We start from the raw sequence: 515,069 nt of genomic DNA, 5'->3' as shown, positions 1-515,069 counted from the left end.
CATCACTCGACCATCTGTTTTGAATCCATTGGCCTTTTGTCCGTCATTCAATTGTGTATAAACTATCCCCTTTTCTAAGTAATTTCTAACGGAAAACCCCCTTAAATTTTATCTTTATTGCCTTAGCACAAAGGAAGGCTTTTGTCACCAAATAATATAGTTTGGAGAGGTATTATTAAGCTGTGAAAATAAATTGCCAGATCTTTTTGATAGTAGGGTAATATTTTCAAGTGTAGTTGGAAAATAGATGCTAAAATCTTGGCAAAACATAATCTTGCTGTCTTGGTATGTATTTATTATACTGGTGACTATTATTTTATCTGTCTCTTGAAATATTGTATAAATCAACTAATCAAAACTTAAGCCAACCATTTTTCGTTTAGTAACCAAATTCTCAGTCATTTCCTTTAATAATTCCGCCGAAGTTGAGTAAATTCTACGATCGTTGAGTGAAAACTGCAGAAACAGTGACCTGTCTATTAATATACTAAGATCTTCAACATAAACTGAAAGCCGACCCTAACATATTCGGGAAAAGGCTCGGAGGATGATGATGATGACTTTAAAATAGAGTAGGTATGTTGATATCAAGACGAAAACTAATAAACTGCCCGTAAAAATAAAAGCAAAGCAAACTCAAAGAGCTTAACTTCCTATTTCGGTTACAACTCATAATAATATTTTGCAAGAAACAAGTTTTTAATAATACTCGCCTACCGTCTTCGCTAGGCGGTTACAAATAGAGCTGTCTCTTTGTACAGTCGGCCAAAAAGATTATTAACTTAGTACATCTTATTTTTTTGAGTACAGCGTTAAGACTTTTTTGAAAGACTGTTAGATTGAAGTGTACCTAGTAGAATTTTACATGATGTTATAGAGTTTAATAGGTGTTTAAATTTTTCCAATTGATTTTAAGTTAAATTTAACCAATTTGGCTGGGCAACTTTAAATAAGATTTAGCACATAAGTTGTTTCATTCGGCATACACAATACTTTTGCATTGAATCTAACGTACTTTAGACTATGCTAGAAGAGAAACCATTTTAAACTCGAAATTTCTCAGAAATATACATTCAAATATAAACAGTAAAGATCTGGAAAGTTAAATTGAAGAAACTGTGAAGAAAAATTGCTGCCGAGTGTACTTAAAATCTTGCATCTACCTTAAAGTGCAAGCCTCAACAATCGCACCTCAGATACTATCTTATATTATTACCACCACTACTTTCATATAACTACTGGATACGTCTCTTCAGTAATATTTCTATTTCAGTATTGTAATAACGGTTGAAGAAGTGTCTATTAATATTACTAGCCTATAATACTAGCCTATAATGCACTGCTGGGCAAAAGGCTCTTCATCTAGCTTCCAAACTTCCCAATACTTCGACTGAGTTCCATAGTATCTAATAGAAGAAGTATCTAATCTTACTAAATTCTGCAATATTCGATGGCTACTGTAATATCAACAGGTAAATAATAAAAAACTAACCAAGGGGTATCGGGTTGCCCGGGTAACTGGGTTGAGGAGGTCAGATAGGCAGTCGCTTTTTGTAAAGCACTGGTACACACCTGAATCTGGTTAGACTGGAAGCCGACCCCAACATGGTTGGGAAAGGCTCGGAAGATGATGATGAAATAATAAAAAAAATAAAAAATCTTCTAACGGACTTGAAGGGATAATATACCTTCTTCTGCTTTTAAAACTGACACAAACAGCACTTTTTAAGCAAAAACAGCAAACAGAGATGGCTACATTACTGCCACATCCAGCTACCTACCATCACAAAATTAATAAGCCTAGCTTTGTTGATTTATGAGCACGCCCGAGTGCAAGAAGTCGTATATTTTAGCAACACAGACGTACAAACAAACTAAGAGATATGACGCATGTCCTGTCACCGGCAGAATTGTCGCTGCTACTAAATGAACGTATTAATTGTGTATGTTGTTTAAGAGATACGTTTTTAGTTTCGAACATCTGAGGAATTTTATTTGAAAGGTGGAGACTTTGTATTCTTTACAATATTAGCTAAAACGGCTAAGCCAATTGCACCTCAGATACCATTGGACCTACCATTGGAGATACCAATTGGGATAAGATTTGGAAGGTAGACAGGTGGTACCTTAGAGATTGACATCTCAGACAACATTTCACCTGGGTTGTAATTCCCTTGAATGTTACTGTCTGTTATAGCGGACCTTATTTTTTTATATTAGGGTTCAAGTTATCATAAATGGTTGCTAAGCATGGGGTATAGATGTAGTACGTTTCATGAGTCAGGTAAGTTATAATAGTGGATTTTATAAATTCCATAATTCACTTCTGATTTTGAAATATAAATATCTTTAGTTGACGTACGTTTTTTACTACAAAAACTCCTCAGTTCTGGTAGCTTTCATTCTATAAATTCATGCTTCAACCACGACGACCTTATTTCATTTCAATTTTAAAGCGAACCAAAATAAAAAGGTCGAGTATTCGATCAAGTAAAGCAGTATTTTCTATTATTTCCTTCTCAAGGACTTTTCAGTTTCTCGTTGATGACTTTTACCGGTTCACTGGACAATCTGTAGATTAGTCTCAATCTTAATTAAAAACTAACTATCGGTAGCTTAGTGTGCTTTCGGGAATCTTCGGGGGCCTTCGGGTATCTTCGGGCTTAAGGCTGAAGACGGGCGACGATAAATAGAGTTTTCCACTGATGTAGTTATTTGGAAGTTTATTGGTTTCTTAGAAGTTAAAGAGGTAGGAAGATTGTACCGTTTTTGGGGTTTTGAACACAACTCATTTTTGTCATCGTATCACATTTATCTGTTTAACAAGGAGTACACGCTGTTACAATAGGTATAACTATAACGTAATGGGTATATCATGTGGTAGGGGGTAAAGTATAAGGATCCGACCACGTTAGTGTCGCAAGACAGTATTTTTCTACTGTGATCTTTATGTAGAACTTGGTTTTGTATGGAGAAGAATCAAAAAGGCAAGAGACGTTTTAAAGTTTCTTTTGCCTCATCTAAACTTATCTCCACCTGCAAAAATTGGGTCGGCGCGTCGAAAACGGAACGGTCTCAAAAGACAGAACATTTGTTCTCCGAAACAGTAGGTATTAACAAAGTTTTGTTACTCTTAATAGACAACAAGAACACAAAGACACTTGTTAATTAGTTAACATTAATACTACATTCACAACATCCTTCTACAAACCGTACCAAATATATCTAATCCAATACAAATTACTTGTTTTGCTAACTAAAATATCTGTTGTATATTCAAGCCATTCCATTTGCTTTTCTAAAATAATATAACAACTCATCTCACAGTTTAATTTATTAGTACACGTGTTAATAATTTTATTAACAATGGAATTTGGATCTTATCTCCTTATGAATAAGCTTCATTTTCAGTTGGTTGTCCTCGTTCTCCTAACTTCGCGATTTGTCACCCAACTTTGCAAGACCTGTGAGTAGGGTTACCAAACTGTTTAGTTTGACAGGATATTTTAGGGTCGACCTCGATATAGGATTTAATTATAATGATGGACTTATATTTCTACTAGCCATAACTTAAATTATTTCATACGTTTGAAATTCAAAAAAATAATACCTAGGTACCTCATGATGAGAGAATCTGACAGCAAATCAGCTGCAATAATTAAATATACCTAATAGTAATGTATTTAATAAAACGGATTCATGTGATTATAATAATTCATTAGCCACAATCTCATTGAACAACAAGTTCTAAATTGAATAACATCAATTTAATCACAACAATTAACACATCAATAACCAATAAAACGTGAACAACCAAAATTATTCATAAACATTTTTTTTTCTGCCGAGCCTTTTTCCAACTACATAATTATGTTGGGGTCGGCTTCCAGTGTAATCGGATGCAACTGAGTACCAGTGTTTTAAAAGGAGCGACTGCCTATCTGACCTCTTCAACTCAGTTACTTGGGCAATCCAATACCCCTTGCTTATAATGGTGTCAGACTTACTGGCTTCTGACTTCCTGATGTCAAATGACAGCCGGGACCTACAGTTTAACGTGCCATCCGAAACAAAGTCATTGGTTTCCAAGATACTAAGAAAGTACATACAAACTTAGAAAAGTTGCATTGGTACTTGCCTGACTTGGAATCGAACTCACACACCCATACGTGAGAGATTGGTTCTTTACCCACTAAGCCACCATGATGTTACAGCATTTTTCATGGTCCCACTGCTGGGCACAGGCTTGCTCTCACATGGATAAAGATTGAGCGTTAATCACCACGCTCGCCCAATTGGTGACAACCGGTTGGTGATTTCAGATATAATAGTCCCGGTTTCCTCAAGATGTTTCCCTTCACCTTTTTATCAGCCATCATGACATACTTAATACAGAAAGTACATACTAAGAAACCAAGACTTTTTCAAAATTGTATCCTTCACCACCCAATTTAATATGACCCCTACTCCTGAACTATCTCACGTCTTACATTAAAGTAGACTCGACAGTAAACACAAGAGTGAGGATGGCTCAACTTATTCTGGATGGTGACTCGTTTGCCTGAATTCATCAAATAGGACGTAAAGCTATAATTCTTCGCTTTAGACAGGCCGCAAGGAATGTCATTTATATGAGACAAGTTTGTCTCAAAATTCAGTCTAAGTCTTTAAAGGATATAAATAGATGGTGTTTCGATGGCAGTGATGCCGTTGAGAATTTAAAAGGGTGATAAAGTATAGTTGTCTCTTGAAAAGTGTACTATTATTTTTCTGATTTTTCTAGTTTTTGATGTCCAAAATTAAAGTAGTATTCTTCAGTTTTTTTTTTTTTTGTTTTATGGTAGAGCTTTCTCGATCTCGATCTCGGTATCTACAGATATAAAAAATCTTGAGATAATCAGATATGGATATATAGGTGGTAGGATAATACAGGTGGAACTAAAACCAGCTGTTTTGATGTCGGTTAAAATATGAAATATTTTCAAGAATATTTACCACTTACTTTAGTAGACCATCTAGGTCTATACTCTCACAGAGTAGGCTATACTCTCACAAAGAAGAATTCAGCAAATTCCAGAGGGCCCATCATCCAAAAATAACGTTTCCTTCTCCCATTCAATCACAGCAGCAGTGAATCTCGTAGTAATTTGTTGGCTACAATCAGCTCATCACTTGATTAAGAAGTCCTACATTTAATTTTATTTTGGTAGCGAGACGTTTACGATCTTTGTCACCTCGTCTTTGTGACGATGGAGCAAACAGACGCCACTTGGTGGAAGTCATTTGTCAGTAGTTCAAGTATAGGACCAAATATAAATTTTACTTTTTGGAATTTCTTCTAAAAACAGAAAAGCGATTGAGCAAGCACGTTGATTTAAAACTCTTTCCTCCGCTGTAAGGGAAAAGGCTTGTACTCAGCAATCTTCTTCCTCCTGCCCTGGGTCGGTACAATATGTCATCCTCTTCCATTTTCGACTGTCACTCGTCATACTGACACTCACTCCCTTCCTATTCATGTCATCTTTCAGGCAATCCATCCTGTACTGTACTCAGCAGTAGGACATGAAATCCAAGAACCTCCTCCTTTTGGTTAACCAAAACCTTATTTACCTTTTTGCCCTGTTGAAATAAATTATCACCTAGCAACAGCTTTTTTGAATGACATTCATCACACATATCGAAGAGTAAGACTTCTGCCCAAAACTCCACTATCCCCCAAAGTCCCCTTTGATACGTTTTATTTTTAGTGAATTTCTGTGACACGCTAAGTTGCCAGGTGCCGTCAGTGTTTTGTTCTCGAAATAATGCCGCAGACACGATGTTTGTTTTCTCACTACATTTGTTAGAATTGTTTGTTTATCTTATTTCAGGCAAACTAAACGAAACGATTGGAATTACTCAACATTTATTAATGGGTCGGCGTTTTGTAATTCATTGAGTAAACTTTTTGTGGGCCGTTCAAGGAGTTTGCCTATAACAAAGCTGGATGGATGGGTTCGAAATATTTTTTGTATCGTTTATGTTATTTAAAAAAAGCCATTACATAAAGGCATTGTATATTTAGAAAATGAAAAGTATTAAACGACTTGCGCAGTTGTTTTATAAAAAAAAACTGAAAGACAAGTAAATTACATACTTTTATATGTATAAAAAAAGCGATGAATGCAACAGCATATCAAATTCAATTCATAAAACTACAACAACCAATTAATTAATTTTAACAAACAACCAACTAAACATCGATTGACAAAACAATTGAAACCTCAAATAGAAATTCAATTATTTCATAAAATGCCTCAAAATGGCGTATATATCGTGCTGACACCACAGACCGCGTTTTAATCAATATAATTGGAGCTAATTGCGCTAAAATTATATGCTAGCATGTCAAAGCTTGTAACAGCCAATCAGAGGGCTGGAAAAATATTCGACATGCAACCTCAATTTAAAATAAATTGATTAATTGTTATATCGTGTTCGTGTGAATTGGGGGCTTTTTGAGTAGGTACTTACTTAGTTAATTTTTAATTAGTACGGATGCGATCTTTGGGTGCTCTTTTTGTAATAACGCAGTTTGGTATGTAGACTATAACAATAGGGTGAATACTAATGTTTTTTTTTTTAATTTATTGAAATTTTAATAATTACATTGGTGTGTTTCTTAAATCTAAACTCGCCAAACTTTTACGTTTGATGTCTCTTTTATTTTTCTACACCAAAGCCAGTTTAAAATACTTCAGAAGTTAACAAAACCTACTAAAATAAACATACACTTAAGCAGTTAGAACAATTTTTAGAGCTGTATTTTCTCGGGTCAGAACAGCTAACATTTCAATCCTGGATACTACTTGGAATATATAAAAAAAATATCAGCACTATATATTATTAACCGGCATACAAATAAACTTACCTACATATCCAAAACCACAAATAAAATACTTCTCAAAATCTCTTTATGTCTTCTCCGAAATTCCAATATCAGAAAATATTTCATTGGAATACGCGAAAATATTATTTACATGAACGAGGTGGGAAAATTCCCAGAAATCAGTGGAGGTTTTATATAATACCTACCCACCTTGTTGTATAGAATTGCTTTACAAAAGCGTTGATAAGAAGATTGTAAAAGATCAGTACTCGTTTTATATTCAAAGAGATTTCAGTAGTAGGGAAATATATATGCATATTCATTGTGCTCGTAATATATCTGTCATTCATAAAATCTTGGTTAGCTACTAAGGGCCGTAGGCGTGTTAAAGAAATCCTAAAGACTGAGAAAAACACATATATCACTTATTTTACGTTTGCTGGAAGTGGTATCTACTATTTAGTCAGTTGCTATCTGTATCATGAATATTTCAGGTATAATCAGACCATGGACCATGGACCAGGTACCTACCTTTGTTCTGTCAATTTCTGACAATTTCGATCAGAAATAATTAAAACATCTTCTAAATAAATTTATTCCAATAGTACAAAGCTGAAGAGATTTCTTTCTTTCCTTCTGTTTTCTCCACCGCGTATTGAAAAAAAAACTTTATTAGATAGCTCATTTACTAAGGGAGGCAATATGAAAGTTTTTATTTAGGGCGTGAGCGGAACGTAGGTGAAAAACCACTGGAAGCTAGTCAACTAATAATTTACCTATTTACTAACATAATTATATCACCAACCAAAAATATATTTCCGAAAGCGTTTTGTTGTTCCTATACGAGATAAATAATAAATATATTCGAACCTTGTATTGGTTTCTCTGTGGTTAATTTGTCGCGTCACCAATAATTACGTCAAACTGATAATTATACGTGTCTCCAATACGAGTACATTTCCATCGGCAAACTATACCCTGTCTGGTAGGTTTTGTAATTAAATTAATTGTGTGGGGGATGCTATGGAATATTCTATGGGTTAATTGTTTTGTTTGTTGCTTCAAGGTTTTTAAATAATTAGTTCATAAACACTTCTTAGTGATAGGTATGGTTTAAAGCTAATTTTGCTTTTCAAATGCTCCTTATATGAGAGCTAAGTTTAATATGCCTACGATCAAAACTAAAATCCTTACTTATACATGCCAAAAGCACATTTGTCTGCAAGGTTTCACGGCCAAAACTACATAGTAAACCGATTTAAAATTTACACAGATTTTGAGCCACAAGATACAAGCTGTACTTAGTTTATGGCTCAACGGTAACTACCACAATGTAAAGTTGCTTTTTGTCAATAAACATTTTTTAAAGTAATTTTACAGATTTTTTAAAGACATAGCCTTTTCATTGATTCAATATTGGATAAGTTACTAGTTTTCATAAAATCGTATTTAAATACTTTCACTAGATGTTTTATTTCACAATAGGTATGTACCTACGTATACATGCATGTTAGATAGTTCGCTATATGATTATGTAAAATAAAACTGAAAATAAAGAATCTAATTAGCGACCAAGATGACTAACATCTTATATTACCCATAAAACAACCAAAATACATTGAACTATTTCATAATTTTATTGCAAAACTTGAATATAATTTAAAGCCACACCGTGGTGATTTAACGATCACCATAAATATATGAGATTTAATTGAGTTATGATTATGGGGATGTTATAATCCCCAGTTTAATGTCTCTATGTCATACGTGATTATAGTGGTGAGGTGGGCAAGGATTACACAAGGGAACAAGATTTTTGTTGCATGAAATATTACGACTAATATTGTATATTTTTGGGCTGCTAATTGAAGATCTGAAGTCAGAATTTCTGTATCAGCTTTAGTTTTTGAGATATCAACAAAACGTGATTTTCAAGAAAAACACAATTTTATTAACAAAAAACAGCAGAAGAACAACAACTAAGCATCAAAAAACTTTCTTTTATAAAATTTTCTAGCTTGATTGGGTTCACTAGGGCTGTCTTTAATGCTGCAACAGTAGTTCGCCATCATGTTGGCATTCCAATGACCCTGGGACCGCTTTTCCATAGTCCGAATATCTTGATGGAACCGTTCGCCTTGTTCTTCGCTGAGATCACTTAGATTTTCAGGGAAATGGTCGAAATGGCTAAGGAGGAAGTATACCTTGATGCTTATATTACAACCAAGCCGACAACATCTGTTCAAAGTGATTTGAATAAGCTTTCATCCTTTTTGTTTGATAGAAAATTTTGTGCAATCCAAACGAATTCGTTTCAGGCATTTTTTTCGATATCGGTCATGTAATTATGAAACTTAAACTTACATCAACCACCTTATTTATGGACCATCAGAAATTCCGGCTTTTAGTTTATCTATACTCAAATTATGGGACTTTTTAGATATGTATTGAGCATTTTTGTTCAGAGCTTTTACAAATTGTTTCATGAGCCCAAGTTTGATGTGCAAAGGTGGTAGCACCTTTTTTAAGGTAAAGTAGTAGAAAACAAGTTAGGGTAAATACATTTGGCCCGTTTTTTTTTGTTAATACCGTTCATATAAACCACGCAGAAAAACTACCTAATGATTCGAGGGTTCTCGCCAGATCATCGGTGTTTGTTACTTGAAATGGGGTCTTTTCTTATTTTTCCATAACTTTAAAGACTCGAAGCATGTTTTCCATACCATTTTAGGCACCCAGTAGGTACCTGTCGCAGGTGTCCAAAGAAAATCCAAAGAACTCAAAGTACAACCGTTTCAAGAACTCCGACACGCTTAGTCTACATTCTTTAAATATATATTCACCACAAATATTACAGAAATAGTTAGTATCATTTTTACAATTATTTTGCAACATAGAAATAGTAAAAAATATATACTTTTTAAATAAAATGCTCTGTTTTATGAAATTTAAGTGTAGCTAGTTCAAAAATACGGTCAATAGCTGTATCTCAAAAACTAAAGCTGTTAGAAAAAAAATGTGGGTAGATTTGAAATCAGCGACCTCGAATTAGTAAACAAAAGTCATAAAATTTCATGCAACAAAAAAAAAGTCTTATTTTGTTCCCTTGTGTTATCGATATGCAAAAGCTATAAAAAAATCTTGAATAATTTAGAATTGTTGTAAGCCAGCCTTTTCACACTACGCATGCTTAGTTTTTGGCGTGAGATATTTATTTCTCATTATAAAAAATAAGAAAATAAATTCAACATTAAACATGTTGTGTTTGCAATACCTTAAGCTACATACCTACACTCTCATTTTATACCCAACTTGTCAATAAAAAAAATATTCCTGTTTTACGTATTCTTAAAGGCAAAATCAGCTCAGCCAACCATTTTCTCCCAATCTACACACTCTTCTTCTTCTCTACAGTAGCAGATTTAGAAAAAAAGAAAAAAAAATGCGTTTTAATGCGCGATAAAGTAGTTATTTAAATCTTATATTCACGTAAATGTCAGAAATCAAAATGCGTTTCATTGCATTATCGACATTTTAAATCAAAACTCCATCTATCGACATTCAAAGCATCGATGCACCGACCTCCCTATGCGTCGTATTTCGGTCCAAAGCGCAGCTGTTACAATTTGTTCGCACTGACAAGAGGACGCGTGTCGCGGGCGCCGGCTAGGGATGTTAACAGCCGTGTTTTGACGTCCGCTCTGTTGCCAGAATATTGCTTGGACGAAACAGTCAGGATTATATTGCTTGGTGTTATTCTCTTGAGTTGAGCGGAATTTGTTTGACACCTGTCTTTGGAGGATGGTGTTTGAACGTTCGTTAGTAGGAAATGTCTGATATCTTAAGACAAAAGACTATAGTTATAGATGGAATACAATCCATATAATTGATGAATGCAAGATGGAAAAGACGCGACAAGAGTGGAAAGACGATCAAACATTTCAAAGAAAAGAAAGCTTAAGAATCACAAAAATATCACTAAATGGTGAATTTTGAAGAGTTTACCGTTCGGGTCGTCTTCCGGTCTACCTGGATACAGCAGAGTACCAGTGTTTTACAAGGAGCGACTCCTTAACCCAGTTACCTGGGCAGTAAAGGTACGAATTACAAAAAAGTGCTTCATCCCATTTTCACCACACTGCATTTCCTCCTAGCTACTTTTTTTAAAAGAACCAACTGAAGATAACAATACAATCCATGACTCTAACTCTAAATCGGCACCGATAAGCTTCAATACTTATCTCCCTTATCACATCAAGTAAACTAAGCACCGTAATCTGTAGGTTCGACAAAATAAAGGCAAATGGGGGAAAAACGCCAGAAATTTCCATTGTTACAGGGAAAAATCTTCATTGTCCGAATTACGTGAGGGGAATGTCTGTTCCCGATGGCTCCCCGAAATTATTATTTCCCTAGATTTCTTTATTCAGCACATTACAGTGACGATAAATTGTACCAATGGTTCAATGGAAGTGGCTCCTTCTAAAATGCTTAGGTTTTTGTTGGTTTGTGTGTTGTTTGTTCAAGAGGCCAAAAAAGTTGTTCAAAAGTTTTGTTACTTTAATTGTATTGTTTGTAATCTATTCTGTGAAATAGGCTTTGTGTTATCTCTATATCATATTAAATCACGTTGAAAAAGTTTCAGCGTCATTTTACATTAAAACTACAATTTTATGCTAACATTTCAACACTTCATTTCTGGTCGTTATATTTTAAGTGTCTGAAACCTTTTTTGAAGGAACTATAAAATAGCGTAGCACGACATTTTTAGCTCTGTAGTATGTACTAGCCGTTTTCCCGCGGTTTCACTCGCGTCACGTGGGAGCTACTGCCCGCACCGGGATAAAATATAGCCTATATTACTCGCAGATAATGTAGCTTTCTAATGGTGAAAGCATATTTAAAATCGGTTCAGTAGTTTTTGAGTTTATCCATTACAAACAAACAAACAAACAAAGTTTTCCTCTTTATAATATTAGTATAGATTAATAAAGAATGTTACCCAATGTCTCTTCTAGAAGACACAAATAGCCACTGTACATCGTCGTCCACTCCATGTCCTCATTAGTACCTATCACCAATATCGTTTATTTGCGTAGAAATCATATTTTTTATCACAATTAACTTTAGATCATAAGTCACAGACATAACGACTATTATTCCAAAAGTTATAATCATTAAGTTAGGCCGTTTTAATATGAAATGCTTCTATAAAAACTAAGTGGACTCCGTTCCATTAAGAAATTGATGTCTTAAATCTAAAAGGATAGTTACTAAATTAAGTTTTTGAGAGTTATGCTTCTTAGAACTTTATTTTTTGGATATTATATTTACTAATATTGTTAATGCGAATGTATATCTATCTATCTCTCATCAGTCGAGCTTTTTCCCAACTATGTTGGGGTCGGCTTCCAGTCTAACCAGATGCAGATGTACCAGTGTTTTACGAAGAGTGACCTCATCAACCCAGTTACCCGGGCAACCCGATACCCCTAGGTAAGGTTTCTGTCTACCCGTAGTGACTGCCATAAGATTTTCAATGAGAACCAGGACATCCAACTCCCAACCATGGACCGACCTTGACTCCATACTAAATGGATCCACACGGCCTTGACTATGAGCTCTTCAAGAGTCAATTTCAAAATTTATTCAGTTATAAACAAAATATCATGAGTAGATTTAACACCAATAACATTTGATACAAAATACGATTTCTCACATGATTCCTGCTAAAGCATCTAAACTTAGCTCACAATACCTAATCATGTATACATATACATACCCTTATATACAATAGTTTACACCTATTTACACAATACAGCTGCTTGATGTAGCTACAGCGCTTAATTAAGCCGTCACATAACGTTGATGCCGAAACAATATGCTATTATATATTGTTATATTATTTGATCACTAAATTAGCTTCAGTGTGTATGTTGTTTAGGTAGTCGAAGGAATTGTTAGAACGATTCACCTTGGAAAAAGGATAAAATAGGCTACAAGGTTTTGTAGGCTACAATTATACTTTATTTTTGTACATAGGTACCTATTCGTATGGATGCACGTCCATTTTGTACAGATACTAAACTTTAAATATCTAGTACGTCGATAAGTGTTTCTAAAGTGGATTGCTCGAAAATTTCGAATCCAACTTAAGGTCTGTTTACACACTTAACTACATAGTATGCCAAAGTGTTTAGCATTTACACACTTAGTAATTTAAATTCTTTGTAATATTATAATTGCTTTATATATGTATAACTCTGTATCTTCGTCATGCTTGTACGCCAAACCTACCGAACCCATCTACGGAGCGGTCGCGCCAAGCATTGCTTAGCCTTAAAATCGAGCGACCCATACGGCCCGAGCTCTTATTCTATCTGCCCGATACAATCATGATATAGCATTAAAATCGAGCTCCTTACGATCTATAAGTTCTCTGCATACAGACTCAATTTAATTTAGCATAGCCATTATTACCGAATAATGTATCATCATCCTCCTAGCCATTTTCCCAACTATGTTGGGGTCGGCTTCCAGTCTGACCGGATGTAGCTGAATACCAGTGCTTTACAAGGAGCGACTTCCCTATCTGACCCCCTCAACCCAGTTATCTGGGCAAGCCAATACCCCTTGGTTAGACTGGTGTCAGATTTAATGGCTTCTGACTACCCGTAACGACTGCCAAGGATGTTCAGTGAGAGCCGGGACCTATAGTTTAACGTGCCATCTGAAACACAAAGAATAATGCTTTATACAGAAATATACCTACCTTTATTATACTAAGCATGGTTGAACTAAATAAAATGTCTTAACAGATAGTTAAAGTTCTCGTATCTTATAAACAGGCCTTAACACGTATAAGTTCCGTCAAACTGCTCCGAACTTTTGGAAGATAATATTCGTAGTTTTGACTACAACCCCATATACTCAGGCAAATAGTGTTGTGAATTCCTTTAGTGCTACCAGTGTAGAATATTTTGTTTGTCCATATAGTAAATAGACATTTTAAATGTTGACTTGATTTGTCAAAAGACTGAAAGAAAAAGGTGATAAAATGCTACCTACTTTCAATGAATTTTACGAGTACAATTTAATGTATATAAAATACCAAAAGTTATCGTTGTATTACCAGCTTTTCGGATAAGTTTTAATACGAGTAAACCAGTCATTTAGGATAACTAATTACTCTTGTAGGTTCGTACTTACCCCTCAACATTAACCAGCATACGTCTTTCTACACAATTATTCAAATCAAATCATTTATTCGTTATTATTATTCATTTCCTTATAAAATAAAATTCACTTACAAGTAAATATTCCACAATATTCGCCTCAGAACTTACAACACTATTATAAAAGCACTATGTAGGCACTAAAATAGTTTAGCGTGTACCTGAAGTTCGGAGCGATTTAAACTTTCACAGTTTTTGATTGGAGTATCATGTTTTATCAAGAACTTTGGATGAACATCACAACTTTAATCTTCTAGGTACCAGGTTGTTGAACAGTTTTTGCTATAAATATTGCACTTGGGATATGGTATATTTTAGCACCATCTTAGTATAGAAATTGTTAGAATACACGTCTTGAGGGAAATCCTTATCGGATTACCTTCTAATGGTTAAGATAACTCACCTTTTAGTATCCTGATATTTACCTACTCGTATATAACTGCCAATATCTTTCAAAATCCATCCACTAGCTTATAACTACGGGAAACATAAACTGACATACTTAACAACCAAAGATTAAGTAAAATAAAAAGAGAGTAAAAAAATACATATCTCAAATAATCAAATTCACACGAATTTGATAATGTTTTTTTTTTTTATTTTTGCGAGCATTTTGGTCTTAAAACAAAAACTTGCACTTCCTTACCACTTTATAATAAATGCATTTACATTATCACCCATTAAACATCAGGAAATATCGATCACTCCCAAAACTTCAACAAACCCAAACAAAACTGACAAAATCCGATCGTAATCAAAACAGCATTTTTGTTTATTTGCTCAGACTTAGAATAAGTGCACACTGCAAACTTTTAGTCGGCCGATAGTTTATTCTGCCTTATAAATCAGTATGAAGATTAATTGTAGTATTTGTAGTACACACATTATAGAGATCAGGTATTTAGCCGGTATCAGACCTTTGATTGGATTTAAGATTTCGTTCTTCACTACATAGAATAAAACAAAGTCGCTTTTTCTTTTTTTTTCTGTCCCTATGTCCCTTTGTACGCTTAAATCTTCAAATCCACGCAACCGATTTTCATGCGGTTTTTTTAATAGATAGAGTGATTAAAGAGGAAGGTTTACATATAATAACAAAGATAAATAGTGGGGAAATACTGTTATGCCGTGCGAAGCCGGAGCGGGTCGCTAGTTCATAATATTTGTAAAAACTTAAATAGCTCTACATATTTTTGCTGTAAGTAAATAAAATGTTTTGAGAACAAAAAGAAAACATTTTCTAAAACAATATTTTTTGCTAACCATCGAGTCCACTGTCGGCCGACTGTTTAGTCTTCACTCTGCAGGGTACTCTTAAAATGTTTATCGACAATAGGTATTTAAGTAAGAAGCTTTTAAGGGATTTGTGTTCGAATAACAATTACTTATTCCGTTTCCTTAACACTCATTAATAAGTCAATCCTATTTGGATTTTGACTGCTTCGTATCCTCAGGGTGTTTTTTTTTTTATAAAAGGTCATTGACATGGTTGTTTGATTAAACTTTGAAAGGTTTCGAGTGAGTGGGAAGTATTTTGATTTTTGTGAAAAATAAACAAAAGGCTTTATTTTGTAAACAAGGAAATGGCGATAATTTTAGTCTCTAGTCTAATTCTGTTTATAAATAGATTTTGCTATTTTAAGTCCGAAAAAAAATTTGAAGTTTAAAAGCAGAAGAAGGACAGCCTATTGTAGTCATATTCTTGTTTGCTATGTAACTTTTACTTGTACCCCTTCATTTATGTACCTGCTGTTAACTTACCACTTTATATCCCATATTTATTCTCTAACTTGATAATATTATAAATGGGAAAATATGTTTGATTGTCCAACTTTCACGCCGTAGGTCCAGAACTGATGATAATTTTTGGTAGTTACACTTATCTAGTCTAAAACCACGAAATGACAAAGCTACTTTTTATCCAGGCGCGGAAAGTAGTTCCCTTGAAATGCGAGTGGAACCGCAAGGAGCTGCTAGTACGCAATATTTTCTCATAGAACTCATAAAACGATCAGCCATAAATTTCCTCCAATCGGTTCGAAGCCTACGCAAAACCTGACTCCTGCAAATATCATTAGAAGCTTGATATGGCATGAATAAATAACGAGGATCTATGGCTTCGCCCAGTGGTCATCAGTAGGCGATTAGTGTCCAAATCACTAATGATATGGAGGTGCAAATTGCTGGATTCCGGATGCGAAGTTTTGGGCGTGTGGTGTAGGGTAGGTGAAGCGAGCGAAGTTACTTTATATAATAATAAGCAGGATTTGAGACCCTCTGCCAAAGAGACTGCAATTTTTTTAGTGAGCCTGTTGATTAATCGGGTTCTTAATTGGTATGGAGATGTACTGTATTATTCACGATGCTTTACATTGGTCACTTGATCATGTATCGGTCTGATAAATAATGCCTACAACTGAGTCAGACACACATCCTTGATCTAGGGAAGCTTAGTCAACTTGCTTCAACGTATCGTCAAACTAAGTACTTTTGGTGTTTTATAATGTAACCAGTGCAACTAATACACTCTCCATCTTCATTAGGTATATATGTTCATTAAATTCTAAGTAAGAGTCAAAGTTCATAATATACATAAGTTTTATAATTCTGGTAGTACATTATATTCTGGTGTCTAATAACATTTTTATTGTTAAATAGATTTTATATTTTCGCAAAGGGCATTGAACTCAATTTTCGAAGATATTCCCATCACCCAAAAGCTTGCAACTTGTACTACAGCCAACGTCGTTATGAGAGTTCGTGTCCAGAATTTTATGAAGGTACAAAATGAACAGCAACTGTTATACCGAGGAACATCTGTTTAATTATTCCGAAAGACCTTAGATATCGCTTTTGCATGGAAATTGTTTTCAGCTTTCTTGGCACGTGTGAAGATTTTTTTTGTGTACAAAAGGTTTCTAGATTAAAGCGCTGGTAACATTTTTAACTTATTTTTGTTATATATTTTTTGTCAGAACGTTTACAATTCCATTGTTCATTTTCATAATAAAGTGAACAAGTTGATATGATCATCAAATATTAATTCATAGATGGATTGATGCACGTAGTCTTGTTTATATTATACTTACAATAAATAAGTTTGAGTATGAATTGACTGAAAAAAAGAAGTATTAAAAATACTTTCAGCCAAATAAGCTAAGTTATATATCTAACCAAAGACAAAATAAAAAAGAGCACACCACTAGAAATTAATAAACCAACAATACCATTGTCGGTACACACTCAATGCTTCTCAAAACTCAGGACTTATATTTCAGTCTTGCACCAACAAATTACGTAGCCCAGTGTAATATCCAGCTAAGTTTTAATTAGCCGTTCATTAAGGCTAGACTCCAGTACTTCTTTATTTGCAAATGGTTTTTGTAACGTCTGCATTTTATGTCTTAGATGCTAGCTTGTTTGCCTCCCAGATTTCGCGAGGTTAAGTCAAAATTAAATGGAGAAATGTACGCTTGAAACTTGTTCTGTGTTTTTTAATTAGTTTAATGTTTTCAGCTGAGATGCAAGTCTTATTTTTGGGTTATTTTTAAGAAAGAAAATTATGCAACAGTGAGGTACTCCGTAAGATTTATTTTATTTATTTTTAAATTATTTTTAAATGAATGAGATACGGCATGGCAGACGGACGGACGGACGGACGGACGTACAGAGGAGCGAAAATACTAACTAGCGAAAACGTTTTTCCCTTTGGGTACGGAACCCTAAAAAGCTAGGTCGATGATTAAAACTACTAGCACAATTTTGTATTTTTATGACAAAGTAAGTACCTCTAAGTAGGATACAATATGTTATATAAATGAATCAAACTACCGAAACATCTTTTGAAAAGAATATTGCAAAGTAAATACCAATCTCATTCGATAAATTCTCCTTTTACACACAAGCAGTACGTACACAATAATTTTATATAATCATATTTACGTCTTCACAAATGTACGGCATAGAAAATAATTCAATATTTCGCGACGGATTGATTCTATACAAGTCAAGTATTTACGAGTATCAATGCTTACATTTTTGTGATATTTTAACATATGTACTATGCCTCTCAATAGGTATATGTACCGAATTCATTGCATAAGCTTGAGAAAATACAATTAAAACGATGTATCATCATCATCTGCCTAGCCATTTCCCAACTATGTTTGCGATCGGTTTCAAATTACAAAAAGCCATTTGAACTCCTCAACCCAGTTACCCGGGCAACCTAATACCCCTTGGCAAGACTGGTTGTCTGATTTACTGGCTTCTGCCTACCGGTCACGACTACCAAAGATGTTCAAATGACAACCGGGACCTACAGTTTATCGTGCCCACCGAAACACAGTCATTGGTGTCCAAGATATACTGAGAAAGTACATACATACTTGAAAAGTTGCATTAGTACTTACCTGACACGGAATCGAACGCACGCTCATAATCGAGAGGTATTTACCCACTAGCCCACCAGGACTTTAGCTCCAGAAAGTACAATAAAATCATACGTTTTGTTTTTTTATTTCAATTTCTTGTAACATTTTATATGAGAACATCTTCAATAATAAAGGATTTAGGCTAAAAAGCCTTGATACTTCTTTTATTGATTCTGCAGAAAGCGCCTGTCAAAAAAGTCATTGTAAGTCGACGGAAACAGAATTGAATATGAAGTGGTAGGCGTTCCGTGAAAATGTTGAACATCTCTCTCTTGAATATTATTATTCAGTTTTCCTGAGATAAAAACGAAGTATTTATTATTCTTAAGGATTTTTTTATGAATTTGGTAGCTACATCTGTGTACGTTTAAGCAGTTCCTTCAAGATTCAGGCAGAACCGCGGATAATACCTAAAAGGTTATAATTGAAAATTCAGGGTGCTTTACATAAACACGTTTGTTTTCATTTGATTAGGAAAAACAAATAAATTCCTTTTAACAACCTACTAAAATTAAAGCAAATGAAAACCACTCAATATCACCACAGTAGCAATTAAAATGAAATATTCAAAACTTGTTTCATAATTGCATTCCCAAAACATACAGCACCCGCAGAGTAACATAAAAAATTCAAATCCTGAAATTAAGCGTAACAAACATCGGAACAATTACAGTTTGCCTGAACCACGGAGAAAGGAAAGATAGCGGAGATGCTATAGGGAAGGTAGGTCAGGCGCCTTCTTGAAGGTCAAGGAACGTACGGTAGGCGTGATCAGTTATTAGAACTAGCGAGACGTTCGGGTTCCTTTTCAAATCAAAACCAATCTGTCAAAAATTAGTCTAGCTTCCGCTCACGGCTTCGCTCGCGTGGCGTGTTGTAGTCGTATGTAGTATGAAAAGTAGTCTATGTTAATCCAGGGTATCACCTATCTATGTACATACCAGATTTCAACCAAATCGCTCCAGCGGTTTTTGCGTGAAAAAATAACAAACATGCATCCATACATTCTCACAAACTTTTACATTTACAATATTAGTAGGATATTATTATAATGGGCGGGTTACACAGAAGACGTGTAAGCACGTAGCTAGTAACGTACCTCGTCCCCCGAACACCCGCATTTTAGCGCGCTACTTTCTTATGAGATTTTGCGTTATGACATCTCCGCTAGTAATTTTGTTCTCCATGGCCTAACCATAACGATATAAAGTCTTTTGTCGATTTGGCTGCAACATTGCGGCATTCAAATGTACACCAATTTTGTACACCGCAACAGCCTAATGGGTCATCCTGTATTGTGGGGCTTGTTAATCCGTATTAAATAAATGGCCAACGTTTTATGGGTTTTTGAGTTATTTTGTACTTGTTTTAGCTGTGTTTAATGCCTTGGGTGGCTGTTGGGGTAAATGTAAGCTCCTGATAAAAAAGTTATAGCAATAGTATTAAGTGTGATGTGGTATTGATTTTTATAGGGGATGACGATACGATATTGCTTTATCATGAAAAAAACGTTATAGTTATTCTGTGTTGCTTACTTGTTTTTTCAGTGCATTATCATTATGCACGAGTACCAATAACAGTAAGTAGTTCAATGAGTTTCCAATTAAGCTTATTAAGCCACTTCGTAATTTATATTAAAAATGTGAAAGTTTGTGGGTTTCGCTATAAACATGTTTGTTTCTCAACCAATTTTTAATTAAAATTTTAACTATTATTATTCACGGCGTGTATGTACACCTATAATATCTAGGCATAGCAAACAATTTTATAATAACTTATGTTTTTTTTTATATATTTGATTGTTTGTATTGCTGTTGGTATGCCAATAAATAAAAAAAAACACACTTTAAAGCTGGGCACACAGGTATGCAATTGTAACCTAGCCAAAAACAAATTATGATAAAAAATAATTAAAGAGATTATTATATTATTTTTATTATATCTAGCCTGTAGTGTCCCACTGCTGGGCAAAGGCCTCCCCATCTCGCTTCCACTCTTCCCGATCTTTCGATCGTGTCCACCAATTAAAGAGATACTTAAAGATAAACATTCAGCCCTTTAATATTCGTTCGTATGTGTGCCTACAACAAAAAATTTTATGCAAAATCCACCAACGTAGGTATCTATCTTACCTGTCAGTTTTACCCAAGCATTATTTTATTCATAAGATTGAACTCTGCCATACAAACTTTGGGAGAGGTATATATAAACAAATATATTCCATATTCTGACACGTCGTTGCTATCCGAATTTTCCTTTTCTCCACAAATACGAGGTTACGCGTAAGTTCTATAAATATTTGAGTTTTGTATTTACCTACGCAAGGTTTCGGCTGTTGCATCGAATGGAAAGTACGGCTAATAGAAAAAAGAAGAAAAAAATATCTTGGTTATATTTTGAGAAAATAATAGTTCACATTGAAAACTTAACAAATGTTTAAGCTACCAATGTAGGTAGGTACTACCCCAGTTCGCTGATATTATAAACGTCAGTTTTCTTTAAAAAAAAATGCTTAGTATGAATTTTCACATAAAAGTTATAACAGTTCTTTTATGTTGTCAGTGAAAGTGGGCCCAAAGCATACGAAAAATTATCTAAATTGATTCAGTCCCTGGTTTTTAAGTGGACAAAATATTAAACAAGAAAACTACTAAGCATTCAGTCCAGTTTATTCGAAAGAGAGATACAAAAAGCACTTGGCAATACAGAGATAAGGCGGTGTAAAAACAGGAAAACGATACGAATATTTCGATATTTCTGCTAACCATACAAATCCACCTTAATACGATATCAAACATAACAAAATTCCGTATAAAACATTTATCTTCGTCAAATTCAAATTACATTCGTGGCTTCTTAATATGTTTTGGGAAACTTATTCTATCTAAGTGAAGAAAGATAGACATAAGTATGAAAGTGGTGTTTCAACAAGTACTAGGTATATGTAAATGTACCTACCTACTTGTATGTATGTTAAAAGTTTTCGCTGTATTAATTTGCTTTGAAACTTTTATGTAATAGGTAAAAAGATTTTTTAAAATTAAAATATGCTTTATTTTTGCGTTAATTAATGCTTTAAAATTTTAATAATGATTTGTTTCAATCAATTTGAAACGCAAGAGTTAATTTAATTTTCAGTTTTTTTTTTCTAAAAACATATTTCAAATATATCTACCTACTTATCTGATAGGTTTTTTGCAACACAAACTCAAAGCCAACAGTTTACATTAGGTACAAGACAGCGCCTATTAAGAAAATTACAACATTTTGACAACCCAAATCATATCCTCCGACTCTCTTCACTCTTCTCATGAAAGCCATAAAAACCAAACTGAAATATCCCCCTAATAATAAGCTTAAGGGAGCACACTGGAAACTTTAAGTCGGCCAACAGATTCTTAGGGCTTAAAAATCAGTAAGAGGATGAATGCATTACACGTACTTACAAAGATCAGATATTTTGCCGATATCAGACCGACTGATAACTTTAACTTATTAGATTTTCTTAATAAAACCGGCGAGTCGAACTCGCGCACATACCATTATTTATAAAACCGCATCTACCTGTTGCCGTTATCGATATCAAGCAAAAATGGGCAAAAAACACACGTTTTTTGTATGGGAGCCCCCAAAATATTTAATTTATTCCAGTTTTCAGTATTTTTTGTTATGGCGGCAACAGAAATACAGTGAAAATTTCAACTCTCTAACTGTCACGGTTCATGAGATACAGCCTGATGACAGACGGATGGACGGACAGAGAATGAAAACAATAGGGTCCCGTTTTACCCTTTGGGTACGGAACACTAAAAAATTGCTATCTATATAGGCCAACTGTCGGCCGACTATTTAGTCTCCAGTGTGTAGCTACTCTAAAGTAAATAGGAGTAAATGCAGCCCATTTAAATGCATGCATCTTGCCTACGAGTCGTAATTAGGGGACCTGAAATTCGACGAACCGTCGTTAGTAAAATGTTATTGGTGCCAATTGTCGTTTTTAGAACGTTGCGATTCTGTGCTAGAATTTTAATGTAAGTGACTAGGAAGTGTTGGAACAAAGGCGTTGTAATAATAGACAGTAGTGTCCTAGCTAATTAAAATTAAAAGTATAGATTAACAGCTGTCTGGGCCCATCATCATCTGCCCAGTTTTTTCTCAACTATACAAGGGACTCTTTACTCTCACTGGTTGCAGATGAGTTCCAGTGTTTTACATAGAGGGAATGAGATCTGACCTCTTCAACCGAGTTGAAATGGCAATCCAGTAGCCTTTGGAACTTTGTTGCTTGTTAGTCCACGCTATAGGTATCTTCATATCTTAATAACATAGCTTGTATCTATCTACTTACACATGAAAACAGTCCAAGTATCAGTAATTTCACGAAAAATTGATTTGATTTTATTTCACGAAAAATATCATTCAGTCGAACATAAACAACCTTGAAAAAACTTGTTAATAAGTGAATGACTTACATAAAATACCAAAAAATATTTGCTTCGTTTACTGTACCGACTGAAGCGCAGACTAACGAAACTGTGTTGTTATGGTTTTTAGAAATTCAACCAAAAAAACTATGAAAACATCTACGTTCCACGTACACAGCCCGAGGACAGTTTCCTGCTGTCAGTTCATATCATGATTAATAAAAAAACTTGAAAAAGTTTTTGATTTTATAGATATGTATGTGTGTTAGATTTTTTCGTTACTGTAATAATTTTCAAAATGTACTAAACATGTTTTTAGAAGCTATTTTTTTTTACTGGTACCTTAACATATAAAATGTTTTATACCTATTGGTTTTCTAGTTTGTGTATAGCTGAAATAATTAAGCAAAGAGTAGAGACACCCCAAAATCCTAAAAAGAGAAAAATGCACTATAGAATGGGCTTGGTTTTAAAATGCCTAGCTATAAGAAACTTCAGGAAACCAACTCCATAATTATTTACTGTTACAAACGAAATCATCACCAAGGCACTATAAAAGCTAAAAAAAGACATGGAAACGCTTTCAGTCAACAAACATTGACATACAAACAGAACGCTTTGGGCCATTCACATAAAAATGCAACAGTCTATCGAATAACTGTTCTTCGAATGATCGATATTCACCTCTAGGTATCGAGTGTTTGGACTGCCTACCCCTTTACAGGTCAATAGTGTATGACTTGGAGTAGATTGTGGAGAACTTCCAAGGAAAAGTATTAAAGTTAAAAACTATGGTAAGATTGTAATGGGGAATGTCAAAAGTCGATGGTCATTTACATTTACCTTAGGAATTCTTACTCAACTAGCTAAATAACAAACGTTTATTTTCAGTCTCGTAATTGGAGTAACTCCTACTTGAAGTCCATACTAGACGAATGGCTATTCATCACGCAGATCAACTGTGGCATACTGAATTACCAATCACATTTTTCGCAGTTTTTATCAGGCTTGAAAACTTTAGGTCAATTTATGTAAAGCTGTTCTCTCATAATTACAATATTCTAGACAGGACCTTACTCGGAACTTCTTTAATACAAATACAGTAAGAAATAATTTAACAATAAATCATAACAAAATACAAGTTTTTCAGAAACAAAATGGCAGCCGTGAGCTATGATACCTCGTCAATTTCATCGAGGAAATTTGATTTTCTCTCACATCTAACGATTGTTTCTATAACGTTTCCATCCTCCGTGTTCACTCGTTCATTCATTCATTCTTCATTCGATTCGCTTTCGGTCAGATATTAAGCTGAGATTGGAAGAATTCATAATTTTAAACATTGAAAAATCTCTCGCTTTGATGTCAGGAAATTTAAAGGTATGAACAGGCGATTGGTTTTCTTTTTGAGTGACAAAAACAGAGTGTATTTTGTATTTTTGTATCTTGTTTATTCAGTCGGATTTGTCTATATTTTGTATGCATATCATATAATAAAGCCATCGGTGATGGAATACTCTCGATTTTCCAATAAATGTATCGAAAACTCATCGCAATATGCTCTTTACAATGTTGATTTCCTAACTACGATATTATGTTCCTGTTGTAAACATACGTAATTTCTTAAATTACGTATGTTTATAAATGTGTTTTCACACAAAACTGCTGGATCGATTTGGATAGAAGTTTGCAAAAAGATCGATTCTTCCTCGGAGACGAAAATAACATTTCCTATGTAGGTAAAGACAGCAATTATACATGAGGGGGAAACCGCCTAGAATATCTAGCACAAGTATCTACTCTTAAAATAAAAGTACCTATTAAAAGTATATGTACTATATATGGAAAGCCCCATCATCTAATTTATCCTAATCAGAAATCTAAACATTCAATTAGCCAAAACGACCAATTCGAAGAAAATACAAACCACGGAGGACAGAAGACTAGCGGAGATGCCCTAAAGCAGGTAGGTCACGCGCCTTCAGGTAGGTCAAATACGTCACGACTACGTCACGGCAGGCGTGGATGGACAACGCCCACATACCGTCCTTCACTTCAAATTGACATCTTGTCATCTAGTCGTATTTTACCACAATTTGAATATATTTTATTTTTTATTTGATAAAAACGATGAAGTGTGCTGTTATAAATTGTAGAAATTGCTCAGGATCCAAACTCAAACATACTGACAGGATAACATTTCACGTGTAAGTAATATTTTAACTCTAAAACATATTTTTTGCTAGAGACATCTGTCGTCGAATAGCTGAATTTTTAGAAGTTGTTTGTGAATTTGTATTATTTTCGTATCAATGCAAACTATTAGTACCAATTTTGACGAAAATAGCAGCTTCATTTTTACTTGCATGCTAAAAGCTTTTTTATACCTTATTTACCAACCAAAACAAATAAAAAAACATGAAATTTTAAAATTTCAAAAATACGCCATCTTTCGGTAAGTAGTTGACTTAATATTTGAAGTAAAATTGCGTTCGTCAGGCCAGATAGACCACGTTGCAATAATAATTTATGAAAATATTATTTATTATTTCCTTTTTTAGAATTCCCGTTAACCATGATATAAGAAACACATGGATACGCATCATAAATAAACCAAACTGGATACCTACGAAATATTCCAAAATAATATATGTTCCATACATTTTGAAGAAACTGATTACCGCTCCTATCTGCAATACTAGTCGTCTTTTTTTTTTACTGATGTAGGATTGCCTCATATCTTTTAAACTTGAAACAATTAATATTTAGTTTGCCCTTTCCAAATGCTTTCTTTAAATAGGGAGGAGCGCCCATCACATCCATGGTTATAGATACTTAGGTACTAGGTACGGTAAGAATGGTATTTCACTATGTACTCAGTGTCGGATTTAGCAATCTAATTTAAGGGATCATTTTGTCCTAACAACTTAAAGGAAGTTTAATGTTTCAGGAGAACAACGGGCATCCCTGGTTAAACAAATGGCGGATTTACTAATGAAATGCAGCCCTATGAATTCTATATGAAAAATAAAAATAATAGTTTGTAAACTATTATTTTTTTCCTTTACAAGTGGTCCAGCCACCTTGATGGTTATGCGTTCAAAACTACAGATATAGTTTTATCAGTGTTACCAGTCGTAGAAAATTCAATCACCCATACTTAAAAGAGGTTTTATTTGAAAGCTACAATTATTTTAAAAATAATGACAACTTTTATTTTTTTATCTAAAAAAACACGTTTTTGTTGAAGATTACTCGATAAGTGAATATGAATATCTTTGTTATGATGGATGAACAAGGATGTTCCTGTCTATCGCTATATAGAATATTTTTCTGTTAATAACTATACCTACTGTGTTATTTTAAATAAAACTATTTACGAAAATTTCACACATTTATTTATCTTGATCCTCAGCAATATTTAACCTATATCTCTCTTCCCTTACACACTTTTTGACTGTACTTTTACTCAGGATAACATTCGACGCACATAAAATATCTCAACTAGTGGATGCGTCAATATGATATAGTTGTGAAAATTCTAATTTGAATAACACTGTCCTTAAAATATTTAATAAAATTTCCATTGTTCTTGGTGAATTTCATAATATGGCAACATCGAAAATAAGAACAGTCATCATCAGCACGGTTCTAGAACTAATAGAACAAATTTTCGTGCTTGTGACGCCATAGTGGCTAGTAGACGAACTAACACAATGACATAAGTTGATACTTAAGTAACACCGTGGGGGTATTTTAGACCCGTGGTGAATAAAAATGATTTTTAATCGAGTCTCCGTTTAATGATTCCTAGTAGAATTATACCTATTTCATTTCTGAGCGGGTAAATAAATTGTTGTGGGGCAAGTTCTCTGCACCCGATAATACTTCTATAAGTATTATTTTTCTAACTTTTTTTATCTCTCTCTTTTTCTTTGGTCATTTCAAATGAATGCTTCTTCAAACTTTCTAATTCAATTACTATTTTTAAAGAATTATTAAGTTTGAGTATTTACTTCACCTTTTAGTGGTCGGTGTTAGTTTAGGGTTAGACTTTAATTGTCCTATTCCACGCTAGATGGATTTACAAAAAATGGGTGGCTTCCCATAAAAGGCGTAAAAGGGTGGAGCACGGGTGGAGCCAGTAACGTTCCTCGTCCCCCGCTCACCCGAATTTTGGCGCGTTGCTTTGTTAGGAGATTTTACGTTAGGGCACCTCCGCTAGTCTTCTGTCCTCCGTGATACAAACGGATTTCAACTCGTAACAGAACTTAGTAAACCTTTATAGAAATGAAGTACCCACCCTTTACCGTTTTATGAATTTAGCGCAACCCCGCCAGATGGCACCACTGGCTTATTAAATTCACCCGTTGTTATTTTAAGTTGGGCCTGTATTTAATAGCCCATATTTTCCTATGTAATTTCATAGTAAGTTTTGTATTAGTTTGGACTGAAATGACTTTGGTTTTGGGTGAATTGGGGTATAATATGTGCAGTGCGTTGGGTATTTTGAGTAATAATCGTAATTTAGAGGGTATGGTTCTTGGGCTAGCTTTTATGACTTTGAGAAAATAGCCTTTGGTATATTTAAATTATAAACCTTTGCTATTGCTAGTAATTTTTGAAAATAAAAAACAGGTAATTTTTTCTTGTTGCTTCTCTCCGATCAACTTCTATAGTTTTCATTTTCAAATTAATCAAAATGAATATTCTGGAAATCTTTGTCCTCATTCTTAACCTACTAATACCCATTCATTAGCAACCCACACCATTACTTGATTAAAAAATCTTCACCATACGCAAACGGAGATCAAATCGACCATTTTGATACCGAAAAATGTTTCGTGTTCCAAGCTAATGATTTCCCATCAATACAGAACATCAAGTTCACAATCACATTAAGTGCAATCGGCATAAATAACCTAAATAACCCACCAATGTGTATACCGCAAGGAGAACAAAATGACTAGTGGAGATGTCATATCGCAAAATCTCTTAAGAAAGTAGCGCGCCAAAATGCGGGTGTTTGGGGAGGAGGAACGCTACTAGTTCAGGCCCTTACACACGCCTTCTATGGAACCAAAATAAAATCATCAATCAATCAAGACTAATTTTTAATAGATTTATTTTTATTTGACAAGGAACTCGAATGTCTCGTTAGTTCTAGTATCTGAATACACCTATCGTACGTTGCGCCTGACCTACCTTCCTTATGGCATCTCCGCCATCTTTCCTTCCTCCGTGGGACATCGTTACCATAAGCCGGGCTTGCAAACAACGCCCTTGGAAAAACCACAATATATTTTTATGATACACCTATAAAAATATATATGGACATTCAAGCAAAATAACCCTTTGGGCTTCTTGTAAATATAGGAATACAAAGATGTTATTAGGCATAAGTGGATTGCTTTTGCCTTTTAATCAGGTAGGCGGTTCTTTGTCAGTGAATTTTTGGTTGCCATACCTCTACTTTTGCCCTGTTATAAAAAGTTACTACTAATTCATTTTTAGAGTGTACTAGCTTCCGCCCGCTGCTTCGCCCGCGTAGAGTTCGGTTATATCGCGTTTCCAAGAGAATTCTTCAAAAGCCCGGGGTAAAAACTATCCTATGTTCTTTCTCAAGGTCAACTCTATCTCTGTACCAAATTTTATTAAAATCAGTTTAATGGTTTAGACGTGAAAGAGTAACAGACAGACAGTTATTTTCGCATTTATAATATACTAGGTTTTGCCCGCGGCTTCGCTCACGTCAACTGACTTTTCTACTTTATCCTATTTTTTTTTTTTCATAAAAACCTTCTCCTGACAATAACAAACACAACAAAAAAAGAATTAGTCAAATTGGTCCAGGCGTTGTTGAGTTATGCGCTTACCAACACATTTTGCGATTCATTTTTATATTATAGATGTAGGGATGTAGGGTTTTAGGGATGAGCGTACTATCAGTATCAGGGATAGACCAAAAACTATCAATCTCTATGCAAAGTGGCCTTTCTAAGGTGCCTACAAAAATTGACGATAACAGTACACCAGCCACTTCAACTTGTGAAAACCAAAAACGACCAACAGCACTTGAAGTATCGTAGACGGCCAGTCTCAACAAGTTGAAGAGAAAAAATATAGCATCTTCTTCATTTTGTTAAAATAATGAATACAAAATGATGTCTTGTTACTTTATTTTTGGAAATTAGTAGTACTCTTTAATTTATTTGCATTCCATAATGTATCTGTGTTACAAGTGTTATAATTATTGTATAAAAAAATTATAAACCACAAGTACTATATGAACTCTGTAGATAATTATGTACATACAGTCTTCACAATTTTTTTAGATCCATATAGTTACAAACCCAATAAAGAGATCAAAAATAGTAAAAAAATGCGGATAAAAAATTTTGCCAAAAAATTTTAACATTCTTTGATCCCTTACATTTTCCCACCCTTCCCATTACAATATTACAAAAAGAACTACAAAGTTATTTACTTATTACTTTAACTTGCTGAAAACAAACTTTTACCAGATATAACTACTTGATCTTGTGAATGCTATCCCTCCATTATTATGGTTTCCAACCGCAGTACCAATTACTTAACCACAATCAATGCATATTATAATGGATATTCTCTGATTGACATGTATGTAAAATCACTATACTATAGGTGTAGTGTTAAGCTGAGTTCCGCGTCTATTCTGTCTATCTGTTTGTGCTTAACTTGAATACGGATTATTAAATTTCAACAACAGAAAGAGTTATGTTTTTGAATTAGTTTTTTTTTAATACAAGTTCGACTTTTACAATGCTGAGTGGGCATCTATCATCAATTCAATATAATTATTCTACTTTTATTATGAGGACAGAGTTCGTTCATAATCTGCTTAGCCTTTTCCCCATTATGTTGGGATCGGCTCCTAGTCTAACCAGCTGAGTACAAGAAGCGACTGCCTTTCTGACCTCTTCTACCCTTGGTGAGACTGGAAGACTTTCTTTAGAGTAGAAAATAATTTTAAAATAGTTCAGAAAAAAACTCATGCGAAGCCGGGACGGGCAGCTAGTGGCATTAAAAGCGTTGTTCAATTATGTGGGTAGATATAAATGGGCTGTCGGTTATGAGGAATAATAAATATGAGATTAATCATGTGAATAACGTCATTCAAGCTTTGTTGTCATTTTCGAATTGGATTGCAGCGTTGATTTTATTTTGTAAGAGCATCGCAATTGTTATATCATTAAAAAAATAATAAGGTAATTATTAAGTAGTGATCTTTGCGAAAAGATTAATTTACCCAGTAATTGTCTGTGTGTTCCTGTTATAAAGAAGGCTGTTTATACTCAATACTCAATAACTTTATTGCATTCCATAATGTTTACAGGCTGGTGGGTAAAATCAAAAGAAACAATTATGGACCCTGTCGGGCACAGCAAAGTTAGTTTTTAGAGGAGAGGACGAAGAGCGCTTTTTAAACATAATCATATTGAATTAAATGTAGAAAATCTTATATTTAGATATTTGAGTAGGTATTATTTCTCTGTAGATTTATTAACATTTTACTTATTTATTAAATTTATATTCGTTTATTTATTTTTCCTGCTTGTCAATAATTCAATTCCTGATGTTCAGATCGTATTGAGAACATATAAAATGACCATAATTAAAAAAAGAAAAAGGCTAGGTAGATGATAATGATGAATTAAAAGTTCAAGCAATAAAAAAATAAACAATAGAATATACCTTTGCTTTACGCCGTCCTTTTAAATCCTTGTAGGTAATCTACACTACATTATGTAGGTACCAAAGGACGACAGCAAAAGGACATACAAATAATTAATTCATAACATGCCTCCCAACAAATAATATATAATTTAAATCCTTAATTTTATTCACCACTCGAAAGCTAATATTATTGATCTTAACCCTTATCACGCTCAGCACGAGAGGGTTGACTATGAGTACACATAGTCTCTCGTTACCAAAGCGCGGGGCCTATAGGTCCCCATGCTAATTGTGGGAGGTTGACTGAAATTAGACGCGGCAGACAACGGGTTAAATTGACTATTACTATTTGTTGTTTGTGTTTGTTGGTACAGTTCATTTCATGAGCCGATCTGTAATTTCAGGAGATAGAGAGTCTGACAACCAGTCTTACCATGGAATTGTCTGCATAACTGCTTTAAATACGTCAGATTGGTAGCCGTTCCATGTAAAACACTAGTGCTCATCTGCATCAATTTAGACTGGCCGCCCCCAACTTATTTTTTTATTTTATTAAACTTTATTATCAGGCATCAATGGCCCACAGATAAATACCTTAAACTGTATATGTAGGTTATACAAAATGATATTTGAAAAGGTAAGTTATATGAATTAAACTACAGAATTGTGAAGTTAAGAAAGGTGGCCCAAATATTAATGTAAGCGACTGTACATAACGCTTGATAGATCGTTAGTCAATTAATTTGTAGTTGGAAACTTTTTTTACAAAAAATGCAGATTTCATCCAAATTCAGTGGACATTTTTATAAAAAAAAAAGTTCAGGTCGCGGCTATAACCAATTAGAGTTTCAAGTAACAACTAATTGATACAGTTTCCAGAAAAAAAAGGTTTTCCAATTAAGCTATTCATTTGGAAAGCTAGACACAGTTTTTCAATTGAATAATTTGCCAAAGCATTCATTTTTTCTAGGTTTTGCAATAGTTTCTTGAACTTTATGAAACTATATTTTGAAGGTTTTTTTTTTATTTACTACATCTTGTTTTGCAAATGTTTAAATGATTTCCCTTCAATTCATTGGAGAATTGTTTTAAGCTCAGCTGTTTCACGTGCTTTTCATTGCATCCTATGAGAGCTACATTAACTAATGAGCTATTTAATGCCGAAATATTTTTTCACTGAGGCCAAAGCATTCTAAGTACAGTTACCGGCACGGATGTCGGGCTCTCGGCGGAAGAGTGGGGATCGCTTTGCGCACCCGTACGCATAAGGCAATAAGGCAGTAAATCGCTTGTGCGCAGGTGAAGGTCAGGGCTCGACATCCGTGCCGGTAACTGTATATCTTGGACACCAATGGCTGATAAAATGGTAAAGGAAAACATCTTGAGGAAACCTGGGCTATATAGTCTGAAATCACCAACCCGCATTGAGCAAGCGTGGTGATTAATGCTCAACCCTTCTCCGTGTGCGAGGAGGCCTGTGCCCAGCAGTGGGACGATACAAAGGCTGTAACAGTAACAAAGCATTCAATCAAAACTCTTCAGCTTTATAATATTAGTATAGATGTCATCGGAAAATAACAAGTATTTCAAAGATCGTATATTTAAAAGAGTTTCTGTGATTGGTCGAACCATATAAAATCTTATGAATAGATATTCGTTAGTTTATAAATTTACCGTATGACGTCGGAAATTGATAAATTTACGAAAATTTGGACGTAAAATATTTCAATTTATCTCCCGTTTAGAATCTTACGACAGTTTAAAAACTTCCTAGTAAATTGATAAACTTACGGATCTTGTTATTTTCCGGTGACATAGACACCGAATAAGAGAACCGCAACGCGAGACCAATTCTTACACCCGCATTCTCCACAACTTTTTCTACTATTTTCGGATAAAAAACTAATTTTGTGCTTTGTTGACTTTTAGTTATGTTATATTTTTATTTGTGGTCGCTGTGGTCGCCCGATAAGCTCTATTCGGATGAAATTCATTTTGCGATTTTCATTATATCTTTGTTGTTTTGCTTTCTGGTAAACTCAAGGGCTGGAAGAATTTATGGTTTGTATTTTTATAGAGGGTCTTGGTCATTTTTTTGGTGACCTTATGGTTTAAGCTGGTGATGTTGTTCATAAAGTTATGGTTAAGAGAATATTGAGTAGGGTAAATTAGGTAGTTACTTCAGAAAGATTTGCAGATATGATTTTAATCTCTCGCTTTTGTTGTCAATTGATCAATATTTCTTCATTAATACATGTGATCCGTTCTCAATATCTGATGATACGCTATTATGAAAACGGGCTCGTAAATCAATATGGCGATATACATATAGTAGCGCGTACATTATAACTTTTTTTTTTTTTAACGACGTCAAAAATCATCAAATGACCCCTCCCGCTGTGGATTAGCAGCGGTGAGGGAGTGTCAGACTCTTACTGACTAAAAACCGTCGTGTTCCGTCATAGGCCTTTTATGTATCAGGGCCGCGGTATCTCTTTCGAACAACCCGCAGACATTATAACGATCAGGTATCCAGCCAGTATAAGACCGTCGAAAAAGTTTGATTAGACCACAGTTACTAATAGACCAACACATAATCTGCTATGAACGGAGGCTCAAAACCTCCTTCTAACTTACCCACCATAGCTCATAAACTCCAAAGCCTGTCCGATAAGAAAATAGTAAAGAGGATAAGTAATAAATCGTTCACGGTGAATATATTAGCGGAGGCAAAACGGCATAAGTCTTAAGTTCGTACACCGACGCTGACTTATGAACGGTAAGGTTTTCGCTAACTTTTCTCAAGAGTTAACCCGTAACTGTGAGCGGGGAGTTAAGAAACACAGGTCTGTTTTAGGAGGTAGTTTGGTTCCTAATTATAGGTTTGTTTTGAGACTGTTTTACGCCAAGTCTGTCTGGGGAAATAATGTCTATATAAAGTTACCTACAGGAAAAAATCATGAGGAAAACTGGACTTTAAAGTGTGAAATCGCGAATCCACCTTAAGCAAACGTGATGATTAACGCTCATTTCTGCTATGCATGAAAAGGGACCTGTGTTCTGCAATAGTAAAAAGGCTGATGTTGATGATGATTTATGTGAAAAAAAACTTGTATATACCAGGTGGTCGCCGTTGTATATCGTTTTCAATCATGATGACTAAAAGCACATGTATTCAGATACAAGTTTTTTTTAATATAAATCATCATCATCATCAGCCTTTTTACTATCCCATTGCAGGATACAGGCCTTTTAATCATCATGATTAAAATAACATATGTATCCTAACCATTGGGTTTCTCATATACAAGTACTCCATTCACCGTATCCAATTCCACATTCGTAGCTCCATATAACCGAGAGCAGTAACAGCAGTGACGTGCAAGATTTATGTGGAAATTCACTTAATGTACCGACTCCGATATTATTAGTTTATATTTTTCAATCACACTTTCCAGATTAAACTTCTACCTTCACATAGCATGTATTTGAGAGTTATTTTAAGTAACTTTCTTGTTTATTTAGTTTATAGAGACTAATATACGTAATATATTATTACCCATGGAATTATTGTTCTATAAAATTCAAATACTTACAAATTTTATTTTAATCGGTTCAGTAGTTTTGGTGTGACAGCACGAAAAAATTAGTTACTTTCGCATTTATATATTAGTAAGAATAGCTGTAATTTTAATCATATTTTTTCCAATCGTGGTCTATTCTAAGATTTTTTTGTTATGGCAGCAATCAAACGGATTGATTTAAAATTTCGTTGTTTTTTTTGTATATATCGTAGTTCACTTATTATTTGGGACAGATGGAAAAAACCTCTACCCACTACTAAAAATACCTTTATCTAATAAATACAAAATTACTCCTTACAATAAGCCAATAATCCTTTAATATTGATAGCATATTACATTTAGAGACAATCAAGATATCTAATAGAGCGATACAATATCAATTATAGACCTATACTTAGACCATTTAACGAACCGGATACGACAACCCGGTGCCTTTCCATCTGAAAAAAGTACAATACCACCGGTCGTATTTGTATATTACTATCAACTAATCATCATTCATCATCATCATGATGATGATGAATCCTCTTTAAGCAAATTTTTATAGAGACCATTAAATATAATAGGCAAGATCGAAATTCAGCATGCACTGTAAAGGAAGTAGTCTTTATCGTTTAACAGTTTCAAACGATTTTTCGACAGCCTAAGGTAAGGTAAAGTAGGTTTCGACAGCTTAAGTAATTCAAGGCATTGGTTAATACACATATTTATTTACGTCAAGTTATGCAAGTGTTTAAAATGTTGTCGTGTGAAAAAGAATGAGTCGGCTATCATTATTTGTTTTCCTGCGCGTAAATTGATCGAAATATTCGTATAGAGATTTGTGCTCAAGACCATTCCAGTTGGTTTAGTGCTCTAAGAATATATACCATTGTATCCAATAACAGCAATTGTGTGAGGCCATTATATGATGTAGCCATTAGCCATATTTCAACAATAAGAGGTGCAGCACGCGTATAACAATAATACGTGAGAAATAATGAGTGTTGTTATTGTATTTTGTAACTGATTTTATTGCAGTAAAGCCTGTGGGAAATGATAATTGTTAAAAGGAGAAAATGGTTTGTGTGAACTTATCATTATCAGTCTTTTAAGTGTATCACTGAGAGGCGCAGGCTTTTTCTAATACAGAGAACGATTGAGCATTAATCATCACTTTTTCTCAAAGTAGATTGGTGATTTCAGACTTCAAAATCCATGTTTTAACGTGATATTTTCCCTCACCTTTACTCAGTTATAGGTGTCCAAGACATTTCAAGAAAGTATTTACTTTCTTAGTTATATATTTAACTTTTCTTAGTTAAATGTATAAAATTTACCCGCCCTGAAGTCGAACCCTTAAACTCGTATTTGTGATGCTGGTACCTTAACCTTCACGCCACTACGACTTTGATATTTTGACGTTCAATTTAACACCAACTACAAAACTAGAGCCTGTAACTGAAAAATAAACATTCCCCACAATACAACCTTAAAACAATGACCAAATAACCCACTTAACACAGTCAAAGCTTTAACAAGTAAATACGTAAAACTAAGTTTATTCGTCACTTAAATAAAAATAGCTTGTAGGAAGCCGGGGATTCCTTTGACTGAACCGTTCCTGAAACTGCTGGGGCCATGTACTGAAGGCAACTGTTTAATCAAACCGCCAACTTACGTTAACTTTGTTGCAAAGATGTTAGGGAGGCTGGAAGAGGTATGAGAAGGTTTTATGAAAAAAGATGCTTGTTGTTATACTGTGTCGATGAAATTCAATAGTAGCAAAAAGAGGACTTTGCTAGTTCTCTCGTATTAAACTTATTAAAAGGGTCATGAACAGTGTTTGTTTGTTTTTTTTTTAACATAAGCTGTTGCTTGATTTGTGGCTAAAAAAGAAAAACCAGCCTAGTGCGGGTTAGAGTCACGCGTGAAAGCTTCCGCACCATTATTTATAAATAGGTTAAAAAATCACATTTGGTGACACTAATTTTGATTTTAATTTGGAAGCCTAAAATATTTATTTTATTCTAGTTTACAGTATGTTTTATTTGAGCGGCGAATCTGTTCTAACTATCACGGGTTATTAGATACAGCCTGTGATAGATGGACAGACGTGTCCCGTTTCACTCTTTGCGTATGTTAGTAGTCATATTTTATACTCTCATCTCTTCCTATCTAAAATACACATACCCGAGCCATTTCCAGTCACTCTAATTCCAAGTAAGTAGATGTTGTCTGAACGTTAATACCTCTTATCTGTAGATAAGCTCAATTACACTGCTTATAAGCGGTTTGTTACCGGTTCAAACCGGTTAAGATGCTTGTGTAAACTAGATATTATTGTGATATAGTCGGGAAATGAAGGTTACAGTCACTATTTTAGTGTGGAAAGAAATACTAATCTATCATGAAGAACTAGCTAATCTGATTCAAGTGATGACTCTAATGATACTTACATATTTAAGTTACATAGATAATGTAAAAGTTCAAAACAAAAATATTATAGGTATCATAATTTTAAGTTACGCACACATTTCAACAAGGTTTAGACTCTAGAAACTTTCATAATACATTATTTGCTTAAAACCAAATCCTTTTACGATAGTATCTCTGGAGAATTTCAATATTTGTTTGACTCAAGTACTAAGAAATCCTTTAGATATTATAATAAAAAATGACATAAAAATCTACAGGTAACATAAAAAGTTATCTTCGAACTTAACCGATAAACTGAAACCATTATTTATTGAAATTGATATTGTAATATGTGTCTTTATTGAAATATACGAACTAACTTTAAAAAGTTTACAATGACTAATTTACTTTTAAAATGTAAGACACACTTTTGTAAAGAAAGGTTTTTTCTTTTAATAGGTATTATAGAAAGTTATCAATGAAATATGTCTTTTAAAAGTCCTATTTTCTAAGATTGCGTGCGTCAAATAACAAAGAAACCTCCAAAAAAGTAGTTGAATGTGAATTTAAAATAATAAATAAATTAGGTAATAATAAAATAATCACGTTTACATAGTTTATGTCACCCGGTCAATAATTAAATATGTATGTACATATAATATACTAGTTGTTCCCTGTGGTTCCATTGGCGTCACGAGGGGTCTATGTCCTGCAAAAGGAAAAAAAACCCTTTATCTTTTCTCAGATTTTAGCTAGACTACCTGTATGTACCTTTCATTTCACTCGGTTCAGTAGTTTTGCCGTCGTGTCAAAGCCGGGCAGACAGAGTTACTTTCACATCTGTTATATTATGTTAGTAAGGATTTCAAAGAGTACATAACTCCACCAATTCACAAAAATATCTCAATACGAAATCCAACGACAAATCCAACAGTACATACCCGAACCGAAAAGTACAATCATCAACAAAAGTGTTACACAGAAATAATTATTTTCTCTCACTAGGTCCTCGAAGTGGGTCAGTTTTGGTCCGTTATTAATGCTAAAACTGTCAGCGTCAGTCGCACTGGCAATTTGCACCAATTAAAATTCCGTACGTGTCGGCTCCCATACATTTTGTTTGAACACCCGCCGAGAAATACAGCGCAGTATTGTCCTGTGTACTTAAACGGACGTGTTTAACGTTTACATACGAAGTGTGGGCTAAGTTATAAGCGGGGTGTAGAAATTAGGGATAGTGAAAAAATCGGTTTTAAATATTCTATGTACAGCATTTTTTAAACTTTGATTGTAGTGCACAAGCTTCTTCTCATAAGTGAAAGTTTAAACATACTTAAATAACAGAAAGAAAAAGTGCTTAAATAAATGCATAATAGGAGTTCCAAAAGAACCGAAAAAGTTTGCAAGAATTAATTGAGATTTATTTATGAAATACGTACATTACTATTTTAAATACATTAGTTACAAGATTCAGTTTAGTTTTAGGCAGTAGTAAACTTTAGGCCAATCTCAATTCTGCTATGCACTTTACAATTAATAATACAATAATAATCCACAGAAATAATTTACAAAACTCGCTTTATCCTATACTTTGAACCACAAACAAAAGAGCAGAACAACCAACATAATTAAAGGATATTTTGTGTAGACAATAGGTAAGTGCCGCGCATACGGAATTTTAATTCTAAGCTTATGCCCATTTAGATTTGTCGACGGAACTGTACCTACGTGGTTAGAATAAGCCCTTTCAGGACAATTTTTTGGTAATTTTTTGAATGAATATATAAAAAAAAATATTGCTCGTGTTATATCCGTTTGAATTGAAGAGGGTTTTTTGTGAGCCGTGGTCGGTCATAAATTGTGGCCCTTTTTGTTTTTTTTTTTATGTATGATTAATTAAGTAATGTAGGTGGATTAGCAAGTTAAAGGTGTTTATAATTATTAGAATCATTTATTTATACTTCGATACAAGGACTATATTTAATGTAATTATTCACATATCTCTCTTTCTCTTGTGTAATCGATCACTATACGGTATCGGTATCATGGCTTTTAAGCCACAAAAACTTGAACTACGTGCCTACGCTATAGCTACGCCGTAGCCTACAAGCCAACGCGGCTACGGCGTAGCATGCCTACGCCGAACTAACACAAACTGGAAACCGCAGACTGTCTAGCATTATTGGATCACAGTACAACATACTAAGCATATATACTTAACCAAGTATTAGTATAGGTTTAATTGTAACTAGCTGTGTTTAGAAAGTGACGAAATAGTTAAAGTTTTCAACACTTAATACCTTATTGCATTTCATAATGTAGTGTAGAACAATTGATACATATATTTATGTAAAAAAAAAAAATGTAGAACTTGTCCTGTAAAGCAAAACTTACGAATTTTCATTTTATGTTAATTTATATTATATTAACTATATTTATTGAAAATGTCTATATTATTACTAAATATAGGAATAGTTTCATTTTATTTAACATATTACAACATACATAGTTACAAGCATAACTTGTTACGAAATAGTCAAAATGACACTCATAAGGAAAAACATTTACCTCCATTATTATCCGCGTTGTCGGTTAAGGGATAACTGCTGAACCACTTAAACAGCACTTTAACTATTAATTAAACATAAACGTGTGGGATTACGTAGAATACGGCTAATGTTACCATTAAGATAACCCGCAAACTGTAGACTAAAAGTTGGCCGACAGTTGACACGAAGTAGGACAAAACCAAAAAAAACTTGATGAAAGTTTTCAGTCGGTGTCATCATCTGTCTCGTGTTTTTCCAACGAGGTTGGAGTCGGCATCCAGTCTAAGGGATGTAGCTGAGTAACAGTGTTTTACAAGGAGTGACTGCCTATCTGACCTCCTCAACCCAGTTACCCGATACCCCTTGGCAAGACTGGTGTCAGACTTACTGGCTTCTGACTACCCGTAACGACTGCTAAGGATATTAAATGCCAGCCGGGTATAGTTTAACGTGCTCTACATCCGAAACACAGGTTTTAGTCGGTCTGATACCAGCAAAATTCCTAATCTTTGTAATGTATGTAATGTGTGTACCACCATTCATCTTCATACTGGTTTATGAGCCCAAACCAACTGTCGGTCGACTAAAAGTTTGCAGTTTGCGTAGGCTAAAGTTATCTTTAAAGACTTATCATTTTAATAGGCGTTTTATTATTATTATTAGGCTATTAAGTGAATATGTTGGTTTTAGGAATGTAATGAGGGAAGTTTTGCCTGAAATTATTTGGCTTTTATACGTTGTTTTGGAATGGGGAACAAGTTAAATATTTGGAGTTAGGAACACGAATTATTTTAAGTATTCATTTGATTTAGTATTCTGAAATCCCGTCACAAAGTTTATGTCAAATAAATGAATTATAAGTTGAATTTAGTTAGTATCTAAATATAACTCTTTACGAATCTAAGACAAGGGTCTTGTCAAATCAAAGAATATTATTAAAGGCCCCAAAGTATTCAGTCGGTCTGCAACCGGACAAATACCTCCTGATCTTTGTTATGTGTGTACCTTTCGTCTTCATACTGATTGTTGAGCCCAACCCAACCAGTGTACGCGTAGTGTCACTCTTAAAAAAAAAACTGACCTATACGCACCGATCGACACATCATTACAATGACAAACCACTACACTTAAGCATTAATTCAAACTGTTAAAACATCGACATCAGTTAAAACAAAAGCTCAAAAAGTAGTTCAACAAACACTCATAAATAAAGTCAGCCTTTTTATCGACGTAAAATCATCAATGACCCTCCCGCTGTGGGTTAGCAGCGGTGAGGGAGTGTCAGACTCTTACTGACTAAAATCGTCGTGTTCCGTCATAGCCCTTTATGTACCAGGGCCGCGGTATCTCTTTCGAACAACCCGCAGCCCCGGCAGGCCTTGCCCTGCTGGCCCCGCTGGGGTTGCTGACGTCTTTGAGGAGCGCGTGGAACAACGCGCGCCGTCGACACGGGTCTGTCGTCTAGGAAGACAGAGGGACGATGAGCCACCCGAACTCACCGCCCACAGACCCACGCCTACGGTGGCCGGGAGTCATCTCGCGACACCCGGCGCCCATGGTGTCTACCTGGTCCAGCGCGGCGGCCGGGATGAGAGGTGCGGACTCTCTGGCGTTCCGCCTCCTCCTTCTCGAGCATGACCGCTTCGCAGAAGGAGGCGACGGCATCCCATTCCCTCTCGCCCCGGACCATGGCCTGAACCAGGGCCGGACGCGAGAGGTCGCCGCCGCCCAGGACCTCGACGAGGACCCGGCGGTGCCCTTCCCATGCGGGGCACACCTGGACTGTGTGGTCCACCGTGTCCTCGGGGCTGTCCGCACAATGGTGACACCCGGGCGCCTCCTCACGACCGATGCGGTGCAGGTACCTCCCGAAACAACCGTGTCCGGTGAGGACCTGCGTCATGCGGTACGTGAGGGCGCCGTGACTCCTCCCGAGCCACTCCTCAAAGAGGGGACTTACCGCCACGATGGTGGCGTGCCCTGCACTGGGTTGCGATAGTCGCTCCCTCCAGGCCACCATGAGATCGCGCCGGAGCTCCGCCCGCTGCGCGACAACTTGCCGCGGCAACGGGGTTTCTCCCCGGCGCTGAGCCTCCTCGCGCCAGTCGTACAGGCGCAAGAAGACCCTCGCCTCCAGATCCCACGGTGGCAGTCCAGCGAGTAGGCCAGCTGCTTCGCGGGAGATCGTGCGGTACCCCCGGATTAGCCTAATGGCTATCACCCTTTGGGGCAGTTACGTTCAGGTAGTGCACAGCCCGCGGCCGTGCCGAACGTGCCCATACCGGGGCCCCGTAAAGGGCCATGGACCGCATGACCCCCGCGTAGAGTTTACGGCAGGGGGCGTTTGGGCCTCCCAGGTTGGGCAGGAGCCGCTTGAATGCAGCACCTGCCTTCTCCAGTTTGGGGCCCAAACGTCGGAAGTGCTCGACGAAGCTCCACCGGCCGTCGAGGACGAGTCCCAGGTACTTCATCGCCCTCTCGACGCCGATGGTAGCCCCCCCCACCGTGACTTGGGAGCCTGAAGGTGGCGCGTTCCGAAGCCCATGAAAGCACATGGCCTCGGATTTGTGCAAGGCCACCTCCAGTCCCAGCAGCTGGATCCTCTCGATGACTATCGCAACCCCGCGCGTCATTATGTCGGCCGCCTCCTGGTGCGACCTCCCTTGTGCCAGAACCAGCGTGTCGTCAGCGTAGCAGACCACGCTGACGCCGCTAGGAGGTCGGCGCGCAGCACCCAGTCGTAGCCGATGTTCCACAAGAGCGGCCCCAGTACCGACCCCTGCGGAACACCGCACGACATCTCTCGCCGGTTCCATTCCCCGTTGTGACCAGGGTAAATGATGGACCTATCCGACAGATAGGCCTCGACCACGCGACGAAGGTAGGTCGGCACCCGGTGATACCGGAGTGCCTCCCTGATGCAACTCCAGGAAGGGTGTTGAAGGCGTTGGCGATGTCAAGAGACACCGCCAAGACGACCCCCCCCCGGGACACAGCATCCCCCGTCGTGAGAGCTCTCACGCGCATGATGGCGTCCACCGTTGAGCGCCCCTTGCGGAAACCGAACTGGTGGTCCGCAAGGTCCGGCCCTATCCCCCCAAGGTGCGCGACGAGGCGGTGTGCGACAACTCGCTCAAAGAGCTTGCCCACCTCGTCGAGCAACACGATAGGCCGGTATGCGGACGGAGAGTCCGCAGGGCGCCCCGGCTTCCGTATGAGGACCAGTTTCCCTGTCTTCCAACGAAGTGGGAACTGGCCCCTCTCCAAACATGCGCTGAGAAGCCCCCTAAGTCGAGGCCCGAGAGCCTCAAGGGCCAGGACCCAGGCCTTGCCAGGCAGGCCATCAGGCCCTGGGGCGGTGTTTTTGGCTTTCAGCCTAGCCACCGCCACTCTCAGGTCCACCCCAGTCACCTCGGGGACATCGTCGTCGTCGGAAGTGTGGTCCGTACTTGACACCGCGGGTTGCAGAGACATGGGCGGGGGAGAGTGTTCCCCGCGCGAAGGGAACAGAGCGCTCACCACCTCCTCCACCAGCTGAGGCCGAAGGCTCTGGGTCAGCGGGGGGGCCCATGGGCGGAGCTTGCCCCGCACCATTTTGTACGGGCGCCCCCACGGGTCCCTGTCCAGAGACCCCAGCAGCTCCGCATTGGCCACCTCCTTGGCCTGGACGATGGCCACTGGAGGGCGGTCTTCGCAGCTCTGTAACCCTCGTACAGCTCTGCTTCCCTGGCTTCTGCATCCGGAGGGCGGATGCGCAGCCTGCGGTGTCTGGTGTACAGGTGCCTCGCAGCGACGCACGCCTCTCGAAGGGCGGCGATCTCGCGAGACCACCAGTACACCTGGCGTCGGGCGCGTCCTGGCGGGACTCGGGGCATGGCCACGTCACAAATCTCGGACATGGTCTCCCGGAACCACTCCGCCTCGTCGTTGATGTCGGCGGGCCTGTCCGGTGATGACACCCAGGCCTGCACGACTGAGGCTTCCAGGAGAAGCTCCCGGTCAAGGTGCCTCAGCGCCCAACGTGGACCACTCGGGGTCTGCAGGACCGGCGCGCTAGGGTTCTGGGCGGAGACGTCAAACCGGATGTACCGGTGATCGGAGTAGGTCTCCACCCCCTCCTCCACGCGCCAGTCAAAGACACGCGGTAGCAGAGCGGGGCTGGCGAACGAGATATCCACCACTGACTCGCCCCGCATCCGTACACACGTGGGGACAGAACCCCGATTGAGGACGACCAGGCCTGCTTCCAGCGCCCAGTCCTCCACCATCCTACCCCGTGCATCTGTGCGTCGGGAACCCCAGGCCAAATTCTTGGCGTTGAAGTCCCCTAACACTAGCACAGGGAGGGAATAACTTCCGACGACGACGGACAACTCCAGGAGGGAGTTGTGGAACTCGGCGAGTTCGGCTCGGGGAGAAGTACACCCCCACGACGACTATCTCCCCGAACCGTGCCGCGACGCAACCCCTTCCACTCTTCACCCCTTCGAGGGAAGGAGTACCAGCGGCGGCCGACGATATGATGGTCACTGAGCCGCTAAGGTCCTTAACCCAGTTATCCCTGGGAAGGACAAAGTACGGCTCAGCGACCACGGCGATGTTGATCGACCACTGCGCCATGCTTTGGAGCAGCAGATCCTGGGCACGGGCGCAGTGGTTGATGTTCGCCTGGAGGAAGCGCAATGGAGCCAGACTAGCACTCCATCACGTCTTCCTCCTCTTGAGACGCAGACACGGGCGCCGCGACAGCAGCAGTGGCGACGGCGTTGACAGCGGCGGCAGCGCTGGAGGCGGCGGCGGCCGCAGGAGCTGCGGTTGTGGCCACTGCGGAGGTGGTGGTGGTGGCGGCGACGGACGGCCGGCCCTTGCCCTTACTCTTGGTCTTGGCGGGTGGGGCACAGGACTTGCTCCCCGCCCGGTGTTCGGCCGGCTTGCCAGCCGCCGCGCACGCAGTGCAGTGCGGCGCGGCGCTACAAGCCACGGCCTTGTGTCCGGGCTGACCGCAGCGGAAGCAGAGGGCGCTGCGGTCGACCTCCGAGGTGCAACGAACACCCACATGATGCCCGACGTGGCATCGGAAGCACCTCAGCGGTCGGGGGTCAAGCAGCTTGACCTGCGCCGACACCCAGCCAACCAGCAATCTTCGGCCGTCTACGATGCGCTTGGCCGCCGTCACGGGGCAGCTCACCGTGATGGTGCACGTGCCCCTGAAGTCGGGACGTATGGTGCCCGCCTTCACTTCGTCGGCAGAGCACCCACCCGTCCTAGCGACGGCGGCCACCACCTCCTCCGCAGTAACTGAGTCGTCCAGGCCCATGATGCGCAGATCCGCACACTTGTGGGGCCTGGAGACTCGGGCATCGTCCGCACTTATGGACGCCCTAAGCCTCTCGGCTAGAGCGTCTGCGGCGGGCCCACTGGCCGCTCCTGGGACCTCCAGCATACGGGCGCCCGTTGCGGTCACCCTGAGCCGGAGGCCGGAGGCGATACCCAGCTCCTGCAGGTTCACCGCCTCCTTTGCTTGGGCGAGCACGTCGCGGTACGACACGCCCCTTTTGACCGCGTCCGGCTGTAGTGTGACTACTACAGCCGCGGTTTTGGGGGCGCGGAGTTTCGCCGCGGCGGCTCGCTCCCTGCGCCGCTGTTTCTGGGCCTTCTTTTGGCCGCTTTGGCCGCCCTCCGCCTCTTTTCTTTTCCCCACCACCTGCCACTCAGACTCAGTGGCAGAAGAGGTAGGGGCCGCAGACGGTGTCGGCTTTGGAGGGCGTTTCGCCACTGGTGCCGACGACGGAGCCGGTGCTGACGGTGGCACCGGGGGCCTCTGCGCCTGGACCGCCCTTGCGGTCTTGGGCTTTGGCTGAGCGGGCGCCCTCCTGGTCGGTCCGTTCGGCGCCGCGACAGGGGCTTGCTCGGCGGTCCCCTGGGTGGGGTGCCGCTGCAACCGCAGCCGCATAAGAGGCCCTTTGGGCCGCTGGGGCTTCGGCGCCGCGAGGGGAGGCCGTAGGACCCTGCCCTCCAGGACGGAGAAGCGGGCCTGGAAGGCCGCCATCTCCTGCCGAACCAGGGCTAGGACCTGGCTCTCCACCGGGGAGGACTGCGGCCGCTGTGAAGTGGTCCCGCTGCGTTCGGCCTCCTGCTCTCTCATCTTTCTAAGGTCCGCCCGGAGACTCCTGTTCTCCTCCAGGAGCGAGTTCAGGGCGGACGTGAGACGAGCCACTTCTTCTTGCAGCTTGGCCAGATTGCTCTTTGGAGCCTGGCCGAAGCTTGCTTCGGCTGCCGCAATGATTGTGGCGGAGGCCGAGTCAATCGCCTTCCGCTTGCTGGTCCCGAGACGCTTTTGGGACACGCCCTTGAACGCGGCCGCTACCGTCTTGGCGAAATTGGCCCTCCGCTCCTGGTCAGAGCCGACGGCCGCCGAGTCCTCCTCTGAGGAGCTCTGTTGAGCTGCCCTTCCTTGTCTTTGGGCGCCTCAGCGACCCTCCTTTCTCCGGCCTCCGGTCGGCCTTTTGGCCGGGGCCCGCGGCCGCAGGAGGAAGACCCCAAGTCGTCCTTCTTCCTCTTTAGGAAGGCATCGGCTCGGTGGTCCTTCTTACTTTGGGGGACCCTAAGGTCTCCCGCCGTTCCATCGCTGGACGCGGACTCGGAGTCCGAGTCCTCGTCCCACTCCCTTTCATCATCTTTGTTTTTATTATTTTTTGTTAAGGTATCCATACAGTTCCCACGATTATGAGAGCACTAAACGTCGACCCCGGCAGTGGCCTCATACCGGGGCAAGCCACATACTGTTGGGGCGGCTGGCCCCAACAGGGGGGAGCGCTAACGACCGTGTCCCCACGGCCATTCATCCCCTCGCCGCGCTCCCAAAACTTGGGATTGGGTGGTTTTTTATCTAAGAGGTGTCCTTCCTCTGGGCCGGGCGATTAAGCCAAGCCCTCGGCGGCGGCATTAGGCATGCCTCCGTCTGCTGTCCAGCCATCCTGGCTCAGCAAACCCGCCGAAAGGTTTGCTCTTCGTTGTCCGAAGAGCAAACGAGCACCGCTTTAGTGCGCCTGCACCTCCGCGGGTATGGCCGCATCCTTGCCATGTCCACAAGCGTCGACTGGTCAGGAGCGGCCCCTCCCTGGGTCCCTCTTTGTCTGGCCTCTCCCCTGAACCTTTCCGGCATGAGTATCTCTACCGGCAGAGCTTCAGGATCATTGAGGCACACAAGCCCCACCACGACGACAACGTGGGGACCCCCTCGGTGGGGAAATAAAGTCAGCCTTAAAGGCCTAATCGCAATAAAAACACGAACAAAATTCTCTCTTATTTTTTGTACGCTTAGGATAGAGGTATAATAATAATAAGCCTATTTGTGGAACAGTCTTTATCTTAAACAAAATACGGGGTTTTGGGGTAAAAATAATATAATTTAGGCCGGCCATTTGGCTACATAAAGGCAAGCCCTCTTCGGGGCTAATTTAGGCTCCAGGCGACCCTAGTTAGTTATTAATTTGCGACAAATCGTATAAACTTTGGTCAAACGGTTTAGTTGTTTCTATGTGGTGTTTTGGTAAGGAAGTTATTGAAAGTTGTATATTAGTTATTTAATTATGAACTCCTCTTTTACTTCCACTATTGCGGAGCATAGGCCTCTTCTTATAAAGTCAAAAAATTGTTGGAATCAAATAGTCTTCAATTAATTGAGGCCAGATTTCACACAGCATACATTTTATTAAAATTGAAGTTTAAAACTCACAGTGGGGTGGTAAAATATGCTTAGAACATTGGTCGTTTAAAATTGGTAAATTATCTATTTAATGGTGAAGTCAACAACATAAATAAACTAAATATTATAAGCAAAAAACACGTACATAAGGTAAATAATATATTTATTTTTGCGACGACGTCGACGATAGGAGATAGCGGTCAGAATAAATACCGAAACAGAATTGCCGCGCAAAATTAAAAGCCGAATCATATCGATTACTAACATTTCTATCGATTAGCTTCTTGAAAACCATTGTAAATTTAAAATAAAATAAGTTTGACATTTGGCACTTCACAAGTCAATTAAGAGTTTTCACTTTGCCAGATAACTTACTTATTTAAATAAAATTAATGAAAGTATGCCTACCACGGCGGCTGTTCTCATTTAAGGAGATCAGCCAGCTGCGCAGGACATAGTATAGTGCACGAGCATTTGCGCAGACACAAGTGCACTCCCTATGAGGGTTTTCTCTCCTTTTTCTGCCACCGGGTGGCGCTACGTATGCGTCTGGTCCAAACAGCTGTCAAATAGTATGGAATTGTAGGGTCCGAACTTATTGTTTATTGAAATTCTGTTATATTGGAAGTATTATGAACTACGGTTAGAATAAGGTTTCCGAACTAAAAATTGAGCTCAGAAAGGGGGGTGCAAAAGCCACTGGTACTAAGGAAAAGCTCGTTGAAAGGTAACGTAATGTACTAGAAATATGATTTAGTTTTTTATCTACTCAACCGCCATTGTAAAACAATAATGCACTGCTTAATTATACAATAAAAAATCGCTAAAATCGTTCACTTTTCATAGTAAAAATAAGCACTTTGACGGGTACCTGGACCTGACGACTCGGTGCTGCCACCTCGTGGACGCCATTTTAGAAAACCCTCATTCCTTTACTCTCACGACCGGAAAGTATGCCTCTATCAAATGAAATATTCCACTATTGAAAATCTCCAGACCGCTAAAAAGACGCTCAGTCACAAAATCTCTTCGCAAATCTCTCAATCAAGTTTCTTCCCCCAGCCAAATAAACAAATCGCTGGCTCCTTCCTACTACCCCACCTTCGTTTCCCCAATAAATTATTTAAACACACTCGATACCTTAAATTTAGTTTTGTTTATGCCCCTTTAGCGAGAACGTGAGGAGTTACCCAATAAAAATGTCAGGAGCGTATTTTTTTCGATACCAATGCGTATAGTAGAAGTTATGTGTTCTACGTTTGTTTTTTTGTATATTTTTATATAGAGATGTGTACCAAAATGTAGTTAGAAAAAAGTAAATATACTTGAGTAATTTTGGTTGCTGCATCCTCTTTCTGAATCCTTCTATGTATGAGAGGAGGTCTGTGCCGAACATTGGGACGATAAAAAGGCTGATGATGATGATATTGGCCCTGTTTCAGTAATAATAATACACGGCTAGGGATATGAGACACATTTATTTATTAGTATTTTCACAACACATTTATTTATAGTCTTGAGTAATAAATAACTTATTTATTACCTTAAATAAGATATTCTAAAATTAACCAGAACTTGTGAAAGCCTTAATCCTAAGCTGTAACATCCTAATATTTAGGCGTGATTAGGGTTGTGTTTTAAGCATGAGTAGAGTCTATTCTTAGCATTTCTCCTTAATCATGATTTCAACCATTAATTGTGGGGAATTACATACTTTTTATAAATAGCAAAAAAGTATTGGAAGTTGTAAAAAAAACATAGTCTTTAAGAAATACAATACCGGCACAATCCGAATGGAGGTTCCCTCAAGACGTGCGTGAAACCGCATGCAGCACCTATTATTACATTCTGACTATAAGTAAAATGAGAGCGGCAGAACACAATTACAATTAAGTTTTTGTTTTGTTTTACTAAGATATTGTAAATATGTAATTATCTATGTAAATTCGATACCTATTAAAGTATTATACATTTATAAAAGAACATAATTACAATCTTAAAAAATATAACCAATAAAACATCGTCACCCATTTAACGGGAACAACAAAAAATCCTTTTAAAATGTCCATCGTCACCCGTCACGCGATATACTTGTGTAACCAACAAACATACATAATTGCATTGACGAGAACCCCAAATGGGGACTAAGTGGACTTAAATGAAAGCCTATAATAAAGGTCGGAACTACACACATGTATACATCGTTTGATCGATGCCTGACCCGCATTTAGGGGGGTGTGTGTCACACCGAAGTGTAGGGTTAAGCAAATTCATTCGGTAAAGGGTTAACAATATATGGCCTTACTACAAAAACTTAAACTTCTGTTTTAAACTTGACTAAAAAAATTGTGGCTGCAAAATGAACCATATGTCAACGCCATAATTTGTCATTTTTTTAGACAAGTCTTAAACTGACGTTTAAAAGTTTTTGTGGTTACACGGTTTATGTTGCTAAACATAGTAATAAATTACCCAAAAGAGAATATAATATACTTCAACTACAACATAACAATAACAACTAATTAGACATTATGTAAAATATAGAAACCAACACCTCTTTTTAGTTATCATTTACGCAATACGTTATGCTATGTTACGTATCGTTGTCACTAGTGGCCGGATTTGGGCATTTGCCTACGGAAAATAGACTTTATTATGTGACCGTATTTATGCCTAATAGAATCACAATTTAATGTAAAACACGCATGCCCTCTATGAAAATACATTTTGCTTTTGTGAAAAAACATTATGGCGGGCGTCCATTTTTCTTCATTTTAACCTTTTTGGGGCGTTTTTCTGTCTCCTTTATTCAGTGTGTAGAGGGTTCTGATTTTATAAAATATGAAGAGTGTCCATTATGAAAAGCACATATTAAGAAGGTAGACTTTATATTGTTTGAACGTTAATGCGTGATCATAAAGATTGCTGTTTATGTTCAGGTAGTTTTAGCATATAAACTCGCGTCCTATGGGAACTATTTTCCGCATATAAATTATTCCTCTTTCCTCGTTTTCCTCAAATAACGTAGACATTTTTATGTCTCTATTATTGGAGTTTGAATGTATGTCTCACTTTCTCATTTATTTGAATGATTTGGCCAAAACACTCACCTTTAGTTTATTTTTTCAGGCTATCCCTCTAAGTACCTACATTTTTAAAGCCCTAACACAAATAACCTCCAAAGTAGATGAAAAGCTGACCGCCTCATTTCCTCAACTATCCCTTAGGCTGTCCCCAAACACTGTTGTCACACATTTTCGGCTCAAAAAACCTCATCAGGAATTCAAAAAGAGAATTCTTAAGTACCTCCACTAGCTGTCGACATAAACCGAACTTTAGAACAAAAACGTCGCACTAAAGACGAGATTAAACCCGGTAATTTCTAACTACCCGCAATCTAATTGGCCCATGTCTGGCTGTCAGTCGGAGGTACGCCTTTTGCTCATTCTGCCTTAAGTGGCTGAAGACTGTGACGGCCTTAATTAACTGAGGCACAAGTTTGTCGCGCGACAAATGCGACAAACAGTACACGACGTGCGATATGCGTTACCGGTGTGACGAGAATAGGAGATTGCTCGTCTTGTGATCTGAATAATCTAACGTACTATTTACATAGTATCGCGCTCGGAATTCTAACTATTATTGACTCGTGTGGATTAGGTGTCTGCTAAAATACTTGAGAAGCTCTAATAAGTGATAAAAGATTTATTCGTTGTTAAATTACCTCAAAATGTGTGTGTTTTTTCAGCAGTGGAAGTCTCTCGGCTAAAACGATGACGACATCGTCGTGTTTTTATTTTTACTCAATAGTTCTTATGTTGTGACGAGCAGTCTCACAACTGGTCATAGCAAGGGATAATTCATTACCGGGTATTAGTGAGAAAGGTGCAGTGCAATAAAAAGACTTCTTAGGATAAGCGTGACAGGAAGGATGAGAAAAGAATAAACATGAAAAACTTTTCATGTTAGTTAAATCTAAAAAAAAATACAGTTGTACATAATTTTTTAATTTTGGATTGATAGATTTGTCGCCTTTTCGTGCTCTAAAAACACCAAAGAATATGAGAATATTTCCCATATTATCAAAATTGAGACATGCATTTTCACTTTGTTTCATCTTTGCTCTAAATACGACCAACTAAATATTAAGACTAAACCAACTTTGGATAAAAGAGTGCAAAACGCCAACAAAATTGTTTAAAATACACGAACCAACAAAGTTGAAAAGCCGATTTAATTTCGCTAGAAATTTTAAATATATTTTTAGATGCAAGATGTTTAGAAACCAGAGTTAAGTTCGAAATAAGTTAATGCGTAATAAATAGCCGTTTTAAATCAAAAAGCTTAAAGCGCTTAATGGGCTTAATATAGGGCGCTCAACATAAGCTGCCAAGTTGTGGCCTATTTCAAAAAGGGTAAATATTTTTCATGTAAATGTGGATTTCTTAGGAAATTAGAACGCTTAGTGGTTATTTAAAATACTTCAATAACATTTAAGGAAATAGATTAATCAGTTTTTTTGGTAATTAGTAATTATTGCTTGATAACTAAATAGATATTGAAATCACTAACCTGCTGATACCCGCGGTTTTTCGGGCGTCCGAAGAAATCTAGTAGAAACTCAGTCATTGGTGCTCAACATAACTTTGAAAGTACATAATTTAATTTCCTAAAGCATAGGTAAGTAAAGATTGGCCTGACCTAGAATCGACCCCGCACACTCAACTAAGAGATTACGTTAAACAATTTGCAGGTAAATTGAAAACATTTACCATTGTTTGACACTAAAGAACCTACACATGCAAATAAAGAACTGTATTCTATAAACACAAAGCTACATTATCCAAATACAAATAGACAACTCAAATTTCTTTGCCAAAAGGTCATTCAGAGATAGATACGGTGGAATATTTCACGGAAGATGCCGTCAACCTTTTCCTCCCACGAGCCGAAAATAACAAATAAATAGTAGAAAATTCCTATCCAGGGAGAACAGAAATAACTAGCGGAGATGGCATTACGGAAAATCTCCTAAGAAAGTAGCACGCCAAAATGCGGGTGTTCTGGGAGCGAGGAACGTTACTGTCTTCGCCCGTATAGGTATATAGAACCTGATCATTTTTTTTTTATAATAACAAAAATTGTTGACAGCTGTCTCAAAGAACCCAAACGCCTTGTTAATTCACTCATAACTGATTGTTTTGGTCATGCCCACCGCACCTATTTGACCTACAGGAAGGCGCCTGACCTACCACCAGCCTTATGACATCTCTGCTCATCTTTTCTTACTCCGTGACCCTAACCCAACTCGAGAATACTGTCAATGATATAACTTTTTACACGTTCTAAAGAAAAGTATCTACACGTGTGTTTAATCTAGAATCTAGCAAACACGTGTATCAAAAGCTTAAAGCGTTGCCTAGCAACGGTGCCTCGTTTTAGACTTATCGTACAGTTGTCAAATTAACGTTGTTATCTAATTGGTTTTGTTCGCTTCGTATGTGTGCTAATTTTAGAATTATTTATATGAAATTGTATAAAATCTCACGCACGTGCGTGAAGTTAGTCAGTCAAATCGTTCGAATCTGAAAGAATCACAGAAATGACAGCTGAACTTGGACGACGTCATAAGATTCGAGTAGTTGTCGTTTGAGTATAACTGGTGTAAAGGAAATATGATAGTTTCTTTCGGCGAGCTCTGCTCGGGTAAGTTTGCAAGGGCTTCCTAGAATTCAATTCGTATACTTAATGTGCATAACATAACGTATGTAAAGAATGATTTAGAAAACATCGGTGGATATCAACGAAAGTTTAGAATGATAACCACGTTTAATTTCAGTATTTTCGATTCCGATTAACCACATTAACTTAACTCAAAATCTCTTGCGAGAAATATTAAAAATCAGAACACAAACAGAATAAAATTAAAATAATTTACCTAACAAACGAAAATACAGAAAATAACCTAATATCATTTTCGTAATAAAACAATAACACAGGTAACATTACACATGTCGCGATCCTCGCTCAGCATTCACCCCGCGCGCGTTACAACTATCGTTGTAGTAATTACTGGCTATGTTACGCCGCTGTGTTTCCCTGTATCTTGTAACTGTGACTGACTGTTACACCGCAGTGTAACATTACACATGTCGTGATCCTCGCTCAGCATTCACCCCGCGCGCGTTACAACTATCGTTGTAGTAATTACTGGCTATGTTACGCCGCTGTGTTTCCCTGTATCTTGTAACTGTGACTGACTGTTACACCGCAGTGTAACATTACACATGTCGTGATCCTCGCTCAGCATTCACCCCGCGCGCGTTACAACTATCGTTGTAGTAATTACTGGCTATGTTACGCCGCTGTGTTTCCTGTATCTTGTAACTGTGACTGACTGTTACACCGCAGTGTAACATTACACATGTCGCGATCCTCGCTCAGCATTCACCCCGCGCGCGTTACAACTATCGTTGTAGTAATTACTGGCTATGTTACGCCGCTGTGTTTCCCTGTATCTTGTAACTGTGACTGACTGTTACACCGCAGTGTAACATTACACATGTCGTGATCCTCGCTCAGCATTCACCCCGCGCGCGTTACAACTATCGTTGTAGTAATTACTGGCTATGTTACGCCGCTGTGTTTCCCTGTATCTTGTAACTGTGACTGACTGTTACACCGCAGTGTAACATTACACATGTCGTGATCCTCGCTCAGCATTCACCCGCGCGCGTTACAACTATCGTTGTAGTAATTACTGGCTATGTTACGCCGCTGTGTTTCCCTGTATCTTGTAACTGTGACTGACTGTTACACCGCAGTGTAACATTACACATGTCGTGATCCTCGCTCAGCATTCACCCCGCGCGCGTTACAACTATCGTTGTAGTAATTACTGGCTATGTTACGCCGCTGTGTTTCCCTGTATCTTGTAACTGTGACTGACTGTTACACCGCAGTGTAACATTACACATGTCGTGATCCTCGCTCAGCATTCACCCCGCGCGCGTTACAACTATCGTTGTAGTAATTACTGGCTATGTTACGCCGCTGTGTTTCCCTGTATCTTGTAACTGTGACTGACTGTTACACCGCAGTGTAACATTACACATGTCGTGATCCTCGCTCAGCATTCACCCCGCGCGCGTTACAACTATCGTTGTAGTAATTACTGGCTATGTTACGCCGCTGTGTTTCCTGTATCTTGTAACTGTGACTGACTGTTACACCGCAGTGTAACATTACACATGTCGTGATCCTCGCTCAGCATTCACCCCGCGCGCGTTACAACTATCGTTGTAGTAATTACTGGCTATGTTACGCCGCTGTGTTTCCCTGTATCTTGTAACTGTGACTGACTGTTACACCGCAGTGTAACATTACACATGTCGTGATCCTCGCTCAGCATTCACCCCGCGCGCGTTACAACTATCGTTGTAGTAATTACTGGCTATGTTACGCCGCTGTGTTTCCCTGTATCTTGTAACTGTGACTGACTGTTACACCGCAGTGTAACAAGTTGATAGCAATTTACTTTTGTTTGATATTATACGCAGTATTGTGTTTAATGCTTGGTCTTATTTAATCTAAGAAGAATTGGAAGTTACCGATGAATAAAAAATAAATAAATAATAATACACTTCCATGTCAAGAAATTTTTCACAAGAATTTCTTAAAGAAATAAATTCTATAATTGTATTTTGTATTATTTAAAAGCTAGGCTACTTTACATATGTATATTTCATTTGAGTACAAGCAAAGTCAACAAAACCCAAAGACGAAAGAAATATAAAATTCTAAAAGATGCTAAAGTAACTTAAAGCTAACCATTAAACTAATGAAGCCTCATATTTCTATAGAGAACGTTATTCTGTTTAAGCACAGTCTAAGTACTTAGCAAAAGCTAAATCCAGCCATTTAAGTAGCCAACTTTGTACTCTATAATCCTCATTTAATATTATAAATCCGTAAGTGTGTTTGTGTTGTTTTCACGCCTCAAGTATTCGAAGGAAAATTCTAGAATAAAAATCATCATCTCCCGAGCCTTTTCCCAACTATGTTGGAGTCGGCTTCCATTCTAACCGGTTGCAGCAGAGTACCAGTGTTTTATAAGGAGCGACTGCCTATCTGACCTCTTCAACCCAGTTACTCGGGTACCCAATAACCTTTGGTAAGACTGGTTGTCAGACTTACTGGGTTCTGACTACCTTTAAAACGACTGCCAAGGATGTTCACTGACAGCCGGGACCTACAGTTTGACGAGCCATTCGAAACACAGTCATTGGTATCTAAGATATACTTAGAAAGTACTTTCAAACTTAGAAAAGTTGCAAACTGCCCGACGAAACAGTCATTTAATATTATAAATCCGTAACTGTATTTGTGCCGCTTTCACGCCTCAAGTATTCGACGGAACTTTCTCGAATAAAAACATGTTGCGTAGTTTCCGATTTCAAACAAAAGGTTGTTTTGCGAGTGCTTCGGTGAGTACATGATTTATCGATGGAAAGCGATTTATAATGTTCTGTACAATTCAAAATGGAACAGATTATTTAAATATTCTTATCGAGTGAATTGCATGCATAAACATATCACCTGACAAGCTCTAGTGTCAGAATTTTATCGAAAACATGACATGCCTCTGACATGGTATTGTAATAACGACTCCTACGGAGTAGCATTTGGGGACACCGGCCTAGTCACGTTAATGAAAAAGAAACATTTTTTGTTTGTTTGCAACTTTTCTAAAGGTAGGTAAAGGTTCTGAAACTACTGACACGAACTGGAAAATTATTTCACTGCCGAAAAGCTACACTCTTTCCGAGTAACACACGGGACGTGGGTAAAACCGGGGGAAAACGGCTAGTCTTTACTAGATATACAAACGAACCTTTTTAAAGAAGCCATTCATTACTTGTAAATCACGCAATTCATCTTTTCCATCTACAATTCGCACTCACATGTAAAAAAAAAATATCCATAGTATAAAACTTTTTCGCAACATCAGATTAGAAGTTACACTCCGGTGTGACAGACGCCCCACTAATGTTTAAGGCCATTGTTTTTAACGTCAGTAGCAGAGTTTGGTTTGGGCGTACATTCATTCTAATTGGCACTCTACTGCCCCTGGTAATGGACTCTCGGACATTCGCATTGAAAGTGATCATATATACGTACGTGAATGTATTTTTGTGTTTATCTGTGAGATACGTTTTAATTTTTATTGTGAAAGTGTATCATAAATAACTTTTTTAAGAATATTTTGACTAAAGGACATTCTTCATCTGTCTTCTTATAATAGTATGTAGAAGTAATTAAAAATGCGGCAGCTGTAATCAAACTGGTTTTAAAAAATTAACTGAATTTACTATTGCCTCTCGATAAGGATAACTTTTCTTCAAAACTCTGTTGATTAATCGAAAATATCTTTTAGTCAAACCAGACTATAAATAAAACTTAAAACAATAACAGAAAAATGTTTCCAATTAAAGTTTCACCATTTTCAATTTGGGTAACCGAACAGCAATGAATGATTGGAAAAGATTACTGTACAGGGTGTTCTTTTTTGGAGAACAAGGCGCCATTTTGGATTTTTTTTTAATTAGTAAGATTTACAAAAAATCGCTGTTTGTTTTGGATTTATGTTTTACAAAAATGAAAAGACAAAAATGTTGGCAATAATTGCACCTATGTACAATGTCACATATTGCATAAAAAAAAAAAACTACCTCATTGATCTAGCTGTCGCAAGTGCGGCTGCTGAGCACGAGGTCTCGGGTTCGATTCCCGAGTCGGGCCGAAATCGCTTTGTGGGTTTTAGAAGACTTTCACAAAGCAGCCCGGAGCCTGGAAGCTGGTGATTTATACACCCGTGCATCGGAGAGCACGTAAATGTCGGTCCTGCGCCTGATCTCTCTCCGGTCGTGTCGGATTACCGTCCCATCGGGCTATGAGAGTTAAGGAATAGTGAGTGCACCTGTGTCTGCGCAAATGCTCGTGCACTATAATATGTCCTGCGTAGTTGGCTAATCTCCTTACATGAGAACAGCCGCCGTAGCCGATAATCGGCTAGGAGGACATCATCATCATCATTGCATAAAGTTTAAATATATAAATACATAATGATGTTGTTCAATTTGGTTAATATTTTATTAAACAATTTGATTTTTCTTTTTCATTCAATAATCTACTTCTGCTATATAAGAAGAGATGTAACAACTAACTTCTTGGAAATATAGAAAAGTGCAAACAAAAGACTGGCTATGTTAGAAAACAATTGAATTGTTAGATAACAGTAGTACAGAATAGTAACTGTTTTATCTTATTATTGTAGAGAAAAGGTAAGTAGGTAAGAAAAGGTAAACTATAAAATATTTGTAAGTTTGTTTCCATGTTAACGGTATTCATTTCTTTGCCCAGGAGGCCTGTGCCCAGCAGTGGGAGAAGGATGCAACAGTAACAGTAATACAAATATTTTTAAATTTATTAAAAGAATAACAATGAATTCGCTTTTGAGGAATTTCTGATAGCGTCAACTCCTGAAAAATATGTTTAATTTACAAAAAAATATATATATACAGAGTTATTTACAACGTTATAAAAAATATAAAACAGAAAAGTATTAAAGAGAAAATTATTTCAGTATTTAATATGCCAGTTATCAAGGAAAACGGAATACGCTTTGAGTTTCAAGACCACGAAAGCTAGTAATTAAAATATTTTGTCAAAAATTATTATTAAAAAAATATTCATTAATCATACTAACACCTCCCTGTAACTGCTATATATTGTAATAATAACCTTATCTTAAGTAAATAGGTATCAAAGTCCTTTGTTAGCCGTCTCGTTACCAAGTTAGATTGATTAAGTTTGTTCTGTACTTGATAATCACTTTCCATTTCGAGATCCTGTGAGAATGCCGTTGTCTTGGAAAGTTCAGTTATAGAACCCACACAGTGTATTTATGTATGTAGGTATGTATATGTGGTGTGTATTTCTAATTAGGAGAATAATCTTGTAATGGACGTCAATTAGAATACTCGGAAATTATTGGTGTGGTAGTTTAGTGGTTACTGCAGCTTCCTCTCAAATTCGAGTGTGCGGGTTCGGTTCCATGTGTTAGATAACCAGACGACAATAAAGATGGCTGATGACGATGATGACCATTATTCAAATATATTTTATCTTGTTTTTAGGGTTTCGTAGTCAAAGGGTAAAACGGGACCCTATTGTTTTCACTCCTCTGTCCGTCCGTCCGTCTGTCACCTGGCTGTATGTCATGAACCGTGATAGTTAGAGAGCTGAAATTTTCACGGATGATGTATTTTTGTTGCCGCTATAACAACAAATACTGAAAACTAGAATTAAATACATATTTTGGGGGGCTCCCATACAACAAACGTGATTTTTTGCTCATTGAATAAATAATTGTACGGAACCCTTCTTGTGCCAGTCCGACTCGCACTTGGCCGGTTCTAAAAATCTGAACTGTTTCGAACTAGTTCCTAACATAAAAATCAGACTCAAAATTCTACTTCCTTTATAAGGACATCAATCCACCTTAATCGTTTTAGGCGATCCCAATTCTTCCCCAACATAAAGTAAAAATCCTATTTCTTGAAAAAGTGCTGTAAAGGAACCATTTCTTTTGTCGGCTACTAGTCATTGACATCAATTCCTAATGCAGCTATTTAATACCTAATATTGGCTTAACACCCCTATACGTCACTTTGAATAGGGTTGCCACAAAGATTTTTGAGACTTTTTACGAGCTAACTGTTTTAACAGTAGAAAGTAGGTTTCTACTATTAAAAAAGTAAGAACCAAACAATTATGCTCACTCCACATATTATAAACGCGAAAGTTTATGTAAATATATGGGTGTTTATTCTTCATTCATGCAAAATCTACTAACTGGATGTTGATAATATTTGTCAGTAATAAAGCTTATATATAGATCAGAACAACACATAGGCTTCTTTATTTATGGGCACGGACTAGTAAAAAAAGTATTTACAGGTTATTTTTACGGGAAGTAGTCTATTCTCTTCTTACATGTGCCATGTGGTCTTCTACGTAACGAAAAAACTGCCTAGTCTTTTGTGGATCTTCACAACACTATCACAGACAAACATTAAGTTTGACTATTATAGGTACTGTTGGTAGTCTAAACCCGTCTCCACTCCTAGTTCTCGAGAAAAGCCGACAGACATCCTGAATAAGTAACTAGGCTACAGAAGTTCTAATCTCTGTTTGTGGCGCACATAACAGTTACACATACATAATATGTGGATTTCCTTTATTCTATGCAAGGACTGATATACTTCAACAACACCTAAGATCCCACACACTGAAAGCTTTTAGTCGACCAATAGTTTGACGGGCTCATAAATCAGTATGGAGTTGAATGCTAGTGCGCTCATTAACACGACCAGGTATTTTTCCGATCGATATCAAACTGTTAATTTTTATAGGATTGCCTTCAAAATTGACTGTTGGTCAACTATTGGCTGACAGTCCGTCGGCAGACTCAAGTATATCGGCATATTAAATCATCATCATAAGCCTTTTTTATCGTCCCATTGTGCTGGTCAGAGGCCTCCACTCACAAGGAGAAGGATTGAGCGTTATTCGCCACGCTTGCTGATGCGGGTTGGTTTTTCAGACTTTATTATCCAGCAAGACATACTTTCATTCAGCTTTAATCAGTCAGCCAGTATTGGTGTTCAAGATATACTTTAGAAAGTACATACAAACTTAAAAAAATGTCATTGGTACTTGTCTGACCTGGAATCGAACCCACACACTTCTCTTTAAAAAATTGGCTATCGGCACAACAAAAACAGTTCTAAAATAAACGATTCTATGTTGGCAGCCCTAAAGAAACCCACAAAGATAAAGAAAGCCTCCATAACGTGATATCGACGGCTATTTGTATTATCAAGCCAGTAATGGCCCATTGGCTTCAGTTTATCAATCAATTTATTTGATTATTTACAATAGCCTGCGAAATAGAGGGGAAATTGTAGTTTTTTATCGATATTTTGTTGTGAAATACGAGTACTTACGAGGACTTTATTAAGGTGACATTCGTGTAAGCTTATAAAGTCATGATAGACACATTATTATCGACACCTGCCTAATATTATAAAGCTGGAGAGTTTGTGTATTTGAACGCGCTAATCTCAGGGTCTACTGAACAGACTTGAAATTATTAGATCTATAGTAATATTATAAAGAGAAAAACCTTGTTTGTTAGTTTGGTTGTAATGAATAGGCTCAAAACCTACTGGACCGTTTTTTTTAATTCTTTCACCATTCGAAAGCTACATTATCCACGAGTAACATAGGCTATATTTTATTCCGGTACGGGCAGTAGTTACCACGGGACGCGGGTAAACCCGCGGGAAAACGGCTAGTAGCTCATAAAAGCGAGGAAGCTTTGAGGCTACTCCTTATCCAAGTGCGCGAAGAAATTTCCCCGGTATATGTCTAAAACCACTGCTAGCGCGCTAGCACGCTAGCGATTCATAGACGGTCGTTCTACGGCACTAAAATTTTACCAACTCCAACATGATACATGATATCTTTTAACACAAATAGAACCAAGAAACACCAAATAAGTCCTGAAATCGAATACCCATCGACACCATACAAATTAGACGAAAGAAAACCAAAACAATTTCTGTAAAAAATACCCACTAATGAAATGTAACACGAACGCTCTCAAGTACTGAAAACAAAATAAGAAACTTTTCTATTTGTACGAGGAAGTCTGCAGTCGTTTTATTTGTATGGCTTTGCCAACCCGTGTTTTCACTTGAAGCTAAATTAGTTCATGAAACTACTGCCTGCTTTGATTTTCGATATAATTGTATGCTTTTATATTATTAGACTAATTTTTCTTTGATGACCTCATCAAAGAAAAATTAGTCTAAAAATTAGTCTTAGGAAAAAAATTGAGATTATATTATTAGCCTTTGAATTTTGGGTCCAAAAATGTGACGGGAGGATGACTGTAAAAATACAGGACGTATGGAAATATATACTCGTACGTGTTTTGTTTTAATATTTTGTTATTATAACTTGAGAGTGCAGTAATGCAGCAGCAATCTCTTCTAGATTTTGATGGAGATGGTCGTTTGGATGGAGTTTTACTGCGGAAGGTATTCATGACGGGCAGTTTAGGGTGTAAAGGTATCTAGATTATATAGAAGTGTTATATAGGATAAATAATATGTATGGATATGTAAAAAAATAATAGGTGTAAAATAATAACAATACTGCGACAGTAATCAATGAGCCAATAACAAGATACGCGATTATTTCTCGGCATCAATTTACAATGTTATTTTATTGTTTAGATACTAAAGTCGCTATTGACTTGTCAATTAAAATAAAAATCCAAAATAAGTAATCCATAATGCAAAACGAAAGAAATGATTCATATAACAAATAAATGAACGATTTCAATTCCTATTTCTCTCATACATTTGCGGAGAATCTCTCAATAATACATTTGTTTTGGTTATATACTGTCAGACGTAATAGCAGACCACTTAGGTCTCCTAAATTATTCAATGCCAGTAAACTCAGAATCACTGATATTGTACTGTGATGTGTGGTCACAGATGACTCAATACATGGAGTACGAAAAATGTTTGTATTTCTACTTCTCTAATTAAAATGTTCGCGGGACATCCTAATTAGAAGTTTTCTTTTTCTGTTCTTTATTTTTTTTTATTTAAATCAATTATTGTTACGTAATTTTAATTATAAAGCTCTGCTTTGGTGTCTTTCAAAAATCAATCTGCGCCTATTTTACTCGATACCAACTTATTTTGACCACTTCACTGTCCACAATGCAGACACAATAGTCAAACAACCGGTGTGTAGTATCACATGTGCCTCATTGGACAGGGAAGTTATTAAGTTAGCAATATTTATCAATCATCACAAGAATAATGGTGATCAATACATTCAATACTCAGGATATCTGATTAGAAGTAGTTCACCAGTGGAATGATAATAAATTGTTCCGAACGCTCCATTTACTAACTCCTCTGTTTCCAGTACTCTACCACCATTGTGGTATTGTTCAGTCGTTTCTCCCTTTTGAGATTACGGCTTTTTAAAGCTTATCTGTTTTTAGTTTTGTTTCGGAAAGTTGTGCGGACGGAATTTTGGCGGGGAATTAGTTGGTTGGGATGTATGTAGCTTTATTTCTATATAGACGTACTATTAAAATATAGGTGTGGTATAATTGTCCCGAAGCGTGCAGTTACATAGATATTGTCTGAAGGAAAAGAAAAGAAAAGAGTTTCCACATTTTAGTGCAACAATAATATAAATCCTTCTCTGTACGTTTTGTAAATGAAAATAAATAAAATTGCCAATTTATTTAACTAAAATAAAAAACCTTTAAAACAGAATTGGCATAAAGGAAAAATATGATAAGAGTAAAAAATCTAAAAATAAAACTCATTGGGACTACAAAAAAGAATCGGAAAAGCGAATACCTAAACAAAATAGAATGCTCTTTAATTTCCACAATGAAACAATAGTTATAAAAATACAAATAAATCACCATATTCACACTATCAAAAAATAAAATATCTGATCGTATAAACAACAGTTTGAAAATACAACTACGCTGAAATTTTCCTAACTATTTCAGTTTGATCGAAACAAATGCTGAACTAAACCAATTCGATACCTGAAATTAGATTTATATTCATCGAAACACGGGAATAGCTGCTGTTAATTTTTATTGCTTCGAAAAATAACTGTTGGTATATCTATCGACATTTTTTTTAGTTACCGCGGCCCTGGTACACAGTTTTCACAACATTGTATTGTCATCATCTCCCGAGCCTTTCTCTCTACTATGTTGGGGTCGGCTTCCAGTCTTACCAGATGCAGCTGACGACTAGTCAACTAGTCTTACCAAAGGGTATTGGGTTGCCCGGGTAACTGGGTTGAGGAGGTCAGATAGGCAGTCGCTCCTTGAAAAACACTGGTACTCAACTGCATCCGGTTAGACTGGAAGCCGACCTGAACATAGTTGGGAAAAGGCTGGGCAGTGGGCAGATGATGACGGACTGACATTCTCTAACGCTGCATCCACAGCGAGAGTCATTTCATGATTTCCCACATAAAAGAGGTACATTATTCAGACCAAAACAATACGTGGTACATAAAACAAAAGCATATGAAAATTTAGCGCGACCGGAGCGTAATAAATAATTTAGACGAAAAAGTTTCGCGCCAGTACATTTTAGTTTTACCGTTGGCCTCCGCGTACGAACGGAAAACTTTCTTTATATAGAGGATTAACTCGAAATGAGTTTTTTCACGGATACACACCGAATAAAACCTTGAATGAAGTTTTTGCGAAAGGATTGCTCCGATGTATGTTTTTGTTTGTTTTTTAACATTATTTATTAGTGGGTAGTCTGGCTCTCGTTTCACACAGTTTAGTTAGACTGTGATGGTGGGAAGTTGTTTCGGTATTCCATTTTATGTGGTTTATTATTCATTGTCTTTTGGTAAATGAATATGTTGGCTTTATGGGTGTTATTCATGCTAGGGTATATAGGTGTATTGATGTCATAGGCGTCATATAGAGCAATTAACGAGGCTTATAAAATATTCTAAACATCAAATCGATATAATAGTACGTAGGTACTATTTTATACACGAACAGCAAGTTCCAAGCTTTGACAGATTTGCTTTGAAAATTATCTAAAAAATAAAGCAATACTCTAAGCTAATTTGGCATTACTTTTAAATGTTTGATGATTTAAATAAAGTATATCTTTATTCTACCGCAAGCATTCTTTACATTACCGCATAGGACTTTATCTATCAAAACTGCACGTTAGATATATACCAAAACTGCACAATATCTACCAAAATTGCAACTTATTAACATTAAAGGGCAAGATATTAAAAAAAATAGTAACAACAACAATAACACCCCCTTTTTGCATCGGGAGTCAAAAACACTAATAAAATAACTTTTTCGTCAACAAACCATAATTTTTATCACAATCCTGCACCAGTCCCTTGCCCCCTCCATTTATATAACTAATATAATTTTATGGGGTCCATACTTAACCTGTTACGCGACCAGGTGGGCGGGGGTCCAATTTGGCGGTTTATTAAGCATTTCCTTCGTTACACAGCGGTTAAGTCGGCCGGTATTCGTTTTGATTGGATCAATGGGTTTCACTTGACCTGTTATGGTAGGAAATTTTATGGGAATATAATTTTTAGATGACAGATTAAGGGGTCTTGGATTTTTCCATTGAATAAGTGGCAGGAGTTGGGATTTGATTTTGTATTATGATCTTTATTTTGTGACTAAAATAACATTGCTAATATACCTTATATAATAAACATATAATAACATAATGATAATGCCAATAAACCTTTATAAATATGTAAGCAAATGGCATTAATAAAAGAACTAAAACTTTATAGGTACATAAAAAAGTCGCATAATTTCAAATATCAGAAAAAATACTTAGCTAATAGAAATATTGCATATATCAGTATACGAGTATGGTCACACTACTTCACGGTGCTAATTTAAGCACCATCTTGTTTACCTACTCACAATGGCCGCGACTGATAAGAAACACCCTGTATGTTACCTCCTTATTGTAAACAACATTATCGGTTTATGGGTCATAAACACAGAAATAAGCATGTGAGATCACATAAGGCAAGGGACCTTTACCTTTGACGATGAAAATTAAATAATTCAGAAATATACTATTTTTTTGGACAAAACTTTATATCAAATGACTATCTTTCATCAGTGGTTTAACCTAAGTGCTGTGGGATCGGCTTCCCGCATCGATGTAGCTAATAAAATACATAGCCTTCCTCAATTATTAATTGATTATATACACTTAAATATTTTTTAATAGCGCGGGCAGTTCTGTGCGAGTTCAAGCAATTAAATCAAGAAACTCTTTAGCTCTATACTATTACATTTACCTTTTTAAATCTTATTTTATTTTGTTAATTTTATACCTAGTTTTTATATACAAAATCATATCATAGTCAAAAACTAGCTTCATTTATGAAACCGGTCACCTTTTTCACGAAAACCAAAATATCTATATCTAGAACATCAGTATGTTCGGATATTCGAAACCTCAGATTTCAGATAAAGGTATTTCCTAGAACAAGTCAAAATATACGCCATTTGATGCGTGTATGAGCAAGTCTTTTGTATGAGTGTCGTAGTCTGGTATTATTTATAAAAGAAACTCTATACTAATAAAATAAGATTTTTAGTTTTATTTTGGTAATAATTTTTTATGAACAAAATCATATCATATTCAAAAACTAGCTTCATTTGTTAAACTGATCACCTTTTCCTTGAAGACCAAATTACTATTTTGAAACCTCAGATTTCAGGTAAAGGTATTTCCTAGAAAGAGTCAAAATATACCCGCATAAAGGTAATTCCCAGAACAAGTCAAAATATACCATATTTGATGCGTGTATGAGCAAGTCTTTTGTATGAGTGTCGTAGTTTGGTTGTGTATGAGTGTCGTAGTGTATTGTGAGCGTACTCAATATATACAGAGGGCTTGATAGATGTGATATGCTCGTGACGTACTCAGCTCTCTTCAAGTAATTCGTAGAACGAATCTTTGTTCTAGGGTGCCCATGGTGTTAGTAGGTAGGTAGATTATTATTTTTTATTGGTTTTGGTTTCTTTATTTTAATGTATATTTCTTATATGGTTGTTGAGTGAATCTGTATTAAATATCAATTTTTTAAGACCATAAAAATAATTATTTAATTATTTTGTATTGAAATCATTTTTTTTTGTCACTTTTCAAAACTTCCTCTTTTGCATATTACAAAAATATTTGTCGCTAAATTAACGTGATTGATTTACACCTATAAGTCATGTTCCTTATAACACTCTAGAAGTTCTTCTTCCTACACACGCCTAAAATGGGACAGCCCCCAAAACCTTAACCTCACAGTCACAGTACCCCAAACACATCCATATCGTGGGACGTTGAGTAACTCATGCAATGTACCACCCGTGCCAAGCCACCTTCATAACGGTGGTACGTGACTGTCCCGCGGTACCACATGTACCTCGGCCGTGGACGCTATTACAATGATATTTTTGTCACCCTAGCTTTAGTAGCTGTCCCCATTTGCGTTACACTTTCCGTCATGAGGGGATTCCGGAATGTGCGTGAAGTGTGGTAAGCCTATTTTTAGTGTGTACCCAGTTACATTTTTATTTTCTTTTGTATTTTTGATTCTACATAGCTATTACTAAAATTCATACATTTATCGAACTATATAAGGGATGCATTTCAGTGCCAGAGTTTCCACACTGCCTACCTCAACCCAGTTACCTAGGATATCTGATACCACTTAGTAAGTCTGGTGTCAGACTTTTTTACAACTGCCTTAGATGTTAGAAATAACATTGCAATACAAAAAAAATGTTAATTAGACCAATTCATACTTAATTCTTAAACGGTACAAACTCCAACAATTTACTAGAAAATATTCGCCTTAATAAAAAAGCTTCGTTCATTACAAGACCAAAGCTAAACGCCTGATTACTAGCTTAATTTAAGGCGTAGACACCTTCTAATCAAGTATTTACCAACTTTATACATAAAATTAACGTAGAAAATGGGCCCCTGAAACCTTTCCAAGTAAAAATATCCAGAAAATCCCTGATTACGTAAAGGGACGATACATTTTGTAAATCTATTCACGCATTAAAAAGTTTGTTGGCGTTTTTTTCCTTCAACAATTCACTAACAAAGGACGTGGTGGCCTGGTGGTGGATACATACGGGTATGTGGGATGATGAATCTTAGATCTTTTTAGTTATTTTAAGTTGGATTTTATGTGATAGAAGGCAGGTTTCATACATTCAATTTATTGAGATACTTCAGTTAAATCGGATGTTAATCTTGCTTGTATATTTGCTAATTAAATACTACTTTACACTTCATATTTAACCAACTTGCAAAGAAAAAGGAGACTCCATATTCAATTAGCAGTTTTTTATTTATTTGATATGTTTCGGTCTTTCTGGTCTAAGAGGAAAACCATTACATTATAACTAGAATCTCCAAACGCAACAGGAATACAGTATTTAATTACATCAGATGAATATAAAGTAGACCTTTTATTAAACTTTCTCTAACTAAAAAATACTATAAAGCTTTCCACTCTATTCAACAGTAAGCCCCATCTGTTTGATCGTCCACAAACAACAGACAAGTTGGGCGAAAGGTTAGCATTCTGGCGGCGGACGCAAGTTAATACGAGTCTAGGCCGCGGTTACTACCAGCCAAGTTCTTAGCGTAGACCCGTACTGCAGATTAAATAGTTGGCCGACAGTTGACCCAACGGCTAGTAAAAAAAAGAAAAAAAAAACTGATTTATTGTTTTGTAAACGTATTCTGTGGTGTACCTACATTATTTCAAAGTACTTAACCTAAATCTATCATCTCATCATCTTCCGAACCTTTTCCCAACTATGTTGGGGTCGGCTTCCAATCTTAACTCATGACTGAGAGCCGGTGTTTTACAAGGAGCGACTGCCTATCTGACCTCTTGAACCCAGTAACTCGGGAAACCCAATACACCCAGTGGCGGCCCTAGGGGTGTGCGAACTGTGCCATCGCACAGGGCCTCGCGCTTGGGGGGGGCCTCGCGCTGCAACCCACACTAATATAAAAAAATTATAATTAAAAAATATATATCTGATCCAAGAAAAAAAAAATTGCATTTTTTGACTTTCAAAACTCAAAAATTTTCGCGCTCGCTACGCTCGCGACTTCACCTTGCACTGTTGTTTATTATACAAGCTTAGGCGCTTTAGTGACCTAAACCTCAAAATTTTTTTACGCTCGCTAAGCTCGCAGGTGCTTTACCTTCCACTTGTTTTGTTTTTTTTCATCATTTTTTAGCCGGACCTAGAAGGTAGCGCCGCTTTTAAGTCCTTTTATTAACAAATAAAATAACTCCTAGTTTCCGTATGAACTTTCTTATTTGCGACGTTCGAACTACTCAAGTCACAATCTTTCAATACATAGGGGCTCTTGGGTCATGATTGCACCCGGGCGCTACATGAGCTAAAGACGGCCCTGATTATCTCGGTGCTGAAATATACATTAGAAAAAAAATTAATTGATAAACTACCGAAATAGTCCTTAGAATTCGAATAATAAAATAATAATATAGAAAAAGCAGTTTTTGAGGCTTAAAATTATTAAAATATGTTTAAGGAATTCGATGACACAAGATCGACTTTCAGCCCTTGCTATTCCTTCGATCAAAAATGACGTTGCTCATTCATTCGATTATTCTGCTTTAATTAAAGATTTTAGTCTTAAGAAAAGTCGCAAGCATCAGATCATTTTAATTTTTGTGATTCTTTAAATATAAACTGTAGTAAAAATAAAATTTTATTAATTTGAGCATTTCTCCTCAAATAACGATTAGCTAAATCAAAACACCTGCTTACTCTCGCAACACATACATTTCACCTAGGACTAGGGCGGCCCCGTCCGGGTTTCCCCGGATCTGTCCTCGTTTGGAGGCCGTCCGGGCGGGGTTTCAAGAAGTGTCCGGACATTTTTCATAGGGCCGTCTTAACCTATGGTGCAGGGTATGCGAATAACCCAGCCATACATTCCTAGGGCCAGCAAATTTCGGAGGATGATCACTCGATTTGAGGATAAAAAGTCAAACAGGTTTTTCAATAACAATCGTTAAATCCACCAACCAAGCCAATTCATAGCCTGCCTCGCCTTCATCAACTACGAGTTGAAAACATAGTATAAATGAGATTGCTTGCCTTGTATGGAAGTTTAACCTTGTAAAATTACAAATAGACAAGCATTTGCTGCAGAAGTCGAAGTGTCCCAAACCTCAAAAATTTTCGCGCTCGCTTCGCTCGCAGCTTCTTTTCTTGGCACTATTTTTTTTACATTTAGCTACTTTAATATCCCAATATTCAAAAAAAATTGCGCTCGCTTCGCTTTCGGCTTCTTCACTTTGCGGATTTTTTTTTATTACACAAGTTTCGGTGCGTTAGTGACCCAAAACTCAAAAATTTCGCGCTCGCTACGCTCGCGGCTACTTCACTTCACAGTTATTTGTATTTTTTTGTCTAACTAACCTATCGAAAAGGTAGCGCCGTTTTCAAGTCCTATTACTAACTAACAAGAAGGTAACTCTTAGTTTCCATATGAGTATTCTTATTTATGATCTTCGAAATACATTAAGTCACAATCTTTCAATACTAGGTACTATGTACATGAGCTAGGGCCCTGACTTTTCATGTAAGGAGGCACCTCATTGAATTTAAGTATATGGTAATATTAAAAATTAGGTCTAGTTTTATTTAAAAAAAAATCGGACTCTCGTCCGGGGAAAAAATGCGATTTACGCCAAATGTCCGGGTTTTTTAAATGTATTTCCGGGTTTGGCGGAATTCGAAATGGCAGCCCTACGTAGGACAAAGGGCCTCGCATAAGACCTGCCGCACGTAGCCTCGCAATGGCTAGGGCCGCCGCTGAATACACCTTCCATTAAAAAAAATATTTCAAAATCAAAGTTTTCAGTCAGTGTTATCTACTAAATATCTGATCTTTGTAATGTGTGTAATATTATTTATCTTCATACTGATTTATGAGTTCAAACTATCGGCCGACTAAAAGTTTGCAGTGTGCGGGTTTTAGTAGGGCTTGGTTTTCTGTTCAATGTTGTATTTAGCGCTCTTTTTTGCCTTTCGTCGGGTAGTCCAATAGAAAGTGGTTAAGTGGTTTGCTATTGAAACGTTTAATAAAAGGTTGTGTTGTTAGGTCTTGGTAATATGTATAATCGTCAGTTAGGTATGTAATCATCAATGAGTTTCGTAAGTTAATTTTTAATAAAATTGACTTCTTTACCTTATTAAGTTGAAGAATAAATACTGTAAATGCTGCTTGAGACATATAATGGTATTAACCCGTTGTATGCCAGAGCGTGAATATATGTGAGACACATTTTTTTTTCTATTGTTTTAATAATTAGTGACATACAAGGAGTTGAAGTATGAAAAGTGATATTTACAATTAAATTCAGTGCTCAGTACATATGTAGTGTCCATCAAGTGGACAAAATCTAAGCTACTCTAACAATGGCATTGTAACACTCAATCGAATCTTAAAGGCCGACAGAATGACCTAAATATAGTTGGATTGATAGCAATACATCATACATGTTCACGCCAGTCGGTCCGTAGTCTACACCGTCTACGAATCGTTCACATCGGTAAATCGTAGACGTCTCGTAGAACTGAGTAGTGTGCATCAGAATAGCTGTCACTCACTCACTTGAAATACATGAGAAAGTTGCTACCTAATTGCTACCAACTGCCATTAATTACTACCCTCGTGGTTTTGAAATTAATTTTCTGCTAAAGGTGGCAGTGATTCTGATCAGGAACTGTCACTTTTTAATATGTAAAGATACTCCACTCAATTTAACAGTGCTTTCAAATTTTGTACGTATTTTGAGGAGTACGAGTCTTGTATCGTACAGGGCGCTTTCACGTCAGCACTTTTACGTTGCTAGTACAAAACGAAAGTACACTTTTCACACTCATATACAAAGGTATAGGTACTCACCACATAAACATAGATAGCATTAGTCCTTTGTCTATTCTTTGACTATCAGTGATTTCTTCATACCTTACATTGTGTGCACCACGGTCAGCAGCGCCTGTAAGAGGGAGTGACAGCAATTCTGATGCACACACTTCGTAGCATGTCGTAGCGCCTCGTAGCCGCTACGTCAATTCAACTGTTGGGTAATATTTCACAGTCCCTATGGTATTGACAATTATGTTCGAATACATATTGTAATATTGTGGCAAATTATTGTCTAAGAGTGTGTCATATTCCGACTTAACATAAATTCATGATACATGATATCGCACCCTTAGAATGAAAGTGACCGAATCCAAAAAATGCAATTTGTGGGAAATGAGCAAAATCGTCATCAAAAAATTATATTACTGAATACATCTTGATATATCTCTTCCGTTTTTAATGGCTTACTATTGATTTTTACCAGATTTGTGGATTAGCCTTTTGAGATCACAATGACAATGCAAATTTATGTTTATAGTATTTTTTTATATATATTTTAACGTAAAATATAAAGTACCTAGTTTCAAATTAAGTCACTTTATTTCAAAATTATGTTTGCCATTCTATGTTTTTTTAAGAATTAAGTCTGTTTATGACACATATTGGAAATAATTCCGTAGACACAATAAATAATAAGACTGAAAGTTATTTGGACATAGGGTATTAAATTAAAATGCAATGTTATAAAAATCTGATTGTATTTATTTATTTCAGTCTTAATAACATTTATTCAAGTAAATGATTCGTTATCAGTAATTGAGAATACAAAATCTACGGGACCTTTGCTCGTGTTTGTGAATAAAATAACAGAATGTATCCAAATGAGCAGGCAATGTCTATTAACCTCCTGCTTCTATTGTGGAGCCTTAATGTGGCTATAAGTAGAACAGAGGATCAAATTCCTACTTAAGTCTGCACAAAATAACAAATCACTTCTGCAATGAAACCTTTAGTGGCAGAAAAGTGATAAATATATATTTTAAACAGTTCCGTTAAAAAGTCTACAATTAGAGTCGTTATGCAGTTCTAACGCGTACATCAGCGGCAATAGAAACTTTTTAGCAGCTTTAACCTTTAACATAATTGTTTGAACTCTCTTTTAAAGATGTAGGCTGCAAATAGGTTGTAGAATGATCTCTTGTAAAACCCAGAGTGACATTTGGTTCAGTTTCTGCTGCCTTTAGTGATATTTACAGCTATGAGCAGCTACGGAAGCTAGTAGAACTTAAAGATACTTTCGGAACCCCTAAAGCACTACTGCACAGCTAACAGTTGCCAAATAGGCTGCTATTTCCACTAGTGTGCTAGTTGGGATGGTTCTACTAGTTGGTGAGACCACTGCGTAGTGACAGACGCGGCGTGGAATACTGTTAGAGACGCTAGTGTGCTCTATGACGTGTCTTGGTCGGACCATTTACCTCTAATTATAAAGTGTGATCTTAAGTTATTAAGGCCAAAAGTTGCACCTGTACTTCCTAAATGTAACAAAGTAACATGGGGTGACAGAGCTTTGCAGCAGACTGAGTTATATAGCAATAATTGTAATGATCTCTTGAAAAATGCAGACTTTCCCTTAGAATTTACTGAATGTAGTAAAACTAGATGTAGAATTAAGGAACATGAAACTATTTTAGACAATATTTATGCGGAAATTGTGCGTATACTCTGTGAAGGTGCAATCGCAAGTAACTATAGGAACGGATTACAGCGCAAAAAGAGTTACATAACGGGCTGGAATAAGAATGTGAAGGACGCACACAGACAGGCTCGGATTTTCAAACCTGGACGTTGTTTGGTAGACCGAAAAATGGTGATTTATATGAAAAAAAAAATGGTGGAAAGTAGAAAGGTTTTTAAAAGTAAATTGAAATGGTGCCAAAATAATAAGGACCAAATAAAAATGGACATCATTGCAAGTCATCATGATGCAAAGAATTTTGGTAGTTTTTGGAAAGCCACGAACAGGTTGAATCAAAGGTCGGGTCTGCCTGTGAGTATTGATGGCCTTAGTGATCCTGGTGATATCGCCAACCTATTTAGTAGAACCTTTGGGGTTGGGTCTCCCCTGGGTACGTCGTCTGGTGGGCCTGAGGTGGTGGGGTGGTCTGAAGACATGCCTATTAGGTTTACGGCCAGGGAGGTAGCTACTGTCATAAGCAACTTAAAGAGAGGCAAGTCGCCGGGTCATGACAACCTAAGTATAGAGCATTTGCTGCATGCTGGTAAGCACTTACCGCGAGTGCTAGCAATGTTTTTTAGCTTGTGCCTGAGTCACTCGTATCTTCCAGCGGATTTACTTAAAACGTTTGTTGTGCCTATTGTTAAGAATAAAACTGGAGATGCGAGTGAAAAGAGCAACTACAGGCCTATATCCCTGGCTACCATCATTGCAAAGGTGTTGGACAGTCTGATTGACCAGCAGCTGGATAAGTACTTAATACTTAACGATGCCCAGTTTGGTTTTAAGCCAATCTTATCCACGGAAACAGCTATACTATGCCTCAAACAGACTGTACAATACTATACAAGTAGGAAAACACCTGTATGTGCATGTTTTCTGGACCTCTCCAAGGCTTTCGACCTCGTATCTTACGACTGCCTATGGAGAAAATTGTGGTGAAAATTAAGAAAATATCAAGAACTTCCTAAGCGATATCATTAGGATGCTAAAGTATTGGTATAAAAACCAATACAATTATGTTAAGTGGGCGGGTGTCCTGTCGGATGCATACGGGTTGGAGTGCGGTAAAACGGTGTAGGAAAAAAGCCACATCAGGTTAATAAAATCTTATCATAACGTGTTGGAAATTGAGGTGAGAATCGATCAATAAATTGTAGAAATTCACAGATCTGAATACACTGATGTGTGGCTTTGTGTACCTAAATATCTTAACATACCACACAACTTTAATATTATAGGGGCATATTCCAAAAAAGTTACAACTTAAACTTTTTAATTTTAGTAATAAACAGGTTCAATATTAAGAACAACAAAAATAATGAATATGCCTTTAGTCATAGACAGACCTATTATTATAAGTGTCGTTTGTCTTTTATAATTATTTTTTACTAAATAGACCTAATCCTTAAAAGGTCACTGAATACTACCTACATATTTTGTTCTATAAAGACGTATTAATCAAAATGTCACTTCATGACAAAAAATATTGTGTAACTTACCGTGGCAGTATTCGCAATAAACAGACACTTTTTGGGATTCGCCGATGTTTTACATGTTCACTTGCAAGCGCATCTGACGTAATACTAGTTCTGGCTCTTTCACACAATATGCGTAAACGAATAGCGGAACGAGTGAAAGAGACCGAAATAAGCGTAGTCTCTGTTATAGTTAGAAATAGGTCTCTTTTTATTTACAGGGTTATAGATTATGCTTTTTAAGGTCAGTTTATTGTAAAAACGAGTATTACAGGAATTTTGAATTAAGTCACTTTCATTCTAAGGGTGCGATATGTTGCTTCTCAATATAACTGATATGAATATTTAGACCGTGGTTTTAATTTTTCCTCCTATTTTCTTTTGGGTCTCAAGATTTAACCGTAAGCAAGCAAGCTTTGTCAAATCACTGTCATAAAAATAAATAATGGAATTTAAACTGGGCCATCAAAAAATATATTACTAGAGCAAAAAATTCTAATCGAGGAATTAAATATTCTTTATTACTTATTCATACTCAAAAGATATCCCTGTTTACGTAAATTTATGATAACTAATTTTTTCGTTCATCCGGAAAAGAAGATTTTTTGAGAATAAAATATACTCCCCATCTCTCTTCCATGGCGTTGTACTAAAGTCCTTTGCAATTTAAATTTGTTGATAAATTAAAGATAATTTTGGAAAGCTCCTAAAGCCGCTAAGTGTGGGTTTCCAAAGATATGCTTGATTTTCTTTTGTTTATTTTTTTGGAGATAATATCGCTGTAATATTGAGCTGTTAATGCTATTACCATTTATGAATATCAACAAAGATAAGGTAAATGTGTCAATTCTCTATAATATAACCGGAAATATCATATGTATATATCACCGAAAAATAACAAGAAAAAATAGTACAACTCAAATGCCCTTTATTATTTTCGGAAAGTTGATCAACTATTGATATAGTTGATCAACTATTGAATAGTGACATTTAAACTGTTACTAATGTAGTGTTACTGATTTATGCCTATTTCATGTGAATAAAGCAAGCTTCAATACCTGACAGTTATTCAGGAATCCAATTAATTAATTGTTTTTTTTTTTTTACTTATTTCTTTTGTATTGTGGACTTAAACTAAGTGGGAATTTCCACCACGAAATCCTAATTTGCACACACACAAACACAAAATTTATACACACACGCACACAGACGTGTCGTTAATAGAATTTCTAATCTAAGTTCGCAAATACACACATGATTACTTGGTATAATAGGCTCATTGAGGCATGGTGACCTATACACCATGTATACGTATATCGGTACGTACTATTATATTGGTGGGGACGCTAAATTGTTGATTATGTAAGTGTAGATAGGACTAATTATGTTATTTTTGTGGGTTAATACCTAAATTAATTTTTATGTTGTCATTAACCCATGTTAATGCCTAACTGACAACTGTCTGTACGTGTTATTTAATTAAAAAAAAAAACATTTCATTTCTGACCTTCCAATTTAATAAAAAAATATTTATTTCAAATATCTTTCGTCAAATATCTTCAACATTTCGGTGTGTAGGTAACTTAACTTAAAGAGTCATAAATATACATAAAAAGTGCATTGTTTTTAATATAAGTATATTTACTTAATTTCACTTATAATTTTTGCCAAAACATCTAAAATCCGTTAATTCAACCAAATACCCATAAAATCCCCTTCGCACCACCACGAATCACAAACAAAAGACTATCACCAACCGAATGTCCCATCTACGCATATTTACGTCATAATCTATGAGCGACCAGTGTCTGTGGTACGATAGGCTGTTAGGACAAAAGATGCCACTGGACTGTAAACTAGATAGCCCTTAAATTAATTAATGGTCGCCTGATAATCTTTTGTACCATCTATACTAATATTGTGGACGTGGAAGTGTGTTTGTGCGTTTGTGACGTTGTATTTCTGGTGTTACAGAAGCGATTCTGAAAATTCTTCGTCCAATAGAAAGCTACATTGTTTGTTGTTAATATAGTCGTATTTTTTTCACTTTTACTTTAATTTATCGGATCAAGATTCAAGGGTCATTTATATAAAAATGACTCAAGAAGTGATAATATCGGGACACCTTTCGCACGCGGTCGGCTGGCCCCAAAGTGAGCTGTGTTAATTAGCTAGTGTTAAGCCCCGTATTTATAGTAAATATGTGTATAGCAACAGTTGATCAACATTTGTGATGAACAACAAGAATATTGCAACAGGAGAACATCATAAGTACTACAACAAGGAATTTTGAAAGCGACCACACCAAAAATTTTGTCAACATAGCAACATGTTAATGCAACTTTCTTTCTTTCCAAAAAAATATTTATCTCTATTTTATTTTACGCAGTTCGTGGTTCCAGTACAGTATTAACTGCCCTCGTGTCGCGGGTGGATCTGTGTGAATAAGCTAGCTACAAAATAAAGGGCCAGATAATATGTAACACTTTAAAATATATACGTTGTTTCCATTGTGAATGCTAAAAGGGTTGCCGAGGTATTCGAGGTATGTATTTACGCGTGATGTTTTCACTATGGTTTTTAGTTTAAATACAAACTTTGAAATGGATTGGCTTTTAAGGCTTTTAGTGTTAGGGATTAAGTACTATAATTATTTTGATTTGTGAGAGGATTTTGTGTGTAGAATATTTTAGTTATTTAGAGCACAATGCAGACGGTAAGACATATAATGGAAAATTGAAAATTAGAATTATATATTTTTTTATCGTGAATTTTATCAAAGCTTTTAATCGGTCTGATACGATATGTGCATACTACCATTCATTATTTATTTAGATAAGGCACACCTACAACTTATTCACAATAACTTTCACGGTTAGGTTGTTGTACATAAAAAGGGCCTGTGTAAATAAGTCAATTAAAGGTTTGCACATCAATCAAAGTGAGTTTATTATACTACTTATCAAGTGCCCGATTAAACTGGATTAAACTGGCCGACTAAAAGTTGCAGTGTCCACTCTTACAGCAAGAAGCTATGACCAAACAATAATAATTAAATTACTACAACCTTTTACCAAGGTACCTGTGAACCGCAAAACGTAAAAAAGAAATAATAAAAAAAAATAACATATCGTCTATATATAAATCAAACGCACAGGTATGTTTTCAGTTGACTGAACACTTTGACCGTTCTCTAGAAAAACATTGCGAAACGTTGAACGAACTAAATAAAAATATTTTATTACTAGGATTCTGCTAGCGGTTTCTCCCGTTTCCTAAGGATACTACTACCTACAGACAGACATTAATTCAGATTTCTGAGCTGTGTTACTGCAAGTTTCATAAGAATCCGTCGAGCCGTTTGCTCGTGAAAGTTTAACAAACATACACATTCACAAAGTTCCACCAGCAGATCTGTGATTTTCAGGAAGACTGGTAGAGTTAAATAGAACACCTTAAGAATATATCTAACTAAAATCACACTAGTATTATAAATTTTAAGATTTTGGATGTTTCTTACTCTCTCACGACAAAAGTATTGAACGCATTTCTATGAAACTTAACAGTCGTGTAGTTTATACAACAAGATAAGACAAAGGCTGATTTTATCCTGTTAAAGAATGTACTACGTTGGTAAAACCGTGGGCAACCATTGACAGGCCAACATGTCGCTTGGTTTTAAACGTCATCTTACGCAGCGGTAGTTGTCAATTGTTTTATCAACTGCTGTGAAAACCCAGTTAATTTTGCTATACTTCACAGCGTATGTGACAAACAAAATAAGTACCTACGTACCGCAATAATTTAACAATGGAATAAACATTTTAACCCCACAAAGTGCATATTGGATCGAAATTAGGAGCCCATTAGTGCTGAAAACCGGTTCAAACCGGTTATTTCCGAGTAAATCCGGATATCAGCGAGTACCGTTTAAGCTTTTCCAAGTGTACGCTGTGGTTAGGAGCATTTGTTAACTACCTATATATTATTTGGGCTCAATGAACAGAATTTATTTCAGTGCCATGTTTTATTCTAAGTCCTGGGAATGTGGGCGAAGGTATTTACTGGTTTTCGGTAGCTACGTTTCTCTTATATACCTTTAAAGTGGGAAAATAAAGCAATAGCTCAAGGTATTCCTTTCAGAAATCTTTTCCAATAGATAAGTATCTAACTTGATAAATTAACTAGCTTTACGTCTGTGATCACTAAACCGACGAATCAATTGTTTGAAGTTTGTTTGTTTATCATTTTTCTTTCTTCACCAGACCACATTACTATAGAGCTAGATTTTCTATCTAATTGTTAGATCTATTTTTGGTACAGTTGACCAAGAAAGCGGTCTGCAAGTTTTGACAAAAAGTTATTGTGATATCTAGTAAAATACAGCTGGCGTTATTTTCACGTTAATATGGGGAGTTTTAAGTATTTAACCAACTTCCCAAAAAGAAGGAGGTTCTCCATTCGACTGTGTACATATTTTTATAGCTGCTTAGTTCACCTATGCATTAACTCTTGCACCTAGCAAAAAAATATAACAAATTAATTTTCATCTCCACAAAACAAACTTTTACACACAAAAAAAGAAAGACAACAAGCGACCATAACCTTTTTTACGTTCCTACACACGCAGATATATAATATAATATCTACGACAAAGCGTTCCGGACGCAGAAAGGCGCATCCGAGGAAAGAAAGTAATGCTATTACGGGCGGCCATTTTGTTAATGCAGATGCATACACTCGCTGTGAGAGCGTACGTACAGCTGCGTGCTGCGGTGTTAGTTAGAATTCGTAATTTTCTTGTTATGTCATATTGGATAGCGGTGATGAATAAGCGTAAATTAAATAAATTTATATGAAACATATAGCACATAAAATTGGGTTGCTAAGTGATAATCGATGATTTATTTAAGTCGCATTTCAAAATCAATTTATTCAGTTTATTCTGAAACAACTATGTAACAAAAAAATTGGCCGATTTTAATAATGTATCTAAAACTTTCAACAAAGTCTGTGAATTATTAATAATATGCTGGAAGCAGCGTCAAAATCGGTTCAGCCAAACGTGCGATAATCCCGCACAAACTTACATACACAGGTCAATTTAAGAACATACGTTTTTTTAAGTCTGTTAAAAACGAATTTCTGAAACAGTAAAAATCTCCAGCAAGCTTCACGAACAAAACCCAGTCTATTTAAAAACATCCTCAATTCTTTAACAACAGCTACATGCTTGAAAATAAAAAGCTTTCGAATTAATTCCTATGGTTCCCTGAATAATGTATGACGGATTACATTATCGCACTAGCTGTTTATCCAGTGTTCGCCCGGGTGCATCGCACTCGGGGATTGTCAAGCCTTTGATAGTACACATGGGGTTTTAACGAAGTCTCTCTTTCATTTTGTTGAAAGCTCCCTTGAATTAGGTGAAAAATTGTGATAGAAACTGTAAATAGTAAGGTGACTTTACCTGCAATTCAATTGGTGGTTGGTATTGTGTAGCAATGTGCAGCAAAGAATGAATCTTAGAATGCTTCATTTGTTATTCCGCAATATTTTATTTATTTAACAATTGACGAAGTGAGATGCCATACCGGAAAACCTTATAAACATCCGGTGCAATGCATAGTAAAAAATATGAGAGCTTTAATAAATACACACGCTTGAAATCTCCATAGGTATATCGATTAAAACATTATTATACTTATATAAATATTATTTCCAAGTAATAAAAATAGAATAAAACATATACTTAAAAAAAATATCAGAAATAACCTGAAACTTAGATACAAAGATACTGCATGTTTATTGTGCTATCCAGCTAGCTATTGTACAACGTCATACAAACACAGTATGGTAGGCCAGACATTTTTCAGCTTCACTTCATGCAATCGTGGCCTGAAAAAACAGAGGCCTACCAGAGTTTTCGTTCGCTTTGTTGTTCTAGTCGCTTTTGAAAGTTCTAGTTTATTTTCAAGATTTTTTAGGCCTGCATACGAAGGCTGCAAAAAAGAGTAGGTTATGTATGCAACTCTGTTTGGGATTGAAAATAAAATTGATTTAGGCATATATTCCTGAACATTTAACCATCTAAAAAGGTAATTTTATATCTAAAGATATATTTCAACTAATGAAAAAAATACATAGTCGCATTAGATTAGATACTATATCCAGCATTAAAAAACATTATCGGTAATTAAAGCTTCTTTAACAGAAAGCATTTAAAAGGAAGTTTTATTAAAAAATGGAAATAATAAAAAAGTATCACTCATTTAGACCTAACGGCCATATTTTAATCAGAGTTCGTCAAAGTACTTACGAATTCATTAACCCATCTAAACTTTCAAATTAATATCATCTTTATCGCTACAGATATAAGATCGAAAATCAAATATCATTTAGGCAATCCTTCACTAAAAATTATGCACACAGATTTGAACTCTACAACAGTGAAAATAAGAAAGAAAATTGAATAGACAATATTAACCCTTTACTGTTTACGGTTTTTTTCGGAAACAATAGATCTAAGCAGGTATCGAGTACAATTTATTCGGTCTTTCGAACCTTAAATAATTGAGTTACTTTGAACCCGAAACCCCCGGTTACTTCCTTTTACAATTTTACAAGGAAGCCTATAAAATGTATCTCAAACTAAAGTTTTACAGTTTTCAGGTAATAATTGATACGGTCGACCGGTGTAAACCGATCTGAACCGGTTATGGGCGGTCGAAGCCGGACCGATCGAGTGTCGTCTTACGTTTCTAAGATGTCGTGTTCAGCTTATAATCTTCTTAAGGAAGCGATTCAGTTCTAATAGGTTTATGTTACAGTTATAAAGTATCTAAGAGTAGAAGAAAATTGTTAACATATTTTTTTTATTCTTGAACTTTCCTGAAATTAAGTTGCACTTTCTACTCCACACCATGTGACATCAAAATGTGATAAATATACAATAAATCCTACCGAGAAATAATATCATAAATGCGAAAGTTTCTCCATAGATCAGTAATTTAATATATTATTTAATCTTATTAATATGTGTAAATAAATTCTGCTTTCACAGAAAAGCGAATTGTAACAGTACAATAATGTAGTTGGCTGTCAATAGGAGCAATGGCATCGGTAGATTGGCATCTATAGTAAACAGTCCATATGCACTCGTCTTACTGAAGTTGCGGTTTTCTTGGATCACTCGCTTGGATAGACGTTTAAGACTTTCTGAAAAAAAAAATTGTTTTAACATAATTTTTTTCTTGTCTTTTTAGGTATAGCTGAATCAGTGAAACACAATTTCTCATTTTTGGATTTTCCGTGCGGCATCCAAAAACAAAACAAAAACCTGTAAATAGCGTCAATTGACAGACTCCAAATAAGTGTCTAGGTCCAATCAGTCAATGCTACAAATGCTTATAAAAGCTACAAATCTGGTCAAGATATTTCTTCAGTACCTAAGTTTCTTTAATTGCTTAATTTTTCATTTTAAACGATAATAGTTAGGTACTATCCCATCCTTTGTTACTTAGGTATGACCTTTAATATATAAAAACTGTAAAATTACTAACTTACTCGAACAATTTGCTTTCATCACTCGCTGTATACACGCCGACTCAGCTTCCTCCATCGATATATACAGCCTCTCATATTGCACACAGGTCAGAATTATTACTATAAAATCCTTTATTATTAAGATTAACGTTAGAAATTTTACAAGTAAAACGTTGATGTTCACAGGCTGAAAAATAATAATGATATTAGGTTATTTATGTAGTGATTGTTCATGTCCTTATGTATAACCTTTTATAACTCATTCTACTATATTGTTATTAATAAAGTAAGGGGAATTTTATCTCGCACCCATGTTAAAAGTGGCCCATATTCTTTCTGGATTAATAGGTTATTTAACAGTTTTCAAAAGTGAAAGATATAATTTAATTTAAATTTTAACTCACGGCGTGACGTGGAGCTACTGGCAGCTTCAAATAAACTAACAAGTGATACGCCACACAGCCTAATGTAGAAGTAAATGTATTTATTATTCGAAACATTATCTGCAACAAAGCAAATAAAAGTTAAATAAATATCATAATTTTTTTAAATTATTTTTAGAAGTATAAAAATTAAGCTTCTTACCAACAATCGAAAACATTTTTGGAGAAGCTTGTGAGCCTTGATAATATCTTGGTAAACCTTGAATAATTTGCCACAATATTCTTCACAGTCATCACTTTTTACAACGAGTACGTTTTCAATCCATTCTTCAAGAGACATTATCAAAAAAGCCAAAACACGAATACAATAAAATGCATTAATTTCCGAAGCCATATTCAAATACAAAGTACTGACTGAAAAAATATGTATTTTACTTAATAACATGCAGTAACTAGACACGATAAGAATATCGAAACAAACGCATATTAAAATGGTTATCCAATTCCAAGTAATGTAATTTTTGAAACTACTACTATTTCTCATAGCCCTATGAATATCTTGGATAGTGTAAATGAGAAGAATGTTGCTCTGACAATACGCAATGTTGCTAAAGATAAGAATAAAGTAGGTAAAGAAGCAGATGATGAGTAGAAACGAAAAAATAATTTGGGAGTTAACAATAATGCTGGCCTTGCCACCGATATACACCCTCATTTCATAAACAGACCACGCATTTAAGAAGGTCACGCAGATAAAGAGAATTATATGCAATTTCTTGTCACACGGAGTGATGTAGCCATTTCTAATTTTGAATTTGGAAGAGAAGAATATTGTAAGAATGATATTGAAGGGTTTTAAGATCCTTTGAACATCTTTGTCTAGTTTGTTAGTGAACAACAATAATTGAGAAGGACGTTGTGAGTACCACATGTTGTTTGTTCAAACTCCTATTGTTTATAGGTAGATTGAAGTTATTGTACTGTTCGTTAATTAAATAAAGTTGAGGGATGTCCCATTGTCATAAAGCTAATCTAATATTATTAAGTATTTTGAGTCTGAAAGGATTACAGTTCCATCATTTTCACTTTGATTACTTTAAGTGCATTACATTAATTATATCTAACATAATTTTTTTTCTATGATTATAGTATTATAAAAATGAATCATTTTTTGGGCTGCGAAACTACAAATCCGATTTGAAAATTCTTTCATTTTGGAAAGCTACTCTCCTCCCGAGTAACAGAGGCTATAATTTATCCCAGTATGGGCATTAGTAGACAAGGGCGAAATCGAAGGAAATCGGCTAGTGAGTGATTAATGAATTAAAAACATTTCAAAACCTAAGAAACATTTATTATGAAGTGAAAATAGAAACAGAAGAATTCACAAAAAAGCGAACTGCAGCAGCACGATGACGTAGTTAGCCGTGATTCCCATGAAAGGCATCGGTAGGGTAGCATCTAAGGTGAATAGTCCACAACCGCTCATCTTACTAAAGATCCTGTTGAGTTGTATCACACGCTTGCAGAGATGCTTCTGGCTCTCTGTGAGGAAAGCATACATTGGGTGAATTAATGTTGAACTGTGAGGAGGACCGAGGGTGAACCTAGAACATAGTCTTACAAAAGACATAGGAAAGACAGTTGGTGAACAAGTCCAGGAAGGGACAATGGGACGAGAGTATTTTTCTTAACTTTTAGGTTTAACCAACTTGCAACAGTTTGCCCTAAATCAAAGTCAAAGCTTAACATCTTTATGTATTTTGACAACATAATTTTAGTTAAAAAAATCTTTCAAAAATACCCTGATTGCTTTACTTGGAATCCGTATTTGGAACTTGAATTAGAATTTGTTCTTACTTGAACATCTAGTATTTTTGAGACGCTGTATACACCCACTCTCAGCTTCCTCTACAGACATGTAGAACTTCTCCAAATGCATGCATATTAATATAATCATTACAGGTCCCTTCATCACCCAAACAAGTCTTATACAATATGTACACCAATGGACGAAGTTGGACTAGAAAATAAAATAAAACATTTGATTGTAAGCTATGGCCACAAAGTTCTAAGAATTTATAGTTTTGGAATAACAACATTTGTGGCGAATTATAAATCTTTTTTCATGTACTTACTTCGTTTTCATACCTTGAAGGTTTCTGCATCATCAGCGCAACTAAATGATCTTGGACGCAAAGGAAAGAAGAGGTAAATGTGCTCACTACGTGTAATAATATCTGAAACAATTGGTTTACTATGAAGGATAAATAACCAAAGTCAATGCCTTACACTTCTAGAGAAATCAACAACTTACCAATATTTGAAAACAATCTTTAATCAAATTATAAGATTCAATTATATGTTCATAAACCACAAACATTCTTTCGCAATAATTGAAACTTTCTCCTTCGTCGCTACTTGTCTGTATGTTATTACTCCATTCCACAAGACTTAATGTCAATGATTTTATAAAACGAATACTGCAGGCGACGTTAAAATCATAGCAGATACTTAGTAAAATATCAAAAGAGTTAAGAGAACTTAATAAATTCATTGTTCTAGCGTAAATTGTCGTGCAGAAACATTCCATAGAGGCCAACACCACAAACGTTATCCAATTCCAAATTATGTAACTGCGAATACCGTCCTTCAAATGAATGCTCCTAAAAATTTCTTGTATCCTCAAAATAAGGACGACGTTTTTCTGGCTATTAACAATGTTGCAATAGACCAACAATGAATAGTAGATGCAGTAGCTGAAGAAAATATGCCAAAAGTAAATATGCCTAAACGTGTTATTTAAAATGGACGGGTTGTAAATGTACACATAATATACGGTCCAACCCTTAAAAAGGGAAACATAAATGAACGGTAGAATGTAGTATGTCTTGTCTCGCGGAGTGATATAACCGTTTTGTATTTTGAATTTGGAAGAGAAAAATATACTGAGAAAGATGTTAAAAGGTTTAATGATCATTAAGGTATCTTCGTCCAGTTTATTTCTAAACACCAATTCGAAGAGACGCCTAGAATTGTGCGCCATCTTTGTAAAAGATCTTGATCGTACTACATAAACTAATAAACTTAATATGGTTGTAGTAGTAATTTAACTAAGTGTATTAGGAATTTCCTGTTTGTATATTAAATAACTATTTCATTACCTTACTAAATCCTTGACTTTAGTATCAAGATGATTGATCTTCAACTAGTCATTTTTATTAGGTAGAACTGGACCTAATAAAAATATTATTCATATTCTGTTTTATTACATCTGATTCTATCTATGATCTGATTACATCTATGTTTTCACTAACTACATTAAAATGTCAACGTACCTTAATAAATGTTATATATTGGTTAATAAATCATGTGTTGTCAATTGCATTATGAATAGTTTAATTAATATATTTCTGATGACAAATGAAATTTATAATTTTGTATTTTTTAAAGAAATTGAAACTGCAGCAGCACAATAATGTAGTTAGCCATGAGCCCCGCAAGAGGTATCGGTAGAGTGGCATCTATATTAAACAGTCCAAAAGCACTCATCTTGTTGAAGCTCCGGTTGAGTTGGGTCACGCGCTTGCAAAGGAGTTGGATGGTCTCTGCAAGATGTAATATTGTTTACAGATATTTTGTTTCGTTAAACGTTCTTTCATCATCATCTTTAAAATATTGTGTTTTATTATTAACACGCTTTAAATATTAGCTTAACTTGTAACTATGTATGTATGAAAATCTTGGAATCTTAATTTGACCACCTTCCTGGCCTTCGATTAGGAAGAAATTTTGCACACAATCTAAGTTCTGATGACAATACATGACTAGCTAAAGAAACGTAAAAAAGCGTGCTTTTTAGTTTTTTAAACTATTTATTTTTATTTTTGATGGAGTTGCATCATTCTACTCACTTGAACAATCTGGCTTCATAATCTGTTGTATACATACAGACGTAGCTTCCTCCATGGTTATGTAGAACTTCTCGCAGTGTACGCTGATGGCGGCAATTAGTGAAATATTCTTTATAATCCACATTAGAGCTGTGAAACTTTTACTAAAGTAGCTGAAATATAACTGAAAGAAAGTCAAAGAAGACAGCTAAAATATAACACATATGAACCCTGTGTTGTATATTTTTTAAGCTTTACTTACTTCATGTTGTTGCAAACGAAACTCTAGGATACAAAGTCCACGCAGAAATGAATCCGTTATTCGACATAATATCTAAAAAAAAACACAAATGTTTTCAAAAACGTATGTCTTGATTTGATAATTAAATATAACTAGGAGCTACTTACTATGGCTCGGAAACAAATTGCAAACAATTGAAAGGCTTCTAAAATATTTTGGTAAGCCTTAATTTGTTTCTCAAAATTAAATTCTTTATCAAGAATGCTTTCAGACCACTGTTTGAGAAGAACTACCAACAATGCAATGATACGTATTCCGTATATGAAATTAAAATCAAACATAATATTCGAAATATGGTTGGTAATATGAGTATACGATACAAAATTCTGACTCAAATACAGTAATGATATATTCGGGATCATACAACAGAACATTAAGAAAAAGGATAGCCAGTTCCAAAGTACAACATTTTGAACGCATTTGCTGATGTCGACGCTTCTATAAATTTCTTGAATTTTCAAAATAAGGGATATGTGATGTTGTCTGTGAATAATGTTGTAGATGATAAACTGCCCGTACGAAATGTAAAATAAGAACATCGTACAATAAAGGTAGGCAGCTAAGTCTGCTCTCTGATTTAATTCATCGATATTAATGGAGATCATATTATAGGTAGACCAGACAAGAAATACACCAATGCCAGCATACGTCAATATGTAATAATTCAGTCCACATGGCGTAATGTATCCATTTTTTATTTTGTATTTAGAAGAACAGACCGCAGTTAGTATTATGTTGAAAGGTTTCACGATTCTAAGGAAGTCTTTATCCAATTTGTTGCTAGGTGACAACACAAATGGATGAACCACGGTAACTTTCATGATTTTAGGAATTGACTGTTTTATTGTTAGGATACAAATAAACTATTTCCATAATCAATTTTAATATCCTAATCCTGTCATGTCTTGTTAATGATTAATGAATATTTCAGGCCTTTAACGAGATTAAAACCTAAAATAATTAGTGTACAAGGTCACAATTTGAGCTGGAGACGAAAAATGAATTTTGATGTGAAAAACCGAACCGGGTTTAATATTGTTATTCCATGCGACATAAACACATTCATATGTCTAATGATATTTTCACATGTTTATGGCATTTAGAATATAAATAGAAGTTGACCTAAGGTTGTGCCCTGTGGTACTCCAACCTTTTTGGCGTATATTAGAACACAATGTATGTTTTGTGCGGCTGTTACTGTAGTTATTTACAGTAAATGGTCAAATATGATTGAACTCAATCTAAAATATTTAATTTATTTGAAGCAAATCCTTTCAATAACATAATACAGTGTGGTTAACAAAATCAAAAGCTTGACTCATTTTGATTAACTAGTTTCACTGTTGTGTATCATTTGGAAAGGTTGCCGTGTATTATGTCTTAAAATCGTTATTAGGTTATTTACTCAAAATAACAACACGTTTTTGCAGTTTTGCATGATGTTCATGTTATAGAAAAGCAAATTGTATTAATACAATGATGTAATTAGCCATTAGCGCCGACAAGGGTATCGGTAAAGTGGCGTCTATGGTAAACAGTCTACATGCACTCATCTTAGTGAAGGTCCGGTTCACTCGAATTATTTGCTTGCAAAGACGCTTGATTTTCTCTGTAAGGAAACAAATATACCAATGTAAATTCATAATTCCATTTTAATATCCTACATATCATACATATATTTAAAAATTTGTGTTGTCCTCAGAAAAAATGGATTTTAATGAGACTAGGCAAGAGAATGTATACTAGAATGTATATGTATATAATAACATACCATGTATATTATAAAGCTGAATAGTTTAGCTAATCCCAGGATCTAGTAGCCCGATTTGAATCCTTTTTCCACGTGACACGAGTTAACCCGCAGCTGGCGGAAGATACTCATTTTTAAACTTAAAATTCTTACTTGAACATCCCGGTTTCATAGCCCGCTGTATACACGCTGACTCAGCCTCTTCTACCGCCATGTAAAACCTCTCACATTGCACACTAGTTATTACTATTACTGCAAGATTCTTCATGATCCACAGGATAACATAGATCGTGATGTAAATAGTTGTGAGAGAATAGGACTGAAAGTAATAAGAATACAATTTTCATAACTAAAATAAGTTTTGTACTAATGCAGAATATCACTAGCTTCTTTATTAAGTCATTATCATTCTCCTGCCCGAAGCGCTTTTTTGGGATTGTATTTGGGGTTAACGCAGCATTTTTTCGTCTTCCACACTCTTCTACCATTGCAGTATGAATAGACTGTCTATATTAAGTCAATTTTAGTAAAGGAATTAACTACGTCTTTAATATTTATATTCAACTTGGAAATAAACTTACGTCTTCTTCGCTGAGCAGTAAACTTATCTCCAGAATACAAAGACCACGAAGAAAAGAGTCTAGTGTTCGGCATAATATCTAAAAAAATATTAACAAAAAGAATATTATTGGACAAGTCTTCTTCTTGGCGAGTCGATGGCAACTTAAATTTTGGAGGCCCAATATTTCGCTACGCATACGGCATTTTCAGTAGCGTTATATAGGTCTTCCACTATGCAGCTGTCGGGGCATAGTGGGCAGCATAGAAGGTGCCGCATGGTTTGTGGCAAAGACTATAAAACCACTTGACTGCGCATACAGTGCCCCGACGCTCGCCAAAAGTTAGTGATTTTGCGCGTACTATAAGGCTACGATCAGTACGATCCTTTAGTAGCGACCTTGAACTGACCAATAGTAGCCGCGGATTATGCCGCGTCCCCCCGCCCGCAGCGGTGAGTCGTGTTCTTAGAAGAAATTGGCGAGTGCGCTCTCTAGTGGTTATTTACTTTATGGTTTGTGGTATGGCACCACACCCGCAGCTGTTGTCGTCAGCCATCGGTCAGCGTCGATTGGACAAGTACTTACAAACTACACACTGATCAAGTTTATAAAACCCACTTACCATGGCTTTGAAACAAATAGTAAATAGTTTGAAAGCTTCTAAAATATTTACGTAAGTCTCCAATTTTCTTATAAAATATTCATTCGGTCGCTCTTCATTCATAACAATTATATTTCTAGCCCACTCCTTTAGATACATAACCAACAAAGTCACAAGACGAATTCCATAAACAAAATTAACATCAAATTGAAAAACGAGAATATTTTCGCTCGCATGTACAGTTCCTTTTATACCACTTTTTAATAAAAACCAAGATATGTCAGATACAAACAAAATAAGTGCTATAAAAAACGATATCCAGGTCCAAACAGTATAACTTTGGACACTGTTACTTATATCAATGTTCCTATTAATATCTTGTATCTTCATAATAAGAGAAATTTTATGACAGCTATGCATGATGTTATTGTAGGTAAGTAATGTATAGTTGACGCAATAGAAGAACACAGTCATGCAAAAGAAGTTATCAACGATTTTCTTATGCTTAAAATCCCCTCGACCAACGACGAACATAAAGCTTGTCCAGAGTTTTAAAGCTATGATACTGAAACATATTAATAAGTGCAATGTTTTTCCACATGGAGTGATGTGTCCATTTTTAATTCTGAATTTGGAAGAAGCGATGGCAGTCAGGACCACGTTGAAAGGTCGGACGATTCTTAGAATATCTTCGTCTAATTTATTACTAGTTAATAGTATAACTGAATTTTTACTTTGGAACATGATTTTAGAGGAATAATTCGAGGGCACACTAACGATGTTGACGACAGATGGAAAAAAATAGAAATATTGTACATCGTAACGAGAATGTCAAATGTAACCCATTAATTATATCTATCATCAAACAATAAAGTAGATGACGCATTAATTAATCAGGGTCCAATTCCATTCCAGCATATGAAACATCATTGTAATTAGAATATAGTAAGACATACAGACGCTCCAAAGGTAAAAATATGGTCAGCGTATAAATAATAAAAATACCTTTAAGTAATGAGGATGGTGAATATAGACATAGTCTAAAAAATGTTTTTGAAGATGGCAAATCGTAAGAAGACCCCTCCAATCCTGAAGTGTGCCAAAGGAGAGAAAATGAATGCTTCTGACTACTAAGAGTAACTTTAGTCTTTCGAATAGAAAGCTTATTTCCTATCTGAGGCTTTTGACTATGCGTCAAGTTTCATGATGATTGATGTTTTAATCGCAATCAATTTTAACATATACCTTACCAGTATTATAGCAATCTGTGTCCAATATGGATGTAAGATGTCAACTGCCAAGTGATCCAATAAAATTCAAGCCGAGTGCGTCTCGAGTGCGTTCGAGACATATCGGCTGACGTAGGCCCGGGACGAAGGTTCCCGATCGTGATTCGAATTTCAAATTCAAAATTCGAATGGAAGACTGATTTCATTCGGGCACATATCCAATTTGTGATGCACTTATCTTTCTACGCCTGATAATGTAAATGTTTTGTATGTGTGAAGTTCTCGTAGGTCGACTTTTTCAGAGCTTTCACACTAGCAGATAATTCGCTCGGCTTTTTGGAGTGGATCGCAGAGGAGGTGTCGCTCAACAACAACAACTACCTACGGGATGAAACAATAAACCTTGCGATAGGTTTTTTGTCTTTAAGAATGTGCCGCGCGTAATAAACGGAGCGGAAAAAAATATTTAAAACTTCAACGTGCAATCATATTGATAACAAATATTTTAAATTCATTGCTGTTTAATATTTCTTACTCAATGATTAATGTCAAAATAGAGTCAACGCCCTTTGTTTACTGTAACAGTTCTATAACTTTCAAACCATAGACAACAACATTTTATAAACCGTCGCTCACAGTAATAGTGGACAAATGTTTTCCTGTCTGTCCTTTCAATACGCTCAGAGACAAAAGTAGGACAAAACCTTGTGTTCATTCACACTACATACCTATTGCGCTAGCCGTAGGTACTATTTCTAATTGAAAGGCACAGCAGAATACAACATAAAAGTGTCAACTACATAGAGCTAATCAAGTATAGAATATTACTTGTACGTATTTCTACCAAGCCACTCGAAGTTGAGGTTCAGCGACGCTTGGCGCGGTCGGTCCGTGAATGGGTGACCGTTTTGCCGTTTTCATCTTTGGCACGAGTTTCTCAGTGTTCATTTTTGATAGTCAGCGGCCACAAAGTCTTATCAAGTATCGGGAAGTGAGAAGGTGAAGCCTTGAGAAGGTGAGATAGGCAGTCTCTCCAAGCAGAACATTGGTACTCGCTGCTTCCATTTTGACTAGACTTGACTTGACTGACACATAGGGAAAAGGCTAGGCAGATGATAAAATTCCACAAATTACATTCAACCAGTACATTCAAATTCTTCATTTACTCCCAACTCTATAATTGAATATAACACAAATACTGAAAAACACTTGAAATTGCCAGTTACCGCTGTCACCGCACGGTTGATCAGCGCGTAAAACACAAACGGGAACAATTAAGTTTAAAATCATCCTCATTAACATAATCAGATAATGCTCAGTTCTGCGATAGCTATGTACTACATAAAGCATCGATATTGGAAAGTTTTGTGCAGGTATTTCAGAAGACCAATTTGTTTAAATTAATGAATATTTGTTGGCTTCCAACCCGAATTGAGCAAGCATGGTGATTAACGCTCAACCTCTCTCTGTGTGAGAAGAAGCATGTGCCCAGCAGTGTGCATAAAAAACTGGTGATGAGGCAGCTTCCAACATCGGGGTTAGTTGTACGTGTATGAGGTTTCATACAATTTCACATGAAAAATTCTTGAAATAATTTCATTGGTTTCACCATAAAAGGTTTCTACGTTATGGGTTTAGTAAAGAAAAACACCTGAATTCTTAAGTTATTTCTTCTGTTGTTCGCACAGCAATCACACTTAATTAAATATTCAAATAAGAACTAAAGATCGGATACTTCCAAACAACACCATTTACTTTACAAAAACATGCAATACCCTCAAATGGACCAAACCAAACACCAACCCCAAACCACTGCAGCAAAAAACATAGCACCAAATAAACTCGCTGAAACTTCTGGAAGACCCTCCAATACGTCCAGGACCCGCATAATCAGATTACCAACTCGCAGATGACGCCGAACGATTCCGATTTGCATGCGTAATGCAGCTAAGTGCACTTTCAGTCGGCGACATTTTGTACTCATTATCAGGAATTCGATTCCACGCTAGGTGTGAATCGGGACTTTTATTTGGTTCAGTGTGTGTGGGATGTAACGGCTTTTGTTTTTCGGTTTGCAATGGAGTGATTATTTGGGACTGTATTTTTGGCAATATTTCCACATATTTAAATTGTGTGTATGTATGTGATTTAATTATCGAATATACTTTAAGCAAAATACTTTTTGGTCCCAATCTAATCCTCTGAGCCTTTTTCCCAACTATGTTGGGGTCGGCTTCCAGTCTAACCGGATGTAGCTGAGTACCAGTGCTTTACAAGAAGCGACTGCCCTGCCTGATCTCCTCAACCTAGTTACCCGGGCAACCCCCTTTAAAAATGCACAAAAATACGTCACAAAAATTTAAAATAATAAGAATAGTAGGTAACTATTTCTGTCAAAACTAATTTAAACTTCGTATACACACAATAGTGCTTTCTTTCTTAATAGCGAATTATCCCGATAAGTTTTTCCACGCGGATCCTTTATTGCGTGTAAGCACGACAACAAACAATTGACTATAACCGGTTCGGTCCGGTTATTCGCCGCACAGAAAATCTGCTAGTGTGTAAGCGTTGCATAAGCACTAAAACAATAATTGTAAATTAAATAACAATAAATAAAAACAAAATGCTAATAGACGTTAATAAAACAAATAGCGATTAAACTAATTAATACCATTCAATGTTTTTGGCTTATAAAACTGATTAATTAATATAATTCTGGTATATCAGCGTTCCATGTTTGAATATTTAAAATTAATTCCCGCGCTGACACTGACATCTCCCGATTTGACATTTCGCGGTAACGTTCGGAAACGCGGCTGTTAAATTGAATTTATGTTTTTGAAATTGATTGCAATTAAAACACTTTTTGGTGATTTATTGTTAAAACAAGAGTAACCGCTTGTTGGCTCATTAATTATAACAGTTTAATGTGTTGCATTATGCATTGCAATTTTATAGAATGTTATTGGATAACCGTGCTTTAATGATCAATTGAAACTTTTAAATGTTTTTTACTGTATTTATGACTAAGTTCGAGAATATAAACTACTACACTGCAATCCAAAACCGTTCGGATACACCAACCAAAGTTGCCACTTCATAAAAAAATTCTCCCACAAAAGCGCGTAATAATAAAATCAGTGTAACAGACCGTTTAAAAAGATAATTTAAAAAAAATGCAATTCATTCCATCCCCGGTTTCATCCCCCATCCTTGAAGGGTCATTACGCCACGAACGTGTGGATAATGTCTTCTACTGAGCTCTGAGTGCTTTGAAACGATCGTTCAACAAAATGGAAACAGCAGTTAAATTTCGTTCCAGTTTTTACTGCGGGTTATCTTAAGCGTGTGTCGGCTTAATGATAGCGTTGTTTATAGAGCATGACCTACGTGAAGTTTGTATTATGTGGTTATGTCATTTTGTAACAGAAATGGGAGAAAAGAGCTGTGATTTAGAAATATGAGCCTCTCACTTTTCTGCCCTTGAAATAATTATCATGAAATGATTAACTTTCCTAAAAATTAAGATATATTTTTTGGTTTTCTGTCGCATTTTTCCTTACGGGAAAATTCCTCAAGCCTCATACAAATAATTAATAAAAAAATAAAAAAAATAACGGGTAATAACAACATTTTCACTGAATCAGAAAATGAAATTCATAATCACTACTAATATAAAAATAAATCACTTATAAACGTAACTTAACCCACTAATCCAGCGAAATCAACAAGCAATATCGCCCTCTTATTCTCCGATACAAGAAACCCATTATCCTCTCATAAGAGAAAATGGCCTGTACAATACAAACATACGACTGTAAGCTGAAAAGGGGAACATTCTAGAAACAGTAATAATTAACCGTCTCCGGCCACTTAATGACACGGCCAAGTACAAAACTTCACTTTCAGAACTTGTAGGCGTTAAAATAACACTCCACCTAATGGGGGCTTTTTAGTAGGGTTGCCAGACTAAAAAACTAGATAATTTTGGGGTAATTTAAAAATTACTTTGGAATTTTTGCAAGAAACAGAAAATATTGAATATTCAAGTATTGCAATTAAAATGTGCATTTTTTTTATTTAAAATAAATTATATCTGTGTGTTAGGACTGAAAATATATTTTTTACCCAACCGATAACTTTGCAGTTACCCTTCATGCAGAAGCAATTAAATTATTATTAGCGTTTATCGCTAAAACCGAGTATAATCAAAACAAATTTAAAAACAACAAAAATGTAAGTCTAATATTTCTCGAGAATCCATCACTTCATCATTTTTCCGATCCATGAAATCATCTATATAAAATATTCAAACAAAATGTAGTAGCAACCCTGCCTTAGGGACGAATCTCCAAAGGGGCGCAAACAAAATAACGCTAATGCATATTCAAATCTGTACTTGCCTTTTTATTAGACATACAGGGAAATGTTAAAGGTCGGGTTTTAGTTAGAGGGCGCCTTTTAAGTCAGATTTTAGCTAGAGGGCGCTTACTCCCCCCTATGTGTAATATTTTAGATGCTGAGATAAAATTTGACTGGTAAATTGAGTTTGGGGGATGTAGGTTAGTACCTAATAGGATGTGAGGATGCAGATTTTAAACGAGCTTGGTATTTGATGCTTATATTTTAAGGAGTATCTTTTGGCATGGATAAATGAGGATCTCATAAGCAACAAAATTATGATGAGATGAGTTGAGTTGATCGATAAGAATTTTTTACTGCTAAAAAGGGGCATAATGGTTAGAAATACTTTGCTATTTTTTTCATAAGATAGTGGATAAGAGAGTACATAAGAGAGTACATAAGCACAATCATCCTCCGAGCCTTTTCCCACAATACATTATATTAAATTAAATTTATTTATTTGCCAGAACATAGGTATCTACTTTAATTAAAATGTGTAATATTAAGTAGGGAAATAAGTAGAGATTTAGCCATCTCCTTTTAAGAATACAAAATATTTTTCGCAGAAACGACGTAGGCACATAACACAGACGTTCAGACCCATAGACAGGGAGTTGGTTTCAATTGGAGTCACGTCCAGCAATATGTACGGATGTAAGTAATGACGGGAAGCTTTTCACTTATGAGCACCGTTCCCATAGGAAACTTTAGCTGAAATGTGAGGATTACAGATCTGATCAACGATATAATGTTTTGTATAGAAGTAATATTAGCTATATTTTTTTTTCTTCGTGCCCTGTTATCAATTTTGTTTGGAGTCAGCTCAATTATGATTTTTGCGATATCTGTCACTCGACATACCCAGCCTATCAAGCAAAGATAAGCCTAATATTACATGTATTGTTTAAGGATTGACAATATTTTACAAAAATTATCAAAAATCTTTATGGGGGAAGTATATATTTATGTGAATTTAAAACCACTGAGAGGAAAAACATATTATAATAAATTCTAAATGGCCTTTTAAAAACCCCTCTTTAATAACTTTGACTAAAAACTAAGTCTGGTTTACCTTTAACTATTTCATTAAGCCGACCGAGAGAGGGAGGTATTAGCACATTTTATAAAACGTTTTACCCCTAGTCTCATTTTCAATGCAAATCTATTGAGCTGTTGGCCAGTTTTCAGGGAGTTTCAGCCATCTACCTCGCTAACAAAAAGTTGTAACCTTTAGTCGTAGGGTGAAAAATTGTATGATGCACGAATTTGTGTACCTACTTTTATGGAGGTACAAAAACTGTAAAAATACGCTATAACCCAGAAAGGAACAAATTCAAAATACTGTTTTTTTTTTAAATGTGCCTCTAGCAGTCAATATCGAAATACAGAAAAAGACGACACACTCACGACTCAATGTGTTTTTGATGATTGCACTTAATTAGCTCTAAGACAAAGAATACCTAAACACTTTCATTAGAAATTATATAAATAGGATATAATTATAACTCATTACAGCCTTTTTATCGTCCCACTGTTGGGCATAGGCTACCTCTCACACGGAGAAGGGTTGAGTATTAATCACCACGCTTGCTCAATGCCGGTTGGTGTTTTCAGATTATATAGTCCAGGTTTCCTCAAGATGTTTCCTTCTCCTTTTTATCAGCCATTGGTGTCCAAGATATACTTAGAAAGTACATACGAACTTAGAAAAGTTGCATTGGTACTTGCCTGACCTGGAATCGAACCCACACCCTCACCTCATCGAGAGGTTGGTTCTTTGCCCACTAGGCCACCACGACTTCATTACTGATTGTTTGATTGAAAAGATATTCTCGATTTTTAATTTTTCAAAAGTTATCCAACGTGGAATCCACAGATTTTTCCCTATCTCATAAAATGGGATACTTGAAAGCCGTTTCCTTTTGTAGCTAAATCGCCATATAAATAGGGCAAAACCCATAACAGATAGGTATAAAATAACCGTGGTTCCACTGGGACTAGGTGCCATAGAATAAAGTGAACAGACTCGTCAGCTTTCATGTTGTAGGTACCTTTTTTATTAGTTATGAACAACTTAAAAAAATATATTAAAAAGAAAAGGGTTTAGTTCTCTGCTTAAAATATTACTACTCCACCTAACTTATTGTTTTTTTTTTTAATATAAAAGACAACCAAATCTCACCAAATGATGATGAGTCGATATGACGAAATCAATTCAGCCTACTTAATATTGTTGTATGTATTTAGATTTATACGATTAATTTTGTACACGATTATACAAAATGTATGTTTTTTTTCAGATTCCTATATTTTTCACATATATGGCTTATATTTTTACATAATTTTCAAGTCTCATTTCACACTCCAAAACTCTTTCGTGCCTCGAAGAGCACGTTAAGTGAACTCGATTCGTTGACTTACATCTTAAGCTGAGACTTCAAAGCTTCATTGTACGAACAGCCTTTTACTTTCTTAAATAGATTAAGTAGGTATTTCTTTTTTGCGGCGTAATTCATAATTTAGAAGGAAACGTTATGTTTAAGGAAATTAAAATTTAATTCTTTATTGAAAAGTGACCTTGACCTTGAAATAGACAATGAAAAATATTTAGTTTTCTAATTATTATTGACTTGAATTTGTTCTATTCTATACTTAATTACTTACCTACATAATCATTTGAAAAACTACGTAGGTAGTTACTCTGTGGATTCAAGCGATTCACTGTTGCCCGGACCATTCTGTTTCGTACCTACTCTATGACAAATACACAAGGGACGTCCCCGTACGTTTGAGGAGTAGGGAACTTGAATTACAACCAACGTTTATCTGTTATGACCCGAGCAATCTGTACGGCGGTTGTTACGGTAATCTACGGCTATTGCAGTGGGATGGCCACCTTAGCGTGGAATGGAACAGTCTAGAAGGTTCAATAAGAAGTGTATTGTAGATACAGATGTACATTTGGTTTTATTGAAAGTTGCGGTCTGGTTCCAAGAGATTGGCTACTAATGTTTAAAATAAATAAGTATTATGGTCTTATTATTTGGAGCAATTGCACTTTCAGTTAGCAACATTTATATTCCAAAGGGTGCTTTATGATAACTGTAGCCTAACATGTAAACCAACATTAAAATGTGACTAAATATTAAGCCTCTTTTATTAACTCGCTACTCCAAGCATGCGTTATCTATGATAAGCTGTAGGTACCTATTTTGTGCATTGTGCCATATCAGGTAATCGTAGATCAGGTAATTTGATTCTTCTGGCCTTCTGAAAAAAATGTTACAGTGACTGAGAAGGTTGTGTCATTTTACTGCTGACGTTGACTTTTATTTAGGTAAGCAGTAAGTGATTGCTTCTTGTTTTTCTACTATTTATTTTTGTAGGTAAGTCTTGAGGGCGTTTTAAAGGACTTTGGTTTTACGAGTTTAAAAGTCCTTTTAGGACGAAATACTTTGACAGTTCACTTGTTTATGACTTTGAAATATGTATATCATTTTCTCGTAATTCGACAAAAATCTTAGAATATCATTATTTATGTATGATTTATCTTCAAATCTCTTTTGCTATATGTTTCACAAAAACATTTCTTTTTTTTTCTAAAAAATAACAAACTTTTTTTTGCAAAGAACCCTCCCCTTACAAGTCAGACAGCAGGTACTCGTTATTTTTAATTTTACCATTTTTAATTGTTACAAGATAATAAATAGGGGTGCACCCTTATCCTGAAAACGGACGCAAAGCTCCACTTTAACATTACCAATTGCGCCCACCCCTATTTTGCATAATGATTTTTTTCAAAATTAGTACGTATAACAGGAATGGAAAGCCAAGGGGAGGAGAAAAATGACGTCATTAGGCAGACATCTTGATTTCGTACGTTTGTACGTTCTCGTCTAAGTAATGGTTGTTTTTTAAGCAGTAGACATTTGAATAGCTTAGTTGTTACCTAATTTTTCTTTAGGCGTCAGCTTTCAATTTTGGTTCTAAATTAAACAATGTTTCAATGTCAAACTAATCTTTTTACCGACTTCAGGAAAAGGAGGAGGTTCTTAATGCAGATGCTTAAATTTTTTTCTTTTTCATTCAGTTTCTACTGGTATTAAAAAAATGTGCCCGGCCTAACAACTTTTATTTGGCCTATATCCACAGGTATTCTGTCACACGAAACATACTTACAACTACGCCATTTTGAAATCGGACTCTCATTACTACGAAATTTCTCCATACGTAAAAGTCCAGGTTAGTCACATAACCCCAATTACAAACTCCCAAAGCTACATATTCAATGAAAATCGCAGCTAATGTGGGAAAATGTCACACTGGCATCTACCGATGCACGTTATCTAACTAGCAGATAATCAGGTGCCAGGCCATTCCCCAGTGCCGACTGAACAAGTACTGTATCGGAATATAATTTGCGCAGCGCTCCGATGCCGAATGCACAGCGCTGAACATCTATTTGAATAATGCCGTAGTGCTTATGTGAAATATTGGGAGTTAGGTATGTGGGGTAGTGCTAGCGATAGATTGGAAAAAATATCTAGCGATAGATTGGAGAAGATATCTTGGAATCGTAGCAAAAGAGAAGATAGATTATCACCAAAATTACTAGCAGATAATCAGGTGGCACGCTGTCATTCCCCAGTGCCGACTGAACAAGTACAGTATCGGAATATAATTTGCGCAGCGCTGCGATGCCGAGTGCACAGCGCTGAACATCTATTTGAATAATGCCGTAGTGCTTATGTGAAATATTGGGAGTTAGGTATGTTTTGTAGTGTAAGCGATAGATTGGAGAAGATATCTGAAGAAAAGAGAGAAGAATGAAGGAAAGAAGACAGATCCTACTAATATTATAAACGCGAAAGTTTGTATGTATGGATGTATGGATGTTTGTTACTCTTTCACGCAAAAACTACTGAATGGATTTTAATGAAACTTTACAATAATATAGCTTATACATCAGAATAACACATAGGCTACAATTTGTAAACATATTGTTCGAAATACTAAACCTGCGCAGACGAAGTCGCGGGCACCAGCTAGTTACACCATAAAATAAAATTGATTATTTCTAGGGTATAAGGAATTACAAATAAATATGTACATTATGGAAACATACAATTAAGTGAATATAAACAAGGGATAAAGCGCGCAAAAAATATATTTAATTCAACAGTGGTATGATAAAATCCATTAAAAGGACAAACAAATATCAATTAACAAATAACTTAAAAGCAAATAAATATAACAGGTCAAATCAGTCAATGTAATTCATTTAATTAAAATTTGTGATTTTCCAAATACATGCATAATAAAACATATTGGTATTGGCTATGTGCAAAGCGAGTAGCGGCGGACAATAACGACCGCAGCGCACAACACGGCAGAAATTGGAAACAAATGCGGATGTTTCAAACCCGGTTTTTATCATTATCTTCATTTTACAGTAAAACTATTGAATAAATTGCACTTAAATAATGTCAACAACACTATTTTAATCTTTGGTTTTATTTATATTCGCAAAGAAAATTAGAATGTTTACATGGTTATTATTTGACAGCTTTCGCAAATGTTGTAAACGCTACGCGTCGCCACCGTCGCGCACATAGCCAATAGCCACACTTTGGCCTTTACCCGGTTACAGCTAGGTGTAACCAACCATATATTTCAACTTGTTTACTGCACTTATGTACTACCTTATATTCTACCCTTATTTACTTCCTTTTTTACTGTCTGTATGGTGATAGTTCGATACATGTTCAAGGGCCTTGCCAAATCGTATCGCAATCGCATAGCTTGCACTACACTCCAACACCCCGAAGTCTCGCTCTGCAAGTTTATGACATAAACAAGTAACATCTGCTTTGTCTTATTGAGTTTGGAACTCAATATTGACTCCCAATAGTAAATACGTACCTACAAATCATATTTCAATGCCTATACGTACATCGGAGTGGATCAAATTGACGAAAATATGAAGATATTTTTTGATAGGCGCTCTGTGGTATGAGGAGAAATGAGAATCGTGTAGACAGAAATGTTATCATCATAGAAGTTCCGTCTAAATAGAGAAATGATGGGAACAATAGATATTGAAATGAAAATGATAAATAATGTGAAATGAAGGTAGTAAAAAATAACGTTTTATTGTATGTACTTCAGGTAAAATATCCTAACCTACCTATATAAGTTGTCATCAAAAAATATTATGTCAAAGCAAAAATCACACCAACTTCAAAGACAAAACTAGAAATTAATAAACGACCCACACCAATGTCCCAGATATCTTTATAGGCGTATAAATAAAATTTCTCAAAAGCCTTCCCACTCAATATCTTACGGGTCTGACCTTTTGTCAGAACCGCATGCCAAACTTGCTTGGGGCGTTAGGTCACTTCGGGTCATTAGGTCAGCTCAGCTTATAGCTCAGAACTGGCTAGAAAAGGAAATCTGATGAACTTTATTAATCTGCTTTTAGGATTTCAGACTTTGAATTTTGAACTTTTCGATATCTGAAAATGAAAAAGTTTCATTGATTTTGCTAGTTCGATCTAGAATCCTTAATCTGCAAGGATTAATATTGCGATAGTAATGAATGATAATCTATTTGTCTATCAAATTATACCTACACGCAAATTGTTTAATAGTTAAATACACAATTCTGTGGGATTTATAATACACCTTTTTTATGAATGAAAGGAATTGAGAATTGTTAATTTTACTCATATATCCTGTGGATTCGCCATCACCTGAAATCCCACGCCTTATAAAGCCCATGTGTTTAACTAATGTCACTGTTTTAGAATTGAGATATCAAAGACACTATATTAAGCAAAAAGGGAGAAAATTAAGTCAAATGCATATTGCTCATGAATTTTAGGAGCCAAACTTTAACCAAAACTTTAGCTACAAGCAATAAGTTTAACATCCTACAACACACACGACTATGCGTCTCTAAGTAACGATGCTCGGAATATGTACTAAGGTATCGATTGCCTCAGATGTGCCGACTAATCAAGTTACAAGCTATCGGTTCAGTCGAGTGCTCTGGCTTTGAATTATGTCTGCCTATGTTAGCTTGAATCATATCTTGGTAATATCTCTAGTGTTAGATATGCGGTTCAGAACTGAGTGCTGGGATATTGATGGTTCCGAGTTATCGTAGGTATCGAGTTCTCGGTGGGCGTTTTTGATGTGAATGTCGGTTTTGATGATTTTTTGCCAAAGTTTGATATTGTTTTGTGATAGAGTAACTTTTAAATAAGTTGGTGAATTAAATAAGGACAGAATATAAAAATAAATAACTTAAATAATAATTAAACTGTCTGTAACTAACTAACCACAATAATTTGTTTTTGTTGTATTAGAAAGGTACATACAACGATATTAACGTTGGATTTTGAAACTGAACTTAAGTTTTAAACAGCACGAGTAGACAAGACAAAATATGAAAGTTTTCTTCCAAAAACAATTGACAAATAAACAAAATAAAATAATATCGGATGCTCCAAAGCTACTTACAACAAACAACCACAAAGGGGGTTTTCTTAAAGCAATTTCCCAACCGATACCGCTTAGCGCGTTTCGGTTTAATCTATTTTTAAGCCATAACTACGGTCAAAAGGAAGCCTTTGCCCGGTAGTGGGGAGTGGGGTGTACCCGGCTCACGGAGGAAAGAAAGATAGCGGAGATGCCATAAGGAAGGTAGGCGCCTTCTTGTAGGTCAAGTAACTTACGGTATGCATGATCAGTAACTAGAACTAATAATGCGTTCGGATTTCTTGTCAACTGAAAACCAATATGTCAAAGATTGGTCTTGATTGATTGGTGATTTTATTTTGGAAATAATGGGCGAGTTCCAAAGAAGGCGTATTAGAGCGGAGTTAGTAAGTAATGTTCCTTGTCCCCCGAACACCGGAATTTGGCGTGCTACGTTCTTTGAAGACTTTGCGTTATGACATCTCCGCTAGTCATTTTGTTCGCCATGACCCGGCTATTTGGAGTACCATCTACTTCAAAAGAAATCTCTCAAAGGGCAACAGAATATAATAATAATTTCTGTTGAAAAAAGAGCGCGTTGTACAGACGCTAAGTTGGTTATTAAAGTTTGCTGGTTATTATGTAGGAGACTAACTATTTGGAACTTTGTGTTTCGAAGAATATAGTGCAATGGATTGGTACATCGTGCTTGTATAAGAATACTGCAATAAAATAGTTTGTATAAAGATGGCCGGGTACTAGTATTTAATTCCTGCGAGGTATTTAGTTAAGAGACAGAGTTTTTTTTTTGCCGATTGAGAAATCTGATTCTGATCATATTTTCTGCATCAAAAATGCATTTTGAAGGAACTGAGAAACGCGTATATAAGGTACACTTAAAGTTGTAGATACTACAAAAGAGCTGCAAAAATATAATTTTTTATGTTTAATTTTATTTACCAAAACTTTTTAATCAGGAACGATACACTAACCCTTTCAAAAAACTTTCTATGTGTAATTAATTTAAGCAAAACCTACTCTGAGTACATAATATTTGTAGCACATAACATTATGATTGGCAAAGTTGGCAGCGCGAAGCGACATCAGATATTAATATAGTGCCAATAAACCAAGCTTGAGATAGTTTGTGCTAGTTTAAAGTGGAGCAAATAATAACAGTTTGAAATAATTATTATATGTGAGCTTGTGGTGCGCTGGATTAGGGTTATTAAGTGTTTAAAAGCTTAGTATAAAAACTGATATTATGGGAGCAAAAAAATATAAACATCCGAATTGACACTCTTATCCTTTTTTAGAAAATGCCATGAAAAAACTGGATAGTGCTTTCCTATTGACTCTATTTTATTATCTATTTTATTATATTATTTTTTGTCTATTCTATTTCTATTTTATTTTATTATTTTTTGTCTGCCTGATTTTCATGCAGTTTATAACATAACGCCACCATCATCACCAACAATTGATCGATGCGTTCATGTGTGAGTAAGACCGGGATGAGACGCTAGCATATTTTCATGAAAGGATTAAGTGACAGCCATTAAATAAATACATAAAACATGAACATCATTATGTACATTTACCACTGGGAACAAAATAACATATGCAAACAGGTGCAATAAACCTCTTACCCCAGGATTAAAAGCGAGATGTTACTAAGTGGATAGCTAACACATTTGCCACTGTTTTATATTTCAGTTTGTTTCGAAGTTATTCGAATCCCCTTTAAAACTTGCCCCATATAGGTGGCGGCCATAAATAAAACACGTGCGGGTTATTTTCAGAGGCGATACTGTAAATCATAGACGGACACGGTGCGATGCATTGGTTACAGACCTTTGGAAGTGGTAGACCTGGCAGAAACTTGAAGTTGTGGTCATAATGGTCACATCGCTTGACTGTTTTATGCATGGTGTAAGAGAATACTTAAATGTCGGTCCTGCGCCTGATGTCATTTTCCAGTTGTGTCGGATTGCCGTCTCATTGTAGTATGAGAATCAAGGCCGCGTGTTTTCACCTACACTTATGCACAACTGTAAATCGTTTGGAATCGGCAAAATAATAAATTATTGTAGACGTTAATATGATGAATGTCATTGACTAATTAAAAACTCTCAATCTCAAATGCAAAAAAGAAATCGATTCATTTGACCAATATCATACAATGTTATTGATAACTTTTCAATTTCCTGGAAAGCTGGGGCGCCAAACATTACCTTAAAAATTGCAAACAAAATAAAGTATTTACTAATTCCCTGTCTATTCATTCTTAGTCTAGATCAGAACCTATCCACTGTAGCTCTGTGTAATAGACTGTGTTTCTAATGCCTTTTGATTTATTAGCTCGACGACTGCGTGTATGTAGTCTTGTAATTATACGTGTCCCCGTGTCTGCGTGCTTGAATTATTCAAATATTCATATGAGATAGATTTAGGAATGACTAGCCGTCGCAATGTCAAGATAGGTTATTGTTTATTGGTAAACATGACAGAAGTATCTAGTTTTATTTAATGACTTTATAAGATTATTGCGATTTGAAGACTTCTCCTTAATTAATAAGCGAAGGCTAGTTATAAATCATTTCCTTGTAGTGACTCTTCTGAGGAAGTTTGTAAGTTATCAATGCAAACAGCGGGCGCTCTTTCTTACGCGGGTTCACCCGCGTCCCATGAAAACTACTCCATGCACCTGGATTAAAAAGAGAAGAAATTAGGGCGTTCAAGAAAACACCTTATACAATGTGTCCCGGGGATAAGTGACCGCCCGAAATTTTTTGAATATTTGTACAAAATTAAGGATAATTTCCTTTATTTTTGGGACTTACCGCCTTTGGTTTTTTTTTAATGATTTTTAGTAAATACTGTGACGTGCTGCAGTTTTTTTAAGATATTTCCTAAGTTTTTTCATATTTTTAAATTCTTTTTTCTTTATTGACTAGCCGACATCATAGTTTATCAATTAAAATTATCAAACATAACAAAAATGTAATAAAACATTTATTGGAAAAAAAAGAAAATAAAAATTCAAAGAAAATAACGCATTTTTTTCAGTTTTTCCAAAATAAGTCCAATAAATGCCCGATTAATATCACTTTCTTTTAATTTATTAATAAACTACATGATATTTCCTACAATAGCTCAGAACAATGTTTGCTGCTATTTCAAACAAATGCAAAAATACAGTCAGTTGAAGTTGACTCCTACTCGGTAAAAAAAGAGCAAAGCCTGTTATTAACAGGCCTGACAATAAAAATTTTTTAATGATTTTTTTCAAAAATATAAAAGAAATTATCCTTAATTTTGTACAAATATTCAAAAAATTTCGGGCGGTCACTTATGTCCGGGACACATTGTATAAATTCACGTTATAAAACCGCCCATGCCAACTCATGCAATTTTGACAAACTTACCAGCCATACCTCTACTATGTATTACATGATCTACCTAAAGTTTTATATAAGCTGCTAAATCCTTGAGCACTACGTGAACATATTCCACCGTCTTCAGGTAACAAAGTCTCTTGCAGCTACTTCGTACTACGTTTAATTCTAACTGGTAAGCGACAAAACTTGGTGACTAACAAGTTTGACGTAACGAGTTGCCTTCGTGCTAGTTACCGAGTTTCGCGCATACCTAGATTGATAGCTGAGTTTAATAAAGGATTACAATGTGCTTTTGGTCTTGATCTGGAATTAAATTAAGGAATATTATATGATAAATTAAAATGATATCTGTTAAGAATAATGTATTGGAAATTACTGTTGTGTTTTCGGATGGGTTACCGCGTTGTGATGGTTAGACAGACACGCACTCATTCTATAGGTAGCGCAATTTGATTCCAATAAAATTACCCACGTGCTAGACAAATGATTACGAGATGCTTGGCATTTTCCTAACCAACGAGGTCAGGACTCAAAGCATTACCGATTAGGAGACAAGATTGTTATTTTTTTTATTCAAACCACCCAGCGAAAGGGCTCCGTGGCGCATAAAACTTAACTTTGGTAACTCGGGCAGTCATAGTGAAAACAAAACACAACTAGCACCATGGCGGTTGGTGCTCAATTACCGACTTCAATTATTCGATGACTTTTCAATTGAATAATACCTTCAAAGATTAAGCTGTTTGGTTAAACGGCTGTTTCAACCAGTGAGTCGACGCGGGTGAAGCCATTGGCGAAGGCTTGTTAAAAACCAAATTAATTATGAATTGAAGTAATAACAATTGCTAAGCATTCTTCGGTTCCGTGTTTATTAATGTGATTGTCATTAGTACGAGTTCTATTTTTAATATGCTTACTCATCCTAGAATTTCCTTTTAATAAACTTGCTATTCATGCAAAGTTGATACTTTGAATAGGATGCGTTGGCTTCAAGATAAGGATCACACATTATTCTTACACATACATGAATACAGAGAACAAAGAAATCCATATACAGCATTTGATGTCTTAAACCATTTAAGACAATCTTTAAAATCATTTCTTGAGAAGCAATGTTTTCGACAACCATTAATACAATTAATATTTTATACAATTGATATTTTTTTCAGTTCAAAATGGTTCAAAAATTTAGTACATAGGGTGAAGTCAAATAAGTACGAAGTGTACACAAGTACACCGCAAGGAATGATTTTAAGGCCTCTGTTAAAAACGAACCACTATTTTGTGACTTTGCATTATTGATCATATCTAATTTAAAAATATGCAATTCAATTTCATTGCAATATTACTTTCATAAATGATTGGTAGATTTGTCACTTGTTTAAAAAAAATGTCAATAAAAATGTTTGTGCATAATCTTATCAATACTATAAATTATTATTTGTTATCTTCAGTATTGGATATTAAACACGTCCACGTCAATTTGAGGTTCTTACGTCCGCCAGAAAAATTAATTAATTTAGTTTCATACAATCAACAAATACAATAAACACATACATTAGTAACAAGACTCTTTGACTGACTTGTTAGAGGCATTTTATTGTCAGAGTTATAACAGTGTGCACGGCTAAATAAAAAACATTTTAACATCACAAACTCATATAAAAAATATGTGTAAGAAGTCAGTTCACGCATTTAAAATATTACCCAACAATAGATTAGAAAAAGAAGTGCAAAGAATTATAACGCCTTTCAACGTGATACTTACCGCAGTCTGCTCTCCCAAATTCAAGATAAGAAATGGATACATCACTCCATCTTCTAAGAAGATCCACATATTATTATTCTTCGGCATCACTGCTTGCAATGTTTGGTCAGGCTATGCGATCACGAAAAGCCAAAATGAGTACACAACAACGTCCATTGTCTCGTACTTCTTTTCACTAACCATATTCTTTTATTATATTGACTTCATACTTTTCACCAGTTGCAACGTCTTGCATAGCCGTCGACAAGTCTCCCTCATTCTGAAGATCCAAGAACTTTATAGAAGCATTGATATTACTAAAAAAGTCAAAAATTATATAATTTGGACTTGGATATGGTTCTTAGCCACTTTCTCAGTATTTTTATTGAGCTTTCTAAGTTTCCTTATGAACCTAGATCGCATATTTTTTATCCACTTAAGCACATATTTTCAAGGGCGGATCCAGCTTCGGCGCCAGGGGGGGGTCACACAGTCGTGATCAAGTCACAAAAAATATTATATTGTAGCTTATACTTCTTTTAATATTAAAAGTAGTAGTAGGTATAAATACAATAAGCGCAATCGTAGCGAGCTTGAAATTTTTACGAATGATAAGAAAAGTGTTTTCATGTAGAAAATGGGCCGAGCAGAGTGATTGCAATTTCTCGTATTTATGCTACGCACACGTGCCAAACAAAAAAGCGCGAGCGAAGCGAGCGCGAAAATTTTTGTTCAGGTCGAGGACTAAGGTTAAAAAAGTGTTTTTTGTAGAAAATGGTCCGAGCTGTGCGAACGCGATTTCTTCGACAGAATCACAGACGGGAAATAAAAACAAGCGCGAGCGAAGCGAGCGCGAAAATTTTTATTCAGTTCGAGGACTAAAAGTAGATGAAAACGCTTTCTTGCTTTATAACAAATATACAGCACAAATACAAGAAAGCGCGATCATAGCAAGCACGATTTTTTTTAGGTTGAAGACTAAACGTTTGAAAAGTATTGTGTTAGAAAAGGGCGCGTACGTTATTGCAGCAACAGTAAAACATTTTCTGTGAAAACTTCAATTGTCTTACTTTTGGTAAGGGTTCATGAGATCAGGGCCGTCTCTAGCTCATGTAGCGCCTGGGTGCAATCATCACCCAAGCGCCACCTATGTATCTATTGAAAGATTTTGAGTAGTACATATTGATCGAAGTACTTTACAACGAATATAAATAAGAACGTTCGAACGAAAGTCACTTTTTTGGTAGGTAAAGGACTTAAAAAAATGTTTCCAAATCATTGTAGGCTTAAACTGTCGGCCAGATTGAAGGTATGAAAGTCGAGACAGGACAACGTAATTGTAAAAATAAGCGCGAGCGAAGCGAGCGCGCAAATTTTTTAATTTTGGCACACAAAAAGTTCGTAAGTTTTAAAAAAAGAAGAGCAAACTGTTTTGTTTTGAGGACTCCATTAGTATATTTTTTTTGCAAAATTTTACTTGTGAAGCTATCAAGGCAAGGCGTACCAATATAATATTGCGCGAAATTTTTTGAGCCTACGACACAAAAGCACCTGATTAAGTACATTGTAAAGCAACAAGTAGCCGCGAGCGCAGCGAGCGCGAACTTTTTTAAATTATTTGTTTGAAGACTCACAAATCAGACGGGGAATTACGTACAAATAAAAAGGAACCGTGATTAAAGCGAGTGCCATTTGTGTTCGTTGATTTGGTGCGTCAATAAAAATAATAAGAATCAGAAATACAGTACAGACATAGTCATTTATTCGCGAGTGTAGCGAGCTAGAATTTTTTCACTTAGTTGGAGGATGTTAAAAGTTAAAAATAATCAAAATGATCAATCCAACAAAGCGAAGGCGACTTTTTTGTCAGTATCATGATACAATGTGGAACTTTCTTATCGAACGGGTGTAATTTCTTCGAAATTTCCTGGTGGTGGGGCGTCCCGCGGCGCCCCTGATATCGAGGCGCCCGAGTTATTCGCACACCCTGCACCATAGGTTAAGACGGCCCTGCATGAGATACAGCATGTAATGTAGACAACCCGGACAGTGGATTCTTAGTAACAGGGTCCCGTTTCCTCCTGTTGGGTACGGATAAAGAGTAAATAAAGAATAGAGAGCGAACCTCTCTACTCTCTCTACCTGTAACTATGTAGGTTCCTACATACCTACCTATTCATTCGATAATAACAAAAACATAAAACATCGTGTTCAACAATTTCAATTATTGGTCCTCTTAGGTCCTGGACCTGGCCCAGGGGGGGGTCATGACCTTGTGACCTACCCCCTGGATCCGCCGTTGCATATTTTGCTAATCTGCAATTTGATCTGAATTTTGTTTATTCTGTGCGTATCATGACGTTATTGGTAATTTAGCTTAAAGAATGGACTAAGAGTGTTCTAGATGTAAATGAGGAAGAACAGAATAAAGAATATTTCGTGAAAAAATTCAAGACGTATCAAAACATTTTGAGGGCTTTTAAAATATTTACGTTATGCTTTAAGGATATTGTAAGTTCATCTTATTAGATATTTATTATTAAAAAGAAATCGCACAATTTTAAAAGGAAAATTAATTTTTTTTTTTTTCTAGATAATGTGTCGAACAACGGATTCCATACTTCGTGGTCTAAGTATTTTTGAAATGCGTTTACAGCAAAATAAGGTGAATAAAACTTATTGAAGTTTTTTAGTATTTTGACAGTAGAAAAGAAATCAAAGCCCTTAATATTGTTGTCAGATTTCTCCCGCTACTTTTGTGAGCTTCTTGACACTTCTATGGTCTATGAAGAATCTTTCACTCATATTTATAACGAGCATCCAATGTGAGAAGTTTTATATAGCGATAGAGGAAGCAGAGTCCGTGTGTTTACAGCGACTGAATAATCCTGACTGTCCAAGTGAGTTACAGCTGAGATTTTATTTCAAATACAAGTAACTATTCATTTACCTACGTTTTTCAAAGCTATCTCAGTGTCAGCTTTCAGTCTAACCGGGGATGCAGCTGAGTAACGATGTTTTACATGGAGTGACTGTCTGTCTGCCGGGTAGTCAGCCAGTAAGTCTGACGCCAGTCTAACCAAGGGCTATCGTTTTTCCCGGGTAACTGGATTGAGGAGGTCAGATAGGCAGTCGCTTCTTGTAAGGCACTGGTACTCAGCTGGATCCGGTTAGACTGGAAGCCGACCCCAACATGATTGGGGAAAGGGCTCGGAGGATGATGATGACTGCCTGTCTGATCTTCTCAACTCAGTAACCTGGGGAACCCGAAGCCACTTGTAAGACTAATTTATCAAGCTTTCTGGCTTCTGACTGCCCATGATTTTCAAATTTTCAACTGGAACCCACAAATTCTAGTTTATCAATAATTCCACGGACCGACCGCGCCGTGTTTAGCCTTTTTATATTATATTGATTTGATCTTTAGCCACGAGTTTTCAGTATAAATGATGACGTTTAATATTTTTGCAGATTATCTCAAATGCCTTTGCAAACGAGTGATACAAGTCAACCGGACCTTTAGCAGGATGAATGTGTATGGGCTGTTCACTGTAGACGCCACTCTACCAATTCCATTGGGATCAATTGTAGCGAACTATGTTCTTGTATTACTTCAATTTGCTGTTCTTTGAAAGAATATTAATACTAATTTTAGTATATATTTTTTTTAAATTAATTATTGTTTATGTTAAATCCACTAGGAAATCGATGAATTCTATTCCTTTTTGTTTGAAGGCCATGTGTTTTTTAATGTTTCATTTTAACTATTTGACACTGATTTCCATGTGGGCCGAGATGGAGAACCGGTGTTTAAACGGAGCTTAGCATTCTAGACTCATTTAAAAATAGTAACATTTCTAAATATCACCCTACGCTTGTATTTTACTTATGTAAAACTTATCTCTAACACGTTCTACATGCAATCCAAACTTTGGAGACAGAATGTAAATTCGGATTTTTTCGGCCCTAAAATATGTATAAAAAAGCAAAGTGACCCATCGGATATACGAGGGTACAGTACGTGGGTAATCCGTGGGGTGCTAAGCAGTAAATCGTCCCACGACGCGTCCCCAAACGTGTTTGCACATCCTTAGAGCATTTAAATAACTGGAGCCGGCATTGCTGTGCCTTTTGAATAAGGGTTAAGCAATATTAAGTATGCTTTGACACCAATGGTTGAAGGTGACGGAAAATTTTGAGGAAACTTGGACTTTAACGTCTGAAATCCACATTTGAATGAGACAATTCCGAACAGTGGGATGCGCTGATGATGATTTTTAATCAAAAATGCATGAGTGAGCTACCACCCTTGGTTGCGTTTAAACTTTAAAGTCTGAAATCGCAGCCCTTAAATTGGCAGTTGTTCGCATACAGGTTTGTACTCATTGCAGCTCCGGTGGGATTTGTATATAGAATGGCGGTTCCTGAAGGTTGCATGCTCGAAGAGCCAAACGGATTACGCGCGGAATAAAAATGGAAACTCGACACATGTTTAACTCAGATTATTGTGTAATTAGCGACATTTTTCCATTTTGAATAACAAATTACGCATGTGTGGCCTTTGTAATTTTTTATGTTCGCGCTATTACTTTTTGGCGGTATTAACTTTTGCGAAAATTAGTATTGTAAATTACATTGGCAGTTAATACTTTTTTCAATGTTTGTCGAATGATGTTGTTGCTTTGAGTCCTGAATAGTTTCCATCAGCTTGTACAAGCCTGAACAATTACTGATATATCACCTAAATTCCAAAAGAAAGCAAGTAGTCAAGTTATTGTGATTGTGATCAAATATTTCAAAAGTCAATACTATATTCAGTAATGTTCAGATTCCGAACGATGACTTCCTAAATCAATAAACAGAATTCAAATACTCACTTAACTTAATCAACCACGGAATTATTTTCAAACAAAATCATTATAAAATTCTACACAAACAAAAACACACCTTATTACTACTAACTTAAAGCTGTAATCTCTTTAAAGTGACTCAATAGCAAAACGCATCAAAACCAAGATTAAAGCTACACGGTGGAAGAATTTCAAAGAGCTCTGTACCTGACAGCTAACTATACTATAACTACTCTTAATTGTTCGCGAAAATAGCTATCACCGGATATTGCTTTCGCGTTTCGCACACACGAACTAAAGTTATGAGGACCCGGTTTCAAGTGCAGTTAGAGCAAGGAGTAAGTAAAGATGAGCGGAGATGCCATAATGCAGGTAGGTCAGGCGCCTTCTTCTAGGTCAAATTCGTACGGTGGTCATGACCAAAACGATCAGTTACGAGTGAACTAACGAGGCGTTCGGGTTCTTTGAGATATCTGTCAACGGTTTTTTGATATTATTTAAAAAAAATCGTGTTTCTTTGGACCCGTATGAGGGCGAAAACGGTAATCTTGCTCGTCCCCCGCTCACACGCATTTTGGTGCGCTACTTTCTGAAGGCGATTTTTACCGTTATGGCACCTCCGCTAGTCATCTAGTCATTTTGTTCTCCACGAGCTAAAGCTACTAGAAAATTGAAAGCATGTGTTCGGATTTCGAAACGGGATTTTCTGGGAAAATTGTCTGTGTATTTTGTTAATGAGGTCAGCTATTAAGTTGAAGTTGTCGATCGATTGACGGTATGTATGGTTCATTGAATCCTTGCATAGGTCAGTCATAACTTGTGTATAATATCATTCATACAAAGCTGGCCTTGGGAAATACATCAAACAATTAGGTTATCACATTGTCTCGATCGTCGAGGAAATGTTTACACTCAAAAAACCTGACGTTTCGATAGAAAAATATTAATTTAGTTCGTCTTTTTCCTATCAAAAAGGTTATCACAATTCCTATTATTTTACCATCCACGTGGCCCGGTGAGTGATTCAAATTATTTTCCATGTATTTGAAAACATCAGTCATGTTTGATTTTCACAGGAATTTACTAAAATTTTGCTAAAATCCTAACATCACCTACAACAAAAGGCCAGCTAAAAACAAAAACACATTTCGTTTGAAAAACACAAGCGTTATTGTTTCTCTACAGTTTTCCTATCGATAGAACTAAACTCATTAGCTTAAAACCGTTGAAAGCCGAACTCTAAGCGCGAAATAGAAATATGAAACTAGTTTGAAAATCTGCTGCGAGTCTGAAATTGAATCGCTATTGAACCATTACTGGAGAACGAACGTCGCCCGGTGTGTGTGTTTGTTTTGTAGTTTTATTTTTGTTTAAATAACGTATATGAGTGTTATATTTGTGAAGTAGTAAACTGGACTTAGGTATAACATATAAGTTCGAAGTTTGATTGAATTGTGTGAAAAAATATTATGGAAGTACGATATATTTTGTGTAAATACATAAATTATGCGATTCAATAACATATAATTACCTACTGTCCAGTTATATTTATCTGAAACATGTTTAATTAAAAGCATGGGTATAATAGCTATATGGTAACTGAAAACTAGTATTTGACTGTACAACGTTGATAAGATGAACCATGTCAATATACCTACCACAATATCTACATTCAAATAATATAAAGCCAAAGACTTTATTTTGCTTGAATGTACTAATCTCAGGAAAAAAGTGTCAACTTGAAGTAGGTCCCACGCTACTCAAGTAAAACGATAGGCAGAATCTAATCTAGATAATAAACCAAAACATCACCAACAACACCTGTTTGATATTCCACCAAACGCGAAGCTAAAAAACTTCTTAATAAACATAAAAGTTGTTCTCACAGTAAGCCAGTGTGTCGCAAGTTTTCGTACAATTCTTTAGCTAGTTGAAAAGTCGGCGGCTTTCTCGAACAATCCACGCTGGAAGTTTGTAGGTGGTCGGGTTTACACTTCCATGCATCTACCTACATGAATTAATTTGCTTTATAAACGCCTGCGGGGTTTTTGAGCTGAGTTTGGTAATAGTGGAGACTGGGGAGTATTTTTGGTGGTGCTTTTTGAGAAGGTGTTCATTACGTGTGGCAAAACCAGAGCACGGAATAGACGCTCAATTTCTGACAGCAAAAACCGCGAACTTGTTTCAATTGTTATGTGAGAGGCTCACAATAAGTTTTACTCGCAGGTATGTTTGTATAAATTGTATAAATCACCATAAAATGACGATAAATTATAATAGATCTCGCACTTGACACAATTCGACACACAAGAGCCAAACACTAGATGCTTTTCAAATTAAAGAACTCCGATTTTCTTTTCTTAATTCAAAAACAAAACAACTCGTAGCTCGCGAATAGCATTTAAACATTTTATCGCACTAGCCGCTATAAAAAGCAAGTTTACCCGGTTTACCCGGTACCCGGTTCACCCGGTTTATCGCAGGAAACTTGTCATTACCTCAGCCGGGAGCGACGCGTGGGGAATACAAGTTTTAATAACTTGTCCCGGAAAAACCGAGTGTATTGGAAATATAGTGCGATATTTTGTTCAACAAAATGGAAACTGGTCGATACCAATTTGACAGGAGCATCGCGTTTTGTGCAACGTGTATGAGACTGGCGTAGGGCAGGAAGCGTAGTGTAAATCAATATATAAAAAAAAATCTAGAATGATAGGTATGTCAAAATCTTCTGTTGAGCGTTTGAGAGCTATTTCATCAGTTCCTAAATAAATCAACATTGCTGTTTTGCCTTACGCAAATAAATATCATCAAGCCTTAGTTTTTTTTTTTTTTTAGGGGAAATGAACTCGGTGGGTCCTCATACCTACATAACATCTTTTCTAATGAATGTGATTTTTTTCCTATTCAATTAAACATAAAGACAGGTCATATCTTAGACATAAAGATATATAAAGATACCTACTATTTATCCGAGTGCAGCACATTCTCCGAAACGGAACAACAAACGGACGAAATCTAGTAAACAATAAAACAGCACCCTGCACCAATCCAGACATGTTCATGGCAAAAAGGCCAACCTTCGCACAAAAGAATTTTCACCAAACGAGTGCCTTTATTTCCCATAGTTTCTAGGTGAACCTCGGTTCAATGCACTTCGTTTGAAAGCACGCCGCATCAGTATGGAATCAGTCACGCGTTTATGTGGGCCATGGAGAACAAAACTAGCAGAGATGGCATAACGCAAAATCTTGTGAGAAAGTAGCGCGCCGAATTGCGGGTGTTCGAGGGACGAGTTTACGTTACTAACTACTAACTGCGACCTTCCACGCCGTCCTTAGAACCCGCACATTAAAGTTGTTTACATAAAATATATGTATGTATGTATATGATTTAATGTTATTATATTTATGTGCCAATAATATTTATATATTTTTTATTATGGGCCTTACATGCTTGAGGTAAATTAATTAATAAAATTATTTTCGAAATAAAATCACCAATCAATCAAAACCAATCATTGGCAAGTTAGTTTTGATTTGACAAGGAAAAAATTTAGTTCTATTAACTGACCGCGTACGTTGCTTGACCTACAAGAAGGCGCCTGACCTACCTTACGGCATCTCCGCTACCTTTCCTTCCTCCGTAGTCTGGACAAAGAACGCAGTAGTGGCGTCGCAGAAAATAATGGTGTACGTTTTATTCAATCCTGTTTGTTTGGGTAACCTGTGACTCGGAGCTTATTGTGTTCTATTGGAGAGGCGAATTGAATAATAATGCGGGAATGTTCTTGTTTCGATGCATTGCAGAATGTCTGGTAGGAGCGTTGATCATTGCACTTCGAGTATATTGGATTATAAAAATGCAAACTACTCTGTGCATTTAGTTTTTAAGTTTGCTTTTTTTTCAATGTCTTTGGTATTGAAAATGTTATTTAAGATACAACATGGTATATTGTTCTAAGTTGTACCGATATAGCATACCTTACCATGCCACTCATTTACTCCTGAAACGGCTTTCACTTCTGAAAAATCAAATACACTGTCACTCAATATACACTTCGGGCCATTTAAAACCACCCACCAAACAAACAATCATTTACATTACTTAAAATCAAAAATTACCAAACGAATTGCGTAAACAGCCGCCTCAATGCATCTGAAATTCGCCATTCGAACGTTGACCGTCGAAAAATCCGAACCAAACAAAGTATTGGGTAAAATTGGATCGATTTAATCCTTTTTTCAGTGCACCTAGTGTTTGTGCTGAGAGCTGGGACATGCCGACGAATAAAATCAAATGAAAAGAGATGGTGCCAACACTACTCGTACCTGTTTTCGTTAATAATATGTTTTTAATTAAGTTTATTCGGAAATTTTGTATTCGAGTGTGTTAAGGTGTTTTACAATGAGTGGAATGAAGTAGAAGGTGATCAGAAAGCTTCAAAATTTATTTATATTAGTCCACTCTTGGATATAAGCGTCTCTTAATATGTGCAGTTTGACACACAACCTCAACAATATTTTACAGATAACATTTTGAAGGAACTCCATGATCTTTACTAGTTTTACAAATTCGAAAGTCTCTTGCGCGTAAAACCTTCAGAAGCAGCGTTCTTACAACTTCCAAACTATTCTAAGCAATCCAAAAATAAGTTCCAACAATACTACTCACGATTATGGACCTTTCTCTCGACTAGACAAGTAAATTCTATTAGTCCATACCACTGAAGCTTGAACGCAAACGCCCGAATAAACACATTGTTTGTAGGAGATGGCAAATTATGTAGCTACTGGATTTAGACGTTTATGTATCGCATACTTAGTGTCTGACCAGCGAACAGTGCAGAAGAGAATACTAAGAATATTTCTGGAAGTGGAAGCAGATTTATTCTTGTACTTTAAGAGTTCTTATGGTTGTGTCGGATTTTTGCAATGTAGTGTAATGCTCTGCTGCCTTCACATTAAGAAGGTTATATTTTGAGACACGTTGCAACAGTTTACAGTAGTTTTTTTTTTAAGTATCTGCTCATTTTCCATAATATAGAAAATCACAGGAAAAGCAGAAAATAATAAATCCTATCAAGTAGAAAAATGCTGAATTGCAATCAATCAATTTTATTTCAATTCAGCAGCTTCAATTTTACTATGACTTAAATTTCAAAAATCATTCGCATTGAGATAGTTCTTCTCAATCTCAGGCATCAACAGGCACTTAAAACTTTATAGATACTTCTCTCTCTTTTACAATATGAGTTTTTTTTGTAAATTGACTATTGTCAATCGGATCTTATCAATTATATAAATCAACTTCCAAATTGACTGTCAAGATTAAGTTTGACATTACTAGTTACAAGGATATTGGAGTATATACCTATTAGCAGAACAAAGGTTTGATCGATGACCAAAACGTAGGGACTTCAATCACTCCATTGGCAGAACCTGATCCTATTCAACAGCGCGACACAAACACATTTGCTTTAATAAATCTATAACAATGACAAGAAATCGCTCAAAGAACTTTTTTCTACTAAATGGCCAAAAAAAATGCCAGTCACAGAATTTAAGATTTTTCTCTCTAAAAGCACTTTTTCATGCCAACTAAAAAGATCACTTTAACTTCAAAATGAGGCCCAAAATATTCCTTTCAAACGCTACAAATAAGCTAGAAATACAGTCTAAATAACTTAAAATGATGTCGCCAAAGAATTCTGTAGTACAATAGCTTAAATGCCTTTTTTGGCCTCGCCGGGCCTCCATTACTTCACAATGGTCACCATTTTTCTTTTAAGACAAAGAAAAATCTCGACAATGAGTCAGAATAATAGAATTATCGACCTCACTCATTTAGGGGAGGAAATTAGGGTATATTTAGTTTTTGTACACCTACACATTATTAGTGAATAGTAGTTTTGCTTATGAAATCGTCGAAAATAAGGTCTTTTCTTGTCTAAGCTATTATTTGCAGTACCTAGGAAAGAGGCTAGACAATAGACTGCTTTTCTCAATTTATTTTGCTTCTAATGGTACCTTAATTAGATCCATTATTGGACGATCAGGTAGATGGCCTATACTTGAAAACTACCTCTATACTGATAGCCAAATAACCCCAAGAGTAAATCTGAAAAAAAAACATTCCATTCTTCAGTGAAACGCTTTGCTCAAACTGCTTTGACAGCCACTAGTGCGAAAGCCTTTTGTAGCGCCCAAATTTTTTTTTTTAATCTTTTTGTTTCTTCTTCTGCTTATATTTTTTAGCTAAAAAAATAATGATCAACTCATATCCAAACAAGATTTTCGCAACAAAAATGAAGTATACAAACATACCTACCATATCAGTATCGATTGGCGAATTTAATTTCAGCAACACAGCACGTTCTGCCGATAGGAGGTCCCTTGGGGGCCATTTGGACCCCAGAACATGCTCATCGTAATCGATGCCCGAGTTATGGGTTCCTTGCTCTTTTATTATGATTTGTAGGTAACGCACTCGATCCTACAGCTTAGCCTGTGATATAGGATTTTTGTGGAAGAAATTATTATTTTTACCTCGTTTTTTTCAGTCAGGTACGTCATAAATGGCAATTTAATATTACTGTGTCTACTTAAGAAAAAATATTTTGTCCATGGACTGTAATGATCGCCTTCCATCCATCTGCTCGTTGCCTCCTTACATAAAAAGTAGCACATTTAAAAACTTTTGAATTCCTTTGAAAAGCAAACTTTGTTATATCTTCTATCTTAGATCCTATAACTAGAAGATATCTGGTTAACGTTATGCGCAATGTCCCAAAAATTGCAAACCCAAAACTGAGAAAAACCAGATCACACATAAATACTACAACCACTATCGTTGCATCTATCGCCACAGTGCAAATAGCCTGACATGCCAATTCATACATGCAGACACCGTGCCAATTCATATGCAGCGACATTGTGCCAATTCGCATGACGCTAAACACTGAATATTTATCCCTTTGCAGAACCGAGTTTGACAGTGTTCATTATTCGGACTCTGCTCGCGAAGTTTTTAATTTAAATGTATGGAGTTTCGCAAATATGAAGCCACAATGGATATGGATTGTTTAAGTTTTGATAGAGCGTGTTTTGTAGTTTTCTCGGGGTTGGGAAGATTGTTTCTCATATTCAAGGATGTTACTAAACTTGACTGATGTCTTTGTTAGATATTTTCTTCGGTTTTTCTTGACAGTATTGAGGAAAGAAATAAAATTTTATTATCTGCACTAAGAGGTGTTGCCATGGTGTGCGCTACAGAAAGGGGGCCTGTTAGACTAGAGCTGTTGAGACGTAGGCTTTTTATTGTCTTTATTCTTTCTGCCGTCATTGATAATAGGATCTATAGACACTCACATAAGACTCACTGGACTCACTGAAGAAACAACCAAAGAGGTAAATAACAGAGAGTCCACTATAATCGTATCAGCCGCTGAAAACCGCGCTTTGAAAATCCCTCAGATTTATACACTTTATTTGTTGAAAAATATGGAAACATGTTACACGGCTAAAAACCCACATCTATTGTGACGTGTACATCCGCTCCAGAGGCATACAAGTCAAAATTTCGAGCTAAACCAACCTTGTACCCGGTATGTACCTCTGGCGTTTCCGTTGACCACATCTCTGTGTACACATATAATGAAATTTGAAACAGACAGACATCCCAACAGAGTTGATATTGGTCCAAAAATATACGTAAATGGTGGGGAATCGTTTTGATCATTATCTGCTTAGCCTTTTTCCTATTTATTAGGATCATTATCTGCCTAGCTTTTTTACCAATCTGTAATCATCATGGTTAACCCGCTCTGCTAAACTGATTTAGAAGAAATGTTCTATAACTGGTTATCAAGAAAGAATTATGATAATTTCAATTGATACATGTCGAATATATTCCCACTTGTTGGCCTTAAGAATAACTTTCATATTTACTGCCAAATACAATTCAATGCCAACAGAACCTAAAGTCCCAAGCTATCATCTACCTAAGGCCATACTAACAGAGCAAATCAAAAGGGGCCGAAAGAATACCAATCCTAACGTCTACCTGCAGACATTACGGTAATCAACTCCTCAATACGATACAATACTTCTGAAATCAACTTTGAAAATATACCACTCTAAATGAACCTTAACACGTTGTGATAAGGACGCTAATAAGTAACTTGGTGTTAAAGAACTACAGGTAAATCTTTGCTGTCAATTGGTTAGGGTATGCTCATACTTACACATATATAATAAAGATAAGAGGATGGATTTTTTGGAATTAAGTTCGGAATTTTGCTGTAGACGTTTGTTCTTTAATTTTCTTGCTTCTTTCTGTTCAAACGAAAGTAGGTACTTTTGTTACACCTGTAACCTTTAACCTTTGAGTACTTATGTTTTTTTTTTCTAATAAGCATCACTATCACCTAATGTATAATAGCGTCATAACTGTTCTAAGTATACAAAAACACAAGATCCAAAATAGTTTCCATTAAAAGCATATAAGCACCTTTCTAAAGCAATAACCAATTAAAAATCCTTTGGGAACAAGGATTTGAAATTGTGATAAAACTCTTTCAGATTTAAGCAACAGAGGAAAAAAGTCAACCCTAGCATTCCCCCCACAAAACAAAAGCAACTTGATAAAACAAATGAGCTTCACAATCAACCTACAGAACCACTATAGAACACATTGCCTAAATCCTACGATTATGCCCAACCGCTCCCCACAGTTTAGAGATAAGAAATTTACATATCGACAAAACGGTGTCTGCAAGCCCCCTTACCAATCGCTTCGGTGGTTGCAAAAACTGCTATAAAACTCAACGAGCTCCTAACTCTTCAACTTTGAGGGTTATAAAGTTCAACCAGAACTGTTTGAAGCCAAGCATTTACTTAGATTATGTTGGCTAAGGTCTTTTAATCGAAAAATTGAGTTTTGGTGAAATAAATTGGGTTTGTTTTTGATTCTTTGGGATGCGGTGTAAAATGTTCAAAATTCTGGAATATATTTTTACACAGATTTACACACTTAACCAGTTTAAAATAATATAATCGAATTGCATGACAAGTTAGTGTTTAATCAAATAAAATAACTATTGTAAATAAAGGCTATGTATGTAATGAATAGAAATGTTCTACGCATAAACAAATCAATTATATTTTAGACAAAATAACCCAGAATATTTTTCAGGAAACTTTGTGTCTTGTAACAGCGCCATCTCTTATTTGTAGAAAGAACTTACCATACTTCTGTATGTACCTGAGTGCTACACTTGCAGTTCTTATCTTAACACAGAAGTCGTCTTCTCTGGTAGTGATAAAAACTTCGGATAGATGGTAGTACTTGTCTATATTTTTTTGTTTATATTTCTTGCAATAAACTTAAAAAAATTGAAATTACTGAACGGACCTACCTATTTAGGCACACGGCAGTGTGTCCGCCAAGTTCAAGCAAAAAAAGCGATAATACTGTACTCTTACCCTCTTCAAGGAGTAAGGAAAACTTAACCATACCTTTCATGGTTTAAACTTGGGTTTAAACTTGGATTATTTTTACTCCGTGTGTATTAATAAAAGGGCTTAATGCATAAGCTTACTACCTTAAAATGATTGATGCTTACAAAACATTTCGGCCAAGTAGGCTGTACGACAATTGAAATGCTTTTTCAGCACTTTCTCACTGGCGAGTTTTCGGTGTTGCTATGGTAACGAAGTAAAAGCAAAAACAAAATACTATTCTAGAACCTTACCACTTTGGTTTTTCAGAATAACCTCATTATCAAAGGAAAAAATACATCATTCAAACAAAATAATGTTTATTCTTAAACTTAAAATAAATTATTACATTAATATTTTACTCCAGTACCTACGCCAGTAAATGTACAATGTGAAAAAGTTCACTTTTTAAATAAGTACTAGACCAGGAAAACTATACCCATCTTTTTAAATTTTGTCCTGTTGAACAGGGAAAAGTCCGTATATATTTCAAATAAATCCGTGTTCCATTAAGGTACGTTTTGGAAACGAGCCGCCGACTGCAACTACTGACCACATAATAAATACATACAAAGCAATGGTGCAACTGGGGCACGTGCGGTCAGCAGCTGCAGTAAGCAGCTCGCTTCGAAAACGTACCTCTATCAAAAGAATATCACATTTTTTTATCGGTGCATTCGAAAATCAAAACAACATCTGTCATATTAGTGGCCAAGTTCACCGACATACAAACTTCAGTTCTCTTAAAACAACTGCCGCTATGAATTTTCAAGTTCCATTTTCAAAGTCATCATCATCTCCCGAGCCTTTTCCCAACTATGTTGGGGTCGGCTCCCAGTCTAACCGGATTCGGCTGAGTACCAGTGTTTTACAAGGAGCGACTGCCTATCTGACCTCAACCCAGTTAGTTCTGTTTTCAGTTATTTTAAGAGACACTAACGTTTATGTTTTCGGGAACTACGTCATATTAATAAAACCTTCTGAATAACGCAAGCGCGGCTGCTGACGTCACTACAAGGGTTGAAGTATCAAGCTGATGTCCACTGTTAACCCTGCAAGTATCTTCTGTGTTGTTAAAGGTGAAAAACTGTGTGTCCTGTAGGCTGTAGTTTGCAATTGCCTTGTCCAGTTTCTCGGCGTCTGTGTCTTTCAGATGCGGTGTGCGGGTAAGCTTCCATATTTCATCTGAAAAGAAATAAGAATTACGGAATTAGAAAGTGTCTCGTTATTTATGTAATATACCCATTTTATATAAGCTTTGTAAACATTATATTTCAAATGCAAAAAAAATCTCATGAACGATTAGAAATTGGGCCATAAAAGTCTTCAAAGCGAAACATAGCAACACTGTTTTGCAGCAAATGATATAGTCATAATGAATCCGGATGCGCTTGTTTACAACGAGCCTTTAACAATGAAACTGATTAATTAATCTTTAATCAAATAAAAGGTTAATGTTTCCACAAACTTAATCTTTCGGCATCTTTTACTAGTGTACGCAGAAAGTAATCTAGAAGCACACCGCAGTCGATAGAACCGATCGATAAGATCCAAGATTCGATTACTTAATTAATCTATCGATAATCTAAAAAAAACTAACTAGATCATCACTATGCCATTAAAGACGGTATCGGAAATGAATCGGAGACTCTTTGGCAGACATACTTTTAATTAAAATAATCAGTCGGCCAAATAAAAGCAATTATTTAGATAAAGAGGTTGGTAGCATATTGGGCAAAAAACTTTTGATTGGATGACTGACATGTATAGGGTTCATTGCATCTAGAGTGCTAGCAGACAATACTAAAATATCAATGAATAAATAATGGCATAAAATGACCAAAAGTTGGAAACCTCCTTTTGACCTTTGGGCCATTCTCTTAGTTTTCTCAAAATAGATCGAATTTGTATCAAACACGCCATTATACCTATTAGTAAAATAATACAAAATACGCAAGTAATTCTCACCGGAACATTACTAAAACCACAAAAAAAAACACAGCAAAGATATTCTATGATCCAACTACGGAACCTAACGTGCCGTTCACATAAAAGCGAGTAATTGTCAGGCATTCGGATCGGTCAAGTTTCCAAGCGACCGATCGCGGCCTCCATTTGACCGGCAAATTACCATCACTACCGCTGACAAACAAAAACTTAATGTAATTGTCATTTCTCACTTTTGAGTTGCTTTGAGGATGGTTTTGCTGTAGTTTTCCCCATTTCTCAAGTTGACCTTTGTTGAAAGATCAAGGAGTGATATTTAGTTGAAATGAAAAGTCTTCACTTGGATACTACTACGTAAATTTCTAACCTTGTGAAAACTTATCTACAAAATTAGCCGAAGAAGGAGATAAAATGTTGCGGAAGGTCATAACTGACCGATATGGCACATGTTTGATGTTCTTAATCAGTTGCATAGATATTGGAATTCTCTATATGAAAATTCTGTAATATGAATTGTATTTTACAGTTCTAAGTCCTATGATGTGTTCTGTACTAACTGCACTAACTATTTATTTAATAATAGCAATGTATACTACGTAATCAAACAAACGGCAAAAAAACAATGGTTCCCTTCTTAATTGTGCAGATTCAATTTCACAATTATTAGCTTGTTAGTCATTGGATGTGGTAGATCCTGATTAAATAAACTGATCTTTAAAGGGTAGTAGAGCCACAATATCTAATACCATTCTTCAGTGATTTATGCAGTATTCAATACTTCAGCACTGCGAAATACGATGTACCATTAATCCATAGTATATCCTCACAGCTGACACGACACTTAGCGTGCCTTGAATTAGCGTTAAGTAGTAACACGTGTAATTTATGCGTGCTAGCAGACAGTGCAACCGATGCGTGTAATCCAATTGTAGTGGTTACTGCTACAAATCATGGCAGACTTTATTGAGACCAGACAGGTATATTGTCTTTAGATACGCCATAATGTACGTCTATTTGACCGATATTGATACTCTAAAACAAAGTAATTTTTTTATCTCAATAAGTCTACCTATGAGAGCTCTTCGAAACGTCAATCTAGTTACAAGGTTCTAAGGTTCCAAAGTGTGGGTCTCATGGAGAAGCATCGGCAAGAAACTCCGTAGACACTCTTTTCAAAAACAACGATGGTTGTTTACGGGACTTTTCAAGCTTTCAATTAAGATTCAACTGGTAAAACAACAACTGCTTTCAAAATTTCAGATGATGATAATTATGTATGACTAGGCTGAGTTGTCGACAGCATGGTAACAGTGTGCAACATTCAATGACAATCTATACATAGGTACATTTCTCCAAATAAACTTACATTAAAGCCAATCATTTATTTAAAAATACCTATTTCTAAACTGCGGTAATCTTTAGTTGTAACTAATCGCATAATTATCGAATTCATATTTAGCTGAATCACTTTGAAGGTAATTTGCATTCCATATAGGTATTAGGTATAACATCAAAGATAACAACTACGAAGGTACTTCCCCTAAAGGATATTAGCATATTTTGAAAATTTATAGATATGTGTCACACAAACACATACCTACAGACAAGATTTGAAACAGATCTAGGGTTTATATTGAGATTTGTCGCTGCTTCTATCTATCTATACTAATATAAGAGGACACATTATTTTGCATGTTTGTTTAAAATTGTTGTAAAATCTTGTAATTATCTACTCTACTTGTTCTTATCTGCGCGAAGCATGTTAGTGTTACTCTTACTAACTAAAACCCAATAGTTTTCATCTTTAAGTTACAGGATCACATTAACCTTGTTCTACATATTTCTCGTAGCCAAGAGTTTAGTAACCTTAATATACCTTCTTAAAATTAACTTAATATAAAAATATAAACTATGTACTTACAAGTACTGCTGTTTCCATCGTCATTATTGTAGCAAGCGAAGATGACGGCATAGTGTTCGTAATTCACGTCCAAGAACGAGTAGGTTTCAGTCTTGTCATCTGTGAAAGAAATACGAAAAGGTTATAAACCAAGACAAAATGTAAAGACTTCTTTAGGCCATTTTATTCGTATTCAAAAGAATCAACTTCAATGAAAATATAGCCCTTACAATAACTGAATGAAATCATGCACTGAATGTACCTAAGATATTTTACAGGTTCTTGAGATTATCACGTTTAACCAAACAAAGAAACCAAATTTTCAGCCTTATAAAATTATTATCCATAGCTGCATAAATAATAGTATTGTATTGGTGTTATGTGTATGAAGAAATGTAAAAAGAGCCTGAGTGAGATTCTCTGGCCAAACAGCATCCTAAAGAATGGTAGTTGATGAGTTTTACTAACATTATACATAATTAATAAACTCTAAAATGTATCTAATCCCATAGGATTTAAAGAAGACGGTAATTTTTTCTACAGTATACAATGCAGATATGCCAGTAGTTTACCTAAGAATGTAAACAAATCAACCAACGCGTATAAGTATGTGCTAAAACAACGCTAGTTTTAGCATAAGCGAATTAATCTAATCAAGTAAATCCAATTAGGGTTCTTAATGTTTGTTTCACACTAAGCCTGAAACTAGTGGTTGTGATTTCTTAGGAATTATAAATGACAACAAAATATTGAGATACAGAAAAACAATGACTTTACAGCTTTATCCTTCTTTGCTTGAGAGGAGGCCTGTGCCAAGCGGTGGGACAATAAACTGGCTGATGATGATGATGATATTCAGGGAAGTTTATCAGATTTTTAACTTTGTTGAAAAAACATCAGTTTAAACCAAATACCTAAATCTAATACAAAGGAATAGCCGCTAATTCATTTAGTTCGCCAATGCGACAATTCGCAGCTAAGTGTAAATAGTGTTGAACTGTTTTGTGTAAGTCTGAATCTAGTTCAAAGTATTGTAATGACAGACAGACACTGTTTACTAGAAAATCTCATTATGAAGATTATGTTATGACAGCGTAAGTATTAGAACAACATTCAATAAATACTACAGATGTTTACATAAGGCATCAACACACAATAACGTTAAATGTATGTAAAAATCAATGTCATGTTGTAGCGCAAAAATATAGCACAATACTTTAGGGCACATTATCATACCCAGAAATTATCAAAATCAAAATCTTTTTATTTCACATAGGCCTTTGCAGGCATCTATGAAAAGTCACACTATTTGCACGGTTCCAAAAAGCTGGTCTCATGGAGAAGAGCCGGCAAGAAACTCCATGACAAAATCTCTAAAAACACTAAAATACAAGTAAATCTTACCATCATAAGTAACAAGCAATAGATCCCCAGTACTATTGCTATTGGGATCCGGTATCAGAGCGACGGACCCGTTGTAATATGTCACAGTATTGTTGGTGATCCAGCTGATGGAGACATCGGTGGTGTTCTGATGGTCGAATAGTACGGTGGCACAGTCGCCTTGGACCACCATGTCTTCGGTGGCAATGGCTGTGAGGTACCAGATGCCGTCCAGCTGGGGAGTATGCAAGAAGGAGGTTGGAGTAATTTAAGATTGGAGACCAAGCGGAAAGTATTTTGATTTAACTAACTGACTGGTTATGTCGCACTGGGCTGTGTATAAGGCTAGCCACAGTACACTGGTAAGGTAATGAAAATACACGAGTGTAATAAAAAAAAAAACAAAATTCTTTGTTTTGCTGCGTTACTGCCAAAATCTTGTTTAGATAAAATATCTCAAAGGTCTGTTAATTTAGGTTTATTTTATTTTCAAGACATGACACTTTCTAAGATATTGCAGTTTATAAGTAATCACAGAAATAGTTGTAAGAAAACACAAATCGCCTACAAGGAGTTTTCACATTACTAAATTGAATAAATAAGGAAGCGCTGTTGTTGGATAAGGAAGTATCTTACCTTAAAATTACTTCCACAGTTTTCTAGCATTACGATAAAAGGCTAAGTTCAAATTAGGTAGACTTCAATCATCCAAAATTTTGCCAAATCCAAAAAAAACTTACCGCTTTCCAATCCAATTCCCTTGGAGTCACATCAGGACAGCTCATATTCATCATAGCACCTTCCACCCTGAACACTGCTAAAGCCAACACCAAACATTGGGCCAACATGGTGACAAACACAACAAGCCAACGCTGGCTTGCAACTGGGACGGACCGCAAAAAGTCACGTCTTATAAAGAGAATAGTTTTTGTTGGCTTCAGTTCCGGGCCGATTTGTTGTGACTCGAGTAAGTCAAGGTGTGTTAGAATTAAGCTATAGTAGCCAGTATTATAATATGACAATAAATAGTAAATAGTCTACGCACAATCCGTAGGGAGTTTAATTTCCGAGCGACCAAGGACAATATATGTGCCTTTTTAGGTACAAGAGAGAGAGAACCATCTACCTCACACATGCATACACTTATATTCAGATGGATTCGGATATCCTTTCAAAAACGACTCCTCTCACTTTGTATAGAGCAATCCATACTTCCTAAATCTCTCCCATATATTTCGGAGATGCCTGGACAGCAAAGCCGGAAGAAAAGAAGTACTCAGGTGCAGGTTTGCTTATGAAACCGTTGTTTTTGAAGATAGAATTAGGTAGCCTTAAAAATTCATGAGACACAAATTAATCAGTCTCAAACCGAGAACGACAATTTTTTTTAATGCGTACATTTAAAGAACAATAGAGAAATAGTTTGCTTTGTTTCCGCAAAAATATTATGACGATTGTTTTTTTCTATCAAAGGCAAGAATTTATTTTTGTTATGTTCTATTATTGTCGTTTAAATAGGAAGTCTACTTCCTCTTGTTAAGAATGGACCAGTTTTTGCCACCACGTGCTATTCAAGAATTAAAAAAAACAATAAAGGTCTTCTTTTGTTAAACATTCGGAGAAGTTTAAACTTTTTTTCTCGTCAATTAGGAATGACCAATGCAGCAATGACTATTCAATTATTTTATTTCTTTAGTAAAATTGGGAGTTGTGTAAGTAAGAATTTAAAATAAGATTTACCTAGGTTGCCTGACTGATGTTTCTACATGCACACAAAATGTGTCCCTGGTTGAAGAAATAATCGCATCCAACTCTAGGGCCTGGTTGACCCTCATCACATGTCATGTAAGAATAATTTTATTCCGTACTTCGATTTTATTAAATACGAAACTTCAATTAAGAAACGGTATAAGAGTTTTAGGATTTTTCTTATCATTCTTTGGACCTGTATTCTGCCTAGTCGGGGTCAAATGAGCACCAATAATTTGTAGCATACTCTCAAAATACACATGCCGGACCCTTTATTGAAAAAAATCGTGATAAGATATGGGTACCTATTCAAAAATACCGCCACTTACACTCAAAACAGTAGTATCATCATGAACCAAGATAACAGATCTATCGGCCATCTGCAATATCAGTTTCTTCAAGATAAAGTCGAGGAACAATCTAATCAGATTCTCTAAGAACAGACATGAAAACTATTCTCAACAGTTCAGGTTAAATAAATATGTTTAGGCAATTGTTTTTAGTGAATTTTCTAATAGTGTTATATAGTGCGTTATGTGGTGGTCAGGTGCTGCAGTTTGGGGCATGCCCCGAAATTGATACTATGAAGTATTTTGATATAGAAGAGGTGAGTGTATAGACGAAACCGCAACTTGTAACTAGATGTCACAGAAGTACTTATAAGTTCAGTTGTGCATTCTCTTATACTGATATATCCCGGATTGATATACGGTAGGTAAGGCTGCTCCTAATATCCAAACTAATATTATAAATGCGAAAGTAACTCTGTCTGTCTGTCTGTCTGTCTTTCTGTCTGTCTGTCTGTCTTTCTGTCTGTCTGTCTGTCTTTTCTTCACGCCTAAACTACTGAACCGATTTGTGTGAAATTTGGTACAGACATAGTTTGAAACTTGAGAAAGGACATAGGATAGTTTTAATTACAAAAAAAAATAAAAATAAAATTATTCCGGACATATAGCGCCATCTATTGGTCAAATAAAAAATCTGCTGGTAGTCACTATTCCACGCGAACGAAGTTGCGGGCAAAAGCTAGTGTGATAATATTTATAGCAGTTTGTTTTAACAGTAGGTACTGTTAAAAAAAGTTACTGTTAAATTATTGGGTTACAGTAATGACCTTGTGTGCTCGGGAGTTTGTTCCACCACTTCTTCCCAGCAAAAACACATAGGAAGTGGTGGTGTGGTGGTGGGGCTGTATTTTGTAAATTTGACGTTCAAGAAGTGCTGATTTTCAGCCTACTTTGCATAAGTGACTTTTGATTTAGATTTTTTATTTTGACCATAATCGGTTCCATTTTCATCTTTTTGTCATCTTTGTCTACTCTCTACTGCGTCTGTGATAAGTCATTAGTCTGGCAGCCTCCAGCACCACCTCTCCAATAATGCTTATTCTGTGTTATTTATTATAATCTTAAATCTAGCGTCTCTGTAACGCCTTAAATCTTCAGTTTCTAAATTTACCTATTTCCTTAATATCACCATTCCAGTTCCAAGGCCGTTGGTACGAGATCCTCCGGTTCCCAATCTGGTACGAACAGTACGGTGACTGTGCTTACAAACGCATCCAATACTGCGGGCGACGGTTGGAGATCGAACATGTATTCGTGAAGGATGGCGTCCAGTTTGTGTTGCATCTTAATACTACTTACGTTCCTGGTGATGACGCGATTTTTGTTATAAGGGAAAGTAATATTGGTGAGTTTTATCATTAGCTATTTCATTTTATTATAGAAAAAGTGTCCTGTACATGTCTGTCATTTTCAAGCACCTAGACTTATGAAGACGTCGGCAGGTTTTGTGGTTTGAATTTAGCAAAATTTTGTTTTATCGCGAAAGTACCTATTAACAATTTGTCTAGTTCAAACTTGGTCATTATATTTATTTGTTTGAATAGGAGAATGACATTAAAGAAGGGCCAAATTAAAGTCATAAGATAAAAATAATATATTTAATAAACCTGAATTATTATACGCTGAACTCAAATGACTTGGGAACAGGGCAGGAAGAAGAATAAAATTATTTTAACAGTTAAACCTTACTCTTGGCCTTGATGCTTACATCCATGTACATTTGTTATGCCGTTTTTATTTATAAACTATGTAATTATAATATCTAATCTTTGTATATCAAGATAATAAATATTGAAAGTCATATTTTTAGGAAACTAGTACCAATAACATTATTTGGTGCTTTCATAATGTTATAGAATCCGTTTCTACAATTACTATTTGAGTATTAACAAATACAAGCAAGTATTAGCTTTATGCATTAATGCTAAACGTATTTGCTTATACTTTTAGTAACAGTACCAGTACTTAAGTACTTAGACAGTACCTACCTAGATTAAAACCTTTTTTTCGCCAATTCAGTTTTTCACATCACTATTTTACAACATATTAATTACCTCTATATTTAGATATTCCAGAAATAAAGAATAAAGCCTGGAAAATTACTTGTTCATCGTATTTTTTTTCTTTTCGTACTTACTAATGGTTTTTCTGAATTGAGTGACAATTTATTGTAAACACGTACGGTAGACCGCACATCAGTGGTAACTGTCATGCACCTTAACTCAATAGTAATAAGTACGATTTTCCTATAAAACTGTTACCACTGTCCTGAAGTTGACTGTACTAGTAACAGTTCGAAAGCTACATTATGCACGAGTAACATAGGCTATATTTTATCCCGGGATGCGGGTAAAACCGCGGGAAAACGGCTAGTATATTCATAAATCGCTTAAATTCTATAAGGTGACTAAGAGTTATTGCAATTCATGGTTATTTGGCTAAGCTTTCTCTGATCAAGGAATGATATATAAAATTTCTTTCCGGCTTCTCCATAAGACCAACTTATTGGATACCGTACAACGAGTGTGACGTTTCATAAGAGCCTGCAAAGACCTATTTGAAATAAAAGCATTTGATTTTTACCTAAATAAATTACACTATTAAGAGAAGTTTATATTCTTCGTTAACTACAAACGTGTAACACCAGTTATACTCTTGTTTGTAAAAATAAATTACATTAATTAATCAGTATCTTTTTCATTATCAAAACGTATGCACATTTATCAGTAAATGAAATCTGGAATATGAAATCACAGTAATACCTAATGCATATTTAATATTATTAATATCTAAGAATGAATAACAACCTTTTATCAGTAGGTATTTATAATCGATAAATATTGGATACGTACATAATAACTTCATACAATATGGTTACACATAAGTTGCCTTTTTTATGGTTAATTAGCTAATGACCCCTTCCGCCGTGGATGCAGCGTGTGTCAGACTCTTACTGTCTAAAACCCACCATGTTCCTTCTTAAGCCCTTTATGTACCAGGGCCGGGGTAACTTTTTCAAACAATCCCGCAGCCCCGGCAGCACATATAAGTAGCCTAAAGCCTACCTCTATAAATGGGCTAACTATTTTTTTTAAATTAGTCTAGCAGTCTGATAGTTTGCGTTTAAGCAATCTAAGGAAATTTTCAGCTGAGTATTAGTATAGATTTAAACATCCAAAGTAAATCCTTTGTAAAATTGTGCCCTTGTTGATATCACACTAAATAGATGTTTGGTTTTGAGGTTGCGCCTGTGGGTTTACAGTGGCTCTAGTGACCATTAGGCTACAAATACAACGATTTGTGTGCTCATTTTACTTACGTGATTCGATGACTTAATAAATCGGTTTATAAACCTCGGAGTAATCGATGTACATACCCACATAGAAAAAAAAACATACCGGCCGAATTGAGAACCTCCTCCTTTTTGGGAAGTCGGTTAAAATGATAATTTCTTGTTCATTTTCAGATCCAGTCGGCATCCCAATGAATGTGGTGTTAACCGATTACGATAACTACGCTATAGTTTACGGCTGTAAATACAGTGAGGCTATGGGATTGAAATACAGTGAGTAATAATATATTACTGCCACCTTATTTCGTATCAAGTTACTTATTAGGTAGGACAAGACAATATCTCTTACAATTCTGTCTAGAGGCTAGTTTCAGACGCTCTGTAATGATTCAGATGTTTTTACACAACTGCTAATAGATGGCGCTAGTATCCATGTCAAACTAGAAAAGGAGATTGGGCGATTCCGGTCCAAATGTCCACCACGAACGAGACCTATATGGCTAGATAGCCCGTTAAATATAGAACATTTTTTGTTATGAAAGTAAAAAAAAATATAATGCCAGAAAAAAGTTATAGCAAAATCAAATAAAACATTTTATAGATTTTTACAATTTCATTTTTTCAATTACTTTTCGTGATGATCGATTTTCGTACTTTCAGTAACTTCTGACAAAATAGAATTGTTCATTATTAGAGAGAAGACACCACCAGTTACATCGAACTTTCTTAGATCCAGGCACCGCTGAATATATTCAAGTACTTCTGGCGCCTCAATTGGTTAGTGATTTGTACATCCATCGGACGAAAAAATATGGGCTGTTTAAATGCAAATGTGTCTTACTCATCTTAGTTTTAGATAAAATGCGGAAATGGAAGTGGAATAAAATAAAAAATAATAATGATAACATACAAAAACTACCGAAAATTAAGAATACGTTTTTGGCTATAACTTTTTTTTGGCATTGTTTTTTTTTTACTTTCTTAGTAAAAGTTACTCTAAATTAAGTGGACTATTTAATTCTATAGGTCTCGTTCGTGGTGGACATTTGGACCAAACTTCTTACATTCTTGCCCAATCTCCTTTGTTTATACTTCTAGCATAAAAATGACGACTTGTAACTTACAAAGTTGTTTTTGATATTTGGCATGATTATTTCTAACGTTACGTTTATATTTCTTATATTTTTAATGTGTTTTTTTTCTATAATTTATATTTGAAAATGTAATAAATATGTAACAAAGCAGTGGCAGCTACACTCAAAACTAAACTTTACACCCTTTATAATAAAGTCCATGTTCAGTTTCAGCCTGGATACTGTCACGGAGAACTACATTACCTGAGGCAATCATGGCAAAAGTGAACCACGAGCTCAGATCCTTACCGTACGCGAACACGGCATATTTTGAGGAGGTGGACCAAAGCAATGAGAAATGTGCATCGCACTGGACGGCACATGTTCAAGCTGTCAATTATAATGGAGATTTATAGAATTAAATGCATTTGATATAATTGTGTATCTTTTGTGTCGGGACAGATTGTGCAATATTTTTGCAGTCTGTACTTGTTAAAATGTTTTTCTAAAATATGGTAATGATGCAAGCACATCTATGCCAGTAATATTTGACCTTCAAGATCATTAAACTAATATTTTAGGCTACGTGGAAGACATTTTAATCTTGATAGATATAAATTTAGTACTGGTAAAGAGATTAACATAAAAACCTCATCATTTCAGTAATTTATTCTGATTTCTTAACTTTTTCCAGAGCAATTGTACCTATATCTTAGGTCACTATCACTATCGAAACTATAATAACTTCCGCCTAACCTTTTCCAAGCCTTGTTGGGGTCTCCTTCCAATCTTAAATGGAGCATCCAGTTTGAGTCAAATATAAAATAATAAAAAACAACAACTTTTAGCAATAACATTTAATAATCTCAATAGCGTACTAAAACAGGGGTCCTAAAAGTCAGCGGTTCAGCCTGCCTATCTTCGTAATACTTCGGCGAGCATCGGGACCAGTCGTCTTTCACCAGCTTCTTGGGATCCACTCCGATGCGAGACAGTGATCTGATGGCGAGCTCCTTAGACACGTCATTCAGAACTTCGTTTCTTGAGAGGATCCATACGTAAACTGGAAATTATGATAAAATACATTAAATGAGGTTTTTTTGTTGGGAAAAAAATGATGTCATATTTTTAAAGGGTTTGTGGTCAACTGCAGTTTTAAAAACAATGGCTATGAAACTGATAGGTAAGAGAAAGGCCGAGAAATTGAATACCATAAGTCTGTCATGATAAAAATGCAATGAGGCACAGTTCCGACACTGCACAAAGTACCAAATAGCAGGATGCAATCAAAAGATACAATAATTAACTTATCAAAATCTTCATTGATATTGCAATTCTTATAACTGATTAGTATTTATTTATTCAACGTATTATGCCATCCAACGTGGCAATACTGCTAGAATCTTGGGTCACTCCCGGTGGGCAACGATGAGGAGTTTTTTGATGCAATTTTTTAAATTCATATTATTAATTTGTCAATTTTAAATACCTAATATGTATTACTAGCCGTTTTTCCGCGGTTTTACCCGCGTCCCGTGGTAACTATTGCCCATACCGGGATAAAATATAGCCTATGTTACTCGTGGATAATGTAGCTTTCAAATGGTGAAAGATTTAAAAAAACCGGCCCAGTAGTTTTTGAGCCTATTCATTACAACCAAACAAACAAACAAAGTTTTCCTCTTTATAATATTAGTATAGATAATAATTTATTTACTATGGTATAAACTTACTGAAATGCTTGTCAATAAGTGGGCTGTAGTTGCAGGTATACACCGTCGCATAGTAGTTGTAGTTCGTAGCCAGCACATGGAAGGGATACCTCCTATTCATCACTAGAAAAATATTATTGTTATAAATTAGAAAAGGTATAATATCGCTGTGGAATTCTATTATGTTCTGTGTCTACGATTCGATTTTACGTAATTGGAGAAGGTATTCGTAAACAATCTTGTATGACTTGATGCAAAACTTCGTTTCTTCTACAGTAAAGTTGATGTTTAACTTTAATGCCAGCTGTTCAGACATACAGGAGATAGAAGCACCAGTGTCCATCAGCGCAAGAATGTTTTGATGGCTGATAGACACTGGCACCCTTCTGTACTTTCCTGCAACTGGCCGAAAAATTTTGCTTATATTGCTTAACGGATTCAAGGAAACAGCCTAGAGCCTGAGAAAGGATATAGTCCATTTCTTCTGGGTTGCTCGAAGTAATTCTGCTGGGACATGAGAGAAACCGTAGGAAATAGCATAATATCTAAATTAGCTCACTTGTCTTACTAATTAAGACCCAATTACACATATTACCTACAAGAAATAACATAAAAAAACTTACATCTCCTAGGTGCATCATCAAAACTGAACGTAACATCCAGTCTAGCCCCATCTTCAATGCTAGAAGGTATCCCAACCTTGGCAATGCTGTACCGATGGAAGAGACCTCGGTCGACCCTGGACTGGTTCAGGTAGATGCCAGTGGCTCTGGTCTGTAGTTCTAAGACGGAGCAGTTGTTTTGGTTCTGCCCGTCGCTTGAGTAGTGGTAGGCTTGGTACCATTTGTTGAAGAACTATTTTGGAAATGAATACAAATTGTATGAGTATTTCTGAATCGAATTGTAGGTTTATTCATATTTTTATCTTATATAGTATGTAAACTATTACTGTTGTTTATGCTTGTAAACTGCAATAAGATTACTGAGATAAGGCAGTAAGTTTTCTGTGCAAAAACAGAAAGCAAGAAACAAATACATATGTTGATTTTTAGATGAGTAGTTACAGTTAAGTACCATTTACACTTTATTATTTTAGATAATATTTAGTAAGTACCTACATCAGATACGTACGGGGTTTTACAGGTTCATTTAATGTCAATATATTTCAAGTAATACTTAACTTACATCAGCAGGTCGAAACTCCTCCTGAAGCTGTACATTTTCAGGGCATTTTCCCGGCAAAGTAAAATACCCGTAAACACCACACACACTAACAAATAACAAAATAAATAATTTCAGCATTATTACTACCGTTCAAACTGTTTAAAGACTTACACAGTAATGATTCAAGTAATATTGTATTTATTTTTATAAGTTAATCTAAGGTTATCTATAAGTTCAAACGGTGTATAACTTTCAAGTAAATGATCTTAACAACAATATATTTCTGTGAATAAATAAGAGAGTTAGTAATTTGATATGGTATTATTGATGTTAAGTTCTGAGAAATTCAAAGATGAATATAACGTTTTTTGGTGTAGGTACTTCAGGGTCTTCGAATTTTATATGTATTTAGTTCACATTTTAAAGAGAGATTTAAAAGAGTAGCACTTGATTATTTCATACTTTTAAGCAAGTAAAAACCTTCCTACTTTGTACTATTTTATGCTATCTCTACTTCTTTTATATTCTCTCTGTGTACATAAATGGTAAAAAAAACGCTTAAGCGCAAATACCTATTCATAAATAATTATCTTATAGGTAAGTTAATCCAGAATTCTTTATGTTTGTACACACTCCCTTACAAATGCTTCCTATTCAATCGTTTTTGCGTGACTTTTAATAGGTATAACACAGAAAAATCTTATTGAAGATATTCAAGAGTTACCGGTGTCATCATTTTAAATGCGGCTTGCCATTTACTTTTTTTAACAAACAAAGCTATCTGGGCGTATCTCATTTTCCTCAACGCATCCAAACATTTATTTAGAGCAATATTTTTAACAAACACTTCTTAGTAATAGTGCAATCTTGTTATTTATTAACTCCCTGTTCTGCGAACCTCTAATCTGTTAAATTGAGTGTTAATATGTTGACCCTATTATTGTAAAGTAGCGTACATAATTAAAATAAAGTAATATAAGAATCAAAGCTCAAAGTCGCTCAACGAGCTATGGAGAGGGCTATGCTTGGTGTTTCTCTACGTGATCGAATCCGTAACGAGGAGATGCGTAGACGAACCAAAGTCACCGATTTGGCCCACCGGATTAGCAAGTTGAAGTGGTAATGGGCAGGCCATATTGCTCGCAGAGCGGATGGCCGATGGGGCCGAAAAGTGCTGGAGTGGAGACCACGGACTAGCAAGCGCAGCGTAGGACGTCCACCAACGAGGTGGACAGACGACCTTATAAAGGTCGCCGGAAGACGCTGGATGCAGGTCGCTTCCAACAGGTATCTGTGGAGATCAAAGGGGGAGGCCTATGGCTGAGATGATGATGATGATGATGATGAATATAAAAATATGATTTTCTCACCATATTGTATCTAAGTAAAATAAATAAAAATACTTGGTAATCAAACTCACAAGAGCGTAAAAAATTGTCATTTAATTTTACAGGCTATCTGAAGAAACGCGATTCTCTATTTTCGATCTTAGTTCCTATTTATAGATCCATTTTATTTAGGTCACCTAACTCCACTTTACCTGACCGACTAACCTACTAACAGCCAACAATCCTACATCCTATTCCCACAGCGCAAAAACTTACATAAACAAAAACGCAACGAATAAATCATACCAAAGGATGTCCACATTACGGCTTAAAACGTGGTCAATTTACTTACGTCTATTTCAGTATAAACCATCCTTAGTAAACTACAAACTTTTAGTCGGCCGATAGTTGGTTTGCGCTCCTAAATCAGTATGAAGATGAATGTAAGTACACACTTAACAACGCTCAAGTAGGTATTTGTTCTGTATTAGAACAAATAAAAACTTTGATTGAATTTACGTATTCTACTAATCCTACTAATAATATAAATGTGAAAGTTTTTGAGAATATATGGATGTATGTATGTTATTCTTTCACACAAAAACAGCTGGACCGATTTGGTTGAAATGTATTCTTGTTTAACATACCTCATACATAGGCAATTTTTTTCAAAACACGCGAACGAAGCCTCGATCGGAAGCTAGTATTATATATTCATTTGCATATAAATAAAATAATTTATATTTTTTCTGCAACCAGCGGGTCTTCAGTCGGCCAACTGTTTAGTCTACAGTATGCGCGACGGTTTATGTCTGGGGTCAGTATTGAATAATTACAAGTGTGGGACGGGACACATCATTCTTTATCTCAGTCTTGGACGCTTCAGTTGTTTTAAGATGTTGATTTTAATTTTGTCAATGTGTTTTGTGGCCGCTTTCGGAGCGGAATATACTTTGCTAGGCGAATGCCCTGATGTTAAGTTGCAGGAAAATTTGGATCATACTAAGGTAAGTTGAAAATGTTCTATTTTTGTAATATTCGTTAGTTGAGAAAATTAACGCCTAATTAATTAAACAATTCAGTTTTTAGTGTTGCTGAAAACCACTTTCAAAAGTCACTTTCTTCTCTATCAATAAAAACTGGCCAGCTTACGTTTCTGGTACATTCGGTCATTATTCATACTGTTATCTTCATAAGGACTACTTAATGGTTCTTTTAAATTTAAACTATTTGTGTACTATAATCAGATTTGATAACAATCTGATTACAATAACAACTATTTTGTTTTTTTTACGAAAATCAGTCGGTATTCTTATGACATAGATAAATAGCTATTTTATTTTTATAGATATTTCTCACCTATGAGTAATCAAACTATTTGTTATGAATCACTGAAAAGAAATTGAAGGACAAAGTCAGTGTTTACTCGGACTACTAAATATTTTATAGACTAGCTTCCGTCAGCAGATATGACAAGCATCCCGGGGAACTGCTTCGAGCCATAAACATTGCTTTTTAAATAACAAATTAGGTCATAAATTATTTAAGGCGAACTTCAATAACAGGTACTGTCTACAGTTTGCAGGTCTATGGTACACAGTAGCCAGCTACGCCAGCGATGGTCGCGACATCTATGACTGCTCGACTCTGGAGTTCCTAGAAGACAACCTGGGCTACATGTTCAAGGAAACCTATGTGCAGCTAGACCAGGGCAATAGGACCCAGAAGACGTATCAGGCCAGAGTAGACCCGACCTTCGATGCTGGGAATAAAGCTCAGTTTATAATGAGCCATGAAGCTGGAGGTTAGTCATTTTTGCTAAGTTAATTTCTGCTTCTCGCTACCTAGGCAAATCAGCATTAGTCTAACAAAGTCTACTGGATATAACTGATGTTTTTAAATGAATTACTACTTTATATCTACCATCGTATTTTATGATGTTTAAGCTCAGAAATATGCATAAAAGGGCCTACTTATCCTTTAATTCGCTATATCTTCAATAGGTACTATTAGTTATCTGTAGATAAGCTTTAATAGCTAACAAAATATTGTCGTCTTTAAAACCTTATCTTTGGATTGCAACTATTTCCTTATATTATGAGTAATAGAATTTTTATAACTGATCCCAAGCGCCCAGGATTGCCTTATATGAAGCTCTCACCTATTACATACTGACACCAGATATAGAAATACTTAATACCAGATATAGAATACAACCATAGTCTGAATGAAAAATCGCTTGAACAATACGATACAACTGTTTATTCTGTTTTCAGACAAAGTCCTCCAGTTCCCGTTCTTCATCCTGTCTACTGACTATGAGGGCTACGCTATTGCTTACACTTGTAAATGGCTGAAAGAAAAGATCAGGAAACATTACGGTATGTTGAACTAATCATAACTCGTCAATTTTGGTACTTAGATATCGAGACTATTTCGATATCTAAGTAAGCCCGAATTCGAAGCCCGATACGCTCGAAGAAATGTTACACCAATATGCTCGTTGGTTTGTAACAAACAGGCGAGCGTGCTCGACGTTTTGTTCGTAGAAGGATAATGTACTAGAACATCTCATAGAGCGGCTCGTTGTTCTGTTACAAGTAAATGTTGTAGTCTATACTCACCTTAAGAAATTAAATTGGTCCATCCACATTTCAACCTTTAGGACAACTTAATTATACAAATACAAAACATCATCAATAATACCTAAGTATTTCTTTCAATTTTCAGTATTCACGTGGGTGCTAACCCGCGGCAAGGAAAAGCTTCAAGGAGAATTGCTGAAAAAAGTTGAAAATACGTTGTCAAAATACACTGATCTGGCTGAGAATAGACAATCATTTGTCTTCAAGGACTTTTCTGACGCCAGCTGTGCTTACACCAAGAAATTCGAAACCGACTTCTTTACCAGTAATTTCTGGTAAAATTGTATAAAAAAAATAAAATTAGACTGTGATTAAAGATGTATGGAATATTGTTTAATGGGTTGTTTGTTATTTAATCAAAAGAATATATATGTCTTAATGCTTGAGAGAATAGACTTAAAATTATAAGCAATACGCTATTAATTGGTAGTCATTTTAATAATCAACTTAAAATAATTATTTGTTCCTCTTCTCGCAAGGCGCGGAATAGAAAATATAGATGTAGATAATAGAAAATATTTATTATAGAAGGAAAACAAACATCTGCAAAATAACCTATTCATTCCTTAATTCCTGAAGATAAAATTCTTCAGCTCTGATTCACACGATATGTGGCGTAAGAAACAATAATCACTTACATATATGTACGTACGTACGTAGAAAATATTATAGAATGTGTAGGTATGCCAAAGGAAGGTAAAAATTCTTTCAACATTAAACATTCATTATGAACGAACCGTTGTTATTCATACATATTAGTATTGATAAGGTAGTAGTCAGCTTAGATATATCTGAGAACGAAGTCTAATTCCTAGGGAGGTAAGTAATACACTTGCTTACCTAGCTCATATAATTTATATGTCCGGAAACTCCTGAGGGTGAGTGCTCATTCTATCTCCCCTTGTCAAATTCTACACTTTATAGGTAATAAAGTACTACGAAATAATAGTTTTTTTTTCATGGTTTAATACACATTTATAACATCTTAAAGAGGAGAAAAACTTCAATATTCGTTATGCTATGAAAATACATGAAAACAGTCAGCATAAGTAATAAAGAAATAAATAAAATAAATAAATAATGTCTGGACATTTTCACACACGGTCGGTTAGCCCCATGGTAAGTTATTAATTAACTTGTGTTATGGGTGCTAACACAACTGATAAACTACATAAAGCTTCATATATACATATTGTAACACCCAGACCACGGCCAACAAACATGCTCATCACACACATGTCGACCGAACCGGGAATCGAACCCGGGACCTCAGGTTCGGCAGTCCGGCATGGTGGTCGAGGTCGTCTAAATAGTTTTCATAAATCGAAAGAAAATCTATCTTCAGCGTTTTGTTCTCCGTAACTAGTTGCAATTTTTCTCAAAGTTTACCCTTTATTTTATTAAATAAATAAACATATTTCTACATTAAGAAAATGACTGACAATCAGACAATTTGATTCGATTGATTTGATTTGTATTTTTCGAATGCACTTTACGTCCCTACTGAAGTCGCAAGTATGGATGTTTATTTATCTATCTTCATAAGGACCTCCATGATTACCTAATTACAAGTAGGTGGCGTAATTACCTAATTAATAACCTTATTGCGCCACTTCAGTATGCGATTTCTACGCAAGATGCCTATGTCACTTGAGGAAAAAGTTGTTATCAATTCTTTCACCTACTTACCTAACTGAAATAAGGTCGTTAAATAACATGTAGTATTTTCATAACTAAAATGATGCTGGCTTTAAATTGTAAACTAAAAATATAAATAATTTAACTGGCATAGGTATATTAAATCCTATCACATATACTCGTACTTTGATATTCACAAACTTTGATATAATTTTTTTTTTTTACAACATTATAAAGCAGAGATAAAGTTAGGAGTATCGAATGTTTTGACCTGTTGACAGCTGTCAGTTGTCAAGGGAGAATTTCCGTTTAATGTGATTAGGTACGATACATTTTGTATAAGTATATATTTTTTAATTCAAAATTCTAATCATCCCATTTGAGGACTAGAAATTGAGCTTACCTTTTATTATAACAAGATGGAGATTTTTATTTGATTTTGTAGGAAATAAATACAAATATTTCGTATAAAAGTTTATTATCCAATAAATAGTCCTAAGCTATGTTCTGTTCTATATTTTTATTACAATGGTATTATTGGTGATTAGACATTAACTGGTGATTAATATAAGTATTAGTGATTGTTATCAGAATAAATATATAAAAACAACTTTGGATTAAGCAGATATAGCTATGTATTGTTCATTATTTCACATTTTTATACAAAAATGATCGTTTTTTATGGATTTTTTGGACACACTAATTACTTCGAATTAGTTCATCAATCAATCTTAAGGACTAAAATATTAGAATTTTCTATATACATCGCTATGATCGAGAGGCATTTGAATTTAAAAACATTACACTCATTATTATTTCGTAATATTTTTAAAAGCTGAATCTAATTTAACGTCAAATTATAGAAATTCTGAAGATATACTGTTATAAGTTATTTTGCACTATGTGTAAAAATTATTCGAGAGCATTTCGCATCATCAAATTCTCTAAAACTTGACGTCAAATCAATTATGAAAAAACGAACCTTAACTTCAAACATCAATACTCACAATTTCAACAAAATAAACATAAGAGATACATATTAAGATCAACTATATAGAAAAAAAAGTCCGATCCCAATTATCTATCTGCCGATTTTCTTAATAAAGATAGGAATTTGATTTGAATTTCTATCCCTAGTAAGCATAATCAACCGATAGATAAAATATTGAAAACGGCCGAAAGTCTACAGTCAAAAAGCATCAGTACTGGTGTTCAAAAACAAGGTTCTCACCATAGCTTTGCGTTCCTATTTTAAAATAATCTTCGAAATTCAAAAATTCAAGGCTTGGCAGTTTGTTCTGTCATGACGCTGGAGCCGGTAAACTTGCAAGCCTCTTCGGAGAAGTCGGTTTTAACCAGTTTGGTGGAGTCAATGACCTTGGAGTGTTCTTTCAGGAACGCATCAACGGTGGTCTTTGCTTCGCCCTCCAAGGATTTGGACCTTGAGAGAATCCAGGCTTGCTCTGTAAGGTACAATGAAGAAATAATTTTAGTACATCTCAAAACCAGGGAACTATAGGACTTTTCTGCAGTATTGGTGTAGAATGGATAGTAGAACTGTGAATGGTCTCTCACGCACGATTTCCAAAACAAGACATCCAAGACAAGACATTTACTCTTTTTTAAGTTTTTTTTTAAACAACGTCTCTTTGCAGATGGTAGACACAATATTCTAGGCTCATTTCAATGCAGTCCTACAATCCGAAAACATAATAAAATTCTTTTTTTATAAACAATTGTCCGATTGCAGTTTGTTGACCTCTTAGGACTACTCTCCAATCATATTATCAAAATTACTGCAAGCTTATTTACGTTTTCTGAACTAGATTACTTAATCAAAAGATGTTTAAGACTTTGTCAAACAATACAAATTATACCTAGTTTAAAGAGTCAAAGATTTCCTTATATTGCCTTATATTGGATTATAGATACCTACTTAACAAAAATATTGATCTAGGAATTTATGCCCTTTATCACTAGTAAATCATACTTCCTCATTGATATCGCCTTATGTCCGCAATTTATGTAGGTGCCTTTTCAAAACAATAGAAGAACGTATGAGAAGATTTGTACCTATCTTGTTATTAAATGTTATTGAACTCTTAAACGAGTTATACCGATTAAGATGAAAATATTTATAGAGCCAGATTTGAATTCCAATGATTTTATCCCTTTTAATAAATCTCATGAGGTACCTATACCAATACGTACTATGTATAATAATGAAAATGCTTTTACTTATGTATATTAAATAATCGGGGGTTTCCCTAATTCGGAGTCATACATCAGAAAGCGGATTCAGATAATTGCACAACGACTATCACGTGCCCAACTTGGTGCCAATTATATATTTATATTGAGGAATTAATGATTTATCTGCAATATTTACGTAACTATATAAGCAGGATTGTAAAAAGACTTCCTAAAATACGTGACATTGTAAACCAATAGATTGTATGCTGAGCGAGTGTTATCAGGCATTGATGCAATCATCCATAGACAAGCATGTACAGGTTTATTGCTTTTAAGTGACTAATGATCCGGCAGGATCCGGCTTTTATGTATTTTATAAAACAGGGTAAAATATGGGCTTCCCCACTGAGGGGAGGTATGAGGGGCCTGCCGTGAGGCGGGCAGTTGCCGGTGGGGGACTGGACGCCATGGATTCCCAGACCCCCTCCACTCAACCGAGATCGGAGTGCCGCTGGGCCTTTTTAGTGGATATACCGGGAACGTTTGTACCGGGGTGTCCCACATACCCCGCATGCGTAATAGCATATTTTACTCAGCGAAAAAAAAAGGGGTAAAATATGGGCTGCGGGATTGTTTAAAAGAATAACCGCGGCCATTGTACAAGAAGGGCTCCAGAAGACACATGGTACGTTTTAGTCTGTAAGTTTGACTCACCCTCACGCTAGACCCAGTACAGGAAGGGTAATTTGAAGATTTCCCGCCAAAAAAAATGTGCAAAATAATATAAATATAACGATAGAGTTGGGAGACCCCCACATGGAATAGAGTGTACCATGTTTCTCACGCATATGATGCAATTACACTCGCACAATGCTTTTCTATTGCGCTTTGGCTTTCTCTCACGTATGACTCCAATAGACTCCAACGTAGAATGGAATGTAGCGGTAATTGTCTTTTAAAGAACTCTAAAGTTTTCATGATCTTAGTGTTAGGCAATTTTTTTATAACTTTTTGCAGCTTTTGACAGACAGTCGTTATTAATATAAAAAAATGAGATTTATATCATACTAATACATGCATAACAATGATTAAGCCTATGAATCATCAAAACGAAATACGAAAAAATATCAAAACCTAAAAGTTTGTAGTTCATTTTTAAATCTTATGCAATTTATTATTATAATGATGACGTAAAAATGTGAAGTCGTGGTGGCCTAGTGGGTAAAGGACCAACCTCTCAAGTATGAGGGCGCGGGTTCGATCCCAGGTCAGGCAAGTACCAATGCAACTTTTCTAAGTTTGTATGTACTTTCTAAGTATTCTTAGACACCATTGACTGTGTTTCGGATGGCACGTTAAACTGTAGGTCCCGGCTGTCATTGAACATCCTTGGCAGTCGTTACGGGTAGTCAGAAGCCAGTTAGTCTGACACCAGTCTAACCAAGGGGTATCGGGTTGCCCGGGCAACTGGGTTGAGGAGGTCAGATAGGCAGTCGCTTCTTGTAAAGCACTGGTACTCAGCTGAATCCGGTTAGACTGGAAGCCGACCCCAACATGATTGGGAAAAGGCTCGGAGGATGAATGATGACATAAAAATAGTTATAAATTATTCGCTGTCAATGACGCCCTGAGGACTCAGGTAGGCCCCAGCGGAGCCCAGCAGGGCCAAGGTCGGCTGGGGCTGCGGGATTGTTCGAAAGAGATACCGCGGCCCTGATACATAAAAGGCCTATGACGGAACAAGACGGTTTTTAGTCAGTAAGAGTCTGACACTCTCTCACTGCTGCTAACCCACAGCGGGAGGGGTCATTTGATGATTTTGAATGATATGATATGATTTTTGTTAAAAAAAGAGGACTTAGGTAGGTAAACCTAGGTAATAAATCTTAACACTAAGTACATAAAAGCTGGGCTGATTGACATCTATCTATACGTGACGTTATAAAGAGACTGATATTAAAATATTAATATCATTTCAATGTAATCTGTGATAAAAAAACAGCAATATTCCATTAAAGAGAACATGGCCTTGAAACTTTGTAGGTATTGCTACTAGTTCCAGGTAGCTAATTATAAATGTGTATCAGTAGCAAAAATGGGTCACTAGTCTTTACAAGAACATGCTAAGAAGAATAAATAAATATCATCATCTGCCTAGCCATTAACCCAACTAAGTACCAGTATTTTACAAGGACCGACTGCCTATCCGACCTCCGCATCCTCAGTCCAGTTCCCCGGGCAACCTAATACACCTTAGTAAGAGTGGTTGTCAGACTTTCTGGCTACTTGATACCCGTAATGACTGCCAAAGATGTTCAAAGGACAGCTAGGACCTACAAAAACCCTGGCACTCAACCACAACATAGGAAAAAAGGCTGGGCAGATGATGATTTATGTAAGTAGGACGAAAATATGATCACTTTCGACATTCGCATTTCAAATAATTTGATTGACACGCATATAGTTTATATGTTTTTAGGGTCTTTCAACAGTTTGTCGCATAAATAAATTAAATATTACTAATATTGTTGCTATTATCATCAATTAACGATTTGCCCCCACCAAAGATTATAAATCGAAGCAATTCTAAAATAATGCATGTAGGGACCTACATAATCTAGAAAAGTCTGAATATTTAATTTATTATACGTATGAAACATGATTAATTTTACTATCAGCCGATATGTACTGCATGTACGTCAACGTGCCTTGAGGAAATCTGATAACGGCAAAAAACTTTGCTTTTGTCCTGCCATAGATAAATATTGATTAGGCTATGAGATATAATATGTCGATAAACAGAATCCGCTTTATTTTGTACAAACAAGTTAGTTATTCTTGAGTTTTCTTTTCACTGACATACGATAAAATAAGTATGAATTTGAACGTCTTGTCGCAAAATCCTTTTTCGGCAACAAAGGTCATATAAAATATCCCAAAAAACTATCAGATAGCCTAAGACGGGGATTAGAATAAATACAATAGACATACAAAAAATACTTTGTTGGTTTATTATGCTTTTACTGAAAAACATCTGAACCAATTGAGGAGGATGTAGATGGAGTATCCAAGTTAAAATAATCACAAAACATACGACTTTAGACTAAATCCGAAAAAACTGCAATCGGAAATGATTAAACGCACTTAAACTAACTGAAGTAGCAAATAGATAATAACTTATCGGCAGATATAGCTGATTTCCTATCAAAATTAATTAACAGTAGAAAAAAAAACATATATCGAATACCTTGATCTACTTTTAACATTTTACTGAGAATGTTATAATCGGAAAATTACCGATACATCTGCTAGATTAAAGTTTCAGTGTACTAAAGCCGAATCTATCAATTGAACTCGTTGTGATTCAAAGTGGTATAAATTGTAGGCAGAATATTTTCTAAATTATAAGAAATTATGTTCTTTCTAAGTATGTACATATATCTTGGACACCAATAATTGAGAAAAGATGAAGAAAACCCTCTTGAGGAAACTTGAACTCTGAAGTCAGAAAGTCTAATCTGCCTTGATCGAGCGTGGTGATAGACGCTCATTCTTTCTGAGTGAGGAGTGGTCTGTGCCATGCAGTGGTGTAATAACAAACCAAGTCTTCACCGAGTTTCTATGTAGAAATTTATCGTGATACGTAGTAAGGTAGCTGCGCCAGCCAAAAAAACCGTAGATTGGTTGCCTTGGGTATCAAATTGAGGACCTCATGGTCAGCAGTAACCACTCGACCAGCAAGAAAATCTATGTTCCTACTTTCTCTGAACTAATGCTGTAGAAGAGAGGTACCATAAAGAGGCAGCTAAAGGCCATTTTAACCCTATTCAGGGAAGCCGTAAGTGACGTAGATTAGTGGTATTTGAAGAAAATACATACCATTGTGAGTCTTGGTCTTCTCATCGTACTTGCAGTTGTAAGCAATAGAGTAGCTGTGGTAGTCAGTCGTCAGGATCTGCAGACCAGACTCGGATACGATTTCTGTGAAAAGAAGAATTGTATTAGAGAGATTTCTAGAATGAATATAGTCGAGGACTGTATAGTTTGCGCAAACCTTATCAATGATTGGTTGGTACTTGGACGACCAAACATATTTTTTTTGTTGTAAGTAAATACACATGATTCCTAAGAGGCTTTATTTTACTATCCCTTCAAAAATGATATTGGGACTTAATCTATAGAAATAGAAAAAGTATATGATTATGACATGAAACGTAGGTAATACCGGATAACAATAATTAACGTAAGTAGCTACACCATTTCCTTCAGATAACCAACATTATTGTGAAGTATTATCCAAAGAAATCTTAATCCATATTAAAATATTTGAAACGATTTAAAGATAGTACCTACCTATCATTCTACACTATAAAAACTATATGTATAAGTTTATACATTTTTTTGCGTATATACCGATTCTTTTTCAAGGTCGAAAAACTCACCTCCGAATTTAAAGGACACGAGGAGCTTGGCAGCGTTGTTGGCATCAGCAGCAAACTTGGCGGTGCCCTCAATAAACTTCTGCTCTCCATCGAGGACGTGTGAGTTTTTGACCTTGACCTCGTCACCATTCAGGGTGTACTCAGCCTGACCGCACTTGCCTTTGCCTTCTGACGCGATGGGTAACTTTGAAATTTCATACCAGACGCCTTGGTACTGTAAAAAAAGATGTAAATCTTAAGACAAACTCCTATCTACTGGGTACTATCTTGCTGAGTATTAGACTACAAATCCAATTGAAAAAGTTGTTGTCCCTTAAATCAAACACATTTAAACGTATCTTCCATCCGCCTGCATACCTACTAAGAGACAATCTGAAAGAAATATTTGTTATTCTAATATTCATCGAAAATGGTGAGTTGGAAAATATTTTGACTGTAAATTCACTTCAAATAGGCAAACCAAACTCTCCATTAAAGTTTTTTGATAAAGAGTTGATGACATAATATTGACCACAAACAAACTTAACGCGACCTTCACGGTTGGCTCAACAATGGATGTCGCTTGTAAGCTGAATCATTCAATTCCGTAATCAACCGGGTGCACCGTAACCACCTAATTGATCACCGTTTATCGGTAAATTAGTTTATTTGTGTGTGAATCAACAAGTTTAATCATTTAATGGATTAAGGTCAAATTGGATGACCTTGATCTTGAACCACGGCTTCGTTGTGTTGTTCCGCAGTTTATTTATTTGCTGTTAATTAAAAAGGTGCGCATTTGAGGTTAGTGCGTTTAAGCAAAAAAAAGTCTCAGCTCTAGTAAGTACTTACACACTTTAGCAAGATAGGTAGGTAGAAGGGTTGGCTACCGACGAGTTAAACCATAATATTAGTTAAATCATAACTTTACTTTATGACGACATAAAACATATCATAAAAATTACTGATCAGGCTATTTTATTTGAACAAATCTTATGAGATACCATGCCAGTTTAAAGTAAATATTTAACTAAACCGCGCCTCTGTGCTGAACATGACCACTCCTAATAAGTCATAACTATGAGAATAACAGATATACCTACATAAGTGTCTGATAACAATCGGTTTGTGAACATAGATAACTGTGGCTGTAAAACTGTAAAGAGTTACAAAACTGATAGGCGATAACAGAAGAAAAGGAAAATGTTAAGACAAAAAATTGTGTTACTTGCTATAACTAATCCGCCAATCCACACATTTCAAGGGATATAAATGTAGGTATATGTTGCTTGCCTATTGTAAAGTAATAAATCTGAATCGAATTAGATGCTTTAACATGAAAATATATTATGTTTAGGCTAGAGTGTGTAAACATTGTAAAATATGACTGTAATAAAAAGTGAATACTGATATCAATTCACGAATTGATATGAGACTCCCAACTGAGAAAAACGGATAAGATAAAATAGGCTCAGACAAAATAAGACAATTTAATCCAGTTTGATTTTGATTACAGATCACACCATTGCATTGGCAGACAGCAAATATTTATGATAGCCATTATCCTCCGAGCCTTTTCCCAATCACGTTGGGGTCGGCTTCCAGTCTAACCGGATTCAGCTGAGTACCAGTGCTTTACAAGAAGCGACTGCCTATCTGACCTCCTCAACCCAGTAACCCGGGCAACCCGATACCCCTTGGTTAGACTGGTGTCAGACTTTCTGGCTTCTGACTACCCGTAACGACTGCCAAGGATGTTCACTGACAGCCGGGACCTACAGTTTAACGTGCCATCCGAAACACAGTCAATGGTGTCTAAGATATACTTAGAAAGTACATACAAACTTAGAAAAGTTGCATTGGTACTTGCCTGACCTGGGATCGACCCCGCGCCCTCATACTTGAGGTTGGTCCTTTATTTTTTTTTTTTATAAAAAAAAAAATATTTATGATAGCCAAAAAATATAATTTTACTCGCTGTGTGACCGAACAAATAAAGATACAAAACAAAATCCAATGGATCTTGTGCTCTGCAAAAAGTTTGATGACATTTTCTAATCAAATACCCTTATTTTCATGCTACCTATATTTATTTTATCTACTCAAACTGAGTAAAGTTTTGATTAAAATTTTTCTCATGGTATGTCTAGAACCACTCGGCCAATTTCAATTATATTTCCTCTTAGTTCAAGCTGAACACTATAAGCTCTTCTTGTGCATACAGTACAGGACAAAAGAAAGTTATTAATATCGCAGTTTCTACTCACAGCAGTTAAGTTGAAGTTTTCAACCGGCTTGACCTCAGGACAGGGTCCATCATGAGTATCAGCGAACGCCGTCGCAACAAACGCAAGAATCAAAAATCTGAACATTTTGAGGTTTAGAAAAATATTTTTGGTATAAAAATTAAGTCGTGAACGCCTCTCGTGGACGGTAGTGAGAGATAAACTGGCGTCTGTGAGTATTCTGTCATCCTTATATAGTAGCTGTTTCAGAGGTCAGGGGCAGACAATTCGTATGAGAGGATTATTTAATTGAAGGAATTGCGACCGAAAGGATGAAGCGAATAGGCTTCTAGAGCAGTCGCATGCGTTTACTGGCACTTTCCTTAAGCGTCATGATTGCATTTAAGTCTACCTGTATAGTGTACCTACAGTCTGCTGGGGCGACGGGATTGTTCTTACGAGTAACTGCAGACCTGGTACACAAAGGGCTCCAGGAGGAAGGTGGGTTCGTACCTAATATTCATGCTTCTAGTCTGTTTGTAACTATGCTGGCGTCAGTTTCTAGTCTAACTTGATACAGTTGTTTACCAGTGTTTAGCATGCAGTAAGTTCTCGTGAGCTTTGTAAGTTTTTTTTATATAACTTATTATATTTTTTTTAACTTTAAATGCGAACCTCACAATGTCATAAAAAATGTTTTAGCTACCATGGATCAAATAATATAAAACATGGAGTAAATTAGTTTTAATATGTGTAGTGTCAAATTCTATTATCATTATTATAATGAAGAAATGTGTGTAATCTCGCCAAATTATTTGAAATAAACTTCGCCATAAGTAAAATTCATCACAATATTTCGATTCAGAAAAAAAAATACAGCAATCATAGATCAACTTATTTCTTCATAGTCATCACTGCCTAGCCTTTTCCCAACAAAAGGATCGGCTTCCAAGCTAACTTTATGCGGCTGAATATTAGGTAGTGTTTTACAAGGAGCAACTGCCTATCTGACCTCCTCAACCCAGTTACCGGGGCAAACCAATACCCCTTGGTAAGACCTCTTATCTTCTTATTAAAATACCTCTTGATTTGTAACAAATAACTTAAAATTTTGTTTATCTTCTTGTCAAGGCTATTGCGAAAATATCATCAATACATGGGTAATGGTATTTATGATATCTACTATAAGATTGTATACCTATGGGTAAAGTAAAGAATAAATAATTTAAAAAAACGTCTGCCTTAATCGTCTCATTATTATTTGTTGTTTATTTTTTCAAAAAGGTTATGAAAAGCAGAAAATATAAATATTCCTTAGTATTAAATTGTCAAAAGTTGATATGTTACACTGCAAGATAAATAAAAATTGCAGACAACAGAAAATAAGGAAAAGAGTACTTAAATATTTTGACAAGTTAACTCGTACGAAGTGCGAATTCGAGTTAGTCACCAAAATATTTGAATAGGCAGATTAAATTCTTTATAACTATGTCAGTTAGATCAACAAAACACCTTAAAATGAGTTTTATTATTTCTAAGATATTTAGGAAAACATTGTTGAAAACAATCCCAGAAATGGAAATCTTATGAGGATGTCTGACAGGCAGTCGCTCCATATAAAAACACTGGTACTCAGTTGCATCCAGTTAGACTGGAAGCGGACTCCAGCATAGTTGGAAAAAGGCTAGTCAGATAATGACTAATTAAAGGTAGCTATATTGTAACTTTATCTACTATTAATTTTACGTTAAAACATTCCCGACCTCCTGCGAGAAATATTTACAGATAAACTTTGTATTCCTCATGTCAATCATCATTACATGACATGCAATATTTTTTTCCTTATGTTATCTATCAGAGTATCACGAAAGTACTTAGGATAAGGACATTGACACATGGCGGGTTTCCCACAAAAAATCACGTTGCAAAGGGCCGCAGCTCAGCCATAACCAATTATGATGTTCGTGGTAAATAGAGCGGAAAGTGACCATAAAGGCAAAACTAATTGCATTGCAAGCACCATTGTGGTATCATCACAAAGGTGCATTTTTATTGGTCTAAATATAAACACCTCCCTTTGTAGGTCATCAAAGTTAGGTCAAAAGTGAAATCAAAAGAAAATTTAATTATCTAATCAAGTATTAAAATCATAACAAATGATGTTAATGGGTAATTGGATTTTGTTTATCAATTACGTCATTATCCCCAATATATATAAAATTCAATTATATTTGCGCGATAGCAAATATAGATACCTACTTGATTCGACGTTGGTTTAGAACATCAATTCTGTCTATCATGAAGATAGTTTTCCACAGGTGTGTGAAATGTTCTAGAGAGTTCGAGAGCCTAGCCTTCTAAAATCTTCGGTAACCTAGGTTAGTTTTCCAACTACAGATAAAACTGTGACGAGAGGTCAAAAACCTGTCTGAAGTAAGAAAATCCGAGCATCATTATTTCAAACTCAGGGGGCTGAACCGACTTTGATGTGATTATGCTGATACAGGCACTCACAAACTGACATGGCTAATCGCAAGATTATGGCGATATTTCTAGTGTAGGAATGTACTGATAAAATTCTAATATTGCACAACTTTATTTAGGCGTTAGGTACTTTTTTGAGGAGGACTGTTTTACGTAGGAGACCCGGTTACATGACTCGGAGTGTTATAATACGTATTACTGTAGTGATAAATAATAATTCTTAGTTTATTCAATAAACTGTATTTCGAAATTGACTTCACAAAATCTTGCATACCATTCAAATAACACAGCCTTTCAGAATACTCTTTAAGCACAGTGAAAATAACAGCAAAAGCGGCGTAGTTTGTTTATTTATTAAAATTAAAAAAACAATCAAATTCCCAAAACTGATAAACAATACAGGGTCTATAAATAGCTTGAAATAAATAGTTCAAAAGAAACTAAACTCGGACGACATTATCATAGCATGCTATTTTTATCAAAAGGGACCTCAGTAGAGACCATACAAGTATCGTACGATTACCATTATCTTGATATACTTAAATATTTTTATAGCTTGATAAAAAGCTTTATTATATAACTAAAAGCAATATATTATTATAGCACAATAATTACATAATATTTATGTTAGATTATTTCGACTGTTTTTTTTTATTTCATTGGACCTCATCAAGTTAAAATTAATATAACTGCTAAAATTACGAAATACAAAACCTAAACGTTCTCTATTTGCATAAAAGTGCTGAAAAATCATTTATTTCCAACACCAATTCAAATTCATAGATCGACTGTCAAACCGCTGTTACTACGCCACAAGAACCCTAACAAATCAAATAAAACGCAGTCCCTAATATAATAATACACTAGTGAATCACCATCACTCATATTTTCCGTCACAACAAATCGTTACCTACTAATATTATAAATGCAAAAATAACTCCTTCTACGTGTCTGTTTGTCGCACTTTTTCGCCTAATTGAATGAATTATGAGTTTGTATTACAAAAATAAAATACCAAAAATGTAAGGAAAGACATGTAGCGTTAATTTCTGTGAGATAGTAAATCAAGGCGTTAGATACTCGATACTCCTCGATGCTTCTTCAGGACATGTTGACTCGTCAACGAGCGGAAATTAACGCTATTCTTCCAACATTTTCTGTCATGGATTTCGGCAAAGTAACACCTGATTCCATAATCTGACACAGAAATAGTATAGAATCTAAGAAATATGTATGTATATTACTACTGTACTGTACTGGGCATATACTACTTTTCCTCTGGGTGTGAAGTTTCTTCGGGACGCGGGTGAAACCGCGTGGAACAGCTAGTGTATTATAAAATTTCCGTAAGAACAGCGTGGACACGTTACGAATCATGTGCACGGGGCATCGTGGAAAGTTTAGAGGAAGAGAGTGATTCTACAATTTGGCGGCCAATTGAGCCGAGTCAATAACACCCCACGACGTTTCTAGACGTTTTGAATCAACTCTGTTATGTAACTGAATTACAATGTTTTTTTTAAGTTGTTTGGTTGTTTTGTCTGTGGAAAATAATTAGATTGTAAATTGGGGCAATCTACTTTGTTACTTTTTTGTTCCTTCAAGGTTTTTTAGTTCTTTATTTCCAATTTTCTCCTTTTTAATTGTTATGTGAAGTCCTAAGTTAGTTCTTCTTTCACTTCAGGGTGCTTTCTAAAACTTCTTGATAGAAAACTCTAATTACAAAACCTAATTTAACTACTTAGAACATTGGATTTCTGTTTTATTAATGTTGTTGACAAGATTATTTACTCTTATACCTATACTATGTACAGTTATAAGTAGATAATAAATTATGTGTTCCGTTTCATATAACTGTCGTTAATTAAGATAATGTCAATATTGACAGGATACAAAACTAATAATTATTTTATTGGCACAAATCGCATGTTCAATAATTTGTCTGATTACGACTTGACCTAATTGAAAGTCATTTAGGTCAACAAAAAAAATACGCAAATCTTTGAAACTGCTGTGCAGCTTTGAAAAAGTCTTTGGTTGTCATAGAACCTATTTTTCGAGAAAGGTTATTATAATTTTTTAATTGCGTCCATTTATTTAGGTGCCCAAAATATAGTACCTACCTACTCGCCAGAATCTGATGAAATTACAAACGCAAATAAAATAATCCTTGAAAATATAAGTTAAAGAGGAGAGGAGTGTTTTTCTTGGAAGTATGCGTCTATGTTTCCAACCATTTGTTTTTTTTTTTTTCAAGAAATTACTTAAAATTCCATAACAGATAAATCATAATACAGAGTAAATATTGACTGTACAAGTTTGCACTCGACTGTGAAGTCTCTCACAGGAGGTATGGCCAGTTAGCAACACGTAGGTAGCCGCTTGTTTATTTTCCGAGTGTTAAATCATATAAGTTCAATGCCACTGGGTATTCCGGTCGTAATATGTAGAAAAATATGATGTATGATCCATGTTAAAAATAACATAGTAGGTGTGTCCAAATTGTTGTTTTTTTTGGTACCGAAACTTATCAAATATGGGCACGGATGATTTTTTTTTATTGTAATCATGCAGTCATCACAGGATTTTGATAAATGTAATGCATACGAAAGCGCAATATCCGCTTTTAATTAATTGCGTTTTGACATATATTTTTTTGTTTTTCAATTTTCTAGTAATTTTAATGAAATTCTTCAGTTTGTTTACGATGTACGATGTGAGAAAACCCAAAGCAGGTAAGTAGATAGGTACAACTTGTTGAGAATAAGTTGGTGACCGCCATTTTATGTCTTAGCCCCAAACTTAATTCGACAATACAATTTGTTGCGATTAAAGTGACGATAAATAAATAATAGATAAGATTTTATATAAATTTTACAGATAAACAATTATTTGATTAGTTTGGCAATTGTGATGTGACAGCACATAACTATGATCCTATATTTTTAGTCCTATGTTTTTAGTCTGCTTGGACTATCAAGTGTGAGTGTAGGACAAATAGTGCAACTTGGACAGTGTGATGCAAATGTGCCTATACAAGAAGATTTTGACCTCGAAAGTGTAAGCAGTTTTATACCAAGTGTTATTGTTTTAAATGATGTCTTTGTTATGAAGATGATGGATAATTGAAAAAAAATATTTTAATTGTTTTTTTTCCACATCTTATGTTACATAGCGTAGCATTCATTACTCGAACATAATTTAATTTCAAATACCTAATTGATTGTGGGTATAAAGTTATTAAATACGTCGGAAAAATTACAATTATAAAATATCAGTTGCGCGGATACTCTAAACTACTCAAATATTTTGACGATGTATCAAATGCAAAGTACGAAAGGATAGAATTAATACCGATCATATTTCAGTTTGTTATATCAAAAGGTTTGAAAGCAGATCAAAATTAAATTAAAATATTAATAAACTTTCAAGTAGTTCAATAAAGTTACAAGATTTGTCCCATTCTAACTAAGTAACAAGGAAAGTTCTACAAAACTTAAGTAGGTAACCGTAACTTGTCTTGTAAAGGTCATGTACCGCGCGTAGGCAAAAGACATACCCGTACAGAAAAATCGATGTAGAAAACATTCTAAACGCATGGAATTTGAAGCTTCTGGAATTTGAAGGACTATTGACCGTTGCTGTATTAAGATAATTTATTATTTGCTTAAATGTCGTAGGTACCATATAATACAAGCACACTAAAACATAACACCTGCAACTGTTATATCTATGTTCCCAATTACATTTATTCACGTACATTAGATTAAATCGATATAATAATTTCACGTCATTCCTTAATCGTGTCAGATATGAGATCTCGTTGCTACCTATATACTTAATGTTACTGATACTAATATTATAAGGGCAATAAATGGATCTATAATGAATGAATGGAAAGAATTAAATGAAGATGGAAACGCTATAGGCATAGATCTTCCATCTGGAGCAAGAATAACAGATAAAAGTGGTCCATCACGATATGTGTGCATGGGGTAATTCTAGAACAAATTAACAGATATATAGGTAATCTATCTAAACGCCAAATAAAATATTTGAACGATAACAGAAGGGGATTAAGAGATTATTTCAGTTATGTCAATGAAGGCCTAATTTAATTTAATAGATTATACTGCCTTATCTTCGTAATCCATATAGTTCGAGCGGAAACGTAACATCTTTATGAATGTATAATTATGTCAGTAGAATTCAAACGATAATTAACTTTATAATAAGTCGATTAAGGACAAAAAAAGTTAGATATATGTATAATACACATTAAGTGTATCATTTTTTGTTAGTAAGGTAACATCCAAAATCAAAACAGTTTTCGCAATATTTTGTTATTTTGGGGAGGACTGCGTTCAGCAGTGAACGGCAATTGGCTGATATGATGATGATGATGATGATAACAGCATACCTTCATCAAAGGACCAGATAAGAAAAGTAATGAACTGCCTTAGAGTGTCCCAGAGAATTTCAATAAAAAAAATTACAGCTCAAAAATCTTTGTTGGTTGGACATCTCGTATGACTGACTCATAGTCAGCAAGAAAATAATCACTCTTCAACTCTCTAAACTTCGTCTAGTAAGACCAACGTCTACTCTTTACCTATCCTTGTACGACTACTTTTGACATTCGTATTATTTTCTCAGTTTTTAGGTACCTGGCATGAAATATCCCGTTTGGATAACCCAAATCAACCCGGTGACTGTTCATTATATGAACTAGCAAACGAAAATAATGTGCTGAATATAAAACATTCATCTGTTAACCGAAACTTCCACGAAGAAGCAAAAGGCATAGTTACTCAAGATGGAAATACCGCTAGACTCAAGCTGTCAATATCATCTTTTGAAAATCGTAAGTATTCAATACTTTTTGTAAGATTCATATAGCGAATGGAAATATTACCTACCTATAACTAAACTCAGTTTTTTTTTCATTGTGCTGTTACAATTATTATCACAAAAGCGTAAACAAATCGGCTAAGCTGAACTCATTTGTAAAAATGAACTTTATTTTATCTTATAGACTGAAATCAGTGATCTGCATGGTCACGCCAGTTTCTTCCCTGTATGAGAAAAGGCCAGTACCCTACAGGACTAGGATAATACATTTATATAACTTTAATTACAAAACACACTTTTTTCAGCCATCGACTTCTGGGTACGATCAACAGATTACTCGACTTTTGCCATTACATTCTCCTGCGAAAATATCTCAAATCTACAAAGGAGGAGTAAGTACCATTTAAATAAAATGTATCAATTAACAACAGCATTTTCTTCTTATAATTGAACGTTTTGGTTTCTAATAACCTCCATTTTCCTTTCACAGTTCACATATGGGTACTTGGACGAGAAAGAGTATTTAGCGAAATGGCACTTGCACTAATTTACACAACTATTTCAAATACATTTGGTATCCAATCATCAGAATTCAGAACTATTGATCATAGTGATGATGCCTGCTACATCCTACCAGTCATTGAACCTGGTGAACCTATCATTTTACCAGGACAATGTGACCCAACCCTTCCTGTGCTTCAAAACTTCAACGTAGATAGAGTAAGTATATGTAAGCTCAACTACTTGAACGACTAGTCACTTAACACACTATGATTAAAAATCAATATTCTGTCCTCAACAATATTTCAAATGAGAATATCATATAATATTTTTAATGCATCATTGTTTCATTGAATGAATATAATTAAAGACAATTTGAAGAGTCAAAAATGTTCAATCGTTATTAACGTCATACAACAGTTTTCAGGTGTATGGCACCAGATTTCAAGCTATGAAACTCCTAACACGAATGGTGCCTGCGTCAGATCTGAGTTTAGCAGGTCTAATGAAGGGGTCAACATAGTCAATAGTGAGGTAGTGAACCAACAACTGCTCACTCTAGATGGGCATGCAACAGTCAGCAGTACTGATAATAGCGCCAAGTTATCTGTGGTGCTAAATATTCCTGGAGCTAGTAAGTATTTACGAGCTATATCTGAAGAAATTCGGTATGGTTTTAAAATGTGCTGATACTTATCAAATTCTTTTTATAGCTAATACACCACAGGACTTATGGATCTTGGCTAGTGATTATGACACCTATGCAGTTGCTTATACTTGTATCAATACAAGTCCTACCAACAAACAAGGTAAGTTCATTTGCATATTACTTAGCACTCCATTAATGTAAATGTGCACACACTTGATGGTGTTGTTCAACTAAAATGGATCTCATAACCGTCTTCAGTATCCCACCTATCACCAGTCCGAAAATTAAGTCAATTCATTCAACCATTTTAATGTGAAAACATGATCATTCTCTTTCGGATTTATAAGGATTACCTATTTATCTGTATGTTATTTTTCTTGTAGTCTACAGCTGGATTCTCAGCCGAACACGAGTAATGCCTCAAACCGTTCAAACAACAGTTGACCAAGTAGTCGACTCGTACATGGATCTCAATTACCAGTATTATAAGCAAACTGACCAGTCAGATGCAGGCTGTTTCTTTTATCCTGAACCCGTGGCTAATCAGCCTGTTGTGTTCAGAGGCCAGTGTGAATCTGTTAACGTTCAAGCTATGCAGAACTTTAATATTGAAAGAGTAAGTTTAATGAACAGCACTTCTTATGATCCTCCTAGAGTTTAATTTATATACTTACTAGCTGGTGCCCGCGACTTCGTCTGCGCAGGTTTAGTATTTCGAACAATATGTTTACAAATTGTAGCCTATGTGTTATTCTGATGTATAAGCTATATTATTGTAAAGTTTCATGAAAATCCATTCAGTAGTTTTTGCGTGAAAGAGTAACAAACATCCATACATACAAACTTTCGCGTTTATAATATTAGTAGGATATAGTCTGAAAGAACAGTTCTCAATGAAAATATGAGAACATTTACTTCGAAATGTAAATGTTACACTAAACTGTAACTAATTCTCACTCTAATTTATTGAACAAAAAAATTTATAGCGCTAGAGAAGTTTATTGTATTAAAAATCGTTGACCATTATTGTTCATTACAGTACATGGGATTATGGCACAACATCGAACTATATCCAACGGCTTTCCAAAGCGGGACTTGCAGTAATGCTGATTACGAATTAGTGGGCAGCAGTGTCACCGTGGTTAACACTCAAGTTAACAATGAGAGGTTGTATACTGTGAATGCAGTGGGTGTACCTGCGGCGTCTGATGGATCAGCTAAGCTCGTTGTGACATTCCCCATTCCAGGAAGCGATCGTAAGTTTTTGATGAGATTGATTTGTGTTATAATCTTTTGATCAGAGAGATGTTTTACAAACAAAAAAAAAACAGTGGCAAAGACTGGGTGAAAAGCCCTCTGCAATGTTTGATTTTTGTTTGTGTGTGTTCATTGGGAATATACTCATATATATTAATTTTTTACAGAAACTGTATCAAGTGATTACTGGGTGCTGGATACTGATTATGACAGTTACGCCTTGGTATACAGCTGTTCCAATCTAAACGCTGATGAAATGCAAGGTAGAGTATTTGGCCATGTTTTTTTCTTATGCCCAGATTTTTTATTACCTACTTGAGACATTTAACATCTTATTCTAATAACAGTTGATCTCTAAGAGATTATTCAAACTTTTAACAGTTTATCTGTTTCCAATAATTTATCTGTTGATTTACTTACTAGAGATAGAATTTTGACGTCAGCTTCATACAAGTAATATCAAATTCCTCTCTCTATAACAAGCATAAAATTTTAATCGTAACTATATATCTAATACTTCGTATCCTTTTCAGTGAGCTCATGGAAACTGAGTAGAGCAAAATCACTATCTACAGCCTCTTCAACTGCAATAAACAATATAATAAATACTGTATCAGTTCTTGATTCACGATACTATGAAACCATGGACCAATCAGTACAGGGATGCTTCTACTTCCCTGAAGCCCAATCTGGTGTCCCAGTTGTGTTCCCTGGACAGTGTGATGAGAATATCGCTGTAGTTCAAGACTTTGACTTAAACAGGGTATGTAAAGAAAAACATGTCATAGAAACTTTTCTTTATGAACTTGATATTTTAGAAAAAAAAAACTAAGTCCCAGTTTTTATTTATTCGTCTTTCACGGGATCTGCTTCGAAAATATTCTGTAGCGTGGGATAAATATTCTTAATTAATTTATTACAGTTCCAAGGCGAATGGCACGAGATCCAATCATACCCAAAAGCAGAACAGTCAGGACATTGCATCAATCATCGATACACACCCCTCGATAACACACGTCTTAATCTGGAATCTTCTTCGGTCAACGACCAATTTCTGGGAATCATAAACGGAGTAGTAGCTAGAGCCAGCGCTACGGATAACGCTGGGAGATTGACAGCTACTATCACAGTCAATGGTGAAGGTACGAAAAATTTAGTTTCTGGTTCACATACTTTTCTTCATTTACCCATATAACACTTACTCTGTAACTGTTGTTTTTTTTTCAGCTAAAACCATACCATTCTGGATCCTCAACACGGATTACACTGACTACGCGTTCGCATATTCTTGTGTGAATCTTAATTCAGATTTTAGAGGAGGTAAAGATATTTCACAAATTAATATCATCTTGAAAATTAGAATCGTCATTTCTTAACAAATATAAACGTTTCAGTGTGGAGTTGGAAACTTAGCAGAACCAAGCAGTTGTCAGCAGCAGCGAACACAGCTATTGCGAGCATTGTAGCAAGTAACGTTGTGTTACAAGATACTTACTTTGAAAGAATTGATCAGTCCGATGAAGCTTGCTTCTACTTACCTGAACTTGAACGTGGTGAGGCAGTCATACTTCCTGGACAATGTGACACTAGCATCAGAGGAATTCCGAATTTCGACATCACAAAAGTAAGCAAATTGATCTTGTTTTAGTTACACATACTGCATATATTTTCGGGCGTGATACTCAATGACTCTATTTACAGTATTCTGGCCGCTGGCGTCTCGTTGAAAGCTACGGCTCCGACTTCCAAGTGGGCACATGTAATGTAGCCCGTTACACCGTGGAAAACCCTACAACTCTAAGTGTTGTCAACTCGCAAGTCATAAATGCAGAGCTAGCTGAGATTTCTGGAACAGCTACTATTTCTAGCAACGATGGATCAGGAGAGCTTACTTTCTCCTTCCCCAGTCGTAAGTTTGACTTGAAGAGCTTCCGGTATCCCTTGAACAGAATTCTGTGAAGATTAATATATACCTATCAAATACCTGTACATAATAGAGGTACCTATACGTTTGTACTTCTTTTCAGAATCTGCATCCTTCGAGGTTAAAATACTCACTACGGATTACACTTCATATGCTCTTGGATACGGATGTGTTAACATCAACAATAATCAAAGAAGAGGTAAGTACCAAACTAAGAAATGCATATAGGTATTTATAATATTTTAAGAAATTCAGTAAACGAAAATATTTATATAATATTATTAGTTTACAGCTGGAAAATGAGCCGTGATAATACTCTGACCCAAAATGCCATCGACTCTATGAACCAGGTTATAGACAGAATAAATGTGTTAAACAATCGATTCTATTACTATGTGGACCGTACCGATACTGGATGCTTCTACTTCCCTACACCCGACCCGAGTTCTATCGTCAGATTCCGAGGTCAATGCGAAAATATTCCTGTAGTAACGGGTTTTAATACGCAGAGGGTAAGTTAGTGAAAATTAAAACATTTATTAAAACATGAGTTCACAAATAAACGTAGTAGTTCTTCAATGATGTCCTTCTTTAAGTCTAAATCTATTCTTTCATTCCAGTACTTGGGTAGATGGTATGATATCGAATCATACCCCGGGGACTTCCAAGATGGGACTTGTAACACAGCCATGTATTCTGCAGGCAATGACGTGACTATAGTCAATACTCAAGTAGTTAATCAGTTGCTGGTGTCTATAAGGGGTAATGCAGTACTCGAAGCCAGTACAGATGGAAGTGCTAAACTCAAAGCAACCTTCAATATAGGCGGTACTGATGGTAAGAACCGAACCACAAACGCGTTGATCCAAATGACGAGTTGGATAAAATTGCGTATGCACATTATTTTTTTTTTGCTATAAATTATTCATCCTCCGAGCCTTTTTCCCAAACTACGTTGGGGTCGGCTTCCAGTCTAACCGGATGTAGCTGAGTACCAGTGCTTTAAATTACTTGCTTAGTTTGCTATAAATTATTAAAGGGTTTTATTAAATTTTCAGTGACATCGGAATACTGGGTCTTAGATACGGATTATGAATCGTATTCACTAGTATATTCCTGTCGACCCATAGACGATGAGTATGTGCAAGGTAGGTAACAAATAAAAAAAAACTATTCGTACGTTCAACTGCAATTGAATGATTTAGTTACTGTTAGTCTTCCTTTATATAAATAAATAAATAAATAAATAAATAAATAAAAATTTAGTTTCAAATGATGTACAATATTTAAATTTGATCCTACAGTGACAAGTTGGAAACTGAGCAGAACAAGAACGCTACCAACTGCAGCTGCAAACGCTATCAACAATGTGATGAGCAACATTAGAGTATTAGACCAAAGATATTTCCTGCCTCGCGATCAGAGTGCACAGGGATGTTTCTACTACCCTGAGCCACAACCCGGACAAGCAGTTATCTTCCCGGGACAGTGCGACGATAATATCGCAGCGGTCCCGAACTTTGACCTGAATCTGGTAAGATTTACATAATCCGTTAGTTATTTCATTCACTATTGTATCAAAGTGGAGTTTAAAAAAAAACGATTTAACTTTCAGTTCCAAGGCACATGGCATGAGATTACATCTTATCCAAAGAATAACCAACCTGGCGAGTGTATCAGGGAGGTGTTCACGGTAACATCAGCTACAAGCATGCAGTTAAATTCATTTAGTGTCATAAATCAAAGAGAATACACAGCAGAAGGAGTAGTCACGTTTGCTACCGATGATGGTAGTGGAAAACTGCAAATTAACCTTATTAATATGGGACCGCCAGGTAATGAAATCTTGTTTAAACATGGAATATTTTTTACCAAAAAGAGTTGATAAATTAATATTTTATTGTTTTTCGTTTCCAGTTCCGGTGCCTTACTGGATTTTAAGCACGGACTACAATGACTATGCGTTGGTTTACAGTTGTAGAAACATTAACAGCGAACAAAGAGAAAGTTAGTAAGACATTTCAAATATATTTCAGAGAGCCTTATTACAACTTATGTCCTTGTTCCACTTTTTCTGTGTTCTGAGTAAACTTATTATCATATTATTATTTTTTTAGTCTGGAGTTGGAAGCTCAGCAGAACTCAACAGCTGTCGACTGCTGGTAGCCAGGCTATCGACGAAGCAATGTTGGCCGTGGATGTGCTGAGGAATCAATACTTTGAAGACATTGACCAGTCTGATGCTGCTTGTTTCCACTTGCCTGACATTACACCCGGACAAGATGTCGTTCTTCCGGGCCAATGTGATGAGAACATTAGAGGAATACCTAATTTCGATTTAACACGAGTACGATTTCATTTCATTTATCCAAGAGCAACATGAACGATGTAACCTTCAACGACAAATGATAGCTATGACTTTTAATGCAGGAGTAGAAGCTGCATTTTACATAGCAACCAGCTACAAGTCAGGCGGATGTTTCTATTACCATTTCGGGGCTGGCATGTTCTAAGATGAAAAGCCCGTGAAATAAAAGACTAAATAAAAAAGAAGTTCCCAATTATATATCATTATATGTATGTCATTTTACAGTTCGTTGGAGAGTGGCGTCTCATTGAAAGTTACGGGTCCCGATACCAAAGTGGAACGTGCAACGTGGCTGAATACAGAGTACAATCCAGCAACGTCCTCGCTGTCACCAACTCACAGGTCGTCAATGCGGCACTGGGTTCTATTTCGGGAACTGCTACTGTTACTAGTACCGATGGAAGTGGACAACTCACTTTCGGTTACTCATCGAGTAAGTTTTTACAAAGAGTTATCACAAATCTTATAAAGTAATTATAATACATAATATTATTACTGGATATCAATGTGTTAAATATAATGAAATCATTTCTACTTTCAAGGACCCCGGACGTATGAACTCTTTGTACTAGATACTGACTACGACTCGTATGCGCTGTACTATGGCTGCGTCAACATGGCTAACAATCAAAGAAGAGGTAAATCGTATGAAATATCAATTTCCATTGAAGCGTCAAACCCAACGTGATTACGTACTAAACAGATGTTGTTTGTCTTTAGTAACGAGTTGGAAGTTCAGTCGCACCAACACCCTGAGTCAAGCTGCAAACGACAAAATAAATCAAATCATGGATTCCATCGAAGTCTTGCACCAGCCCTACTACTATACTGTGGATCGCACTCCCGAGGGTTGTTTCTACTTCCCTGTGCCTGACGGAAATACTCCGGTTAGGTTCCGTGGACAGTGTGATGAGAATATTCCTGTAGTTAACAACTTCGATGTTTCCCGGGTAAGTGTGTGATATCAGCTTTGCTCAGAATTACTATCACTTTCATCAACTGATGCTTTCAAAATGCCTATTTGAGTTCAAAATATCAGGGGATTGTCTATTTATATTTGTTACTTAATAATTATTTCAGTATCAAGGGCTTTGGCATGACATCGAATCATACCCCGTGCCTTTCCAAGATGGCGACTGCCCCAACGCTTTCTACGCTCCGTACGACAGCTCCTCGGTAACTGTTACCAATACTCACGTCGTCAACCAGAAGTTGGACGTTATCACTGGGCTAGCAACAGCTCCTGCTGATGGAAGTGCTAAACTACAAGTTACATTCAATGTACAAAATAACCAATGTAAGTTTTTGGAACGAAACAAACAGGATCTATTTCTGGGCAAAAACCTTTACACTTCAAATATTTTTGCTTTCTGATTGCAGTTACTTCAGATTACTGGGTGTTGGATACCGACTACGATTCGTATGCGCTTGTTTATTCCTGTACAAACTTGAACGCTGACTACATGACAGGTAGGCTTGACGTTTATAAAATAACACCTTCAACGCTGGTAAAAAAGAAAGATAGTAGAATATCATAACAACTGTTTAATTTCCAGTGTCTAGTTGGAAACTCAGTAGAACAAAGTCGTTATCTACTGCTGCCGCAACAGCTATTAACAACGTTATGAGTAACATTCAAGTGTTAGATCAGAGGTACTACGTAAACCGTGATCAGTCTCCTGAAGGCTGTTTCTACTACCCTGACCCGCAACCCGGACAAGCGGTTATCTTCCCAGGACAGTGTGATGATAACATCGCAGCGGTCCCGAACTTTGACCTGAATTTGGTAAGATTTACAAAATCTAGTAGGTATTCAATACATTATTGAGTGCAGTTTAAGAAATACGATTTGATTTTCAGTTCCAAGGCACATGGCATGAGATTACCTCCTATCCGAAGGATAACCAACCTGGCGAGTGTATCAGGGAGGTGTTCACGGTTACGTCACCCACAAGCATGCAGTTAAATTCATTTAGTGTCATTAATCAAAGAGAATACACTGCAGAAGGAGTAGTCACGTTTGCTACTGATGATGGTAGTGGAAAACTACAGATCAACCTTATTAATATGGGACCGCCAGGTAATGAAAAATTGTTTAAACATGGAATATTTTTAGTACAAAAAGAAGATAAAATTATATTTTGTTGTCTTTTGTTTACAGTTCCGGTACCTTATTGGATTTTAAGCACGGACTACAATGACTATGCGTTGGTTTACAGTTGTAGAAACATTAACAGCGATCAAAGAGAAAGTAAGTAAGACTTTTAAAGATACTTCAGAAAGCCTTTTTACAACTTATGTCCTTGTTCCGTCTTTTTGTATTCTGGGTTAACTTTTATGACATTTATATTTCATTTTAGTCTGGAGTTGGAAGCTCAGCAGAACTCAACAGCTGTCGACTGCTGGTAGCCAGGCTATCGACGAAGCAATGTTGGCCGTGGATGTGCTGAGGAATCAATACTTCGAAGACATTGACCAGTCTGATGCTGCTTGTTTCCACTTGCCTGACATTACACCCGGACAAGATGTCGTTCTTCCGGGCCAATGTGATGAGAACATCAGAGGAATACCCAATTTTGATTTAACACGGGTACGATTTCATTTCATTTATCCAAGAGCAACATGAACGATGTAACCTTCAACGAAAAATGATAGCTATGACTTTTAAGGCAGGAGTAGAAGCTGCATTTTACATAGCAACCAGCTACAAGTCAAGCGGATGTTTCTATTACCATTTCGGGGCTGGCATGTTCCAAGATGACAAGCCCATGAAATAAAAGACTAAATAAAAAAGAAGGTCCCAATTATATATCATTGTATGTCATTTACAGTTCGTCGGAGAGTGGCGTCTCATTGAAAGTTACGGGTCCCGATACCAAAGTGGAACGTGCAACGTGGCTGAATACAGAGTACAATCCAGCAACGTCCTCGCTGTCACCAACTCACAGGTCGTCAATGCGGCACTGGGTTCTATTTCGGGAACTGCTACTGTTACTAGTACCGATGGAAGTGGACAACTCACTTTTGGTTACTCATCGAGTAAGTTATTACAAATAGTTAACACAAATCTTATAAAGTCATTATAATAATATTATTACTGGATATCAATGCGTTAACAATAATGAAATCATTTCTACTTTCAAGGACCCCGGACGTATGAACTCTTTGTACTCGATACTGACTACGAATCATATGCACTGTACTATGGCTGCGTCAACATGGCTAACAATCAAAGAAGAGGTAAATCGTATGAAATATCAATTTCCATTGAAGCGTCAAACCCAACGTGATTACGTACTAAACAGATGTTGTTTGTCTTTAGTAACGAGTTGGAAGTTCAGTCGCACCAACACCCTGAGTCAAGCTGCAAACGACAAAATAAATCAAATCATGGATTCCATCGAAGTCTTGCACCAGCCCTACTACTATACTGTGGATCGCACTCCCGAGGGTTGTTTCTACTTCCCTGTGCCTGACGGAAATACTCCGGTTAAGTTCCGTGGACAGTGTGATGAGAATATTCCTGTAGTTAACAATTTCGATGTTTCCCGAGTAAGTGTGTGAAATCAGCTTTGCTCAGAATTACTATCATTTTCATCAACTGTTGCTTTCAAAATGCTTATTTGAGCACAAAATATCAGGGGATTGTCTATTTATATTTGTTACTTAATATTTATTTCAGTATCAAGGGCTTTGGCACGACATCGAATCATATCCCGTGCCTTTCCAAGATGGCGACTGCCCCAACGCTTTCTACGCTCCGTACGACAGCTCCTCGGTTACTGTTACCAATACTCACGTCGTCAACCAGAAGCTGGACGTTATCACTGGGCTAGCAACAGCTTCTGCTGATGGAAGTGCGAAACTAAAAGTTACATTCAATGTACAAAATAACCAATGTAAGTTTTTGGAACGAAACAAACAGGATCTATTTCTCTGGGCAAAAACCTTTACCCTTCAAATATTTTTGCTTTCTGATTGCAGTTACTTCAGATTACTGGGTGTTGGATACCGACTACGATTCGTATGCGCTTGTTTATTCCTGTACAAACTTGAACGCTGACTACATGACAGGTAGGCTTGACGTTTATAAAATAACACCTTTAACGCTGGTAAAAAAGAAAGATAATAGAATATCATAACAACTGTTTAATTTCCAGTGTCTAGTTGGAAACTCAGTAGAACAAAGTCGTTATCTACTGCTGCCGCAACAGCTATTAACAACATTATGAGTAACATCCAAGTGTTAGATCAGAGGTACTACGTAAATCGTGATCAGTCTCCTGAAGGCTGTTTCTACTACCCTGACCCGCAACCCGGACAAGCGGTTATCTTCCCAGGACAGTGTGATGATAACATCGCAGCGGTCCCGAACTTTGACCTGAATTTGGTAAGATTTACAAAATATATTAAGTATTTCGTCCACTATTGTGCCTAAGTTGAGTCTATTAAAAAAAACTATTTGATTTTCAGTTCCAAGGCACATGGCATGAGATTACCTCCTATCCGAAGGATAACCAACCTGGCGAGTGTATCAGGGAGGTGTTCACGGTTACGTCATCCACAAGCATGCAGTTAAATTCATTTAGTGTCATAAATCAAAGACTATTCACAGCACAAGGAGTAGTGACATTTGCTACCGATGATGGTAGTGGAAAACTGCAGATCAACCTTATTAATATGGGACCGCCAGGTAACCGCAGCTTTACACATTTTTATGCCGTACATAGTGTATGTATGTTAATGTAAATTAAACTTTGTTTCTTCATTTACAGTTCCGGTACCCTACTGGATTTTGACCACGGACTACATTGACTACGCGTTGGTATACAGTTGTAGGAACATCAACAGCGATCAGAGAGAAAGTAAGTTGAGACACTTTACGATGGCTTCAGAAAACCTTAGCACGGGACATTCTATTGTAATCGTGTTTTTTTTTTTATTATTTTAATTTTAGTCTGGAGTTGGAAGCTCAGCAGAAGTCGACAACTGTCGGCTGCAGGCTCCCTGGCTATCGACAACGCAATGGCAGCCGTTGATGTACTGAGGAATAAATACTTCGAGGACATCCCACAAACAGACAGCGCTTGCTTCTATTACCCCGTTCTGGGCCCCAATGATCCTGTTATATTCCCTGGTCAATGTGACGCTAACATACCGGTCGTTCAGAACTTTGACGTTTCTATGGTAAGCAAAATTAGAGGTATATAATGGATCATCCATAGAATTGAAAATTGAATAGGACAAAATGTAATTATTTTTTTATTTTCAGTACATGGGTCGTTGGCGATTAATTGAATCATATTACTCTGATTTCCAAGAAGGAACGTGCAATGCTGCTACGTACACTGAAAATGATGACGGCACAGTAGCCGTGTACAATACAAAAGTAGTCGAAGAACAGCTTAATAGTATAACAGGATCAGCGGTATTAGCTAGTGATGGAAGCGGAAAATTCACTGTTACTTTCCCTAATGGTATTTATTAACTTCAATAAATCCGAATTAAAAAAAAAAACACTGCCTTAAATTGATTTACAATAAAAATGTTTATTTAATTTTTAGGTGCAACTCCTGTAGAATACTGGATTTTGGGCACAGACTATCACTCATATGCTTTGGTGTATAGCTGCGTCAATCTACCAGATGATCTCAGGAGAGGTAAGTCTGCTTTAGGACCGAGGACTAAAGCACATCAGATTGTTGGTTGTATTGTATTGTATATTTTAACAATATTGTATTTCACTTATTCAGTTTGGACCTGGAAATTGAGCAGGGGGGACAGTCTGTCAGACTATGCAACTCATTCGATCAACCAGATAATGAACTCCGTGGATGTTCTTGATGCTCGGTATTACCAGGCCGTGGACCAGACTGACACTGGCTGTTTCTACTTCCCCGAACCTGATAAGGACACTACTGTTGTGTTCCCTGGACAGTGCGATGAAAACATTCCCGTTGTTGCTAATTTCGATGCCGATAGGGTATGTCAACTTACATCCTGTCTTACTAAACATAAGTAACAAGTGATAAAAAATATATAACTAGAGTTTAGACTATGAACTTTAAAAATGTGCTGATCCTCGAATTGGCCTCAAAGATTTTCTCATAGGGCCTGTGTATTAGCTTTGGTCAAACAATAATTCCCGATCCAAGAATAAATATTTTCATCTTCTACAGTACGCCGGCACCTGGTACGACATTGAATCCTATCCAACGAGCTTCCACACTGGTACTTGTAACATCGAAACATACACGACCAATACCGATGGAACAATTACTGTTCAAAATACTCAAGTCGTGAACCAAGTATTACAGAGTACGACAGGCACTGCTACTCAAACTGCTACCGATAATTCTGCTAAATTCGATGTGACGTTCACTCTGAGCTCTGGTCCAGGTAGAAACCATTATATTTATCTTTAGTGCACTTGTGTTCGTTATTCCAACGAGTTTTACTGCAATATAACTATTTTATGTTGCAGTCACTACTAAATATTGGGTACTGGCCACCGATTATGACTCCTACTCCCTGGTGTATTCATGCAGAAACATTGATTCAGAATCAAGAGCAGGTAAAACTTAGAAAAAAAATGTTATACAAATAAGAGCCACTATTTTAGAACATGGGATATCAATTTTTGCTTGAACAGTTTACAGCTGGAAATTGAGCAGAACGCCGTATCTGCCAGCAGCCGCTGCACCAGTAATCAACGAAGTAATCAACAATGTACAAGTGCTTGAGCAACGTTACTATGTCCCAAGAAGCCATTCTGAGGAATCTTGCTTCTTTTACCCCGACAACATTGGTGGTGACGTCATTTTAAATGGCCAATGTCTACCTGACTTGGAAGTGCCAGCCGTTACGTCATTTAGTCCTAGCGCGGTGAGTAGTGAAACCACAAATCGTTAATAGCAGATAATTTAAATTCTAATCTATGATATCTATTAAATGTTTTTAGTTTTCTGGAGTATGGCATGAGGTAGCTAGATTCCCATCTACTCTACAAAATGGTGAATGTACGGCTACCGAATATTTGACGAATGGTAATGGCTTCAATGTAATTAAAACAAGCGTGATTGAGGAAGCATTGTTGAGCACAAATCAAGTGGCCGAAGTTGATGCCACGGGGAGAGGTGTCATTAGGTTTGAAAGCAGTGAAGGTAAGTGCCACGATATACTCTCTAAAGTATTTTCCTTTATAAGTAATTTTACTATGAATCGAGTACCTATACCGTCAGTTGCACAAAGCTCCATTAAAATTAAAGCTTCATGAAATCTTTTTATTTTGTTGACAAAGAAAGAGTCAGCAATAGACTTAAAGAAGCTTTAACTTTAATGGAGCTTTGTGCAACTGACGGCTAATCAAGCAAACTTAATGGTGATTTGCATATTTAAAACGAAGCTTCCAATTATTTCTAAATTCAAAAATTAGCAAGAATTGTATCCTAAATAATCATTACGTTGTTTATTTCAGTTCCCTTCAACAGTATCTACATATTGGCCACCGATAATACCCAATATGCTCTTGCATACAGCTGTAGAAACATCGAGGCCAACAGGAAGCAAAGTAACTAACATTTATTTCATACCACGTTATTTATCTTACTTTATAATTCTATTAGATATTCACCGTCAAATCATTGTTTGCAGTCTACAGTTGGAAGCTCAGTCGCTCCCGAGCCGGACTATCTGAAGCTGCAAACATTATTATCGATGAGCTTGTTAGCCAAAACATTGATCTCTTTGAGGGTTACTATCGATACACGAAACAAGATAACTCAGCGTGCTTCCACTATCCTGTGCACGATGAACTTCCCGACAGTATCATACTTCCTGGACCCTGCGATGATTCTATTCGTGGAATTCCTAACTTTAACACAAATGAGGTAAGTACCTATTTTGTTATTTTGTTTGTTTCACTAAATACATGTCCCTGTCCCACTTAACACAACGATTGTTTAAATATACCGCCTCTACATCGTGGATTGAATGATTAAATTTAAAACGTTTTACTAACTTATTTTAATGGTTTTTTTTACTTAGTATCTTGGAATCTGGAACGAAATCGCCAGATATCCAATAGCATCACAGCAAGGCCAGTGTAACCGTGGCTTATACACATCTCTTAATGATGTCATCTACGTTCAAAACAGCCAAGTAATCAATGAGCATTTAGCTACGATATCAGGCCAAGCTACACTTGTAGGCCAAGACGGATACGGAGACCTATTAGTTACCTTCAACGTCGGTGACGGTAAGTTATTAATAGCCCTAACATTAAACTCTCACCAATTTTTGTAAATCTTAATGAAAATACTAAAACATTTTAGTACTAGTCGTTATGTTCTGATCAAATTATTAGAACTAACCAGTTAGCATAGTGATTAAAATAATAAAGCCGCTGATTGATCGAGAATCAAAAAGAAATTAGCTTCATTTATTAATTTTGAAAATTCAGCATTCGAATAAGCAACCCCGATAAGAACAAAAAAGCAGAAGTACAGGTGCTTACATATTATAAGAGTAACCTTAAGCAGGTGTTGTACTGATAGCATTATATCGGGTGTGTCGTTCATAATCACATTAAATGAAATGCGTTAATATACTGGTTAATATATGTCGATTAACACAAAGAAAAAAGAAAAATACGTAAAAATAAAAAAACACATTTTTCAAACAAAGTAAATAGAATAAAAATGTGCGAAAATTAGAACACCATATAGAAGTCAGTCATTACAAACAGCTGAAATTCTCCCTTGAAAACTGACAGCTGTCAACTGATCAAAACATTCGATACTCCTAACTTTATCTCTGCTTTACACATGATGTTGTAAATTATGAAAACGAAAAATGAGTCCTGTGGCTAAACCACTGAATGGATTATGTTATTTTTTTTACAATTCGCTATAGAATATCATGAAGTACATGTGATAGAATTTAATGTGATTATGAACGACACACCCGATATAAAAATAAATTGTGAATGTAACCTTTAAATTACAGAGACCAGAAGAGCAGAGTACTCCGTTCTAGCAACAGATTACATAAACTATGCCCTTTTGTACAGCTGTACAAACGTAGACGGTGGAAGAAACAGACGAGGTAATACACCGAAACATTTAATTTTGTAGCTACTTTATCAATTACAACTAACGCTTACATGACAAAACCTCTAAAATTATTAATGTTTAATAATATAAATATGTTTTATAAACAAATTCATGTTTGCTATCGATACGGTAGCTAAGTGTGGGAAGCAGTTAGTGTTTTAATACATATGACAACCAGAAATTAAATGTTTTTTTTTTTACAGTGAACAGTTGGAAGCTGAGTAGAACCACAGAACTGTCTCTGCAAGCGAATAATGCTATTAATAATGTCATCGCTAACACAGAGGGGCTCCATGAAATGTATTACCAGACCACGAGCCAATCTGACGCAGACTGTTTCCACTATCCTGAGTTCAATAACCCAGAAACAATCGTGTTACCCGGACCTTGTAACGAAACTATCACCGGAGTTCCTAACTTCAGTATTGCTAATGTAAGGAAGCAGATCTACTACATAATTAAAATGGCATTACATTCTGCCTAATTAATCGTGTACCACGACTGTTATAAAATTTACGAAGTAACAATATGTATGTGTGATATTAGGTAATTGTAACATTGATCCATCGTTTTTACAGTATCTCGGAGATTGGATTGAAGTGGCCAGATACCCACAAACAGCTCAAACTGGACAATGTAACCGAGCCACATACTCAAGTGATGGCGCCAATTCTATCTCTATAGTGAACAGCCAAGTGGTTAATGAGGCTTTGTCAACGATATCAGGCCAAGGTGTACTTGCCAGTAACGACGGATCTGGAGTACTGCGAATCACTTTCAACGTTGGTGGTGGTAAGAATTTAAATTACATTAATACTAGGCTCACTGAGACGAAATATTTTTGTTCATGCATTATTTTATAATGCTAGAGTAAACTAATGTTAATTATGAATTATAAGTTAACATATTTCTGGTTTAATGAAATGGATTACAATATTTTATTGCAGAGAACAGAATTTCAGACTACTACGTACTCGCAACAGATTATACAACTTATTCTCTTGTGTATACTTGCACAAACCTACCTGAGGGAAGAAGACAAGGTAAGATAATAAAAACAATTGAAATCTGATTTCAAAAACTTGAAGCTAGTAAGCTAAATAGCTTTTTTTCAATAATTGTTCAAAGTCTGTACAATCCCGCCTGTCTTTTTTCACAGTTGGCAGTTGGAAACTGAGTAGAACTGGCACATTAAGCCCAACCGCTCTTGACATCATGGATGACGTGATCAGCGACACACAGGGTCTCAACCAAAACTATTACCAAGAAACAAGTCAGACTGATGATTCTTGCTTCTATTACCCGGAGCCAGTGACTGATGGACTTGGTACATCCATTCTGTTGCCTGGAAGCTGTGATACATCCATTAAAGGCGTTGAAAACTTTAATGTAACTGCTGTAAGTGTCATACAAAAGAAACTTAAGATTGAAAACCGTATTCTGCAAACTGCGAAGAGTCAAGCTTTTTATTTTTATTGCAATAATGTCCTCTAACATTATTTTCAGTTTGCGAGAACTTGGTATCACATCCGGCGATACGACTCGGTCCAGGGCAGGTCTTGCAGTGGCACTAGATTGAGAGTTAACGAACAAAATAGTAACCTAGATATCACTGACTTTGATGTCGTTGGTGGAGAATTAGCGACAACGGACTATACAGGTCGGGTCAGTTCTACCGATGGAAGTGGAAAAATCACTTTAGAAATTCCTGCTGAGAACTCAGGTGGTAAGTAAAATATTTGTATAAGCATTTTTGGTTTTTTTCAAACATTGGCTATAAATAGGTTTCATTTTCAGAATCAACGGAGATGGATCTATACATTTTGGCGACTAACTACAACGAATATGCCCTCGCGTACTCTTGCGAAAATGTTGGCACACGACGCCGAGGTAGGTTGTTCATCAACATGGTGATTTTCTTCTACCAATTAAGCTATTGTAATGCAGTAAATAATCTTAAAATAAAACGACCTACAACTGAGCTGCCATTAATCACAATTCCAGTGTATATAATAGCTCAGTTGATGGCAAATCTTCCTACGACTACTAAAACCTTTCATGATTTTCAACTAATTATTTATCAATTCATCTAATTTACTCTTACAGTTCGTGCATGGCAGCTGAGCACTGACAGAACAATGCCAGCTTCAGGCGTCGCCGTCATCAACGAACTCGAGCAGAACATGCGGGAACTTCACAATCCGTACTTCAACCAAGTGCCCCATAACGAAGATTGTGAGGAACCCAGCTCAGCAATTCTATTCAAGAGCAGTATTATTGTGATATTTATATGTACTGTATTGCAAGCGCTATGGTAGAAATTACCTAGGATCTATTTAGATGTAAATTATTCAGACCAGTTGTACATAATGTTTTTATATTTATTTTAAGAAGAAATATAATTAAATTCTAAGACAATCATCACTGCTGTTTTATTTTATTTCACATTCTCTTTGAGGCTTAAGCAAAACCAAAACACTTTTGTGTTAAATAAATATGAATGTTATGGAAACCGCTGTTGCGCTATTTCTCACGGAATGGCACAGAAATAACTTATTAGAATAGTTTTTTAAGAAAATGTAAATATGAATTGAATAAAATGAAAATAAAATACAAAAAAAAGTCATGTTATGTATCTTCAATAAATAAGCTTCCTATTATATATAAATATCAAATTAAAATATATATATATAAAAATCCCTTTGAACATGATAAAGGAGCGATTGTCCGAGTTTTTTTTAAGTTGCTGATGCTGCAGATAGAAATGCAGTGGAAATCACAACTTGTCCTGTTTTTAAAAGGTTCACTGAGTTTTCTAGGTAACAACCACCAAAATGCAGCTCACACAGAAGTGGAGAAACAAACAAAGAACCCTAAAGTTGAAAGGAGGATAAAATCCTATCACACAAAAAAAAAAACTAAATGGATGTTATTACAAAAAATATTTCATTCCATTGCATGTAAACGTCCATTTAACTTTCTTGTAATAACATTGAATAATTTTATTTAGATCAAAGCATCAATTAAACGACAAAACAGTTATCAAAAATTGCAAATATAAAGAAACTAGCTTCTGCCAGCGGTTTCACCCGCATCCCGTGGGAACCTCTGCACGAACCCGGATAAAAAGTAGCCTATAGCCTTCCTCGATAAATGGGCTATCTAACACCGAAATAATTGTTCAAATCGGACCAGTAGTTCCTGAGATTAGCGCGTTCAAACAAACAAACAAACTCTTCAGCTTTATAATATTAGTATAGATTGTTATTTTTAATACCAGAGTGCTAAGTTGTCTAAAGCCAGTGCTCGCGACGTCACGCAACTTGTTTCAACATGACACTCCAGCACAATATGGCGTCAATTGGTGACGTCACGAACCCTGGCCAGTCTGCTGGGATTAATTGTTACAGATATATAGCATTGTATACTCATTGATATGGACGTCGTGGTGGCCTAGTGGGTAAAGAACTAACTTCTTAAGGGGGCGCGGGTTCGATTCCAGGTCAGGCAAGTACCAATGGAACTTTTTTAAGTTTGTATGTACTTTCTGAGTATGTCTTAGACACCGATGACTGTGTTTCGGATGGCAGTCGTTACGGGTAGTCAGAAGCCAGTAAGTCCGACAGCAGTCTAACCAAGGAGGTCAGAATTGGGCACTCGCTCCTTGTAAAACACTGGTACTCAGCTACATCCGGTTAGACTGCAAGCCGACACCAACATAGTTAGGAAAAAGGCTCGGCTGATGATGATGATATTGCTATGAATAATTTTAGTTTATAAGTACACCCCACATGACGTTCTAAATTAAATTTTCTTTGTCGCTCTGGCTAAAGGATAAAAGAGCTTTTGCACTCAGATATCGAAGCGTATGGTTTTATTGGCACCAAACAAAAACAAAATAAAGACATGTGTAAATAAATTTCGAAAGTAAGTTCTAAGTTTCAAAATGTGCAGCAATCATTGCGATAATTTTGTATAATTATGCCAAATTCCTAGGGACCTCGCCAATACGGCCTGATTTATTGTAAAATATAAACAATCAAGATGATATGAAAGGATTATTACGTAGACAAAGATAATAGATGGCTGATAGTCAGATTATAAGATACTTACAAAATACCAAAAATAAGATAATACACTAATTAGTAAGCATGAAGCAGCCTGTTTTTACAAGACAGTATGCACCTGCTCAGAGTTTTTAGTCCTTGCATAGGCACCTACTTCAATTATGCACACAACACAGGTTTCGCAAATCAACTCAAAAAAAAAAAAACAACAGCTGTTCACTGGACCTTACCTAGTGCATGATAAAATCTAACTGTACTATTCCCAGTTAAAAAGGCTGACTGACTGTCTCGTTACGCGCGACTTGTCGCGTAGTGCGACTGCTGTGCACGAGGTCTCGGGTTCGATTCTCGGGACGGGCTAAAATCGCTTTGTGGGTTTTGGAAACTTTCACACAGCAGCCCGGAGTCTGGAAGTTGACAGTGTTACACCCCCGTGCCTGGGAGGACACGTAAAACTGGCGTCCCTGGTCGTTTCAATTCCACATCAGAGGCCGTCAAGCGGTTTCGAGAAAACTCTGACACCGGTTTGCTAGGTGATTCAACCTGTAGATCAGTCGATTAGAAGGTGTTAAAAAGAATATAGGTAAAATGAGATGGAGAGATGAAGAGACAAAAGACATGATAGAATGCCAGGTACCTATCCGATACAGATCCTCCTTACATTCGTATCGAATACCTGGCATTCTGGTGTTCTGTCATGGATGGAGCAAAGTGGAGGAGAAAAACAAGGAAAACTGACCAGCATCGTGGTAAAGTTAATGTTAAACATTAGGTTAATGTTGCCTATATAAATTATCTTCTTCTTCATGCTATGAACAACTATTTTATCTCCGGGCCTTTTGAGTTTCTAACGTTGAAAGTCAGTCCACAGCCATTGGAATGAATTTCTTGATGCACTAGTTTAGTTTAAAATAAAATTACCTATGTACTTCTAAATAAATAAAATAAACATATCACTTATTAGCATTTAACTTTTCAATCTTTAACAAATAAAACGCTAGAGACATAATAAAATTACTGTAATTACTATACTTTACCAAAGTTTGTTAAACCTAAAGAAACCGGGGCCTTCTGTTACTGGGCTATAAATGAAAGCATTTTGCAGCAACCAAAATTATATAATCGTTCTAAGTAGTTGGGATTTTTTTTAATAATAACTACAATTTTATCTTGAACCTTTTTACCACAATATTTATATTAGATAGATATTAAAAACATTGTCATTATGATAATGATAATTACGCTATACCAATGGGGCTAATCGGAGTGCGTTTGTGAGTTTTAATCGAATTAATCTAACTTGAAACTAGATATTCCTAATCGATAAAGCCAGCGTATATCGACAACTGACTATCATTTGTATACTATATTGTATCTAGGAAGATATGTATCTATTAAGGACTTTAATCTCAGATTAATGAGGTTGCAAATAATGACAAATATGTTTTTAAAGAGATCTTGTTCATTACGATGTTATCATCACACATTTAAATAATTTTCAGGAACTGTAGGTATAAGAAGAAGCATTTATTGTATCCTATAACGTGCTTAACTTAGTCATAATAGGCATCATAATTATTTTTACTCTACTGCCAAGAAGGGTTATGTTTTTTTAGGTACCGCGTAGGTTCGTTGCTATTCTGAAAAAAAATATGTATAGGCCCGTAATGTCGACACAAATTATATATCAATAGTACTTTGCAGGTTTGGGTTTCCAGAAAAACAACAGTCAACAGGGATGGTAGGATATCTACCGGGACTGAAATAGAAAAGGCGCTAGGAGGAACAGAGATGGATTTTAGTGAGTTAAGTCTGACACTCGCTCTCTTTCCATCGTAAAAAGAAATTTTGTTAGCTAGATTTGGAAGCTGAGAAGCACGTATGTTGGCCCTCGGTCCCACGCTTGCACTTGCAACAACTACTGAGAGCAAGATGGTTTTAGTTGGTAAGAGTCCTGCATGCCTCGCCACTGACCACTAGCTCAGGACGTTCTCGAGGATTTCCACTCATTACCTACAATAAATTACCGTGATTAGGCCGCACGTTGGTCTTCGTGAAGTTTGGACCTCTAGTCACGAGTGCATTGCATGATGTGATTTCATATACAATGATTTGCAATTATCCAATACTCGTCATTGTAATTTGTCATGGAATTCGTTGGCGAAAAACTACATGCGAAGATAAATAAATTTTTAATACGATTTTATTGGGTCAAACTTCAAACTTCAAATATTTATTGCAATCATGAGTGTTACGAGGTGTTATTATAATTTAGAGGTACATACATGATACCCTGTTAGGGCACATCAACTTTAAAATACAATTAGTTACAAACTATTTAGTTTATCTTAGGTACAACTTATATATTTACTTATAATATTAGTATATTCATATATACCTTTATTATTTTACTAGCTTCTGCCAGAGACTTCGTCCGCGTTAGATTCGGACTTTGTGCAAAGAGAAGAAGAAAGAATAAACACCAGCCTTTCCAATTAAGTAACTAAATATATGCATACCTACTACTACTTTACCCAAATAGAAATAAAATGTAAACTATTAATAATTTGTAATTTGAACGAATATTTAAACCATATAGCATGATTCAGTATTCACTCGCGATGGCTTCTTACCGTATTTCATTTATAACTTTGGTGTTTCTTTACCGATTTATATTATTCTTTCTTAGCTACCGAGAGTTAAACGTGTTATTGTGAGCCAACCATAAAAGATGGACATATACTGTCATCGTATTTTTTTTACTTAATTTAAAGGAGAATATTTGCGTCCTATATTGTTTCTGTGTATCTTTAACCATTAAGGCTGCATACGCGACGGAAGCAAAAAATATGGAGTAACTTCTCCCGTTTTCCCAACATTTACCTTCACTGCTCTGCTGCTATTGATCGTAGCGTGATGAAAAGTATCCCATAACCTGCCCAGGAGTATGAAGAATCATTGTAGGTACCAAGTTTCGTTTAAATCCGTCAAGTAGTTTTTGTTTCCATAACGAACATACAGACAGACAGACAGACAAAAATTTTACTGATTGCATTTTTGGCATCAGTATCGATCGCTAACCACCCACTAATAGTTATTTTGAAAATATATTCAATGTACAGAATTGACCTCTTTACAGATTTATTGTAAGTATAGATTATCATTATATTTATACCACCTCTATTTACTTTAACGTATTATATTTAAATGGTTTTATATTGCACACTATCTTACTGTTTAGTTCTGTCCTCGAAAACTCTTTTATACTGTAATAACATTTTTAGATTAAGTATTTTTTTAATTTATTCTTAAATATATTGAAGCTGGAGGTTTCTTTTAATTGTCCACTGGAATGTTACTATGTAATGGATATGAATCTATTATAACGTCGTCGTTACCGTCCAAATATCTCTCCTCCCGCTGTGGATGTAGCGTGAGGAAGTGTTGGACCCTTACTGACTTAAACCCAATATGCTTCTTCTTAACCCCTTCATCATTTAGGGTCCCGCTAACTCTTTCAAACAATCCTGCAGCCCGGCGTGCTTTAGCCCTAGTGGGCCCAATTGGTGCTTGCTGACTCTTTTTGAGGAGCGCGTGAAACAACACGCGCCACCGAATCCTGTTGTCTCTTAGGAGACGGAAGGATGATGAGCCACTCAAAAGTGAGCTACGACACAGGCTTACGGCGGTTGGGCATCGTCTCTCGATACCCGGCGCCCGTGACGTCTTCCACGTCCACCGGGACAGCTGGTATGAGGGGTGCCAATTCTCAACCACCTCTTTCTCTAGCATGACAACTTCAAAGAAGCAATCGCCGGTATCCAATTCCCTCTCGCATCGGGTCCAGGGCCCGGCGCGAGAGGTCGCTGGCCCGTCACCTCCGGGCCGCACAGTGGTGACACCTGGGATCCACCTTCCGCCCAATCCGATGCAGATGCCTTCCGAAACAACCCTGTCTGTTAAGAACCTGCGTCACGCGAAAGCTGGGGGCACCATCACTCTTCCCTAGCCAATCTCCAAAGAAGGGACTTACCGCCACTAGTGTGGCGTGCCCTGCACAGGTATGCAACAGATGCTCAGGCATGCCACTACGAGTTCGCGCCAGAAGACCGCCCGCCGTGCGACCACATGTAACGGAGTTTTCCCCGCGCAGTGCCTAATCGCGAGTCGTAAAAACACGAGAGGACCGTCGCCTCTAGATCCCACATTAAGACTACTTCTAAAGTAGAGAGAGATAGGGTACTAAATGATAAAACGCATTTTTTTAAGTAAAATCGTATTATTTATTTTTATAGGTCATTATTTCAACGCAAAAATAGGTAGCCTACTAATGCATGACATCACTCGAACGTCAGACAAGCACGTACAAGATATAACGAATCTATTTATCATGTGTGAGATATCGCCGATTAAGATAAAAAATAACACTTTATGATTTTAAAAATCTACACAGACGGCCAAAATATTTGGAACACGAATATTTTGGGGAAATTCCCGATATTTGAACTAATAACCCATTGTTATTCAAGCTACAGCTACAATTGGACGTAGTTATGCAGAAACGTTCCAACCCACTGAACGCGTTTCAGTTGTATTCTTTTTTATTCTAACTAGTAAAGGTACTAGAGGTTATATTGTTGAATTATATTGAGTTTAGATAACCATATGCTAAATTTTAGGCTGTTCAATCACAATAACTCGATTTCGGGTGACTTGTGGGTTGGAACGTTTCTGCATAACTACGTCCCATTTATCATGGAAACCGATACCAACGACTGAATAACGGTGAAAGAAAACATCGAGATAAATTCTGGAACTCAGAGGCCTCGCCAACCCGAATGTGTCGGTGAGAAGTGACACCTTAGAAATCTACTCAAGGACTAAAATTCGCGCTTCGACTGCTGTAAGTGGTTGATAGTGAACTTCGTCTACATTGAACAAAAAATAATTGGGTGTCATATTTTTTTGTGCCGAATGTATACGCTTAATATTTTGCAATGTACCAATTGCACATATTTGTAATTGTTTCAGATTTACGATTTTGTTTGTGGGATAATTGAAAGTAATTAAGATTAAAGTTTTTTCTCTTATCTTATTATCTTTATTCACCGATATTACCAATACAAATTATTGGGAACATAAAGAGTTATCATTACCGGACATGCTAGCAGCCAATATACTAGTAACTTTAAAAGCTCAGGTTTACGGAATACTGAAGCTTAGCTTATAAAATTATAACTACAAAACTTGCATCTATTCCTCTCTACACTGTTAAATCGAAAATACACTTATATCATGTTTCAGAATTAAGCAGGTAACTCCCATGCCCTGCCTCATAAGTAAGTAGACGCAATGCAACCGGCCGAGTAAAAAAGTCTCTTTGAATGTTGTTCATACTAGTCACTCGTAAGTGCACTTGTTAAAATGGTGACAAGCTTGTAGCTCACATAAATGAGCCGGGCACTCTTATCCATGCGGCACAGTGAACTCTGTGCAGAGTTCAGCGATAAATTTCATTTTCCTCATTGTCTTTCGGGCTGGGGAAAACCTCGCAACAAACAAAGAAATGGCTGATAATATGAAAATGCGATATAAAATCATCAGATCAGTTTCTTCGTTAATAATTAGCCTACCCACTAAATCTTTTTGGAAGGTTCGCCGACCAATAAACGATATTCGTGCAAATTGACTTAAATAATATAGGGGTTAAAGTATGAAATTGCCGTTTTATTCTAGTAGGTTTTTGAATTGCCATAGAGTCTTCATGGTTTGAGGTTTTCGAATGGAACTTTTTTCACGTGGTTTCTGTGATGTTCTTCTTTTAAAAAATGTGAAACATTTGATTATCGATGTTCAATTGTTTTTGTTATTCAACTTAAACAAGAAAGATGGATACTGCGAAAATTTGAGTAATTTTTGAATATGAGTTCCGACGCGGGATTGAACGACAGAAACAGCCCGCAATATCAATGCTGCATTTGAAGAGGTGTCTGCTAAAGAACGCGCCGTGCGATTTTGGATTAAACGCTTTCGTGGTGGAAACTTCGACTTGAAGAACGAGCCATGAGAAAGACCGCCTGACAGGTGATTAACGAGAAATTAAGAGAGACGGTGAACGCCGATCCTAGTCAAACTACCCAGATACCCAGCCGAACACCGAATAATGTTGAAAAAATTAGCAGTAAAACATCCACGACTCATGAATCGACCTTCACCGCTATTGCTCCATGACAACGCGAGGCCTCATACAGCAAAATAAACCGTTTTAACTCTTCAGGAACTGCAGTTGGAAACTATTCGTCTTCCTCCATATTCGCCAGACCTTGCTCTAACGGACGACCATTTTTTTTGTGATTTGGACAATTATCTACGTCACAAGAAGTTTCTTCCCAGGAGGCAGAACAAAATTCTTTCACACTGTTTGTGCAGTCTAGATCCTCAGAGTTCTATCGTAAAGGCATAAATGACCTTCTTATTAGATGACCGCAATGTATAGATAATAATGGCAACTATTTTGATTAAATAAGTTTGTTAAAAATTTAAAAAAAATACAATTTAGGTTTTCAGTACAAATCGGCAATTTCATACTTTAACCCCTATTATTAACTAGGCGTCGACTCATCCAAACTTACGGATGAATATTATAAACCCCTTTCAATTTTAAAAGGGTGGCTTTTTCATCTGTGGATGAAATTTTTTTCGGATGAATTGTCACCTAATTCCTCAAAAACAGACAGCAGACTCTGCGGGGCCGAAGTCGACCGAGGTCGACCTCGGTAGAAGGTGCACAAACAAAGGGTGTATGAGGAGAAACAGATTTGGGTTTTAGTCAAAAAAAGAACAAAAGTTACTCCTTTGTACAAATAGTAACAATAAGTTAAGTACAGGTTTAAAATCTTTTGATTACTTGAATGAGACCGAGAGTCGGTCAGGAAATGACACATAAGCGAAAATGGATGATAGAACTAATAACCTAATTAAGACATTTTAATTAACGTAGCAGTTACGTCTTCTTTATTAAAATTTAATAAGATGCAGGTACTTGATGATCAATAGGTACACTTCATTTTATAACAGTGATATAATCACGACGCTCAGGCAGTAGTTTCTTGCTTTGAAGCAAAGAACCACTAATTCACTAGTTTACATGACTTTTGTTCATGAAATGGAATACATACGGTTACATTACTTTGGGTATCTACATGTCGGAAAAAATATTTTAAAAAATCCAGCACGTCAGGTTTTTGAAATATTTATTAAGAAGATTTTTACAAAAAACACATCTAAATAAACGATAGACAGTTAAAAATGGGTAATTTTTGCTCTTTTTTTATAAATATTTTCATCTGTATCTCTCACAACAGACCAACAATAGTCCCCTAGCATGTTTTCGTCCCAAAAACCTTGATAATTTTGCTCAAATAATTTTAAATCTTGGTGAAATCGCTCACCGTGTTCATCACTCACACTACCAAGATTTTCTGGAAAAAAATCTAAGTGAGAATACAAAAATGAATTTTTAGTGACATATTTACACCCATACGCTCATAATTATGCAATAAATTTTCAACGATCTCTTTGTAATTATCACTTTTTTTATTGCCTAAAAAATTTTTAACGACACTTTTGAAAGAGTTCTAGGCTGCTTTTTCTACATCGGTTAAAAGGCCCTCGAATTTTGTATCGTCCAATATTCTCCTGATTTGAGGACCCACAAATATGTTCTTCTTATCTTCCTTTAATTTAGCCGCAGAAAGATTCGTAAATACAGAGCCGAGATATTGAAATGCAGGCTTGGACTTATCCAAAGCTTTGGTAAAATTTTTCATCGTTGATTTACCAAATTTCAGTGATCTATTTTTACCTGAATACCAGGAGCTGAGGACCAATCTGCAATTAGTGCAAATCACATGAGGAACCCAATTTTTATCTTGATTTGACACCGGAAATCCAAAATATTGTAAATAGGCTTCTTGCAATGGTTTTGTTAAAGGAAAACCACGATTTAACTGAACAATTTTCCCACAAACATAACAAAATCGATCTGGATGTAGTTTACACACTCTAGATGACATTTTTATATAAAAATGAGACTTTTGATTCACACAGTTGTTAACAAAACAGAACGATAAACGCATTTAAACAATTGCGGGTAGATAAAAAAAAGTCATCGATATCTCCGAATTGTGACGTGCTACGAAAAATAAAAAAATATTTTTTTAGTAACCGTCCATAGCCTACTTAAATAATATAGGTTTCATTTCATGAACAAAAAAAAAATTTTTTTTTGTAAACTAGATTGTTCACACTATAAATATTTATTGTTCAAAATGAAAAATAAAGAACAGAAATATCGGATTTATTGGATAATAAACACATTACTTGTGTGAAAGTATTGTAAGAAGTAGACCAATATATTTTTATAGTCCATAGGCTCGCGTTTAACCACTATATCATCTGATGGTAAGCCACGATGTGATCAAAAATGAAGCTCGCTTGCCTAGAAGTATCCTATCCACTCTTGACTTGAAAACCCCCAGGAGCCCGATTCTCCAAAGTTTATAACGTCAAAATTGAATTGAAATTGAATCGAATTAGCAGTTTTAACCATATCGGACATTCTGCTACTAATATAAGACCAATCGAATTCCAACAACATTCAATTACTGCTTGGCCTGCAATTTGGGTGATTTTGGTCTATACTGTAGTTTGCAATCATATTGCAATCGTAAAGCATTTGCAGACAAAATGATTCATTATTGAATGACAGAAAAGGATAAAAACGTTTATTTCAAAGAAAAAATAACGTAATGCCAGTGTACGCTTCAATCGTAATTGAGTCGGAATTGTATCGTATATCGCTTAAGTAAAATAGCGGAATCGTGCTCCAGGCTGTAGCAGTTGACGGGAAATACAGATTCAGCCAGGGAATTGAACTCCGTAGCTGTACTCATAATGAATGTATTCACAAACTTTAAAAAACCTGTACCTAGTTTCGATTTTAATCAAGGTTTTGGCATAAATAATAATAAACTAAATGAATATGTTGTGAGGTTGTGAATCCGGATCCTGAATCACTTGTGTCAAGTTGTGACCCGTAGAGTATTGGTCCAAAAGCTTTAATAGGGTAAGTGCAATAATATGTATTTTACGCTATTCTGTGTTTTTGGATCTCAGTTTGTTTTTAACTGTACTGATTGCGAGTACACTAAGAACGATGAGTCACTTACAGACTTCACAGGGATCTTGGATAGTGAGATATAGATCCGTTTAGTACCTACGCCATATTATGCTGTACTCTTTATTAATCGTATCAATAATGCGGAACAATCTATTGATTTGTCGATACATTTTAAGTGATTAAAGAAATGATAAAAATTATGTAGATAAGGTTTTATATAAATTGACGAAAATACCGATAACTGCCTGTGTTGCGACGGGCCATAACGCTACAAGATGGCGAAATTAATAGTATTAGTGTTTAATCTATTCTGTATATTTAGTGCAAGTGTGGCAGTAATACAAACGGGACAATGTGATCAGAGTATTGCAGTTGTAACAAACTTCAATCTTGATGCCGTAAGTTACGACTCATCTCGATGACCATTTTTTTTTTTAAATGAAACTCCAACATAGTTGGGCAAAAGGCTCGGAGGATGAGGATTCCTTGGTCACGCCATCACGCATAAACGGCTGGACCGATAAAGCTGAAAATTAGAGAGGAAGTAGCTTAGACCCGGGAGAAGGACATAGGATATGGTTTTTGTCACCATCCGGCTACGGGAAGCAGTTATCCCGGGACGCGGGGGAAACAGCGGGCGGAAGCTAGTATAAAATATATTGACTTTCTAAAATATCTTAATAGGTATTTGAAAATGCTTGAATAAGTTTTAATGAATATTGCCTATTACGTTACATAAACAGACCTCAGGTTTATCTAATTTAGTCTAGATTTTTTTAGATTCCAGTCTTGATATTAATATCTAATGGTTATAATTATTTTGAAATTCAAACTTCCTCATTGGCCATTGTGACTTTTTGTGGTGGGAAGAAATGATAAATTCGCGACAAGTTTCGTGACTGACAGATGTGAAAAACCGTAAGGCTGCTTACAAACGAAACAGACTATCAGTCGCCGAATGTCAGCGTCTATACATAGATACCTATTACCCATGAGGTGTCGTCGGTTAGATGTCAACGAAAAAGTGAATATGTATGGAAATACAATGAACTGAGTAACGTTCGCTCACGTTCGGCGGCTGACAGTCACTTTGATTTGAACACAGCTTAAGACGTTCCGTCGCTCGTCTCCGCGTGATCTGACAGATACACTTGTAAACGTTATAATATTTTGAAGTGTTATTTTTTTATGTAATATAAATGTTCACGTTTATGTACGACATGAACTATTTTATCACATAAATGATTTAACTTTTACACTTACAAATTAAAGCAATTCGTAAAAAATAAAGTCCTAACCGTTCCAAAATATTTTTAAGATTGTTATTTGATGTGGTAACACGTTGCGTATGCGTCTAACAGTCCTTTCACACTGGCGGTTTTCTGTCGTGCGAAGCAAGCGAATACTTGCGACACATTGCGACACCGAGCGGGAAAAATCTGTCACTCGATTTTTAACGTCATTTTTGTACCGGGAGTTGTAATGACGCGCGACATCGCGGTCTGCACGATCCGAGAGGTGTCGCTCGGACAAACTGAGCGGTAACTCCGCTGGTGTGAAAGCACCATAAAGAATGTTACCTACTTAATAAAAGTAAAACATAAGTAAGTAAAAATAAGTTAGATGATGGTTAGAAAGGCTACTTAGACATTGTCTTAAATTACACAATGTCTGCAAAATTACTTTTACGAATTTATTTATTCGCGTTAACCTGGTGAATATTCGATAGAAAATCGCAAATGAAATCGAATGAATGAAGCTATCTGGATCTGAATGATTAGGGCCGTTTTAGTACAACGCGATCTTGGACACTGTTTGACACAATGTCTAAATTGTAAACACTGTTTATAATTAGCCAAACAAAAGTGGCGATGCTTACGGCAAACAATCGCCGTGGGCAATAAATAGTTTAAATTCTAGTTTTGTTTCACAGAAAAAGTCTACTTTTTAACAGAAGTCCAAAACTGTTGGAACAAAAAAGCCTTGAAACTAATTGTTTAGATATTTTTAGAATTTTCTTTGTTTTTGCCTGTAACGGCGAGTAGGTACCCATAAAGCAGAAAATAAAATTAACTTTAATTGTAATTTAAACTGGATTATAACCATTTAAACAATTACATTTAAAGTAAGTAAAGTAAGTGTAGTAGTCAAAAAGTTCAAATTCAACTCATAAAGTAAGCAAAAAACGTTAAGTATACGCGTAAAAGAACGATATCAAATTAAGTTATATTTAAACTAGTTATTGCTTGTTAAACCGATAAAGATTTCATAGATTATCTATTGCTTTCATCCATTTTCAGTAATATTTTTTACATATTTAAGGACAGGTGTTTTGCTGATAAATATCTGTAGGTAGATATGCCGCTATTTAAAGTAAAACATTCATACTTTCAATCTCATATTAAAGTTGTGCAATAAATATCAAGTCACGTATCAAATAATTAGTAGATAAGTCGTAAAAGGCAACAATCAGTAGATTACCTAATTAGTATTTTCTAGAAAAATAACCTAAAACTTCCGTATATCATATTTTTCCATCGTCAGTTAGCGACAAAATACAATGGTGATTAATTCAGATTAAGAAAATAACCTACTGACTTAGATAAGGAGCCCTGACACACCCAGTCAGCCTATCGAGGTGCCGATGAAATATTTTCACGTATATTCACTACAGATAATACTGCGGATAATAAATATCCCCAACATACATAGATATACTGTTCAATAATAATTTACATCGTGTGAGTAATATAGGTTTTTCACGGAAAATGTTCCTCGAAATCAGAAATCTTTATGTTCAATGACGCATGCACAGTAATTAGGTACTAGAAAATATAAAAATATATTCTTATACATTAGTTCATAATTTGAAACCTTGCATACTCCATTTGAGTAGTCACAAGATAAACAATCTTATCATAACAATCTTAAAATTAAAATGTGAAAAAAAAACAATTTTAAGACAATGATAACAACTGCCTGCCCAAGCCACTGAGGCATAATTTTATGCAGTACCTAGTTTATTTGGTTCAATATAGAGAGGTATTTTGTGTAAAAAGTCCTATCAAAATTGTTAACCTTTGGTAAGGTCTCTACTCAAATGGAGTATAGATGCTTTTAATATGAACAATTATACCTACGTCATTTTATTGTTTTTTCCTAGTTTGGTGGAGATCCATGGTACGACATAGAATCCTACGCCAATACTCACCAAAGTGGTACTTGCAACACGGCTAGATACACTATAAATGCAGACAGATCTATTACAGTACAAAATTCTCAAGTTGTTAACCAAGCTCTGGCTGTGGCAAATGGAGAAGCAACTATTGCCACAGAATCCATCGGTAAACTTCAAGTGAGAATCGGCGGTTCAACTGGTAAGTAAACATTGCATTAAAAGCTTTTTAACCACAAAATTAGATTTTTGCTTTGCCCATTTCTTGTCCGATTTGATATGGCAACCTTTGATTTAAATATACCTAATAGGTACACCTTATTTCAATGGGTCTTATACTTACTGGGTCATTCTTTAATAAGGACTGATTTTAATATTAGTTTGTACAATTAGTGCTTACTACCACATGTCAAAGTGCGAAATAACCAATATTCGCCGCTTCATTACGCATGTCTCGTTGAAATCCGAGCAAGTGGTGCTGTCCACTAAGTGCAATTCTTCATTTCAATTTCGCTTTAGAATCATTAAACACATCAGCTTAGGGTACAGACTTATAGAATGAATTTGATAGGTGAGTTGAGGCCTATGTTTGTTGATAAGTAGTAATATTTACCTATTCGTGTTTTTATTGCAGTTCCGATAGATTATTGGGTCCTGAGCACTGATTATACTGGATACGCGTTGATTTATTCTTGCCGCAATGTCGATGCAAACACAAGAGAAGGTACGTTGCCCATTTTGGATACTTTAATTCATAAAGATGTCTGTTAACACGTTAATCCCCAAGTGACAAACAATAGTTTTTCGATTATGTCCGGGACCGACAGCGTCCAATGTCTTAGTTTTTTCACTTACTAAAATCAAAACTCTAACAGGTATAATACCTACCACTTTTATTCTAATATTTTTTTCTACAGTTTTCAGTTGGAAGCTGAGCAGAACTCAGTCAGGTTTCACACCGGCAGCTACACAGACTATGACCGGTATTATTAATAGTATCGCTGCACTGAGTCAAAATGACTACATCACAAGAGACCACAGCGCCAACGGATGTTTCTACTACCCAGCAAATGATCCATCTGCAACTTATATCGATCTGCCTGGCACCTGCGAAACTATTCCAGGACTTACAAACTTCAATACGGAGGCTGTAAGTTCATAATTATACGATTGAAGTCAAAAAATGTTCAAAGACGCAATACCAGACAGAACAAAATCAGGCATCAAATAGGCATTCTAAAGTTATGGTTAAACACTAACACATAGTAAAAGATAAAAAAAACGAATTCTCAAAATGAACATGCTATTCCATCTTCCATCCTATCAAATGCTACACCATCGTCTCCATCTACCATTATATATAGATACCTAATTCTTATTCCAAATCTATATATTTGATTTAAGCATGTATGTACCCTACATACTCGTCAAACTTCTTTTTATCGGTAGTTGGTAAAAAATATAAGGTATTGCTTTTTCTCACCAGTATCTTGGAACATGGTACGAGATCGCCAGATACCCGCAACCAAACCAGCAAGGCCAGTGTAACAGGGCTACGTATGGCGATGCTGGGAACGGAATTGTCTCCGTCCTAAACGAACAAGTACTCTCTGAGTCTTTGGCTTCAATATCTGGCTCAGCGACCTCGGACAATACCGGAAGAATAACAGTTACTTTTAACATCGGTGGACGTAAGTTTATACTGATCCAATTATTATCGACTTAAGTAATTATTTGTAACTAGCTACCGACCGCGGCTTCGCCCTCGTGGTGTGTTGATAAAGAGTAGCCTATGTGTTAATCCAGGCTATTACCTAATTTCAACCAAATCGGTCCAGCTTTTTTTGCGTGAAAGAATAACAAACATACATCCATACATTCTCACAAACTTTCACATTTATGATATTAGTAGGATAAGTAGGATAAGCACGCCTTTGACTACATCTTAACTTACATTTTGATTGCAGAGCCACAAAGCCAGGACCTATTCGTACTCGCAACGGACTATCTCAACTATGCTCTTGTATACTCCTGTACCAATCTTGACAATGGATGGAGAAGAGGTAGGTATAGCTTTTAAAGTTATTGTGATTTGATTACTATTGTGGATAGCTACTAAATTAGCTAACTGTGTTTGTTCACAGTTGCAAGCTGGAAACTGAGTAGAACGAAAGCACTAAGCGCGAATGCCTTAGAAATCATGGATCTTGTAATTGCTAATACCCAAGCACTCCACCCACAGTATTACCGGGATACACAACAGACTGATAACGCTTGCTTCTATTATCCTGTACTTGATGGTACCGAAACCACTATCGATTTGCCTGGAACTTGCGCGTCAGCAGCGATAGTTGGCATGCCCAACTTTAACATAAATTCCGTAAGTTCAAATTAACTTTTAAAAGATTTTTGTTGATAAGTGTCTGGTTTACTTTACTACTAACTCAGGATTTATCCATACATCCGACAGTTACTGTTTAAACACTAAAATTGTTACGATAGTACTGTTAAAATTGTACATTAGTATAATTTTATTATGTAATGTGAGAAAAATAATATATACCTTAATTAATATCCTTGTGATTAGCCGCATTTATTAGGGGTTAAAGTATGAAATTGCCGTTTTATTCTAGTAGGTTTTTGAATTGCCATAGAGTCTTCATGGTTTGAGGTTTTCGAATGGAACTTTTTTCACGTGGTTTCTGTGATGTTCTTCTTTTAAAAAATGTGAAACATTTGATTATCGATGTTCAATTGTTTTTGTTATTCAACTTAAACAAGAAAGATGGATACTGCGAAAATTTGAGTAATTTTTGAATATGAGTTCCGACGCGGGATTGAACGGCAGAAACAGCCCGCAATATCAATGCTGCATTTGAAGAGGTGTCTGCTAAAGAACGCGCCGTGCGATTTTGGATTAAACGCTTTCGTGGTGGAAACTTCGACTTGAAGAACGAGCCATGAGAAAGACCGCCTGACAGGTGATTAACGAGAAATTAAGAGAGACGGTGAACGCCGATCCTAGTCAAACTACCCAGATACCCAGCCGAACACCGAATAATGTTGAAAAAATTAGCAGTAAAACAGCCACGACTCATGAATCGACCTTCACCGCTATTGCTCCATGACAACGCGAGGCCTCATACAGCAAAATAAACCGTTTTAACTCTTCAGGAACTGCAGTTGGAAACTATTCGTCTTCCTCCATATTCGCCAGACCTTGCTCTAACGGACGACCATTTTTTTTGTGATTTGGACAATTATCTACGTCACAAGAAGTTTCTTCCCAGGAGGCAGAACAAAATTCTTTCACACTGTTTGTGCAGTCTAGATCCTCAGAGTTCTATCGTAAAGGCATAAATGACCTTCTTATTAGATGACCGCAATGTATAGATAATAATGGCAACTATTTTGATTAAATAAGTTTGTTAAAAATTTAAAAAAAATACAATTTAGGTTTTCAGTACAAATCGGCAATTTCATACTTTAACCCCTATTATTTTCACAACATAGCATGACATGATATTTTTGTGTTTAAACCTTTAACTACAAATTATATTTATGTTTACCAGTATACTGGCGTATGGTACGAAATCGAAAGATACCCGCAACCAACTCAGCAAGGGCAGTGCAACCGTGCTATATACACAGAAAATGAAGGCGTCATAACAGTTATGAACAGCCAAGTGGTCAATGAAGCAAATGCTAGTATTTCAGGCGTAGCCAGAGTCATAAGCACAGATAATTCCGGAGTATTGCAAGTTACCTTCACTATTGGCGGCCGTAAGTTATTGAGTCATTTATTTTTTAATATATTTTTACATTTTGCACAATGCACTATTTGCGGACTAAACGCTATTTGGCGTTCTCTACCAGTATATATAGATAGATAGATATTCTTTATAAGGGACACCAATTTTTGCATTTCTGATCTATTCTAGTTAAAATAGGTGACATAATGGGCGATCTTATCGCTAAGATATGTTAGTACCTTGTATAGTAGACACTACTGAACTTCCTATGCATGTGATCTGGACGTTTTAATTTCTATTTACCGTCCTGACCACTGGCAGTAGTTCATTCAAGAGAAGAATAGACTCAACAAAAAAGAGAGAGTTAATAATACACAAACACATTTTATAACATATTCACATCACAAATTATATTTGAATTTCTTAATGTCTTTAGATGATTCTATCATGTTTAATTTCAGAAGTCACAAATTCCGAGTATTATTTTGATCAAAAAATTATTTACTTAAGTAATTTTTATTTAAATGTTCATCCATTTGTTTCTTTTGTTTAATTATTATTATGAAAATACTAAAATTACTTAGTATTTTCACGCTTTTGACCACATTTTAAGTTACATTTTGATTACAGAGCCAACAAACCAGGACCTATACGTACTCTCAACGGATTATATCAGCTACTCTATTGTGTACGCCTGTACTGATCTAAATAATGGATGGAGAAGAGGTAGGTATAGCTTTTAAAGACGAGGTAAAGAAATATATTCTGATACAAACTAAAAGATTTTCATTTGAAAATATTTTTTCACAGTTGGCAGTTGGAAACTTAGTAGAAGCCAGACTGGCCTGACCAGTAACGACATTAGCGCCATCAACAACGTCATCGCTACCACCCAGGGTCTTAACCAAAATTACTTCCGATCCACAAGTCAGACCAACCAAGCTTGTTTCTACTATCCTGTGTTCCCAACACTCCCAGACACTATCGACCTGCCTGGACCTTGCGAAACTACAACCGTCTCTCCTATGCCCAACTTTAATATAAATAACGTAAGTTTTTGTAGTGTGTTGCTATTGTACTTTATATAGATAAGTAGGAAAACAAATCAGTCTCATTGCGAAAATAATAAACTAATCGACAATTATTTTTTTCACCAGTATCAAGGATTGTGGTACGAAGTTGCTAGATACCCGCAACCCACACAGCAGGGACAATGTAACCGCGCAACGTACGGTGCCAACACTGTTACCAACAGGCAAGTGCTGAATCAGGGTCTGCTGTCGATAGATGGTACAATTGCTCTTCCGGATAGCAGCGGAAGATTGCAAGTTACATTCAACATTGGTGGCAGTAAGTTCAAATATCAAATATTTTTTGTAAAACATAATACCTAAGTGCAAGACAATAAATAAAATACTTATATTTGGTTTCAGCGCCCCAAACTACCGAACTATTAGTACTGTCAACGGACTACGAGAACTATTCTATTGTATACACTTGTCAAAATATAGATGGAGGAAAAAGACGAGGTAACTGTGAAATAAGATTTCATAATCAGGTTTTAATTTAAATATTGTGTCTTTAAGTTACTAAAGTAGTTAATTTTTATTTAAAGTTGGCAGTTGGAAGCTGAGTAGAACCCCAACACTGACTCCGCAAGCCATTTCCAACATAAACAATGTCATCGATACCACTCAAGGTCTAAAAGAAGAGTATTACCAATCCACAAGTCAGAGTAACGAGGCATGCTTCTACTACCCTACCGGACCTACTGAGAATGAAATCAGATTACCCTTCACCTGCGACACCGCACTTCGTGGAATCTCGTCCTTTAACCTAACTGCAGTAAGACATATTGTTTTTTTTTATAGCTATAGTAAGTAGTTTAATTGAAGTGAAGCTAAATAATATGCAATAATAAAATTGTCGCTCTAAGAGTTTTAGTATGTAGATAAACACATTTAAAGATACAGATTATTTCCCGTGTCCAAAAACTAAATTTAAATACTTAGTTCATTGAAAGTTTTAGTATCTTAGAATACCCTAAATACTTTGTGAAAGTAAGATTACGCTGGACATGAACTCTCAGAAACTTAACACATGCTCTTTTTCACAGTTCGCACGCACCTGGTACCACATTCAAAGATACGACCCAGTTCAGGGCACAACCTGCAGTGGTACTAGATTTACAGTGAATTCTGGTAATACGCTAAATGTCGTTGACTTCGAAGTTGTTGGCGAAGAATTGGTAACCGTTGAAGGTACCGCCCGAATTAACTCTACTGATGGCAGCGGACAGTTATTGTTGACTACTACAAATGGTGACGGTAAATATCATTGAATAACACTCCAGACAATTATACTCAGTATTTATTATCACATTTAATATCGGGCATTGACAAACGTACAATTTATGTTTTTAGAAACTTCTGAGATTGTCCTCTACATATTGGCTACTGACTACACTGGATACGCTGTGGCATTATCATGCGAAAATGTTGATGACGACTGGAGACGAGGTAGGTTATTCAATTCTATCTTATAATTTTATTAGTGCATTCACCATTCTAATGAATAAACAGGCAAACCTCTATACTGTGAACATGAGCTAAAAAGTCGCAGATACTGTAAAGAATTAAAACTAAATGTGTATCAATATTTTTTTTACATACATCATCGATGCACGACTTTTTACAATAAATAAATGTTATCTGCTCTTACAGTTCGTGCATGGCAGTTGAGTAGTGGCAGGACACTGCCAGCCGCTGCGGTCCCTGTCATCACCACGTTGATAAACAACCAACTGGAGCTGCATTCTCCTTACTTCAACGCCGTGACGCAAAACGAAGATTGTCAGGAACCCAGCTCAGCTATGCTCTTCAAGAGCAGTATTATTGTGATATTTGTATGTACTGTATTGCACGCCCTATGGTAATTCAAACCATTAGGATTAAGTTTGAGTGACTGAGCCGGTTTTGAACTCTTTCACTTGCTTTAATTTCGTGTCAAATATGTAATTTTTATATAAATAAATTATTTGTATTTAATGAAATACAATTATATTTTAAGTTTGACATGAATGTGGTTTTTTTTTCGTTGGATATTTATCATGATATTTATCAACCATTTCTTAAAAACAATAACCTATTACCTCCATGGTGATTCTTACCACCCTATCACTCCTAAGGAAAACGTCTGGTTGCTTGTTGCATAAAATGATGAATGATAATAAAAAAAACTTAATTTTAAAAAGATTATAGGCCTACTAAAATAATGCATAAGTACCAACTGCTTGCAAAAAGGAAGGGGTTTTAACTTTTCTCTAAAAGAAGCTTCATAGCTCTAAAAGAAAAAGTACTTATTGAGGGTTCATTCATTCACTTCATTATCCATATATCTCCCAGGATATGTTTCGTTAAAAACGCTTAAATGTATAAACTTGAATTCAAATACATACTGAGATCTATGATGGTCCCATGAAGCAATCATAAAACAATGGATGTCCTCATAGGTATCTCTGCAAGGAATCAAATCTATATGTATACTTAGAGTACTTCCCGTTGATCAGCAATTACATTGGCAAGTATTACTCTACCTACAAAAACGATAGGTATTCTCCTGCTACTGAACCTTTATGAACCTTCAACATAATTAATATTTGCTGGTTTACCTACATCATGGTTCTAGAAATCAGGTGACGCATAATTTTTGAATATATATTTCATGCAGGAGTTCCAGGAAACTTTGTAACTGACCCATATCTATCGATAACGTCGTACAGCCATAAACCGACCAAAACTATTAGGAAACAAATATTTTAATATCACCTGGATTACTCATGTCCAAACTTCACTTCCTACATGGTTTTATTTATTTCCTTCAACAGACGATTATATTAGCCAACATGTGTTGCACCATAATTAAAAAGATACCTATGGTATTCCAAAACTAGTCAATAAAGCGAAACTAGGTCAGAAAACAATGCCATAATCTCCTAACGGGTTTCATGAAGATGCAGAAAGTACCCTTTTCAAATTTTTATGTGCCCATTTACTAGGAAGAGGTATATTCGTGTGTTATAATTATAACTATATTTATCTTTAAGTCATGTATCTTTAAGTATCATTTGTTTGATTAATATTAACTGAATGCGCCATCAACCTTAAGATGTAATTACTTTATTATTTAGAGAAACCCCATACTTAAATTGTGACCCGACACAAAAGGGGAAAAATACACCAAAATCGTCAACGTTGACCCAAGTTAAAGTACTTGCTGCTTTTTATCGTATCAGTAAAGTGGTATCGACTGATTTTACTACATTTTTGTGATTAGGGAATAGATAAAATGGATAGATAGTATTTTATATATATTGTCCAACTCCCCGATATCGGGCTGAGTTGCAAAGGGACATAACGCTGCATCATGTCGAAATTAATAGTTTCAGTTGTTAGTTTCTTTTGTTTATTTAGTGCGAGTATTGCAATACAGGAACCGGGGCAATGTGATCAAAATATAGCAGTTGTTCAAAACTTCAATGTTCAAGCTGTAAGTACTAGATATTCTTATTTCCTAAAACTAGAATAATGGATACTTATCCGGCCTTCAAGAGATTGACCTACTTAAGCAATAATAGCCATTTTACTTGGCAATAATTGGTAATTTTAATTGTGTAATCGTAATTGAGAACAAAAATGGTTATATAGCAATTTTTTTACTGAAAGTTCATTTACGAATATTTGCTAAAAGTGAAAACATCTGATATACCTTCACAAGTTTATACGAAAATAATATTAGCCTATTCTGTCCATGTAGTCTCATGACTTCATTTCGCAGTTTCATGACTTCATTTCCAAAATTATGCTTTTTAACATGAATGAATGAATACACAACCTATGAATCATTTCCATGGAAAGTGACGCACCACTTTTCTGGGAACTTAGTTATCTTTAAAGGAAAAAGAAACGGTATTTGTTTTTATCTCGTTTTAACCATTAATCAGTTTGACACATTAGCTTAATTTTATTGGTGTCGCCTTTATCAAGTGTACGGGAACTGCTTACCTTCCTTGACTGATTTTAACAGTCCTAATGTACTTAACGGTTATTCAAAATGTATTCAGAATCACACAATTCATGCCTATTTTTGTTTTTCTTTTAATATATTTTTTGCTAACTAGTATTTTATTGTTTCATATTGTTAGTCGTTTACAGGTGCTGCCTAAATTTTCTCAATGAACTCACATTAATTTAAATTATTTTACAGTACAGTGGCATTTGGTACGACTTAGCTTCCTACGCCAGTCCTTTCCAAAATGGCTCTTGCAGTACAGCACAATACACAGTGAACAGCGATGGTACAGTCACTGTAGTTAATTCTCAAATATTTGGCCAGACCCTTTTCACTGTGACTGGTACAGCAAGTCTTGCAACTACAGACAACTCAGCTAAACTGCGAGTGACGATTGGAAGCGGTAAGCGAATATTATTTTATCCTTAATTACAATGGGTAAACTCTGATTTAGGAAATCTGATAAATCAAATGTGAAGAACTACAAAAACACTATGTTCTTGAATCAAAAATATTGATTACATTTAGAAAACTTTGTTGTTAAATAAATATCTACATGATTGTCTGTTTTAGGTCCACCGTCAGACTATTGGGTCCTTACGACGGATTACATTTCCTATGCCCTGGTCTACTCCTGCCGCAATGTCAATGCCAACACCAGAGAAAGTAAGTTATAACAATTAAAAGACCTAATAATTATAGCGATGGATAAATGCAAAATAGAACTATGAGATAAAAAAATACAATCGAAAACAGAACTAATTGTTGTCATGACCAATAATAACCAATATTTAAGTTTATTTTTTATAGTTTTCAGTTGGAAATTGAGCAGAACAAAGGAACTAACAGCGGCTGCTGAAGCAGCCATCAACAATGTGATCAATTCTGTCTCTGCACTGAATCAACAGCATTATGTTGAAAGAGATCACAGCACTAATGGATGCCACTATTACGACACATTTGCAAATGGTATCGAAATACCAGGGGCCTGTGAAACCGTTAGACCAGTTCCTAACTTCAACGCTGGCGCTGTAAGTTCAGTTTTATAATATAAATAGAAATAACGTCTTTAGGGAAACAATAACTACTAAATGGGTCCATGTCCTGTTGTTCTTTATCAACAGTACCTGGGAACATGGTACGAGATCGCCAGATATCCGATACCAACTCAGCGAGGCCAGTGCGACCGGGCTACGTACGGTGACGCTGGTAACGGAGTCGTGTCAGTCTTGAACAGCCAAGTTGTCAATCAAACATTAGATACCATATCAGGGGAAGCTAGACTAGCAAGCACTGATGGCTCAGGAAAGTTACAAGTCACCTTCGTCTTTGGTGGGGGTAAGTTAAAGTGGATGAGTACATTTTAATTAAGGAACAAATTAAACACGTGTGCCAAATCTAATCAGAGACACCTACTTCATTGCAGTGCCCATCAATACCGAATTATACATACTCGCAACAGACTACGTGAGCTATTCTCTGGCATACAGCTGTACTAATCTATCCAATGGAAATAGGAGAGGTAAATTTTATTTTATTAAAATACAAAAGTTTTACAAAGGAAACCCATGTTTAAAGAATCATTGTTTTAGTTTCGAGCTGGAAACTCAGCAGAGGCACCACGCTAAGCCAGCAGGCCGTTCTCGCCATGAATGCAGTGATTGCAAATACTCAAGGCTTAAGAGAAGAATATTACCAACCAACAAGCCAGAGTACTGAAGCTTGCTTCTACTATCCTGCCGGGCTTACTGATGGTGAAGTGAGACTCCCTGGCCCGTGCAATGAGACTATTACTGGAGTGCCGGCTTTCTCCTTATCTACAGTAAGACATATTTTTTTTATTATACCTAGTCTACTGTCTAACTCAAAGACTATGTATTTACTTTATGGTCTAACTTGATGGCAACCAATAATTTGGTAGGAAGTGGATCATGGACCATCATAAGATATCATAGTTGCTTCGTAAGTTGTAAATCATTTACTTTTTTTACAGTTCGCACGAACATGGTACCACATTCAACGATACGACTCAGTACAGGGCAAATCTTGCAGTGGTACAAGAGTGACATACGTTCCAGGAACTGGTACCTTAAACGTCACTGACTTCGAAGTCGTAAATGGGGGGTTAGTTACCTCAGAAGGGACAGGTCGACTCAACTCCACTGATAACACCGGGAAGTTATTGTTGAATATCCCGGGAGCTAACGGAAATGGTAAAAACTTCTATTGATACAGACATAAATCTGGTTTAACATTTTTTGTTAGGAATTTATATGGTAAAAATGTCCATCCATCCTCCGAGCCTTTTTTCCCAAACTATGTTGGGGTCGGCTTCCAGTCTAATCGGAAATGTGTATATGGTAAAAATGTGTGATTTTTATTATTTCTAGGATCAGAACTGGTAGTCTACATTTTGGCTACTGACTACAACGACTACGCTGTTGCGTACTCTTGTGAAAATGTTAACGCTACTGAAAGACGAGGTAAGACCAGCCATGGCTGCTTTGATAGCAATGCCTTATGTTATTTCTTTCATTAATCTATCTAACAGCTAGAACTGACTACAGCATATCCGCTATGAGCTATTATTGTCTTTCTAAGTATCTCTTGCATACCAAAAACTGAAAAATGTGAAGGATAAACTCTACTCTTCCTGGTCTCTTCATGAGCAAAGGCCTGTATCCTACAGTGGGGCAATTAAAAGACTGATGATGAATATCAGTTGCTATCAAATAAATTAACTCTGGATGTAGTCACACTAATGTTTTTAAAACAAAGATCAGAATTCCCTTATATAATTGTTTACTATATTTACAGTTCGTGCATGGCTGTTGAGCAGCCAAAGGACAATGTCGACCGCTGGCGTGTCAGCTATCATTGAACTAGCACAGACCAGGCCAGAACTGAATTCTCGGTACTTCAATAACGTTCCACAGCACAGCAGTTGTCTGGAACCCAGCTCAGCTTTTACGATCCAAAGCAGTATTATTTTAATGTTAGTGTGTGCAATTTTGCAAATGCTTAGGTAAATGATCATTGTTTAATGTTTAACGATGTTTAAGGTTTAGTACCTACTTACTTACCTACCTACTTAATAGTTTAGTATTCGTCCACAACGCAAAGTTGTTTTTGTAGTATTTTTTCATCATCATCCTCCGAGCCTTTTCCCAATCATGTTGGGGTCGGCTTCCAGTCTAACCGGATTCAGCTGAGTACCAGTGCTTTACAAGAAGCGACTGCCTATCTGACCTCCTCAACCCAGTTACCCGGGCAACCCGATACCCCTTGGTTAGACTGGTGTCAGACTTACTAGCTTCTGACTACCCGTAACGACTGCCAAGGATGTTCAATGACAGCCGGGACCTACAGTTTAACGTGCCATCCGAAACACAGTCAATGGTGTCTAAGATATACTTAGAAAGTACATACAAACTTAGAAAAGTTGCATTGGTACTTGCCTGACCTGGGATCGAACCCGCGCCCTCATACTTGAGAGGTTGGTCCTTTACCCACTAGGCCACCACGACTTTTTTGTAGTATTTTTTATAAAAGCTAATTATATTTTAAGTAAAGAAATGAGTTTGTTTTATTTTGTGTGTGCATAGGTACCTACTCATATATTATCAAGCCGCGACGTCCAAATAAAATTGTTAGTTTTGTATTTAAAATATCCATTCAATTGTTATCAGCTAACCCTTCCCCACGCTTTTAAGTCTCAATTCTAGATTTTAACTAAATAATAAAAGTATATAGAAACCACATAGGTACCTATGTACTTACCTTTAAATAGAAAACAGCATAATTTCGGTTCACCCATATTAGATTGATAAATGCGAAGTTAACCGTTGAAATCAGCAACTCTTTAGTGAAATTATGATTTTCAAAAATCTGAAAACAGAAATATTCTTTAAGGTTTTGAAGGATTTGTCTAAAATTCTATAAGCCTTTACTTAACATTAACATAAATAGAAGCTTGTTAAAGATCTCATAGATATCTTTTGTTTCAAGAGTCAAGAGAAAGGGAATTGCCTACGTAGAAAATTATCAAAATCAGCTTTGTCTAACTTAGTTGTACTGGTTTGTGTGTAAGTAAGTAACGTAGGAACCCAAAATTCTCAGTTTTGCGATGACTACACTTACCCATGGTTTCACAATAACATTTTTTATTTAGTAAGCGTCCAATTTTGCACTTGTATCACCTACAATTAATTATTCATTTGTTTTTCCTTATTTTCTTTTATTTGAATTTGAATAATGGCGGTAATCGTGCTGCTTATTCATAGACTACATAACATTCATTGTCTATGCCTAGAACTAATGTTATAGTTAGCAAAATTTTTAATGAAATAGGTGCTGGCCTATTTTACTTTATATTTCATTTATTTATGATTTTAAAGATAAAGATTAAAATAAATGTAGCGAAAAGTTCTAAAAAATGTAACCTCTTGTATGACTGTGATATTCATTTCATTCATTCACATGACAAACAAATTCATTCAAGAATTCGATCACGTTCATTAATCTGTCAATTATTTTTTCATGAATTGCGGATATCATGTAAATGTATGAGAGGAAATCACATTTCTTATGATTAAGCCATTATTTTACTATATAACGCGATTGAGTATACCAATATTGTAACAATGGCTACTAATGAAGAAATTACCGGACCTATCTCCCAAGAAGACATAGAGGCAGCGGACAAATTGAAGAATGAAGCTAATGAGTATTTTAAAAGTAAGTATTTTTTTATTTATTAAAAACAATATACCTCAGCGATGTTAATCAGCTTAAAATATGGTCCAAGTATGATTATGATATGGATATTGATCGTGACAGGAATAGAACAAAATCTGACTGACATAACCTCAAATTACAGAACAGAGTTACAATAATGCCATCGAGTTGTATTCAAAAGCTATTGAGAAGAACCCGAAGAATGCGGTGTACTTCGCAAATAGGAGTATAGCTAACTTGAGGCTGGAGAACTTTGGTTACGCCCTGAGTGATGCGTCGAAGGCGATAGAACTGGACCGAGCATACACGAAGGCCTATTACAGACGGGCGGCGGCATACATGTCCCTAGGAAAGTACAAACTAGCGCTTAAGGATTTTGAATTCGTAAGTATTGTTCTCACTTTTATATTTATGCTGAAAGTTTGATGGAAACTTAGTTATCATCTCACAAACTTAACTAATTTAAAATGTAAGTCATTATGTTACATTGTATTTTATACTCCACAGAGTATTTGTACATCTATATATTTTTATAAATGGCATAATGGAGAGTTCATGTTGTCTTAGCAACCATTCCACTGGACTACATTTTACACCACACAACAATTATCTTGAGACAATCTATGAAATTGGTTTGAAGCAGTTCATAGCTGTTTCAGTACGACTTAATTATACTTAATATAATAGTTATTTACCACCATATTTTACGAAGCAACAATACAATGGCATTTAATATTGATCTTAAACATTAACAGGTAACCAAAGTTAGGCCAAATGACCAAGATGCGAAAATGAAGTACACTGAATGCAATAAGATAGTTAAGAAAATTGCCTTCGAAAAGGCAATTTCTGTTGACAAGAAGGAGGTCAACATAGCGGATTCTATCAACTTGGATGCTATGAGTAAGTATTTGTTGACCATTTGTATTTATTTACCAAAAACTCAGATCCGGGTGAGACTCGACTGAATACAGCAAGAAACTGAATGGGTCACACATTCTCATCAACAAAGGCTTCAACCTCTTTTGCAGCTGGTGTCTATAATCGGGTAATAGAACCTCTGGGTTGCCCTTAAGCAAGAAAAAAACTTTGAAAACAAAATTGCAGTCTTAATTTTCTTTGTTACCTAACACAGTGAACGAGACAAGATTACCTCCACTTTTTTCTGGCAAATATGCTTTAAGATCCATACTAGGGCTTAATATGGAATCCATACAGTGAACATTTTGAAGAACATATCTTGAATTCTTATAAACTTTTATAGTTAATGTATTTAAACAAACGTATGGTGCTGTATTTAAACAAAAAAACAACTACGTAATCATCATTCTATATTTAAGGAAATATTCTATAGAGAAAACTATAAGGTACTAACAAAGTAATAACCCAAATACTAGGCCTATACAAATCAGATAGTGATGACAGAAATTATCATAAACTTATAATGATAACAAAAATGAAATTGATTGGTTGTGATACTTTTATCTTGACCTGCCTGAATATTAATGGACTTTAATTATTGGTCGCTTATTGCAGTGTTATTAACCTTAAGCCATTGACCTTAAATTCTAACCCAAAAACTTTATTCAACTTAGGCTGATAAATCAGCAGTTTTCGAACATCTAAACAAAAGACTGTCCCAAAACACAGATCCTTTACTGCTTGCTCTGTGTTTTGCATTTAGCCTCAAGCACTGTTCTCTTCTGTTCTCTGACTTCTCTTTCTGTTTCTTTAACTTTTGTTTAACAACAATTCATTAACATTGCTGATGAGCCACAAAAATGTTTCATCAGGCAAACTTATCAGCTTAGAATGTCTTTACATAAAACAAGCAAAATCTCATTCTATCCCCAACTATCAAATTCTTTGGTAAATAACAATGTAAAAATTGTCTGACTTTCTTAAATAATAAGAAAATTGACAGGTAAAGATGTTGCGATGCTGCAAAAGCAATCTCTCATTAGCTACCTGCTACATATAAAATATTGTCAACACTTCTTTTGGCAAACAGATTCTTCCCCAAGCTTTTGACGTTTCTTAAGAACCTGTTATACATAGGTCTATATGATATAAAAAACCTTTGACTTTGAGCTCTAGTTCTTTATTTATTGATTCTGCTATAGACAAACTCTTGGAGTCTTGACAACCAGCCTAACAAATTGGATCTTTTTATACTTAAAGTTGTTAGTTATAGTTGTATAAGTTAAAGCAATAAAATCTAAATTGCTTATTATGTTAACAGCCATTGAAGATGAATATGTCGGTCCAGCACTTGAGGATGGGAAGGTTACCCTCAAGTTTGTCACTGAGCTGATGGAGTTCTATAAACAACAGAAGAAATTACATAAGAAATATGCCTACAAGGTAATTTGTATTGATAAATCTGCCTTTTGGCCAAGAAAGGGTAACATGCGCAAGCCCCCTATTACATGAGTCTCAATAGAATGCATGGTTAATAGAGAAAGTAAATGGATAGTGTGAAGAAAGTTATTTTATTGGTTCTTTAATAAAAGTGTTTTCATAGCATTTGCAATACATATTGCTAGACATTATTTTTGAAGTTCATAAGTGCTTGTAAAGGCCTAAATGATATAAATGATTTGACTTTGATGCTTGAAATGGGTGGAAACGCTACTCTTTCGTTTTTGTTCTAACCGAGACTGAAGAACCAATACTATATTGAAATCTTTTTGATTATGAATTAATTTCCAGATACTCATTGATGTCAAAGCCTACCTACAAAAGCAACCGTCTCTGGTAGACATCAAAGTTGCTGATGAAGCCAAGTTCACTGTCTGCGGAGACATTCACGGCCAGTACTATGACTTGATGAACATATTCAAGTTGAACGGCCTGCCTTCGGAGACCAACCCTTACCTCTTCAACGGAGACTTTGTGGACCGAGGATCGTTCAGTGTGGAGTGTATTTTCACACTGTTCAGTTTTAAGTTGCTGTTCCCTGATCATTTCTATATGTCTCGAGGTGAGTTGTATGTAAAAGCTTTGTGTCGATGAATTAGCGATTGACCTGAAGCTGAAGAACCAATTGAGATGAAGAATAAGGGATGATTTTTCAACATTGTAATGCCGTAACAAATCTATGAGGCTGCTAGCTTTTATACGAATTGTAAAAAAAATGTTTTCAAACTCGCTAAGCTATTGTTCCATCCCAGCGGATTAATCTTCATGCTTAATGACATCAATTTTATAATTTAAAGCTTAATTGCGAGCCCAGTGTTGCAACACTTGTATGATCGATCGCATCATGCGGCTGTTACTTAACCACAAGCTTCTTATTTACTGAATAAAAACCAAAAATTCTTCCAGGAAACCACGAAACCCTGGACATGAACCGCATGTACGGCTTCCGAGGTGAAGTTTCCTCCAAATACACATCTCAGATGGCTGACCTGTTCACCGAGGTGTACAACTGGCTGCCATTAGCCCACTGCATCAATAGCCGGGTGATGGTGATGCACGGTGGTCTGTTCTCCAAGGATGACGTCACGCTCGATGATATCAGGAAGGTGGACAGGAATAAGCAGCCGCCTGAGGACGGTGAGTTTGTATTTGTATAGAGAATGATACTGTGTCCACCGAGGTGTACAACTGGCTGCCACTGGCTCACTACATCAATAGCCGGGTGATGGTGATGCATGGCGGTCTGTTCTCCAAGGATGACGTCACGCTCGATGATATCAGGAAGGTGGACAGGAATAAGCAGCCGCCTGAGGACGGTAAGTTTGTATTTGTATAGAGAATGATACTGTGTCCACCGAGGTGTACAACTGGCTGCCACTGGCTCACTACATCAATAGCCGGGTGATGGTGATGCATGGCGGTCTGTTCTCCAAGGATGACGTCACGCTCGATGATATCAGGAAGGTGGACAGGAATAAGCAGCCGCCTGAGGACGGTGAGTTTGTGTTTTTGAATAGAGAATGATACTGTGTCCACCGAGGTGTACAACTGGCTGCCACTAGCCCACTGCATCAATAGCCGGGTGATGGTCATGCATGGCGGTCTGTTCTCCAAGGATGACGTCACGCTCGATGATATCAGGAAGGTGGACAGGAATAAGCAGCCGCCTGAGGATGGTGAGTTTGTGTTTTTGAATAGAGAATGATACTGTGTTCACCGAGGTGTACAACTGGCTGCCACTGGCCCACTGCATCAATAGCCGGGTGATGGTGATGCACGGTGGTCTGTGCTCCAAGGATGACGTCACGCTCGATGATATCAGGAAGGTGGACAGGAATAAGCAGCCGCCTGAGGACGGTGAGTTTGTTTTTGAATATAGAATGATACTGTGTTCACCGAGGTGTACAACTGGCTGCCATTAGCCCACTGCATCAATAGCCGGGTGATGGTCATGCATGGTGGTCTGTTCTCCAAGGATGACGTCACGCTCGATGATATCAGGAAAGTGGACAGGAATAAGCAGCCGCCTGAGGACGGTGAGTTTGCTTTAGAATATAGAATGATACTGATGGGTTTCCATGGAGTTTCTTGCTGGCTTTTCTCCATGAGACTAACTTTTAGGAACCGTGCAACTACTGTGATGATATTTTACTTTGATTGATTGGGCCTAACCCTAGAATCTATAATGTAAAATATTACAATATTACCACAACAGTTTTGTTTGTTTACCAGATTCGCTTATCTCAATGCGATTAAAAAAAATCTGTACTTCATTTGATTAGGCACACTAAAGGTAAACAATCTTGATAAGATTTCCTTCACAAATAATATTAAAAAATAAACTGCCACTTAAAATAATGGCTCAACTGTTTGCGTTATTGTCATTATTGTATTGTATTGTTTTATTGAGTTTTTGAATAAAAGTCATGTCAAGATTGTTTACCTTTAACTAACTGCTACTACTTTTACGAAATACCCTACTCAAATGAAATATAGATAGCCCATTTATCGTGGAAGACTATAGTCTACATCTTTATATAGGTGCACGAATTAGTTCCCACTTAACACTGACGGAAGCTAGTTAAACCTATTTTGTATCCCTCAGGTATAATGTGCGAGCTCCTCTGGTCTGACCCTCAACCCATGATGGGCCGCGCCCCGTCCAAGCGCGGCGTGGGCTGCCAGTTCGGGCCCGATGTCACCAACACGTTCTTACAACGCAATGGCTTGGATTACGTCATTAGAAGCCATGAGGTCAAGAACGATGGGTATGAAGTCGCTCATGATGGGAAGTGCATCACGGTGTTCTCTGCACCTAATTACTGGTATGTTTTCTTTTGATATTAAAAATAAAAAGTATTTAATGTACTTAGTATTAATCAAATTACTCACCAACACGCCATGCTCAGCGCGGTGGAAATGGTCATCCCCTCAGCGCGTGGGGAGGCCTTTTTGACCGACTTCCCAAAAAGGAGAAGGTTCACAATTCGAGGACGACGAATTAAAATTATAATGAAACATCTTTGGAATGAGAAAATTAATTATTATGTGGAAATATGATGTTACCTGGACCCCGTTTTATTCGTAGTTTTTACTAGTAGTTTCGAGTTGTCTGGGTAACTGGGTCGCTCCATGTAAAACACTAGTTCTCAACTGCATCTGTCTAAAGCTGTAAGCTGACCCCAACATTTGGGAAAAGACTAAGCTGATGAAGATTTTACAAATATTATTGTGAAATAATGCTTAGAGAAATCCTAATTAGTAATTAATTGTTTGCTTTACAGTGATACAATGGGTAACCTCGGTGCTTTCATCACAATGAATGGTAAAGACTTGAAACCGAACTTCACTACTTATGAAGCTGTGGTAAGTAAAAACTCATTACTATTTCCTACTAATATTTTATATTCAAAAGTTTGTTTGCGTGTATTTATGTTTGTTCCTCTGTTACACACAAATAACGATGGATTTTGATAAAACTTGACAGTTTATAAATGTATAGTGCTTCTGCCTTTATCCCAATAAATAAGTTATTTAAAACAACATATAGGTAACTTCTTACCCACGTGCAGGAAGTAGCCCTAGTATGCTCATTCAGACATAAAATTTATGGAAAAATAAACGTTTAATTCCAGCCACATCCAGACGTGAAGCCGATGGCGTACGCGAACTCATTCTTCAACATGCTGTGCCAATGATCGAGTACATAGGTGACTACTCTCTCCAACACCATGCGACCTCCTCCATCACAAACTTAGAAACAAAACAATAGTAGGTGGTACCCTTATTCTATATTCAAAAATTATAAATAATATTGTGCAGAAAGGCGGCAAATGTGGTCGAAATTGGAAATAAATGACGCCATCTTGTGACGTAATTCAGTGTTGCCCGTTGTTTGTTTGTTCCACATTTTATACGTAAATAGTTATTTGTTATACAAGAGTGCAAAGTTGCTTTTTAACCGCGGGCTCAATTTTAGCGAGATTTAGATAGCGAGGGAATTAAAAGAGCACAAGGTGAAAAATCTTTGCACTCGAGTGCAACACGTAACTTTTCATCCCACCTCATCGAGGAAATTAAAAAAACAAAATGGCGCGCACATACGAGAATCAAATTTAAAAGATGTACCTATTAAAGTTCATATATTTGAAAACTCACTTTAAAAATGAAACGACGTTAAAAATCTGTGTAAAAACAATAATAAAAAATACTTAATTAATTAAATAATTATTTTAAGCGGTATTTTATTTGTTTAATATGTATTTGTTTGAAAAGTCTGATCAAGATTGTCACAAATGGAGTATTGCACACGATTTTCTAAATTCAAATCACTTTGCCGCTCTAGAGGATAAAAACGACTTTTGCGCTCAGATATCAAAGGGTAAAACTACTCTTTCCGAGATGGTGGGATGAAAATATTATTTTATGACTCGAGATCTTGCATTAGATGAAATTGTATTTCCATTTTTAATTGTATTTGTATTGCGTATTATCACAAAATGGCGTCGTTATCACCATTTTAGCTACATTTATAAGCTTCAAATAGGTATTACAATGCAATAAATGGTCACAGTTTGTCTGGATCATTATTCAACAGACATGAGAACTAAATTACCGTATAAGAAACAGGAGTGATACCTCCTTTTAATTTTTGAACATGTAAGGAGCATTTATTCATTCTAATAATAATATTCAAGACAGTTTATCTGCATACTCGATTATTCTAGAAATATCATGATGATTAGTTACGTCACCACTGAGCCGATTTGAACGAAACTTTGTGCGTTTTAGCTCAAATTGCATCAGGTACCTAGTCACCGCTCCAATATCGGAACACTTATTAAAAATGCAATTTAGAAATAGTTCTTACACAGCTTAAAAACGCTTGAAAATGGGGGAGAGTCGGGTAAAATCTCGCATAGGTATTCTTCAAGACAATACGAAGGGGTATTTTTGAGGAAATGAGTGTACGCTTAGATTTTTTTGTTCTTTTTTCCCCATTTTTGTTGCGTAGTCTTATTTCCTCGATAGTACGCGTAGCTTAGCGAAGCACTGTCTTTCGAGCTGCAAAACTACTTGTACATTCTATTCATAAGTCTTAGTTGTAAACTTATGTTTTTCACGCGCTGTTGTGAATATTTCTGTAAGTGCACACGATTTTTAACGGTAGTTTACTTTGGTTTGACCAGATGTGGTGAATTTTTCTGTAAGATGCTTCGTACTTGCCATGCTATTTGTTACAGGTCTTGACATTTTTGGTTATCGTGTTAAGACAGAGGTCAAATACTCCTTTCTAAATGCCCGGAGTATATTTCAAATCTAATAAAGGAAATATGTTTAGCAATATCTGTATTTGCTGCATCTTATCTCAATGTGAATTACCGTTAAAAGTTCGCGTTTAGTGGCCTTTCCGCTATCACTAGCAAGTTAGTGACACTCTTCAATTAACTCTTAACTAAGTCTTATTTCATCGAATAATTAGCCGCGTATACTCTAGGTCACAATAATCCAAAATAATATATAAACAATTAAGATAAACATAACATTATTTCAAGCTGTATTTTTATCTTTAAAATAAAATAGTGTAAGAGGTTCAACACTCCTTATTTTGCAACAGCGCCGAATGAATTTGTTTTCTTTTTTAATTATTATTTAAAATATATATTTTCCCCGCCATTCACACATCACTGAATGATGTCAAAGATTTAATATTAAATAATGATAAAATGTGTATATATTTTATACTTTTAACTATGAAAGTTGCACCGAACAACATGCCGACGTATATACTTTGCATTTAGTTACATGTCTTTCCAATATTGAACAGAGGGTTTCGTTGACAGAATAGTAAAATACAGGCCATTCTTTGTTACAATAATCGTCTCAGAGAAACTTGCTGTTTACACAATAATTATAAATGATAATCATACAATAAGCGAAATAACGCCCTGGTAAGTAATTTGTGCAAAATTGTCTTGTCTAATTTCGCGATGCGATTATTATATTTTACTATATTGTCTGCGAAAGTCTCAATACTAGCTTTTACAATATAATTAGTTACCACATATACTATTTACTATCTAACTCGATAATGCATTTTTATTTTATTATTCCAATTATATTAACAAAAATATTATAAGATCTAAAACGGAAACCTGCATTTAATGAGGGAATGTGGTGGCAACTCTTGCAAGATGGTTGAACCAATCTTTGATCAGAAATCCTCTATGCCTGAATACCCTATGTGAATAGAATAGAATAGAATAGTCTTTGAGTATTAAACCAAACAAAATGTGTTGCCATTCTGCAAGAGTTGCCACTAAAACTTCGATGCTGTCATATTTTTAATCTAAAGTAAATAGCATAATGTTGTCATGCAATAAAATTACTACTTACGAATTATTATGACCAACGTTGGTGAAAATTAGCTTTATTGTAAGAGTACGTACACAATAGATGGGGGCTTTACTTTGGCTGTTTTTATGCACATTCGGATTTAGAATAGAATAAGAAGGTGCTAATGAAGTGTTTGGAAAACTGAAGTTTTTCACGGCTTGGTAGGAGTAATAACTAATTTACTTAGTAATTGAAATGTCTGAGGGTCGGTTGCATCAATATTCAACTACTTCAAATTTTAATGAAACGGTCGTGTATTAAAAATAAAATAATGCAGATTTTGCAACTGGCCGTTAGGATGAGAAAAATAAGGATAGTGTGCAGTAAAAATAAGCCAAGTATAGCCTAGTGTTAACATAAGGAGGAGCTTGGGTCGCACAGCCTGATGGCTTCACGCAATGTGTATTCAATACTCCTGTGTGCACATGACTTAACTTTTGTTCTTGGTGGTCGCTGTGTAAATGACGTTCTTATGAAAACGTTGCCTTCCGACGGCAGTGATGACGTCATATTATTTAAGACAGCTCAAGGGAATCAATGTTGTGGTCGGTTGCCGTAATTTTGACGATTTCCAAACGATCAAATACACACGGGTGCAGTTGTTTTGCTTGCAAAGTAAGACTCGTCAAAAATAGTGATTTCAAATAACACCATCAGCGATCATCAAAACAATGATCAACATAAAAAAATGCTCAAAAAGCATAAGTTTTATATAACAAACTCTTAGGTAATAAATGAATTATGTTAAATAATTAGAAGTACACGATTAATGTGAGGGAATACAATATTTATGTCAATGATGCGGTAAGGATAGTTCAAGGTTTGCATTGCCCAGCATATCAGATGATGTAGATAGGTTTTGGTGTTGACTTTAATAAAATTGTTAAATTTGTCTTTTGCGTTTTTTATTGTTTTGCCCTTTTCATTTCGTTACTAGCTTCCTGCGTATACGCAAGGGCTCAGACTTACTTCGGAAACGCAAAGTTATTTGACGAGCAGTGTAGACATTCAAATAAAAAACAAAATTTAATTCGATTCTTTATTTTAAAAACGTACTAAAATTGAGGTAACTTTGTTCATCATGTTTTTGCTTACGAGGGCACAAGTTGGGTGAGCATTTTGACCACTGTTTTCTTGTCCAGCTTACATTTGTGATAGAGTGAGTGGCAGTCGGAGTCCAGCGACCGCCCTGCTGACACTGCTTCGAAGACTGCCGTGCCGTCCAGCATTCGGCTTACCAGTGTATTGCTGGAAGAAAACCATTTTAGTCATAAGAAGGGGTCTCTCAGGTCTTATCACAGGAGTTAGGTCGTAAGGCCTGTCGTGATTACGGGATTTTAAATATGGACTTTTTTTTCCACCCTACTTAGTGGAATAGAATTTTGAAACTGTCGCTAGAGTTATCAAAAAGTCCGCATGAAAAACTTCTGACCATTCTTTCAGAAGTGACCAGCATTCCAGCATCATGATTACTCTTTCACACCAAAGCGCAACACAGGTGCTAATCGGTTCAAATAATAACAAACTTACTTGGACACAGAAGACAAAAGCACATCAAAGTCAGTAGCATTCCCGTTCACCATGTTCTCGTTCGCCAGCTGCACATACGAACAGGCGAGCCTTTGCATACAAGCCGTGGAGTCCACGTTGTATCTGCTCAGCATATCGTCTATCTTGCCAAACACCTCTGATACTTGGCCGAAGTCTGTTTCTAGACCTGGAAGAAGAAACAATATTTTGAGGACAGTTGACTGTTGGTAATGACAGCTAGTCTTAGGATACGAATGATCCTGAGGAATGTGTAGATAAAGTACATATATAGAATATAGAGGACTGAAAAATTATTTGATCTGTTGGTTTTGTCCTAAGAAATGTAAATGAGGGCGCTTCTAAACGGGCTACTTTTTTTATCTACAATCTACATGTGGCCCATGATAACAATCAAATAGCCACATATTGCACAAAAATATAGCCGTCTAGAAGCGCCCAAATACAATGAGAATCAACTATCTTTTAAAAACTGAAAACCAATTTGCAACGCCCATTTTAAAATTTTATAAAAACTTACTACGTCCATATCCACCACCATAGCTGTATGATAAGGCGTGTATAATCTTAGGCAGGATGATGACTGCTCCGAAGCCCAGTATAGACCCTATGAGAACTCCTCCAAGATCTATCTTCACAGGTCCGTATAGGCCAGGAGCTGTGCTGCCATAACCACCACCCTGGAAAATAAGTAAAGGCCCGTTTAAACTACCGTACATTATGTATACCGATAGATTTTGAATATCTACCTAATGTATTTTTTTCAATCAATTATATGTAAGGAGTAGGTAATTTTAAACAGACAGTTTCACATAAAATTCCCAGATTTGCATCCCCAGGCATAAGATAACGTCTGACTGACAGAAAAGTAGGTATGGAAGATGAAGGCACTCTTCACCGACTTCACAAAATTGGGCTACAGGGATAAAGATTCGAGCATAATGTATTGGGCCGATTGGGCTAAAACCTCTTTTTCATTTTTGATGATAGGCCTTTGAAGATAGTAATGAAAACAGATAATTCGAGTGACATGCCTCTCCCAAAGAATTTAGCGGTTGGCTGCTTCAGTAAACGAGCCCATTTCTCCGCCCACGCATCGGTAACGTGCCTAGCTTAACTGTAATGTTTTACAAACGAGCTGAAAATCGTGCAGTTATTTAAATTGCTCGCGAAATTTTAAGTCTGCCAAATCTAACTGTAATAGGTAAGTTCAACCAAAATCTTGCTTTATGTTTTGAAGTTTGGTCTAATCCATTAGCATGTGTAAACAAATATAGAAATAACAATCTTCAAGGTAACCTGTTAAATGTAGTCAAGAAAGAGAAACTCAATAGTGTGCAGCTGATGTTCAATCATTCTAGTCATCAGAAAAGTCTTATCATAACTCACCCCGGTGCTGCCATAAGAGGAGATGCCAAATCTCTGTGTCCTGTCAGCCTGGTTGTCTCTCTCGTCTCTGTTCTTCTCAACCCTGGCTGAAGGTTCAGCCAGCTGGTCCTCAGTCCGCTGAAAACTGGGCACGAAGCCTCTGAAATCAAAACTGAGATAGATTATGTAAGTGTCTTCAGGGAGGTGAGTTTAAAACAAAGGCCTAAATTATTTCACTTAAGGCAAGTCCTTGAAAGTGGAACTCTGGCGCTATAGGTACCCCATTTAGGTATGTCCTTGATCATCAGTCCTGAAATTGAGTCTCCAAAAATATCCAGACATCTTACCCATCGTTCCTGTACTCCGCGGCTGCCAGGACCAGACACCCTGCGATCACCACACATAGAACCTGAGGACCCATCTTACCAGACTCTTGGAAATAACTGCCATCTTCCAATTCCGCATACGTCTATATACAGGGCGTTCCGTAGCGTGCTCCGGCACAATGACATGGGGAAACACCATTGTCACATGTGGTCTACATTGCATAATACTTTTACAACAACACGTCACGCTTTTGATACAATCTTTGTAGGAAAACAACTGGCTAATTCCCCACTGACTTAGATATTTCTGTACGTTTCCTAGTTCCTAATTCCAGTGTAGGAAATTGGAAACGTGTTTCTCTTACTTTTCATGCGGCGTTTCAGTGTGAGTGGCATCTAAAACACATGCAACGTGCTTTCGTAGTCGTAAGGTTATCGTTAAAATAATGAGAAATACCAATATTCAACACCGCTGGATCCGTACACTAATGAAAAACGAACACTGAACAGTCTGATATCAGCATGTGGGGAAGGCAATATATGCCCGCGATGTACTAAAGTTAAATAATTATAATTTTATCGCTCATGAACTTCAAAACGTTAAAAAGGTTTCACTTCCTATAGATAGGCTAGTAGACGAGTAAATTATTTACACAATTATTGGTTCTTTAACCAGCCGATGAGTGATTTATTTAGAGGTAGGTACTTATTATTATTGATCCACCTGACTGAATATAGGGTTAGTTAAAACAATTTGCAATATTTTTTACGCTAAAGAGAATCAGGTCATCTCGCACTTGACCGAATTTTGAGAGGAAGGTTTAATTTACTCTACATACATATGTAGGTATGTATATCGTACTTAGCGACACTTATCCGCTAAAGTACATCGAGTAAGGACGCAAAAGAAATCATCATAACCGCGATTAAGTCTCATTCAGAGCGTGAAGTGTAGGCATTGTTCGAGTCAAAACAACGAGCATTCAAGATCAATTGCTGGCTGCCGGCTTCGCATACTGTCTTCTTGCAAAATAGCAGCATACACAACCTAACTCAATTTTTCTTGAAACAGTTGCTACAATAGGTATAGTAAGTTCAACTCAGTCGTGCGCGCGGCCTTATGTGTGGGTAACCCTTGTACATATACAGTGACTTTGTGTGCGTGACAAGAGGTACAGTCGGGTACAATACAGTTATTTAGGGGTTGTATACGGGTGTTTAAAGAAAAACAGTTATTACGTAATTTAATCTTTATTTATTTATAATGATTATGAATCGCTACTTGAAAAATCAAATGATGAATTTTCGGATTCGCTACTCTCCAAGGTGAATATTATAAATTCTGACTCCATGTCAAAATGTCTATAGTATTCTTCTTTTTTCTTTTGTACATGTCGACAAGTATTACCCCACATCCCTTCATCAATTTGACTTAAACGTTCATTTATGAGTTTCATTATTTCCGTCTTATTTTGGTCGAAATTATGCGAAGCAATATATTTTTTTTAAATTCCCCACACATTTTATTTATACCTCTTTTTACATTCTTAGTCCACACTTTTATTTATTGTCCGCGTACCCCGAGCTAGAAAATATGTAAGGAGTATTTAATTCATCTTAGATATTTCACCTTATTTATTTCTTACATGCTATCAATGTTAATAATAAAAAGCTTTGAATGTTGTTTCATGTTTTAAAACGCTTTACCTGACTCCCTAATAATTTCTCCGTGAATAACTAGTATTTTCGTAAACGACTGTACCCATAACAAAAAGCGATAAGAACACGTCATGCTTGGACGACGTCACTGTCACACGAATGAAAGTTGTATATTTACAAGCCGACGCACACATAGGGCCGCGCGCAAAGCTGAGTTGAACTATCTATACATAAGTTGATTTGCTACTGCGTCGTAGGGAATAATTCCATTATCATGTAGAAGTTATTAAAATAATAATTCCAGAATCAATGTGTTGCCTAAACGCTCACTAATATAGGCACTAACTAACTAAATTATAAAGAAGAACGTTACAAAACAAACATCTTTAAAAGTCTTAAAGAGTGAGTTGCAGGCTTAACCACCTAACAAGGCCTTTTTTTTAACGACGTCAAAAATCATCAAATGACCCCTCCCGCTGTGGGTTAGCAGCGGCGAGGGAGTGTCAGACTCATACTGACTAAAAACCGTCGTGTTCCGTCGTAGGCCTTTCATGTGCCAGGGCCGCGGTATCTCTTTCGAACAACCCGCAGACCTAACAAGGCCTTGTGCAAGAGTTTTCTCAAATAAGTAAGACTTGGAAATATAACAAAGACTGCTACTGAGTCACATTCAGGGACGCCAAATTTACGTCCTAGCCACGGACGACGGACACTTGAGAATCGAACCCAAGACCTTGTGCACAACAGTTGCACTATACGAGGACTAGACGAACGAGGCAGATCAAAGTGTAAGTACCTATACTTATTTTAAAATGACCCAGTTAAAGTATTTTTAGGAGCGTGAAATTGTTCACGTAAATAATAACAAAAACGTAGGTTTTTTTTTTAATTTTTGAATCAAAAGCAAAATCGGGACTGCAAGTTTCTGATAAACCTTAATTATAGGTCCATTGTCCTCATGGATGTTTAATTAAAGCTGTGAAATCCGTGAAAGTGTAGTCATAGGTAATAATTGGGTACAAATGTATTATTAAAATTGATAATACACCTAATTTTAGAGCGTAGACTTATCTAAAAAATGACATCAAGTTAATCATAGCCGTGTAAATGTTACAAATTGTCTGAGCACAGAGCTAAGAACGTGTAGAGAAGAAATACCATATGAAAAGCTGAGTTCGTGGCAAAACAATACAGGTAATAAAATCTTTGGACTATGAGGATAGCATTTTATAAAATCATGTTTTTTGAATTTAAACACTAAAATATGTTGCGTGTACCTAGAGATATTGAAATTTTCATTTTTGTAGTATCCACTTCTAACGCTCTGGATTTTTCCCCCCTAAAAAATGAAATACTAAACGAACTTAATCTAGGTTTTATGTATGTAATAATAGTTTTGACATGGCTAAAGGATTAGGAATAAGATAAAATAGCTTCCTAAAGAATTGGGAGACAACATGGATGCAAACACCCAATTTCCCATCGTTTGTCATGAATGAGACAGGTCTAATCTTTCCTAGCTCAAGAAGATACAATAATTTTGAAAGGCTCTAACTCGTAACGCTACATTTTATTGTGTTTAACAATACGCGGAAACTGTTCGTTGTCATGCTCATTGATTTCTTTCACCATTTTAAATGAAAACAACATAAAAATGGTGGCAAAGCGACTTAGGGTTTGGCGCGAGCATCACAGCTTATTGGCACAATTAAAAATGTGATTCGAGTGTACAAGATGTTCAAAGTGTTCTATATTTTATGTTTTGTGTTCATTGTGGTGAACAGTAAAGATGTGCAGAAGAAGAGGGAGGGGGGGAGGCGGGGGAAGCTGTTCTCGTTCAATACCGTCGATGAGGATATTAGAGTGAGGAAGTTTTCACCTTGTCTTAAGCATACATAGACTTGTCCAGCTTACTCGCGCAAAACGATGTCCTTGAATTATGGATCATCTAATCGTGCATTAGGACATTAAAACAAAATTAGACTTAATTATTTTTCAGTTATTTTTATCCGCTAAATATGAAGATTTTCGTTCAATATTCCAGATAGACTTGGATTTTACAGTTCCTTTCATTAGCATTCCGGTGAAAAGAACTATGAATTCGGCACACGGCCTTTTGGTAAGTTATTTTTGCGTTATTTTTTTAATTAACTACCTTATAACTTCAGTTTAAAGAAAATAAAGCTCATATTTTATTTTGCAATACTTTCCCCATTTTTTTCTCGTATAGCACAATGTATATTTGACATCCAATTCAAAATCTCTTAGCCTGTCCTTATTACTGATGAACCTGTACCTATGCTTTATTTTTTGAACTTCTATATAAGCTGAGCTATGTATCTGTTCTTCAGGATTTCCCATTAATAAACATCAACCCAGCTTCTCTGGCACTGGGCGGTGCCGTCGTTCTGGGCACCAGTATCGTGGTACCCTTCCTCCTCAAGTACTACGCGTATGAAGCCAGTGGAAGATACGCCAGGAGTGAGTAGACTTCCATTATTCTAAATCTAATTATGGTGAGCGCGAGTACCTACTACTTCATTCAACCACCAGTTTAAGGATAATTGTGTAATATAGTTTTCAGTATGTGTAATGATTAAAAAGCTCGTGTGATTGTGAAAATTTATCAAAAATATTCTGAATGTAAGTCTGTTAAGGAGTTAGATGAAAAAATCTAGTTATTTCGAAAGCATATTTCACTCAAAGCATATCTCAGCTAATACATTTAGATACACCCGAAATCACACTCCACATGGGCCACAGCAACTCTTCTTAGATATTCTCTTTCTGGGACGAATAGAGGCACAGGATCTCTTGCACCTTGGTTTCGGTGGAGGAGGCTCCACGATGCCTGCGTCCGCTGGTATGTACTGTGTTTCTACGTGAATGAACATCTTCCTCTTTCTAGGAGCCAAGTCGAAGCATCCAAACGGAGGCGTGTACTCTATGTCCCAAGTCGCATTACTTGACAAAGAACTCAAAGATTCTTCTTGGCAGATACACTCGGGATCTTTGAACGCCGGACAGCTGTCGATCACTCTGTCAATCGCTGACAGGTCGTTACAGTACACGTCCATGTACGCACACTTGCATATGTCCTCGACTGCTTCTGCCAACGCCTTCCGTATTTCTGCGTCTCGTTGCTTTTTTAATTTCACCATCTTCCGAGCTTCGACTTTCGCTTGCTCTTCTGGGCTCCTCTTTTTAATGATTTTGAAGACCATGGGATCGCAGTCCACGTAAGGGTCTTCATTTGGCAAGATATCAGTCAAATCCTTCAAGGGATTCACCTACAATTAAAAGTACGTTAAAATAATCGTACATTATTTACAACTTCTATGCCTGTCATAGTTATTGTTTCACCTGAATAGTAAAAACATCGCCTTTCCTCTGTACTTTGAGCGCTGGTTTGGGTTCCAAAGGTTCTTCAGGCTCGGAGTCGCCTCCGCCTACATCAGCACCTGGTCCCCTGGTCCCTTTCTTCTTCTTCTTTTTATTCTTATCTTTGTCTGGGCCACCTCGTGCAAACTTGAAGGTCATAGTTTTAGCCACGCTTTTACCAATGACGCCCGGTGACCATCCCCGACGCATGGTGATTGGTGGTTTTCCCTTTAATTAATTAAAATGGTCACTTTATCGACATATCTATTACGTAGGCAAAGTTCAAAACCACACTTTCATTGTGCATTTTTTAAATTTGTCATCATCATCATCAGCCTATCGCAGTCCACTGCTGGACATAGGCCTCTCCAAGTGCACGCCACTGACATCGATTTTCGGCTTCTCGCATCCAGCTCCTGCCAGCCGTCTTGCGCAAGTCATCACTCCACTGTGCCTGAGGACGGTGGAGTGATGAAATTTGTCATTAATTATTATTTTAAAAGCATACCTTTATGCCAGGCACATCTGTTGCGTTCCACAACCAGCCCATGCTGGCCGGCACAGGTAGCCCTGGCCTGTGCACGAAGCAGTGTTTGTGCCCAATACATACTCCTGAAAACAAAAACAGCTTTTTTAAAATAACTCCAGTAGTATGCATACTAGTATGTATACATTTGTCGTGTGCTCGCGCAACGATGTCACATTTGTAGGGACTAGGGTTGCCTTTTACCTGCCCAAAAATTGGCAGACATTTTCGCATAAACATGCACATGGCTAAGTAAGAACAATCAATCATAAAGTTACGCAACGCTTGGCGCGTTCAGTCCGTGGATGGGTCACTTTTAAGTACAAATAAATAAATGTGACGACACGTCACGACTCTCTCAATCTTTGATGCGTTTTATCTTAGTTAATATTTGCCGTCTTACCACAAAAACTTTTAAACGTCAGTTTATCACTTGTCTAAAAAAAATTACAAATTATGACGTTAAAATAAGGTCCATTTTGCATCATAATCTAAAGTGGACTGCTTCGAATCACTATTTCTAGCTGTCATCACGCATATTGTAAACGTACCTGGGTAATAGTCTCCGAAAGCGTAGTTGTACTTAGAAGTAGCATTCTTCTTTTTCTTCTTCTTTTGCTTTTCATCATCCTTATCATCTTTCTCGGACTGCATACTGCTTCACGTAACAATAATTTCTAAACAATTATTATTATTTTTAGTTATGATTTTCAAAATTGCGGTATTCTATGGTAAAAATAAAATAAGCCTTGTTTCGTGGTACACAAGTTACAGAATATTTATAAATAGCTTTTGCCAGCGGTTTCACCCGCGTCCCGCGGGAACTTCTGCACGAACCCGGATAAAAACCCAATACTCCGTGGATAAATGGGCCATCTAACTCTAAAATAATTTTACAAATCCGAATACATAAAATGTGTGGCGTGCACTTGGAGAGGCCTATGTCCAGCAGTGGACTGCGATAGGCTGATGATGATGATGATGATGATACATAAAATATTGTTTTATAATTAGGTACTACGGTATTCCAATAAATGTATCACGAAAAACATAAATTATTTACTTCCAAATAAAATCCCTTTGGATGATTTTTGTATCGATAATATGTCTATGAAAACCAAGCCAATTGCGAGTCGGACTCAAACACAGTGGGTTCCATAACATCGAAAGGTATGTTTGTTACTTTTTCTAATTTTCTGTAGGCATTTGTTGTTATAGCAACAACAATTAAATAAATCATGAGTGACGACTATCTAGCTGTGACGGTTCTTGAGATACGACCTGGTGTCGGATGGACAGACGGACTGCGAAGTCTTAGTAACAGGGTTATACCCTTTCGTCACTGTGCCAAATCTGCGAATCTAAGATTACTTTTAAAACCTTCATTCAATGCTTTACAAACCAAAAATTAAGCTAGAGCAATTGCATCCTCATAGTAATAAATGTTTCATAGCAATATTATTCTACAATTACACACTTCACTACGTCAATATATCGGTATTAACAACAACTACACAAAATAAACCAGGATACTCAAATAAAACTACTCATCAGCTGTAAAAAAGGTTTAATCAGGTTACAAAATAAAACATCAATGGGATCATGGTTGTTTCTTTTCTTCTTCGTGATACTTTTCCTGAATTGCAGCCTTATGTGAACCGCAGCATGACCTGCCCATAAGAGTCAGGAGAACTTGTTCCTTGTCACAGCAACGCCTCTCCGTGTCTACGTCAAACTGGTTAATGCAACGGAAGTCATTACCTTTCTCAACCTTCATATATTCCTTAATCGCCTTCTTTATTCTTTCGTACTCCTTAGAACAGCACACTTTGCCATTGTCACTGTAACTGAACGGTAGCGACGGCAACTGAGCGTTCTTGTACATCCTGGCAAATCCGTCTGGTACCGTACATGGCCTGCCCAGGATAGGACAAGGCCCCAGTTGGATGGGAGGCAAGCCGTACGGCAGAGGCGCTGCTTGTTCTTCTTCTTCTTCCAACTTTTGTTCCTCTTCCTCGTGCATCATTGTAACGGGGCAGTTAAGCTTGTGTTTGTAGGACGGACAGTACGGCTTATGTGTTTTCCTAGCAAGTATATTCCGTGTCTCTGATAAGCAGTCGCAATCAATGGTTTTACAAAGAGGGGCTGACTTTTTTGGACTACATCTGCAGTCTTTATCCTCCTGTGTCTCTGAGCAATTATAAACTTGCATTTTACGTTTAGTGTCTCTAGTGTCTGTGTGGTTTCCCGAACTGGTTCCCACATTATATGCCATTGTGTTGTAATTGGTTCCAATGCTAGTTACTTGAGAAGATCTCGGCATTGACGACTTACCAATGTCCAAATTGTATAAAAAGGGAGTATTAGTGCCAGTAGTGAACGTCGTTTCCGTGTGTCTGAGATGTTTGTTGAGAGATCTGTTTCCTGATTTAGAACAACTGCACTCGCCACCTTCCGAGTTTTGGCATACATTTTGTCTTGTACCTTTATTGCTGACATTAACTGAACTATTGAATTGCGTAGAGAAACAATTTTCAACTATTGTATCTTGCCCATACATACCCTGCTTACTACGTGGAAATCTGGTGAGGCTATAAACATAACCGACATGCGTATCACTTGATTTAGGTGTCGCCCCCGTACCAAAATGTTTTTCTTTTTTGTCATGACAAGTCTCACCAGCCAATGCCATACCTTCACAGCCTTCGCACTTAACTATCGGAGGAGCCTGGGAGGACTCAGGACAGTCTTCTCTGTGCCAGCGGTCGTCCTTACAGATGCACTTCCCGCATATCCTTTGACTACCGGCAGTCTTCGTTTCTGTGATGTTAGCAGCTTTCGCTTTATAGGTATCCAGGTTTCTAATATACTTTCTCACCTTGTGCGCTAGTGCACAGTTTTTATTACCACAAGGACCCACAATGTCACCCATTCTAATTTTATCAATTTTATATTTCTTCTTTGGGGCACCATCTTGATCATTGTGATCACACACAAACTGCCCTTGTCTAACGGTCATCCCACAGCTCTGCAGTTCTGTGCATACCTCTATCTTATTATGTGCAGGATCTACTATATCTGGATCTTCTAACGTGGTAGTCTCATAAATTGAACCAACCATTGTAAAGTTGGGATCGTCGCCTTCAACTCTCTTGCATTGAAACATACTCGGTGCTTTATTAGTTCTAAATACAAATGCCTCTGGATCTTTCATCAACTGTTGGAATTCTGTAATAATGCTTTCCCCCAAAGCAGTCAATCTAAGTATAAATTCGATATTACCAGCTTCGGAACAACAACATTCAGCCCAAATGGTAGTCTTGCTTTTAATCGATAACGGTTCATGAATCTTGCATGCATTTGCGGAGTCTTTCAACATTTGGAAAAAGTGTGAATCCCAGTGCATACTGCCAATACCAACAAATATGTTGTCCTGTTCAGTGTCATCGTCATTCCATACTTCTATTTCTAGTGGAAACTTGCTCAATATTTGTAATATTGTATCTGGGTACGAAGGGAACAGGTATGACTTGCCAACTCTTACTGTTCTTGACCATTGTCTGCGGCCAGTCTTTTCGTCAGTCTCTATAATGTCGTCTTTCTTCTCGTTCACAGCTAGTTGACCTTCTTTAATAATGAACTGCGTCTTAGGTCCAAATTTTACTCTGATAATAAGATTCTTATTAGTGGTGGCTTCGTCGTTTTCTTTTACGTATACTGTCACTTTGTCTATGAATATCTCGATCAGGTACATTTGCTCCATGATCTGCCGAGTTCAACAGTTTTGGGTCAGAATATTCATTTCATTTCTTGCATCGAACGTGGATATTGTATAAAATTGAGCAAGAGCAGGTAATTTCTAATGGACTGGACATTCGAGATGTCCCAAACAAATAAAACATCAATATGTACTAATCAAGGGATTGTGACACCATATGAATTCTTTTTGTACATAAAATCACTGTTTTAACGATCAAAATATCATCTACTCAACGATTAACCGGTAAACAATAGTCAAAGTTATGAGGGAAAATAATTTACAAAAGTTAAATGGAAAATACTTACGGTAGTTTTCAGCAAGTTCGTTCCTTGCTAAATGAAGTAATTCATCACTATTGACACTGAAAATTTTATTTTGTAACCCGAAAGATTGTGATGTTTTGTTAACCTTTTATACAACTGACATTATATTGGCAGATGCTGTGCTGAGTCTTGAAAATAGAAGCGAGGCCAGCTCGTTTTTCTTTTAAAAAACGAAAAAAGTTTGGTGTTTGTAACCAGCTTACAATTTTATTCGTAAAGCAAGACTTTTTGGAACTTTATCTTTGATATGTCAGTGATATTATTAGTAACTTCTAGCAACCTTTCGCAAATTAACTCTACTACACACCGCACATACCTTATATGTAAAAAAAAATCTCTCCCACATGTGTTCATGATATCCTCGAAAACGATATGGATTATTATATTGTGGTTTTCATAAAAAATAGACTGAGTTATTCGCGATAAAATATCATCATCATCATCTTTGCTATAAGACTGCTTACGCCACTGATTTATATTTAAAAATAATTTTCTGATGTCCCAGTTCTAGATAACGCAGAATTCGGTGCTGATGCAGTCCTGGATTTCGCTCAGCAGATGATGTCAGGCAGCCACGGGTTCCGAGGCTGCCCCCTCAAGATCGCGTGCTGGGCTGCACAACAGGAGTACGTTAACACAAGAGTGGTCCTCAATCATATTGTGAAGTAAGTTCCTTAATCCTCTCTTTGCTGAATAGTAACGGTATTTGGTCAAAGGCTGGAAGGTAATGGCAAAGAGCCTTGTCATTGGACCGTGTCAAGGGACTGATTCAGATAGCGGTACACCTATGTGTACTAAATTAAATAAATCCCAATATATTAGACAGTATCTCTATCGGCAAATGAGGTTGATACAACGATATAGGGTCGTTTACTAAAATGGGAGAGAACCAGAGAGTTCCAGTATCTATACTGACAATATAAATTATTGTAAAGTTGAAGTTTGTTTGCTTGAATGCGGTCCCCGGGAAGTACTGGATGGATTTGAAAGATTCAATAAACAAAAGCCCATTCTTTTTGTCCAGATACATTATGGCGCTTGTACCTAAGTTACAAAGTTTGCAAAAACATTAGCAGAACTGTACATAGATTAGCAGCTCATATCTTTCCCTTCAACACAAAGTAATGAACAATTAACAAAATGACTTTTAAAACTTCCAGCAATCGCCTTCTCTCATCGATGGTAAACTCCTCAGCAGTGGAAGACGCGATGTTGTCAGGAATGCACGGCCGCAGCTGCAGCAGTTACGGACCCTGCCCGCTGCAGGAGCGCCATCTACCTATACTGATGAACAACCTGGCTGTACTTACTAACACGCCAGGGTTCAAATGAATTTAATAGGATTTTAGTGAAGTCGAAATGGGATTTAAGATGAGACCTTTGGGCCAAAACTATACCAAAAATTAGCGAAAAGAGAAGTTTTAAAAACCTGTCAATTTCGTTATTTAAATATCTCGTTTCTGCTAACGCAGTGCGGAGAAATTCTATTGGCTGTTTAAAAAAATATCCTCTCAATTTCACTTTGGTAGAGTCCAGGCCGTATTTATGACCTAATTAGCTGTCATTTACTATAGCAACAGGGTTTGAGTGATGTTAATATTGGCTCCGTTCATCATCTTCCTTGAAAAATTCTAAAGAGTTTTATGATTGAATTTTCTTAAGTTATTAATTTATTGTTGAACTTTTTGTATTATATACTTCTTGCTATCATATTATTTAAAAACATTTTATAAATATTAACAATATTAATAACGTAGCAGATCTATTTGGTTGTTTGTCTGTAGGTAGGTTCTTATTCTTTTTATAAATTCTTCTATCGTTCCTATAGTTTACTACTTGAAGGATGTATTATGTACAAATAATAAAACCTTCAATAAATAATAATACCTTTTAATAAATGCCACATAATAAATATACAAAACTCATACAAAACAGTGTTTCGCGACTGTACCTGCTCCAAGATGCATTCATAACGAAATGTTCCCACAAATAGTTGTCTTAAACTAATATAACTTATTAAATATTATGTTAAACATTTTTATACAACCACTAATATCTCGTACAAAATGATTACTTTTCTTGATTGTTGCTGATTTCTCAAAATACAAAAAACATATACCTACATATTATCAAAAACATGTTCATCTTTCTTTTTTAATTCCGGAAGTGGTACAGTCGTTCTATAAAACTCATATATAATCGCGACTTTATCACAGATTAGTTCTGTCGCAGTTTAACATTCATTCTTACATTTTTAAATTTGTCAGCTGTCATTTTGTGGCGCCAAAGTCACGCCACTTCTTCCTTTATTTCTGATTTAACGACCAAACAAACTCATTTTTGTACTACAAACGAATCAATAAATAGTTCCAAAACGCACTTATCTCAAACACACACAAGTCGTGCAATAATCGTGTCACTGTCTCATAAACTCAGATCTAGATAAAATACTATGACGGTTTAAAAGTATTTCAATTTAATAAGGGCATCATGCTACTTCTATTTAGTCTCACTGCGTAGTCCGCTGGAGTGTGACCCAGGATATCCTTCAAGTCTTTATCAGCCCCGTGTTTCAGGAGATAGGCAGCCGCTTCGGGCCTGTTGCACAGGACCGCCTAATAAGAAAAACAAAAAAAAAATTATATACACTATGCATGATAATGGTATTAGCTTTTAATGTCCTATTAGTAGGTGTAAATGTTTTAGCACACAAACTAGGTGAGCCATAGGTACTTGTGTCTGTAAGTACATGCACATTGACTTTGAATGACTCGGCGACTCGGTCACTGAAGCTCCTGATATTACGCATACAAAGACAATGTGCATATACATTTACTCACACAAGTATAGCTCTTGCACTTTGGTGAGATAAAACACTTCTAGTATCCTAAGACCCCAATCGTATGATTCTAAATTCTCAAATAGGAGCAATTTATTAATTGAGTGGGGACAGCGTTCCTATCTAGGGAAAACCAGATTTCGTAAGCCTGTACTGGAAAGCAATTTTTCAATTAAATACACGTGATACACTCAGATACCCACCCAGTACCTAAATAGATGCTCAATTATTGAGTTCCTGTACCAACTTGCTAAGTACCTACCCCGAAACAATACCCCTTTGTAAGTATTGATTTACAGCAAATTATATTTAAAATAGTCCATAAAGTAGATATAGGTATTTAATTAATGAATAAATTGATTAATGAAGAGGCCATAAATCAGCACATAATTAAAACATAGCTCTATTTTCCTTATCCCGTATCAGTTTGGGATTTCCAACGTATTTTCCACTTGACCCTATGATAAACTGAATGGCAAGTTGTAATATGCAGACAACGAGGGATTCCCCGGTAAGTCGAGGTAGTGATGTGAAAACATACTAAATTAAGCTCGAATAATTTATGCCGAATAAAATTTGGAATGTCATAGTATGAAAATGTTCTACATTTCGTAGTATTTAATTGCATTTTTTTTCTGTCGTACGCATTCAACTGCTTTATTATTTCCGGAACATAATTAAAATATCAGTTATTCGATAGACTGGTATCAAACTATGTCCGGTGGTAGATTACCCCCAATATGTCAAGCGATTTAAAAAAATAAGTTTACAAAACTAGGTTCTTAACCAATTTGAAAAAACTTTCAATGTCGGAAAATTATTTACTATTCCCGAGTAAAATCTATAGGCTTAATTTTTGTCAGGGTACGGGTATAAGTTTCCCCGGGAGGCGAGAAAATGGCAGTATCAAATACGTAGACAGCATACCCTTGACTCTTACCTTATGTAGAGGACTCTGCTTCAACTCATCAAGCACATCAAACTTAGCACCAGCTACTCTCAGCGACTCCAACTTGGCGACCGACCCTGACCTGACAGCCGAGCTCATGATCTCTTCAATGGCATACTTGTCGGCGATGGCGAGGTGAGCTCCGCATTTGATGAGTGTGCTTATCATGTTCAGATCCTCGCGTATTATTGCCGTGATGAGAGGACATTCGCCGGTCCTGTTTAGGGGTTTAGGGAATTAGTGGTGAGTTGAATTTTGCTTTGGTTGTCAATGTTTCAGTTATAGGATGTGACCATAAAGATAAAAAATAAGGGGTAACTTAAAGTGGGTGGGTGGGGGGTGAAAATCGTGAGCTACTGCAACTAACGTCAATTTTATATAAGTTATAAGGTAAAAAAATAAAATTAATTACCATTGAAATAAATAACAAATGAACAATATTTTTTTAAGATTTGCTCCCGAGAGACTAATATTAATTGCCATAGGTATATAAAATATTAAATACCTGGTCTTAAAGTGTACGTTAGCACCGTTCTTGAGCAGACATTCCACCATATCGTGCTTTCCATAGAGGATCGCTTCATGAAGAGGAGTCTTACCCTCCGAATCCTCTGCATTGACGTCTGCCCCCATTTCTGTAATAAATTACGAAAAAAAAACTATTAAATATCATAGAAAAGCTTTGTAAGTATCGTACATTAAAAAAAACTGTAAGGGTCGCCAAGAAAACGTTGAAAAATACAAACAGAATCAACATAAACATAAAATATCAATTAATTCTGTACAATCTATACAATAAACTAAAAACACAACATAAAAAAATATCGGACATATTACAAACAACTCAAGGAATTAAACAAAAGTCACTAAAAAATCTAATAAACTTTTAGTCGATTATTAAAATCGAATGCAAAATTGCAAGCCCATCCCTAAACACCAAAGCAATTTAGTAATATGTATTGCTTACTATTGTGCATCCGGGTAAGTCCCGAGATGCAGTTTTGTATGCAACTGTGTGTCATTGTTAATATACAAACAAGTGACTTTATTGTATAATAATCATATCAAGTACTTCCGAGAACTCGATATACATAAATAACTCGAGTACCTATACTTATTTGTAGGAAGTACCTATTTTATATTTTCTTTTGTCTCAGGATATCAATCGTTTGGGATTGGAAACCAGTAAATAATAATATGATCATTATATCAATTCATTTTTTATTCTCAATATGTAATATATTATTATACATCTTTGTTTTATGTAATATAGGTTTCTTATAGGTAAGTCTTATTGCCGTAAAATTGATACAAAAAAAACACGGCAGAACTAGGTTATCACGAATAAGCTAACAAAATGGCATAAAAATTAAACAATAGATTTCAATACAATATTCATAAAATGTTATCTTAGGCGGAACAACACGTTAACTATAACTAGGTATAAACTTCAATAAAAAAAATATCAATTTCTCTTTTTCAACGTGGTGAGATGTAACAAAATAAAATTACCTACATGATATGCTTTACGTATTATTAAATGAGTCTCTGAGCCTTTTTTAACATTATACAATATATGGACGAAGTTCTAACTGTAAATTTGGTGTAAAATAATTGCAAATCTCTATATCAATCGATAAAAAAAATCTGACTATGACACAATACATCTTCTTCAAGCTTTTCGGTACAAGATAGCTCTAATTCTACCTACTTGACTTGAAGTATGCTAAAATGAATGATCAAGTCTTAAATAGGTATATGTTAAAATATTACTCGATTATTACGTATTAAAAGCATATAGCTAGTTTTCAAAATCACAGTAACCAATAAAAATACTTATGAATTAACTTATCAATAAAAATAACTTATAATAATAGCACTAGCGTGGTTAGGTACGTTATAAATATGTATTTATCACAATTTTGAAATACTGCATATATCCAATGAGTGCTTCTTTCATTAGCGCTATAAACATAGTTTTATATAAATACAAATGACGATTTTGGAGCTGCTTCCATGGAGGTTTGTATACTTATGTTTCTTCTCACTTCAATTGATTTCGTTCGCCGAATCTAAATTTCGCATAAATCCTAAAGAATAAATTCAAGGTTTACAAAAACTTATTTTCAAACCTTCTCTACTATGTATAAACCCTACATACTCATGTACTCTGACGAGTCATCGATTAGGATTTGAGCGTGTAACTAAAAATAAGATATCCATCCATATTTATATCTATGCGGTTTCGATTTGCGGTCTATCTTGGCCACACCTTAAGGTAAAGAAAAACATCTTACGCTTTGAGCACGCGTGATAATCACGCTGACTCCTTCTCTGTAGGTATAAGAAGGGACCTGTTCCAATAATCGTTACCCATCTGTGTATATATTACCTCCAACACCAAACATTGGTGCAAATGTAGGGACCAATGCAATTTCCCAGACCACACTTAGGTGTTATATTATCGCTCTGGCAGCCTAGAAGTTAAAATGTAAAATTGCTGCAAAAGACCTACTAACCTAGCATCTTCCTGACAATGCCCTCGTCTCCTTGCTTGATGCCGTACAGCAGCAGCGAGGAGAATACGTTTTCTGCCACCTCCGTCAATTTCTTCGGCGACTGAATGTTGAGACTGAGACCCAGCGCTTCTTTGAGTGATTGGTCCTGAAGTGACAGGAGGCATATAAATTTGAGTGAGCATCGCAATGATCAGAAGATATTGTTTATAGGTATTGTTAGACCAATTGTTACTTTATTTCTGTACTTTTACTTTAATTATAAACATTCAAAAAGGCATGCATACATTGTCTTAAAAAAGTGTACGGATTACTAAATGAAGTAAAAAGAATAACTTACTTGAATCGACATGGAAGATAAGTTAGTCAGCTCTCCTCTGATATTCTGGCCCATCATCTATAAAAAGACAAATTGATTGTAGGTAACTTTATTTTATTTCCAAGTTGGTTTTGTCACCATGTTCAAAGATTTTCAACAGTATACGTACCTCAATTTTCTGTTCGTAACTGAGGTCACTCTTGGTCAGAACGTAGGATAATTTGGTGAGTGCAGCTTCGGGAGTCATGTCGTATCCGGACACCACGCCTACCTTCGCAATCACCTGGACAGAGCACTTCATTGAGGCCCAAGTTCACCGAAAATATAAAACTCAGTTTTCTTTAAACCACAGGTCAAGTACTTTGAAACTTGTACCTACTTGGGAATTCATAGTTGACAGTTGTTTTAAGAAAACTGACGTAAACACAAGGGCTTTGAACCCTCTTAACTATTACTATAGGATACTGCGGATTACAATAACAGATACATCCAGTGTATTTCGGTTAGAGATTGAAATTTGACATCTATACTAATATGAATAATAAAGCGGTGACATTTTTTGTTTGTTTGTACCCTACTCCGAAACAACTGATTTGAAAACATATTTCACTGTTGAAAAGCTTCACTCTTCTCGAGTGACAGGCTATATTTTATCCCGGTTTGGGTAGTTATTCCCACGGGACGTGAGTGAAACCGCGGGAAAGCGGCTATAATTGATTGCTATGATTGAGATGTATCGGATATTATAATCCACGTTAATCACTAGATCGACTTTACGAGCCAATCAGTAAGTCACACAATAGCTCATTATCGTACCCCTTAACTACAGATTAACCAGTTTAACGAGTTCCATGAAACTTACTGTAAAATAGTTGTATGTAACGCAACATTAATTCCGGTGAATAGTGTAGTATGGTTATACTACTACTACTGTAGTACAGTAGACCGCACATCAGTGGTAACTGTCATGCACCTTAACTCAATAGTAATAAGTACGATTTTCCTATAAAACTGTTACCACTGATCTGAAGTTGACTGTACTGTTACCGGCAATCTGCATAATTTGGTATTCTATGGAATACCTATGTACCTAATGTAGAAAATACCTAAAACTTATAGGTAATGTGGGAAATATTACTTTTTTTTTGTTGGTGGGAAATCATCAAATGACCCCTCCCGCTGTGGGTTAGCGGCGTGAGGGAGAGTCAGACTCTCACTGACTAAAACCGCAGGAAATTATTGTCTATTTTACACTTTGCTTAGATATTTGTAAAAGATAAAAGCAATGATGGAGAGGACTCGGTTATAGTTTGTCTAAGCCGAAATTACGCTTCTCACTAGTTACATTTAATTGGATGTGTGACTGTAAATACCCATAGCAACGAGGTGGACAGACGTCCTTATAAAGGTCGCCGGAAGACGCTGGATGCAGGTCGCTTCCAACAGGTATTTGTGGAGATCTAAGGGGGAGGCCTATGTTCAGCAGTGGACGTCCTATGGCTGAGATGATGATGATGATACTTCCACTATGTGGAGGGCTTAACTGTAGGTACAGATTTGTGAAGAAAGTTTATAAGATACTGATACCCAGATCTTAACCCAGAAGTTATATTTTTGAATTACTCGAAAGTGACCATCATTTACTGTTTCTTAGCACCGTATCCTCAAATATGATGATAGCACATCATGTTATATATGCAATAAAGAATAATAATAATAAATACTTAATTGACATATTGATTAGGCAGACGGTAGACGTACCTATTTATTATTTTTACCGGATTGTTTTGTTTCTTAAGTTTTATATACTTATTACGTAAATGATTACGTACTTACTTGTAATAAAATTACCTACGTTATGTTTCACGATAAAGAATTTATAGTTTCACGTTAATTTGATTGTGATTTTAATTTTATAAAGATTTCTTTGATTCTTACAATTAATTATTTTTAGGAAGCACCTTAATAGTTAATTTAAATAGGTACATACATGTTTCATTTTCCAGTCATTTTATAGGTAGGCTGGTTAACACTGGCGATAGACCAAGATCTATTTACTTTGCTCATTACCAGTCTCTAGAAATTGTATACATTATCTAGGTAGGTACAGTATGTAATAAACAATAATTATTCATAACATTTTGTGCATTACTTGGAAGACCCAGGTATTTTTTACATGGTCCAGGTATAGTACTGAATACCTCAATTATAAAGTTGACACTAACATTATCTACAACTTATAATTATATTATCAAAGTCTGCAACCATGGAGATAAATGACTAGCGGAGATGTCATAACGCAAAATCTCCTAGCTAGGTTTCCGTCGACACCCAATCTGTCACTTAAGAAATAATAGTTATCTTAACTTTTTAATTACGGGTTATCTTTGGTCATTGAAGTCGATAGGGTCAATGTTGTAAACTAGAAATAACCATGACTTTGGTTTCATCACTTAACCTCATTTTAAATTCCGTAAAATCTGTACTTTAGTACCTATTCATATATTTATGGTATATTCTGTAGAACCTAGTGTATGATTTCTATTAAAAACATAATAATAAATATTGATTTCCAAGGCATAATTCTTTAAAAATGCTGTAGACCTAAAATTAAAAATTAAAGACTGATCAATAATTGACATTTCCTACCTCAGGAAAGTAAAAATCCATAGTCAACTAACTACATGTGTTTGGATGGAAACCAACACCAAGATAGTAGGAAAAATGCTAGGCAGATGATGACTGATCTTACCTGTCCAGTCTTATACAAAGCGGCGACGGATCCTGTGCTGCACTGCGTGATATTGACGATGATGAGACCTCTCTTCACCGCATTCTCTAGAACCTCCAATATGTCCGGTCTATTCGCGGGAATGTTACCAGCGCCGTAAGTCTGTATTACTAGACCTGGGAGAACATGCAAAGAGGTTTTATTTAACCGTTTATAAAATATAGGAATATAAAATAGAGGAACTCTGTTTTTTTTTGCCGATTATTTGAAACAAATACAAGATCAGCCACTGAAGTTACGCAAAGAAAATAAATCTCCAACATCCAAATTGAGAACAGCTATTACTTTTCAAAACGTAGGAATCGGTTAAAAACATTGAAACTTCAGTCTCCAAAATTAAATCGGTGGACATGAAAACCTCTGAAATTAAATATTGGTGGTCATGAAAACTTATTATTTAATTGAAGGCCATTTTAGGATCAAAAGCTACTACAACTGCATTATGTTCTTGTTAAATAACAGCTTGTAAGTCTTGTTTGAGGTACAAACAACACTTACATAAGATTAAAAAACTCACTAACCATTAAAAAAATACGAGAAAACACATCTTCTTACCTAAAATAGGTGGTTGACAAGCGGACTTCACAGCCGCCGTGCTAATACTGGGAAACATCCTCAATAAACCAACATTCTTGGACATTTGCGCGTGGACTTGGAACTTCTCAATGACGGTAGGCTTGAAGATGGCCGCCTTGTTGATCTCCATGACCAGGCCTATCTTCACGATGGGCACTGCGTTAGGAGAGTCGAAGGCGAAGAGATTGTTTACGGAGATCTTGCGTGTTCTAGAAGAAATTGAATAATTTTGAAATGTTTTCGTATGTTGCCCTTGGTTATTTGTTTTACTGGACTTCGAAAGCTTTTGTTACCTCTTCCTATGATACTAGACACAACAAGCCAACAACTTTTCGGTAGATATGTCGGTTTTCGTTGTTTTACCGAGACCCAAAAAAAACACAAAAAATTATCTACCATATAAAAATCCCAAAGTATCTGTACAAGAACATCGCGAATTATTTGATTCAGACGGTTTACCTCAAAGCGTATAAAAACAAAAACTCATATTGAGGAAGGTAACCAGGGGCCTCTTTTGAAGGACCTGGAAATGTGAAGACTAGATGGGGAGGCCTTTGCCCAGTAGTGGTACATTAAGCATACGCTAATAAATAATAAAAAGAACATACCGGTTACCACGGAACAGCTTGCTGCAGAAGAAGACGGTGACCTCAGGTATGTTGAACCCGCCAGCAATGATGAGCGATGATACAAAGTTATCGACGCCGTCACTACGCGGCTCGAAGATTGGGATCTATATAATAAAAAATTGAAAACTGGTAGAGTAAGTATATACAATATCGGGCACTGTACATTATGTGCAAGAAGTAATAAATAAATATAAACACTTAGAGCAATAATGCTTTTTGGAACAAATTAAAAAATCACAATATCATTGTTTTGCAGCATTTTAAATTATTTATCTAGCAAGTTCTTTCAATACCTAATTACATTTCTAAAGTTAGGTACCTATGTTATAAGACTGATCCGTTTGTTCGTTTGAACAAGCTAATCTTAGGACTTACTGGGTCGATTTGATAAACTTTCAATAATATGTAGATATTGTATGTAGAGCCCGTGGTTCGTTATACATGCTGAAGGCTATAGCTAGACCTACTTTTTATCTGGCTACGGAGAGTTCTCACGGGAAACTAATCATGTATAACCAGACTCAACATGATGATTAATTGCTTCACTAATACTTCAAAATACATCAATTATAATACCCCTTGTTAAACACTGACTATAAATAATAGACAAAAATTATCATTGATTAAATTATTTTGATGCTTTAATAGATTTTAATTGGGTCCAATTTCAATTGATCAACATGTTTTAAGACTGAATTCGTTCACGGATTTTTCCTATCATAAGTACCTTACTTTAAAGAAAAAAATTTATAATCATGAAGCCTTTTTTTTTAAATTCAAAAATCATCAAATGACCACTGTGGGTTAGCAGCGGTGAGGGAGTGTCAGACTCTTACTGACTAAAAACCGTCGTGTTCCGTCATAGGCCTTTTATGTACCAGGGCCGCGGTAACTCTTTCGAACAACCCGCAGAGAATCATGCATGAAGCCTTAATATCAATTTAGCCGTAGCATTTCTTCGTAGCGCTACGAAAAAAATCGTAGCACTTTTGGAGATTTCAAAACTTACCTGTGATCCAGTGAGAACGACGGCCTTGCCAAGATTCTCGAACATAAAGGAGAGAGCTGATGCGGTGTAGCAAAGAGTATCTGTACCATGAAGGATCACGAAGCCATCGTATTGTTCGTAATACCTCTACAACAAAAAAATATTTTTGCTGATGAAAAAGTTACCCATATAAAACAAAGTACCTAGTCTTAATCACACTAGAACTAATCATAACTCAAAAACGGCAGAACCGATTTAGCTGACAATTGGTGGGATGGTTCAAAAGTTTAAAATCTGGACATAAAACACTTTTATCCCTAGACTCAGGATACGGGTAAAACCGCGGCTGGAGGCTAGTTTCTCATACTTACAAGCAGGTATGCCTACAAAAATGTATATCCGTTTATCATACCTGAATATCTTTGGCAATTTTGATCCATTCCACTTCAGTCATGTCTGAGGAGTCCAGGAGTGGGTCATACTCCTTGATGTCATATAGAATCCTCCAGCAAACGTCATCGGTCTCTAACAAAATAATAAATAAGTTATTTAAGAATAAAATATAGGTTATCTAAAAAGATTTTAATTATGGCCTCCAGCTGTATCAAAAATTACTTAAAACTCACACAGCAATTTACTCTGTACCAATGATTGTTTATTGATGGCAATGCAATCGCCCAAAAGAAGGTAAAAACATCTATTTTAATCGATGCCTTAAATAATAATAATAGCATTGATCTGATGACCATTCTGCCTTGGTACAGATTAGCTGTTTCTGATGATAGACTTATCTATATCTATACTATGGTACATTATAAAGCTTTACAGCCTTACTGCAAAAAATCCAACATCTGTTAAATATTTGTCTAAAAAAAATGTGGCTGGTAAACGGACCTTATTTCAAAGTAATAATCTGTCATTTGTTTTAGACAAGTGTTCAACAGACGTTTAAAAGTGTTTGTGGCAAGTATGGCGGTACGAATTTATTTCTTTAAATGCGCTATTTGAAATTTGATTTCTGTGTTAGACAGCCCGCTTATCGACCCACGGGGTGCGGGTGGAACCGTTGGCAGAAGTATTGCCATAAACATCTCAAAATCTAGAATGTACTTACTTGGTAGGACGAAGAAGGGCTCCAGGGTTTTGTCTCCGGGATTCGCATTCATCATCTTCTGATAGTAATTCTCATCGTGTAGCTGTGGGTACTTTCTGATTGAAGGCTTGAACATATTTTTTCCCGGAGACAGTCCTGGGAGTCAAATAGAATACTTTTACTGCTAAGTCTAATGGCGTCCACAGCTGATTTCCGCCACGGCGGCTATTCTTATTTAGGGAGATCAGCCAGCTGCGTGACATATTATATTGCACAAGCATTTGCGCAGACACAAGTGCACTCACTATTCCTTCAATCTCATAGCCCGATGGGACGGCAATTTGACACGACCGGAGAGAGATCAGGCGCAGGACCGACATTTACGTGCTCTCCGATGCACGGGTGAATCAATCACCAACTTCCAAACTACGGCTGCTTTGTGAAAGTTTAAGAAAACCCACAAAGCAAAACTGAACTGAACCACAAACTGAAAAAGTCTACCATATGTGTATCTAAAGTTCACATGATAATTTAATTGATTTTATCCATCTGCCAGGAGACCTAAACTTGTATAAAAAGAAGGAAAAATAAACTGTAAAAGTCCTAGTCGTCCAGAAAGTGCGAGAACTATTCATTTTTATTTTGGGTCCGAAAATAAAACAGCATGAATATGATGGGTATATAATATAATCGATCTCAGTGGCGTGCACTTGGAGAGGCCTATGTCCAGCAGTGGACTGCGATAGGCTGATGATGATGATGATGATATAACGAAAAGGAAAACGGCAGAAATGACGAAAATATTCCACTGTCCTTTCACCCCTTGTATACCATCGGGAAACAATCGTTCTATTGAGTTAGGTACGTCAATCCTACGTAAACTGTTTACTAGTATTTACAACCCGTAGCGAACGTGAGGTAGTTATTTGTAAACGCAAACTTAACCTATATTCGTAACAATGTTTACTGCTATGTTGATATAGGAGCGCCAATAGGTCCCTATTACAGAACCTATACAAATATTATGAATTATGAAACTTAAGAGTTTGTTTGGTTGAACGCTCAAATAACAAGATTTAATGATGTGATTTAAAATAGTTTTGATTGCTTTACTTAAAGCCCATTTATCGAAGAAGGCTATAGGCTACTTTTTAACTGGGTGCGTCAACACAGTGAACGTGCTTGAACCCGCGGAAAACAGCTAGTCTGTCCACAACCAATCTAATAATACATCCCACTCCCTCGATATTTATAATAATTGCATAAGGACAAACCAAACCACAAGAAATACATAGGATCATTCATAGATTATCGCGGTTATGACAATGTTAAATACCCCAGGGGGTATATGCCTTAGGAGATAATAGTGAATTATGTACTACTAGGTAAATTGTCCTGCTGGTAGAAAATTATCCCTGCAGTGTTCAACAATATTGAAGCTCAATTTATATATCATTGTTGGTCAGTAATCAATCACTTATTGAAGTCAATTGGCTCTATAAAATATATTAACAATTGAGTAAGGTGTTGATATACGAGTACACATCGGCAATTTTTATTTTTCCCTTACGGAATTTAATGAGCACCTAACGCATTTTTATCCAACTGAAAATTGCAATATACATATTTAACAATAGGCAATTGCCAGGCACCTAATATTTTTTTAATAATACAATTATTTGATAAGAAAATTGTATTCCATTGTCTAAAAGCCATATAAGATAAATCGAGCGATATATTATTTATTCCGCTAGAATAATCTGTAGTAGGTACTCTACACTAATATTAAAAATAGGAAAAAATATATTATGTTACTTAAAACTATGCTGAGGTTTTTTTGGAATAAAAAAAAATAAAAGGGAATGGCAAAGGGCACGCTTTTAGTAACGATTTCCTTAATTTAAATAAATCTTTATCTTATACTGTCACAGCTGGCAAAAAAAATGTATTTCGTTTGCTTAATTTGACCTTTAAAGGAGATCATTCAAGTCTCGAACATTTTGTACCCAAAAATGAAAGTGCCGGCCAGAAGAAAAAAATTTTAGATTCTTGTAGAGAATAATGCCCTGAACATTTTTTACTTCTACAAGAATTGTCTACAATTAACCCCCAGGCTGCTATTTTACTTTGAAAATAGCAAAAAATCCCACAATATTTAGACCATTACATTACGGCCCCAAACTGCAGACGGTAGCCGCTGCCTTCAAAGGATGCCCTGACGATTTTTTACTTTTATAAGGAACGTCTTCGTTAACCCCCAGACTGCTATTTGAGTTTAAAGTGAATATAAAATCTATACTTGAATGTTACGACAAATGCGTCCACAGTATTTTTTTAACTAATTGAACGTCTACGATATGCCCTTCCCCCCCCCCTCCTGCTGCACACCGAAGAGACTTACTGATTTAAACCCATCATGTTCCTTCTGATAATGTACCAGGGCCGCGGTAACTCTTTCGAACAATCCCGCAGCCCTGGCGGGCCCCACTGGGGTTTGCTGACTGTCTGAGGAGGGCTTGGGTCAACGCTCGCCGCCGACACAGGCCTGTTGTTTCCAAGGAGGCGGAGGGACGATGAGCCTCCCTAAACTCAACTCCCTAAACACAGACCGACATCTATGGTGCCGGGAGTCTTCTCGACAAACGATGCGTGGTGTCTTCCACGTCCACGGCAGCGGCTGGGATATAGCATTTCGAGTCGTCGGCATGCATTGTTTACGCCCCCCTCAGAGAGTTAGCAAACCCCAGGTGGCCCACCAGGGCCAAAACCTGCCGGGGCTGCGGGATTGTTCGAAAGAGTTACCGCGGCCTGGCTACATGGTCAGAAGGAACATGGTGGGTTTTAATCAGTAAGAGGCTAATCGGAGCTAATCAGTGTAGCAGGGGCCGTAATCGTAGACGTTCGAACAGTTACCAAAAAAATAAAACCGACTCCCAAAAACACTGAATGGCAAAAAAAAAACTATTCTTAGGTGCATCGGCCTAGAAGTCGGTGGCGTATAAACTCAGGAACATCCATTAGACACTGTGTTTTTTTGTGTAAAAAGTTTTTTATTTTTGGCTTTTCAGTGACAAGCATAGTTGTCACTATCCACATTTGTGGAAAGTTCTCATTAATACGAAAAATATAAGCCCAAACACGAGGTAGTTTACATATTCAGTTGTCGAGTTCCCTCGACCTTCTCCAGTCTCCATCATCAGGTCAGCTCCAAACCTTCACAGTTGCAAAGGTCTCGTCAATACAAATAATATAAGCCCAAACACGAGGTAGTTTACATATTCAGTTGTCGAGTTCCCTCCAGCTTCTCTCGTCTCCATCATCAGGTCAGCTCCAAACCTTTACTGTTGCATAGTGTTATCAGACGTACAGCTCATTGTCAAGTTTTTAACCTATGCACGCCTACAATTTTCGAAAGTTGCCCTCGATTTCTCAGGGTTTCCATCATCAGATCCTGACCTGGTGATTGTGAGACTACCTGGAAGGTATACCCTAAAAAAATCTAAATTGCAAGTCGGTTCAGGCGTCTTCGAGTAATCGGTGAACATACATAAAAAAAAAGATCCCGACGAATTGAGAACCTCCTCCTTTTTGGGAAGTTGGTTAAAAAAATACTGTGGACGTTATTTGCCATAACATTCAAGTATAGTATAGATTTTTTATTCACGGTTCTCCCACTTTAAACTCAAACAGCAGCCTGGGGGTTAACCGAAGAGGTTCCTTTTAATTGTAAAAAATCTTCAGGGCATCCTCGACAAGAATCGTACGATATTTTTGCGGGACAAAGCCTATCGGGGCTGCAGGATTGTTCGAAAGAATTACTGCGGCCCTGGTTTCCCCATGATGGGTTTTAGTCAGTAAGAGTCTGGCTTCCCCACAGCGGGAGGGGGGGTCGTTTAATGACTTCCCAGGTTGAGCAGGAGTCGTTTGAAGCAACGGCGGATCCAGGGGGTAGGTCACAAGGTCATGACCCCCCCCTGGGCCAGGTTCAAGGCCTGAGAAGACCAATAATTGAAATGGTTAAACACGATGTTTTATGTTTTTGTTATAAGTATAAGATAATTTTTATTCCGAGTGAATATTAAGATACCTACATAGTTACAGGTAGAGTAGTTTTGCTGAAGAATTCGTGCTCGCAACGCTCGCTCTCTATTCTTTATCCGTACCCAAAATGAGGAAACGGGACCCTGTTACTAAGAATCCGCTGTCCGGGTTGTCTACATTATATGCTGTATCTCATGCAGGGCCGTCTTAACCTATGGTGCAGGGTGTGCGAATAAACCGGGCGCCTCGATATCTAGATCTAGATATAGGAAATTTCGAAGAAATTACACCCGTTCAATAAGGAAGTTCCACTACTGAGATACTGACAAAAAAGTCGCCTTCGCTTTGTTGGATTGATCATTTTGATTATTTTTAACTTTTAACATCCTCGAACGAAGTGAAAAAATTCTAGCTCGCTACGCTCGCGGCTAAATGACATTCTATGGATTATCTTTCCGATTGTTTATTATTTTTTTTGACGCACCGAATCAACGAACACAAATGGCACTCGCTCTAATCACGGTTCCTTTTTATTTGTACGTAATTCCCGGTCTGATTTGTGAGTCTTCAAACAAATAATTTTAAAAAGTTCGCGCTCGCTGCGCTCGCGGCTACTTGTTGCTCTACAATGTACTTAATCAGGTGCTTTTGTGTCGTAGGCTCAAAAAATTTCGCGCTCGCTACGCTCGCGCAATATTATATACCTTGCCTCGATAACTTCGTAAGTCAAATATATCAAAAAAAAATATTAATGGAGTCCTCAAAAACAAAAAATTTGCACGCTCGCTTCGCTCGCGCAAATTTTTACAATTACGTTGTCCTGTCTCGGCTTTCATAACTTAAATCTGGCCAACACTTTGAGCCTACAATGATTTGGAAAAAAAAAATTTAAGTCCTTTACCTACCAAAAAAGTGACTTTCGTTCGAACGTTCTTATTTGTATTCCTTGTAAAGTACTTCGATCAATATGTACTACTCAACATATTTCAATAGATACATACGTGGCGCTTTGGTGATGATTGCACTCAGGCGCTACATGAGCTAGAGACGGCCCTGATCTCATGAACCCTTACCAATAGTAAGACAATTGAAGTTTTCACAGAAAATGTTTTAGTGTTGCTGCAATAAAAAACGTACGCGCCCTTTTCTGCGTACACAATACTTTTCAAACGTTTAGTCTTCAACCTGAAAAAATTCTCGAGCTTGCTATGATCGAGCTTTCTTGTATTTGTGCTGTATATTTGTTATACAGCAAGAAAGCTTCATCATTTTCACCTACTTCTAGTCCTCGAACTGAATACAAATTTTCGCGCTCGCTTCGCTCGCGTTTTTTTCATTCTCGCATCTGTGATTATGTCCAAGAAATCGCGTTCGCTCAGCTCGGACCATTTTCTACAAAAAAACACTTTTTTAACCTTAGTCCTCGACCTGAATAAATATTTTCGCGCTCGCTTCGCTCGCGCTTTTTTGTTTGGCACGTGTGTGTAGTATTAATACGAGAAATTGCGCTTACTCTGCTCGGGCCATTTTCTACACGAAAACACTTTTCTTAACATTCGTAAAAATTTCGAGCTCGCCACGATCGCGCTTATTGTATTTATACTACTACTTTTAATATTAAAAGAAGTATACGCTACAATATAATATTTTTTGTGACTTGACCACGACTGTGTGACCTCCCCCTGGCGCCGAAGCTGGATCCGCCCTTGGTTTGAAGGCAGCAGCTTCCTTCCTCAGTTTGGGGCCGTAATGTAATGCTCCAAACATTGTGGGATTTTTTGGTATTTTCAAAGTCAAATAGCAGCCAGGGGGTTAATTGTAGACGATTCTTGTAATAGTAAAAAATGTTCAGGGCATTATTCTCTACAAGAATCAAGCATTTTTTACTCTGGCCGGCACTTTCAATTTTGGGTACGAAATGAATGATCTCCTTTTATGGAGATAACCTCTAGATTCAAAAACATATCGATTTTCCAGATTGTTTTTGCACCATAATCGTAATATTTTACGTTGACAAAACAATAGCTACTACTACTAATACGCTACTGCGCTATACATGTAACTACATAATACATATTATGAAGAAACAGCTGATAAAGCTGAAGTCAAATATAAACACAGGTTTATTTTAGAATAGGAAAGTCCTGAAACCACAATCTTTGCCTCCATAATGTTAGGTAATCATATAGGTAGCTACGTGTAAACAATTGCATGCGGTTTTGCTCCCATCCTCCTATAGGCTACCTATGTTGGGCTTACCAATACCTACGTGATCACACCACAAGGCACTTAGGTATACGTATGATAATGAAGGAAAATTTGCATGCTATATCATCATATGCCTAGCCTTTTCCTAACTACGTTGGAGTCGGCTTCCAGTCTAACCGGGTAAGTATAGCAAGTGAGTGGTGGGAGTTACCAGTTTTTTACAAGGAGCGACTGCCTATTCTGATCTCCTCAAACCAGGCACCCGAACAACCCCTTGATAAGACTAGCTGTCAGACTTTTTAGCTTCTGACTCCCCATAACGAGTACTGCACCTTACATAGCAGAGAGTTCTCCGGACCTAATGATCCGACTTCAAAAAACATTTTACCAATAAAAAGGCAGGTTATTTGTTTAAGCCAGGCATTTTTTAACGACCTCAAAAATCCTCAAAATGACCCCTCCCGCTGTGGGTTAGCAGCGGTGAGGGAGTGTCAGACTCTTACTGACTAAAAACCGTAGTGTTCCTTCGTAGGCCTTTTATGTACCAGGGCCGCGGTAACTTTTTCGAACAATCCCGCAGCTTGTCATAGGCATCAATCGTTATTTCAGGACACGAATAGCACCTCCTTCTTATATCTATCTACATAAATATGAAAAAGGGATATTTAGACATCTTTACAAGTAAATAAATGATGATAAAACTGTTATAAAACGTGATGTGCTCAGTGGGTACTTGACAGTAAATTAACACGTGTTTGAAGCACTTGATTGAATAGATTGACAAGGCGCTGTTGATTATAAACTAATCATCAGCACATGTACTTTCTTAGGTAACATCATATATCTATCTATGTCCACTTCTATAGGTACTCTATCTACTAATCACTAGATAGTATAAAACAAAGTCGCTTTTTCTGTCCCGTTGTCCGTTTGTACCCACGCTTAAATTTTCAAAGCTACGCAACCAATTTTAATGGTTTTTTTTTACTAGATAGAGTGATTAAAGAGGAAGAAAGTCAAAGCCGGAGCGGGTCGCAAGTAGGTAATCTAATAAAGAGGTTTTTCTTTTGTTTGTTAGTTTGGATACACCCTAAAAACGCCGAAACTAATGAAACCATTTGAAAAATGATTTCACTGTTGGATAGCTAAACTATCCCCGAGTAACATAGGCTATATTATCCCGGTAGGGGAAGAAGTTCCCCGGGTCACGAGTGAAACCGCGGGGAAACTGCTAGTTACGTTTTATGATTAATTCCGTTAATTATGAGAGGCGTGAAGTTTTTATGATTAGTGCAAATTACAATGCAATTCTTAATTAATATCGCAACAAATATTAATGAAAAGCGAAAGTGTGTTATTTTAATTGTTTGTTGCACTTCGACTATAAAACTGCAAACCGCAGAACCATTTGACATAGAAAATATAGGTACCTAGGCATGAAGGTGCCTACATAGCCACCCTGGAGTCTGAGTGAGATAAGTAAGTATCTACGTTTTACTACACACAGACTAAGACTAAGTCATGTCAGCGGAGCCCAGTAGGGCCAAGGCCTGCCGGGGCTGAGGGATTGTTCGAAAGAATTACCGCGAGCCTGGTACATAAAAGGCCTACGACGGAACACGACGGTTTTTAGTCAGTAAGAGTCTGACACTCCCTCACTGCTAACCCACAGCGGGATCATTTGATGATTTTTGACGTCGTTAAAAAAAAAGTCTCAGTCATGTACTTATTAGGTAAGTAATTAATAGTGACTCTTTCTGTGATTTGCTTAATTGCAGCCCTTAATTAGACTTAATTTTGGGATAACGCGAATTAAATAATGACCTAACACTCCTAAAAGAAATTATCAGTAGATTAAGTACACATACATTTTTCTGTTACAACGCAGGTCAAGGTAAATTAGACATCACGTAAACAGCTACTAAATCATTACGTTTTATATGTCGCAGTCTAAAGAAATCGTAACAGCATTGTTTATTCATTGATAAGGTTTTCTTTGCATATTTCTCGTACAACAAAAGCCTATCCATACTCTCTATAAGTCTATACTATAATATAGTAAAGAGGAAACATTTTTTGTTTGTTTTCACCCTAAAAGCTCCGAAACTACTGAACCAATTTGAAAAATTCTTTCACTGTTGAAAAGCTACACGCTTCCCGAGTAATATAGCTTATATTTTATCCCGGTACGGGCAGTAGTTCCCGCGGGACGCGAGTGAAACCGCGGGATACAGCTAACTATTGTTTTTGTACGCATAATATAGTGGTGATAATACTAGGTAATATTTATTTACATCTGAGTTTAACTTCTTGCAAAGAGTTCAAGAGCGAGTTTACTTGATGCAATAGCTGTGCGATTGTTGCGGTTATTTTAAAATCTGTTTACTTGACAAATTGATCTCTCGTTGATGATCGTATAGTGAGAAAACCTTTAGTCTGAGTGAACGTCTTGTAATGATTGGCGTCATAAAATATGTATACAGGGTACATTAGGTAACTATTAATTTAATAGGACTTTTAACTTTATTAAAATTATTTTCTGCCCTATCTTAATATTTCTGTACTTATACACCGTGTCAAATTGTAAAATATACGGAGTTAATAACCGGCCTGAAATCCCAAGGATACCTTATAAAAAAATATTACAGTTTCAAAATAGAAAAATAAAACTATCGTGTCGCAGTATTAAGAACTCGGAACTACAAATATAGAGCGACCTACATATTTGTCTACAAATAAGAATATATTTTTAGAGAAACTACTCCAAACTATTTAGAAGAAAATTGCTTACCATCTTCAGTTTTCACCATGCCAATAGTTCCTCCAGTATAAATGACTAAAACACGCCTCTCACTTTCGTAGGATCTAGAGATGCGCCTTGCTCTGTTAAAATGTGGAAGATCAGCTCCCAACCTTGACATGTCTAGATGATTATTGAAGCTATGTATACCACCACCGTTTATTTCCATGTTTAACCTTTTTAATCGGACTTTATTTCGCGCGCGTGCGGAATGTGTGTTCACCGCGGGTTATACACGCGAACTGACTGCCTGACTGAACAATAAACACTGAAATATGATTGTAAAGAGTGCCAATGGCGTGCTCCAAGCACGTGGACAAAATAGATGGCCCTTACACCATCTAGATATGCGGAAATTTCTCTTAAATCGGTGTCGTATTCGAATTAAGTGACCTTGACCTTTTTGGTCGTTTATCTACACGTTTTTTCTAAATTTAGATTTTTTTATTATCTTGACGTAATATTTATGTCTGTTAATCTTGCAAGTATTCGGAGTATTTTAAATATTTACAACGAAAGATGTAATTTTTTGGCAAAAAATAGTTTTTACATATTGAAATTTTGTTAAAGTTGCGTGTTTTGAAAATTTTTTTTAAACAATATTTTTATAAAATTCCGGCTCAGTAAGAACCTAGAGAACTGCGTTAAGTTCTAAGATCTTAACTGATCTTAGGATAGTAAACAAATCTGATGTAATCTTATAGTTACATTGCTGGTAAGCGACAGGTAGGTAACGGTACCTACGTAGGTACATACTACTAAATACACCTAATTACCACATGACAATGAGGTTCATTTGTAAAAAAGATGGCTAAAAATATAAGATGAACCAAAAAATCTTATCATTAATTCACTCCCAAACTTAATACTTAAATTAATAATGAAGTTCCTTTAGTTCCATAAATAAATTAATAACTTCATAGAAAACAAACAGCAACGAAGTTAAAATGCAAAATATTGCTCCGAAATGTATGCCAGAGGAGTCTTTCTAATTCGTTTATATAAACAGGAACCACTTTACAACTTATGCTATTAAACTTTTTGCGTAAGTTGTTTTATAATTATTTAATGTTGATGCTGTTGGTCTTTCAAATAATAAAATAATCTAACTACTGTACTGTGGTGAAACTTCGAGTTACATCTCATTAACATGCAAGAATATAAGAGATCAAGCATGTATTTTCTCACCCTCTTCAGTGTGTATCATTCCAATGGATCCACCAGTATAAATCACTAGCACACGCTTTTGACCCAACGACTGAAATCTTTTCCATTGCTTGATGTAGTCTGGATGACGACATGCGCCAAACTTTGTACCCTCCGCCGAGTTCCATGGACTCTGACTTTTACACGTTACATAAGTCCTATTAATTAATTTGTAGGATAAAGAAATAACTGAAAAAAACATCGCCCATACTTGTGAATTTGGACAATATTTTGGGATGTGACATTTCTCAAGGAATCAACATTGTAATTTTGACAGTTTTTTTTTTAAATGCCTAATTGCTTTTACGCAAAGCAATGTTCATTGTTCTGCTAAAATAAAAACTTTTTACTGAAACATAAGGTTTCATCTATACTAATATTATAAAGAAAACTTTGTTTGTTTGTTTGTTTGGTTGTAATGAATAGGCTCAAAAACTACTGGACAGTTTTTAAAAATTCTTTCACCATTCGAAAGCTACATTATCCACGAGTAACATAGGCTATATTTTATCCCGATACGGGCAGTAGTTACCACGGGACACGGGTGAAACCGCGGGAAAACGGCTAGTATTTAATAAAGGATCAAAGAAACGATGGATGGATTGTGCGTAATTCGATATGGTATAGCATTTTATTTGTGAGCTATACGGCAGATAGGAACGTATGAAAACAGAAAAGATGCTGCACCGAACCCAGATACAATAAATTATTATTGGGATAAGGATGATAATATAATAAGGCTTAAGTAATAATATTTTAATAAGGACCTAGTCGTCAAACGATACACAATACCCTATGATTCCCATATTACGCAATATTTTCGTCCATTTACTAACCGAAATATATATACCATACCTGACTACGCTAATTAATTAGCATTGAAAATTGCGCAATGTTAAAAGAAAATTTTGATCGAGCTTAATTTTGATTGCATCATTAATGTAGGCTCATGGAGGATTTTTGTTGCGCAATTTCGAAAATGCTTGCGGCTTTCTTACAGGAAAAGCTTGTCAAGTCTAGAGTGAGAGGCAAACAAGGCCATTGAACCTGACCAGCCAATGGTAGGTGTGATGCAATCATATTGCGTCATTAAAATACGGTCACTTTTCACAAACCTATTACTTACCTAGTAGGTAGAGTTACTCTAACTAAAGGGATAATGGAGAAATTTTGATAAAATATTGACTATAAAAAATTAGGTATAGATTTTTAATTGGAACGGACCAAGCTTAATGCACCAGCCTTAACTAAAATCAACGACCTCTTAAGTAAGTACCTAAGTACTTAAATTAAGAAATCCATAAAGCACATAAGCACAAGTAATAGGTTATTGGTACCAATTATCATATGTATTAAACTAATCTATCTATACTAATATTATAAAGAGGAAAACTTTGTTTGTTTGGTTGTAATGGATAAACTCAAAAACTACTGGACCGATTTTAAATATTCTTTCGCCATTAGAAAGCTATATTATCTGCGAGTAACATAGGCTATATTTTATCCCGGTGCGAGCAGAAGCTTCCACGGAACGCGGGTGAAACCGCGGGAAAGCGACTAGTCACTGATATAACACATAGAAAAGCGGCTAAAACGCGATATGTAGTTAATAATAACTCAAACCCGAAGTACCTACCTATGTCTAGCTAACCACAAAATGCACTTAGATATATCACGGTGTAACCAAGACACCTACTTTCCTCAGCACCCTGTAGTTTCTAATTACATACGGTGCAGTTCAGTCATCTCGTGCGCTTAGGTACAACAAAAGTGTTCTGTGCCCACTTTAAAAATTATTTTATTTAAGGTTCTACAATGGTAAATATTCTTAATGCACTTAAAAAATTTGTGAATTTCCTCTACCTACACTACATGCATTGCAAATTTTATAAAGATCCCTATCATTTAATTTACCTAATTAACGTGCTTGCTAGAGCACGATAATCTGTTCCGTTCAACCTTAGCCCAACTTTCATTTGTTTTATCCTACAACAGGCTTTTGACGTCCAAGGAGTTTTGGCGCCGGTATTCACACCCTTCGTGGAGTCCGGGAGTATTGACTTCTCGATCATTCCTGGTTATATGGCGTATTTGAACGAGAACCATATAAATGGGATTCTTGGTAATAATCGCATTTGTGTAACATTTACTTAACATACTTAACTTGAATGCCATTAATACTCATAGCATAGGGAAGTCGTCAACTATGGCGTTACCAACGCCAATAGAAACACTTGGTGTCCCGACGCTCGGTCACCCGATGCGGAGTGTATCGACGCTCGGCCAATCAACCCAACGCTCGGCGACTCGACACTTGGCCTCTTGACGCTGGGTTTTCCGAAGCTCGAGACATTGGCCGTACCGGTCCCATCATTTAGTGTCAAAGAGAGTAATCCCATAGAGACTAGAAGTCCCTCAGTTAGGCGTCCCAGACATCGAAGTCGCACGACAAGGTTATCGTTTAATTGCCGTTTCTTCCAAAGTAGGTGGCACAACCGGAGAAGGCATGTCGCTGAGTGTACACGAGAGGAAGTCACTCCTGGAAGCCTGGATAGCAGCTGCCAGGCCCTTTGGTACTAAAGTCATCGCACAAGTTGGAGGTGCACCATTGCCTGATGTATTAGAACTGGTGGGTGGTACTGGTAATGCTCACTATCTTTTTATGTAAGGTTGATAAAAAGTAGCCTGTGATATAAGCACCTGTATGACATTTTTGAATAAGCCATAACTCTACCTTTAGCCATATCAAAATTCATCCATTCACAAAGCACATATACCTACGTTAGAGAGATCACCTTATCGTTTTAAATGCGTGCTACCCTATTATATTTTTCTGATCAGGCGACTCACGCAGAGAACCTGAAAGCTGATGGCATCATGACCCTTCCGGAACTGTACTATAAGCCGAAAACCGTGGATCAATTAGTCTGTTACCTGCAGCGAGTATCCGCGGCAGCGCCGACTCTGCCTATTGTTTACTATCACTTCCCTATGATGACTGGAGTTGATGGTAAGTTACTGTTCTGCCACGGCTTCCAGGGTTGCAGAGGACCCTGTAAAGTAGGGCTTCTTACGATACCAAAATAGAAGTCAGAAGTTTTATCGCTGTGGGTAGGTATCTGCCTACCTGCGGCACAGTATCTTTTAGTTTAGACGAATCAACCGATTTGTAAGATATTCTTTTTGGGTATAATTTAGACGGTCACCAAAAATATTTTTAAGACTCTAAGCTGAGGCACCAAATAAAATAAACAACGCCAAAAAAAATAAATTGACTTTATTAAAAGGGCACTAAAGTATATAATGTTATGATCCAAAAAAAATAAAATAACATCAGAAAAATCGCAAATCTCGCACAAATATTATTTTTGGTTCCCAAAATGGATTAATGGTCACCAAATTCTATCCAACTAAAAGATTAATATTACTACCAAAAATCAAAGTGAGTGACGAAAACGAATCGCTGCAAAACCGACTCCACGTAGTCTGGTCTGCCCTACCCCTAGAGTGCAATTCAAAACCGCGTAGGCGCGGAGGGGCGAGGCGGCCTGCGAGCTGAGGCGCAGGTAGTTTTTAAGGCTCGCCGCTGCGGCTGAGGCTGGCCGGCGGAGCCGGCCAGCAAGCCGAAGCTGCGGTGGTGAGCGTGAAAACCATCTGCGACGATAAGCTCGCATGGGACCGCCGGAGCCCCGCAGCGCCGGAGCCGTGACAGAAGCCATGCTTGCTGCATGTTGCGTGCTTACATTTTAAACGCACTGAGTTACACCCAAATTCATATAACAATAAATAAGCGACGTACGTTTGGGAACCCTAGTATATTAATTGGTATTTGGGAAATATTCTAGCGATCGTTAGCTTTTTTAGTCTAACAAAAATGACCAAATTGGGAGTCATGGTATTACATAATTGGTAACATCTAAGTAGTGACAATATATAATATTTGGTCTAAAGTGTATTTTAAAGGCGTCCATATATTTTTTTAGTAGTCAATAATACGAAAAAATGGTTTTATCTAATAATATTTTTGGAAACGTTATTTGGTGACCATTTATCCATTTTGGTAACCGTTTAGAATTTTTTTGGTAGTAAAATAGGTACTTTTTTGGGTGGTGTTTAAACACAAGCCATTCTTTTTTGTTGATTGCTAGTGAACTCAACAGAATGTCAATTGATCCTGGTCTTTACTGGTCGTGTTCCTTCAAAGGTTTTCTACATTGAACGCCCTTGAGTTAGAAAGGATTCTTTCTACCATTTCCCCAATTATTGTTATGTTGAGACTATACTGCCCAGGTCTTAATTTTTTCATGTTTTTCAGTAAGCGTGCCCAAACTATTTCAAGAAGCCTCAACGAGGATACCAAACTTCAAAGGAGTCAAGGCCGACTTAGGAGTGGCGATGGAAGTAGCACACCTGCTAAGAGAAGACCAGAAGATATTCATAGCTAACCATGTAAGACCATGCCACATCTTCAATACAGATAAGCAATCGGTACCTAATGATATGCGCAGCGACCGTTTTCCTTTGCAAAAACACTACAAAATTAACATTTCAATACGGGAATCTTTTCGCAAATATCCTATTTGACTTATTTATAGTTTTATGTATGTATTTTCCGGTCATATTTACAGCATATCGCCCCATCGGTGCTCATGGGCCACGACACAAGCATAGCGACAGTCACCAATTTGTTCCCAGACCTCGTCCTCAGCATTGTAAGCGCGGTGAAGAATGATGACGTGATAAAGGCGAGAGCCCTTCAGAAGAGACTGAATGATCTAGTCAACGCTATAGCTGCAGAAGGTAGGTATATAATCTCAAGATTATTTTTTTGCCTACGTAATTACGATAAGGATATAGAAATTCTACCCAACTGGTCACTTACTAGTTTTAGCTTATACATTTGTCGTGGTTCACTAAGGCTTAGTTACAACGCGGGAGTCACTACGCTGAAACAATTTCATGAAGGTATCAACTAGTCGAGCGAGCTACACGAGGCATATCTCATACAAATAGGTACCCTTGCTCTAGTGGCGCATCTACCGTGATAGGCATTGTGGGCATGATGTCAGACTTATTTCTTCTTTTTGTGTAGGTACTCGCATAAGGGTTCATAAAAGTACATAAGTACCTACTTTCTTATATCGTCACAGCCATTTTTATATGTCGCCTGCCTCCTCTCACATGGAGGTTTGAGCTTATATACTCTCCCCTTATAAACTCCCTAATGTATTCTGTTTTCAGGTGACTTCGTGCCTGCTATGAAGGCAGCTATGGAGTTGGTGACCGGCATCCGAATGGGCCAGACGCGGCCACCTCTAGTTTCATTCAACAATGAACAGAGAATGCGCTTGAGAGAAACCTTGATCCGTTTAGATATTAAGCTTCAAAATACTGACTAATCATAAAACGCTTTAATAGCAATATGCAGTTATTATTATTGAATAATAAAGTAACTAGATTAATTAGATGTGAATGTAGCAGTTTAACCTTTAGGTATTATATTTTTGCCTTTTCCAGTAGGTACCTATGGTCTACTGCTATGGTATAACATACGCTTTTTCTGGTAGAAAATAAATCAACAAATTGAACAATAAAAGATTTTTATATATATACATTTCACACCGCCCAAAAATAGCAGGCACTGATCGTGACAAAACAACAAGCTTATAATATCAATTTTTAAATAAATGCATGATTTTCGAGAGTATATTCTATTCCGTTGACGTAAAGCACATTTTCGTTCGTTTACTTGCTAAGGCCTAATGTGGACAGTTTGGTTCTGATCCTTTGCTTGGCTTCAGCTGACAGTGGCTTTTGGGGTAAAGATGGGGGTCCGACCTTGATGCCCGTGGCTATCTCCATACCAGCCTTCATGATGGGCACCCAGGGTCCTGGAAATAGGAATGAAAGACAATTTTAGTGTGTAGCCAAATTAAAAAAATGCCTATAGTAAGTTCAACTCAGTTGTGCGCGCGGCCTTATGTGTGGGTAACCCTTGTACATATACAGTAACTTTGTGTGCGTGACAAGAGGTACAGTCGGGTACAATACAGTTATTTAGGGGTTGTTTACGGGGGTTTAAAGAAAAACAGTTATTACGTAATTTAATGTTTATTTATTTATAATGATTATGAATCGCTATTTGAAAAATCAAATGATGAATTTTCGGATTCGCTACTCTCCAAGGAGAATTATAACTTCTGACTCCAATGTCAAAATGTCTATAGTATTCTTCTTTTTACACGCTTTTTTCTTTTCTACATGTCGACAAGTATTACGCCACATCCCTTCATCAATTTGACTTAAACGTTCATTTATGAGTTTCATTATTTTGTTATTTTGGTCGACATTATGCAAAGCAATATAACTTTTTAAAATTCCCCACACATTTTGTTTACATTATTATACTAGATTATACCTCTTTTTACATTCTTAGTCCACACTTTTATTTATTGTCCACGTACCCCGAGCTAGAAAATATGTACTTAAGGAGTATTCAATTCTTAGATACTGTCAATGTCAATTTGAAAAGGCGTATGAAAAAATAATGAAAAACTATATTCAATAATAAAAAGCTTTGAATGTCGTTTTATTTTTTGAAACGCTTTATCTGACTCCTTAATAATTTCTCCGCGAATAACTAGTATTTTCGTAAACGACTGTACCCATAAGAAAAAGTGATAAGAACACGTCATGCTCGGACGACGTCACTGTCACACGAATGAAAGTTGTATATTTACAAGCCGACGCACACATAGGGCCGCGCGCAAATCTGAGTTGAACTATCTATACGTAAATTTTGTTTTTGTTTTGAGAACATCAGTGTTGCCAGATCCGAAGACAAATGCAGAGTCATTTGTTAATGAAGGAAGGAGATAATAACAGACTACGTGCAGTTCTTCAAATAACTTTGCTGTCCAACTGTTTGCTTGTTACTATTGATTTCAGGGTGTGCCAGGTTCAAAGTTTGACGACCACTGTTATTTGCTAAATATTTTTGTAAATAACTACCAAAAATGGCAATACTATTCTGAAAGGACTGGTGTTACCAGTTGTCATAAAAAAGTGCGAATTTATTTTTACATAATCTCAATTTTAAAAGAGCTTTAAAAATTCTAAATTCTCAAAATTCAAACCTTCACAAGTATGAGCTTCAATGGCCAAGCTTAGTTTTTCCTGTAGAGCTCTAGCCTTGGCGATGTCATTCTTCTCAACGGCATCCAGGATTTCTTGGGCAAGCTTAGGGAACAGGTTGAAACTTGTCCCGATGCTAGATTTGATGCCTAGGAGCGCTGCAGGCGCGAGGAGCTGAAATTTTTATTATAGTTTAAGTACAATAAAAGTAGATAGGTACTTATTATAATGTTTTTGAAACTACTTGGTCAATACATACTGCAGCCGTAAGTAGTAAATATATTTTATGCCAACGTGAACGGTAAGTAATTTACTAACTAGTTGCTAGAACTTTACACGGGATCAATGCAAATTCCATTAAAAAACTTACCTAGCGAATGAAATGTCCCAATGCGAGGTAGAAAATAAAACAAAAGACGCATGAGAAGTGTAAGTTGTGTTCTTTCCAATACGTAGCCATTCGATGTAACTCCTTCAAAGACCTTTTTTTTTGTGACCTCAAAAATCATCAAATGACCCCTCCCGCTGGGGGTTAGCAGCGGTGAGTGTCAGACTCTTACTGACTAAAAACCGTCGTGTTCCGTCATAGGCCTTTTATGCCTTTTATGGGCCGCGATATCTCTTTCGAACAACCCACAGCAACGGCAGGCCTTGGCCCTACTGGGCCCCGCTGTCCTTCAAAGACCCTACAATCTGTCTCCATCTTCTCTTTCAAAAACCTCATATACTCACAGTATCAGCTCCGAGGAACATCTCCTGTCCATCCTTAAGGGTCCGCAGTACTTGCGCGCCCTCGCTCAGGTCGTTCGACGTGAACTTGATGCCCTTGAAGTTGGGGATGCTGACTGTAGCCGCGGATACGAATGCTGGCATGTTGACTGGAGAGAAAATATTTTATTTAGACGCTTTGATACTCTTAAACAGGAGCATGGGACCTGATGAACAACTCAAATCGCCGGAAGAATAACTATGTCGTTATATTTTTTTATCTATATTGGTTCAGTCGGTTTACCATTCTCGATGGTAGCAGACACAATCGCCTGAGTTTGTTAGGACAAGCTAGAAAAACTGTATGGCTCACCCAGATTCCCCCTATTTTTTTTTTATTCTACTTATACTTCAAATATCATAATATAGCAATCGACTCCTCAAGGTCCCCGTGAAAGCATATAAACTCATTTTGCGATTTACAGCATTTAACCTGAAGTAATAACCAAGAGTCACTAATCTAGGTATTTTGGTGAGTAAGTAGATGTTTCGCCACGCACCAGACATTGTCAGTAGGAGTAGCCCTATAGGAGAAGGCGATTAATGCATGAACAAAACCTCTACAGCGATTCAGGATACTTACTCTCAACCTTACTCATACTCGGTATATGGTAATACAGCACCGGCAGCTTAGGAGCCGCCTTCGCGACCTGAGACACGTAGAATACCAGGTCCTGGACCGACGCCGGCTTGAAGTACAGCTCCGGCAGTGTTAGTAGGGAGTTCGCACCCACTTGCTGGCAGTAACGAGCCTGAGGGGGGCAATGGAAGCTGATGAAACGGGTGAAGATTATATTTCTCGGTAGATGGACTGGCAATGGTGCGATAAGTACCGGTTTGAACAAGAATATTAAAATTGCAGTAGTAGCAATTGCTGCCCCTAATAGAAATCCTGATAGAAGTAAGCTGGTCTAGAAGGTTTTTTGCTCAATTAGATAAAGGACCCCGACAGCTTAGTCAGATATGGAGACACTGGGTTCAGTGGCAGATTATGAAATGTTCTTCTTATGAGCTGAGTTCTAAGCCGTTATTTTCAAAAACCCAGCGAAACAACTGCTTATTGCACAAGAAAGATATCACGAGCCCTATGGCTTTACGTGTGGTCTTTTAATATATACCTAACCTTGTCATGTAAGATTTTTGAGATATGTCATGAGCCCTAGTTTTATCATAACACATGGAATAACCCATTCATATGTATAAGCCCACATATCGTTGTTTACATTATGATAATATTTTAACAGGCACCTTAACATTTCTCATTGTATTTATCTTAAGTGAGACGTTGATAAATATTATTTACCAACCCAATATTCTAAGATAAGCGCTCTTGATATTACATAAAGATTATGTCATTTATACTTATATTTTAGTTCTTGAAGATACTGTAAAATTGAACAAAAGGTGAAAGTATTACTGCAAGATAATTAATTGCCTCAACGGCTGGGGGCATAGAGATATATTAACTTGTATGATAAAAGGGTTAACAAACCAATAACAAATAAATTAAAGAAACAATAATACAGTCTTTTAACTTGAATAAACAATGATATGAGTAAGACTTGAAGATTCAATTTCCATACTTATAAAAAAAATACTTTTGAGATCTGTTTACTTAAACTATAGACAATTTTCTCATCCACATTTCCTTAGTACCACATCCTACCTAGTAGACTTCAAATCTCCACATCTTAAAAAAGCTGTAAAAAATAATTTATTAAAAAACTTACCAGCTCAGTAACATCAGCCAACGGTGCTCCCCCCACTTGCACCTGTATATGGAGACCGGTGGTCTTGGCGACGGCAACCCAGGCATCTATGACCTTCTTCCTATCTGCCACCGATAGAGACATGTGCTCGCCTGTTGTGCCTCCAACTGAAGAAACCAAGAACCAATTTCATTAGAAGCCCAACAAAGCTCCTTGTAACAAGCTGGTCAGCTGCATCTGACTAAACTGGGACGCAATCCCAACATATGTAGTGTGGAACAAGGCTAGGTAGATGATGAGACACTCAGAAAGCTTAAATTGCCCAGGTTGAAGAGGTCAGATAGGCAATCTCCTTATGTAAAAGACTAGTACTTGGCTGTATCTGGCTAGACTGGAAGTCAACCCTATCATAGTTGAGAAAAGGCTGGTGATGAGAAAACATATATTATGATGTAGCAAAACTGACTTTGACGTTTCGAAAGAGCTTTCATAGGCCTATTTGAAATTAAAAATTTTGAGTTTGAGTTTGAGAAACTTGTTTTTTGGATATTATTAGTTATAGGTTGCTGGAGAGTTTGTTGCGCCACTTCTTCTTCCCAGCAAAAACACATAGGAAGTGGTAAAGGGTGGGCGTTTTGGGGGCTGTTTTTTGTAAATTTATTTTTTTGACGTTCGAAAAGTGCTGTTTTGCAGCCAAGTTTGAATAAATGACTTTTGATTTTGATTTTGAGTCAATCGGCTTTGTCAACATTTTTAAGGTGTTTTCATGCAACTGCACTCAGAGGACTTTTGACTCTAAAGGAGTATTTCTTTGATGCCAGCTCGATACTATTTGCACATAAAAAATGTTTTTATATGGAATTAAAACATAGGTATTTATTGTATTATGTAGGAATTTTATCTTACCCAATACAGACTTAATTCCTGAATCGGCCAGGAACTTAGCATAAGCTGGGATGATTCCATAGTTGATGGTCAGATCATCGTTCAGCGGAGTGAACACTGGGGGCATTAAACCACGGGCTGTGAAGGACACCTAGTTACCATGGCAACAAAAAAACAAGTTAATTATTACCTTACACATAGTTACTAAATTAACTTCTGACAATGTTATCATTAATTTATTTTTGTAGGTGTATTAAAAGTTTTTAGGGTGTATATCTAAGGTATAAACTAATCAAACAACTTCAGTGGAAAGGTGAATAAAGTATTTTAATTTAAAGCTTACATTAACCGGAAAATAAATACAATACTCACCATATTTAGGTTTATTATTTCAGCGTTATCTTCACAACTCCACACAGTAAGCACAACAGACGAGCAATGAGAGCTCGTGAGTAAACTTTGTTATTTATTTCAGCTTAATCGATTTATTTACAGTTTTCTTATCATCTTCATTATCATAACTTGATAACTTTCCCGCGGCAAACTTGAAAAGTTTTGAAAAAGGAACGTCAATGTCAAACGATTGTTTTTTCTGAACTAGCAATCGTAACATCGTTTCTCCTGCAAGATTCAATTTTTAAGTAGAAAATATAATATTTAACCTTTGATTATTTAAAATATAGTTGTAATATTGTAACGTAATTCATATCATAAATAATTAATGCATGCCAAAGAAGGATCGAACTTCTGCTCATCAGGTTAATGTGGCAAGATTTAAAAAACTTAATGTAAATAAAAGAAAGAAATACTGTAAATTGTTCTGTTTATTAAAACAATGCATTGTATTTTTGTATTTTTTTTTACTTCGTATCATTACTTTTTATAGTGTTTCTTTTATCCAATGACAAATCACATCAATATTGAATGCATCTCAAGGTATTTATAAAATGGCGATGTTCTTGACATTTTACGATTTTAATCACATCGCCATCGTACGACGTAAAGACAGAGATGGGAATATTTATTTACTTGAAAAAGAAGAGATAGCATGAACATGAATGAAAAGGTACCCTAATCAATCAATCACAAATTCACAACACCAATTTTTCTGAATTATTATTGTAATTTATTGTGAAGTGCGTTAGTTTTAACAAAACTAAGAAATCCATGAAAATGAATACTATATCCAGTGAGTTGAGTATGCATGATTTGAACGTTAGATTTTTTGAGATAATGCAAAGTGAAAATAATGCAGAAGCTGCAGCAAATTACATATTCGAAGCAGTATGTGACGATGTGACCCTAGGATTTGCTTTCGAGTTCCACCATGGCCTGAAGACTGGCCTAACAGACTTGATAGAGGGTGAGAAAGAGGAAGAGGAACCTTACAAGATAGTGAGCACGCCAGAATGTGACGTTTTCGGCTTCTCAATGATGAAAAAGACTCCAGATTCAAATTGTTCCTGTCCGAATTGTGAAAGGCCAGTTTCAGCTACTAGATTTGCTCCTCATCTAGAAAAATGCATGGGTAAGTCAGATAAAACCCAACTTCTTAACCTTGATATTCAAGAGCTAAATGGTTTCATGTCTATTACACAATTTTCTTGAAATTTTCGTCAATCATGCTGTGTTTTACCTCAAATCCTACAAACTAAGAAATGTTTATCTACTACCAAACGATGCTGTATGTGGTTTACATAATTTCAATAGTGTCATTGGAGCTTTGCAATAATCAAAAACGTACTGGTATCCGACAGAACCTGTTTAAAATTAGAAGCAGGAAAATACATGGATTATCTGTCTTGTTTTGCAGGGATATTCCTTACAAAGCAATGCTAGTGTGATTTTATTACTTCATATAATATCAAATCCTTGTAACCCTAATCAGTAGGATTATGAAAAACTAGGTGTATGAACCTTAAGAACATTTTTTTTAATGAGTTGAAGCTATGCGACTTATCAATGTGAGATTTAAGAATAATTTTACAGCCTAAAGTTTCGTTCTAAATTATATTGTTGCTCTGTTGTTAGTATGAACTTAACCTCTATTTATTTGTCCTTCCTTTGTTGTCCTCCTTTTGTAATTTTATGGTAATATGCAAAATGGATTATTGAAGGATTATGTAATATGTTAAAGATATAGGTTTACGTCCCCACTCAGAGACATTTAATGATTACTTAAGTCACTCCTTAGTGACGGAATGTCATACAAATCCTTCACTAAGGAACGGCTTAAGTAACCATTAAAGGTCTCTGAGTTTGGAGGTAAGTGTAGTAAGTTTAATCTGTCCTTAAAAATAACATAAAAACTATACCTATAATGTGAATGAGTACACATGATTGTTAAGTAGTAACAGTAGAACCTACATAGGCGGAAGAGTAGACCCCTGTCGTTCTTATTAATTGCAAAAAAAATCGTCTTCCTTGCTTTGCCTCCTTTCCTTTCCCAAACTGTTGGGTTGGCTTTCAGTCTGACCGGATACAGGTATACAGCAGAGTACTAGTGTTTTACATAGTGACTGCCAATCTGATTTGGCTGTTATTTAGCAACAAACTCCTCTATGTTGTCTGTTGTCTACATTTACATTGGATTTAAAAATAACTACTAAAAGCAGGTATATGCACACATTACACCTATGTACGCATTACCCTTATTTAGAAGAGACCCAGCAGTACAGTATAATAGGACATCTGATAATGTGATAACAGTCATCATCATCATCCTCCTGCCCTTATCCCAATTTTATTTGGGGTTGGCGCAGCATGTTTTCTCCTTCCATACTCTTCTATCTGCCGTCATCTCACAAGTAACATTCTTTCTTACCATATCTACTTTCACACAATCCATCCATAAAACCTAAGCCGAAACTTATGCAGCATGATAATGTGATAACAGTATTTGTATGAATATCTCTTTAACCACCTTTATTTGACCTCATTTCAGGCATGGGCCGCAACAGCTCTCGCATAGCTTCCCGCCGCATCGCTTCCAACAGCCGAGAGCCAACCTCCTACGCGGGGCTCCTAAGCGATGATGAAGACGACGTCGACTGGTCAGGGGGCTCCGTGCAAAACGAACGGCGGAAACGCAGGATCAAGAACAACAATAATAGGAAACCTAATAAAATGCATAAGTATGAATTTAGTAGTTTTGGTAGATATATAATTTTGAGTTTGTATGTGGACTGTTTGGTCTGTGGTTAAACCTCTTTATTGTTCTGTATTTATAACAATGGATTATGAACTTTGATATTTGTTACTGATAATGTAATTTTCAAAGGGCTGCCTGTCTGATGACTTGTATCTTAAGTATAAACGTAGTATCATTGCAATTTGAAACGTTTAACCATGGACTAAATAGGACCACAATTTTAATAGACCGACTGAGGAGCTCCTTTGTCTTAAATATGGAATTAGATTCAAAGTTTTAATATCTGCCTTTCGCTTATGTAGTACCTATGTGAAAATCTGTGAGTGAGATACATAAAAAAGGGGGTATGGACTTCTTTATAGAAAATTAGATTAAGTTTAATTTTAGAAAACATTAGTCAAAGGACATACAAAAAAAAATGTTTTACTTTAATAGAATATAATAAAGAGTTTATTGTTCTTTGTTTCAAACCTCTAATGACCTGGCTACAGTATTCATGGTACGTTCACATGCTCCGAGAGTCAGCTTTTAGAAAGAAAACAAAATATATAGTTACGCATTTTTTTATAAAATCTAGCTAGCACTTGCATGCATTTTGGAAATATACATACAACATATATAGTTAATTATATGTCATATTTGTGTTATGTATATAAATATTATAATTGTTCTAAAATGTGTTTGTGCATTTGGTTGAGTTATTAATATTAAATATCTAAATAGTGCAGTGGTGGATAAAGGGGAGAATTAAGGACTAACCCCGTTCTCCTCTATTATATTTATTCCTTTAAATAGAAATAAATTAATGATGATACAACAAAAAGTCTAAACAGGCACAAAGTCTCTGTAGTGAAAGTCCAACACTGTACTATTATTTTAAGAACCCTTATGCACAATCACACACAGCCGGGAAGCGATGCGAATTTGCATTTTTCACTGTCTATCAACATTATATTCATTGTAATAAAATTCAAAATCAGTTAGCAATACTTAGACATTACATGTGAAAGTTGTGTTGAATGATTTTGGATTCTATTTCAATGGATGTAATGTCGATAATAGTGCTACAGCCAGGGCCGACTGTCTCAACCTTATTGGAGACAAAAGTAACAACAAAGGCCCCTTTATGATTGCATACCTAAATATAGTGATGTTCAAAAATAGGTGCATATGTTTGTCGCCATGTATGTCAGTTGAAGTACTAGATTAATAAGAAAGCACAAAAGGCAATGCATCAAGCAACTCCAATCTGTGATATTTTCCGAGTCAACATTAAACCCTATAATTCAGAGATAAAGTTGAAAATTCATTAAAGAAACTGGACCGATTGTAGCAACTTGTTATACCTACCTGCGGTCTTCCCCATTGGATAAAGGGCCCTGGTTACAGTGAAAAATGCTCTTCAATGTGTTCCTCTATATCTATGCCCATAGTGTAAAACCCATAGAGTTTAAAATAAAAACTCTTTCAGGCACAACAACGGCACGACGAACGCGGACGCGAACGACGGTGGCGCCACCTACGAAACGATGACCGCTAACGAGAAGAAGAATTTGCTGCAGCAGATCTGCGGCGTCGTTTCCGAGCACACTAAGAAACTTTGCACTAGGTAAATAATATAATCGTTTATATAGGACTCTAGTTTCGAGTGTCCCGAGGGAACTATATGCTGAACCCGGTTAAAAAGTAACCTTAGCCCTTTCTCAGGCTTAAGGGCTTCAGGCTTTATGGGATCCATTGGGTACAAACATTGTTTGGGAAAACATCTAACCCGCTAGACTCTAGTCGCTCAGGCAAAAATAATTTCTAGTTATTTAGGTATGATCTCTATACCTAGCCTTTCCCCAAATATGTTGGAGACGGCTTCCAATCAGTTTTTTATATAGTGCTACTGCCTATCTGACCTACTCAGTTCCAGATAAGCCAATCTGACTTTTGACAGCAAATCATACAAAAATTCATTTAAAATTAATTTTCAGATCAACTCGCTGTCCACAACACACCGAAGAACAGAGGCGCGCTCTCCGCAACAGCGTGCTAGAGCCCTCCACTCCCGAGTCGCAGAGCATGGCGCTCGCGGCCGAGGAGGCGGGGTCGCCGCCCGACTCCAGCCCCTCCTCCTCCTGCTCGTCCTCCAGTCGCAAGCGCGACCGCCACCGCGCCCCGCCCAAGTCCAAAAACAAGAGAGAACGCAATATATCCCCTAACACAAGAGATTAAGGACTGAATTTGATTGGAGGTTCGCTAAACCTCATAGGAAATAATATAGCTTGACTCCACCCCTTAAGAGGGGCACGTAACTTTGTAAGGCGTTTGCACGCTTGATTAGATATTTTTTTTATAATGTAGGCTGGAAATATTTTCATTTTCTACCGATATTTGACGATTGACGGTTTGAGGCAAGATGACGTGAATGGATAACGCCAATTCTAAGTTCCTCGAAACATCTACCAATAGTAGATTTAGTTTAAGTTTTTATATTCCATTTTATGACAATAATGTATAAAAATGCCATATTGAGTGAGTTTTTGACATCTGAATTTAAATTTTTGAGCGTCGCGTGGTGGTTGAAGGTACAGCACTAAAGCTTTGCAAATTAACTTTATCTTACGGTGCATTATAATTATATGTATTAAGTACTTAATCCTCATATATTCGTACATTGAAACAAAATTTGGCCGGCTTTCTTCAGGACTTAAAATAACTGATATTGTCGAAGATCACACTTAAAAAAAACTTAGAAATTCACAAATTGATATCGATTCAAGCTTTACACGAAAAATGCATAGGAGCCATCAAAATGCCTACTGACTTGTTCCATATTGCCAATCGATGTTATTGTAAGATTAGACTATCATTCATAATAATTCGTATCGATATCTATATTATTTGACGTATTGATTTTATCGATAAATATTATGTAACTTATATCGATAAACTAATCGCAATACTATGTGATACATTAGGTATAGTTGCAAAATGTTATAACACTAAATTCAAATATCGAGTCTGTATGGCTCTCGTTACGGTAAGTTTCTACTTCATATAACTTGTAAGTCCTTGATCTGTTGCCTTGTCGCTGTGCCGCATGATCCTCTTCACAATTTAACTATTTAGGAAATTTTCTCCGAATTAAAGCTGAACTTAATAACTTGGGACAGACAGACAATGTAAGTTTGTCTGTGTAATCCACTTCATTCATAACGTTATGAGATTCTAAATAACTTTATACTCGCCCTGGTTCAACCAGTTTCAATTCACCTCTTCTGAAATTCATATTGAGAATATCGAAAATATTAATCTTGGTGTTAACGAATACAGTTCATTTTGAATATCAAACACTGTAATTATTCTTTGTTGAATGACAAATGGGCAACGAATATTTAATAAAATGAAAAGCTGCAATTGTGTTCTAACTGAATTGAATCTTGTAACCTGAAAACTACAGCAAAAAAATGCTTTTTTTTTAGTTGTATTCATATTTAGATTTATGTACTTTCTAGTCGCACCGTCCATTGGTTAAAAGTCAAAAAGATATTTTCTTATTGCAAAATAAAACATATTTAGAATCTCTATACGATATATTCTAGAGTTGCTTGAAAACTAAGTACCATCTAATTTTCTTTCATTAGAGATAGATTAAAAAAAAACAATGTTCATGTAAAATTGTAAAGAAACTGAGATTATGATGATTAATGTACGTGTATTAGGTATTGTCCTGTATATACTTATACATACCTACTGTATTGGTCAGGTGTTCATGTAAATATTCACTAAATGTAACTATTATTACCTATTTGACTGAAGTAGTTATTAAATGATATGTATTAAAGGCATGTATTGCGATAAATGTGTATTATTTTTTTCAAGATGCCCAAATATGGGCTAATGCCAAACCAAACCAAACCATTACCAAAAATGCAGGATATTTCTGTAGGTACTTTGTCACTAGCGGGGTCTCGCGTGTGTCTACCTACTTCTCCTGTGATCTAAAATGTGTATTACATCTACAATGTAAGACAGGGTCAGGAAGTCATCTGCATGGCAAATTCAAGTCAATTTTCAGCCGTTTTATCGTGAAAGCGTAAAAAATAAGCTCGCTTTCGCATTTAAAATTTACCTACTAAATATTTATTAATATTCTGTTTTTCATCAGAAATACTAATTTACTTAATCAGTTAAAATGCAACAAATAGCCTCCTACCTAGTTGCTTCGCAGACTACAATGGGATTCAGACACGTAACATACCATCAACAGGTTGACCTTCAGACGACAACCTGTGGACTACCACTTGTTGCTAGACTGCAGCAGCTCCGAACCTGCCTAACTGTGAACCTGTTTGGTGCAGAACTTATGTAGTTATAATGCTAATACGGGTATGATATCAATAGGTAACTAGATCTCTTATCTCTATATCTACATATCAACGTCATCAGACAGTACATATTATTTAATGGCGATAAAACTCAAAATCTGTCGACTGTCGAAACTGTGGAAGATGGACAAAACGTTTGGCGATATGTTGGTATCACAAAGATACATAATTTTAAGATAAAATCCCTGCAAAGGATAACTGTCTAATAAAACACACACATAAAAGAATAAACCGTTTTATTGGCATATTAACTGTAGTTGAATACTAACATTGATATAACATTCGTAAATCCATATTATATTAATGTGAATACTCGTATTAATTATACACAATTATATCACATAAAAAACACGACTCACAGAATGTAGAAGCAAAACGATGATTCGTTAAATAAGTACATAAAATATTTTATTTGAAAAGATCTTTGGAATGGGCCTTTGTAAAATTTTATTAAATATTATTTTAAAATAATGTCTAAATTGTGTCGACGATTCACGATTACATTGAACGCTGAAATAATAGCCCTAAATGAAAAAGTTAGTAAAAAGAATTGATTTCAAACAAACGTTAATATTATTAACACTAAAAAGGTCTTTATTCATAGTACTGCTATTTTTTGTGCAAAAACCGACACTGTCAATTTGATGAAGAATAAAAATTAAAATAAAAAAAATGTGTTAATTCCAGGGTTTTATTGATTTCGTGCTTCATCTAAGTCGTTAGTTATTAGCAATACGCTAACGTGTGTTGTAACCCTGGATCGCGTGTTACACCTTAGAACGAGTGAACTAAACATTAACTTTAGGAATAATTAAGCCTTGGTGTCTTTAAAATAATACTTTACAAGTATATAACTCCGCCATCACGGTGTCCGCTGCACCACAACTGATTGTTTATACATTAATTACCACTATTATTGCTGCGAAAGGAAACTTGGCAATGCCGCCAATAAATACCACCAACAGTTATTTGTACTAAATCCGCTGTGAAATATATATTCTATAAACTTTATGATGATACGTTATTTTAATAATTAGCTAAATTATTTCACTAAGTAGGTAGGATATCGTATTTAAGATCACTAAGGCCAAGTCCACGGACAACGTGAACGTCAGTACATCTTAGAAATACTAATAACTTTCAAAATTGAATGAGAAAATTCATAGTAAAGTAGTGCAGTTGTTTTAAGAAAACTGACGTTTATGTTACCTATGAACTTGAACCTAAGTGAAAGACCGACAACCACTCGTCAAAATTGAGTGAACTTAAATACGACATCTACCAAATACACTTCAAGCTACACTTCCCAATAAAGACATTTATATAAATTCTAAATACTCAATATTCTGATACGATACCAATGTAATAATTCCACCTACACGTTTATAAAATTGTCTAATAAACAGGCAAGATTAGTTAGCTAACACTTAGCCAATGCTATTTCAATGAACAATACTGTATTAATATTATTACTTTTTGTATAAAACCGGCACCATTCGGTCACTGTTTATTGACTAGTGAAGCAAGCTTTTATGTATACATAATATATATTTTTATGTTCCAACTACAATGTAATATAAGGGACTCATGCATTCGAGATGAGACATTTCTCATAAGTTGCACCAAAGACAGGATAGTCACCCAGTTGGGTGACCATAGTTAAAAATAATATTAAATTAATTAAGTGTTCATAAGTACTGAATTTCACTGAATTGTAGCTGAAACTGTAAGTACATGAAGGCATACAAATATTGAAGGTTTAACACGAAGCCAGAATCAGCTTTAAAATGTATTCAGGCGAGATTTTTTTTGAAGTCATAGATACATGAAGTAAGCAAATACTCATTTTGAAATGATAATTACGAGTTCGTATTAAGCCTCCTTTTAAAATAAATATAATGGTTTCATTTGTTACATATTGCGTCGTGTTACAAAGGATACTATTTCACATATAGCTTAAGAAAAACATTCATTTTAAGGCATAAGGCTTGTCTTTTAACACATTATGGTGTATATTGTCATAACATTACATATAGACTCAATTCCGAGAAACAGGCAATTGATAATAAGCCCTAAACTTATAAAAAAACGTGTACCTGTTGGCTGGACTATAAAAAATGTATTGCATATTATATAACAACGGTTAGGTATATAAGCCAGCGGAAAACTGCGTTTGAGGATTAGTAGAACCTCTTTTGCGCTCAGTTTTAAAAAGTTCTTAAACACAACATTAAAAACTCCTCCGTCTTTAACTGTAGTCTATGGTTTTTTTAAATATAAATTCAAGAATAAAGCTTTTCAATCTGCTTTAACTAAAGGATAAGGCTCCCTGTTTTAGGCAAGGATAAGGCTTCCTTGACAGTTTCGAGTTTATCTTGAACTTTTACATTATTTTTAAGTACTGAATCGTCACGTTCGTTAAGAAAAAACATGTTACATAGTTGGTATTTACTACGTTCTCTTATGATAATCGCGTGTTTAGAGTCAACTTAACGTTATACCATAGAGCTGTTTCCAATTTCAAATACTGTTCTTTTTCTGATCTTTTCTCTTATAAGTAGGAGCCTTCATACACAATAACTGCCTATGTTTTTTATATGTAAATTTCCGACAAAATTGAGTCAAAAAACTGTGTTATAACATTTCATTTTACAGATAGGCAGATATACTATATTAATCCCGTATAATAAGTGGCTTTCTTTACCAAGGTAATTTCATTTCATATTCTATCGCTTTCCCATACCGTGCCTTTCTCATTAAGTACTAGATTGAGCGCAAAAGAGGTATCTCGCAGCCCATACCTTACTTAAGAACAACATTACATAGAAAGTGACACTAAGTGGCGGACGCTTCGACGTTAAGCATCTGTGCTGATGATGGACTCCCGACCCTGGCCGACGCCGATGTACTTAACTGTAATTGGAAAAAGTTTGATTGAAATACAGTATAATCATTAGGGGAAAAATATCGTTTCGGGATTTTGCCCGATGAAATAACAAAGCATCATATTTATAGATATTTTTTACCTAAATAGTTAAGGTAAATGAAACACCCGCGATTTGCCAGGGTCCTAAAACCTTCCTCGGTCTAAGCTACCTCCCCACCTCACCACGAGAGATCGAAATACATGTATGTATTTACATACAATTTATTTCCAAAATGAAGACCGAAATACCAGCAGTTGTTTAATAGTATTGCACAATCGTTACGTTTTTGTAATTAATAATCCAATTTTATCTTTGTTTTGATTGAAACTTTGCCAGGTTTTGAGAATACGAGAATTTTAGAGCAGAATACATTGAAACATTATCATAGACATACTGTTTCCTTGCACCTATATACTGCTAGCTAGCTAAACCGAAAATATTATAAAAAAATATTTTTGCTCTGCACAGCGACTCGGGCAATCATATGAGCTTTTTTTTTACGACGTCAAAAATCATCAGATCCCGCTGTGTGTGGGTTAGCAGCGGCGAGGGAGTGTCAGACTCTTACTGAATAAAAACCGTCGTGTTCCGTAGTAGGCCTTTTATGTACCAGGGTCGCGGTAATAAAGATTGGCGAGACCTACACTAATGTAAGTCCAATACGCTTCTACAACCCGGCTTTCTCGTTGACACAGTCTTGTCAGATGCAATCGTCCTCTGCTCTGCCTATGTCTCGCTCTCCTCTTGTACCATGGGAGTGTCACTAACAATGAGCTGGCCAGCCTATGGTAATATGTTACTGTTGATATGTGAACTCACCAGGTATTTGCAGGAACTCCTCGATGTACTTGACATAGTTCCTGGCGGGCTCGGGCAGCTTGTCGAGCTGCCGCACATCCTCTATACTGCAGGCCCAGCCCGGCAACGTCTTGTACTCCACCTGTAGACACATTAAATGAGAGTTATAGTTATTAGGGAAATGCTGGAAAAATGACTAAATACTGTCTGGAAATACGATAAGGAAAGAAAGATAAATTTCCAAAATGACAGGATTTTTTGAGTAGCCATTTTCCATTTTTGTATTGTAGAACAGTGCCCTAAAATTCGGTCACTGTTCTTGTTCCCGAAGCAAAGTGCGGGATTACATATATGCTTTGGTTAATAAACTTTTTTGGCACAAGAAGCTTAGATGCGTTTCATTTATGGCACGTTACAAAGACAAGATTAAAACTACCACCACATACCTATCTGAACCCTTATAAACGGAGGAGGTGTATGAGTGTATAAAGATATTTACCTCAACACTGCTGAGTTCGGCCATCGACGAGGGGAAGTATTCGATCTTCTTGCCGTTCAACTTGTACGCGATGCCAACCTTGATCTCCGGCAACGTGTCGAGGATATCCATCTTTGTCAGGCATAACCTGAAATATTGATATTATTGTCTTTTAATATTAGTTTTTGAACTAACTTTCTGGTAACAATGTTTTAAAAGATTCATCCTAACCAACCAGATAGCTTAAGCTACTATGATTAAATTCTTTGGATTTTGGAAATTACTGTTTTTTTTTTTGTATTGCTGTCGTTATCTAAATATCTTTATCATTCCTTACAGGTAATCAGAAGCCAGAAAGTCTGACCACCGGTCTCACAATGGGGTAAAGGGTTGCCCAAGAACTGATTAACTGACTGTGTGTCATACTGACCCCAGTTACCAACCCAGTTACTTAGTCAATCTAGTTTCTTGGGTAACCCGATACCCCCTTGTAAGACCGGTTGTGAGACAGAGGAGTGTCACTCTGGTCCTCGACTGCCTCAATTAGACTGGTAGGCGACCCCAGTTATTGCGAAAGGTACAGCTGGTACTAACGAGGTGTATCCGTTGACCATGGCGGTGTATCTGAGCACGACGAGGTCGAGCCAGCCGCAGCGCCGCACGCGCTTCGTGGTGACGCCCACCTCGTGCCCGCGCTCCTGGAGCAGTCGGCCGGTCTCCTGCAGATGGAAGAAGGGATTGGTTAATGATTAAAATCACCAAAACTGGATGTGTATATAGACACTGCGATAGTGTGTAGAGGAAACCTGTTTAGTTGAACAGATGAGAAAAAATATTGCATTTAGAATTTTATGGTTATTTTAAAAATAATCCATTCATATCCTTTAGCAAATAAGTGAATACTGCGACTAATATGATAGTTAAAATCATTTTTTTTATCCAATGAACTAAGAGGAACAAACGATTTACAATTCGAGATCAGAGAGTTTATAAAACTGCTGTACTGTTAGAATAAATTTTGCAGCAACTGCTATAAGTGCTATATCGTTAGAAGTATGTTTTCTTTCCATAATCAAACAATATACTCCCTTTTTTACTCATTTCACTTTCATTTGTTATCCTTTACAGCCTGTAAACTTCTAATCAACCATATAACTATAATATATAACACAGACAATAATTGCACCTACATCATGCAACTCAGTAGGGAAAGGTCCGTCGCCGACGCGCGTGGTGTACGCCTTGACAACGCCCAGCACCTCGCCGATGACGAGCGGCGGCAAGCCCAGCCCCGTGCACACGCCGCCTATGCTGCAGTTCGATGACGTCACGTATGGGTAGGTCCCTGGAAGTTAGATAAATATTAGTTGGTATGCATCATCATCATATTTATGCCTTTATTCGAATTATTTGGGGTTGGCGAAGCATGTTTTGCCCTTCCATACTCTTCTATCTGCTGTCAAATCACAAATAACATACTATCAATTTCAAGATCGTGAAGATAGTATAAAAAGCCGTTTTTCTTAAAACATCTATTTACCATGAATTTTCACGTTGTATTTTGAAAGTAAGCAGTTGTTTTATGAGATTAAATTAATCCAATCCAGAATTCGATAAGTGTAATTTTTTGTTGACTTTAAATAGATATCCTAAATAGAGGTCCCTAATGCTTAGATAGATTGTTAAAAAAAGTTATGTATTTAGACGAAGAAACCGATTTCTTATCTACAAGACATACTATTTTCTTTTTGATAAAAATATAATTAAAATTGACAGTCACAAATAATTAGATTTTAATCCTACATCAGATTAAACCGATCAATTATATCAATATCTAATCAATCAGATTAATTACACTATTTATCCCTGGCAGAGATATATTCTCAATTTATTTGTGATTGCTAATATTAATCATTCGAAAGTGATAGGATAGCATGATACTACTACATTCGAAAAACATCATACTCTCAACTATCAACAATAATATTCAACTATTTATCATGTAACAAACTGAATACATTTTATCGTCAAACATTACTAGAAAAATTAAGGTATCATATTATATACTTATTCCACCTTATTATAAAACGTGGTTTAAATAAAGTCCCAGCTTTTGTACCACCGTCCCGAACAAAATCAGTGGACTAAAGCTATTACTAAAGCGGGTACTTCTTAAAACCACGTTTTATAATATGGTGGATTATGTTTGTTCTTACTACTAAACAAAGTATGACCATACAACAGTATATATCCCATATAACAAGCATATACCCCAGATATACATACAAGCAATTCCCGGGACGCCTGCACTTATCAGTGGTCACTATCACATGTTTACACGCCCTTATCAACAGCCAACCACGAGTTATCATTGCAGCACGTGGACACTCAGATTAATTACGGTTCAGATAACAGTAATCGGTAATACGATTCGAGATGTTACGGTTACTGCGAAAAAAATACCGGTTAATTTACGGTAAAAGGGCCTAATTCTGAGTCATGTAAATAATAGCTATTGATAAGTTATAAAATTATAAACGCATTTATATAATTGGAATTATATCGCAATTTTCATGTTTTATTTACTTAATAAACGTGTTTTATTTTTAATCTTGAAATAATAATTGACTTCGAGGAAGGCTACTTTTTTATATGCGAGCGCGAAGACCCGAGTTAAACCGCAGGCTCAAGCTATTATGACGAAAAAAAATACTATAATTCGAAATGAAAACCTCCTTATTCGCAGTCGGTTAAAAAACTTCACTTACCAAAATCGATATCTAAAAGGGCAGCATTAGCGCCCTCTACGAGCACTTTCTTGCCCTCTTTAATGGCTTTGTGTAGATACGACACGGTGTCTCGCACCATGGGTCGTATCATGGTGGCGTACTCTTGGTAACGGCTGTATTCAGCTTCGAATTGAGAACCTCATTTTTGCAGTCGGTTAAAAAAAACTTACCAAAATCGATATCCAAAAGGGCAGCATTAGCGCCTTCTACGAGCACTTTCTTGCCCTCTTTAATGGCTTTGTGTAGATACGACACGGTGTCTCGCACCATGGGTCGTATCATGGTGGCGTACTCTTGGTAACGGTTCAGTTCAGCTTCAATGTCCACCTCGAGCGACGGGAACATGCGCTTGTAGTTCGCTGCTAGAGTTCGGAACCTGGAAATTGCAAACCATTTAATTATAATATGCTGAAAGCCTCTTGTCGTCCCGTGCTCAAAGTCGACAGCGTTGGGTATGAATTTTTAACGCTTTTTTTGTTATAAAGCTTGAAGAGATTTGGTTGACGAAGCTTTCTTTGTTAGATAGCTCATTTACTGAGGAACGCTATAGGCCATTTTTATACGGATTTGAAGGGACGCTAAAGAAACCGCGGATGCCAGTAGTGTATACTGATCCAATGACTTAATTCGAATCACATAAAGGTATCCCCTTAAATATGACCAACATGGCAAATGCATTGCATGGCATGAATTAAGTTTAACATTGATGAAATTACAGCAAAATAAATCAAATTTTATGGGAAAATATAATCAATATCAATAACTTATGAAATTAAAAGAGGTAAACAACTAAATATAATCAGTGAATCAAGGCCGATCGATATTACTTGTCATGTAAAATGACATATTAAAGTATTTATTATTATTTATATATGTTATGGACCATGTGATTAATTCGGGCATTATAAATAATGCCCGAGCATTATGAATAATGTCTAGCTTTATCGGGCCACGTGATTAATAACTATCTTAACTTCATTATTTATCACATTGCACGGGCATTATTATATTGCTACATGATAGTTGGGCAATTTGATAATAAAGCTATATTTTATGCGGTGCGAGGGTGGCAGTTGTTCTAATAATTAAATCCTGTTACTTGCTACATTTTTATGATTATTGTTTTAAATTATATGTTTTATTTTAATGGAAAATTACAGGTCTAGCCACAAAATTATTAATTGGACTATTGTCATCTGATTTACTAACTCGGCCTCGTTTTTCTTGATCTCATTTTTCTTGGCTCGTTTTTTTTATGGTAGAATTTAATTTGGATTCAAAATATTGTGTTAAAAATTGGACTTAGTGACGAAAACGAATCGCTGCAAAACCGACTCCACGTAGTCTTGTCTGCCCTACCCCTAGAGTGCAATTCAAATCCGCGTAGGCGCGGAGGGGCGAGGCGGCCTGCGAGCTGAGGCGCAGGTAGTTGAAACGCTCGCCGCCGCGGCTGAGGCTGGCCGGTTGTGCCGGCCAGCAAGCCGAAGCTGCAGTGGTGAGCGTGAAAACCATCTGCGACGATAAGCTCGCATGGGACCGCCGGAGCCCCGCAGCGCCGGAGCCGTGACAGAAGCGATGCTTGCTGCATGTTGCATGCTTACTTCCATGCTGGGTCAATTAATATGGGATGTGTTATGTTAAAAAAATGAAATTAAATATGTTTGTATTACTTTGCCCAAAAGGTCACGGGCAATATGTATAGTGCCCGGTCAATTTGATTATTTGAATAATTATTATCAAATTGCACTCTCATATTGGGCATTTTTCATAATGACCGGGCATTATGTATACTGCCCAATTTATCACTTGGTCCATAACATATACAAATCACATAGGAATATAGATTTAAGTATTTACACTCAAGGCTACCACTTAGCATAATGATAACGATTGCTCAGACTTATATTATTATTTTATTACTTATTCATGTTTTAATATAAAATATTTTATTTACCCCATCATATACATACATTAAGTTTAGGTACCAAAGAACTAACTAGAGGTTATAGATAGCACAACATTGCACGAGTATTTTAAGTTTTATCTTGTCAAACCTTTATATAGCTGAGTGTGTTAATTCTTAGTAATGGTCCCGTTTCACTCATTGGAACCCTCAAAAAGCTTTATCAACCCCGCAGCATTGGTAAAAAATATATTTACACAACCTATCTTTCGCACCCCATCGAGTTGATAGAGCGCAGTCATTTTAGGAATGCCTGCATAGAATTTGTTATTATTAGCTAGAGTGGGTAAATACGAAGGATCATTTGGAATCCACCTTGGTAAAAATAACATTCGCTACTATAGTCTATCAACTTTCTTCAATAGATTTTCAACCCTATCCCAAAAATATACTGTTCAGTGTTGGTTGGGATTTAACAGATTGGAATAGCTTGATGTGAAGGGATAACCAATCTTACCAAAAGGTAGGGGGTGGTCCAGGTAACTGGGTTGTGAAGGTAAGACAGGCAGTCGCTGTATGTAAAACACTGATAAGTACTCAGCTGTATCCGGTTAAATTGAAACCGACCCCTACATATTTGGATGGATAAGCTTGATATACTGGCAACTCTGTACATATAAACATCTGACTTCAGACTCACTTTTCTTCAAACATGGCGAAGTCACCGAGCAGGTCTCCAATCCGGAGTCCATTGCGCGTGGCTTTGGATGAGTAGGTCGGGCCGATACCCTTCTTTGTGGTTCCTAGCGAGTTCTTTCCCTTTTCCGCCTCTTGGAGACCGTCCACCTAGAAAGATGTAAGGGTGAAATTAGTTATGGTATTACATGAAACTGATATGTTTTCGAAATATTAAAAAAAAATATGTAGACTTTTCATCGGTTATATCAGAAAAAATAAAAAGGCATGAATTGATCAATTTTGGGTTTCGGGTTTCATTACATTGTATTAAGGTCCCAATTTTGAATAGTCAATTTTGGGTTTCGGATTTCATTACATTGTATTAAGCTCCCAATTTTGAATAGTCAATTTTGGGTTTCGGGTTTCATTACATTGTATTAAGCTCCCAATTTTGAATAGTCAATTTTGGGTTTCGGGTTTCATTACATTGTATTAAGCTCCCAATTTTGAATAGTCAATTTTGGGTTTCGGGTTTCATTACATTGTATTAAGCTCCCAATTTTGAATAGTCAATTTTGGTCTGGATTCCTGCCTGGACTATACTCTTGTATTCATCAATATTCATCTATATTTACATAAGAATACTATGCATGTGTAACACACGGTTTTTGTTATAACCAGCATGAACCTAACACTTTAAAGTTCAGTTACAACGAGTATTACTAACATTATATCGAAGTTATTTTATCACTTCAACCTAGATGGTCACTATCACTAACAGACATATTAGCACACTTGTCATAACTCTCACATTATCACTCCACACACGTAATTATCATGTTTGTATAGGCAAACGTTGGACTCTGATAACATAAATAGTTGGGGAGCAAAGTAACAGGGGTCGGTTGGGCACGATGCTAGAAAGTGGAACAAAGCAACACAACGTGTTACAAACATATTAAAAAAATATGTAATATAGGTATTTCCATGGCTAAAAATATCGCCAACCCAAACACAGAAAATATAGATGGATACTAGCTTCCGCCGGCGGCTTGGCCCGCGTACAGTTCGATTATATCGCGTTTCCAAGAGAATTCTTCAAAAGTCCGGGATAAAAATTATCTTATGTTTTTTCTCAAGGTCAAGTCTATCTCTGCACCAAATTTTATTAAAATTAGTTCATTGGTTTAGACGTGAAAGTCTGACCCCAGTCTAACTAAGGGGTATTGGTTTGCCCGGGTAACTGGGTTGAGGAGGTCAGATATGGTAGTCGCTCCTTGTAAAACACTGGTACTCTACATAGTTGATAAAAGGGTCCGAGCCTTGGATGATGATGACGTTATGAAATTCAAAGCCTTATCAAGCACATTGCCCATTTATAATGTTGTCAGCCTTCGTAAATCCTATAATAGAGTTTTAGAAGTACATAATACACTCGCAATTTGATTGTTACACAAACTCATTATCACGGGCATATCGCGTAGGATCAAAGCGTATAAAACCGTTTATCCAACGTTATTTAGATTATAAAGTAACTAGCCGTTTTCCCGCGGTTTTACCCGCGTCCCTAGGGAACTACTGCCCGTATCGGGATAAAATATAGCCTGTGTTACTCGGGAAGAGTGTAGCCAACAGTAAAATATTTTCCAAATAGTTTCAAAGTCTTTAGGGTACCTACAAATTGTCATAGAACATCCTTGACAGTCGTTTTGGGTAGTCAGAAGCCAGTAAGCCTGACGCCAGTCAATCAAAAGGGTATTGGGTTGCCCGGGTAACTAGGTTGAGGAGGTAAGATAGTCAGTCGCTCCTTGTAAAATACTGGTACTGGGCTGAATCCGGTCAGACTGGAAGCCGAACTCAACATAGTTCGCAAAAGGCTCGGAAGATGATGATGAGGGTACAAACAGACATAAAAATGTTTCCTCTATATTATACTAGTATAGATATAAAGTACGTACTAATGTTCTGCAGATGAGCCTACGTCACAATTCGGGGCGTGACTCGTGTGACGGTACGGCGAACAAAAAAGATTAGTACACAGTCACCTTTAATGACTTACTAACGGATGTTTTACGTGTGTTGACGTCTGAAGGCCGATGCAATTAAATTTAATGTGCTAAATTAAGATGCTGATAACAATAATAAATATTGCTAGCACACAGCACAAGATATGAGAGAAACTTATGAAAGTTTTAATTGATAAATTAATTTTACTGAATATAAGAGAAAACGGCATCTTTCCTAAATAAGATCCAACAACTCGGATATTGGAAATAATTTTTAGAGTTGTCAATAATTGAAGTAAGTTTACGTTAAAAAAATCTATTCATCTAACTGTTTTGTTGACTGTATCGTTTTTGTTTTTATAATGGTTAGATCACATTACGATTAGGTAAGCCATGTGGGAGTGCTTTTAATAAACGGCTATAGACGGTGACATTTTAGGATTTTATTTTTAAAAGAGACCTGAAAAAGTCAGAGCTGCAAAATTAACAAACTTCAAACACCTGACGTTGTTTTCTCCCTAATTTAAGAGACTTCCCGTCTTCTTAATATATTATATATTTACTTAGTTTTTTTTTGTATACAGTTTATCATCATGAAACTGCAAGTAGGTACATAATTGTTGTCATCACAGCTAGTCAAAGGCCTCCCAAGAGCTGAGGAGATTTGCCCATACTCACCATGTTGGTCATGCGTAGTAGTGAGCGGTAATTTAGTTGCAAACAGAAAAAACAATGTTATATTGTGATAGTATCATTCTAGAAATCTAGATGAACTATTTCAAAGGTGACAAAACAAATGACACCGATAAGCTTTCGCACCCTATAGACGGGAAGCAGGCCTTTGCCCCTTACCGAGTCAATCACTAATATTGTTTATTATATCATAAACTTCATGATACGCATCGTCTCGCCTCCTTGACCGTTAATGACGTCATCACGTACTCGCGCAAATTATATGCGCATACGTCACTCGTCACGCGTTTGCTTTCAGCGATTAGGCCTCACTTAGTGACTGTTTCAATTGTTGGATTGTTACTTAGTTGCTTTATGGTTGTTTCGAAGAAATATTAAGGGTACAATAAGGCCGTTGTTGAGGTTCTTTTAAAATACATACAAATCTTTGTTGCATTGTGGATAAGATTTCTTTCAGCCGGCGGAACACTATAGGTTTCATAGAAATAATGGAACTTCTAATAGGCGCAAGAGCTTTATTGGAAAGACTGTTAAATGTTGCAAGTGCTACTTTTTCTGTCCTTGTAACATGCCTAAGTTACTGATGGTGAAAGCATAATTCTAAAGTTCCCTAGTAATATCTACATCTTTAGATTGATTAACTTCGGATTTCAACTGTATACCTATAAGTTGTACGAGAGATAGGGATCACGAGTCTTATGTCAAGTCCATCTCTAGCAAGCAAAACAACTCATAGAATTTTCTGAGATTCTAAAACAACTTCAACAAACAAATAGTTCGTCTCAAAAGGCAAACAATCAATGTAGTTAGGAATGCAATAAGCAACTACTTTGCCATATTTAATCATAAATGTTGCAGTCTGTTATGGCGCGACTTATAAAAGCCATTGTTCTAATCCAAGCGTGGACTATAATATGGACTTCCCCGAGTACCACATCTAGGTACTACCCAATATAATAAAAAGGAAACATTTTTTTGTTTGTTTTCACAGTGCCTAGCCTTTTCCCAACTATGTTGGGGTCGGCTTTCAGTCTTTGGATGCAGCTGAGTACTAGTGGTTTACAAGGAGCGACTGCCTATCTTACCTCCTCAACCCAGTTAAACGGGCAACCCAATACCCCTTAGTTAGACTGGTAGTCAGACTTTCTGGCTTCTGACTACCCGTAACAACTGCCAAAGATGCCGAAACAAATAAACCATAAATTTTTTTTCTTTGTTAGAATCCACATAATTTTCGAATAACATATTTTGTGCGGGTACAGCAGGCAGCAGTTAACACGGGACACGGGTAAAACCTCGGGGAAACAGCTAGTACTTTGAATCGGGTAAGGGCTGGAATGATCCGGAATCATGTGACTGTTACTGCTAATATTGTGTAGCTTGATAAAAGGCGTGTAAACAGAATGGAACAAGACAGGCCTTGTTATACTGTTAATTATTAGATTACTGAGAAATAACTGTAAAGAGCCAAGTCTATGTTACAAAGTTTATTTTTCAAAGGTATTCTCAGAATACCATCACAATCCTTGTCCTTAATCCTATGTAGTATCTTTCCAAATATTTCTGATATTTTTTTTTATTTTAGACCTCTACTGTTTATTGTAGAAACTTTGTAAACATTAGGTAGACAGTAGAAATATGTTGATCTAATTTCCCCTCGAAAACCAGGCCCAAAATTGGTATTCCCTCAAAATTATTTTAGCGAAATATGATTGAAAGTTCTTACCTGTTGATGCATATCGAAGACCAGATGCGCTCTGTCTGAAATGATGAGTCTGTCTTGCCATCCCTTCATGCCTTTCAGTTCGTTCTTTTTCAACTCCTCGAAGAGACCCGGGAGATGTATGACCACGCCATTGCCTGCACAAATAAACAGCAAAGATTAATATTAGATTTTTAAAAAACTTTTCTGTTTTTGGGAGTCAGCTAAGGTCGATACTGTCGATAGGTTTCCTTCGGGCAATCCAAATTTATTCTACAGGATTTGGTTGAAAAAAGTGTCTATGACTAACTTCAGAAATAAGTTCTTTGCCGAGAACTATACATAAACGCGATCCAAGATGAGTGTCAGACATATTCAGGGAAAATTCTGCTAATCTCCGGGTGGAATTAGAGTTTTTATTACTCCATAAATATCATATCACCTTGTGCATAAGTCTATTTATATCGAGGTATTAAGGTAGCTTCTCAATGAAACAATAGAAAAACAACGAGTTAACTTTTGCCATTGAGATATTATTAATCAATTCGCATTTTTATCATTTAATCGCATTTCAAATGTGGGTGCAACAGCATGTCGAAGGACTACTGCCATTGATAAGTTAGCGATAACTGTCATTTTGAATCGATGTAATATTAAATGCAGTTTATATTCTGTAGACACCTTTATTGTCTATTGATAGTTACGATGTGGAATTGATGCATGTGAAATGTAATTTAAGAGCCGAAGTAATGTGTCACAAGTTAAAAAACTAGCCACTATAGGCACAGGTTACTAAACTATTAAGTAATCTGAGATATAGGAATGTGCATTGCTTTACTACACAAATAGGTAAGTAGGAATCCTCAAGAATACCCCTTTCTTTGATCTGAGTATACCCCAATATATTCCAACCACTTCACTCTGGGACATTTCCTTAAAAGCAACCATACTTCATCGTAAATCATACTAATGTTCCAAATACAACAACGTCTTCAATATAAACAGCTTGTCAAAATGCTATCGACATGTTTCATATCTGTAAACAAGGCTTCGAGAACCAACATAGCATGACATGCTTAAGGCTGTCCACCCACGTCTGACTTCTAAAACAGATGATATCGGACCGATTTTTGAAACACATTCCGACATGGATTTTCTGACCAACTTTTGCAGGACGTGTGTCTGTCAGACGTCAGTCTTACTAGGGGGTGGTATTGGGTTGCCCGGGTAACTGGATTGAGGAGGTCAGATAGTTGTTCCTTGTAAAACACTGGTACTCAGCTGCATCCGGTTAAACTAGAAGCCGACTCCAACATAGTTGGGAAAAGATGATGGTTTTGTAGGACGTGCGCGTTGCACTGTTAACAGTGTTTTATTTCTCTCCAACAAAAAATTGATCACCGATTTATCGGACGTGAGCGAGCAACCATATCGTGAAGTACCTATGTAACGTCAGCAAAATAAACCCTGAACATCTTCGTGCAATCCTTAACCTTGACAGTAAATTACTCGTTATGTAAACCTATTAATATTGTGATTTTGCTAACCGTACCTGGCACTGAACTCGATTACTGATGTCACGAATTTAGTTTTTTTTTTAATACCATGTAACATTAGCGTGCTTTTCGCTACAAGTTATTCTGTTTGCTAATCATTTGACATGCAAACGGTTGGTTTTATAATAGAATTTTTAAAATAATATCTTGTTTCTTGAAATTATTTCTTATTCAGCCATGAATTTATGGTAAGTTGTTCATCTTTAAAAAAAAATACCGAACAAAATCTAAGTAAAACTTTTTGAACATCGAAAGTCAACATGATTGGTAATTCCCACCAACCGCCTAAAATATGTTAATTTTAGGCAGGTTAAAGATATGGAATAGATCTGTAAAAAAAACTTAAATAAAAATCTACAACCAATTTGCATGGCTACTTAATTTCATTGTTAATTTACGTATTTATGTATACTTAATTTCATTATTACACAATCAAATCTTTGTACTACACGTGCCATATTTACACACGCACATGGATCATTAAAACCATATTTCGAAATTACCTAATTTAATGCAGTAATGGCCTTCGATAGCCATATCCAGTAATCTATGGAATCTATTTTTGTTTATGATTATACATGTTCTGCAGGTACCTACTGGCTTCTTAAAAAAAGAATTCATGTTGTTCTGGCCGTTTTTAGTGTAGTTGACAGTTCTGTCAGTCAGAACAAAAAAATGCTATTTTCCCTTGAAAGTTGACAGCTGTCAACTACACAAAAAATTCGGTACCACTTTACCATAGTACTATTATTTAGAATACTAGCTTCCCCTTTGGTTCACCTGCGTGGTGTGTTGATAAAAAGTAGTCTATGTGTTAATCCAGGTTTTCACCTATCTACATACCAAATTGCAAGCAAATCGGTCCAGTCGTTTTTGTGTGAAAGAATAACAAAAATATATCCATACATTTTCAGAAGCTTTCACATTTATAATATTAGTAGAATGCACTTTTATGCATTTACGTAAAGTAACTTTCTTACTCCCATTTCTCTATTCCGAAAAGTTTCACTTGGTATTTTTTCCTATTTCCGTGCTAAATCCGAGGCAGACTATAGACGATGCGTAGAATACGTTATGTATGTGATGATGCAAGTTTTTTGGCAAGCATTCAAGGATAGATAGTATAGTCTTATCGGTCAATTATCACTTTAGAATTGTGACGTCACATTACTGAAAAATACAGCAAGATCTTTTTTCGTTAATCTTTTTTCCAAAAATTTTCACAAGAGTTATTTAGTGGAAGAGTTGTGATGTTCTGTCTTCTTGGCTCCGAAACACTCCTCATTTAGATTCCTAACAACGCTGAAATGCCGGCCAATCATGAGTGTCGAAGCTGGAATGCCACAAAACTTAGTTGTCTTCTTTGAATGACGGTTTGGAGGAGATTCAGATAGCATAATGATGGTAAAGCTTTCAGTTATTATGTCTGTAACACTACAAGTGCCCGAAATTTTTGATCCCTGATAATCATCATCAGTCTTTTACTGTCTACAGAATTTATACTAAGAATTTTTGGTTTCTGATAATGATCAATCATCATCAGTCTTTTACTGGTCTGCAGGGCAGACTTCTTCTCACAGAGAGTGATATAGAGGTGGAGCGAATTACTTGAAGCGGTGAGGCAACTTCAGACTTAGGTACTTAGTCCTTCCCTAATGATGTTTTCCTTCGCCGTCTACAGCTATACTTAGCAAGCATACTTACATAACTTTTGAAAAGTACATTTAACAATAACCAATAGACCACCACGACTTCCTTAATATATATTCAGAACAAACCATGCCATGATCTTTAAGTTACTAAGTCTTAGTAACAATTCTGAGCACGCGAAATATCTAGCAGTCTTCAACACAGGTTTCTTTATTTATCATAATTTCTTTATCGACTTGTTCTAGGTCGCTGGAAAACTTTGCAAAATATTTATTGGTAAAGGAAATTATTATTTGGAATAGACACAGACATTTGGCAACGATAAGATAGCGATACACTAACATGTATTATTATGATTTGTTATCGTTGAAGTAATCCTACTTCCGAAACGTTGTTTATTAATAGATTAGAATTTTCCGTTATATTTATAGGTCTTCAGCATTCAGGGCATTAGATTATCAAGTACAATCAAAACATCGATCTTCTTTATATATAAAAATGAATCCTTATATCCCTTGGTCACGCGTGAACGCGGGAACGCTTAGGCCGAAAATTTAAGAGGAGGTAGGTGGCTTAGACCCGGGGAGAAAGACGTAGGGTCTTGTCACCATCCGGCTACGGGAAGCAGTCTCGGGACGCGTGTAAATCAGCTGGCAGAAGCTAGTCATCAATAAATCAAGAACCTACGACAATGTCCTTAACAGACAACATAAATCGATAGACCTTAATAACTTGAAGACCTGATACATAATGAAACAGTGTAACCTCGAATGTCCGACATTTCTATACTTATGTAAATTCCAGAATTATTTACTTACCGATAACAGATATGCATTTCTGATTTATAATACCGCTCGGTAGCAAGTGGAAGTCAAACTCTTTACCGTCGACGACGACTGTGTGTCCAGCGTTGTTACCACCCTGCAGACAAACAAAACAATAGATTAGAAAAAGCATTCTTTATGGAAATTACTGTTTACATTAACTACTGTTACATTGCATTATATTTGTAAATCTTTGGTTCTTATGGCAGTTAGTAGAAACCAGAAAAACCGTCAACCAGTCTCCCAAAGTGGTGTTGCAAGAGGTTACGCGGAACCTGGGCCGTAAAATGTGTATTACTGATTTTAGAGTAAATGTCGGACCCATAATAGTTTTTACTTACTCTGGACAAGCCAGACAACGTACGTACGGGAAATGACTGCTCACATTTCAATGGGACCTGGAAGCTTTATAGACATAAAGGTCAAGGCCTATAAGGCCTAAAAGTCAAAGATATTTTTAAATATCCAAGTTGGGAATTCCATCAAGATTTAACGAGATGGTTGATACTTCAGACATGCAATTGACAGGTTAATGAGTTCTTCAAGACTTTGCTGTTTCAGATGTCCATCAAAGTAAGATTGCAATTACTGAGTAATTAATCGCGGGTCTATCAGTTACTACAAGAAATTCAGGCCTCTTTTTATGTCACTGGGTAAAAAATACTATTACGCATGCCCTTCCCGTCGCGGGACGGGACAGGGGTATGTGGGCTGCCCGGTACAGACGTTCCCGGTATAACCACTAAAAAGGCCCAAGAAATTCAGGCCTAAAAGATTTTAGAATTCACAAAGTCCACAATAAGGAGTTTATAAGATATTGTGTTACTGTCACATATTTAACATTCGCAAAGAGAATTTCTTCTACGTTGACAGCAGATCGATCAAGACTAACAGTATACTGTAGTAGAACGTATAGGTATGTTCAGCAAAAGTTAGCAAACATTAGGAAAAATAACCTTTAAATATAGGTAATGACATTTATGCTGGCGTGGGGTGCGTCATTCTTTATTTGTCTTGGAGTCTTTATACCAGCCATTCACGTAATGACGTAGGAAGTTATGCCTTAAGTTTTAGTCGAAAAAGTTTGGGATTATGATGGAAAATAAAAGCAGTTATGAGCCAGCAGTAGAAAGGTAATTACCCAAAATAGATGAATTACCTAAGCAGACCGAATCGAGGTCGTAAATAAAGTTTGCGTTCACAATGATCAGGTATGAGATCATGAGATCTGTATCAAGAATGACCTAAGCACAGATCTAAAACGATCCCGATGTGTATGAAATGTACCGATATTATACTTTGAAGCTACATCCCTCACTCTCATTACATTATCATGTCATAGTATAGTCCCTCGTCAAGCTTACTCCTACCAGTTTTGTCCAATAGCTTGAAGATGAAGAACACAATTAGTCCAGAGAAATAATCAGAACAAAAAAATTACAACTAGAACAGTTTGAGCTGTCACTAAAATCTATTTCACGTTTTTTGGCACATAGCTTCCGTTGACGTGACTTTGGAAGGGTGATCTTGAAGAGTACGTCTGTGTTCATTCAAAAAACACTTATCTGTCATCTTTCGCTATTTCTGCCAGGACATATAGGTCATGGGCAGGACCAGAAAAATATAATATGGAAGAGAAAATAGATACTCCGATACAAGATGCCTTAAAATACCTTAGATATCCAATGATTCAATTAAATTATTATACCTTAGTTAGAGGGCGACTGATACATACATACATAGGTAATGTAAAAACATTTCCTCTTCATTGGTTTTATCGTTTATCTAATTAATTTTAATACGTGCTTGTGTTACAAATCAGTTTGTCACTATAGATTTAATAGTTATTATTACACAATGCAAAAATTCTATATAGCATCAAGTTCTTTGCTTACTATTGTTCTGCATTACAAATCTCTAATTAGAACGTCATTTTCACCAAATCATTTTCTGTTGTCAAATTGCTGACTCGACCAAGGGGCGACAAGTATACGGCTGGTTATGTTTTGCTATTGGTGCAATTGGGTCTTAGATTGCAGCAGACGAATAAAAACTGAAGATTGCATTAAGAAGATTTACAATGATTAAAACATTAACGATTATTATTTCTATTGCAATTTGATTTATAAAAATAGTCGATAAGTGGTTTTATAATGACTGGAATTATCTCGTTTGATTCATTCATTTTATTAATAGTAATTAGACAGATTCTATTTAAATATTATTCATGGCTTTTTTATGGACACTGGGTGATAAATTCTTTACAGAACCTATTATCTTCGAGGATTTTTTGAATTTTTAGATCTAAATAGAAGTTTCTTGCCGGCTCTTCTCCATGAGAACAACTTTTTGGAACTAGTGTGACATTACATAGGAGCCTGCAAAGGCGCCTTTTTAAAATAAAAACATTTGACTTTGACAAGAAACCATTGAAGTACTTAATTCGACGCTGTCTGAGTTCCAAAGCAAGTATGCCCAATAAACTCAAACGGTACTTCATTTATCCATCGTTTTGTACTAAAATATTCATAAGATAGAGCTTACAATTTATTTACGGACCGCTTAATCAATGAAGAGTCGTCAAATATAGAAATATTGACGGAGGCCTAATATTGGAATAGCAAATAGGTCGGTAACTATTTCTGAAATAAATCTAATACTCCTGAAGTCCGAAAAATACATAATGAGGCTATTTGTATAACCTATCCTATCTGTTGATTTGCTTACTAGAGGTAGGTAATTTTCATGGAGGAAATTTTTATATAACTTGTATGGGCATGGGGCTGTCAATATGAATCCAGGCAAACCAACGGACTGCGGGATTGTTCGATAGAGTTATCACGGCCCTGGTACGGTAGACCGCACATCAGTGGTAACTGTCATGCACCTTAACACAATAGTAATAAGTACGATTTTCCTATAAAACTGTTACCACTGACCTGAAGTTGACTGTACATAAAAGGCCTACGACGGAACAGTTTTTAGTCAGTAAGTGTCTGACACTCCCTCACCGCTGCCAACCCACAACGGGAGGGTCATTTGAGGATTTTTGACGTCGTTAAAAAAAGCTAATCAACGGATAGACGGTTGGATGGATATGAAGTCACAATTTTCCGGATGAAGCCAGTCAAGGTTACTTCGAGGTCTGTTACTCATATATGTAATTGTAACTAATAACGGACATCAATGATCATTAAGAAGAACATAGGTCCAGTGCGTTGTTGTTACTGAAATGAACGTCACATGTTCTTGTTAGATCTGGCTCTTAAACTTCATCTATACTAATATAATAAGGAGAATTTTTTTTCTTGGATCCCAAATGCTCCTAAACTAAAGGGACCGATTTGAAAAATTCTTTCATTGTAAGGATGCTACACCATCGCCGGATGACGTGGGCTTATCTTTTATCCGGATACAAGTAGTAATTTCTAGTTCTACGGGACGTGGATGGAACTGGGGGAAATAGCTCGCAACTTTATAAAATGAAACGTTTTCGTCGTCGTGGTTATCTTGAGGATCCAAAGTAGCATCACAAAAGGAGTATTAGAGAGCATGACAAAATAAATGAGTATCTACAGAACGAATAACACACTAGCATTGTCGGTCAGTATTTTACTCATATCGGTCAGTTAAATAATTGCTTCAGTGCGCGTGATATCTTGTTTGAAAGACAAAGTTGTCTATGCAGACAAAGAATGAGACAAATAATTATTGGTTAATAAAAACTTATTAGAAATTCAATCAAATAATGAAAGCCAGTGGCCTCGCAGTAATAAGTTTCAGATTTCTCAAATGATCTCGCCTCCGCTTCAAATAAAAAGTGTCTCAACATTGTGTAAGACAAACAATTCACTGTGTACGATTACAAAATCTTTTCTACTAACAATAAACAGTTGATGAAATGGAAAACTTTATGTAGCCAATTAAATTTCCATTTTATTCTCTTTCAATTATTCTATGGCGGGTTTCAAGGACACACCGTGCATTTATTTACTTTTTTATTTTGCCGATACACGAAGTCACGAACCCGTTAATGGTGAGAACTTCCTTGGCCGTGACCTAAAAGTACCAAGCCGTGGAATGTCGAGTTCAGCCTAGCCGTTACAAAAAAGGATGCAATTTTATTTTTGTTGCCTTTGACATTCCAGACAAGAAAGAAGGGTTAGGTTTTAAGAACGGGCGACGAAATTGCTCAAGTTGCACCCATGCATGCCTCCCTTTGAACAAGGTAGGCAGTGGATGGATGCGGGCTGTTCCTGACCAGGATGGTTCGCTGGGGAAGCCTAAGTTCAGCACTAGACGGCAATTGGCTGATCTGATCATGGATTCCTAACTAATTTTCTGGTGATAGAAATATCGAATTGCATAGACTATCAGAATATAATTAGAATCGATCAGGCAACCGACTGGGCGTATATTTTGTCTACTGATAAACAAACTGAAGATATCTAAAGCGAATCGTATGTCTGTAGTTGTGTTGTGTTCCTACACACGTGAAATCTTTATTAATACCGTCTGTTTGCGGCTGATGTTAGTCATAAATTGTGTTGTATGTTTACAATAAAAACAGTGGTAAGCTAAACATTACGCTACTGACGACTGAGAGCTCTTTTATAATTGTTTTCTTTGGATTCCGGTGGTCTACTAGCTTACTGGTTTTTATAGGATTATTTTAATGGCAAATAGAGAAAAGTTGCTGTGAATGGAGTCCTTAGGGTCACGCGAGAATCATTATGGGTGGACTAAAGACTTATCAAGACTAAATAGATATACCTATCAGATATAAGGAAAAAATATATTTGTAATGTTGTCATGGACCAATAGGTAGTAAAAACAAATGTAGGATAAATAAATAAAAAAACAAAGTAGGTACAGTTTATGCTTTAGAAAAACGCTGCTTATCAATTGAAGCATTAATTTACAGGAGGTGGTTACACAGCATCCTGTATTGTATTCAGGGGATTTCCACGACTGTAGTGCGAATTACATATAATATTAATCAGCAGTCGGAACTACCATAAATGATAATATTTGAAGTAGGTAGGTAGATGTAGTCCTATGTATGTATGCATATGAAATTATGCGTAAAAGACAGACAAAAAAAACTTCTGTATTGGAGAATGCAACTCCATGTATTTATTGATTGCAAAAATTGCAATGTAATTATTTTATTTCGAATATAGTTATTTCGTTTTGATTACGAAACTTCCTTCTTTTTTAAGAGATAAGTGTAGTAACTGTAATTCTGTGTATAATAAACATTATCTGTAATGACAGTTTACACTGTGATAATTGCAATTTTTATCTTTTAATTTGCTATCGGAAATATAGAGTTAGAGGAGTTTGTACGCATTTTACGGAACTTTTGACTAAACAACCAGCACTTTAATATTTTATTTTATATTTTAACATCGAAAAAAAAATACAAACGCGATCAATCCCGCGCCTCCGTACTCACGCGACCTTCTCGAAATACGCATGAACGAAAACTAAATGAAACAGATAAAAGATTTTCAACTGTTTCAGAAACCTGGACTTTGAACTATGAACTCAAATTGATATAACAATTTATTGTTGTACTGAACTTGACCTACAATTAAATGCATGTTTTATGACTTTTATGTAACACTGCGATTGCAATTTACTTCCTAGATTACTTTGTACTGTTGGCATGTGTAACTAAAAAGAGATGATTTAATTATAAGTAGGGGTCTTGGACCAGGCGTGAAACCTCCTGGGGCCAACGTAGACCAGGTCTAGTCAATCACGATGAGGAGCTGTCTCCGCTGGGAGATACACTCGACATGACACAGTGCACTCAAAAAATTTGCTCATAGTCTACAACTGATTGCAGATATAGGTACCCAGAGAAGATAAAAAAGTGCGAGTTGGTTGGCGCGCGAACCCGTACCCCCAAAAATGTTCATTATAATCCAGGTTTTCAGATGTCTATCTATCACAGTTTACGAGATACAGTTGGTGAAGAATCGACAGAAAAGTCTTTATAATAGAGCAATGTTTTACCCTTTGGGGACAGAAGCCAAAAAAATGCTTTATTTCATATTTTATATACAAAAAAACTTGTCTATTTCATGTTATTTTTGCACATGTAGGTATTAGATTAAATATCAAAAAAACTATATTTATGCCAAGAAGATAAGAGCCGTTTCAGCAGACATAATTTCTATAAATAAATATGAGGAGTTCATTCACCTTTGTTGCTAACTATTGGCTTTATCTATTTAATAATTCTTTCTCAAACTTACAAATAGATTAAAGCAACATTTTAGGCACCCTCGTTCAAAATGTTCTAAATTCAAATAGTAAGGCAACTCAAGCAACATTTTAGTGGCTTTCAAATTCAGAACAAAAATTACCCAGGCATAGTCATAGCATAATCTAAAGTTGGAATAAAGTAATTAACATACAAATCTAGTGTCATCAGAGCGGTTATAACCTGATAAAACTAGATTGTAAATGAGTTATTATGACTATGCTTCATTTGTATAACTTTGATATGAGATAAACTTGTTTAATGAATTCCGTGAACTATGCCTATATTATTTCAAGATGTGCCAGTAGTAAAGAGCAAAATTATGAACTGTATTTAAAGATTATGTTAAAAAAGGAGAGTGCATAGTTTAGTACACAATTTGGAAAGATAAATAAAAAACAAATTAAAAATTGTAAATAACTATAGTAGGTATATTTTTTTATCAACTTGACTATTTTTGACAGGGCCAACATTTTAATTTAAAAACCGTTTTCTTTCTAATTTCTAATAATGTGTTCATCAAAACAAACATGAACATCAAATTACAAAAAGGACACACTAGTAACATTTGTAGAGGAGACAAAATAAAAAATAATCCCATCAGATTTATATTTAGACAGAGCCCTAGACTACATGGGTGAAGAAGTTAGGAATATTCATAGCATAACCGTGACAATAAATGTCCCAGACCTTGGCAATAATCCACAATTAGACAGCACACTACACAAGGTCTATTTACGTACGTAAATAAATATATTACAACCACCATCATACTGTCATATGACTTATAAAAATATTTGCTGCAAATCTTCAAAAAAACATAGAAAATAACATCGTTACATAATACTGACCGGAACTGACGGGTTTACGCAACATTGAACTAGCGTACACCCGATCTGAGTTCCCGCTAAGACACTTGGCATACGTCTTGTATTCGCAAATTATACAAAAACATTGTATTCACAGTTCACATGTTTTCAAACAAATCTTGGCGCGCCGCCAAAATGAGACGCTTTTCAAAATATCTGTTTTTATACCCCGAAACTTGATAAGCTAGATGAAAGTAACGAAAACACGATAAATAAATTTATTAGGGTTCGTTCTCGTGCCTAATATAACCTCAAAATGTCATCATCCATAAACATTGTGAGGAGAGCAACTCCTACACAATATCCACACTTAAAAGTAACTAAGATAATAACTGATACTTTTAATAAATAATAGGGAAAACAATAAAGTAATATCTAACCTGACAACGGCACACGATGTCACAGTTTACAGCCAATAAATCCACAACTTTTCCTTTTCCCTCGTCACCCCATTGAGCACCCAAAACAACGGCAACTTTATTTTCCATTTTAGATTTTTTGCACGGATGTGTCCCCGACGATACGTCACCGTTTACGGCTGTTTGCTTCGAATTTACAGCTAAAGCCATTATTTAATGCAAACTTCTCAATTTTATAGGAAAGAGCGAGACATGCGCGCGCCGGGCTCGCAGTTGCAAAAAGGTTTCTGGGATGCCACACTCAAATATTATAAATACCTCGATTTTCGAAAAGCTATATTTGGTATAAAATGTCCACTGGAAATCTGTTGTATATAATTCCCAAGTTTGCTGCCAGGATATTGGCCGGTTACTGAAGAAAGTGATATACCTAGACTGCCACTGACGATGGCATTCAGGAATTGACTACTTATAAGACGAAAGTTTTAATTCAAGCGAAACGAAAATCCCTGGTAATACCAATAATACCAGTATTTATTTTTCGGCATCATATTTTGCTCTTAATTCTTGTGGCTTATGTATAGATCGCAAGGGAGCTATTAATCTACTTACAAAAAACTGAAACCGTTTACAGAGTTACAGTTTTCAAATAGGTTTATAGGTTTCAAATCGCTTAAGACATTGGAGCATAGTAAAACGGCTACTTAGCTCACCTTAGCTAAATTCATATTTTGCAAATTATTTGTGGTAGTTTGATTATATTTTTGAATTTTTAGATAACGAGTTAGTAAAATTCCCGCACTTAGCGCAGTAGTTTTGACAAAGGACAACACCGTATCAAACAGTTCAATACAGTTCAATCATTCGTTCAGCTGCTGTCAAAAGACATAGACATAATATTAGTAAACAGGACTGCGCATATAAACCCAAAAAACGAGCCGAGTGAAACAGTTAGTACAGAGGCTGTCTGTCCCTTTCTAATAGGGTGACTATGAGATTAAGCTATGTGAGACAAATCCGAATTTGCTAAGATTATTAAACGCAGATTGGTATTGAAGTTTTAACTTACGCAGTTTGTGACCTTAAGATACTTATAAAGGCTTTTAATAATTAGCGGGAATTAGTAGTATAAAAGCAGGAAGATTCGAAGTGAAGACTGTTTTTTTTTGTATTTCTACTTCATATATAGACTGCTGAGCCATTTATGTCGCCTTTCTTCATTTTTTGGGAAGCTATAACAATAGTACAACAGTTTTAAAATCCATCACCCATATTTTCACTCATTACAAGAATTCATGGGCACCCTAGTTGTTTGGTTTACGAAAATGTTATTATTAGCTAACCTGTGGAACGATATATTGCAACCACCATAGGATTAACTTTTACAAGTATAAACGCAACACTTTTTCACCATTTAAGTAGTTTAAATTGATTTAATACAAAAAATATAAACAAAATTTTAAATGCTGATTACGAGCCAAGAATGTTCAGGGTTACCGCTAGAAAATAAAAAAAAAGCAAAATAAAAATTTATGTTGTTTATGTTTTAATAATAAATACGAATAAATTAATGCGATTGTTATTAATTTGTTGACTTACAATTGTTAAAATAAGATACAAATTTTATGTGATTCAATTGTTTTTTGGGAAGACAAAACTTTTGATCACAACATTTTTTTATGCTGGCAAGGTGTTAGAAAGAGACAAACAGCCTCCGTTCGAACTATCCCTCTCGGCTCGGATTTGCCTCTGTGTATTATGCAACCAATTTAGTACCTTATTGCGTTAGAATAGAGTTCATTTTCGTAAATATATATTTTGAGCGTGCGCAATCTTGTTTAGTAATATTATATCTATGTCAAAAGATGACATTGAATGAGTGGTTACATACTGTGGATTGCCCATGATATTTTTATTTGCCTACATGATTTTATTAATTGTAGATAATATCCTAACTACTAAACTAATCAATAATTTATGTGGTTCCCACATGGATGTAAAAATGGGTTTGCACCATATAACGATGTTTCGGGCCCCGCGTAGCTTGGCGAAGCTTACCTCCATTTTTAACACGCTTATTTCTAGCTAACTCTCTTACCTCTATTCTAAGTGTTACGAGTACGCTAGACTTGGACAGTCCAGGTCAGTTATTAGAAGCTTTGTTATATCTAGTGCGTGCCTAATGTTGATTCTGCTAAATACGCTATTATAACGCCATCATAATTTCATTATTTTCTTCATATTTTTCCTTAAATCTACTCTCCATACATTTGACAGCGGTCAAGTTTGTTTATCTTTGTTGTCAAGTTGACGTATTTTTTGACATCTGGTTTGTTGATTGATTAATGGACGGTCGTCAGTAGGTCGGTCGATTCGCTGTTCGTTTAAAAAACGCGAGTGAATTCTTTAATAATATAAATGATCTCCAAATATATGAGAACAGCTTTGAATTAGGAAATAATTGTAGTGTCTGTTAATGTTGCGCACTTGTAATCGGGACGTGTTGTAGGCAGGTAGGCGTTAATCGTCGCAATGAGAGTTTGGCTATTTTTTTTAATATTATGTGTGTGCACCGGGCTTATTGTTGGTGATAAAGAAAAAATAGAAGATGATGCGAACAGGAAGAGAATACTTGAGCAGTTGACAAGGACTCGCACGGTGTTACTGGATGATTATCATTTGGTCACTAGGCAGATCGCCACCGATGTATATATGTTTAGAAGTTACCGCACAGTTTCTGTAGTATTCTACCCTATAATGAGGGATGTCACGGATGCTCGCTTCACCTTCCAATCTGAGGAGCTTCACTTGAATAACATTGGTAGGTGTCACGCTAACACTTTTATTAATAAGCTTTTTACAGGAGTTCTGCATACTAAGATCCTGCATCTGGAATGTTTATAAATAACAATAATATTCACAATTATTTTTTATTTAATATTTAAGACTGTTTTGTTGTTGAAGAATTAACTGACAATACTGTTATCTTGTTATTTTGGCATGCCTGTATATATTTATTTACTTTAAATTGATTTCCTTGTTCACATAAAGGTCAGCTGCTATGTTTTTTACATGTAACAATAGTATATGTACATATTACATCTACAAAAAAAATTGCAAGGCCAAAGGCAAATAGTAAGACAGTATTTTTTTTTAATAAGATAGACATAGTTATGTAGTCATATTAAGATGACTGTTATAATCAAAATAATTTATATTAAAAGGGTTCTTAGAAAGCTAAAAAGTAACAAAAGGTAAAAATGAAAATGGAGCTGCATAAATCTTAAGACAAGTAAGTAGTTACTGAATAATTGAAGATCCCCATAAATGCAACTTAACTTCAAGGGGCATTTGATTTATTTAAAGGTCAATACATATGTGACTTTTATCAGCACTGATTAACAAGCAGCGTGCACTAATTTGAGCACCAATGCATGCATGATGCAACCACCACCTACATGAATGCACTGATCACTTATTACCAAGTCGCGGCAAGTGGTCAACTAGTTTGGTGTAATTGGAAGTTTCCTGCTTTACTTCTCGTGATAATCTTTGTAATATGACTATTATTGGGCTAAGTAAGCTTAATTTATTTGAAGACTACCTATGTTCTTTAAGTTTGTTTTGGTTTTGCAAAAGAAGATATCATGAGTCATTTAATTAAATAGCAAAATAATATTCATAAGAGTTATTTTACATGCAGTGTCTGCCTTAACAGGATAAATATAGAGAGAATGAAATCTGACATAGAAAAACATTAAAAAAAAAAGATAATAGAAAACCTAAACTGAATGCAACAGGTGGAATCATGTTAGAATCAATGAAGAGTTCTAATCAATAGCATAGCATAATTACCTATAGTAGTGATAACATTATCTGTACATACAATTAACGTAAGATAACAAAATTACCAAACATATACCTATTCAAAGTTATGATAATCTCAAAACATATCAATGTATGCAGGAGATTTTCATGACGTCATCAACTTTCGTAAGAATTAAGTTTCGGGCACCCATACACTCGTACTTGGCTAGCAAAAGTTTTTGCTACTGTTCTATGATAAAGAGCTCCTTCAAATAAGCTAATTTCCCGCTTTTACCTGCGGTTTCGCTAAGTCTATACTAGCGTTGCCGCGCGTATATCAGACCTACGTAAAGATCTGCTGGCATTGCCTAAAAAAATGTAGGTAGGCAGGTAACTGGCAGCCACAGTTTTTTTTGAGATCCGCATTTATCCGCCTATACGCGCGACTACCGAGTACCGGAAGCCTATACAACTTATAAATACAGGTTCAAACGTTCATGACCGTATGTGCTGCGAGTAGGGCAAACAGAGCGGATAATTACGCTAGTGTGCAAGCGCCCTTTATTAAATCGTAGAAAAATGATGATAGGTGATACAATATGAAGATATTTTTTTCGAGGCATGTAGATTTATTACTTACTTAGTAGAAATATTAAAACCACGGTATATTTTCTCGATAGATTTACAAAAAAAACTCAAGTGTTTCCGTAGTCTGATAAAATTTGAACCAAACTACTTAACTAGCTGAAGGTTATCTGCATTGCACCGAATATTTATCATGGTAATATAGCAGACGTCTCCTTTATTATTGAGACAAACTTGCGTGGGTTTTCACGACATGACACGACCGGATAAATTGATTAAATAGAGGTTCGTAAACTAACTTATTAGCTAAGGTCGTGTGAAATAGCTACCGTAAGAAAGACAACTCTAAATAGAAAAGGAAAAATAAAGGACAACAGATAGGTAGGTACGTTGGTACAGCTCGCGCCAATTAATTTTGCATTTATGAAGTTAGCCATTTCTCGCCTCACGGAGCTATGCGCTAGTGTTTTGTTAATACAATATTTAGCTACCTTCGGACCAGCAAAGTCTTTTGACAAGACCTGGACGAACAATGCTTAAAGAGTCAAATGGTTAACTTTAGAAATGCAAAGTTAATTGGTGCAAACTGCAAAGAGTCAAGTTCAGCTCCTCTCTACCACATTTCGGAATCGTTCCGTTAGGTACTAGATTCAAAAATACTCTCTATTTATTCAGGTTAAGGTCGACCTGTATGCCGAATTTCTTCCGAATCTGTTTATCGTCATTGGTTAAACACTTACAGGAATCACTGTTATATTTATTTATTGTTAAAACCCTCTCATGCGCAAAGCTGTGAGAGTTCGTGTTTATTTACAAACGGTAATTTGTTTATCGGCAGTACTCGACCGATATTTATCAGTTCGGACAGTCCGATAGTAGAAAAATAATTACATGTATGTAAAAACATGGCAATGCAGCTAAGTGGTCTAGAAATTATTTATCAAAGCTGCGTGTGTCGATGAAAACTTTTTGATGATAAGCCAATGCAATAAAATGATATGCTGTTGGTATCTCTCTTTAAATAACATTATAATAAGTTATGTAACAAGTAGCCTCCTCTCTCATCTCATAGACTTCTTGATGAACCTTCTAAAAAGTAACGCACTATAACATTCCTCGGTAAATGGGCTATCAAATACTGATAATTTTCTTGAGATTACCGCGTTCAAACTCTTCAGCTTTATAATATCAATTCATGATGATTTTTTGGTTTCAAATTGAACTCAGCTACCTATTCTTCTTTTGTTATATTAGTACATAAAGTTCAATCAACAGACCGACGAACACAAAGCGATCCACGTGTACCACCTGTTTGTAAATATCCACGGTACAAATAAAACAACCAAATGCTTTATGCACGTAACCCTTTTATTTTCAGGCTCATGCAGCCCACAAGAGGTAATCATAAACATAAAACATGGGTCTTACCCGGCCGTGAACCCTGATGGGTACGACTTCCCCAAGGATTTCCTCGACCCGGCTACCAGGGAGCCACTCTATACCCTGGAGGTACAGTCTGATGGCAAGAACAGAACGTACTCGATAGAGAACCCCAAGCCAGGAAACTGGTACGCACTGATTTATATAAAGTGGGAAGATCCTAGGACGCAGAAAGTTGAGCAAGAAGGTAAGGTCTTATTTAATAATTGAACCCCCTTTTCGTAGGTGTTAAAGTTAGTCCGAATTTCGAACTGACTCCTGCATATCGAAATTGATCCATGCTGATCAAGAGAGCCAGGCTGGAGGGTTATTTGCCAATAAACTTATGTACATTATAAATGGTCTCAAACCTCAGGATATCAATATTTAATTATGTATTTTTATTATCAATCTCAAAATATGGTACTACTTATCGTATCGCAGATCAAGCTAATCATTTGATTTGTTTATGAGACCACGCAACCTACTAAATATCAATTGCGATGCTCTAAGCATGTCTTTGGGCAATAATTTGTTCCTATCACTGTCTTTAGCCTCCCAAAATGAAATAGTGGGATGGACTTATACCCAAGCGACTATGTATGACACGTGTCTGTCTAGGCTTCCGTCCGTACCTAAGGCTTAGCGAAGCACGTGCTAAGAATATGTAACGCCGTAATTAAGCCTAGTACATTGCCAGAAAAATAGCAAGCGACGTGATTTGAAGTCTTATCGATTTAGTATATTTTTGCAACTTTGGTCTAGTGGTCGTGGTTACAAAGCGCGACTGCTGTGCACCGGTTCTCGGGTTCAACTCTCAGGTAGGGCTGAAACCGCTTACGCAGCGGATTTTTGAGATACTTTCACTCTTCGCTTTCAATCTGCGCGCAGTGTTCTAGGCGCCTAATTAAAGCTACCTTGAACATCCTCCATAAAGTTACAATCGTCTTTAAGAAGTTTCTGAATTACTCTGTGCTTTTCCGATTGACTTCATGACATTGTGTTGGCTGGGAGTTAGCACATAGGAAGTGGTAAGGGTGGTCGTTTAAGGTTCCGTCTAGTTCGAAGAGTGATTTGTCAGCGATTCAGCTATTCCGAGTTAAAGATTTTGTCTACTTTTGTGGCAGCAGCCAAAAATTATGTAAGCACTGGTCCATCTTTTTAATCATCTCTACTCTACATATAAATATCGTGACCGTAGACCTCAGATTGCAGTTATCAGCGCAGTAGGCGCATGCTAGCTATCAGTTTGACACTATGTTGATTGATTATATCCTCGTAGTGTTCGGGAATGGAAACATGGCCGCCAAAGCGAGACCAACGGAAGATGCAGCTACTTATTATGTAGCAGCTCTCTCTATTTAGATGATCGTTAAGTTCACAAATCCTCATAATATTATGGATTTGAAAGGTGGGTTTGGTTATTTAGATGTTAGTTCCTCCACCGTGCTTTTAACGGATAACGAAATGAGCTGCTTGGAACACCTGGATTGCAAAACGCATACTCACTATTAATCGCAAAAAAATGATAAACAAATACTACAAGATTAATTGGCACAATGATAAGAAGTCTTGAATCACAATTTCTTATGAAGACATAAACAATTTTACAAAAAACGTTATCGGTGATTTCAGAGTCAATTGAACTCCCAAAGATGACATAAATAGCTTTGATCGATACTAGACTAATGCTGATTAAGGATAAACTAAAGTGAATTAAACTTGCTACCATACCCTTGTTTTGACTTGTGTTACGTAGTTAAAAATAACAAGATATTATTAATAAGAAAAAATACCAATTTCGTATTTAAAGTAAGATTAGAAGAAAGATGAGATTATAACGTCCAAGAGCCCGTTCGTTCAGTAGTTAATCTTTTTTCTTTGACAAGTTTCTCGTTTCCAAACTTTCGAGTTTAGAAGTCCGTGAAGTTCCTAAAATTTGTAGATCCACCTTTAATTATAGTGTTGGTAATTAGCGGATTTCCTTATTCTGAGAATTAATTGGAAAAGTCGTTGGTGCGTGGCATTGGATTTTGTGAAAAGTTGCAGATTTGCAGTCTGCAAATGTTCTAAAATGTCGTCAATGAAATATTTAAAACCAGTCTCACGCATCCGCGTACTAACCATGCTCATCCATGTGTCTTCTCATTTAGTTATCCATAACACGGCTGTGTCGGCGTTTGGAAAACCATACCTTATTGGCGGTCCTGTCGATCGAGAGTCCATGAACCCATGTCGGTCCAGCGCTGGATTTAAACCTCATCATAACGCCACTTTGCCTCTTCTCAATCCCGAATCTCTGCTCAACAAATCATCTCCCCAAAAATGTCGTAACCAAATCCGATTTGAATCCAATAAAGAAAATGCGGGTCTAAACTCGATAATATCGCGCTTGGCCGCTCAAAACCACAGTCTATGTGACCTCGTTACGACTTGATTGTTCGACTGCTCACATCCTGTGACAATTGTACGTCGTGATGTTACATACAAAAGCTCTGCTGTGTTATGTAGATTAATGTTACCTATTGTAGTTGTTGGAAGGGATACCGTGAAGGTTCGCTGTTCATTTGTTCGAAGATCTTGTTTCTAATATTATGCCTCATTATCATCATTAATAGGATTTGCAGTGTGATGGTAATTCTTCTCATTGTCAGGCTTATGCGCTATAAGATATTCCTGTTTTTTGTTGTAAAATACCTACATATTAATATGAAGTTTAATCAGAACTGCATGAAGAACTCCCAATTATTTGGTCCCCCAAAAAACTATGGAATAGTGGATGAAGCAACATTTTCGTTAGAATGAGTGACATAAGTTGTTCCGAAGCCTGCTACCTACCTATGGTGTTATTGGATGATACCTATAATGTTATTGGCTTTTAATGGCAGTAGCAATTATACCATTTACACCGTAAACCTAACATAATGGATATTTATAGACACTTATCTAGCTAATAGACAGGCGTTGTTTGCTGTAAGGTCATGCGGGCTAACGTGTTAATGTGTCCATAATTCTTCAAAACGTTGGTTCCTTTTTAATTCCTTGATTATTAGGTATTTTAAGATTTAAGATTATGGGAACTGTTGTTAATCAGTTAATGTGGTCCTACAATCTCTTTTGCGCTATTTCTGATACGTTTTTCTTTTATCTTTTTCGTTCATCTATTTTCTTCATAAATTCATGGCCAACAATAATTGCTCATTAGATATAATTACGTGAGCATGCATCGTAAATTCTCAAAAATGTAACAGCATGGTACGAAAGTTCGAAAGTTGCCAACATAGTGTATTCAGATGACGTAGAAGTATCATATAAAAATACTACATGATAAAACTTTTTATTTTCAGGTCTCGTCGCCGACTGCCAAACGATACTCTACACAGATTTACAAGTGAAACGCGACGAAAATATCGAACTAATAGATTGCTATAATGGCATAACCGAGATAAATTATCATGATCTCCCTGGACTATTCAAGTGCATGTCTACAGATAGAGTAGACCCAATCGCGTTGAATGTTACCATAGTCAACACTTCCGCAGGGGATAGTGAATTGTTCTTTAGGGTACAGGCCCTCTCTATTCCTACAGAAGACAGCAATGTTATATACTGCGCTTTCGACCCTCGAGCGAATAACTACCAGACCATCACATTCATCCCTCACCCAAACGCCTGGCACTACATACACATAGGTCCAATCGAAGGCAATGTGTCCAGAATAGCAGACTGCGAATCCTATTTCATGAGAACAGACATCGATGAGCTGGTAAATCACACAGTTATCGACCTTATGCGCGATGACAAAGGTCGCTTTTTCACGTTCGACTACGGCCTACCCACAACCGACATTCAAGACGCGACGAGTCTAATTAATATAACTTCATCAGAAATTAAGTCGCTGAGGTTTAAAATCAACCAGTTCTTAGATATTGGCGGGAGCTTGTCAATAGCGGCCAGTCTTCTTATGAGCTTGAAATACTATATGGGATATAAGAGGGCGTTTGATAAAGAGACATTGCTGGCCTTTACGGAAGATAATCAATTTTTCAAAGCTGTGATATGCATGGATATTGGTCACCCCAGCATACCGTTGGAGAGTGGTCATTGTCGGTACAACGATAAGGTGAAGCCGGCGTTGTTCGTGCTGAACAGTACCGACTCAGAATCGATATACGACAAGACGTATATCCCGTTTCCTGACAGTGGTACTTGGTACTTAACGTTTAGGATATTTTGTGACCAGAGTGTGTGTCCTTGCCGGACTTCGGATAACGGGACGAAGTATTACGTGGACACTTCTAGTGATAGAGACATTGATGATTCTGTGGTTGCCTCGAATGGGACTCGGTTGGGGACTTCGGAGTGTAACGCGACGGTAGTGTTGACCGTGTCGTCGATGTCGTGCGTTTCTGGAAAGTGCAGCAACCACGGCAACTGTTTGCTGAACACTTTCGGAGCGCTGGTGATGTCGTTTTGTTCCTGCGCTTCTGGTTACGGAGGTGAGTTTAATCAAATAATTAAAATGACTTTAAAATGTACTGATTAGTCCAAGGGGTTTTGTTTTATTAACAGGTTTTAACATACTTTTTTCTCATTTCCAGGTTGGGACTGTTCCGATAGCTCCAGAATGGACAGCAAGGTCTACATGTTAGTCTCCGTGCTCCTCCTCACTCTGAGCAACATCCTCTTCATCTTCTCCATCTACGTGGCGGTCATCCGGCTGTACTACACCGAGGCCATGATGTATGCCTTCACCATGATCTTCTCCACTTTCTACCACGCCTGCGACGCCCCCTCCCAAGTCGCCTACTGCATCATGAGAGGTAATATCCTCCAATTTGGGGACTTCTACTGCGGCCTCATGTCTTTCTGGGTAACTTTACTCGCTATGAGCATCCTAAACGAAAAACTAAGATCCTCATTACAACTTATAGGTGCTATAATAATAGCTTTATTAACGACTTGGAATATGCATTCTTTTGTCTCATTTCTACTGCCAGTAGCCGTTGGCATATCAGTAGTTTTCAGTTCCTGGTATCTTGATTATAGGAAAAATCGTGTCATGAAGTATCCTAGGTCGTATTATTTTAAGCACATGCCTTTAGGTATTGTGTTAGTTAGTGTAGGTTTGATTTGTTACGCTTTTCTGCAGACGGAGCAGAACTATAAGATAGTACATTCAGTGTGGCATATGATTATTGCTTTGAGTGTTGGGTTCTTGTTACCTGATATTAAGAGGGCAGGTGATGTGAATCCCTTTTTTCCAACACATGGTTATTATAAGTTGTCGTTCTGTAGGATGTTTCGGAGACCTCAAGCGCCAATAGCGGCTGATTAACACTTTCAAGACCAATAGCGATCTAGCCGTATTTTTGAAACACAGTTTATAAAATTATACAAATAAAGTTGGTCATACGGCCAACATTTGTGCTGTAAGTACATATAGCAAAATAGTTTACGATTATCTCCGATTTTCTTTATCCTAAGAATAAATATAACGAACAAATATAGAGGTGCAAATATTTAATTTAGTTTAGTTTTTAAGTACAAGTTTAAAGCCTAGTATTTTTTCGACTAGTCATCAATAAAGTACAGGTTTGATTTTATACAGGTGTCGCGTCTATGGTAAACTTTCTGAGACGTATTTTTATAGTGAATTAGGTAAATTGATGTTTGACGAAAGTCTCACTCAGGCTCTGAGAATCGAGCATTGCGTAGGATTTAAAATGAGAAATTAAGTCTTGACTGAATTAAGATTTGTTTATTGGCAAATTGTAGACAGAATTTCATGTTTTGTGTTGCCTTAGTTATTTAGTTGATGGTCCAAAGTATAGACGCCCCAATATGGATACCAAATAAGTACCAATCATATTGATATTCTATAAGTCACTAAGTTTACAAATCTCGTTCACAAGACTTCTTCACCAGAAATATTTTGATGGCTAGATTTTCTTTTGTCTCAAATATTTGCGATATTTGGCCAATGTAGACCCTTCATCTTTCAAAATAGAGTCGATTTGATATTTGTTAAATTTCGTAAATTTTACAAAGTGCCAGTTTGAGATTAATGGTTCAATTCTTGACCTCAAAGTTTACTCGTTTTATATGTTTACAAAAATAATTAGGGAATTGTATATAGCTGCATAGTTTGTTGGTTATACGTAGGTACCTCCATCTAACGGCATATTATTATGCTCACGGTAAGAAAAATAAAAAATAATTTATGTGATTACCAATCAATACGTAAGTTATCATAATTCCTGTCTACTTGATTTTTATGTATAAATTCATTCAAATACACGTAAAATGTTACAAGCGTTCATAGCGCTATTACCGCATAAAACCATTAAAATGGACTGTACCTACTTGGCAGCTACTAAAATTAGACTTTAAAGTTATACTCATAAAGTTTGTATTCCTTTTTCATCACATGGCTTCCTATGCATTGCATTTATCATTTTGATACATTCCTTAGTACTGTCTTTGCTTTTAGTTCCTATAGTTAAACCGCAGTCTTAAATTTAAAAATTAAACCGCTTAATAGGAAATTATGTTTATGTACTTTTTTGTTTGTTCTCTTATGGAAATGTAGCCAGATTATACTTAAAAAGTTATTTATTTATTTATATAGCTTCGAATTATTCGTTATTTATTCAACGGCTAAATGTGAATCATGTATATTTTTCTACTCATACTTTATTGATATAGTGGTCGCAAAGTGCGACTGCTTTGCACGTGGTCTCGGGTTCGATTCCCGAGCCGAAGTTGGTGATACTCCCATTCATCGGAGAGCATGTTAATGTCGGTCCTACGCCTGATCTCTCTCCGGTGGTGTCGTATTGCCGTCACATCAGGCTATGAGAGTGAAGGAATAGTGAGTGCACTTGTGTCTGCGCAAATGCTTGTGCACTATATTATGTCCTGCGCAGCTGGCTGATCTCCTACGGTCTGGATGCCATTAATTATTATTTATTGGTACTATAACTATTGATATTGTCCACGACGCAATTTGTAAATACTGATACGGTGCCTTATATTGTCCACTTGAAACTCTATAAAGAAATTAGAAGTGTTGTGCCATTATATTATACATATAATATAGTAGATTTTCATTATAATGTAAGTAAAAAGTTGAAATTACACTGGAAAGGAATTTTAATAGGTTTAATTTAGAACAATTAAGATGCACGCGTGTTTTCATGCATAATAAATATAGCATTATTCAACATTGATCAGTGTTGCTAGTGCATCAGATATGTATTTTAATTTAATGATATTGATGATAAAGATTGTCAAATAAAACTGTAACAGACAATAACAGAAACGTAAAATATTGTGTAGTAATGTTTCTTTCTGTTTTAATTTACCACATTTGTTTGGAAACATTTACGGTGAGTTGCACAATTTAACTATACCGATAACAAAACCATTTTCAGCTGTCAAATCACCGATTTGACCAAAGGGCCGCATGTACACGGTTGGTTATCGTTATAAGTAGTTAAATGGTGTAACCCACGCTTAGTTCTTCAGAATTTTGGCAGTTTACGGTAACAAAATATAGTGCAATATTTCAATGACTTCACAATAGTATACGATTTTTTTTACATTACTATCACAAATGCCAAATATATCTACTTAAATGTAAGATAATTATCTGTTTCATAGTCAATTTTATATTTATGTGTGATAACACGACTTGTGTGATGTTTCTTAGACGTTATTACACGCAGAAGCTTTAAATATCTTTTTTAAATGATTTGTCGCTTTCTAGAACATTCCCTTCAATTTGAAATGGTGTTGCCATGTTTATTTGGCTTAGGTTTTATTCAAGTTGCATAATAAAAATGTGTGTTACCATTATGTAAAAAATGTTGTATGTTAGATAGTAAATTGTATTAATTACCAATTAGAAATAATTTTATTGGCATTAAGTATTTGATGTTTTACTCTTTTGAAAAGGATCAGTTTAATATTTTATTATACAAAAAACATGACAACTGAGAAGCGCATATGCTTTAATTGGAATTTGAGTTTTAGACTTGAAGTAAATCTCTAAATACACAGGTCCTAAAAATATTGTTTTTGTTCATAATTGCTTTTCGCTCAATAATTTGTAAAAATAGCTCAAATTTGTGTTTATGTGCTGTGTGAAAAGCCCATTGTATTTTTTTGTAAAATTTTCACAGTTTTCTTTTCATTCTCATTGAAGTTACCAATGTTTGTCAGAATTTGTAATATATCACAACAAATATTGTATGCTATTTGTATTTGTATATCGATTTGTATTGCGTTGCATTTATATTTGTGAAATTTATTATAGGTATATTATTTGTTGTCAATTTATAAATGTGATTATTAAAATGGAAGTATAATTTATAATGCAGTTGTTTTATTATTACATGCCTATGCCTAAATGGATATGGATTATATTCCTAAACTTGTAATATAAGCTAATATTCACTAACAATTTGTAATACTCAGTATTATAATTAATGCAGAGACAGACCAGCAGAGTAGAGGACTCTATTTTATATGCATTGATTCCTCAAGAAATCTTACAGGTGTAGAAGAAAAGTCAGTATATAAAATACATGTTGCTTTATTAAAACAATTGTATTAAAATATTTCCTTCATACATATCCACAAGCACTTAACAATAATCATTTAAGTAATAAATATATTACACTAAATACAGTCAATCACAGGCTAGGCACAGTATTAAATAGGCAGAAAATGGTTCTTTTTTCATAGTTTCTCAGATACAGTTCATTTCAAAAAAGTTAGAATGATTAGATCATGCAGGATGTAAGGATCAAAGAATATGTTTGGAAGATGTAAAAATGACAGTCAGTTCCATTCAATCTTATTATCTATAACAGATATCCTACCATACATATAGGCTTTTTAACTGTTGTTATCAACATATGCATTGAATGACTTCAACACATTTACTTTTGAGATCCAATAAAATAATTGGTTTTGTTAAGTAACTATTAAATATGAATTAACATTTAGATACTAAAAACTTCTTACAGTGCCTGCACCATACCTTATTTCTCTTTCGAATTGTTCCGGTTTCAAAGTCCCATCAATGCTTACACAATTTTGATTAAATACACTATAAGCTGAAACCTCCCCCTTCTGTCTAGGTCTTGTGCGAGTGTTCAAACATATACCTATTAAAATTGATATAACAAAGTACACAGCACCAAACTGTAGTTTGATGAATATGGCCCAAAATACAAGCCATATTATTCCATACACAGACCATCGGATAAGACAGTTTCTCCACGATTCTTCCTCTTCTTCAAAAGATTCTACTTCACTTGTTTCTGAGACCACATCAGTTATTTCTTCGACTGGTGGAGCATCAGTTGGTGGTGGTTCTTCATTTTCAATCTGAAAAAATAAATGATGGGCTTTTTATTTTCTTTCTATAAAAAAGTGTGTCACAATGTGGCACAACCAAAAGTTGGTGATGTATTTTTAGTTCTTCAAACCAAGGTAAGTAGGCAATCTCATAATTGAATTTTTAGCTTTAACACCATAAACTGATATAAAAAAAAAACATACCAGCAAAGCTTCCTCATCACGTTCTCTACCCATGTCCTGTATCACTTTTGGAATTAAAAAGTTAACGAGCTTCTCTTTGGACTTTTCGAACTTTTCCTTAGCGTTGTCAATGAGTTCCTTACGGCGTCGAAGTGCCCGGTATTCTCTTAGTTTAGCCTCCATCCGCAAATCAAATCAGCTATGATAACACTTGATTTTTACCTGAAGATAACAGAATGAAGATAGATTAAAAGTAAACGATTCGATGATGACACCAAAATGTGTACAGGGACATAACAAAAACAGTTCATTACCGTAGTTGAAAAACTGAGTTTACGATCACTTTTTTCCAGATAATCTGAGTGCTACGTGTTGTGAAGAAGTAAAAGATGTTAAATCATTTAAGCCCTAATGATTTGGATAGGTCAATAACTATATAGATGGGTTAAATAAAGAAAAACTAATTGAATTACTTTTCAAAATAAACACGTATGCGCACAGCTGTACGATGTTTTGGCTGTCATTGTCAAATAAATTGACAGTGACAGAAAAATGAATGAATGGTTATTATATGCGTGTTGTTATATGCTATGGTAGCACTAAAGGCTAACTTTATGATAATTTAGTTGATAACATGTGCGTAAAACACTTAGTAAATTATAAAATTGTAATTTATGTATAATGATTATATACTTTATCGATCTATATAACGATAACAAAGGGGTTTCATAACTGCAGTTCCATTTTATTATCGTGGCAACATTACTTTGGGCGCGAAGTGCCGATCGATATCCTGTTCAGCCGGAAGTAATTTTTGTGGAAAATGGGTTTTCACTGAGCCAATAAATATTAGTGAAATTCACGTAAATGGAACATCAATCAGATATGGGGGCGTACGGAGAAAATCCGAATGTGCAAAACAGTGGAAATTATATAACTATAATCCCCGTGGATTATTCAAGGCGAGGATATCCTATGCAGGCTGAATATCAGTATAAGTAAGTAGATAATATATAACGTGTTTAGGTAAATAAATAAAATATTAGAAAAAATAAAACAAGTACTTTGCATATCATTCTTATTCTACATACCTATAATGTTTGGATAAAAAAATAAACACAACATTTTCTTCAGTGAATTCAGATCTCGCGAGGAATACTACAGCGTACAAAGCCAGAAGTTGCAAGCAGAAGTGAATGCCCACTTATACTCCGTGTCACAACGATTGCCACACTTATCGTACAGCCCACTAGGCAGACACAGTGATTGGGACAAACATGATCCGCACAAACCTTTACAGCCTGACTCTAAAGAGAGCAATAGTTCTGACTCCTTGGAGAAAAGTGTTATGGGTAAGTATTAAACTCTCCACCTTCTTTAAGCTGTGCCCTATAGGGTCCATATTGTCACTAATCCAAATGTACCACCTGTTATAACATATGGAATGCTAATAAAGAATTGAGTATTGAGTAAGAACTAATATTTTTATATAGGTTTGATTAGTTCGGGCGGTCGCCGATTCTACAGCGTTCCATGTGCATTAGCTCAGAGCCTGAATAGGGGGACCCGCTTATCAGACCAAAGATGAGATGGCCTTCTAGAGTCATCCCTAGAGAAATTCGTAGCCTTACGTAGTTCTTCTTCTTTCGTGTCGATGACATGTCTTATAGTGAGACTGACCTACGTAGTGGATAAAATCTTAACTTACAGTTGAAAACGGGTCTTTTTTTTAAATGGGCTCTAACGGACACGAAACAAATGGTTTATATTTCCGATTATAAGAAACATAAAACGCTTGTGCTGTTTTGAAACGCAGTACGCCTTCCAGGGTCGAACCTCAGTAGCTGTTCCAACCAGACTGGGTCGAGCAGCATTGCGGCAGGCTCCTTCAGTACTACGGAACCAATTACCAGCGGAGGCAGTTCTTCTAGTGCTATTTCACCGCCTTTACCAGGTTAATTTTTTTTTCATATCGTCTAATAGGGGTTTTACTACAATTCGAAAATGGCATAATAAATATTATCATCGGCAATATTACAGGGTTGTTTTTCGAGGTTTCCAACGATGGGCTTTAGATTTGAAAATTAATATCTTTTTACTTGCCACTAACGAAGCCTTTGAGATTCTTTCATTCCGATCCCACCATAAAATATATCCACGTTCTTATAATATTAAATCGACGGTATCTAGAGTGTAAAATGGCTCGTTCACTTTTTAACTTTGCTGTAAAATTATGAAAATAGCAGTATATAACAGTTGTTTATTCCAATATTCAGGTTCATCAGGCAGCACGGCGTCCTCATCGACAGTATCCTCAAACCCCGTGACCTGCATCTACCTGATGTCCCGCACCGCAGTTATGATGGAGATGAGCTCCGAAGAAGTTCCCTCTCATGTGACAGCGGCCAGGTTCCTCAATGCGCTGCTGGCGACTGAGGAGTTAGGGCTCTCGCAGCCAAGCACTAGGAGCTTGGCAGCTAATGTGTTTGCGTTGTGGATGTGCAGTCCTTTGTTAGGTAAGAATGCTTCAAAATTTTCGTTCCGATCCTGAACGAAAATTTGATCCTGATCTGTTCGGCATTAATTTAATGACCAGTCGCCATTATCCCGACCATCAAAACCAGTAATTTAAAATACTTTAATCAATAGGTCAATAAGCCAAGTACCTGTCTATGATAATTTTTCACGAACTGGCCCTACCATTTCTCTTCTTCGACACTGGTGCTGCCTATTTTCAATTCCTTGCAGGACCCAATGAATTATTGAGTTAAAATCGTATCATTTTTTTCAGAAATCCAATTAAAACCTCATCATTGTCCATGGAGATTCTGGGCGAACTGGCAGAAATTGGTGCATCGCTATGGCCACGGCTCGGAATCCAGACTGAATCGCGACCAGCCTGTGTTGCGATTACAAAGAAACGTGTTCTTTCCAAAACATCTGGAAGAGGGCATCAAGTACGTAGTTCAACGTTCTATTTTTCTTAAAATCTTGCTTTTACTGGACCAAAAAATCCTAAAGATTAAAGTTGCCCACAACCCTAATTCACACGTAGTTCTTATCTACTTCCTTGTGTTCGCTCCCAATCTTCTACTCTTTAATATTATACTGCCTCTAACTCTCGCTATGTACTCTCCCTATATTCCACCTCTCCCTTATGAAGCTGGGCTGAATCCACTCCTGGATTTGATTCACAGACTTTCTTTTTGCGAAAGTCTTAGCGAAGTTTTGATTACGAGTTTGAATGTTCTGTATGATATGGCTAGCGTTTATTGAATGTATTTGAGTGCGGAATACATTATAAAATAGAAAGTCAGGACATAATTAAATCTAATCCGCTATGCGCTATCGTGCCGACATGTTCCGAAAAGCAGTATCGTTATATGAGGCTTAATTTTAATGTTCCAGAGATTCTAGGATCCAAGAACTGCTGTACGAAGAGGCTCGCCACAACGTGGTGACTGGGCGGTATCCTTTAGAAAGTGCTCAGGCAGTCATGTTGGGAGGTCTGCAGGCCAGGATACAGCTGGGACCTTATGATCCTCATCGACATACTGCAAGGTTCTTTAGGTGAGGAAAATATCATATTAAGCAGATTTATAGATTTTTACAATGTCCTTTTAGCATATTTATGAGCAGTGCCTGAAGCGATACAATCACAGTTGGACACCTTTCGTCTTTTCATTAAAGGGAAAAGTATAGGACTTCTTCCTTAACGTCTCAGAGAACCCTTACAGAAGTTTTTCATTGACCAGTCATTAAAGAGTCTGTTATCGTTTCTCTACGGTATGGTGTCGTTCCATCAATCCCCACTATGGTGCTGTTCAATTCCAATTTAGCCAAAGTTCTATGGATTATAATTGAACCTCACCCCAGGGCCCAACAAGACAAGTACCTGCCGAAGCACGCCCGGTCGGGGCGCTGGGCGGCGCTGCTGCCGGCGGGGCGCAAGGGCAGCCCGGAGGCGCGGCTGCTGGAGCAGGCGCAGCGCCCGCCCGCCGCGCCGCCGCGCAAGCTGCGCCACAAGTACCTCGCGCACACACGGACACTGCCTACTTATGGGTAACTAACTCTCGTTTCAGTGCTTCTTCAATTTGTATGCTGCATTCAATCATCATATTATCAGCCAATTGCCGTCCACTGCTAAAAGTATGCCTCCTCCAACAAACGCTAAACATCCCAGCATTGAATATGAATTCGCAATCTGCCATATAATCAGGTATGTTCCGTCCCGCTCGACCTACAAACTCTTACTATCCTCTTTATTCATGTCATCTCTCAAGCAATCCATCTATATTTTCTTCAGCGTTCTTCTCTATGTCCATCCATTCACATTCATATTTATTTAACACACTATTTATAACATGCGTTTCATTCTCTCTGTCATTTTCTTACTCATCAAGTCCTTTACATCTGGTATGTAATGTAATGGCCATGAACTGCCGACTGTAGCCTTACCAACCTCTAATGACTCTTGGTCCTGATCTCCTTAGGGCGGCGTTCTTCCAAGGTCAGATCGAGCAGCCGGTCCGCAGCCTGACAAGCCTGCTGACGCACGAAGACATACCAGTACTCGTCGCCGTCAACTCCAACGGAGTTTACGTTATTGATGATACTGAGAGCGTAAGTGAACTTTGTGTCTAAACAAAAACTTTTGCGGTCACTAGGGTCCTGATATATGATCCTTAATGACTCCTTTATTTGATAGTTAATACTTTATGACTAAACAATTTTAATGGTTCTGGTTGATATCAATAAGCGTGCGTTCAAACAAAACGACCTAAATGAGAGTGTGTTATTGATAAAATCTGCTACTTACCTAGGATTAGCAAGTTGAAGTGGCAATGGGGTGGTCATATTGCTCGCAGAGCAGATGGCCGATGGGGTCGAAAGTGCTGGAGTGGAGACCACGGACTAGTGAGCGCAGCGTAGGACGTCCACCAACAAGGTGGACAGACGACCTTATAAAGGTCGCCGGAAGACGCTGGATGAAGGTCGCCTCCAAAAGGTATCTGTGGAGATCTAAGGGGGAGGCCTATGTTCAGCAGTGGACGTCCTACGGCTGAGATGATGACTTACCTAGGATCCAGATTTCACGAATAAAACCTTTACAGCCCTGTCCATGTTGACTCTATTTCCTAAAAGACTCCATTTATTTGATATCAAATAACCCTTATATTCCAGACTGTCCTTTTGGGTCTACTATACGAGGAGCTGTCCTGGGACTTCGGCATACCGTCAGACGACAATGAGGACTGTCTGCCGTGTCTGTTCCTGCAGTTCATGGTGGTGGAAAATGGATTAAGGGTCTCTAAGATATTACAGGTAAGTCCTATTAAGTCGCGGAACTCGCTGGCGGAAGCTTATTACAGAGGACAAAACAAGCGAAATCTATTCCTTGTTGGTACTGTAACTGTGGAATGTGTGTACGGTTGGTTATTTAAATCTTGAGGTCTAAATGGCCCAAGGGTGTGTTTTGCATCAACAACCCAATATACTGCTGGATATAAAAGTAATTCATGAAACACCACAATGATTCTTCACACACATTCCACCTTCAGCTCCAGTTTATTTATGTTGTTTTTTTTCAGGTATTCTCAAAGCAAGCGATGATGATGGACACGCTTATAGAGCACTTCGCTGGGGAGTATAGGAAGCGACTTGGACAGGAGACTCCCAGTGACCACGCTAATTATGACTATCATTCAGGTAAGATTACACAGAATCTATTTGCATGCTATCCATATAAAATCGCAAACTGACGATTGGCCATTGCCTTCATAACTCTAGACATAGCTAGTTAAAAAATGTTCTACATTAGTACGCCTTAAAGTTTCTTATCGCAGAAAAAAATCGTATCTATCCGAATTAAAACTACATTCCAAATAATTTTACGCTCATTTTTTTTCAATTCCAGATTCAGGCAGCATATCCCTCCCCCCTCTATCCCGTCCGGACTCCCCACAACGTCGGCTTGCCAACAAGCTGTCACGCCTAGCTCTCGCCACGCACGACGGCAGAGGCAATCTATTAGGCGGAGCTGGTGATTGGAACACTGATCTCAACTATCCGAGACCTTCGTGGATACTACCAAAGCATTAGAGGTTTAGGGAGAAAATAGAACTTAAAGAGGCTTCAAGAGCTAATATACTAAAATGAAAAGAGAATCTCACTCGCCATGACCTTGAAGAATAAAAAATATTCAGCCTCATATCCCTCCCTCCATTATCGAGGCAGGACTCCTCACAACGTCTGCTCGTCAACAAGCTATCCCGCCTAGCACTCGCCACACACGACGGCAGAGGCAATCTATTAGGCGGAGCTGGTGACTGGAACACTGACCTCAACTATCCGAGACCTTCGTGGATACTACCAAAGCATTAGGGGCTTAGGGAGAGAATAGAAGTTATTGATGAAGAGTTAGGATCTAATATAACAAAAGGGGAAGAGAATCTCATTCGTTATGATGTTCAAGAACAAAAAAGATTCAGGCAGCATATCCCTGCCCCCTCTATCCCGTCTGGACTCCCCACAACGTCGGCTCGCCAACAAGCTATCCCGCCTAGCTTTAGCCACACACGACGGCAGAGGCAATCTATTAGGCGGAGCTGGTGATTGGAACACTGATCTGAACTATCCGAGACCTTCGTGGATACTACCCAAGCATTAGAGGCTTAGGGAGAGAATAGAAGTTATTAATGAAGAGTTAAGATCTAATATAACAAACAGGGAAGAGAATCTCATTCGTTATGACGTTCAAGAACAGCAAAAATTCTGGCAGAATAACCCTTTCCTGTCCAGGCTGGGCTGGGCTAGGATACTACCCAAGCATTAGGGGCTTAGGGAAAAAATTGAACTTATTGATGGAGAGTTAATAGCAGCTAATATATCAAAAGGGGAAGAGAATCTCATTCAGTATGATTTAGTTAGAGGAATTAAAAAAATGAAAGTGTGGTAAAATGTAACTGTTGTGAAAAACACAGGAAAAGTTTTTGTTGATGTTTGTACCTATGTATGATTTATTTGTAAAATAAAATTGTTCATTATTTGTTAAAGTAAACCTAGATTGAGAGCCACAGGTCTGATTGTAAATCTTAGATAAATTATACTGATAACATTGTAAATAAAACAATTATTTCCAAATGAACTGGTTTTAATTTTACAACTTCATGAAATATAATCCAATAGGGAACAATTTCAGAATAACATAATTAGTTTTAACATTAATACATAATATTAAACATAACGTTGTTGTAAATATATTATAAAAGAAATTCTAGACGGGGTCCTATTTAAAATTAGAATGAAATACTTCTATCTATAAAAAGTATTTTTAGGGGATTCCCGTCAGAAATAAAATTGTGTAACAAGACGCATCCAAAAGCCATCTTGATTTTAATCTCACAATTGTTTGTTGATATTGGTATAGACGGTTTATTCCACGAAAGCAGGTGTGACTTGGCGAGTCGGCCACTAGCGAGTGCGCCTTTGCTTATACATACATACAAAGACAATATGCATTTACATTTACACACACAGATATAGCGCTTGCTTACGTGAGAAAAAAAAGACATCAATATATACTATCGTAGATATCCATACTCTTCTACCACCTTACCTCAACACCAAGTTTACCACTCTAAGGGTATGGGAATCCTCTGCCCCTTTCATGTTTTCCATGACTTGCAGCTTTATTGTACTCCTTGAGGAGTGGGTGTTTATCCAGGTAATCCATGAGCACCTTGAATCTGGGCCCTGAGAGATCCCGGTGGCGCGTCAGTCTTACCTCCAAGGCGTGGACTTTGAAGGATAACTCGGCACTGAGGACAAAATGGATAGACAATCAGTTAACCGTTTTGATGGTTCTGATGTTCAGAGGCGCATCTAACCTTAAAAAAAGGTTGTGGGCACATCTATTCATTAAATTCAAATACATAAGGGAGTACATAGATAGGCATTGTATATAGAGAGATACATAATGGAGTATGTAAGGAGAGTTATAATGTTGTCATTGGACTTAACTCTGCTCCTCTTTAACGTTCTGAATAATGATACGGTCATCAATCTCAGATGCTTAAGATAACTTTAAAAACGTACCTTGCAGCAAAATAAGCGCTTTCCTTCTCTGGTGTGAGGATAAACTGGTTAGCTAAGTACCAAAGCCTCTTTGCCTTGTATTCAGCATTGTACTGAAAAAGGAAATAACCGAATTGAGTACCAAGAAATGATAAGTTTGTTAGAAAGTCACACACATAATATTTTCCCTTCATGAAAACTATCTTTTTCCTCCGAAGATACTTGAAGCGGCATTTGAAACATGTCTTCAACAACCAAAATCTGACCTTAAACTACAAGTCTTAAGGTTTAAAATACCTTGTCAAACCTCTCCTGCACAAGATTCTGTCGCGCCAGCTGCTTAGCCTTGAAGTCATTGATACACTGCTCTCTGACCAGAGTAGCTTCCTTGACTGACACTTGAGCACCAGTGCCGTGTCCTGAACCAAACATTCTAGCTAGGTACGGCGCTAGAGGATCTATCTCTGCCTCCTTCTCTCGTTCTGTCACTTCGGCTTTTTGGATTTCCTGTGGAGGTAGATGAAAGGTTATATAAAGCTGTTTGAGACGTACCTAATACATTTGGTTGTCCTTCTACAAAGATTTCAGCGGATTTCAATGACCTATATGTTTATTATAGGCAATGAGCCTCATACAATTTGAAATTCTCCGTAACTAAAATTTCATTATTAGCATCGATATTCTGATTAAAATGAAACATAAATGGGAAACCTTTTAGGCTGATCACATTTTTCCTATTAGCAGACAAATATCGTACCCTCTCAGTCCATCCTTTCTTGGCGGCCTCATTCCTCTCAGTATCGTAAAGTGCTACATCCAACGTGGGTTCCTTCAGTTCACGATGGCGCTGTCGCAGGTAGCTGTTCACGTCTGTCTCCCGGTCTCTGATGTGCTTGGTCGTCTTGTACTCCCAGTCTATGTTCTCGCATAATGCGTAATACACGTCTAGGTTCCGTGGCCGAGGGGCTGTGGGGTCTGCCTGGGGAATTTTGATAAAAGAATAAAGATATATTGCTCCATTTACCGTACATTTACCAACTGTGCTGAATGAGTATTTTGATAGCAACGGATTGGCAGTATTCGCAAGTAATTAAGTCCTCGCCTCAGACGGAAACGAGACCAAGAGAATCTAAAAAAAGCCACGTAAATGTGTGTAAGACTTAAAAATCACATACAATATATCCCGAAGTCTTATCCGGATAAAACAGGATCTTCCCTCCAGTTTCAGCCAGATTAGGTTTGATGAAGAACCGGTTATCGTTAGTCACGAAGTTGTACGCGTACTGATACAGCAGTTCGATGGTGTTGTCCTGAATGTGGAAGATCTTCTTCCAGACGTCCTTCTTAGCTGGTATGTCGTGATTGCGGCTGTAGGTCTCCGTTATGTCCTTCACTTGACGCTTTGGCTCCTGTTTGGTACCTTCCGTGTAGACTATTACGCGGGATTCTAGTCTGTAACGATTTTGGTAGTCAGAAACCTTTAGATTCGCTGAGGACGGTTTGAAATCTTCATATATAAACATGTAGAGACCGTATGTATCTACAAGTGCTGACGAATCAAGTGTTCACTGCAGATATGTTGAGACTAGAATCAAGTAATTAATTTTATTTTGAGCACATGAAATTGTTCTAAATGAGATGTCGTGGAGAACTGTATCATATATTACAAAAATTAATGAAATATATTGCTGAAATTATTCATTGACATTAGAACTCTAACGTAAGCAGGTCCGTACCTATCATCCCTGTCAGTGTAGTGTTCCTCAAATATCAGAGGAGTGCACACGAGCTTAGTGAGGTGGTCTATCCGAGGATAGTAGTTGAACTCCATCACACGGTCACCCTCCACAGATGTAGCTGGAGCATCCATTGAGTAAACGTGCTCTAAAGATAGAAACAAATGAAGCATAGGTGATAATCATGATTCAAAACATGAACTTTAACGCAATGAGCCAGGTGATGAAAATGCAATAAGAGGTACATAGGGTGGTAATATACGTAGAATACGGAATAGAGAATTTTATAATCAATTGTCAGAAACTACTATGTGTGAGCTTACTCAATAGGTGATCTCTCCTGCCAATGCCGAATATTTCTTTAATTTCTCGCTTGTTGTGGTCAATCTTCACAGTCAGCATCTTGTCTGCTCTCTGTTTGTACCATTCGTAACTGAAACAGTATAGTATACAGAGTTATAAAATTGTCTTTTTCTCATCCTGTTAAACTTTCGAACACGAACTATACACAAAGAAAGCATCTTACTTTAGTACATATATTCTTCTTTCTACCTAATCTCCTCCTAGTCCGAGCTATATCAATTTCAGGAAACGTTTCTGAGTTAATTCAAAATGGTAATGGAAGTCTTACGTGATCAAAGGAACGGAGAGTGCGTAGTCATCAAATATCTTAACTCGTTTGATGATACCATCCTTTTGAGAATACGGAGAGAACCTTTCCAGCAATACTTTCTTGTAATGGATGACCTTATGACTGCCAGGATAACGTTGTTCGTATTCTGAAAGATTTGAATGTTATTAAGTATGACAAATAATAATAGATAATATAGTTCTACACTAGCAAGCAACCATTATCATCCCCATCAGCTTTTAAAGTACCAACTAACGATTGGACATCTTCCCCTCACACCAGCCATATCAATTCCAAATGAAGGAATCCAAAACTTACCATCAGCACTAATATCGAGCTTCTCAACCCAGCTGCACGGCATATCCAGATGCTTTTCAGTGTCAGAAGCGGTTCTCATGTCAGAGGTGTCGATGCCCACCATCTGTCTCCTGTAGAAGGGCTCGCCAGCCAGGAGGTGTTCCCAGCAGGTGATGTCGCTGAGATCGTATTTGAGGGCGCCTAGACCTTCTTCGGACTCTGGTTGAATGTTTACCTGGTAGGTATGTTTACTTATGTTTATGCTAGGTATGATTACTTTACTTTTACTCATATAGTAGGAATGACTTAAAAAGATTGATGGTGAAAATTGGGCAGGTTAAAAATCATTATGTTCACTACAATAATTAAAGTTGTATCAAAGTTTATTTCATAGGGCTGCTAATAAAGCTCTCCACTGAGGCAATAAGCTATTATTTCAGCTTAGGGATTAAGACTACATGCAAAACAATTGACTACTACTTTTCTTGTGACTCCAAACGGATTTTATCGATTAGGAGTTTAAATCCTTACTCCAAAAGTACAGAATTAGAAATACTTACATAATAATTCTCATTATTATAGACACTCTCGATGTGTTGGTACTGCTCCGCATTCAAAGGGTAGCCGTTCCCCTCGCTGGGCTCAATGAAGAACGGTTCCTCGACACCCATGAACGGTGGCAACACCAGGATCCAGGCGTGGGTGCGCCAGCCATCCATTTCATCTGGCGGAGGCTTTTCCAATTCCTGTAAAAAACAATCAAAACTTACTCTTAGACCTAGTCTGTCGAAAAGGAAACCAATTCAGTATAGTGTACTTAATCGTATCGCGTTTCCAAGAGAATTCTTCAAAAGTCCGGGATAAAAACTAAAAACTGTCCTATGTTCTTTCTCAAGGTCAACTCTATCTCTGTACCAAATTTTATAAAAATCAGTTCAGTGGTTTAGACGTGAAAGCGTAACAGACTTTCGCATGCCACTTACAGCAATTTTCCTGCGCCTCTCATTCTCAACTTTATCAATTTCTCCCTGGATCTTATCGGCCTCCTTGTTGTCCATTTCCTGGACATACTTGGAGGTAAGGTCTGGTAGAGGCACCAGCTTGTAGCGAGGTTCTTCTTCTGGGGGCGGTGGTTCTTCCACTTTCTGTAGAACATTGTGTAATATAATGAACCATCATCAATATCAATCAGGGTTTGGGAATCCCTATTTTTCTGTCTATCTATACCATTTTCGTGGAGATTATCGTGGAAATATAAATTATATACACATATTTAGATAAATAAATAACTAAAAATAATCTAAAGAACTATTAAAATCGGAACACACCTTTAGTGGGCTGATTTTCTGGATGGGATTCGTTGTTAATTAAATAATTAAATGTAACTACAGACGAACTTAACGGATATCCTAAAGAAATAATTCTTCAGTACTCCAAACTATTTATAACGTGTCTTCACTATGAAACCTTACCTCATTCTCATCAGGTATCTCAGGACAAATAGTGCGGTATCTGATGGCCATGCAGACATCCCGCGTGGCACAGCCCACCACCACGTAAGCATCATACCCAGCGCCGATCAGCCAGGAAACGAGGACATGTGCCAGCTCGAAGGGGTTCGCGCTTCGTCGGACGATCGCCGTGTAGGGAGATATTAGGCGTTCCGGCTGTGGAAGACATAGGTGATAAATGACATTTTCTCAGTTTTTCTTTGTAAAAATCTTTTATTATTTTACTCCGCCCTATTGGGCAAAAGATTGTTACCGTGTATCATCCCTATGGAAAACTCATGGTTAGAAGGTTAAGGCTCTTTGACATGAAAACATCAGCGTCTGAATAAAGCTGAAAATAATGGGAATATTCTTCCATGTTATGCTGTATTTGCCAAGGCTGTAAGATCGAATGTACCTTTGTGAGAATGTAGGTACATCAGTAAAAACAATCAATAATAATGATGAATAAGTAAAAAAAAAATATATAAGAACAATTTCGTTGCAAGACACTAGATGTCGCTACCTGCAATATCAAGCATACTGAAAGACTAGAATCCCTCACACCACATAAGTGCTAAGGTACCTACTTACAGAGAAGTCTACTCGAGCACAGCATAGATGGCGCTGTACGTATGAAAATTCTGTAGACTGTTGGTATATTTAATTTATTCAGGAAAACCTTGATAAAAATAATAAAGCAGGCTACTTCTCGCGACCTGACTGCACCTGGGTCGTTTTAAAAACTGGATCCGAAAGAAAAATAAAACATGTGAGTTATTAAAAATAGATACCTAGTTTTTAGGAATCACACAGGGACTTCATATTTTTCTGCGTAAAAACTTGTAGACAGATAAGTGTTAATCCAGGCTAAATACATAACTTAGGCACAACAATATACGAATTAGTACTTTTTCATGATTGTGAAACAATATCTAATTATTAGATAAAATTAAAAAGGCGAATTTCAAAAAAAGGAAAACAACGCAACTTAAATGAAAACCAATCGCCCATAAAATGTCTGACAAGAAAAAAAAAACACCAAACAAATCTTTGTAGGAAAGTTGCGAGAAAAAAGGTAAGTTCCCACGGTTATTATTGTTAGAATCATAAACGTTCGGGGGAGGGGTGTTCCCCACTCGCCCACAAATTGAATCTAAAGTTGAGGGAAACAAAGTCCGTATTCGCAACTTTTGCGACTAACTTTCACTTTTCGTTGGAAAACTTTTCAGCACTTTCGCTTTCATTTTTTATTTTTCCTATTCGCTTTTACATTTTATTGTTGTTCGTAGTTGCATGTAATAGTTTGAACTGTGTAAAGTTTTGCGTCGCACTTGTTTACTTAGGTATATAATAATACGCAGTTTGCACCTTTTACTGAAAGTTACATCAGAATGGGAAGTACAGATTAAGATTGTATGGAATCAAAAAAATCATTCAGAAAATTAGGTTGGCTATACCACACGTATCTTTATTTCAAACCTTAGGTACTTGTAGATAAGCTCTTGGTGTCTATGATCCTCTAGATTCTCACTCACATATGCATACTTGAACTACGTAAAATAAAAGTATAGCAAGTATAGTTGATTGATAAGAACTTGAGATTGAGATTGATAACAAGGACAACATATGTATGTATTTGACATTGTACCCAAAAGTCTGAAAGACTGAAGAATATGTTACGGGTCGGAAGTCTAAAGCTAGTTTCCGTTTCCTAATCCTTCCTGAAATATTCAGGTAGTATGTACTTAATATCACGAACAACTTAAAAACAAAAACCGAGGGTCCTCGAAAATTGTCTTCACGCAAAATTAGATCAAATCTAATTCCGCTAAGAGGAGTACTTAACAATACCGGTTTCAGGATGCGGGGGAGTTTGATCGGGACAGATTAAATGTAGCGGAAAGTCGCGAGATCAACGTGGATGGTGACTGATGACGATGCGTCACGGCTCCCGCCGATGGTAGGGAGAGAGAACAATAGACGAGATGACCAGAGGTTTTGAATGATAATGCTGGTTGAATATAGTAAGTACAGTTGTGGTTTGGAGGTTATTGAGTGTGTGGTGTCAGTGGTACAGTATTACAGTAATGCTGACACCCTCATATATCGAGCGGAGTCGGAGTCATGGAGACGAACGCGGCGAACGCGCCGAATGAAAACTTTCAATAACGTCAAATCTGATAACGTCATCGTCATCTGAACTTTGTCTAATATCTGTGCTTCTTCAGATTCGAACAACCCGACCGATTCGATGTGCACAAGTAGGTATGCGAGACATAAGTTTTCACAAAGAATTCTTAAATTCATTTCGTTCGGCGCATTCGGTTCTGATAGGTGGTAGAGACAATGATTTTGTTACTAAGTTACTTTACCTTCTTTTTAAAATACTTTGTCTAGGAGAGTATCAAAGAACCACATCGTTGTGCCAGATGTTGCAAAGATGTTTCTTTGTGTGAATTTGTAGGTTGTAGGTGCGTATTAGGAATTCTACATATGCGGCATTAAGTTGGAGCCTACTTTACTACATATTAGACTTCCCATACACCAATAGAAAAGTTGACAACTTAAAAAAAAAAATATTCATCATATCCAGCTTCGAACCTACACACGATAGAGTGCCCTCACAAAGAAAGGCTTTAACTCTAAAGGCACAACAAAATAAAACATAAGCACCGTTCCTTTAGCTCAGCCAACCTAATTAGCAAAGCTATTTACCAATTAACATAGTTCAAACAATCTACTACAACGGAGCATGAAAACAATGTCAGCCTCCACAAACAGTGAATAAGAAATGGACGTACACAGACGATACAGAGATACAGAGGGCAGGGCACACAGTACATATAATATTCAGTTCAAAAGCGCAGCCTCGGGTGTACCGCACTAGTAGGTAGATAGAGGTGCGCACGTACGCCGTTCTATAGCCAGTGCAAATTAGACCATGCCACGTCCCTCGCTTTGAGTCGCGCTTGACCAAGCGTTATTCGGATTTCGAACAAGACGCCCACCGCACTAGGGCTGCGCCATGTCCGCCTGCTCCCGGTGTCGATAGTCAGTATCGATTCGGGGGGCTCGCGGCTGCCGACGCGTAGAGACGCCACTCTTGCGAGACCGTACTGTGACTCTAATTGAATACGCTGTGCCGGTGTCGATGTCGATAGTCGATGATTTATTTATTTTTGTGGGATTATTTGTTTTCATTCTAGCATACTAAGAAAACTTATTAAAGAAGCTTTCTTCATTTAAAATTCTCAAACCAACAAAGCAAAATTGTATCTAATTTGCACTGCAAAAATGTCTAATTCTGATTGCAATAACCACTAAAAGGATAACATCCCACCCTTTTAAACCTAAGTTGATATCGTAAAGTAGATTTTCTGGAATCACACCCACAAATAAAACAAAACACCCCTTTCACGTAACATAAACATACGACATAAAAGACCACATCCTCCGGTCCACGGGTAGTGCACAGTACAGTATTTTTTATCGACAAATAAAACTAAACACATTGATAAAGGAGCGCCGCGCGGGGGCGCTCTCCAAGAACGGCAGTCCGCGCGAGTGATTTGCGCCACCCGCCGCCTAGCGGTCGCGACGATGTAGGGGTGACCCAGCCTTACGACAGTTTATCGACATCGATATTACGCTTAATTATTTAGGCAGGCAAATTTTTCGTTGAGGTGGGTCAAGTTATGTAGATAAGGATTAGGGAGAGAGGTTACTGTTGTTTGCATTGAACAGATTAAATGCTGATGTAGTTTGTTGTTTGCTTGTTTAATTTAAAGTATAGTATAATAACTGAATAAATGTATATGTCGATATTGGCAGAAAAATGAACAGACGGCGTTCAGCTATCGACGGCTCACGGGTTGTTTAAACGTGTCAGTTCCATTGTCAACAGGGGCTCGTTTCCCAGGCCGGAGCACTTGGTCGTGCGCAAACAAAGGAGTGTTTTTGTCGCGAGCGGCGGGTGGGCGCCGCGAGTGTTGTCCGTGGCGACGAGCGGCCGCGGGCGTCGGGCCGGCCGCGGGTCGATATCGCTCGAGATCTGTCGGCCTACGCGCCCGCCTCGCCGGCCATTTGCCTACCTCGACGCCTCGGGCTCGTGTGTACATAACCCGCCACCCACCACCCTGGCCGATACTCCCCCGCAGATTACCGCCTACAAAGCAAACTTCATTGGTACGTGCATGCAATATGCGCAAGGAGCAGGCCCGAATTGCACCTCGGACGGCCACCCGCCCAGATTGCTTTGATATCCTAGTCGTCCCGTATATAGGCCATTGCATCTCGAATCTTGGTTAAAGGCTACTCTATTTCAAACACTGTTTCACTACATAGCGCTCTCGCAATCGCGTTAATTACTCAGAAGATGGGAACGGTATTACCTAGCGTTGCCTACGGGATGTTTCTGTCAGAGCCATTCAAACTAAGACGTGTATAATGTTTCATCTGTTTTGTATATGAAGGCATTACTGAGAGCCCGAGTACCTATGCTATCTTTGTCTGTTATTAGATGAAGGATACCTACCTACATACTTATAGATGTTCTGCTCTCACAATCGCAACTACTTTTCAAAGTTCAAGATCGGGGTAATCAACAAGTGTGTGATGCCAAAGAATATTTTTATTTGCATGAAATATTTTATTTGATTAGAAGATATATTTTTTTAATCTTGTTAAGAGGAGGTGTACGAACTGTGGGTATTCATTATCCTCAAAACCATTTACAAAAAGTATTATTTTAACAAACAAAAACGTTTCCACCGATCAACTCCAAAATATGGGAGGCGGTAAAAGGTACAAAAATATGCACTCAAAACAAACACATATACTTGTCATCTTTTAAAAAAATAAGTATGGGGCAAGCAGTAAGTTTCAATTTGAAAGCCGGGGAGTGCCGTAAATCGGCCAAGTGCAGTGGCTGCGCCCTCCCGCCCTCTGAAAGAGGGAAAGTTCACATTTGCATATTGGCCTCGGTTCTGGCGCCCGACAAGTTTTGCGACGAAGTTTGTTCAATTGCGAGGCAACTGATCACTGTTGCCAAGTCCGCGCTAATAAACTAATTTGTATGGACTTCCGTTTTTTTTGGAAAAACAAAACAATATTTTTAGACTTGGTTTAAATATATTTTTTTGTTCAGATTTGTTTGTGAAGTATTTCAAATAATTAGTTGGGCTTCTAATTTATTTTATGAATCTCGTGAATAGTTCAAACTGACATTGATTTAATGCAGTTTTGCCTTTTGAACTTTTGTAAACTTCAAAACCCATAGATATCCCCAAACTCATTTTCTTTAACAGCTCGGTCGCTTTAGTGACAAAAGTTGAGGAGTTTAAATTACATTTTGTTAGTACCTAGGTAGGTATCTAAACCTAGGTAGGTAAAAATAACTAGGTAATTATTTTAAAAGCAAAACTTCATACAAGAACATGTTTCAGAGCATTTAAATACATTATCCACCTACTTGATTACAAGCAAGACATTATTCATATCATTTAATTAAATAAGCTCGATTTAACGCTCTCGCTAATGAGCTCTTTATCGTTGATTCACGTAACACAAAGAAACATCCCTACATTAAACAAATTGGGATCCGCGAAAAAAAAATTAACGAGAAAACTCACTCCCCACAATAAACAGACCGAAAAACAAACAATAAAGAGTGAATGAAATGAGTACGAGAACTGAATGTGAATGAATGGGGCACATCGAGCATCGAGCCGGGTGTCGGTGCCCGCGAATATTTTAGGGTATTTCAATAAAGGCGACATCTTTAATCTAGGGTTGGGGTAGGGGCATAAATCTTGCAGGTCCGGAGTCCGGGCGAGTTTTGAATCATTTAGCGCGGTGCGGCCGCGGGGCGCGACTTCCGTCCGGCACGTGCTGACCGCCCCCCGCGCGCCCGCCACACCCCCGCGCCCCGTGCGCAGCGTCTGTCTTGTCGAGACAAAGGGGCGCCAGTGCTGTGACTAAACTCGCTTATCGATGAAAAGTAGTAGGTAAAGGCGTATGATTTTACTTTATAAAATGTGATTATTATTATACTTATTCGATATACCCAAGTTATTCTAAAACTTAGATAATATAGGGTAAAACTACATTTTGAGACAATGCCGCAAAATACATGACATGCTTTAATGTTTGCGAAAAGAGAATTGAGTATGTATTCTGAAGCATAGAATATGATGATGTATCATTTATTACGTTTGTAGATAATCATACTGAAAACCTTGCCTACTGTAAATATTGTTTTTTCGAGATTTATTGAATTTTTTAAATATCTTTTGTACAAAGCTTTCGCTACATTAAATATCGATGTGCACTTATCGACATTGCATGTTAGACGAGGGTTCCGAGCCCCATCCCTACCGCACGACGTCCGAGCCGCCTCTAATTTGAATTCACGGAGACTCCGCGACCGTCCGCCGCGTCGGGCGCGGCCGCCTTAATGAATCGCGAGGGGGTGTGGGGGGACCACCCTCACCCACCGGGGGGCGATCGGACGGCCACCGCATCCTCCGCGCGGATAAGTGACGCCCGTGTTGCTCCGTACATAGGTACGCCTTATGTATTGCGGCACATAGCGGCCGGCCTGTACCTACGTAACGCTCGCCAAATTTATGTCCCGCACATGTCTAGAGACCGCGGCCGTACCTTCACAGGGATTTTGCGTGTTTACGAACAAACGAGAGCCCGAAGATATTCGAGAAGGAATTTTGCTTGGACCCTTATTGATGATCCGGTCGGGTTTCGTTAATCCCGCCCCAGAATTTGGATATACAGAAATTTTGATATTTCCATGAGACCGTTTTGTTATTCCACTAACGCAAAAATACGAGGGGTAGAGTAAATTATCTCGAAGGGAAAGTTCCTCTAAGCGTGCATACCGCTTAGACTTAACTGTTGGCGAAGGGTTTTGAATAAAATAATGCAAATGAACCCCCAAACGGTAGAGATGTGGCCTCGGGCTCACACGACTGCTTTGTCCAACTCGTAGTTGGCTGTAAACAAAAACTTGCTAATGGGCAATTATGCAAATAACGCGCTCGTGATGACCAATCAAATCGCAGTAAATTATTCAGCCGCTACGAATGCGCCCCGGGTCGATTTCATTTCGATTCTATCGATACCATACATGGTTACTTGACGTCCATAAATTTCTGTTTAAGGAATGAGCCTGTAAGTTGGTAATTATTCTGATCCGATACGACTCGTTAGTTTAGTGTAATTAACGTTCCCGTTAATTTAATTCTAAATCCAGTTGGTTTAAAGAGTAACATTTTGAAATTAAAATTGATTTGTGCTAAATATTTTGTTTTACTTACCTATTTGTACATTATCAGCCATCAGTAAGAAGCAGATGAGTATGGAAGAAGAAATCATGCGTCGACTCCAAATGGTATTGCGTAAACGGCAGTACATAATTAAAATCAATGATTTCGAAAATCAAACAAATACATCATACATAATTCACCAACACACCGTACATACAAAATCCGCTTACTTTCCACCATAATAACAACACATTACCGCCCTAATATTATAATGGTCGAATTACCCAGCGGGTCCATCACCGGGGTCCGGGCTGTCAGTCGAATCCCGGGCCGCGAGTCCCGCGTCCCGCGACCATTATTCTCGATAATCACGCGATATCGATTGGCATGCGTGCTGCCCTAATTTGGTACTCTGGAATTAAGGATGGCGGGAACTACATTTTTTTGGTCGCCATATTAGGGATGGGTGAAGTATGATGTTGTTGATAATGGGTTCTGATTTTGTTTTCTTTTTCATTAACTTGTTATGTTTGCAATTATAGTCCCTACAGTGGCTAGTCTTCGACATATGAGACACTATGATACATATTGAGGCAGACTTTTTGAAAGACTCTAGCGTACAAAAAGTACGTTGTCTGCGTTGCATGCACCTAAGCCTTATCTTATAGAAGCAACGTCAAAAAATACCATCCGTCAACAAAACAAAATTATTTCTTATTTATAGGCACCGAGTATTAACGAAAAAGTTTTCACTGACCAGGCTACAAGAGCTGATCAAGTTTTGACTGACCAAACTGAGAATAATATCTACTATATTTGTCAATATAATTTGTTACCCATCATAATGCACTTTAACCGGAGTTGTCAAAGTTATTGCGTAGTGGATCAACCCGGTTGTTTTGTGACGCTACAAGAGGCTCAGGCAACAGGTGGCCATATTACCGGATATTTTATTGCCGTTCTGTTGCTAAGCATTATTTGATGATATAGAATCTATTATATCTGTGTTTTGCGTTTTTAATCGCATTTTAATATAAATAGGCTGTAAAGTGATATAATTTGGCGGCCTAATGAATAAATTGTCTGTTACAACACTTATTTTGGAATTTTATTTTATCTGAAGATCTTATCAATATCCATATAATTAGAAAATATAAACAAAACAAAAATACAGAATTCCTTAGATTGTAAAATTTTGCCACGACAAAAATGATGACATAGATAGAGGAATTAAACTGGTTTCTACAAAACCACAAAATACGCAATAAAAACAAATAAAAAAAAAAACGAGACCAAATAGGATCTTCGGTTCAAATAAACATGTATTATGCACTAAAGTGCATTGATATTCAGCCATCTTGCAAATTACAACACGGCCATTAAGTTTGTCAACACAGATAATTAGATTAAGTCAACATCCAAAACCCATAACTTCTAACACCCTTATTACAACATGGGCAAGGCTACCATCACAGTATAAACCAATTAACCCATTAAATTGAAATCAGCACACACTATCCCACAAATTAATTCATAGACTAATATTTTATTAGGTCAAATATGAACGCATATTAAAAGATTACTTTACAGTGTAAAGAGTGATGTTATGTGCTTTGGAAACATATCGGTAGACATAATTAATTCAATATCATAAATACGAAAAGTTTGTAAAGCTGTATGGATGGATTAAACGTATAACTATACAGTACTAGCCTTTAGCCTTCTTTCTTTCTTTCTTTCCTCTATAAATGGGCTATCTATCTCATTACATATGTTCTTGAGATTAGCCGGTTAAAGCAACCAAAAAGCCTATTAAAGTATGGATTTGAATGGTATTAGTATGCTGTCTTCGAAGATTCATCAGAGCTTTAGTTATCCTAGCCATAGAGCTACATAAGTGTGCAATACTTCTATGTAGAAGGTAAACTAACTACTGTATGACTGGACTTACAAGTACTTTTATGAAATTCCAAAAAATTTACACAAAGTGATATCGACCACCTTAGTATCTATTAATTAACTGACGTCAGTATTCATCGATAAAAAGGCTAAAAAAGCCCTCCAATACCTAATTATTGTGTGTTGTAATGTTCTTTGGACGGTAAGTTAAGCAGTCGGTTCATGACTGCCAAGTGCCAGGTGGTATCGCAATGACCGCTGGTACCGGCACCACTGAGCGCCGGTGTGAGGCGGGAACATTGCGCGGCACTCGCGGGACGCGACGTGCCTTACATGCGCGCGCGCCGCATCCGCTAGTGATGGTGGAGGGACTTATCGATATATTGACTTAAATGTATAGTATGTACTGGTGATTAAAAATTAAACTAAAGTCGCAACAATCAATGCTTGAAGTAGAACTTCATCGCAATTCTATAAAACAGTATTATAAACAAATATTAGGTACTCTAGATCTATGGTTGCTTTTCAGTCATCTACAGGATTTTTTATGTTTGGAAATATGTTTAGGGTGTTGCGAAGGGAAAGTCTTGGAGATCATGGTCGACATGATCTGTTATCTAAAAAATAAGTTAGCGATGTGATTTAACTTGCAACTCAAGCGATAAGGTGAAGAAAGGTTAATTATTATTTAACGATTATTTTTTGTCTACATTTTTATCGTAGCTACTCACTCTCTGTATCGATAAATTGGTTACATCACGCAATACCCGTCCCTACCGCGGCGGTTTCACCGCGGGCTCGCGTGAGCTCCCAGGCGGCCGCGATACAATCTCCCGCGAATGTGCGTGACCACATCCTGCCCCCCTCCCTCCCGCGCGTCCGCTGCCTGTCACCCAACGGTCCGCTGCGCCCGCGCACCCGGTGGCCAAGCTTCCGGCCGGTAAAGCTCAGTCGCAAGGTCACGCCAACTGGATTGTCGTTGATTTATTTCGGTTGAAGGTTATGAGGCCGAAATTATATAAAAAAGTAATTTTATGTCCAAGATATTTAAGTAAAGTCCCCAATCTGGGGAACGCATTCAGTGCATGATGCTCATGGCATGTACTTATCAAGTATAGCGTGCAGGAAAACTGCTTTCCGCTTTAAAATTATCTAATAGTAATGTACAATTATATAACTTAATCGAAGTTCTGAGATCAAAGATTTTGTGTATAGACCTACTCGTGATACACAAGGGCACGGAGCTTAGTTACTTTATTTGCAGAAGCTTGCAAATATGTATTTGTATATAGAGTTCAATTACTATTACTATTACCGCTCAATCCTTCTCCATGTGAGAGAAGACAGGCCTTCTCTGGGCCCAGCAATGGGACGATAAAAAAAAACAAGGTAATAACTAAAATATAGAGCAAAAGAAAGCAACACCTTTCATTGAGTTTTAAAATAAGTGTGGTACAAATCATTTCTCACGAACCATTTTACACCTCTACATGGGTGTAAAACCCACGTAGAAAATTGTAGTAGGATTAAAAGTAATCTGTCGAAAGGGGCGCACCTGCAACGCGTGTTAATATAGCTTGACATAATCGTAAAGGCGCTCGTAAATCGAACGAGAACACTTAAAAAAGGGTTCCCTGAACATGTAGCGTTGTTTTACGTAGACCATGGAGAACAAAATGACTAGCGGAGATGCAAGAACGGAAAATCACCTAAGAAAGTAGCGCGCCAAAATGCGTGAGTGCGGGGGACGAGGAACGTTACTGTCTCCGCCCTTATATGCCTTCTTTGGACCCCTATGTAATACCCAAAAAACCTTGACAGGTGTCTCAAAGAACCCCAAAGGCTCGTTAGTTCGCTTGTAACTGATCGTTTCGACCATCGATCGATCGACTTGTAATACCCATCATACGTATTTGGCCTAGAAGGTGCGTGGCCTACCTGCATTATGACATCTCCGCGCATTTTTCCTTACTTCGTGGTATAGACGAATGTCTGGTCGGAGGCGCGGGAGTCGTATTTCACCTCAAGTAGGTACCTACAAGTATATAGCGAAATGGCATACTTTATTTTTTGTCAACATTGGTACTGGTAGTAACTATTTAGTAATCTGTGGCACTGGGTTGTTTATTGTTCACCAATAGGGAAATCTAGTGACTCTTTGATTACGTGTGTGTTAGATGGGCTGGTCAAGGTTTCCAAGCTACATTTTTTACTTGATACAGACCTAGTGATATTGGATATTGATGAAAAGTGTGTGATGCTTTCGAAGTTCCGACTTGGTACCGAATTAGTACCTATTAAAAAAATATATTTATTTGTTTATTTTATTTGGTCTCCCAACAATGTTTTACATCAAAGCATGCAATAACAGTAATTAAAATGAATCTATTACAATGCAAACATTACTCACCTAAGATTTTTTTTGTTTAATTTGCCGATCTCTTTATCAACCATAACTACTTTTATATTCCGTTTTATGTCTTTTCAAGGGCGTACTGAGGTTTTCTAACGGATCTTTGTAAAAACTGTTTTTTGGACAAGATACAAGGCAGGTAAATCCTTCCTTTACACACGAAACATTAGCTTCAAACACTATTTTCAATATTCTATCAGCCACTACCTATATTAGTACAGATGAAAGCATTTGAATATCTATCTGCAGATACTTAGCGTTGCTATTACGTGACGCAGTAAAACGTAGAACTAATGTTTTTACGAGCTCGATCTAGAACGTACAGATAAATTCACCTGCTAGCTACTTACGATGAAAAATACAAATATCTAGACTAGAAACTGAGGGGAGCTTTTCCATGAGACCAACTTTTTGGAACCGTGCAACTAGTGTGATTTTTCATAGGAGCCTGCAAAGGCCTATCTATATATATAAAAGAAGTGTTAGTTACTCCACTTATAATTCAAGAACGACTGAACCGATTTTGCATTTTTTGTCACCATCCGGCTACGGGAAGCAGTCATACCGGAACGCGGGTGAAACTGCGGGCAGAAGCTAGTTTGAAATAAAAACATTTGAATTTGACTTCGGGTCTGCTTGACCGTTTTGGTTACTTAATGTAAGATAAAACATCGACTTCTGGAAATATAGGCCAGATAGACAATCGATCTTTGAAAAACACCTGGCATTCGGCATCACCTGGTTAAGACTGGAAGTCGACATTTCGACAACAACATAGTTTGCGAAGGAGCTAGGCAGATGATGACTTTTTTATGTGCCTTAGGGTACAGGCCTACTAGGTTCCTTAGGAAAAGAGGATTTCGTGAGGGTGTGCGTGTAGATAATCAATTAAGTATATAATTAATTATCAGGCATGTACAAGTTTGTTAAATCTTATTATACGTTCACATAACATAGTACCTACCAAGAGACTCAAGCACCAATTTTAATTACAAAACAATATACTCCATTAATTACAGCACCTACTTATAAGGATACTTGTCAGCAATTTCCCATTATCCCCTCAGTAACAGAATACCTTCTAAGTGGGGGGAATGGGGGAACATGATTCGTATTGTCGTTAGAGGAGGCCGATTATATCGAGGGATTGGGCAGACGCATCCGAGTGTGCATTGATAACAATACAGTGTCCGTTTATAGATATTGGGTATTTCTGGGAAGACGTCGTATTGTAAATAGGGGAGTAATTGAATGTATAGGGTTTGATTTCCTGGTATTGGACTATGGAAAAATTTATTCTAATGTATCTTTTATCGGAACTGTCTCTTTGTTAAAAGCTAAACTTGTCATCTACATTTTTCATATTGAGGCTCACGGGTAATCTAATTTTCTAAAACCTGAAGAACTCGTGCCTTGATCAATGTAGTTTTCAGAATACGACGTCTCTTCCTACATCAAAAAGCTAAAAAAAACAGGGATATTTTCTCAAGGATTTTACCTACACGGGTGCCAAACGAAGATAGATTCTAGACTTTTTTACCATAACCACGTGAGCATTTCCCACGCTGACCATAGACTATCAATATAATTTTCGGAATACGGCCTCTCTGACCGAAACCTCACAAAAAAAAACATATGAACATTTTTCGAGAAAAAATTTACCAACACGGGAGCCAACCGCGCATAGATACAAGACATTTCTACCATAACCACGTGACCATTTCCCGCGCTGACCATAGACCACGTTGAGTACACACAAGTCGGCCTCAGGCTATAAATATTGACTCAGGACCCGCGGCACGTGTACTATCATAAATAGTCTGTGGATCCAGCACGTGGATCGCTTTTCTGAGGAACTGTCTTGTGGGTGGGAAAATATTTTTCGTAATTATTTGAAACTCCTATGTGTCGGGGTGACGAAGTGGTTGAAGCATCAGGTACTCAAATCTAAGTGTGCGTATTTGTTTCCAGGGTAGGCAGTAATATAACCTTTTTTGAGTTACTACTAAGTATATTTTGGACACCACTTACCTGAATAAAGGTAAAGGAAAATATCTTGTGGAAACCTAATCGCTAATCGTAGAAATAACTCCTTCTTTATCCCTTGTAGAGGGACACTAAAAAGGCTGATGACACTTTAGTTTGCAACTGGTTGCTGCGTTACGTATGGTTTTTATTGCAGGAAAATTAAATTTTTGCTAGCTTGAATAATTGTGCAAGTTAACGCACCCACGGCCATTTTTGAGGATCGCTACCGCTCTTGGGGACGCGAAGTGGTCGACAGCATATTTATGAAGTTGAGTTATGTCGTGTCAGGTCAGAGTCCTTGAGACCTTTTGTTTTTTTATACATATATTTCGCCTCATTTTTAATATTCTTCCACATTATGCGGTGTCTGAATCCCCATCGTAGTACTTCACGGCTCTTTTCCTCCGTCTCTCGACCTTGTTCCCTCTGAGAGGACGTCTGTTCGACTCGACCCTCCCTTGTCTCGCCACGGACTTTTACACTCGCTTCACTTACGGCTTTCTTGGGGCGACTTTTAGCCCATGAATAATATAATAATTTCGGGTATATTTATGAGAACTTTACTTCGTACTTTACAGCAAGATTCGTTTTAATGATCCTAGTTTGAAAATTAGTGGTTTTGAATGTTTGTACCTCAAACACGCTTTGTCTTTCGGGGGGCCGAAAGAATTTTAATGCAACTTCTATTTATCTTTTTTTAGCCTTTCTTTAATATTGAGAATGATTTATTGAGTTTAATTAGCAAGGGTCTCGACAAAGGGGGACCCGAACAACAAACGCACCGTTGCCGCACCGCAACCGCACCAACACATCCATCTAAGCAAAAACCCAACAAAATTGATACCTAACAGTAAACTATAAGCCGTGTTTGTTATTACACAAGTATTTGCTCTTTAATCCCTAAACAAAAAAATATAGAACTCGGAATTTCTCCATCCTTTTTAATTTCCCGGTAACTCAGATAGCACGCTTCCTAGTATATCAATTGCAAACAAAGCTAGAACATCACAAACCCCAGCTGCAGTCTCAAAGTGGAAATTCTTGGAGCCGTCGCGTCGTCCCATGGGTGCCGCATATTTTTTAGCCCCCTTTAGCCCCCTCCCCCCCTCGCCGGGAGGGTTAATTAGTCGCGAACGCGGTCCGGCTCCACTCCATCTACTTGTTTCCTTCTTTATTTGCCCACTTGATACAAATGTGGGGCTACGTCAGCGCTTTGCGAGATTGAGATGTTACAACGTATCTAGTTTGTAGTAGTAATGTGGTTTTGCTGATTAAAGTTCACTGTCAGAATTGAGTGATGCTGGCATTGCTGAGACGTGTTAAGAACATACAAACATGTGACAAAATCTTGTTGTTTTGCGTTTTTTACTTAATGTTTCCCCCGCGGTGCCGATCGCTTTCTGAAGGACTAACTTTTCGCGACCTGATAAAAAGTAGCCTGTGTGCTTTCTCAGATTCTATCTTCAATAGTTGTCTTAAAAGAGCAACAAACATCCTTAACTTTTGCATTTATAATATTCCATGTTAAACAGAACAAGCAATAATCATGGCGTTTATCGATAAAACTCTCATATTCGTTGTATTTATTTTATTCGTCTGTGGGATGGAATATTTATTAACTCGCGTGTGACCTTTCCAACACGTGTAAGTAAAAATAGATTGCCTCTAAATAGTTGTCTAATTTCATCGACCGGTTTTGCGTGGATTGCATTCTACGTGTTCCTATGACCAGATAGGAATGTTAGACTTAATTACAATAATAATATTATAGTGACGATGTATTAAAATTAAATTCGATTTTTGGTGATACTACTAGTCTTTTATGAAATAGTTAGCTGCCGTAACAAGCTAACTCCAATTAACGTGATTAAGACAGCCTGTAGCACCATCAAACTAAGGGACTTCAGAAGCGCAACTCACGAATTAAACTCTGAGAATCAAGGCCGGCCCCGCGGGTCACTCGGACCCGCGTTAATGAAGGTGAATATCTTCAAAGCGGTCGAAAGGACCCCACGCCCGCGGTGCTGTGAATCTTTAAACGGGTCGCACGGGGAGGGTTAGGCAAATGGAGCTCAAATGTATTCAACTTGAATCCACGAGTATTGAACGCTTTTTGTATTCGCCTTGTGTAGTTAATGCTGGAGTTAATAAGTACTCATACATACATATGTAACTGGCTATCCACATAATGTACCTACGGGTGACATATCAGATTTTTTTTGCAGGGCTGCTGAAATATGACTGGCTTCGATCTACTATTTGGACAGCTATTTTAAGAATACGTAGATTTGCACCACGCTTTTTCACAACAAGTTGGTGCCTAAATGAGATGCTTAGCACTACGTTATGCTAGTCTTGATAATCCGAAATGCACGCGGACGAAGTCGTGGGAGACCAGCTACCATACATTCTGTGTCTATGTACTTATTTTATAAGGAGAGCGAAAAAAACACGTGAACGTGACTTTTACCCGAGTTTGCTGATCAAGGTGTATAAACTTGATGTTTTGGTTCAGATTCCGTTGAGTTGCCGATACTGGAAGCGCCTTACAAAATGCAATTTTATTAAGTACGCTTTAAAGGCAGCAACTATAATTGAGATAAGTAAAGTTCAGAAAGGATCAAGCTGCTGTTGATCCTTTCTTAATGATGATGTAATCAATTTTAATCCAAAGTTTGGTGTATGATCCAGAAGGAGAGTGGAAGTGACTAGGTCTAGTAATTGGCATGATTATATCCATTTATCGTGTATGTGATCCAATTAAAAATACAAATCAATTTGTTACGCCACAAAGCCATTCTATTATATGATACCATACCACCAAACTTTTTTAGTCGTCCACGGTATCGAGCAAAAATCTGCAGGCATAGGCGCCGCACCTTTAACGAGAATTAATTAAAAAGTTTACGCTTGCCCAAAATGTTTACCTACTGTGTAGCCATCGAGTACGCCTTGGATCGCTCCCTTAGTGAAGCTCCGCAGAGCTTGAGGAATGGACGGCTAGGAAGGGGGGTGGGGGGGTCGCTGGCAGTGCACCGGCTCACAGCTGACGGCACTGAGCCATAATATACGGTACATAGTGTACTGTGTAGGGGATGCCAGAAGGATCAGCGGTAATTACGAAATCATGATATGATGATGGAAAGTTTTGGGTCTAGTCAGTGAGAATACTGAGTTATGAGGAGCTTAATACACTGGACGACTTGAATCATTTTTTTTTGTCTCAAGTTTCTGAGACTAGTTCTCTGTGGATCCCATGCATGTACATGGCTTATTTCCTTCGCTGGATATGTGAGTAGGTATATGTTTACTTACTCTTTGGAGAATCAAATTACATAAAAGTGGGGATGACTATAAAAAATATGGAAAAAAAACAAAATCAATTTTCGTAGTTGAAGATATATTACCCGAAGAGTTTCTTTAAAAGTTGATTTTCTTTCCTTCTTTACCCAGTGGCGATACTCAGTATATAGGCCGGCAAGATAACGCAATATGGAACACCGGTATCCGAAAACCATTGGTTCTTGTTAGCGAAATATTCTGAGGAAAACAAGCTTCGAATTTAGGTCATTATGTTTTGAGGGCAAAATGCATGGACTGGGATGCTGGGGGAGTCACACACGTTATTTTATATGCGAAGAGAGCTGGTACTTTAAAAAGTCCTAAAGCTATAAAAAAAGTTTTTGAAGAGTATGCCCGCTGACACATAAATCTACTCAGAGAGTCTTTGCGGGTGCCAAACGTGACAGTTGTCTAAGTTCAAATCGTAGGCGTAAAGTAATACAAACAAAAGTGACCTTGAATATTGTCATAAGCACGCCCGAGACAATATACTAAGAAATTCCAACTTAATTACAAGGAACATTAGGCCAGTGGCCACAAGACACGCGTCGGCTTTTCAGGCTGTATCACACGTTCGTCCCAGCAGGAGCTTTCTAAGAGGCTTTAGGCTCCAAAACAAAGGCGGCGTAAGACAAAGGAGTACACAGGGTACACAGAGGTACACAGAACAAACACAGTTGTGTATCGGTCAGGCAGGACATCGGGTGGGGCCGATGCCGCGTCCGCGCTCTAATTAAAACACCCCTCGCGACCCTCCCACGCCACCCCGTGGCCGATGCTCGTCAAAGATTATTTGCTGTAATTTCTGCTGAGGGTGGAATTGGATTTTCTTTTACGTGCCTAGTTGGTGAAGTGGAATTAACGATTTGGTTAATGCAGCTCCTGATTTAGAGTAGATCACTGTTCGATACTGTTGGGGAGTTCTTTTATTTTGGCAATGAGTAAAAATATATGTTGACTACGGTCATTTATTATTTGTCTGCAGCTACTTATGTTGGGAAGTATGAAGCCACTATTATGCGATAAGATAATATGAATGTTTATTTCATCATTATCAGATGACTTAGATAGTTAGCCTAGGTATATTCCAACAATTTTAGGGCTAGATTTCAGTCTAATCGAAGGCTGCTACTGATAAACGACCATTACCTACACATTCCTCAGATCCAAAACATATTACCATATTTAAATAGAATCTTCTGGAAAATACAAACGTGTACATAACAAACCTTAGAAGAGCGTTGAAGAAAAACTACAGCATTACCAAAAACTGTAGTCAATCCATCAGAGTGTCGATTCTGCGCAATGATCTTTGAGTCGCGTGCCCGGCCGCCTACGGCGATGTAAAAAAGAACATCCACGCACCGCGCGGTAAGATTGCCTCGTAAAAACTCTACGTATAAGTGCGACTACCCACATGTTTGGAGGGCACTCCCCGACCCGCCAATTAACTGTTAATCACGCCTCCCCACGGATGAGCACGTGGGAACTCAATAATCGTTATGATTTTCACAGTAATGTCTGATTTAGGGGAACACTCGCCTAATTAGAGCGCTTGCTCTTTTGGTTATGTTGTTATTTTTAGTTATATTTTGATGAAAACTGTGAATGATGAGTAAGAAAAGATAGCTTGTTTTCGATACCAGATATATGATAAGTATCTTTAAAAAATCTTTCTTAGTAATCGGGTAAAAAACAGAAGTCATGAAGATTCCATAACAAAGAATTGTATACCTAATCGGTGACTAACCTATCCCAACTCAACAAAAGTTGTAAATTTCAAACTTTTTGCGTGTCATTGTTGCCTATGAATTTAAGTAAGGTTAGGTTTGGGAGATGGGGTAGTCTTTAACGAATTAGTATTTGACTAACATTACAAAAGGAAATGATGGTATGGAGATATCAATACTTACCTACATAGTATCTACATAGTTTGTAGGGAAGGATCAATAAAGAAATTTTGATTTTGAAAATAGTACCCAAATAATATCGGAGATAGCTCTTGTCATAGTCATCTTTACTATAAGCACAAAAAATATGTAGTACGAATCCAGAAAGTGATAAAAACATCAAGGCGAAAATATTTATAAATCTTTGTCGATTCGGAGTGACGCCGACGCCGGTCGCCGAGACAATGAGGACGTGCCCGTTTTGTGTAATGCATGATCTGATTGAAGGCTGGCTCATCTCGCCGCAACACCCCACGCACACTGATTAAATGATATTATTGTTATCAGAGTAAACTTATAATGACACGGTCCCACGGTGGGCGCCAAAACATTTTGAATGGACAATGTTGGTAATTTTAGAATGAGCTATGTATGTATTGTGCTATTTGCAGTATTCGTTTGCACTTGAATATTGAAATTATGTTTAAATTATTTACAAAGAAGCTAGTACACTCGGGGCGTGACTAAATGGCGCCCAAACGTGGGACCGGGGTCGAAACGAACATTTTTGCAAAGCCAAGATCTTTCGACAGTCGCGACATTTGGGAAAATGGATGAGGGTTGTTTACGTGCACTCGAGCCATCCCTCGAGGTGATCCTTGTAAAAAAGCGTGATCGATACAGTGCGCGACGACACGGCGGCCCCAGGGGCGCGTCAATTTGGCCTCCGCCTCGTCAGCGCTAAATTATCCCGACATCTTTAAATGGAATTTCGCGGGTCGTGCGACCCAAAAGTCCCTGCACGTTTCTCTAAAGGTTTTCGACGCGGATAGGGGGTGGATTTTGAGGCCGCGCTCCACCGGTGTCCCCCGTCGGTCGCACACGCGATGTGCCACCTGACTCCAGCCATTTATACAAGCTTATGTAGTAAATGCGATCGCGAAGCATTCCAAAAGAGCCATGTACAGGTATATACTTTAAAGTATAGAAATTGGTGAATGTAAAATACAACCTTACACAAGTGCATAAGAAAATGATTTTCGTTCGTAGAAATTGCCAAAGTACAATTGCGAAGTAAACGTCAATGAAAAACTCGAAACAAAGGAATTATTCAGATTTTAACCATCAGTTCCTAGTATTCATGAATGCATGAAAACTTTTGTGAAGCCAACAATGTGTTATAGCCTCAATGAAAAAAGATAAATCATTGAATAATAAATTTCTCACAATTCATGAAAGGTATTTTTTAGTTTGATCGCGTAGTGCGAGATAAAATATATTGACGGGCAAACCGTGGGGAGGCTAGATATATAATTAAGTTAACGCACCCGTCGTCGGCTAGCACGAACAGTCTCCACCCTCGGGCGGTAGTCAACGTCCCGACATGCACACGCCACCTTAATGACTTACCCACGACGTTGGACTCAACCGGCCAAACATTTGCCAATCCGACCAAATGCAAACGCCCTCAAACATCCGCGGCTAGAGCAACACGCAGGGATTTTGCAAAACGGCCGGATTACCAGGTTCGACCAATACGCCAACAAGCGAGTGTAATCACCACCGGCGGTGACCGCTCGCGCGTAAATTACGTAGCATGACCAATTTATGAAGACCCCTGTGTCTGCATTCCTAAGCAGCGGTTGGAATACGACATCACGGGTCCGGATAAGGTGGCCAGTCTGTATAACCTACGCGTCCTTCGCTAATGCCCGCTTAGGTAGCCCCCGAGCGCGCTCAAACACAATCGTATGCCTTTTATAGACCCCCGCCAAGAATAGGGCTGTCCTGAAATTATTAGATTGATTGGGTACTCACTATGCAAGTAATAGCTCCCCGAAATTATTCGAGGAGCTTTAGCCGAATTTTACGATAGACGTTACAAAGTTTTTCATATAGCCGGAGAGGGTGAAAAATTGAAGTGGATAAGTTTTGATAATCTTTTACCTACTTTCGATTTTCCAGAGAAAACTGATATAAAGTGAGTTACTATAATCTTTTGAAGCAAGCGACCTGTCGATGCTCATTATTTATTCACCATAGCGGCTTTAAGCCTTCACGGCGTACTTAGCTTCGAGGGACACCGTCGCGTCGTGCGATGCAAAGGGAGCGTGACACGCATATACTAGCCTTCAATAACAGAACTCTGCGAGACAAACATGGCTGACTATACATACAAAATATATAACAGCAATCGAATTGTTGCTACTTGACCTAGTGTGTTAGAACAAAGGATCACAATCAGACACATTAACTTTCCACCAATTATAGGGGACACCTCGGGGAATTGCATTTGGGATAATGTCGTCATTTCACTGTCAATCGTCTCAATTGAATTACTTATATCGTCATCTCATCTCCAAACAGATTTTGCTATAAGTAGTTGACCTGCTGCTGTTGCTCCGCTTCAGCTTGCATTGCTTGCCATAAACCTTGATATTCAAAGAGATTTAATTATATAAACAGCCATTAACGATAATCCAGCTAGTATTTATGGTAGATAGTGCAAATATCCTCATCCCGTTATCATAAATAACGTATAAGAAACATCTGGCTAATGGCCGCAGCACACAACACACTGCAAGATTATTCCGAAGTATGATTCAGTATGTTATTATATAAATTTCGTTCAGAAAATTATTGGTAATTTATTTGGCAAGCCCCATCTGGGTCGATTGTAAAGTACTCGTCGGAGCAGCATCGGAGCGTGGCCCCCGGCATTATCTTGCGACAGAACGCCACCGGCGCGCTGCGTTCCCGCCAAATCCAATATCCGCACGCGTAATAACAATCGCGACCGTCTATCGGCCGCGCGTAAATTATGCACGCCTAGACAACTTACATCTACACCCCGAACAAAGAAAACCTAACTCTACCCTGTTGGAATAAGAGCCAAAACAAAAGCAAAGATAATAATGTCCGCGAACGGTCGCCGACGACGCCGTCGTGCTAATGGCTACGCGACCCTCCCTCCCCTACCCGCTGCCCCCCTCGTCGCAAGCAAAGCACACGTTCAGAAATAAGGGAAAAGCTTTGTGCCTAATTGTGTATAGAGATAGTTGAATACAAATCGCAATGAATAATTAATGAAGTTGATACGTTTATTTTGGTGGACCGCGATTCTGTGAGGGTTCGCCGTTATTAGGACCGACTAGGAGGCGAATTATAGTTAATTATTGAGTACTTAGAACTCGGATTTTCAATTACCTAATCCGTTTATTTGCAGATGATTTCAGATAGAAAACTACTCAAACGTGGCTTTTAGCGAAAATATTTCAAAGAATGTGTTTCAGTTTCAGCTTAGATACAAACCAAATACTCCAAGCGTTCCAGAGATAAGCGAACCGTTTGAACAACAAAATGACTCACTGCAACAATAATTAAATTAATTAGTGCAACTTCAAAACTAAATTCGCGCCATCTCCGGCCGCGAGCGTACGTATTTCCACACAAAGACTTACGAGGCCGAGTCCGCGCTCCAATTCCCGCGCGACAGGGCGCGATGTCGGGTGGCGGGCGCGGGAAAATACACCGCCCGTTTGTTCCCCGTGTTTAGCGTCGCGTTCGCTATAAGGACTTTATTTTACAACCTTTTTTCTCGTTTATGTATTTTGAATTTGGAATGTTTGTAAAGTTTTTTTTTTTAATAAGATATGGAATTGGAAACTTGGTTGTGTTTATGTTTTGTAAACTAGAGGGACAGATGTATATTTTGGTAGCGAGAGTGAGCAGGGAGAGTTATTTGATGAGTCGAATTATCGGTGAAAATGTTTTAATTGGTCCCTATTAAAACTATTTATGACTATGAGGTCTTTTGATTATACGAGGGTCACACTGAAAGTTTTTAGAACTGGCCACTTATAAACAATATAATAAAAAAATAATTCTAAAATTCGAAAATAGAACTCTTTACCAATATTACTGAGTATATATTTAATTCATTTGTCATTTGTTTTACGATTTGGCGGCAAATTGAAAATTGTCTGTGTCACGTCAACATGAATTTAACACGAGAAAATTTTCGTGCAATGATTTTTTATGACTTTCGATGTCATTTAAGTCAACAAGAAAGTTATGATAGACTACGATTGGCCTTTCACGATGAAGCCCCATCTCGTGCGACTGTTTACAACTGGTTTAATGAGTTTAAACGTGGTCGCACTAATCTCACTGATGATTTACCTGAGGGACGGCCTTCTACGGCGACGACTGAAGATAACATCTGTGTTGTGCGGCGTATGATAGAGACTGATAGAAGAGTGACCTATCAGCAGATTCGGACAAGCTTAGGCATCGTTATGAGTCAAGTGCACAAAATCCTCCACGAACATTAAGCGGTCAGGAAGCTTTGCGCCTGGTGGATACCTCATAATTTGACTGAAGCTCAAAAACTCCATAGTGCGGATTGGTGCCGTAAAATGATTAAAAGATTTAACGGAGGTGACTCAAATGCTGTGTTCGACGTACTAACACTACAATAAAACATATAATAAAACGAATAACTGGCTAATGTAACCAGTTTCTGATTTTCTAAGAACTTTCAGTTTGACCCTCGTAAAGCATGTATGTGTAGATAAAGCTACCTGGTACCTATTTCAAAGGAAACTGAATGTGGAGTTGTAACTACTTACACTTCTTCAGACACTTTCTATTGAAAGCTTAAGCATTTTCTTTGAACTTATTTACTACTTATTATAAAACAAACGTACTTACACATACCTGCAGCACAAATCATAAAACCATATTTTCCCCTATAAAGCTATACCTCCTTTGCTACATATAAATAAATACCTACGATAAAACAAAAGCGAGAGTCAATACTCCACGGAACCACGGATCCCAATGAAAGTTCCCGCCAAAGGAGGTTGCTTAACGGAAAAGGCGAAGGTTTTTTTTTATTTATTTTTTATGTCCATCGGTTACGCAGTCTCCAAGGAGTATCGAATGGAATATTTATCACCATTTTCAGTGAAATGTACGCGAATCAATAAGTTAAAGTTTCGAACTGCTGACAGTTTTGTCTTGTTTGACAGATCTATGTACTGTGAAAAAAAGACTGAAGAATTTCATGGAACTTTCTAGAATATTTTAGTAGCACTGGATTTGTAAAGTGTATTTGTATTACATACTCAGTTACGGTGGAAATGAAACTGCCGACAAACATAATTTACGATGCTTTCTATTAAGATGTATGAAATATGGCAAAACTAAAACAAAAAAGATTTTTTTTGGCGGAGTCGTACGTGAAGAAATATATAAACATCCAAATTGAGAATCTCCTCCTTTTTGGGGTAGGTTTTTTTTCTGAAATTATGCTCTACAAGAAACTGTGTACCTACTACTATTCTTGACGAAAGAGTTGAACTTTGTTTTATTTCATTGAGCCTCAGTACAAAATACCTATACTTATCTATTCACCTACAATATTGATGAATGATTACGTCACAATTCACGTCTAGACAAAGTCTACTTCTACCAGAACAGAAACGAAAAGTGTTAACGTTAATAAATAAATCATGTCGTAGATAATCGACAAGCGATGGGGGAGAACGGGTGAAAACGGACAGCGGGTGCCCGATACCCCAAATTGCCCGTTTCTACCCTGAAGTCAGACATGAAACCTGAGACACGAGAATTTACCTATCTATCGCAGGTAGGTATTGTGTTATGTGAAATAAATTAATGAAAGTATTTTGATTCCTAGAGAAGAATGACCGAAGAGGTCCGTTTGTGCCTTGCACATATTTGTCACGGAAATTAACTATGGTTATTTTAATTATGAATCAAAGTCAAAAGCAATGTATTTGAAAAATTCACAAAACGTGCTCATTAAAAGAGTTAACAGTACTTAGATGTACAGACAAGAGTACTTACAGTCAAAAGCTGTCAAACAAGAAAAATAATCTTTTTTTTATGACTTTCAGAGTAAATAAGAAAGTGTAGTGTACCCATAGGTAATGAAGTTTAAAGATAAATACTTAGGAGGCTATGTATCATTCATTCATTAACTGAAATTAAGTCTTTAATTTCAGTTAATGAATGAATGATGAAATTAAGTCTTTAATTTCAGTTAATGAATGAATGATACATAGCCTCCTAAGTATTTATCTTTAAACTTCATTACCTATGGGTACACTACAGTGACGTCATCACATTATAATCAGCGCTAGTGCAGTGGGTGCAAGCGGCGGGTGAGAGCGGCTCACTCGGCCGCTGCGCCGCCACCCGAGGTAACTCACATCGCTAGTACACGCGCTAGTGGTACAGGGCTGGCAATGATACCAATATCTTTACTTTTTATCTTAGAACTTCATTACCTATGGGTACCGTGTACTGTGACGTCATCACATTATAATCAGCGCTAGTGCAGTGGGTGCAAGCGGCGGGTGAGAGCGGCTCACTCGGCCGCTGCGCCGCCACCCGAGGTAACTCACATCGCTAGTACACGCGCTAGTGGTACAGGGCTGGCAATGATACCAATATCTTTACTTTTTATCTTAGAACTTCATTACCTATGGGTACCGTGTACTGTGACGTCATCACATTATAATCAGCGCTAGTGCAGTGGGTGCAAGCGGCGGGTGAGAGCGGCTCACTCGGCCGCTGCGCCGCCACCCGAGGTAACTCACATCGCTAGTACACGCGCTAGTGGTACAGGGCTGGCAATGATACCAATATCTTTACTTTTTATCTTAGAACTTCATTACCTATGGGTACCGTGTACTGTGACGTCATCACATTATAATCAGCGCTAGTGCAGTGGGTGCAAGCGGCGGGTGAGAGCGGCTCACTCGGCCGCTGCGCCGCCACCCGAGGTAACTCACATCGCTAGTACACGCGCTAGTGGTGTAGGGCTGGCAATGATACCAATATGTTTACTATTTATCTTAGAACTTCATTACCTATGGGCACCATGTACTGTGACGTCATCACATTATAATCAGCGCTAGTGCAGTGGATGCAAGCGGCGGGTGAGAGCGGCTCACTCGGCCGCTGCGCCGCATCCACCCGAGGTAACTCACATCGCTAGTACACGCGCTAGTGGTGTAGGGCTGGCAATGATACCAATATCTTTACTATTTATCTTAGAACTTCATTACCTATGAGTACCATGTACTGTGACGTCATCACATTATAATCAGCGCTAGTGCAGTGGGCGCAAGCGGCGGGTGAGAGCGGCTCACTCGGCCGCTGCGCCGCATCCACCCGAGGTAACTCACATCGCTAGTACACGCGCTAGTGGTGTAGGGCTGGCAATATTACTAATATTTTTGCTAATAATTCCAAATTGGAAAGTACCCCCTCTGTCACATCATAACTACTAAATTGTTTTTCTTGCTATACAGATCTAGAATCTAGGATCAGAAAGAACATCTAATAGGTTAGTTTAAAAATCTACATAAGTGTTTTCTTTGCTTACTGAACTAAAGCTGGTTTAATGCACAATAAAGGTATACTTGAGTGTATTATTGAGTACTGAGATAACTATCTATGTTATCCAGGTTAATTTTATGGAGTAGGTATGTATGTTTTAGGCCGATGAATAGAGTAGTGCCATTAGCAGACCGAAAAAAAAGTACACGATTCACCATTACCATGAGCTTATATGATTACTTTATACTGTCCTTTATAAAATTCAAGGCCACACGTATCGATCGCATAGATACAATATTTCACAACCAGCAGATGTGTATCGAGCCCTATTCCCACGTGCGTGCATAGCCTGAGGGGAGAATTCCTTAATTTCGATAATCCCTGTGCGTGTCCGCCGATGACCACGCGCTTCGGTAAAAATATTTAATGTTTGGTTTAATCCTATAAATGTATTAAGTGGATTTGGTTGGTATCAAAAGGAACCTTTATTTAACTTTTAGAATCATATCCTCCTCCGAGCCTTTTCCCAATCATGTTGGGGTCGGCTTCCAGTCTAACCGGATTCAGCTGAGTACCAGTGCTTTACAAGAAGCGACTGCCTATCTGACCTCCTCAACCCAGTTGCCCGGGCAACCCGATACCCCTTGGTTAGACTGGTGTCAGACTTACTGGCTTCTGACTACCCGTAACGACTTTTAGAACTTTTAGAATCATATCACACCAACTTTAATAAGTCTATCTTGCAGTAGTTCCCTTTCAATGGTGTATGTTGTACGTGGTACGTTTTTGCTTAATTTCCATGCATGAAGATGACTTTAAATCAACGAAACTATAGTTGAATTTCATCACGTCAGAAAAAACGCAACGCACAGTCTTCTTGTCCTCATGTTCGTTCACTGTTTGACAGTACAAGGAAGAGAATCGCTTATAAAATTATTCAAAGTTACTAAAAATGCAGGCAATATTATATATAAAAAATAAATCAGTTTATCAACCCTAGCAGTGAGGTATGGGTCGCGGGGAGACGCGGCCGCCTTGACAGCGCTGCGCCGTTAATTCCTGAGCGCTGCCGCGGCCGATTGACAACGCGCTCGGAATTTATCGACGCGCACACTCGCCGCCGATGCCCCCTAGTGCTGGTGGAGTATCGATAAAATGGGTAATAGAATATTTAAATGAAAATATGTATACAGTTGTAACTTTAGCTTAGTTTTGACACTAGAGACAAGGCTGACGTTAAACGGTAGATGAAAATAGGAGGTATTGATGGAAAAATCTTTTAAAAATTGTACTGTTTTACATGATCATGAACATTTATTAATGGATGACAAAACTTTATAAACTTTGGTAAAACTTTAGGTGTTAGTTTAGTTTAGTTTCCAACATCAGTCAGATATAAATAAACAAGATGATCACATACTTAGCAAGACTACATATAATCTTCAAACCATTTTCCTTACATTATCGACAACTACCAACTCCTTCCATCCCTACCCGCGTCTCTGCGATCAGTTCCCCAGTACATACCGCTTATATACCTGCCAGTAAATAAGGGCACGCCTTTTAGGTCCAACCGCGTCTGCCAAGCTCCCGTCTGACATGCCATGCTCTGAACTACGCACAACACTTGGCTAGTATCATCTAATTTTGTACTTCACTGAGTACGAGAAGGCAGTCTGAACTTTACATTGAAGTTATATGTTTCTATTATATGTAGTTTTGTTTATGAAATGTATAAATATTTGTAGATTGTATCCAACTGTGTAAAAGTCACAGAAATCGAGAAAATTAGTTAAGCTCCACCTTATTATAAAACGTGGTTTTAAAAAAGTACCAGCTTTTGTACCACCTTTAAACCACCGTCCCGAACAAAATCAGTGGACTAAAGCTATTACTAAAACGGGTACTTCTTAAAACCACGTTTTATAATAAGGTGGAGATAGTTCAAAAAATATAACCGACTTCAATAATATGTAAGAAAACCGTATCAAAATCGGTTCAGCAAATTGTGAAATACATACATAATGAACATACATTCAGGTCACATCTAATTTTGAAGTCGGTTAAAAAAGTTTGAACGGTGATGTGTTAAATGATTTAAAGCAACATACTTTCGTCAACAGTAGTCTAATTCTCCCCATACTCCCCCAATCTCCAAAAACCAAAACCTAATCTCAAAATTGTCCAAAGAAAGTTCACAGCTGACATAATTATAGTTGTCTCTGAAAGACTCGAGGTCTAATCTCAGTGAGCCAGTGTTTCGCCTCTGTGGTCAACTTTCGGCGCAAGAGTTCGCGTGACACAAACTAATTAGGTAAGGGCCACATATCATGCGTTCTTAGTGTGGCGAGGAGGTTTTATTGAGCGCGGGAAGGGAGTGGGCTTGTCCTTGAGGTAACTTTTTTATATGGAGGATTTTTGAATTTGTGAGGTGAAATTGAAAGTTTGTCGTCCTTTATGGCTTATTAACAATATTATATTACCAAATATCCCTTTGATTTCTGCCAATTGTATGCAGCTGATAATTGACTCAGTTACAACTAATGCTGTGGATAAAATTCCTTAGTAAATGATTGACCAGTGAATGAAATTTGAAAGTTTTCAGTGAAAATGGATATCAACACCCCCAGATATAAACTCCCAGAAATCTAGAATTGGTATAAATAGGAAATAAATTTCGATGTGATGGCGTTACTTCATTGAATTTATAGGTATTTGCAAATTAAGTTATATTAATATCAATTTTCGCTTCTAGGAATATGCACTCTGATGATACTGATATAATTCCCAATATGGACGAATTTTATTACTAGAATTCCCTTTAACTATAATATCAGAATTAAACAGCATAATGAAGTCCATTATTAGCATTTAGGTCAACAACCCGATGGTATTCAGATAACCTAGATCCTTAGAAAAAACATATGCTACTTTTTACCCGGTTACGGGAAGTAGTTTTCCTAGAACGTGGATGAAAGAAGAAGAAAATATTTTTTCTGGAAAAAAATTCTTATGAAATAAGCTGTACCTTTGTACTATTTTCCTTCTTGTCTGTATTCTGTGTGTATAACTGTACCTATGCATAAACTATTTAATAAATAAATAAATAATAGTTAGCTAGCTAGTTTTACTTAAAAGACATATCCTTACCCTTGCATTTCGATTGCATTCTTACAAGTATTTCTCGAAGCAGTTAGTGTCCATGTACCACTAAACATATTGAGATGTCTTGCATGTAACGGCTTGCATTAAAGAAAATGGTGTACAAATGTTAACAACTACCTACCATGAAACTATATGTGAGTACTACTGTTAGAGTCGCATGCACATGTTTGAGACGAAATCTAGGAAGGATAAGCGCAGTGATAGGAGATTTCAAGAACATACATAACCGTCCATTAATTGATGGTGATGATATCCATAATTGATGTTATGGAGCTGAAAAATATGTTTGCTTGATCACCAATTTAAAAAAATCCTGTGTTTATTTAGAAAGTCTTTAGACAATTTCTTTTCCAGTGCAATAAGTAGTGTTAACGGCACTAAGTATAGTGATACCGGTTGTGAAAGCCAGTCATTAAAAGTGCTGTTTTCGCTGCTGAGTAAATTAAAATCAACGAAAGAATGCGTCTTACATTACAAGTCTTTTGATATAGCAATAATGTTCTTGTTCAAGCTTTAGTCCTTTGTTCTAAACGCTTCTTTGTATTCTTAAAACAAAGTCACAGCCACATCTTCGAGTAATCCGCACACACAATGTCCATATTCGCGTCTCTCATCACGCGAGGCCACTAAGCCTGCGGGCAGGAGGGTCGAGAGCACGGAGTAAGGAATGAGCGGAGATGCCATAAGGCAGGTAGGTCAGGTACATTCTATTAGGTCAAGACTTACAGTGGGCGTGACCAAAATGAGCAGTTTTGTGTGGACTAATAAGGCGTTCGTTCTTTGAGACATTTATCAACGATTCTTAGTATTTAAATACAACTACTTTTACAGATTTAATCGCATACTGATCGTCTGCCCGTGACCATGGATGCTGTAAAGGAGCCGAAACGTCGGGATTAAATAATCCTTACTAATATTATAAATCGGAAAGTGAGTTTGTTTGTTTGTTTGTTTGTTTGTTTGTTCCGCTTTCACGCCGTAACTACTGAACCAAATGCTTTGAAATTTTGCAGACGTAAAGTTAGAAGTCCGGATTAAATAATAGGGTACTTTTTATCCCGAAAAAAATAGATATTCCCGAGGGAAAACAAAAATATTGTTTGCTTGATGGATGGATTGTAGATGGCGCTGTGTGTCGTTTAAAACAAGGTAATATATTGCAAACGAATAAAAACATGTAAATTTAGAAGCTAAATGATACGATAATGAATCCCCGAAAATGAGGAATTCCCGAGGGATGATGTACAATTTGTTTAATCGTCTAAACTGTTTTTTTTTACATCTACTTATATATTGCAAACGAATATGAACATATAAATTTAGAAGCTAAATGATACGATAATGAATCCTCGAAAATGAGGAATTCCCGAGGGATGACGTACAATTTGTTTTATCGTCTTAACTGTTTTTTTTACATCTACTCATCCTGAAATAACTATAATTCAACGAATTACTGAGGTATGCGATAGATGGCGCTGGGTGTTTTTAAAACATGGTAACGATGTGTTTTTAAAATACGTAAGAAGTGGAATGATAGCTTTTTAAAACGTGGTGACGTTGTTTTTTTTAAGATACGTAAGAAGTGCAATGATATCTCGCGCTTTAACCTGTAGCTCATTGTTCAATCGCGAGCTTCCCGATAGCTCGATAGATGGCGTTGTGCTTTTCTGTATCGCCGTGTTAAGGTTTGCCGCGAATTAGTCTTAAGGTGTTTTGAAATCAGTGGGGCCCAGTAGCGCCAGGGCCAACCGCGGCTGCGGGTTGTTCGAAAGAGGTACCGTGGCCCTGGTATATAAAAGGCCTAGGACGGAACACGACGATTTTAGTCAGTAAGAGTCTGACACTCCCTCACCGCTGCTAACCCACAGCGGGAGGGGTGAACTGAATTCCACGCGGGCGAAGCCGCGGGCGGAAAGCTAGTATTAATATAAACGCGATGAAATCCGTAAAATAAGTTTTATTTAAATGTCCAATATTCGCGCAAGTTTCAGAAATCAATACGATTCTTGGTACTACAAAAAATGTTGTTTAAGTTTTGCGTTATGACATATCCGCTAGTCATTTAGTTCTCCATGGTCGCGAGGAACAACGCATCATCGGTCTGCCAGAGGGCGCCACCCTAGCAAGGGTTCCTTATATGAATAACCGCTTTCAATAATATTAAGGAACTCTGCTATAGTGTGATGTTTTGTATTGTAATGCTGAGATATTGTTTTGCAGAAATGGGATTTATAAACTTTCTTTATAGTATGTCAAAGTTCGGCTACATCAGAGGGTAAGTTTACCATATTAAGTTATATTAAATGTTTATCAACCACGCACAATTTATTTGATCAGGTAAAGTTAGACAGTTATTTACGATAATATGGATTAAAAACTAAAACAATTCGTTACTTAACATTTTGGTTTTGCAAGACTTGAAGTACTCTACTAAGATTAAACAAAAGAAGTCGAATTGAAATTCAACTACCATCGACGAACCACATTGATGGAATATCACCAAATTACATACACCCAAGTATAAGGGTCTCAATATCCAAATCCCACATTACAATAACGTTTAGTAGTGTCACAGGGCTTGAACACAGGTCATCCAGCGGTCATCCCTTATCACTGTCCAACTGATACATACTTGTGATAGTGTGCGTGATGTCACACATACATAGTGCTAGGTCTTCACCTAGGACTCACCTAAGCGGGTGTGGTTTTGGAATGTATATCTTATGGCGTTGGAGTTAAGGTTCAAATTGTGTTGTAGTGTTTTTCGAAGAAGTTTTTGGTAAACGAAAATTACAGTTTGCGAATCTTTGTAAATCGAACTAATAAATGTTGTGATCGATGCAAGGTTTATATGAACTTCATGATATAGAAAGGTATGCTTCATTAAAAAATTTAATGTAAGTGGAAAGAACTGTACTACATAACCTTTCTTTTGGCGCAATCACTGAAAAAGTTGAGCAACGAGCCTCTTTGCCAGACTTCAAAAAAAGAAGGTTCTCAATTTGAGTAAACATTTTTTTTCTAATTTGTGATGCCCAACTTCATCCAAATATGTAAGGGAGCGTTGAAGGGGAAATCGCTTTGATAACTTACCCCAAAGCAAAAAGATCGTGCTGGGTACCCACAAATAATGGTAATGTTTTTTTTGACAACATAATTATATGGAAAAAGTAGACAAAAAAAAAATAGCAAATTATATAATAAAAAATAAAAAAACAAAAGTAAAGTCACAACAAAATACACGTCCGAATGGTTGCAAGTTGATCAAATAATGATTCATCGCGTAGCCGACAGCCGTAGCGGATCCTTTGTGTGCTACGAAAGCGTAGTCGGCGTAGCAATGACATCATCGAGCGTAGCCCGATAGCCATGTTGCTACAACTTTGTGTGTGCATTGTGCTTTTCGAAATGACAAAAAATATTTTGGTTACAGTTACAGTTTATTTAACTGATTTAATGAAAAACTTTAATAAGGACATTTCAAATGTTTTATATACTGTCTTTCCTCAAATTAACCTATCTATATTTCAATAGTCACTTTCATCAACTCCCTAGTCTTTCCCAATTATGTCGGCCCCCAGTCTCACCAAATGCAGATATATTGTTTTTGCTGGATAATCACAAAACTAATGGTGGGTAATACAAAAACCGATCAATACCAAAGTGTAGTCTAAATAATATAAACCAGTCTACCCAAAAAACAAATAAAAAATCCTTCCTCATGATACATCACTTCAACACCCGAAACATTTATAAGTACCAACCAAGAAACTGCGTTAATCGGAGCGTCACGATGCGTGGGAGTGACGGAACGCGCCCACGATAGCCCACACTTACCTATGAACTTTACCTACTAGTTAAGAGACAGGACTATTTGAAAACACCCACAGGGGATACCTGTCATGGAGATCAGGTGCCAAAATGTGCGTGTTTTTGGGTGTGGGTAAAAGTGATGAATTTATGTAGCGGTTACATTAAATGTCAATATAGGAATTTGTGAATAACATATCGGTCTTTTTTAGGGTTCCGCATGCAAAGAGAAAAAACGAGACCAGTCACTAGGCTGTATCTCATGAACCGTGATAGTTAGATAATTGAATTTTTTACAGATGTTGCTTGTCCAAGTAAAAAAAACACTGTTTTTATGGAACTTTTCGTGCTGAGTCCGACTCGCGATCGAGATTCTTTTCATGCAAAAGCTTGCATCAGTTGTGATATGCTTGATTTAATTTTCCATTCGAGAGCGGCTACTTTCAACACCCTTACTCAGGTTTTTCAAACTAGATAAATCTTGCCTTCTAAAGAGAGCTGCATAATTAAACTAGAATCACCTCTAATAGTCCATTTCTCGAAGGTCACTTCAAAAACTTTCCATCATCATAAATGCCAATCACATTTCCATACCCGTACAAATCTTCACTGACCTATTGACTGCACCTTTGACCTACATCATAACGGCACCAGTAATGAGGAATGCCGCGACTAATCACTTCATTAGCATTCAGATTGAGCTGCGAACAGGTAGCTATCTCCCGTAGCCACGGTGTGTTCTGAGTTCACACCACGTGGTCTAGTTGCTGTGGGCTTGTTGGACCGAGTGTGGTCATGTTGGACCGTGTAGGCTTTAACTTGTGTTTGTTAAGGTATCGGGCTGGGGTTGGTATAGGTTTGTCTATGTATGTGTCTGAAAGGAGATCGTTTTCTGTTATTTTTGTTCTTCAAGCAGTAACACTCTTTGCAGAAGCGGTCCCATGATAACGGCACCAGTAATGAGGAATGCCGCGACTAATCACTTCATTAGCATTCAGATTGAGCTGCGAACAGGTAGCTATCTCCCGTAGCCGCGGTTCACCACGGGTACTGGCTGTTGTGGCCATGTTAGACCGTGTAGGCTTTAACTTGTGTTTGTTAAGGTATTGGGCTGGACCAGCCCTCAACCATCTCAGTCATGATGGTTTGTATATGTATGTGTCTGATTGCAGATTGTTTGCTTTTCTTTACCTTCTTCGAATATTAGAATGATCGCACTGTGGAGAGTTTTCTTCAACTTCTCAGTCGCAACTCTCTTTGCTGTACAATCGTGGTTTCAGTGTTGAGAGTGGTCTATCATCAAAGAAAGGTCAAAGTATGAGCATCTTTACTTCGAGTTATGTTCCGTATGTTCGTAGGTACATCTACAAATTACCTACTGCCACATAAAACTGTTTAGTTCCCAATATAATGTAGGAACGAAAACATGGACAGCTTAATTTACTCCAACAACGTACTTAATAACAATAAAATTGCCGTTTAACGCTTTTTTAATACGACTCCTGTTAAAAGGGCCTTTCGACAAATTAATCTCCAAATCTCACGGAAACGATAAATCAAATTAAACGCGCCGTAATAAAAATGTTCACGAAAACGGCAATTAATTTAATGAATTCATCGCGCGTCGGAGCGCAGACAGCCCAGACGGCAGACGAGCCCAGTCGCACTTCCAGACAGACCTACTTACATACATATTTCCTACCCTCGCAACTTTGACCCACTTCGCCACACAACCAACTGAACAACTTTTATTGTAGAGCCACACCGCCCAACTTACCAATCTCATTTGTCATTACGAATAATACCTGCATTTTGTAATACGGACTTTACTCGGATTAAGCATCCCTCGAAATCCTGTCGATGGTGATTCGATAATGAGGAAAACGCGACCCCCGCCAATTTACATTAACGATTCCCCGAAAAATCCAACACAAAACGACAGGGGAACATAAAGGCGTTGAACAATTCCTTTCATCTCACGGCGTCTTCCGCCGGCAGCATAAACAAGCTCCGAGAAAAACTCCCTGAATAATAATTAGGGTTGAAGATTAGGATGGTGGAGCGGATTCGGCCTCTTGCTATTAATTACGGTGCCCAAGGCGGACGCGCTATGTGCTCGGTATATAGGCTCGAATTTCCGGGCATATACCTAACGTGGCACGTATCTGGGCAGCGCGGCGTCTCGCGTGCCCCCCTCCGCCCCGCACCACCGCCCCACCCCTCCCCGTCTAATTGACGGCGCGCCGGACGCCGCCGTCGCCCGCGGGGACTGCGCTCCGCCTTCCGGGCTCCGTGCTCAGCCTCCGATTTACAACATCGGCCGATAATCTTTTCTTGATGACGCAGCCACATAGATATACATTCGAGCAACCAGACTGTGTTCTTTCTTTATCGCTTCCCCGAAGAAATCAGCATTCCATTTCCAAGAGTCACGGATTTAACCTAGATTCCCCGCTGTTGCCATGGGTCACCTCTAATAGCGTCGAGAAGGAACACTGCGGTTCGCCGCATAGATATAACCTCGGTATGACTGGACATCGGATTTTACGAGCCATCGGACCAAAGCGAACAGCACAGAGGATTACTTGAAGTATTCGTGAGCGTCTACCGTAATGGCTAACGTTTTCAATAATCTTGATATGCACAATAACAATGGAATGGACTGTCCCCTATAGTGGTCCATCAAGATCATTGGAGCAGATAGTATTGAACGTCTCTACACCTACCTACCCTTACATAGCAACCAGTCTTAATCTCGCAGGATCGTGGTACCGAAAGTAACTGTCGTCAAAGGGCCCATCGTGGAGTTTATTAAGTCTCAACAGGCCGGAGCAAGGTGTCAACACGGCCGGCTGCTCCCGTTGGGATAATTAAAAACTCTCATCGCAGCCGGAAGACGTGGGAGGGTGTGGGGTGCGCGGGAGGGGTGGCTGCCACGGGGATCCGCGAACGCACTAATTAATAAGGGTCCGTCGATATTGATTTACGAGCTCGCCGGTGCCCGGTAATGACGCAACGTGCCCGGGGAGCACGTGGCGTTGTGTGCCCCCCGCGTAAACACTATGACGTCACCACGCGAGTAACGACTAATACTTTCAAAACTTTTGTTGTGTAATTGTGGGTAGCGAGAAACGTGTAAAGGGAACGTGTTGAAGAACTTTGTAATGACGCAGAAAATTTCGCAACGCTTCCATTTTCCTTAAAGGTCACAAGTTCGCAAAGACAGAAAAGCACCTAACATTTTAAATCCTTTGACAAAACCATACCAACTACTAAATAGGTCAAAAGAAAGAAACTACATCAACACTGCTATCAATACCATACATAAATCAAACAGGCACCCACGCTTTCAGCACAAACTAACGTCACGAACTTATCTGTAACATAAGTTCGTTCACACTTCCATCACTCGATATCTTAAACAGCGCAGCAGGCATTAGCGAAAATTCACGATTCCCATCCGACTGGCACACGGCGCGCCGGGGGATTTGCATCGCTCCGGGAAGAAACGCAAAAAGAGCGAGAACCGACCCCCGCCACCCCACGTGGAAAAAACTCGCCCCCCGATATGTACCGCCCGAGTAAGCGCACGTTATTAGTAAAAGTACAGAAGTTTCGGCGTAACTGGGACTTGTAACCGGGGGTAAACTTGTACTTTTTGTATAGTGGCCAGATACATAGGGAATGGTTTATCCAATCCTGCTGATTAATGTTTGAAAGTGTATTTCTCTGACCGTTGCTACGAGAAAAACTGTAACAAAGACTTTGTCACGTGTCGAACTAAAATTGGAATTTTAAGGACATACGCATATCCTAATTAGTCACTGCGGACATTATTTAAAATATAAACATTATTTCTCTAATTGGTCCAATACATATCATCATCCATTTTAAACGCTAAAAAAATAGTAACTTGTGCTTTTGCATAGATTAAAAGCAAAACTTTTAGCCAATGACACGTGCTTATTCGAATTGTTTCGGACACACAAATCCCCTCGCCAATAGCTTTTCCAGTCGATTTACGACATCACTTTCACACTTACTGTTTCTCGCAATCTATTTATTATAGTGGCCACAAAACACCAGACTCCGGACTATAACTATAAGCTATTTCATTAAAAATTGACGCTGAGTCGGACCTCGGTGGAGATGGAGGTACGAGAGGTTTCAGCTCGTTCGCGTTCCTTGTATTTCCACTCGCATGTAGCTTTGGGATGTGAAAATTAAACAGAATCGGTCATTAGATGTGTTTAAGTTTGTATTCCATATCTTACCGCGTACTAATTTGCAATGTATGTAGAGCAAAAATCCGAATCATTTAGTATATTTAGAATTTGACAAAAAGTACCACTCATGGTGGGATATTATTTAACCCGGTCGAATTAGAAGTACATACATTTATAGAAACTTAAAATAAACTTTTTACTAATTGATTTAATAATGTAATTTGAATTCTAGCTTTGCGCCAAAAATATAAGAGTTCTTCCACGTGTACCTATATATAAGTAGCTATATACTAACTGACCATTCGTACCTTACTCCTTTTTACTACGTCCAAGAAATATGCGAAAGCACTTAGCCGTACCAAGAACGCAGCAACCATCGATGTATCGAGGGGATGATCGCAAGAACCGAATGACTTTATTCACGTCATGGATGACTTTATTTATGACCAGTTTATTATCATGAGTGTACTCGTTAGCTCAGTGCTCGTAAATAGCGGGGCTCAGCTCACCTGCTCACGCCTGTATTACGTATCGATGGAAATTGTGTTTTTCATAGGCATTTGATGAAAACCCATACCTCTATCATTACTGTACTTGACCGTTGATAGTTTGAGGTTGTTCCTAATTAACAGAACAGATCTCTGGTTTCAGTATTCTAAAAATGGATGCTAGGATATATGTACAATTTCTGTCCATCAAAAACCTATCAAGAACCCATCAACAGCACTTCTAATCAAGCGAAAATTCGAGCTCCAAAAATACAACTTTAACTTCAACTGCTAACTCCTAGCCCCCCATACACAACGGGGTCAAAGCGATAGCGACTGTATCCATGACGTCACGGAGTACAGTCAGCACAATAAAGCGGGCGCATCGCCCGGACGAACTCGTAAACGCGCGATCTCAAACGACCGCTGCTGAACAGGAGCTGGTGCGGCGATACCGACCGCGTGTGGGAGGTAGAGGGATGCAGAAGGTCCAGTGTTCTGAATCTCTTATTAAAATAACTAATGTTGTGAATAAGGCTACATTTTCATGTGTCACTGTTTATTGGCAAAATGGCATGCAGAGGACGACGGCTTAATTGCATATTTATCACGAAGTGATCTATGACCGAGATATCGGGATATCTTCTCCGCTCTTAATCTGTCGAGTGTTCAGCATTCTTAAGAGTAAGTTTGTTCTACTTCTGTCTCTTACCATAACTCTGCTTCTAAGATAATAACATAAGTAGTACATTAATCTTATAGTTCAAACTTTCCTCGTATCACCACGTGAATTACATGGAAATTAAGAGGACCATGCACATGGACCACTAAGAAGACTGCAAAACCCCCCCAAACCTGAACTAACCAGAACTTCTCCCATATCCTTTTGCAATGTCTCCTCTGAATAACGTCATTACCAGCTTTAGATATAACGACGGCGTTCGGGAGCGGCACAATACTGAATACTGAGCTAGGAACATTCGCGTTTGTTAGACGGATAAACTTCTTGGCTCGCCTTCAAAGAAGAACGCCAGGTGCTGCTGGTTTGATCACTTTTTTTTAAAGATGGATGGCGAGAATATTGGGGAAGAGTTTTCTGTAATTTTAGTGTCAGAATTTTCAGATTACCATCTTTGAAACTATAGTTTGGGATACGTAGTCAGCTTTGCCACATTAACAGGTTAGTTCTATCGTACGTCCAATATCCCGGCAGGAGGATTCCTAATTCAAAATCCAGCAGTCTTTATAGCCTATCTAGACTATTTTGAAATGGGAACAGAACGATCCAAAAATAAAAAGCCGCCTATAAACCTCCATCGACTCGATTATAACGAAAAAAGTACGCAAATAGGCGCACTTTAAAACCTGTCAGTAGCCAGTGAGGCGTCGAGTCGTGGATCCACGGCGCGGACATGAAAAATGACGACACATTAAACAGTACGTTGATAAATACCCACCGTTTTGCATAAGTCACAGGCCACGGTGTAAACTGTTGAAGTTTATGTAGTTCAAAATGCCCCGTTTATGGACTCCATCATTTTCTGTACTGGCTGTTCACAATTGTTTACGCAAAGTCCCACAAATATCCTTTCGGTAGTGAGATCCAGACAATTCGCAATATAAGAAATGAAACGTTTCTATTTATTCCTATGATATAGGGCTCTTGCTTGTCAACATACACTTGACTGAAGACTGTTATGTGATAAATCATAGATATTGAGATTACAAACGGGATTTCAAAGCTTTTCAGGATGAATAGTTTCGAACAGTTAATGGTGACTGCGAGGTCCGAGAAACGCAATGCGGCCAGTATCATTACATAAAAACTCCTTAATAAATCCACAACAACGCATAAAGATAGCGTCATTCTTATACTCTCTTTGGAGGAAATGAAACGGAAGAAATTCTAGCACACATGTGTCCGCCATGTTGGTTAAATGGCGTATGGTGACGTCACATTACCGTATTATACGACAAACTTATCACGTGTCCTAAGTATGATACTAAAGCTATAAGAGGCGATTATTCCACGTAACAAAATATTTCAAGGGTTTCAGAATGAGTATCAAACTTCGCGAAACACCATTTTTTTGTAGCGAAGCAACAGAAATTCTTAAAAATATCAGTTCTCTAAAACAATGGCTTGTTATTTAATATTTTCGCATCGCATCGTTTAAAGTTTTCGCGCCAGACGCTCACGTAGGACAAAGGAAAATCTGGCAGTTAATATTGCCATGCTATGGGCATTGTGAATTATGACGTTGCGACGTGCACCACGGTCGAGAAAAACCTAATACCATGAACCATGCAACGAATAGAAAGTAAATGCGTTGTGAAAAATAATGTGCTATACTCACGGAGAAAGGAAAGGTAGCAGAGATGCGGAAGGTAGGTCAGACGCCTTCTTGTAGGTCAAGCACGGTACGGTAGGCTTGTTACTAGTGTTGTGTTACTAGAACTAACGAGACGTTTTGGTTCCTTGTCGAAGATTGGTCTTGGTTAATTGGTGATTTTATTAATTGAAAACAATGGGCGGGTTCCATAGAAGGCGTGAAAAGGCGGAGCTGTAACGTTCCTCGTGCCCCGAACACCCGCATTTTGGCGAGCTAATTTCTTAGGAGATTTTGCGTTATGACATCTCCGCTAGTCATTCTGTTCTCCATGACTATACTGCATATTGCTGCCAGGTGGATCTTTATAGTTTTTGTGAAGCGTACAAGGCTATAACATATAACGATAGCCTATGCTATTGAGCATGATAGTGTACTTAAACATGATACTCCTAATACTATCTTCGAGGATGAAAGAAATTATGTAGTTCATGCATGCTATGGGTGTTTTATAAGCAACTAGCTTTTGCCCGGAGCTCCGCTTCCGTGAACTGACTACTCTACCCTATCCTACCCTACTCCATCCAACTTACCCCTACTATACCCTATTTTTTTTTATAAGAACCTTCTCCTGACAATAACAAACACAACAGAAAAAGAGTTGGCCAAATTGATACAGGCGTTCTTGAGTTATGCGCTTACCAACACATTTAGCGATTCATTTTTATTTTATAGACTAGCCGCTGCCTGAGGTTTCATTTTTTCTACCGATGGAGCTTACTTTCATAAAAGGATAAAATATGAGTAAGTGAATTTCAATGTCTGTTCTGTATATCTAGAGACCTCCACCTACCTTACCAACTTTACCTGTTAGACTTTAGACGCCTCATGGTGTCAGTTTTTACTACATATTTCATACATCGCTAGTTTATTGCTGGCTGGACAGTGCTGAGGACAACGAACCATCAAACTTTCGAATTTCGGAACACTAACGACCATCTTAAGGTATTCAAACACCTGGACTTTACAATATCAAGTCCGAAGATTGAATATGCTTTCTGAATATCGTGAGGTTTCGACCTGTTATGGGTCTCTGCTAAAAACTTTATCCTTTATTCTCCATCACTAGAATAACTATTTTGTAAAAAAAAACCGTGAAATCTAGCAAATACTTTGAAGATTTCATTCAAACATTTCCAAAGCAACGGAATCAATAACTCAGAATAATCCAAACACAGATCCTGCATCCTTACACGTTCCGTTCCACGGTCCCACGCTGCGCGTACAAAGTCAAAGAGCCAAACATCTAAATACTAAATACATGGTATTTGTGTGCTCTGATGACCGTACGACTATGTTCGGATTAACCGGGTGCCGTCAAAGCGCTGTTTAAGCCCCACATGAGTCTGATTTTGCAGAAATAAACTGAAAGCTCCAGGTATTTCGTGTTTAATGTTTTGTATTAGAATGTCTGGTTGGTGTCGGCGGTAAGGTTTTTGGTGGTGCAATTATTTTTGGATTTAGCTACCTACCAATACCTCCAAATTGAGGTACCTATAAGTATCAAATTGTTAAAAAAACAGTAGAAAATATTAAGAGATTTTATCTTGACTTTTAATATGGAAATAATAAAACTATATTTGTCACATTGACCTAGTTTTTAGTTACTATAGCAATTTATTGTTAATTCGCTATAAATATTATAATAAGCACTTTTACGCCCGAGGCACAGGTTTTTACCTAGTTCGGGCAAATTATACATCAGCACTTTTTAGAATTAAGCAAATATTGTAAATATTATGTACAAAGTGAAGTAATAAACAATTTATTTATTTATTTATTAATAACAAGACATGTCTAAATACCAAAACTGCCAATTAGATGTGCCTTGCTCTATTCCGCGACACAGCCACAGAAATCTTTAACCAGAAATGTCTATTTGCCAATAATCTTATTGGCTAATATCCTACTCCTTAAGTTTACTAGATAATAAATTAACACGAGGATGTTAAGCCTATGCTTTGGATTAACAATTTAAACTAAACTAAACCGCTTAAAAAATCTATCAGTTTCAGCTTTTTTCAAATCTGGACTCTCCCTCAACTTACGCATTTCCACGCAAAAGGCGCGAACGCTAGTCTAGATAGGTACAGTCGCAGTGTCAACACGCGATAAACACTGTACGTAAGTGTACATATAAGTATGTATAGAGGTACAATCGCGCACGATGGTAAGACGACCGACCGCAGCGGGCAGGCTTTGTGCGCGCTCGTGGCGAAATTACGCTGTGGTTATGCTGAGGAGCGGAGCGGGTGATTCATAAATTATGGTTATGTTCTATTGGTTTATTTTTGATTTACCAATCAAATAAACACTTTACTTCCGTCCACTCACGATGATCTGCGCGGGCTGATCTCCTATGAGAACAGCCGCCGAGGCCGTGGCCGAATAAGGCTTTGGAGTGGCATTGTTATATACCATTTTACTTTTCTATCTGACGGAGGTCTCGTTGCCTATAAAGTTTTGGAATGGTAACATGTCAAGAGTATTATACATCTTTATGTAAAAACCTGAAATTAACACTCTCAGCCTATGTAAAATCCCCCAAGTGATTTCGTCAGCTCCTAATTTTCAAATGATATTTCTGTTCTGAAAGACATTCCTGATTGCAAATGGTTTCAATCTGTGAGGATGTCAAATTGTTTGTTAACAGCCTAATAATTACACTATACTTGCTAAGAAAGAAAATACCTACCTACTAAATACTCAATAATTAGTAACCAGATTCGCTATTCTACCACCACTAAACAACAACCCCACACGGGTTGGGAGCGGGCGTCAGGTGCCTGTATTTTGGTCGGTCGGCTCCGACTAGCTGTCGCCGGCTCAGTTTATGTAACACATACACTTATATACCTATACCCTATACATACACAAACACATACACGCGTCTATATAACGGTTTCCACTTCACAAACCTTTAGCTTAACCAGGTGTCGTAAAACGCGCGATATTGATGCGTGAAGCGGTAAAGTACTTTTTAGCAAATTGGGTTAGCGGTGTGCGATGCAGGGGAATCGGATATGAAAGTTCCTTTTTATAATTGAAAACGATACTGACGATACACTGGTGCAGCTATAATTAATACGTAACACTGAATGCATTCAGTGTCTAATCACATCGAGCTATATATGATTTTTGTACATGGCCGGTGGTACCCACTGTCAAATTGATCAATTTGTTGCACATAATAATCAGACCTGATTATCGTCGTCGGCCTCTTCAACGTTCCATATCCAGACAAAAAGCACCTTCTCTTGCAAAAAAAAAAACTGATCACCAAGCCACCATCAGCTTGTCAAAACAAATGAGAAACCAACACTACAAAAACCACAATTCCCAATACTTTTCATCCAAAAATCTATCGAAAAATAATTAGTAGGTACACGCTCGTCGCTAAGACAGTAGTAACACATGGTCTATAATACGCTAGATAGGTGGAACTTATTACGCTGAGGTCTATTTCGCCGCAGTCTCAAGGCGAGAGCTCGCGTGACGACGCAGCTAAAATACCGCCTCGCTTGCTGCTAGGACACACTGCACGCAAGAGCGGAGAGTAGAAAAGGTACAGAAAATTTTCTGTCTAAGCTTTGGTAACGGTAATCTAGAAAGGCAATGTGCAAGCTAATCCATAAACTGTCTGTGAGTTCGATTTTAACCTCTATAAACTAACGTAGCCAAAGCTGACTAAAAACGGCTGCCTAAAATCAGTCACATTCATCATATTGAACTTTGAAAACAAAATACCCAATTCTAAGAAATCTGGAAAGTTTCCCACCATTTGCCTAGCCTTTTTCCAAAATATTTTTGCGTCTTCCGATTTAACCAGATGCAGCTGAGTAATAGTGTTATACATTTAGTGACTGGCTATCTGATTTCCTCAACCCAGTTATCCCGACAACCTGAGTAAAACTAGTTCTCAGACTTTCCGACATGTTCGATTGACAGCCGGGTTGACGGTTTTCCCAAAAATATAAAAATAAACTAGATGAAAATTACATAAACACATAGGCAGTTGTTCCATCCATCTGTCCGTATGTCACCCCACGTAACCTACGGGCTGCTCGCTAGGACGCGGACCCGCGACTCAGCTTATTTTCTGAGTGGCCACCCGACGGAGAATTATATCCAACGGCTTTCTGCTAACAGGGAAATTAGAACGTTATATTTTCAGGATTATCGCTCGGAAGATACTTTGTCACATTAAGTAGGAGGGCCACTCTAGTTCTGGCAGTTAGATAACTAGGACTTTTCTAGGTAAGATGCATTGTTCGTATTTGGAGATTATATTAAAGTTAAGTAAGGAAAAGTGTAGGTGAAGTGTTGAAGTAAACGTGGTGTTATCGATGAAAAGTAATCTCTATTTCGGCTGATTGATAAAATTATCCATAGTTTTGAGCAATATCGTAAGCCTAACTTTTCAAGGTGTGCCTGTAAGACCTACTGAAACTGTTTTAGAAGGACGATCATCTTTATTTCTTTCGTTAACTTTTGGCACTGCGATTGAAAACTATCCTGAGAATTCCTCACAAAATTATTTTATAAGTACCTTTTCCTCAACCATATTGGTCTTGTCTGTATGTATGTAGTTTGCGTATGCCGTGTGTATGTAGGGCGTCTGATTAACGCACATTTGACCTTGTAGGTAGGCATATCGGTGACGTCACGAGTTATATCATATTCTGACGTGACGATTCTCGATAACCGTTGGGTGAGAAGTACATTACCAAGGGTGAAAATATCTCCAAAAGTAGTTATAGTTTAGTGAAATTAATAATTTCTTACGCGTGGCGCCATATCTAATTGCAGAGTAAGTAGGAATTCATATGAAATAGGCACCTTTCGTAAAATCCTTCTAATCGTTTAAAAACATTTTTCCTTTCTTCAAAGAGGAGCTTTGAAAATACAAGATAGAAAATGAAATTTTTCTACTGCTCTTCTTAATTGTGCAAGAAAATACTCATAAACATTTCTTCAGCAATCGGATAAGAACACGTCAAGCATTCCTCTGATTTGTGATTTTGGAAAAAGAAAACTCATAACACCTACCTTCAAAAGTCGACTAAGAACATATCAAGCATGACTCACCACACCTTCCGATCCCCGTATATTTAAGACATATATGTATACCAGTAAACCTACATCTATATTATACCCGATATATAGCAGTAAACCATCGACATCTCAAGCTAAAACTGAAACACATAGCCTTATATACGGCGCACGCTACATGCGGTACATAAGGATTTATATACGTTCGTGCAGTACATAGGTTATACGCGAGCGGCTCGTGCATGGCCGAGCTTAGAATACGACCGCCTCTGATGACGATGTAAGGGAGGTGGTATAGTGCTGGCGTATAAGATGAAGGATATTTTTTGCTGAGAGCGAAGAAAGGCATATCTGAAATAGGTCATTGGAGTTTGGTTCTTATGTGATTTTGAAGCTGGAAAAATCATTAATTCAGCATATATAGGATAGTTAAACACAAAATTGGATAAGATAGTCATTTAAGATCAACAAACCATTTCAGAAAGTAAGCTACTTGATGATACGCAAAATACCAAGTGATATATGAAAAGTCAGGGCAAGACTCACACACCATTTAATGCTTAAAATATCAGGCAAATCAAGAATGTTTTGAAGTTCATTTTGATTGCTCGCCTTTTAAACTACAGCAGATAAACTTTACATACAAATATTACTATTCACCAAGTTCCACATATTTAGCATTTTCCACATTACTTCTAAAACCGCGAAGCACAGACGCATGTAATGTGTGTCCACGCATTATCCGTTCGGCCGCCCCTAGTCCGCGGGCAGGTGCGCCCGCCTGAAGGATAGTCACGGCTGATGAAAAAATAAATGCCTAACATAATAGTTTTTATTACCAGACTAGACAACATCAATACATGGACCGCTTGAAGCACTCGGGGGCGACAGCTTAAGCTGGAGGCACATACACGAACCGCTCGAGCAGTTGCAACTGATTCGGGCGGTCGACAGCTTGAACCTGTCGCTCCTGACTGCTTCAAGCGGTCCGTGTATTGCCGGCCTAAAACTATAGTAGATAACCTTTTCCGTTCGTTTTACATACTATGTACCAAGTTCCTGTACCAGTTTCCATAGTACATCTAAACTCGCGAAGCACAACGCATGTAATTTTGTCCACGCATTATCCGTTCGGCAGCCCCCAGTCCGCGGGCAGGTGCGCTCGCCTGGAAGGATAGTCACGGCTGATGGACAAAAAAGTGATTTCCTGTGCGCATGCGCGCGATTCACACTCTCCTGCCTTCGCCCTTGCGGTTGGCGCGAGTATTGTAATGAGGTAATGGTCAACTGGTTGGGTTTTCATGGTTTTGGGGTTTTAAGTTGCTTTTGATTAGGTGATTGGAGATATGGCATTTTAATATTCATTTGTTATATGTTTGAAGCAACATGTATGTACTCATACAAAATGCAATTGCACCTTCTTGAATAAACAATGAGTTCTTCTCTCGCAAAGAGCTTAGTACCTTTGTAGTCTCAAGAGGTACAACGTGCATTTTCCAAAATCATCGGAAACAAAACCGAAAAATGCTCATTTGCTATCAAATTAATATCAGAAATCTCTTTTCTAATCGCTTAATGAAGTACCCGCTACCTCCCCCGCTGCTCTCATCAACAAAACCTATCCCCAATCCTGCGGCTGGCAGCTGCAACGTCATGGAAATGGACGGAGGCGCACCGTGAGACATAAAGGACTTACATAACGTTAACTATATCATGTTCCGATACCACGTATCGTCTCAGGTATTAAGGCGATACGCTCTCCCGGTAATGCACGTACTACTAAGTACTCGGTAAATATTACCTGTTCCGCATAACCATAATACGCGGAACGGTGAGATACTCACTTTTTTCGCTCCGGAAAAATTTGAAGCGAAAATTTTTCCTTCACTTCGCTTCTGTGAATTTTCGGAAGAATTTCGAGAGGGAATTTCGGGAAGTGTTCGAAAAACTGTAACCTCCGAAAGCCCCTTATGACTAGTACAGGTTTTAACGTCTGTCTGTCGGTAGCTCACGTTTTTCTAGACCAATTTTAATCCAGCTTGCGATAGAAGGACAGTTTTTTCAAGAATATTTATGGAGAAAAACTTAATTGTTCAAAGCTCTGCAAAGGAAAAAAGCGAATCATTTTTACTGTCAAAGGCTAGGGTAAATAATAGTTGCATAGTTTCAGGCAGGTTCATAAAGATCCTATAATTACTACCAAGAATTGAACATAAAACGGATAAAGCAAGCTAAAGTTTTCAAGGAAAAATGCAGACTGCACTTCAACATTGATCAGTAATCAGAAAGTTGTTATGAATCATAATTCCCAACAATCTATATTTGCATGAAATAAAGGAAGAATAGAAAGTGTTATTTTCTTTGCCTAAAACCTTGCCTTATTTCATTCATCATATTACACCAGACACAAAAAAAAATTATTAACTATTAACAATAAGGTTGTATTGTCCATGCGGTGACAAGGCTATCGAGTCGCCTAGATTTTATGCCCAAAAGCCCTTGAACTATTCCGGACTATGGTGAAACTACTTTCTCTACAGAACATGTTATAGGAGCGGCCACACAAAGCTTAATCACCATAAAATATATATGACGTTTGACAGAATTATTATTATCAGTCCATAAATGTTTACCTGCTGAAATGTAGGTCACGCATACGCGCTCAACTTAATCTTTGACAATATTTTTTCAGTATTTTTCCGAAGATATAAAGAACTTCAGAACCTACAATACATATACCTAGGTAAGTATGTATTGTGTAGGTATTGTAATTTAACTATTGTGCTTCAAAATCCTCTGCCAAAAAGGGCATCGTAGGGGTTGTAAGAATTGCAATGACGTTTCATTTGACGATTGCATTACCATTGGTTACTTCATTCGATTTAGAGAGAACCTACAGTTTCATCTACTTGTACCAAAGCTTAATACATCAGCCAATTTCACAAATAAAAAGGAAGGCAAAGAAATTGAAAAAAACCCAAAAACAACACCAAACTCGATACGGGTCTGAATTTTTTGGAAATGAAAAAATCTATTTCGGTCTCCGACACACGTTGAAACAGAGGTTTCTTGTGTGTCAGCGCTTAGTCGTCAACGTGTTGGCTTAGCCGGGCGACACCTCCGCTAGTCGGTCTTCAAACTGAACACAAAGCTATGGAAGTGTATAGCTATGTATATGTGTGTAGGTTGTATTTGTGTTGATAGGTAAGTTATACGAGAATAGATAAAAAAAGAACCATAGACCAAATGACTACTGACAAAACTTCCTAAGGAAATTGCACGTCTAATTCTGGCAAATAAAATTGCACAAAAATCTCAATGAACACAATAAACTTAATCACACATAACTTCCTTTACACCAACGGACCAATCTGTCAAACGGCTGCTCTCCGTAACAACGTGGTAACCGAAAAAAAAATCTTTGCTAACGGCGGCGACAACTTGGTAGGTATCTTTAAGAAATATTTTTTATAAAAAAAAAAAAAAAAAACTAAAAAATGATATCAACATTTCTAAACGAATACTAGATATTCTACATATGTTAGAATCATTAGTAACATATAGTAGTAGGCAGTACATTGTGGGCTTAGTTGGCAATGCGCTGGCCTAGTTGCCGCGCCCCCCGCGTCCTGTAGACGAACGCTAAGCCAAGTGTACCGGCTTATGTATATACAGACGTATATAGACGTATGTATGTACTGTATATGTAGGTATAAAGACCTGTCGAATATTCAAACGCTAGTGGAGTAATATGAGGGATTATTTTTCCGACCCAAATATCGACCAATAGAATTGCACCATTCGACGTCACGTGGTACAACCTACATGGTATTATACTGATAATTTTTTGAATATTTTCTCTGGTCGTTGCTATGTCAAACTGACAGGTTGTGGCCGACATTTGGGACGGAAAAATAATCGACACACGAGCTTCAAAATTCTCTGGCATTTCCTCAGGTTTCTGCAACAATAGTCGTCAAGTTTCCAGGAAATCACTGCGCTTCGCGCTCGTGATTTTTTAACCTGAAAAACTTGACTCCTTCATTTGTTTGCAACGAACCTATCGGGAAATACCCGATAATTTTGAAGCTCTTGTGGTATTATAAGTGAAAATTGGTAATAAATATTTTTTATGAAAATATCCCGTTTTGACTGACACTTGGTTTTGTTAAAAATTCCAACTAAACTGGTATTTTTCTCCTTTCCTCTGAAATTAATTTCTAGTCAAAAATTATATAAATGACTTATTTCTCATACTCTCATTAACTCGCATTTTAATTATCCCCAAACATCATACAACTTCAATCTTAAATAAACAAAACTTAATTTCAAACATCAACCATACAAAATCCTAGTTTCTTTACAACCATACAAAAACAACACCGAATAATCTGACAGCTACGCTCCATTACACGATACCTAGCACAAAATAAGTCAAAACAATATAAAACTAAATGCGTAAAACAAATCGCTGCGAGAACGCGGGGTGGCAGGGTGCCGGGGGAGGGAGCTCACGGGGCGCGGGGGGAGGGGAACAGTCTACAACTCTACTACGACCACTCTCGGTTTCATTCATAACTTTTTACAAGTTTATCTGCGGCGACACCTCCTACATATTTATGTGTTTGCGACTGTGACGTGGCAAAGATTAAGTATTTTGTAGATGATCTTCTAGAGTTTTGCTCTTACTTATAGGAATATAGGATACGTTAATTACCGTAGTTCTTCTACATAAGTTAAAACAAGCAAGTTTAAGGAAAACTTCACGGCAATGGGGGAAAAATGCGCCTCACTTAAGATTTTCAACGATTTTTGTTGACCAGTCATCATGGCAGATTTCAATGAATCACAGGTGTTTTGACATAAATACTCGTAGATGATTCTAATGCGAATGAAGATGAGGATTACCATGGTCCATCCAGTCATTGTGTTGTGGGCAGCAATGATTTAGAACAAGCCTCACTATATTTTCGATAATTCATTTAAAATAAAAATACATTACCGATATCCTAAGACCACTAACTCAACTGGCGTAAAAATAATTCGTAGTTATCTAATATTTTCATCCCCTCTCAAATTCAGCCAAATCAAACGAAATTCAAATTCAAAATGAAAAGTAGGCACTAAACCAACTCTTTCCCTGTTATTCTTTGGCTGCAAACGCACACATGCGCAGCTCCGCTCTGTAAGACACACATTTATAAATTGAAATAAAGTTTGTTTTAGTTGGGCATCGGGCATGAATGAAAGCGAAAGGGCGCGAACGATTGTGATCAAAACAAGCCCTGTTCCGTTTTACGCTATGAAATTATTTTGTCTTGTTATTGTTTTATTTTTATTGTTTATTTGTATTTGTATTTGGTGGTGTTATTTTGAAAGATGAAGATGTTATAGATGTTGTTAATTATTTTTATTGGTCATGAATTGGTTTGGAATGTCTAGTTTAATTGATTGGAATTGTTTAAGGTTGAAGGTTTTTTTTATGTTGGTTTACTTCAATATTTTTCTGAACTTTTAAATAAAAGCTTGCTTTCATTTTATTTTCGTTAACTTTTTAAGTGCCTAAAAGTAACAAAAATACAGATCCATTTTTTCCCATTAAAAACCATCTGATTAACACTTTCAATAATTTATAGAAAAATATTCAGGATTTTTAGCAGATGTTTTCTACTACCACAATAGAAATAGTTGAAGCACGGGAAATAACTTATAACTATACATTCAAGACATTAGCAAAATATGTTTTCAAGAAAAATCCTGTTTAAGTTTCCCTCGCCCACAAAAAAAAACTACAAAACCACCCAAAATCAAAAACATGAAAAAAAATCTAATCACAATCTTTCAAAATCCTTCAAAAAATTCAAAGCACATCTCAAAAGGACAATGCTCATGAAGTATGAGAAAAAAACCCAGGCCCGGCGCAAAAGAAATGTGACTCAAAATATAGGTAAAAATAAGTAATTAAATATTATATAGGGGGCATTATCGCAATCAGTGGCTAAATGTGTGAAATTGCTATTCGAATTTTTACATCTGCGCTACATTGGTACTCGAGATTTTAGAGGTAATATAATGTATTAGTAAAAGGAACAGATACAGTTGTGGTTTAAGAGTGTACATAATGACATGTTAATGGCAACTTCTCCACTATTTTACCTACTTTTACAAGATACTTAATAGGATGATAGAACTAAACACGATATGAATGTACTTTTCATTTTAATAATAACGCTTAAAAGTCATTGGATTCTTTATTTCTAACACGACATGATCCAAAAATGTTGCGGGATGCGCGAACTATTCCTCATGTCTAGCCCACCCTAAACAATATAAAACGCTCATGACGCGATGACGTGGGCGCTGCAGCCCAATGTCCTCCACCCATGAATACAGGAGCAGTAATATCCTGATATGCCATTCCTGCCATTTTCCCTTTTATAAAGAATGTAGGTGTAAGTACACTGCTAAAGCGAAGTTAACCCGGTTTGGACAAGGCTAGCGTCGCATCCTAAAGTCCTGAGCTGTAATTCGGTATTGATTTACCTTTTTGGAGAGGCTTATTTCTTGCCATATTACTTGTTTGTTGTTTCAGATAGCACTTTAATTAAACTATAAGTCCCAGGTGCTCATGTTACCCCTTTAAAAATCAAATAGCAATTTCTCACATATAGCCATTGATTTCGATGATGCCTCCTATGCAGTGTTTCATTACTTATTATTACCTATAATTTGAGTTACTTTTCATTTGCGCCGGGCTTGGGTTTTTTTTGAGCATTGTCCTTTTCCGCGAAGTTTTCAAGTCATAAATCATCTGAGCAGAAATTTAGTTCGCCGGAACGCCGACAGATGGCGGCAGATGTCGCTGCGAACAAATTAAAACTATTTGTCGCATTTCATGAGTTATTGTTTACTGTAAGTGACCCACTTCTTGGTAGTGTTTTGACTGACTGGCTTTATATTAGTCTGGATTTTGAGTCTAAGCTGATTTATTTGTCTCTATGTTTTCGTTTTGGGTAGTGGAAGCTGATTTGTAATGAGTAAAACTAGTACAACTAGTTCCTACAGAATAGGGTAGTGTCCAGGGTCGAAATAATGAAATAATATTAATCCGCTTTTTAGATAATCAAAAAATATTGGATAAGTATTTTTTCTTTTTTTAATTAAACATAAAATGACAAAGATAATACACTTCAAAAATTAGGAGTGGGGGCCTTTTACGTCACAGTGTCCTGAAAATTGTAGCAACTTGTGACGTCACACTCAACTTTAACACGCTATATCTTAACAAGTTCTGATCCGATTTAAAAAAGAAAAAATACGTATCGCTTAATTTTGGACAATCTACAAGACGGACTAATTATTATTTTTTAGGAAACTAGCCTATTACCTATAAGGCCAAACTTTTTTTAACTTAATAAATAAGTATTGTGTTTTGAAGCAAATAAGCTTTATTTAAAGTTATTGGAATATCTGGAGCGTGGATTCGTATCAGATTAATAACAAAATAGACTTCCCTCCAATTAAGACTAAGAAATAACTGACAAAATTATCAATATCAATGTGGGTGTAATATTTTCCCAAACAATAAAAAAATATATAAATGTCGAAGTAAATCGACGTAAATCCGCTACTCTAATGCAAATGACCACCAACTTATGAACCAACAAAATAACAACTTATTTAACAGCTCATCGCACAAGCACTACAGAACCTGCGATATATCTCAAGATTTACTATCTTTTGTTACAAGTTGGAGCACAAACAGCTCTATCTGCCACGTTAATCGTTCCGGGACGTCATACGGACGATAACAAAAGACTGTCGCCGTGTGACGTCACGGGATGGGGCGTTCGATTTATCGTCAGATAATTGACCCCTCTGCATCGGTGCTTCAGAATCTAGAGGTGAGAGGGTTAGATGAAGTTATTAAGCATGGGATGTGTGGGAAATTTCAGTTATGGTAATATAATGGCGACTTTGGGTAAATGATTGAAGATTGAGATATAAACTGCTACTAATATTATAGAACCATACTGTCTCCTGCTTATTATTCCATAAAAAAAAATATTCCACTTTATTACTATGGCCAAATATGATAAATTACTGTTTCTGTCTTTGTCAGAGACCCTTATATGCCTCCGAACCAACTTATTACCTATTTCAGTACAAATTGAAAATGCAATTTTAAAAATGCCCTTCAGAAACAAAACTGGAATAAATGCATGAAAAATGGAAAAGAAGTCATTAAAGGTAGTCCGTCTTATAAAAGGTGTGACAAATAAGTAACCGCTGCAAAGGGTACAATAGGCCATAACCCTGCAATGACTGTTAACCCTTGCGCAGCTGATGCACGTGCGTGCGCGCATCTGCGGGTATCGCCGTAACTAATGCTACGGTTCATAGTTAAAGCTGTCTAATAAAACATGCATGTATGCATACATAGACTATTTTATTAAGTTACTAGCTTCTGCTCGCGGTTTCAACCGCATCCCGGGGGAACTACCTACTTCCCATATACCTATGGATTAAAAGTAGTGTATATGTTATTTTGTTGTAGGTATGTGCTATTTTACTGGCAAGTTTTTTTGGACGGACAAGTAGCTTACCTACGTCCTTTCACAGGCTCTCAATAGTTTTGGCGTGAGAGTACGACAGACAGAGCTACTTTCGCAATTTTAATGTTAGTTAAGATATCTTTAGCGGAGTAAAGATTGATGTCGTCCTATCGACAAATAGTCATAGGATGTTCGATCCACTCTCACTGACTCTTACATTGTAGGTCCATAACGATTGAAAGCGGTAATTACAATCGGAAATCCTCGCTCCTAAGGTCGGTGCTTGTGACAACAACTTGTACACGAATAGATTCACATAATTATGCGACTGGCTACATAGGTAGGTCATACATTTGCGTGCGATATGACAAACTGCGATACTATTTAATTCTACAGCGCAGCAAACGGCCATAACTCCGTCCTTATGTCCTCGAGCTAAACCACGCATAATAATTAATTAGCAGCCGCGCCGCGGTGTTCCGGATGCTCTCCGCCTTCCAAGAACATCTGATGACAATAAGTTCCCCGAACGGCTTTCCGCGAAGTTTAAATCGAACCAAATGTTCGAAGGCATTCGGCGATTTGGCGCGTTCTGCACTATTACTCATTTGGCGAATACTTGTATGTCTATGTATAGTTCGGTGTCTATTAGCGTCCCGCGCCCGTCTGATGCGGTGACGCGGGCACGTAAGTACATGGCACGGACACGCGAAACAAAACACGATCGCGGGTGGCTGACCGTCATAGGTAACGTGACGCGAGGGCCGCGCGGCCTGCAGGGGGTGCAGCGAGGCCCGGGGGGCGAGGGGGGCAGGGCGTCGCGCGTCGCGAGGCCGCCCTTGCTCGAAGGTGACGCGACAATTAACGTCGTGCGGTCATTCCACCGCGGCGCTGGCGCGATGTCAACGATTTCGATCATCCTGGAGCGATAGCGGACGGACGGACGCCGCCGGCACATGCACGCGCCGCGCGCCGCAAGGTTGCCGCGTGATACCGATATTATTACCTACCTATACATCCGAGCTATTTATAAACACTGTCATAAAAACGAAGCCTACGTGAGGCTGCCTATCGCGGATACGGTTGGCGCATAAATTAGACAGATTTCCAGAACAACTTTACTTAGCATTAATTGCAAGAGTAACATCATTTTAATCAAACCCAAAAGACGGCAAATTGTAAACACATATTAAAACAGTAACCAACTTATTTAACGGCAAAATATGACTGCAAATACTTAAAAAACTGGAAAATTCTTACAAGTGTAAGGTACTGGACCTTAAAAACTGCTGACTTGACATCATAAAAATGACAAGAGCCAATGGACCCATAACTATGTAAGTGCAAGGAGACCTAAACAACACTGCCAAAATGAACCTTACTGCCTTGGAATAGAGAGTCTATTTCGTAACTTGACCTTATTTTCTCACCCCGACTTTACGCCAGTCATTGTCGGGCCTAAAATGCTGAGTTTTATGGGTGCAAATATTGAATGACCTTGAACTTGATACTCCTTACAAATGTGTTTACATAATACGGCGATGTGATGGGAAAGTCGCCTGTTTACTGTAGATAGCTAGGCCTACTTTAGTGGAACTTTGCACACAGATCAAGATGGTGAAAAAGTGTAATTTGGGAACAATGTTGTGATGGGAAGACCAAGGGAGATACCTCAATCATCTATGCAGATAATAACATATTTAAACAAACTCCACAAATCAAGAGAAGTGTAGGCACGCTCTTTCTCTTTTTGGGGACTAAGAATGAAAGAAAAATTGCTTAACGTCAGGAAGAGGAGCTGGTAGACCAGCTAGGAAAGACATTCAAACGACAACGACAAACCTTATGGAGAAGAAGCATATACTCCAGGGACACATTACATCAGAGCATGCAAAATTCTGTTCAATAATCACGAACAAACAGAATACGAGTATTAATTGACAAACTCTGTTTACAATCATAGCCCACAATAGAACAAATCCCGGAACATCGCAATTAGAAGCATAAAATAGCTGGAAATAATTGCTGGTTAATCATGGACGGTATTTATCTATTCATTCATCCGCGAGTTTTCTGAATTTCCCTATATACCAGTTAGAAATTAGCGATTATTGTCCCTCTTTACACATTCACCTACGATATTGTTGCTTTGAACATTTCGATTTTAAGCTTTTTTTTAAATGTTGGGACACCTTTTTGCACACACGGTCGGTTAGCCCCATGGTAAGTTATTTATTAACTTGTGTTATGGGTGCTAACACAACTGATAAACTACATATAACTACATATATACATATTTATAAATACATATTTTAACACCCAGACCACGGCCAACAACCATGCTCATCACACAAATGTCGACCGAACCGGGAATCGAACCCGGGACCTCAGGTTCGGCAGTCCGGCATGGTGACCATTGCGCCATCGAGGTCGTCGCTTTATATAAGCTAAGCTAAGCTTTATATTGATTTGAGCACAAATCTCTCTATATCACTGATGAATTGTATGTTCTTAATTTGCTGTCATTCGTTGGAAAGTTTATATACAACGAAATCTTCTAAAACTGTCCCAAAAGTCTGCCTAGAAATCAGTCTACATTTCTGTCTACAGACTTTGTATTTTGACGTCTGAAAATTAAAAATCTGGCGCCTATAATGTTTACACCAGAGCGACGAATGACGAATGTTCTTGGTCGCTATCTTTATTATTGTTTACGTTCAGACGTTCACAAAACGCTAATTAGCTTTACCCACATTACAAATGATCATTCGATTTCGAATTTCCCCTGAGTTTTTGCATGCTGGCCTTAATGGGATCATCCATCAGCCGACATCTTCTAACGTCAGTGGACTGGTCGCCAGGTGACGTTTGACGGAAAATTCAGACGCAACGAGATGGCAGCAGCCCAAAACCGCGGACAGAATGAAATTAAAGAGATCTTCAGTCATCAAGGGGCTGGGTGTCGAGTTGTTGCAATTTGCGTCGTAATTGATAAAAATGAGTCTATGATTTGGGAAAAATCCAGTAACATATGGCATAAGAATCACGTCAAACACTTAAAATTATATACATCATCCTACTACGACAAATGCTTTAGAAGTACATATACATATATACCCTTTGAAAAAGTCATCAACATGGTAGCCAATAGTCAAAAACCTTCATCCAATCCAGCATTCCTCCTACACTCCCAAGAACTTCATAAAACAAAAGAAAAATTGTAGTTCGGAACTTAGGCAGCCCTAGTCCAGTCGTGTCGCTAAATTGTGAGTTGCACGCGCCGCGACTGCACTGCAGCTATCGTCGGACGCGACGGTTGCCTACATGCGCCCACATAATTTTGTAAAGACACACGCTTCATAATTTTGTAAAGCTTTAGATATGTGGGGAAACATTAGCCTTTACTATAAATTGAAGTGGTAATGAACCTCTTAATATACAATATTAGATTCTCCTGTGAGAGTATTTAAATTGAAACAAGTCAAACCTTCATATTGTTAATGTTCTGAATGGCACTGAGATATTTCGCGGGTTCATAAAAACATTTAACGATGATAATTAATTAGCTCCTGTCAAAAGTACTACCACGTCTGATGCAAATCAAATGCATATAACAACATCAATTCAGTATATTTATCGCTTGACCATAAATCATATCATTTAAATTAATTGTTCGTTTACGACGACAACAATGGATTTTATCAGCCGATATGACAGTGAAAGAGCAACAGTGCAGTCTCAATTGAATAGGGTTGCACACACAAAAAAGTCTACATAACAGACAATTTCATACAATGTCAAAACTATCATGTCGCTAGCTAGAAACACTGAAGCGAAGAGTTTTGTCACAAAAAAATCCAAAAGAATATTCAATTTCAAGAATTGTTTTCATAAAACCAAACCAAAGAAGATTTTTCTAACAAATGAGGAGATACACGAATATATTTTTAAGAAACGATATCGACCAAACCATTTCTTTTTTTTAAACACACATGTCAAGCTAACTATGAAAGGCCATTTGTTACAGTTCAAATATCGAACACGCGGTAGTACGCGTCTATTGGCGGACAGCCCTACGCCGGCGCCATATTTGTCCGCTAATAGTGATCAACACGCCATCGCCAGTCGGCCGCGTTGCTTATCTCTAGACGACATACCGTGATGCACCCACGCGCGGGGTCTTATGAAGGACTGGAAAGTAAGTCCATTCAGGTCCAGGTCCAGGTCCAGGTCCAGGTCCAGGTCCTGAAGTGTGAAATAATAAGAGGCAAAGGTCGCTTACTAAGTGAAAGGATTGAGAATATTTGACTCAGTTAAATTTGAGATTTTCAGGACAGCATTTAAATGAGTACATTCATACTTATTCGTTGACCAAGTCACATAATTTCCGAGTTACTTAATAAGGTTTTATAATCTCTACAAGGGAACAAATAGTATTACCTATCGTAAGTGGCATGAATTCAGATACGAGTAGGTACTAATGAGACCACCAACATTTTAAAGAAGCCTTTCCTTGTAAACCCTTTCTATTTCTCTTGTCAATCAACTCCAAGATCTAATAAGATATTTTTGGAGCATGTCGCAAACAGCATTTGAAATTTTACATATTCAAGAAACATCATCAAAATATCCAAACAAGCGATAACAACAAACGCACAGTCGCGACATCCCTAACGCCTAGATTACTACGTGCCACCTCGGCCCTAGCCGCTTAGAGACACACGCCACGCCAGGAGCTAGAAGCTAGTGTAATCCAAACGGCATGACAGCTCGCTATCTGCGCTAGAACAAGCGGAATCTTTGAGTATCCAGGGAACAGAATATGCAGAAAGCATTCGGCAATACGGACTGTGTAAGGTGTTGTGAGTAATATTGGAAGCGCGAGTCTTTGAGGAAATAGGTACAGTCAAGTACCTGAAAACTTACAACATAACACGTTTTTTATTGAACGGATTTTTAAGTAACATCAGGCCTGAAACTGCGTTAAGCGGGCACGGGCGTAATTTCATACAAAAGTCCTTCAAAAGAGGCTGATTAGCTATATGCTCAAGATTGATAGATAGGCTTTTCGTCTCACCACATTATCTACCATTCGATAGAAGACATTAAACCGTGCAAAAACACTACTTAAGAGTATGTTGCATAAAAAATGAAACCTATCTACTACATATTACCTATTATGTATTATAGAAACCTGCATCAATGAGAAAATGAAGGCAACGTTTGGTAAGATTACAAACCAAAATGAAGTTTGTAACGCAGCCCTACTAGGACATATTGGTCCTCTAAAGCAGTGTTTAGATGCACGCTTATCGGCGAGACGGCTGGCTACCATTACGCACCCACACTATCTGCGTGTAGATGGACAATTTACTGTCCGTATCGTTAACGGTTCCCTCCATTCCATTATGTTTTGGATGGACTGGATTTTCAGGAGGTCTTCTAAGACCTTCAAAACCTCTAGGTTTTGAAGGGCCAAAAGATTGAATATTAATGTAGCAGATAAATTAGTTACGATCATGCAGTTATAAGATGTTGTAAATATAGTCCATATGTCGAGGAAGGCTGTATATGATAACTTTTTCCTCGGTATGCAAAATAGTTTCCACGGAGCGCGAACGAAACTGCGTGCAGAAGCTAGTTGCGTAATCTGGATAGATAAAATTTTCTAAAACAACTTCAACTCCAGCTCTATCAATACATTGCGTAAGTACTTATTGAGTAAATCTTCTGTCTCAAACCAGCAATAACAGATCGGCTTGTAGACGCATTAAATAACCCCTTTGTCTCCCGTGACTCAATGTTCACTTAGTGTGCTTCCGCGGCGAAACAATTTAACCAATCAGCTGACTTTAGTTGACACGCTTTATATTCGACAAATGTAAAGCTGGGTACTCACTTAGCAGTGTAGCACGTAACGTATCAGATACGGTATCAACCTGCAAGTGGGTACGGCTCGTCCACGGTCCTCACGAGCACACTGCGAGCCGCCTTTGTGTTCGCATTGAAACCGCCACTCGGCGGGTCACTGCGAGCTTACAGCGCTCCACGCGCGAGCGGCTCGCAGCGGGCTCGTGCCTACGTACTCACTTGATACCGTATCTGATACGTTACATGCTACACTGCTAAGTGAGTACCCAGCTTATTGGTGCTAATCTTTTGCTGTGCGTTGAACGGTATTATTGGTAGGCCAGTTAATGGGTGGTACAGAAGTATTTGTCTTAGTTCAAAAGTTAATTGTGCTCAAAGTCGTCGTAGTCACATTAGTACATAGCAATGTACAACTTTTTCAGCAACTTTTTGTTTTATTATAAACTAGCTGTTTCCCGCGGATTCACCCGCGTCCCGTAGAAAACTCGGGTGATATTGTAGCATCCCAGCAGTGAAATAATTTTTCAAATCAGTTCGGTAGTTTTGGAGCCACAGTTGACTATAAGGTCTAGGGTCAATAAAACAAAACCTCTTAATATTAAGTACGTAGTATACATTGCTCAAGCGTTGTTGAGCACGCACCTAAGCTGACCTGCACCAGCCTACTGCCTTCTACTTCAGTATCTCCTAGAACCAGTTCCTCTTCTCACATCCCACACAACATTCGAATTTCAAACTTTTTTAAACAATGCGAATTGACTTTTGGAATCCGCGAATGCCACATCGCGCATCGGAGTATTTTTCATGCATATGCAAATGACAGACCGATGACAATCAAATGAATTATTTAATGTGCACGTGTGGAGGCGACACGTGCCGCACTATGACTATACTCGCGATGTGCGCTCGCGCAGTTATCCGCAAACAAATGAACTGCATTTTGAATTACGTACTATTCAACTTCCCTACTGTTCTAGTCCCTTCTTGACAGGATTAAGTACATTTTGCAACACATCTTTGATACCTATTTGTAACATTTATCTTCTTATATCATCATGACCGATTCTCGCTGCGTTAAAACATAGAACCTGCTTTTTGATGCCTTTACCAACCTAGTTTGCAGGTATATGCAAAATTCTTAAAACATATTTTCCCTATACGCAGACAGCCTAGACACATAGAACCTAATCCAGTAAGAATTTGGTTTGGAGAAAGTAAGCTTACAGAAAATACGCCAAGAAGTTATTATAGGTACAGCACAAATGCTACTGGAACCCTACACACACTTACGAATAAATACACGTATAAAAAACCTCGCAAGCAAACATATAACAATAGTATACAAAAATATATGTGCGCGCGGCGCGTGACAAGTCACTTGGCTGATATTCAATATTTTTTCATCTACCTACATCCAAACTGAGTATCGTTTTTTCTGCGAACAATATTCGCGGTTGTAATGTCCGAACCTGTGAACTGTCAGGTACGAAAATAAGAAGATTTAAACCTTTGCAAATAAAGGTAGGTAATCGATTGTTCGTGTATCGAGTTTTATATCGATTCGAATGTTCCTTTTGATGTCCAATATTTTAAGATGTCTTCATCACAATGCTAAATTGAACCAAGCTGACTTCAGTATATCGAATACGCAACCATTTATTGGTAGGTGGAAAATCATCAAATTACTTATGTCAGATCAGACTCTATTGTAGTTCCTACTAATACCGGCTGAACCTCGCCCATGTACCTTTTGGAACCATTCATACTCCAGGGTCGTGGTAATAATTCTATCCATCCAATAACCCCAGCAGGGATCACACAACTTTTATGAGGTATAAATATAAGCTCTAGCATGCATCATGGGTAATTTAGCGAAAATAGTTCATGACTAACAAACAGGTGATTTAATACCTACTCGATGATTACAAAGTTAGGGAACAAATCAATGATAAACGGGTTGAATGCACTGCTTTAAGGAAAACGCGTTACAGCAGTGACATGACGATTTATTCTTAATTTTCGGAGTCAACGGGCTGTCATCACCATTTGTTTAAGTCCACTGGGGGATAAGATTCATCATTCATAACATCGTTTTGGGCGTTTTTTTTTCTGAATTTTGGATATGGGAAATAATATAACTTGTAATATAATATTGAACTAAGTAATAACTTTAAAAAATATATCTGAATTAATTGTGTGTTTAAAAGGATATAATTTTTGGCATGTTTAGAAAACATTGGCCTAAGTCTTGACGGTGAAGGCAATTTCAGCAATGGGTGGGTATGCTTATCTTTTGGAGATAAGCTGAGAATGTAAAAATAAAAACAAGAATTCTAATCCTTCGGTGACCTTTCCCAATACATCATACATACACCTTTGATTCACCCTTCATACACACCTACATATGATTATATACTCCCGAACCTTATGAAATACCAAAATATTTCATGTACCTATATTTGCTTTAAAAATCGATTGTCTCAAAACAGTCTATCGCTAAGTTTATACACCGCCAACGCAAATGCAGGGAGTCTCTAACTAATCAATGTAGGGACTTGTGAAACCACAGGTGGCCGGGATCCCATCGATCTCGCTAAAAATACGATATTATCGAATAGCGCCTACACCGCACTTACTAACGCTGAGGACGCATTGAACAGAAATTAGCGGGGATGAGACCTGAATCTAGACAGACTACAAATTATATCTGATGCAAAATACTGGATGTTAAGAAAGTAAGGGGTATTTCTCAGCTTTCATGTAACTAGCTCAATTCGTAATTAAGGCGAGGAAGTGGTCAACAATAATTCCATAACCGGCACGCGCATCTAAGGCGCCAAAAGGGGTCGGAGCGTCTGAGCGGGGCGAGGATAACAATACGCGCGCTAGCTTATAACTAAAAGTCGTAAGCGACAAAATGGTTTTGTAATTTTAATATTTAGAAATGATAATTTAATAAAAATTCCTACTACAATTTTAAAGAGTATGTATATACTCAACTACTAAAAAAGTTAAGAGGCTTAAATCGGTCCCGTTTGCCCATAATATGTGAATCTCTTTTTAAAAAGAGGTATGTTTGATATATTTTTCTCTGTTATAAAAGTTACCTAATCATGTTTCTACAACTAACAAAATAAGGTTTATATCATGAACTTTCAGGTAACCAAGTTGTATTTTGATCCGTTTTGTATTTACTGAGAAAAATTGACATCCTTGGCGCCAAAAATTCCAATTCGTCCTCTTAAGACAATATTTAGCTTCCGTCCAGTCTCCATTATTCAAATTTAGCTTCAGCGCCGAAAACACATAAATATTCCTTCGTTTGAGCCATCTTGGAAAATATCAATCACATAACATGTTAATAACTTCCAAATCAAAACAATCAATTCCGCAATCACCCTTTCGCTTTATCCGCCATATTTCATATCCCGCTACCTCTTGTAACTTAAGTCAGCGCCACTTATTCACGACAACAAAAATACGGGCGATCAGTCTCGCTGTCACCCGACGATAGCCTTCATACGCCCACACGGTACCACCGGGGAACTCGCAGCCACTCATTATACCTCCGCTGATTATGTACTCGCATGTCTAATTTGTGCTGCAAACATGACAGCCTTCATAGGAAAACTATAGCTGTAGGAGAAAAGAATATCGATAAAAAACGTTTAAACACAACACATTAAAACAAGTATGGGATTATAAATATAGAGGTAAATATCGCGACCCCCAACAAACACGGTCGGTTAGCCATATGCTAAGCTATTTATTAGCTCAACTACATAATACTTTATACATATGCTTACAAATACATATTCTAACACCCAGACAACAATCAACAAGCATGCTCAGTAGACAAATGTTGACCGCTCCGGGAATCAAATACGGGACCATCAGTTCGGCATAGCGCCCGTTGCGCCAACGAGGTCCATTATTTTCATTTTGCAGATTTTATGTCTACCACGTTCTTACAGTTTGAATAAATTCAAAAGAACAGAGGATCCGGGAAACTTTCATTAGACTTCTATGAGTACTCAAGACGCTGGGAGGATGCTGCAAAGAGCTTAAGTGTGAATTTCTTGGAAAACTGCAGTATTGAGAGGTGACAGGAAACGAGGTGTTTCCGCAAAAGGTTCATAATAAATTGCCTTTTTTATTGCAAAGGAAGTTGAGGAACCTAGATCAATTTTGATGAAAGTAACGCAGTGGACGCAATGCAGTGTCCACAAAACTGCGCCTCGCTGAAAACGCTGGCAGATAAGTATAAAAGTTTATACGTCGCCTCAATATCAGATAGCGGGTTAAATTTATCTCGAGCAGTGACTGCAAAAGGCGGACTCATAAAAAGCGCGGCACGGTTGATTACAAAGCCGCGTCGGGTTTATGGGCGCGCATCTCGCGTGCCTCGCTGCCTCGCCGCCGCTCCGACGACGCGAGGGTAGTTTTTCAGTCGCCGAGCGAGCCCCCGCCACATAAATAAGTGATCACGGCTCTACCCCCCTCCCTGCGCCCCCCTCGTGATGCCTCCCCCCTCTAGCTCGTAAACTAAGCGCAGATAGCGAGAGGACTTAATGGCTGATCGGATTTTGATTAGCGTGGGCCGGCGACGCAACCCCGCACCCGGAGCCGAATTTGAATAGATAAGTGGGCACCCGAGGACCGGCGCTCGCGACCGTAATTTACATACTTACTGGCTTTCGGCGAACATAGAGGGTGCCAAGTTATGGACGACGCAAAAACGATAAAGTTGAAATAAAGCTTCGGTCATCGATTCGGTCGCGTCGAGTGGTTTTTTACAGAATTCTGTTTGTTATCGCTGCGGGCCGGTGCGGTCAAGCCGGCCGGTCAGCGCTCGTTTTTTATTAGATTTAATCGTTCCGCAGCGCAGTGGTCGCGCAGCGCACACGTGCCGCCCGACCTTATCTGGCGGGCGAGGTGTCGGCAGCCGACGCGTAAACACCGGCCGTCAGGAAAGTTTCGCTGCGTGCTATGACTTCGACCGGTCGCCGGCAGATCTGTAACTTGTCTCTATTGACGGAGGTCGGAAACTTGAGAACGCTCGTGGATGGAGACGTACGGACAGGTAGTACGTCGCCAGCAGGCCGGCTGCGGTTGCCGCGGGGTCGCGGCTCGATAAGGCGCGGACGCCCCCTCCTGCCCCCCTCGCGTTTGTTTAGTTTGGCAGGTAAAGCACAACAGAGGGGCCGAAACGTGTCGCGTGGGAGTGATCGCCACCTGACGTACACAGCGGTGCACGAATAATTGAAGTTTGAAGGAAAACACGCGAGACGCTCTCTTAGAGATAGTGATCGGATATTATAATAGACAGGTCGGTAAACATCGGCCGATAGAAAAACATTGCCTTACAATAAACAGCTCAACACATTTACACTATGTTAGGTACTTTGTGTAAACTCGCGTGAGCTGATGACTAATTAAAGAAGGAAGGATACACCGCAATGACATTATGCAATCATCCAAAATATTAATTCACTCGGTCATTACAGGAACCGAATGAATTTTAACCTTAACAACCGGCCATCTCACCGCAACTCGTTTCACGTTTAAATCCCGTTAAGAAGCTACTTAATTTCCTACTCAATTAATTTACACACTCTACGCATCTTCAAAAAGTTCGGCCCCCTCCTCCTACCTCCGTAATCGCATGTTTATGAACCCTGGCCACCCCCTGGCAGCTACACGTGATACCACTGAGCTTGGGGGGTGGCAGTATAATTAAGAAAGGACAACGCGAACTGGGTCCAGCGATGAAGTCGTAAAAACACACTGCACTGACACCAACCGACTCGCAATACGAGTTCGTGTGGCAATATCCTGCCTTACGTACGTGTGTGTTTGTACGTAGCTAGCTCTGTTACATCGAAAATATATTTACTTAGAAGCAACACCGAAAAGTGTGCAAATTAGAGTACCTACAGACTTTGAGGAAAATGAGTGCCATATAGGACCAAATTTTCCGTCAACTCGCATAAAAAATCCGCTATGAGGAAAGGTTAATCATAAGGACTACATACATTATATAACTAGCTATTTCCCGCGGTGTCACCCGCGCCTTGTGGAAACCTCCTGACAGTGCAAGAATTTTCCAAATCGGTTCAGTAGCTTCGGAGCCTTTACAAGCAGAGCCGATACAAACAAACAAATCCTCTTTAGAATATTAGCACTAATAATAATTAACATAGAAGCCAATAAAGTTTATTCTTCAACTGAATGTCGTCTAGCCGAGCTTGGTTTGGCTTGTTCGGCCAATTATACAAGCACGAATGACTAAGATTTAGCCAGACACAGAGAGGAACAAGGAAATCTTAGGAGGGAGTTAGCTCTGATAATAGTTCGACTTTCGACTTTCGTACCTATTTCTACTGCCAGTATAGGTAGATATAGAGAATACAGATACGGATGGGAAACCCCGACGTAACTCAGAAAACCTGGAGACTCGCGTAAGAGCCGGTTTTCATAAACATGATGATATTAAAAACCACGATTACTAGACTGAATTTAGTTAAGTCTAATCTTGGTATTGTTAAAAACATTGATATTATGTAATTTAGTTCTTGGAGACTTCCTAATTTTTTATTACTATTAAGCAACTCACATTTAAGTACCTACATATTTTAATAAACAGCTAAATCAAAATAACACAAATAGCTAAACACCCAAAAAAGCAATAAAATGTTGCGACCTACTTATCTCCAATCAAACTATAACCGACTTTCAACTGAAAGCTAAAACTAAAATCTCAAAGGATGAATATTAAAATAGTACAAATAGTTAGGGGACCGTGGCCCGTATTAGATATAAGGCTATGTACAGACTGGCCGCGCTGTTTAAAAGGCCATCAAAGAGCCGTCTACGTAAAACGAGTCCCATTTTACATTCGGGCCGCTTGGACCAGGGTTTATGGCGGGCCAGTCAGGAATTCTCTCAGTAATGAGGAAACTGGGCACCTACTATAGTGTCGCGACAACGGAGTATCGATCCTTCTGGAACGTTAGTCGCTGCAGGCTGTAAAAATTTTATGATCTTTGGAGATTCGACGTGTTAACCGGACTCTTTTTTTGTTTGCTATCTATGGCAGTAGCTTCACAAATAGAGCTTTGAACATATTTTTTCAGCCGTAAAAGGCAACTAGGGGTTTTAACTGTGATACGAGCCGGATAGATATGAAATAGACGCGGACATAACGAGTCGGATATATATAGTATTTTTTATTTTGTTGAAGCACAACAGGCTTTTGTATACGGACTGTCATATTTTCATGAAAATATTCGTGATCTGATAGAAAAATACTTTTTTTTATTCATTTCTTATTCCTGTATACCAAAACATTTAAAGGAGCCCAATATGCCATTCATTTCTTCCCTAATATTTGTCGCTCGATTCTCACAATATCGATTTGAAATCGATAACCGTTAGTTGGATGGTTAGTTCTCGCGTTTATTTTCACTCGGTGCCTTATCTGCGTCCAAAGACTATAAAACCACTTGACTGCGCATACAGTGCCCCGACGCTCGCCAAAAGTTAGCGATTTTGCGCGTACTATAAGGCTACGATCAGTACGATCCTTTAGTAGCGACCGTGAACTGACCAATAGTAGCCGCGGATTATGCCGCGTCCCCCCGCCCGCAGCGGTGAGTCGTGTTCTTAGAAGAAATTGGCGAGTGCGCTCTCTAGTGGTTATTTACTTTATGTCTGCGTCAAAGGCAAGGTGGATGCCGAACTCCTCTCGATGGCAACTCCATATTTATGTCGCCTCGCCCGATGGGCTAATTAGTGGAAAGTGATTGGAAACCCCTAGGAAAACTGAGTGACGAATGGGGAGTATTTGGAGGGATGAAAATTTTGCTTTTTACTGTTTGGATTAATATTGCACGTTAACGTAATTTTTGACTTAAATTATTAGTAGGTACTTTTAAAACGGTAACGTTATAATTTTCATTAAATTAAGAATGTACTACTTCTAGCAATGAAACCTTAAAATGTAAGTTATATTTTCAATATAAGTCAACACGCTTCGTTTTCTTTGAAAGCAAAACTGTAAGTTCAGTACTTTTACAAGAAGTTTATATGACTTCACACCTTACGAAATCTATGAAAAGTTTTTTTTTTATTGAACGCATTCTTAGGAACGTCTGTGCGTATTTAAAAAAATATAATTTAGTGTCAGATAGCCCATATATCGATGAAGCATGTAGCTTACTTTTTATCAGGGTTCGCTCATTTTATAAAAGGTTTCAATTATACAAAAAAACATTAGCCCATCTATTTAAATATCATAAATATGAAAATGGTAAGAAAGCAATTCATACATGGACTCGGTTCCCCCTATTTTGCAAAAGAAATAATAATTTACAGCCTATGAGCCTACATTAACAAAAACGTCACGAACCGGTAATCGCTATTCGAAATCAAACCGGCAATTAATAACCGCACTGGCGGCAAAAAACCGCTCGTAAGAGCGTTGTGTCACGGAATAACGTGGACTAGTCACGCGCAATTAATCAGTGTGCTTTAAACCTAACTCTTGCATATAAAGTGCGGCGCAAAGCTTGATAATAAAAGTGTAAGAAATAATTGAATATGTAGTTAAAAAAGAACAGTATAAAATGGGCTTTTATAAAATGCACGTAAACACCAAAAAAACCGTCTCCATCATCAAATCAGTTCGACCATACTACTGTATTGTCATCAGAACTACTTAATAAAGCTGTTAATTTTCATGACACTACGATCCTTGGAAAATGGTAAAAATAGTTACTTAGATTCTATTACATAGGTATACAGTTACATACGGGTCTACCTAACAAAAGCGTGTTAAAATGGTTATAATTGGACTTGGTTATGCTTTAATATTCAAAGGCAAATATAATTCTAAGATGGTAAATGATATTTACCTATGTCATTAGAAATACTCTAAAATACCCTCGCTATCCATGGCCACCATTTTATGTCATATGGAAGTTAAACCCAAGACAGCCATTACTAAATTGCTCAGCCACGGCGCCATCTGTGTCATTGTGTCCTGTAGGCGGTACTATGATTAAATGTGTGGGAAAGACGTATTAGGAAATATTTGGACATAGCTTTTTCGTTCAATCAGTTCTGTAGCATCATAAAAAGTTGATTTGATTTATTTCTCATTTCAGGGGAAGTTAACCTCTTTAAAATACCATAACTTCAACTCTTATTCTGTGATCAGTCTGAAAACATTGCACCAAAAACATTCCAACGTGTACGATGCAATATACATAGGTACAATATATACGTGTACGTACATAATATAGCCGACATTATTTCGGTCGCACGCGGCCGCGACCCCGCGCGATTTTAATTAAGTCCCGCGGCTGCCTTCCCGTCGCGCGACAAGGGACGCTCGCTTCGTGCGAAACCGACTAATCGAGTGGTTACTACAATCGATTTTACTAAACAAAGCACTCGGTGCAAATTCTTGTAGCAACAAAATGAAAGGCTCAGACTAAATTAAAAATCTTGTACGAGTATGTTGCATTACTGTCACGCTGTGCTGAGCTGTGCGGAGAATTAAAAATATTAATGTAAAAGGCGAGGAAGGGATTTTTATTAGTCGGAACTCTAGGACTTTCTCGAAAAAATGCAGTTCAAGAAAATTCCATTTCTGAGAATAATGAAAGCGCAATTTTTTGTTTGTTGCCAACCCTCTTGAAGTCTTGGCTCGGCAGTGCTATAAAACATCGAAGTACACGCTCTGAAAAGAATAAAGGTAATAAAGAGCAAGGGTCTGTTTAGTCCTTGCTGAGGACTTTCCTAATGAGTCGACTTGTAGACCGGTGGTCGATGTAAGTGGAACATTAATATTACTGCTTTATTGGTTTAAAAATACCTACTAATTTACCACAATATTGCCTTCTGATTATATTCAGTTCTCTATTTACAGGTGCCACCAAAAACGGTGCTTGAGCGAGAACGCATGTGAATTTGCTAACCTGTAAACAAGGCTATCTTTGCTCTACGGCCTATGAGAATGGGAATTTTGCCGTTACAGCCTGCGACTTCTAGTCAGGTCACTACGTATATCGGCAACTTGACCGCGTGCATGAAATTCAAATTATAGACATAGCATGAATGTGTTTTATGGTATCATGGTATGGAAAAATTGACTAAAAACAGTTAATCAATTCATGACTAACCGTAACTCCTTATGACCCAGATTTAAACGACAAGCTACTAAACTGCATCTTTATAACTCGCAGTATGAGTAATTAGATTATAATTCAAACGATCCGATATTCCTTCCCAAGGCCAAAGTTCACCGACGATACAAACATCAATTTTCCTTAAAACAACTGATCACTAAAACTTCAACGTGAAAATGCATAGATCTCACTAAGTAAACTGACGTTTATAATGTCAGTGAACTTGGTCCAAAAAGTCGCCAGGATAACTGATGCAATCACTCCCAAATATTTATGCAATTACAAGCCTATATCAAATGGCGTATTTACCAGCTTAAGCGAGCATTTATATCGAATTAAATAAGGTACGTTAATCCGACATTAACCAGAACCGATTCTCGATTTATTTGCGATTTTATGTTTTGAGTTTATTATTCGAATATTAATCGCTTAACTGGACCATAAGGTATTGCCGTAAGCTGCCTGTAAACCCACTTCGGCTTCTGGAAATTGGTTTTAGATATTCTAATGTTATAAAATGGTTTAAGTTGGTTTTAGAAAGGGAAATTATCTCTGTAACTGATAAACTGATATTCAAAACGTTTTAACTGATAGTATAGAGTATGTTACATGAGAAAAAAACAATTCTACGAGTTAAGTCTTTATCGTGATTTCGCCGAACACTCTTTAATGAAAGAAAGATTATAAATCTCAATGAAGCTTTTGCCTGTCTATCGCGCTTTAACGCCAAAAGTACTAATCCGAACAACTGAAATGTCGAACACAGTTTTTCTAGAGTCTGAGAAAGTACACAAAAAGAACTGAGCATTGCTTCAGTATACCTACTCATCGAGTTCAGAAGTCTAACCCTATATTCAATCCTAGCGAACCAATTATCAACAAGTCTTATGGGGATTACAATAGTAATACACTGCTTAGTGGCACTCAGTCATGTAATGATGGAAATTGAAGGGATAATGTATTATGCTAAACTTAAGGCTTACACAGCCGGGTGTAGGCAATTACGATAATTATGTCACATTGTCACCTGCTTAGCTTCTGATATTAATTGCAATTAACAGTTTAGAAGGTTACCAACGGATAGAAATAAATACAAGTTTTTTTTTGCAGCGTTCAACAATGTTGCAGAACTTTAGCTACACATATAACGACTAAACTCAAGACATAGTTAAAAATACCCTTGAAAGACATCTATTATCTACGCGAATAACCTTATTTCATGTAGATCAAAATCTAAATGCGTCTTAAGTAACATAATAAACATATGAAAGGCCGCCACTATAAAATAACGCACATATATAACATTAACTTTAATATTCATGGTTCAAACACGTCCCTAACGAGTTGCTAATTGTCGTTGCATTTATAATTTTTCAATTTTCATATTCATATTCAGCTATTAATTAGAATGCTCTTGAAGGCGATCGGCGGACAAGATCCCGCGATGGTTGTACTTGGTTATACCGTTGTGCAGTAATTATATGCGTTGGTGACCTTAATCTAGAATGGGCCTAACAGATCTTTACACTAGCGGATATTGTCAAGCGTTTAGGCTGGGTTTTTCTATGGTATGAGTGGTAGCTGTCAAATGTTCGCAAACGGTCGTACTTAAGATCCACGAATTACCGCAAGGAAAAACTGACCGAAGAGTTTAAAGAAGAGACACTGCGGCCCCAATAACCGGTGGATGGTAATATACTGTTACGCATAATCACAAAAAAGTAGATATCATAGAATTAAATATAAACAATGCCTACTAAAACGATGACACTTCAAACCAATCTCATAGCTTCTAAATCGTAACTTTTCCAGCAAAAGTGCGGAAAATGCGAGAAAACACACGATACCAATAGGCGGATAACGAATAACGCTTGCCAGGAAGTATCCGGACAAAATAATTGTCTACGCGTACGCAGAACCGGCTTACACGAGATAAGATAACGGATAAACCGGACCGGAGGAAAGCGGATAAATGTTACGACTAGACGATGGAAATAGTCGCGTAATTACGGAAAATTATTACGACTTTCGTCTTGTGTTATTGAATTATTCACTTTTTTTTCAACTGTTTTTTGGACTTGTTACTTAAAGATGTAAACTACATATTTTCAGGTTGAGGAAGAATTTTGCAAGAATTGGATTATTTCATAACGAATTTTTCTTTTCTATTGAATTTTTTATTCACGTTTCTCTTGAAACAAGAAAAAAAAATACCAGCCGAATTGAGAACCTCCTTCTTTTTGGGAAGTCGGTTTAAAAAATCCGCATCTGCTAGATTCGATAGGTAACTCGACTGTGAATAGGAGAAATCGCTGATTAAAAACAGAAACGATTGTAAACTTTTTTCATACAAACTCATATTATGTTAGAAGCTCTAGTACCGTGTACCTACTAACAAAAGAGTTCGCATAGTGCGCCGGCGCCTCTAAATACATAGTTTACAATTATTTTCGAGCGAGTACCTAAATAACGCTTCGGGATTCGCCACCTTACTTGTCTACTAAATGCACGGCTCTATACAGGATGTTGCTGAACTTTCTAAAACATTTTCTGAAAGGCATCTCATCCTGTTGCGGATATTTTGTACATTTTTGGCGGACTAAATAAAAAACTGTTTTTTTATTTACGGAAAAAAAAGTTTTAATACCGATAAGTAAATGAGAGCCAAAATATTTTTATAAATAATAGCAACGGAAAGCAAAGCTCTGTCTGTCATTTTCACTTACCTGGAAAATTCAAAAATATAATATTTCCTTTTAACAATCTTTCATGCAGCAATACGCACGAACAAATAAAACAAAGGATTTTAAAGTATCGATTTTGCGCTGTCCTCTTCCGAGAAAATATTAATAAAGCAATTTTCCGAAACGCAACACGCTGTATAGGTAGCGAACGTGCCAGAACATTCCGCTGCTACAGAATGCTGCGGACTGGTATGCAGCGAGACGATACCTACCCGTGACGTCACTAAGTACCCAACTTGCCGCGTTTCGTGTACCCCCCGAATGTGAAGCGCTGCTGCCGAGCGTGACGTCAGCGTGTTTTTGAAAAGAGAATTCTGCTTCAATGCTTCGTTAAAGAGCGGATATAACTTGAGTTGGGTTTCGTCATCATGTGGTGTCATATAGTGAAATACATATATTTCGCGATCCACCGTTGCCTCTCCGAGTTTTGAAAGCTCGAAAGCTGTTCTCTAGCGAGTTTTCTCTCATAATTGAACGTACACTGACCCCCTCTGAAAGACTTCGCCTTCTTCAGTTCCATTGTTTGAGGCAATCAGCTCTTTATTCGAAAATATTTCATCCTTACCGTAAGTATCATGTACGGCATGTACCGGTCATCTGCAGATCAATATGGTATAAGCTACACCCTTGGCAATTACCCCCGGGTCTGAGGATATTGGACGAGAATCTCCGATACTAATTCCACACTGCATAAGACACTTTGATTACAACTCTACACAGAACCAACATTTCGTGGAAATACCTATCATCTATGGGATCCAATGCAAAGGTTTTGATGGCTTTCCGAACCCAATATATGGTTGTCTTAATGGCGGATAGAAGGATCACCCTTTACAATGTGTCTACACTACACTACACTACACTAATATTATAAAGAGGAAAGGTTGGTTGTTCGTTTGTTTGACATGAATAGGCTCCGAAACTACTTGTCCTATTTGAAAAATTCATCCACTGTTTTGAAGCTACATTATCCCCCGTGAACATAGGCTATATTTTATCCAGGTACGGGCAGTGGATCCCACAGAACACGGGTGCACAGTGAACAGCTAATAACTAAACTCTTTCATACGCAGTAATTCACCATAGCGGTTCGCAGTCGCGTCTGGCGACTGGCGACTGGTTACGACTAGTCGCATGACGCAGCGACAGCTGACAAGTCGTAGGTTTTATTATCCCGTCGAGCACGTCGCACGATTGCCTCGCAGATCACGAGCCGGCACAGAATTACTATGACGTCATTAATGCACGACGAATAGGAAGAATAAAAACGGGGTTATGAGTTTATGGTGTTCGATTTTTATGTGAGACTGTGGTTTACTCTAGATTTCTTACTTACTTACTTTTTTAATAATCCACCGTTCAGAATAGGTATATAATGTAAAACTTTGAAGTTTCCATTGCAGAATCCAAAATATTCACCTAAATGACACACGACATTAGCGCACAGACTAAACGAAATCTCCCAATTCAGCCAGCAGTTCCCTCTATTTGATTGTTCACTTCAAGTTTTATGCTCGGCACTGGCTCGTAAACCTCCCATATTTCCAATACTTGAAAAAGTGGAAATCCATCGAGAAAGGCCGCGTTTTTCTATTTTCCTTCGTCTGCGAGGACGAAGCCTCGGGTGGCAATTATGCCGACTGATTGGCACCACACTTCACCGAAACTACTTTAGGTACTAGCCTTATACTCCGGACGTGTCCTAATTGACACGTGAAGACTGGCACGCCTTGTCTTCCAGAGGATAAACTAAGTCCTGACTACCAATTACTGGCTGGGACACGCGTCTTGTCTCCTTGTCACCGAAAAATGAAAATTCTTTCACAGTTTTTCGTTTCCAATAGCTAATTAGTCAGCTGGGCATTCCGGTTCTTTGGCAGCGAGAAAAAAGTATACGTGAGGCGAAATGTTGCGTCCAGACATTTTATTTTCCAATATCAACGGTTACAGCGACTTTTCATGCATATTTCAACGTCATTCCAAAGTCCATAAAGGTTGGAGTTCCTTTGATGTATTTATGATAGAATTAAATATGTACAACGAGTAATGAACTACTATTTCACCCGTATAAGAAGTACGCGATGTCCAATGAATTATTGTGAGCTATTAAAAGAGCTACTGAAGTAGAACTAAGTGTAGCTCCCTATTCCATACATAATATTGCAATAATGCATTTCAGACACATCGTTGATGTCGCCTATGGGTACGTCGTAAGAAAATTGCGCGGGAACTTCGGAACATTCTTCCCCAAATTAATTTGAGATAAATACTGAATACTAATCAGCTCCTAACTGGATAATATATTCTATTATCTCATTAAACCGAACTATTCTTCCAATAACTTTCCCCTCATCCGTATCTCGAAAACCAGACGTCTTTTCCGACTTACGCAACAGAATTTACGCTTAAGCGAACCGAGGTCCGAGCACTAACGTTACTCACTCACACCCATGCAATTTGTATGAGCTGCTGACCAGGACTTCTAGACCTCCCGCACCCCGCGGATATCGTAGAGTACAAGGTGCCAGAGGGGTAGCATGTGCAAGTGGTCAGAGGTCTTAATGTGACAAACTATGGTATAGTGCGGTATCGGTAGCTGTCCATTACAAGTGGAGCTCCCGCGTTCCTCTAATGCAGTTGGATCGTGTGGCGTAGGGAGGTGTGGTGAACATGACGAGGGGTCTGGTGACGCTGGCCGGTCGGCAGTACATTATGGTAGGTAGGTATGTAGCGGCGAGTGGCGAGCGGGCGCGCGCGGCGTGTGGGTGAGACGTTTACGGTCGGATCGCTGGTCGACGACGTTGCTGTGACCACGGCTCCGGTCACTGGAATCGAGACTTCTATAAAATATTAATATACTGACTGAAGAGCCGAATATAGGTGTGACTTATATTCAAAGTTTACATACATATGTAAATTCCTCAATTTTTTAACAATCTTCGTAAATAGCTGGTATTTCTAAATAAAATTGTACGTCAGAGAATTCACCACAATCTACCAAAGGCACCTAGTGACGCACACTAGTTACTAACAGCCGGCAAATGTGACCTGAGAACTACAAGGCATCGACCTCAGCAAATCCGATCACACGTAATTGAATCCGCTGCGTATCCTTGTCTGACCAAGCCAAGTTTGGCCAAGCGTTCCTGACGTATAGCCTATCGAATTCTGTATTAAATACGTTTACTACGAAACCTTTGACTAAACGAACTTTCGAGAAATGTCCTGCGAAGTTGTGGGAATGAGTCACAGTACACGCGGGCGCAGTGCCGCGCTGCGAACGAGACGCGTCGCGGTCGGCCCCCGCGTCGCGCCAATTAATTACGGTGGCCATCTTAGCCCCCGGGGCCGGCACACCCCCTCCACCCCACCGCAACACCCCCCCGCTCGCTGACGGACAATAATTGCCGCCGAATCTACGTCGCAAGCCTTGCCCGCACCTACTGGGACCAAATTCGTGAGCGCTTTGTCTTTGGAAGTACCTACGACCTACCTATGTATTAATACAAGAAACCCTCGAGGAGGCTCTGATTCTAAGAGGACGAGCTGCTAACAAGGAGAAATCGATTCGGTCGTGTTTACCTATATCAATAAATTATCGTTAATCGTCAATTACGCACTTGATGATGATGACTTGCATACGCAACAGGTTTGTGGTCATGGTCAGTTATTAATTCCAATGAAAGGCGATCGATATTAATTTAAAACCAGTACACCTTACTTTACTTCATCACAAACACGATTACTCACACTGTACCATCTATGAAAGCATCACTACCAAAACTTAGGAGCTATAATAGAGCACTTTTCCCATCAAATGGGGAGGAACAAAACTGCATCTCACCGAAGCGTCCCTAATGACTTTAAAACAAAAGTTTAATGGGCTCCGTTCTAGGTCAAACGAAAGCAAGCTCACTTTCAATGAGCTGCAGTTATACAAATAAACGCCAGTCGTGACCTTGACCTCTGAAGTCAGCTGTTAAAATAAAATATCGCTGATCATTAACAGGATAATACGGACGTCTGACAGGCAATATGAAGAAGGGAGAATTTGTATTGAAGCTGAAATATTTGTGCAACTTCATTATGTAGATGATATTTTTTGACGAATTTTCCTTTTCAGGACTTGTTTAGAGAAAAGAACAATTTTGTTTTCTAAAATTTCCTTTTTTTGAAAAGATACCTTTTCAAAAAAAGGAAATTTCAAAATCAAAAAAAACTGAGACAATTGAGTTAAGTTTGTTAGTTGTTGGAGTATTTCCAAATTCATGACAGACTCTGTCAATACCACTTAGGTATATTAATCAAGATATCAATCACTGACCTACACAGACAACCAAAATGCAGAGAACAAGATCTTGAGCAATTGATACTTCAAATCGAGAATCATTAATTGCAAATTCAACTGAGAAGCTTAATGTTCATATCTAATAACTTTTTAATGTGCTAACAAAGCTCGTGAAATATGGGATAACAGTCCATCAAAACAATAACAAGCCATCCTATACAGCTTTGCTGCAGTCGAGAAATCAAAATCAGTAAAAAATATCAAATAAATTTAAATTTCATTGAAATAAGTGGAACCAGTCACTACAAGTACCTATTGTATTTTCAGAATTACAAAAAAAAATTGCGTCAAGGGCTACTTGGGTACGTCTAATTTCAGGTTTCTTTCCTTAGAATAAGTATATTATAAGAATAACTAACAATTTCCTATTTACTAAGTATTTTTGGCAGTTTTACATTAAAACGACTGACTAAACATAAGTTTAACAGTTTACTTCTACTTTAAACAACCGACTTTGAAGAGAGCTATGCAGCGGAACCTCGTTTGAAAGGCACAAAATGCGCTGTTTAGCGCAAATAGGCGGTATATTCGCTAACAGTTTAAGCTATGGTTTTAGTGTACAATCGCCGCCAATGGCGTTCACCGTCTATGATCCTGCCGAGCGCCATGCTCTATGGGCGAGTAAAAACTTGAGACAAAAACTATTTTCTATACGTTTATGGGTTAACTTGGGTTCACATGTCGCTTGAAAGCTATTTTCGAAAGCACGGTGTCCAGATAATCTTATGGATACGTGTGTATGAAGAAAGCTGGATCTAAATAGCAAATGGGATTAAAAACTAATGAAGGTTACATTAAGAGTGTGGACTGTGGGGGTATGTGGCTTTGTTTCATGTTTACATTATGGCCCTTGCCACGGTCTCCTAAAAGCTGGAAAAATCAGCTGTTTGATCATTAAAAACGGTGGCTTGGATACTACCTACTTTCCCGAAATATCAGGAAAGTAGGTAGTATCTTGTACTCATTGTATCGTACTTAGAAATCGAATTTCGTGGATGTATTTTCGAGCTTCAAGGTAGTTACATAGAAACAATATCCAATATTTCTGATTTATAACAACAAAACCATAATTTTCTGATTATTCCTGATACAACTATGCTTATAGTTCGATTCTAGGTACTTTTGCAAACAGTCTCCAAAATACATATATTGGAAACGCTCTTAAAATATAAAGGTCACTGACCAAAAAATTTACATTTCCATACAAGACAAAGAACATAAATATGACAAAATATAGGTACATATTTACCATACAGACCCCATGTTTTCTCTAAAAAAACTAGCACCATATCCAGACAACTTATAATACCTACTGCTAAAAGTCCGTAGTGGACAGCGGAATTAATTTAGACTGGTATAAAAATCCTTTTTACTGCTTTTGGTCTCACTATCACAAACCGTGCCAAAATTCCACTGGCGAAGTGGATTGCATGAATTAACTTGGACACTATAACATTTTGCCTTATTAATGTATAGTAGTGGACTGCGTGGTATAAGGATAGAAAATCTTACTACAAACCACGATACTTCGTGCACATTTATTTGATCCTTTATTTCAGACAACTTGAGACCATATAATACATCTGTAAGTAATAAAATATAGCAGTACTGATAACCTAATACACACAAACAAAAACAAACACTTACACCTATTTATTGACATTAAGTTGACGATATAATACGCAGATAATATTTAGAATACTTCTAAAGACTACCATAACATAAGTTTAAAATTGAATCCTGGCAAATGAAGCCTCAATATTTAGGCTAATTTAATCACCTTTCAAAGCTCGTAGTACGAAAATTGGAAGCTGTAAATAGCTCTGATGACAATATTGCCACCATTAGAAACCATTCATTTATTTTTTACAAGAAGACTTTAGAATTATCTTCTCTATGGACAACTAACTAAATCTTCTTCGTGACTCTCAAAGAGAAATTGCAAGGGACTCGCACAATTAGTAGGCGTATGTTTAACATGCGCCACGCACCGCTCATCTCCTCACGACCCGAGATTAGTATTACGAATGCGTTCTGCTGGCTACCCCTTATTCATAAGCCGTTATGCAACTCCATCTGGCGGCTAAATGTTTAATTTATACACGAATACTGCTTAGAGCATGCTTAGGGATGTATACTTACTTAAAAACGTATACAAAGTTACTAATATCTGAATTTAAGAAACTCAACCCTTTTTGGGAAGTCGGAGAAAAAAACCTCGAGCAAAAAATAACATTCCGTCTACGCAAGCGCTGACTTAACTCGAGATTTGCTGTATAATATTAGTAATTGAAGCAAGTGGGACTAAAGGAAAAGTTGAAAACAAAAAGGTTGTTGTGATATCATCACATTACCTATTGCTATTTACAACAGTTTAAAAGTTTATTCTAAAAAGTAAAATGCTTCTTTCAGTTTTCCCAAAATACTGAAGGACGGCGCTTCCATTTCTCTCTGTCTAACATCACAGTTACATTCATCCCCCTTATAACAAAATAGTTTTAAGCTAACAATGTTGCGATGATCTATCTATATCAGTTTTTAAGCACCTATTTCCACAACACTTGACGTCAAACTTAAACATGTAAAACAGAAACAATTCACCCGCATCACTTATACACCGGCGGCATGTAAGCCACCGCTCGGCGCTTTCACAGCGGCGCGCGCGCAGATGCGGCACGCTCCACGCATGCGCCATGTGGGGCCGGCCACTTTACGCGCCAAGCTTTAGAATCTCGCCTTTTTATGGGCTACAGTTTCTTCCTGGTATTTAGTGTTTGGTAATCTAGATTTTTACTATGGTTTTATAATGGTGTTTACGTTAAAAATCAATGGTTTGTTTGTGTAATCATCATTATACAATAGATGTATGATAAGACGAAGAAGTTTGATTATCACCTAACGTTTAATAAACAGACTGAAAATCAGTGATAATTAAGAAATTGCGATAGTTACTGTAATATATTGTGGTAAACTCACAATACACTATCCAACGGAATAATAGATCTATTAAAAAGAAGACATTTTTTCAAAAAAAAGTTAAACCAAACTTAGGAATGTATCACAATAGAGAAGCTTCGTTTCTTTTGCAAAAGACATCAACGGTGCTCCTGCGGAACATGAATATTTAATTTCCATATTTTTTAGATTTTTCAGTCTTTTCACTTTCAAGTTTTAGTATAAGTATATGATCAGTTGACTATACAAGGTAGTCGAATGAACTAATATTATTTCAGACTTTCAGTATCAGGAGATATAATACAGATTAAAATTAACATAATTTCACAATAATGTAAATACCCAAAATTCTAAATGACGTTTTTCTCTAATAATATAGATGGCACCACTATCTTTATTGTGAATATATAAAGTGCATCTTAAATTATATACAAAAAAAATGCTTCTGTCGCAAAATCAAATTAAAACCCAAAGAAAAACCACAATAACTTAAACCCCATCCAATTTCTATTCTAGTAATAATCTTACTCGCTCTAGGCGGCAAGTCAGGGCCACATAAAGAGAGCAGTTTATGGCTTTCCTCCGTCCCTCCATTAGTCCTCTAGGAGGAACGCTAATTCCCCGTACACCCGTGCGCCACAAGAATTGGATACCAAGATGCTATCAAAGCTAGTTTTATTGGCACTAGGAAATGGGTTTAGAATTGGAGAACTTGATTTCAGAAGAAAAAGTTGAAGTCTTGTTTTGAAAAGTTTCGTTTTCAGTGGTATTGTATTTTTAGATTGGTATTGACATAGTTAAAATTTACTTTCCCCTCTGTTCTTTTAGGTGTCAATTTTAAGCACAATTTAAGCATGTTTTTTGCTATTTACATCTATTAATATACTTTTCAATTTGCAAATCACTGAGGTAAGAAAATATTTAATGTAAAATATGCTCCGAAAATTCTTGTTTATTTGAAATTGCCATTCGTCTGTGTTTCACACAAAACTTTTTTTCTGTGGTTTCACTCGTTTGCTGTCAAGGTGGAGAGGTGAAGTGAAAAGGAAACATCCCGAGGTACCTACTCAAGAATATAATACTTAATCGAAGTTTCAAATGGGTACATTTCACAGCTTTTGCGGTTACCACCGATACATACATCCCATAAGGTCTTTTCTCCAGTACTCCTGTACCCAGTTATAGCAAGTTTAACTATTCCAATAGTGACGGGGCCGCGACAGAGGACACATAGTTCGGCGTACCGTTACGAGTCGCTTCTCACGAGCAGCACCCATAAATTGTGCACGGCGATAAACATCGGCGCTCTCATCGAGTTCCAGATCATTACGGCAATACGGACAAATAGCTGACCAGCTACTTACGAAGAACTGGGATTTCAGGAGAAAAAAATACTAAGGGGCCTGTAAGAAGCGGGTGGAACCATGGTAAACTGCTGGTGTTAATACTGATGTTGTGTATTTACTTAAATCAAGAAGTTTGAAGCAAGCTCTTGAACGTATTTGGGATTTCAAGTGTAAAAAATAAAAGGGGCATCTGTAAGAAGCTTGTGAAAACGCGGGAACTGCTGGTGCTATATACTTTTCTTGTATTATTTACAAAGAAATTAAGGAATACAACATAAAGGGAACTAAAGTTAACAAAATTACCAACAGCACCAATCATCTATCAATATTCCTTTTCTAGAAAATGACAGGTATTCAAGCTAGTCATTCGAACTGAATTTTCAGTAATTTCTCGGAGAACACTTTAGAATTCGGATAGCAGTTCACTCAATAGTAATTAACGTCCACTTGCAGCGTATATGAGTTGTTATTGCGAATTTCCGAATTACCAAATTAATTCGACGAAAATCAGCTTCGCTTCATGAAAAAATAATGCTGAAAGGCTACTCTCCTTCCGGGAAATTACTTAATCATCTTACACTCGAGTGCAGCCGCGGGCGCTTGTTAGCTCATACAACAACGAAAAATGGTTCACCCAGCTAAATGTTCGTAGGTACACCTCTGACAAAGGACTTGGTACAGTATGTAAATTTTGGGAGCCAGGCCGCAGTTTCAGAGACCCATAGGTTCTAGGCTCCTGCAAAAGTAAGCGACAGCATTTTTAATAAAATTTTCATTTGTCGATATATTCGGAGTTGAAGTGATCCGCTGTGTCCGGCTGGGTACATATTAATGAGAGCAGGTAGGACTGGGCGGAGGGTGGTGGGACGAGGGGGAGGGGGCGGTGTGCTCTCGCGATGGTTGTTATGGCAACGCGACGCGGCCTCGGGCGCGGTATTACAATGAAGGCGATACTTGCGGATCAGGGACTGGGGAAGCGTTGCGGTTTGACACGTGTGTGACTTTTTTGTAATAAGTTTTTGTCAATAAGTCGATTCTGAAGTTAGTGGAATATCTTGCGTCTTCCTAATATGTCGAAAAAGATGAGTTCTATAACAGTAAATATCGTTTTGTAAATTGATTTTTAAATATAGATAAGAATAACACACATAAATGCCCTACACCAAGTCCTCTTGGCTTTGCATAATTAAAATCATAACGAAACAAGACAAACCCCATATCAACTAAAAACCTATCATTATCCATAAGCTCAACCAAACATGCAAAGAAATATACGAATATGAAAACAAAAGAACATCTCCACCAGAGCTTCCAGAAAATTCTGAACCGCGACGCTTCCCCACACGCGGGCACAGCAGCTACCACCCTATCTGGAGTCGCGCGTGATACTCGCGGGGGTGGCCGGGCGGGGGTGGCTACGTGCCACGACAAAAAACCCGAGCTGACCCGAGTCCAGCCGCTATAAAGCGCCTCAGAGCGTAATAAGTAGAGTGGCGCCCACGTAGTTTGCGTTGTTGAGGCCGAAGACGAATTTGTTTGTAGGCCGAATATCGGTATGTTCAAAAATTCATGTTGTTGAAAACAGAAAAATTATAATGGAACCCGAAAGATAATTTTTAGGTGATATTATGTTTAATTGTATAGTGTAGGAGAATCGATAGCTAAAAGCTTACCTGAGTACTTGAAAGCACGACATAAATAATCATATTACGGGAAGCACAAAAGGTTGGCACAAGATTATTTGACCGGTAGACCACTTTCATGATATCATTTATACCAATTTGTGATAAAAAATATAAAGATTGGATTTTCCCTTTACATTTTCCGTAGCTTACCAAAACACCTAAAATCTATTCGACAATAAACATGTTTTTCCAGAAACCGAAAAATACTTCGTTTCGTCGTCCAAAGGCCGAAGCGTCGCACCTCTAGTAATAAGCTCCCCTTTGCTAGCGTTGCTTTCTGTCGCAAATGGTGCTCAAAGGAACGCACGTTCGCGCTCTCTAATTTCGAGCCGATCGTTTGACTCGGAATGACTCGAGCTGGCTATTGATTCGATATCGCTTGTTATGTGAACCGAGTGTGTATGTACTAGTTGTTATTGTAATCGATTACTGATGGATTCTTTGGTTAGGTGTCCTGTCAAACAGTCTTTGTTTGAGCTTTTAAATGATAAGTTGGTAAAATAGAGCACTTTTCATTGCCACATTTTAACATCTTGGAAAATATGTTAAATTCTATATCCATACTATGTATGGAAACAAGAAGACTTTTGGCTGTGAGATTTCGCACATAGATTTATCAAAATCTAGCTTTGAATCATCAACCAACAGCCATGGCTATGGTAACGTCGCGTTGAAACTCAAGTTATGAAAGAAAGAAAACAAAGAAATATCTTTCAGGCAATCAGTCCCTTTATTTCGTAGTATACAGCTACCCGCCGTCCTACAACTTTCATACTTAGTACACTGTTGCACAATGCATATGCATGGGTAAAAATTGCACATACACAATGGCATTTTGCATGAAAAACTTAGGTACCTACATTCAAATACTTACGTAACTAAAGTGTCACAAATCACATAATTGCAGTGACGTCACGTTTATAAGTGTTGCCAACTCAACTCAACTAATTGTCAACGTCTCGAGTATTGCCAACGTTACGTCAATAGCAAGGATAACGTTCCGTTATCCTCAACGTCAGCCATTTTCATAAGACACGTGAATCATTCGGCTGTGGAGATAAAACAAGAACCAATTCTGATTAAGTATACGAGTGTACCTCTTCGTGTAATATGGTTATATCCTTGTTTGAACCAGGTGTCTTGTCCAGAACATTTGTTTGATGTTCAGTAGTGTTGCTAAAACTTTGAGGGGTATTAATAAATAAATGTGTGACTTGAAAGTAAGGCAAATGTGGAAACTGGCTCATAAAAACTCATGTAAGTGATGTCTACAAACATCAGCCATCAGACCTACAATATAATTAGGGTACAAATCTGCAATAGAATTTATAAGTTCAAGCGAAAGATATACACCGCAAACTATCCCCTTGAAATTTAGACAGGAAAATGGTACTGTTTTGCTTTTCATCCTGATTCAAAACTTTGATCTTGCTTAGTACAGCAATTCAATTAAGTTAGCTTTTGAAGTAAAAAAGTTCCACTAACACAACTTATCAAGCCATTATAAGGATAATGATATGATTACCAAAACTATCTCAAAACGAGCAACATTAAACCGCTCAACAACCGAATCATTATCACCTGTTACGTGTTCCATAACGGGCCAGTGTGCGGAAGCCTTTATCCCTCATAAACACATATAATTTGAGTACTTCAGCAACAATCTAACACAGACATCATTGGCCCAATAGAGAGGGCCATTAACGAACTTGCAAACTGAGCTCAACAGGTGGCGCCATTCGTTTCAATATCTACAAAACTTTCCGACGCAACTCAATAAATCGCCCAGTTTCAGATGGCCTCTACAACCGCCACCAATCCCCCTTCACACTCCCTAATTTCAAACAAAGAACGGAGGGTAACAGCTCATTTTAAACTGGCCTTTCTTTGCCCTGTTGTTATTATCATTGCCCTTTATGTTTCGTTCCAATTTGAACTTTATCGTTGCGAATTAAAAGTTATTTTGTTGTGCTAATAATGGGCAATTGTCGTATTCAGCAGTTTAGCGATACGTTTTGTGTTGAAAACGTTTTATAGACATGTTAGTGGTCGTTGAGATCAGCTGTTCGTAAGATGTTTGTTTTCATTGTGTTGTGTATATTTTTATGTTCAGATCGTCCTTTTTTTCGTCGTGCTTACTTACTTTATCTTACGTGCATGTAACTCTGTTGGTACTTAATTTCAATCGCGAGGTCGCGAACACGTCATGATCTACACGTGGACGTATTAGATAGACATCAGTCGTACTGTGAATGCTAACCGCGGGTACCTATATTGATTCAGTAATGCTACGGTTATAGCCACATATTGTCGATTTTCTTTTAATAACTGTAGCCCTCGCAACTGACGTAGCTACGTCGAAATAGGAAAACATAGGTACTGGTCGAATGAATAACCTTCCTTTTTTCAGTAGGTTTCCTTTGATAGATATTTTAAGCTAACTTCATCATCAGTAAATTCCTGCTTGTTAAGTTCAGTTAAAATTGAAATGTAGAGCATCAATATGGGATGGATGCCAGAAAAATAAGTCACTACTTTCTTTCCGCTTAAATAAAATGCCAGCCAGTGTAAAATAATGCTTCTGCAATCTCCATGATTATCATTACTAAATACTACCACACAATCAAAACATATAACACTAGCTTCCGCCAGCGGCTTCGCCCGCGTGGTGTGTTGATAAAAAGTAGCCTATGTGTTAATCCAGGGTAACACCTATCTACATACCAAATTTCAATCAAATCCGTTCAGCCGTTTTTGCGTGATTGAATAACAAACATACATCCATACATTCTCACAAACTTTCACATTTATAATATAAGTAGGAAAGTAGGATTACATGACAAAGGTGCAAAGAACTGCGCAGTCTACGAGCATCAAGGGCGAGCGGTGACCACCACATTTTGCAAGTTCAATGTTCATTATCATTCACGCAATATTTTCAGTGAGAGATAAAACTGTCTGCGTGGTGTCGCATCTCGAATGTTACTGAATATATTTGCATGTCGCATAGTAAGAATTAATTTGAAAGTTTTTACGTTTTCAAAGCTGGAAGTTTTCAAAAAAAATCATCATCCTCCGAGCCTTTTTTTTTTCCCAATCATGTTGGGGTCGGCTTACCCCAACATAGTTTGGGAAAAGGCTCGGAGGATGATGATGATGTTGGGGTCGGCTTCCAGTCTAACCGGATTCAGCTGAGTACCAGTGCCTTACAAGAAGCGACTGCCTATCTGACCTCCTCAACCCAGCTACCCGGGCAACCCGATACCCCTTGGTTAGACTGGTGTCAGACTTCCTGGCTTCTGACTACCCGTAACGACTGCCAAGGATGTTCAATGACAGCCGGGACCTACAGTTTAACGTGCCATCCGAAACACAGCCAATGGTGTCTAAGATATACTTAGAAAGTACATACAAACTTAGAAAAGTTGCATTGGTACTTGCCTGACCTGGGATCGAACCCGCGCCCTCATACTCGAGAGGTTGGTCCTTTACCCACTAGGCCACCACAAAGGCAAGGCAAGTTTTCAAAAAAAAGTAGGTACTGAATAAACATATTATTTTTGTTTTAATTTTGTTGGATATTCATTTGACTAACGCACTTGTAGAAAAAAGTCATGGTGGCCTAGTGGGTAAAGGACCAACCTCTCAAGTATGAGGGCGCGGGTTCGATCCCAGGTCAGGCAAGTACCAATGCAACTTTTCTAAGTTTGTATGTACTTTCTAAGTATATCTTAGACACCATTGACTGTGTTTCGGATGGCACGTTAAACTGTAGGTCCCGGCTGTCATTGAACATCCTTGGCAATCGTTACGGGTAGTCAGAAGCCAGTAAGTCTGACACCAGTCTAACCAAGGGGTATCGGGTTACCCGGGTAACTGGGTTGAGGAGGTCAGATAGGCAGTCGCTTCTTGTAAAGCACTGGTACTCAGCTGAATCCGGTTAGACTGGAAGCCGACCCCAACATGATTGGGAAAAGGCTCGGAGGAGGATGATGACCTAACATACCGAAGCTATCTGATTATATTTGCATCTAAAACATCAGGAGTTAAGACCCCTAAGTACCTACTTTAGCCAGCAACATCTCAACATACGATTTCGTCACAAGCACAACAGTCAGACATTTACGAAAATGCAATTGATCAGTAGGAACCTATATAATCTTCAAAGTACAGTATAGTGAACGAGCTAAAAGCCGCTCAACGCATACCAGCGCGCGACTGATGCACAAACATTCGAATGTTGTTTAGTATCGGTGCTATCGGCGCGTGAGTCACCGTTTGGCGGCGCGGGCGCGTCCGCGTAATGCGCGCGTCGACGCCCGGTGACCGTCAGCCGTGCAAACGTGCCGACCGATTGGGTGAGAGCGTGGTGATGAGCGGAGCGGGCGCGGAAGCGGAAAAGGAGTAATTTTTGTACAGTTTTGTAGAGTTTTTGTAGAGAGTAAAAGTTATTATTTGTTTAGACACTTTGAGATACGAGATGGTGATGATTATGTGAATAAAGATAATAACCACCGAATAATAACCAAAACAAAATGATAACAAATCCTTAAATAGCTTAGATAATCATAATGCTGAAATATTAAAAAAATAAATCTGATTGGGAAATAAATAAGGCGTTACTACCAACACTATCATAATAATTTGTATTGATACAAACCAGTGTGTCTCTAAAGTTGGTAGGTGTTAATTAATCATTCATACAAAGCTCAATTACGTATGGTTTAACAAAAATTACTCAATATCTCACAACACTAAAAATAGACCCTTACATTTATCACCACTACGATAGCAATGACCCCAAATGATAACAATCTCTCACTCCTATCGTTAATGACATGCACCCAACTTCGCTCGCTCTCCGCGCTCCCACGCACCATGTCACAACCCGCATGCATCTGCGCTGTTTTCGCGCTAAAAAAACACGGCGCAGCTGCGAACGGCGCATTGCAGTCCACGAGGAAACCGGATAACTCCGTCGTGATACTGCGTATATCACTGGTAACAGTCAATAGTAATTAAACAGTGAAATATGTATACTTAGCGACTTTGAGGAAAGAGTGACGGAGTTTTCCTTGAGAATGACTAATGTTAATTTTGTAACATCGATGGGATTTGTGGTGGTTTCACGTAGAAAATATTTATCAAAACATTCCGAGAATTTGGGGAAAATTATTACCACATTATGTTTCTATCAGGAATGGTCAGACGAAACTAATAAAGCACAAAACTGTGGCACAAAAATATAGCTACACTTCTAGTGCTTGTAGATGCCGAAATAAACGATCCAAAATACCTGAAATGAATCAAGTACAAATATATAAAAATAACATTAACATCATCGCTTGTTTTCTCTGAAGGGTCATGTACGAAACACCCACTTTCCATCAAAGCTTTAAATCTCATACAATATGTATAGAACGGATGAACAAAATTCCATCATCCGGACTACATACTCCATGCTTTCCATATAGATTTCTAGACCAAAGAGGTCAAACACTAATATAGCACAAACAAACCAATACTGGCGGAATGCCTAATTCACGCGTTCGTATTTCAAAATTCCGCCAATAAGTCGGGTCAGTACCAATATTGAATATTTGTCCTAATATGATTGCTAAACCCGCGGCCGTGAGGTTGCGGATACTACGCCGAGTTCTCACCGGTAAATCCCCGCCTCTTTCTATCCTTAAACACAAATGCGTTTAATTTCATCTCATTAACAGGTTCACATGATGGTAATTTGTTTTCTTTGCAATACTGTGCCTAGAAGAGCTGTTCTTCAGGGGTGTACTACGCCGAATCGAATACCAAATAATCGAATATCAATTGATCGACCACTATAAATCGAAATTCTAAATACTCGAACATTCATAATATCGAATCGAACATTCAATACATCGCGCAGTCAATACATCGAGTGTTCAAAATATCGAATGTTTGTTTGATCGAGCGTTAAATGCATCGCATACTCATCCTATCAAAAAATCTGTATTTTTTATGAATACAAGAAAAACTCAAAATTTTATAATAAATCACATTTTAATCTTTAATTCTTATCTTTTAAAGGTACATTTTAAATTTGTGTATGAATTGAAAAGGCAAACGCGGGATTGGGAAGACCTACTTTACAAAGAAGGGGCAAAAGGGATGATAATGCGATTGAAAAAATATTAAATAATAATAAAAACTATATTAAAATGTGTTTTATTATAAAATTTTGAGTTTTTCTTGTATTCATAAAAAATACAGATTTTTCGATAGGATGAATATGCGATGCATTTAACGCTCGATCAAACAAACATTCGATATTTTGAACACTCGATGTATTGACTGCGCGATGTATTGAATGTTCGATTTAATAACCATTCGATATTATGAATGTTCGAGTATTTAGAATTTCGATTTATAGTGGTCGATCAATTGATATTCGATTATTTGTTATTCGATTCGGCGTAGTACACCCGTTCTTCAGGACACACCTAGCATTTCAATATTTTTTTATAGTTAATCAGGTGAATCTATTTATTATCGTTAAACATGATCAACAGTTATCTTGTAAATACCTGGTTCTATAACTTGATATTTATAGATTGTAATTCTGTTCTTAATGCTTAGCGGTCCCTCGCTTTATGATCATGTCGGACAAAGAGCAAAAATCACTCATAAAATATTAATTAAAGTTATTGACCATTGAGTATACGAACTAATAACGCAGCCTTACTTTTATTAAGCATAAAATATACAATTTATGTAATATGTAAAGAAGAAACAAGTCGTATTTCAACGTTCTAAATACCGTGAAGTGCAATTTGAGGCACGCTGTCCTCGCATGCGCTCCTTAGCATCGAGCTGTACCCGCGAAGCATCTTATTGTCTTTAAACTTTACATTTTACCGCTGCTCGTTAACCTGGGCCGTGTCAACGAACCTGAGCATACCGCTCACTATTCTGCTCACCCCGCAAACGAAATCATAGAAACAACTGAACATGTAACAACTAACTGAAATGCCTCACTATTCTCTTCAGCAGACATCACAATGTGGCGTTATGTGCGCCATCGTAAACGAACAACATGCTAAACCTGGAAACTTTAAATACATTTCCATGGCATTTTATTTGGCTGTTAAAATCGGCATTAACAATTCAAATTGGCGGCGGGCGAACACCGAAAATGGCCGCCCACTGACAGATGAGAGCGGCGCAGACGCGTGGAGTGAGGCGACGCACGGTGCGCCCGCGCGGCCGCGCTCCCACGATGCGCCGCAACGATTGCGCTAATAGAGGGCGATCGACGCGCACTGCCCTTTACATGACGGAACTTAACTATGGCCATAAAAGTCCATACACGTAATTGATTTTAGAATAATGGTATGCACGTGACTTTGCAGTGCGTCGCCGCCTTTAACGAATTAAATTGGATATAAGGGAACGGCTCAAATTAGCGCCAGGTATGCTGAAGTAATCGAAATTAACGTAAAGGACAATGTTAACGACTTCATAGAAAATGTTACTTTCCTCCAGACAGATTAGATAGACAATAGACTATATAATACTCTTTTGCCATTAAAACGAGCCTATTACATGAAATGTTCAATTTATATCTACATAAAAAATACCCAAGTATAAAAATAAAATAAAAAAACAGATATAGACCCTTTCAAGTCATCAAAGAGCAACAAGCAAAGAACAAGGAAGGGTCCGCGATACAGATTGTTATGTCTGAGATATCGCGAACAGTGCCGCGGGCGAGGGCCCACTAGTAACAATATTTTGGCTAGCTTTATGCGAATTAGTTGATAATATTCGAGAAACATCAACTACAAGTAGTCCTGGGAATACAACAGGCGCCGAGTTCCTGGAACCACCTCCCGTACATACGTAGCCAGCGGGGATTTCAGACAAATTACTGGCCAAAGCAAACTTGATTATAAGCAGCGCGTAGCGACTCCCAGCGACGGGCGCTCGTGTACGCTCTCTTTGACTATGTTCCTCAAATGTTAGCAAAAAGACCACTAATGTTAATGTGTTTTCAAGAAAAAACCTAGCTGGCGGTCTGTAAAAAATATATCTGTTGCTTTTTATAACCGCTGTCTGAGGTCTGGGAGTACTGGCGTACTACTTTTTGCGTGTATCGTAGCAGACAAAGTCTATAAGATAATGTAGGTAATGTAAACCTGTGTCCATAAGACAAATAAACTAGAATGTTTAGGGTCTTGAGCGACATGTTCGCTGCAGACAATAGCATTTCACTTACAAAACGCGGAAACAGTAAAAGAGCAAATTAGTATAAAGTCCGCACTCAGCCACTAACTGTAAGTCCGAGCACACATTGTGCGCATTTAACGCTAGCGAGAGACAAGCCAAAGTGGTACACGTGGATACAGCGACATAAAATAAAACTTTGAAACTTATTGGCGAGGAGACGCCAGCCCCCTTCTCTGAAACACTTCCTCCGCCACTTGACTACAACCTCATCGAGTTGTTCGAGGCACATGGATGTATAACTTTCAACAGCGCGGAATGAATTAACAGCGAAGCGTCGATGGACGCGCTTGAGATGCGTTTACAACTTTAAATAGAGTGGGTGAAGTGCAATGATGCACCCACGCGGAACTGCGAGTAAAGCGATCGAATAATTCTTTCCAACAAATCTACACAGTATAGTACAATTAGAAAGAAATGACGCCTACAATCAACTTATTTAATATCCGCTAAGATGTCATCTTATCATAAAAATACTTTTCCAATGATGGGTGTTCTGCGAATTATCGAATGCGAAAAACTGAATCGATTTCAAGATAATTATCAGAAATATCTTAAAGATATATGTACCGGTATTAGAACAAGAAGGACTGTGCGAAAGCTAGATTCAAGCTTACTTCTAAAATTACGCATGTAAATATGCAAAGTGATCCGGTTTTCTGTCTAGATTGGTGAGCTGATGAGCACAAGTGGTCGCGAAACCGCAAGCGATATCAGTGGTCCCATCAATCTACATATTGCGCAAACATTGAAAATAGTCGCGTCGGAGTCAGACGTGGTCATCGACGGGCCGCTTCCTGGGTTCGCGTGTATTGACGTTGCATCGACACTCACATTGTGAAACTACGTATCTCTGAATAGAATAGAAAGCTAGGTACAGAATGTCGGTGCCGTGGGCGAGACCGCTAGCCGTGGCTGGCTGCAAGCGATGGCGTCGCGCAAAAATAAAGGAAGCGATGTTGATCGATCGCGGCTATATCCGTTCGATGCGGTGACGCAACGCTGCACCGCCGTCGATGTACACTACGCTCAAATGAACAGCGTGGTGACGCATTTAGTTTCGCGATAACGCCGCATTGTTTCAAACATTACCGGCGCGTCGGCATGTCGCTATGGGGAAGGATCGACGGAGACCTGATAAATCATTATTGGGACATTCGGCATTGTACTCGTAATATCGCGGCTTGACCTTTACGGTGATGGCTACCTGACGTATGAATTCAACATTAAGTAATCCTTTAGAAGATTACAATAAGCAGCAATTAACGCTTATCATCAGAACCAATTACAGTTTTGCACAATACAAAATTATTACAAGAATATTTTGTAACATGGTTACAGCGAAAGAGCATCACGGTTAGACATTGTCGAATAGCGAGCAACAAGTAAATATTGGCAGCCGGACAGGTGGCACGGACGTTAACCCTGCTTGTACTTTTTGAAATATGAACTGAAGTGTAGTTGAGTATGTTATTGAGCTGTTGAATATTATCGGTGGCATCGATCAAACATGTCTGAGATAATGGCGGCCGCGGTCGCATCGTGTTGCAGCGTGCGTCGGAGCTGCGCCCGCGCCGACATTGCCGCGGTGTCATACGACAACACTACTGCAGAAGGTACACTTATTAGTATGACTAATCAAAACATAACACGAAAAAAACAAATGTTTAGAAATCTGAAGTCTAGAATTTGGAATCGGAGTCCAGAGGCATACCTATCTGGAAATATATATTAAGAACACATCACTTTTCAAACTTGTACCAAACTAGGCTATAAATCCAAATTAAGATCTCATCTGTCGAACGGTTTGGTAAAACTTGGCGCCTTATCTTTTCTATACCTATGAATGCAAATTACTTATATCAATTGATCAGCAGATCATCAAACTGATAGTTCGTTTGTACCTAAGTCATGTGCTGTTTGCCCTTGGAGTGAGTGGGTATTCTGTGGTGTGTGAGGCGGTGCGCGGCGGTGACCTCGCGGCTGCGCCCGCGCACGCGTCACCCGCGTGACGGCGCAGCCGGCGGCGCTTGCAGGTCACTGTCTGCCTCACTGCCTGTCCCGACGATTAACGCATTGTTCGAACTTTCTAGGAGCTCAATGCACGCTCGCTTTCCCCTAGTTCATATTCCGCGGATGACCGGCTCTTATCTTGTTCAAACAACTCGACGCCGACGTTCGCCTGCAGCTGCACTCTGGTAATTATTCGGAACCAAATCGATCTCTGTGTACAGCAATCACGCTCTCTTAGTTTAGGATCAGTGTGCAGCACAGGTAGAGGTATCATGCAATTGAAAAACATAACACAATAACAATGGACAAAAGAACACGTGCCGGCAATGTTAATAACTTAACCTATCTAAACACATTGGTAGCATGTGTGAGATCATAATGAAGAAGCAATTTAGATCCGGAGCTTAAATAATTCGGCACTTTGGCAGATGGACCTGAAACCGCTCCACAATTACCGATGCGATGTGCATGCACGTAATAATTTAGGTGGAACCTACACAGTACACAAGACGGCGACGCTAGCCGGTGTGGCTTGAGGCAATTAGCGAAATGGACGCCGGAAAGGCGAACGTACTCAGCTCGCGTAGGTCGAGTGCGGACAGAGCGGGTGAACTCCCACCGGGCGACGTCAACCGACCTCCTATTAATAGTACGACCAGTGGGTAATCAATATTCGCCGTGCAAGCCAACCCTCGCCCGCATCGCGCTTCCTGGAAGCCGCGAGCCGCGGCGATTCGGGGACACTCCGGCCCCCGGCGGCGCCGCGCCTCCATAAATCTCCGAGGCCGCTCCGCTTGCCGCCGCTTCCTTTGTTTTTTTTTCTCGCCGGCGCGCGGTAATAAGATCGCGAGCGTCAACGTCAGGTATAGATAGGCTCCGGGCGGTCGCGCGTGAAATGCATGCGCCGTCTATTGACCGCGCAGATGTACAATTTAAAAGCTTGTTCGATGGGCGAACGCGTCGGCGACGTGTTGGTCGAGCGCGTGAGTCGCGCCGCTCCGCCGGAAATAATTAGTCGTGGAGATAATCGTTCAGAAACTCTGTCGGCGGCGCTCGTTAAACCCGCGCCCATTCGTGTGCTCTCGCAACAACTTGAGCCGTTCACAAAATGAAAACTTGCGAGTTGACTCGATTAAGCCCGAATCTACTTCATAAAGCTTATAATGTTGATAGGGAAAGTGGCGGGCTTTATGTATTCGGGAGGAGCGTAGCTTTCGTACGGCCATATTAAATCAGGGAAATGGTAGGAACTAAGTATCTAATAAAACGAATCAATGATCATAATTTCAAAAATACTACATCCTCCTAACCGCAGTGGAGGATATCGCGTTTGCTCTACAGAAACTGGAACATAAAGGACAATTCCGATCCTTTACCTCCATAAGCGTGATGAAGTGTAATAGCGCGCACACATGCGACAGCGTGGAGCAAGGCGAACCTGTCCGGTGATAACAGATCACGGACGGCTGCGGCTGAGGTGGCGCGATAACGCCGCAGATAACAGACGCAATACACTTACATAATCACGGAGCAACACTCGCGACTCGCGACACTCAGCCATTTGCGAAACAAAACTTATCGTACGGCACACTTCGCACAATTTCTCAGATTGCTATTTCGCAATAAACTCTAGATAACTGTCCTTAAGTATTTCGAGAGGAATTACAAAGGAGCCTTAAGTTAGAAAGTCCTTGTTCTACAGCAAGATTTAAATTCTGACAATACACAGCAATTAGCCAGAAACAAGACCCAAATAAATGGACACAAGAAATATGATTTGGTTTATGACATCGCGCCGGAAGTAAATCTCCATTCGTGAGGACCAGAGACAAAGACAAGTACGGGTTACGAAGCGGGGTTGACAAAAAACAAAGAATATTTAAGTCGCGAACGTCACTCGATCTACATAACAATCGATGCGAAAAGGGTCCAATTAAAGTTTTTGAACGAGACGGTCTCACGCAACGGTTTATCCGATGGGCTGTTTATTGCGTTTTTTGCCGTGGATCCGCGGCGTGGCCAACCCTTGCTTCCCACGAATATTCGCGGCGTCTAGTTGTTTGTGCGGGCTGCACGTAGACGCGGCCGCGGCCACCCTATTGATAAGGCACGTCCCGACGCGCCTTTGAACACTCACTGCTGACTACATAGTAATTGTCGGCCTTATCTCACAAATGTTACGATTGTATTTTTGGGTCGACTGAACGTTTTTGTGTTACATTCTTTGTATAACCGAACCCAATAAACACATTTTTGCCTCAGATAATAATATGGGGTGAGCGTGAACATTGTTTACCGGACTTCAATTTTGTACTTAAAAAATCTTCTTGTTATGAGAAAGTTGGGTACACGTTGCTACAACTTTATGATAGCCGTCTACTGCGCTAATGTCAATTAGTGCTACCAGACTGAAACTCTCAGAGCCAAGGTCACAGCTGTCAGGCACATTACGGCCCTTCGGCTGGCACTAACTACACGATAAAGGCGGTACAATAGACCTAAGTCGACATAGAACATCGCTGCTATAGAAAACTACTTCATATTCCATAAAGTCATGGTCGCAAGCAAACATCCACGGTCTGGGAGCAAAATATAAAGTTATAGATAGCACATTTACATTTTCCTACGATATGCCACCCTTCAATAAAATTATGCCAAGCAGATGTCAGATTTCACAAATTCAGATTTACGGAACTTCCAGTGAATAAGATAAAACTGTACCGAAACATTTTGCAGGATGCGTAGGTAGAACACCAATGCCGAATATGTATATGTAAAAGTTCATCTCAAGTTAACAGTACCTAGAATTTAAGCAATAATTTGGAGTCTTAATACAGAATATTTGATTACACAATTAAAACTGACGGTACTGCAGTAAGTAATTACTCGTAAAATCAAATAAAAACAAGCTTCGGAGAGGCAGACGCTGGCAAATTTATCAAAACGGAGATTCAATGTCAGCGCGTAGAAAGAATTTGCATAAGTCATCGACCGGCGGCGATTGCGTTGCAGCTATTTGTGTGCCGATAACAAAACATTGATTAACTGATGAATAAGCCGCAATAACATGATCGATAACATGATGGACAAACTCTCCAACAACAAGTATTTAGCTACCATTATTTTTATAAATGTCAAAATAATGCCATCAAAATAATCGAAAACATTAATGAATTTAAAAAAAAAAAAAACGTGAGTGTCTTTAAACCTATATGAAGTGGTTTTTTAGGTCAAGGGTATTTATTATCCTTAGTGAGATCCATACGTGAGGTCATGGTATAGAACACAGTTATTATAAACATTCAGACAGAAAATAACTCGACGATGAACTTCCTAGATCTTTGTTATAACTTTTTATACGCATGGAAGGAAGCTTCGGGTGTAAATAATCGGCAGTGAACAAAGTTCGTGTCAAGCACGCACAGAACGCAAGAGAAAGCCGATGAAGCGATTGTTACCATATCCATAACATAAAGTGCAGTTCAGACGAGGAGTTTTTACGTAACGCGCGTCTCACCCGGCGACAGCGGCGGCGGCACGGCGCGACGCAGGGGAGGCGCGGGGAGGCGGCGGCGCGGCTAAATTATCGCCGCTCGCGACGAACGCCGGATGGCGTACACCGCGGGCACACATTTACATTTACGCATTTTACGCGGCCGTCACCGACCGATCGCCGCCTCCGCGCCGCGTATTTACAGTATATACATGGCTAGTACGCAAGCGTGTGAAACTAGTCGCGAATAGATTGGAATTCACTTTTTATACAAAGTCTTCCGATGTATACAGCAGCAGTACGCAAATACTCGCATATATTTTGTAGTGGCCAAAGTAACTTGCTTTGTTCCATAATATACAGTGCTAGTCCGCATGCAAACTAATCGTGTATACACTGGAATAGGTGCAAAAAACTTTACGATTCCAATCTATTCGCGAGCAGTTGCATGCTGCCATTTTGATTAAAACACGACCTAGCATTATTTAATGTTAATTTAAATATTAATAATGCTCGTAAATTCAATTTTCTTTTTTGTATATTTTTTAAATAAGTTGATTTTTATGGGAAATATAAGTGCAGCCACAAAATTATTTATTGAACACATGATTAAGCTTCTAATTTTACAACATTATTTATACATTGTCATCTAATTTACTAACTCGGCCTCCTTTTTAGTATATTGCCATTTATAACCTTCAATTAAAAAACATTGTATTAAAAATTGAAGTTAGTGACGAAAACGAATCGCTGCAAAACCGACTCCACGTAGTCTTGTCTGCCCTACCCCTAGAGTGCAATTCAAAACCGCGTAGGCGCGGAGGGGCGAGGCGGCCTGCGAGCTCGGCCGCAGGTAGTTTTAACGCTCGCCGCCGCGGCAGAGGCTGGCCGGCTGAGCCGGCCAGCAAGCCGAAGCTGCGGTGGTGAGCGTGAAAACCATCTGCGACGATAAGCTCGCATGGGACCGCCGGAGCCCCGCAGCACCGGAGCCGTGACAGAAGCGATGCTTGCTGATGTTGCTTGCTTACATTTTAAACGTACTGAGTTAAAAAATTAGAAGCTAATTAAATATATTTTATGGTGTCATTTAATATTATTTTAGAAGTTTACTGTTAGAATGCATGCTACAAATTTAGATGCTAAAAAATAACCATCATGCTGAGTTGTATTTAGAGTAGTTTACTTAGAAGATACTAGTGGCTAAGATAGTATTATTTAGATGCTCGTTAATTGTGGGTGACTTACTAATTTAGAAGGCAACATACATTTTTGGGGGCGAATAATGATATCAAAAAGAAGCCTGTTTAATTAGCATTTTTAATAAACAAACTCAGATTCAAAAGCCTTTTTTATTTAATGCTTTACCTAATATTAATTTTGTATAGTTAAATTTGACCGTGTATAAATTGGAAAGATGCATGTGCACGTCTAAGCTACGAATTATACTCGAGCAGTACGCAAAATTCGTGTATACTTTGAAATCACAAATTAAAATACAGCATTACAAAATATCAGCGAGCAGTTTCCTATGGATGCGTTTTGGCTATGTACACTTTGTAAATACGCCTCCGCGCCGCCATTAGCGCGACACAGATACATACGTGTAGGCTATAACTTGAAGGGGCACGGCCGCGAAAATTGCTGCCATCAATCGTCGAGCCGGGCGACACGTTGCGATCGGTATTCATGCGTAGGGGCGACAGTATAAATTCTCTTATAACTTAGCTATCATTATTTTCCATGCTCGTGCGAGGAGAGCAATGCTACCCATAAGTCGAAATTGTACAGAAAATATTAGGGGAGTGCTTCGAAACTCCAAGAGCGTAGCACAATTCTATTTAGGACAAGATATTTATGCCGAGTTACTTGGTAAGGCTTAAATCTAGAATCCTGTCATAGTTTCACAATGCCAGTAACTAAATAGCGAGTAAGTAATTCGACGAGCTTAGACATCATTCAGCAAAGATTAAAATTCCAAACTATCGATTGAAACGCTCCCAGACGCGCTAAATTGAAAGGGACACTCACAATACTTGTTCATCCGCTAAATCCCCAATATTCGTGGAATAATAATGCTCAAATCGCGATTTGGCTGCGTAGTGAGTGTAAACCGCAGGTAAAGCGCGATTGCTTTGAAGTGTAGCAATAATAACGTTACATTATTAGTCGCGGGCCCTTCCAGGTGCATTGTTTCGCGCGTACCTGCGTGCTGCGCTCATTATGTGCCTACCTGAGTCACGTCGAGTATCGCGCCCGCGACCATTACCACGCATTTTTACCCGCGCTTCACCGCGAAAGATGCGCCGTTGCCATTTTTACCCTGCTGCCGCTGAGAGAGGGTTAAGTTTTTACGCTTGAAAAAGAACGGATTTAATTGCTCCATAGTCCATTGTAATTTATAGTTTTCTTTTGTATACTCTTTGTCTGTTGTCTCATCCAGCTAAAGCTAAGACTGTTGTGATGTTTTCTCGCTACCGTTGTATTCAAGCAGTATAGTTTTCCACTGAAAGTCGCACGAGGGCGTGCACCATCGATTTGCACCATACACCTCCGGTCCCGTTCGTTGCATAAAATCAAGGACACGACCAAGCATTTGTACTAGATGAGTCACCAAAAAACAACAAGTAAACAACACAAGACGAGGTTAACTCGAACATTTTAGAGTTCCGTACTCGGTGACAAGTGACTGTATTACAAAAACCTGGAAGTCCGACTACTTTTGTACATTAGGAACCATACCATCTAATAGTTAGGCAAGAAATAAAACAGGGAAATGATGACTCCAAATCTAATATACATAATAACGATTTATCAAATGATAATAATACCCCAATCAGTTACAATTTCATCAACATTTTAAGGCTATCTCCGCTCGTTCCACCAAATCTGCTGTACGGAGCGTAACTGTCGCACAAAAGGCCATTGTTTAGCCAGTTCAAACAGTCGCAGTGGGCTGCTCGTGAGCATAGATATTACTGACATAACATCATTCGGACTGCGATTTGATACGCACGAAGCCCACTGTGCGGGACCTGCTTTTATTGACGATAAGCTACGCAAATATTGCGCAGGTTTTGCTATTGCTTCAATATTTTGAGAAGCACAAGTTATGTACAATGTTATTAAGCATCCAAATAGCCTATTCACTGAAATAAGGGCTCATGAACGTTTCAGAACCCTCAGAACAGACATTGTATGAAAAGAAGAGAAAACAAGAATTGAATATTTGCTACAGATTAAATGAACAACAAAATGTTTTCTAGTAAACAACAAATAATCAGTTACATCCCGCGATGTCGCTACTATTATTACTCGTCGCTTGGGCCGCGTACCCGCGTAAGCTTTCACACAGCTAAACTAAACGAGACCATAGTGTAGAGAGGGGGCGAAATACCGCGAACGTGTGTTCATTGTCGCTCTTTCCGGGAAAAGATGGCCGTCGCGATTACACCGTGGGCCCCGTCCGTCCGTCCGTTGTAAATCATTATCTCCGCCGCGTAAAAACTAATTGAAAGGGACGCGAGCCCGCCTTTGTTGTTACTTATTACGGCTACGGCCGACTGCCGCGATTTTGTGAGAAACGCATAAACAATCCTCATTTGGGTTTTTACTGAAATTCTTTGAATGCATCCCGGTCATGTTTGGGAAGGTATTAAGTGCTTAAAAACTTAATTACTTCATACTGGTTTAGTACCTACTGTACTTTGCTTGTATGAAGAAAAGGTTGTTTCAACAGAATGAAACAATAGACGTATGGGTGCGAACCGTGGGACTATTCTTTGACTTGACTGGTCATCAATTTATGCCTTGTTTTTTCTGAAGAATGAGGTGAAATCATTTTAAAAAATAACTTTTCAGGTGTCATTATTTTTAGAATGACACTTGTTTTGCCCACGAACTACAACATAATTAACGATAATTATTATAAGTCCGCTACACCAAATCAACGGTCCTGTGGGTCCTTTTCATAATATTTATTTTCTGTATTAATCAAGGAAGCGATAAAATGGCTGAAAAATGAGATAATTTCAGGCGGCCAGACAATAATAAAACAGTGACATAAAATTAAACTTGGGTTTAGTAATTTACTTGTCACCCAGACCTGACCCGGCCAGCAATAATTATATGTCATCCATAGACAATACCAACTTGAAATTTCCGCGTTATAAACTAAATGAGTCGATAATTTTGCGTATTTCTGTATTGTTACGTGAAAATTAAGCTTTTATGTGATTACTTTGTACTAAGCTTAATTTTAGTTTTTTTGAACTAAATAAAATGTGGGAAAAGGACTCCAGCCACCAGTCTTAAAAGGGGTAAAGCGAGGCAAGGTTTGATCATTAAAACACACTTCAAAAAACGCAAGTTTTGATTTATTCCGCTGAACCCATGAAACCTGTAATTTTTAAAACTAATGAATTACAAATACTTAATTAAAATTAACTTTACTTTAGATAATATTTTAACTGGAGTTGAATATAATATCCTTTTTGCAATTAATAAAACAGAAAAAAAATGTCGGCGCGAACTCTCGTCCCAATCAAGCAACGTATGATTTGTAAACATTATGCCGGAATGTTCTGAGGTCTGAGGTCTGTACCTCAATCATAAACAATCAAACGGGTGCTTATGTCCAATCGATTTTATTTCATGTTTCTCCTTTCTTACGAGTAAAAATATTAGCAAATTTAACATCGAGATGATACATGAGCTTTATACTTAGATATAAAAAAAATCTGCCACTTACGGTGTATTTATTTATTTATTCTGTAGTCAATAACTTTAAAATAAATAGCAGAAAATAATACATGTGTATAACCACGTAAAAAACTAGCACAAAAGGTAGACAGTTACTTTTTGATCATATAAATTCTCATCCTATCATAAGAGTGACAAAACTTTTACTTTTGTCAGTAAAACTAAAGCGACGTTGGAAAAATCATAGAAACTATGTATATTAATAGTCAAGAAGATGGTTAGCCAGGTGCAATAGCCCTTGGATAAAGATACGTATGTATGTATTATAACAGAAGAAGATCAGGCATGACCATGATAAACATCTAGCTACATCTATATAGGTAGGTATATAGGTAGGTCTCATTGGCAGCGGCAATCTCAAAGCTGGATAGGTATATTAATTGCCAAGTCATAAGCTCTTCGCATAAACCACTCTGAATGCATAGATCTTGTCATAAGAAGTCATTTGATTAGCTGCATCGAGTTTTAAATTGACACTCTCTATCTATATCTTTATCTATAAGTAATCTAGATATAAAAGCTAAGTCTTCTTTGAACTTGTTATAATTTGGACCAACTGTAACTTTATTGTAATTATTAAAAAAATATACGACTTTGATAACGAAAATAAATGTAGGTAATTTAATTACAATTTTCTTCAATGAACATGATTATAATCAATAGGTAATTTTGAATTACAACTACTCAATATTAAAGTTGCCATTAAGGTCATTTTCTAGCTATACGTGAGAAGGCATGCGAAAAATCGAGTTTCTGAATGATATGATCGCATAAACAACTTATTTATCTGGTATCTCACTATCAGGACCTGTTGAATTCCTGAATCAACTATACTATCTTAAATCTTATGTTTTTTTGCATAAATGTATTTATTTACATGCGCATATCTCCGTAGGTATGTAATCATTATTTAAAAAAAACAAGCAAAGTTAAAAATTCATACAGCCTTGTCAAACTGACAGTTCAAACAAAAAAGTTTTATTCTAACTACCATAAATCATCACCAAAAGTATTATAACGCTATAAAATAATGTAATATCATCAAAAGTCACTCCAAAAGCCCATGGAATGGCCGTTAAGACAAAACAAAAGCTCATAAAACGGTTTAATTAGTCGAAACAACTGGTTGTAAACGTACAATGCACGGGCTGAAGCAACAGGTCCCGTTTTATGACTCCATGCTTTAATATTAAATTTTGTATGGGTTCCGATGGCAGTTCAGTGGGTCACAGCCATTGTCATATTCATAAACTTTCAAGTGTTACTATAAAAATGATTTATTTTTACTGAACTGGAGCTTAGACAATGGTTATAGAATTATAGTATTGTTATTGATTAATAAGATTAAGCTCATCCACGAAACATCAACAATAATAGTTCTATAAATATTTGAAATGACTGAAAGTTCACTGAAAAAATTTGTAACAACATAATGAACATTTATCAAGTTTAGCCGTAACGTCTCACAATCCGTTAAAACCGGCCAGTGACGCACGCGAAAAAAAACAATAAGCGAATCATAGACAATGCGCCTTGCCAGTAACCTGATACTTCTTAATAAAATACTGCTTTTACAAAACTTTTTTACGATCTCAAATTGTCAGTGAGAGAACAACTGTATCGCCGAATGACCCTCTTTTGTTTATGGAGAAACGCAAGGAGCTGCCTCAATGGAAACTTTGGCCCACACAATGGGGTGCATTATCGCGTTGTCCGGGTTAAGATTTGACAAACGGACACATTTTTTTTTCGCAAGATGTCTTCTGAACATGTTATGATTATTTGTGTTCTAGTTTGTTCCGTGAGAGAGGGTTGTAGTTGTAGAGATCTTGAAAATAATATCTTTATTGTATTATTGTTTCCTGTTGTTTTTAGCGGGCCGTTAGTAATTAATTTCAGGTTAATAACGTTAATGAGCACGCTTATTAATAGAACTTACAGCGTCAAAGTATACGCATGAAAAACTTTCCTATAGCAGGCAACATCAAGCGCATCAATAACAATCCGTATTCATCTCACAAACTACTTTACAATTACGAGAATTTTATAACACCAGCTACGTTATCAATACCAAGGAAAACGAAACAAAAGATATTTTGTTCATTACCGGTCAAATTGTACCTGGCCGGGGGAGCCGCGGTAGCTTTCCGACACGTCATCATTTCGCTATTCCGACATAACGCTCGCCATTCGCGGAAGAACAATCAAGTTATTTTCACCACAATCGAAGCCACACGGTTGGACATTCTCGTTAATAGAACAAAAGCTCTATTAACAGCACGGGATATCGCATTAATATATTTGTAGTTGCCCATTAAGGCTATGGACAGGACAATAATCGCCAGCCCTTAACGCCAGATGTGCAGCTCGGCGGGTTATTTTAAAAATAGAACGCATCCCTTACTGGCCGACGATAATGATCGCGTTCGAATTTTCTCGAATGAGGTGCAAAATTGGAACGTACATTAAAATAACCCCTCTGCTCGACAAGATTTTGACATATGACTTTACCGTTGATTCGGCGGGATATTTTGAATCGCGACATGGAAGTCAAAAATTTGTACTAACTTTCAACACATGAATTCTAAGTCCGTAATGCCTGATCAGAAGTATTTTAACTATAACTTTAGAGCTCACTTATTTGACAACAACGTGCAAAGGTCAAATGGGGTCAGTTAATTCAGAAAAAGATAATAATTACGGTGTTTTTAAGTCTATCGAAAAGTTAGGCATTTCAAATTTGGTGAAAACTTACCAATAAATAATCGCATCACTTTCTCAAACACAACACAAACGTCATATTTATAACATTTTCAATCCGTTGCAATACATTTCGTGCACTTATTTATGTTCAATAACTAAAAAATCAGCACATAAAATACACAATAAAAATGAACAATTTACAAGATCAAAGAGAAGTAGACTTTGGAATGGAGTATGTATTTTTTTTCAATCAGCGGTGTGCATTCGATACCTAAATCGGATATTTATTATAAATAATCGAATACCAATTTTATATATACATACCTATTTTTAATAGCAACTTATTTCAATTTTATTTATTAATTTTAAATTATAGGTTCAATTTTTTGTTGTTAAGAAAAAGATATTTAAGTTTTATGAAAGTTTTAGCATTAAATTTTTATATGTATTATTTATTTTGGTGTTGCGTCATTTGTAATAATTTTAACTTTAATTGAATTTTTATTACCTATTACGGAATTTTAATTTATTCTTATATTATTTCTCAACAATTCTAAGATTTTTGTTTCGGCGGAGGGTAAGCCTGGTGTTCTGAAATATAATGCAATTTGTAACTACCAAAGTAATGTACTTATTTGATGATGAGAAACAATAATAATAATTGATTGATTTTAAAGTCACCAAATATTTTTAACCGAATCCCAAAAGGAGGTGGTTCTCAATTTGGATGTTTGTTTTGGTCGAAAGGGTATATTCCCCATATTTGTTATTAGGTCCAGGATCTGATGATGGAAACCTTGAGAAATCGAGGGCAACTCTCGAAAATTGTAAGCATAGATAAGGTTATAACTTGACACTCAGATGTATGTCTGATAACACTATGAAACAGTAAAGGTTTGGAGCTGACCTGATGATGGAGACCAGAGAAGGTCGAGGGAACTCGACAACCGAACTTCTCTCGTCTACATCTCCTTCACTGTTGCAGAGGCCTCGTAAATACGAATAATATAAGCACAAACACGAGAAAGTTTAAATATTCAGTTGTCGAGTTCCCTCGACCTTCACTGGTCTCCATCATCAGGTCAGCTCAAAGCCTTCACTGTTGAATAGTGCTACCAGGCAAACACCTGAGTGATAAGATTTCAACCTATGTATTTCTGCAACTTTCGAAAGTCGCCCTCGATTCTCAAGGTTCCATCATCAGATCCTGACCTGATGATAATGGGACCACCTCGGAAGTATACGCTATCAAACAAAAAAAGAATCATCAAAATCGATAAATAAATGGCTGAGTAATCGCGTAACAAACATACGAAAAAATGGTCGAATTGAGAACCTCCGCTTTTTGGGAAGTCGGTTAAAAATAAGTCGGCGGCGGCCATCTTTCCTTCTTGGACCAGCTTTCGATGAACAGCGAACTATTTGCCCTTTCAAACAATAAAATCGTCATAAAATTTTGCGATAACTACACCTAACTACGGCTCTCGTCAAATTGCTTTGCCGCTCAGTTAAAAGTTGGAAGTAACGAATCGCCATTAAGTTTGGCAGGTCTACAGGAATCCTGCACATAAAACACCCGAAGAAATAAATAAGTCTTCATTTGCCGTCTTCAGAAACCCTAAAAACCGAAGATTATTTTATTCCGGCTACAACGTATTTTCTACCACTGATTTTCTAGCATTTTTTTCAAAATTAATTTACTTTTCCTAATTTATTTTCAGATTATGGTAAGTATACAAAAGTGCAATTTAGTAATATTATAATATCAAATAATATAAAATTATTAAATCGATTCTTTATTTTAACGAATCGGATCATTCGATGCAAAACTTCTATCACCGTCGCCATCTTGTCTATGCATCTTCAAATTTAAAAAAACAACTAATGTAAACAAACATGGCGAGTTCGATCAGAATTCCCGGTAATTACGATTGGATTTTAAAAAGGTATATTTCTAACGGGATGCTAAATATGAAAGGTTTGAATGCGTAAAAATAATTTAAATTTATTTAGTTATTTTATTTAGTACTCACAAATGTGGTTTGATTGGAAAGAAAATAAATATGAGCGTAAATAATTAGGAAAGCATATGACTGATTCGCAGACCCCAATTGGGGTCTAAACCGAGCTTACGGTGACATTGATGTTCAGACCCCGATTGGGGTCCGCTACGGATTTGACGGTTAAAAGATACGTTCGGATGCGTTCAAAGTTCATGTGAATATGTTTACATGAATCATGCACCTGTGGTTTTAACTGAATAAAATGTAAACAGTATTTTTGCGTAAACAGTACCGTAGCTACTTAACTTCCTACGCAGTTTGTAAGAAACTGAAGGAAGCAGTTAATTGCTAGAACACGTAGGCGAGCAGGCGATAGGTCAACGGGCCATCTCTTTTGACGTCGCAAGAGCTGCACAGATAACTTAGCACGTAATTATTACAGGTGTCTATTGTTATAAACTTAACAGTTATTTTAAGAAAATAAATATTGCTTCAAACGAGATCTTTATATAGTTTTGTAGTGTTATAACATGTTTTTTCGTGGTTGAAGTATGTTGCTTTTCAGCGAAGGGTGCTTTTCTAATGCTAATGTTGTTTTATTTGATTTATGGTTAAAGTAATAGGTACGAGTACATAAAGTCACGGAATCGGTTCATTTGTTTATGAAAATTTTCCTAATATTTCGTAATTTCTATGTTATAATGTGGGAAAATGATGATGTTTTGTCGTCATTGCACTTGGGTAAACTTTTATTGGAAAAGGGAGCTAAAATAACAATTTGAATTTAATTGTAGTAATTTTGTGTGTATTCGTTAAAAGTATGACCCTTATTACCTTCTTTGAAATTACTACTTTAATCTGCTAAGCTACAAACCTACCTGCTGAGCACAACATTCTATGTTCGATTTCCGTTCGTGTGATATTGGTTAATACATATACCTACCTATCTGCCCGTATTAGGACTATAACCTAAGCCTAATCCTTCGGGGAAAACACACCGTTAAATGACATTAAAAACTCATCAGACTAAAAAAAGTGCGTATCTAGCATGTTCCACAGTCACGCTCGATCGAAGGTTGTGCCCTGTAGGGTTGGGCGCACTATCTGTGCGTCATCCGACCTCGCGGCGGCCCTGCAGCGCGGTGTCGCGATAACAATTACACAGAAAACTTATTGTGTTGTTTACTACAATGACTTACACTGCAAAACCTACCTTATAACTGCAGCTATAGAGCACAAAATACCGTGTGTAAGTTAGTATGTATGGATAGGTAGCCACGTCGCGAACGTTGAGATGCAAGACTTTGGAATTATAATTAGGATAGGAAGCATGTTGTTGAACGTTTTATATTTTATTATGTTAAAACAAAAGGTATTGTTGTACTATGCTGTGAAAATGAGATCATTGGAAAATATTCCTGTATCCAGACTTACCTACCAGGAATGTCCAAGCGCGCTTTGTTTACTTACGGCCGTTCCCAAAATCAATCTATCGATGTTTTGTTTAGAAGAGGGAGAATTTTGTCATTACGGGTCTAACGTCAAAATTCTATCTTCAGTAGTCGTATCAATAGATAGACCGAATATTGGAAACGGACATTAGAATATTAGTCTGTCATTTAATGTTAGGTTACTATAGACCTAATCGCTTTCCATTAATTTCAGTCCAGTCTCAAGCAGGCTCGTCTTTGATGTAAATTTAACCAATGATTACCTAACTATACCTAGGCACAGAATATAGACGTACAGTTGTGAAGGTAGCTACTAACTTTCGTAAAAATGTCACTCACACACACACGTACATAGACGAGCTTTTACCGGCGCTATCGGTGCTGTCGTGCATGGAACACATGCGTGTGTGAGTGACATTATTACGCACGTAAGTACGCAGCTTCACAACTGTTTACAAGAGAATATATTTAAACTGTGCTATAGGTATAGCAAGTAACGCGTAGGAGCAGCGGCGAGTACAAAATGTCACGTAATAGTCTGCAGGCCTTAGAATCTTTGATACTAAGTTAGCTAGCTTAATGTAACAATAACAGTGATTCTCTTTATAAATACTAGGCCCCTTTTAGACCTTAAGAATCGCCTTCAACCGTAACTAGGTATATAATAGACAGAAGTGCTGAAATGGACAGCCTAAATAAAACTTTTCATTTTGCAAAACTTTTTGCTTACACATTGTTTAACTTCCATGTTTTTTATCTTGATCGAAGTTAGGTTGAAAATCGTAGAAATTATAAAAAGTAAGGCACTCTCGTGATTCAATCCAGTTCATATAAAAATTGTCGATATATGAAATAGTTCACTACTATTATTTAGTAGTAGGTACTTTTCCTCGTATGCTCTCGTTATCAACCTCGAGTGAACATTCCGATGTCCATGACATGGTTAAAGGATACCATACGCACACCGCTCTAACACAACCGGATAGACCGCATGCAAACTGTCCTTCATTATAATTCCATCGTATACAGACCAGCAATATTTGAGCTTGCAACATTAACAAGAATGATAGAACAATAGTGGAATGTCTGACTTCAGATTGCAGTTTCGAATATCTGTGTAGACATATCGACATACTTGCAAAATGTTATTTATGAGGTACGTTAAACGGATTATATGTTCTGTAAACGGACAAGTCAATAGACATTTGATAGGCGAGTGAAGAATTCAGTTTGTCCTCAACCATCGCAAATAGAAAAGATTCCTATAGATAATGTAAACTACAAAAAAAAACATCACAAACAGCTCACAAGTAAAAAGTCTTAAATATAAAATAATACAAGGTTTTTGAGTGTTTCAGTTTTCATTCATATACTTATCAGTTTTCATTCAAGCGGTATCCTTGGCGGTATCGCTAATTATTGCCTAGCGGCATAGTAAAAGCGATGTAAAAACGATTAATTTTTAATTCGGAAAATTCTATCAATATTTTTGAATCTATTTACATTATTAATTCGCGGTTTTGTGTCATTAAAGCTTATGAATAACTACAAGGAACAAAACGAAACTGCCGATGAGTCTACCAACATAATCTAAATGCAATAAGTCATGTAAAGCATGTTACGGCGTGAACCTCAGTCCACGGCTTACATACTCGTATCGACACCCGTTCTCACTTACATCACGACTCCGAATAAGTAATACAAGTCGGTTACTTATAGGCTTTAATGTAAGCAGCGATTTGAAGCGTAGAACGATGTGTAAAACTAGGTTCTAAACTGCAGCATTTATACATAAGAACATCTATTGTAAAATGCATGCGTGAGCCAAAAGCAAGAAAGACGTCACAGATTGCCATGAAGCACTTATTATTTCATTATTTACTAGACTTTACCGGGATTAGATAAAGCCTGTTAGATACTTCTGTTCGAGAAGAATGTGAGCTTTTAAAAAGTGAAAGAATTTTGCAAATCGATTCAGTAGTTTCGGAACCTTTTTGAGAGGAAACTTTTTTAATCTTTATTATATTAGCATAGATTCATAATTACGTGGCCTGATTTAGTTGCAATATTGATTATTGATGACAAAAAATATGCAATCCAAAGCTGAATTGTCGCTTGTGTCAGCTGATAATTGATAGATACGCAAATATACAAAATCATTTGAGGGAAAAGTTTCAACAGACCCTGAGTTATTTTCATCAACATACGCAAAAAATACAAGGCAAGTGAACCCGCAGACATATGTATACTATGCATACTATGTATTTAATAATATAATGCGTAACAAAAATACGCTTTGAACATCACACTAAGCGGTACTGCGCGGACATTTAATATCAAACACGTGGATGTAATCCAAGAAGGCTCAAGTTTTACTTGTTGATTTCTCTAAAGTAATTTTGAGTTTTGGTGAAGGTTATTTACTTATAGTATTTAGCATAATTTATAGAATATTAAAATATTAGACAAATAGTTAGTGTTAATAGAACTTATCAGGCATTTAAAAATTTAATTTGCTATTTTCCGAAATTTGACGTCGGCGACTACCCTGAGAATCCTGGGTTATTTTTAACAATCCCATATCATCATTAACCGGTATTACCAAGACATAGCTGTACTAAGACCTCTCTCTTCATATGCTACTAACTTTGATCTAGAGACCAGAGTCTACTTCTTAAATCCCTGTCCCATAACAATAGCAATCACATCTAAAACTAATATTATCAAGCTAGAGAATTTGTTCGATTAAAAGCGATAATCTTAGGAATTGCTGGTCCGATTTCATAACTTACCCGTGTACCCAGAAATACTAAGAACATGGACCCATCGAAAGATGGTGAAACCGCAGTTTTTACAAAGTAAGAAGTTCTTCAAAATTCAAAATACAAATATTTTCGTCATCTACCTACCGCACGATCTTCAATAACCACCTTCAAAGTAGGTACAATTGCATAATATTAATGGCTAATTGTCTGAGAACGTATAGGTATCAAGTTGCGTCCGTATCTTGCTTACGATGGCCAGTGTAACTTAACGCATCATCAGCGAATAAGCTTGGTGTCAGATGTTGTGCGTAATATCATCGAGTATTCGGGGCTAATCGCGAACGGAGTTAGGTATTTTTTACTTTAATATATAATATTTGTAATTAACTAGTGCTTTTGAGGAAACATGGAATTGTTTTTTTGAGTATACACGTTACGATTTATGATAATCATTTATTTATAGTAAAGTTTTATTGTATAGTCACAAACATTATTGCTCATGCCCGTCAAAGTAGTTAATCATTCAGTTTTTTTCAGGACATATTAATCCAACCTCCACGGTCAATCGTAATGACAAAATAAGTGATGAAGCTTTGGTCTATCATAGACACATCATATATGGCAAGATAAAATGAAGGAGTAGTAAGTAAATTATCCTCAAAAGTGGTTTTCGTTTTCCTAATCAAGGACCTCGATGAAGTTTAGCTTTCAAAGGGTACCTACGTAGTGAAGAGTACCTATACATATACAGTTAAGTAGAAAAAATTCGAGCCGCATCGACTGCAGGCGATCTCGACTGGCTAATGAGTGGCGCGGGGTTGCCAGATGTGGCTGAAATAACGTTGTAGGTTGTTCTTTTTATGAATGGCTCAATGTTCTGCAGTTATTCATGTTTGACATGACGCTTGCCTGCTAATTTGAATGATGTGAAAACAGGTCATACGTACCTTTCAGGAAATATAGTGGGGTAAGTTTGTGGAAATTCTTGTTTTTTTTTCAGGCGAATAGTAATATTTGTCGCGGGTCAGTTGCTTATGTTTCAATTCACAAGGTCGTATGCTTAGCTACATAATTTTATCAAGATTCAATTTCTACGATTTTATTTAGACTCAAAATCTCTTCTAGCCAAACAAAACGAGCCCAAGCAACTAGTCATATCAGCGCACTATTGACGTACGGGCCGCTAAACATCAATTATCTCGTATTTAGTTGGCAACACCGCGGGGGCGCGGCGGCGCGGGCGCCGGGGAGGGGAGGAGTGGGTAATGGCGCGGCGTCGGATGTCGCCGAGGGTGCGCGCCGATAACAAAATCACTAGAGAACGTGCATACTGACGTGCGAGTGTAGTTAGGGGCGATGCGGCAATGTAATGGTCTTAGTTTGTTTTGGGAGTTGTCTTCTGTGATGATGACTTGCGTTATTGGGTACGTATGCCAAGTGAGTATGTATTGTAAAAAATGTAGTAATACAAGGTATTATCAACATTCCATTAATTTACCTAGCTCCCGTTTTACAGAATGACAGACGTCGCGTTGAAGGCAACAGTTGTTCATGAAGGGTTTAGGAAGCCTCCTTTATTCTACATGAAAACCACACGTGTAACTCAGCTCAAGTCAATCATAGTACTACCCACTCATAAGAGAAAATCGAATGATTAACCCAACTTAAAATACCACCTCCAACGCAACCGACATCCCACACATCGCCAATGCCCGAAATACAGTGCGGGCGACGCGTCGTAAATCGCGGCACGGCGCGGCGCGGCCGGAGCCGAGGCCGAGGCCGAGAGCCGAAAGCCGAGAGCCTTTGTGTAGCCTCGGCGCAAAAACATACCTACACCCACCAGCGTACATGCTTAGGAATACGACACGTCCAATGTCTCGCGGCTGTAGTTTGGCTTGGTAGACTTGAGCACCTATCTTTATCTACCTAGCACCTTTTCAGAGGAAACTGCTACCTTGTTGGTCCAGCAGTCGTATAGCACGACTGATGTATATGGAGATTCGATTCCCGGAATCGGAATTTGGAGATTGACGCAATCGCGCTTCGTAGAGCACGTCGATGTCGGTCCTGCGCCTGATCTCTCTCCGATCTTGTCACATTGGCGGGTTATGAGAGAGAGGGAATAGAGAGTGTACCTACTGGTATGTGTCTGCGCAAATTTTTGTTGCGAAGAAAGCCCCTTTGCATTTGCAGTTCGTAGGTAATCGAAAGATCGCTCACATGAACTACACCTAGTGCCTATATGATGAGATGTTCTAAGACTACAGGACCTACTTAAGGTCCCTGACTTCGCACCGAATTCGCTCTTTACAATCTGTATACGAGCTTTTAGCTACAGAACAAGGTTTCATATGTCCTTACTATGGTCGAATTGTAAGTGTAAAACCCTTTCTAATATGGTCATTCATACAATATTGACTGTCTGTAGGTAGTTATACATATGTAGGTAATCTTTTGCCACTGAACCCCTGACAGATGAAAAACTGGGTTGAGATTTTACTCAGATAGTCAGTCGTGTCATGAAAAATACTGGTAGTAAGCTGCATTCAGTTAGAGCCAAACCCTAAAATAGCAGACAAAAAGCTAGGCAGACGAGATAAGTTCATTGACTCTTAGCAAAGAACTAATTTATAAATGACCATCAAACTCACTCTAGAAACGAATTTGTCCAAAAATCTATACAGTCATTTATCACAAAACTCCAATTTTAATACTATCCCTCCAATACGAACCTACTCTAAATATAAGCCATGAACAAAAAACACTTGTATTTCATCAACGATTTCCTGAAACTCATAGAAAATAGCTGAAACAGCATAGTTGTTAATACTATAGAAGTGGATCAACGGACGCGTAATCCTGCGCAGGGATTACACTTCAAACTAATGTTGATAGCAAACAACAGGTTGTTTGTAACTTTACTTTGATATAAATAGAAATATTAAATATACTCTGGTACTATTTTTAGGGGAAAAAGAAAAACGTATCTGTCATGTTATTAGTTAAAAATTTAATAAAAGAAATAATTTCCAGTCAATGCCCGTTTCGAAAGTAAGGAATTTTGCCATTCACTTATCATTACAAAGACTGCTACAAATGCAATTAATGTAAGCTTTTTCCATCTGCTTAGCATGAAAAGTATAAACGTCAAAAATATGTACTTTAACCAAAACATTCGAAAACTTGCAACGTCAATAGATTAGTAAGAACTAAGAAGTAATATGAAAATAGCTTCACTTGGTTCATCATATCTTTGGGATAACAGTTGTAAGTACTTATATTATGTATTTCAAAATGCAATGTGACATGGAATTCCGTATCAGTTGTGTGACATAAGTGTTAGCGTAAACTTTGCCATTTAGCGCCTCTCAATAACGTAATGTGAACACTTTCACCCGCGATTTAGTATACTAATGCATATACGATGCCAACCAGTAGGAATGTTATAGTGTATATGCGTAGTGTTAGAGCAAATACATACCCTACAAGAAAATACATATTGTTTGCTTAAGAAATCAAGTAAACAACTCAATGATAAAACCCATTATCATAAAAAATCCACCCAAAATACATAATTTATTACTACACGTACATCACCCTTGAACCGTCTTTACCCGAACTCATTATACACTTAAGTTTCAAAAGCATAATACTTAAGATAACACCAAGCCGCCTTCGACAAACATCATCATACATAAGTCACTGTCAAGTTACGAGCTACGGAAACAACAAATAGTACGCGCAATAAAAATGAACTGCTACGTAAAACATAATCATAATAATGAAGCGTAGCGAGCGCTACGAAACTTCGTAGCATATCAATGAGGCGAGCCCATCGCTTATCATCTCTAACTACATTGTTTTTGTTTCATTTGTTTGTGCCGACCCACTGAAAAACATCGAAAGCGACTCCGGCCGCGGGAACTAGAGTAATTAGTTGCCAACTATTACTTGGTAGACGGGCGCGAGACGTTATTACGAGACAAAGTTAGCCACTTAGAAAAGTTGTGGAACACCACGATTGTGAGAAAACTTTCGTCCTACGACCGCAAGTTGTCGTCTGAAAAAGTTACGATTCAGAGGCGGCGATTTTTTCGCTTGGAAAGTTGATGCGTTAAAATTAATAATTAATCGAGCTAATATATTGCGGGGGATAGGTGGGCCGGCGAGCACGGCTCGAATGTCGGAGGAATAAGCGAGGAGGCGGCAAGATCGCGGTGGGGCGGGGGGTGACGGACGGACACAAAGGAGAGGAGCGGCCGGCCGCGGACGCGAGCCGCGGGCCCGGCCTTATCACCGGCGGGCACACAGTCGGGTCGCGCGCGCCGCGACGCACGTCTCTGCCTCGCGCGCCTCGCTCGCCGCACTCTCTCAGTGACAAGTGACCAACTGATCAGTGGAACTCGTGTGTACACGTGCCGCGCACTGCGCACCCGGACTATATTTTTATTGGTCGGAGTGCTCCATTCACGGGCCGTTTATAATATTGCAATAACGGCTGGCTTGTCAAAAATTGTAAACACAGCACACGTGCCGGGGCCGGCTCGCAAGTAAGTTGCTAACTTTGTATTTCAAGCCTTATCACTGTTACCATGTAGGTTCCAACTTGTTACTTGCCAAGTGAATGTTAGACGTTTTGTTCTTTGTGTGTGAAAAGTGATCAGTCAGTTTTATGAAGCTGAAACTTCATTAGTGAAACCTCTAAACCAAAGCGATAATCTAGATGCAAGGTAGATATGAAATAATCATCATAATTGCAAGTTGCCTGTTTGCCTATGCCATAATTTAGTTACTAAAATCTCTGTTAACACCTTAAGCTAGAACTTCAGAACTTTCAGAAAATTTGTTGTATTCAAAATAAATTAAGGCATTTTTAACACCAATAAATAGTATTATTGTTTAATTGTCACATAAGAATTCAGACTGAAATTCACTTGCATCTCTTTTTATGCAAGTCAGTAAAAACCCGACTGCAAAATAAAAATGGTTAAAAGGCCAAGATGTAATTTATTTAATGTCCAGTCATGTTCACTTTTGGTGAAAATTAAATACCTACACACACATTACCTTAAAATTATACTGATAAAAGAAATAGATGTTAAAATGTTCACTACACTTAAATTTTATTTGTCACGAATTTCTAATATCGGCATTCATTTAATAATTCACTACTGGAATATTACTTTCTTACTTAATCCTTAATCCAAATAAGTTTTCTCAAAATGTGTACGACTAAATTCATTTATAGAAATGTCCCGCTAAAAGACTAACTGAAAACTTTCCGCACGCAAAGTTATGAAATTCAGAAGTGTAGGTAACTTAACACGCATAATAAAATAACTTGCCAATAACTCAATTAAATAAATTGTATGAATAGTGCTACATTAATTTTGTATCTTTTGTATCTTCCCTACATAATTTAGCTCACAACTCAACATTCAGATGACATAAACATTGCAATCAACTTTTCCATTTCGATACAAATAAACAGTACGCATTTCTGACGTTCGTGCGCCTAGCGCCATCTCTCGGCGACGGGCGGAGGCGCGCTAACCGCTCGCAAGGTCACCGTGTCAACGACCCGACAACTTTTGCCGCCTATGTTGTCGTAGGTCATAATTTTATGTCTTCTTTTTGTTTATCTTTTCGTAACTTTATAGCTTCCCGCGTAAACGTTTTTGTTTATGGCAACAGTTGTTAACGTGTTAGCGGCCTGTTAAATGTATTTTTTCGTAATTTTATTGCAATTTAATTACATTAAGTGGTAACATTGAAGTTTATTGTATAACATTCGGGCGACAGTTCAAGTCAGTACTTATTTAGTGTAAATAATGACTTTATATTTGGTGTTTATACCAAAGGAAATCTTTAACTTGTTATTAGTATATCCGATATAATATAGGTACCTAATTGTTGACAGACCGTACCACAAAATAAATACCGTACATTTACCGGATAATTTAATTTTTGCCTTAATTTGGTAATTCATATGTTATAATGCTTGGTATTTATTTTTCATTCCGTAACGATGATGTATCATACTGACGTTATACGACAAAACTTTAACCATCATTGAGGAAAATAAGAGTAGGTATTAAGACATGCATTCATAATTCGGTTGCAAGAAATACATAGTGGTAGTAACGTAAAGTAGTTCTGATGAAATGCGCTCAGGATGAATATTAATTCACCTAATTTTTTAAAACACGAGTTGAATAATATTCAAGTGATACGTGTTGCATTTTAAAGACTCAACTGACCTATAGCTATTATGTATTATATAGCCAACTCTAGGAATCGACCACACATGGAATAACCGCTAGATGATATAAAAAGTTAAACAAAATTAATTTATAATATGTTTGTTTGTTACAGCAAGCGCGACGCCACAATGGCGACCAAGGGCAAGCGTCCAATGCGCGCACTGACGCCCAGCGACAAGATCGAGGCCATCCAACGCGTCAACGACGGCGAGTCCAAGGCCTCGGTCGCGCGGGACATCGGCGTGCCCGAGTCCACGCTGCGTGGCTGGTGCAAGAACGAGGACAAGCTGCGGTACATGACTTCCCGCCTCTCCTCACCTGACACGGATAAGAGCAATGATGGCGAGCCGCCCGACAAGCGCGCGCGCACTGAGTCACCTGCCGCGCCGCCCTCTCCCGTGGCCACCGGCCTCGACCTGTCTGCTCCCGTCAGCTCCGCCCCCATCGTGTCGCAGTCCACGCCCTCCATCGACGCTCCTGTTGAGCTCACCACCAAACGCACCGTTTCATCCCCTACATCCCACATCCCTCGTGAGCGCCGACCGGACCCTGGCGCCAGCGTATCTATGAGTGCTATCAGCCCACTATCAGGCCTGCCTCATCTGCCGGGCCTGACGCACTCGCATCTTGGTCTCAGCTTCAATGAGATCGCCACCAATTTGACATTGCTTGCTCAACTGAATCCTGGATTGTCGGCGCTGTCAGCTCAACCAGCAAGTCGCGCGCTCCGCTCTGTACGATCTCCTAAGCCTGCTCATAATGGAGTGCTTAACTTGAACGATGGCAAGCATCATCATCGCAGCAAGACACATCATCATTCAGATCCGTACCGCACAAGCTTGTCAAAATCCAGCCACCACACGTCGCACTCTGCTGCCAACCAGCCAGTAGACGACACGCTCTGGTATTGGCTCAAGACACAACAGGCAATGCTGGACCTTACTGCGCCGACTACGACGGCGCATCCCCTCCAGCTCGGGAAACCAAGTGAACCAACCTTGCCGCCTAAACCGGTTGCAGCTGCTGCACCGATTAATTCACATCTTGATTATAACAGAAACTCTTGGCTCTGGCAATATTATAAACAGTTCGGAGGAGCGATGCCCTTGCCTGAAGATAAACACAAACCCGCCTCCCAGGTGCCAAAGGATAAGTCAGCAGAAAATATCCTGTACTCACACCTAACGAAAGGCAAGGCTGAGGAGGAGCGTGGAGCCATGACTAGTCCAGGGCATACTCAGGCACAGAATGATCCCGAGCCTCGCCGCACTCCCAGCGTAGAACCGAGAGTAGCTGAGCCCGCTGCCAGTCCAGAGATTGGGACAGAAAACAAAGAACCGACACCGGAGCGGGTCCATGAGTCAAGCCGAAGCCAGACCAAAGCTCGTACAGTGCTCGATAACTTGCTATTCAACAACAGTAACCAGACCGTGAGTGGTGAGACGCGGTCAGCGTCTCCAGCTAGCGGCGAGTGGGAGTCCGGCGCGGCCGAGGCCCTGGAGCACGGCGACAAGTTCCTGGCGTGGCTGGAGGCGAGCGGAGACCCCAGCGTGACGCGCATGCACGTGCACCAGCTGCGCGCGCTGCTGCACAACCTGCGAGCCCGCCGGGCGCCCGCCCCTGCGCACCCCGCGCACCCCGCCGACCACGCCGCCCGCCGCAAGTAGACGCCCCGCCAGGACTGCCGCTCGCTACAGGGAATATTTCAATTATGTACATAGTTACGTTGTCGCCAGTAAGCGTTCACTTGTGATATGTGTAGCCAAATTTGCGTAATTTCTTTGTTCTAAAAGAAAAGCTATGCATTATTCTTTAGTTTGTAAGACTGGGCCGGACCAGACAAGCCGACGGAGCCCGGCGCATGCGCAAGTCAGGGGTTTCCATCGGCTTGTTTGGTGTCGGACGTTCTGTTTCCGAGTCTATGTGAAACTTGATGGGTAGATAGTTACACCTGTTGTAAATTGAATGTTATATTATCTACGTTTTCTCTTACCGATGCACACAAAACTTGTTAAATAAATAGTTTAGATAGTACCGCTGTATGTTGCCATTTGACAATTACATTCCTAGTTGTACCCTTACTATAGTTTATAGTCGAATCCCTATGTTCTACCTCAAGTCAAACTAATACTAAGTCACGCACGGCGTCCTTTCAACCGTTCACTGAGTAGTAGCGCGTGTAGTGTGAGTGGCGTGTGTGTGGCGTACGTGCGGCGTGCGTGCGGCGTGGCTCAGCCGCGGCGCCCGGCGCGCCTCTCGGCCAATACCAAAAATATTGAAAGGATGCGAATGTATTGTTGTGCCAATCGTAAGAACAAGGTAATATTGTTAAGATATAGATGACTCTATTGCGTTAGCTAGGCACTCGTTGTGTAATTGTTTTCTATTGCTCAGTATTTTATATATTATGTATATTGTAGACAACGTCGACGTGTCGACTCGGAATTGTATTATACGTTAACGTTAACAGTTAAGGACACTGTGATCAAAATTATAAATTATTGAGAGATTATTATTATTGTAAGTACATTCCTAATTAATAGAGTGTATTATCTTAATGTTATTTAAGAGGTTGTCCAATGGTGTGAGGTCGCGGCGACACCCGGTCGTGACTGCTCTATTAGAAGAAAAAGTTCAAAAATTGTAGGTATCTCCTTCCCACAGAAGATAGAATTATTGATTTGCATTTCACGTTAATATTAGCTCCACTGGAAAATTATTCGAGAGATTGATATTTTGTACAAAATTAAAAAATTGGATTATAAATTCTCTTATCACTACTTGTGATCTCGAAAATGTTGAATGATTAAACTTGATTGAACCTTAAGTCGATACTGTTTTATTTTCCTCATGATGCTGCACTTTTAGACACTTCATTTTAGTTTCGTTCGACCACTAATTGCTAACTGGTCTTAATTTATTCTCCTCAAAAAGTTCCATTATATCAAGACGGCCTAACATTAACTGAACAATTGCTAAAAAGAAACAGCAGAGACCAACCTGTTGGAATGTAAACAGTCGCCACTTTTGATTGATATTATGAAGGCAAAAACGCAGAGGCAAAGGCCCCAAAAAACTTAATTGGAAAAACTAAATTACTCTGAATTAAACAAGCTGATTGTAACACAGTACGATTAACTAAACAACGGCACGAGTAAAAAATACCAAAGAATTTTGTATTTCAATTTCGGGACGTAAAAAACTGCTGTCATCGCTTGCAAGTTGCAGGAGCACAAATAGAAAAAAAACCACAATATGAGGAAGTTATCAACCTGCTACCGTACGAATACACCTATAGTATAAAATATAAAAAAAAAACACTTAGGATTCGCTTCGAATTTAATATGCATTATATATTGATAGAGGAATACTGTCATAATATGAATTGCATCTTTGAAACTGACCAAATAAATCATACTATGACAAGATATTCTTATCTAAATAAAGAATTAGCGTATACAATGAAAAATTTGTGTATGCAGCAAACTCACTCCGGACATAATATTTCATATGATTCACACCATTCAGCGACACCTATGCAATTTACGGTAGAATATTAAGCTTTTTGATAAACTCGCTCTTGCCATTTTGGTCGTTGAGGTAAACTTTAGCGACCAGTGGTAAATCGGTACAAGTAACGCCATCTAGCGGCTGATAGCGGATCTAAAACTACTGTGATATCAAAATAGATTTTTAAAAATAATTCTTAGGTATTAAGTGGTAATTTAGTAGATAATTTAAAGCTGGAACTTACAATCTATTACTCACGTGTAATGTGGGTTTAGTTAAAGGCTCGTAGTCGAAGTAATCTGATACTAAAGATGCAACCCCTTGCCAAGAGTTGGTGTCAGCAAAGCACAGCTTAGTCGGCCGTATTGAAGTGCACACCATTTTCTAAAATAAAAGAATGAATGGCAAATTGGCAATAGAAAAAAATAATGACAAAAATACGGCTTGCCAAACGTAACTTTGGCAAAAAACTTCTTTCATAGGTAGCTTAACTTCTAGAATATGGATCACGCGTACCTAATTCCTAAGTAATAAAACCTACCTGCAAACCACATTCGTTAGGCACTTGCAACAAGAGGGGCTTTCGCATTTTAAAATGAAAATTAAACTGTCGCCGGAAGTTCTCTGCATAAGCCAATAGTAACCGCTCCTTCGTACTATTTGTGTAGTAGCTTGGAGGAAAACATGTCCGAGTCTCGAATACCGGCTCACTGATCTCTGGCCAGCACATATTAACGATTCCAAGCTCATAAATAACATTATTTAGCGAAGGTATAGTTAACGGTTCTAAGATTTCCTTTAGCCCGAATATTTTAGCGGGATTTTCGATAAAGTGGTCTTCCTCATACGGACGCTCAAATATTTCGCTGGGGATATTTTCGTTAACTTCTTCCACTGGTTCCAGTGGTGCAACCACTAGACTAGGCGCATCTTGATCTGCTGGTTTCGGTTCTGATGGACGTGGTTCCGGTGAAGCTTTTGGGGCAGGAGCACTCATTTTATATAATTATTTAAGTTTTATTTTCTAAGGAAAGTTGAAATTCTCATTAAATTGCTGAAACTTGTTTATTGTGTATCTTTGATGTTTATCATAATTTTGACATAACAATTTTCAGGATTTCAGTTTCCATGCAACCCTCTTTAGGTAACTTGTAAACTGAAAACTCAGCTTACAGTTGCTAGGTACGAACTAAACGTGCATATATGTACGTTTTCAGCGAAATCATGTAACAAAAATATTATTACATAAGATATTCAGTTTATGGATATGTTTTTATGCTAAAAAACTGAAAAAATCTCTAATTCTCAGACGCAACATGAAAAAATTGCAAAAGTGTTTCTAAACGAGTCCTAGAAACGTCAACCCAGAATCAAAATGTCAAAGTCATATCCATAGAGTATAGTAAATAGATTGGGAATAGAGAACCCACTTCGATTTTTTTCTGCAACCTTCAAACGATTTTTGAAGCGCCATCTGGTATCGTCTGCCGAAACAAATTGTTTATGTGTGCGTACATCCCATTTCACACACATGTATACATCAGTATTGTCTACAGGTTATTCGTCATCTCGACAGACTAAACTCACCATTAAAGTGTCGAGTTGGTGAAACTCGAAATTTGTACATTTATCATGTCGTCAACTCGCCACTCAAGATTTTCATTCGTGTCCAGTTAGTGAAACTTAGATTTTATCACTTTTATGTTTTCGCCAACTGGATACATTGTGTCACAAACATCATCGGCCACTGAACGTCCATTTTGCAAACGTTTGAAACGCGAAAAGTTGATTCCCAAACTTGGCGAAAACATAAAAGTGATAAAATCTAAGTTTCACTAACTGGACACGAATTAAAATCTTGACGTGGCGAGTTGACGACATGATAAATGTACAAATTTTGAGTTTCACCAACTCGACACATTCGTGGTGAGTTTAGTGTGTCGAGATGACGAATAACCGTCTATAGATATTCTAGGGGAATTTGTTCATACGTACGTACTTACAAAATATAGCCACAGAATGTAGAAAATAGTTATTTATTGAAATATGGAAATACAACACAGATTACTACAACTCAACAGAACAACGTTATGTAGGAACATTTAGAAAGTACTTAGTAGGCGACCTGGAATTAAATAAAAATCATATTTACTTATGTTTATGTTTATTGTAATAAAGGAGAAGGGAATGGCTCCATAGGTTCCTGGGCCCAGGTGTTAACTGAATCAAAGTAGCCTTATTTGTAAGAGGATATAATAACAAGGCTTCACTAAAAATTTGGTGAATTTTGGCTACCCAGAAACCAAGTTATCTGAATTATAGTAAAAGTTAGGTTATATTATAACATTGTATTTTTTATGTAATTTGCGAAATACTTCTGAATCACTTCGGTTGTGTAATGGTTTTATGCATGAAGCATGTGAAAGCCTAACCTGTTAGATCTTCGAGACATCACCCTACGCAGCGGCAACCGGCGCGTGCCCTGGACTTTGGCCGCGTTTCCACTGACGCGGAGCTGGGCGGAGAGGAGCGGAGAAGAGCGGTGAAAAGTGGTCAGTGTTTCCACTGAAGCGGAGCTGGGCGGAGAGGAGCGCAGCTGAGCGGAGAGGAGCGATGAAGAGCGGTGAGTGGTCAGTGAGCGGAGCAGAGCGGAGTGGAGCATGCTTTTGGAATCGCGCATTTTTACAGACACACTGCACGCGAGTCACGCACCGCCCCGCTCCGCACCGCTCCGTACCGCCCCGCTGTCCTCCGCTCTGCACCCCAATGCTCGCTGAAAGTTTAGTTTCATCATCCTCATCACGATATTGGATTTTACCTGATAAAATTCGATTAATTGAGCGGCACCAACTATATACCAAAATATTTATTGTAATGTTTTCAAAAACATTTCTTAATTCTATCTTGTGGATATCGCAGGTGAAAGGATAATCCACAAATATGTCTAAAAACATTTTTATCTTTTCTTTTAATTTAGTTTTTGGCACATTCTTTTTCAAAATTTCTACTACAATATTTTGTATGTCTTTAAAAACTTTTTCCGCCACTATATTGGGATACAACAGACAATGTTTTCCTTTTGTATATTCTTTTGCCCTTATATAACTATTTGATTTTAATTGACTGTCGCCAGTTAGTTCAGTTTTGCAGTGCCTGCATGATTTAGCAACTTTTTTAAAACATTTAGCCAGCACCCACCCACATACATAATTGGCCTGACCAGCATCAGCAGGCTCAGAATTTAAATTTATAAAAGGCACCTCAATTTCGTCATTTTCTTCTTGCTGAAATGGTAGAACCTCATTACTGGGAACATTAGAAGTGTTTTCTAAAAGTTTGTCTTCCAAAAAGAAACTCAATGTCTGAAGACAATCATTGTCATCATTTTCACAGTTAGCGTTAAGTGAATGGGGTGAGTTATAATTATTTAAAAGAAGTGATTTATAGGCACCTTCAAAGCTAATTGTGTTGGGTGCCGTATTCCTCACCCCAAAACTTCTAATGTTCCCAAAAATTTTCCAGTGGGTCCTGGTTAAAGTTTCTGGTCATCATTGTATCAAATAAATATTTTGGGATAATATTTTCCACAACTGTTGCATGCCCTCAATAGTACGTATAAAATTTTTATTGAAGGTACCGAACTCGTTTCAATTAATCTTATTTTATTTTCCTTTTCTTTTTTAACTTTAATAAATTTTATTGATTTTAATACCTTTTTGGCATTTTCCCATAATTCATGATGAGGAGAATTGTTTCTAACACCACATTTATACATTTTTCCATGTATCATATTAAATGAGCTTGAATTTAAGGAATCAAATAAATTGTCCATCATTTTGGTAAATGTAATTACTTGGCGGCACTCATTAGATAAATCGCCCCTAGCAGATAAATGTTCTGCAGCTGTAGCAACACTGCGGCTAAAAATTTGGGTTGCGTGTTTGACCTTCATTTTTTTTATTTTCTCCACATAAATATGTTCATCAGTTAGTTTCTGACATATTTTTAATTCACCATGTAATTTGTCCGCTTCATAAATTTTCTGGTAATATTCCCATTTTATCGTCTTTTCAACCTTTTCTTCGAAGTCGAAATATTTTAAGTCCTTCGTAAGTAAATTGTTTCTTACCCCTTTCAATAAATGAGGGACATCAAATAATGGGATAATTTTAGATTTCCCTACTTCCATTACATCATGTCTCCATTCCTTATTTTCTTTTATGAATTTTATTCTACTATCTTCAATAATTTCATTCACTACACTGACATTTACTGTGCTTTGGTCGCACACTGTGCACAAAATATTAAGCCCTGTACCCTGAACATATTTAATGACTTTTATAGTCAAGGCTTTTAATTCTGCTTTGTTAACAGAATTTGTAAAAAAGTATGCAACAGGCTGTTTAAATTTTTTCTTTAATCCTTTGACCATGTAAACTAAAACATGGTCAGCAATTTTTTTACTACGCCAAGCGAATCCCTTTAATTTATCCTTAGATCCGTCGTAATGGATCTGCGGCGATATTGACATCTCGTCAAAAATAAGACAGCAGAGGCGATCTTCTGGACTTAATTCCTTCACAGTCTTTCTCATTTTTATGAATAAAAACTTATTTAGCCCCGACTCTATTTCAATTTTCGCAAGAAGCCTTTTTAATGATTTTATAGAGGGCAATGTAAAGTATTTATATAAAAGAGTATAACTCTTGGGACTCTTTTTGTACATGGAGAGAGACAAAACTTTTTCCTTTAAAGTAAACCTCCGCCCACGAGCTCTCTTGTGAGTTTGGGTGTACTGCATGTTTGTGAATATTTTTGCTGCAGTTGTCATATTTCTCGTTATTTTTTTTAAACAATTTGTATTGCTAATTTTATCAACGCTGGCTAATCTTTCTTTCAAACTACTACTCCGTTTACGTAACCGAATAATTTCGGTTTTTAAATTCTTCATTTGGAATCTTGAAATCTTTAATTCATTCTCCAGCGATGAAGTTGATTTCAGTTTTTCTGCAAAAAAAAAAAAACTTTTACTTTACTACTTTCCACACCCAGATAAAAGTAGCCTATGTATAAACATTTTTTTTGGATATCTTATGGTATAAACTACATTGGCACTTACTTTTGTCTCCTTTAAGTTTCCGTCTTTGTTGTATACCATGTTTACTGCAATAATTATGTTCTGCTGCTATAACACACGCATTGGGAGGTGCAGCTGAAAATAAAATAATAATAATTCACCATTGTCATTGTAAACATCAAAATTACTAGTGTGAGTTACATGAGGATTATTAACCTAAATTGTCATTACAATAAATCAAGTTGAAGTGTGTTTGTAATGACTACACAACAGTTACATATTACTTAATGCAGTAATTAATTATGGTAGCTAGTTAAACATAATTTGAGAATGTAGGTAGCCAAGCGTTTACATACCAGTGATTATTTGCTTTGATGTAGAAGGCAGATCCCATATATTATGTTCAGGCATAGGAAGTTCAGTTGGTATATGTGGAGTTGCAGGAGGCATATGAGCATCTTGTGATGGAGCACCTGGAAATAGTAAAACAAGTCTAAGATCCCACTAAACAACAACCTTCACCGAGTTGGTTAAGGGTGAATGAACAGTATTTTATATCCAATTAAATATTACTATACTGCAAACAGGTGGCCTTAAAGGTATCTATGAAAAAATGAAATTTAAAAGCGTCGCCCCCACCCAGAATACAAAGGGGGCGGGATTCTCCATCGCGATTAGCTCCGGTACCCGCCTGGGGTATTATTACTCTATTTCGTAGTCGCATTAAATTATATTAGGAGCAATGTTTTAAAACTTAAGAAAAAGAAAAGTTAAGAGGTGAAAGAGAGAAGGTGACTGCAGAGTACATATTTTAAAGTAATAAGATATATATTTTATCAGACACTGAAGAGAAGGTAAAGGGAAAGGGAAGGTTAGTTGGGAAGTTGGGACCGTTAGTTGGAAAGGGTTAGCCGAGGTGTTATGACTATATTTTCTGATGGTACCTCATGTTTACCAATTGGCACAGGGTCGTCTAGTTCTTACTGACTTCTTTAAGCGTTCATGCCTTCCCCCATCACGTCAAGGTGGCCCCATGGGGATTATTATTATAAAAAATGCAGTATTTAATTATGGCAGCTAGTTAAACATAATTTGAGAATGTAGGTAGCCAAGCATTTACGTACCAGTGACTATTTGCTTTGATGTAGAAGGCAGATTCCATATATTATGTTCAGGCATAGGAAGTTCAGTTGGTATATGTGGAGTTGCAGGAGGCATATGAGCATCTTGTGATGGAGCACCTGGAAATAGTAAAACAAGTCTAAGATCCCACTAAACAACAACCTTCACCGAGTTGGTTAAGGGGTGAATGAACTGCATTTTATATCCAATTAAATATTAATATACTGCAAACAGGTGGCCTAAAAGATTTCAGTTCAGTTTAATTGTGAATAATTAAGAATTTTGTTTTCTTAATGGCAATTTTAACTCAGTAGGTGGCATTGCGATCTAGTTCAAGAATAAAGATCTAAATCTTACCCTGAAGATGGAGAGTAGGAACAGCTATGTTATTTAAACGGTTGTTGCGATTCTTAAACTTGTCTGCAAAATGTATGTCACAGATGACTCGCTTTCTGTAAAATTTGATATCATCTGCAGTCTCCAGTTTTCCACCAACTATATTAACCCAGGCTTTGAATAACTCAGGATTCTTTTCTGGGTGTGGAAATTGATGTTGTGTCACACCTGAAAAATAAATTACAAAAATATGAAGTTTGTATGCTGATATTGTATAGTGTATGTATGAATGAATACCTATTACCTATGTATGTGTGCGCGTGTCTATCTATGTATGTCTATCTTATTAAATCATGTATCATTTCATATGGGATTCAGTAATAAATGGTTACTCGTAAGGAACTGTGTTTCTCTAAACGCCCAACCTTATAATTGACTGAGTTGGTATCTCCCGTGATGACAAGTTTATCCGGATGACTAGGAGCTTTCAGGAGCACGATTCTGGGGCCCGATTCTGTTAAGTTAATAATGTCAAAATTGAATAGAAATTGCATCGCAACAGCTTTTTTAACCATATCGGGCATTCTGTTACTAATATAAGACCAATCGTATTCCAACGACATTCGATTGGTTTGCGATTGGTCTGCCATTTTGGTCTATATTACCATAATATTCTTAGTCTATATTGCCATATTGCAATCGTAAATCATTTGCAGACAAAATGATTCATTATTGAATGACAGAAAGGATAAAACGTTTATTTCAAAGAAAAATTGCGCAGAATCCTGCCCTGCTAATTTTACTTTAGCGACATGCGATTCACATCCGACTGAGATCCAATCACGACTCAATTACGATTGAAGCGTATGTGGCATTCCACTATTTTTTCTTTTAAATAAACGTGTTTATCCTTTTCTGTGATTCAATAATGAATCATATTGTCTGCAAACGATTTACGATTGCAATATGGCAATATCATCATCCTCCGAGCCTTTTCCCAACTATGTTGGGGTCGGCTTCCAGTCTAACCGGATTCGAATTATTCCCAACTAGCGACCCGCCCCGGCTTCGCACGGGTAACAGTATTTCTCCATTATTTAATAGATGTTATTATACATAAAAACCTTCTCATGAGTTACTCTATCTATTAAAAAAAACCGCATCAAAATCCGTTGCGTAGTTTTAAAGATTTGAGCGTTCATAGGGACATACAACATGACACATGACAGAAAAAGCGACTTTGTTTTATACTATGTAGTAATAGTCCCTCTAGCTGTCCTCGGGTGATAGCCGGAATTGTCTTCCAGTTATCACCGGGGTGACAATTTGTGCCGACTGTTCCCTTTGAAAACTGACTAGAGGGGACAAATGGGAAGTCTATTTCTCAGTTGTCACCGGGGGGGTGACATTTGCTACGGTTCCTTCTTCCTTCCAAAGAAAAAAAAATGTAATTACCATAGATTTCAGGTTTTTTATTTATTATGCTACATAGAATCTTCCAAAGAAAAAAATGTAATTATCATAGATTTCAGGTTTTTATTTCTTATAACAAACAACATTGTGTTTCCTTTAATAGGTACATCACATATTATTAATTTCTATTAACACCAATCGTTTTCTTAATTTTATTTAATTTAACAAGATTACAAACTGTGTTACAAATAAGCATGCGACTAATAAGCACTTTTAACTTAACCATTAGTGATTATCTGTGATTAGTATTAATTAAAGTTATCTGTGATTGTGCCTATTATAGGAAACATAATGTTGTTTTGGTTTTTTATAGTAGTATTAACTACTATAAAAAAATCGATTTTTGTAAGCCTGTTGACATTGTGTTAGTTAAAATAATAATATATATATTTTTTTATGTGATTCTATGTAACATAATAAATAAAAAACCTGAAATCTATGGTAATTACATTTTTTCTTAGGAAGGAAGAAGGAACAGAGCAAATGTCACCCCGTGACAACTGAGAAATAGACTTCCCATTTGTCCCTCTAGTCAGTTTTCAAAGGGAACAGTCGGCACAAATTGTCACCCCGTGATAACTGGAAGACATTCCGCTGTCACCCCGAGGACAGCTAGAGGGGACTATTGGGAATAATTCCCGGATTCAGCTGAGTACCAGTGCTGTACAAGGAGCGACTGCCTATCTGACCTCCTCAACCCAGCTACCCGGCAACCCGATACCCCTTGGTTAGACTGGTGTCAGACTTACTGGCTTCTGACTACCCGTAACGACTGCCAAGGATGTTAAATGATAGCCGGGACCTACAGTTTAACGTGCCATCCGAAACACAGTCATTGGTTTCTAAGATATACTTAGAAAGTACATACAAACTTAGAAAAGTTGCATGGGTACTTGCCTGACCTGGAATCGAACCCACGCCCTCATACTTGTGAGGTTGGCTCTTTACCCACTAGGCCACCACGACTTTGAGGCAATATGGCAATATAGACTAAGAATAATATGGTAATATGTACCTATAAACCAAAACGGCAGACCAATAGCAACCAATCGAATGTCGTTGGAATACGATTGGTCTTATAAATATTAGTAGCAGAATGCCCGAAATGGTTAAAACTGATATTGCGATTTAATTTCTATTCAATTTTGATATTAATAACTTAATGATACTATTAACAGAATCGGGCCCTAGGTACTATGAACTTGATAAAGAAAGCACTTACCCGGGTTGTGTGAACATCCCAATTCGCACCGCCTCGGCATGATTATATGCACTCAAACAAGCGTCTCTAATCGCTAATAACACAATAACAGTGTCTATTTCACAAATATCACAAAAAAGGCGTCTTTATCGCAAATAATACTAAACACTAATGGCGTCTTTTCGCAAGTTATGTGAAACAATGAAACAGAGGAGCACAGCTCAACTCACTCACTAATTCACCGAAAACACAGCGGATGAGTAAAACTCAAATCAACGCAAGTCAACAGCAGAAAACACTTAAATGGACGAAAACTTAACACACAAATTGTATGTACTGTACTCGCCATTAAAATTCAAATTCTAACTTCAGCATTGGCAGTTGGCACGGTTTATTGCCAACCAAAAAAATAATTATAGAAAAATAATTTATGTATATAAAATAGTGTACAGATTTAATAAAAATAATTGATAGATTTCCTACGTAATACTAATATATAAAATAATTTTTAGATTTCAATAATTTTAGTGATATTTTATGGAAGTTAATTTTTGATTAAAGAGCCATCTATTATCACTTGAAGATATTAAATACTTTAGGAAGAGGATTGCAGATGGCGCTTTTCTAAATTTTTTACCGAAATCTAGTCAAGTACGGCAGTGACCAGCCCCTGGTCATATCAAAAATTGATTATTTCATTCAATTTCTTTTTCTCTCTTCTATAATGTAAAATAATTAACGCAAAATATCGTTGTGCAGAATTTGAAGAACCTATAATATCTGCATTTCATATAATATAATAAATATTTTTATAACCGTGAAAGAATCATATTGTTGATTCACTTGCCATAAATTACGAAATATTATATTTTCCTTGTTCAATCTTGAGTTTGTTTATATTGAACTTTGTTCGCAGTGCGTTTAATCGTGTTTTGTTCATAATTCTAATTATGTTAATACAGTTTTAGTCTTTCCTATCGGAATTTTTATTTCCATAATCTCGTAACAGCTGTTTTGTGCTTACTAGACTTTGAATTGTGCAATCAAAGTTCTTTGAGTCTTATCAGAGGTAAAAGGTCCTTTCGTGGTCGTGTCGTAAGTGTGTCCAATATGGGTAACAAATCGTCCCTTTTGTTACGCGAAGAAGAAATCGCTCAAATTCAAGAGGAAACTGGATGTAAGTAACTTTTTTAGCAATAACAATGTGTATCCTGTAATTTTTTTTTTTTCATTTTTAAGTTCACCGTCTTAAGTCTTAAGGTCTGAGTAAATATCAACTGACTTTCCCAACCAATGCTTCTTTTAAATTACATTTCCAGCAATGTGTAGGTAATGTATGTTATTACATCACCTGTTTCCCTAATGATCTTTATATTTTTTCTTACAATCTCCAGTTACACCAAACCAAATCGAGAGGCTGTACTCCCGTTTCACCTCGCTAGACAAGAATGACTGCGGCACTCTCTCCAGGGAAGACTTCTTGAGGATCCCGGAGCTGGCCATCAACCCACTGAGCGAGCGTATCGTCCACTCGTTCTTTGCTGAGAGTCATGATGATAGGGTTAACTTCCTGCAATTCATGAGGGTACTTGCCCACTTCAGGCCTATCAGGAAGAATAGGGAGAACAAACTTAATAGCCGGGATGAGAAGCTGAGGTGTAAGTAGATCATTCAAAGAAAAAGTTCATATGCATATGTTGAAAAGTGTTTAGAATATGTCACCAAAGTGAAGCATAGCAGAGAAATATTAAAACAACCTATAGAATGTAGTTATACACACATCTTGTATCTAGACTCAATCATAGTAGCATCCCTGAGCTGAGAAATTCTATTGAATGTAGAATAATGCTACTTTGGTGGAGTCTGAGCCTTTAAATTAATACACACCTCATTATTAACCTTTTGTCCATCAGTGTTACAAAGATAGTAATCAATTGTTTCTAAAGTGACATACAAAAGGTTAATAACTGTTGAGTCATGATTGTAATAGAATCTCAAATCTTCCCTCTCTTATATATTTTTTTCATATCTTTTATTTTATGCAACATATCTTTATTTATCAAAAAAATTGTCAATCCTGGATTAAGTAATTATAATTAATTATGTGTAAATCTAATAACTTATATTTTTTTACTGTTTCAGTTGCATTTTCAATGTATGACTTGGACAATGACGGCAAGATCTCAAGAGATGAGCTGCTAGCTATTCTGCACATGATGGTTGGAGCTAACATAAGGTAAATTGTCAATTTTTAAACATCATGCAGAGGTTCCCACGGCATGGGGGTGAAACCGCTGGCAGAAGGTAGTGTTTGATATGTAGATAGGTCAAAACTGTGGATGTGATGAATGTGGATCGGAGGTACAGTTTACTCTAGCTGCACTAAAACAGTTCTTGTTGTTTATGTACTCCATGAAATATCCATTTAGCATTGGAAACACTTATCTTAGGTGTTATTTATGTACTGCAAAAGCCGGGTTTTATTACCTCACATAATAGGATTATAAAGTGTTTAGATTAAGATAACAAGTGTGAAACTCAGTCAGTAATAATACTTTTGAATCAGTTGATAAAAATGTATAATTGATTATGCAGAAATACAGCTCGGAATCAGTCAGTGCCATTATTGCTAAAGTATTTTATGTAAAACAATGAAAACTTTTCGGAGAACGTAAATTCATCATAACATTCATTCAGCAGTCAGCTGAGAGTACTTCTTGTGCTCCTTGGCCTCCATATATTGAGCAAGGACTCAGGACTGATAAGTTTTATAGTCATAGCCAATTTCAGCATCTATAATATCCCTAACAGTGACTTACACGCTCGAATAGACATAACACGAGACATCATGTTAAACACACATTTTAACGATCATTCATAATCACGTGTGGCCTCATCCAGTGCATTAGGTCGTGACCTGATAAGCTATGACTTATGAAGATTAGCTCGGATTTGCCACTAAACAGTTCTAAGTTAATTATTTTCACGCCTTGGGTATCAAACCTCCGTACTCAGCTGAATCCGGTTAGACTGGAAGCCGACCCCAACATAGTTCTCAACTCAACTCAACATAGAACAAAAGGCTCGTAGGATGATGATCTGGTATGCTGCCTCTGACCTTTAGGTAGTTTTCGTGACAGCTTTCGGCAGCGATTACACTCACTTCTTCGGGCAAGTACTTCACGCACCAGGATAAACAGTAGTCTTGCAAGCTAAAATGTGTTTGAACTGATAATTTGTGGGGATACCCTCTAACAACTTCACTATTTAGTTTACTTCATTCGGTAAATTCATATAGGTACTATAGTCTGTTCATAACGTGGGTACATTACCTCTGCATGCGCATTTTAAGCGCACTACACACCAAAGCTGCCGACGATGTTGGTGTGTAGTGCGCTTTACACGTGGCAGCTCTTTCAAAATAATCTTATAAATTCCAGTGAAGAGCAACTAACGAGTATTGCTGAACGCACAATCCTGGAAGCTGACACCAACAACGACCAGATGATATGCTTCGAGGAGTTCTGCCACGCGCTGGAGAGGACAGATGTGGAGCAGAAGATGTCCATCCGGTTCCTCAACTGACCTCCGCACTCCTGAACCGAGTATATTAAGTACATACTGATGTTTCTGCTCGCTATTATCCTGTATGGGCTGTTTAATAAGAAAGCTTAATGCGAGAGTTTGATTGTTCGTTCGGTATTCAGTATAACAGATTTAGATGAATTTAATATGAAATTAGAAAACATCCTGGTACTGTATATCACATTATCTAAAGTTTTTATAGCGAGTGACACCACGGGCGACAACTAGTGAAGCTATTAACAATGCTTAGATATCTTAATATGTATATGAGTGATTTAGATTAAGCGTTTTGCTGTTCTAGTTTAGTTTGTTAAGATGTTTAATGCAGCAAACAGGTGGGTTGTTTTATTTATTATTATTGATTTTCATGTGATATGCATTAGTTTGTAACATCACAAACGATATTATCTTATTTATTGTCAAAGATTCTATGTTTTTCACAGCCAGTCACCATTTCGTTGACAACATGGCTAAGATGCTAACAAATGCCAATTATTTAATTAGAAATTTTCAGAAATTCCAGAATTATTGGTGTTGAACCTTCTTAATATTATGTTCGTCTTTTTTTCTTTATATCCTGTGATGTGCAATAACTTGTGACAGGACAGGGATGATTGTAAAGATAATAAACTATTGGAAAATATTGTAGGGTTTCGATGATGAAATATCTATGTTTGCATAAAGATATATTCAATCGGACATCTCCATTTTGAGTAGACTCCCTTTTTGAACTAGCTAGAGGAAACTAGAAGTTTCATAGCGAAGATAGCAACTACGTAAAGTCGAGAAAAGTAAAATGGACAAATAAAATGTTTAAAAACTTAGCTAGTATTGATTGGGCACATACTAAAGAATATTTTTAATACTTACATAAATTGGTATTGTTTGGAAAATAGTTTTAGCAAGAGGAAGGGAGGTTACAAAAGTAATTTTTATTAAAGTGTTTAACGTTGTATCTAGTGAAAGTAGATAGAACTGTTTGCACTATAGTGTTTCGCATTTATATCGACGAATAGACTTGTTGACAGCATATAGCAGCATTTACTTCCGATAGAGGAACCACGATACTTAAGTACAGTCATATAAAGAAATGTGTTGGTACGATTAGCAAAACCCCAAAAGTATCTAGCGGTTTCGTCAATTGAGCAATTATAAGTACTTATTTTAGTGTTTCAATAATTGTCTACAAACTTACATAATTTCTCTAGTGACTGTACAAAGAAATGTTAAGAAAATTGAAATAATCTAAAGTAACTGTCGACACTCAAAAGGAGTCAGCGTGATGTTAATTGTATACTACGTATTTTTATTTAAATGTAATTGTTAATTATTTCAATAAATTATGTTCATGTTTTTTTTTAATGATTTACAGAATTGTATGTATAAAAGGATTAATTATTTACGTGTATGTAGGGTTAATTAAAATTCGTATTTTGTATTCAAGTTGGTGTCTAGAATTAGGAATAAATATTTTTTTGTACAGAATGTTGTATTATTTTACCTATGAATTCAATTTTAAAAACCTATATGCTACACATCAATCCATCTCCAATATCTATTATGACCGGACTGTAGGTGAATGATTCTAGGCCTAAAGCCAGATAAAACGTTTACTACTCTGTATCTTAAGTAAATAAGGCGAAATGAAAGTAACAAGTATTATTTCATAAACATTTTAATTTCATATAATTTACATTGTATTGTAGAAAATTTAACTTATTGCAAAAACAATTTGGAACATCACACACAATACTTATACAAATTCAGAACTGACACCATTAGTACACCTGTAAGTGGCTGTATACTTAGTTTAAATGAATAACATTATATAATTATATACTAAATCATAAGATATACGAGCCCAGTACACACTAGAACATACCCAAGCTACATGAGATTATTAAATGCCCGAATTTACCTATATCCACGATGTAATACTGACGGTGAAAATAATGACAAATATTCTATCATCAAGCAATCCATTTTCTTACTAAATTATTATCAAGCCTTCATAGGTAAAATAAGTTTAAGTATAATAATGAATACATAAAGATATTGGTTTTCGTGGCTATATTTCTTCCAATAGGTCAGTTCTGAAAGTTGTGTTGGCCCATATTGTTTTGTTAAGCTGTGGACGACACGGCGAGTTTTTTCAGATGTTCCATGAACACTTGTAACGACACGTCGTCTGTCAGCACGGGGGCGCCACCGTCCTGTGAATATTTACAAACAAATATATGAGCAACTGATCAAGGTATGGTAAGGCCACCACCAGCGTCTGTAGGCTTGAAAATATTCGATTTTGCAATCAAGCGGTATTCTTGTCAGGAAAAATCCCCCAAAAAGTTAAGCTTTGCTGAATGTAAAAGAGATAGCAATTGATTTTAAATGATCAAAAACTGTCTCCATTTTGACTAGAATGTAGGTTTGTTACGTTTAGTCCACACTTCAATATGTAACTTTTCCGTTCCCACTTTAAGTCCTAAAACCTTTTAACCTATCTTAATGTTGAAAATAAAGTGCCCTCAATACTTGGACTCCGTAGTCAATCTATACCTATTTAAAGCACCTATAAGATAACGATCACCTCCACACCAGCATAGAAAGCTAAGCTACCTACACATAATGATAAAATCTGTAGTCATTTTTATCCGACTTCCCAAAAAGGAGGTCTCAATTCGAACGTTTGTTTTCCTTACATAATCTAATTTAGTAGATATATCATATCTTTTTAATAAGTCTTATAAAGAACTCGAAGTGTGACCAACACTAAGTCTGCTTCCCTTGTGAGTTAAATAATCTCGTCACGCAAAAACACAAATACACTCAGCGGCACGGAATCTGGCCCAAGCACATTTGAGCCTTATAACCATTATTTAAATGAAAAATCTGATTTTTTATTTTAAAATTGTTTAATTTACTCATTTTCCAAAAGAAAATGACTAACAAACAACAGAATTGTGAGGATTTCCATTAAGTTTCATTCAGTTATAAAACAGAGTCCTTTACCTCAATAATCACCATAAACTTTTTAAAATCAACATTTTTAACAAAACAGAAAGTTTTCGAATTTTAATAATGGGTGTTTCTTCCTCTTGATCTGATGAGTGCCTGCACACGATCTGGCATGCTCTGGATGATGTTTTTTATCTCCACCTGAGAGATCTCCTCTCAGGCAGCTACCAGCGCGGTTTTCAGTTCACTAAGAGTCCGTGGTGGGTTACGACTTGCTTGGACCTGTCTTTTAAGCATGTTCCAGACATGTTCTACAGGATTCATGGCTGGGTTTCTTGCAGGCCAGTCCAATTTTTGAATACCGAGCTCGAACAAGTAATCGGTTACGCAAAGAGCTGCGTGAGGTCGAGCATTGTCCTGCATTATACGAAATTCTTCACTTCCTATGAATCCCTGACAGGGTAAAACATGATTTTGAAGGATCTCTTCAATATACCGCACTGTTGTCACACGACTTTCGACAACCAATAATTCAGTACGGGCTGCTGAACTTATGCCTCGCCAAACCAAGATGGACCCACCATGAAAACCGACTGTTTGCTTGGTAGTGGTGGGATGAAACCATTCTCCGCGCTTTCTCCATTCACATTCACGGCCGTCTGGAGCTCTTAAGACGACTTTGCATTCATCGGTCCATAAAATTTTACTCCATTAGTCATGCGTTTAATTTGCATGTTCTCTTGCAAACCTAAGTCTGGCTATGCGATAGTGCGAGAGAAGTTCCGGGCCTCGAGTTGGTCTTCGAGCACGCAGATCCCGTTCCTCCATCTTTCTTCTCATTGTGCGCTTACGGACGTTGACTTCTCTTGCTGTTTGCAAAGGCTGGCGTATCTCTAACGCAGTGAGAAACCGATATTTCATTATTGCACGTACGATAAATCGGTTGTCGTGCTCCGACGAACACCTTACACCCCCACTTTCTAGTCTTCTTGTGTAAAGGCCAGTCTAGTCATACGTTTTCTATGCATATCTTTAACTTGTACGCGGTGCACTTAAAGTTTCAACCATCTTCCGCTGCTTCCGCCCTTGACGTCTTAGCAACACTACTTGAGCAACTTGAGCTGCAGTAAGAGTAATTTTCAGATCAAATTGTGAAAAAAAGAGAAACAAAAAACGATCATAATAATAATTTTTTTTTGGAACGTGCTTAGTACTTCGATAATTTCTGTCTGAATTTAAACTTAACTTTCTGCTTTGTGTTCCAGCAACGGAATCTGTTTCTAGTGTTACAAAAGTTAAACAGACACACATTTTTCTGTATTTTAATTAACAATTACGAAAGGACTGACAATATGTCATATGAAATTAGAATTTACAACAGCTATCTGGGCTGATATCTACTTGTATTTGTTTGGGCCAAATTCCGTGCCGCTGAGTGTATATAGAAATAGATAAGCCTAATAATTATAACTTAAAGTAATTGTTTTTAGAACATCAAAAGTCGTTAGTTTTAGTAAGAGAAGCTGAGCGTTAATTTTTATTTTTATGCGAAAACAACAAAAACACAAAGGTATTGGCCGCGAAAAATTTGTAGTGAGGTAAGGGTCAACTCACAGGAAAGATACGAATTATCGCATGAGAAACTCGCACGACTCCGTTTATGGAATTCGCAAAAGTATTGTAAGTAAATACCTAAAGTTGAAATTCATATGACAGTGAAACTGCGCTCCTCTTCACTGCCCTTTGCCTCTCTTTTGGTGTGAGTTAACCCTAACATGGCGAAAATTATATTATAGGCCTAATATTATAGCTTTCTTTTATGGTAAGCATATCATTCCGAAAATTATATTATAGGCCTAATATTATAGTTTTGTTTTACGGTAGGCATATTTTATTTCAATTGCAACATAATAGAAAACATAAAAATTGGTATATTATTTATTTTATTTGCCCGTTTATATTATTTCACCATAAAATCTGCAAATAAAGCGCATGCGCAAATGGTGACGATCACTAGTTTAAATATTTTAAAACAGAATTCACTTCAAATGTTCAAAATGTGGGACAGTTAAAGTTAAAAGCGAAAGTGCTCATAACCATTTTAATATGGGCTACACGGTAATTAATGCGTCATTATATACCTCTACAATCCACAGATGCAGAGGAATTCGTAAGTAAATTCTTATTTTAAAATACTTCCAATGATCGTGCGCAGAGTTAGAAACTGCTCGAAGCGCAAAAAGGTTGTTAATCTAGATTGCAGAAATAGAAAGCCAACACCAATAAAAAAAAGATAAAAGTCACTACCGCTGATGGAATCGGCATCGCCTGGATATCGCCATAACAATGATGGAACAAAAAAAAAAACAAAATCAAATTCACACCATGCTCAATGGTCTTTTGTCACTCCATGCAAATTTTGAATGGCTACAAAATTTTACATAAGAAATCGAGGCTGAACGCCATGCATTTACAATACGGTACAACAACAAATTAATATTTTAATTGACTATATAGATTAATGTATGTGTCGTGTAGTTTAAGAAAGGTTTTGTTACTCACCCCTCCGTACGCGTACATGTTGTTGTGCGTCTGTGAAGGGTTGACCTTCGACAGAAGGAACCGCGCCTGAAATAGACAAAATACATTATTGCATACAACGTTAATACACAGTAGGCCGTCTTTGCCTCCTGCCCGGGTCATTACCTTCATGCCCAGTGGGTAAGGAGGGCCCGGATACCCACAAACATTTAATCAGAAGTGTATCATATAAACATGATGGATGTTTTTCCTGCTTACTATGAAAGTACATAGCAGCCGTACAATACGCAAAAAGACATAGTCGGTACAGTGTCGCCACCTGCAAAACAAGTTCGCACCGATAGCGAGCGGTCGCCTATTCTTTCTCCCCGCGCTGTGTTGGCAAAAACAATGAAAACGTTCAAGTATTCACAGCGATAACGATGTGGTGCCGATTTATTCTGACTGCAGTTGCAATATCATGTACGTTCACACGTGAAATAATCGTACACGGCCACGGTCAGGGCCCACAGCGTTTAGTCCAGATAAAAGGTTCCAATAACACATGTTCTCAATTAAACATTGTCTTAGATCCCCATTTAAAGTGTTCACTTGTAGTTACAGTTACATTCGGCTGTTTTGTGAAAACGTGCGCCATTAAATTGTGATAGTTTTCAGATGTAGTATGTATGTTACTGTTGAGTGGATTACAAAAGGAAGACTTGGATGCTGGCACGTTGCAGAAGCTCAGGCGGCACAATGTAAACATGGAAGATATGAACAATGAGTGAGTTTTGTTTTTTCTTTATAAGAATGTACTACAATGCATTTAGGTATTTAGCAGCTGGCGTGCATATAAAATAATGTAGTTGCGATTTATAGAAAGTTTATAAGCAAATTATTAATGGGCGTTTTGCATTCATTTCAGAAAGCTGAGACAAGAATGTTTATTAGAGTCCTATTCACTCAAAGGAAATAACGTTGAAAACAACACTACAAATGTACAAGCACAAACTACTGAGGCATTTACAATAACTTCTAAACGTAAGTTTACAATATACAATATAAAAATATTCTTTTGCTAACTACAAATCATTTAACAAAACAAAACTTCATTTAAGGTTCTGAAAAAGATGACAATTTTGATGAGCTTCCTAGAATGAGGGCGCGAATAGCAGATAAAACTGTTCTATATAACGATCATAACATGAATAAAACCAAACCTATTCTTGATCCACATAACAATGTGACTACAAAAATGTTACCAATAAGCATAGGACCTCCAATTATAGTATTTCATAACTTAGCAAACGCACAAAAAGATGATGAAAAAAAAGATTTGCAAAACCAACCAGATATAGAGAGCATAATGAACTTTTGGACTAAACTCACGCAACATACTAAAACACTAGTGACTAGACAACCGACGACAACGAAAGCTATGCCTACCATTAGAAGAGAAAGAAATGTTACAACCACGGTACACATTGTATCACCTCAAGGACAAGTTGACAGTAGAAACATGGCACTCATCAGCAGCTTGTTAGCGCATTATTACTTGGCAACTCGGCCTACAACCAACACAACTCCACAAACGACTACGGAAGAATACAAGAATTATATGCCCAAAAAGCACGCAGAAAAACCAAATCAATATGGAATAATCGATGAACAATCTCGATTAAATCCCACAAGAAATGATGATGAAAATAATCAAGTTACACAAGGTGATCTGCAAGCCAATAAAGATGTAGTAAGCTCTATATCAGAAGAAACAAAAAGCATACTATTCAAACATAATAAACCAGAAAGTAAAGAGATAAAAGATACGCCATACAACCTCATTCTAAATGAACCGAAGATTAGATTCTTGAGTACTTCCAACTACAGCGGTCCTATAAAGTTTCTGAACGGACTTCTCCAAAATCACAATGTGAACAAAAATGGAGAAACCGTCTCAGATACTGGAACCACCGCCAAAATTAAAAGGAGTAAACCAGAAACAAGTGAAACTTTTCATCACTACCACCTTGTTAAACATATGAATGGTGTTAACAATACAGCAAATGAAATGAAACATACACAAAGTCTGTACGTACACAATATGGATCGGTCTAAAAGAGGGTCAGCAGAGGTGAAATCGTGGCAACCATGGGAAGACAAACAGAAACCACGTAAAATTTTCACTGAAGAAGAAGACCCTAATCAAAACTTGCCTTCGAATATTAATCAATTCAACGCAGCACTACCCGAATTCGATAACGTGAAACGACTAAACATATTGAGAGCGCATAAGCCTCTTGATGGAACAGTCAATAAATCTGGAAAAACCAATAATTTTGATTCATTTAGTCATCGAGTTAAAATTAGACCTGATCATATGATGAAAAGAACAAAATTGAATAAAACTTTCAAGGGAGAAAATAATCGCTTCAAGACTTTGCTACCATCTATAAAAAATGCAAAGAAAAATCAATTTGCTAAAAGAATGAATAATCCAAATTTCAGCCCCGAGGAATTAAGTAAATCAGAACAAAATGATAATAATGTTTTTATACCGTTGGAAGATACAAAAGTCATTGTCGTGCAAAATCACTTACCAAAAACCAATTACATCCAATTTAACGAGGAAGCAAAGTCAATCAGAAATATAACACCTCATCGTATAGAACTATCCGATGGCAATCAAAATGAAAACATGACTCCTGCAGTGAAAGTCTCAGAAATAATTGATGAAGACACTGGGCAGGAAATAAGATCAATACCGGAAAGATACAAATTCCAACAACACAAGGAACGACGTACGCCAGAAAACGTCTTAACACCAACTAAAAGTTTCGGGTCAAAGGTATTGGAACCTGAGGCTATACCAGCTAATGTATTAAAAGAGATAGCTGAAAAGGTTAAGCAAATTGTTTTGAAGGATATAGAGACGAAAGTTACTACGCTAAGATCGGCTCCTGTGCCCAGAGAGGCTCCTATCGTAATGTCGACGACCCTAGCCCCTACTATGGTAACAACGACAACTGTAACTTCTACTACGCCTTCTACAACACTAGCTCCAACTACAGTTACTACGCCTAGCACAACTACGACAATAATAACAACATCAGGTAAGCTTCCTTATTTTGAATTATTTTTTCAAGTTTCTTAGTAATAATCTTAATATTTCAAAGCAATTATGAAACTTGCTAACATATCTTATATCACCTCCCGGCTACAAACATCGCAAGATGGAAATAGTTACGAACAAGAAGAATAATCGACATCGTTTTAATGTTTCCAGAAAAACCATCGACCCTTCAGAAAGAGATCACCGTAGCGAATCAAGACATAAAACAAGTCATAATGGACATATTCAAAGAGCTGAAAGCAATGAAGCCAGCTGATATGTTTACAAGTCAGGCGCCGCCAAACACTCCCGTCAGTGTAGCAACAACTGTAAGGAGCACGACCAAACTACCAGTCATATTACAAAAGAATCAACGGGACGCGTTCAACCCGTACACTATGAAAGGGCCTAACATCCAAACGATTAATGTTAACCCGTATTTAAATGGAGCGATGCCAGTACAAAATCCAGGTGCACCCTACCAGTTTCCCGTAAAACAAATAAATGACGCCCTCACCATACAGACCAATGATGACGAAATAGCACCTCTAGCTATACAGATGCCGCAACCACTGAAGGCCATTAACCAACACATTGTAGTAACAACTAAGCCCAACCCCAGAAAAGAACAACTAGAGAGGGAAAGTAAAAAACGCATCGACGAAGGTCTAGGTTTAGAAGACAGAAATCAAAGAGACAAAGTCCTAACGGAATTTTTGAAAAAGGAACGATTTGGAGTCATGCCTCTCAAGAGGCAAGACTTCCGTGACTTCTCCTATAAAAGTAGAATTATTAAGGATAAGGAAAAACAGTGGCATAACCGTGAGTACAATGAAAAGTTGCGCCATTTCGAAAATCACGCAATGAGTCCTAGGCACCGAGATGCCATACACTATCAGGGAGGTATCAGTAACTTGGAGAATTTAGATCGCCAAAGAGGTCTGAGTAACTCAGCAAGTTTGAGCTATACCGGGAGTATAAATCGACCAGGTTTAACCCACTACCATAAAATGCCTAGAATAAAACCGGGAACATTTAGTCATTCAGATTACGATCGCGAACCGCGGTATGACACACACGGTACAAAATTCCACAAAAAACTGGAGAAAATTGAGAACTGGCCGCGACACTCTTGGAAAGAATTTAACACATTGCCGACAGACACGAGTAATGATGAAATATCTAAGAGACAACAGATGCCTATGGTGAAACCACGCATCCCTATGGTGAAGCCACGAAACAGATACGACGACACGCACTTTAGAAACTTTCTGCAATCGCAACAAAAGGTGACCGATATGTTGGAAAAGATACTGGCTAACAAGATGAAGAGTAGGGACCCAAGTGTTGAGGTATCTTAGTGTCAAATGTTGTAGGAATAAATATTTAATTTGTCAGTTTTATTGCGTTTTGAGCAACCGACTTGATCTTCTTTTCACTTTCAGTCTTGGTAGTCTAGTAGGAACTTCACAACTTTTCAAGAGCTAAAGATCCATTTAACAATTTAAAATTGCGTTAATTTTGCTACGCGTTTCGCGTTTACTTTATGCCTCCACTGCTGGATATAGGCTGTTCCAAATGTACAGAATCCAAAGAATTGAATAAATTGTTTTTCTCTTGGCACTAAAATTGTTTTGTACAATCGATTAATACATATTAGCTCCATTTGCATTATATAACTTTCTCAGGAATAGCTTGAAAACCTAAAATATTTATTTATTTAAATCAGGCATCTAAGGCCCTTAGAAAATACACTACATAAATATATTGTTTCTATGCAGTTTCTTGCCGGTTCTTCTCCATAAAACCGACTCTTTGGAACCGTGCAACTACTTTGACGTTTCGAAAGAGCTTTTATAGGCTTATTTGTTTTTGTTTTTTTTACTTTGAAAGTCCTATGAGATCCTCCTTGCATCATCATCATCGTCGTCAGCAAGTGAACAGCCTGTGGTCCCTGTGGGGGTAGTTAGGTACCTGTGAGCCGCCGTGCTCGGTGTCGATGTATCGCGGCACGGGGAAGCGGCTCTGCAGTATCTCTTGCGCGTCGTCGACGGGAGCACGTAACAGCTGCGCAAAGCTCTCGTACTCCGCCATGTCTTGGTAGCGGAGGGCACGCCATTGGGCTATTGTCTGTTAAAAAAACGAATTCAGTTTTAAACAAAACACATAGGAAAAAGTATTAAGTTTTAAAACATATGAGTACAAAATTTTGCCTATTTTCTATTATTTTTAGAATTGTTTTGACCATGACCAAATGAAAACATTGCTGTTATATTGTAATTTTGTTATCTCTTAATTATGTCGCTAGAATTAATACGCATTTGTGCATCGCAGGTAAGTAATGCAATTAGCCCAATGCTTTTAAAGTCAAAATCCTAAGAATGTTGTCGATTCTTTGTCTAACAAAATGCAACTAAATAAAACCCATTTCACGAAAAAAGTTAGAAAAGAAGGAAAGTATAGAATATAGAGTATATATATATAGAGAATATATAGTTTAAGTATAGAAATAAAATATAGTATAAAATTATATATTTTTGTACGTATTTACTGAACTATCGCATAGACACTAACGCTGCGTCTGCGGGACGTTTTCGTGAAATGGACTTTACTCAGCCGTCCTTATGCTCTCGGAAGACCCAGGCATTCAAAAAAAAGTGCCTATCCGACCTCCTCAACCTACAATATGGCAATTATTTACTGTCCCCAAAAAATTATATAAAAAAATACAATATGAAACTGACCTCCCCATGATAAATAAGTATCTGGAAGAACGTATCCATGAGGAGTATGCGGTCCGGCTGTATGGAGGAGGTGTCGAGCAGCACGGGCTCCGGCGGGCCACCGAAACTGTACGAGTACAGGATCGGCTGGATCATGATCAGCGACTGCGTTAGGTCTTCGCGCATTAACATGTGTCTGTGGGGTAAATTGATAAAATTATTAGCAAAATATATAAGGCTACCAAATAAGTTTTGGCCAAAAAAAACAACCAACTATTAGACACGTATTTTTTACACACTAATAACTACGACAATAGGTCGTCACTTTTGAGTACAATTTACCAGCACCGTGAAATAAAAAGCCCTTACTTTTAAACTTTAACGAATTACATATTAAAAGTTATTGATTATAATTGATTAGTACATAATTTAAACTTGAAAAGTTGGTGTGTTAGTTTGCTTGAGCACTCAGATCTCAAGAACTACTGAACCGATTCAAAAAATTCTTCCAGCGTTAACCTATCATCGAGGCCATAGGTTGTTTTTATCTTGGTGTGGGAAGTAGTTCACACAGGATGCGGGTAAAACCACTAGCGGAAGCTAGTTGTAAAAAAAACACCCATATTTGAATAATATTGTAGATACAAAATAATTGACCTGTAGAATGTAGTCTCATCAGGCGAGTTGTTGAAGACCTGCAGGAACTGTGAGCGTCGCAGATGGTACATGAACTGCGGGTACAAGCTGAAGTTCTCCGACAGACGGAAGCTGTTCGGGTCGTCCTTGCCGTACTCGCCGAATTTCTGGCACTGAAAACATAGGCTTATGTTAGAATGTTCGAAGTAAATTATATCAACTTTAATGTTAGCGATATGACTAAAATATGGTGCCAAAAGTTTATAAAATAAGTTGAACGCAGTCTTCATCTAAACTCTCCTTATATACATATTACCTTATGTACTCCCTCTTGTGTACCTGAACGTACCTAATGAATCTAAATAAATGTTCAACCATATCGGATGGACGTACCCACAAACTTTTCTGAGTGCTGGATCTGCCCGAGACTAATTGCTGCAGGTCTAAAACTGTACCAGTTGGACACATGGTACATCTGAAGGCTTTTTTGACTTAAAAATCGTAAGTATTTTAAGCCTCCTGGTCGAACCCGGCCGAGATGTGGTGCAGGCTGCCTGCTGCAGACCCTGAGTATACCAGCAGGTGCACTCACCAGTCGTATGAGCATCCTGTCGAGCCAGCGCAGCACGTCGGGCCCGTCCTCCAGCTCCGCGCGGTACACCACCAGCCGCGCCATCACCACCGCCGCCGCCTCCTGGTCGAACCCGGCCGAGATGTGGTGCAGGCTTACTGCTGCGTCTCCCCAACTGGTTGGAGATGTAAATATTCAGTATATATTTGAAACAAGACAGATCATAAAGGGTATCGAAAAAAAAGTTGAATAAAATCACTTGAAAATCTCACCATTGCCACATGAATCTATACTAATACTAGCTTTTGTCCGCGACTTCGCTCCCGTCAACCGTTCATAAGAACCTTCTCCTGACAATAACAAACACAACAAAAAAAGAATTAGCCAAATTGGTCCAGGCGTTGTTGAGTTATGCGCTTACCAACACATTTTGCGATTCATTTTTATATTATAGATTATAAAGCTGAAGAGTTTGTTTGTTTGTTCGTTTGTTTGAACGCGCTAATCTCAGGAACTACTGGTCCAATTTGAACAATTCTTTCAGTGTTAGATAGCCCATTTATCGAGGAAGGCTATAGGCTTTTTATCCGTGAAACCGCTGGCAGAAGTTAGTTCTGTATAAAGTTTTGTATGTAAACAGCCGTCCATCCAATCTCCACCAATTTTCTTTCAGCTACATGAGCTACATCAGATAACATTGGCATAATACAAAATATTATTAGGAATTGCAAAAATATTGGTTTCTTATAACCTGCTTATCAACACAAAACCTCATAATACTTCGTCAGACATGAGCGTTATGATGCCGTGACCAGACCTATCAATAAAAGACATAATAAAAACATTGTGTACTGACTTGCGCGCAACAGTAGTGACTCGGACACGACGCTGTCCGCTGGAGTGTTGGTACTGCGTGATGAACTGCACGCAGCCGCGCCCGCCCTGTGGCACCGCCGCGTGCTGGTTCACTACCTGATGTGCAAAATATGTTGCTGTAGATAATGTCCCAAAGCTCTATGATAGTTAGGACATGACAAGGGAGGAAAAGAAGTTAAAGAGGCGATAGTCATTTTTGAGAAAAAAATGCAGTGATGACTGGTGTGAAAAACAATGAAACTATTTTTTAGTTATCTAAAAACGAATTATCTGTAACATATTAAAAAGCTGAAAAGTTTGTTTGAATGCGCGAAATCTCAGAAATTGGTCGAATTAAAAAAATATATATTTTAGTTTTTAGGTAGCCCATTTATCAAGGAAATACTTTATCATGGTGCCTGAAAGTTCCCACTTGTTACAGCTGAAACCTCTTCCAGAAGTTATATAGGTCTCACCAAAATTGCCATATAAACATACTATAGTTCGGCCGTTCAGAGAATGCGTTCCTGACACATCGCGATTGAACTGACGACGTAACTTTGTAATGGCGTTGCAGTACGATAAAAATATTTTTGCTGGTTGTTTACCGTTTTAACAATTGATGAGCATTAAAACAAAATTATTATATCAATAATCAATGAATGTTATAATTTTGTGCCAAACTGTGTGTCAAAAAACTTGGTAAACAATATTTTTCTAAATCTATACTGCGCTATTACAAGGTTATGTCAGCGCCTTATATTTTGTAGTGCTGTGCTAAAAATAACAGGCAAGTATCGTAATCTGTTCTTATACAGTTATAGATACTTATAATATAAAATAATACGTTTTGTTTTTCTTTTTAAGAATTTGAAAATAATGGACTATAAGATAACTTGAAATATAAAAAAAAAAACTATGACCAAACCGAACGCGCGAAAGAAAGTAGCATTTTTATATTTAGGTTGAAAATGGTAAACCCAAATGGTGTTATGGGCCGCCAAATCGATGAACTCTGGCTCTGGAGTATGGTCATCGCGTTCTAAGAATTCCACCGTATCATTGCCAATATAACGCGATCGAACTAATCTGGGCTCAAATAAAAGGTTACGCCGCCCGCCACAATACTTCCCCAAAATTCAGCACGAAAAAGATGATGGATGATATTAAAAGAAGCCTGCGGGGAAGTCACAAGAGATGACTGGGCAAAGGTTGAAATTTTGACCGAGATATCAGGATTGATTCTGTTATTGATAATAATATAATTATACATGTAAGCGAAGATGATGATGAAGACACCACCTGCTCAAGCGAATCGGAGTCTGATTAATATAACTATATTCAATGTACTTACTTTATTGCATAGAAATACAGATTGTAACTTTGTAACATATTACCTTTTTTTGGTTTCCACTTAAATAACTAAAATATAAATTTTAAATGATTCCGCCAATTTAAAACGAAAATAATCTTAAAATAATGCGGCCGTTCATTTTGGAGGAACGGTAACGAACTCCGTGTTATGTTGTGCCCATCACTAGTCGTGACTAACTGATAGGTGTCAGGAACGCATTCTCTGAACGGCCGAACTATAAACACAACAAGAAAGAAACTTTACCTCAAAGAATATCGCCATGGTAGTGCTGGGGCTGAAGGTGCACATCTTCCACTGGCACGTGTTGCCCATGCCCACCTCCTGGTCCGACACGCACGGACCCTTCACGTTCAGAGATACGCACGAACCGATGGCGCCCGATACTTGAGAAAAAAATAATTAAATTAATATATACTTCGGAAGCAAAGTGGCGAACTTAAGGAAGGCTGAAATTTGACCAAAAGTGGACGTCTTTCGGCTGAAATGATAACGACGACCACACTTTGAAATATTTGTTGTATTGTACACAGATCACAAACGTCAATAATTCTTTTTATTTTATTTTTTTGGGTTGATAGGCTGTCGCTCCTAATTAAACACTGGCAGTCCTCTGGATTCGGTCAGACTGAAAGCTGAATCCAATATAGTTGGGCTAAACTAAATGAGACAGAAATTAAGTTTGTCTCTTTTTTTTCTTAGCCTATGTTGTCCCATTGCTGGGCAAAGGCTTCCCCCCATAGCCATCCATCTTTTCCTATCGGTCGCTATTTGTGGCCAGTCCTTGTGGAAGCTGTCTTAATCTGCTCTCCACCGTTTGGTCTCACCTAGCTTAAATTCCTGGCAAAATATTCATACTAATTTAAGACAACTACAAAATGCTTGGGAAGGTAACTTCACTACTATGTACTCAAATGAAACTTACTTTTGAGTTCCCTGCTACATTTAACTTCCAGAGTTCCGTTGAACGCCATCTTGTAATCTTGTCTCTGGTCCTTGGCAAAGACTCTTTGGAATGTCTGCTTGAACAGCGAGGAATTGAACGAGTCTCCCATCACCATGTGGCCACTGAGAAAACAAGAAATATATGGAATCAGTTCAACTTTTTTTTTCATTATAGGATTCGTAAATGGAAGCAATTTCAATAAAATTTACTTTAAAATTATATTAACTGAATGTCATTCGATTTTAAAGTAGTTACATATTAATATGTAATATATGACGAGCATTATTGTAAAAGTAACATTATATAGAAACAGTGTATTGATTACGTCATCATATTAATTACGGTTGTAATTACATAGGCTTGCTTTACAAAGGTACTCAGTGGTTATAGTTGAAACTGCTTATTAAAAAGTAGATCACATCAGCGACAGATCTTCCCTAGTGAATGACGTCACTCCTAATAAGTAGAAATTAAAGTGACGTGTGTATTTACCCAGTTGAATTACAACACTGCTTCATCTCCATAAGTCCAGTTTGATCCAAGGCGCACGAGTAAATATCAATAGAGTGGCCATTCGTCGCCGCCCTCAGAGACAGCGCCTCGTAATGTTTGATAGCCTTCTTCATATACTTGGCGTTGTCCTTATGAATATCGTGGTGGGATCGGATGGGCTGCTTCAGCTCATCGTTGACAACCTGGCCGGGTCCTTGAGAGCAGGGTCCACCAAGGAACAGCATGATTCTTCCACCAGTGTTTGGATAAGTCACTTCCAAAAGACCGACAGCTAGACTGAGAGCCACACCGCTGCTACGAAGGGGTCTCTTTCCTACGCCTAGAGGCCAGGGGTCTCGTCCCAACTCTCCAAGAAGATCAGTCAATGCCATGTCGCAAGTCTTGACTGGTTGTAGGAAGCGGTGTGCCGGGGGCTGCGGGGCGGGAGCGCCGGCTCTTTGCTGAGGATTGGGAGCGTTGACGCGGCCGATAGCTAGCTGCTCTTGAATTTGTTTGGCCGACAAGTCTTTGGTGCCTTTGAAGACGTAGCATTTTGATATGCCTTCTGTACCTGGAATATCAGAAATAATCAGGTAAATAAAGGCCAGAAATAAAAAAAATACTGAAAGTAATGCTAGCTAGTTTGCTTTTCAAATAGGGAATTCTGCAAAGTAAGTTAAGGTGCAATTGATTTCAGTTCAGTTGTTTTAGATTATCCTACTGCGTAAGAGATGTTACATGGTTGCTTAATAGTGTTTTCATGTAACTAACATACAGAAAAGATAAAACATGTCCACATCACAATATTGATAAACTCATAAAACATAAAGTTTGTAATTCAAAGTGATGATAAATTCATTGATAATTTGTTGTGAAAGTGAATACACTGTGTAAAATGTCGACTTTAGTAGTTTTAGACCTCTATTTACCCTAAGATCTTATAGATAGTCAGATACAACTTTTATTCAGCATGATTCACAACATGCATGTAACATACTAGATTCTAAGATAAATAAGGAAGGTCACCAATTTTTTATAATTCAAAATTGAAGCTGATTGCATAATGAGCATACCATGAATGACAAAGAATACTAAAACATATAAATAATATAGTGAGTTGATGGCAAATTGTGAGCACTTGAATCTTGATTAACCTATTATCCAATAATTGAATTCACAAAAAACTTGATACATTCCTCAATTACACTATATTGTACATAGCATTGTATAGCTAGATTAGTACACTTTTGGAGAGCCGGAAGTTAATAGTGACAACTGGCCATAGACTACAATCCCCATAATAAATACTCCTTGTTTCTCACTTACCTAGCTCATGTATTTGCACCATACGTCCAAAAGTAATGAGTCCAACCAACGCATTCTGGGGCATAAGACTCAGTGATGTCTGAAGTGAATCCTTCAGAGCTCCTAATTCCTCCTCATCCAAGCAGGTGTCTACCACCAGTAAGAAGATTGGTGGCATGGTCTGCGCTCGGGTGATTGTGTACTCGATGGTGGAGAAGTTGGGGATCAGCTCTGCGGGCTGATGCTGTTCCGATATTGCGGAATATTGAGGCGGAAACTGGAAATAATTGAGATGGGATGATATGAATGAGTGTGTTAACGAAATTATAAATAGTGGTGGACTTTGATACTAATATTCATAGATTTCAGATTAATTTGAAAAATATTTGAACTACAATGTTTCTTACCAAATTATTTATGAAAATAATAGCAAACATTCTTGAATTTAATTAATATTACATCATCCATAAGAATGACCATAACAAATGCAAGTAATTATCTTGCAGAACATATCTTAGTTAAATGCTGAAGATGGTGAAGGTTACTTATAATTGCTAACACAGAAAGAATTCGTTTTATTTATCAACTTATTATAAGAAGTAAACTCAAATGTTTCTTTTACCATAAGGACAATTTCTATTAAGAAAATACATAAACATGAGTCATTCTTATAAGATACTGGCGTTATGGATACATAAATATACAAAATATGTATTTTTAATGTTAATTAATGAACTGGAATGATTAAACTGAAGTAATTGAATGTTAAATTCAATATGTAGTTAAAATAAGTGAGTAGTTACAGGTTACTTACTGGGTTCCTCTGGAAGCAGAAGTTGCAGACCCATAATTTGGCCCTGTAGTCCACCTGGCACATCGGGTTCAAGATAGCCCTGCATGTATTCCGGGTACACAGCACCGGTTCATACTGAATCGGCGGCAAGTCTGGTCGTTCCTTCAGCGGCTGGTACAAACAAGCGAGCGGCACCACCAGCCTTGTAGCCTCGATTCTACTCGAAGGCCACACGTTCCATGTAAACCGTATCCCGTCCCTATCTTCATTTTGCTGAATAAACTCCTCATACGTGGCCATTTCGCCGATCTACATAAGAAACATCGATATTTTAACACACTTAACAGACAGCAAATTAGAACCACATAAACAGCTGTTAATTCTATGTTTTACATACCAAGTGTGCCTACAGCAACTCGAGTCTAGCCACATATGCAATATGCTACGGTTTCACTACGTATTCATTCAGGAATTGGTTGTTATTGAAGTTTTACAATAATTTTCACCAGACAAGACACGGGAGAGGCTGGCTGATTTGGCAATTGTCAAAATCATAGACAAATCAGCTGTCACCACGGCCACGTCATTTTGAAAGACGCAACCTGGAAATATTAACGCTATATTTTATTATTTCAGTTCATTTAGATTCCAATTTATTCACATTATGCTAAAAACTACTCCTAAAAAAATATTTCATTGGTGTGTTAATGTTCTGTTGTCTATAAAGTTTATGGATTTGTTTATGGTAATTCCATAAACTAAAGAAGGTTTATCATAGACAAGTTTAGCGTCTTTGTCTATGGCAAAAATTGACGCGTTCCTTTACACACATGAAGGAATAAAAAATACGAAAAAAATAAATTAAAACTTGTTTAAACTAAATATTTATCAAACCAAACGTTAAAAATGCAGTAAAACAGTGAATAAAGGTGTAACAAATATGAAAGTTTAAATTATATCTGAAAATTATGTTATTTTTGTGTGGAACAAACGGTTCGTTAGTGGACATTCTGAGTAGTAATGAAACGTTCTTGAATGAAATATTTTTTTATTTTTAGGACATAGTAAATTATATTTCAATTATGGACATTATTTGTAAAATAATTCTTATTTAATGTTATAAGAACAAACTTTCAAATATAATTAGTGGATACAAAATTAATGACATGTCATTGCTTTGTTTGAAGAGCAGGAAGTTTACGCCAAAAAGTGCGACTGCGCACTGGCCAAATTAGTAGTGTGAAAGAAAATGGCGATCAGCGAAAGGCGTCCGGAGTTAACGTGATGAAAAACATTGTTAAAAGCTCAATTACATAGTGTTATAGTTATTAATTGTGTCAGATGTAGATTAATTAAGTGTTAATGAATAGTGATTGTGTATAAAAATGGCTGCGAATATGTACAGAGTCGGCGGTAAGTGGCAATAATTGGTTATTTTTGTTGTAGCTTCGCCGGTTCACCGCCAGCCGACTAGCGGTGCTTTGCTTTGATTGTCGTACCTTCATTAATTGCTCACATTAATTAGTTCAGTTTGTTTCATTTCTCTATATGCTTGATTTTAAGCCGATCTCAAGTTTTCGTGTAAAACATCGCGGCAAAGCCTTGTTTGCGGAAAAGTTATATTTATTTTACCAAAATTCGTCAAATAGGACATTAGCATTTGCATCTAGGTATCATTGTATCGGCTTGCGTATCTGCGGGCGGGTGGTTAGACTCGAAGCGCCTGCAATTATCTAATAGCATTTATGATTTTTAGGGATTGTTTGACCAAGTTTTGTTGGTTTCAGCACGAGATTTTAGGTTATATTCGATGTTGTCAAAACATTTTGGTTGGAGTATTCTGTATGTGTGGGCCTGGGGTTGGCTTGGGGGCTTCCGTGGTGTTGGAGATGTATGAGATGAATGGTTGTACGGGCCATAGGCGTTAGTTTTGTCATGTTTGGTATGTTAGTGCCGGCGCTTCGGCGTCGGTGGTGTTACCGCGGGAGCCGGGCGCGGGCGCCTCGTGCCGCGCTCCGCGAACCTCGCGTCGAATGTTAATTAGGTCTTCCTTTTATGCTCACTTCCTATCATATAATCTAGTATCACCCAAAACGTTGTTGGCTCTTTGTTTTAAACTTCGAAATATTTTTTATTATTATTTTATTTGAACAGTGTATCACTGTAGTGTGTTGGCCTTGGGCATCCCTATGACCTTTTATGCCTCACAATAACCTTTTTATAAAAAGTTTTGAAATAAATAATAATAGAAGAATACCTGAAAAATATTTTATTGTTCACTTATTTTACATCTGTATTTATGATTTTTATGTTGACCTTAAAATGCCTGCATTCATAAAACACTTATGCCTGACAAAGAATGACTTGACCCACATTCACTACCTTGGATTTTTTCTTTGACACTGAACTTTATTAATAACCTATGGCCCTAAAAGTACATGGTAAATATAGCTATAGGTACCAATATGTTATGTATGAAAGTATGTATAATCACAATACAATTTTATCTACCTGGACAATATCAACATAAGCAATTCTCTTTTATAGCAAGGTTACATAAAGCAATCTATTTTAGTCTCATATCAATCTGCTGAGTATGTTCTGAAATCATGTATACAAAAAGTGATAGCTGATGATATCGGAAAACTTTTGTTGAACAACAGTTTAAATAAGTATTCAATTAATTTAACAACTAACTAAATACTTATGACATGCAAAGTTAAAGAATGATTACGTAGTATAAAAGTAATGAATGGACACAAAATTCATAATTGAAGGTACCTATATCAATATGAAATCTTTATCGCAACACTAACATGTTCCATAACGTAAACAAATAGGTAAGAAATCTTAACAAAGTTAATTTTTTAACATTCCAATTAGCGAGATGAAGTTTAATAAAAGTACAAAATATATTAATAGATCCATAGGTGTGTAATAAGGATATTATTTGTAGGTATATTACATATCACACAATCCATTTACACATAGTTTCAGAGCTATGACAAACATAAAACTCCTCATTTTGTTTATTGTAACCTTCAGTCATGTGAAAGTATGAGTTCATTGACCTATTACTTAAGCATAGGCTGTAACCCTACCACCTTGTCTGACTTTTAAGATCTAGCTTACACATTGAGTTCTAATAAATAGAATTGAGCAAATATTTTTTCCTATTAACACATTACAGATGTGGTGTAGCCATGTAATTTATTGTTCTTATGACTATTTTCCTCTTTGTATCTCGCACTAATAATAATAGTCAAAGCCATAATCATATGACGTAATTTTGCAGCCATCATGTACCTATATTCAACTGCACAGTTACAAAATTATTAATTAGTTCCTCATTAAAAGGATTAGCGTGAATATCGTTTTCAACATTGATGTTGAGGGTTTGGTAATTAAACGGGCACATTTTAAAGGCGAATACCAATATATTAACTTCATATTCACAGGAAAATGAGGAATTAGATAATGTGGCTGTGTCATATTGCCTTGAAAAATATGCTAGACGCCGACCATTGTCGTAGTGTCCACGCGTCGACAAGTAGGATACCTATTTCTTGAAAACTCAATAAACTTTAAACCATGAACTATGTTTCATATACCTAGTTCATGAACTAACGAAGTGTTCCTTTACTACAAAACTTTAGGGGACATTCATATAACATATTCTACACGTAATAATTTCCTAATAAACGCACATGCGAGTTTATCTGAATCGTGCTTATTAAAAATTACTAAGCGAATTATTTTCATATTTTACTTCAAAATTAATTCACACGTAAGCAAGCTCACCCACCAAACAACGACTTCTCGCTCTTTATCCCTAATCCTGATGATAAACAATATCTTGGCAGAATGAATGTGTCACTGGACTCATGTTTCGTAAACTCCAGTTTAATCGTCAGTTTGTTCAGCCTATGTTACGCAACTATCTTTACTGTTATTGCTAGCTGGCACCGTCCAGATTTTCTAATTGTGTTTGCTTCCTATAAAACCCCACTATTTTGCATAGGAACAGCCATTGTTTGAAAGGCAAACTGTCACTTGAAATTCGCCTCTAGCTTATCACATAGCCTTATCTGAAGTATACAGAGTGCGACGTTTTATTATCTAATGAGTATTCCATCAAATCGCTTCTATGAATTTATGAACTCATTTTAATAATTCTGACTAACGGTCGTTAATATTTTTTACATCTCCTGTTCGGTCTCGTCAATCACTACTCTCGATTTTTTAAAGGTGTGATTTCTTTAAAGTACACCATGTCTAATTATTGTCTCTGTTTTTGTCTACTGTTAGGTACAAAAGAGATTTGGTGGGTCACCCAGCTTCCGAAAACCGCATTTTGTCGTCCATATTCGCCAATATTGCCCAGCGTAACATGGTAACAACAATTGCCTACAAAGAGCAAGCAAAATCACAAACGTGCATTTCCTCTTCATTGCCTATATTGAATGTGTAGTTCGTATTACATTGCCAATTGTCAAGCTTATTGCCTATTGCGGCTAAGAATTCCCCTCCACGTTTCATACCTTCCAATTAATAATAACTGAAAGTAGATACTTTAATATTAATACTTCGTTTAACATCTTTGGTCGACGTTAAATCGTTAAAATCTACAAAAAAGATTGACGAAAATTACGTCGCTATCTTACGCTTCATGAATTAATAATTTAGACCGTCCCAATTAATGTTATTTCTTATACGCAAAGTATCAATTTCACCGCTGTAACCTAAACGATTGTTTATATTGTATTATAGATAATTTACTACTGATACCTAAGGTACTTATCACTCACTTCAGACGATACTCATAACAGTCTGTTGTCGCCTGCAAGATCGCGAGCTGATTTTCTGAATATATTTTATTTGAGCTAGTTATGGAGCTCTAAACTAGTTAAACGAGCCCGTAATAATAACTTACGGTTGCGATTTACAATGACTCTTTCTTAAACCAGTAAGCAGAATCCTTACTCGTATTATAAATGCGAAAGTAATTCTATCGGTCTGTCCAGCTCCGTCTTCACACCAAAACTACTGCTTCGAATTCAATGAAATTTCGTACACAGATAGTCTAGAGCTTGAGAAAAAAAATAGACTTCTTTTTGTCCGGTTACAGGAAGCAGTTCCCTCGGGACGCGGTTTGAACCGCGAGACACATCTAGAGTATATTTATTTAACTTCTACAGGAAAACCGTTTGTTGACTACGGCCGGTTTAAAATTAATGTTTGAAATATGGAGTAACCACGTGTTGGGTTCCGTAAAAGCGTTCATTGAGTGAACAAATCGACACCCGACGCTTTGTTGCGTATACAAATGACCACGAAATCACGGACAGACGAACACACCGCGGTTCACCGTTGCCAGACAGTATTGTAGTGCACTGCCACTAGGATGTATTATTTTATTTAAATGAATACAATTCTCCTGCCTAATATTATAATTAAAATGTTTCAAAAATAAAGAACACGTGATGAGGACCTTGAAATTCATTTCCTAGACCGCATTTGATAACCGCTAGCAAGGTTCTTTGAGAACTTCTTTTATAAAAAAAACTGATCTGACAAGAAAAGTAACGAAACTTGTAGAAAAAGGTGGCGCAACATTTTACATCTTGCAGCTTGCCAAAAGTATGTAACTGAGGTTCCATTCTAAGTATTCATTCAGGGATATTTTCATTTACGACACCTAATACTTACAAGTCTCTAATGACAACTTCCTTTATTTAAAAGCTGTAGGCACTACGAGGAATTTCTGGATCTGCTCTAGCTAGGAGAGCACGTCAATGTAAATTGATAAAATATTGATAGATAAAATATAGCGAGATTGTTAGTTTCTCTAACAATCTCGCTGTTTAATTTTTATTACTACCTATGACTATGATTTTTTTTATCAATATAGACAATCGCAGCATCTTCATTATGTCGAAAAATTAACTTTGCCTTCAATGCTTTTTATTGTTCCTATTGTTTGTCCAATTGTTTGGGCGAAAGAATTTGGACGAAATCTTAAAACATCTGAATTGTTCAGTGAATCAATTAAATCATGTTTTTTGTCTGAAATCCTATTATATTATGTAGGTATTGTGCACTGTTGCTGATAATGTTTAGCTTTGTTCAGTATTTATTCTCTTGAAGTAAGATGAAAACTTAAGGTAAAAAACAAATCGGTGCAATGTCTCGTGAGGTTCAACACAAATAAGCAGCATTCTTAATTACAAAACTAATGTTTGCCTCAGAAGCTAAAACTACTTTAAAGCAGAAAAATTAGAGAACTAAAAATAATTTAATTAGAGGTATAAACTTAATTTACAATTGTTCTCAAAAGAGTACATACATAGAGGACTCGATCGTAATACATAGAGATAATAATATGGAAATTATTTGCTTGATCCTACACGATGTTAATTTTATTGTACTTAATTGTATTCTTATCATTATCAACTAAGAAATGCTCTTCATTAAAATACCTATGTCCTATTTAAGTACCTAACAACAAAAGAAAACAAAATAAAGAGTCGCCACGCGATATCTAACAGTGAGAATTCAATCATTCTCCGCCCTCTTCTGATGACGTGTCCAGGCTAAATTTACTATACACTTACTTATTGACACGTTCCAAAAATACACTTCTTGGCAAAACTGAACGGGCGTTAACATCGCTATCAGCCGCATAATGCCCCAACTTACGCACATACATAACTGTAATATCATATGTATAGACGTATCCGTAACACTCGTATATTGGCTGGCTAAATAACTATAAACCAGTACGCAGTCGTGTATGGCTACTGCATACCTATTGATATAACCGCTGATGTTGTTCCTCATGGTATAGGGTCGGTTGCAACTCTTCAGTCGCGCGTTTTACGAGTCGATCCTACAGAGGGATCAATTTTATGTAAACCCTTTTTACTGTTTATTGAATCCCTAACAAAACGTTCGTCACGAGATAAACCCAGCTATCGGAATGTAATCGAAATTGCCAACTGTCACAATATGATACAAAACAAAATAGAGTGAGATCCTTCCAGTGACCGCTCTAGCGTAACCTTAACAGCTAGATTACATTGTTAAAGAACTATAAATACATCTAAGTGCCACAATGCTCAAACAGGAAGTATCAAATCACAATGATGATGGTAATACATGAAAAAAATAAAGCGCTCTTTCGTATCTATTACACGTGAATTCACGTCTCATCGTAAGTTAATTTTAGTTCACCTCGCGATCGTACCAGAATGGAAAGTTTCATACGAAATATGAGATCAACTAGAAATCTATGTTCTGGTAATTATTGATCGGGGATGAGTTTTCATACTTCCGACTCAAAGAAAAATTCTCCTCTCACAAAATGTAAGAAACTATGAGGTTCTAGTTGAATTAAAATTAACAGCCCAATATCAAATTTTTTTGGGACTAGAAAAATCTGCTACGCCACTATTGCATCATTTCTTAATGCAGCAATACTTGGGTATTGTCAGCAGGTTAATCGCCCAAAACTAACGCGCTTACGGTTCGGAATGAAAGGTTTCAAGCGTGTCATTATGCGCGCGTGTTATTTAGTTGTGTTGTACGGACTAACGGTAAAAAGGCGCCATTTACATTAGTTGTCCATTTGGCACAACTAACATAAGTATTACAGGTACGTACAACAGCTACCGACCGTTCCGCATCAACTACTGCACACCTAGAAGTGGCACTTGTGGCCTACGAAAAAACGATCAAATATTATTCCGGGAGTTTCATAAGCGTACTCCGAGTCTGCGATAACGTTCCAGTGAACGACGATCGTTTTGGAAATAAATTGATGTTACGTGACATTTAAAATGCTAATCTATTCTATTCGAAGAACAAAACTATTGACTACGATAACACTTAATGCATTGTGTGCATTCATATAGTTGAAATTATAATTCCAATTACACAATATATCGCTTTAAATTTTATTCTTATGTCCGTGTGTTCTATCTAGGTCTGTCTTATTGACTGTTGCAAATAAACTTCAGTAACGAAAAATAGCTTTCGATAATCGCAAGCAGGTAATAGCTAGAGTCCAATCTAACCAATGTCCATTATGTTTGTCTGCAGACTGCGTCTATTTCGAGACGTCGTCGACGTCTCCGTACCAGATCCGACGGATAGAGGAGCTGAACAAGACGCCGTCTGGGAACGTGGAAGCAAAAGTCATGTGCTTCTACAGGCGGCGAGACCTTCCAAATCCTCTTATACAGTTAGCTGATAAGCATCAAAGTAAGTAGCTTCGATTTATTTTGTAAACGACGATGATAACTAAAGGCTTAACTTAGATGTGGCTCGACATGTTTTCGAGATATACATATTTCTACTGAAAACAAACAAACATGGGGTTTCTTGATGTTTGTTTTTCTATCGCCAAATCTTGAATATCCATAAAATTAATCATCTAAACACTATTGACCGAATTGGTAAAGTAGTAGGTATAAGCCGAAATTGCTAAAGCTTATACAACTAAATTCAATCCATTACCACATTATACCATGTATGTATATGAACATCGAACACAAGGCTACTTATACAACGACAATATCCTTGGAGTCCAACTTTATAATAAGACATTGTTTTGATATTGATTTTCGGGATAGACCAGTCACGCACATCGACTGATGAAGACAGCAGTATTAGGTACTAGTTGTACGTTAATAATATTCTGCGGCGTCTGCGTCACGTGGACACATGTGGATTAACGCGTGTTTGATTCTTTTCTATTAATAGATTTATAAAGTATCCTCTATCGGAGCTTTATAAAGGATTACTCAGCGGGTGTCGGTGCTCGAACCTCCCAATCTCAACAATTCCACATCGTCTAGCCGTGTCTAACACACACGCACGATTCTGTAGATGCAAAAAGTAACATTTTGTGTGAAATGCTTCGAAACGTAAATTTTAGTGATCCACATGATTTTTATAAAAAAAATAGCCGAGGAATTGTCTTGTGTTACTTTTATTGCCATGCTGTATAGAATCGCAAATGGATTGAATGATTTCAACTTAGATTCAACTATTAAATAAGGTGAATTCCTTTCAATTCTCCATATAACCAGCAAGGAAAGCAATAAAAGATTTTATGTGATGCCAGCATTCTACTAACGCATAATAAAAAAGTCAATTACGGTTCCATTAAAATAACTCGATAGAACTCTTAGTGCACAAAGGGGTTACAAAAAAACTTTGGTGTCGTGTTTTAGTCAAAACCAGTCTACAATTTAACCGTTCACAGCCGTTTCCGAAATGTTGATAGAGATAATGATCGAGCTCGTAAACCCACTCGAATCGATCCACCGTCTCACCATACTAATATCATGAACAACAAGGGCTCACGCGATCGGACGGTTGCCTCGATACGCGAAGTAACTCGCGCTCCGAGTCCTTGGACAACATCTTTAATATTACCATCTAAATATTGATTCCATAACAATATTCATTGAATTTGTACATACTTGGTGTGCAGGACTTCAGCGTCCGGTAGTCTTCATTTATTTTTTTATCTGCAATTTTATACTTTAGTACAAAATATAGGTGGCTCAAACGTTTGAAACGACCTTCTTTTGAAGGCCATATCCGGAGTATTTCTGTATGGTCAATGTATGTCCTTCGACTCCCCGCCTCAACCTCACCACACAGACAAACAACACGTACCTAGTGGGAATGCATGTTGTGACCAAAGTTACAATAATTTCATTCTTCAATATTTATAATACTTCGGTTAACCAGATCAAGTTACGTATAGTTTCGATTAAGTGATTAGATAAGCACTAATTCAAGATTAGGTTCGCTAATGACATCACTCACATTAAAATTGTATATGCCAGTTGCCGTATTACTGTCCAAAATGTTATAATATGCTGATAAATTAATTATAAGTAGATAGAAGTTTAGGTTGCATTCTAAGTTAGTATACGTTTATTTGTGGAGTTATAAAAGACAAAAAAACTATAATATGAGTATGTATCAATTCATAAATGGCTGCTTATAAGTTAATATACCAAATATCCTTACCTATTAGCTCCTAGTATGAGTTTACTTCAGCATTCGAAAAATCTGAAAGACCGTGGCCGGTTATACAGAACATGCACTATGACCCAAGATCAGAGTACTGGAACGTAGACTGAGTCTTGAGCATAAACGTGGTAGAATATACAGGAAGGGAACCACCAAAGAAACAAAGGATGGATTGTGCGATAGACGATATGGCTGGAAATAATGTAATTGTGACATGACGTCAGATAGCACAATATGGAAGAAGACATGTCTGTTGCGCGAACCTTCAATAAAGTTGGGTAGAGACGGTTAACGATCATCAAAATCGATAAATGTTTCAACGAATGTTATTAAAAAAATTGCCAAATCCGAATGGATAGCTTCTTCCTTCATTTAATAATTTCTATTCTGTTCATGGTCAGTCTGTTGTAAAGTGGTCCAGTTGTGTCTCTAGGATGTAGAATCAAGGGCGTCTCGTAAAATTAATCGGAGGTGTCATAAAGACAGCGTTAAGTAAACGTCTCGGGAGCTTGGCTAGGAACGCGCCCCCAGCCGCGTGGTAATGACCCTGCAGGCGTGTGGTATGTAGTGGCCACAATGTAACCAACATTCTGTAGTCCTAACTTCATAAATTCCAGTAAAAACAATCATTTTTAGTAATTTTCAATATCTCGTTTTCATAACATAAATCAGCAAACTCGATGCATGTAATTAATGCTAAACTGACAATTATTATTTATGAATGCATTGACTATGGTGTCTTTTTATGAAATTGAAAATTGCCGTTAAAACAAGAACATAAATTAATCAAAATGGTGTCATCATAATATTAATTTGCTAATCTATAATAACGACATGCTGTGTAAGTCTTCGGCAAATTACTCTTTTGTACTGGTAATTCAATTCACAATTCTTTTAATTCAACATGAATATGTATTGAGTGAATGAATAATTGTTCAGCTTGTCGGTTACTTACACTGGCGCGACCGGTGGTCAGAGGGCTGGCTGCGCCGCGGTCGAGTTTTTAGACGATTACCAACGCCGGCGTAAAGAGGAGCAGTGGGTCAACTCTACACCACAACATCGCTGCAGTAGTTTTACTTTTCACATTCTTCTTATACAAAATAATTGTTCATGCAGGTCACCCAATGTTAATGAGTTTAATCACGTATTATTTTGTTAACCCTGAAGCCACGCCCGGGGTTTTCCGTTAGACATCGGGCGAATTTTCTGCTCTGCTGAAATGTACACAGAAGTTTTAGAATGGATATACATATTTTTGTATCAACTGATATAAAAAGAGGGGCCTATTATAACTTTAAATAAAAAAAAAAACTTCGTTACATCATAAAGTGAGTGAACCCACATTTTTTGTTTCACTCGTCATAAAACACTTGTGGTAGCTGTCTGGCCGAGCCGCGCCGCCTTGTGGGCACGCGCTTTGATTTACTGGTTGAAAACTACCTTCCATTTATACATAAATTATATCATGTAGATTTTTTGTTCAGGCTAATAAGTAAATTCAGAGTAAATCATGAAAACTCAGTATCCAAAAAATATGTCATTTAAATGTACGTCTGTTCATCGCAACAGCAACCTAGGTGTATTTTTAGTTGCTTTGTGTACAATGCAAGTCATTTTGAGGTAGAGCGAGTGTTATACTGTATTTGGTTCTCGAACAATCGAACGGATAAACAGAGTGCTTACATATCCGCCATTCGCAATTTCGCACATAGCAACACCGATCGGCAGGGTGGCTTTGTAAAGACCGAGTTTTGGGACAAAGATCGTGTGTTAATTCGGACCGCGTAGACCGGGGGCGCGGGCGGCCGGGGTTAGTAAACATAATCATGGCCTCCTCCCGCTGTACAATTCAGTAGCTAAATGGGAATGAAGAGTTGGCTCACCCGCACCCCGCCCCACCCCAGCACACTCTGTCTGCCGCCTCAACACCCACACGTCTTGTGACGCAGATGTTGAAATTGCTGAAAAGATGCTTATTTTTTCACACGTCGTAATGGAAATCTATTATTCCGTATACGGATTGGAATACCCTGCATCGCCTGAAAATTGCAGTTTTCGTGAAACATTTATAGAAACTGAAGTAAACTTAACTGGAAAAAGGCTACATGTAGATAAACAATACATAGATAAGGCTCGCTATACACCTTCCAATCACCTCTCACCTATCGCTTCTGCGATGAGCATCGAGTTTATGGAGGACCTGGGGACTACTTGGGATTGTTCCATAGTTGTCCTCTTACGCAATAAAAATAACACGGGAGACATCAATACTCCGTGACTTGTATTCTAAACTCCTTAACCGAATGGCCCCTCCCCGCGGGTGGTGCCCCCACGTATCGACCGTGGCGCCCTCATCTCGCAGGTACACGCAACACTTATCCCGGTTTTAATTGTCGCCACGCGCCGATGACCCTCGCCGACGACTTCGATACTAGACACCGTTACGCGGCCTGCTCACTGCCAACTCACTACTTATTCAAATATACGTAATACGTAATGGATACCTGCTTGCTTAATCGATAAAAGAATTATACCGCGTCTAATGTAATACTCGCACAACAGTTAATATTTTAATTTTAATCAAATTCCCAAAACTGAAGAGATTCTCAAATCGGATATTTATATGCTTTGTTATGTACACTTCCCAAACAGTCCCACTGTCACCAGGTTCATTATCTGAAAATCCGAAAATCTAAAAAGTTGACGCAACTTTGGAAAAATTTTGTAACTACACTCTGGTATTTGCCTGATAACTCAGGAGAAACAGAACGGAAAACAGAGTTTATATACAACGGCGAGTTTATTCCAGTGTTGGCTTCTATTTCAGCCGTAAACCTTTAAAACAATTAGATTCGAACGAATTCACCATAACACTATAAGGTCCGCCTATTGTGTCTGTTATTTTTGTATACTCACCAATATTTCTAGTACCGCGTCGGCTAGAAAGTTTTGGACCTATTTAGGTTCAATACTTTCTAGCTATTAAAGTTTTCACTAAAAACTATTTCGCAGTCCGAAATACTTTTTATGTTCATAAAATAGTAGCTAGATACATACATACATAATGTATGGTTTGGATATTAGCTATGCTTCACGGTTAAAGGCCAGCCGTGTGAATTCAGGACAGGTCAAACTAGTTAAAATATATAACATTTTATATAAAACTCGATTACAATTTTACACCACTTTACATAATTATTTCTTTATGTGCCTTCTTATATTACTACCAATATGTATGCCTGTCTGACATCCTCAACCCAGTTACCCGATAAGATTCTTAGTTAGACTGCTTTTCAGAAGCTTTTGAGTACCCGTAACGACAGTCAAGAGTCACAAACTATACATGACTTACGGGGAAACGCGTCATGTCAAGATTTTCTTAACTTTATCATCGATTGACCCGTGTGGCTGTAAGCTTCTTTTGGAGCCAAACTTTAAAAAATCTTGTTGCTACTACTGTCTTGTCAATTGAGTGTTTCACTACTTTTGAACTCTACGAATGTTAAGTCCATTCTGGCATTTTTGACTTAAAACAATTTAACGTTTGGCTTTTGGGGTTGATTGACGGTACATTATACTTTCTCAATTTACATTTTGTTTTGTCTCAATCCGATCTCAAAGTGGTGTGTGAGAAATAGCATCAAAAGCTTCGCACACGCCCAATTTCGTAGAGGAAGACTTAAGACTGCTTAATTAATTGCGAGTTGTTATTAGAAACTCGAAATATTTGGTTTGCTGACGCATGTAAAAGAATGTTTAAAAGCGTCTGGTTGATAACGAATCACAACTTTCTATTACGTAATCGAATTGTGTAATGGTTGCTTACACGAGTTGAGTCGATTACTGCAACATTGTTAAGACTGCTCGTTCAACCCCTGACTAAGCAATGAGTGATAGCGGAAAAACTTTTTCATCTTGTCAATATCTGCATGTCTCCAATAAAAAGGTCTACAGTATTCTTGTTGTAGTTTCAAATGCAACACCACAACTATGACGCATATTGGGACTAAATTATTTACAGCAAGTGATGATCGAAACGTTAAAAAAATCCTGAAAGTTTCTGTTCACCCAACCTTGAGAAATTTTTCGCCATTTATCCTAAAATCATTATTAAATCTGATGTTACTTCATATGATGCTACATTTAATAAAAAATAAAGAAAATTAAAAAATGATAACCCGCTATATTTACCGCTCCTAGGCGTAATGTAGTCGCGGCTTTAACAAACTGGCTAGTGTTTCTGTTTCGTTACTAAGCAAAATGTTGATGTTGCGATAAATTTTATCAACTATCACCAAATATTTCGACATTCGTTTCATTTATTAACAATATAATGGGTTTATGGGGTCAATGGACTTCAGGTGTAATATTATTGATAAAGTAAGGTTACAAACCTGCCATATTTTTCGTCGCGACGTAGACAGTTCAATTTTGGGGATGTCACTCAAAGAAATCAACCATTATGTTGGTAGATACCTAAAAGATAAACTGAAAAGATAACTTAGTACTGACCATCATACGTCGCTACCTGTTAGAGATGCTAATTCTCGATGTTCTTTTCAATCTCCTCATCGCAACACATATTTGGTCTACGCACATAATACTCCTTCAATGTCCAGTAAATACTTTGACTTACGCCCACGATTCACATAATCCTTGTGTGATGCAGTTGCAGTGTTTGTCTCATTTAGCATTATTATGATTACCATTTACCAGCCGCTACATGATCATGGTGTACTTTAATCCTTACTGAATGAACTGCCACCAGAGGGTTATGGTTTGCCCTTATGAAACTTTCTAGGGGCGTAAGTTCTTGTTTACAGATTCACTGTCCTGAATATCCGACCACACGACTCTACCTAACCCCTACCTGCTGCCAACAGGTTCGTTTGCCTTTACATTTGCACTAGTGCGTGATATTTCGCACTTTCTTAACACCGTTCAGCGTTCTATGATTTGTCACTAACGTGTACCTACACTGAGTTGACTAATCGTTCTTGTAAGTAAAGTCATAAAACAGTACAAACTGCTACCAGTTGCCGTATCGTCAACATAAATCTACCATAGATATAGCAAATGTTCCATAGAAACCGACTAACCTCTGAACGTTACGTACAATCTAAACTATGTCAGTAAGGGAAAGGACTGAGGAATCCGTAGTTAGCATGGTTCCCATGGGTGTTCTAATGAAAAGCACAAACAGCTTCACGCTCTGGCAAGTAACACCGTTGCGCGTGGTCCTGAAGGCGGTGACGTCACCAGCGACGGTGTCGGTGGCTGCGCACGGGCACGTGGACTCATGGAGGCCTCGGGCGCATCGAAAGTGAGACCGTGGCCGGCGGGCGGGAGGGGGGCACGGGGTCGATGACCTCCGCGCATCCGACCGATCCGCACTTGTACAAGATCGTCGCATTGTTTCAACATCCCATAGTTTACACTCTAGCGTCTTGCTCATTGAAACCACGCAGACTCGACAATATTTAAGACAGTACGCTGCCATATTTGGACAAACAACTTGACATTGCGTCGTTAAACCAACGAGATTTTGTTCAACACCGCGTCCCATAAACTAAGGTGGTTCTCGACTCTCACACGTTAATCAACGCCAACGTACTCCAGTTTTCCAACGAATCGTATCAAGTTTACGACAATAGTATTTAGAGAAAACAATAACGCATAATATGTTTTGTTAGTAGTGCGTTTCTTGTAATTATCGGGCGGAAGCGAGCAGGTGAAGCGAGTATCCGTTTCGTCGCTCTGCTGGTTCACTGCGAGCACACGTAGTGGCGCCGTGACATCGCATACCGCGACCTAACAGACACGTATCCTACTGCGTTTTTCGTCGTAACAGTTGGGACATTTATCTATCAGGAAACACAGAAAAAGTTTTAATACTAGGATTTTTTCAGAAAGTAGGAACCTATGCACAATATTGTCCATCGTGGGATAAGTTCTAACATCGTCATTCGACACAGATACACCTACAAGTAGAGAAGATTTTTTATTAGCTGAAAAGAAAGTTGATGTAATAATCATAAACATACACACTGATATTACTTAACTTGGAGCATAAAACTATCGCTTGTTTGACAAGAACAAACAATCCGCTCTAAACGTGTCTTTAGGCTAAATGGTCTGTATATTTTTTGCCACATATCATTTATTTAATGATTCCGCATAATATTTATGCTATGTCGATCGCTGACCGTTCAAGTAGTATTGCGTATGAGCCAAGGTCGTGCTTGAGGCTCTGCAGGTGCCGCCGTTAGCCGCTCCATTTGTCGAGTGGGTATCACACACGATATTATGTACTTGCACGAATTTATACATAAAACAAATAAGGCACTTTAATCTTACTGAGTGACTCACTGTCCGCGTCTCATGGTTTAATCGAATGTCCAAGTGAAGCTTGAACGCAATGAACTGATATCGTCTGGATCTCCTTACTGAACATTAAAAGAAGATTCTTCACCTTCAGAAAAGTAATTACATTAGTATATTTACAAATCATCTAAATAAGTAAAAATGCCCACAAATTGTTATCTAACTTGAGCATCTTCATAAATACAATAACATTAAAATCTTATTACAGCTATTCAAGCAAGGCAGTAAACTTAAGTTAATTTATTGGCCGACATCAAGTAGTTAGTTGGTGTTCGCCATACACAAGAAAAGATGTCGTTTTGGTTCCCAGCTCGACTAGTCTCGTTAATACCACTCTCCGTGTAGCCAGCCACACTCAAGCAATTAACGCCAAGCCAATTTTAAAAAGTGCTAGTTAATTATATTATTCCCTGAAATAGATACTAGGCCACGTTTTTTTGTTTGATAGTAGCTTAACTTTGGACCTCAATTTTTATAGCAGGTAGATGGTACATAATTTGAAATTGTACAAACGAATCAATTATCTGATTTTGCTGAATGTGTTTTATTGTCTCGTTTTCACGATAAACATAGCTTAAGCGACGAAAGATGAAACACTGGCCCTGGTTACTTAAAACCTGTCTGGAGAAGACTGTAAAATAACTTTTATTGGAAAGCTGGCAGGGATGCAGCTTGTGTTTATTGTTACAACAGCTCTGCCTATCCCAACTGATGATTCAACAAATGATTTGAAGGATTTCAATCACCTTTGTAATATCTTCCTTCCTGAAACAATACCAACTCGTTATCATACACTTATGTCATGAAATGATAATAATAAGTGTTCGCTGCGCGATCGTTAAAGTAAATAAATTGCTTATCTAACTAATTCATGTACAGGTCATCTCTGTAGGTATATTATTACTTTTTTCAGTATACTAATATCAAAAGTTATTTCATGTTTTTCATCGACTAGGTTAGTATATTAAGGTGAAAGCTGAGGTTGGTCTCCAGTCATATTTTTTACACCTTTAACCTGTTGACATCAACTACATACATCACACATTCAAACAATAACCATACTTGCCACGGAGAGTTCTTTTTTCCTGAATAAGACAAATGTCACTTCATCGCTAAACCTAAAATTGAGGCCACATGACTTTGTAATCATTATTGTACACTTAATTTGTGGATACTTAACACGGGACACCGTAGGTCACCGAGTTGGAAACCGTTAAGTCTGAGAAGTCGACGCGGCAATGAATATGTATTATCATTAGAACAATTTACTCGGTTCGTTCGCATACTTTGTCACTCATAACTGTATCCGCTATATTCCAATGAGCAATCCCAGTGACTTTATTTTTAAGATGACCAGATGAAAAATAGCTGTCTCTTAGCTATCGTTTTGATTTGTTTTCCATAATTTCCTGCGGCCCATGACTTAACATTCATCAAGTCCAATAAACATCATCCGTCGTTCTACAGCTGCAATACATTTTCGCAAGATTTTGTCACGACAATAACTATGGTTTAAAAATAATGATCTTGTGATATCTTGTCCTACGGTAACAACAAATGAAGCATTGATTTCGAGTGCAGTCTTTGTAGAAGAAAATTCTGAGCTTACATTTTTGTATACCTCGTCAAACAATCGTAACTACATTTTCGACTGCTATTAATGAACAATTAATTGAATCTTATCTTCCTTAGCATATGTAGAGTTTTTCTACATGATTGTCCGAACTTACATGTGTCTATGTCAAACCTTTGTTGAATAAAAATACATAAAAAATACTCTTTCGATCGAATCAGGTAAAGTATATTTCGTGTTACGCACTCATTATTAGGCACAGTAGAAAGCAAAGACCACTATCGATCGGAAACGGTGTGAATGAAATGCCAGCAGTATATCTGATGTACCTACGGTGTACCCTTTGCATCCCCCACTGAAGCCAATTTCTTTCATTCCGAACTGGATCACTTTCGGTAAAAGTTTTCTTAACTTCTTTGTTCCGTATTGCTTAGGTTGGTAAGGTTCCAAGTGTGCACGCCTAGTTGGCTACCTAGAACCTTGTTAAAGTGAGCCGACATCGTGTCATTAGAGGGCGTGAATATTTAAGTAGAGATGGCGGGAGCGGCCCGCGGTTTACTCCCATTCCCGCTTGGGTTATAGGACGGTTGGGATTACCTTCTCATTGAATTAATTCTGTTTGCTGATGAAAAAGGTGCCACCAAAACCGATTTTGAGAGTATGTATGAATCGCAACAATACCTGTATAGAATGCCTAGTGAACGAAATACAGGATGGAATTTGAAATCCAACTTTTCTCTAAAAATATTCTTCTAGCTTCAGAAAGCTTATGATCATCCGTCGTTAATCTCTTCTTTTTTTGTGTCGGCGCAGCATGTCTTCTTCTTCAATACTTTTCTGTCTGATGTCATCTTACCAGTAACATTCTTTCCAACCATATCGTCTTTCAGACAATTCATCCTTCGTCTCTTTGGTCCCATTCCTTCTGCATAGTTTTCTTATTGGGGTTATGACATAATGTTTGTTTACATTTCATCAATACGAATTAATTGTCCGTGTTCTGGTTAGTTCTCTCCTCGACCTAATTTTAAGTAAATATTTGCTATTTATAGTTGGTTTGGTGTTTTCCTCCCATCAAACTTAAACTGCGTAGGTTTGAGACCACCGACTGTGAGCTAATTTAAATGAAGGGGTGATCTAGATGTTAGTCTAATAAAACTACATTTGTTTTATAAAAATAACACCTGACCTCCCGCTGAATCACTTATTTGATTCTAATATTGATTATGTTTAACATTACGTATTGAAAAGAATAATAATTTGGCTAGCCATGAAGTACAAACAGTACCGTAGACAGCCACTTAAAAAACATGCTTGTGCATAAACAAAATCATGGTCCACTAGCTGTTTCTCGCGGTTATATCCGCGTACATGGATAAAATATAGCCTACGTAACTCGTGATATGAATCAAAACTTTATTCCGTGAACTTAAAAAGCCGTATAAACTTAGTTAGGTCTACTAAATACAAACAGAAAGCGAAGACCATTATGCTCCAATAGTGTAAATCGAGGTGTACCAATATTGTAACACAATAAAGCTCCGTCTACTGCCTAGTGTACTGCAACTGTTTACCCGTATTGGCCATATTGGTTAAATGATGCGGTAATAACGCCCTCGTAAACCTCGAGACGCTCTGCAAACTGCTCCCTACCACTGCCAGCAACCATCCGTAGCTTCATTATTATTATCTTTATTAATTGCTGCTTTTTATAAAAGTTTATTCATCTACTAGCTAAAGTTGGATTACAAGTTCTCCATGTGAGGGCATTGTCGTAATCTACCTTGGAACTTATTGAATATAAAATGATTGTGTATAGCCATTACTTTCCGTAGCGGTTTATAAAGAATCCTGATGAAGGTGTTAAACCAACATTTGTTCGGGCGTAAACCCTCGGACTGTTTGTACGGCTATGATACTTAGGTTTTCCTCTTCGCTCGCGGAGTTGGGTTTGTTTTAAATGTCGCTACATTTCGCTGTCAAAATCTCGCCCGATTCTATTGTTCACGCGCTTTGCGTTACGCAATCAAGAGGGGTCATTCAGTCCGCGCCCAAAAGTCGCACCCGCGAAGTGGAGAACAGTCATATCCTATCGATTTGTTAAGATGGCGTGCGCGGGAGGGTTACGGGGGGAGCATGAGGGTGACGCGGGGTGGTAAGGGTGGGCGCAGCCTCCGCGCGGCGCAGCGTGCAGCCTCGCTTGCACCTGCCCTGCCGTAACCACGACACACTAGCGACATCGCGCCGCACGACGTGTGTGACGCCTCTACACTGCCCACCACGTCATCGCATGACGCGAATCAACGAGACCCGACCACCTTGTCAGTTCACTAAACCGCCTCAAACTGGCAATTTGAATTGTTGCAGAGCAGAGATGACCAATTTCGAAAAAGTAGTTTTTTTATTTGAAACACCATTTTAGCAAATCATTGACCTTCATTAGCTATTAAGTTAATGCTCACCATAAAATATGTGATTTAAATCTTGACTGAATTCTTAACCTCAATAAGAGTTAACAAAAAAATCACCTTCCTACTAGAGAAATGAAAGTTATAACCGTCAGATAATACGTCAAAATATGATAGTTAATATTGAAAACAAGGTCCATTTATAGCGTGATAGTTGTCGTAGGTCGCGGCAATATTAAAGTGGTAAACAGTGTACGCGCACCTTTACCCGGGATCTCGAGTCGCGCCCTCGACGACCGCGGCGTCCCGGTCTCCGGTGGCCGACGCTCAGGCCGTCAAGGTCGCAGACAAGCCCTGGCACACTGGTACACATTCTAACTATACACTCTTATTACACCATTATGTACATACACCCTTTTTCACCTTATTATACATTAAACTTTTATGAGCTCTCATATACTTTCTGTACGCTTGAATAAGCAATTAAACCAACTTACAACTTTCACTTCAAAAATTAGTATTGGAAATTTTAATTTAACCAGTATACATGAAACAACTTATACGAGTTCCAAAACGAGTTTTGTATTCGATTGAAGAATACAATCAATACCCGTTCTTATAATCTGATCAATGTCAAAATGTTTAAATATTCTAAAGCGAATTGACGCACTTCTGTATTATAATGTAAATGAACAAAAAGTTTGTCTAGCCAAAAAGTAAGCTAATTCATTTTCAAAGTATGAGCATTAGTAGTATTAGTCGGTGTATTATAGAATTTTTATAGGAATCGTTTCCTCCGACTTTTGCGTACTTTCTGATGAAGTCTATCGTATGTACGTCTCAAATTAGTCAGAATAAGTTATTGCAATAAAATAACTTTTGATATATGTAGATTATTCTCAATGTATTGGCTAACAATGCTCTTTTTGCAATGCTTAACACCTATAAAAAGCATCTCTACCCAATGATGCTTGAAGTCTTAACTGATCATATCAAAAATGTATGAAAATGTGAATGCTTGTTTTGTTTTTCGGACAGCGTAACCCGGTAGCTTCTGGTTGCAATTAGTGCAACTAATGAACTAAATGCTCCGAAAATATTTTTGGAATCAGGAGGATCTAGTGTAATAATTTTTCAACTTTCGGTAACCAACAGACGCCCAGACGGATGAGCCCAAAAATTGTCATAAACTAATTCTTCGCTATTTTAACTTCGCCTTCTATATGTTATGGACCAAGTGATAAATTGGGCAGTATACATAATGCCCGGTCATTATGAATAATGCCCAATATGAGAGTGCAATTTGATAATAATTATTCAAACAATCAAATTGACCGGGCACTATACATATTGCCCGTGACCTTTTGGGCAAAGTTATTCAAACATATTTAATTTCATTTTTTTATTGTTATTGACATTTAACTTAAAATAAACTAAATATAACACATCCCATATCAATTGACAGAGCATAGAAGTAAGCATGCAACATGCAGCAAGCATGGCTTCTGTCACGGCTCCGGCGCTGCGGGGCTCCGGCGGTCCCATGCGAGCTTATCGTCGCAGATGGTTTTCACGCTCACCACCGCTCAGCCTCAGCCGCGGCGGCGAGCGCTGAAACTACCTGCGCCTCAGCTCGCAGGCCGCCTCGCCCCTCCGTGCCTACGCGGTTTTGAATTGCACTCTAGGGGTAGGGCAGACAAGACTACGTGGAGTCGGTTTTGCAGCGATTCGTTTTCGTCACTAAGTTCAGTTTTTAATACAATGTTTTGAATCCAAATTAAATTCTACCATAAAAAAAAAACGAGCCAAGAAAAATGAGATCAAGAAAAACGAGGCCGAGTTAGTAAATTAGATGACAATTGTCCAATTAATAATTTTGTGGCTAGACTTATAATTTCCCATTAAAATAGAACATATAATTTAAAACAATAATCATAAAATATGTAGCAAGTAACAGGATTTATTTATTAGAACAACTGCCACCCTCGCACCGCATAAAATATAGCTTTATTATCAAATTGCCCAACTATCATGTAGCAATATAATAATGCCCGTGCAATGTGATAAATAATGAAGTTAAGATAGTTATTAATCACTTGGCCCGATAAAGCTAGACATTATTCATAATGCTCGGGCATTATAAATAATGCCCGAATTAATCACATGGTCCATAACATATACATACGTCGTCAACTTCGGACTAATGAATTTCGGAATATGCTATTGACGATTTCATTAAGAGCTATATAACATTTACCTTGTAGCAATGTGGCATCAAAAACGGATGGTTTTCAGTGTTGTATGGGACTGAAAACAAAGAAAGCAGAGTTAGCAGAAACTGGTCATAGGATGACCACAGTGCTTTGCAGCTTTCAATCATTCCTGTGTTTCAAAACGAACACCTTATTTTCTATTTCCTCTTTTAACTTGTTCCGTTTTCGTACAGGACACGCTTGTATCTCGTTAAATCCGAACAGAGAAGTATGAAGTATACGAGAGTATTTACGTGCTTGTGTGTTCTGATCGGAAGACATAGTCTATCTTCCTTGTCGACTGGAAATTCGCGGCTTCGTCCTCTCATAAAGTTGTTTGCATTGTGGCCGGGCAGGCGCTCTTGCGCGATATCGCTGATAGATGCAATGTGGTAAGGCATCGTCCACGTCTGCTTCGTGTGTACTAAAGGGTACACACAAGGCAATACAAAAGCGCCCTTAGACTGGGAATGTATTTTTAATGTTAACGAAAAAATAACCTGGTCAACAGGTGTCCATGTGTTTCGATGTTTTAAAAATACATCTTTATCATGTTGACCGAATGTAATTATGCCTATTTAAAACAGTGCAGTAAACGATATGCTAACTTTTTGTTTGCTTTACAGTGGCCCAGTCAGAAGACTCACCAATCGCGATGAAACTCAAGAAAATATGCCTTAAGACGCCGGTAGGCGAGGAGCAAGCGGCACAAGCAGTCCTCGACCCTGCGCTAGGTGAGTCAAACTTGTGTTTCCAGCTGTAACCTGGCAACAATGTCACGGTCAAACGATGTACTGTAGACTTTTGTTACAAACTTCTGGATAGATGCGAAATCTTGTTCCTATTTGTGATGTAGAAAGTTAGGGACAGCGCACATTCAGGAGAAAACGGGGAATCAAGATTTTTGAACCGTTGACCCTTTGACCCTCTTGATTATAACAAAAGTATGTCATGGAGGCAACTTCTCCAAATCTAGTTTTGCTTTTATACGCCCATTGACGTCGTGTCCCTGCAGGTTAGTGCTTTGAATATTGCTTCAAGATAATTTTAAAATTATAGTCGTGCTACTTGTTGTCCCACGGCCGTTTAAGGCTATTCTTATGCAGAAAGTACACGTGTATTGATTATTCAATTCTTCATAACAAACCTTAATTAAAGTAGCATATTTAAGTATGATAGGACGTGCTCTAAATAATAGAGTCCTTGTTTAATGGCATGTATAATAGCTTCATACATTGGGCCAACGTTTTGCCGTCCCGTTGATTGAATTGTGCTTTTATTTCCCATCACGCCACGCATCGAGGCTATGATGTCATCGATTTAATTGCGGCGGCCACTTCATTACCTACCTATAAAAGCGACATTTATTTCAGTCTTCATCGAAATAAGCTTCAACGAGTCCGACATGGGTCGATCGATCAGTGGAAACTTTACGGCGTCGTTATCTTTTTATGTTGCGTTTTGATTTAATTTCCTTTTCAATGTCAAGTTTCGTTTTTACTAAGCGACGTCGCTAACTATTTCCTTTACTGCCATTTTATATATTTCGAGAGTGCAGCACCTCCGCGACCGACCAGAGTTCAGTATGCGTGACGGGTTACATCACATTTCTCTGTATACACCGGCCGCGTATGTGGTATATGAAGCGTTGCCTATGTGTAGGTACAGGGTAGACATTCGTGCACAGGTCGTTAATGGTACAACGTGGATCTGTTGTGTGGTACGCGGGTGGAATAACCTATAATTAGATGCGCGTACACCAATCCTCAGTCGAGGAACTCGTAGGTGTCGTTTACGTTACATCCGTTGATGTATTTGATGCAGGAACGCTGTCGAATCTGCGCAGACTATAACATCATTAAACAGTTTATTATATGCAATATATTTTTTTGTATCTTGAACGCTGCTTAGAATAGTATTTCTAGTAAGGAACTTGACCCACTTTGTCTAGCTAGAGTAGTCTCTCGACCTAAAAAGCTACTCTCTTATATTTTTGGTTGTATTATACTTTATAGTTGATTGTAATGTCTCAATATTTATTCTAAGGACTAGTGTAAAAACTCACGACATAGGTAACATACCTTCGGTAGAATACCTTTGTGTATCATTTTTTATTTGATTGGGTAGTAGGTAGTACTCCAATGCGAACTTTTGGATAATTAATTAGGCACCTACAACATTGTGCTAAAGTTGTTATTTCGTAATATGTAGTACCTTAACTCACACATGGCTTATTTTACCTAGCTCGTGTATAAATTGCAGCCGTACAAAGTGGGGGGTTTAGAGGGGTGGGTCTCGCGTATCGGGCGGCGTGATAAGTGACGACTATCCGTCAATGTGTTGCATAGGCGAACGTATGTGAGGTGGTGGTGTATCGGACAATAGGAGCTCGTCGGTGCAGTTTCGGCGGCGGAACGCGGGGTCGGCACGGGTGGTGGCGGAGGCGGCGTGTTTCTCCGGCGTGCGTGGCACTGCAGTTCTCCTCCACGGCCGGTAATTTGATTGGGCCCGAGCTGTCACCTATGCGCCGCAGTCGCCCGGCCGTCGCTCGCCGGCTATCGATTAGAGCCCCCGCCCCCTGCCCCCGCGCTGCCCGCGAACCGGATCTCGTCACGCCGCCATTGTATACCCGCGACGCTTAAACGCATTCGTTTCTCCCGATGCGAAAACGACGCATTCCTTCCGCGCGCCCTCCCGCCCCGCACCGGCCAGCCGCACTCCACACCGCGCGGCGCCACACAGGACCGACCGACCCTCTCATTACACTCTTACCACATTACCACTGCAAGCCCAACGCCGACCGCGTCAAGCGTGATCATTGATGACAATTGACACAGTTCAATGTGTCTGCATTACGCTTCACAAAGTTAGACTTAAAGTTACTACATTTTATGAAAAGGGTAAAATCTTCCTGCAGCAGAATAAATGCAGTTGCTTCAACTAAGCTTGAAGAGTAAATGATAAACGAATATATGAATTGCAATACTATCAACTTGTTGCTCTTACGTACCGTACTATGGCATGAAGTCTACTACGAGTAAATGACGTTGCAGTTGCAACAACGCTGCGCCCGCGCAGATCAACGTACTTATATTGTTGTGCAATTCAGTAATAGGTCCACTTGCATTGACGCCTTACTTAAACTAGTTTGCATGTAAATTATCCCTAACATTTGGGTTATATCTGCAACACTAGCCAATCGATCCAAGTGATCTCTCGTCCGACTGCAAGTCTACCAAGATTGATGATGTAGTCGAAGCAACTCACGATTTTATTTGTAAATATTAAACTTTGAGGGTCGCATGAAGCCGAATAACTAAAACGAACCAACAAGTAACCTGTTGCTACAACAACCAGGAATTGTAGTCTTTCAAATGCTTTATTGCGATTTGGTCAGAATATTACACGATACATATTGGTCATGTCGCCATCTAGGGCTACCCGACAGGTCTTAAGTTTGAATCTTAATCTCATTATGATGTTGTAGTAAAATTTTGTCTCTTTATTATATTATTTGTCGGGCGTGGTACTGAATCCTGATTTGGACTTCCCTTTTTAGTTTTTTGATTTCAATAATTAAATTAATTCAAGTAGCTATCATACATAACGTGTTAAAACCTACGGCATATGAGCGGTTTGAAGATTGCGAGACATTTTTTAATAAGTACCTATATTTAGACTGCTTGCCCATGTTTGTTCAGTCGATATTCTTATCTCGATGGCATCCGGGATTTGACTACACGTGCTATTATACCCAAGCCCAAGTACAGTATCTAAAAAGCGGCCTCAACGCGACCAATCATGAAGCATCTGTCCCACGCCTTCACTCACCATAGAAACCTTTTCAAGCATCGTTTTTTTTTAATATTTGCAAAAGAAGAGGTGCAACAATTTTCATTTATCAAGATCAAATTTGATGACACGATGCAACTATAGTACACCTACTTAAAATGCAGAAACCAGTATGTGTATCAAAAATAAGGGGTAACGGTCATTTTTATTCAGTCTAGCTCATTGAGATTCCAAAAACCAGAGTTAGTTGAAAAAACAACTCATCAGACATCCCGTGGATTCTATAAATAAATCATAATAAAATGGTAGTTGAATCAACACATGTCCATTGGTTTCGGGTCCAAACATAGGTGTTATGTAATATTCATTGGAGCATTTCTAACAATACGTGTTACAAACATTATTTGCCTCGCAAAGTTTTTGCATTTAGGATACAGCGATAAACTCATTACAGAGAAACTGGTGACGGTTCCGAATAACGGTTCTTATCTATTCTTTAGTAAGTCGCGCAACACAACATAATATATTCGGATCTACATAGCGTCTCACTCGCCTTTAACGTTTTTACTAATCGCTGTTTTGTAGAACTGGTTTTTAACAGCGCACCAGTAACGTTAACGTTTATATCTTTTACTCGCGTTGTTTCTATGCGCTTCAAATGTGACAGAAACTTTTTAGGTTACGACTGCTTTTATTACGATCAAGGTGATAGAACTTGACCAAATCTATAAAATGTTATAAAGAGGAAAAATTTGTTTGGTAAATATATTTGACCGAAGTTTGTTTGATGTTTACATACCTAGAACGTTTCCTTTGAGTGGGAGATAGAAGATTCGGAAAGTTCTACTAGCAGGGCAGGATTCACCGCCATCCGAGATATTCTCCCGAAGGAATTTGGTACCTACATGCAAAAGAAATTACTAAGACGGACAAAAGTTTAGAATATAAATTGTCCATGAATTCTGTATGTCATAGAAACTTAAATAACTAAAGTCGCTGACAGATACAACGTAAAATGTTGTCGCTTCATACGTAAAATCGAGTACTACAGCTATACTATATTATTATAAAGAGGAAAATTTGTTTGTTTGTTTGTATTGGAAAAACTCAAAAACTGCTTCACCATTAGAAAGCTGAAGATATTTTAGAAAACCTCATTATATAATAAAGAAAATATAACTTGATTGTATACCTGTTTGCATGTTGCATGCGTCTTATAAGCACTCACATGCCTCTCAAACCTGATAGATTTGTTTTCAGAAAAAAAAATACCCTCTTCAAAACTTGGAATGCTGCCCCTTTCAGGTAGACCTACAAATGTTTAAGTTTAAAAGTAGTTTTCCTATTATTTTTGGTGGTGCGAAAAGTAATGAATACCCCATGTATAATTAAGGGTTGCGTTAGACCCAACGAACAAAGATCTAGAACTAGAACCGGAGCAATCTTTCGCAGCTTCATTTCCCTAGGACTTACAGACGCAGAACATTCTTTAGTTTTTCTTTGTTTGGAATTTTATAGATGAGAATATAACAAAACACACACTCGTACCTATGGTTTAAACGCACCCTTACTCTTGGTCAATCGTCAAAATTTTACAGCGTTTTCTTCAAAAGTCTTAGAACCTATTTGAAGAAAATTTCTTATCAACATTTATTTACGCTCTTTTGCCCTGACATTATCAACATAGCTTTTGTTTTTGACATATCACTAGGTCATAGTCATAGCGTGTGTCCTATATTTGTCCATACTTTCGCTGTGCTATTATTTTCTATCCAAAGGGTCGACGACCCAGTTCACTTTCGAACGACCAAAACTTAGTTTTATCTTTCTAACAGTTCTGTCTTTCTCAGTCAACAGCAAGTGATCCTAACATTTTATTTTGTGGTCATGAACTTGAACGACATGCTATGCGTCCTGCCTTTACAACAAACAAAAAAGTCACCTTAGCTTATGATACACTACCCATTCGGTAGCAATAAATTAGTACTTTACTATGTACTTTATAACTGTCAAATTGATTGCATTGACCACTGAATTATGTACCTAAGTACTATGTCTATGGACTAGTTAGTCTATTTCCGATGATTAAAAAGTAAAGATGTATTTTAAGGTAATTTGTCACCACTCTAGCAGACAAAGAAGTTCCTGATGTTTGTATTATGATTCTGTAGAATCTTTATCATATTGCTAATATGAATAAGCACGGGTCATTGTGGGCATGAACTTCATACCTACAGTGTGACATGAACAATCTCATCCTGTGCCCCACTAAGATAATGTCACATCATCAGTTCGTTATCGCTACATTAGCAATTCCTATTTATTAATTCTTCAAATTCAACTTATGTATTATCATCGAGACTTTGCAAACAAAATTTATGCAATTGTGATCTCAGCTTCAAGCTGACTTCGCTCATTATCCAAATGTATAAGGAGATTCGCAAGGATTCCTTTATTGTATTAAATTACAATTAACACAAGTCAATAAGCTGAAACTTATTGACATGTAGACAGTAGATGCTCCGTGGCTTGCATTGTGAGAAATATCGAGCGATCGTGCGCATGTCGGGTTTGCTTGTAGGGGTAGAGCCCACGGCCTTCCAATAAATAATCAATTCAATTAATATGTTTCTTGCTAATTTCGGTGAGTGTAAAGATCAGTTATCGCCGACTGCCGGTGCTTCTGGCTCTCTTGATATGTACTGAACAGAGACAGTGCGACCGCATCTTACCGGCCGCCGCTGTTGTCACTGCGGTGTTTCGCGGGCGGGCAGATTTATTTGGACGTACCCCCTTCGGGGGGCGCGGGGTCGGGCGTGCCACCCACCGCGCCACCTCCACACATTTGACTGGATCAATAAGTAAGCAAAGGATGCCCGAGCAGAAAAACCATACACCCGACCACCCCAAGGGGGCACACGTAACCGACACCCCCCCACTAGCGGGGGGAGGACTCCACAGATTGCCATTTTCTCTTTGCCTACGCTTTAATTAGTTGCGTAGTGACGCGTGTATCCATAATCCCATGTTATTAAATTGCCAAATAGGTCCCGTCCACTCTATCAAACGAGGTAGACCACTGTAATATTCATGCACTTGGTCTATAACACTAGTTTGCCCGCACAAAATCACTCCAGTAATTTCCAGTCTTCAATATTTCCCTCAGACACACTAAGGTTTATTCAAGTTATAAAAACATAAGTTCTCGTATTCTGCAACACACCTGAAATACACTCTTAACAAAGCTTTTTCTGAGTATGCATGCTTCGCTCATAAATATATTCATAAACATGAGATACGTCAACTGCTGGACTTCCCGAAGCAAGCTTTGTTGAAGTGCCACCGAGGGAGTAAGGGTACGAAACTACGAATAGTTTTTGACCACGGTTCATGTTCATATAAAAAATGTAGAAGCGACCGTACCACGTATCGATATATTACAACCAGTCCTTTTCAGTAGGCACCCGAAAAGCAGCTCAATTCTCTACTGCTGATTCAAGTTTTATAGGAGAAGTTATTTCTGACAACTTGTTGCCAAATTTCAAAACTTTGATAAAAATTAAGCCACCGCAGTAATAAAGATGAAACTAGGAAAGGAAGTGGATGACTGCACGTTAGCAGATTTCAAACTGGATTGTTTCACGGAGGCTCCAGTTTACTGTTTCATCAATCAGAATGTTCTCTATGCTTCTACTTCTTTCCTCTTCAAGTATCAGAGCCTTAACCAGCTTTCCTAAGTTATAACACATTTCTTGTAATCGTCAACCCCATGGCACGAATAATAATGTGTATAATTTCTTTGAATGTTAACAGAGGCGAGCTAGACGATTCATTTAAAAAACGTTACTGTTACTCTGATGAGTATGACTATCATAACTGTTTTGTATTCACGCGACTCGCATGTTGTCTGTCGTCATTCCGCATTCCATTTACTTCTAGGAATGTTATGACAAAATGCACAAGTACTATACCGCATATTTCATCGCCTTTACCCATGGTTCTAGTTAGGAGAAGCTCGATACCGAACTAATGTGCGGACGTGTTTAGTTCCATATCTTGAACATCAGAATGTTTTATTTAAACGTTTACTATTGTTTAGTGAGCTTAAGTAGGTACAGCTTTTCAAAATGCGTTAACAAGATATTACGTCAAAACAACCCCCACAAGGGTACATTTAATTAGAATTTTATACTGCTTTCTAATTTCAAGCAATCACGGTGAAAATTGCTTTCCAGTAAAAAGTCGTTTGGTGTAAAGCTGTGATTTTTACGGGCTCCTCGCATCGGTCGCCTTAAGATCGGCTGGAGTGCGCCCTGGCTCTTTCCTCACGATCGCAATCGAAATAATTATCATAAAGTAAATCCCCCGCAATTCGGCGGCCGCCCCGGGGCCGGGGCGTCGCGGTAAATGGCGGGCCCTCGCCGTCGCGACGATTTAGTGATGTAGACATCTGTGTCAGCAACCGTTCTATCGTATCGATGAAAAACCTTAATGTCTAATCTTGCATTACAGGTATCTTGCCACATCATTATCAAGTTATTTATTACTTTCATGCACACTAAGATTTAATTGAGACGACGAGCAATTTTGTGAAATGATATCTGCAATTTCCAGCTAACGCAAATCTTCGATTTAACTTATAAAAGTTTCTACAGACCAACTGTAAAAAAGCAAAATGCTCGAATTATCCAATAACATTGAGAAGCATCATCGATGCCCCTGTGTGTTAGGGACGCGACACTATCCCATAGCTCTTGGTGGAGAGCGAAACAATCGCGTTTCCACTTTTTGCCTCACACCGCTCTCATCTCGTATTGGCGACGGAATTAAATTCGCCCGCTTGTTTTACCGTCTTCCCCTCATTGGTCTCTTTTATTCATTTATCTTATTAAAGCCATTAATGAGTTTACAAGCAATCGCAGTCTAGATTATTGGCATATTGTTTGTGTGTTATTTGTATTTCCAGCAAAAGTATACTTCTCGCCCCGCATTGTGGGTAGCTTTGTGTTGTAAACTGCGTGACATCTGTCGTGTAGAGCACACCCCATTTGCTCTAAAATCGTTTAGTTCACCAAACATGGCCTTTATTATTATTATTCCTGCGTGATTAGTGAGGTGTCTGCATGGTAATAATAAGTAGCCGATACAATCCCACCCCACAACACCCGCCCCTACCTAACGGACGCGTCGTCCGACGCCCGTCTTAACACAAACTTAACAGTCTTACATAATAACCTAATTTGTTTACCATTTGGGTTATACATTAACTAAATATATAAACGAAATGTAAATAATTATTTGTACCTATTAAGAATGGCTACATATCAATGTTTGATATTGAAGGAATCTTGGCGCGTGACGCGTCGCAAGCCCGGGTGACTTTGGGCCGCAGGGGTCGTGCTTTTGTCTGCCCGCGGGGACGCTTGTCCCTTGTGTTTACCTTCGACAACGCCCCGTTTTGAATACTATAGAAAACAAAATAAATGCATTTGTATTTGACAAAACTTGGAATAGTTACAAAAGTGTTTGTTATGGATTAGTTAGCGATCTTCAACTAGTGACACAGTGAATGTGTTTTAATTTTTTTTATTCTGAACGTACACGATGTTGCAAAGGAGTATTAAATGGGTTAGGCTTTTAAAGGTCGGTATCAATTTAAGCTCAAAAGTCCGGACGTATTTCGAGAAACAAAAAGATAACAAAAACGGTTTATATTTTTATTGGAAAGACAGGTGTAAAGATATTCTTCAGATAGCCAAGGACTTCGAGATGGGTAAATGGATGATATTTATTGTCGAATAACAATAAACGGGTCTCGCAATGCGGGGTAAACTTAATGAATAAAAGGAACGGCCGACATGTTGTGTGATACGCGTAGGTACGACGCGTGTCGTAATGGCGGTCTGTAGGTAGGTACATCGGCACATAAAAATCATAAAGTTGACGTGGACACGTTTCGCAACGCACCTGCCCTCGCCGCCGACCGACGGTTGCTGAGAACTCGCAAGCGGCAATACTCCAGTCACACCACGTCAGATGTGACTATATAACCCTTTCCAATCAACACATGAATGAAGGAGTCGTATATAAACTTTACGACTCATAAACCATTCATAACATCTATCAAGATAAACCGTGAGGTTTATACCATTACTGAATCACCTATTTTATTGTCATTATTAGTACTGTCCCTATTAGGGTCCCCTCACAGTGATCCAAGTGCATCGGTAATCGGTACTCGCAAGGCAACCATGTTTCCGCTCTTACGCAAAACCCACCAGTGCGCCGCTCGACCGCACTCGACACTCGTCTATGGGACGCGGTGATTCATCACACGACTCCATGTTAATAAATAAATACGAGATGATGCCTTGCGAAATAGTAACGTTGATTGCAAGTGCACACTTATCTACATTACCTGTACACAATTATGCACAAATCATACATACCAACCCAACGGACAATAAGCGTATGCACGACTCGTGCAATCTCCTTTTATTGCAATTCGCTATGTGAAATCGATTTATTCATTCCCAATTAAAGCATTAATTTGACTTTTACTAGGAAACGAGTTATTACTCAAAATGACAAAAATATGTATATTCGAGATAAGGGGGCTACTAAACGAAAGGAAAACTATGTCTAATATTAAAAATTATGTCATGACACTCGCAAGTTAATTACATTTAGCAGTTCTGTTCTTCCTTATCAGCAAGATCACAGCGAAGATAAAATGCAAAAGGTTAGATACTGACCTATCGGGCCTGTTACAATTCTGAGTTGGCAACAATTTCTTAGGCCCGAATTCCTATGTTTATATCAACACCTCAGATGAAGCATCATTCAAATGACATCTAACCTTTGTGTTGTTGTGTTTCAGCGGCGATGGAGGAGGAATCTAGCGAGTTGCCAGGCACGGACGGCCTGGCGCCCAAACAGCGGCACCAGGCGAAACACCGGGAGCTGTTCTTATCCCGGCACGTGGAGACGCTGCCGGCAACACACATCCGCGGCAAGTGCACCGTCACGTTGCTCAACGAGACGGAGTCACTGCTCAGCTATCTCAATAAGGATGTGAGTATGTACCGGCCACGGACGAACGACACACTACGAAACATGTAGAAGGTCTACTCCAAACAAGCTGTTTACAAAAACAAAACAATCATCAAGTTGGTTTATTTTGCCACTACAATCTGAGAAGGCATATACGTAGTAGTTCCATAGTGAATGGCACTAAAGTTCCTTGTGGATATGATGATCTCTCTGGGCACTTTTTATTTTTCCGTCGTAAAAGTAGTACCTTTACCTAATTTACTAGACTCTAGAGAAATCGTTCTACAGCGAAAGAATTATAACTGAAGGTGGAAAATACTTGATAAAATTGAGGACTTTCTAAGACACTCTAGTAAACTTAGTTTTAGGAATTGGACTTCTATAATTTCCTACTTGTGTATACAACAATATTTTTGTCTCTTTTGCTCTGGTCGAAAGCTTTTGACTTATAGGTCCGAGCATTTGTCTTTAGGCCCAAAAAAATACAAACATAATTAAAAAGTCTTGCTATAATACAATTAATTTGTATTCTTTCACCGCAAACTGTTATACAACTCACGTGGGAAGATCAAGAACAGATACCAGCATTATATTTAACACTTAATTTCGTTCCCTAATCAGCGTCGCAACGTGGGACTTTATATTGTATCAATTGTAATAACCACTTAATGTGTGACATGTTAAGTACCAAACATGGTTATGCTAGTTTATTAGGAGATGGCTGTTTCCCGCGGTTTCACCCATGTCTCGTGCAAAATACTTCCCGTGCCTGTATAAAATACAGCCTATGTAGGGCCGCCATCCGTCCGGGCTTCCCCGGATTTGTCCTCGTTTGGAGGCCGTCCGGGGACCGTCCGGGCGGGGTTTCAAGAAGTGTCCGGGGAAAACCCGGACACTTTTCATGTAAGGAAGCACCTCTTTGAATTTAAGTATATGTTAATTGTAAATGGATTACAAATTAGGTATTATTTTGTTTAAAAAAAAAAACGTACTCGTTCGGGAAAAAATTGCGATTTACGCCAAATGTCCGGGTATTTTTAATGTTTGTCCGGGTTTGGCGAAATTCGAGATGGCAGCCCTAAGCCTATGTCACCTAGGGATATTGTAAAATATTTTTTCAGCATCAGCAGTTTAGAAACCTTTAAGTTATTTGTTTTCCTCTTTATTTATTTTATTTATAATAATAGTATAGAAATAAAATTCAACAAATAACTCACATGGCTGGCATTAGTAATGATTAGGTATACTCATCCTGTTTTGTTTCAAGATTACATGGTATGCCATAGATGCTTACAGTCTCAATTAGGCATTGTCAGCACGTCTTAATCTTATGTCATTTCCTTTACCAATATTTACTGTATCAACAAATAGAAGTTACAAGAAAACCCTCAGGCTCAGTTTCATATCCTATGTGTTTTTTTACTAATTGTTTTTATTTTATTTTCTAATAAAAAATAAAGGTCATATTGAAGAAGTTGCAAGTCTTATTTGAATAACGCATTTTCATAAGTATTTTTCCTTTGTTTCAGGACGCATTTTTTTATTGTTTAGTATTTGATCCTTCACAAAAGACTTTATTAGCAGATAAGGGAGAAATCAGAGTTGGAAGTAGATATCAGACTGAAGTAACTAATTTATTAAAAGATGGTATGTATCACTTTATATTATGTATTTATTCTATATCAATGAGTCACTGTGACTATGTATATTTTGTGTTCTATATGATATGGAAGTTATCAATTTGCTGTCATTTAAATATGTATTTACACTAGAACTAATTGATGATGAAATGATAAATGAATGTTATCATAATGATATAATTTTAATTGAAATGTTTTGTTTTTGTATGTGGTTCATACAAAATTTCATCTAAATTATTACACTTTTTGGCAAAGACTTCTAGGAACTTTTAGGAACTTTTGTAACAAATTGTATCCACGTATAACCTAAGCTTAGCCAACATACTTATGTACACAGTAAATACATGACATAAGAAGTTATATCATAAATTAGTACAAGAGGAACTGCTTATATCTAACTAGCGTCTGCCAGCGGTTTCACCCGAGTCCCTTGGGAACCTCTGCACGAACCCATATAAAAAGTAGCCTATAACCTTCCTATATAAATGGGCTATTTAACAATGAAAGAATTTTTCAAATCGGACCAGTAACAAACACACTTTTTAGTATAGATGAGATTATTCCAATAGATCCGAAATTAAATATTGATTTATGAAGATGGTAATTATTTTTCGTTATTGTAGGGTCGGAGGACGGTCGCAACAGCTCGGAGCTGGAGACGCTGGTGTGGACGCCGGAGCACGGGCTGACGGACCGGCAGATCGACCAGTTCCTGGTGGTGTCGCGCTCCGTGGGCACGTTCGCGCGGGCGCTCGACTGCTCCTCCAGCGTCAAGCAGCCCTCGCTGCACATGTCCGCCGCCGCCGCCAGCCGAGACATCACACTCGTATGTACATTTTCTTCGGCAGCATGTTAAGGCGCAGAACGCCATGTATACTGTTTCTGTATACCTTTATCATATCAAATTATATCTTCTATCAATTAATTGTAGATAGGTAGATCTAAACTTTGCGCTACAGACCCTTAGAGTGTCCTTATTACGGACACATTGTCACGCATTGCTAATCTGCCAAACGGTAATGGGATCCTAAATCCTAGATGATGATGGTGGACAACGATACCTTGTTTTTATCAAATTTTTCTTTACCACTTGCTTGTTGTACTTGCTCAGATAGAATCATCTATAATCTAGAATGAAATTAAATTTTAATAAAACTTGTTTTCCCCCTAGTTCCACGCGATGGACACCCTGCACAAATCGGGCTACAGCATAGAGTCGGCGCTGTCGTCGCTCGTGCCGGCGTCGGGCCCGGTGCTGTGCCGCGACGAGATGGAGGAGTGGTCCGCCTCCGAGGCCAACCTCTTCGAGGAGGCGCTCGACAAGTACGGCAAGGACTTCGCTGATATACGGCAGGACTTTGTGAGTATACATTTCAAGCTTTAATTACAATAACGGTGCATCTACACGGTGAATGTAGCTGGAGCAAGTTAACATGCACCAGTGACATGTGACAAGAGATCGCGGGTGGGTGTTTTGCTTTGGTACATGCGCCAGTTGCTGGACCCGCACGTTTTTAAAATGCATGTGACCTGCGCCTATGCATCTTGCATACGCAAGATACTTGCACGTGTAGATGCACCCTAAGTGAGTGTCATAAAATAAAATAGTCTCAAAATGAAATAATCATAATAAGAGGAATAGAAGTACGGTCCTAAAAGTTCATCATCCATTGCTTTGTGACATGTGTGATGAGAGATTTTGAGGCTTGTAATATAATGCGGTATATTATATCCTATACATGCACGGTATCACAGTGTAGGATATTTTAACCGGGATAGGTATATAGGCTATTTACATAAATTTGTCAGCCAGTAGCACAGAAGCAGTGTTTGTTCCACTACTTACTTCTTCTTTCCAGCCAAAACACGTAGGAAGTGATGAAGGGTGGACATTTTGGGGGCTGTTTTTTGTAAATCAGCGTACCTTGAATAAATGACTTTTTATCTTTATCTTTTGTTATTAACTTAATTATAATTGACTTTCCCCGATCAGTTGCCATGGAAGACGCTAAAGAACCTTGTGGAGTACTACTACATGTGGAAGACGACCGACCGCTACGTGCAGCAGAAGCGCGTCAAAGCGGTGGAAGCCGAGTCCAAGCTGAAGCAAGTGTACATTCCCAACTAGTGAGTGTTTGTACCACCACCGCATTTTATTATATACACGTGTTTTTGTTCTGTTGCCGTGTTACTGAGATACTGTTGAAAGTTTAGTGAGAAATACATACAAGATGTATTTAGTTGGCTTTGAGCTTTTGTATATGAGACCTAAAGTACATAGGACTAAATATGTTTGTGACATTGTTCAATCACTATCAATTTCGATTGAATGAGACACTACGTCTAACTAGTCCAAAAATGTTATTGTCTCTGCAGTTGAAAATCATGTTCATCAAAAATACAAACATCTGAGTAGAGAACCTAATCCTTTTTTGGAAGATTCCACAGGTTATTTCGGACGTAGTAAGCATGCTCAATAAGGTCTCAAATTGCTACTTTTACCGCTATTAACCCCAAAACAGTATCTCACAAAATTTTATTTACCGCTTCTTATTATATTTTTACAAACCCACCGTCGACATTTTCACCAATGTTTTATAAAATTCCAGTAACAAGCCGAACCCGGCTCTAATAACGAGCAACAGCAACAGCGGCAAGACGACGCCGGCCGTGCTCAACGGCGGCACCAATGGCACTGCCACCGTCAGCGCTGGACAGCTCTGCGCCTCCTGCCAAGGTAACAACTTACTTAAGAACCTAACTTCTGTAGAGTAACTACCAAATTCATATATTTGATGATGATAAATAATATTTGATTGATCGATTGATATATCTAGCTATGACATGCTTTCCCACAGAGTCCTGAGGAAACTTCTCTCTGTACTTGGATCATAAGAAGCCAATGTTTACCTATTGTCATTTTAATTGGTCCTGTAGTTTTAGCGTGAGAGCCAGACTGATAGAGTTTCTTAATATTTCTGTTGCTAAACGATATTTATCATCAATTCCGTTCAGTAAATTAATAATTGAAGTTATACATGCTGTTGATGTTGCCAGAAAGCACATTATTTTGGCAGGGTTTTTTGGTAGTTACGTGCAGTTAGAACGTGAAAGTTATAAGTTAAGTGTTTTTATATCATCTAGAACTGATTAGTAATTTAGTGGATTCCCTTACAGTGACAAATTCAAACCAGTGGTACACATGGGGCCCGCAGCATTTACAATACAGACTTTGCGGCACATGCTGGCAATACTGGAAAAAGTATGGAGGTCTCAAGGTAAAGGTCTGAACGTATTCTTAATTAAACCTCTTTGTTATATACTCAATTGTTGATAATTTTATTAATGGTGGTATATTTGTTAGACCGCCGGCGTGTTCGGCGAGACCGAAGTGGAGGCCGCGAAAGGTCCTCGAGGCGAAGGCGAAGACACTGCGCTTTCCGTGTCTCATCGCCCACATCGCTGTACTGTCCTCAACTGCGCCAAGGTACGTTAATTTTTTACTCACCCTGTCAAATACTTTCTATAACAATGCATCCAGAGATCCAGTGTGGTCTTTTTTGTTCAAAAATATTATCTAAGAAGGTTCAGCCACAACATAGGATTTTGTTCGCTAAAAATCATTGCTCAATCTTCAGTATTCATCCTAAATGTCAATAAAGTCAATTTTTCTAATTTACCATCTAGGGAGCGTCTTATAGTAACCCCTATGCTAAGAACGATAAGAGATCCTTTCAAACTCCAGCACACGTTTTCATACAACATTTCTGGAACGGAGTAATGTTCGAAATTCAAAAAACATTCGTTTTCATACAACATGCTGCAGAAGCTGTGTGATGTTCCAAATTCAAAAACACACGTTTTCATCATACAACATTGCTGGAGCGGTGTAATGTTCTAAATTCAAAAAAACTCGCCTACAATCGTTCGCGCTCGTGGTTATTTTTTTTTGGAAGTAATGTAATCATTTCCTTGCATGTTTGAGAACAAATGATAACAGTGATGGTATTGTGTGGCGTAGGAATTCAAGCTACGCGCTCACCTGGTGCGACACGTGGCGACGGCGCACGGCGGCGGCGAGGGCGCCCGCCCCGTCATGAAGACGCGCGCCGCCTTCTACCTGCGCGCGTCGCCCTTCACGCGCCTGGCGCGCCGCCTGTGCCGCGCGCTGCGCCGCCCGCGCCACCACGCGCGCGCGCCCTTCTCGCCCATCAACCTGCAGCAGGTCAAGCACGAGTGTGAGTATATACCTAGTGTCACTATTCCCAAGACCTATAGCAGCCTGGAACGTGGCTCTTAATACATGCGGTAAGCTGTCGCCCTTGCGCTTCATCTCTCTCTGGTCGTGTGTGATTGCTGTCCCATCGAACTATGAGAGTGGGGGCAAGGAGAATCTACCTGTGTGAGCACATACGCTTGTGCAATATAACAACCTGCTCAAATGACAATGTCAAGAATACCGTTGTTTGAAAAATTAAGAGGACATGATATCGAGACTTTCAAAAAAGATTTAGGGAACGATGAAACGTGTACTTTGTTTGTTGTCCAGGTTCAATAGCGATGGCGGGTCTGGGCGGCGCAGAGCTCCGCGCGGCCGGCGCGGCGGGCGCGGGCGGCGTGGCGCGAGTGCGCGGGCCGGTGGGCGCGGTGGCGGCGCGGCTGGCGGCGGCGCGCGGCTCGCCGCTGGCGCCGGCGCGTCACGAGTGGCTGGCGCTCACGCCGCGCGACGCCATGCCCGCGCCGCCGCACGTCGCCTTCCCCAAGCCGCCCAAGGCGCCTGGTAAGTGTCACAGACCATACATTCTTCATTTACATCATTTTACATTCTTCACCACCACTTTGTCTTATTGCAATATCAATAACTTTACCTCATTCTAACGCAAACTCAATACAATTTACCCTTAATTATTGAAATGTCTGCGATTAAAAAAATATTAAAATATAGGAAACAGCAAACGTTGTTTTTTATGTATTTGCAAATATACAAATGTATACCTATAATTCGATTTAAAATTTTACATTCCTCATTGACAAACCACCTTCATCAATCTCTTGACTAAAATGATTTTGAAATGATGTTCAGATGGCAGCCTGATGTACGAGCGTGTGTTGTCCCGCGCGGAGATAGAAGCTCGTCGCGCCGAGGCCGCGCCCGCGCAGCCCCTCAAGCGACGCGCCTACGACGACATCAACGGGCTCGACAGTCAGTATCGTTACATTCCACAACACTCTGATACATTACAATAAATTCATCATGAAAATATGAAGAATTACAAATTAAATCCATAGCATAATTGTATGTATGTAAGTTACTAACATAGTTTTAAGCTACCTCGATGTATTACTAACACTATGGACCAAAACCTCTGAAATAAATGTTTTGAATTGAATTGAAAAATTAATCTTATCGTATTCTTTCACGCTCTTACACGGAAGCAGCGACAGGTACGCGACTTATCGATATCGGTTTGCCAATTTTGCAGTGCCGATTTCAACAGTTGGTTACTAGTGACTGCTAAACAGTCAACATGTATGAATAAAACTTAATTGTACATGTGCAGTAGCAAACATCTTCAAAGATGTTATGTAATGTCAACATCTTGTCAACAATTTTATTTGAAGAAAATTGTCGTGGTTTTTTCGTACATGTTGAACTTAGTAAAGTTGCTAGTAGCTAACTTTTGGGAGTAGCAATACTATTGGTAAGTGTCCGGATGTGTAACGTGGTGTGTGTGCAGGAGGGGCGGGGCGCGAGGCGGGCGGGGCGGCGCCGCCGCCGGCCAAGCGGCCCAACAAGCACCCCGCGCCCATGCAGCGGCCCTCGCGCGAGCAGTACGCCGCCATGTGTGCGCGCGCGCAGGCCACCGGCCAGCCGCTGCCCGCGCACGTCTTCACGCACGTCAGTACACAACCGCCACTCTATTGCAATCATTGTTTCAACATTCCGTATCTGACAATGCTGTAATATGTGGCTGTCAAGCCGTAGATTCTATTGCATCGAACAGCTCTGAGGCTATTATCATCATCTGCCTGACCTTTTCCCAACTATGTTGGAATTGGCTCCCAGTCTAACGAGATGGAACTGTGTGCCTATGTTTTACACGCAGCGACTACCTATCTGACCTCCACAACCCAGTTACCTAGGCAACCCAGTACCGATTGGTAAGACTGGTTATCAGTATTTCTGACTTCTGACTACCCTTGACGACTGCGAAGATGTTCAAATATGCTATGTATGTAACTTGAAATTTAATTAACATTTACGTATCGATCTGACATTCTAATGATTTATTGTGCAGGTTAACGGCAAGCCGACCAATATAAGCGGGCGAGGCGGCCGCCGACACGTCATCTCCTGGATGGACGCACCCGACGACCTCTACTTCCGAGCTAACGAATCCGCCAAGTGAGTAGCCCGCTGCCTCGACCGAATATCACCAAATCACATTGTTTCCAAGAATCTGTAGAGTCGTGAGTTTGTGTTTATGTTGTGTACACGTAGGGCTGCCATTTCGAATTTCGCCAAACCCGGACAAATATTTAAAAAAACCCGGACATTTGGCGTAAATTGCATTTTTTCCCCGGACGAGTCCGATTTTTTTTGTTTAACAAAACAAGACCTAATTTTTAATATTACTTAAATTCATTGAGGTCCGTCCTTACATGAAAAGTCAGGGCCTCTCTAGCTCATGTAGTACCTAGTATTGAAAGATTGTGACTTAATGTATTTCGAAGGTCATAATTAAGAAAGCTCATATGGAAACTAGGAGTTACCTTCTTGATAGGTTAGACAAAAAAATGTTGAAAAATACAAACAACTGTAAAGTGAAGTCGAGCGAAAAAGTTTTGGGTCACTAAAGCTAAACTCGTATAAATCCGCAAAGTGAAGAAGCCACAAGCGAAGCGAGCGCAAAATTGTTTGGGGATATTAAAGTGTTAAGAAAAAAAGCGAAGCGAGCGCGAAAATTTGGAGTTTTGGGACACTTCGACTTCTGCATTATTAGGCGCCCGGGTAATTCGCATACCCAGGCACCATAGGTTAAGATGGCCCTATGAAAAATTCCGGCCCGGCCGGACGGCCCCGGACGGCCTCCAAACGAGGACAAATCCGGGGAAACCCGGACGGATGGCAGCCCTATGTACACGCGAAGCTAATATTTGTATGAATTTATAAAGAACATAATGTGTGTCAAAAATTTCGATTCATTGATGTGTTCATGTTGACACTTCTTGTATGGCACACACGTTCTGGAACATAGGTAGGTGTGTAGCCGGTACAATGTGGCGTTGCTAACCCGGGTGTCCGTAGGGCGGCGCGGCGCGGGCTGTCGTGCGGCGAGCTGCGGCGCGGGGCACGAGCACCGTGGCGGGCGCTGCGCGGGGCCGCGGGCGCGGGCAAGGCGGCGGGCGGCGCGGCGCCGCTGCAGCTGGTGATCCTGGACTGACAGCCGGCGCCGCGCCCGCCGCCCCCGCCGCACCCCTACACCATGGAGGCGCTGCTCGGCTGAGCCCGCGCCGCTGTATATTCGCGCTGTACATACCCCGCGCGGTCCGCCCGCCGCCGCACACCCGCCGCACCGCCGCCGCCGCCGGGGACCGAACGAAGATTGTATTTTTGGTAATCGAATCGCCGAGGACGGATTCTGTAGATAATATTTTAAACTATATTGTTCTTATGTGGTTTGATCTGGCGTCGAGCAAATAATGTATTTGATACATAAAACGATATGTAAGTCTAATTCATTCGGAGATTCATTGTAGGATAATTTACAATTTTTTTCATAAATAAAGCACAAATTGAAATATAGGTTGGTTTTATTTACTAACACAGGTTATCCATATTATCCATGCCCCACAAACACTATTGTAACACATTTCAGATTACCACGCATTCATAATTATGTATTTGTATGAAAATCACAAGATCATGTAAATAAGTATACTACTACAGTTTAAGAAGGCTAAGTTATCTAAACAAAAATAGACCAAATTCTAATAAGTTTGTAGTATTCGTACATTTTATTGAAAATAGATATTACCACCTCATATGAAATTGTAAAGCCCTACTGTCGTTACAAGCGTTACAAACAATCACACCATGATAAAAACTGAAACATGAACATTACAATAAATTTAAATTGAGCAATAGATGGAGAACCAGCCTCAGCTAGGCCAACGATTGCTGTCTTAAGAAAGGTAATTGTGTTATTCTAAAAAATAATTTTATCTCGGTTTCAAGCGTTAATTGCTGTAGAGATTTTGATGGAATTTTATGGGCAAATAGATGAAAATTTGGAGAAAGTATTAGGCCACCATTTATGGGCAGGGATAAGTGAAGTCGTACTCCCATGTGGCGCTCAAATCTCGGGATCCAGGAAAATATTTGTTTCGTCGTAGGTTTTTTCTGGCATGAATTATGCCACTTTTTCACTTACAATTTCATTATACATATAGGCCTGGTTCGAAGTAGACATTTGGTCCTAACCTTCACGATTCATGAGATACAGCCTGACAGAAGGACAACGAAGTCTCCATAGTAGGCTCCCCGCAAGGTCATACCTACATTCTACGTTGTCTATCTTTTCTTTAAGCTGACTCCAACGGAGTCAACATAGTTGGGGAAAGGCTAAGCAGATCATGGCTCTGGTGAAGCAACTGGCGACAAGATTAGGGCTTCCAATCCCGCACGCACCCCATGTTCGATCCCGGTATAAAAACCAGCGTTCGTCAACACTGAACGAACGAAACTTTTTTTTCCCGATCGTCAGCAGTGTTGACGAAAGGGTGTTACCGAGCGGGAATTGGAATTCAAATCCCGTGGGATCCCGCATATAATTATGAGAAATATTATGTGAGGCAATTAAATCAATAAATTAATCAAATTACACTTCAATTTCTGAGATCAAATATAAAAATACAATCAAGTACAATAGAAAAAAAACAGTTTCAGTTGAATGATAAATAATTATTTAGTTTCTTTCATATTTTTTTTATCATTCTATTCGAAATGTTTGCGAGGAAAACAGCATATCTAGAGTGTCGTCTGCCAAACTGCAGCGTATTTTAGAGGCAATATAGCCAGCAGCAGAGAATGCTCTTTCGGCTTCCACACTTTAGTCGGTGGTATTCCTTTTAAAGAATTATATGTAAATGTGAGATATTTCCCCATTGACCCTCCGGACTCATAAAG

General features: G+C 37.5%; 26 protein-coding genes and 1 long non-coding RNA gene across 36 annotated transcripts; 14 read left to right on the top strand and 13 right to left on the bottom strand.

Moving 5' to 3' along the window:
- Window positions 1–121,736: 121,736 nt before the first annotated feature.
- LOC110376443 (insecticyanin-B) lies at window positions 121,737–127,647 on the bottom strand. Its single transcript, XM_021334912.3, has 4 exons — window positions 127,404–127,647; window positions 126,685–126,898; window positions 125,302–125,400; window positions 121,737–122,618 (listed from the first exon to the last, which is right to left on the bottom strand). Exons 1-4 carry the CDS (start codon window positions 127,509–127,511, stop codon window positions 122,401–122,403), a joined length of 639 nt encoding a protein of 212 aa, XP_021190587.3. The 5' UTR covers window positions 127,512–127,647; the 3' UTR covers window positions 121,737–122,400.
- Window positions 127,648–128,833: 1,186 nt separating this feature from the next.
- Window positions 128,834–133,564, top strand: LOC110376447 (lopap). Its single transcript, XM_021334917.3, has 4 exons — window positions 128,834–129,019; window positions 129,900–130,107; window positions 132,229–132,327; window positions 133,356–133,564. Exons 1-4 carry the CDS (start codon window positions 128,894–128,896, stop codon window positions 133,541–133,543), a joined length of 621 nt encoding a protein of 206 aa, XP_021190592.3. The 5' UTR covers window positions 128,834–128,893; the 3' UTR covers window positions 133,544–133,564.
- Window positions 133,565–133,969: 405 nt separating this feature from the next.
- On the bottom strand, window positions 133,970–136,184 carry LOC110376423 (insecticyanin-A). The gene is made up of 4 exons (XM_021334890.3): window positions 136,025–136,184; window positions 135,463–135,694; window positions 134,861–134,962; window positions 133,970–134,190 (listed from the first exon to the last, which is right to left on the bottom strand). The coding sequence occupies exons 1-4, from the start codon at window positions 136,139–136,141 to the stop codon at window positions 133,994–133,996; spliced, it is 648 nt and encodes a 215-aa protein (XP_021190565.3). The 5' UTR covers window positions 136,142–136,184; the 3' UTR covers window positions 133,970–133,993.
- A 1,987-nt stretch (window positions 136,185–138,171) lies between these two features.
- On the top strand, window positions 138,172–140,313 carry LOC110376455 (insecticyanin-A). The gene is made up of 4 exons (XM_064039718.1): window positions 138,172–138,338; window positions 138,910–139,135; window positions 139,608–139,712; window positions 140,062–140,313. Exons 1-4 carry the CDS (start codon window positions 138,228–138,230, stop codon window positions 140,253–140,255), a joined length of 636 nt encoding a protein of 211 aa, XP_063895788.1. The 5' UTR covers window positions 138,172–138,227; the 3' UTR covers window positions 140,256–140,313.
- A 1,762-nt stretch (window positions 140,314–142,075) lies between these two features.
- LOC110376452 (bilin-binding protein) lies at window positions 142,076–150,695 on the bottom strand. Its single transcript, XM_049848923.2, has 4 exons — window positions 150,496–150,695; window positions 148,250–148,463; window positions 147,687–147,788; window positions 142,076–143,077 (listed from the first exon to the last, which is right to left on the bottom strand). The coding sequence occupies exons 1-4, from the start codon at window positions 150,598–150,600 to the stop codon at window positions 142,893–142,895; spliced, it is 606 nt and encodes a 201-aa protein (XP_049704880.2). The 5' UTR covers window positions 150,601–150,695; the 3' UTR covers window positions 142,076–142,892.
- Window positions 150,696–157,752: 7,057 nt separating this feature from the next.
- LOC110376413 (uncharacterized) lies at window positions 157,753–176,024 on the top strand. Its single transcript, XM_064039680.1, has 57 exons — window positions 157,753–157,801; window positions 158,094–158,180; window positions 158,279–158,508; window positions 158,710–158,923; window positions 159,003–159,098; window positions 159,322–159,554; window positions 159,978–160,194; window positions 160,363–160,458; window positions 160,729–160,958; window positions 161,118–161,337; window positions 161,423–161,515; window positions 161,590–161,819; window positions 161,897–162,104; window positions 162,223–162,318; window positions 162,405–162,631; window positions 162,740–162,956; window positions 163,178–163,267; window positions 163,424–163,653; window positions 163,735–163,954; window positions 164,037–164,126; window positions 164,237–164,466; window positions 164,713–164,920; window positions 165,030–165,125; window positions 165,208–165,437; window positions 165,568–165,784; window positions 165,868–165,957; window positions 166,044–166,273; window positions 166,348–166,567; window positions 166,649–166,738; window positions 166,848–167,077; window positions 167,319–167,526; window positions 167,632–167,727; window positions 167,810–168,039; window positions 168,170–168,386; window positions 168,472–168,561; window positions 168,648–168,877; window positions 168,961–169,180; window positions 169,263–169,352; window positions 169,445–169,674; window positions 169,760–169,964; window positions 170,052–170,147; window positions 170,241–170,470; window positions 170,667–170,886; window positions 170,972–171,061; window positions 171,140–171,372; window positions 171,449–171,650; window positions 171,965–172,057; window positions 172,141–172,376; window positions 172,534–172,744; window positions 173,494–173,592; window positions 173,804–174,033; window positions 174,179–174,392; window positions 174,548–174,643; window positions 174,760–174,998; window positions 175,107–175,326; window positions 175,398–175,490; window positions 175,707–176,024. Exons 3-57 carry the CDS (start codon window positions 158,320–158,322, stop codon window positions 175,916–175,918), a joined length of 9,867 nt encoding a protein of 3,288 aa, XP_063895750.1. The 5' UTR covers window positions 157,753–157,801; window positions 158,094–158,180; window positions 158,279–158,319; the 3' UTR covers window positions 175,919–176,024.
- An 11,059-nt stretch (window positions 176,025–187,083) lies between these two features.
- On the top strand, window positions 187,084–202,421 carry LOC110376457 (uncharacterized). The gene is made up of 26 exons (XM_064039869.1): window positions 187,084–187,246; window positions 190,012–190,225; window positions 190,658–190,747; window positions 190,941–191,173; window positions 191,510–191,714; window positions 191,991–192,086; window positions 192,168–192,403; window positions 193,596–193,806; window positions 194,406–194,501; window positions 194,586–194,824; window positions 194,933–195,125; window positions 195,209–195,304; window positions 195,391–195,620; window positions 195,892–196,102; window positions 196,199–196,294; window positions 196,499–196,707; window positions 198,195–198,323; window positions 199,041–199,248; window positions 199,419–199,511; window positions 199,656–199,876; window positions 199,970–200,183; window positions 200,272–200,367; window positions 200,438–200,667; window positions 200,839–201,058; window positions 201,236–201,328; window positions 201,663–202,421. Exons 1-26 carry the CDS (start codon window positions 187,124–187,126, stop codon window positions 201,872–201,874), a joined length of 4,494 nt encoding a protein of 1,497 aa, XP_063895939.1. The 5' UTR covers window positions 187,084–187,123; the 3' UTR covers window positions 201,875–202,421.
- A 918-nt stretch (window positions 202,422–203,339) lies between these two features.
- Window positions 203,340–213,292, top strand: LOC110376416 (serine/threonine-protein phosphatase 5). Its single transcript, XM_049848910.2, has 9 exons — window positions 203,340–203,582; window positions 203,725–203,966; window positions 204,338–204,485; window positions 205,825–205,946; window positions 206,295–206,565; window positions 206,910–207,140; window positions 208,609–208,828; window positions 209,288–209,369; window positions 209,639–213,292. The coding sequence occupies exons 1-9, from the start codon at window positions 203,489–203,491 to the stop codon at window positions 209,699–209,701; spliced, it is 1,473 nt and encodes a 490-aa protein (XP_049704867.1). The 5' UTR covers window positions 203,340–203,488; the 3' UTR covers window positions 209,702–213,292.
- A 183-nt stretch (window positions 213,293–213,475) lies between these two features.
- Window positions 213,476–216,108, bottom strand: LOC110376438 (uncharacterized). Its single transcript, XM_049848924.2, has 5 exons — window positions 215,663–216,108; window positions 215,337–215,487; window positions 214,468–214,627; window positions 213,930–214,116; window positions 213,476–213,647 (listed from the first exon to the last, which is right to left on the bottom strand). The coding sequence occupies exons 1-5, from the start codon at window positions 215,734–215,736 to the stop codon at window positions 213,491–213,493; spliced, it is 729 nt and encodes a 242-aa protein (XP_049704881.2). The 5' UTR covers window positions 215,737–216,108; the 3' UTR covers window positions 213,476–213,490.
- A 2,185-nt stretch (window positions 216,109–218,293) lies between these two features.
- On the top strand, window positions 218,294–226,892 carry LOC126056292 (uncharacterized). Its single transcript, XM_049848927.2, has 4 exons — window positions 218,294–219,419; window positions 219,652–219,781; window positions 225,796–225,955; window positions 226,451–226,892. The coding sequence occupies exons 1-4, from the start codon at window positions 219,396–219,398 to the stop codon at window positions 226,620–226,622; spliced, it is 486 nt and encodes a 161-aa protein (XP_049704884.2). The 5' UTR covers window positions 218,294–219,395; the 3' UTR covers window positions 226,623–226,892.
- LOC110376454 (uncharacterized) lies at window positions 219,979–225,435 on the bottom strand. 2 transcript variants are annotated; one of them, XM_021334931.3, is made up of 5 exons: window positions 225,273–225,434; window positions 221,759–221,884; window positions 221,190–221,293; window positions 220,664–220,909; window positions 219,979–220,590 (listed from the first exon to the last, which is right to left on the bottom strand). In XM_021334931.3, exons 2-5 carry the CDS (start codon window positions 221,859–221,861, stop codon window positions 220,042–220,044), a joined length of 1,002 nt encoding a protein of 333 aa, XP_021190606.1. In that variant the 5' UTR covers window positions 221,862–221,884; window positions 225,273–225,434; the 3' UTR covers window positions 219,979–220,041. The 2 variants fall into 2 exon arrangements, with proteins under 2 accessions (XP_021190606.1, XP_021190605.3); XM_021334930.3 differs by lacking the exons at window positions 219,979–220,590; window positions 220,664–220,909; window positions 221,190–221,293; window positions 221,759–221,884 and adding an exon at window positions 222,758–224,973 and having other exon boundaries at window positions 225,273–225,435.
- A 267-nt stretch (window positions 226,893–227,159) lies between the features above and the next one.
- On the bottom strand, window positions 227,160–248,516 carry LOC110376429 (L-asparaginase 1). Of its 2 annotated transcripts, none has more exons than XM_064039803.1 (13): window positions 248,228–248,516; window positions 238,012–238,146; window positions 237,310–237,422; window positions 236,919–237,044; window positions 235,889–236,013; window positions 235,260–235,489; window positions 234,666–234,820; window positions 232,083–232,196; window positions 231,935–231,991; window positions 231,598–231,742; window positions 229,584–229,713; window positions 229,070–229,295; window positions 227,160–227,905 (listed from the first exon to the last, which is right to left on the bottom strand). In XM_064039803.1, exons 1-13 carry the CDS (start codon window positions 248,445–248,447, stop codon window positions 227,762–227,764), a joined length of 1,920 nt encoding a protein of 639 aa, XP_063895873.1. In that variant the 5' UTR covers window positions 248,448–248,516; the 3' UTR covers window positions 227,160–227,761. The 2 variants fall into 2 exon arrangements, with proteins under 2 accessions (XP_063895873.1, XP_063895874.1); XM_064039804.1 differs by lacking the exon at window positions 248,228–248,516 and adding an exon at window positions 247,031–247,310.
- Window positions 248,517–249,224: 708 nt separating this feature from the next.
- LOC110376430 (N-acetylneuraminate lyase) lies at window positions 249,225–253,644 on the top strand. The gene is made up of 7 exons (XM_064039868.1): window positions 249,225–249,266; window positions 250,241–250,367; window positions 250,729–250,874; window positions 251,087–251,255; window positions 252,561–252,694; window positions 252,874–253,045; window positions 253,487–253,644. The coding sequence occupies exons 1-7, from the start codon at window positions 249,225–249,227 to the stop codon at window positions 253,642–253,644; spliced, it is 948 nt and encodes a 315-aa protein (XP_063895938.1).
- Window positions 253,645–253,828: 184 nt separating this feature from the next.
- On the bottom strand, window positions 253,829–259,271 carry LOC110376453 (N-acetylneuraminate lyase). The gene is made up of 7 exons (XM_064039770.1): window positions 259,114–259,271; window positions 258,763–258,892; window positions 257,878–258,023; window positions 256,731–256,899; window positions 256,112–256,257; window positions 255,382–255,553; window positions 253,829–254,136 (listed from the first exon to the last, which is right to left on the bottom strand). Exons 1-7 carry the CDS (start codon window positions 259,114–259,116, stop codon window positions 253,991–253,993), a joined length of 912 nt encoding a protein of 303 aa, XP_063895840.1. The 5' UTR covers window positions 259,117–259,271; the 3' UTR covers window positions 253,829–253,990.
- Window positions 259,272–259,618: 347 nt separating this feature from the next.
- On the top strand, window positions 259,619–265,742 carry LOC110376448 (SAGA-associated factor 11 homolog). The gene is made up of 4 exons (XM_021334920.3): window positions 259,619–260,269; window positions 261,686–261,875; window positions 263,364–263,501; window positions 263,872–265,742. Exons 1-4 carry the CDS (start codon window positions 259,909–259,911, stop codon window positions 264,110–264,112), a joined length of 930 nt encoding a protein of 309 aa, XP_021190595.3. The 5' UTR covers window positions 259,619–259,908; the 3' UTR covers window positions 264,113–265,742.
- A 745-nt stretch (window positions 265,743–266,487) lies between these two features.
- Window positions 266,488–292,075, bottom strand: LOC110376417 (adenylosuccinate synthetase). The gene is made up of 10 exons (XM_021334882.3): window positions 291,796–292,075; window positions 284,267–284,369; window positions 280,267–280,400; window positions 275,864–276,009; window positions 273,431–273,636; window positions 271,662–271,816; window positions 271,066–271,190; window positions 270,493–270,619; window positions 270,015–270,135; window positions 266,488–269,181 (listed from the first exon to the last, which is right to left on the bottom strand). Exons 1-10 carry the CDS (start codon window positions 291,982–291,984, stop codon window positions 269,126–269,128), a joined length of 1,362 nt encoding a protein of 453 aa, XP_021190557.3. The 5' UTR covers window positions 291,985–292,075; the 3' UTR covers window positions 266,488–269,125.
- A 2,021-nt stretch (window positions 292,076–294,096) lies between these two features.
- On the top strand, window positions 294,097–305,964 carry LOC110376437 (post-GPI attachment to proteins factor 6). The gene is made up of 4 exons (XM_021334906.3): window positions 294,097–294,595; window positions 297,545–297,793; window positions 300,933–302,084; window positions 302,187–305,964. The coding sequence occupies exons 1-4, from the start codon at window positions 294,307–294,309 to the stop codon at window positions 302,921–302,923; spliced, it is 2,427 nt and encodes an 808-aa protein (XP_021190581.3). The 5' UTR covers window positions 294,097–294,306; the 3' UTR covers window positions 302,924–305,964.
- Window positions 305,965–306,168: 204 nt separating this feature from the next.
- Window positions 306,169–307,676, bottom strand: LOC110376422 (SAYSvFN domain-containing protein 1). 2 transcript variants are annotated; one of them, XM_021334889.3, is made up of 3 exons: window positions 307,452–307,676; window positions 307,159–307,359; window positions 306,169–306,984 (listed from the first exon to the last, which is right to left on the bottom strand). In XM_021334889.3, exons 2-3 carry the CDS (start codon window positions 307,318–307,320, stop codon window positions 306,604–306,606), a joined length of 543 nt encoding a protein of 180 aa, XP_021190564.3. In that variant the 5' UTR covers window positions 307,321–307,359; window positions 307,452–307,676; the 3' UTR covers window positions 306,169–306,603. The 2 variants fall into 2 exon arrangements, with proteins under 2 accessions (XP_021190564.3, XP_049704883.2); XM_049848926.2 differs by having other exon boundaries at window positions 307,611–307,656.
- Window positions 307,677–307,904: 228 nt separating this feature from the next.
- LOC110376445 (FERM domain-containing protein 8) lies at window positions 307,905–313,275 on the top strand. Of its 2 annotated transcripts, none has more exons than XM_064039797.1 (11): window positions 307,905–308,135; window positions 308,272–308,489; window positions 308,954–309,091; window positions 309,414–309,653; window positions 309,929–310,094; window positions 310,546–310,707; window positions 311,014–311,199; window positions 311,631–311,760; window positions 312,322–312,462; window positions 312,729–312,846; window positions 313,055–313,275. In XM_064039797.1, exons 1-11 carry the CDS (start codon window positions 308,005–308,007, stop codon window positions 313,237–313,239), a joined length of 1,815 nt encoding a protein of 604 aa, XP_063895867.1. In that variant the 5' UTR covers window positions 307,905–308,004; the 3' UTR covers window positions 313,240–313,275. The 2 variants fall into 2 exon arrangements, with proteins under 2 accessions (XP_063895867.1, XP_063895868.1); XM_064039798.1 differs by having other exon boundaries at window positions 308,966–309,091; window positions 313,055–313,272.
- Window positions 313,276–314,388: 1,113 nt separating this feature from the next.
- On the bottom strand, window positions 314,389–440,786 carry LOC110376431 (dynein regulatory complex subunit 7). Its single transcript, XM_064039849.1, has 14 exons — window positions 440,192–440,786; window positions 439,909–440,034; window positions 319,350–319,544; window positions 318,861–319,022; window positions 318,438–318,623; window positions 317,899–318,112; window positions 317,581–317,728; window positions 317,273–317,382; window positions 316,950–317,097; window positions 316,389–316,665; window positions 315,971–316,192; window positions 315,511–315,720; window positions 315,235–315,326; window positions 314,389–314,957 (listed from the first exon to the last, which is right to left on the bottom strand). Exons 1-14 carry the CDS (start codon window positions 440,645–440,647, stop codon window positions 314,777–314,779), a joined length of 2,727 nt encoding a protein of 908 aa, XP_063895919.1. The 5' UTR covers window positions 440,648–440,786; the 3' UTR covers window positions 314,389–314,776.
- LOC135118313 (uncharacterized) lies at window positions 424,405–425,843 on the bottom strand. Its single transcript, XR_010277509.1, has 2 exons — window positions 424,868–425,843; window positions 424,405–424,437 (listed from the first exon to the last, which is right to left on the bottom strand). It is a non-coding gene; the product is annotated as an uncharacterized LOC135118313 (long non-coding RNA).
- LOC110376425 (protein distal antenna) lies at window positions 434,116–438,967 on the top strand. Its single transcript, XM_021334892.3, has 2 exons — window positions 434,116–434,427; window positions 436,253–438,967. Exon 2 carries the CDS (start codon window positions 436,269–436,271, stop codon window positions 437,805–437,807), a length of 1,539 nt encoding a protein of 512 aa, XP_021190567.3. The 5' UTR covers window positions 434,116–434,427; window positions 436,253–436,268; the 3' UTR covers window positions 437,808–438,967.
- Window positions 440,787–444,712: 3,926 nt separating the features above from the next.
- On the bottom strand, window positions 444,713–449,508 carry LOC135118269 (uncharacterized). 2 transcript variants are annotated; one of them, XM_064039655.1, is made up of 5 exons: window positions 448,881–449,508; window positions 446,207–446,413; window positions 445,852–445,968; window positions 445,084–445,200; window positions 444,713–444,862 (listed from the first exon to the last, which is right to left on the bottom strand). In XM_064039655.1, exons 1-5 carry the CDS (start codon window positions 448,918–448,920, stop codon window positions 444,714–444,716), a joined length of 630 nt encoding a protein of 209 aa, XP_063895725.1. In that variant the 5' UTR covers window positions 448,921–449,508; the 3' UTR covers window position 444,713. The 2 variants fall into 2 exon arrangements, with proteins under 2 accessions (XP_063895725.1, XP_063895726.1); XM_064039656.1 differs by having other exon boundaries at window positions 444,770–445,200; window positions 448,881–449,502.
- Window positions 449,509–449,723: 215 nt separating this feature from the next.
- On the top strand, window positions 449,724–453,521 carry LOC110376427 (calcineurin B homologous protein 1). The gene is made up of 4 exons (XM_064039657.1): window positions 449,724–450,036; window positions 450,254–450,517; window positions 451,002–451,095; window positions 452,300–453,521. Exons 1-4 carry the CDS (start codon window positions 449,970–449,972, stop codon window positions 452,442–452,444), a joined length of 570 nt encoding a protein of 189 aa, XP_063895727.1. The 5' UTR covers window positions 449,724–449,969; the 3' UTR covers window positions 452,445–453,521.
- A 580-nt stretch (window positions 453,522–454,101) lies between these two features.
- Window positions 454,102–471,304, bottom strand: Sec23 (Secretory 23). 2 transcript variants are annotated; one of them, XM_021334925.3, is made up of 14 exons: window positions 471,122–471,304; window positions 470,746–471,033; window positions 469,953–470,208; window positions 468,627–469,197; window positions 468,114–468,256; window positions 467,435–467,574; window positions 465,818–465,933; window positions 464,983–465,136; window positions 464,412–464,563; window positions 463,776–463,950; window positions 463,006–463,161; window positions 457,962–458,027; window positions 457,707–457,727; window positions 454,102–454,657 (listed from the first exon to the last, which is right to left on the bottom strand). In XM_021334925.3, exons 2-14 carry the CDS (start codon window positions 471,022–471,024, stop codon window positions 454,568–454,570), a joined length of 2,319 nt encoding a protein of 772 aa, XP_021190600.1. In that variant the 5' UTR covers window positions 471,025–471,033; window positions 471,122–471,304; the 3' UTR covers window positions 454,102–454,567. The 2 variants fall into 2 exon arrangements, with proteins under 2 accessions (XP_021190600.1, XP_021190601.1); XM_021334926.3 differs by lacking the exon at window positions 457,707–457,727.
- On the top strand, window positions 457,441–462,647 carry LOC110376449 (uncharacterized). Of its 2 annotated transcripts, none has more exons than XM_021334922.3 (5): window positions 457,441–457,569; window positions 458,598–458,706; window positions 458,848–458,963; window positions 459,041–461,032; window positions 461,206–462,647. In XM_021334922.3, the coding sequence occupies exons 1-5, from the start codon at window positions 457,506–457,508 to the stop codon at window positions 462,390–462,392; spliced, it is 3,468 nt and encodes a 1,155-aa protein (XP_021190597.3). In that variant the 5' UTR covers window positions 457,441–457,505; the 3' UTR covers window positions 462,393–462,647. The 2 variants fall into 2 exon arrangements, with proteins under 2 accessions (XP_021190597.3, XP_021190599.3); XM_021334924.3 differs by lacking the exon at window positions 457,441–457,569 and adding an exon at window positions 458,035–458,402.
- A 223-nt stretch (window positions 471,305–471,527) lies between the features above and the next one.
- Window positions 471,528–513,684, top strand: LOC110376432 (metastasis-associated protein MTA3). 3 transcript variants are annotated; one of them, XM_064039851.1, is made up of 17 exons: window positions 471,528–472,137; window positions 478,825–478,986; window positions 494,021–494,128; window positions 504,067–504,260; window positions 505,769–505,886; window positions 506,503–506,705; window positions 507,051–507,239; window positions 507,873–508,006; window positions 508,489–508,616; window positions 509,057–509,157; window positions 509,244–509,366; window positions 509,901–510,117; window positions 510,429–510,659; window positions 510,963–511,082; window positions 511,618–511,778; window positions 512,179–512,285; window positions 513,189–513,684. In XM_064039851.1, exons 1-17 carry the CDS (start codon window positions 472,110–472,112, stop codon window positions 513,322–513,324), a joined length of 2,460 nt encoding a protein of 819 aa, XP_063895921.1. In that variant the 5' UTR covers window positions 471,528–472,109; the 3' UTR covers window positions 513,325–513,684. The 3 variants fall into 3 exon arrangements, with proteins under 3 accessions (XP_063895921.1, XP_063895920.1, XP_063895922.1); XM_064039850.1 differs by having other exon boundaries at window positions 509,057–509,163; XM_064039852.1 differs by lacking the exon at window positions 513,189–513,684 and adding an exon at window positions 513,139–513,157 and having other exon boundaries at window positions 509,057–509,163.
- The last annotated feature ends 1,385 nt before the right edge of the window (window positions 513,685–515,069 follow it).

Source organism: Helicoverpa armigera, chromosome 20 (genome assembly GCF_030705265.1).
Source record: "Helicoverpa armigera isolate CAAS_96S chromosome 20, ASM3070526v1, whole genome shotgun sequence".
Classification (NCBI taxonomy): Eukaryota; Metazoa; Arthropoda; class Insecta; order Lepidoptera; family Noctuidae; genus Helicoverpa; species Helicoverpa armigera.
This window is presented reverse-complemented; position numbering and strand designations above follow the sequence as displayed.

Excerpts from the sequence above, each read along its gene's own strand:
- LOC110376438 (XM_049848924.2), bottom strand. The coding sequence starts at position 215,736 with ATGGGTCCTCAGGTTCTATGTGTGGTGATCGCAGGGTGTCTGGTCCTG. Across the intron at positions 215,488-215,662 it reads GCGGAGTACAGGAACGATGG|TTTTGATTTCAGAGGCTTCG; the intron begins GTAAGATGTCTG and ends AATCTATCTCAG. Across the intron at positions 213,648-213,929 it reads CTTTTGTCTTCTGTGTCCAA|CAATACACTGGTAAGCCGAA; the intron begins GTAAGTTTGTTA and ends GTTTTCTTCCAG.
- LOC110376452 (XM_049848923.2), bottom strand. The coding sequence starts at position 150,600 with ATGTTCAGATTTTTGATTCTTGCGTTTGTTGCGACGGCGTTCGCTGAT. Across the intron at positions 148,464-150,495 it reads AAAACTTCAACTTAACTGCT|TACCAAGGCGTCTGGTATGA; the intron begins GTGAGTAGAAAC and ends CTTTTTTTACAG. Across the intron at positions 147,789-148,249 it reads CGTGTCCTTTAAATTCGGAG|AAATCGTATCCGAGTCTGGT; the intron begins GTGAGTTTTTCG and ends TTCTTTTCACAG.
- Sec23 (XM_021334925.3), bottom strand. The coding sequence starts at position 471,024 with ATGGCCACGTATGAGGAGTTTATTCAGCAAAATGAAGATAGGGACGGG. Across the intron at positions 470,209-470,745 it reads TCTGCTTCCAGAGGAACCCA|TTTCCGCCTCAATATTCCGC; the intron begins GTAAGTAACCTG and ends AATTATTTCCAG. Across the intron at positions 468,257-468,626 it reads CAGTGTTGTAATTCAACTGG|TGGCCACATGGTGATGGGAG; the intron begins GTAAATACACAC and ends TTGTTTTCTCAG.
- LOC135118269 (XM_064039655.1), bottom strand. The coding sequence starts at position 448,920 with ATGCCGAGGCGGTGCGAATTGGGATGTTCACACAACCCGG. Across the intron at positions 445,969-446,206 it reads TCCTACTCTCCATCTTCAGG|GTGCTCCATCACAAGATGCT; the intron begins GTAAGATTTAGA and ends TACTATTTCCAG. Across the intron at positions 444,863-445,083 it reads ATCAAAGCAAATAATCACTG|CTGCACCTCCCAATGCGTGT; the intron begins GTATGTAAACGC and ends TTTTATTTTCAG.
- LOC126056292 (XM_049848927.2), top strand. The coding sequence starts at position 219,396 with ATGAATTCGGCACACGGCCTTTTG. Across the intron at positions 219,420-219,651 it reads ATTCGGCACACGGCCTTTTG|GATTTCCCATTAATAAACAT; the intron begins GTAAGTTATTTT and ends TCTGTTCTTCAG. Across the intron at positions 225,956-226,450 it reads GTCCTCAATCATATTGTGAA|CAATCGCCTTCTCTCATCGA; the intron begins GTAAGTTCCTTA and ends TAAAACTTCCAG.
- LOC110376447 (XM_021334917.3), top strand. The coding sequence starts at position 128,894 with ATGTTTAGGCAATTGTTTTTAGTGAATTTTCTAATAGTGTTATATAGT. Across the intron at positions 129,020-129,899 it reads AGTATTTTGATATAGAAGAG|TTCCAAGGCCGTTGGTACGA; the intron begins GTGAGTGTATAG and ends TCACCATTCCAG. Across the intron at positions 132,328-133,355 it reads GGCTATGGGATTGAAATACA|TTTCAGCCTGGATACTGTCA; the intron begins GTGAGTAATAAT and ends GTCCATGTTCAG.
- LOC110376437 (XM_021334906.3), top strand. The coding sequence starts at position 294,307 with ATGAGAGTTTGGCTATTTTTTTTAATATTATGTGTGTGCACCGGGCTT. Across the intron at positions 294,596-297,544 it reads GCTTCACTTGAATAACATTG|GCTCATGCAGCCCACAAGAG; the intron begins GTAGGTGTCACG and ends TTTTATTTTCAG. Across the intron at positions 302,085-302,186 it reads CTGCGCTTCTGGTTACGGAG|GTTGGGACTGTTCCGATAGC; the intron begins GTGAGTTTAATC and ends TCTCATTTCCAG.
- LOC110376416 (XM_049848910.2), top strand. The coding sequence starts at position 203,489 with ATGGCTACTAATGAAGAAATTACCGGACCTATCTCCCAAGAAGACATA. Across the intron at positions 203,967-204,337 it reads CGCTTAAGGATTTTGAATTC|GTAACCAAAGTTAGGCCAAA; the intron begins GTAAGTATTGTT and ends AAACATTAACAG. Across the intron at positions 204,486-205,824 it reads TATCAACTTGGATGCTATGA|CCATTGAAGATGAATATGTC; the intron begins GTAAGTATTTGT and ends TTATGTTAACAG.
- LOC110376449 (XM_021334922.3), top strand. The coding sequence starts at position 457,506 with ATGGGCTACACGGTAATTAATGCGTCATTATATACCTCTACAATCCAC. Across the intron at positions 458,707-458,847 it reads ATGGAAGATATGAACAATGA|AAAGCTGAGACAAGAATGTT; the intron begins GTGAGTTTTGTT and ends CATTCATTTCAG. Across the intron at positions 461,033-461,205 it reads GACAATAATAACAACATCAG|AAAAACCATCGACCCTTCAG; the intron begins GTAAGCTTCCTT and ends TAATGTTTCCAG.
- LOC110376425 (XM_021334892.3), top strand. The coding sequence starts at position 436,269 with ATGGCGACCAAGGGCAAGCGTCCAATGCGCGCACTGACGCCCAGCGAC.
- LOC110376431 (XM_064039849.1), bottom strand. The coding sequence starts at position 440,647 with ATGAGTGCTCCTGCCCCAAAAGCTTCACCGGAACCACGTCCATCAGAA. Across the intron at positions 318,624-318,860 it reads AGAGGCGCAGGAAAATTGCT|GAATTGGAAAAGCCTCCGCC; the intron begins GTAAGTGGCATG and ends TGTTTTTTACAG. Across the intron at positions 317,383-317,580 it reads CTCTCCGTTCCTTTGATCAC|TTACGAATGGTACAAACAGA; the intron begins GTAAGACTTCCA and ends ATACTGTTTCAG.
- LOC110376453 (XM_064039770.1), bottom strand. Across the intron at positions 256,900-257,877 it reads TGGCTGATGTTACTGAGCTG|GCTCGTTACTGCCAGCAAGT; the intron begins GTAAGTTTTTTA and ends TGCCCCCCTCAG. Across the intron at positions 255,554-256,111 it reads TGTTCCTCGGAGCTGATACT|CTCCTCGCGCCTGCAGCGCT; the intron begins GTGAGTATATGA and ends TAAAAATTTCAG.
- LOC110376430 (XM_064039868.1), top strand. The coding sequence starts at position 249,225 with ATGCTTGCGGCTTTCTTACAGGAAAAGCTTGTCAAGTCTAGA. Across the intron at positions 250,875-251,086 it reads TGCCTGATGTATTAGAACTG|GCGACTCACGCAGAGAACCT; the intron begins GTGGGTGGTACT and ends TTTTCTGATCAG. Across the intron at positions 252,695-252,873 it reads AGATATTCATAGCTAACCAT|CATATCGCCCCATCGGTGCT; the intron begins GTAAGACCATGC and ends TCATATTTACAG.
- LOC110376429 (XM_064039803.1), bottom strand. The coding sequence starts at position 248,447 with ATGTTTTTTTCAGTTATTTCTTTATCCTACAAATTAATTAATAGGACT. Across the intron at positions 236,014-236,918 it reads TCGTTCTCACTGGATCACAG|ATCCCAATCTTCGAGCCGCG; the intron begins GTAAGTTTTGAA and ends TTTATTATATAG. Across the intron at positions 227,906-229,069 it reads AGCAGAGTCCTCTACATAAG|GCGGTCCTGTGCAACAGGCC; the intron begins GTAAGAGTCAAG and ends TTTTCTTATTAG.
- LOC110376445 (XM_064039797.1), top strand. The coding sequence starts at position 308,005 with ATGGAACATCAATCAGATATGGGGGCGTACGGAGAAAATCCGAATGTG. Across the intron at positions 308,136-308,271 it reads CAGGCTGAATATCAGTATAA|TGAATTCAGATCTCGCGAGG; the intron begins GTAAGTAGATAA and ends CATTTTCTTCAG. Across the intron at positions 309,092-309,413 it reads TATTTCACCGCCTTTACCAG|GTTCATCAGGCAGCACGGCG; the intron begins GTTAATTTTTTT and ends TCCAATATTCAG.
- LOC110376457 (XM_064039869.1), top strand. The coding sequence starts at position 187,124 with ATGGCGAAATTAATAGTATTAGTGTTTAATCTATTCTGTATATTTAGT. Across the intron at positions 200,184-200,271 it reads CACCTTCGTCTTTGGTGGGG|TGCCCATCAATACCGAATTA; the intron begins GTAAGTTAAAGT and ends ACTTCATTGCAG. Across the intron at positions 200,668-200,838 it reads CGGCTTTCTCCTTATCTACA|TTCGCACGAACATGGTACCA; the intron begins GTAAGACATATT and ends CTTTTTTTACAG.
- LOC110376422 (XM_021334889.3), bottom strand. The coding sequence starts at position 307,320 with ATGGAGGCTAAACTAAGAGAATACCGGGCACTTCGACGCCGTAAGGAA. Across the intron at positions 306,985-307,158 it reads GTGATGAGGAAGCTTTGCTG|ATTGAAAATGAAGAACCACC; the intron begins GTATGTTTTTTT and ends TTATTTTTTCAG.
- LOC110376417 (XM_021334882.3), bottom strand. The coding sequence starts at position 291,984 with ATGGCTTTAGCTGTAAATTCGAAGCAAACAGCCGTAAACGGTGACGTA. Across the intron at positions 280,401-284,266 it reads GAAATGCATATCTGTTATCG|GCAATGGCGTGGTCATACAT; the intron begins GTAAGTAAATAA and ends TTATTTGTGCAG. Across the intron at positions 276,010-280,266 it reads TCTTCGATATGCATCAACAG|GTGGACGGTCTCCAAGAGGC; the intron begins GTAAGAACTTTC and ends ACATCTTTCTAG.
- LOC110376432 (XM_064039850.1), top strand. The coding sequence starts at position 472,110 with ATGGCTGCGAATATGTACAGAGTCGGCG. Across the intron at positions 508,617-509,056 it reads GCTCTGCGCCTCCTGCCAAG|TGACAAATTCAAACCAGTGG; the intron begins GTAACAACTTAC and ends ATTCCCTTACAG. Across the intron at positions 511,779-512,178 it reads CCGCGCACGTCTTCACGCAC|GTTAACGGCAAGCCGACCAA; the intron begins GTCAGTACACAA and ends TTTATTGTGCAG.
- LOC110376454 (XM_021334930.3), bottom strand. The coding sequence starts at position 224,970 with ATGGAGCAAATGTACCTGATCGAGATATTCATAGACAAAGTGACAGTA.
- LOC110376427 (XM_064039657.1), top strand. The coding sequence starts at position 449,970 with ATGGGTAACAAATCGTCCCTTTTGTTACGCGAAGAAGAAATCGCTCAA. Across the intron at positions 450,037-450,253 it reads AATTCAAGAGGAAACTGGAT|TTACACCAAACCAAATCGAG; the intron begins GTAAGTAACTTT and ends TACAATCTCCAG. Across the intron at positions 451,096-452,299 it reads ATGGTTGGAGCTAACATAAG|TGAAGAGCAACTAACGAGTA; the intron begins GTAAATTGTCAA and ends TATAAATTCCAG.
- LOC110376413 (XM_064039680.1), top strand. The coding sequence starts at position 158,320 with ATGGCACTTGCACTAATTTACACAACTATTTCAAATACATTTGGTATC. Across the intron at positions 166,739-166,847 it reads TAACAGCGATCAAAGAGAAA|TCTGGAGTTGGAAGCTCAGC; the intron begins GTAAGTAAGACT and ends ATTTCATTTTAG. Across the intron at positions 168,040-168,169 it reads ACAATTTCGATGTTTCCCGA|TATCAAGGGCTTTGGCACGA; the intron begins GTAAGTGTGTGA and ends TATTTATTTCAG.
- LOC110376448 (XM_021334920.3), top strand. The coding sequence starts at position 259,909 with ATGAAAATGAATACTATATCCAGTGAGTTGAGTATGCATGATTTGAAC. Across the intron at positions 260,270-261,685 it reads TCATCTAGAAAAATGCATGG|GCATGGGCCGCAACAGCTCT; the intron begins GTAAGTCAGATA and ends ACCTCATTTCAG. Across the intron at positions 261,876-263,363 it reads AAACCTAATAAAATGCATAA|GCACAACAACGGCACGACGA; the intron begins GTATGAATTTAG and ends AAACTCTTTCAG.
- LOC110376455 (XM_064039718.1), top strand. The coding sequence starts at position 138,228 with ATGTTGATTTTAATTTTGTCAATGTGTTTTGTGGCCGCTTTCGGAGCG. Across the intron at positions 138,339-138,909 it reads AAAATTTGGATCATACTAAG|TTTGCAGGTCTATGGTACAC; the intron begins GTAAGTTGAAAA and ends TACTGTCTACAG. Across the intron at positions 139,713-140,061 it reads AAAGATCAGGAAACATTACG|TATTCACGTGGGTGCTAACC; the intron begins GTATGTTGAACT and ends TTCAATTTTCAG.
- LOC110376443 (XM_021334912.3), bottom strand. The coding sequence starts at position 127,511 with ATGTTGGCCCAATGTTTGGTGTTGGCTTTAGCAGTGTTCAGGGTGGAA. Across the intron at positions 126,899-127,403 it reads GGGAATTGGATTGGAAAGCG|CTGGACGGCATCTGGTACCT; the intron begins GTAAGTTTTTTT and ends CATACTCCCCAG. Across the intron at positions 125,401-126,684 it reads ATTGCTTGTTACTTATGATG|ATGACAAGACTGAAACCTAC; the intron begins GTAAGATTTACT and ends TTTCTTTCACAG.
- LOC110376423 (XM_021334890.3), bottom strand. The coding sequence starts at position 136,141 with ATGCTGAAATTATTTATTTTGTTATTTGTTAGTGTGTGTGGTGTTTAC. Across the intron at positions 134,963-135,462 it reads TGATGATGCACCTAGGAGAT|TGATGAATAGGAGGTATCCC; the intron begins GTAAGTTTTTTT and ends ATATTTTTCTAG. Across the intron at positions 134,191-134,860 it reads ACTTATTGACAAGCATTTCA|TTTACGTATGGATCCTCTCA; the intron begins GTAAGTTTATAC and ends CATAATTTCCAG.